At 39.6% G+C, this 549951-nt stretch overlaps 2 protein-coding genes and 1 pseudogene across 8 annotated transcripts; 2 read left to right on the top strand and 1 right to left on the bottom strand.

Annotated features, from left to right (window-relative positions):
* The first annotated feature begins 118142 nt into the window (after window positions 1–118142).
* On the top strand, window positions 118143–401567 carry SGMS1 (sphingomyelin synthase 1). Of its 6 annotated transcripts, XM_054572798.1 has the most exons (13): window positions 118143–118385; window positions 154335–154430; window positions 156381–156478; window positions 216116–216206; window positions 262777–262816; window positions 268817–268960; window positions 299068–299148; window positions 330506–330572; window positions 362921–363773; window positions 379323–379440; window positions 395367–395520; window positions 399004–399170; window positions 399864–401567. In XM_054572798.1, exons 9-13 carry the CDS (start codon window positions 363151–363153, stop codon window positions 400041–400043), a joined length of 1242 nt encoding a protein of 413 aa, XP_054428773.1. In that variant the 5' UTR covers window positions 118143–118385; window positions 154335–154430; window positions 156381–156478; window positions 216116–216206; window positions 262777–262816; window positions 268817–268960; window positions 299068–299148; window positions 330506–330572; window positions 362921–363150; the 3' UTR covers window positions 400044–401567. The 6 variants fall into 6 exon arrangements, with proteins under 6 accessions (XP_054428773.1, XP_054428768.1, XP_054428770.1 ...); XM_054572793.1 differs by lacking the exon at window positions 156381–156478; XM_054572795.1 differs by lacking the exons at window positions 156381–156478; window positions 268817–268960.
* On the bottom strand, window positions 203548–229287 carry LOC129069747 (cold shock domain-containing protein E1-like; annotated as a pseudogene).
* Window positions 401568–444678: 43111 nt separating the features above from the next.
* Window positions 444679–507744, top strand: ASAH2 (N-acylsphingosine amidohydrolase 2). Of its 2 annotated transcripts, XM_054572454.1 has the most exons (20): window positions 444679–444805; window positions 447429–447652; window positions 449481–449630; window positions 454275–454451; window positions 455750–455877; window positions 456961–457038; window positions 469619–469739; window positions 471650–471775; window positions 475188–475274; window positions 476945–477049; window positions 477173–477254; window positions 488659–488774; window positions 489863–489957; window positions 491535–491574; window positions 492372–492467; window positions 495266–495361; window positions 497372–497518; window positions 502590–502649; window positions 505435–505523; window positions 507483–507744. In XM_054572454.1, exons 1-20 carry the CDS (start codon window positions 444679–444681, stop codon window positions 507670–507672), a joined length of 2334 nt encoding a protein of 777 aa, XP_054428429.1. In that variant the 3' UTR covers window positions 507673–507744. The 2 variants fall into 2 exon arrangements, with proteins under 2 accessions (XP_054428429.1, XP_054428430.1); XM_054572455.1 differs by lacking the exon at window positions 476945–477049.
* The last annotated feature ends 42207 nt before the right edge of the window (window positions 507745–549951 follow it).

Raw genomic sequence — 549951 nt, 5'->3', positions numbered from 1 at the left:
ACAACTTGAATGCATTGAGTCATGGCCCAACAGACTTACTTCGTTATTAAATATGAGTTAATCTGCTACGTGAAGCAAACATGCTATTTACCACCACTCCAAGTCCAAACTCTACACCTACGTAATAAGTCTAATAAGCAGCTAGGTTTTTCATAAGTTATTGCTAAATCTTTGACACTCCCCCCAAATCACGACACTGAACAATATCTTGGTTTCTCCACTTGAACCCCAGTTTATAGGCCATTTGGAAAAATGATAAGTATTAAGGAAGTCATAGACTGACCTAAATTTAAGGAAACTTGGATCATATTTTTGTAAGTGTGCCTTTTCCTTCAAAGACAATATTAAATTGCTCTTGGTAAGTTATCTCCATCTTTACTGTTTTTCTCCTTAAGTGCCCCTCTCATCCAGAGAAGTGTACCTCTAAATGTTAACCAATGAAGAAGCTACCAAGTCTTGAAGCTACCAACTCTCCTGAAGACATCACTCCGTACTGAAGCAATCTTTGCAGACTGTAACTACTTACAAAACTTACAGCATGCATTCTTATACACTAAATTTGCCTCTAGCTTGATTTTATTCTCCTTTCTTTAATCAACTGTTAATTTTATGTTGTTTATATACTTATGCAAACCAATTCCAATCATTTTGATGTTAAGCCAAGATGACAAATGATAAAATTAAGTGATGCATTGATGTGTTTTGCTAGGAAAAAGCCAGATATAGTATAAACAGGACAGAGAGTACATGAGCTTTGGATTCAGACTTCAAGCTCAGCCACACATTAACTGAGTGGCCTTAGAAGTTTACCCAAGTCCTTCTAGTTTTAGTTTCTTTATTTGAAAACTAGGAATATTGGAATCTACATTGCATGTTAATATTTTATATTTACATATTGCTGTATTTAAAACCCATACAATAAGCTGCTGTGAGTGATATTTTTGTCACTAATAATGTTTGACATTATTCCCATATTAACATGCTTAGCTCTCTAGAAACTATACAGTATAAACTTACTTTCACATTAAAGTCAATGACATTCACAGACAAGACATGCATAAAAGATCATTTCAAAACTTTTTAATAATAAAAATTCACTCATCTTACTTAAAGATGGACCTCATTCTTAAAACAGCATTTTTGAAAAGTTTTAAGAAGGTGACCAGACCTGCTCATCTTTTCATACCATGGACATGTCTTAATTTTTTGTCTAGCCTTTAAAATGGCTGCCCTTTGAAACAGGTGCTCACAGTGTCCAATCAGTTAATGCACAGGAATTTACATGGTGTAAAACACAGCTGCCCTTTTACAAAGACTAGGGGAGGATTGCCTTACTTCATAAGAACTTGTGTGCATGGAAGCAATGTATTTGGCAAACCTACAACAGCACAAAAGATACCCTGGAAAATTAATGATTCAAATTCCTTAAAGAGTTGGGAGTGGGGGATGGAACCAAATGCACTGGCAGAGAATTTGATTTGAACCTAAAGGAGAGGAGACCTTGTCTTCCAAGGAGAGACTGGAAAGATGATGCATAGGAGGGTAAATTTCTTAGCCTAGCAGGAGAGGATTCGTGGATTTCAAGCCTGGTAGCCTCAGTTTCCACAGTGACACAGTAGGCAAAAATTGTCTGAAGAGATGGAATGCAGGGAATGAGAGCTAAATCTTATAGAGTTTGGAAACCGCTTAGATTTACAACTGAGAGAAATGGGAAAGGATTTTAGAGGAATAGGAAACCAAAGTTGAATGGTCAACTCTAAGGATCTGATTGGAATACTTGATTCTGTTGTGTCTATTAGAGTGGAAAAGAAGAAGTTGAACTCTGTCCTACATTATATTAATTTGCCTTAAGTAGAATTTCTTTTTTATTCAATCTACTATGTTAAAGAATAGGGCAGATTATTTTTGCCAAATTATTCATAGGATTTCTAAAATAGGGATTCTATTTTAAGATTGCATGATGTCACATATACTATTTTAAGTTATAACCAACTACAATACTTTTTAAAAGGTTATTTAAAAAGATGGCTTTCTGATGAAGAAATAATAAAGGAAAAGCTAAATTCTGTGGGGAAATGGGTAGCCTGTCTTTGTAAACACATAAAATAATAAGAACTTGCTTTCTGAAGTTAGACTTTCTGGTATCTGAATTCCAGGTCCATCATTTTGCCTCAACTAGGGTTTGTTTGTTTGGTTTTTTTTTTTGTTTGTTTGTTTTTCTTTTTAAACTCTTCAGCAAGCTAAACTCTTTTGCCTCAACTTGTTTTCTTCTGTAGGTGGGGATGATACCTATGTCATGGGATTGTTGAGAGGATTAAATTAAGCATTTTACATAAAGAATTTATATAGTTCCTGGCCCCAAGTAAACATCAGTTAGTTTTAAGCAGCGTTAGATTATTTCTTATTATCGCTTCTCCTTTAATCAAGTAAACTGACCAACAGGCAGTTTTTCATAGATATCTATTATCTCACAACTACATTAAGCAACTAAGTTTGTGCCAAGAGGGTTTTAACTCTAGTATCTTACTGCCCTAATGTTTCATCTATCCTTTGCCGTTATTGATTTAGTACTATTTATTATTTCAGTAGAAGCCAACAGAAGAGTTTGCCTATGTGCATGGACAGGGCTGGAGTCAGCCATACTTCTTAACAGCAGTCCTTTCAACCTTGCTTAAATGTGGAGGCTGCATGGATCACAAGTGCCTTGAACTACAAGATACCTTTGCTCAAAAGGAACCACACCATCACTGACAGGTAACCACTACATCGTTTCCTAGCATATCAAAGCTAAGCTGAGTTGTTTAAATTATGTTTCAGTTTATGAATAGAAGTTCACTGAACAAACAACAGTGATGGATGTGACTTGCTGTTTTACCTTCTCCATTATACCCTGCCAAGGGAGTTATTTTGTAGTAACAAAACTTCTCTTCTATTGGCCTGACACATCCTAGTATTTTGATGTTGGGAATTCTTCCTTCCTATCAAACGATAGTTCTAAATTCACAGAACTGTTTGAGAAACCAGATACAAAATTATGGTAAGTTCAAATTACCAATATTTTTTCTATGTTTTGCTATTCCCATTTAATAGGTGTAAACTGTAGCTATTCACTTTCTAACCCTCTTCTATAAAGATTTTCCTACACAAGCCAGCATTGTTGCTTAGAAACATAATTTCCTCCAGAAGTCCCCTTTATTCAAAATACATTGTTATTCAATCACAAATATAAGTAATGTGTTCCAAATCCTGGTAAAAATTCCTCTTCTCTCCTATATTTTTTATGAACAAGCATAGAAAAAAGCAATTGTGTCTAAACACCTTTTTTTCCCCCCAAAATGTGAGTATTCTGAAGTGGAAAATCTCTTTGAGTCTTTGGATCTTTACGTCAATTGGTTAGCTGAGTTTAAAGTCATCAGTGTTTCCTTGTCGTTCCAAAGAACTCTCTTTATTAGTTCTTCATCAAAAAAGCTGTTTTTTTCTTAGTCCATTAATGTCAGTTTCATATTGTCTCACTAGCCCATACATGAACCAATTTTCTTTTGGTTTTGTTCACTATTTTTTAAAAAATACATTATTTATTTTTAGAGAGAGGGAATGTCAAGGAGAAGAAGAGGGAGAGAAATAGCAATGCGAGAGAGAAACACTGATCTGTTGCCTCTCGTAAATGCTCTCACTGGGTACCAAACCTGCAACCCAGGCATGTGCCATGACCAGGAACAGAACTGGTGACCTCTTGCCTTGCAGGATGGTGCTCAGCCAACTGAACCACAATGATCAGGGCTGTTCACCAAATTATTACAGCACAAACCCATATTGTTGGTTTGCCTATTTTATATATTAGTAAATATTAAAACCCAACAATACCTAAGCTAGAAAAGCATTGTAGGCACTGTAGACACACACATTTGACTGCACTTTTGTAAACAGGACAGGTCATGAACCAGTTGAAGCAGCAATTATGGTTCCACAAACAATACCCCTCATTACCCCACTTTATCCTTTTTTAATTAAATATATTTTATTGACTATGGTATTACAGTTGTCCCAATTTTCCCCCTTTGCCCTCCTCCACCCAGAATCCCCATTCCCCCCAGCAATACAACCCTCTTAGTTCATGTCCATGGGGCATGCATATAAGTTCTTTGGCTACTCCATTTCCTATACTGTTCTTAGCATCCCCCTGTCTATTCTGTACCTGACAATTTGTATTTCTTAATCCCTGCACCTTTTCCCCCATTCTTCCTCTTCCCCCTCCCAACTGATAACCCTCCAAATGATCTCCATATCTATGATTCTGTTTCTGTTCTGCTTGTTTGCTTAGTTTGATATTTGGATTCAATTACTGATAGTCGTGAATTTATTACCATTTTAATGTTCATAGTTTTGATCTTATTTTTTTTTATATAAGTCCCTTTAATATTTCATATAATTATGACTTGGTGATGATGATGGTGATAATGAACTCCTTTAGTTTTACGTTGTCTGGAAAGCACTTTATCTGCCCTTCATTTCTAAATGATAGCTTTGTTGGATAGAGCAATCTAGGTTGTAGGTCCTTGCTTTTCATCACTTTGAATACTTCTTGCCAGTCCCTTCTAGCCTGCAAAGTTTCTTTTGAGAATTAGCTGACAGTCTTATGGAAACTCTTTTGTAGGTAACTCTCTGCCTTTCTCTTGTTGCTTTTAAGATTCTCTTTATCTATAACCTTTGACATGTAATTATGATGTGTCTTGTGGTCCTCTTGTGTCCATCTTACTTGGGACTTTGTGCTTTCTGGACTTGTATGTCTATTTCCTTCACCAAATTAAGGAAATTTTCTTTCATTATTTTTTCAAATAAGTTTTCAATTTTTTGTTCTTCCTCTTCTCCTTCTGGCACCCCTATGATTAGAATGTTGGTACATTTAAAGATGTCCCAGAGGTTCCTAAGCCTATCCTTGTTTTTGTTTTTTTTTTTAAATTATTTTTTCTTTCTGCTGTTGGGATTGAATGCTTTTTCCTTCCTTGGGTTCAAAATCATTGATTTGACTCTTGGTTTTCCCCATCCACTGATGGTTCTGTGTAGATTTTTATTTCACTAAAGGCAATCTTCATTTGTATCTGGGTCTTTTTTTATGTTGTTGAAGTACCCCATGAGTTCCTTGAGCCATCCTAATAACCAGTGTTTTGAATTATGCATTTGATAGATTGCTTAACTCCATTTTGTTTAGTTCTTTTTCTGGAGTTCTGTTCTTTCATTTGGGCCATATTTCTTTGTCTCATTTTGGTAGCCTCCCCGTGTTTGATTCTGTGTATTAGGTAGAGCTGCTTTGATTCCCTGATTCCCTGTCTTAGTAGTGTGGCCTATTGTAGAAAAGCACACCTGTAAAGTTGAATGGGTGGAGTCTTAGGTAATTGCCAGCATGGGACAACCCGTGTCACTGCTCTGTTGCTTTGTGTGGGGAGGGCTGGGAGAGAGGTAACACCACTGCCTGGCCTCTGGAGGTTTGCCCTGGAGGTAGTTGTCTCCTAGCACTCATACTTCAGTTTCTCCCCGTATACCCCTAGAGCCCTTCCAGCTGTTGTCCTGGTGCTGAATCCCTGAGGGGATGGGTCTGTGTGAGACCTAAGTCAGTTGTGGGCTCTTTTAAGAGGAGTCTTGAGAATCCCACAGTTTCTTTTGCTGCTCCAAAAGAAAGAAAGTTTCTCTCTGGCTGTAAAAACCCCCTACCCATTTACAGTCAGAATGTATGGGGACTTATCTTTCTGGCACTGGAACCCTGGGCTGGATGGTCTGGGGTGGGGCTTGGATCTCTCACTTCTCATGTATCCTTCCCAATTTTTATCCACCACACGTGGATGTGGGACTGCCTGTTCCCATCTCCATGCCTCTCTGCCACTCTCTACCTTTCTACACTTCTCTGCCCCTCCTACCACCTGGATGAATGTTATTTATTTAAATCCTTGGTTGTTGGACTTCCACATAGTTCAATATACTGAAAGTTCTGGGTAATGTTTGTTTTGTAGTCTAGTTGTGTTTTTGCTATAGTTGTGCATGGAGGCGAGGTGTGTTTACCTATACCTCCATCTTTACTGGAAGTCCCCACTTTATCTTTCTCATGTTATATCCTGCACTGCCTCGTCTGAATCTGTATTCCAAGAGATAAAACAGTTACCACAAAGTCATTCATTGATTAATACTTTAGATGCAGGGACATGATGAAAACTTTTTTTGATTCCAAAATATCTTACATTACATAGACTGTGAGCAGCTATTGAAAACTGGTATAAATGAATGAATACATGAAAATAAAACAAACGGGCAGTGTGGGTAGCTAAAATGTGGAAATGGTATTACTTTGCATTTATGCAGTGTATTAATTATCCTTTCAGCTAATTATCCCATCACAGAACAATATTTTTATCATGTTGTGGATGTGGAAATTGAGACAGAGATTAGATGCCTTACTGAAAGTCATCTAACAAGAATTTGGTAGAACCAGTTCTATAATGTGATTGACAGACACATAACTAGTTTTGTGTTTCTTTTCCTGATACCTACCCTATTCTTGATAAATGAACAGTGACTTAAAAAACTTTCACTTGTAGCTGGGGCTAAAAGGATAAATTTTACACAATACTATAGCAGTTACTATTTATACTATAGCATTTCCTATTTGTTAACCACCCAACATTTATTCTTCTTTTTCCTTGGAATCCAGATGTATGCATTCACATCTTAGGAAGACCTCTCTATTCCCACCTCAGGAAAAAATCCTGATTGAATTAAACCAATCCTGGTAACTATATTTTTCTTGCCAGTTTTGGTTTAAAAACAGCATGTGACTCAGTTCTGGCCACTGAGATATTAGGATTAGTTTACTGGGCAGTTGGGAAGTTTTTGGTTCTAAGAAAGAGACAAACAATGGGGTGATGAGCAGCCACCACTTTGTAGGGTCAGTGATTTGGAGATCTTATTGAGTCAAAGGAATATTGCAGTTGCCCAGTAAAATATGCTGGAAGGAAAGGAGATGGTAGTCAGTGAATGAAATGCTTAAAATGGATATTGTGAAGGTAGTGCAGTACTTATTAATTAAATGAGATTATGAGATTTAAGTAAGTTTAGCCAACACAATTTATAGAATACAAACCTTTTAATAGTAAGGAGGTAAATAAATGAAAAGGCCAAGAAGTCCTGGCTCAAAACTTTCACTCTTGGCTATCAACTTCTGTTTCTACCTGACTTAAGCCCACTATCTTCTCACCTTCCATTGGTTGATGCACCCCTCTTCCCCACCCCAACCCTAAAATCCCTTGCTCAGTCAGCAACTATTCCATGTATTTTACAAAAAGAAATTTTTTCACACAGACATTTTGTTTTTAATAGATACTATTGATCATTTGGAAAGATGAAAGAGATTGACAGCACAGAGATGCCAGTAATTTTAAATATTATCTTTAAAAACTGTTCTTAAAATCCGAGAGAAAGATACACACAAGGAACAGACAACTGCCCTGGACATTAGCACGTCCAAATGTAATGACGAGACCTGCTGCAACCATCTTGCAACTAGGGAGGAGACAGTTTAAAAACAAAGCCAGCACAATAAGATGACACAGCAGAAAGTGGAAAACCTGACTCCTTGATGATATCATTGAACTGATGAATTAAACCTGGGGTATACCTACCGTGGGCCTCCTTTCATCTATGGTAATAAATGTCTTTATTGTTTAAACCAGTGTTTCATTATTTTCTGCAGAAAGCCTCGCAAATGGAGTAAGTACCCATTAATCTCACTTAACTTGTAGGATGTTTTTTCATGCTTTTATGATTTTTGCTGATGTTATCTTTTGAGAATAACAGAAAATCCCATCTCCTTAGACATGATCTTGTGTTTCTAACTCAGAATAATCATGATATTTAAGCATAGGAAACACTGGTAGGTGGGTCGAATGAGATATTTGGTGATAGAAATGATCTGGATCAAGTAAAGTGAAGTGTGAAAACTAAGCAAGAGATACAAATGACAGTCGGAGGGAAGGCAGCTCTTCTGAACAGACTTTTAGAAAGCCAGACTTGGTAATGTATGAGCCACATTTTGGGGGAGAGTTGTGGAACCCCCTTTATAATAATAGTGTCATTTAGATCCATGTTCTTTTCTCAAGGAGGAAAAATCAATGTTCATGGTATAACAGATGGTTCTTGTCATGCTTGTTATATTCAGAAACAGACCAAGTTCTCATGATGACATGATGATCTAGAAATGAGCCGCTCGATTTCACCTTTTCCTGTAAATACCCAAGAGGCCCATGGTATTGCAGTCTTTCAGTTTGGCACAAGTCTCACAAAATAGAAGATGGCCTTACCATTTAATGTAGAGTAATTCTCCTCCCTGATCTCTTGTCTTTCTAAACATCTTCATAAAGACATAGTAGTATTCTATTGCGAATTATATGAGAGTTTTTCATAGGGATTTAAACAGTAAATCTAACAAATAGGCTGCTCGTTTGCCTCAAAAGTACTTATTTATTCTTATATTTTAATTATTTGAGGAAAAATTAATTCCTGAATATATTGTGTTCAATTGAGTTTGGAGCCATAAAGAGGAAGGAAATAAGGATGAGAGAAGGAAAAAAAATGAAATAGAAAATAGAAAAAAGTAGAATCAGTGAAACAAAAAATTGGTTCTTTGAATCAATGAATTGACAAATCTTTAGGTGGATTAACTAAAGAAAAAAGAGTATACTCAAATTATTAAAATCAGAAATTAAAGAAGAGACATTGATGAAGATAGTAATGTAGATAATACTACCATTTATGATGCATTTGCTAAATTGAAAGGATTATGCTAAAACCTTTACATACTTTATTTCAAAAAGCCTTACAGTCTTTTTTAGGTGGTTACTGTTATCTCCTTTTACAGATGAGAAAACAGGCTCATTGAGGTTAAATCATATATTTAAGGTTATGTTAATGGTGGTATAAATGTGCACATGCTGAGAGTGGAAAAGTCAGGAGTTATTTTTATATTCCTGCAATAGATTAAAGGTTGTTGTTATCAGTAAGAAAACAAATTTCTGAGAGAAAACAAAGAATGTAGAAAGAGATGTTGGGTTAGGCCATTTCCTTTATTCAAGATTGTAGGATTGCTTATTCAGAATACCTAGGCTGTAGTTCAGACAGGCATTTAGGCAAGCGTTAGAAAACCAGACATTTGTGCTGGGTATTTGAAAGTCAAACATTTATAAACCTTAGATGTTCTTAAAAGAAGGATCCATTTTTAAAAATTTTCTGAGGAAAAAAGTTCTGTATTAAAACATTCATAAGAACATTGCTACATTGTACATTAGTCACAAATTTTATTGAGGCTTTTGCAATTTTTATCCATGCAACTGGAATATTTAATGTATATTTTACATGTATGTCTTGCAAATAATAGCAAATCTACAGGACATTCTTTGAAGCAAGAAGCAGTGGTGCTTAATACTGGCCTACTTTTATTTATTATATTTGTTTTGCAAAAGAATACAATAAAACATTTTTTAAGAAATTAAAAATTTTAAAGGATAATGGATAAAAATATTTGATGATTTAGAATGTAGATGAGAGATAATTATTTCTTTTAAAAAGGTCTTTCTTGTTTTTAATGTTTGGATTGATGACTGCAGTGGAGTTTCTGCCCTTAGATCAAGTCCCAGCAAAAAGGTATCTGTTCTTGACATGAGCAGTACCTGGAGTACTTAGGATTAAACAAAATATTAAATGTCACAGGCTAAGAGGGGATGAGGAAAGTGTAAAGTGATAAGGGACTAGTCAGTTTAGAGTAGTTATTTTACTGTGATACAGCAGAGTAGAAACTTGTCAGAAAGAAAAGGCGGCAGGCAGGAGATAAATATGTGCCTACATTATCTACTGTTAAGAGCTGAAAACACTATTTTGAATTTGTATCCTAAAAATGCAAATAACAACCTTATGAGAAATCAAACATTAAATAGACATGTATTAAACCAATTTTGTTTATTGATACATACGTTCATTTATTTATTTGACAGACAATTACTCAGTGGCTATGTGGTAGTTTTCAGACCTCAAAATTAACCAAAGACAAAATCATAAAGTAGGAAGTTTCATTTCAGTCATTTTATCTCTCTCTACTGTGCTTTCTCTGGACCCTTTACCTCTCCCTCTTTGCCATCAGGATTTGGAACTTAAAAACTAATAACATTAAGGCTCCATTGAAAGAAGTAACAGGGCTGTTTGGGATAAAAGATGGTTGTGTTCAGAGAGGGAAAAAAGTGTGTGTTAGGGAAAGCATAGAACTATATGTTAAGGTTTATTACCTGTGGATAGGTAGAATCATGGTGTCCTTTATATTTCTTTTGCTTTCTGTTGTAATGATATGCTTTTTTTATTATAAGAAAAAAAAAATAAAGTTTATGTACGAAAAGAACAAAAAGAAAGTGTTAAAATTTTTTTTTACCATTTTAGTTTTTTGATTTTTAATTTATTTTCAGTTTATCAGGCTGGCTTTGATTGTTTGGCAATAATAAATTATTAAAAACTTAGCAAATTTGTCAAAACTTAATGTTTTTAATTACTATAGACTTTTATAACTTTTATGCATCATGCAAACATCATGAGGTGTGGTATAAGGCAATGGACATTTTAAGTTGCTTCAAACTTTAAGTATTGGACATCCTTTAGGATGCTCTCAACTTCATACAACTACCATTGGACTAGAATAAATATAACTAGTTAATGTTTTTAACCAAATATTTTGACTAAATTATTCCATTGCTTTGGAGTCTTAAAGAATATAATATACTATGAAGGAAAAGTAGAAGGTGCTTATCGTAGAGTGGATTAACAGCACCTGTTTTATCTTGGCAACTTTAGAGAAGCTCCATTGAAGAAGTGTCATTTGTCCTGGTCCAAACAGTCTACAGGCACAAGGGACCAACATATTAAGTCAGATTATTGACACACTGCAATGAGGGAGATCATACAAAGAAATTGTGAGGCATTTGACTGAACAACAAAAAGATAAAGTTATTTTAGGATTTTAGGTAAGAGTGAAGTTTCGGTGAAATTTAAATCAAGCAATTTTTGGATAGACTCAAAATAAATCAGAGGTCAACATCAGGTCTGGGAAGGACCCAGGGCCCTGTTGTCTTGGAAACTGCATAAAGTTAGAAGCTCTTTATCTTAAGCTATTTACCCAGATGCAAATTGAGCCTGATTCTCTATGTCAAAATGTCTTAGAATTTCCAGAGAAGAGTGGATATTTTGTTCTTAATAATATAGTTTCAAACAACAAATTTCTGATAGCCTGCAGTTTTAGAGAAAAAGTTCCTCAGCAAGTAAGTAATCACTGAAAGAAGGGGTTGTTATGATGCTTTATAACATGTTCTTGGAAGAAATAGTTTCCTATGAACTTTGCGGCTGGCTCTATCCATGTTTATTATTCAAGCCTGATGAATGATGGAATAGATTTTTACTTTTTAAGTTCCAGCTAATGCTTAGCCTAAAAGAGTTAACCAGCCAAGAGAGTGGAAAAAAACTTTCCAGGAAGGAAAAAAGCAAGTATGGAGATTGTGAACTTGAAAAGATCTTGACACATTCAAGAACTTAAAGCTACTAGAATAGTAACACAGACAGCATATGATTTGAAATGAGATGGGAGACATAGGCAGGGGTCAGATCTTGCAAAAAACTATTAGTATTATTAAGGGTTTTACATATTATCAAAGAGGAAAGAGAAGTTACTATAAAGGGTCTAATTAGAGGAATTCCCTGATCTTTATGTACTAAGATGGAGCATGCATTGTTGGGGCAATAGTGGAAAATGGATTGTTACAAAAGAAAATGGTGGTTTTTATTAGGATGACACCAGTAAAGGTCAGAAAGGAAAAGATTCAAGATTTTGCATAGAATCAAAAGGTCTTAGAGTTTGAAAGTATATGGTGAGGAAGAGGGAAGAGTTAGGAATAATTTCCAGGTCTGGCTTGAACATCCAAGTAAAGGGTGGTAAGGTATCAATAACTAAGATGTGGAGGACTGGAGGCATGGTAGGATTGATGAGAAAGACTATGAGTACAGCTTTATACTTCTTAAATTTATATGACATTCAAGACAGGATGGCATGAATGCACTTAAATATATGGACCTGGGATTCAGAAGAGAGGTTTGAGTTACTGATAAATACAGAGTTTTAAGTATATAAAACATATATAGAGTTTAAGTATATAAAACATATAAAAATGTTTGTATATATTTGAGGCCATGGAAAAAGAAAGTAACATGACTTCAAAAAGAAAACGAGCCCTGGCTGGCAAGGCTCAGCGGATTGAGTGCTGGTCTGTGAACCAAAGGGTCAGTGGTTCGATTCCCAGTCAGGGCACATGCCTGGGTCGTGGGGCAGGTCCCCAGTGGGGGGCACGTGAGAGGCAACCACACTTTGATGTTTCTTTCTCTCCCTTTCTTCCTCCCTTCCCTTCTGTCTAAAAAAAAAAAAAATCTTAAAAAAGGAAAAAGGAATTCAGGACAAAGCCCCAAAGAACTATCAAATCCAGAAGTAGACAGAAAAAGAGCCAATCAGGAAGATCAGGCACCATGAAAATGGCCAAATTCATTTATCAAAAGCTTGCTTTGATGCCTGATGTTTGTTTTGCCTGTCATCAATTTCTTAGATGAATAAGGAGTCAAAACATTTTAAGCGGGGGAGGAAAAGCTTTTCTAGTCAATATTCTCTTAGGTTCTGTGTCTGGGGGTGAGAGTTAAGCAGATAAGAGATAGGTTAACAGGAAAAAAATACAAATTTTGTTTGATGTTACTATCTTTATGTGGCACAAGAGCCTTTGCAGAAAAGAAATGAAGATGCAAGTAAGTAGACAAACCTAAGAGTTTATACACTATTTCAACAAAGAACAGTAAATTGGTAAGACAAACAAAAAAGGTGGGATTGGGCAGTTAAATTGTGAGAAAGTAACTAGAAAAGATATGAGGGAAACTAATGAAAGACAGGGTTATTTTAGTAGGTTTGTTTGTATCAATTCACCTTGACATCAGTTCTCCATCTCTGGTAATATGAATGTCCTTTTCTTTCTGGTTCAGAGAAGGCATCTTTCTTATGGGAAATTTTGTGTCCTGCCTTTAGGTGAGAAATGAGGATGTCAGAGAAACCTCTCAGCATCTGCTGCTTCTCAAGTGCCTTCAGCTCAAAATAATATGTCAAGTTAGCATGTTTTTGGGGTGGCGTTTCCGATTCCCTTCACTAATTTCAGAGTAGGTTTTTCAGTGTGAGATATAGAGGCCTGATTGAGATTGGGCAAACTTTAGGATTATTGGACATGGCGAGGCAAAGATTACAAAGCCATCCTTCAACAGTAACAGTCATTTGAAAAGGCAAATTTTTGCATGATCTATTGTTCTGAAATGAGGGTTATTTACACTGATGAGGGCTATATAAATAGTCTTTTGTTCAGGCATATAGATTTTTAGGAAGTTCCTAAAAAAATTATTTATAGTTTCATCTTCTTGGGCAAGAATTTCCTGGTATAGTAAAGCCATGTTAATGCAAACAATTCCTAATCTTATTAAGTTGTGTGACTATAGGTTGTCTTCATTCTCATAATATCCTCTATAACAGAGGTGTCCAACCCGCAGCCTGCAGGCCAAATGCAGCCCAGGATGGCTATGAATGTGGCCCAACACAAAATCATAAGTCTACTTAAAACATTATGAATTTTTTTTGTGATTATGTGTGGCGATGTCATGTAAAATAAATGTATGTATGCTCTTGCTCTTTGTGTACATGCATGGCTTCTGTTTTGCGGTGGTGTGTGGCTTCCAGTATGTTATCTTCCAAGTGCAGACAGTAGAATTGACACCATTAGATGTTACAGGCGCTCGTGGTGACTTAGCGAGGCAGCAATTATCAATAATATTTCAACCTACCATTTCAATGTTAGGTGTTGAGTGTTATTTAGAAGTCAGGTAAACATTCTTATTTGATTATTAAAGATAATCAAATTGCCCAACATTACAACTTTCTCTGAAACCTGGGAAAGCTGCTAATAGCCTGCAGTCTCAGTTTTGGGGTTTGGCATCTCACACATTGCCCAACATTACAACTTTCTCTGAAACCTGGGAAAGCTGCTAATAGCCTGCAGGCTCAGTTTTGGGGTTTGGCGAGGGGTTGGAATTAACTCCCCTGAAGACAGTTGGCAACCAATGGGAGACAGAAGTCAATGGAAAAATGTCCTAGCCTTCCTGCCCTTTGGTTGGTTGTTCTGGGCAATTCTACATGGGAGGGGTGGAGTTACACACAAGTGATAACCAGCTAATATATTATTCTCTTTTCTCTCTTCCCTGTCTCACTGCCCCTACTCCTTCATTTCTAATTTGTAGGATCACCTGCAAATAAAATGTCTGCTCCCACATCCTTGCTGAATGCTCTGCTTGAGGGGAAGCCCAATCTAAGACACCTATCATATGTTAAATTTAGATCCTGAGTGATATGTAGTGGTGAGACCATTTTTGGTTAAAAGCAGTCTTTTCCTGCTTCCCTCAAACCATCCACTAAGGCAGCTTTGTATTTTATGCAGATATGAGTCCATTCTTGCACTCTGATGAGTATTTTTAGTGAAAAAATTATGTATGGCCTACAGCATATAGCCATAGGATGTTGTGCTTAAATTAGGAAATCTTAAAAAGCTTTCTCATAACTTTTGTCACCTTCAAAATGGTATGTAGAAGCTAGATGATATATTTATTAAATCTATCTTAAGCTGCACATCCATTAAATTGACTGGTTTCAATAGCAGATTTAGATGGGTGGAAAGATCAGACACAGATACCACTTGGAAAAATAAAAGTTTATTCATCTGGAAGACATAAAAGAAAGTCAACACAATTAAAATACATGGGTGAAATTTTCCAGAACTTACTCAGATGTGTAGCTTCCTGGGCCCAAATACCTCCCTAGAGGATGTATACTTGCAGATGATAATTCCTGTTTTTTATGAATCCTATTAGATGCTCTGGAAGCAGAGAAGTCTTTCTAAATCTAGCCGTACACTAGCCGTACACACACACACATACATACAATGTTGGCATATTCCTGCATGTCGCCCAGTCTAGGTACATGTAAGAGACAACTGTAACTGGACAAATGCACCTCATCAATGTGGTGGCTGCACATGGCAGAAAATATATTTGCAAGGTACAAGTCTTCAGGCATAAACAAAGCCCTTCTCCATCACGCTCAGGCTCTTCCTTCTAGTACATCCTGAACTTACCCCTGAAGAAACACAGCTGGGGTCAGTTTTCCAGCCCTTTCCAGGAGACATTTGAACAAGTGGTTAGACCAGCTATAGGACTTATGCTGAATGGGTTCCCAAAGAAGCCTACATTTACCTCTGTATCACTTAACGTAAGTAGAAGTTAAGCTCCATGAGGGCAGGGATTTTTATCAGTTTTGTACACTGCTATACTCTCAGTGTCAGAACAATGCCTTACAGATGTTGGAATATCAACAAATATCTGTCAGTAAATAAATGAATGAATTAGAGATTATAGACAAGGGGGAGGGCCCTCACAAAAAACAAAATTATCTTCTGCAGGGTAGGACGCTTGTAATACAGGTTCCCCCTGCTAGGTGAGTGTTCTGGAGCCCATCTGTATCAGTGGACCAGCTGGCATTGTTGTGAGAGGCTGCATTTAGCTTCAGTGAAATTTTTTTGAAGACTCTTCCAATGTGTTTGCCCATTTCATGATGGGTGATTTATGAGTGCACTTATCCACGCTGCACTGGGTGTTCAGCAGTTTTTGACCAAAAACGGTATGACCCCTCTGCCCCTCTCTCCCTATTCACCTGATCTCATCCTGAGTGGCTTTTTTTGGTGGTTTCTCTGTATGAAAAAAGTCCTCACAGGGAAACATTTTGTTGTTGTGGAAGTAGTGAAACAAAAAACAACAGAAGTACTAAAAGGCATAAAAATCAACGAGTTCAAAAACTTTTAAGCAGTGGAAAAAAGTCTCAATAGGTATATTGCATCAAATGGAGAGTATTTTGAAGGTGGCTGAAGTTTAAACATGTAAGAATAAATACACAATTTTTTATAAATAAAATCTGTTTTTTGTTTTTTGGGTTTTTTTTTTTGTTCTCTCCTTGTATCTAGTGTCTCTCTCTTCTCCTGGACCATAAACTCCATAAAAGGATTTATTGAGTTGGTTACCACTGTGGGCAACTCAATTCCACTGGGTTCCCACTGATAAACTCCTATGCCTAACACAGAACTCAACCCATAAAAGGTGTTGCATACATTTTTGATAAGCTAATGAATAAAATTTGGTAACATCTATTCAGGTAAGAGTGAAGTAAAAAAAAATTCTTATTTCAATATGTCCTTGAATATAAACCTTTTATGCTAAATAATCACTCAGTAATATGTCTTCTCAGCTTCTATGACCGAAAATTTTATCTCAACAAATACATTCAAAACACCCAATTTCTTTCCGTCTTGCCTTTGCAAAGAAAATTATTTTCTCTCTAGGATGACTCCAAAATATGTAGGAATATACATGTTTTTCTCTTCCTTCTTTCATAAATTGATATTGACTTTTTAATGTTTTGATAGTTTAGAATCTATAATGAAAATGCTGAAAAGGTCTTTGGCTCTAGTACCATGTAATATTACAGATACTTCAGAGAATAAAGCTTCCCTGTATTATGTTAAAATTCATCTCGGAAAATGTTATATTTGACTGTAGATGAAATGAACTTATCCATGATTTGGTTGATGCATCTTTCATTATCATAATTTCCTAAAATTAAACTGGAATATATAACAATTTGGAACACCTTAATGCTAATCCTTATTGGTTGGCTGAGCTTATTGGCTGGCTTTCTCAAACTGAAACTCTAAATTACCTAGCATGATTTATCCTAATGATGTAACACATTGGTGGCATACTTTGTATCACTTATTTTCATAATTCATTATGAAAAATATTACCAAAAGTACTTACTATAAAAACGAGTGAAACTTAAAGAGAAATAATAAAATTATAATTAAAGAAAAATTACTTAGAGGATGGAAGTTATTGGTTGAAAAAGAATAAATGAAGGAATTATAAAAGAATTATATAATGTTCATTTATTGAATCTTGGTAAAGCCAGAACTTATTTTGCATATGTCAGAACTGCACTTTCACTCAGATATCCTCTGGGAAATGAGCGAAGTTGGAAGTCACAATGAAGGAAAATGGGCATTCTAGAATATTAGCGTCATCTAGAGTGGAAATGTTGGGATGGTCTCATAAAGAAGAGATAGAATATAAGATATTTTAATTATCATTGATGCCTTCCTCTAAAATAGGCTGCCTTTATGATCTTAGGTTTTTGATCACAGATAATGGAATCAGGGAGAAAACCTCAAGTGATTATAAATTCACTCCACTTTCATCTCTGAAATATTCCATAGGTACAGAGTGCATATTTATATTATGAGTATAAACCTTAAAGACAACAGATGCTATAGCTCCTTTAGTAACCAACCCCTTAGGTATATCCACTCCTTTTCTCTTCATTCTCTATTTCCAGGGGATTACACTTCTAAATTTGTTTTGAATTCCTGCTCTTTGTATCTTTCCATTGCCACTGCCCTTGTCTTTTAATGAGACTGTTTAGGGAGCTTCCTAAATGGTATCTCTGTATCCATGGCATCCCCTCTTCAATATGTCTTCCATCCTGCTCCTATTTATATTTTTAAGTAAATAGCTAATCATATTCTCTACTCACAGATATTTGATGGCACAGCACAGCGTATATTGACTACTCAGACTTAAAATGCTGCTACTGTGATGGTGGAATTAAATGTAAAAGCCACATTTATTTTTATTTTTATTTTTTGACTTGTTCTTTATTTTATAATTTTTCTTTTTTATTGTATTTTACTAATTTTGCTATTGCAGTTGTCCTGATTTTTCCCCCTTTGCCTCCTCCACCCAGCACCTACCCCTCCCTCAGGCAATCCCCCGACCATTGTTCATGTCCATGGGATATGCATGTAAGTTCCTTGGCTACTCCATTTCCTATACTGCACTTTACTTCCCCATGGCTATTCTGTAACAACCTTAATGCCCTCACCTCTTCACCCATTTCCCCACATCCCCCTCCCATCTGGCATCTATCAAAATGCTATCCTTATCCATGATCGTGTCTCTGCTCTTCTCATTTGCTTAGTTTGTTTTTAGATTCAATTGTTGATAGGTATGTATTTTTTGCCATTTTATTGTTCATAGTTTTGACCTTCTTTTTCTTAAATAAGTCCCTTTAACATTTCATATAATAATGGCTTCATGGTGATGAACTCCTTTAGTTTTTTTCTTGTCTGGGAAGCTCTTTAGCTGCCCTTCATTTCTAAATGATAGCTTTGCTGGGTAGAGCAATCTTGGCTGTAGGTCCCTGCTTTTCATGACTGAATATTGCTTGCCAGCCCCTTCTAGCCTGCAAAGTTTCTTTTGAAAAATCAGCTGACAGTCTTATGGGAACTCACCTGTAGGTAACTAACTTCTTTTCTCTTGCTGCTTTTAAGATTCTCTCTTATCTGTATCCTTTGGTATTTTGATTATGATGTGTGTTAGAGAGGGCCTCTTTGCACCCATCTTGTTTGGGACTCTCTGTGCTTCCTGGACTTGCATGTTTATTTCCTTCACCAAATTAAGGAAGTTTCCTTCATTATTTTTTCAGACAGACTTTCAATTTCTTGCTCTTTTTCTTCTCCTTCCGGTATTCCTATGATGTGAATGTTGGACCTCCTGGGTTATCGCAGAGACTGCTTATACTATCCCCATTTTTTTGGATTCTATTTTTCTTCTTGTTCTGATTGGTGCTTTTTTGCTTCCTTATGTTCCAAATCATTGATCTGATTCTCAGTTTCATCCAGTCTACTGTTGTTTCCCTGTAAATTGTTCTTTATTTCAATCAGTGTATCCTTCATTTCTGACCGGATCTTTTTAATGTTGTTGAGGTCCTCATCCTCACTAAGTTCCTTGAGCATGCTTATGACCAGTGTTTTGAACTCTGCATCTAATAGATTGCTTATCTCCATTTCATTTAGTTTTTTCTGGAGTTTTGATCTGTGCTTTCATATGGTCCATGTTTCTTTGTCTCCTCATTTTGGGAGCCTCCCTGTGTTTGTTTTTATGTATTAGGTAGGGCTGCTTTGACTCTGTGTCTTGGTAGCATGGCCTAACATAATAGGCGTCCTGTAGGATCCAATGGCCCAGCCTCTCCTATCACCCAAGCTGGGTACTTGGGGTACACCCTTAGCATGGGCCGAGTACACCCTCCTTTTGTAATTGAGCCTTGGTTGCAGTTGGAAGGCCAATCAGAGGGATTTAACCAGGCCAGTCAGCTGCAAAGATTGGCTGTGACCACTTACTACCAACCTCATTCCTACATGGAGGATCAGCTGTACAGAAGCAGTGTGGTGGTGCTCTTATGTGGACTGTAGCTGTCCAGTGGATATGTAGGCTCTGGGATTTCCCAGGTGGTACAGGTCAAGGTCAGTCCCAACCTGTGTTTTGCCTGGGGCCACCCTGCTGGAGCTATAAAGAAATCTGAGATGTCTGCTACTTGTGCTGGGCTTGGAGATTCCCAGGAGAATCCAGGCTGTAAATCTAGGCTGGCTGCTGCTAGTGCCTGTCCTGGGGCTCACTGAGACTGCGTGCTGTTTGTTTGATAGGATTTAGGAAGTTGTGAAGCATAAGCCAAAACCAGCCATTCATATGAAAAACAGCTTGGGTGGGTCTGTAAATTGGCTGGGGTGGAGTCTCTGTGGATCTCCAAGATAGGTTAAACAGTGTTAGCTAGGTTGATGAAATCTCAGATATGGCACCAGCTTACCAGCTTGCCAGCTCTAGGTGGGGAGTTTAGAAAAAGAACATGGCCTCAGCTCCCCTTGATGCCAGAACTTCTGTTTCTCCTCATATGCCACTGGTACCTTTCATGCTGCTACCCCGGTGCTGGAGCTCAGGGGGATTGAGTCTGAGTAGGTAAGTCCATATGTGGGCTCTTTAAGGGGAACAGCTTGGGGTTCCAGAAGTTTCTCCCACTGACTCAATCCTCACTGGTTTTTGCAGCCAGACATTGTGAGGACTTATATTCTTGGCACTGGAACCCTGGGCTGGGGGGCCTGGTGTGGGGCTGGGACTCCTTGCTCTTGAGATATCCCTCCCAAATTCTTATCCAGCACATGTGAATGAGGAACCAGCCCACTCCACATCTGCAACCCCCCTACCAGTCTGGATGGATGTGGTTTCTTTAATTCCATATTTGTCGGACTTCCATTCAACTCAATTTCTGACAGTCTGAGTGACGGTTGTTCTGTATTTTAGTTGTAATTTTGAAGTGGTTGTGTGAGGAGGCAAGCCATGTCTGCCTATGCTGTCATCTTGACCAGAAGTCCCTAAAAGCCACACTTAACTAGTGTCTAAAAAGCCTTCAATGTCATCTTGTATAAAAATTACGTTTAACTTTTGCTTTTCTTGCTCTGGGATTAGGTCAGCAAATACAAAGCTGAAACCATGGAGGAGGAAAAGACTTCAATTATTCTAAAACAGAGCAAATCTTTCAAAAATAATTATACTGCACTTGTAAATACCAGAATTGGAGACTGGTATTTATAGAAATAGACAAAGAGCCAGATTATAAAATGTTAACTCTGGGAAACTCTTCTAGGTTTTTTTAAGTCAACTGTTTAAAAATGTAAATTCTAATTTGTTTAATCCCTACATACTTTCTCAAAGGAGAGTTCATAAATAAGTTGGTTTTTTTTTTTTTTTGAGACATTAACAAATGGATTTTATCTGAAAAGGAAGAATAATTCGTCAGGTCAGTATATTAAGTTTTCTCAACAGATGTAAACTTAGTGTATTTTTTTAACTCTAAATGACATAGAACTAAATTATCCATATTATTTTCAAGACTCCTATTTTATATAGCTTGTACTTTAAAAAATATTGACAGATATTAATGCCTGTGAACACTCAATTTTTATATATTTCTAAATATTTTATATAGCACATATATTGGAGGGAATTTTTTGTTAATAAAAATAGTTTACGTAAGACCTGATTTCACCATTTTAGAACTTAAAAATATGAAATAGGCAAACTGAATAGCATTTTTTCTTACATACCTGGACCCTTAGGAAGAAGTGATGGTTTCTTTGATTTTTATTAGAATAATAATGGTGAAAACAGTTGAACACTTTCATATTAAATGTAGTTAAAATAGATTCTGATTATTAATAATCAAAATTATATGAACACTTCTCTTCATCCCATGCATGTCAAAAATTACAAAATAAGATTCTAACAACTCCACAGAAGTTCACTGACAAAAATTTATTCTATTAGAACAAATACCTCCTTGATCAAAATTCAGATATTTAAAAAATTATCAGTGTTAGATAAACCAACAAATTCTTAATATAAAGCAGAAATGTTCTGTTCTGCACTCCTAATTTAAGATTCCTATGCATCATTTACCCATCTTCTAACAGCTGAATTTGGGGGGGAAGGAGGGGAGGCATTGAAAGGGAGAGATAGAGACTGTTTTTAAAAGAAAAACAATAGAGTAGCTAATAAATATATCTAGCTTTCATTCTTGACTCCAGAACTCTCCAAGAGAAGAATTAAGACAAAGATCTGTTTTTCCTCAATTTATTCAAATTTCCTTAGATGTAAAAGAAGTCACTTATTTTTAAGACTTCATTTAATGTCTTAAAAAACTTGAGACACATTTCTAAGTATGTGAGTTTGGATCTTTCAAATTAGAAGTAACTGAAAATTAATGCCACAAAAACATCTAATAAAAGACAAAAGAAAATGTTTTTTATCAAGAAAAGTAGAGTCAAGATGGAGGCGTACATAAACACAGCTCACCTCCTCGCACAACCTCAGAAAAATTTACAATTAGACCACAAGACAACTGTCACCCAGAATCATCAGAAAATTGAGGTGCATGGAAGTCCACAAACCAAGGAATTAAAGAAGCCACATTCATCCAGATGGGTAGGAGGACAGGAGAGGTGTGGAGACACAGAGATGTGGGACAGGCAGTCCCACACCCACGTCTGGTGGATAAAAATTGGGAGGGGTACCTCGAGAGTGGGGATCCCAGCCCCAGACCAGACCACCCAGCTCAGGGTCCCAGTCCCAGGAAAATAAGTCTCCATAATTTCTGGCTATAAAACCAGCAGGGATTTGGGCAGCAGAAGAGACCACAGAATTCTCAGGCCTTTAAAAGAATTCTTCTCTTAAAGGGCCAGCAATAGACAGGACTTACACAGACTTGCTCTGGGGTCCGGTACTGGGGCAGCAGTTGGAAGGGCACCAGCGGTATAGGGGAAAGAATTGAAATGTCTGGCATCAGGGCAAGTGATGGAGGACAGCTTCCTCCTGGACAAAACTCCAGAGGCCAGGCAGCGGCATTGTCCCCTTTCTGAGTGCTCCCCACACAGAGCCACAGAATGGTGAAACCATATTGGAGACTCCATCAACCTGGTTTATACAGGTTGCCCTGCCCTGGCGATTACCTAAGGCTCCATCCTACACAACTTACTGGTGTGCTTTTCTACAATAGGCCACACTACTAAGACAGGGAGTAAAAGCAGCTCTCCCTAATACATAGAAACAAACACAGGGAGGCTGCCAAAATGAGAACACAAAGAAATATAGCTCAAATGAAAGAACAGAACTAAACTCCAAAAAAAGAACTAAGTGAAATGGAGATAAACAATTTATCAGATGCAAAGTTCAAAACACTGGTTATAAGGATGCTGAAGGAACTCATTGGGTACTTCAACAGCATAAAAGAGACCCAGGCAGAAATGAAGATTACACTAAGTGAAATGAAGAAAAATGTACAGGGAACCAACAGTACAGTGAATGAAGCTGAGAACCAAATCAATAATTTGGAATATAAGGAAGAAAAAAATCATTCGATCAGAACCGTGAGAAGAAAAAAGAATCCAAAAAAACAGGGATAGACTAAGGAGCCTTTGGGACATCTTCAAATGTACCAACATCTGAATGATAAGGGTGCCAAAAGGGAAAGAGAAAGAGCAGGAAATTGAAAACTTATTTGAAAAAATAATGAAAGAAAATGTCCCTAATTTGGTGAAGGAAATACACATGTAAGTCCAGGAAGCATGGAGAGTCCCAAACAAGATGGTTGCAAAGAGGACCACACCAACACACATCATAGTTAAAATGCCGAATGTTAAAGATAAAGAGAGAATTTTAAAAGCAGCAAGAGAAAAGAAGTTAGTTTTCTACAGGTGAGTTCTACAGGTGACATAAGACTGTCAGCTGATTTTTCAAAAGAAACTTTCAGGCTAGAAGGGACTGGCAAGAAAGATTCAAAGTGACAAAAAGCAAGGACCTACAACCTAGATTACTCTATACAGCAAAGCTATGATTTAAAATTGAAGGGCAGATAAAGACCTTCCCAGACAAGGTAAAGCTAAAAGAGTTCATCACCATGAAGCCATTATTATATGAAATGTTAAAGGGACTCATTTAAGAAAAAGAAAATCAAAACTATAAACCTTAAAATGGCAATAAGTTCACAACTATCAACAATTGAATCTAAAAAACAAACTAGGCAAACAATCATAACAGACAGAATCATAGATATGGAGATCATCTGGAGGATTATCAGAGGGAGGGAAGGTGGAGAATGGGGGAAAAGGTGCAGGGAATAAGAAGTACAAATTGATAGGTAAAAAATAGACAGGGGGATATTAAGAACAGTATAGGGAATGGAGTAGTCAAAGAACTTATATGCATGGCCCATGGGCATGAACTAAGGGGGTTGTATTGCTGGAGGGAATGAGAGGTACTGAGTGGAGTGGAACAAAGCGGGAAAAATGGGACAACTGTAATAGCATAATCAATAAAACATATGAAAAAAGAAGAAGAAAAGGAAAGTATAAAAATAAATCACACTGATGGCTGAATCAATAGTAAATCAAACTTAGCAAAGGAAGGACGTTGGACAGTGTTAGCCTCCTCAGAGTAACCTCTAGTAATTTACCTAACTAAATGAAAAGACTGAAAAGGTTAGAGACTTCTGAATTGCCTTTAATCAAATATGGTAGACTGTCTTGCTCTGTGTGTCTGCTCTCTCTCTTTCTCTCTACATATTTTAAAAACTCAATTAGATCCATTCCTCCATGGGAGATAAAAGGTATCAAGCTGTAGAAAAGCAAAAGATCACTGATGAATGACTCAGCCTCACTTTATTCACTGGGCAAATGCTATAGATATATTAAATTTATGAGAAGACAAAGGCTGTGTCTTACCCTTCCACCACTCATCTTTTCTAGTCTCCTAAAATGCCCAATGAACATTAATTAAGATAATAGGGATTATCTTTAAATAAAGAAAAAATTACAAAATAGGAGACTATTGCTTCCATTATTTTTACAAGAAAAAAAATAAGACCTAAACAAATAATGAGGTCCTCCTACCAGAAAATATTCCTCACATATTATGTCTAGCAGTAGTTATAAAATTGGCTTTAATTCTTTTTAAATAAATCAAATGATTTTGAAATTTAATTTACAAGGATGAAAAGTTCAGAGGGAAAGGAGAAGGGAAAAGGAAAGGAGGTGGAAGAGGAGGATGCAGAGGGAATATGAATTTCTAAACTATCTTAGTTAACGTACTTCTCAACATTTTATATACTAAAAATTTATCACATTATTCGTTTGTTTTAGAAATTAACAGGATCTTCAATTCCTTCCAAGTGCCATGCTCCTGTGTGAAATTAGTCCAAACTATGTGTATATTAAAAATTACATACCTTGAATCATCTGATCATTAATTTAAAACAATGGGAAAAAATTTCAAAAACTATTTTATAGGATTACACCAAAACCAAAATATTTATAATTTTTCTCTATTGCAAATAGTAATTATAGGATTCTACCCATATCCCTGGGTTTTCATTTTCTTTTGACTTAATTCATTTCCAGTTATAAAACTACCTCATTCTTTTAAATAGCTGCACCATTTTCCACAGTATGAAGTTTCATAATCATTTATATATTGAGGGACTTTTAATTTTTTTTATTTTTCTTTGTCCTTTTATATTATAAACAACACAAGAAACAATAGGTGGGAAAAATGAAATGAGGGGGAAGAAGTGAGACCAGAAACCTAGAGGAGGGTTAGGGTTAGAGGAAAAAACACAACATGATGGTAAAAATATTTCCCAATATATCAATTATAACAAAGATAGACAATAAAAGTTTTCTCAAAAAAGAAAAAAAAAGAACTTTCTGAGCACCCACTATATGTCAGGTTCTCAGGGCACAGAAACAAACAAGACAATGTCTTATTTAGCTCCTATAGAGCTTTCCTTCTGGGAAAATGTAAGATTATTGAGAATTATTTCTATGAAAAAATTACATGATTCAATGAAAAACTGATAAATATCTTACATTTCTTATCAAATGGATTATCTCTCCCTCTTTAAACATAAGTTCATGTTCATTAGGACTTCATAGGTAAATAACATCCTTTAATATTCCTTAGCTAAAATATGGAATGAAAATAATGGCATATATAAATTGATTGAACAAATACTTAAGTCTCTTTTATGCAAAGAAATGTACACCAGGAGCTACTAAACTGAATTTAGTAATTTCAGCCAATACTATATGTTGAGTTAAGTAACAATTCCATTAATCATTCAAATAGTTACTAAGTGCTTACTATGTTCTAGGCACAGTTCTAAGTGTGTGTAAGTGTGTGGTATGTAACATCAGAGAACAAGCATATGAAGATCCTCAACTTCATGGTGCTTATACCTAGCAGGACATAATACTCTGATCAAGTAGTACATTGTTGACAAGTTGTCTTCCACAAACATAATAATATATTCGAGCATGTTTCTTTCCTACTATGAAAAATGTTTTCAAAAGCTTACCTTTAATTTTACCTTCAGTGTCTGTTTTTGTTATCTCCATACTCTGTCTTCTGCATCCTAGTGGCTGTAAAATTCAGGACTAGAATAGAGAAGGATAGCATCAACTATTTTAAGTTAGAATAAAGATAATACTGTTAAAATTTCCATTTACAGTTATTCAGCTTTCCCTATGATACTTATAGGCAGGTTAGTAATGTGACTGAAAGCTTCCATGAAAAAGATAAAGATCTCAAAAGCTACTTAAGTGATAGCTCAGAATTTTTAACCTTTAAAACTTCCTAGTTCAAGGATAATAAATATTCTGATACCTGTAATATAGTACTCTAATTTTATAATGAATAATAATAGCATTTGAAAACTTACTATAAACAAATTCCTGAGCTAAGCACTTTATAACTTAATCTGCAGAACACTGCTTAAACTATCTCTATCATTTACTCCTTTTATAGATTAGGAAACAGTAACATAACCTGCCCACATTACAGTAATTTGTAGTAGGACCCTGCTTTAAATCTAGGAAGTATGACTACAGAAAGTGGGGTCTTAAACAACATCACTAAACTTCCAATGAGAAAAATAAGTCTTGATGCTGCATAGGCTCTACTAAATGAAAACATTTAGGTAATGTTATAATATTAACCCTTATTATAACTATAGTATAGCAGATAATTTTCCACTGTAATTGATAACAGTTAAGCCCTTTATCATTGTTTACTAGTATTTTATTGAGTCCTCTCCTCAGAAATAACACTATTTTGACATTAGATTTCATTAGTTAAAAATCTAAACATACTGTTAACTATCACTGCGTGTTCTGTTTATCTTTTAAGATATTCACTTTAATTTCTCCCAAGTCTAAACGCCGCATCTTCCAATCTCATGTCACATAGAAACATAGCAATTGTGCTCCTTACTTTGTCAATTCCTAGATCAGTGATCAAAGCAAGCTCACAAGGCCATCATGTGGGGTGACTCTGAGACAACTCTTTTGACAGCTCTGGAGTAGTGGGCATTATAAATGGCAACTGAAAGATTACCAGCGTAGGTACTGATGCACAGGTATGAACATTTGCCCAAATGAGCCTAACTGTGCTCTTAAGATGGATGAGTGTCACTGTATCAATTCAACCTCAAATGTAAAAAAAATGGTGGCATGGAAATCACAACCTAGAGAACAACATGAGCTGTGTGACAACAATATTGGGCAATGTGTTTTTTCAAGACAGAGGAAATAGAGGAGGCCCGTGGGGGACATATCACTGAAGAAGGGCCTGTTGTCAGGCCCAGGGCAGGTCTCCTCTTCCCAGATGCCCCCACATGGAAGGTCCACCAATCAGGCATTGCCTAGCAACAGGTCATTGTGATTTGACTCTTAGCTCTGTCCATGAAGCAGTTCTGGAACAAATGGAGGAGTTGTTCAATGGCACTGGATACTTTTGGCAGAGCAGACCAGGTCAGTCCTAAAACCCACAGTGATGGCCTCATGGTTTGGTGGCATTAGCTCTAGCTTAGGCCATTACCCCGGGCAAGTGAGCCACAGTGTGGCGTCCTTAACAGGACACACCTCTAAGCCCATTAAATATGTGTCAGTGAAGGAATATAAAAAAGAGAAGGAGTTAAATAACTTAAAGAGGAAGGAGGTGGAAGCCAGTCAGGAAATTATAAACCCAAGACTGACAGATTTACACTTTATAGTGGTGCAGATCTTCAAAATAAGCAACAAACTGCTGCTTACAATGATCTACTAAAAAAAGGGACTTAGAATTCAAACTGTTGATAGGAAAACAGATCATTGTAAAGCAAAAATTACAGAATCTGCAGGAAGCCACTCAATCTGTAAATTCAGCAGCTGGCCTCATACCAGCAATGCCCGCATCGACATCACTGTGTGATGACATCTATCCTCACGCTTCTGCCACTCACCAGAGGAGAAAGACCTGGAGGCTTTGGTCAACAGTCTTTCCAACACATTCTGAGATCAATGCAGCACGTCAGGCATAAGAATTTTTTTCAGAACTGTTTTTAGGAACAGGATGTCACCTTTTTCTGCTTGTGATATGAAGCACCTAGATTCACCAGGAAAGACTAAAGTAACTAACAATGATCCACCAAGTCTTCAAAGTACCCAGGGATCCACACCCTAAAAATTAGGTGTGAATCCCAGTTCCACAGCTCTGTCCTTTTTAACCCACCCAGACCTGCAGCTGGTGGCTCTGAGCATCTTCCTTAAATGCTATTATTAATGTTTGGCCAAGTTATACTCTTCTGCTTGCTGTCACCTGGCAGCTGCGTTAAAGTTGTTCTCAATAACTTTTAAGAGTGAAATAGGTGATCCTTGAGTCAGCTAGATGAGCACTTTTAAGCAGCATCCTTTAGGAAAAAGGCACATATTTGTTTTTGCACTTTTACTTTGTTTAATAAAGATGTTCTTAATACTTAAAAAAGAAAGATTGTTTGTATTGTTAACAATCATTAAGTTATTCAGTATAATCATAGGCTCTAGAGTTGGAGGGGGCCCAGATTATCTCATGTCCCTCCGAATGCAGACATTGCTTCTTCCATGCTCCAACTGCTAGTTATATGGCTATATGGCACCACTCCAAAAACCACAAGACCTCCAAGTTTTAATTTTAAAACCAAGAATCAGTTAGACCTCATAATCTTAAGGCCAAGACAGTCTCAGAGTTAGGAAACAATAGGGTACAAAGTACAAATTTTCTTTTCTGAACCCAAATCATAAATACAGGAGAAAATATGTAGCAAGCTAGGAAAGAAAAAAAGAAGTTGAAACTAAGCACTTTAGGAGAAAATTTCTTAAAAGTGAAACATAGCTAAACTAAGCAAATAAATATTATAATATGTTAAACTGTTAATTAAAAGTTAAATAAAAACATACAAATGAGAACTACAAGGGAAATAATTCCCTAAAAATCATGGGAAAAGTCTCTTATCTGAAATAAGTACTCCATCTGAAGCTCTAAGATTCCAATACTAAGAACAACTTTGAAATAAATGCTCTAAAAATTGTAGCTATTTTTCTTAATATAAAAACTTAAGAGTTATTTTAAAGTCTCTTATTAGAGCTTGTAATTTTATGGCATATTCACTTTGGTTTATTTTACAATGCCAGTGAAATAATAAAGAAAAATAAAGTTCTCCACACATTTAGAGAAGGAGATAAGTAGATTTCCCCATTGCTGACAAACCAGAGGAAAATTAAGCAGTGCCTAATGAACTTAGTATCTCATTGTGAATTCATTTTAAAATGGCCCATTTGAAGCCTACTTCAAATTAAAAGAAAAAAAATACATAATTTTGACTTTAAAGGCAAGAGAATTGTTTTTTCTATTTTTACACTATGCTAACTAAAACTCTAAAACTTCCACTAAGAAGAGTTTGTGTAAAATTTACCAGAAATATTCTAATTTTGCCCTGACCAGTATTGCTCAGTTGGTTGGGCATCGTCCCATAAAGCAAAAGCTCTCAGGTTTGATTCCTGGCCAGGACACATGCCTGAGTTTGGGTTCAGTCCCCAGTCAGTTGCGCCTGTATGAGGCAACCAACTGATCAATATTTTTCTTGCACATGGATATTTTTCTCCTTTTCTTTCTCCCTCGTTTCCCCTCTCTCTAAAAATAAATAAAATCTTTAAAGAAAATTCTAATTTTCCCAACTGGTAACCATCCAAATGATCTCCATATGGGGAAGGGGGAGAATGGGGAAAAGGTGCAGGGATTAAGAAGTACAAATTGGTAGGTACAAAATAGATGGAGATGTTAAGAACAGTATAGGAAATGGAGTAGCCAAAGAACTTAAATGCATAACCCATGGATATGAACTAAATGGGTGTATTGCTGGAAGGAATAGGGAGTACTGGGTGGGTGGAGGGGGAAAAATGGGGACAACTGTAATAGCATAATCAATAAAATATATTTTAAAAAGAAAATTCCAATTTTATAAAAATCAAACATAAACATTAATCACTGTAAACTGGAAAAGAGTTTCCCACAGTCTTCTTAACCAATGACTAGCAATCTCAAAATAGGAAATTTAAGAGTTGCAAAGTGACTTGTACATTTTAAAAATACTTAATGAGAGAATGAGTGGAGTTAATCAAAGTCAAGTTCATATGTATTACCTTTTCTGCTTCTTTCTCTTCTGTTTCACTACCGAATGTTCTTGTCCTAAGTTTCATAGAGGCTTCTTTAAAAATATCTCTGAAGCCAATACCTCAATTTTTTTTGGCTCTGTAACTGATCCAGTTGCAGTTTCATTCCCATTCCCTAGAGAGGGTAAAGGTAAGGTAGGTCCAGTCAAAACAGTTTCTGAAAGAATAATTTACTTTTGAAGATGACACCTAGCATTAAAAAATCTTGACATTCCCCTTCCATAGTGTTTACATTTTATATCTCCTAATTAAAAAATGGTTAAATAAAATTAATAAATCCTTAAAAAGTTCTAAAATATTTAATACAGTATTTGACCTGACCCAATCAACTCTTTCAGCTTAATTCAGTAACTAATTTCTACCTCTTACCACATTGAAATAGGCAATAGTGTTTAAACAGAAGTACTTTATGTTTTCAAGGCTTTACAACTCACTCTACCAGAAAGGCTCTCTCCCCAAAACTTTCCCTCTTCTTTGCTTGCAGAAATTTTACAGCTCCAACACAGCAGAATAAACGTTATCTCCTATGTTAAGCTTTCTCAAGTCCCCATCCTCAAACAGAACTGTTATTTTCTGTTGACAGCTATGACTCTTAGTTTAACCTCTATCATTGCACTTAGCAATGTGAATTTAAATGAGATGAAGACTCTCAAACTCTTGGTTTGACTAAGGAATAAAACAGAATCATGGGTTTATTACAGTTTTATATTTAAAGGGAAAAGAAGAATATTATGATACTCTTCATGCTTAGTGAAGAAATCCTGTAAATATTTATACCTTTAAGAAAAAGAGGTTATTACTTGAGCAAAAAATTATTATATAAGCTTACCTATCAGAATTATAGACTTCTGGCAATTATAAGGTTCTTTACAGGGGATATAGCAACATACTCAAAAGTCCAGGTGTCTTAAAAGACTTTTCTGTTAAACGGAAGAAAGTTAGAGTAAGATTGTGTAGTTTTTACATGACTTCACATTGGACGAGAGAGTGGGAGTAACATTTTTGTGAATGTCCTAAATTCTCTACTTTATCAGAACTGGCTGTACAATACAGGAAAACATCTGCTTTTCTGCAGCTCTAAGGAAATGTGACTATTTTCTACTCTTTCTGAGATTCTTGTTATGATATACATTCTCAAAGCTATTTGATTAGTTACAGTATAGAGCAGATTTGAGAATCTTAAAACTTACAGCATGGCAAAGTAAAAGGCAAAATAGATATCTAACAAATGGAATATTAGGCATATAATATTTTGCTTCCACATCAGAGTCTATTCCCCCTGTTATAAATTAATATTGATCCTTAACATAAGTAACTTAAAGATTGGTCCTTAATGTTGTCTAAACTTGTAACTTCCATCCCTAGCATAAAGAGGTTTTTGAATATTTGAATGTTTTGAGAGGTGTAACCAAAATATATCGTTGTCTGTCAAAAGAGAAAGTATAAACTTCTAACTATCTATGAGTCAAGTCTTTCCACTGTAGGGAGAGTATCCTTGCAATAATCAATCTGCTTTTTCCCCCCCTAGTATAATCCCCTTGTTCTCGATCCCTTCTGCCTATAAAAGTGCTTCATTTTATTTTTTCCTTTTTATCGAACTATTGGGGTGACCCTGGTTAAAAAGTGCTTCACTTTGTACAGCTCCTGAGAACTCTTTTCTGTCTGCTAGATCAGGTGCTGCCCCATTCATGAACTGCTGAAGAAAGACTGTAAGATCTTTAAAATGTATTCAGTTGAATTTTTAACAAATATAAAGTAGCCAATACATGTATTCAGATTTCTTTATTCCTCTTCCAGTGCTCCCTTTCTTTGACACCCACATATACTCCACTCAGTTCAGAGGACTTGATTGAGTCTAGAGTCTCCCAATTTAGTCTTACCAATCCAGGGTAGCATCCCAAACCTCAGATCTTTTTTTTTAAAATTCTTTAGAACTTGCTGATTTTTCCAGTTCTTCCAGGGTTCTGCCTCCTGACTAGCTAATGGAGTAAATTGAGCTAATGCTGGTACTTATCTGTGGTAACACTTGGCATTTGTACTGAGGTCCATTAAGTGATCAATTTGGGACATATCAGAACCAGTAGAAACATTTTATATTGGGATGGGAAGGAACTGTCTTGGGATCCTTAAAATCTCAGCTTCCTAGTCTACTCTTTAGTGTGCATTTGCCTGAAATTTGCATCAATTAAAGCCTGAAAAAAACCTTCTTTCTCTTTCCTCAGAATTTCTTTTTGTGAACACTGGTAGCAATGATGGAGTCTCTGTAATCTATTCCCATGAACCATAGATAGTAGCTCATACATAAACTTTCCAATGTAAATACTCCAATGTAAGCCTGAGAAGGGCCTGGTTAGCACAGACACTCAGCAACCAAAACCCAGTCAGTGTTCAAGCACCAACTCAAACTGAAATTATAGGTGACAATCAATGCATGTTGGATGGTAGAGAAAGTGAATCCATTTGGAAGTTTCCTACTTCCATTTTAAGAACAACCTTGGAAAAATAATGAAACTTCAGTATTATGTACTTAAAAGTACAAGGGGGGTGGTTTAATTAAACTTTGTTATCTCAGTCAGTCACACATGAAGCTGCCACGGTTCTTTAACTGATGCTTCAGTCATATCTTTCAAACCACACAAAGTCTACAGGGAGTGAGGGGTTGGGTAGCGGCTCTTTCATTCTCTTCAAAGTGTCCCTCAGCCCCTCAAGAGGTGTGGCTCCTTCGGTCTCTCAAGGGACCCATTCCCTTTCTACACTTCCTCTCTTCCCTCCCCTCTGCTTCAGGGCCCCTAAATTCCTTTAACCCAGAGATTTTCAATCCATACGGTGCATTAAACTTTCCTAGGGAGTTTTTCAATTATGCTAACATTTAGGGCCAAATCCTAGAGGGTCTGATTAGTTTGGTTTGGGGTGAGGTCTTAGGCATTTCTTTGTCCTGTTGAATTCCCCCAGGGCAATGCAAAGTCTGGTTTAAGAACCACCGTCCTCTTCTGTTCTTGTCACTCAGGGTCTGGCTTCTTTATCTAGTTAAATCTTGCCAGCCTCAGTTCCATTGGGTTCCACTATGGGTGAAGTGAGAGTCATTGGAAGTTTAGACCGAGGTTGTTTAAAAAACCATCAGTTCTTTCATTTTCACAAGACGGACTAGAAAGAACTCCTGTTAACATTTCTTCTCTTCATTATTATGCTGAAACAACCACTGTCTCTTCCCCTGCTTTGGTACCCTTTTATTACCCTTGCCTAGTAACGGAGTACCACACTACATGGAGGTAATAGTCTTTGAATTTGATCCTGCACTAACTTGAAAAAGCACGTTTCTGGGCCAAGAAAATGTGCCTTCATTTAGTCCTTTGGAATTGCCCCAGGGATTTTGAAAAGGTAATACTCACTTTCTATTTTATATAAGAAATTGAAGCCAATAAACAATGCAAAATTTGTTTTATGTGTTTGTACAAACTGGAATTTTAATTACTGTATTAGTTGACTTTGGATTTGTTCTTAAAAAAAGTTTAATTTGTAAATTCGTTTCTAGTGCTCTCCAAGGCTCCCTAATAAGTCACTGGCAGCATCCCTTTGGAATATAAAAAACTGAGGAGCTTCTTCAGATATAATCATTAAAAATTTAAATATTTAATATGCTATTGATTCCTTATCTTTGTTGTTGTTATTGCTGTGTAGTTCTTACTCCTTTTATTTATTGTATTTAACTTTGAAACCGAGTTGGGTTTTTGTTTGTTTTTTAAGCCCTGCCATCCAAAACAAACCAGGGCTACTTTGTTCAAATAGCATTTTACTGGCTTAAGTAGAGAATTGTGAGTTGCAGACTAGGAAAAAAACTTGGTGTTCATTGTATCCATCAAGGAAAGGCTCTTTTCTATTTGTTTTCTATCATACAATAATATGCTACACTTCAGGGCCAAAGCTTTCATGTAAAATAAAATAAAGCTCTTGGCGTTTTGCGTTTGAAAGTATACAACGAAGTCTGCTGGAGTAGGTTTTGGGGGATAGGTGGTGGAAAAATCCTCTTGCTGGTACTAAATGACCTTGGGCAAATTATTTAACTTCTCTAAGCTGTGGTTTTCTCATTTACAAAATGGGGTAATTAATATTAGGTGTCTTGCAGAATTGTTAGGAGAGTTAAATGGGATAAGGAGTATTTGTAAAGTGCATTGCTTTTAGCAGATTAATAAGTGGAAACTACAGTTATTGTTCATATCCAAAAATAACACTGTGTAGTCCATAGTGATAATTGTAAAATATTTATTTATACCATACATCAAAAGCAGTTTTGTCTATAAACACAAAGCTTTTAATACTGAGTTCTAAAACCTAAGCAGCAAAACAATAGTAAGGGAACGCTTTAATGTAGCTTTGACGTTTTATCAGATTCTGGAAGATACCCAATCTCCTTTTCACCTCAAGGCCTTTGTATTTTCATTCCCTTTGGCCTGGAAAACTCTTACTCAAGCTGTTCACATGGCTGACTTATTTTTTAGCTGTCAGCTTAATGTCACCTACCAAGTGAGGCCCTTCCTGATCATCTTAGCTAAATTAGGCCCTGCCTTTCACTAGTCAGTAGTACAGCACCTTATTTAATTCTTTCAGAGAGGTTGTTACAACCTGAATGACTTTTTTTTTTTTGTTTACTTGTTTATTATCAGTCTTCTAAGCTCCATAAAGCCAAAGGCCATGTCTATCCTGTGGAACATTGAAGAACAACTGCCTAGTACATGTCAAATGAGCAGTGATTATTTGTTGAAATGATTGGTTAATAAACATTGTTTAAGTCCTTCATTTTACAGAAGAGGAAGCTGAGCTGAAAATGTGACCAATGTCACAGAAATAGTAAAAAGCCAAGCTTCCAAGAGTCACTTCAGGGCCCTTGCCAGTATGTAAAATCCTGTGTCACTGGACCATGTTACCACCATATCAAAAAAGTCTCCCAACCTCACATTCTACCCTCTTGATCCAGCACCCTTGGGATCCACAACAGGCTTAATCTCTGGGTTCCAGCTGATATACGTCAATCAGATTCTGCAACAGCTTTGCCATAGATTTCTCTCTTCCTTTATCAGACTCTGCTAAGTTGGGTCATACTAAAATTTGATCCCGTAACTGGCTAGTGGACAGGAGAGAAGTGGGGCAAATTCTGAGCAGAGTAAGCACTATTCTGTAAGATCCATAACTCATCTGAAGGTTTTATATAGTTTTTAAGAAGGGAGAAGGTGCTCTGTCTTCCAATATGGAAGCGGGCGACTGTGTAGGTCCAGAGTGCTTAGGGAAAACTCTGTGAGAAAACTCTGTAAGGTGTCCTCAAGTGTTCTAACAGATATCTATCTGCATCCTGAGTCTTATGGTCCCATTCCTTTCCTATGATGCCCCTGAACGTTTCAAAGGCACTTGCTGAGAATTCACCTTCTCTGAAGTTCTGCCACTCCTAATTTCATCTATGCCTGATCTTCCACTTAGTCTGTCCTTTGTTTGCCAGTAATGAGGGTCTCTTTCAAAGCTGCCAATGAGTCTTTTTGACTCACCTTGGGTTTCAGGTGGTACTTAATGGCTGTGTTCCTATAATCTACACAGCTCAGTATAGAACTCCCCCACTTCCCCTTATTCACAGTTTTGTTTTCCATTACCTGTGGTCAACTGTAATCCAAGATATTAAATGGAAAAATTTCAGAAATAAACAATTCATAAGTTTTAAACTGTGTACCGTTTAAAGAGAAGCATGATGAAATCTCATGCTGTCCTGCTCCATTGCCGTCTGGGATGTGAATCATCCCTTTGTCCAGCATATCCATTCTGTATATGCTTGCTACCTCCCTGTTAGTCACTTAGCAGCTGTCTATGTTATCAGATCAGTTGTTGTGGTACCACAGTGCTTGTATTCAAGTAGCACTTCTTTTACTTAATAATGACCCCACAGCACAAATGTAGTGATGCTGGCAATGGATATGCCCAAGAGAAGCCATAAAGTGCTTCCTTTAAGTGAAAAGGTGAATATAGTTCCATAAAATATTTTAAGACTTCTGGTCAAGATGGCACCATAGGTAACTGCAATACTCAGAACTCCCACAACCACAAAATTACAACTAAACTGCAGAGCAACTATCATTCAGAACCACCTGAAATAGAGGTGAACAGAAGTTCTATAACTAAAGATATAAAGAAGCCACGTACAGACTGGTAGGAAGGGTGGAGATGCACAATGGTCTGGTCCCACACCCATGTGTGACAGTTAAAGATCAGGAGGGATATCTTGGCTGCAGAGGTCCTCCTGAGGAGCCAGCGGTCCCAGCCCCACACCAGGCCCCCAGCCCGAGGTTTCAGTGCCTAGAAGAAAAGTCCCCATAACTTCTGGATGTGAAAACTAATGGGGACTGTGGCTGAGGGAGGTGGAAGGCAGTGGGAGTCCAAGACAGTTCCTCTTAAAGGGCCTGTGCATGGACTTAGAATCATTTTGAGTTCTAGTGCTGGGGCATCAGCTCAATAGGTGCTAGGGACATATGGGGGAAGAACTGAGTTGTTTGGCATCAGAGAAAGAGCTGAAAGGGCAGTTTTATCCTGGACAGAATTGCTAGCAGAGGCCATTGTTCCTTTGCTGAGCCCTTCTCCCACAGAGTGTGGCAGGCAGGTGTCGTATAGCTGAGTGTCCATCAACCTGGTTAACACTGGTTAACACTGGTTAGCCCTGACCTGGTGATTCTCTAAGAACCCTACCCCACCCAATTTGCAGGCCCACCCAAGCCCTTTCCAGTGACTTTTCCATACAAATGACCTGTCTCGAGTCATGTTGTTGACTTTCCTAAAATCTCAAATAAGTTGCATCTGGCCTCTGCATACTCCACACCTCTTGCTAAGTGACCAGGCTTGGCATAAGCAGCATCCAGCCTTGGTTTACCATTTACCCTCTCCCGGGTACATGTAAGTACAGCACAAGTAGCATCCATCTGCAGTCTGCTTTTTAGATCATGCCAGGTGGCCCTGGGCAGGGCACAGGTGGTGGCTTACCTTGGCCTGCACCTTCCAGCAGGCCCCAGAACCAGCACTACTGGTGAACAGCTTCAGACCATCCTGAAGTACCACCCAACAACCTCCATGAGTGACATACTCAAAGGGTGGACTTGGCAGGTGTCTTGTTCCTGCAGTAGTGAATTCTGCTCCATGGTGTCAGTCCCTGCATAGTAGATTCTCCATGGTGGTCATGGCCAGTCCTTTCAGACAGTGAGGCTGGGGTTAGTTCTTTCCCTTTGACATGCCAATAGCAGTCAAGGCTCAACTACAACAGGAAGGTTCACACAGCCCACATGAGGGACACACTTGGAGTGCCTACCTCAAGTGACTGGGGAGGCTGTGCCATTGGATACCTACTACTTATGGCCACTCTACCAAGCCCAGGAGATATAACAGCTTTACCCAATACATAGAAAAAAACACAGAGAGTCAGCCAAAATGAGGAGACAAAAAAAGATGTCCCAAGTGAAAGAACAAGAAAAAAAATTCAGAACCAAACAAAATGGAGACAAGTAATGTACCAGAGGCAGGGTTCAAAACACTGGTCATAAGGATGCTCAATGAACTTAGGGGAAGAGTAGAGGAACTTGGTGAGACTTCAACAAAGAGATAGGTAACATAAAAATGGAGGTAGAAAACATAAAAAAGAACCAGTCAGAAATGAAGAATACATTAATTGAAATGAAGAACACATAATAAGAAATCAACAGTAAGGTAGATGAAGCAGAGGACTGAATCAGTGATTTGGAAGATAAGGAAGCAGAAAATACCCACTCAGAATAGCAAAAAGAAAAAAAACCTACAAAAATAAGGATACTGAATGGAACTTCTGGAACATTAAAATATACCAACATTCACATCATAGGGGTGTAAGAAGGAAATAGAGCAAGAAATTAAAAACCTATTTTAAAACATAATGACAGAAAATTTCCTTAACTTAGTGAAAGAAATAGACACCCAAGTCTAGGAAGCACAGAGATCCCAAACAAGATGAGCCCTAAGAGGCCCACATCAAGATACATAATAATTAAAATGCCAAAGGTTAAAGACAAAGAATTTTAAGAGCAGCAAGAGAAAATCAGTTACCTACAAGAGAATTCCCGTAAGACTGCTAGTTGATTTCTCACCAGAGACTTCACAGGTCAGAAGGAATTGGCAAGAAATATTCAAAGTAATGTAAAGCAAGGACTTACAACCAAGATTATTCTACCCAACAAAGCTATCATTTGGAATTGAAGGGCAGATAAAGAGCTTCCCAGATAAGAAAGAGCTAAAGGAGTTCATCACCACCAAACCATTATTACGTAGCATATTAAAGGGTCTTTAAGAAAAAGAAGGAAAAAGAGATTAAAAATATGAATAAAATGACAATAAATACATATTTCTAAACTATTTTAAATGCAAGTGGATTAAATGCTCTAATGAAAAGACACAGAGTGGCTGAATGGATAACAAAACAAGACCCTTACATATGCTGTCTACAAGAGACCCACTTCAGATGGAAAGACACACACAAACTAAAAGTAAAGGGATGGAAAAAAATATTTCATGAGAATGGAAACAAACAAAAAAAGCTGGGGTAGCAATACTTATACCAGACAAAAAAAATCTTTAAAACAAAGGCTATAGCAAGCAACAAAGGAGGACCCAGTAATTCCACATCTGGGTATTTATCTACAGATACCCAAAACACTAAAAAAGGCATATACTGTATAGCCATACATTTATTGCAGCATTATTTACAAGACCTGAGATACAGAAGCAACCTAACGATCCATCAATTGATGAATGGATAAAGAAGAAGTGGTACATATATACAATGAAATATGATTCAATCATGAAAAAGAATGAAATCTTACCACCTGCAACAACGTGGATGGACATAGAGGGTATTGTGCTGAGTGAAATAAGTCAGACAGAGAAAGACAAATGCCAGAAGATTTCATTTATATGTGGAATCTAAAAAACAAAATAAACAAATGAGCAGAACAGAAACAAAAATCATAGAGAACATTTTGATGTTTGCCAAACAGGAGGGAAATAGGGGGGTGGCTGTAAAAGGTGAAAGGATTTAGAAGTACACATTGGTAGTTACAGAATAGTCATGAAGATGTAAAGTACAGCATTGGAAATATAGCCAATAATATTGTAACAACTATATATTATTTCATATGGGTACTAGATTTAGTATGGTAAGTACTTTGTAAGTTATATAAATGTGTAATCACTGGGTTGTACACCTGAAACTAATATAATGTATATCAACTGTAATTTAAAAATAAATTTTAAAACCTATTTTGAGAAAGACCACATTTATGTAACTTTTATTACAGTATATTGTTATAATTGTTCTGTTTCATTATTAATTGCTGTTAATCTCTTACTGTGCCTAATTTATAAATTAAACTTTATCATAGATATGTACGTCTAGGAAAAAACATCATAGCTATAGGGTTTGGTACTATCTGCAGTGTCCAACATCCACTGGGCTCTTGGAACATATTCTCCACGAGTAAGGGAGGACTACTAGGAATAAATGGTGCTTAGCAACAGCTTCCTAATTCTACAATATTTCAAGTTACTCCTTCTCCTTTACTCTAAAATATTAGATACCTCACACAGGTTAGTGCATTCCCTTCTACGTATACCCTGACTCAATTAAGCACCTGTAAAAGTGTTAACAATTGTACTGCAGTGATATGCTAGAGACTCTCCAGTGCAGCTGTCCCTAGTGAACCAGCTGGGGAATGAGCAAACTCCAGAATCTCATTCTTACACTCAGATTAGTAGGACTACTGGTATTAACTCTCTTAGATTGGGCCCTTGAAGCAAACTGAAGTCCTAGATTCCTGTCCAAGTGATTTACTGAGGGAGTACTGTTAGAAGAAACAGAAAGGAGAGGGAGGGAAGCAGAGTAAGACAGGGAGGGAAGCTGGTTAGGATGTGAGTTTAGCTCAAGTTTAGCTGCATTCTGATCCCACAGGGAGTTCTGGAGGTTGAGTGGCACCACAAATCTGGAGGATCGGTGCTCCCAGGTCAGTCAGTCACTGGCAGTGAGCTCGGTGGAATGAGCAAACTCCAGAAGGGTGTAAACTTCTCGGTGGAAGGGTGTAAACTTCTAGGCATTTCCTGGAATTGTTGGCTTGACAGAAATCCTCAGGAGATGGATATGAGCTACTAGCTGCCAACACTCAGCATCTATGAGCTCCATTCACCAGCCCAGGGAAGAGATTCTGAACAGGGCACCAGCAGATTCCTAAAGATGTACTTCAATAAGAAGAACATTGAACCTAGAAGGAGTCAGATATGAGATGAAATGGTGAGCCAAGAAATTTGTAAACATCTGGGTATATCTAAATAAGCACTCTTATAAACAAGAGTAATAGGAGTAATAACAGCTAACTTGGGGGTGGGGTGTAACGAAAACGTGGAATAGGCATTAAAAAGGAATTTGGGGTGATCAGTATCAAAGGTTTCTAAAACGCTTGTATTTCTGAGATGAAGGGTAAACACATTGATTAAATTTGGAATTCATTATGTCAAGTTTTGCTTAGAAATTTAATGGAATTCCTATGTATAGAAGGTAATTGAACACATGCATCAAATTTTGTTCTCCTTAAATCCAATGAAAATGACTGAACTTTTAAGGCCTTCAAGATAGGGGAAATGGGAGAAGAAAAAACAAGAAGAAAATTTTGGAAACTTGAAAGATGATGGATGGATTGGAAAGGACTTAGCAAATTTCCCACAATTAAATTACTTTGCCAGAAACAGGAAAACCAAGAAACAATTTGTTTTAAAAATTATTTTAAAACCAAAAATCCTCAATGCCTCAAGAATTGGCAGTGTCAGATTCTTTTGTAAATGAAGTGAAAAAGAGAGACTGAAATGAATGTGACTCATTAAAATTTTAAGAAATGGTCAAATGACCAGATCCCTTCCAACCATGAGAAACTACAGTACCACCCTTCTTTCATTGGAGGCCTAGTCTCAGGAGAAAATAAAATAGCTTTCTGGCTGGGGGATCCCAGGCAGAGTTGAAGTTGGGGGAACCTTATAGAAAATCATGAGATTAAGAGAGTGTATGCATACTGCAGGCCTCTCCACCCTACTATCTTGTTCTACCTAGCTTTACAATACTATTGGTTGGCCAAAAAGTTCATTTGTTTTTTTCCATATGATGGCTCTAGTAATGCTTAGTTATTTTCAACTTCATTTGAAACAATTTTTCTTTTAGATTGTACTGTGACAGCTGTCATGTTAGTGTACATTGAACAAAAACTTATCAGAATTGGTAAATTTTTGTGGAGCCATTTTAATATTGAAGATGGACGAAAATACGCAACATTTTCAGGATATTATGCTTTATTATTTCAAGATCGGTAAAAATGCAACTGAAATGCAAAATAAAAACCAAAACCAAAAAACCCTGATTTTTGCAGTGTATGGAGAAGTTGCTGTGACTGATCAAATGTGTAAAAAGTGGTTTGCAAAGTTTCATGCTGGAGATTTCTAGCTGGATGATGCTCCATTGTGGGGAGGACCAGTTGAAGTTGATAGCAATCAAGTCAAGACATTAATTGATAACAATCAACCTTACTCCACATGGGAGACAGCCAACACACTCAAAATATCCAAATCAATAAAGTTATTGGTGAAAATGAGAAATATGTCTTCTATTTTATGGAAAAAAACCCATATGGACTTTTTGGCCAACCCAGAACAAGCTAGAGTTTCATTCTTCAGACAGGAAATTGGAAGAGTCTTATCTGACCAGTTCAGGAGGAAAAAAACTAAAAGCAGTGAAACAGAGTTTCCCTAACTAAACTGTTGAGAGAGATGACTCTATAGTGATACTTACTAACCTCACTAAAGCAAGAAATTAAACCAAGGAAGTGGAAGCCAGGAATATGACAGGAGATGCCTGCAGGAGAGTGAAGAAAGTAAGCCCAGGATGACAAGTGAAGGGAAGCCAGGTGAAGGGAAAGTCCCAAGATGACAGCCATATATCAGGCATAATGACCGACTGAGAGACTGTCAGAAGAATCTGAAAGACATTTCCTCAGGAAAATGAAGTCAACATACTTGAACATCTAAGATTTAGAGAACTGGTATAAAAAAAAATGGGGATTTAACTAGTAATAAGTACATGGAAAAGAAATAAAAATGATTGCCTCAGGGGAACAGAGGGGGGATATAAGGCTGCTGTTTTCCATAAGAAAGTATTAGACATTTTAAACTACATGCTTTTTGAATTTTTGATGCATACAAAATCTCACCACTTTACACCCATTCATATCACTGTTATTTAAAAATACAAAAAATAGCTAGTGTTGCTGAGGATGTGCAGAAATTGGAATCTTGTGCATTGCTGATGGGAATGTGAAATGGTGAGGTTACTGTGAAAAAATATGATCATTTCTCAAAAAGTTAAACATAGACGCATCATATAATCCAGCAATTATGCTTCTGGGAATAAACCAAAAAACTGAAAGTAGGAACTCAAGCAAAAACTTGTATGTTCATACAGCAATATTTACAATATCCAAAAGGTAGAAACATCTGTTCATCAACAGATGTATGGATAAACAAAATGTGGTACAAACACTTTCAATGGAATTTTATTCAGCCTTAAAAAAGGAATGAAATTCTGATACATGCTGCAATGTGGATAAACCTTGAAAGCAGTATAATAGGTGATATAAAAGGTCAGATATCCTACTTATGTGATGTACCTAGAATAAACAAATTCATAAACATAGGAAGTAGGAGAATAAAGGTTACCAGGAACTATAGGAAGGGGAAGATAGGGAGTTATCATTTAGTGGATACAGAATTTCAGTTTGGGATGATGGAAAAGTTTTAGAAATAAATAGTGCTGAGAGTTATACAACACTGTGAATCCACTTAATGTCACTGAATTATACACTTTAAAATGGTTTAAATGGTAAATTTTTTGTTATGTATATTTTACCATAATAAAAAATAAAAACTAAATATGAAGACAAGGATGGAATGTAACAAAATAAAGCACTTAATTAAAAACCTTTTGAGAAGATCCAAGAAGGCAGCAGACTCACCTCCTCCCAGGACCAAACTGGAGTTACAAATAAAATATAAAACAATCAACTTGAACAATCAACTGAAGACTAGCTGATCAGAAGTCTTATAACCAAGGATTTAAAGAAGAAGCCACATTGAGATTGGTAGGAAGAGTGGAAATGTGAAAAGAGCTGGTTCCACTCCCATGGGAAGTGGGTGATATTCCAGAAGGAAATATCAGCTGCAGAGGTTCCCTCAGAGGAACATGGGCTCTCAACCTCATGCTAGGCCCCCAGCCCGGGACACTAGAACTGGGAAGAGGTGCCCACACAAGATTTGGTTGTGAAAAGTGGCGATGATTCTGTTTGCCAGAGAGAGACAGGAATCTGCTAGAGGGAGATATGGGCACCTTCCTAAAGAGCCAACACTCAAAACCTCACTTGCAGCCACTCACCCTAGGCTTTGGCAGCAGGAGGGCAGGACAGACCGAAGTTGTGTGAGGAGAGACTGGGATTTGTGATTCTGGGGAAAGAGCTGAGGAGACCTCCACTGAGACCTCTGTGTTAACTCATTCTTTTGCACCACAGACGCCATCTTTCTTTGGTGGAGCACTCTCTTCCTTATGCCATTGACCTAGGAATATGCAATAGCCTCACACTCTGGACTCCCTGCCACCCCACTCTATAGAGCTCATGCCCAGCTGAGGAGGCAGCTATACATGCAGTGCAAGGAGGTCTGGGCAGTCTCAGGGGGTATCAGTGACTGAGTGGCGTGGCTTTGTGGTAAAGGCCATTCTCCCTACTTTGTTGTAAACTTGACTGATGCATCCACCTCACAGGAGAGTCGAGCTCCACATTTTGGGCTCCATGTGGTTTTGATTTTTGGTGGCCTTACCCTGCTGAGGTCTGGTAAGAGTCTAGCACAGACTGAGTTGTGTGGCTCTGGGGTGAGGGCCATTCATCCCACCTTCCCTCAAGCCTCACTGGCACCTCCCCATCATGGGAGATCCACTATCCTCCACCTCCTGACTCCTAGTGACCTTGCCCTATTGAGTTATGGCTCCTGGCAGAATCTTGAGTAGACTGAGTTGTGTGGATCTAGGACACGGGCCATTTTTCCTTAGCACACCAAACTGGTGCAGAGCCCTCCCTTCATGTGACCAAACCTTGGTCTCTTTGGACTTGATAAACTCTACTGTCCTCACTCTGATGACTCCCTGTGACCTCACCCCACCAGAAAAGGTCTAAAAGCACCCAAGAGGTGGCAACTAGACTTGATATACCTTGGGACACTTGTTGAGTAGCCTCAGACCCAGCACTAGCATTGAATTTAAATCTCCATCAATCTGATAAACATAACTTGCCCTTACCTGGTGACTCACTGTGAACCTACTTCGTGCAAACTGAATACTGCCAGAGGCTCTTTCAGTGACTGAGCCCATCAGGCAGCCAGCAGGCGGAGGCAGGTAGAGGTAGATCTCAGGGTGCCTTGGGACTTTTGCTAACCTGACACTGGGTCCAGTGCTGGTAAAAGCCAGGCTTGGTGAGCAACTTGGTCTTTCCTATGCACACGCAGGCCCAGCGGAGGCAGCCGCAAACTGTGGATCTCTCTGTAGCTCCAAACAGGTTGCCCAGGGCCAGTCACAGGCAGCACCTGACATTGGACAACACCAGAATCCTTCCCAAAAGGCCCCAGAATCAATATGTCCAGTGGCCAGCCTTAGACAATATCAGAGCAGGATCTAATTAGCTTCACAAGCTGCATCTCCAAGGGGAGATCTTGGCAGGAAACAGATCCTGCTGAGGCAAATTCTGCTCTGTGTGGTCAGCACCTGCACAGCAGCTCAGACACTGTGGTTGGGGTTGATCTTATGCATGAGTGAACTAAAAGCTATCGAGACTCAATCACAACAGGAGGATTCACATAATCCACACAAGTGACATTCCTGGACAACCCTGTGGTCAAGAGACTATCCCACTGGGTTCTACAGGACACTTACTACAAAAGGCCACCTATCAAGACTGGGAGTAATAGCAGATCTAAATAATACACAGAAAGAAACACAAAGAGGCTGCCAAAGTGGGGAGACAAAGAATCATGCCCCAAATGAAAGAAGGGGAGAAATGTACAGTAAAAGAGCTAAGCGAAAGATAAGCAAGCAAGTTACTAGATATAGAGTTCAAAACAACACTTAAAAGAATGCTCAAGGAAATTAGTGAGAACGTCAACAGAGACAGCAAGCATAAAACAGGATGTAGAAACCAAAGAAAAGAACTAGTCAGAAATAAGGAACGCAATATCTGAATTAATAAAAAATACACTAGATGGAATAAACAGTAGATAAGATGAAGCAGAGGATCAAATCAGCCATTTTATGGTCAATTAATATGCTGCAAAGTAGGTAATTACATATAATGGGGTAAGATAGCCTATTCAACATATGGTGTTGGGAAAATTGGGCAGATACATGCAAAAAATGAAACTAGACCACCTTAACACACCATGTACAAGAATAAATGCAATATTGATTAAAGACTTAAATGTAAGACATGAAAACATAAAGATACTAGAAGAAAAAATGGTAAAATCTCAGACACTTTTCATAACAATATTTTTTTCTGACATGTCTCTTTGGGCAAGGGAAACAAAAGAAAAAATAAACAAATAGAACTACATCAAACTAAAAACTTTTTGCACAGCAAAGGAAACCATCAACAAAATTAACAGTCAACCCACTGAATGGCAAAACATATTTGCCAATAATACATCTGATAAGGGGTTAATATCTAAAATTGATAAAGGACTTATAAAACTCAACACCTAAAAAATAAACAATCCAATTAAAAAAGTGAGCAAAGGACCTGAATAAACACTTCTCCAAAGAGGGCATGCAGATGGCCAACAGACACAGAAAAAGATGCTTAATGTAACTAATTGTCAGAGAAATGCAAATTAAAACCATAATGAAATATCACCTCCCACCTGTCAGAATGGTTATCATCAGTAAATCTACAAACAACAATTGTTGGTGAGGATGTGGAGAAACGGTAACCCTCATGTACTTTTGGTGGGAGTGCAGGCTGGTGCAGCCATTGTGGAAAGCAGTACGGAGATACTTCAAAAATTAAAAATGAAACTGCCTTATGACCCAGCAATTCCATTTCTGGGAATCTATCCATAGAAACCCAAAACACTAATTTGAAAGATTAAATGCACCCCTGTGTTCATTGTAGTGTTATTTACAACAGCCAAGACTTGGAAGCACCCCAAGTGGTACAAGTGGATAAAAAAAGCTATGGGACATTTACACAATGGAATGCTACTGGGCCATAAAAATAAATAAATAAATAAAACTTTACCTTTTGCGACAGGATGAATAGACCTGGTGAGTATTATGCTGAGTGAAATAATACAGTCAGAGAAAGACAAACGCCACATGATTTTATTTACATGTGAAATCTAATGAACAAACAAATAAAATAGAAACAGACTCATAAAGAAAACAGACTGATAGCTGTAGATGGAAGAGTCTTGGAGGCTGGGTGGAAAAGAAGAAGGGATTAAATAAAAACACAAAAAACCGCTCATAACACAGATAATATTGTGGTGGTTACTACAGGGAAAGGGGATGAGGAGAGGTAGAAGAGGATAAAGAGGTGACACATGGTGATGGAAGGAGACTTGACTTTGGGTGGTGAACACACAATATACAGATGATGTAATATAGAATTCTATATAATGAAACCTATATAATTTTATTAACCAATGTCACACCAATAAATTCAGTATTTAAAAAGAAAACACTTTTTAATAGCAGTTACTGAAAGGATGGGAACAAAATTTACTTCCAAACCAGTATCAAAGTACAAAAAAAAAGATGAATCTCTTAGAAAACAGGAAAGGAGATCAGAGGAAACAAGTGGACACATGATTATTTAAAAAAGTGGAAGAATGAGATCTAACTATGCAAGCCTTGGAAAAGAGGTTTAAGAAGAAAGAGTTTACAAAGAATGTGGGAGTATGTGTGTCAGTCCTCTGTCAAATAAACTGTTTCCCAGCAGTGAAAGATTAGAAGGACATCAGCAATCAAGGGCCATGATGACCCTGAGAGAAGGGAAAAGTGGTAAGAAAATCACTCAGCATGGACTGTGGGACAAGTCAGCAGGTGGTGCTATCTTTATGGATACTGAGGTTGCTCTTCAGAGTAGTAAGACAATGAGAAGAACATTAACGTGTAATGAGCTATTCACATATATGGGTCTTTTCCCGGTGGGTATTCATAACTTAGGAATTACATATATTAAGTATTCAAAACATCATCCAACATTTCAATAGTCAATATGTCAACCAATACTTAATAGTGCTAATGTTATGATTCAATTGAGCAAAAGGAATTCTGGAGTGAAATAAACGAAATAACCAATGTCACCATTCAAAAATATCTGTAAAAGCACCAGGCATCTATAAAATTTTCCAACTATCTCTTGATATTCATTCAGTTGAATATCAAATATGCTTTATCTGAGTTTCCAAATTCAAGGTAAATATTTTTATTCTATTTTATTACTTTTCAGTATTTTTATCACTAAAATTATATTATATTTTACTGTTTTTTAAGATGGAGAATATTTCAGTAACTGTAAAATATAAATAATTTTTTCTGACAAGTCTGGAAAACCAAACAACTATTCAAGATAAGAAAAAGACATACCAGAATAAACAATTAAAAATTAAAAATAGTCCCTAATTGCTACGGTTACTTACAAGTTTGTAGAAATATTTGATTATTTCAATTTGCTATGTTTATTTATTATTACATTTTAACAGATAAGTTTAAATTTAAATATATATATATATAGAAAAGATTTAAAAAAGGTAAATTCTCTCTGGATGGCGAGAATAGCTATGTTTTTTAAATAATCTAGAATGACTATGTATGACTCATATTATTACTTGGGTTTTTAAAATGAGATCCGTATTTGTAAAAAATTGGCCCAGCATTGTCAGGAAGGATTATAAAAACCAATTGCAAAACAATGTCTTAATCTATTTATTATGTACACTCAATAGAAACACTATGAGTAAGTAGTTCTAGGTACCTATGACTACTTGAGAATGCCTCCTCTTGAAAGAATAAAAGACTATAATGTAAAAAATAAAATATACTATTATTCTAAATTTGACAATGAGAAGTGATGTAGGAGGATGTGTACTTGGTATCTAACACCCCCTAGAGGAATTTAAAGACACCAGAAAGATTATAGGCTGTATAACTCTGAAAAAGGGAGTTCAATAATGAAAAGAAACATAAATTGTTTTAGAGTTACCATGACTTGAAAACAGAGGAAACATCTCAAAGAGAAGATGAGAGCAGACATGAGTAAAGTACCTTCCTTTCAATATGACAAATGTCCAAGACAAAAAACAAACAAACAAACAAACAAAAAAAAACTCCACCCAGGACAAGAAAACTTCTCAATCTGGAATAAGGAAAGTAGCTCTAGAATCATTTAATCATGGAACCAAGTGGATGAATTGGGATGTAGTGTTCTTTATCTCAAAGGAGCTGGGAGAAATAGCTCTAGAATTAGATTAAATGTAAATGTAATGATGAATCAGATAGACAAACTAAAACTGAGAATCTAGCCATAAAGTACCTAAATACATAAATAAGCTTCACCAAGTTAAAATGAAAAACAAGATAATGTTTGTAATTATCAGTCCTATGTTTGTACGTATGGAATATGGTATGTTATTGCTTCTGAGCAGGGCCTTAGAGGCTATGAGGCTAACAACATTGGGGAGAAGGGAAGATTGAAGGAAAAACGATATGCATTTTTTACATGTACCTGTCCTATTTCCCCAACACCATTTATTGAATAGACTACCTTTACCCCATTGTATATTTTTGCCTCCTTTGTCAAATATTAATTGGTTATAAAGGTGTGAGTGTGTTTCTGGGCTCTCTATTCTTTTCCAGTACCCTGCTGTTTTGATTACTATGGCCTTATAGCATGTTTTGATATCAAGTAGCATGATTCCTCCAACTTTATTCTTCTCTCTCAAGATTGCTGTGGCTATTTGGGGTCTTTTGTCTTTCCATATAAAATGTTTGGAATATTTGTTCTAGTTCTGTGAAACAGGCCATTGCTGTCTTGATAGGAATTGTGTTGAATCTGTAGATTGCTTTAGGTGGTATGGACAAGTACCATATGATTTCACTTACATGTGGAATCTAATGAACAGAATAACTAACAAGGTGGAGACAGGCTTAAGGATGCTGAGAACAGAGTGACAACTGACAGAGGGGAGGGCTTGGGGGCTGGGTGAGAATGGTGAAGGGATTAAACCAGATTTTAAAAATAAAGATTTTCCCTGGTTAGTGTGGCTCAGTGGATTGAGCTCTGGCCTGTGAACCAAAGATTCCCAGTCTAGGGCACATGCCTGTGTTGCAGGCCAGGTCCCCAGTTGGGGGTGCACAAGAGGCAACCACACATTGATGTTTCCTTCTTCTCTTTTTGCCCCCTTCTCCTCTCTAAAAATAAATAAATAACATCTTTTTTTTAAAAAATAAAAGTTTATAGACACAGACCACAGTACGGTGATTATCAGAGGGGAGGGATGATGGGGAAGTAGAAGAGGGTGAAAGGAGAATAAATAGTGATGGGAGGAGATGACTTGTTTCATAAACACACAATACAATATACAGATAATGTAGAATTGTATACTTGGAACCTATATAATTTTATTAACCGATATCACCCCCAACACATTCAATTAAAAAGAGGATATGGGAAGTCTTAAAGTTTGAGGATCTTTGGTTATTTGCATTACGTAATGAGCACTGAAGTTAAGAGCACAGAGCTTCAGGCAGTTACTAGCACTGACAGCCAGACAGATGCCCATAGTAAGAGCTCATGGAGTGTTTCCACTAAGAAAACTGCAGGACAATAATTTTATGCTCAAAATAGCTTTCCTTCTGCACTTAAGGAGATCTTTTGTGCAATAAGATTCTGAAATGGGTGAAAGAGAAAAGATTATGTTCCAGAGGGCTGGAGGAGGAACTCCAAGCCAATGTCCCACAAAGTCATTTCGATTACCACCACCTTTTCTATTCCAGAGGGTAGAAAGTTACTTAAGGGTGGGAGCATCATAAGAGAAAGCAATTAGGGAATTATAATCATCATCTTTACTTAATTATATCCCCAAGCATTCTGAGAAGGACACAGTGGACACCATCCTTCAACCAAGCAAACTGATGAGGACAGTAGGAACTTGCTTTGGGGGGCAGCCTGACATTGGACTTCACTGATGTGAAAAGTAGAGATCTGAGGGTGTGATCTAAACCTAGACAGCCTTGAAAGGTGGTAGACAAGAAGACAAATATTCTGCTTACTAAACTCTGGAATAATAAGATGAAGGGGCATCCCTAGAGGTTTGAAAATTTTTTTGAGTAAATAAAATGAAGCATTAAATTTAAGAGACTCCTTATTCCAAGTAGTAGTACAAGTTGGAAATATGTATTTATCTAGGGCAGATTATGTGACTAACGTTGGGGAGAAAATCTACCCCTGCTCTCAGGAGGTTCATGGTCTAACTAGGAAGACTGATGTGAAATAATTGCATAACTAATTCACTCAGCTGTGGGAAGTCAGAAAAAATAAAAATAAAAAAGACAGAGTGATGTGAAAAGAAAGTCCTTATAAAATACAACAACATCCTAAATACATTACCATTGATTTCCTTATTAAAAGGTTTTATGTCTCCAGTTTTTTGACAGTTTCCAGATTTACTAGAAGTAGATGGTGTGCGAAATTTTCAGATTAAAAAGAAGTTTCAGTATAGATTTGTCACTTATTATGCCTGTTCTTCCTTGAAAAGGGTTATTATCAGGCAGAGAATTTAAGATAAAGGAGCTGGAAAATATTTATGAGACTCAGGAACAAAGTTATTATTTCAATTGCAAGGTTTTATTATAAGCAGTTAAATACAGTTAACAACAAGGTACCAAGATCTGTAAAACCAAAGATGCTGCTTGCTTGGCTGGACCCAATCAATATTTGTTTACCATTATTTTAGCTATTCTCTTCATATTGACAAGCACTTTATTTCTTAAAAGAAAAAAAGTCTGTAACCAAAAGATAACTTAATCATGAAATGATTTTATTTAAATCAATGTTTTCTAGATACTGAATATTTCATAGGAGTAAATTAATCTTTATGAACATGATGGCTTATCTGAAATAGCTTGCCAATCCTTTAAAACATTAAGGCATCTTTTCCTAGCACAAAAATACTAAATGCATTTTTCTATCACATGGTGTATTAGCAGAATAGGAAAATTAATCTTATCCTAAGCAAAAGCAGAAATATAATTAGCTGAAGAGAGAAAAATGTGACATTTGCCCATGAACTCTTCTTTTGATAATACATCTATTTTGGGAAAGCATAAGACCAGAATAAGATAAAAATATGACAAAATAACTAGGCTTCTCTGGTTAATGTTAAGTATTAGGAAATGAATATGCTTTTATCTGTGACTTTTTAAAAGTCTATGTGAAAATAATTAATGTAATGTATGAAATTAAAAGCTATGTCATTTATTAATAGCAATTGTCTGTTTTACAGAAAGCAAAGAGGAGTACCATTTGTTGTAGTCAGTGTGAGGTGAAAGACTGAATTTACCTGGTTCTCCCTCATGCTTTCACACTCCCATTCCAGCTCTAAGCTACATGGTTTGGAATTTTCCATACTGTACATGCCCCTAGAGATTCTGTTTTACTTCACTTGGAGCCTAGAAACCATTTGCTTTAAAATTAAAAAACTTTAAGAGCTGATGTCCTCAACCTGTTCCTCAACCTTGAATTTTCTGAGCCTCTAGCTCTAGAATTAATTTATTAAAATTATTGTGCATACAATTTCATTTGGGTCTAAATTTCCTAGGACAGAAAGTCTTTCATTTTTATTTTCTTACATTGAGAATATTTACCAAGTTTATAAAGTTGGAGAGCCTGACCCTATTCCATGTTATCGCACCCACCCACCCCCACCAATTTTTTAACAAGATAAAACATTTTCACTGTAGAGGGAAATATTGTACAGATTTCATAATGTGTGTGTGGTGGGGAGGGCAATTTATGTCTGAAATTTGTTTCACATATTTGTTCACCTTTGTATGTGTGTGTCTGTGAGCATGTAGAAAACAGAAAATTATCTAGATTCAAAGAAAATTCACTAACAATGTTTAGTGTTTAATTCTGAGGACTGGGATTATGGGTGAGTATTCTTTTCTTCAGTATGTTCCTCGTTAGTTTCTGATATTTTTTTGCAATGAACATACCCTCCTTCATAATAAAAAGAAAAAACCCTGCTTCTTCCCCCAAAATGATTGAGCACTCTGTATGAGCAAAGTACTGCACTAAATACTTTGGGGAATAAAATGAACAGAATTCTTCCCCTTTTGGAGCTTTCAATAAGTTACAAATTAATCGATATGCTATATGATAATCTTTTCACTGCCTGTTATGTGTCAGATAACTCATTTCACTTCACATCCTTTATCTCCTTTAATCTCAACATACAGAAAATTATAAGTTCACTTGATGGTATATTACTCAATAATTTTAAATGATGATGAACATGACAATGCATATTTGATAACAGTACATTACGAACACAAGGTAAAACAAGCAGACAAAAAGCTATGCATAAGGACTAAATGGAAAACAGTCTAGATAGTGATATTTTTTCCTACCTTTTAAATTTAGTATTATGAACATGTATCTCTCCTATAGAGGCAGAAAAATAAACTTTTAATGATTTATTTTATCTGTGACATCCAAAGAACAATTCTTCTCTAACTTTGGGACACTGATACATAGTATAATGAAGCTTTGGTGAAGAGGGATGAGTGTGAGATGGCGACACTTGGAGAAGGGTTTATGAAGCAATCTAGGGCTCCCTGAGTACTTGGAGGAAGGATAAGATTCCATAGGAATGTGGAGGGATGATATTCTAGGAGAAAGAACTTGTACAGGAACAATTAGAACTGGACCACTTGTGAAACAGGATAATACTAACTTGCTCACGCGCTGCCTGTAAGGATCAAGTGAGGTGGTATGCTAGGCATCATGTCTGGATGAGAGATGCTTAGGATGGTTTAATTAGCCATCATGACGATCTTGACAGTGAGAATAGAGAAGCAAGATGGACTCCAAACAGGCTCCAAAAGAATGAATGGCAAACCTGTTAACAGTCTGGTTCTGTAAATGGACGTAGGAGTACAAAATAGGCCTTTATTCTTTCTCACTTCAGGGATCAGAAAGAAGGTATCCAAACCAAGAAAGCAAGTCAGGGAGCTGGCATTAGGTGAAGATGATGAGAAAAGTTTAAGATATTTGGAATTTAAAAATTTAGGAAGATATTCATCAAATAGCAGTGAATAGTGGTGAAATCTTGTGGGGCCTGGAACACAGGGAGAATTCATGGTTAGATTTGGAAATTAGCGGCATAAAAGCAAGCATTGGTTTCAGTAGCTTGAGCCTTGGAGGTTACCTCCAGTTTAAGGTAAGAGAGGGGAAAAGAAGCCGGCTAAGGAGGCAAAGGAAGGGTGCTCAGTGAAATGGAGAATACAGGGGGTTGAGTTGGCATGACAGAAACAAGAGAGGTGAATCCTTTCCCTTGCTTGCTGTAGACTCCTCCTCTTAGTCTAAAAGTTTTGATGAGTGCAACCTGGAAATCTTTCTCCTCTTCCTTCCCTTCCTTTGTATATGGAGGCTATGGAGTAGAAGAAGAGTACATAGCCCACTGGCCCCTTCCCCTATGCATTAAAATGCTCCATTTGCCCTTTTCTGCCCTCTCACTTCTTTCGCTCCTTTTTTGGCAAAAGGAAGACTTGTCCTCTCTGTGACCCTAGGAACATAGTGCACAGGGGAATCTGCTCCTCTCCAGGCCTGGCCCCACTCTTGGTTTCTCTCATCCTCTTCTGCTCTTTTCCTGGTGTTTTTCTTTGTGGGATGTGGGTAATAGGACAGCCCTGGGCTTGGGGAGGACTTTAACTGTCTTTTTAAATATCTTTTTTTGTTTATAAAAACACTAAATATTTAATTCCAAAGAACCAAAAATTGCATCTTCCCACCAAACACTACTAAGGGGCATGTCTTCTGCCCCATACCTTTTCTGTTTTTCTTTTTCTCTTGTTAATGTTTTTAAAAACAAATGAGTTTTTAATATAAATAAAGTCTTTAAAGTTTTTTGTAAAGGAAGAAACAAGAGAGGTGAGGTTTTCTCAAATGTTATCAATTTTTCATCCAGAAGAATCTAGAGGGAGTTAAGAAAGTACAAAGAGAAGCCACTCAATTCTGTATTAATTTTATCACCACTCGAAACATTCTGCTTTCCCTGTCAGTGCATCCAATTGCAATGCATGAGGTAAAACCAGTTTATTCTCTGTTCAACTTGCTGTTGTGCTTAAAGGGTTGCCTCAACATTAAACTTGATACCTGAAGGCCAGTTGCTAGAGGCCATTAAATTAATAATCCCCAAAGCACTGTATGTAGATCAGCAATCAGATTAGAGGAAAGAAGTTACTTATCAGGGAGTAAAAGAATATTAAAAGAGATTTCATAAGTCAACCTAATTAAAATGAGGGAAACATAGAGTTTTATTCTCAAAGAAGCAAATGGAAGCCTCAGTTCAAGTATTCTTTTTTTCTTTCCAAAACTGTCATTTAGGGATTGAGAAGCTGAGTTGAGTAAAACATTGGGTATAAAATGAACAGGAAAGCTGGAGACAAGTTGGAGAGGCAAGTTTCTTCTCGTTTGAAAAGACTAGCAAAGGTACCATTTATTAGGCATTTTCTCTGTGTCAAGCACTGTGCCAACATTTCACATCATTAACTGATGTGGTCCTCAGAGCAACCTTTCGGTGTAGTTTTATCATCCCAATTACACTTAAGGGGCCAAGTGAGGGATCACAGTTACAAGTCAGGGAGGCCATGCAGCTTACCCAGGTTCTCCCAGCAGGCAAGCAGCACAGATAGCATTTGTGCTGGGCTGTTCTACCTCCTACCATGGCTCTCATACTCACTGCGCCTTGCCATCTCTTAGTGCTATCAATTTTCTCAAAAGGAAGCCATCTGCTTTCTGAGAAGCTCAGGATGACCCACGAGATGTCTACCATGAAAAAACATGAAGGTTAAAAATTAGCCAGAAATAAAAGGAATAAACTACTTATACACAGGGGATTAATCTCATAAGTATTATTCTAAGTAAAAGAATGCAGACAAAGGACAGATATATATATCTCTGTGTGTTGAACCTGTGTACAAGTCAGCTTGGGCTGCCATAACAAAATACCATAGATTGGGTGGCTTAAACAACAGACACATATTTTCTCACTGTTGTGGAGGCTGGAATTTTGAGATTAGGATTCCAGCACTGTAGGTTCTGGTGAGATCTCTCTTTTATTTGCTTTTTTAAAAAAAAACATGTTTACTGATTTTAGAGAGAAAGGGAAGGAGAGAGAAACATCGATTAGTTGCCTGCCATATGCACCTCACTGGGGATCAAACTCACAACTTAGGTATGTGTCCTGACCAGGAATCGATCCCCCAACCTTTTGATGGGGGATCACACACCAACCAACTGAGCCACACCAGCCAGGTCTGATGAGATCTCTCTTCCTGGATTTCAGACAGCTTCCTTCTCAATGTGTCCTTACTTGGGGGATGGGAGAGAGGTAGAAAGAGAGAATGGGGAGGAAAGAAAGAAAAACAGAGGAGAGGGAAGTGAATTTGGAGAGAGAGAGAGATAGAGAGGGATAGAGAGAGAAAGAGAGAGAGAGAAGCCTTTTCTTTCAACATTGTATACAAACTTTCACTTATAATCCATTAAAATCTTAGTGAACCACTGTCGCACATGCAGCCCATCGTTGACAAAACATCGTATGTAGTGCACGACTGTGTTCACATTGAATAGGACGTAGCCTATGACTTTAAGTATTCAATATTACTATACATCTTGTATTTTATCTTTAATAAAGTATGTTATGAATCTTGGAACATGATCCCTAATTACAGCACTTTCTATGGGAAAATTCTAGATGCTTTCAATCTTTGTACTTTATGGCATAGATTAGAGGCATACATTGTAGCAAAAGTGAAAGAAAAACTCCTTATATGTCTCCAGATATTTCATAATTCTTATCATCAAGTTGGATGTGGACAACATAGGCTCAATCACTATGTGTTTTTATATTTTCAATTTTTAAATACATCTTACTCTTCTTAAGTTCTCAGGTGCTAACATAATGCTCTGACATGGTTGCAAGTTCTGGTGCAGAGAAGGAGGCAAAGATTTGTGAACAGGAACACTCCTGGCAGTGTAATTTATGATAACTAAAAATAAAAGCATTTTAGATTCCAAACAAAAGGTGATTAGTCAAATAAATCACTACATATTCAGGCAACTAAATATTACGTAAGTATTAATAATCATGAGTCTAATGAATAATTAATGCCATGGGGAATATGCTCATGTAAAATGTTAAGTAAAAAAGTTTTTAGAAGTTAAGAGAAAACAGAATGGAAAACCACATGTACTGTGCAATCTGAATGTGTCCTAGCTCCTTGCCACTTTGAGTAGCCTATGGGTTGGCATTATGGGCCACACCTAGAGCTTACCAGAAAATCAGACCCTTAGGCTCCACTCCAAACCCACTGAATCAAAATCGTCAGGTGATTCTTAGATGCATCAAAGTCTGAGAAGCATTGTCTAGGTCTTGTGACTTAGGCACCTGGTTACTTTGACAATCTGAACTAAAGTTCACTAGATCTTTAGCACCCACATGCTTAACAAAAGATCACAGCCACCCTCCAAACACATTATCCAGTGTCTCCAAATGGCTATCTATAAGTTCAGACTCGGGTACTGCGGTGCTGGCTTTACTTCTCCTTCAACATCCCCAAGGGGAGAAATGATCTTTGATCATGGTAATTATTTTAAAATTATGTCAAAGAAAGTGGAAAGGGATGTATTTTTTTTTCACTCTTGCACTTTCTCATTGCAAATGCCCTTTGTGTAATCTTTGCCCATTGGTTTTTCTTTTTATCCCTTTGCTCAAGGGATTTGTTCCTTCCTATCCCTTGCATGCTTCTTCTCATCCCTGAGAAGAGTTCAGAAAGAGGCCCAGCCTCCCCAGGGTAAAGAGAAAGGATTGTGTCCTCATGAGCAATGATGGACACCGCCACAGAAAGCAGCATGCATGCACTCCCACCCCTTCACACTGGGACATGGGCATTACTATTCCTCTTGGTCATTGGTGCTGACCTTGCCAACATGGTTTATCCTGGTCCATTGCTGGTCAAAACTCCCCACTGACCACTGCCCTCATGGTTAGACAAGTCCAGCTTGGACTTTGGCCATGACTCTCGCTGCTTTAGATTGCATGCGGGGCTCTACATGGTCACTAGCCATATCATGGTTGCTAAACTATTTGTCTCTACCCAGCTAGTTGCTGGTGTCCTCAGATAAACCAGTGCAATGCTCTGGGCTGCAACTAGAGGTGCCTTTGGACTTCCTGTTCTCCCAGCTGGCATAACCATCCTTCTCCACACTACAGATGCCACTTACCTGCCAAGAGAAGGAAAGGGGAGAAGATATGTGCTTAAAGAGGAATCAGACAAAGGCAAAGGGGTTTGGGAGTGGGGAACATTTCCCCTGAACCTTTCCCCAGGAAAAACATGGTGGTCCTGGTTATAGTCAAGCATGGAATATATAATGCAATAGCAAAGCAGAGTAATAGGACTTAGGAGACATAGTGTTCTGTCTTATTTCCCTGTGTGACTTTGAAAGAGTCATTCTCAGACATTCAATTTTCTTCTTTGTAAAATGATGGATAAAAGTATTTGCACATTTTGTTTCCAAGTTCTGGTTAAGTTCAATGAGATACTATTTGGGAAGGGGCTTTGAAATCTCTAAGATGCAATATTATTACCAATAATGTGTAGCATCACTAAGAAAAAAGATTATCTGTGTGCAAAATTGGCCTAAGAAATATCACTCCTAACCACATGGTAGAACTCATAAGTGGGTATTATATATTACAAGGTCAAGAGTAAACTTGGAGACTGGCTGGGATTGAAAATCAAAAGTACATTAGAAAGTGATACATTGCAGCTACCTGGTAGGGGAAATTGAGGGCATCCAGAAGGAATAAAATGTTTACTACAGGAAAAAAATCCATTCTGTTCTAAAAACATACAATAAAAGAATATCCACATTTTATTTTCTCAAACATCTATGTAATTGTTCAGATCCTAAATTTAGGAAGTTTTTGCACTTCATAATGTTCCTTTCAGTCTACATAGATTTGTAGCAAAATAAACACCATATGTACAATATAATGGCTTTGCTGATTTGGTTAACTTAGCTGAAGGCATTGCTGATTTTGTCATTAAAATTCATTTCTCAGTGTTTCTTAGCTTTATTGGCTCTTTCATCAATTCTTCAGTCTTGTCATCATTCCTTTCCTCCTGTTTCTTTCAATTTCTTATCTAACCTGTTCTGAAATAATTATTATAAAAGTTGGAAAGAGGCAAAAAGCCTTTTTTTCATTTAATTTATTTTCTTTATTTTTTCAAATACATTTGTCTCTGCCTTCCCCCCACCTCCTTCCCCTTTGGTTTTGTCCATGAGACCTTGCTACACGTTCTCCGACCCTCCCATTCCCTTCCTTTTCCCCTGTCCCCCCCTCCCTCCATCCCTCTTGTCTCTGTTCATTTCTTTTCCATTCAGTGTTGCTGGTCTTATTTTCCTTGCATCTTTGTATTGTTGGTTAGGTTCCGCTTATAGGTGAGATCATATGGTATTTGTCTTTTGCCCCCTGGCTTATTTCACTTAGCATAATGCTAGAGAGCATTATGCTAAAAAAAAAAACCCTTTATTTTATTTTTATTAAAATAAAAAAGAACCTTTTTATGTAAAGTAAAGAGATGAACCTTCCAAACTCATTCTCAGCTCATCAGCACTGCACCCAGACTATGGAGTGGAAATTTGTATCTTGAGAGTGCCTTGGTGCTTAAGCATGCAGAACAGATGTTTTATTTAGCATGTTTTCTCAATTTATTATACATGATTTCTCTATCCGTGTTAGAGGAACACTGCTTTGGGGAATAGGCCTTTCCATATCTCCCAGCAAGCTAATTCAGGAAAATAGACTGCTGGGTCAACTGGTATTCACCTCAGGAGAGGAGGTTTTCAAATGCTGTTTGTTTATTTTCATACAAGGACATCAAGGGGAAACAGTCACAGTTCCATTCTCTCACCTCTCTGAACATGCCATTCATTTCCTTACCTGGAATGCATTTAATTGGGTGCACCCTTCTAGTAAAGCATGGCTTAATTCATATCTTTTGGGGAGTTGATAGACCCATCTCAGAGTGACAGATCTTTTTTCAAATAGCTATGCAGTATATGTTGGTATTATGATTTTCATTGACATCATTAGCAATGTAGGAGAGAGAAAGGTGACATTGGACAGGGAAGTAACACTACCTTGAACTCTCCCTGCTGCGCTGTAAGTTCTGCAATGGTAGAGACCACTCTCATCCCTCTTTGCCACCCCTCACAGTGGCTAGCACAGTGCTTTTCCCACGGTTGCTCTTTTAAGTTTGCTTATGTAAAAAAGCCTTGCTACTTGGATAGCCTAACTTTCTCGTGCATTTGGGCTAAAAGAGAGGGGAAAGAAGAAATAAGAAAATACAAATGAATCCTGAAAGCTATGGGGCAAAGAAAGGTAAGGAGCAAAATTGGCATTAGTAGAAAAATGTAAAAATAGGAAGCAGATAATCCTCAGGTCTGAAGGTCAAGATCCTCTCCTGGTCTATACACAGTCACCCACCTCTGCTTCTCTTACTTCTCTTTCTTCCCTACAATGATTCCTCAAACAACCCTGAATCTAATTCACATACTTAAGAATGTCCAAACCACTTAACCTCACACATTGCTGGTGGGAGGGTCAATGGACATAACCCTGTATGGAAAGCAATTTGGCAGTGGGTACCAAGAGTTTTAAAAGTAGTCATTCCCATAATCTAGTAATTCCATTTCTGATACTTGAATGGAAAAAATCTAAATCTGAACAAAGATGTATGCTTCTAAAGTTTTCAATACAGTTTTATTTCTACAGAGATAGGCACAATACAGCAAAGGGTGAATAAATTGTGACACAAGCTCCTTGCGCAAGTGTTTATTAAAAATTATTGTAAATTTTGTTTTAAAGGCATTTCAGCCTATTTTATTTTTTAACTTATCATACAATAAGACTGACTTTTTTGAGTGCACAATTCTATGAATATTAGCATCTGTATAGATTTGTGTGACCACCACTGAAATCAAGATGAAAAACAGTTCCATCATCCCAAAAAACTCCCTGTGCTATTTCTTTGTTATCACACCTTGGCCTCCACCCACTCCAGCCCTGACAACCAAAACTCTTTCCTGCACTTAGAGTTTTGTCATTTTAGGAGTGTCATATAAATAGAATCACCAGTATGCACTTCAATCCTTTCATACTGGCTTCTTTCACTCAGGATGCCCTTGAGGTTCATCAACATTGTTATGTGTATCAATAGTTCTTTCCGTTTTTATTGCTGAGTAGTATTTCATTGCACTGATGTACCACAGTTTATCCATTTACCCATTGGGGGACATTTTGGGTTTTTTTTCCAGTGTTTGGTGATAAATAGAGCTGCTATATACATCCATGTACAGGATTTTGTATAAACATCAGTTTTCCTTTCTGCAGGGTAAATACATAGGAGTGGGACTGCTGGGTCATATGGTGTTAACTTCGTAAGACATTGCCAAATTGTTTTCAAGAGTTGAAAGCATTTTTAATAATAAGGAAGGTGTTTATGTTATAAATGATGAAGTAGGAGATAAATTGTATACGCAGTATAAAATATGCACAGGAAGAAGACTGGATGGGAATATATCAAAACAATAAAGTGGTTGTCTTGTGATTGGATTATAGGTAGGCTCTTCTTCTTTTCTGTGTAAACTCTCTGGTTTCTGACATCACTAAGCAACCAGTAAAACCATTTACATTAATTACACAAATACTAATGCTCAGAGATCCTACTCCCTCCATTTATATCTAGTCTTGTCCAGAGAACCTGCTCCCTAGTTTTTTTCTGGTAGAAGCAAAGCCACAAAGTCAGAACAGCTTTGTGTATCTCTGAGACTCCTCTACCATAATATTTGAGGGTTCTACTTTCTGCCCCTCTGTTTCCCACTGTTTTGTGCTACTCCCTACTTGTTCTTCTGAAGGCTTCTTCAGAACCACTCACCTTTGGTGTTCTTTCACCTTGACCACCAGGAGAGCTCCCGCTGCTTCTCTGGTGGCTCCCGGTGACACTTGTCCTTCCACCGTTCACAGACATGCTGAGGTGAGGCAAGGGTGGGAGGGGAACAACCTAACACTGTTCCCTCTGACCGTTGTCTTGCTGACACTACACACTTGAGCCTCACTCAACAGTGTTTTCTCTCAGGAGATGATGACTCTGCCTCCATTTCAGTCTCCTGGAGTAGCCTAAGACTATTAGGCAGGTGTTTCATGAGAGAAGCTCACTGTGGGTCAAGAGAAACTCCCCTCCCACAGGACTCCTGAACCCTTGTTGAAATAGGCAGACTTGCTTCGTATCTACAAGCCTCCTGAAAGAAGCTTCCTGTCGTTCTCTGGCTGAACACCACAGACCTCTAGGGGGCAATGTTGTCGCACACCGCATGCACGTTTAATTCATTCTCAGCTCCAAATCAGCCAAATTACCTTTGCGCCACTATTTTCCATATATTCAGTGAGTACTCGTAAGCTTTATAATCAGAAAAGAAAATAAATTAGTAATAAGCTAAAGAAAGCAGGGAATTATTTAAACACTTAACAAAATACAGGGGGCATTGCCTAAAATGTAAAACTGGCCTCTGTTTACAGTCTAACCATTGTTTACCCTTATTTTTTCTCATGATTCAGAGCTGAACATTATGCATTATTTAGTTGAGTTGTTAGATTAGGTGGCTCTTAATTGTCCATATTTAAAGTAGCATTAAAGCTTCTAAAATCATTTTAGTAGTATACTCTGAAGTTTCTCAGGGGAAACTGAGAGTAATACTTCTTCCCTCTCTATTGTACAAAGATAGCAGAGAACTAAATGGATGGATATTAGCCTTAGTACTTAGAAGAACGTCTATACAGACATAAAATTTTCTAAGTAAAAAGATAATGCTACCATTTATACACAAAAGGGCATGAGTTTTGAGCCTTTTGAGTCAGGTTATTTGACTTAGGCTAGCTCCCCCACGCCCTCCCTGTCTCCGGCCTCCTTGTGATGAAGGAGGCACGCAGGTCCATCAGCTGTATGGCCAGGGAAAAACAGGCTGACCAGAGTAATGAGTTGGAAATAAAGATAACCAGCTTATGCCACATTGTTAATAGAAACCAACCCTGGAGAAGAAAACTATTCATTCACCAAATGTTTACAGAGAGTGCTCTCTACTTGTCAAGCACTGATTGTTCCAGGTGCTAGGAATACAGTGCAAAACGGCACAAAATTTCTGCTCTCATAGAGTTCACATTCTGGGCATGGGTAGCTACAAAAGGAGATAGCTACAAAAGAAAAATGAGGAAGAAAAGTATCTTCTTGAGAATCAAAATAGTATAGAGACTGACTTGTTGGGACTGTTTTATGTTAGGGAGTTAGTGGAGGCCTCTTTGAGGAGGCGGTATTTAAGTTGAGATCTGAGTGATGAGGAGCTGGCCTTGAGAGGATAAGGGGGTTGAGGGAGAGTTCCAGGGGAAAAGAAACTCCTAATACAAAGGCTGGAACAAATCGAATGGGTTCGGGAAACATAAGTAGGCAAGAGGAGCTGGAATATAGTGGTGAAGGATGAAGATGAAGTCAGAAAGGCAGGTGAAGAGTCTGGTCAAGCAGCTGGCTCGTAGGCTACAGTAAGGAATTTGAATTTTTTTTTTTAATGCAATAAGAGATGTGGAGGAATCACACAGAGGAGTGAAATGATCTCATAAAACTTTTTAAAAACTGCTCTGACTACCATTAGGAGGGCAAGTTGGGGAGCGTGGAGAACATTTAGGCAGCTATCACCACAGCCAAGGCCAGAGGTGATGAAGGTATGGACCAGGATTGTAGCAAGCAGAGACAGAAGAAGGGGACAAAGCTACTATATATCTTTTGGAGATGCAGCTGTTGGGATTTGTTGATTTATTAGATGTACACAGTGGCAGGGGGCTGTGAATCAAGGGACTACTCCTAGCTTTTTAGTTTGAACAACTGATAGGATTGTAGTTCCATTTCCTGAGATAAGAAAACTGAGGACAGCGTGTTTCAAGGGGAAAAGTTGATGTTGAACATGTGGGCCCACTAGCCAAGTCTTTGTTGGGGCGGCTTCAGGCTTATTGCTCTGCAGTTGCTGGTTGGAAGGGTGTAGTCAGACTGGCAACCACTGTGCCTGAGAAAGCTGAACCTGGAAGGGGGCATCCAGGGGTGGATATAAAATCGAAGGTCAGCAACCTGTTACACCAGCAAAGAAATATTTGTTAAGGTGATTGATACATAACCATCTAGAAAGAGTAGCTCCTTAAAGTGACTTAATTCCAACTCGTTTGACCCCTTCCCCATCACTTCTTGGCAGAACTTTTTTAAAAAAGATTTTATTTATTTTTAGAGAGAGGGGAAGGAAGGGAGAAAGAGAGGGAGAGAAACATCAATGTGCAAGAAAAACATCAATTGGCTGCTTCTCTCACACCCCCAACTGGGTACCTGGCGAGCAACTCAGGCATGTACCCTGGCTGGGAATCAAACCAGCACCCCTTCAGTTTGCAGGATGACACCCAACTCACTGAGCTACACCAGTCAGGGCTCTTGGCAGAACTTTCTGATTTTTTTTTAACTATGGAGAGTTATATTTTATATATATATATTCACATAAATTGAAACACATAATGTGGACTCTAAATATTTATTTTAATGTTTCAACACCCCTGAAATTTAAGTAAAGGCAGGCTTGGGTTTCTTTATAGAGGGCATACATGTTTAAAAATAAGAAGTCTGAGATGGTTAAAATATGGTAAAGCTGTAAACAGCTCTTAAAAGCACAATATTTTCAGTCCCCAGAAGTTTATAATGTAAAGAGATGCCTTAGTTTTTTTACTACAAAATTGGAGAATTTGGGATATTTTGAAGAATTTTAAAGTGCTACATTTACTCATAGAGATCCTAAATGACCATAGTCCATAATAGGCCTGCTTTTGTTAATCATTAAAAAGATTCTCTTAGTGGAAAGGCTGCCACAGTGTTGGTTTCCTTTCAGGGAGTGAGACTTGCCCACTTCAGCAAGCTCCTTCTGTATTGGGGTCTGCAGTGAGAGTCATATGAGAATGGAGGGGTCCCCAATTATACCCTTGAAGAGGTGGAAGATTCAAGAAGATGAGGGCTGGATCCAGCAACCAGAATCTTACAACATACAAGTTCCCTTAAGAAACTATTAGAAAGGAAAAATCCCAAGTGGCTGATTCCCTTAGGAATCCCTGCAGCACTTTGGCATGCTTGCCAACACCCCGCCACGCTTACTAATCTAATCACCAAGGGATCCTTGGAAGCTTGTAAAGCTGTGAGTGCAACACCATATAAAGAAAGCTGTACTTTACTGAATGCTTTTACGTAACAATAATGAGAAAACCAGAAAGAAATAAGAAGGCTTTGTTAAAAGGTAGTTGGGGATGGTGGTTTATTAGTGCACTACTCACTGGCTGTAAGACTTTGGGCAAATTACTTAACTTCTCTGAGCCTCAGTTGTCTCATCTGTAAAATGAGGGTGATGTTAGGGCTTTTGGAAGAATCAAATGAAGTCAACACAACACTTGCCCCGTGGTGTTCAATTAAGTGGCAGCTATTTTCATTACTATGGATACTGACATTCTAGTGAATCATGAACTACCTCCCATTTCCAAAAATTCCCCAAAGCGAATACCCAGGGAGGACCTATCCGGGCATCATTACCTTCATCTCCTACTTTTTTCCCTAGGGTTGCCTACAAGTTTCTTTACCGATCACAAGGATAAAGAACTTTGGAGAATGATTGAATGGCAAAATATTGTAGTATATTCTTTGCACCTATGATCGAGTTGAGCAGCCTGGGCATGAGCCAAGGAAACCCCTCTTGCCCCTCTTGCATATATGAACCATTCATAGAACATAACTGACAGATTCTGATCCAGGACTACCCAACGTTGTAAGGGCTTCCCGGGCTCTGCACTAACGGATTTCCCATTCATCTCCCTGCTCTTGTTTCCTGCCACGGTCTCCCTAGTTCACTATGTTCCAGCCACTCTGACCTACCTGTTTTTACTCAAAGACAGACACACTTCACCTTGGAAACTTTGCCTTTGCTGGTCCTCTCCCTAGAACACTCTCTTCCTGTATCTGCACAGCTTGCTTCCTTACCTCCTTTAAGTCTTGGCCCCAATGTCACTTTTTGAAAAATCCTACCCTTGTTAACCCCATTCAATATTGATAACTTCACTATCCATACTTGCCTTCCTCATTATCCAGCTCTTTTTTTCCAAAGTATTTATGACTATCTAATATATAATATCATGTACATATGTATTATATTTATTGCTTATTGTCTATATCCTCTCACTAGAATACAGTTCCACAGAAGGGAGAGTGTTTGCCATTTTCTGTTGTTGTTCACTGCTCATTTCCCCAGGCCTACAAAGGTACCTGGCACATAATAGGCTTGCAATAATAGTTGTAGATTAAATGATTGAACATAGCACATACGAGAAAACGAAAGCTTGACATGGTCCTTGCTCTCAACACTAGCACACCCACCCAGGGCCAGTTCTCTCCCAGCACTGCTGACCAGCTGGCAGTCTGTCTTCAGTGCGTCTGGACAGTGCCTGGCCTTGACCGCAGTATCTGCTCAGTCCTCACCCAGGATGCACACGCCAGCCCTGCGGCCCATGGCCCAACCCAGCCACACAATGGCAGCAGCTTGTCCACGCTTGAAACTATTCAAGTATCAAAGTCCTTTCTCATCCTATGCCTGCTTCCTGCATTCTTGCTCTTGTTCATATCACTGCAAATGTCTTCTTCTCTTATGGTTAGCAACCCTTCCTGGGAAGACTGGCTTTAGGGCAGGGTGCCAGTACTCCAGCTACCCCTTCTATCCTCCCTGCGTGAGGAGCTCTTTTTCCTGTGAAGATTTTTCTGCCAACCATTAGAGGGAAATAGACCTGGGATAATAAAAACAACAAACAAGGAATTTAAAATGTTATGAAATCTTATAAAATTTGCATAGTTGTATTTTTTCATATGTATATCTTTCTTTTTTTGGCTTTACTGGTGAACTTTTAAAAAGTTTATTTTTATTGTATTTTTTTCCATTACCATTTATCCCCCTTATACCCTTTTCTACCTCTACCCATCCCCTTCCCCTCAGCAATCACCACACTATTGTCCTTGTCTGAGTTCTTTATCTTTCATGCTTGACCCCGCCACACCCCCTCGCAAGTTGGCAGCTTGCTCTCTATCTATGAGTCTGTCTCTTGTTTTCTTGTTAATTTAGTTGATTCCCACATATTAATGAAATCATATGGTAGTTGTTTTTCTCTGACTTGCTTATTTATAACTTACCATAATGTCCTCCAAGTCCATCCATGCTGTTGTAAAGGGTCAAATTTTCTTTTTTATAGCCAAGTAGTATTTCCTTGTGTAAATGTACCAGAGATGTTTTATCCATTCATCTCCTGATGGACACCTGGGCTGCTTCCAAATCTTGACTATTGTAAATAACACTGCAGTGAACATAGGGGTGCATGTAATCTTTCATATTAGTATTCCGAGTTTCTTTAAATAAATTCCTAGAAGTGATATTGCTGAGTCATAAGGCAGTTCCATTCTTAATTTTTTTATGTAACTCTATACAGTTTTCCACAGTGGTTGCACCAATCTGTATTCCCACCAACAGTGCAAAAGGGTTCCTCTTTCTCCATGTCCTCACCAGCACTTGTTTGTTGATTTTTTGATGATAACCATTCTGACAGGTGTGAGACGGTATCTCATTGTGGTTTTTATTTGCATTTTTTCTAACGATTAGTGACATTGATTTCATATGTCTATTGGCCATCTGTATGTCCTCTTTGGAGAAGTGTCTGTTTGGATTCTTTGCTCATTTTTTAAGTTGATTTTTTTTGGTGTTGAGTTTTAAAAGTTCTTTATGAAACTTTTGGATATTAACCCTTCATCAGACATGGTATTGGCAAGTATGTTCTCCCATTCAGTGGGTCGTCTTTTGTTGGTGGTTTCCTTTGCTGTAAAGAAACTTTTTAGTTTGATATAGTTTCATTTGTTTATTTTTTTCATTTGTATCACTTGCCTGAGGAGATACATCAGAAGAAATATTGCCAAAACAATGTCTGAGATTTTACTGCTTATGTTTTCTTCTAGGCTTTTTGTGGATTTGAATCTAATATTTAAATCTTTAATCCATTTTTTTCTTTAATTCATTTTGAATTCATTCTTGTGTGTGGTATAAGAAGGTAGTCTAGTTTCATTTTTCTGAATGTATCTGTTCAATTTTCCCAACACCATTTATTGAAAAAACTATCTTTTGCCTATTGTATATTTTTGCCTCCTCTGTCAAATATTAATTGACTATAAAGGTTTATTTCTGGGCTCTATATTCTGTTCCATTGATCTATGTGTCTGTTTTTTATGCCAGTGCCATGCTGTTTTGATTACTATGGCTTTATATATTGTTTGATATTAGGTAGCATGATTCCTCCAACTTTGTTCTTCTTTCTTAAGGTTGCTGTTGTATAAATTCTATTGTTTGAAATTTCCTTTATGTTCAGTGGTTGGTGTCAGTGTTAACCCATTGAACAGATGTTTTACTGATTACCCTCAATGTGACTGGTCTAGCCACTGGGGAAACAATAGTGAGCAAACAAACATGGCCCTTGTACTCACAGAACATATGTTTCTTTTTAAAATCAAATTCCTGGCAATACGTATCAATAAGTAGGATTTAAAATATTTATAACCTGTAAACAAGAACTCTATTTTTGAAAATAAAGGTAATCTGAAGCAGGTGCAAATAATTTTACATAGAGATGTTTATCAGAGTACTATTTGTAATGGTGGCAAATGGAGACAACTGATATGTCCAGTAGTGGCAGAATCATTAGTTAAGTTGTGGTACATCCATACATTAGAATATGGTAGTCACTCATTATAATGTTTTCAAAAATGTTTTATATTATGAACAAATACTTAAATTTTAATGCTAAATGAGAAAAGCAAGTTATAAAACAATCTGTTTAGTATGTTCTCAAGTATGTAAAATAATATGTATGTGACATTATTTAGATAGAGTAAACTATATAAAATTAACATTTTTGTAGGTCAAAAGGATAAAATATCAAGGGTTACATAATGGAAAAAACATCTGAAAGCAAAAGACAAAATATTAATGGTGATTATTTCTTGGTTGTGGAATCATCAGCAATTTTTATTCTTTTACTTATACTTTTCAGCATTTTCCAACTTTAAACAGTGTACATACATTATTTTTCTACTAAAAACATTATTGTTAAACAAAAAGAGAACAAATGTTTCCCTTTGAGCCACTTTACTAAATCATAATGCTAAATGCACTTTGGTTGAGTACCTGTAATCCATCATGTCAGTAACTGCAGCAAATGCAGCAATGGACTGTAATTCCATTTTATTCACACTGCACTAGAAGTTCAAAATCAAATTCCAAGATAACAGTCTGAAGCAGGAGCTGGTTCAGATAAAACAGAGGCCAGGCTGTCTGTGCTTCAATAGTAATAGGAAACAACTACTTAACACTGACTACCTTAGAGACAGGTTTCTAAGACCTAATTCATAACATGTCCAAGAAAACCACCTGAATTTCTTATTGATGACCTAAAGTACCTCCAAAGCATTTTTGAAAAAAATATATAGATGTAGGACCAAAAGAAAAGTATATTATAAAGCTCTAGCTTTTGAGAACAATGGGAAGAATTTTTGCATGCTAGAAAGAGGGTAGTTTTTTTTAATGGATGATCTGAAAGAATTTACCAATTCTTTATCAGTCAATGTTGATGAACAGTCATATTTGTTAATGTAGTCATGAACAATGAAAATTAAAAATTTAAGTAAAATAGGTTATTTTTTCAAATTTTAATATAACTGCTTCTTATATGTTTACACTTTTAACTCTCTCTATATAAATTATACATTATATAAATGTTTTAGTGAATGATTACTGTGTGCCAGGCACTATGTTGATACTAAGTAGAGATGAGTAAACAAGACTAGAAGTCTCTTATAGCCCAGTCTCAGTGACAGACGAACAAGCAAATAAGTATAAAATTATCCATTATGAGAAGTAGGATGAAAGCAGAGAACTGAATGCTATAGGAAAGAATTAGGCTGAGAATAAATTACACTGAGAAGAACTTGCAATCTCAATTAGCACAAGATGGTCTCTCCAAGGAAAGGACATTTAAACAAGAGGATGGGCAGAAGGAAAATATTCCCAGGGTTAAGAAAAGATCTAATAGGGCCATGACTCAATGAAAAAGAGCTGAGATACTGGGAAAGGTGAGTCTGCCTGGAATGTTCTTGAATAAGTTATAGAGAATTGTGTTGGTCCAGTATGCCTTGGCCACGTGACTCCGGAGTGTACCCGTCCTGTTAAGGATTTATTCATAGTAAAATAGAAATATGCTAGAGTATTTTAAACAGATAGGACTAGATTAACATTTTTAAAATCTCATTCTACTAAAGTATCCCCCTAGGTTCAACTGGTTCTACCATTCCCCTGGGTAAAATTCTATGATGTCTGGGGTTTTCTTTAAAATATTCCAGCTACGAAGAAAACAATTGAGGGTGACAAGAGGATCGTGACAATTGTCAAAACATTGAAATTTTTGCATCTTGGTGATAGGAACGTGGAAATTTTTTATGTTTCTCTGTATTTGGGGGTATGTTTTAAAATTTTCATGATAAAAGATTATTTCAAAAATATAAAGAGGGAGCTTTGGCTCTGAAATTATAATCTAGTTCTGCCATTTATTATTAGCCGTGTGATTTTGGAAGTTTCTTTTCTTCTACAATCGTTCATTTCTATATGTGTGGAATAGTGTTAATGAGAGTAACTACTCCATAGGCTTGTTTAAAAAATTAAGTGCAATAATAAGAAAGAGTTTGGTTTACAGTCAACACTTAATATGTATTAACTATGATTTTGGTATTTCACCCGGAAATACTATATACTATTATATTGTTTTAAAAAATTCATCCTGGTGTCTGTGTGGAGAATGGATAGGAGAGAAGAGTGGTGATGTGAAAAGATCAGTTAAGGGCTCTTGCTGTTCAGATGAGTGGTGATGGAGCTGTGAAGCCTGGGCTGCAGATGAAAATCAGGGAGTCATTGGCCTGTGGGTAGTGCTTAACTAAAAGAATAGAACTTGTTTCCTTTTTTTTTTTTTTTTTGGCCAGAGACTCCTTTGGCAGTTCTATGAAGCCTACAGATCCCTTCTCAAAAGGTCATCCATGTGTAGGAGAGGTAATTTTATTTCTACTCTCTTAGGGAGGGTTTTCTGCTGAACCTGAGAATTAAACTGATATAAGATTAATAGGATAAAAGTATAAAGATTTATTTATTATGAATTTTATGTGATATAGGAGCCCTTATAAAGAAATGAAGACCCAAAGAAGCTGTTAGAATTGAGCTCTCATATACTCAGACAAAGAGTAGTAAATTGTGAAAATGGGACAAGGCAAGGGGACTGGGCCAGGGGAGTTAACAATGGAGAAGTGATGAGGCAGGTAAGGTTAGTCTCCATGGTTTGTTTCTACAGACCTCTCTAGGCCATGACTCCCTGTCCCTGCAGACAAAAATGTTATCTTTTTCTTGGAATAGCGAAAACATCCTCCATATGAAGGTCTTATCTCCTGCTTTCAGAAGAACAAAGGGAAAGTCAGAGAACTCTTCTTGCACCTGCTGTTTTTCAGGTGATTTTAACTTAAAATAATCCTAATACTAAAGTGGCATATTTTGGGGTGGCATATTCTGCCATTCTTCACATACACCAAATAAATTTTATGGGATGACAAAACCAATTATATTGAAATACAGGTATCAAATAATAAAAATAAATTTTAATATAGTAAAAATATTTTTATTACTGTATTAAATAACAAGATTCAGCAGCCTAATACCTACTGTAATAATGAAATTGAGATAAGCATATGTATTATTTTAAGACGTCTGCAACAGCTGTGATGTGATAATAAGTGCTTTTCTTGGTGACGGCCGTAGACTCGGTTCCCTAAAAACAGAATCTAAGCTGGAGATAGACATTCACGGGGTGAGAAGGGGAAAGGTTACTAGGAAGTGCACCTGGGAAGGGGAGAGGAAGGGAAAGGGAAGAGAAGGGAAAGTAAGTAAAGGAAAAGGAAGTTTTGAGCTGACGTGGGTTCAGAGAAGGCCAGGTCTGCATATGCCAGCATTGACCAATTGTCAGACGTAAGCAGCCCAGGAAGGTGAGGACACGGGGAGGCAGCTTGGCAGCTGAGGCCATCCCTGAAGGAGCTGACAGCTGAGGGAGCTCTGCCAACAGCTTTCCCAGCAGCTGGGGAGATCCTCCTCACGGAACGAGCATCTGACTGGCACATCCTAACATCCATCAGAGTGACCAAGTTCCACTGTGCTTTGTTGTCCACATTCGTAATGGAAGAAATTAATGAAGTTCAGTTAGAGATTAGGGGAAATGAACATGTGATTTATTTTTTTATCCACCCAAATTCATGACCCCCCCCCCCCACATAGACTTCAGGTTAAAAACAATTTTGAGTGAGAAGAGGGCCTAATATAAGGAAGTGCTGGTCAGGCTCTGTGGCCCACTGGAACAGAGTAAGACTGTCTTTCACTCTAGGCAAAAATTCTGCCCTGGGCAAAAATTAGCTCTGTTTTCCAGAGCAAGAATGATGCCCTTTCATAAAGAAAGTCAGACGTGAGAAAGTCTGCCGTCCCAAAGAGAAAGACAGAGACTGAGGTGTAGCTGACTGAGTTTGCCTTAGAGCTCCAGCTTTTAACGCTCCATTAAGACTGAACTACACTTCGAGTTCTTTATGTCTAAGAAATACCCCCATATGTTTTTAAGGACTTAATTTTTGGAGTAATCTTAGGTTTACAGAAAAATTGAAAGGAAAATAGACAAAGGTTCAATGTATCTCCTTCGCCCACACATGCATAGCCTCACCTATTATCAACTTCATTCACCAGAGCGGTCCATTTGTTACAACTGATGAACCTATGCTGACAAATCACAGTCATCTAAAGTTCATAGAGTACATTATGGTTCATTTTTGGTGTTGTACACTCTGTGGATCTGGACGAATGTGTAATGACATGTATCCATCATTACAGTATCATGCAGAGTATTTCCACTGCCCTAAAAATCCTCTGTTTCACATATTCACCCCTCCCCACCAACCCCTGATCTTTTTACTGCCTCCATAGTTTTGCCTTTTCCAGAATGTCATATAGTTGAAATTATACTGTATGTAGCCTTTTCATATTGGCTTCTTTCATTTAGTAATATGCATTTAAGTTTCCTCTGTGTCTTTTCATGGTTTGAAAGCTTTCTTTTTAGCACCCCTATATTGTTATAATAATTTTTTTCTCATGTAAGCTGGATTAAGTAAGTTTCTGCTGCTAAAAAGTACCTTGTTGGGGACAAAGTGATACTGTTAACACCCCTCCCAAGTTCTTGAAATCTGCAGAAGTTTGGGGTGAGGAGCATAAACAGATACGGAGTTGGGAATGGTTAAGTCTCAGGGCTGATGCATGGCACATAAGGCTCTGCAATCTCCAGGGAAGTGTCTTCCTCTTTAGAGGCCCTTGCTTTATTTTCTGTAACCCACCTACAAAAACAATTATTTTAATAACTGCTATAGACATCAACATTTTGATGACTGCTATGCTTTAAAGTGGGACTAAAGATAGCTATTACATTTTTAAGTTGACAGAGCAAGGCAAGCAATAATGAAATGGTATTCATCTGAACAGCAACCTTTATTTTTAAAATCCAAAGGCAGCCAGTAATGTGATCTATGGATTTTGTTATTGTGATGACATATAGCATATAAAATATTAAAGTCTAATATTTAATTCATTTCCACCATTAGTCTGTCAAGATGTAATAAATCAGCAAGAAAGTCTACCAACAACTCCCTCCCTCTGAAACATTGCCTATTGAACTACTCTTCACTTTTATATGTAATCAGGACACTTGACAATTAGCTCTAAATTAGCATAGCTAGTCACACATTATATCCACTAGGAACAAACAAATGCCATTGTAGCAGTTGCTAAGTACTTTTTAATGCAAAACTTATGTTAGTGACAGATTTTTAAGCATGTAATTTGTCTCCGCACATGTCATTTTATTGGTAAAAAACTTCCAGGACCAAAAAACAAAGTTTTGAAAAGCTATTTATTCTGTCTCCTGGCAGGGTAGAATTGATATAAAACAATCATCCAATAGAACTGTGTGATGGTCTACTAGATTCAGAATTATACCATTGTTATAGAGGGGAAATAAAAGGTATTTCCCCTATACTCTCCACTTCCCCTTTCTCAGTAAGAAGTGAAGCTCCCTCCCCAGCTAGTAAGAAGTGATGAACAGCTCTGGCCAAGTGGCTCCGTTGCCTAGAACGTCATCCCAATGTTCCAAGGGTGCAGGTTTGGTCCTGGTCGGGGGCCTGAAATTGACCAATAAATGCATGGATGGGTGGGACAACAAGTCGACGTTTTTCTCTCTCTCTCAAAATCAAAAGAGAATTTTAAAAAAGTAAATGAAGAACAAATAAGCCAAATAAACATATTTGGATTTAATTTTATTATTTGATTTGATAACACAACACCTCATAAATGGGAGTAAATTCCTAAAAAACATTGGCAAGAATATGGAGAAAAGGGTACCCTTGTGCATTGTTGGTGAAAGTGCAGGCTGGTGCAGCCACTGTGTAAAACAATATGGAGTTTCCTCAAAAAATTAAAAATTAAACTGCTTTATGACCCAGTGATTCTACTTTTGGGAATACATACAAAGAAATCTGAAACATAAATTCAAAAGAATATGTACACCTGTGTTCACTGCAGCGTTATTTAAACTAGCCAAGATTTGGTAGCAGCCCATGTCCATCAGTAGATGAGTGGATAAAAAAATGCTGGGGTACATTTTGCAACAGAATACTACTTGGCTACAAAAAAAGAGAAGGGAATCTTGCCTTTTGCAATGGCATGGGTGGACCTGCAGAGCATTATGCTAGATGAAACAAGCCAGTCAGAGAAAGACAAGTACCATATGATTTCACTTATATGTGAAAACTAATGAACGAAATAAACTAACAAACAAAATAGGAACAGACTTAATAGATACAGAGAACATACTAACAGCTATTAGAAGGGAGGAGACTTAGGGGGCTGGGTGAAAAAAGTGAGAAGACAAAGCAAAACAAAAAACAAAACAACTCATAGACATTTACAATAGGATGGTGATTACTAGAAGGAAAGAAGAGTTGGAGGAGGTAAAAGAAGGTAAAAGGGGGATAAATGACGATCTAAAGAGACTTGACTTTGGGTGGTGAACACACAATACAATATGCAGATGATATATTATAGAATTGCACAACTGAAACCTATGTAATTTTATTAACCAATGTCATCCCAATAAACTCGATAAAATTTTTTAAAATAAGACTTCATCTGAGCAAAATATTCTGAAAAAAACAATTACACTACCAGCCCAGTCTGCCTCTATCACTGCAACTTTTAGAAGAGACCATTATAAACATACCCATATTATCATGTGCTGGAAGTTCAATTATTCTATGCTTAGAATAAGCTCCATGTGAATATCTGCATTAATGAAGATTATGGGGAACTGCATTTCTGGGCCACATACCTTGTAGTCCACATAGTGGGTTTTATCATCATTACTGAGGCACTAGTCATGCTCATGTCAAATTTTTATGCTTTGCTCAGACGAAGGGATCATTTTCTAAAGGATCTTCTACTGTAGTGTTTTTTAAATTGCTTGTTTATGTCGTCAAAGTAGAGAGTCTAAATCAGCATTTAAAAAATGAATTAGTAAAGAGGAGTCAGTTTGCGTCAATCACTTTTGTTAAGTCCTTTCTCTTACTGGACCTTGCTATCCTCATCTGTAAAATGAAGGGAGGTGTATTCAACATTCCAAGTCTCTTTAAAACTCTACCCTCTATGCTAAGGACAATAAGCCAGGCACAAAAGGACACATAATACTTTATAATTTCTCTTAGATGAGGCATAAGTGTATAAGGTATTTGCCTAGAATAGGCAAATTCATGTAGACAGGGAGTAGAATAGTGGTTACAAGGAGCTCTGAGTCAAGGCAGTATGGGGAGTTATGGTTTCATGGATACTGAATTTCTGTTTGGAATGATCAAAGAGTTTTTGAAACAGAGAGCAGTGATGGTTACACAACATTATGAATGTACTTAATGTCACTGAACTGTATGCTTAAAAATGGCAAGTTCTATATCATGTTTATTTTACCACAATAAAACATTTCTAGCCCCCCCACCCCGCCCAGCCCCTGCCTTCCCACTTCCTAGATAAGGCTCTCTGGCACTCAAGAGAAACTAGTCTAATAGACCATGCAATTTGTGGAGTTTCCTTTTCCTGCATTTTAAATGGGTCTTTCCTCTCCATTTCTTGGTTGTCATCATATCTGCACCGAGTGATGCTGTTTTCCATCCTGGCTGATTTTACTTTCCAACTATCTCTCAGCAAGTCTATCATGTCCTTTGTTCAGATCTTTCTCCCGACAACTTCCAGAAAATGGAGGAGCTGGGCAGATAATCAAGAAAGAAATGTAGGCGTATGGGGAAAAAGGTAAAGTTTACTATGGGAACTGAGATTGAGTTCTGGGAAGTGGTCTCAGCCATAAAGTAGAAATCCATTTACTAGAATTGGGATAAAGGTGAAGGCTGGAATAGCAATAGATCTAGTATTGAGTGTGGAGTTTTTTAAACATCCTCTGGCTAGGGGCAGAATTAATCTCAAAGTCTGGGGACACAGAAAGGGATAAGGGTGAGGTAGCAGGAGGAAGAAGATTTTGAGCCTAGAAGTCTGGCCAATGAGTTGGAAATAAGGACAGAAAAAGAAGCAAGTGAGAAATTTATGCACACACATACACACACATATACATACACACTGCTGCTTTTAGGAGAAGAACTGAACTCAAAGGAGCACTATACACTTGAATTAGCTCCTTTTTCCAAGCCTTTACTCTGCCAAATTAAAGACTACATTTCACATTAAAAATTCCCCGATAGATTCCTTGCATTCATTCACCATAACCTTCATTATATATGGGGAACAAATCTCCAGGAAACCCAATGGAAATACAAAATATAAATAGAACATCTGTATTTATGAGCACAGGAAGGAAGTATCAGCCAATGACAGGAAACAAGAAGTATGTTAGGATCCAGAAAAGGAGCTGCTGGAAGGGTCCAGTGACAGCTCTGTTCCTTCAGGAATGGAGAACTTGCATTTCTGAGAAAGCCCAGCAGGTGGTGCTGCTGTGGTAAAGAGCAGAAAAATCATTTTGTTTCCTCAAGTGCTGTTTATCTTGTTTACAATTTTGAAATGATATGATTTTTGCCGTAGTAAAATTCCAACCCTATGTCCTCAGAGGTTATATGTATATAGAAGCTGGCATTTACAGCAAATCCTTATTTTGGTTTCATCAATGATCTCCTACTTGGGTCTGTCTCCAGAAATGCCACTGTTAATGCTTTGTCTGCCTCTATAAATATACTAAGGTACATTTATATTCTTTATTATATGTAAAAGCCATAGTAATATGAATAATGCTACATAGGCAGGAAATAAGTCAGTAAATTACTAAAACATCACTGTCTTAGTGTATCTACTAAGGCTGCTATAACAAAATAGCATAGACTGGATGGTTTTAACAACAGACACTTACTTTCTTATAGTTTATAGTATAATTTTCAGTTTCGGAGGCTGGAAAGTCCAAGATCAAGGTCCAGTAGGGTTCTGTTCCTGGTGAGAGCTCTCTTCCTGGCTTGTAGACAGCTGCCTTCTTGTAGTGTTCTCTTCTCAAAAGGCCACCAATCCTATTGAATTAGGATTCTACCTGTATGGTCTCCTAAAGGCCCTATATTCAAATATAAGTACCTTGGGGATTAGGGCTTCAACATATAAATTTTGGGAAGACACAATTTAGTCCATAGCAATCACTAAATATAAAAGGACTAAATACCTCAATGTGCTGGTAGTGGCAAAATGCAAACACTATCACATATTTTCACCAGATGAAATACATATTATTCATGAGTCTAATTCTAACATGTAAAAAAAAAACCAACCAAAACCCAACAACTGTTTATTTCTAGAATGACTGAAGACTTTTAGCCACCAAGTACTTTCTAAAAATGTTTTTTTTTTCACTTTTTGTTTTTTGACTTAAAAAATTGTACCCCTGCCCTGTGTGGCTCAGTTGGTTGGGCATCATTCTGCAAAATGAAATGTCATCGGCTTGATTCCCAGTCAGGGCATATGCCTGGGTTGTGGTTTGGTGCACAGTTGGAGTACGCACGAGAGGCAAATGATTGATGTTGCTTTCTCACATCAATGCTTCTCTTCTTTTCTCTCTCCCTCCCTTCCCCTCTCTCTAAGAATAAATAAATAAATAAATAAAATCTTTGAAAAAATCATTGTAAACCTACAGAAAGTTGAAAGAATAATATACCCATATGTAGGCTCACCATTTTGCTGCATCTTCTTATATCCCAATCATAACATCTCAGCTTGGAATGCAACTTAAAGGACATAACGTAGCCCTGGCCAGTGTGGCTCTGTTGGTTCAGCACCCTCCCACGAAGTGAGAGTGCAGCAGTCTGATTCCCAGTGAGGGCACACGCCTGGGTTGTGGGCAAGCCCCTGACTGGAGTGTGTGGGAGGCAGCCAATTGATGTTTCTCTCTCACATCAATGTTTCTCTCCTTCTCTTCCTCCCTCCATTCCCCTCTCTGTAAATAAATAAAATAATTAAATCTTTAAAAAGAAAAGAAAAGAAAAAGACACATACAAACTCAGTCCAAGGGGTCATGCAGCCTCTGCTTCTAAATCTCTGGTGATGGGAAACTCAACTTCTTTTGAGCCAGCTCTTTCTGTTTTTAGAGGTCTCTGGTTGTCACCAAGTTTGTGCTTAAATAAACTGGAATCTGGCCCTCCAAAGTTTCCTTCAGACAAACTAGTTCTAGTTCCTTCCTCACAGGACAACTTTAAAATGTTTGAAGGCAGTGCTCATGTCCCCTTCCTCACCCTGAGGGAAGACAGTCCCACCAAGCCTGGTTCCTTCATCTGTGCCATATTTGGAGTGGTAAGGAGTCCTTAGTTGATTGGGTAGTAGGTTCACATAGCTACAAAGTGTCATTCATTGTTGATAAGAGAATGAGGCTTCTCTTCTCTAATGGATATGCTTTTCCCCAATGGCTATGTCAGACAACTCAGTTTCTTTGGAGTGTGTAGAGATTAGGAATCCCTGAGGCCACCCTCAGTTTCAATAATTCACTGGCAGATTTAAAGAACTTACTGAATGCTGTTATACTCACAGTTATGGTTTGATAGAGCAAAAGTTATAGGTTAAAATTCACCGAGAGAAAAGATGCTTGGGGCAGAGTTAAGGAGAGTGTTAAAGCTTTCAGGGGTCCTTTCCCATTAGAGTCTGTGACAGCACTAACTTCTCCCAGCATTGACATGTGACAACACAAATGGAGTATTCCAGCCAGGGAAGCTCACCTAAGCCAGGATGGCTGGAGTTTTTACTGGGGCTTGGTCATATGGTTGACCACTTGCATGATCTTAGCTTCCAGCTCCTCCTGAGGTTGTCTTGATAGGGGTGGCCCAAAGCCTCCACCGTAGATCACATTGTTCACGTAGACGGTCTGGTATGCCCTAAGACTCCCCTGTAAACAGGCAGGACATTTCAAGTGTTTAAAAATTACTTCTCAGGGCAAAGGCCAGACTTCTCTATGGGCCAAATTAATTCTGCTTCACAGGGAGTAGATGAGCCATCTTTCAAGTTCCCTCCCTGTCCATTTTCCACTTCTCCATCTGCACTTCTCTGCCAGCATGGTGTCTGGGCATGTGGCCCCCACTGTGACAGGAGATGAGCCTTGATCTGAGTGCAGGTCCTGTCCTGTCCCATGCCTCTGCTGTAGGGTGGCTCATCCAGTCAGGTTCCATGGTGCTTCCCCAAGCAGGTTAAGTTAGACCCCCCCCCCCACTCCCTTACATCCCCCAGGACCTGCAGACCTTACTGAGTCTAGCCAGGTCCTCTCTTTGGCCCTAGGCACAGTCATCTATCTGCTCACGAACCTTGGTGGGAGTTACCTCACACTTAACCACAGAGGCCCTACCATAGCAGGTTCTGAGGCTGCCAATTCTGTTACCTACTTTGTCTCCTGCAGGGCATTGGGGGAAATTCTGGAGCCCTTCATGCCCCTTCAGAGCCAAGGTAGGCCCTCCCTCTACTGAACCATGCCTCCCTGCTATCTTCATTGTGCCACGGGACTCCCAGAGAGGGTGCTGCTGGCCACTCTACATGTCCTCTCAGAGTTCTAAATGAGGACTGGGCCACAAGTCCCTTCTGCTCCTGTGTCTGGCTCTTCTTCAGTTTCCATATGATCTCTCCTTCTACCCTCTTCCAGGTGATGACCTGGACAGACCACCTGGTTGTCCTTTTGCCTTCTAGTATTTTTCCCACAAACCACTAGGCCAGAAAGAAGGACTTTATATCATATTTTCCTCTATCCTGATGAAGGATTTCCACAGGCTATACTAGCTAAATGGTTGCAAGGAAACAGATTTATAAAAGAGAGGAAAGGAAATTACTTTCAAAATATTATCTCTATCATACTTTATGAAGTGTGGCAGCAATGAGAGCCTGGAGCCCACGGAAAATAGGAAAACCCCTTCCTGTTGCATCTTCCTTTCCTTTCTTTCCATCTTCCTTATAGCCTAATGAGCTCACAAATAGCTTAGCAACTGCAGGGTTATGGTTTTGGAAATGGGAGGCAGTTCATGATTTACTAGAATGTCAGTATCCATGGCAATGATAATAGTTGCCGTTTAATTGAACACTGTATGGCAAGTACTGTGTTGACTTCATTTGATTCTTCCAAAAGCCCTAGCATTACCTTCATTTTACAGATGAGAAAACTGAGGCTCAGAGAAGTTAAGTAATTTACAAAGTCTTACAGCTGATGAGTGGTGCACTAATTAACCACCATCCCCAACTACCTTTTAACAAAGCCTTCTTATTTCTTTCTGGTTTTCTTGTTATTGCTACGTAGAGGCATTCAGTAAAGTAGAGCTTTATACTGTGTTGTACCCACAGCTTTACAAGCTTCCAAGGATCCCTTGGTGATTAGATTAGTAAGCGTGACATTTAAAACCTGGCGTGGTGTTGGCAAATATGCCAAAGTGCTGTAGGGATTACTAAGGGAATCAGCCACTTGGGATTTTTCCTTTCTAATAGCTTCTTAAGGGAATTTGTGATGAATGTAATTGGAAGCATCTACTAGATTCCCTACAGGATTATGTCACATAAACCAGCAGCAGGAAAGGTACTAAAATCAATAAAGAGAGGAGGTGAAGAGAACAGGAGACAGAGAAAATGAGAGAAAGGAGAGAATTGAAAATATACAGAGCTAAGGGCAGGCAGGCAGGCAGGACACTGATTTTGTAGCTCAGGAGGAAAGTCTTGGGCACTTTTTGATAACTGCTATATGCGCAAAGAAATTTATGATTTAGGTATGGAAGCTTTGGGCACATATTTTCCTTTTGACTTTTGATAAGCTACACTATGGGAATTTCTATGGGTGTTAATTAAAAATGTGCCGTGCTCGTGCTCTCCCTCTTGGGAGCATGCCCATGCCTTTCCCTTTCCATTCTCTTTCCTCTGGGCTCTTGACCTTTGCTTTTCTTTCTCCTAAGCTCCAACGGCCCTTTTTTTGCTTTTGTAACTTGTTTCCTGAGCCTAAGCAGCCCAGCTGGCTCACTTGTACTACCTTTGTAACTTTCTAAGTAAACTTTCTCTTATAATAATAATTAAAAAAAAAGCGCAGTGCTGATGTGCAAGAGGTCACCACTGCTGGCAGAATTCAGGCCATGGTGCAAACCCAGGCTATGTGACCATCATCGACATTGTCCTGGGGCCTTTACTCAGTTATTCATTTGCCCATTAAGAAGTTGAGCTTGGCTCGAAGGATGGGTAGGATTCTCGTAGGTGGTGATAATGGAGTTGGATATTATGGATGGAGTCAATAGTGAGCAGAGACCTAAAGGTGGGAAAATATGGCACATGTTTGGAGCACAGTGAATTGCTTTTTCAACCAGAACCTCTGAAGGAAAAAGAGAGGTAAAAATCAGAAGAGTAGGACAGGATCAAAGTGGAAAATGATAACTGCTAGAACCCCAGGCATGGTGCTCAGTGTGAACCTCCAGTGACACTGGGAAATTCTGAGAGTAGGGAAAGCAGTGAGGTTCTGAGCTCGGGTGGGACAGAAAGGAGAACTTCTTTTTAAAAAAATATTGTTCTGTTCATTCTTTTTAAAAATTTTATTTATTTATTTATAGAAAGGAAGGGAGAAAGAGAGGAGAGAAACATCAGTGTGTGTATGCCTCTCATGCACCCCCAAATGGGGACTTGGGCCTCAACTCAGGCACACGTCCTAACTGGGAATCGAACCAGCGATCCTTTGGTTCGCAGGCTGGGGCTCAATCCACCAAGCCACACCAGCTAGGGCCATAAAGGAAAACTTCTTTCCATTTGCCCCCTCATTGGCTGCTGTAACAGGACGGTCCTTCAGTCAACTGCTGCTTCATGATTTTCCCAACATGTGTATTTCGCTGGTTCCTCCTCTAGTGAGCCTTCATCATCCACCAGAGTTGTCATTCTCCTCTCCTATCCCAACCCTGCCCCATTTTATTATGTATCTTGGCAATATATTTTAATCACTTAGCTTCAGCTCACATTCCTGGGGGATGATCCTCAACATTCTCTTACAAAGAGCAATAATCAGGATGGTGGTAGCAGCAGCCAGACTGCAATGTAGAAGCAGAGACAGTGACTGTCAGTATAGAAAGGTGAGAAAAGGGTAGCTCTTTAAATAATCCTGGGTTCTGTGGTTTAGCAGGAAGCAAAGTCTGTAGAAGGGCATGAAGCTATAGGTGGTACAGAAGGTAATTCATGTACAATGGGAGAAGGCAGCAAGAAGTACAATTTGTTAAGTGCTCAGAGTAATAGGATAGTCTTGTGTAAATAAATTGATGCTATCCAAAATTAACTTCTTTATTATCTCCTTACATCAAGAGGTCTCTGCCTCTGTAGAAATATTTCCTTAATTCTTTCCAAGATAGTATCTTCTCAAAGTAAAAACAGAAATAATGTAAAATCCATTTTGTCATAAGTTTAATAAGTCAATAATCTGAATGTTCAGTCTGTGTGAAAGCAAATGTGCAGATGGACTGAATTGTCAAATGAAATTCTCCATCCCGTCAATGTCTAATTTTTGTCCTACCACCTCTGTGGGACCATCTTCACCAGTGTGAATTCATAATTGCTGCCTCTCAGAGCTCCCACATCTCTTATTTCTGAGTCGTTCATACCAGCATTTTTCTCTATTCAAAAAGAATATATAGCATCCTTTTAAAAATATTCCAAATTCATCTTTCTTCCTTTTGGCACAACAAGGCATTTGTGTCATAGGTCTTTATTTCTCTTTAGGATGTAACTATATGTAATGAGTTTTGTTTTATTTTGTTTTTCCAGGCAATTCTGGCTGGGAGTTCAAACAAATCCACTTTGGGTGGTGTGGCATATTTACCATTATTCTAACTCACTTTCTTGAGTGTGTGACTGTTCCTTTATAACAATAACAATCACTCTTATTATTATTATGAGAATAATAAAGATTAAGTCTTAAGACACAAATATCTTTGGGTGGAGATTCATTGAAAAATGAACACTCTTATTAAGAAGCAAATGAACAATACCCAATTAATCCTTTTGTAAAGGTAGGATTTGAGAGGAGAAGATATTAGCTGTGGAAAGGAGAGGAAGAGCAGACAGAGAGGCTTAAAGCAGTTGAGGGAGCTGCCAGACCACTGGCAAAACTGCAACCCACACTGGACGTACTTCCCAGCGTTGCTGAGGGCCATCCATGTTAAAGGTAAACACTAAAGTTAAGTGCATCTCTAGCTCTGTTTTCCTTTCTCTAAATTCAAAATCTAAGTTATCAAATGTCTTCACTAAATGGGATGCTCTTTTATTTTCACTGTTGTACACAGACAAAGCTCTATTTATGATCTGCCAGTAAATTGGAATAAATAGAGTTTAAAATGATTTTCAGGGATATTATAAAATATGTTGACTGCTGTGAAAAGAACAAAAGCAGCTCTGAACCATGCCTATGGCAAATTGATTTATACTATTAAAAAAAGCCAAATACGTCACTTGTTTACAAAGAAATGTTTCTTTTCAAAAATGGAAACTCTACCATAGATTTAGTGCTAGCTATGCACAGCAAGTTGTTCCTAAAAATAGTGAACTGTTAGCAAATTCATTAATTAGGGTCATGTGTATAGCAATATCTGCTTAAAATGAGACTTCTTCCATTCATTACTGCCTATTTCATAAGATAGACAGTTCTTTCCTTTAATTGCAGTAATTTAGTCTTGAATTTCCCTACCAGAGGCCTAATTTAGGTCAGTCCTGTGATAATAACGCTTTACAATTTAGCCACAACGAATCCTGATGTTTTATTTGTAAGAGATTCCTTTCACAGGGGATATATTCTCAGATGATATGAAATGGCCAGTACATTTAGGGTTTACTTTTTCTCTGTTCTCACTGGAGGCCTTTTTTTTTTTTTTTTCATTGCTCTCAGAGAGAAAGGAAGGTAGAGAAACACTGATACGAGAGAGAAGCAGCAATTAGTTGCTTCCCATAGGAACCCAGACTGGGAATTGTATGCACCGGAACTGGGGATCAAACCCGAAACCTCGGTATGTATCCTGATGGGGAATCAAACCCACAAGCTTCCAGTTATGTGACAACGCTCCAACCAATCGAGCCTCACCTGCCAGGGCTCCGTCAGTACCTTTAGGCAACCAGTAACCTTTCACAAGCCCTCGGGGAAGAATGACAACTAATAGAACTGAAGCAATAAGCCCCAGCAGAAGTTTAGAGAAATGTTTTGATTGATCATTTTCCATAAGAAACAAAGATCTAAACACCTGATGCTCTAAATCTTGTGGGACCTCAAATAGGAAAGTAATTCAAAGCCTGTTTCTGGACCTTGGCTATATATATTTTAAAGCTGTTGCCTATATTTCTCCTCCAAAAGTTTTGATTCAACTAGTCTTGGATGCAGCCTGGATGTCAGGATTTTTACAAGCTCCCAAGTGGTTGAAAGAAGCAGCCCAGGTTGTGAACTTCAAAGGCTTACACAGCTTTACAGTTTTGGCGGCAACCCCACAGCAGCTGATAATTTCCTCTTAAAACTAACAACTCCATTCAAGTGGTGACGTCTCTGTAGAAAATAAATACCCACATTTGAGCCTTCCTTGGACTCCTTGAACAAGAATTTCTGAGAGCGTGACCCTGGCATGAACACTTTTACCTCCCAAAGTGGATCTTTTGCAGCCAGGCTTGCAAAATCCTGCTTTGCAGTTGTCTAGAACAGCCATGAGACCCTCTCTCAATGTACATAACTAAAGAAGCCACGCATGATTATTCATCAGATCATTTCATTTAAAAATAGAATTTTGTTTAATAACAATTTAATTATTGTTTATATTACACATAAAATAGGTGTGGTTAGAATAGGTTTCTTGATCTAATCTATATGGAGGTAAATCCTAGTACCTGGGCAAAGTAGCATTATGAATAGATTTTCATTTAACTTTTCTTATCTTAACATTGAAAATCTGTCAGCCAGTTGACAACACCAGAATTTTTTGGAATGGCCAGAGGGTGTCTGCTATTTATTGTGGGTGACTTCAGGCTGCTCATCTGAAGGCGTGTTATTCCCTTGTCAAAATCCACCCTTTGTTAACACTAAGAATTTCCTGCTTAATGCCTCCCCTACTGTAAAAGCTTTTATTGTCTCTCAGGTGAGGCTATATCTTGCCTGCCCTTCTGTGCCTTCAGTTCTAAATAACTTTCTGTGGTGGGGCAGGAGTCGGATAGTCTTCATCGTCCTACCTGTCTGTGCCCAGAATTCTGTTTCATTAACACGCTTTCGTTTGTGTCTCAATTTCATTCATAGCCTGCCTTTGGTTAAAACAATCATTCTTTATTTAGGAATTTCTGACTAAATAACCTCATTCCTAAATAAGTTCCCAGGTCCTTTTCATACGGATAATTTGCAAACCATGCTTTGGAAAACAGTGATTGCTCAAAGGGCCACTTGTTCTAAGAATATGGACTTCTTTTTTTCATTAAATATTAGCAGCAGTTTGGGACACAGAACCTTGTATATAATATATACTACTTGATGAGCCAAAAGGCATATATTTAAGGCCAATAGTTTTCTCCAAGTTCATAAAACTTCTACATACATAATTCTACATTATATTACCTTGTTGTTCAATAGTCTTTCTTTTTATCTTTCCTCCTTCAGATACTTTAAAAATAGCTTGCTACAATGTGCAGCAGATCTAGATGTTGGGAGTCAAAAAGGAGTAAGACACATTGTAACATGACTACAAGGATAAATCTTGGATTATGTCTAATGGATGTGTTTGAATGAGTGAATGATAAATGGCAAAGCAAGGAGAGGAAATGATGAGGAATAGCCACCTCCAGGTTGGAATATATTAAGGCTCATAAAGACCTCCTGATCTCTCCTTGTGCAGGTGCCTAGATATACCTTCCCAATGTCATATTACAAAGGCATTGTGAAACATTCATAACAGCTGTATTCATAGGTGTTTTCAGAGATATGAGCAAAGACTCCTATCTGGGGCCCACTGTTTATTCTAAAACCCTGTATAATTTTTAAAAACAAATAAAGTTCAATGATGTGAATCCCAGCTATTTTCTTTTTTTTTTAAAAAAGGCAATCTCAAAGTTAAAGCACTAGAAAGATTGTTAAGTTCAAGAAAAGAAAACCACTGATCACAAGTTGATGGACAATTTTGCGAAGTTCTTTGTGCAAACATGGTCTATACTGTGAATCCTTCCTGATGTAGGTGACACTACCTAAAGTGGATCAAGAGCTCTTGAATTTGAGCAGAATTAGGACATATTGACTGCTAAAATATAGGCCTCTCAAAAAATCTTTGTTGCATAGATATTATGACCTTTATTAATTTTTGTCTATCATATTTTACTTCACAATAAATATTATTTTATGAACATAGAGCTACCTGTAGATAACAAAATGATTCTGTTCAGAATTACTGTTGCCATTGTTCAATCTATCAGTGTTTTCTCTTAATTTGTACTACTAGCCCAAACAGAATTATAAATAGGAAATGTTTTATTAGACCAAAATGAGTTAGCAAGTTGAGCCATTATTCAACTTTCCCTCAAGTTGTAGTATAAGATAGGACTTGTTTAATGTGGCCTGTGCCTGAAGTCACATTAAATGTGAAATGTTAAGGGACTCTGGGGTAAATGAATATTGGTAAGATGCTTTTAGAAGTGACTTATGTTTTCTGCTGAAGGAGAACTCTTAAAAGCTTTGGAAAGAAACAGCTATTATCTGCAGGGCATTGATGCCCCTTCATCACAGTGTCATGCTTGGGAGATTACCTTTTCCTCTCTCTTGCTGTCCCTTGGAGGTGGTAGACCCCCAGCTCCGTGCAAATGGGGCAGAGGAATGTGAGGAGAATATACAGGGTAAGACAGCCTCCTGACAGACTATTTCCCCTCATCTGGGCCAGAGCAGGAGGCCTTTACCTGGTCTCTCCTGTCCCTCTGCATGCCTCCAATGTCTTTTAAAAATTCTTTTTTACTGTTTTATTAAAGTATAGTTGACATACAATATTATTAATTTCAAGTGTACAGCATAGTGATTCCACTTTTATATTCTTTATGATGTGATCATCATAATAAGGCTAGTAACCTCTGTCACCATACATTTATTACAATAGTGTTGAGTCTTTTCCATATGCTATACATTACATCCCCATGACTTACTATTTTTTTTTTAACAAGAGGCTTGTACATTTTATTTCCCTTCACCTTTCTTCACCCATCTCCCAATCCTCTTCCACTCTGGCAACCATTAGTTTGATCTCTGTATCCAGGAGTCTATGTCTGTTTTGTATTATTTGTTTGTTTTGTATTTTTAGATTCCACAGGTGAAACCATACAGTATTTGTCTTTCTGTCTGACTTATTTCACTTAGCACAATACCTTCTAGGTCCATCCATGTTATTGCAAATGGCAAAATTTTATTTTTTTAATGGCTAAGTAATATTCCACTGTGTGCCATCTATCTATCATCTATCTCTCTTTCTCTCTATCTCTCTCTTCTTTATCCATTCATTTATTGATGGACACATAGGTTGCTTCATATCTTAGCTATTGAGAATAAAGCTGAAATGAGCATGGGGGTTCATATATCTTTTCAAATTAGTGTTTTCATTTTTTTATATAAATACCCAAAGGTGGAATTGCTAGGTCACATGAGAATTTTAGTTTTAATTTTTTGAGGAACATCCAAACTGTTTTCTATAGTTTTTGCACTAATTTACAATCCCACCAACAGTGCATGAGGGTTCGCTTTTCTCCACATCTTTGCCAACACTTGTTGTTTTGGAAGACCTTTTAAAAACATAAATACAAACTTCTGTTTTGGGGAAGATGAAGTAGACTTAATTTTCCTCATTTTTGCCCCTAAGTACAACTAAAACCTCAGAACATTATATATAAAATAAATATAAAACTCTAAAAAGTGGAAAGAAGGAAGACCAGGAAGAACCCCAGTGGTGGGTTCCTGGCTTATCTTTTTGCCCCATAAATTCCAGACATGAAGATGAAGAGGCTGGCAACCCAAAAATGCCAATGAGCACAGACAAATAAACCTTCAACAAAACCCTACCCTCTTCAACCAAAAGACCAGAAAAGAATCAAATAGAACTCAGCAATATATGTGATTATTATATACCATGACCAAGTTGGGCTTATTCCAAGGATACAAGGCTGGTTCAATACTTGAAAATCAAGCTAAGTAATTACCATATTACTATAGTCAAGGCTGTATGGTATTAACAGATGATTAGACAAAATAAGAAATCCAGAGTTTACCTCACACAAATGCTCACAATAGGTGTTTTGACATAGGTGCAAAAGAAATTCAATAGAGAAAAGATAGTCTTTTAAGCAAATGATGAGCAACCCATAAGTAAAAAAGTGAACCTTGACCTAAGACCCACCTTTATTCAAAAAATTAACTCTAAATGATTCATAGATTTAAAACTATGAATTTAAAACATAAAAGTATAAAACTTTTAGTAACACACATAGGAGAAAATCTTCATGATCTAGGAATAAGCAAAGAGTTCCTAGACTTGATACCAAAAGTATGATTCATAAAAGGAAAAATGGATAAATTGTACTTCATCACAAATAAAAACTTTGGCTTTGCAAAAGACACTGTTAAGAGGATGGAAAAACAAATTAGATAGTGGGGAAATACATTTCAAAACCACATACCCAACAAAAAGGGCTAGTATCTGGAATATAAAAATGAACTCTCAAAACTCAACATTAAAATCTATTTAGAATAAAGGCAAAGACATGAATAAACACTTAACCAAAGAGAATATACAAATGGCAAGTAAAGACACAAAAAGTTGCCTGGCATCATTAGCCAACAGGGAAGTGCAAATTAAAACCCTGATAAGATATCACTACACACCTATCAGAATAACTTAAATAAAAAATAACAACACTAAAGCTGATGAGAATGGGGAGAAACTGGATTACTCATACATTGCTATTGGGAATGTAAAATGTAGCCACTCTGGAAACACTTTGACAGTTGTTTTTTTTAATGTTTGGCAGTTTCTACAAGTTGTTACCATATAACCCAACAATTACAACGTTGAGTATTAATCCCAGAGAAATGAAGACATATGTTCACACAAGGACATGCACACAAATGTTTATAGCAGCTCTATGTATAATCTCCAAACACTAGAAACAAAACCCAGATGTCCTTCCGCATATGAATGGTTAGACAAACTGTGGTAAATCCATATCATGGAACACTACTACTCAGCTAAAAAGGAAATAAACTATTGATACATGCAACAACCTGTATGCATATTGAGACAACTTTGCTGAGAGAAAAAGGCCATCTCAAAAGGTTAAATACGATATGATTCCATTTATGTAATATTGTTGAAATGACAAGATTATAGAAATTGAGAATATATTAGTAGTCACCAGGAGTTGGGGGATGGTGAGGGGCAAGAGGAACTTGGCATGGCTATAAGAGGGCAACAGGAGGGATTCTTATGGTGTTGAAAATATTCCATATCTTGACTGTATGAATGTCAATGTTCTGGTTATGATATTGCATGATAGTTTTATAAGATGTTACCACTGGGGAAAACCGGGTAAAGTGTCCATGGGATCTCTCTGCATTATTTTTTACAACTTCATGTGAATCTACAATTATTTCAAACTTCCATAATAATAATAATAAACATCCCCCTCCCACAGGTCTTACCATATTACCTCTCTTCAGTACCTTCACAATTATTGTAAGATAAAATTGAAATTCTTCATGGTGCTTATTAGAACTTGTGTGGTCTAGCCCAGTGAGTCCCAGCATGGAAGTCTGTCGGAATTGCCTTTGGAGCTTATAAAAGGTACTGATGCCTGAGCCCTACTCTAGCTCAATTAGATTAGACCTCTGGGGTAACTAAACATTAATTTGTGTTTTATTTGATTAAAGTCTGTCTTACCATCAGACCACAGGCTCCATGATAGCAGGAACCAGGTCTATTTTTATTTTTCATTGTATCTCTAGTTCCTAAGTCTGCCACCTGGGAGGTTCTCAGTAAGTACATGTAAAGTGAGTGAATGAATGAATGAATGAATGAATGAGAAGTAGATGTATCCTCTTCCCCACTCTTGCTGCCTCCCTGAACCTATGAAAGTAGAGAAGGAATTAGGTGACTTCCCTGGTTCCAGAGCATCTTTATGAAATTTCAGCAGGGATCACAGAATTGCTCCAAGACAGATCCAACCCAGAGCAGAAAATCTGAAGGTGATGACAGCACCTCTTTCTTCACACTCAATCAACAGATTTTATGAGAGTGAAACAGAAGCTGACAAGGAGGCTGAAATGACACATAATCTTACTAATAGAAAACACTTTAAATGCAGCTAAAAAAATTAGAGGCATGACAAAGAAATGAAAAAAGATTTTAGGGAAGGAGTAAAAGCTAAGGGAAAGGAGGCCCCCAGCCTTTGACCTAGTAATCACATTTACACTAAGTCTTTCTTGTGCACTGCTCATCAAGCCAGATTGGCTTACTTAATATTAATGAGTGGGTAAAATCATGCCATCAGTCACTGAATTCAGCAAATTCCCAGGCAGTCTTGGAGATGTACCAATTCCATCCTACTATCCCCCAGCATCTATATCAACATTTGTAGTCTGAGCACTGTAATTCATGTTTTAAACAATTAACTTGAGACATCGCAAGTTCTGGAATTTCATACTAATCTCAGTCCACAAATTCACAAACACCTGTGTGTGAGAAATACAACTTTTTTTTCAGTAACTCCATTTAATTCCCATTTCTGTGTCATCATGACCACGACCACCACCGCCGCTGCCTCCCCTGCCGCCGCTGCCCATTCTACCTATCTGGTGGGCAACTTACCCTTTTATTTTAACTTTTGGTGGAAGGAGTGTTTTTTTCAAGTGCTCCCTGGAATTGTCAAGGTTTAGGGTAGTCGAGCGTTCTAAGGCTTGGGAGCATATTGGCCCTTGAGTCCCTTTTTTATTGAGGTGAAAGCAAGCAAGGCCCTTTATTCTTGGCAGCTCTGCCACGTGGACCCATGCTTTAGGCTTGGAAATATTTATGAGGCTGCTTATATTCACATGTGCCCAGATATCTGCATAGTCCTTCGCTCTGTGGTCCTGCTTTCCCCCCACCTGTGTGATGGAAAACTAACACAGCACCCTTTCCTTTCCTTTTCTCCTCCCCCCATTCAAACAAAATCCTTTGTAGTTTGAAATGAAAAGAAGTCCCATCCATTACCCTTCTACCTGCCCCAAACTCTTTTTTCTGGCCAAGACCCTTTATTTCAGTCTGTCCGGTTTCAAACTTTTGGAAGCAAAATTCAGGAAGGCTAACAAGCTCTTTCCTCACCAGCGGTTGTGAGTGCAGGACGATCACATGCTCAAATGGAAGTTGGGTTGAGGGAAATAAAAAAGAAGGAAAATGGGGGTATACAGTGATGAAAAAGAATATGTTATCTCAAAATATTATTTTGAAGTAATAGCCAACATATATTACATGCTTAGACAATGTGCCAGGTGCTATGTTAAGTGCTATGGATTATCGAGTAATCCTCACAAGCCAGAAATAAGGTATTATCCACATTTTACAGGTGAGGAAACTGTATTTCCATGAGGTTTAGTCACTTGACCAACGTCAGACCACTAGTATGTGGCAGGGCTGGAACTCGAACCTAGCTTCTGGTTCTAAAGCCCATTGCCTCCAGCCTTGCTTCAGCTTCTGGTTTCTGGTTCATGCTGTACTTCCCATAATGGATTTCTGCTTCAATCCTGCAGTTTTCCCTGAGTGCTAACCTGTAGACATTAGCTAGGGTTCATGCCGGTGGTTCATCTGGACCCTGTTATTTCGGCTAGCCAGGTTTCCCTGGAAAGATCTCTGATGTCCTTTTCCAGCTCCGAGGTGCCTGCTATGCCTAGTCCTCCAAAGTCACTCGGTGAGTGTTTCACCCGTTAGATCTCAGTGGTACCCTGGGAAGAGACCACCATCCCATGTTGTAACAGGTAGCTTGAGAGTGTGCATATACCACAAGCTTCTATATTAAGAAGGCATATGAAGAACTGTCTCATTTAATGGTTTAAGGGGCAACCCTGTACAGTGAGGGTTTTTGGCTCACAGGGATGTCTATCACATCCATCTTGAGATAAACAAGGAGCTTCAAACGATTGGTTTGCCAACTAGGCAAGCACTTTTAAAACAAATTGTCCAATTAACTGTGTGATGGCCCCTGGAATAATTGAGCAGTGTGGAACTGCCACCGTGCTCTTTAGAACCATCATTTTCAGTGTCACTTGGGTAGCTTAGCCAAAAACATAGATGGGTCACCAAAGTTCCGGCACTAAAAACAGGAAAAACTATGGGGCAGGGCACACACACATACAAAATGAGGGAATACAAAAAAAGAAAGTGATGAAAATGGTTATAGTAGAAAGACACTTTGAAATTTGGGAATTTACTGAGTTTTGTCCTTTTATATTTTTCCTTCCATGAAGCCTCCTCAGGACAAGATGTGATTACTGATTATTGATCTCCTGCCTTCTTTTCCTACATATTCTCTTCCAATCATTCCCAAAACCCTGCGGAGAAGTAATATCATCCCTAGTGTAGACATGAAAAAAAAAATGTAGCCCCCAAGAGGTTAGTGAACATTTGGGCAAGACCGTAGGTCCCAGAAATAATTTTTCTCTCTTACTATTATATCACATTGACACTAGAAGGCCCTTCAAGAGTGGATTTAGGGATTTGAAGAAGAGACCACATATCTGGGTTGCTTGGCCTTTTAGTATTGTTGAAATTAAAACATGTAGTATGTATCCCTTCTGCCTTTGTGTAGGATTGACCTGGGTTAGGAAGAGAAAGCATTATATTTGCAATATTGGGAGTTTCTCTTCCCTTTGGCAATTGACAATAAATTCTGTAGAGCAGTGGTGTGCACTGGGGAGCTTTTAAAAATCTTCATGTCTGAGTGGCACACCATGCCATTTAAATCATCATCTCTGACAGGTGGGACCCAGGTATTGGTATTTTTAAAAACTCCCCAGTTTTTTCTCCTCTGCATCCGCAGTCAAGAACCAGGGCTCTAAAACAAGGGTTCTTAAGATTGAACATGCACCAGAATCACCTAGAAGGCTTGTTAAATTGCTGATTGCTAGGACCCACCCCCTAGAGTTTCTGATTTAGTAGGTCCAGGTGGGGCCCAAGGATATGCATTTCTAGTAAGTTCCCAGGTAATTGGAAAGGTGAGCTGAGCAAAAGTAATGCTGGCCTGAGCTTCAGTTTATCTTCTTCCTGCCTATAAGGTTATGAGAGCTGTGTGTTTTAGTCTATTCTATGACTTCCCATATGCTGACGACTCACCCAAGAACACTAGCACAACCTCATCTGCTGTGTAAATGCTAAATAGCTATGAGCATCAGAAGTATTTTGAAATAAATCAAGCAATGAATCCCATCAGGCTTCAAATTAATTCTAAGGAGCTTATCACAATTTCCAGTAGAAAAATAAATATTTTTCAAAGAAAATTTACCATTCTTGGAGGAGCTAAGATGGCGGAGGAGTGAATGGGAGTCATGCTGACCTCCTCCCAAGACCAAACTGGAATTGCAACTAAGTAGTGGAGAAATCATCTGGAAAACAATGGAACGATAGAGGGAGAGGAGCCTTGGAGCCACAGACAGACAGTGGATTCAACTCTCACACATCCCAACGGGTGAGAAGTGCGGTGGAGGCTCGAGAGGGTGGGCTGGGCGCCCACGGGCACCAGCACCAGAGGGACATTGAAACGGCCAGTTGGATCCCCCTGAGGAGAACAGGATTTGAACCATAAACAGGGACCCCTAGACTACAGCAGCTGAAACCAGGAAAACGCACAAAATGCAACCCCAAAAAGCTTAGGGGCGCTCTCTGCCAGAGACAGGCGGCTCGGGATGCAAAGAGACATTTAAAGGGCCAAGGCAAAAATTTGCAGTAGCAACTGCCCTCCTTGATCTCTGGGTAGAGGCGGCAGCAGAGTGGGCTGGTGCCTGGGAAAAGATTGGTGAGGGAAACTTTGTAAAGAGAACTGAGACGGTGGCTGGTGGAATTCCGGCGATAACTCACCTCCCACTCTGCAGCTACCATCTTGCTCAGGCATAAGGGAATCAATTAACCTGCCTTTTGTGTGCTCTGCACACAGCTTGTGGGCATGTGGGCTAGGGGCTGAGTGCAGAATGGCTGGAAGAAATAGAGGATCCCTGGCCAAAGGGGACACACAGCTGCATAGAGAGCCTTGAGGAGAGAGTGGAGACGGAGGCGTTGGGGAAAGAACGGGAGGAGGAACTGGGGCGACCCCACTCCTTCTCCTTTCCCTAGTCTCCGTTGTGCGGGAACAGGCCACACCCCCAAAGAGCCAAACTGAAAAGCACACAATAGACAGCCCAAACCACCCAGTGCAGGTGCGCATACTCGTGCTGAGTGGCCGGCGAGGGTTGGCAAGCATGTGTGTGGACTGGGTTGGGCTGGCGAGAGCTCGTGCAGGTTGACACTGATGGGGCCTGCGAGGGAGTGTGCAGATCGGCCGGGGCAGGTGAAAACTGACCCCCGCTGGCCCGCGAGTGCAGAGTGGTCCGCAGAAATAGTGGATCCCGGGCAGAAGGGGTCACAGAGCTGCCCAAAGCAGGAGTCAGACACAGACAATAGACTCCTGGAAAGCTCAAACAAAAGACCAAAGGTCATATAGGGTCAACAACTGACATCATCAGAGGCAGGCCCAGAAAGAAAACTAAAGAAAAATAAATAAATAAATAAATAAATAGAAAGACCTGCCTACTACCATAGAAGTTTAATTCACAAAGTTAGGAAATTCAGATGGCCCAATTGAAGCAGAAGCTAAAATAAATAAATAAATAAATAAATAAATAAATAAATAAATAAATTACTTAACAGACTCTCACAAAAATGGGAAGAAAAAGAAGTTCCCCCCCAAATGAGTGGGAAAGGGGACTCCCCACAGAAAGAGCTAAATGAAATAAAGGCGAAAGAACTATCAGATATTGAATTCAAAACAATCGTTCTAAGGAAGCTCAATGAGCTCAGCGAGCTCAAAGATAACTATGAGAACTGCAGAGAAACTATCAGGATCTTACAACAAACTATATCAACCTGGAAAAGGACATAGAAACTATCAAGAAGACACAAGAAGATATGAAGAATACCATTTCTGAATTGAAGAACACAGTAGAAGAAATCCAAAGCAGGCTGGATGAAGCCGAGGATCGAATCAGTGAGATGGAGGATAAGGTAGAAAAAAGCTCCCAGAAAGAGCAAGAAATGGAAAAAAGACTCAAAAGGAATGGAGAGTCATTTAGGGAAATGCAGGACAACCTGAAATGCAATAATATCCACATAATAGGGATACCAGAAGGAGAAGAAGAGGAGCAAGGGATAGAGAACCTTCTCAAAAAAATGATGATGGAAAATTTCCCCAATTTGAGGAGAGAAAGGGTCTCATAGATCCAGGAGGCACAGAGGACCCCACTCAGGAGGGACCCAAGGAGGTCCACTCCAAGACACATCATCATTAAAATGGCAACTATCAAAGACAAAGAGAGAATCCTCAAGGCAGCAAAGGAGAAGGATAAAGTAACATACAAGGGGGCTCCCATATGGCTGGGAGCTGACTTCTCAACAGAAACACTCCAAGCCAGAAGGGAATGGCAACAAATATTCCAAGTGATGAAAAGCAAGGGCCTACGGCCAAGGCTGCTCTACCCAGCAAGGCTCTCTATTAAAATAGAAGGGGAAATAAGGAGTTTCCCAGACAAAAGAAGGCTAAAAGAATACATCTCTACTAAACCAGCACTACAAGACATGCTAAAGGGACTAGTTTAAGAAGATGAAGGAAAAGAGTGAGAAAGAGAAAAACACAAGTACAAAGAGAAAAAATGAATAAGTTTCTATCAGTAATAACTCTCAATGTAAATGGACTAAATGCCCCAATCAAAAGACACAGGATAGCTGAATGGATAAAAAAACATGACCCACACCTTTGCTGCCTACAAGAGACCCACCTCAGAGCCAAAGACCTACACAGATTGAAAGTAAAGGGGTGGAAAAAATATTCCAAACAAATGGGCAAGAGAAAAAAGGAGGGATTGTAATACTTAAATCAGACAAAGTAGATTTCAAAACAAAGGCCATAAAGAGAGACCCAGAGGGGCACTTTATAATACTTAAAGGAAGAATCTATCAAGAAGACATGAACATTGTAAACTTATATGCTCCCAATATAGGAACCCCCAAGTATATAAGGAAATTGTTGGATGACTTCAAAAAGGATATAGTCAGCAACACACTGATAGTAGGGGATTTCAACACCCCACTGTCAAAAATGGACAGATCTTCCAAACAAAACATCAATAAGGATATTGTGGAGCTGAATGACGCGCTGAATCAAATAGACTTAACTGACATATATAGAACCTTACATCCAAAGAAGCAAAATACACATTCTTGTCAAATGCTCATGGCAGTTTTTCTAAGATGGACCACATGATAGGACACAAAGCAAGCCTCAGCAAATTCAGGAAAATTGAAATAATACCAAACTTTTTCTCAGGCCACAAGGGCTTGAAATTGGAAATCAACCTTAAAGAGAAACTTCAAAAACTTGCAAACTCATGGAGACTGAACAGGAGACTATTAAACAATGAATGGGTCAATAATGAGATAAGAAATCAAAAAATTTCTGGAAACAAATGAAAATGAAGAGACAACAGTCCAGAACCTATGGGACACAGCAAAAGCGGTCCTGAGAGGGAAGTTCATAGCAATACAGGCTTACCTAAAAAAGACAGAAACATTTCAAATAAAAGACCTAACACTACAACTTCAAGAACTGGAGAAACAACAACAAATAAATCCCAGAGCAAGTAGAAGGAAGGAAATAGCCAACATTAGAGCAGAACTGAATGACATAGAGATGAAAAGAACAATTCAAAGGATCAACCAATCCAGGAGCTGGTTCTCTGAAAAATAAAATTGACAAGCCTTTAAGCAGACTCATCAAGACAAAAAGGGAGAGGACCCAAATTAATAATATCAGAAATGAAAGAGGAGAAATAACAACTGATACCACAGAAATACAAAGGATTGTCAGAAACTACTATGAACAATTATATGCCAAGAAATTTGAAAACCTTGATGAAATGGACAAATTTCTAGAAAAGTATAATCTTCCAACACTAAAAAAAGAAGAAACAGAAAGCTTGAACAGACTGATAACAGCTGGGGAAATGGAAGCAGTAATCAAGAAACTCCTGGCACACAAAAGCCCAGGGCCTGACGGTTTCACAGGAGAATTTTACAAAACATTTAAGGAAGAGCTAACCCCTGTCCTTCTCACACTATTCCAAAAAATCCAAGACGAAGGAAGACTCACAGACTCTTTTTATGAGGCCAGCATCACCTTAACCACAAAACCAGATAAAGACCCTACAAAGAAAGAAAACTACAGGCCAATTTTGCTGATGAACATAGATGCTAAAATTCTCAACAAAATATTGGCAAACCGCATCCAGCAATACATTGAAAAGATTATCCACCATGATCAAGTGGGATTCATCCCAGGGATGCAGGGATGGTTCAATATACACAAATCAGTAAACGTGATACATCACATAAATAAAAGAAAAGACAAAAACCACATGACCATCTCGATAGATGCAGGAAAAACATTCGATAAGGTACAGCACCCATTTATGATCAAAACACTCAGCAAAATGGGAATAAATGGGGCATTCCTCAACGTAATAAAGGCCATATATGAAAAACCTACAGCCAATATCATACTCAACGGGCAAAAACTGAAAGCTTTCCCACTAAGATCGGGAACACGACAAGGATGTCCGCTCTCACCGCTTCTTTTCAACATCATATTGGAAGTCCTAGCCACAGCGGTCAGACAAGAGAAAGAGATAAAAGGCATCCAAATAGGAAAGGAGGAAGTAGAGCTATCATTGTTTGCAGATGACATGATACTGTACATAGAGAACCCTGTAGACTCTACGAAAAAATTCCTCAACCTAATAAGTGAATTTGGCAAAACAGCAGGATACAAAGTCAACATTCAGAAATCAAAGGCGTTTTTGTACACCAGCAATGCAATAGAAGAAGAAGAAATCAGAAAAAAAGTACCATTCGATATCGCAAGAAGAAAAATAAAGTACCTAGGAATAAATTTAGCCAAAGAGGAAAAAAACCTGTATGCAGAAAACTATACAACATTGAAGAAAGAAATTAAGGAAGACACAAATAAATGGAAGCATATACCATGCTCATGGATTGGAAGAATTAATATCATCAAAATGTCCATACTACCCAAAGCAATTTATAGATTCAATGCAATTCCTATTAAGATACCAATGACATATTTCACAGAAATAGAACAGACATTTCAAAAATTTATATGGAACCATAAATGACCCCAAATAGCTGCAGCAATTTTGAGAAAGAAAAACAAGGTAGGAGGGATCACAATACCGGACATCAAACTCTACTACAAAGCCACTATACTCAAAACAATCTGGTACTGGCACAAGAATAGACCCATAGACCAGTGGAACAGAATAGAAAGTCCAGAAATACGTCCAGATCTATATGGGCATCTAATATTTGACAAAGGGGACAGAAGCATAAAATGGAGCAATAATAGCCTCTTCAACAAACGGTGTTGGGAGAGCTGGACGGCTACATGCTAAAAAATTGAAATTGGATCATCAGCTGACACCATACACAAAAATAAACTCAAGATGGATAAAAGACTTAAACATAAGTTGCAACACCATAAAAGTCCTAGAGGAGAACATTGGCAGGAAACTGTCAGATATCCCACGCAGCAATTTTTTCACTGATATGTCTCCTAAAGCAAGGGACATAAAGGAGAGAATAAACAAGTGGGACCTCATCAAAATAAGAAGCTTCCGCACAGCTAAAGAAAACATCAGCAAAATGAAAAGGGAGCCAACTCTATGGGAAAATATATTTGCTAATGATACATCAGATAGAGGTTTGATCTCCAAGATATATAAAGAACTCACTCAACTCCACTCCAAAAAGACAAATGATCCAATCAAAAAATCGTCAAAGGACCTGGGCAGACACTTTTCCAAGGAAGAGATACAGAGGGCCCAGAGACATTTGAAAGGATGCTCGGCATCTCTAGCCATCAGAGAAAAGCAGATCAAAACCGCCATGAGGTACCACCTCACACTGGTCAGAATGGCCATCATAAACAGATCAACAAACAACAGGTGCTGCCGAGGCTGTGGAGAAAAGGGAACACTAGTACACAGCTGGTGGGAATGCAGACTGGTGCAGCCATTGTGGAAAGCACTGTGGAATTTCCTCAAAAAGCTGAAAATGGAACTGCCTTTTGATCCAGTGATTCCCCTGCTGGGACTATACCCTAAGAATCCCAAAACGCCAATTCAAAAGAACCTATGCAATGTTCATAGCAGCACAATTTACAATAGCCAAGTGTTGGAAGCAACCTAAATGCCCATCAGTAGATGATTGGATCAAAAAACGATGGTACATTTACACAATGGAATCCTATGCAGCAGAAAGAAAAAAAGAACTACTAAACTTCGCGACAGCATGAATGGGACTGGAGAGCATTATGCTAAGCGAAATAAGCCAGGGGGCGAAAGACAAATACCATATAATCTCACCTATAAGTGGAACCTAACTAACAATACAAAGATGGAAGGAAAATAAGACCAGCAACACTGAAAGGAAAAGAAACCAACAGAGACAAGAGGGAAGGGGTGGGAAGGAAGGGAAGGGGGAAAGTCAAGGAACATATAGCAAGTACTCATGGACAAAACCAAAGGGGAAGAGTTGAGGGAGGGAGGGAGGGAGGGGCCAAGGGAAAGTGGTGGGGGGGAAGGCAGAGACAAATGTATTTGAAAAAATAAATTAATTTAAAAAAAAAGAAAAATTACCATTCTCAAAGTTAGTTGTGCCAGACCTATCAGTATTTTTTTTAAAGATTTCATTTATTTATTTTTAGAGAGAGATGACTGGAGGGAGAAAGAGGGAGAGAAACGCTGATGCTCAAGAGAAACATCCATCGGTTGCCTCTCTCACACTCCCAACTGGGGACCTGGCCTGCAACCCAGGCATGTGCTATGACTGGGAATCGAACCAGTGACCTGTTGGTTCGCAGGCTGGCACTCAGTCTACTTAGCCACACCAGCCAGGGCCGCATTTCTTTTTTAAAAAAGTCTTTGCAATACCTGCTCTTTATCATTTTTAATGAAGTCAAGTTACAAAGTTTGTGGAGCCAGAACTCAAAAGACAGAGATAAATCTTTGGATCTATTCAGGTAATGTTGCTGGATATATTAAAACAAAACAAAACCAGGAACTCGGATAAAGTATGAATAATTTTAATATGAAAATGAGTAATTTTCAATATAAAAAGTCCCATACAATATTTGAAAATCCTGTGGCGGGGGGGGACTATTAGGATGAGAATGTAATATGTACTTGTTGTGGAGCAATAGAACATAGCCCATTCATTTCTGTTCATGGATACACAGACATAGTTGATCTTGAGATTTGTTCATTGATAGCTCAACAATTATTGGCTGAATTGATGCACTATGTATACCTAATATATAAATACAGTACATACAGTTGCTGAATGACTTTAAAGAAGGATGCTTGACAACTCAGAATCCCAGTTTGTTTTAATTCGCTTACCCCACTTTAGTCATCATCTAAAGTAGTTGTTCTCAACTGAGAGCAGTTTTCCCCACCTAGGAGATGTTTTTGTCTGTCACAACTGGGAGGGGCAGTGCTGCTAGCATCCAGTTGGTTGAGACCAGGGATGCTGCTAACTTATTACAATGTACTGGACAGCCCCCCACAATAAAGAATTATCTGACCCAAAATGTTCAAAGAGCTGAGGTTGAGAAACTGTGGTCGGGATTAAAGTGCACAGGATTTGACATGTCCTTCATCAAATTATCCCAACTGTCTCCTGGAATGCGTTGGTATTTTATTCTTTCAGATGTCAGTTCAGGGAAGAAAATGCCTGGGGGGACATAAATTTTGTCTCAACCCTCTAATTAGTTCTGGCATCCAAGATGTGTTTTCAGATAGTAGTTAAGAAGACTCTAACCCAAAAAGTATTCATTATTTTGTGTACTACAGCAGCTGCTGTAATCTTTATATTTAGAAGAAAACTGGTGGCTAAATACAATAAACATTCATACCTTGACAATACCTCATGTTTTCATTATACTTACTTTTAGTTAACTATGAAACATTTTTTAGATGTATGTTCTTATTAAAAACCTAATTAATTCCCATGATACCCATGAGAAGCAAAGAGGGGTTGGGTTATATTATTATTATTCTATATTATCTTTCTTGTAGTATATTCTATTGATTATGTTACTATAGATGTCCCATTTTTCCCCCTCTACCCCCTTCTGCCCAGTACCCTCTTCTTCATAGCAATCCCCGCCCCCCTCCTTAGTTCACATCCATTGGTCATGCATACAAGTCCTTTGGCTTCTCCATTTCCTATACTGTTCTTAATGTCCTCTGTCTATTTTGAACCTACCATTTACACTTTTTAATCCCAGAATCTTTGCCCCCATTCTTCTCTTTCCCCTTCCCAGCTGAAAAGCTCCAAATGATCTACATATCTATGATTCTGATCCTGTTCTGGTTATTTGCTTAGTTTTTGTTTTTGTTGCTGTTGTTTTTTAGACTCAGTTGTTGATAGTTGTGAATTTGTTGCCTTTTTAATGTTCATAGTTTTGATCTTTTTTCTTAAATAAGCCCTATTAACATTTCATGTAATAATGGCTTGGTGATGATTAACTCCATTAGTTTTACCTTGTCTGAGAAGCACTTTATCTGCCTTTCCATTGTAAATGATAGCTTAGCTGGATAGAGTAATCTTGGATGTATGTTCTTGCTTTTCATGGCTTTGAAAATTTCTTGCCCCAGCCCCTTCTTGCCTGCAAAGTTTCTTTTGAAAGAAATTTGCTGATAGTCTTATGGGAACTCCTTTGTAGGTAACCCTCTGCTTTTATCTTGCTGCTTTTAAGATTCTCTCCTTGTCTTTAACCTTTAGTATTTTAATTATAATGTGTCTTGGTGTGGTCCTCTTTGGGGCTAATTTGTTTGGGACACTCTGTGGTTCCTGGACTTGTATTGTCTATTTCCTTCACCAAATTAGTGAAGTTTCCTTTCATTATTTTTTCAATTAAGTTTTTGATTTCTTGCTTTTCCCCTTCTCCTTCTGGAATCCCTGTGATTCAAATGTTGGTATGTTTGGAGGTATCCCAGAGTCTTCTCATACTGTTCTCTTTTTTTTGATTCCTTAGTTCTTCTTTCTGTTCTGGTTGCATGTTTATTTTTTCCTTATGTTTCAAATCGTTGATGTGAACTCTGGCTTCCTCACTTCACTGTTGGTTCCCTGTGGGCGTGGATTTTTTTTTTTATTTCACTTAGTGTAACCTTCAGTTTTTCCTTTATGCCTTTGCTGTACTCAATGAGTTTCCTGAGCATCCTATCACCAGAGTTTTGAACTCTGGATTTGATAGGTTAGCTATCTCTGTTTCATTTAGTCCATTTTCTGAAGTTTTGTTCTGTTCTTTCATTTGGGCCATATTTCTCTGTCTCCTCAATTTGGCAGTCTCCTTGTGTTAGTTTCTGTGTATTAGGCAGAGCTGCTTTGATTCCTTGTAAAAGGCACTGGTAAATTGTGTGGGGCAGAGCCTTAGGTAATTACGACAGTGAGGAAATCCACTTCACCACGTTGTGGCTCTGTAGGGGGAGCGCTTGGGGAGGGGACTGTGCTGCTGCTTGGCTTCTGGGGCCTTGACCAGCACTTGTCCCATTTCCAGTCACTTCACCCCCTCCCCATATGTGACTGGCACTCTTCCAGCTGTTGCTTTGGTGTTAAATCTGAGAGTGGGTGGGTTTGTATATGTTTTAAGGCTATGTGGGCCCTTTAAGTGAAGTTTTCTGAAAATCTAGCAGTTTTTTCTCTGCTCCAACCTGCACTTGTTTTTACAGCCAGAAGATATGGGGATTTATCTTCCCAGCATTGGAACCCCGGCCAAGGGCTGTGATTGCTCACTCCCAAGGTATCCCTCCTGATTTTTATCTACCACACATGAATGTGGGACCACCTGTGCCCGTTCCGCTACTGCTTCTCCATGTCACACTGTGCCTCCCTGCCCCCCCACGCCATCTCCTCGTTTCTGCTCCTCCTACCCATCTGGATGAATGTGGCTCCTTTAAATCCTTGGTTGTTGGACTTCAATACAGTTCGATTTTCTGACAGTTCTAGGTGTTATTTGTTTTGGAATTTAGTTGTTATTCCTTGTTGTGGTTGCTTTAGGAAGTGAAGTGTGTCTACCTACACCTCTGTCTTGACTGGAAGCATATTATTCTTATCTTAAGAGGTGATAATTAAGCTTTGCCTGAAGTTACACATTGACTCTTTGGAGAGGCAGGAGTAAATTGCCAGTCTTGACAAGGGTGCTGTGTCTGTCAGTCAGTGCAGCATTCTGCTGGTGGCATCGATTTATCAGACTCTGTTTAGCACCCAGTTATAAGTGTCTGATTTCAAAATCCTTTTAAATGTATGCAGCAGATTGTGAAGGGTGGTTGCTAATTAGAGAAGGACACATAGCAAGGACATTTCATTCCTAAAGGTTTACCCTTTTTAAACAAAAACACAGCGACAGTAAAGTAAAAAAGGGGAAAGTACAGTTCAATATCTACTATGGGCTAGGGCTACTTGGTACAAGTCTTATTCTAAGTATTATGGAAGATGAAAGATAAATATATATCCTCAATATGTCATTTAATATGTAAGTTGGAAACTCAAGACTTACCTGCAAGAAACATAGAGAGAAATGTAAAACATACAATATAACATAAACAACCAAAATACGTGTATAGGAGGCTTTTGTGTCCTTGAATACAGAGAAGTTTTTATGAAAAAGGTGAATTGGAGATAGGCCTGGAAATATTAGTAGGGCTGGCTCAAGCAGTCAGGGGGGATTTATGGAAATAGGATTCAGCTAGACAAAGGGGTTAATGAATAACGAATATGGGTGGGGTCATCCTTGCTGTAGTCTGGGAGAGAGGATCTTGGGAGGTATCCTGTGGTCCTTTCCTATCATGTGAAGTGAAGGCAGTAAGGGGAGAGGATAAGCAGAATTGCTGAGGAGACAGAGGAAGACTTTCTGGGTTCTTAACAATACTTCAGGTTCTGGTTCCAACCTCTGCTTGAACCTCGGTGCATCCCTATCTACCCCAGTGTCTTCAAACGAATTCCAGTGTTTTGTTGACCAACAGGATAAACCAAGCCATCGCTGAAGCCAGGAATCCTAGCTTTGGGCTCAGGAATGAGCAAAGGGGGTTGAGTATTATTAGATTTAAGCCCTGGGGCAAGTTCTTTGAAAACAGCCCTGTTACCAGCATGTGGCTTTTCTGGTCAAGTTGGTTTGGAAACCAGCTTGTAGGTCAGCCAGATAAAAGGGCTAAGGGGACTCAGGAGGTCTTATTTCTGGTACTCCTGCAATGTGGCTCCATTTTCTTCCATTGAGACAAATTGCCAGATACAGAAACCTCATTGCTTCTCGTATGCTGACTTTGACTACTGATTGAATTACTGAACAAAATGAGATTTGGCTGCCTGTGCCGTATACAACCATAACACAATAATTGGTGGGGAAGGAGAAAGGTCTTTGTTAAAACGTCGCCCAATTTGGGGGAGTGAAAATCCACCGGCTCCAAGCCATTCTCTTCTGCAAAATACGGAAAGAAGCCAGCCACCCCCGGGACCAGAATCAGCGTCCAGAAACCCTGCTCCATTCTTATCTGTCTTCCCGGGGCCAACATCTGCTGCTCGAACAGGTCTTTATCTGTCCAGCTCCAGGCCCCCTCACTATCTGCGGTGTGCACTTGCCGGGGGGGGGGGGGGGGCGGGGTGTCTCCATTGCCTGGCCGCAGCTTCCTCCCTCCCCAGGGCTGGGGCAGCCGGATTACTGCAGCGGGTCGTGCGAGGGGCTCCATCCGCAGGGCTGGCGAACGTTCCCTGCCCGTGCATCTGTGCGCGGCTCTCAGAGTGAGAGAATGGGAGTGGTCCCGGATCCGTGCTGGGCGCAGGGCCGCACTGTCCTGTGGTCCTGCTGCTGGCGAGGTGCGCGTCCAGCGTGTGGGACTCAGCCTCCGCAAGCCGCCTTCCGACCGACCGTGCAAGCGAAGGGAACACAAAAAAGAGGGATGAGTTTCCACGTGCCTTCTGTTTTAAAGTCTTTCTCCCCAAATCCTATGCACTGTGGGAGTGTCCAACTTGTCAACCAGTTCAGGCTAACGTCCACCACGCCCTTCAGCCCAGGCAGCACCTCTGCCGTTCCTTCTGCCACCATGATCCGCTGCTGGTAAGAGGGCTTCTGGCTGCCCGCAGGGGCACAGCCTCTCTGCCCAGCGTGGGATATCACCATGTTCACTTTCACGGTACACATGTGTTGTGACCTGTTCAGTCTGCACAGACTCTGTGAGAGTTCTGTCCTGAGCAGTGTTTACCCTTTCCCGAGGGTACGGAAGCCAGTCATGCAGTTTCTGTTGCAATTTTAGTCCCCTGACTTCGGCACTTCCCAACCCTGCTGGGCGTCCCTCCCCTCTGCCAACCGATCTGGGCAGGCCTCTCTGTTTCAATTGGTGAGTGATGGCTGCTCCTTAAAGGTCAACTGGATAAAAATCTTTTAAATCAGATTATCTTCTAAAGGTAGAAGAGTCATTCATCTGAAATTAAACCACCTACTTGAGAATAGATGTTTTGGCAAGAGAACTGTTTGCCCCAGTATTTGTTCTTAGTAATATTTTTAATGTATTTTAATGACAGATTGTGACTTGGAGGTGATTCATTTTTATATCATAGTTGTCTTGACAACAATGTAATTTATGATATTCTATGTACTTGAGACTCATGAAATTTTATAATAAAGCTATATGATGCTTATTGAAATTTTGATCCAAATGCACTGGTAAAGTTCTGTAGGGTTGGGTGAAAGGGAGAGGGACAGTTATTTTTATTAAAACATTTTGGGGGTCACAAACAATAGTGACTTAAGGACCATTACTATATTCAATTTTAGGGAGGGTCAACTCAAGCGTCCCTTATAATGACTTCACTCAGAATTTACTTTTACAACCTCTGCAATTTATTCTTGGGTTTTTTTCTGTGTTTATATTGTTAAAAAAAACAAAATTCAGTTGAATACATTTAAAGATCAAATTGGCTTTATTCAACAATTCACGATTCTGGCAGCATCTCATCTACCAAACAGAAAGGAGCTATGAGGAGATGCACAAAATGCAAGGCTTTTTTATAGGCAAAAAGGGGTGACAAAAGAAGGTTTCTAACACAAAGTGGATTGTTTCCTTTCGGGGAGGGAAAAGGGTCTAGCATGCAGATTACCTCACTACTACTAATCAAGTAAATTGACTGGTTGAAGGTTACTTTACTGCCCTGAATGGTTACATTACTAGCCACCAGTTCAAATCCCAGTCAGGGCACATATCTGGGCTGTGCGTTCGGTCCCTGGATGAGAGGCAACTGATCGATGACTTGCTCCCTCTCTTTTTTCTTCCCTCCCCTCTCTCTAAAAATAAATAAATAAAATCGTAAAAAAAAATGGTTATATTACTGGGAGAGGCTGAAGTTGCAGTTAGGTTAGATATCGTCTTGGTTTGCTGACGTGGGCCTTAGCACAAGTGACTCCATTTGGGGCCCATTGTTTATTTCCTTTAACAATTTCTCCCTTTAGTTCAGACTCTCAACTGAGAGATGCTATCAAATTTTAAGGCATTAGCGCCATACTCAGCTACAGCTCTCTTGTTCTTGAAGCTTTTAATTATCCTTTATGTGGTCTTAATTTCTGTGATATTCACAGACCACAACTTTAGACTCACAATTTTAATTTGGTCATTCTCTTCATTCCTTTTCTGACATTCTAGTCTTAGGAAGATCATTTGCTTGGTGGGAGTGGCTTTGAACAAACCTTTAAAGCTTTTGAGAGAATATAGGATTCAACAGAGATTACTATGATTACTATAAGTAGGAAAATTCCCAATTTCTGGAGTTCACTTTGGACCCATGGCCTCAAAGACCCAAACCAATCAAAATCAAATAAGTCAAAGAAAGATCCTGTTGCAGAGCCACCTTTTAAAAAAGATTTTATTTATTTTTAGAGTGGGGGAAGGGAGGGAGAAAGAGAGGGAGAGAAACATCAATGTGTGAGAGAAACATCGATCAGTTGCCTCTCACACAACCCCAGCTGGGGGCATGGCCCACAACCCAGGGATGTGCCCTGACCAGGAATTGAACTGGTAACCTTTCAGTTTGTGGGCCAATGCCCAACCCACTGAGCTACACCAGTCAGGATGCAGAGCCACCTTTTAAAGGCAAGTGGATTGCTCAGTAGTTTTATATGATAGAGTTTCAACTTCCCCAGATATGTTAACCCAGGTGTAGCAGGTGGTGTTGGCCACAGCAAAACTTCTTGCTCAGCTAAAAGATAATCAAGGGCTATTCTATGTAATCAAGATCAACTTTGGCCAGAGAGTTTAAGGATTTTTCTGGAGCAAGTACTGCCTTAGCAGTGAATTCTGCAATATTTTCAGGAATTAAGGAGAGGTTCCTGATCATAGCCTCATTTACAATTGCATTTAGTAGGGCTTTGCCAACAGGAAGTGAATCCTGACTCATAAATGCCTCCTGGTAGTTCCTTTCTCAGTAAATAAGGCAAAATTAGGTGAGTTGAGCAATGAGGTGTCTCTGTCTGTGGATAGTGAGGAGCACAGTAGATAACCTAAGAGAGATCACTGATTATGCATCAGCTATCTAAGCATTCATAAGCCCAAGGAGAATAATAACCACCACAGACAAAGATAAATCCTGTTGGGGCACAAACCATGCCTGCTAAGGTGGCACTGTTAATGGACAGATCAGAGTTCTTGATGAAAAATCTAGAAGTCTGAAAAGTCTGCCCTTAGCAATAAAGTGGGAGATGTAGATGGTGATACTATCTTTCCAGGCCAATGTCAAAGTAAGGAAGAAAGGGAAGAAGAGTTTCATGTTTAAAGTAGGAAGTCTTGATCCAGTGTCTTGGGAGGAAGCAGTCTATCTTTATGTCAGTTCTTTCTCTTCCTAGTCAATTAGATATGGTGGTCTCCAGTGTTTGTACAAGATGAGATGTCAGGTGGAACCTTCTTCAGCTGAGATGTATATGCAAGGTTGAAGTCCTTGAAATTTGGCTGCCATTTAGGTAATGAGAAGGACCTAGTATTGTCGCTTCCGAGATCCAAGGGCTGTCTTTGTTCCTCATGATTCCAAATCAGAAGGCTGGGAGAAATTTGGACACATTAGTTTAGAGATTTGTAGGCAGATATTTGAGGAAACTAGAGTATTTAGGATACAGGCCAGATTACAGGTATATAACAAAATCTCAAAGACAATTAATAGAATCAGAATCTAAAATCTACAAAAGTATAAACACAATTTTTATCCCTATGATTATCTTCATTTTTTCAAAGGTAATTACAGAAAACTACTAATTGGTTCTCATTAAACTTGGCTTGATTATTTACATATGTGCAGCAAGAGCAGTGATTGACTACATAAGCTTTTTAAAGACTATTTTGCTAGAACCTCGTAAACAAGGTGCCAGGCTGATTTCTCCGAGGGGCTTTATTGACTCCATGAAATCACCTTAGTTCTTTAAAACTGTCTAGTCATATCTGAGTCTACACAGATCTCTCTCTCAAATATGGCAATCCGGTCAAAGCCTTGGTAATAAAGCCAGTATTTTGAATTGTAGTCTGTTACAAGAAGAACATATTCTTATCACACTTATGTAAATAACTAACTATATTACCATAAAAAGAATACTTAAGCATTTCTAAATTCTAGAGGGACCAGGTAGGGAGAAAAAGTAAACATTTCATCTTTGTTTACAAAGGTAACATTTTTCAAATTGTTGTAAGTCATGTGTAGCTTAATAGAAAAAGTTAACTCAAATCTGAAAAAAAAGTCCACTAAAGAACCAGCAATGTTCCAAACATAGAGTCCTAAAATTATAATCATTTTTAGTTAATTTAGTTCCATCTTATCAATTCTTGTTCTGCCTAAATCCAATTTTTCCACTAGTTCCCCCAAATTCTCACATAGTTCAGTTTTATGATCTGAAAATTATCAGAAACCTTTACTTATCAAAATTACTCCAATGAATCTCCTTGAATAAGAAGCGCTTTTGCAGGAACACTTTTATAAAAGCATCAGAGAAAACAATAATTGCCTCAGAAGAGTTAAATATGCTCGTTGTTAAAGACATGAGAGTTCATTATAATGGGATTGACAAGAAAATTTGGTTATTTCTGTGGCACAGAACACTTGAAAATAATAACTAGAATTATGATGACAACCTTCGGTCAGGGCATATCAGACTTCAGGAATTTCATACAATTTCTGGAACACATATCTATATAAATACAACATAAGGAAGGCTTAGTATTACTTCTTATCTGACAATGCCTCCAATGTAATTTAACATATCAAATAAGCTTAATGTGTGTAACATCTCTCCTTTTACAAGAAGAGAAAAGAAATCTTCTGAGATGTTCCAGGAGTGTTCTGGAAAATGTCAAAGTTAGTCTGAGGTCATAAAGACTTTATTTATAATTTGATTTTGGGAAGTTTGTCAAAAATATCAAACGGTTTAAAAATACTTGGTCAAATAGGATCACAGGTCACTGTGAAAACAATTCTTAGTTACCTATTTAGCCATAATGAGAAAGACTTTGCAGGCAAATGCAAAAAGTTAAGTAATTGTTAAGAGAAGCCTTAGATTAATTTTTAATAGAGAAGACTCAGCTTTCTTAAGTAATTAAAGACCTGATAAACACAACAGAGAAAATTATTTTGACAAAACACAGAATATTTTTTTTTTGCAGGTTACTTTCAAAGGTAAGTAAAAATGTTTTACAATCTCTTATCAAGAGCAGACCAATAATCCGAGGAAACTTTGTCTTTTTAACAGAGAGAAAACCAAATTCTAAATTTGTGCCAACATACTTTTGATATTAAAACTCATTAATTTAATAAAGAAAATTTAAAATATATTTTATATATGCACATGCCTTTTTTATAGTAAATTTTTCAATGTGGCACAAAATGCCTTTACTAACAAACCCAAATACCTTAAATTTCTTGGCAATAAGAAGTCAAAAGTATGATATGCTAAGACTGTGGGGTTGATCTCTGGTCAGGGCAGATAAAAGGCTCAACCAAGGAATGCATATAAAAGTGGAAAAACAAATTGATTTCTCTCTTTCTCTCTCTCTCTTCCTTTCTCTTGCCAAAATCAATAAAAAAGAAGTCTAAAATTAGATAAGCCTATATTCAGTAATTAATGTTTCATTCAGTATTTTATCCTATTTAAAAATAATCTAGATAGTCAATGAATTTCTATCATTTGACTTAAGTCAGCAAAGCTTTAAGGTTTCAGGGTTAACTGAAAGATTCAGAGAAACTACTTGAAAACTTTACCTAAAAACCTCTTATCCTACTTACATCTATTTAATTTACTTGTTCCTAACAATTATGTTTAGAATAGCCACAAAAACTTCATGAGATAGTAGACAATGTGGTCAGCCATCATCTCAAGCTATTTTTCTTACTGACAGATTTTATAACAGGGATAATATAAACTTACTGGACTTTTCACAAACCCAGGCAGAGTGAATGTTTTGTATGTCTGCATTATTTTTAATGCTGATAACTCTGAAGACATGCCCATTTTATTTAAACCAACAAACTTAAACTAGCTTTTATTTCCTAAAGATTATTTTAGATCACGTGAACTTGAAAAGCATTGGCTTAGTTTCTATATTTCTGAGCATTTAATTTAATATAAACACTTAGCTTTTGTTAAGCTAATTAAATAAGCTCTTTTACATGTTAATTTTGGCAATACTGTTCAGAGGTAGAAAAGTACTATACATGTATAACATGTATATGTGCAAAAACAGATGGACAGATGCAAACAGAAATTTTATTGCTTTCATTCTAAAATTTGTCATTTGTACAATAATGGAAAACTTACTAATTTATGAAAGAACAGTTGGATCCAAATTTTGTTTCAGCAGTTGGATTATGGGGGCGGGGCACAAGTAGGTTTACTGTTATAATATAAATAAGTAACATGATAATTAATACATGATAATACAAGGAAAAAAAAATCTGTGTTTTGCATAGTCACAATTGTAAACCTACGTAAGTGAAGTTCACCTCCTTGTGTGGCTAAAGCACTGTACTAGTATGTGTGTAGAAGACACATGATTCTTTTTCTACCCAGATTTCAAATGACCTCTCCCACTTTTGTTCTCCTTCTAATAAGAATTACTTCCCTGAAGTTTGTGGAACACCTAAATCTCAAAGGCACAGGAAAGAATGCAAGTTACTCCAAGAAGGATTTCGATTTCCTAAGGTTGGAAGTTTTACAGTACTTACAAGCCTTTTGAGGTAAATGTGGCAGTTTTGGGACTGGTAAAAAGAATAGGTGGACTTTGTGTCTGGAGCCACATTTCTGGTTTTGTAAAGATTTGTAAGGTAAGGAGTTTTTTATTCTTCCAAGAGTTGGGTTGCAACCTAAGTGATATCATAGGTTCATTCACTCATGAATCCTTTTACAGAGGGTTTAGAAGGTTTTTCTTCCCTTCTAAATACATGCAGCTTAGGAGAGGAGACCTAAAAAAATTTCTATTAGGCTTTGAATATCAGCTTCTGATTTGGGCAAATTTCTGATCATCAAATTATTAAATCTTTTCAAATATCTTGTTAGGTTTCAGCCAGGACAAGTGGTAAATATTTTGGGTGGCACTGAACAATCTCTTGTATTCAAAAGGTGTCCCCAGAGAGGATACAAAAGATCTTTTATTTCCCCCTCTCTTTATTGGTACTACAGACATTTGGGAGAGATGACTATGGTAAGAATTCTCACATTTATTTGGCTTCTGCCACTTTTCCCCGGATCTTATCTGCAGGCTCTGACTGGGGTTAAAAGTAGAGGGTATTAGAGGGTATATAGGTCCTGTAGCTCCCAGAATCTGGCAAGACTTTTCATTATATTTAGTTTTAGTTTCTCCTTTACTGTTTAGGGGAATAACATAGAAGTTTACCAGAAAATCCCTCAGAGTCTTCGCAACTCTGCAAGAAGCCCATATGGGGGCCCTCCTTTGTGGGTAGATATGGGGGTTCTCTGTAAGGCAACTAACTTGGTGTGTAACAGTGGGAAATTGCAACAATGGGGAATTGTAACCAACTCCACTGTTCTTTTGACATTGTTTCTATAAATGCTGACTTTAACTAATACGTAGCTTATAGATAAACAGCATGTTTGTATAAGAATCCTAGAAACTAGCTTCAAAAGATACAGAATCTGACCTTCAGTTATCTCAGCTCTGGAAGGTTTGCTGAACTTCAGCTGTAAAACCAGAATGACAAAAACCGGGGTGATGCACAGCAGACCATCAGCTTGACCAGTTTCAAGTCCCCTATCAGAATGGACTGGGCTAGCCTGCTGGTGGAGAACTTTTCAGCCCTCTCATCTTGAACTCTTTGTTCTGCTTTCCCTCTCCCTCCTTATAAAAACCTCTGCCTGCACTGAGATGTCAAGACGGGCTTTGAGACAAGAGCCTCCCATCTTCTCCGATTGCTAGCATTTGAATAAACCACTTTCCTTCTCACCAGCACCTGTCTCATGAGTCTGGCTTTTGTTGTGGCAGGCAGACTGACCTGTATTCAGCTACAGGTGGACTTTGTTTATGGTCTTGTTCTAAAGCCGTTTCAAAGTGCTCAGCTATGGTCTGAGTTGTCAGAGTGGTGACTTCCCCATCCTATATTCTGCCTTTTTAGCAATCCATTAATCTCAGGAAGTAATCCATTTACAAAAATGTTTGAGGATACTACTTAAATTTAGAAAAAAATGTTCAACTATGGTCCTTAGTTCATCTTTTGACCAAGGAGTGAGACACCTAAAGAGGATCGCCTGTAATCTCAGGTCATATTTTAAAAGCAGCAGATAATCTTTTCAGAGTGAAAAGGAAATTCAGACAGAGAATTACTAATAGGACAGAGGGGAGCATTTAGAATTATGTCAGTTTTATAGTCTTTTGTTTTAGATTACCTCTTATATATTTAATTTTTCATTACCCTTTAACAACAAATATTTCAATGAAGTTATTTTGGAATTTTGAAGCTTTTTAGCTTCTGCATACCAGTTAAAATAAGTAGGACATTTTGTTTCAGTTGGAAGTCCTTGTTTTAAGTATACTTCTTAAGTCACTTTATCTAATTTAGAATGTTCCTCATAATGGCTATTGTAATTGTAGAAAGATTTTGTTATTTTTTGTACATACTTATAGCTTCCAGGACTGCAGTTTTTAGACATAAGAAGCAGGTGTGTCAGAAGATGGTGTGCTTAACTCTTTGGGTTTGAAAGATCCAACTTTATCTATCTATCTATCTATCTATCTATCTATCTATTTATTTATGCAGGCTAAGCTTTTGGGTCTCTTGGAGCCTAACTATGGGGGATGTGCCTTTGAGTTGGAGACTGTGTGGTGTTTTACAGTGTACCTCACTGCACGGAAATTATCTTGAGGATGGCAGGCGACCTAGTGTCATTCTAATCTGTTCCATGGCCAATTTATCCTAACCCCCAAAGTGGGAGTCGTTGAGTTTGGTGGCAAGCGCTCTACCAACTCTTAAATGTTTGACCTCTGTCTACCAATTTTGCAACTGCCTTCGAGATTCATGTTAGCAATAGCCTTATCTATACAAAATAAGACCAACACACACCTGCACCTTAGTACATCAGCAGAGATGTCACTGTGTTCTGGTCAAGAGATGCTCCTGTGAGTGTCATCTACTTGCACTTTGGATTCCTGCACTGGGGAAAAAAAATTGAACCAGCTGACCTTAACGAGTGGGGACTACAGACTGGGGTCTCCACATAAGTAGGGAACTGAAAACTGCCAATAACACTTCCCATGTGGCTCCTGGGACAGAGTCTAGGGCTGGAATTTTCCACCAAATAAATGAGAATTGTGGTCTGAAATAAAGGCTGGGAGTTTGGGTTCTGGGCATAAATGGCAGAACCGTTTGCCAACCTAAGCTGACTTGCCTTGTATTGAAAAGCCAATTAGATTAGGAACTCCTGGAAAAAAAGAGCAGAGCTTGGAACAAAGAGGAACTTATCCATGGCCCTTGGGAATGGTTAAAAAGACAGGTAACTCAAAATGGGTTTGTGGGTGCTATGCCTGTTTCTTGTCCCCAAGTGCTGTCAGAAGTTTGCTTTGGATCCTACCACTGCCAACAAATCTCTTAAAAAACAAAATTCAAACATGTGAATTTAAAGATCAAATTGGCTTTATTCAAAGATTCACGAATTGGGCAGCATCCCATCTAGCAAGCAGAAAGGATTTCTGAGGAGCTATACAAAGCGTCCATCAATAGATGAGTGGATGAAACAACTAGGAGACATTTACACAATGGAATACTACTCAGCCATAAAAACAAAATTTTACCCTTTGTGATAGTATGGATGACCTGAAGAACATTATGCTAAGTGAAATAAGCCAGTCAGAGAAAGAAAAATACCATATGATTTCACTCATATATGGAATCTAATGAACAAACTGAACTAACAAGGAAAATGGGAACAGACTCATAGACAGAGAGCAGATGACAGCTAGTGAATGGGGCGGGGAGAGGTTAGGGACTGGAGGGATTGAGCAAAAAAGAAAAAGGACTCTTGGACATGGACAACAGTGTGGTGACTGCTGGGGGGAAGTGGGTATAGGGGGAAAAATGGTAATGGATAAAAGTACAATGAAGATTAAAGTAAAAAAAAACAAAAAACAAATGGAAGGCTTTTATAGGCAGAAGGGGACAAGAGAAGAAAATTTCTAACAAGAAGTGGATGGTCCAGGCAAGGTTACCTTCCTTTGGGGGGAGGATGGGGTCTATCAATCAGAGAACCTCACTTGTGTGGATCAGGTAATTCTAGATTAAGTGGTTAAAAGTTATATTCCTGGGAGAGGCTGCAACTGCAATGAGGTTAGATATTGAGTCTTGGTTCCATGATGTGAGGCTTAGCACAGGTGACTTGATTTTAGGTCTATTGTTTCTTCTTTTCTGTAACAATATATAGCTTTTCCATCTGAAATATTTTATAAAATTGAAATAAAATAGAAATAGTTGTATACCTTGCTTTTTTTCATGTTATACATAGTCTTAAAATTACTCATGGAAAACAACTTAAAATGTTTCTTATGAAAAACTGCAAGCATACAGAAAATTAGAAAAAATTACGAGCACCCTAGAAAAACCACTTACAATCAAGAATTATCAATGCTTTGCAAAAGTTAGCTCACCCTTAGTTTTTGGGGAGGGGAGCATTTAAAGTAAATATAATGACTCCTTGACACAGGTCTACATCAGATGCTTACTTGAACCTTATTTTTAGGAAGCCCAAAGCTTAAGCCACAATCGTATAAATAGCACTTCAGAAAAACCATCCAGGTTTCTGGCATTCCCTTAGAAAAACTTACATGACAAGAAAGCAAGCCTTCTCTTTGACCCTTTTGCAAACTGAAGTAAATACTTAGTAGGGCTACTATGACTCACTGAGCCTTACTGTCAGTGGTCACTCAGAACATGAACTGAATTTCAGTTGTTATTTTAAAGCCCTATGTGACAATGGCATTTCCCCGAGAAGAGCCGTATAGTGTCAAAGGGTGAAGTCAGAAAAGCCAGAGTGGTAAGCGTGATAAAAAGCCTGCAACGAGGCATACTGGCTCGGTTTGACTTCCCCACTGCTATCTTCTAGGGTCAACTACGTAAAATTGCAAGCCACATTTGTAAAGTGGGTTGCCCTGAGGTTTAGTTGACACAGAGAAATAAAATGTCTAGGAGAACCTGGAGGGGCTTGTTAATGAGACTGCAGGATCCCACCCTTACAGCTTCTCGTTCAGTAGGTCTGGAATTTTACAATTGTAACAAATTCTCCTAGGATGGTGACAAGGCTGGCCCTGAGATCACAGGGGCCCCAAGTGCTACGTGGCAGGAGCTCCATAAATATTCACTACGAATATCATCTTCCAAGCCGTCCGCCGGAAGCGGCTGTGGGATACTGCATCGCAGGGAAGAGCGACGGGCTGTCCAGGTGTATCTGTCAACATACCACACCTTCTCCGCAGGGAATAGGTTAGAACTAGAAGGTAGTTGGAGCATCGCTGTCACTATCTTAGGCAAAGGGGGCCCTCCTCCAACTTTAACCTCCGGGGGAAAGCAGAGGCCATCCGCCCTCGGAGTCTGCCCTCTGCATGTCAGAGCCGTTAGTTTGCTTCTTGGCTGGCGGGAGCCTGCCCTCCAGGCAAACCCAGGGCCAGAGCAACGATTTTGGCGCCTCGGGCGGGCGGAGGCAGGTGCGGGGAGTGGGAGGCTGGATCCTGCAGGAGGGCGTGCCGGGGCGAAGAGTGCTCTGCGCCCATCTGGTCGGCTCCCGGGTCCTTTCCGATGGCCCGCGGCCCGATGGCCGGGCGGAAGATGGCTGCCCGAAGCGCCACGGACAGTCACGTGTCACGGCGATACCGCCCTGCGCCACCCTCTCTCCACCCCGCCCAACTATCGAGCCTTTGACACCCAGGGAGGCGCAGCCCGGGCCGGCTTTCCGCTACAGGGCTGTCGCGCCGGCGGGAGGGCCGGGAGAGAAGGCGCCGCAGCGGAAGGCCACCTGTCTCCTCTGTCAGCCCCTAACCTGGGCACAGGGTTCCTTCCTCTGGGCATGCGCAGTGTTCAGTCCAAGAAAATCGCTCTCCAGGTTTTCTCCGCAACTCTGAGGGGTTGGTGGGAGGTGGGTCCCGAAAGGGGCGGGGCAGCCGCGGAGCCTCTCTAGTCGCGCTCACTCCTCGCAGTTCGCTCCGCTTTCCCAGACCTGCGTGCCTTCGCGGGGTGGGCCCGGCAGGTGGCTTCATAGCTTTTGGGAGGCGCGTCTGTGGATAGAGACTTGAAAACGGTCTGTTGCGCCGTAGGCCCGCCCCTTTTAAATAAACGTTCAATCAGGAGTTAATCATAAGTGTCGCAGCTCTTTGGCTGGGTGGGGAAGAGAATCCTCGAATAGCTCGCAAACTTCTGCCCCAGAGTCTGGACTCCAGAAGGTCGAGTAGGCGGTTCTGAACAATTCTAGTTCTTAATCTCTCTGGCTCTGCCCCAAGTGGTAAACCGCCTCTGACCGTAAAAATGGGCTCCCGTCTGGCCTCAATAAACGGTCCCCCAAAATTGTGTAAGCAGTTCCTTTCTCGTCGTTGGGAAAAACATTCGCTTCCAGAGCTTCTAATGACTTAAAAGTAAAAAAAAGGGGCCAAACCTCAGTTGCCCCTCGGTGCGCAGTCCGGCCCGGATCCCCCTAAGTCACGAGAAGAGCCCCCTGCGGACACCGCCCACTCGCCCCGCCCTCCCGGCCGCAGAGAACACCCGGAAGAGCGGATTTGTGTCGCGCGGGAACCCAGGCAGGCTCGGACTGGGCATGCTCCGCAGCCCAGGAGGCGAGAGTTGGCCAAATCGGAAGCCTTAGCTTCTGTGAGGTAGCGGCAGGGGCAGCGGCGGCGGCGGCGGCGGCGGCAGTGGGTACGGACAGGAGCGGGAAGGGCCAGGGAAGGCTGCTTTCCCCTCGCGCCCGGCGAGCCGGCCAGGGAGCGCGATCAGGCTGCAGAGCCCCGACACTGCCCTGCCCCGGATTTCATCCCGCGGCGCGGGGCTTGGCGAGCGGAATTCCGGCGGCTGCCGCGACTCCGGTGCTAGTGAGTCTTGGGGCGTGGGGAGAAAGCCGATCTCGGGGGGCCGATCGGACACCCGCCTCATGGGCCTGGCCTGACTCCCAGGAGCGGAGTGCGAGGGGGGCGAGGGGGCGTGAGCACAACCCGCGCTGCGCCGCGCGCGTACCTGGCGGGCGCTCCCCCCGCGCCGCCGCTCCTGGGGGTAGGCGCAGGAAGCAGGCGCAGGGGGAGGTCGGTCCGCCGAGCTCAGGGATTGGGAGGGGGCGGCCTGCCTGAGGGACTCCAGCACCAAGTTGGGGTGGAGAGGAAGGCGGGGGCGTCACTGGGCACCTCTTCGGAGGTGATGCGTGGGGACAGGAAGACTGCCTAATGTCCGATTGTGGCGAGCGGACTGTGGCAGAGCCAAAGAAACGGGAGACGAGTCTCCTTTGAGCAGTGGCCGGGCCGGGGTCCTGTACCCACAGGAACCGGCCTGAAATCACGGCCCCACCCCCACCCCCGGGCGGCGGCGTGACAGTTGGTACCTTTGGGCCAGATCGCAGCCAGCCAGGCGCCCAGGGTTTCGGGATCCTTCCAATTACCCCCGCCTCCGTGGCCCCTCCATAGCCCGTACGACCTAGCAGCTGGGACCTCATTCGCTCAGGAGCAGGCTCCCCTCGACAGGACGGAAAACAGCCTCTAGGTAGGAGGAGGTTCTAAGATCCCGCTGGGTTGCCCCTGCTGGATGAGGGGGTTTAGGGGTAAGGCCTGGGGGAGCATGGGCCCACCCTGAAACTTGACAGTTTCTCCGGGACGTGGCTCTCCCCTTGAGTGAGGGGTGTCCGCGATTCCGGGGCGCTTGTCAAGGGCAGCGCAGCGACAGCAGCGGCTGTGTCGCCCACCGTCTTAACCCAGGTTCGGGTTTGCAGCTTCTTCTGGGGGGCCGACAAGGTGTCCTGGTCCAGCTAACGGATTCAGCCTGGCGCGTTCTGGTTAACGCTTGTTTCCCTCTTGGGAGTCGCGAGTGAAAATCGGGACAAGGGTTGACGTGCTGGAGGGAGTGAAGAGCATCCATGCAGGTGCTTCTCAAATGTTTCATTTAACCTTCAGGCAGTACACACTTACGCTGTACACGCTTATGAAACCAAGAGTGAAGGCTGCGCTTTGAAAGGGAAGTTTATTTTCTGTTATTGGGGCCTGCCTACTATTTTAGCTCTCTTGACATTTACCTTTCTGGACCTTTAAAGCTGTTCCTTCAGGTTATTTTGCGTTCAGATTTGGGGGTGTTTCTGGTTGGCTGCCTGAATATGGAAGTGCTAAGTGCCTGTCATGGTGTGCTGTGAACTCCCCACGCTTCCTGGCTCTGGGGCTTGAACATTCTGGGGGGACTGAGTGGGCAGAAAGAGAGGAGTGGGCTGGTGATGTAGCAATGAGATGGGAGTTGCCTAGAGCGGCCCAGACTTGAGGGGGTTGGAAGCTGTTTTGGCCTGTGTAGAGGGTGTTTCTTCGGTCCGTGTGTAAGGTGTTCACAGGAGGGGGATGGGTCCCTGCCTGGTCAGTGCTCCAAGGGAAACCCGGGAATGTTTGGTGATTCAGCAGGTGGCAGCCTTCCAGCTCTGAAGCCATGCCTTGTCCAAGCAAGCTATCAAGCCAGTGGCAGCAGCTTGTGCCTGCTGTTGGAGGCACCAGCTTTGGGGAACCTCAGGAGCTAGCTGCCTTCTGCCTATCGCAGCTCACTTTCTTTATCTTGCTTTCCGTTTAGGTTTGGAGGTCCTGGTCTTTTGGGTTTCTTTACGGCTTCTTTTAAACTATGTATTGGGTTGGACAAAAAGTTCTTTTGGTTTTTTTTTTTTTTTTCCCTTAAGAAGGCTTGGGTAGCCCTAAGTTGTCTTTAACTTCATTCAAAACAATTTTGTTAGATTGTATTGTGGCAGCTGTCCTATCAGTGTGCATTTAAAAAAAAGTATCAAAATTGGTGAATTTTTGTGTAGCCATTTTAATATTAAATATGGAAGAAAAGACACAACATTTTTGGCATGTTTTGCTTTATTATTTCAAAAAAGGTAAAAACCTAGCTGAAATGCAAAAAAAGACTTGTGCAGTGTGTGGAGAAGGTGCTGTGACCGATTGGATGTGTCAAATATGGTTTGTGAAGCTTCTTGATAGTATTGACATTTTGGCCAAATACTTCTTTGCTGTGGGGCTGTCTTATGCATTGGAAGATGTTTAGCAGCACCCTTAGCCTCTAACCACTAGCAGCCAATAGCAGGAGATAGTCAACATGCTCAAAATATCCAAATCAATAATCATGGGTGAAAATGAAAAATGTGTCTTTTATGGAAAAAACTAAAAGGACTTTTGGCCAACCAAATAGCATGTTTTTGAGGCTCTCCAGTTCTGTGACCTGCTGGATAGCAGGAGGTGGCAGCTGCCACCACTCACGGCTTAAGTAATTAGTTTTTCTGCAGAAAATGATAACAATATGTAAAGCAGAGAAATTGCCTTTTTCTTCTTTTTATGCTTCAGAGATAGAAATGTACATTTTTAGTAAAATAGTAAGATGTATTTCTGCAACTCTTCAATGCTGGTAGTCAGCTATTTCAAATATCAGAAAGCATTTTTAAAAAATCCAAGGGATGTATTAAACTGACATTAAAGGAACATAGTTACTGTAAGAGTCTTCTTGATTGGAGGATCTGTAGCATCTTCTGCAGTGCCTAGCTTGAAGGTGCTCAATAAATGCTTATCAAGCTGTAATTTAAAAATGTTTTCATAAGAGAAGCTTGTCAGTTTTGATGCTTAAATAACCTTGTGTGTTTTCTTAAGTCAGAATTGCCTGTGTTGACCATAACATTCAATTTTAGCTCAAAAACTCAATGCTTTTAACCCCCCCAGCCCCACCCCCCAATTTTCAAATTGTGGCAGACCCTGCCCCTCAGCTGGAAAAGCAGAGGCATGCTTTAATAACACACCTCACGAAAATCTGAAGGATCTTACGTATAGGTGTCATACATTTTTAAAAACTAAAACGTGTACCTGATGCCTATCAAATATACTCTATTAACAAAATTTTATTTTATACAGAGCATTTTGGGAAAACCCTAGAATTCCTGAACATTTATCATCCAGCGGAAAGTGCTGCTGTAGAAAAGACAAAACAGTGTTTGGGAATAAAAATTCAGGGTTGTTTGTGCAGCGGGTAGTCGCCCCAGTCTTTGGGGAGGTGGCCTGCTCATTCTTCCTTATTTCATTGTAGATCTGTTGCTCCTTCCTCCAGTTGCTTTGCTATTTCTTCTTCCCCTAAAGACATATTAATACTTTCCTGGCATGGGCTTGCTTATTTAAGGCTGCTGCTAGCATCTGTTGCATTTTCTCACATAATTTCAATCAGTGGGGACTTTTCTTTTCTGAGTGTCCCATGTACCTCCTCACCACTTTAAATGGTACACTGTTTGATGGCCCTTGAAAAAAGCTATGGCCAGTGTGCCCTTGTGGGGACATGACAGAGTAAACATGGCTTTTTCTTTGCCTTTTTTTTGGATAGTAACTATAGTTATAGCAGCCTCTTCTGAGCCCATGTGGATGTGGGTGTTGGGGAGCAGTGTTGGATGTAGGTGCGGGGACAGTGAAGCAAGGAGAAGGGCTAGTGGGAACAGGAAGATGGCTTGGTTTTGTGACTTGGTTTCAGCGCAGCGGAACTGAATGGCTTATGAAGTGTGCCTCATCCTCCACTGGGGTGCCCTGCTCTCCTCCCAAGTCCTTTTTTATCTCCACAAATAAACACACCACACACAGACCTACAGGCACACACCGAAAAGAGAAACAGACAAAGAGTTAGACACACATCCCTTTTGCGAAAAGCGAAGAACCCCCAGCTTCTTTATAAATACTAGTATGTCAAAGAGGGAAAATCCAGGGCTCAGTAGCAGTTGGATTCTGGGGGCCTGAAATCATCTCAAGCTTGTGTTTCAGAAAGATCTCCCTTTCCACTCTCATGTGGTGTTTTTGTTTTTGTTTTCCTTAAACAATAGAAATGAATTTTCTTACAATTATAGAGGCTGGAACCCTAAGATCAAGGTGCCAGTAGAGTTGGTTTCTCCTGATACCTCTCTCACTGGCTTGCAAATGGCCATCTTCTTTCTGCGTCCTCAAAAGGCCTTTCCTCTGTGCTAGCTGGCTTCTGTGGTTTTTAACTTTTACCTTTGGTGATGAGGGTTGGTTAACATCCTTCCATATTTGGTGTAAGATTCTCTCCTTGTGCAATGCCCCTTGCTTGTTTTATTTTTTTCTCCTTTTTCCCCACTCCCATTCTCCTCTCCGCCAGAGGAGCCTGCTCTCCTGTGCTGGATGTGTTCTTGGTATGTCCGTATCTTTGTTAAATAGGTCATGTTATTTTGTGGGTGTTTTCAATATATATAAATGGTACCATACTATAGATTTCTTTTGATTTCTTTTTCATTTAACATTAAAACATTTTATTATGGAAATTTTCAGGCATTAATGAAAGTCCAAAAAGTTTTATTCAACGTTTTATTTGTAAGATCTATGTTAGTGTAGGTTTATAAGGGTGTCCAACCTTTTGGCGTCTCTGGGCCACACTGGAAGAAGATGAGTTATCTGGGGCCACACATTAAATACATTGCAACACATAATCACAAAAAAAATTCATAATGTTTTATGTAAATTTATGATTTTGTGTTGGGCTGTATTCAAGCCACCCTGGGCTGAACGTGGCCTGTGGGCCGCAGGTTGGACACCCCTGACTAGTGCGTTGCTGTGACTGCTGCTTTGTATGGTTGGCCTGCTGTGCACCCACTAGTTTTACTTACTCATTCCTCTAGTGATGGAAACTTAGCTCGCCTCCACTCCTGCTTCTGGGAGCAAGGCTGTGATGAACATCCTGTAGCAGTCTCTTAATGATGCTTATGAAAATATGCCTAAGATAGTGGTTCTCAAAGTGGTCCACACCCAGCAGCATCAGCATCAGGGGGGACTGTTAGAAATGCAGATTCTCAGGCCCCAGCCTAGACCTAAATCAGAAACGCTGGGGGCAGACCACCTCAATTTGTATTTTAACATGTCCAGCCTAGAGATTCTGATGCATGGGAAAGTTCGAGAACCTCTAAGGGTACGTACCCCGGAGTGGGATGGCTAAGTGAAAGAGAGCAAGCTTTAGTAAACACTACCAGGTTATCCTCCCGTGTTCCTGATTTGGTTGATACTCCCACATCAGTGCATGTGGGTTTCTGATTCCCCACATCCTTGCTCTTGATTGATATTAACCGTCTTTCCAATTTTACCAATATTTGATGGCTGTAAAGTGGTATCTCATTTTAATGTGAGTTTATTAATGAATTTGAACATCTTTTTAATATATTTTTTAGTTATTACAGTGTCTTTGATCAACTTCAGTCTGTTTTTCTAATGTATTGACTTGTAGATGTTTCCTGCATATTCTAGATACAAATCCCATTCTGCCACCTGTCTGTTAACCTTGTCAGTGGTTAACTGTCACATTTTTAGTTTTGATACAGCCCAAATCCATTCATTTTCATGTTATATTGCACTTTAGGAGTCTTAAGATGTTCTTACTCCAAGGTTACAAAGATAATCTATATTTTATTCTGTCAGCTTCCTCGTTATCTTTCACAATGGGAGCTCTCATCTCTTTGAGGTTTATCTTCATCTATGGCATAAAGGAGGAATCCAGCTTTATTTTTTTCCTTCCCATTTTGTGAGCCAGTTTTCCCCATATTTTTTAAACAGTGTATTGTTTTCCTAATTTTTTATTTTTGTGGAGCATCCTTTATCATACATCAGGTTCCCACATGCACACAATAAGTATTTTTTGACTTTATGCATAGTAAACTACATCCATTTGAAGTGTACAATTTGATGAATTTTGACAGATGTAACGTACCTATGAAACCACCATAACCAAATACAGAGCATTCTCATTACTTCCAAATTTCTCGTGGGTCTTTTTGCCTTCCATTCTTCCCAGGTAACCACTGGTTTGCTTTCTGCTACTATAGATTTGTTTGCATTTTCCAGAATTTTATATAAATGGAACCATCCAGTATGGTACGTTTTTTATGTCTGATTTCTTTCATTCATTCAACATACAGATTAAAAATTTTTTTCATTGTGGCAGAACAGTCACGTTTTTAAAAATGTATATAATTCAGCGGCATTAAGTACATTCACATTGTTGTGCAGCCATCACCAGTGTCAGCCTCCAGAACTTTCCCCTCACCCCAAAATGAAACTCCGTTTACATTAAACTCAGCATACGATTTTGAGATTCTTCATGGGGGATCTGTTTTTGAGTTCTCTCTTCTGTTCCGGTCGTATCTGTTTATATGCCAAACTATTTTTTATTATTATAGTTTTTCAGTGTGTCTTATATGGCAGGGTGAACTCCTTATTTGCTCTTCTTTTTCAGAACTTGGTTATTTGTGGACATTTGTTCGTCCGTATGCATGTTGTAATGCTTGTCAATTTCTCAGCAAAGTCTTGGAAGTGTGATTGGCATTGTATTGAATGTATAATCCACTATGGGGAGAATTGACACCTTTTCTGTGCTAATATTGGAATTCTTCCCATGAACATGGTTATCATCCAATCTTTTAAAAATGACGTTTTAGACCTAGACGGTTAACTCAGTTGGTTGGAGCATTATCCTGGTATGCCAAGGTTGTGGGTTCGTCCCAGGTAAGGGCACATTACAAGAATCAACCAGTGAATGCAGGAGTAAGAGGAAAAACAAATCAATGTTTCTCTCTTTCTCTCTCCCTCTCTCTAAAATCAATAAATAAAAAAAATGAGTTTTTAATAGAGTTTAGCATTAAAATCTATTAAATATAGAGTTTCCCACTCACCAGCCTTGAGTGACATTGGGTAAGTGACTCACCTTTCGTGGCCCCAGATCCTTCCTCACTCAAACTCAATCCCAACAGCCTCGCCTAGGAGGCTGCTGAGCAGGGCTCTGGAAGGACGGGGCAGAAGAGGTCAGGTGGTCAGCATGTAGGAAGCAAGTTTTATTTTGCTGTATTCCTACTTTTGAGTAGCCAAAGGCGTAATCATAGGGATTCACATTTGTTGGGGGCTAACCAATGCCAGGCACTAAGCCCTTAACCCTTGTGACAACCCTATTAGATGGATATTAAGATTACCCCTTTTTAGAGCTGAGAAGAGTGGGGCCCAAGTAATTTGCCCAACAAAGCAGGAGTGCCTTGACAGAATTTAGTGTTTGGGGCCTTTGCCAGTTGGCAAAAATGACCAGAGTAGGTGCTGCTGGTGGAGAGACAGCATTTACGTCAAGAGTTGTGAAACACTGGATAGCCCAGCAGGGCATTCCCATGACCTTGGAGGCTTATCAGCCTAAGCTAATGGTTCTCAAATTTCACGTATCACAATCACCTAGAGGCTTGGTAAAAACACCTTGTGCTCGGCCCACCCTCACCAGAGTTTCTGAGTCCAGTAGCTTGGGGCAGGGCCTGGTAGTTGACTCCTCTAACAGGTTCCCAGATGCTGCTGATGCCGCTGGTCCGGAGACCACTCTTGGGGAACCACGGCCTTAAGAAGTACTCATATGAGTGAGGAGCCAGCTGCTCCTACTTCTGGTTTCGGTCAGGTGAGATGATTTCAGGTTCAGAAATTTAAAATACTTTCCTCCTCCTGAAATAAAAACTAAACTCACATGGTCCTATTTATCTAGGCCAGCAGAGGAACAGCTGACCTGATGCAGAGTAAAAATTTGCATCCCTAGCAGTGTTTCTGACGTGGCTAAGATGGATAAGAATCCAGGGTGGAGAGAAAATTTGGAAATGCAAGGTGAAACAACTTAGAAGCATGAAGTGCCGTCTAATGCATTTTGTTTTAGGAAGATGCCCAGATTATTATTATTTTTTTACCCTTCCCACTCCTGCCATAGGCACAAAAAGCTTTGTGTCCACCAGTTATGCCTTTGGGAAAATTGAGGCATAGAGAAATTAAAAGTGTATAAATATACATAGCCTGACTGCGGACAGGCAGACGATAATCTCATTTGACTGGATTAACTGTTGTAGAAAATTGTGTATAAGCAGACACTTCAAAAAAAAAAGAAAAAGAGAGAGAAAAGAAAAGAAGGGCTAAGCACCCATCTCCAGCTGTTGCGCGGTAAACTGGCTCCCTGTACGCTCAAGCTTAGTACAGCGTCTACACACAGGAAGCCCTCAAGAAATGTGAATTGCTGTTATTATACCACAAGTTTTCTGTTTTGCAGTTGAGGCTGCATTTCCACCTTCTGAAAACAATGTTACACATAAAACTGTCAAATAAGAAAATGTTAGAATTGAAATATTTGTATGAAATTGGGACTTAGAATCCACTCCGAGGAGAACATACAAGTAAATTATATTTGGGAAGAAACGTTGGTGTCTCCTGTGACCCTGGCAGCCAGGGAGAGCTCATCTGCTTGGTGGGGGGATGTGGCGGGGCAAAGGGGGTGCGAGTTGTTAAGGAAAGACTGGGGAGGCCAGAGAGGCATGTTCACATTTGCCAGATGTTCTCAAGTCTGGTCTTTTTATAGCCTGGGGTTTATAATGGCAGAAACATGTGCTAAGGGTCTGCTATGGCCTGGCTAGACCCCCTGTTAAGCCTTGATATATAGAAATGGGTAAGATGGGGACCTCTGGGTCCTTGAGGGCTTAGTGGGGGAGACAGACATGTCCACAGATAAATGCCATCACCATGGAGTGAGTGCAGTATGGCAGCTGTACCCCAAGGCTCCTGGGGGCAGAGGCGTGCTGGTCGGAGGAGGAGGAGATGACCTGCTCCAGGTTCCCTATGTGACAGTACACGTGAGAGGTAAATGATACCACAGGTTAGTATAGCTGGAACTGGAAGTGGTATTGCTTTGTTTTTATTTTTTTCTTTTGTTTTTGGTGTTTCCATTTTTAAAAAAGATTTTATTTATTTATTTTTAGAGAGAGGGGAAGGGAGGGAGGAAGAGGGAGAGAAACATCCATGTGAGAGAGAAACATCGATCGGTTGTTTCTCATGCACTCCCCGACTAGAGACCGAGCCCACAGCCCAGGGTTGTGCCCTCACGAGGAATTGAAACAGCGACCTTTCGCTTTGCGGCGCGATGCCCAACCAACTGAGCCACACTGGTCAGGGCATGAGGTTTCCATTTTTAGTGAGATAACGCCCCACAACAGAAAGGAATCTAGGAAGATGTGTGCCATAAGTGGTTAGCCATCAAAGGGGAATTGGGAACTGGAACTGCATTTCAAAACCACTTAGGAAGTCGTAGGGAGCGCTTGACAGCTTACTTTCTTTGTCTTTAAGAAATGTGGCTAAATTTGCCCTGCCTGCTGTGGCTCAGTGGATTGAGTGCTGGCCTGCAAACTGAAGGGTCACTATTGCAATTCCCAGGCAGGGCACATGCCTGGGTTCTGGGCCAGGTCCCCAGTTTGGGGTGTGGGAGAGGCAACTGATCGATGTATCTCTTGCAGACATCGATGTTTCTCTCCCTCTCTCCTTCTGTTTCCCTCTCTCTAAAAAATAAAGAAAAAAAAAAGAAATGTGACTAAATATTAGCTACCCCCTAGGAATGTAAATCCTGGAGATTAATAACTTGTACCTTTAAGGTAAATCAGTTTTTTTTGAAGAAAGATTTTATTAAAAACAAGGTTTTATTTAATTACCCCTCAATTTCTGGTAAAGTGTTAAATTCCACTTTCAGTTTTGTTTTCAGTGGTTTGCTTTTCTCATTTACTTTGCTCTCTCTTTTTCTCCTTTCCCCTTTCCTCCTTTTATTCCCCCTTCTCCCTTTCCTTCCTTAATACCCTTCCTTACAAACAATATGCAAGCTAAGGCATACGTGCCAAGCTATGACCTTTGCAAACTAGAGGCTCTGTTTCCTTATCTGTAAATGGAGAGTTTGGACTAGCTGACCCCTAGCTGTCTAGGTCCCAGACTCAATGAGTCCTGTGATTGCGGGACACCTGACGAGAGTGTTTCATGAACTCCACATCATCAGTCACTTATTATCCTGTTAGTAAAAAAGTATCACTCTGACCAGTGTGGCTCAATTGTTTGAGTATCATTCTGCGAAATGAAAGGTCACTGGTTTGACTCCTGGTCAGGACACACGCCTGGGTTGTGGGCTGATCCCTGGTTGGGGCATGTGCGAGAGGCAACTGATCCATGTTTCTGCTCTGGCAGGTGCAGCTCAGTGGGTTGGGCATTGTCCGCAAATTGGAAGGTTGCTTTTGATTCCCAGTCAGGACACATGCCTGAGAGGCAGGCCAGGACCCTGGCTGGGGGCACGGGAGAGGCAACAGGTCAGTGTTTCTTTTGTACATTGATGTTTGTCTCCCTCTTTCTCTTTCTTTCCCCCTTGCTCTAAAAATAAATAAATAAACTTTTTAAAAAACGTATCTTATTTCAGAGCTTCCTTCCCCAGTCCTATTTAGTTGCGGGTCCAAACCACTTTATAGCAATAGCAATGAGTGTTTGATTCTTCGTGTTTTTGACATGGTGATTGATGCTCCTTCTGGCAGGCAAGCTTTGTTAATGTTGCAAAAAGTGGGATATTCAGTCTTTAAAAGCTTCATTCAGGCATACTATGTGAATTCACACAGGATGTTATAACTGACATTATATAAGGGCAAATTACAGAGATGTGATGATTAATCGCAGGTCCTGGGGTGGCATGGAGGCTCTGTAGCTAAGCCACGTGGGTGGATGATGCTCAAGTTAGGAATGGAGCTTCCAAGAGTCACAGATTTAGTGAAAGTTGAGGAGAGAAGGAAAAGGTCCTGGGAGCAGGATGGTAGAAAATGGACCTCAAGAACACTATCCCTACCCTGGCCAGTGTGGCTCACTTGGTTGGAGCACTGTCTGTAAACTGAAAGGTCGTGGGTTCAATTCCCATGTGTCCAGGTTGAGGGTCCCTGTTGCTTGGAGGAGAGGCAACCGATCAAAGTTTCTCTCTCACATTGATGTTTCTCTCCTCCTCCCTCCCGCCCTCCATCGAGGATCAGAAAGCATGTCTGGTAGTGAAAATTAAAAAAAACCCAAAACATTATCCCCTAAGGAGGTGGGGACGGCTGGAGGGGATGCCCCCTCCCAGTGGTAGCAGAGACCTGGAAAAACAGGGAGGGGAGAGAAATAGCAGCTGATGGGGTGCTGGGAATGCTTTACCCTCCTGAGAAGCACAGGATGATGGTTTGGGCAGGTGTCTGAAAAAGGGATGGGGGTGCAAATATTCCTGAGGCGCAAACAGGAAGTCAGGAGGGACAGGCAGGCTGATGGCTGGTGAAGGTGCTCAGACAGGTGGAGAGGAGAGGAGAGCTGCCATGTCTGCATCTGGAGGACCAGCCATGGGACCGAAAGGGTCTCGGAAAAGAAACACCCTGCACGGGAGAATCCATAGCCTTCAGCCCAAGCCAGGCTGGCCTGGTAGCCTGAGATGGAGAGGGAGAAAGTGAGGACAGGTGTGACTGTGTCTTTGGGGTGCTGGGTTTTTTTTTGTTTTGTTTTTGTTTTTTTTCATGTGAAAAGGAAATAATAAATACTCTATCAAGTGCTGTTAAGTGAAAGCCCTTGGCATGTGCCTGTGGTAGTGCAGGGCAGCATTCCACAGTTGTTGAGGTGACCTTGGGAAGTGGCAGCAGAAGGTGACCCAGAGTGTCACTGTCTGAGGGGGCGGGAGTGCTGGTTTTCCTTTCTGGATGCGTTGACTAGTCACTTGATTAGATGCACTCCTAAGTGAGACTTGGAGTAGTACACTGGGACTGTTCATCTGATCCAGCTTTATGGCCACGTATTGAGATTTTTACCATGTGGACTGTACTTCTTTCTCTTGTGTCTCTACCTGAACCCAGAGCTTGTCCCTGTTTCCCCCAGCTGTTACTTCACTCTCCGCGCCATCAGATCCCAGATGCGTGGAATGTCTCATGTATGCCATGGCTCTTGCGGAAGTCTCTTTGCAATGGCCTCAGTCTCTTGCCTAAACCTTCCAAACATTTGGGACCAGCAGCTTTGGCTTGGACGAAACTAAGAATACAGTATAGGTGTGAACCAAGCAATGGCTTCACCTGCATGGAGTATTCGTGGTAATGGGGCAGACACAATAACCAAGTCAATGGGAATGTAGCATGCCAGGGGGTCAGGAGGCAGAGCCTTTACCTGTGCTTCCTAAGGGCTCTGCCACCCATTCAGAAGGTCAGTAATTTGACATTTGCCTTACTGCTGCTGTTAGAGTAGTGACACCTGAGTTACTTAGAAATGTTCTACAAAGCTACCGGCAGTTTGCTGGGCAGCATTCCAAGTTCCCATGGGGCCCTGAGCATGGCCGGCTTCCCCCTTCTCTGAGCTTAGAGGCAGAGACAGGGTGGTGAGAATGCTTAGGAATTTCTCAAGCTTCCCTGTGGCCATTTGTCTGAAGGTATTATCAGCACCCTAGGGGTTCTTATTGGATGGATTTCACAAAGGTACTGAAAACAAACTTGTCAGGATAGGTATGTGCATTTTAGGGGGAGAGAGTGTTTAAAACATTCAGTACACTCACTTGGAAGATCTCCGAAAGTGGATAAAAAGTTAAAATTGTGCCATTGAGGGTCTTTATTGGTGTCTTTCCCCTTTTTTAGAGTGATTAATGAGAAGTGACTGCCTAAAGGCAGGAGGCAGACACACAGAGAGCCTCATTGCAGTTGTAGGGGACTTGACGTTTCTGTGACTTATGGGCGGGGCAGGTTCAGCTATTCCTCTGAGGAAATTAGAGAAGCCAAATGATATAGTTGGCATCATGGAAGACCAGCTAACTTAGTAGGAGAAAGGAGGGGAGAGGTGGTTGTGATGCTACCATGTGGTTTTATTCTTTATTAAGCAGGAAAAGGACGTCGAGCTTTGGGAGGAGAGCAGAAGACCACTTGAGCAGATGCTGCTTCTCAGATTTCTGGGTCTGATGGGCACCAAAAATAGGTCTGGGGAGGACAGTTTAGAACTTTGGTTGTTGATGTCAAAGTCACCTGTTTTAGGTGATTCTTCTACTTGAGAAGTCCACAGTAGTTTATGTTAATAATAAAATTAATGTCAGTCGTCCTTCATGATAAGCGTATGGAGCGTAGCTTTTAAGAGGGGTGGCGTAGATGGTTACAGACTATTCGATCCAGCAATTCTACTGCTCGGAGTTTATTTTAAGAAATAATTAAGACCATTATCTATCCCAGAGCTGTTTATCGTAGTGAAAAGTTGGAAATGTAAATGCAGCAATAGGGGATTAATTAAATTATGTATACATGCACAATGGACACAAGGCAACACTTAAAAATAATATCTGGAAGAACACTCATATAGAAAATTCTTCTAAAGACATTCTGTGCAAAAAGATACGTATTGCTTTTGTTATAGAATGAAACTGTTCAGGACATACTGTTTGGATGCCTACTCTGAGCCAGGCACCCTGCTGGGGTCTGATGACAAGCGATGAACTAGGCAGGTATGGTTCCTGCTCTCCGCAAGCTTACCGTCTACAAGGGAGAGAGTCAAGCCATACTGACTTTCTCATAAAAAGTTTTACAAGTAGCCATAGGAGGACTACCAAAAGAAGGACTGCTTAGTAGTAGTTCAACCTTCTGTGAAGTCTGGTCAGGTTTCTTCGTACGCCTGGTGTTAAGCTGCATCTCTGACATGAAATTACTAGTGTTTCGGTAATTTCTGGAGAAAGCCCGAAGTCAGTCATTAAGGGGCCTTACCGAGAAGGCCCTGTTGTTGGACTGTCTCCCTGCAGTCTCCTTCCTCCCTGCACAGGGCAGGGCCCCGTGGGTGGAAAGGGGCGGTGGTGGGGACGCAGTCGTTTTAGGAGTAGGGATGTTCCTGCCTGCTTTCTGGTTTCTGGTCTTTGCGCTGTAGTTGTCACGGGCCTTATCACCTGCTCTCCCGGCATTGCCTCTTGTTGTTCACTGGCATCTCTCTTGGGCCTTATGTTGTTCTGAGTCTTGGGCCTCTGACTCCCTTTGTCTGTGGTGTTTGCAGCCAGGAGGGATAGTGCTTATTCTTAGAAATCAGCTGGTTTAAATCCCTTCTTGGAGCCTAGCGAGGCCTGCATCGGAATCTGGGTGTCCTGATTTTCTACGGGCATCTTTTCCACTAGGCGACAGCTGGGGCCTCTCCCAGTCACTATAGGCATGGCTCTTCCAGGCAGATATGTCTTAAAAACTAGTAGGCATTTCAAATCAGTGACCTTACAAAGTTGCAATAAAGGTTAATTCCTTTAAAGGCAAAGCAGGTTTCTTGAGGAAGAAGAAATTAACGGCTATCTTAGGTGGTGCGGCCACTTGTCATAGTATTGAGGTAAGGAGAAATGCCGTTGGCACCCTTAGACAAGCTGGGGAGAGTGTTACGTTCTCTGCTATTGATGGTGAGCTTCCGCTGTGTGCCAGGCTGTGCCAGGCTCTCAGGGTCCAAAGAGGAAGGTGTCGTGGGGCTCTCCTCTCAAGGGCTCCACTCCCGAGAGGCCAGCTGAGGGATGGACCTAGTGACAATACAGTGTGTTCGAATGCTTCTGTACTAGTGACTGGGACGCAGGGAATTTTGGCTGAAATGTTCGTGGAGGCACTTGCTGGGGAGAGCAGGTTTGCACTGGACATTGATGAGGGATAGGATGGCCTGGGGCACCGCTGACATCAGCGTCTGTGAGTGGCGATCCTCAGAGTCTGGCCGCTTACAGCCTGTGCTGACTGCTCAAGGCTGCTCTGTGGCTGCCTTTTAACCTAAGTTTGGTTTTTCTTTTAGAAAACCTTTTACCCCCGTCCTGTCTTACCCTTTCCCCTCCCTTTCTCTCCTACTCCTCTTCCTCTGCTTAGACAATATACAAGCAAGAAGAATACCATTCATAGTCTTATCATCCATAGATAACCGCAATTATTTTGGTATATATCCCACCAGTCTTTTTTCTATAAATATTGGATGTGTACTGAAGAAACATTGTGGCCAAATGCTGAAAGATGGAATGTTAAAAGGAATAGTGTTGCCAAAGCTAAATCTCACTGTTCTAGAATTGATTTCTGGGATACAAGTATGAATCTGAAATCTTACAGAACTTACTACAATGTTATTATTAACATCATTAATAGTCTAGTGTTTGGCATTGTAGGACAGGAATTTAATTTCTTAGTATAGATGATCAGTGCAGTAAACATTTGTGATGCTGGGTAGATACTATTTTTCAGCTGAGGTGGAGGAAGGAGGAGCAAGGCTCGTATTTATTTATTTATTTATTTATTTTGGTTTTTGAATTATATTATTTTGGCTAGCTATCAATATGAGCACTGTAAGTGGTGGTTTATCTCCAGCTTATTAAACTTTCATCAAATAGTTACTGGCTGCTTTTCTCTTTAACTCCTGCAACTAAAGATTCCCTTGGTGGCGATGATGCAGTTTCATTCACGTTACGCTTCACCCCAGCTTTGCGCAGTGCTTGAATGGGGATATACCCGAATAACCTTAGAAAGAGAGGTTGTTGCCTGCATACACATTTTTCCTGATATTTTTGTGTGTGATTGCCACTTCACACAGTCAGTTGAGAGAAAAACGAATCCTTAAGCCTGGGCTCTGAAGTGTGGCAGTGGAGCAGCATAATTGGCTTTCCAGATAACAAAGCTGTTTTCCAAATCTCCATCCGCATCTCGGCTTTCAGTGCCTGCTCATCAATTTCAGCATACACCCTGGAGAAGGATGACAGAAGAAACTTTAGAGATGTGATATGTGAGAAATGTCTGCTCAGAAAGCACTTCAGTTTCTAATAATCAATTACTTTCCCCAAGTAACCATTGGTTGTTAGCATGCTCTTTGATATTGTTAGTAAGCATGCTATGTCATGCTATTATCTGCAAAGTACAGTGTTAGAATTTTCTTTGATTGACGTTGCCTTTTCAAATATGTAATAACTAGTCACCCCATCCTGTCTTTGAACATCTCATATTAGGTACATGACAAAATCCCTTAGGTATCACATAGGGGTGCCACCCTTGGGAGTCTTTGTGGGGGAGAAGATTTTTATTCAACGATCCATCTGGAATGCTCACCAGTTTTTGGAAATGAATCTGCAGCTATTACTTGTCAATATTTGAACGATGTGCCCTTGTTCATATTGCTGACATGGATGGCCGTGCAGATGCGGTGCAGTCATTGATCCTGCAGCAATTCGAGGATGCCAGACATGACATTTCAAGAAAGCATTTTGTTCTTCGGCCTTTCAGGTTGAAAACAGTGATCATATTTTGGTCAGTTTTAGAAACTGAAGACAGCATTGGTGGATCCTCAAATATACATAGAAATGTATATTTTATTTATATTGATTTAAGATATAATATTTCTAAGATATTACTGAGACTGTCATGAACCTAATCTGCTTTTAAGAAGTACAAGCATTTTAAATTTATTTTAATTAGTAAAATATACATAACATAAAATTTACTATTTTAATCAATTTTAAGAGTACAATTCAGTGGCATTGAGTACATTCACATTGTTGGGCAACCATGGCTGGCGTCCATCTTCAGAATTTTTCATCAACTCAAGCTGAAACTTTGTACCCATTTAATAACTTTTCATTCCCCAGCCCCCAGTCCCGGCAACCAACCATTCTACTTTCTTTGTCTATGAATTTGACAATTCTCGGCCTTATGTAAGTGGAATCATGGAGTATTTGTCCTTTTGTGTCTGGCTTATTTCATTTAGCATATTGTTTTCAAGGTTCATCCATCTTGTAGCATATAGCCTTTCTTTTTTAAGGATTAATGATATTCTATTGCATGTGTATACCACATTTTATTCATTCATTCATTAGTGGACGCTTGGGTTGCTTTTAACTTTTGGCTATTGTGAGTAATGTTGCTATAAGTCTGTTCAAGTCAGGCATCTTTAAATAGGCTTTTTAAATAATAAAAAAATATGTCTTCTTGTCATCGGTTTTATCAGAGGACTGTCACATCCAAATTTGGTCAAGGAAATGCCTTCTTCACTGACATGAACACATCCAAGCCTTTCCAACAGCATTCAGCTGAGAGCATTTGTACTTGCCTGAGGTCAAGAAAGCAGCTTCCCAGTACTTCAGGGCAGTGTCCCCAGTGAACTTGGCAGCAACCTTGAGTGAAGCCTGTCAGGGTTCTTGGAAAACAGCCTGGTGTTTTCATATCTTTTGCTCTACTATCTCTTGCCTGGCAGTACCTCAAGAGGGAAAATTTGGCAATAGTGTCAGTCTTAGCTGGTAAAATTCTCATCAGAATTCTTTCTCGACATGCAGATATGATTGACCTTGTCTCACTGAGGCCGCTAAGAAATTTCTGTTTGGAAGGGGAGCTGGGGTTCTGGGCTGCAAGCTGTGTGCATGCCTCAAGCACTCTTGATTTAAACGTGTATATTTTCAAATCTCTATGGTCAAAGAGGCCTGATGGAGAACATAGAGCCACACATTCTCCACAGATTCCTTGTGGTGGTCTACTGGTTTGGTGCACAGTCACCTGCAGTGACATGATTTAGGTAGTTTTTGCAGAGATGTGGGAAATTGAAGTTAGCCTCCTGTCTTGTGGTAAGAGAAGTGAAATATTTTGTATTTTTATAGCCTGGATAAAAATCACATATGATTAACCATGGGTTAAGCAATGCCTGTCAGGTCTGTTTATAGCGCCCACATTTTCTAAAAGCACATAGCGTATCTGAGGAGTGAGGCCCCTCGGTGAGTTTACTGACAGAATTGTGAATTTCATTTTTATATTAAAAGTCTGTTTTCTTGCTGTATGATCTTTTTTGTTTAATCCTCATTTGGCATTTGTCTTCGTCTTTTTGCTGTTAGGTGTGTGTGCGTGCCTGTGTGTATATTTGTAGAGTTCTGATTTAAATAGGTGGCCTCTAGAACAAAATAACATACATGTTTGATACTTAGTCATATAATTTATATATTTAATTCATAACGCTTTGGCAATCAGTCAAATATTTCACTTCAAAGAATAATTGTAATACTGCCTGAATAAATTTTTTGGTTTAACATGCAAGATATAATCAGAGACACATCTCTGGAAAAGAAGATAATTGGGATACTTTTGTACCATTAAAATTCTGAGTGTAGCTCACTAATCTGGCACTGCATCAGCTTTCTGGGCAAACAACTTCAGGTCGACAGCTGAAGTCTGTTTTAAGCTATGCATTTGGTGGTTGACTGGAAGTGTGATTTCGAAGGCGCAGAGTCTGTTGCGTTGTGGCCCCCTGGTTTAGCTTGGGTTGTAGGAGGTGATGGTGAGAGCCTGGCAGAGAAGCAGGGTCCTGCCTGTGTGCCCACTGATGGGCCAGTGATACCCAGTGCTCTGTGTTTTCGCTGCTGCTGCGTGTGTTAGGGAAATGTAGGCCCCTCTCTTGAGGAGGTTTTCATTAAAAGATGAACACAAGCAAATGTCTCCAGACTATTTTTACTCACAGTGCCTGTATCTTCTATCTCCTACTGAGCCCCTTTTAATCTGAGTCTTCCCTGACCACTCCACCGGATTGCTAATATGGCATTACTTCTGACCCTATGGCATTGAATGCTCTTTCCTCTTCCACCTTCTCCTTGACTCTCCTGGAACACCCCTCTTTCATTTCCTTTTCCTTCTTTGAGTCTTTGAGGCTCTCCACACTTCTGGTCCTTTCACCTCTCCAGTGGTTTCTCCTTTGACTCCTTCCCTGGCACTTCCGCCTGATTCTTACATGTAAATGTATGAGGCTGAGCCCTTGGCTGGGCATGTGCATCCGGGCATGTGCAGGGACAGGCAGGGGGAGCAGTCCCCTTTCTTTGAGGTGGGGTGAAGGGGGGTGCGGGTCCAGCTTGTAGAGTGCTGTGATTATATCGTTTGGTTTTGCCTACAAATCTGGGAGGTGTGGTCAGAGCAGTCTTGGCCCCTTAAACATAGACTGTGAGGGGAAGTGATGGAGAAAGTGCAAGAGCCTTCAGTGCACAGAGGTCTGTGTTTTAGGAATAAACTCTAGGGGTCAGAAATATTGATGTATAGATTAAATCTGACCTTTCTCGTTTTCTCATCGGTACTTCCCTTCCAGAATAGTTAATATGACTCCTATTAGAATAAACAATGGCATTTATTTCAAGTGTTAGGCTTTTCTTAATTTTTGAAAATTCAGTAAGTAATAAAATCTCAACCTGCTCACATACGCTCTTCGTTTTCCCATTCCTGAATCTGCATGTAGAAGGCGAATTTTGTGGGCTCCTTATAGTAACAAATGTTTAAGATAAGTAGTATTAGAAACTGATTTTAAGGATTCATTTCTTCACAGGTTTGTTGCCAATTGCATCTTTGAGGTCCTTTCAAATGTTATGTCTGTTCAGTTTAAAATAGTTGTGCAGTATTTCTTTTATGACTGTAGAGGATTGTACAGTTCAGTTTTCTTTACCACTCAATTTTCTTTATTGCCTTGAGTTAACATTTGGAGGTACTGTTTCTGATACTGTGTATCTCAAGACTGTGATTTCTTGTTTTTCTTTTCTTTAAAAAAAATTTATTGAACTGTCTGCTAGTATTTATCAGATTCACTCATTTGTGGAGCCCAGAAGTTTATAAAGAATGAGAGAAGGAATATCAGATATTGGGAGGCATACATCATGTTGTAATGAAAATACAAACAGGGTTTTTGACTCTTGGCAGAGTTGGGTGTGGGTGCCCTGCTCTGCCAATCATTTGGAATGAGATGTTTATCAAATTACTTGAGTTGTTTGAATATTAATTTCCCTATTTTTAAAATGGGGATAATAGTGCTCATCTTACAGATTTGTTATGGGATCACACCTATAAATCCCCAGCACACTGTAAGTAGAGAGGAGACGGTCGTGGTCATTACTAGGGCTCCCTTTCCTAAGGCTGAACTGTAATAGAAAGTGGTCATATTTTTCCGTTGTTTTCTTTTTACTGTTTGCCACTACAGAAGATACGGAGATGAGAGGTAGATGAGGAAAGTCTAGGGTGACCAAGTACCTCATTTTATTGTTTACTTAAACTTACATTGTCTAAATTAGTGCCTTTCCAACTTTCCTCCTGATTGCTTTTTCAGCTAGCTGTAGAGCATGATGTTAAAAACATAATAGATTAACAAAAGATTTTCTCTTTCTAGAACCTTTGCAAATGAATCAGTTTGACTAGTGAATTCTTTAGCCAGAGAGTAGAGGCTTTACATTTGTTTATTCTCATTTTATTATGAAAATATTTTACTCATAGAAAAATATGGAAAATATTAAAATAAACATATATATCCAGCCTCCAGTTTTATCATAGATTTTGTGTGTTTAAGGGTGTGTGTGTGTGTGTGTGTGTGTGTGTTTTAAATATCCTATCTCCACTGCACCCTGAGTTCAGGGATCTTGCTGTGTGGTTCACTGCTCTGTCATGCCTGGGGCAGTGCTTGTATCCTTCTCCAGTGGCCTTCTCCTCCCTTCTTCCCAGAATTAATACTGTCACAGAAAGCAAGCCATTGAGGTGGGAGAAGTATCATTCTAAGTTCATCCAGTGGTACAAATATGAGTTAAATCTGGACTATACTCAAGGAACTTTTCATGCCATGATATAAAGTAGATCAAATGAATCAGAAATAGTGCCTATAGAAACCACAGTATTGTCCTTGCATTTGCCGAGCCAGAGTGGCTGGTTATGAATAGTAGCCTTTGGAATGAACTTTTAGAAGCAGACATGGGACAGGGTTTTGTAGGGTACCAAAGCAGTTGATCCAGAGCTCAGCAGTGGGAATCACATTTCAAGGGACTGAAACTAGGTAGTTCAGGATGGCCGGATTCAGTTTTCAGAAGGCAGACATAAAAGAAGAATAAAGTGGCCAGAGAAGAAGACTGTTCAGCCCTTATTACTGGGTTGGCCAAAAAATTCATTTAGTTGTTTTCCATAAGATGGCTCTAGTAGCACTTAGTTGTCTTTAACTTCATTCAAAACAATTTTGCTAGATTATATTGTGACAGCTGTCATATCAGTGTGCATTTTAGAAAAATATTATTGAAATTGGAGACACTTTCCAGTCAAGATGGCAGTATAGGTAAAAATGGCTCATTTCCTTGCACAACCACATCAAAATTACAACTAAAATATAGAGTATCCATCACTCAGAACTGTCAGAAGCCAAACTGAATAGAAGTCTGACAACTTTGGAATTAAAGAAACCACATCCACCCAGACTAGTAGAAGGGGCGGAAACATGGAGCAGGCTGGTCTCACATCCATCTGTGGTGGATAAAAATTCTGGAGGGATATTTTGGAAGTGAGAAGTCCCAGCGTCATACCAGGTCCCCCAACCCAGGGTTCCAGTGCCAGGAAGTAAGTCCCTATAACTTCTGGCTGAGAAAACCAACAGGGATTAATTGAGTCGGTAGAAGAAACTTCTGGAGTCCCAAGCAGTTCCCCATAAAGAACCCGCACACAGGCTTACTCAGACTCACACCTTCCGAGCTCCAGCAGTGGGGTAGTAGCTTGAAAGGCACTAGTGGCAAATGGGGAGGAACAGAAGTGTCAGGCACCAAGGTGGGATTTAGGGGACAGCTTTCTCCTAGATGGAAAGGCAGGCAGAGGCCATTGTCCCTTTTCTGAGCCCTCCTGCCACAGAGCCACAGAGCCACAGAGCTACAGAGCTAGTAGGCAGGGGGCCATATCTGAGACTCCATCAATCTGGCTAACACTGTTTGTCCTGCCCTGGAGATCCCCTGAGACTCTGTCCCACCCAACTTACAGGCCCACCCAAGCTGTTAACCATGACTTATCCATATGAATGGCTGGTCCTGGCTCCTGTCTCACAACTTCCTAAATCCTATCAAACAAGCAACAGCTGGCCTCCATAAGTCCCCAGCCCCTGGACCTCTTGCTAAGTGGGCCAAGCCCGGCAACAGCAGCAATCAACATATATCCACAGCATGGTTTGCCTGGGAATCTCCAACCCCAGCACAAGTGGCAGCTATCTCAGATTGCTTTACAGTTCATGCAGAAGGGCCCCAGGCAGAACACAGGCTGGGGATGACCTGGGCCTGTACCACCCAGGAAATGCCAGAGCCTGCGCACCCAGTGGACAGCTGCAGGCCATGTCAGAGCACCACCACCCTGTCCCTGCACAGCTGATCCTCCGTGGAGGACAGAGGTTGGTGGTCATTGGTCCCAGCCAGTCCTTGCTGCTGACTGATCTGGGAAAACACCTCCCATTGGCCTCCCAACAGCAATAAAGGCTCAACTACAAGAGGCGGGTGTACTCAGCCTGCATGAAGTACCCAACTTCAAGTACGCAACTTGTGTCACTGGACCCTACAGGACACGTACTACATTAGGCCACACTGCCAAGATACAGAGTCAAAGCAGCTCTATCTAACACATAGAAACAAGCACAGGGCAGCTTCTAAAATAAGGAGACAAAGAAACACGGCCCAAATGAAAGAACAGATCAAAACTCCAGAAAAACATCTAAATGAAATGGAGATGAACAGCCTAACAAATGCAGAGTTTAGAATGCTGGTTATAAGGATGCTCAAAGGAACTCAGTGAGGACCTCAACAACATAAAAAAGATCCAGACTGAAGCAAAGTATACAGTAATTGAAATAAAGAACTATTTATAGGGAAACAACAGTAGAGTGGATGAAGCCAAGAATCACATCAATGATTTGGAACATAAGGAAGCAAAACACAACCAATCAGAACAATAAGAAGAAAAAAGAATACAAAAAAAATGAGCATAGTGTAGGCAACTCCTGGGACAACTTCAAGCATTCCAACATTTGCATCATAGGGGTGCCAGAAGGAGAAGAGAAAGAGCAAGAAATTGGAAACCTATTTGAAAAAATAATGAAAGAAAACTTTCCTTATTTGGTGAAGGAAATAGACATGTAAGTCTACGAAGCACAGAGAGTCCCAAACAAGATAGATGCAAAGAGGTCCACTCTAAGACATATCATAATTAAAATGCCAAAAGTTAGCCCTGGCTGGTGTGGGTCAGTTGATTGAGTGCTGGCCTGTGAACCCAAGAGTCACTGGTTCAATTCCTAGTCAGGGCACATGCCTGGGTTGCAGACCAGGCCCCCAGTTGGGGGTGTGCGAGAGGCAACAACAACATGATGTTTCTCTTTTCCCCCTCTCAAAAAATAAAAAAATTAAATCTTTTTAAAAAATGCCAAAGATTAAATATAAAGAGAGAATCTTAAAAGTGGCCAGAGAAAAGTAGTTAGTTGCTTACAGGGGAGTTCGTATAAGACTGTCACTAAGAAACTTTGCAGGCTAGAAGGGGTTGGCAAGAAATATTGAAAGTTATGAAAAGCAGGGACCTGCGGCCAAGATTGCTCTACTCAGAAAAGCTATCATTTAGAATTGAAGGGCAGATAAAGAGCTTCCCAGACAAGAAGAAACTAAAGGAGTTCATCATCATCAAACCATTATTATATGAAATGTTAAAGGGACTTAAGAAAAAGATCAAAACTGTGAACAAAATGGCAAAAAATACATATTGATCAACAATTAAATCTAAAAAACAAACTAAGCAAACAAGAACAGATACAGAATCAATGATGTGAAGAGCATTTGAGGAAATGGGATGTGCTGGGTGGAGGGGGACAACAGGAAAAAACTGGGGCAACTATAATAGCATAATCAATAAAATATAATAGAAAATAAAAAATAAAAATAAAAAGTGAATTTTTGTGTAGCCATTTTAATATTGAAGATGGAAAAATATGCAATATTTTCAGTGTATTATGCTTTATTACTTCAAGAAAGGTAAAAATACAACTGAAACACAAAAAGATTTGTGCATTGTGTGGAGAAGGTGCTGTGACTGATTGAATGTGTGAAAGAGGTTTTTGAAATTTTGTGCTGGAGATTTTTCGCTGGATAATGCTCCGCAGTCGGGTAGACCAGCTGAAGTTGATAGCAATCAAATTGAGACCTTAATTGAGAACAGTTAATGTTACCAAGCAGGACATAGCTGACATACTCAAAATATCCAAATCAACAAAGTTATTGGTAAAAATGAAAAGTGTATCTTTCATTTAACAGGAAAAACTAAATGAACTTTTTGGCCAACCCAATACATGTTACTAATAGTACTAGGCCCTTAATGGAGCAGTATAGCATACTAGATGAAAAGCTGACCTTCTGGAAGCATAACATCCTGGATTAAAGTTTAGTTCTCTTTTTTTTGGGCTGTGCTGGCCTGGGGTAAGCCACTTCCCTTCTTTCACGTGAGGACCATTTTCACTCTAGCTACTGAAAAGTTAAGAGCATGAAAGTGAGTTCTTGCCTAGATATTCCATTCTGAGAGGTCCTCTTGCCTGTGGGAATTCAGAATAGCCAGCTAAATGATAAGGAATGTGCTATTTTAGTTTGTCACAAATGTACAGCATAATCTGCTATACATGTACAAATGACACAGTGCAAAGCAAATTCATCTTGCTTGCCAAATCTGCACCTCTTCTAGTATCGTGTAAAACACCATCCTCTTTTCAGTCGTCATGACAGAAAGAACCAGGGACTTATCCATAGCTCCTTTTCCCTCTACCCCTGTGTATCTTTCTAGTCCTCAAAATAAGGTCGTTTTCTTTATTATCTCTTGCATTTATCCCTCTTCTTAAGCTCTCATCACTTTCTGACTGGTTTTCTACATAGCTATCCACTTCTGGCCTCTCTGCTTTCTATTCTCCCAGAGGTTGACACGGTTCTTTTCCTAAACTGCAAGGGTACCATGCTAGTCCCGCTTAAATGTGTCTGTGGTTTCTGTTGCCTCTAACAGAAAGCCGAGTGCCTCAGCTGAATACATGAATCTGCATCGTTTGTTTCTTGTCATCCCTCTCACCCACCCTTTCCCTCCCCTGTTGGTTCTTTGCTTCCATGACTTTTACCTGCTGAGAATGCCCTGTCCCTGCTTCATTCATCTAATTTATTCTCATCTGTTAAGACTCGACTAGAGCATCACCTCCTCTGTGAGAGGTGTCGCTGTCCTAACCCACCAGCCGTCTGGGTTGGGTGTTTCCTCTATGTCTGCCCGGATAATTCCAAGCACACAGGGTTGTGACTGGCTACTTGGCTGTCTCCAGACTGAATATGCTTAAGAGGCTTTTTCCTTTTTAAAAAACCTCATTCTTCTTAGTGCCTTGTATGGTGTCTGACACATAGGATACTCTCAGAAAAGATGAGTAGAGTATAAATGGATAAGGAATTACTTTTTATATCATCCTGAAATCAGGAAGACAGGCACATTTCTCTCTCACCACCTTTCTGTGTGTATCCATTCCAGCATCTGCTCAACAGCCCAGCTGTGGTCGAATAGAAGCATATGGCTGACTTGAAAGAGGCAGTTGGATATGATTATATGTATTTGCAATATATTCTCCCCCTACCACCCCATACAAAAGAGCAACAATGACATCTTGTATTTGTCTTTTTATTTGTAGTCTCCTTAAGTGCCTCCACAGACATGATCTCATTCAGCACAGGGCCCTGGGAGCCTGAGTGCTAGATGGCAGCATATGATTATCTCCATTTTATGGATGCAGGAGGGAAGATAAGGAGTGAAGAAATTTGCCCACAGTGAGTGAGTCGTTAATGGTAAAGTGACCAAGGTTTGAACCGAAGTTGTCTGCTCTTTCTCCTCTTTTATAACCAGGTTATATCATGTTGATGTTTTCACATTTAATCATCAGAAAAGGAAATTGGCAGAGAAGTGGTGTTGGAAAAGTTTTCTATTAACTTTGATTGCAGGTATCAATTGATGGTCATAGGTGCCAATTCAATGCCAACAGGAGTTCCCAATTTAGGGTGTGTTGAAGGAGGATACTTTATTCAGTGCAAACAGCTCAATAGAGATACAGCAGGACTGTTCAGCGGCATGGCTGTGGAGCAGCGTGGCTGTGAGGCAGCCCTGGGGCGAGGCCCTCTCTGGCTGGACACTTGAGTTCTGCTCTGCTCTGCTCTGCTCTGCCTGCTCTGCGCTGCACCAGTCTGCTCCATGTGCTCTTCTCTGGTCTGGCAAGATGTTTGGGGTGTTCTATCTTTGGTGTTTCAGCTCTTACCTCAGGGCCAGAGAAATGCACTCATCAGTCTTTGGTGGAAAAGGAAGGTGCACTCCTGGAGCCAGAGGGGAGCTGACTTACGTAGACCGAAGTCCCTGCCCCTGGTACCTGATTGGTCCATCCTCATGCAAATGAGGACTTCAGATTGTTGCCATTTGATTGGTCCAAAATGTACTGTCCATATTTGTCAGAATGGAGTACCTTTCATTGGTCAGTGAGGGTACTCCTGGGGCTATAACTGCACAGTTTTGATTGGATAGGAAACCTCAGTCCTATGGGTTGAAATAGGATTCCAGGAATTCCTTTGTAAAGGTTGGCTCAGATGCAGGCTTCTCCCTGAACTGAGAGGCCCAGGTTTAGAAATGGCTACTGGGATCTTCTTTTAAATTTGAGCACAGTTAGCCACCAGGAGTCTTTCTTCGTATATATCTTCCTTCTCAGGGTCCACACAGGTACACCTTTTAGCTGTGAATTTTCCTAATTTTCCTTCAGTTCTAGTTAAATGCTCAGAGTGGTATTTCTCACTGGGTTCATTTGGCTGAAAGAGTTGAAGCTCATTAAGTGATGTTCTGGGGGTATGCTCTGGTCAGAGGTGAAGGATTTGTCATATTTTGACTGGTCAGTTTGGGAATATTATTGACTTCAAGCTATTTTCCTGCCTTACAAACTAATAAAGTGACAATAAAGTCTTAATCCTTAAGTTGTATTCTTTACATTCTATTAAATCCTTTAAAAATAAAATGTTTCTCTCTATTCTAGAATTCTAGAGTTTTTGCATAAGTGGCTCACTGGCACTTAACAGTGATAGTCTTAATTTCCAGGAAATCCTAAATTTTGAAAATTGCAGTCTCTGATGTAGGCTATTGCAGGAAAACTACACCTACGTGTTTTATTAAATTCTAGGCTTCTAACAGCAAAGATGAAGGCAGAGTGGGACTGAAAATACAATGGCAAAACAATTAAGACACAATCAAGATATATTCAGACAGCATGCAAAGTTTGATGGTTGTATTTCTTTTTTGGGCAGTCATTTATCCTCTTAATCTCTCAAATATCTGTATAATCTGTTATTTGTTTTAAAAATTAAAGAAATATGGTTGACATAAAATATATTAGTTTCAGGTATATAACACAGTGATGAAACATTTATATAATTTGAGAAGTGATCACCCCAATAGGTCTAGTATCCATCTGAAACCATACTAATTATTATAATATTATTGACTATATTCCCTGTTTTGTACTTTACATCCCTGTAACTGTTTTGTAACTGCAAATCTGTACTTTTTAATCCCTTCCCTTTCTCACCATCTCCATAACTCCCCTCTTATCTGGCTACTATCAGTTTCTTCTCTGTGTCTATTTATTTCTGTTTTGTTTATTTGGTTTTTAGATTCCACATATAAGTGAAATCGCATGGTATTTGTCTTTCTCTGTCTGACTTACTTCACCCAGCATAATATACTTCAGATCCATTCATGTTATCACAAATGACAAGATTTTATTCTTTTTTATGGCCAAGTAATATTCCATTATATATATATATATATATATATATATATATATATATAATGTATAATAAATATCTAATATATATATCCTATCTTCTTTATTATTTCATCTATCGATGGACACTAAAGTTGCTTCCATATCTTGGCTATTGTAAATAATGCCGCAGTAAACATATGGGTGCATGTATCTTTTCTAATTAGTGTTTTGGGTTTCTTCGGAATAATACCTTGAAGTGGATTTGCTGTTTCATATGCTAGTCTTGTCTTACCAGTCTTCATTCGTCTCGACTTTTTCAGCATTTGATGCTTGACTTTTCCAGCCCTTCCTCCCCTGCCCCAATGAAACTGCTATTTTCTTGGTTTCTGTTATGCCAGAAGGTGGTATTCTGAGTCTCCTCCTGTCTTTTTCCTGCTACTGGCTACTTCAGCCACTGTCTCTCTACTATCCACACACATCAATGGGTTTCACTTTATTTTGTTTCATGATGGCATTTGTGAGGATGCATAACTGTTTTTCCACATCAGGGTGTTTCTACTCATTTGTCTTGCTGTCCTCGAAGACTCAGTAGCTTAAAAGCAGATTGATTTTAGAATATTTATAGTGGGGAGGAACCTTCCAGATCATATGCTTCACTGTCTCATTTTAGAATTAGCTAAACTAGGGCTGGGAGGTGGGTGATGGGGCTTGTATAATTTCACACAGTTGTCATTTGGTGAAATCAGGCTAGAAAGCAAGATCCTTGACTCTCTGCACCTCTCAGAGCCTCTGTGTTGCCCCACATGCTGACTCTTCATGGTCTCCTGTGCCATTATTGTTTCCTCAGCAAGCAACTTCAGAGCTACTTGGTCCTCACACGTCACCTCCTTCCCCATATACAATTGTTAGCTTTTCATTCACCAAGACCTACCGATTCTTTTAATGACTTTAACATTTTATTCTTTGATAATTTAAAAAAATTACCAATAATAAAAATCAATTTTTTTGAGTATGTAGTTGTATGAATTTTAACACATGCATTGATGCATATAATCACCACTATAAACAGGATACAGAATGGTCCACAGCCTTCAAAGTCCTCAGTACTTACTCTTTGTAGGGAAACCCTCTCCTACCCTGAACTCCTGGCAACACTGATCTTTTCTGTGGCTGTGGGTTTACTTACCCCAGAATATCATATAAGTGAGATAAGTGAGATTATACCTTTTTGAGATAGTTTATTTCATTTCTCATAATGCATTTGAGATTCATCCATATTGTTGTGTTTATTTATAAGTTGTCCCTTTTTATTTCTACATAGTATTCCACTGTATGGATGTCCCACAGTTTGTTTACCCATTCATTCGTTGCATTCCCACCAGCAATGTGTGAGAGTCCTAGTTACTCTGCAACTTTGCCATAAATTATATTGCCAATTTTTAAAATTTAACCATTCTGGTAGGTGTGAAATTTTATCTCTTTGTGATTTTAATTTGCATTTCCCTAATGATTAATAATGATCATCTTTTCAATTCCTTATTGCCACTCTTCTGCCTGTTATATATACCTGTATTTCTTCTGTCCGTTATGATGTTTGTTATACTTATTGTGATTATAATAACCCTATTCTAGGTGGTTATTGTACCTAGCTTTTTATATTAGCATTGTTGCCCATGCACCACAGTATATTCCAGAGGTCAAGGCATTGAACTAAGAACTTTATATACATAATCTCATTTTATCCTTACAAAATCCTCACGAGGTAAGTAATGTTTTCTGTTTCTGTGGAGGAGAAATAACAACCTCATGTTCAACAGATACTTATTGAGTACCTACCATATTCTATGAACCAGTTATTATATCCACTTACTAGTTCTGTGACTTTAGGCAAGTCGTTTAATCTCTGCGTCATTTTACTCAACTGTTAAATAGGGATCTATATTATTCTTCCTGAAGATTATTGAGTGAGGGTTTTAAAGAAGAATGGAGGACACACACCACATTGTCCACACAGAAGGTCTGGTCTGTAATAATACTGGGAAACCATTAGCAATGTCTGCTCCTTTTCTCTTCCAACACCTCAGATATTACTGAGGCTGTTTCTGCCCCTCATTGGCTACCTCCCTCTGGAAAATGGCCCTCTGGTGGATCTCTTACTTCACTCCAGATCAGATATCAGAACCAACACAAGATTCAGCATTTTTCTTTTAAGGAACATCTTTCTCTGTTTCCTTTGTATAGTTTATCGATTGATTGCATCATTTGGCCAAGAAAAATGTGATTTGATCAATTTTGCAAAGCAGATATGCCGTACTACAGTTACTACTACTCCCTTACCCTTCCTGTAAATGCAAAATGGACCAGTTACTGTAGAGATTGCTGGTGGCTAACCTGAGTGGTCTGTTTCTAAGTTCACATTTCATACTTTACCTAATCTTAGGCATGGCAAAAGGGCTACTATGGAGGAACCTTATCTCTCATTTCATTGGTGTATGAAGTGTTGCTGAAATTATTTTTGTCATTTACTAGTCATTTAGTTAAGCTGTGTGTGTGTTTGTTTGTTAATGGCTAGGTAATGTGGGATGATTTCCAGGAAGCTGGAAATACTTTGAAGAGATACTGCTGTTCAAAATGAGTGCTTAAGATTTTATAAAGTCAGTAACAGAAAAGTTAAATGAGCCAAATATTTTACTCAGAGTGCATTCCCGTTCCCATGCTTATGTAAAGAATGTCTAACTTCAGCTAATATCATAAAGGGTTGATCTACTTGGCAAAATTTTTCTGTTTAGGTTAGGACAGAAAGAGGAAATTGTGATATTAGTTTAAAAAAGTCACAGTACAAAGATGGCCTTTAACAGATTTGTCAAGTCATCCATCATGGAGTATGTGAGGCTTTGTGGAAGCAAGGGTATTGTTAAAATTGGCTTCCTGCTTTTTCGTATGAGATAGAGCATGTTTTCACTTCTTCAGTTGTTAAACCTGTGTCTGATGCCTACTGTGTGCCAGGTCCCTTTTATGTGTTACTGTCTTAAATCTTTACAACAACCCTTTGAACTAAAAGAAAGTCCCATTTTACATGGTGATAGAAGGAGACCCAACTTGGGATGGTGAACATACAATATAATGTACAGATAATGTATGAGTATTAGAGAATCGTATCCCCCAAACCTATATAATTTTATTAGCTAATGTCACTTCAATAAGTTCAGTAAAAATTTTTAAAAAAGATAGCCCCATTTTACAGAAGAAAACGTGTGGAGAGGCCATCTGACCTGCCCAGTGTAACCCTGTAAGGAGGCAGTGGTGAGCCTGGTTTCTTGACTGTCTGCTGGTCTTCTGACACCCACTCTACCTCTGCCTGTCGTGAAGGTACGGCCGCTGCCACCCACTGCTCATCCAGAAGGCCAGAACACCTTCTCCCAGTGTGGCATCTGTTTCCTTCATGGGGGCTTTTCTGGGACCTGAGGTCAAAATTTCCTATTGCACATCCTGGGATTATGTAATTTATTTTGTCCAGGAGGCCCAATGTAGAAAGAGCGTAAAATTTGAAGTCAGAGACAAGGTCCAGGTGGCATTTCTGCCATCTTATTTTATTGACTATGTGATTTTGGTCAAGTACTTAAATTCCCAGAGCCAAAGTTTCTTCAACTAAAAAATGGGAATAATACAGGCCTGGGGGAGACGTGGGAAGGATTAGAAATAATGCAACAGAATACTTAACATGTGCTTGACACATTGTGGATGCTTAGTAACTGGTAGCTATTATAATTGTCACCATTGCAAGGCCTTCTGGCTGGTCTTGGGGGCTGAAAAAGCTGCTTAGAACAGTGGTTAAGAATATGGATTCTGGAATAAACCTCCTGGGTTCAAATTTTTCTTCTACCACTTCTCTTCTGTGTGAGTATGCACAACTTAATGGCTTTCTGTGTCTCAGTTTCCTCTTTCTGTAAAAAAGGTACAGTAATAGTTCCTACCTCTTGGGGGTAAATGATTATAAAGAGACACATGAGAACTGTCAAGAGGTTGAGTTGAAATGATCTCGTATCGATCATCTAGTGTCATTGTTTTTTTCAGTGATATGAACGTCCTTGAAATTTACAGTAATTTTCTTCTTTCTGCTCCAATTGAAAGTTCCTCACTTTTTGTATTTAATGCCAACATAAAAATATTGTTTTTACTCACAATACAGATAAATTATCATAAAAATTACTGTTGCCACTTAAGAAATTGAATTAACTAAATCAAAAAGAACATTTTCTTGTGTGTGAGGAGAATATGCAAGTATTTTTTGTAGAATTACTATACATAAAATTAGGTATAGTAAATAAAAATCTCATGTTATAGGTGAAAATGCAAAAAACATAACCAGCTCTCAGTTTAAAAAAACCCAAAAAATCCAAGTGTGATTTTATTGGAATGATTTGGCTCCCCTGCTTTAATCTTGAACTTGGCTGGGTTGCATGCAAGTTAATTTTTTCCCCGCTCTGAGATGACAGCAGTAAGAGGGGGCCACGCGTGTGAGTCCACCGGGAGGAAAACTGCGAATTTAACGTTGGTCTAGAAATCCAGTTTGACTTATCCCTGCGGGCAGTGCGTGGTGCTGACCAGGTCTGCGTCATTATTCTGAAGTCTGTACTGATGTCCTGTGACTAATACGCCCCAGCTGTCTGGGTCAGTACTTCGGAGTGCTATATATTTGCAGTAGTGATGCTGCAAATAGGAAAAGCTTTCTCTTTTGCTGGTTGAAAGCTTTGCTGGTAATTAGCAAAACAGGCATGGCTCTTATTTGGAGAGAGGCAAGAAAGGTGCCTTAAGAGTGAGTTGTACACAACCACTTTGAAAAACAGTTGGACATTCCTTAGGAGAGTTGAACTTTGCAATCGCAGGTGCAGTTCCCCTCTCCTGGGATGTGCCGTGGAGAAACTTGCTGGGCCCTGTGGGCGAGGAGCACTAGACTGTAAACGGCAGCATTATTCATACAGCAAAATACTGAAAACTCCCTAGATCCTCAACAGTAGAATAGAGCAGTCAATTGTGGATCAGTATTCATACAATGAGAACTATATAGTGGGGAAAATCTACTAGAGCCATGAGTCAACACGGATGAATCTAAAAGTCTTAAGCAGCAAGTCTTCAAAGAATACATACAGTCTGTTTCCTTTATATTAGGCTTACACCCAGGCAAAATGCAGCAATGTATTGAGAATACATATGTGGTAAAACCATAAAGAAGAGCAAAAGAATAAGAACTCAGAATTCAGGCTGGCGTTTATCTGTGCAGGGAGGTGGGTTAAGGCGAGGGGGAATGGAGGATGAGGGGAAGGGGCACATAGGTCTTGCAAACAAACAAATCAGCAAACAAACCAAACCCAAACCCCAGCACCATCAACTGGCTATCAGGTACATGGCATTTATTTTATTACTCTTTAATCTGACATGTTGTTATATTAGTTATCACTGTATAATGTTACCCCAAAACCTAGCAGCTGAAAACACTGGTAACCATCGATGGTCTCACTGTTTCTGTGGTGGTTAGGAAATTCAGGAGCAGCTTAGCTCGGTGGCTCTAACTTGGGGTCTTGCATGGCATTGTGCTCAAGATAGCAGCTGAAGCGGCTGTGATTGGAAGGCTCGACTGGGCTGGAGGATCTGCTGCTCGTGAGAGGGCTGGCTCCCTTGGCTGTTGCAGAAGGTCCCAGTTCCTCGGCATGCGGGCTTGCCTTTAGAGCGCCTGAGTGTCCTCATCACGTGACAGCCAGCTTTCCTCCCAAGAGAGTGAGGGAGAAGCTGCTCTTTCTCCTAGTCCTTGGAGTCATGCCCCATCATTTCCCTAACATCTGTTGATTATTCACGCCAGCCCTCTTCATTGTGGGAGAGGAACATGAATATTGGAGGCAGCATCAGTGGTGCCATCTTGGAGGCTGGCTACGATGGTTATGCACTTTTTAATGTAACATTTTACAATAAAATTTTTAAACTTTTATCCTCACTTGAGGGCATTTTTTTTCATTGCTCTTAGAGGAGGAAAGGAGAGGGAGAAACAGGGATGAGCAAGAGAAACATCGATTGGCTGTCTTCTGGATGTGCCCAGATAGGGGGACTAACCTGCAACCTAGGTATGTGCCCTGAGTAGGAATCAAATCTGCAACCTTTGGGTTATGGATTGATGCTCCAGCCAACTGAGCCACACTGGCCAGGGCATAATAAAAAGCTTTTAGAGGCAAACTAAATTGGCGACCTTATTATTATTATTATTTTTTTAGTAATGATGCAACCATCCACATAAATGAAAATTACGGTAAGTGCTGAATGTGTTACTAGTCAGGATGGGGTTGAAGAACAGTCGTCGATGTAAACTGGGTAACCGAGCGGCACGAGCCTGCCCGATAGGAGTGTGCACGCGGCGGCGAGGCTGGTGGGAAGGGCAGTGAAGGAAGGCACTTGAGTCACACTCACATGAGGAGGTGTGGTGTAGAGAAGGGATTATGTGTGTCTAACCTTCAGTTCATCTGACCTAGATCTGGCAGAAATCCGGGATTCCTGATTTTGAAGAGAATTCTCCAGACCAAGAGCTCTAGGTAGCTTCTTGGGCTCAGCATGTTATAAAATTCCTACCAACTTCACATGTTCTCCAAAGACCATCTTTAATAAGAAAGGAGAGTTCACCCCCTTATTTCCTCCCCCTCACTTCTTCCTCCCACAGGTAGGGGTACAGCTGGGAATGAACTAGGCAAGTAAGGACTGCAGTTTTAGCTTAAAAATTCATGCAATGATGATATTCTGCTCCATAATGCGTATTTGTTTTAATATTAACAACTTTTAAATTACTGATTCATTTCCTTATCCTCACTAAAACTTTGAGTAAAATTGATGTTTCCAAAGATACATCATGTTTCCCCCTTGGTTTTGTGTAGCTCCTGGCATGATTTCTTGGTGAGTGCTCCCATGGTCTCAGTGCTCGGTTTGTGAGTCACATCCTATCTCCTCTGTGGGTTGCATTGCATTGTCCTTGTAAACAGGTGTTCCAGTGCCCAGGTGAGGAGGCAGCTTGGAGAGGTTCTCTGGATTTTTGCTCAAGCTAACGATGGAGGAGACAGGACTGGAAGCCAGGCAGAGGGGCTCCTTGACTCTCTTTCCTAAGGCTTTTGTTCGCCGGCATCTTCACAAGTTCAGGTTGGACACTGATATCTCTAAGCCTCTGTGCTTGCAGAATTTTCGTGACCAACAGGTGGAAGGCCACTTTAGGCCATTATATAGGGACGCTGTATTCTCCCGTGCTGTAGTTGGGTTTTTTTTTTTTTTTTTGATATTGCTTGCTTCTTTATTGATAGAGCAGTGTCTATGCCATTATATTATATTGTATTTTGCATTTCACAAAAATAAATGGGAAATCCTCAACAGCAAGTTATTGCATTTTGTTGTGGCAAATATAAAAATCACCAAGGGTGTCATGTGATGCTGGTTTTACACAGTCTGCTTTCTTGAGAAAGAGGAGGCAAAAGTGAAACATGTATATGTGTATCTATATGTATATGTATATATGTGTGTGTATATGTGCATATACATATATACATGTACACACATAAACTATAGCACCCTCCATCTCCCAGTGGCATGTGAATGTGCTGTTTGGCCACTTTGCTTTGAGGTTGGGTTTTAGGAGAGTATCATGTTGTGGGGTGGGGCCGTGAAGAGAGGTGGGAATAACCTATATGGTGAGAAAAGCCCTGAGCTTAGGGTCAGGAGGCATAAGTTGAAGTTTCATCTCAGGTGTTTTCTGGCTGAATGCTCCATCATCTCTGACGCTTAGCTGCCTCCTCTGGAAAATGGAATCAGTAAACTCTGCTTACTTCACAGGGCGGCGAGGGAGGATCCATTGTAACAGATAAGGCCAAAATGTGAGGTGTGGTGGAGGGAGCAGCAGCAAATATGACTTGCACGCCATGGTTCCACTGTGCCCCATAACATGTACTGTAGTTGAGCACGATAGTAGGTAGGGTCCACATACCTTTTCCTGAAAGGACTTCAGGGGATCAGCAGTTCTGGTGTGGTTCTGTGTGTGACTGTGGATACCTTCTAGGTGTGGTCTCAGAAATCCAAAGTCGAAGTGAAGCTCCAGGTTTTGTTTGAATGGAAGTTTGGTCTAGTCACTGCCTGAAATTGATACGAATTAAAAGAAACTTACCGAGGAATTCCTTTGTTCCAGAAGTTCCCAGGGTAGGTGAAGTTAGCTGTCGTTCCCCACATTCCGTATGTGATGGGATCATTCTGTTCTCTTTTCACTTTTTTCCTTCCTTAAAAAACCAAATAGTTACAGCAGTATTTTAATCTAGAGACTTGTCATATGTTGAGAACATTTTCAAGTGAAGTAACATTAACTTGATACAAATCTATGGTGATAACATGTTGTTTTGCTTCTTCTTGCAGGGTGAGGGCCGCACGAACAATCTCTGAATGTACCTTTGGGCATATTTCACCACTCATTTTTGATTAGGAAAAAGAAGACAGCCATCTACTTGAAAGGTGAGTAAACATTTCTATGCAACTTTTTATTATAAAAATTTTCAAGCCCTGGTTGGTGTGACTTAGTGGATGGAATGCCAGCCTGCAAACCAGAAATTTTCAGATATACTAAAGAGTTAAAGGAATGTGCAGGAATTCCTGTATATCCACTGCCTACATGTAACAGTTGGCATTTTGCCACATTGTGTGTGTGTGTGTGTGTGTGTGTGTGTGTGTAGATTTGTATATTTTTCTCCTGAAACATGCAAGTTATAGACATCATGACATTTTATCCTAAATTCTTGGGAACTCAGCTCCTAAAAAGAAGGATACTCTTCTCTGAGAGGCATTTTGGAACATCCATAAGCTATGGAACATATAATAATTTAATTAAACATAGTTATAATTTCCTATTAAAAGGTATCATTTTGAAATTATGCTCCCTTATTAGCTGATATAAATAAAGTCAGATTTAACAAAATATTTAAACAGCGGTTTATTTAATGGACAGAGAGGCGGTATGAATTTGTTATGAGAAACATCTGAGTATAAAGGATTGGAGTCTGCAGTCTCCATGGGCCCTGTATAGGAGAGGGCAGTACGCTTTCTTCAGCCCTTATACTCAGCCCGTCTGCCCGCTGTGGCCGGTGTTAGTTAGGTCAGTGGGTCTGATTACCCTTCCTGCTTCTTCTTGATCGGCATTCAGAAGTAGACCAGTTGTTGTGATCTAATGTGATCAAAGGTCTTAATTGATATTTTAACCTGAAATTATTAGGAGAATGTGTAAAGAATATGGGTGGTTATGTCAAATTGAAGTTACTATATTAAAATCAACATTAGAGTGACTCAAAATGAGTCTCAGCCCATAATTTGACTACCTGAATTGAAACTTTACGTGAAATCTTAAAGATGTGTTCAGCTGTGATTGTATTATAATTGTACATTCTTATGCATTATGGCCTATTACACAATCAGTTACTAGAACCCTGTGGTTCTTGCAGAGTGGCTATCAACTGTTCTGCATTCTAATCTCAGTTATATTTTATTTATGGTATCTTCCTCAAGTGGTCCCTGAGTAATCGAAGCATTTCTTCATAGATGTTTATAAACTAGACTTGCCCATTTAGAGCATTTTTAAAAGAAGTCCATTTCAAGGAGCCACTTAGGGCAGCAGAGGCTTCTTATGTTCTCGTTTCTCATGTGGAGCAAAGAGTTAGCGACAGCAGTAGAGTTTCTTCCAAAGACACTGGCATTCTGGAGGAACTGTGACTGGAATTATAGGCATCTCAGAGCTGTCTAGTTTGCTTGCTTGCTCTTTGGCCTCGATCTTGTTATACTTTGAAAAGATGAGGAGTTGAGTGGGGCTCCATATGAGGCAGGAGCCTTGAAGGACAGTCAAAGGCAAGGTGTGTGGGGCCCTGTCTGGGGTCTTCAATGGTCTCTCTGGCCCTGAACCACTAAGGTATGGGGTAATGATATATGTATTTTTTACTTTCTGTTGAAATAGAACATACATACAAAAATGTACATATTGTAAATGTACAGCTTAGTATAATTGTACAAACTGCATTCATTCAGGTAACCGCACCCAGATCAAGAAACAAAACCTCACCACCACAGCCTCATGCCTCCTCCTAGACACCAGACGCTTCCCCACTCCATGGGTAGCTACTCTCTTGACTTCTGATAGCATACATTCATTTTTCTGTTTCTCTCTCTGTAATACATAATGCAGATTGCACTTTTTGTGTCTGGAGTTTCTCATTTATCAATGTATTAGAGAGATTCCGCCATATCGTTGCATGTAGTTATAGATTGCTCATTTTTATTGCTATTGAGCGTTGCATCATGTGGGAATACAGCAGTCTGTCCATTCTGTTAGATGCAGGTAATTTTTTGTGTTCACCCACCCAGAGCATCCTCTGGCAGAAATGAAGATTAAACAAGGTTTTATCCTCATTACGGTTACAGTGGAGGTGGTCCCAGGTTGTCCTACCTCTGCCCAGCCTCTGCTGTGATCTGAAGGAGGAATCCAGGCTGCAGAGAGAAGACTGAGACACAGTTGGGAGGTTTGTGTGAGTGTGTGTGTGTCGTTTCTCAGTCCAGTACTGACTCCAGTTGCTTTTCCTGTAACTGACCATGTCCCTGCTGGCCCATGTTTTCTCCATCCTCTTTTCTGCCATTATCGCTATTATATAGCCCCTTCAAGGAGACCGTGCAGAATACATCAAATAGGCAACCAATGAATAGTTAAAGTTCATTAGGTGTTGATATTAGGTGTTAGATGAAGGGCAAAAAATTTGAAGTCATGGGCTTGCTTTCAAGGAGCCTGTGTTGTGGTTATACATTCACAAGGATATGGGCCACATCCCTGGAAACCACTTGTACTGTAGAATTTAGGAAGTAAGTTTGGAGGCTTGCAGGGGCCAGGTGTCTAATGCGATGGAAATTAGCTGAAGGAGTGATGGGCACCCTGGAGAATGAGTATATATGCTTCGCCCAATTTTTTTTTAATTGTTGTTTAAGTACATTTGTCTCCATTTTCCCGCCACCGCTTTCCCCCGCCCCACACAACCCCCCGCCCCTCCTTTTCCCCTTTGGCTTTGTCCATGGGTCCTTTACACATGTTCCTTGATGACCCTTCCCCTTCTTTCCGCCATTATTTTCCTCCCCGCTCCCCTCTGGTTACTGTTAGTTTGTTCTTTATTTCAATGGTACTGGTTGTATTTTGTTTGCTTGTTTGTTTTTTTTGATTAAGTTCCACTTATAAGTGAAATCACATGGTATTTGTCTTTCATTTGTCTAGTTTTTGTGTCAACAAAACATGTCTGGCTGAATTTACCAAGTTTACCAATTTCCACTGTTTTGGGATTAGAGTGTTAATTGTAAGAAAGTGGTTTCCTTGGGATTTGAATGTTTTTATGGATTATGGATGATTTTGTAAATAAAGTCTTATTCAAACACAATCATGCTCATTTGTTTGTGTATTATCTATGCCCACTTTTGTGCTATAACAGCTGAGTTGTTTAATTGTGAAAGAGACCACGGTTGAGTACTGTGTGACCACATGACTCACAACACCTAAAATGTTTATTATCTGTCCCTTTACAAAAGAGCCTCCCAACTCCTGCTTTACTTCATAAAAGCAAGGGCATAGTAATAGTAACCCCTGTCATTATAAAATAGTCTGAGCCTATTAATTTTAGTGTTAATACCTTTATTTATTCAACAAATATTTACAGAGTGCCTAGTGCATATCAGGCATAAAATAGTGATAGACAGATATGATTCTTGCCCTTGAGGAATTACAAGAGGCTTCTATGAACTTCAAGTTCCTTTCTGGGATTGTGCTTTCTGTGAATCAAAAGAAAAGTGTAATATGGAAATAGAATTACCAAACCCTCAATTTAAAACTAATATCTTGACTGTATTAATTTTAGAAATATGATTAATACTTATTCTACATAAGCTAATGGATACTTCAGTTATAAGGCGTAGGTAGTAGGGCATACATAGAAATGACTGTGTTTAAAGTTCCTAATGGTTTACATGCGATACCACCAGACTGTTTGGGAGCTAGCATGTCTGGGCGGGGTTGTGAGCTTTGAGGTGCTTACCAGAGCAAGTGAGCAGACTCCCAATCGTAGGCTTCTTTCTCTCTCTCTCTCTCTCTCTCTCTCTATCTTCCTTCCTTCCTTCCTTCCTTCCTTCCTTCCTTCCTTCCTTCCTTCCTTCCTTCCTTCCTTCCTTCCCTTTCTTTCTTTCTTTCTTTCTTTCTTTCTTTCTTTCTTTCTTTCTTTCTTTCTTTCTTTCTTTCTTTCTTCCTTTTTTTCTTTCTTTCTTCAAATTATAAGAGAAAGTTTATTTAGACAGTTACAGAGGTAGTACAGGTGAGCCAGCTGGGCTGCATAGGCCTAGGAAACAAGTTACAGAAGCAAAAGAAGGGCCTTTGGAGCTTAGGAGAGGGGAAGGCAGAGGTAACCTGCCTGGGGGTTGGGGAAGAAGAAGAGGAAGGGAAAGACTTTTGCAAGCTCCTGAGAGGAAATGCATGCCTTAAGCTACTTTAATAATAAATCATAAACCTCAACAGAAAGAACAGCATACAAAGTAATAAAATATTGAATGTAGTATAACAAATGAGTCTTTGTTGGTATGCTTATTTCTTTGCTTCCTTGAGGTCATAAAAATTTGTTTCTTCTTTTTTTAAATATGTTCACTGATTTTTTTTGAGAGGAAGGAGTCTGGGTGGAGGGGAGGGAGAGAGAGAAGACAGACACATCATTGAGTTGCCTCCTGTATGTGCCCTGACTGGGGATTGAAACCGCATCCTAGGTATGTGCCCTGACCAGGGATTGAACCTGCAACTTTTTGGTCTACAGGACGATGCTTCAGCCCACTGAGCCACATGGTCAGGGCTGTTTGTTCCTAGAAAAGCCTATAGAAGGCATTATAATGAACATAGAGCTAGTTTAAAATGTTATTTTAATATATGCTCATATATATTTTATGGGTGATCACTCAGACTGAGTACCTTGCCCCTTCACCACCCCCAGGTTGTCTTTGGACAGATAAAAAGAACATGCAGTTGACCCAGCTCAGTCACCACCATAAGCCAAAATGGCTGTATTGCCTTCTTCTAGCCCAAGAGTATTTTAGGAAGTGAGACTGGAAGTTTGCTTAGGTGTTGTAGTTAAAGTTATTGAGCTGTGAGTAATAATTTGAAGACATGAAAATGCATGAAGCGTTTACACGTTGCTTTAGGAGCCATCTGATATCAACTGGAATTCTGCTTGCCACCTTTTGAGGCAGGCTCTGGGTGACCGAATAATGGTAAGGATTGGTCTGAAGGAACTACAGAGAAGTAATGTCATCCAATGCAGTGAATGGTTTAGAGACTGTGGTTAAAACTGCATAAAAGTTTGCAAAAATTAATAAAAAAGTTAAGGTTTAGTTCCTTTTTATGAGGAAGAAATGATACTGCTTGTGTTTAAAATGTTTTTAGAAATTCAATTTTGTTCTTCATGTTAATAATTTTTTTATAGTGGTTTGGATTTAGGATTAAATGAAAAAAATGAGAACTGGGAAAAGCAAGAGAAAATAAATACCGTACTTGTTTTCTTTACAAAGCTGGAAACAGCAGACCTAACTGCTTTGGTTAAAAATAAAGTTTTTGAAACAAATTTTGAAAATAAGTCAGATCACTTCACCTGTGGCATTAAGAAAATTGGATTTTCTTTTCTACGTAATACGGAGTTCTTGTGCTGAACCCCAGCATTCGGAGCGTTTTATTTCAGAGAGGGGTGTGCACCGAAGTACAGAAGAGGCAGACAAGTGTAGCTTGATAGAATAAAGCATATTTAGAAAGATTATTATATTAGAGTGATTCTTTTGGTTGCAAGTGACAGAAAACTCAATTTCAAACGACGCTAAGTGAAATAAATCTATCAGTGTAGGTAACTGAAAGTCTAGAGATAGATCTCACTTCAGGAAGGGCTTGACTGGGGAATCCAGTGATGTCACGAACATTCACGTTGGCTGCATGTTCTTCGGCTACAAATCGAGACTTCCAGCAGCTTTGGGCTCATATCATTTTAGTGGTTGCCCAAGATACTGTACAAACGACCTTCTTGGCCTTGTGCCTGGCATTGGACCAGTCACTGGGGCCAGGGACATAGGCCTGTCCTGATTGGAGTGCCCAGGCCATGTGCTTCACCCCTGCAGCCTGAAGGCGGCACATCTCCAGCTAAAGACAAAGCGCCAGCGGATGACAGTGGGGAATGAGTCCCTCAGAAGTAAATCAGGGCTGCTACCGGGAAGATTAGGGGTGCTGGGAGGCAAAATCATAATAATAGTAATAATAATAATAATAATAATTGTAATACTACAACAACAACAACAACAACAACAATAAGTATTTTCATGGCTTACCAAGTATTTTCGTGTATAGTCTCCTCTTTGACCCGAAAGAGGCGTCAGGTTAGTCGGGACACAGGAGTGACTGAGAGCACGGACGCTGTGGCCGGACGGCACGGGTCCGGTTAGCGCCCTCCTAAGATTTTGACAAGCCATTTAACATCTCTGTGCCCCGGTTCCCACAACTGTGCGATGGGGATAAAGTTCTCTATTTTACATGGGTTCTGGAAGGATTAAATCAGTGGCTATTTGTAGGGCACTTAGTGCCTGATGCACGCTAGTCTCTCTGTCCCCCGTTATTGTTGTTAACCTTTAAAACAGCCCTGCCGGCGGAGTGTCCTCTTCAGTTCGCAGGCGTGAGTGCCGAAGTGCAGAGTCACATGGCCTGTAAATGTGGAGCCAGTCGCACTCAGGTCTCCTGACTTCGTGTCCCCACGCTTGCCTTTGTAGAATCATTAATTGAAGAAGCAGAGAGGAAACCACTCCTACAAGGTAGGCCAGCTATTTGGATGTGCCCAAGTGTACAGAGGGCAGCATTACTTACAATCTCCTACTTGCAAATGGATCTTTATCTAACCATACACAGAGTGCCCCCAGGTATACTGAGGCACTATTGCTGTGAGGGAATTCACACTGGCATTGCTCCACGCTGGTGGGCACAGGCTTGGGACAGTCAGCCATATCTAGGGTTGGCATTCACTCAGGAAATGTTTGCTGATTGTTTAATTGGACCCCGTATTCTTAGCTTTAGAAGACTCTAAGACTTGCGGTTGGGAGGTGGCATGAACCTATGAGCATGATGTGAGCATGTAACTTCTGACGGAGCAAAGCCTGGACCACCTCAGAATGCTGCTTCCAAGGCCTTTAGCCACTTCGATCCAGAAATAAATGCTGTTTTCCTCATTACAAATATTTTCCCACAATGTTAAGAATGTTTTGTGGGGAAGTTATTCAAACGACTTAATGGAGAAGGCTTGCCCTGGAGACTCAGGCTTTGATATGACCCAGACATCAAAGGAAGGTCATGTTGCTTTCTGAAGACAAAGACAATGATTTCTTTGTAAGTACTGTGGGCTCAAGACACTGGAAACTTAAAATCACTGTGGGTAATCTGTGATACACCTCCCCCCCCAAATATGCAGCTCTACACAAAAGGAAAAACTTAGCAGAAACCACAATTTTGGCTCTCCTTGTAGTGATTTTGAGGAAAAACGGTGCTATTCAGCATTCCCAAAGTTCGCTTAATCGCCAGACCCACTCACTTCACTGCATGAAAAACTGGGCCCTGCAGTGGCATGTCCTCCCCCGCTGCCACTGCGCCTGGCATGTGGGAGGCACTCAGCTATTTCTTGAATGAACAGACCTATCCGAACTGTGCCTTTGTCTTCATTTTCAATTTTTTTTGACAAGTTATGCCTTCAGGAATTTTTGCTTGAGTCTTACATTATCTTCTGTGTCTGAACATACCACATTGTTTCTTTGGATGAAGGAGATGATGTTTTGAGAACTGATTTCAACACCTGGTTTTACAATATTTATATTCTAAATAACAACATGTGCTCAGAGAGTAAAGGGATTAGCTACTAATTCTGTAGAAACGACCCTTGATTTGTGAAATGCTTGTGAGAATCATAATAGGTTCTTAGATTTAATCCCACTTTATTCTTAGCTTCTTGGGAGCTTTTGGCCTTGCTGAGTAGTCTGGGATTGAATATTAATAGTTGTCTTCATTGTCTTTAACCTGACCCCATTTAATAGCTAGAAAAACAGATCAACCTTATTTCCTATAATGTCAGCAACAGAATAACAACACTACTGTAACTGTGTGATGAGCACGACCCTGAGTTCTTTTGTTGATTATCCTATTTAATATTCATAACAACTTTGTGACCATTATGTTATAGAAGATGAAACTGAGGTCCAGCCAGGATTTGGCTGCGTGGCCACACGCATGCCCATAGCATTCATGTACATCCACTGCACCGCCAGTTGGCGGGAGCCGGTGTCCTGGCCAGACCCTCTCAGACGGCCTGGCACTTGGACTCATCTTGAGGGCTTTGGAAGCCCTCCAGGTCTAGATCCATGACTTCCTCCTGCTCTCCTTCCTTTGTGCTCTTGTTTACTTAATTTAGGGACTCAGGTAGGATTGAGAACTGGAGCAACAGCAGCATCACCTCGTAACTCTTAACTCGTTAGAAGTAGAAATTCTTAGGTTCCACCCAAACACACTGAACTGAAACCCCGCAGGTGAGGTCTGGCAGGCAGTGTTTTGATAAGCCCCTACGTGAGCCTTCTTTTGAATTGTAAAAAACACCTAACATTGCATTTACCATCTTCACCATTTTTGAATTTGCAGTTCAGTCATGTTAATTGTATTCGCATTGTTGTGAAACAGATCCCCAGAACTTTTCTTCTTGCAAATCTGAAACTCTGTACCCATTAGACCACAACTCTTCCTTCCCCTCACCCCCAGCCCCTGTTTTCAGCCTGTGTGAATTTGACTTTAGATGCCTCATATAAGTGGGATTCCAGGTGATTCTCATGCATGTTCAAGTTTGAAACCACTGAACTTCAAACTTTGATTTGGCTCATCTCCCTCTAGACTCCCCATTACGCCATCAATATGAACTGTATTGTAAATCGCAAACACACCTGTGTGCTTTTTCTGCTCCTTCCTCTGCCACTGAACACTTTGTTGTTCTGTGTCACTTTGATCAAGTTTCTTAATTTCCTTGAGGTGGTTTCCTTATCTGTATAAAGCAGGTAACCTAACTTGCAGTTTAATAAGTTAAATGATTAGACCCATGTGAAATATTTTGTAAGTTGTCAGGTGATATAATAATGAAATACTAAGTGTAGATGTAACAGTCATCTCTTATTTAAAATTTAGCTTTTGTTTTTATTGAGTTATATAAGCTTGTTATAGTTCCACAGGGCCTCTCACTCCCTTTTTGTCATTGTTCCTGCCCCTCCCCAATTTCTTATTTGGTATTTATCTTAAACTCCAAACAGGATTTGCAGGTACCATATGTAGTATAATTTGATTAACCTTCTTGCACACAAATTTTGATTTTCTTGGATTTAATAATTGTCTTGTTTTTAAACAATTGTGCACTAGTCACTCATTCAGCCACAAATAGTATTCCATGTGAATCTCCTCCCAGTATCTTAACATTTAGGGATTTTATCAGTTTTATCTTCCTGAAAAAATGCCCTGCCCCAGTCTAGGCTACTTCCTCTCCAGGCTCCTGTGCACCAGATCTTGAGAGGGACTCTTCCTTCAACACAGCCTGTGGATTTCTTTCATCTCCTTCCTGGGTTGGCATCCCTGTTTCCCTCATTCCATACTGCCTTCTTTCTTGACTTACTCCCTTATTTTAGCAGACTGCATCTTCTGGAACCTTCCTAACAAAATATACAGAGGTATGACTTTTGAGTTGTTTTGGTTTACTCATTTTAGGCTACATCTTCTGGAATCTTCCTAACAAAACACACAGAGGTATGACTTTCGAGTTGTTTTATACCTGAGAATGTCATATTCGTATTTAATTTATAGCCTGGCTGCATGTAGAATTGCACATTGGAAGTTTCCAAATCTCAGAAGAGTGAAGGCTTTGCTCTATGTCTTTTGGCTTCTAGTGTTGACGGTGAGAAGCTAAGACCTCCTAGTTCCGAATCCCTTAATTTTTTTCTCTTGAACTCTTAGTTCTTCTCTTTATCTTCAATGTTCTGAAACATCATACTTACTCCTTGGTAGGGAGTGTGTTTTCTGTGCTGAGATCCAAATGGGCACTTTAAGGATGAAAACTCATGTCCTTCATTTTTAGAAATTTTTTGAAGTATGTCATTACTGATTTTCGCCCTTCATTCTCTTTGTTCATGCCTTCTAAAATTCCTGTTAGATGTTGACTTACTTGTCTTATGACTGTCTCACCTTTCTCCTGTTTTCTACCTCTGTTTTTAAGCTGTTAGAATATTTTATTTACTTTGTAATCCTTCTGCTAAATTTTTCATGTTGTCATGTTTTTATTTTCTGAGTTTTGTTTTTTTTTGTTTTTTTGGTCTCTGAATGCTTCTATTTTATAGAATCTTATTTCATGACAGTATTTTCAGTTAGCTCTCTGAGGAGATTAGTGATACCTTTTTTCTTTTTGAAATTTTCTCTGTCTACATAATTTTTAAGTTGTTTTTTCAAATACTGTTGGTTCTTCTCTTTCCTGTTAGATACTTTGTGTGTTTGATGATCCTTGAATGTCTTTTCATGCTTAAGAATGGGACTTCATGAATTAGATGACATGGCTCCTCTGGATCTGGAAAGTCAGTTGCCATCACCTAGCCACAGGATATCCAGCTTTAAAAAGTTTAAATCTTTGATCTCTCCTGTTATCTTTGTCATTGTGGATTTATGCCATTAAAAAGCAGTAATTGTTGTATTGCAGTTTTAGGAGGGAGAACTAGTAAATATGCATGCTATCCAGGACTGTCTTTAACTGGAAGTCAATGTAGAAGTCTAAAAAAACAAATCCAGGGCAGGAATTGTAGCACTGGTATTTGGTCAGACACACACCTGCCGTGGTGAGCCTTCGCTGTGTTTGTTCATTTTTAAGGCATGATATATATTTAGATCGTCTCAGCAGAGATCTTGGCTTTCTTGTTCACTTTGCAGCAGCTGCCTCTTTTTCTTCATTAAACACTTTCATTTCAGATATAGAATACCCATAAATCTATAAACAGTTGGGCTTTGAAATAAAAAAATAAGAATCCTTAAAAAAAATACCCCTACTATGTTTTTAAAAGGAATTTTCTGAATGTAAGCGTATAATCCTTAGATTAAAATGCAGCTGACACATTAAGCCTTTTTACATGAAAAGCCAAATAATAGGCTTTAATGCCATTTGTCCTTTACTATCCACAAAGGGCATTCCACAGGCCAGAAAGATTGGACATAAATATGGCATAGGAAGTAAGGCTGTATTTGTGATTTTGATCCCTAGTACACGCTTCAGCAAAACATTCAAGCCCAGATTGTCAGTGAGTAGGTAAAATACAATTGTAAAAACTAACCTTAATTCTGATAGCAGGTCTCTGCAAAAATTAAGCAGTTTTTAGGAGAGCAGTGTGGTCCTTTTAATATAGGCCAGCTGACCTTGGGTTGTTTCATGATACGGAGCTTGTGGTGACAAATTTAGTTGCTTTCTGTCCTCTCTGCACGTTGGACATCTCCTCTGTCAAATATTCTTGCTTCCTTCTTGCTTACTGGAGCACAGCGTCTTGGAGGAATGTCTTGGTCTTTGCCTGGCCCTGGTGGTAATTAGATAACAGGAGTTCTCTTCAGATTTGCAGCTCTGTGCAGTAACAGCTCTTCAATAGCTGTAACTTCACCACTGAGAAAGGAAAGGAAAGCCTCTCTGCTTCCATGCTGATTGCTATGGACGCTTGCCCAAGATACGTCCTTTCTTGCGGAGCTGTGTGCAAAACCGAGAAATTGCTTTCCACTTAAAAGCACTGGCCTCTTATTACTCTATAAACCTTTGAGGAAATCACATTCATAGGTTTTCTAAGTTTAGAAAGTCACTTATTATTAAAGCCACTGACAATCTAGGGGTAATTTTAGTTATTGTCTTGAGGTCGAATTAAAATTAATAGGAAGCACAGCACTGTGGAGATGCCTGGTTGTTTGTTGAGTTTAAAAAAAACGCTAACTATAAATAAATTGTGAATTCTCATAGTTCAGGAAAGGTCCCTTTCTGCTAAATTAGCATCTCCTCTCTTTCTCTTTACTTGTCTCACTTCCCTGTACCTTCCAAGTCTGTCTCCATATACATGGCAGTGAAGTGAACCCTGGAAGCTGTATCTGTTACTCAGTAGGCACGGACTAGAGTGTTTTGTGCTACGAGGAAACCCTGCAGATGATGACAGATTAGCTGACCAGGGCCTAGCCTGGGCTTCCTGAGTTTTGTTATCCAAACTGACTATCAATGTTGCTGCCTGGGCCACACTTCCCCTTTTAAAGCTCTAGCCCAGCCATGAGCAAAATAGTTCCTTGGTTACCCTCAGCTTAGGTGAAGTAGCCTGAGTCTTTTGAAAGACTTCTAAATTCTGTGAGTTGGCAAAGGAAAATGAACTTTTTTTTTTTTTTTAAATTAAGAGGAGAACTACAACTGTTCTTTGCGGAAATTACCAGTTTCTGATCTTGCTAGAGCTACCTCGCTCCCAGGGTTTACAGCCCCAGCTTAGTGCAGTATTTACAGATTACTGGATAAAGAATCAAGGAAGAACCAAATACCTAGAGTTTCCAAGTAATTTAGATGATATGCCCACAGGGCAACTATTATTTAAAATTCCATTCTGTTGCCAACGTGATGTTGGCATTAGTTTGTGGTAATGACACCTTGTATTCTTTAACAAACTTCTCTTGGCAGAAGAGAGATTACATATAGACATTATAGTATATTGGGTGATGATATCAAAAATGCTCTCAAGGATATGAAGGGTTAAGTTTATGAAATAGATGATTTTGCAATTAAAAAAATGTGTGTATAAACTACAGCTTTATCATTTGTGATTTGAGATTGTCATGAATAGGCCTCTCATCTGGTTGAGAATTTTAACTACCCAGTTTCTCCATGGAGAAATTCCTCTTTAGACAGAATATGAATGAAATATTCTATCCATTGTGGGACTGTCTCTGCTCTGGGAGGGGGATGAGAAGAAAGGGTGGCATTTATGGAATTTGGCTGTTCTGTGGAAAGGGGTCTGTTGCTGTAGCTGCAGCTGTGGTATCTGCTGGGAGGATAGTGGGGACAAGGGTGGGTCTTACAAGGCTCTAAGATCAGTGTCAAGTCCTTGATGAGGGGTTTCAAAGGTTGTTGGCTTGTCATGTGAGACCCCAGTATCTGATGCCTTTTGTGGAGGCCATAGCTATAACATTGTTCTAGAGATTTACTCTTTGGTCCATAAAAGGATGAACTGACTATGTTTCTGTTTAAAGAACTTGGGTGTCAGCTGCAGGGCGAACTGCTTTAGCATGCCTGTCATCCACCTTCGTGTGGGGCATCTCTTGGATCACAAGCTGGGGCTGAGTGAGACTGTTAGGTGGTTGGGGGTGTTTATCATCTCGCACTTGGCTTTGGTTAGGGAAGCACCTTGTGGGGGGGTCCCTCTCTCTCTAACAGGGGAAGTGTGGTGCAGAAGGAAAGGAAGAGACCACACCCAGTGGCTTTGAGGGTGGTGCTCTATCAGAGACAGCTCTAGCAGGATGTGGAATGAGCCTGGGGCCCTGGGAGCAAAATAGCTCTGGGAAGATCAGAAGTATGTGTGTTTTCTGAGATGAACGTCTGCACTCCTTTCCTTTAGGTATTGTTCTGTTGATTTCCTGTAGAACTTAGAAGAGCCTTTCAGAAGGTGTCAGAAATGTTTGCTTGGGCCACAACTCTCAAGGTCAAATGTGTGCCCTGGAGCCCCCCAGCACGGTGCTGGCGGCAGTGGTGCCCCTGGGAGAGGGAGAGCTCGGGAAAGCCAGGCAGGGTGCTAGGTGTTCTGGAGGATTCTCTTCGGGTTAAAGATTCTGATTTGTGTTCTGTTTTAATAAGGAAGATGAGTCCTGTAGTTTATTTCACTACTATATATATTAAAGAGAAAAGGAGAACAAGGAGGGTACAGGACAGGAAATTATAGAGAAGGTGGAGAAGTTAAGAGGAAAACAAAAATGATCTGTAACTTTCATAATTTATTCATATTTAGTTTAAAAAAATTAATAAATTAGGTGTCTTTGAAGTGCAGTGTTTTTTATTAATATCTGCAAGGTCAGAGACTCATAATTTTAGCAATGAAAGCTGTTCTTCAGATATTTTTTTCGTTTTGTGAAAACCCAGTATGAAGAACATGACTGTGATGCTGCCCTGGTGGCGGGTCCCTGCTGTGCCCTCCCCCTCCCCTCCCTCCCCTCCCCCCACACGAAGAGACCTTTAGAATGCCGCAGGGCACACTTGAAACATGAATTTTGTCATTTTCTGGGCAAGGAATAGTGAATCTTTTCTCTTCTGTTTTGGCAAGTGAGAATGTCATGGTGGGAGCAGAGGGTGGGGCTCACCTCTTCACCCGCCTCTCACTCACCCACAAAAGGAGGCTGCAGAGACTTTGATTTTTTCCGCTATTTGGGATACCCTGTGTAATGCAGCACTCTAGTATCCTTGGTTACAAATCTAATCCCGTGCTGGCAGTTTGTAAAACATTTATTTTATTTTTTTAACTTTTTAAATTGAATTTATTGGGATGACATTGTTTAATAAAATTATATAGGTTTTGGGTGTACAGTTGCATAATACAGCACCTGTATATTGTATTTGTGTGTTTACCATCCCAAGTCAAGTTCCTTCCCATCACCATTTAACCCTCTATTGCCTCTCTTACCTCCTCCCACTCCCTTTCCCTTTGGTAACAACCATACTGTTGTCTGTGTCTATGGTTTTTTGTTATTTTGGTTTTTTTGTTGTGCTTAATTCTCTCACCTTTTTCACTCAGCTCCGCAACACCCCTCCCCTCTGACAGCTGTCAGTCTGTTCTCTATGAGCCTGTTTCTATTTTGTTGGTTAGTTTATTTTGTTCGTTATATTCCACATATGAATGAAACCATATGGTACTTGTCTTTCCCTGACTGGCTTATTTCACTTAGCATAATGCTCTCTGGGCCCATCCATGCTGCCTCAAGAGGTAAGATTTTCTTCTTTTTTTATGGCTAAGTATTGTAGTATTCCATTCTGTAAATGTGCCATAGCTGTTTTACCCATTCATCTACTGATAGGCACTTGGGCTGCTTCCAAATCTTGGCGATTGTAAATAATGTTGCAGTGAACATAGGGGTGCATATATTCTTTCAAATTAGTGTTTCGGGTTTCTTCGGATATATTTCCAGAAACAGAATTGTTGGGTCATAAAGCAGTTCCATTTTTAATTTTTTGAGGTAACTCCACATTGCTTTCCACAAGGGCTGCACCAGTCTGCATTCCCACTAACAGCGCACGAGGGTTCCCTTTTCTCCACATCCTCGCCAGCAATTGTTGTTGGCTGATTTATTGATGATGGCCATTCTGACAGGTGTGAGGTGATAGCTCATTGTGGTTTTAACTTGCATTTTTCTGATGATGGGTGACGTGAGCATCCTTTCATATGCCTATGGGCCCTCTGTATGTCCCCTTCGGAGAACTGTCTATTCAGGTGCTTTGCCCATTTTTAAATTGGATTGTGTGTCATTTTTATGTTGAGTTATATTAGTTCTTTATAAATTTTGGATATTAACCCCTTATCAGATATGTCATTGGCAAATATGTTCCCCATTCAGTGGTTTGTCTTTTCATTTTGATGATAGTTTCCTTTGCTGTGCAAAACCTTTTTAGTTTGATGTAGTCCTGTTTGTTTATTTTTCTTGTGTCTGTAGTCCCATTTGTTCATTTTTTTCTTTTCTGTCCCTTGCGCGAGGTGATTTATCAGAAAAAATATTACTGTGAGCCATGGTGGTAGTTTTAAGAGTTGCTTCTTTACCTGGAGGAAGGGATGTGAGCCTTGGAAAAGGTGGCCTTCATCAGTGGACCTGGACTTACAGAACACAGCGTGGTCATCTGGCAAGGAAATACCCATTGCAGCTCCTTTCTAGTGACAGAGGTGGCTGGCTAGCCCTTTGGGCAGAATGCATGGTGGTAGATTCTCTCATTTTTCTGTGTGGCTGTTGTTAGAACCTTGATGATATGATATGTACAAGCCCAAGTTTTGAATCAGACAAAACAGATCTGTGTATAAATTTTCGCTTCTTGGCTATGACCATGGGAATGTAACTTAATCTTTTGCACCTTAGTTTTCTCATATGTAAAATGGAGATATTGTTTGCTTCAGGGTTATTTTAAGGATTAAATGAGAGTGAATACATATGGGTACATATATGTGTAAATTTTTATATCTATGTTAACATGTATATATTTATATCTATGTTATATATATTTATGTACACACATCCATGTGCACCATATATGTATTGTGCTTAGAACAGTACCTGGCACATAGTAAGGGCTCAATACACAGAAGATGTTATTATCTTACCGTTATATATTGTTGTGCTATGATAATACTCAGGTATTGTGATGCGCTGGGCTCCGTATGGTACCCTCCGTGTGCCGCCCTCCCAGACGCAGCCGTGCTCACTGTAGGGAAATGGGAAAAGACGCCAGGCTTTCTTGAATTGCATCCAGATTCTAATTTGCTTTCCTTAATTCTTATCCTTCTAACTCTTAAGCCTTTGTCTTCTTAATGTTCACCATGTTCCCTTAACATCTTAACTATTAAAATGGACATGACCTTTCTCGGGGCAGGGAATGGAGGCTGCCTGGGCGCAGGCAAAGTGACCTCATAAAGATGTGTTTCTTAATCTTTTTACCTTTTTAGGTTTATTTTTTCCACCATGAACATTAATGGAGAAAGAATTTGCTCATAAAACAAACTAAATTTATTAGGCAGCCATTAGTTTTTTCTTCTTTTTGTCGGTAATTTGATCAGAGCCTTGGTCAACAAGAGATAAGTGGTGTTTACAGTTGGACTTGATGAAATTCTTGCCAGAGGCAAAGACTATTTTGGCAGTTAGCTTGTCCACAAGGATGGGGCAGAAGCTCTTTCTTTTATCCCATTTTCAAGTAGCCGAGAATCACAGGGCCCACAATACAATGTTATTATTAGGATCCTAACTGGGAACTATAGGTATGGAGCAGTTGCACTTAGACCTCGAGTATCCCTCTCATTTCATTCAGTGGGGCTTTATTCACACTTTTTAAAAGAACTCATGTGTGATGAAATGGCACTAGCTATTCTTATAAGGGTCCAAATTATGTTGATTTTTTTCAGGATTATTAAAAAAATATATGTTCAGAACAGTTGAAGTCCACAAGGAATGCCCATTTCCTTTGAATCATTAACATTGTCAGGGTTAACCTGAGGCTTAGTAACAGATTAACTAGAAGAGGGTTTCTGTTAAGCTCAATGATTTTATATAATCGAGCCCTAGTCCTTTACTACTTTTGCTATTGAGGGACCAAGACTATGAGATGTTTGTTGGGTGACTTTTTCTGCAAGACTGGTTCAAGTAATAAAAACTACCAAAACAGTACCTTCCGTTGTTCCCAAATTTCATTCTGGTAATGAGAAGCTAGAAAACTAGAAAAGTTTTCCATCAGTTTTTATGGCTTCTTTCCCCTGAGGTGGGAGGGGGTCCACAGTTTGCAGTGCTTTGCCAGTGTAAAATTGTTTGAAGAGGTGCAACCATCAATCCCTAGGTCAACAGAAGACTCTGAAAAAGAGCTACGGAGAAGATTAGCTATCTTTGCTGCTGTTTGTGGCACTTAGTGTGGTTATCATCTTGGGGCCTCGTCACAGGCTTTCCAACTAGCCTCCTATGATGGGGATCCCTCTAGCCTTTTTGGAAGGGACACGAAGACTCGGGGAGGTTCTGCTGCCTGTCCAGATTGCATAAGAGCAGCTAAGTCAGCTAGTACTGATGCCGGATCCATTTGACTCCAAAGCGCACACCTTTAACTACCATGTCTGTTTCCTCCCATCTATGAAAAAACCACTAAGTCCAAAATTTGTGCTTTTTCTGCTGTGTCAGGTTGCCCTCAACCTTACTGTCAATTCCTTCCACTCCACACCATTTACTGTATCTATAGACCCAGCACTTAGAGCCTTCACTTCTTTTGGACAAATCTTATGAGCACCCCTAGGGACTGTTCCCTAAGTGGTTCCTTGAGAAGGGGTTGCATTATAGTCTTTCCTATAAGTTGGCCAAGTGACTGCTCCGCCAGCTGCTTTTGGGGCAACCCGCCACCAAGGAATAGACAAGAGTCACATGAGGTAACCATGCTCTTCACTCAGCTTTTATTGAGTGAAGGTTCACTCAAGGTAGAATATTAACATACATTAATATCCTGTCCATGCTGTAACAATCTAGGAGGAATATAAACACACAGCAAATCAATGGGGGGGTAGTGAACTCGAGTCCCAGAATCTCAGTCAACAGGTCCAGAAGCCAGCATGGTATATGGCAAGGGAGCTGTCAGCATCTCGCAAGGAAGAACCTTGTGGCACGGTGAGTCCAAGGGCAAGATTCTGCTTTACACAGCATGAAGAGCCAGCCTCACAGGTTGGAGAGGGTATGGTTTTGATCCAGTGGATAGAGCCTCCGTTGGATCTACAGAGATCAGCCAAAGGAGATCAGAGTAGTGTGGAGCATCAGTCTGGTGTGTGGAGCTCAGCTGTCTCAGCGTGGTCTCAAGTCTACCCTAGCTATATCCTTGAGGGTCAAGTACTCCACCCCTATGGGTCTCTTGGTAAGTGTCTTGGGACCCCTGATAGGGAGAGGCAAATTTCCTCAGGAGCTATCTGTGGGTGGTCCTGCTCTGCAGACACATCCGTTCTGGTAACGTGTGCAGCTCCTTAGGTGATGTGTCTGGTGTGACTTATGTAGTTTCCCTCTTGAACCAAAGGGTCATGGCCAATGGCAGCCGTCTTGATTGACATGAGTGACTCCATTTTGTTTTATATACTTTATCCTATTTTGACTGGACCCATGCCATTTTATTGGTCCTGTTTTCCACCACGAAGAAATAAAGAAATACCACTTCATCCCTGGCTGCTGTGGCTCACTTAACAAAGTGAGCATTGTCCTGCAGAGTGAAAGATCGCTGGTTTGATTCCCAGTCACGGACACATGCCTAGGTTGCAGTTTTAGTCCCCATTCTGGGCATGAGGGCCAAACTAATCAATGTTTCTCTCTCACATCGATGTGTTTCTCCCTCTCTTTCTCCCTCCTTTCCTCTCGAAAGAAAGAAAGAAAAGAAATACCATTTTAGTACACTGTAGTTTTGTTTCCCTTATTTACAGAGAGGAAAAGTGATCACAATAAAGAAAATAATAAATTTGTGTGTGCTCTTTTTTTTGAACTAACCTTTACTTTTGATGAAGGTTTAGGAAGATAAGCTTAAGGATTATGAATTGATGGAAGTGAAGGGAGTTCTGATGGTGTGGCCTTGGAGATAGTAGAAGAAGGGAAGCCAAATGGCTGGACCCATTGGAGAGTAGACAACAAGGGGTCCTCATGGCTCCCTGTGACTCAAAAATAATGTTCTTCTCTTCTTTCGTGTATTCGTTCCTTTGTTCATTACTTTCTTCATTCAGTTAGTCAAGCCTTAACCAAGCATTAGTCAGTGGCTATTTTTTCAAGCTCTTTTTGGTGCTATGTAAGAACAAAATGTATGATATATTTCATCTGCCTCCTTTTAATGGGAGGAAAAGGAAATTTAAAAGAAATAGAAATGGGTATATGTAGCTGTTTAAAAATATTGTTTTTATAGTACCAGATGCTTTTTACTTATATGAATAGGATGTTTGATGTATTTTAGAAATGTATGGTCAAGGCAGAAGTGTTTAAGAAATTGTGAGGTTCTTATTCTATCTGCTTCTTTTCCTAGCAGACTAGACAAACGTTATCACACCCCTCCCCTCACACCTGCAAGGTGGCAATGTGAATAAAATAGGGAGGCGCACGATTTTGTCATTTCCTGCAAACAGACATCGAAATATAAAATATAGTGATGAAATAAGAGATAGAGTAGTTAATTAATTTGATATTTCTGGAAAATCTAAAAACCAGGGAATGTTTGATTGTAGTGGGAAAGAATATTTTCTCCCCTTTTTCCCTTGTGGAAAAAGGAACTTCTGCAGTATTTGAGTTAAGTAGTGTGTGTTCCTATTTTTTTAAAGCCCACTTTGTGATGTATCTAAACAAGGATCCCCAACTCGAATGGCTCTTGGGGCCAGGCAGGTAACATAAATTGGTGAAGTGAGTTGAATAGTAAATAGCAGCAGAGGCTGGCCCCTGTAACACACCAAAGGGCGGTGTGCTGTTTATAACAGGAGCAAACGCTGCTAGAACTCGCTCCACGTTGCCAGATGGTGGGCCAAGTTGGGGGTAGAGGGGCAGATCTTCCAATTTTCATAGAAATTTATGGAGTTTTATGTAACTGAAAACCTGAAACGACACCAGTGCCATGTGGGTCAGATCAAACCGCCTGTGGTTTGCATTTGACTTACAGATTATCCCTGTGAAACCTTTTGGTTTTGCTCCACTAGATTATATTGTGTATAACCCAGAGTGCTCACAAAGTAATTATCTTGGTGTTTTATTTTAAAAAAGTAAAAGTTTCAAGCATTAATTACAAAATTTCCAGTTGAATTTGAATTGAAATGTCTCCATTTGTTACGGGTTTAATTATAAATGCATAACACAGTAGGCCTTTAATAAAGATTTGTTAAACTGAACTGAATGTGAATGCTAAGGAGTTTAATAATCCATAACCTTCCAGTTTAAAAGAATCAGAGAGAAATTTGAGGACAGAAGATACTGTCAACTGGATAAAATAAAGAAAATCAGTATGTTTTCTGGTTGTAGTGTCCTTTACTGTGTCAAGCAATAGAAAAATCATCTGTTTTCAAAAATGAAGGAGCTACATAGAGGTTAAGGTTTAAAAAAAAAGAGGAGGGCAAACTCACTGAAAACCATTTTTCAGTGCTAATCTTGGCTCAGTCTCATTTCTTAAGTCACTGCTTCTTGTTTTGGGCTTCTTTTGATGTTTTATTTTTGTCATTCTCTTGCACTTCTGAAAGCCAAAGGTTGTCAGAATTTTCCCACTCTGTCCACGTGTTCTTGTTTGCCAATAAGAACTTAAGCAGAAAAAAGATGTATTGAAGGAATGTCCAGCAGTTACCAAAAGCAGAAAGGTTGCTAGAACCACAGCAAAAGCCGTGCCGCAGGGCCCATGAGCCAGCACCATGCCGTGGACACCCCAGTGACGATCGGTGCCCCTCCTGAGTCCCGCCAGGCCCCGGATGTGGAGCTATCTCCATGCCGCTCAGCTGCATTCTCCTCTGTCCCTGTCTCCTTGTGTCATTTGTGTCTTGGGTGGGAGCACCTGATTGCCTTGGTGACTTGCACACACTGGGTGGCAGCACCGCAGGAAACCGTGAGCGGGCTCTGCTCCCACCCGTGCTCACCCATTGAGGAGGCTACCCCCACACAGGAGACACAGATGCTGTGCACCACTCCGTGTTAACTTCCCAATCACTCCCAGAGGAAGAAGATTGGAAGCACTGGGGCCGACTAGAGGCAAAGGAGTCAGATGCCAGTTCATTCCTAGGACTAGGCATCTTGTAGCTGAATGGAGGGTTCAGAGAGGCTAAGTAACTTGCTGGGGTCATTTAATGTCTAGAGGAGACTTCAACCCATTTGTACCTGATTCCCAAACTCATGCCCTTTATTACTTCTTATCCAGATGTACCTTTCATGTTACATAAATGGCAGCATTTAAAAACCCTTTCCCAGGCTTCAGCCTGAAGGGTGGCGATCATTTCTATTCCCAGCAGATGGGGAAGTCAGTACTGCCCAGCTGTAGCCTTCATTGTAATCTGCTTTGCAGCAGCAGGAAGTTCCTTAGTGTCAGTATTGACAGGTGTGGACACATGGAGTTTTGTACACGAATCTTCTGACAGAGTAGTTTTTAGAAAATGATTGATTTAATGCATTTTACAAATATCTCTTGTATGTAAGGGGTTTCAGGCACTGTACTAAGCCTGGGGCTACTGGGTCGAGTAAGACCATTTTTGCCCCTTTAACACATGTTAGAGAGAAGAAAAGGGTAGGCAACCATCTATAAACATTTTGCTTATTTAATAAAAAGCTGACAAAGGGGAAAGTTTAGAGGGTAAAGAATCTTGAAAGTCCATCTAGGAAAAGAAGAAAATAACTTATGCTAACCCTTCCCCCAATGCTCTTATTAAATACTTATAATCTGGGGGTGGGGAGAGTGGGTCCCAGGAAATAGGCAAAAGCTGCAGCCGGTCAAGAACAGGAGAAAGGCACACGACCAGAAATAACACTCAGGGCACATCCTACGTGGAGTGGCCTTTAAACTAATCCTTATGCGCCCTTGTTCTTGCGCTCTCTGACATTTTTGCAATGGGTCTTCTCCCCTTTATAAGATCCAATAAAATCTTATTTTATTGGAATCCATTAACTGTGGGTGATTCTCATTCTCATATGTTCTCTCTTGCTCATAAAGTGCCATATTGGCTGTACTGCATTAGAACTGTAGAATTTTGAGAGCCCTAGAGACAGTGAGTCTGCTATTGGGGGTGTGGCCAGCAGTGGAAACATTTGTCTCCCTGTTGGGGATGTGTGATCCTAAGACCTAGAGAGAGCACTAACGAGTCTCGCAGTAAATTCAGATTCAGGATCACAATGTGAGCACAAGTTACCATCACCGAGGCCATGAAGCAGACGTTTCCTAGCGCTCTAGAAGCTGCCCTGTGCCCTCCCCAGTCATGACTCTCTCCTTTTCCCCCAAAGGTAACCACAACCTGACTTACACTAGTCACTTCCTTGTAGCATGTGCTTTCTGTTTCGCACTTTGCCAAATCCTTTCTACTTAAGGCTCTGTCCTGTTCAGGGGGCTCAGGAAAGCCAGTGCTGTAACTTGCAGTCTCCCAAGTTGTAAATGGTTCTTTCTTATGAGACTGGAACAGGAAGATGTTTGGACACAAGGGTGTTGCTCTTTGCATTTTAATGTCAGGTTGAACGATAAGTTAGTGTGCTTGGCCTGAGGCCTGGTGTCTCTTGACCCTGGGTGATGCCTGCTTCCCTTTCTGGCCCAGCTCCTCTAGCCTCCTCTAGTACTTCCCTCGGCCAGGTGTGATGTGAGGACTGGCCTGAGAGCCCTGGGAACGGTCATCCGTGCTGCCTTGGCACTTGGAGGTAGGTTGTCAGTTCCTTCGTTCCGAAGCATACGCAAGTGTAATTAGAAACCCTGCACCTGTGGATCCTTGTAACTTAAATCCCAGTCACTGTGGGACTGATTGCATAGGAAACAAGCGCTGTAAGAAGAGTCTCTTATGTAAGAGGATTTAACATGGTTTTCAGTATAATGGTGTGTTAGAGAAGCTCATTTTAACTGTGGTGTAATACATTCTTGTAATTGAATTAGCAGCCTGTCGTCCTTGTTTTATTTCCGTAGCTACAGGCTGCCTGGCCTGTGTGTGCAGAATGCCATTCCTGCAGGCACAGTCTGGGCGCATGGCAAGTCCAGCCTCCCGTCTGTCCAGAGGATGATAGGTTCAAAAGCTATGATAATCAGAGGCTGATCATGAGGCCCAGGTGGCCCACCCATGTCCTACCACCTGCTTTTAGATGCCCCAGAGTGCTTAATCGGAAGCTAGCATCTGCCGAGCTGCTTACTGTTCACAAGTGAGATTTTTCCGATGCTCTTAAGGTAGATAATTGATGCTGTGAATGAATGAGTTGCTGAAGCTGCCAGGAACTTTGCCACTGAGGTTTTCTTTTGCCAGGGAGTGCTAGAGCCCACCTAGTAAGGACCACAGCAGTGACCAGATCTGAGTAGGGAAGTCTCTTGTGAGGGTGGAGCACCAGGAATCATGGGCAGATGCACAGGGAAAGGGCGTCATGAAGAGGGAACACTTCTGCACCCTGTTCCTGGACAGCATGGAGACAATGTTTTGGCAGTGATTTTGAAGAGATGTAACTTTTCTCTTGCAGCTTCTGCAACAGTGTTTTTTCCAAGGCATGATCTCCCTGTGTAAATGGGAGAGGGTACAGGGCGGTGGTGGGGTGTGTGTATGCATGCACGCATAGGCGTGCCAGGCAGGTGTGTATGGAGGGAGTGTCAGTCCGAGATGTAGATTCCTAAGCTCCATATCAGACCCACCGAACCATAATCTGTGGGTGTAGAGACGGGGAATCTTCATTCTAATCAGGCACATCAAATTTTTGTGCACAGCAGAGTCCTAGAGTCTCTGATTTAGAAAATGGTAGTTTCTTTTGGAAAAAAATGCATATTTTATTGATTATACTTATTACAGTTGTCCCAATTTTGCCCCCTTTACCCTCCTCCACCAACTACCCCTCCATTCCCTCCAGCATTTCCCCCCTTAGTTCATGTCCATGGTCATGCCTCTAAGTTTTTTGGCTACTCCATTCCCTATACTGTTCTCTTAAAAATCTTCCTGTCTATTTTGTACCTACCAATTTGTACTTTTTCATCCCTGCGTCTTTTCCCTCATATTCTTACTTCCCTCTCCCAACTGATAACCCTCCAAATGGTCTCCATATTTATGATTCTGTTTCTGAAAAGCAGAGTTACTTACAAAGGAGTTCCCATAAAACTGTCAGCTGATTTCTTAAAAGAAACTTTGCAGGCTAGAAGGGACTGGCAAGAAGTATTCAAAGTGATGAAAAGCAAGGGCCTACATCCAAGATCACTCTATCCAGCAAAGCTATCATTTAGAATGGAAGGGCAGATAAAGTGGTTCCCAAACAAGGTAAAGTTAAAGGAATTCATCATCACGAAGCCCTTATTATATGAAATGTTAAAGAAAAAAAGATCAAAACTATGATTGTTAAAATGGCAATAAATTCGTAACTATAAACAATTGAATCTAAAAAACAAACTAAGCAAACAGGGAGAACAGAAAATGATGCTTTCATTCATTCATTTGGGTGAGGGTTAATTGGGTTAGAGAGAGACTGGGACTGGAAAGAGGAAAGAAGGGAAGAGCTGGGCTTCAGACTTATTTGTTGATGTGAAAAAAAAGAAATACAGGTAAACTGGGTGCGGGGGTCACACTGTCATTGCAAGAGTCTCAAATTTTAAGTCACTCCTTTTGTGAAATGATCTGAACCCAGATGAGACATGCTCCCTGGTGGCCCGGAGATGTCACTGTGGTCTTTCCCTCCTTGCTTTGTCTGGCTGTGGAGTAGCAAGCAGGTAAACTTCTAGAGTCCTCAGTGGGGAGAGGCCCATCTGAAATATTAGTGAGCAGAGGGACTCTCTAGTGAGCCTTGAGACGGGTCATAGTTATATTTCCAGACTCTCTTATTCCAAAAGCAAAATGTTTTTTTCACTTTGTATCCTTCAGCCTTTCAGTTTAGCTAACAACTTAGTTCTTCCTACATCAACAGAGAGTGGAATTGTTAAGAAACATTCGAAGTGCCACATAGATTTTTTTGTTCTTTTTATGGCGACCCTTCATTAAAGTCACTGTTTAAAGTCAATGTGTTTGATAACTGCCTTACATTTTTCAGTGTTTGAAGATAAAGAATTTGTTATTTGTGAAGGGTATTGAATAACTACAAAAAACTGACATACATGTCACCAGCTAAGCACAGCTCATTCCTGAAATGTCAGTGATAGAGGGTTCGAGCTGGAAGGAAACCCGGAAGTCCTCTCATCAAGCAGGGAGTTCTGGACTCAGACAACCTGTGTTCTGTTCTTGCCCTATAACCTTGTGCCTTAGTTTATTCAGCTGTCAAATGAGGGTAGTGATACCTATTGCACAGAGTTGTTACGGAATTCTAACAATACGCAAAAATGCTTGACTAGTATCCAGCATGTGGTAGACACTCACATGACACATCACAGGTTAAAAAACAGACTCAGAGAAATTTTGATTTGTCTGAGGTCATGTGAATAGTTCAAGGTTCAGAAACCGAGCCTTTTAACTCCCAGTTCCTAGTCTTATTTTATTCTTACTCACTGTACCAGGTAACGGGTTCTTAAACTATGGATTTACAAGTTTCTATCTGTCCAGTATAATCACTAAAATATATGAAGCACTGCATAGCCTGAGTGCTCAGAGACTATTCTTGACTAACAAGGTATAATTATAACATAAAAAGATTAACAGACACAGCAGGACTGTGGTTTCCTGCACAGCAATGCAGCTTTTAACAGAGCCTGCTAGGAAAGCTGTGTAGCAGGATACAGAAAATTTACGTGGGCCGTGATCACAACTGTGTGAAAACACGATATGAAAAGTGGAAGGAAATTCACTAAAATGATCGCGGTGTCTAAGGGTTGGGGTTGGGCCACAGGAATGTGTAGAGAGGACCTCTCACTCCATTGATTCAACTTATACTTGTCATTGATAATATTCTTCCTCGCTTTTTCAGTGCCTGGCAGTGAGACCTGGCAGTTGTATTGCTAGAATCGGTAAGAAACTACATTAAACAACACATAGGCACACATCTGTACAAATGTATATGTATGAATGTGTGTGTGTGTACACACACACACACACACACACACACACACATACACATATAAAAAGCAAGTGAAGGGAAAATTGTAAAAGTTTCCACTAAGAAACCACATTCTTTTTTTTAAAAATTGTTTATTCTATTAGAGTTGTCTCAATTTTTCCCCCTTTACCCTCCTCCACCCATCCCACCCCCACCCCTCACTCCCACAGTCAATTCCCACCCTGTTGTCCATGTCCATGGGTCATTCGTACATGTTCTTTGTCTAGTCCCTTCCCCTTCTTTCCACCATTGTCCTCTTTCCCCATCCCCCTGGTCACTTTCAGTCTGCTCCATGTTTCCGTGCCTGTGGGTTATTTTGTTCGTTAGTTTATTTTGTTGAATAGAGTCCACTTAACAGGTGAAATCATCTGGTATTTGCCTTTCACTGACTGGCTTATTTCACTTAATATTCTCCAGTTCCATCTATGTTGTTGCAAAAGGTAGGAGTTCCTTTTTTTTTAAATGCAGATTGACTTTATTTATTTGTTTTAAATGTCAAAATCCATGATCAAATATTAGAAAATTTAAATCCATTATAAAGTCTCAGCAATTAAAACAACATGACACCAGCACAGAAATAATCCAGTAGATCAATGAAATAAAATGAGTATACTAGGGAAAACCACATTCTTGCTGAGCTATTTATACCTGCTGTTTTCCTTTCTTCTGTCATTCCTGTGTTTAAGGAACGGGTGTCAGATGCTTCCTCCTGTTTACACAGTTGACTTGAAATTCCTTATAGTTTTACATAGGAGAGAATGGACTTTGTTTTTAGAAACTCCTAAGTGACGGGATGCCACTGAAGATATCCTTGTGTCTTTCATGACTAGTAAACACCTACTTCGTTATGTGGGTACTACCCATGGCTCACTAGACAAGAAGCTTAATTCTTCTCTGCTCGTGAAAATGCTTCTTGTGGCCTTTGGGCAGGCTCAGGATGGTTGAGAAAACCTGCTAAAACTCTGTTGACAATAAACAGTGAGTACTGGGTATTAGTTTATACTCAGACAGACCTATAAGACCTTGGACAAGTTACTTCCTTAGGGTTCAGTTTCCTTACCAGTAAAGAGTTTAATTCAAATACATCTGATAGATCTTCCATATTCAGAGCTTTGGCCAACATAGCTATATTTAATCCTTTCTTTTTTTCCCCTTCACTCCAAAATCAGGCTGGGTATCCATTGCACATGACTGCCTTTGTGGGTCAGGATAACAGATGTGGCAGCAACACAGAGGATGAGTGATGGCAGGTGCCTGGGAATGGCAGTTCTGGTTGTACCTCTGGCAGCTGGGTCAGGGTGACGTGTGGGGCTGTATGGTTGGCACTTTGGATACTGATGTTGCTTAAAGGAGCAAAAACAAGTTAAAAGATTATGGCCAGTAAAACAACAGTTTTGTGTCTTCCTTGTCCAACCGTTGTAGTTTTAGTAACAGGTCTTAGATATGTGGTGTGTACTCTGTGGTGTGTTAACCAATTTCCCTTAACATCGTGGTCTGTTTCAGGTCAGAATTCTCTCTTTCAGTTGTCTGAATGGATCATTGCAAAGTGGTCCTCAATAACTTCCAGACCAACATGGACGCACACTAACACAGTGAATATGAGGTCCAAGGCCTTGAAATTTCATGTCCTTAAACACTGACAGAACCCAATTCTCAATTAATCAGGAGAGATGCCAGATGCCAGTTTTCGTGGTGGTGTTTAGCTTGTTTCAAGTTACCTAACTGGGATATATCAGGCATGCAACCAGGAGTCACTTTTTTCTTTCCTTTTTTTTTTTGATGGCAGGAAGCTTCCAGTCTAGGAATTAGATTCAGCACATGGAGTTAAAAGCTTGTGTGTTTCTTTAAATAAAATGCCCTTATAACTTAAAAAAATAAGCAGATAAACAGTAGTCGTAATAATGAAGAGGATGATGATGATGTTAGTGAGAATTCATTCAACCATTTAGCACATAAAGTTGCCAACCACATCGAAATTGTAGGGTCCAGTTGAAGAAGGATAAAGGAAGGAAAATGTAGTGGTTACTAGCATAGACCTACAGCAAGAATCCAGGTTTAAATCAGACTCTATCGCTCAGTAGCTGTGTGACAAGTAGCTTGATTTCTCTATGCCTGTCTCTTCGTATGTAAGATGGGAGAAGGTAATAATATCCCTGTCTCTTTGGGTGGCTGTGAGGATTATATGATTAAGTGTGAGTTAACTGGCTGTAATACTGTTCGGCAGTTAGTAAGTCTATGTCAGTTACTTCTATAACCCTAATACTTACCAAGTTCCACTCTCTCCCTCTGTCTCTTTCCCTGTTGCTAACCTATCTGCTGCTGGGAAGCAATTCCCCATGGGTTTCTCTTGTGAGTAGAGGCACTGATTTCCCCTATTTGTGCAGTGCATGGCCTTGGATGACAGAGTGTTTCTGGAACAAAGGGTAGGCATGCTTACTGCTTGTTATAAAACATTTGGGTTCCTTTAGCTCATATAAACTAATTTTATTTTATAACTATAAAATTATTTTTCTGGTTGCCTTGATTTGGTTTCGCAGTCGAAAGTGATTTTTCTCGCTAGTTCAGATTATAGATCAAGGTCTAATTTCTTCAACATTTACATCTTTTCTTTGCATTTATTCTATTAAAGGACATTTTCCTTTAAATTTTTCCTTTTCATTAAACATTTTACAACATTTAAAACATATCTAGTAAAAAGCTAATTGATTTACTTTATTTTTCTTAAAATACTTTCAACATTCTTGCTACTCTTTACTCATTATTATGGATATCTAACAAATTGTTTAGTAAGTAAATACTAAGTGTAGTACCTTATATGCATATTCAAACACTGGAAAATGCTTCTGAACATATTTTGGTAGTGTTTGAATAATTTCAAGATTTGGATCTTTTAGCAAGATAACAGCACTACATAGAATCAGGATTTGTGTAAAGCATACTATGCATGGTTTATTTTTATTAATTTTATTTGCAAAATTGACTCAGCATTGGCAGCAGACAGGACCAAAAACACACACTTAGATCATAGTAAGAGCTATAAGCAGACTTAGTGGCTTGGGGCAGCTTCACTTCTACATGCTCCTGGCTCAATTCTTGGCCTTCACTTTCACCCCTGTATGTCAGCATTTCCTGCTCTTGCTTTGGACTTGATGTCAGTTGATTCTATGTTGATTGCTAAGCAAGCAAGAGAATTATAATACTTTCTCTCTATTTCTGTTCTTTTAAGAAAATTATTGACTTGAGAGAGAGAGAGGAAGAGGGAGGGAGGGAGAGAGGGAGAGAGAAAGGGAGATAGGAGAGAGAGAGAGAGAGAGATCAATTTGTTGTTTCAATTATTTATGCATTCAGTGGTTGATTCTTGTATGTGCCCTGACCTGGGATCAAACACACAACCTTGGCTTATCTGGACGACACTTGAACCAACTGAGCTATCTGGCCAGGGTTTCCTCCTATTTCTTGGCTTTTTTTCCTCTAGTATTCTGAAGAACTATAAATCTCCCAAGAAATTCTGGTAAGGAGTTTCTTCCCATTTTGCTCTAAACGATTTCCCAGTTGTTGTTTGCCGCATGACCTCATGTATCTGCCTTTTCTGATCGCTCCTCTGAGGACGGTCCCTCTGATCCCTCTGTTCACTCTGCTCCAGCCACCCTGGCCTCCTTGTTGTCCTCAGATGCACCGGGCATATGCTCCGATGATGCACCTGCTGCCCTCTCCTCCTGGAATACTCTCCCACTGACATGTTTGTCTCTTCCCCTTCCTTTAGGATACGCTCACATGTCCCCTTTGGAATGAAGCCTTTGCTGACCACTTAGCTAAAATAATCTATCCTCCAAGCACTCCCTGTCCCCCTACCAGCTTTGTTTTTCTCCATGGCATTGATCGCTTATCTGACATCATCTTGGGGAGGTTCTGTGGGCAAACACTTAATGGTGCATCCTGCTCTGTCCTCAGTGCCTGATGCATTGCCTGTTGAGTAGCAGGGTTCTGTAAATATTTGCTGAATGAGTGGATTTTCAAGATGACTTGGCAGTTTTGTAGGGAACAAATGGGAGAGGTGAAAGATTGGTGACAAAGAAAGAATTAAGAGGCTATTACCATAGTTCACCTGAGATTTGGTAAAAAGAACTTAAATCAAGGAGTTGGGGGAGAAAAAGGAATCCAGAGACAGGGTGGTTAGAGTGTGTTCCTGATGGATCTCGTTTGGGAATGGAAGAGACAGAAAAGGAGAGCAACCTGAAATATTCCCTGTTTCTGGCGTAGCAATAGGCAGATGATCTTTCTGTTCAGCTGAGATAAAGAATACCAGAAAAAAAAACCCCTAACCATTTCTTTTAGAAAGCCAATTGTATTAACAGGATGTGAGAATAACTTATTTCTGCAGTTTATGTTTATCTGAAATAGAGTTTCTGAAAGGCTCTACGTAACCCCTGCTGAAACACTCATTTTAATTTGAGGTCAAGTTTCCTAAAATGTTTTGAAAGCTAGCCACCAGGGAGGCTCTGGCCTCCGGGGAATTTATATCTTTAGATAGAGAGCTTTTTCTATATCTGGGAGCTATACTGGAGTTCCTGAACGTCTGAATACTTGATTAGCTTTTCAGTACTTTGAGTCACTAACAGAATTAATATTTTGCATATGAAGTTTATAGTTCTTCCTTTTAATAAATGTTTCCTTACATAAGGATGTTCTTTGGAGCAGGGATCTCAACCGCATCCTTTATTCCACTAGTGCAGCTCTTTGCTGACCCAGGAGGCCCGGGCGTTGGCATCTGCTAGTTGCTGGGATACAGAGTTTATTTATGAGCCAGGTCCTGTCCTGTTTCTTTAAGATTTTGAGTCAGGAAGAAGTGAACTTCATGAGAATCTCAGTTAACTCCACTCCAATGTGTTTTGGAAATAGATAGAATATGACTACTAAGTGAATTCTGATTTCGTGACCTGGATGCATTTTGAATAAATATTTGCTCTTGATATTTGCTAATTTAAAAAACTAAAGTTGATGTATGTGAGGTTCTTCAACTGATCACAATCCATTAATCTAAGACAATTTTATCTTCCTTCTTGCTTCTCACCTACCATGTGGGAAGCTTTGCCTTTTGCTTAGCTTTTTTTGGAAAGCAAAGATGCTGGTGACACCTGCTGGCGTGGCCCCATGTTGGGTGGGGGTGCTGGCTTCTCTCCTGTGGGGTTAGAGGTGTCCAGGACCTCTGGGGACCCCATCTGTTAGCTGGAAGGGATTGGCCTAGAGGCAAAGAGCCTAGAGGTTCTTTGGTTATCTCCCAGTGTTGAAATTCAGCATTTTGACTCTGGGCTTGGTAAAAAGAATGCAGTAGATCTGAATGTACTGATGTGGAAGGATATCCATGACATATTGTTAAGTGAAAAAAAGCAACTTGTGGAACATCTTGTGTGTCTAGAAAAAGAAGGATACATAGTGATCTAATGTGTTAACAATTGGGGGAGTAGCAGCGAAGGACTTTCGTTTCTTAATTTATATTTCTTGGAACTAAATTTTATTCACTCAGTTGACTTTTACCTTAAAAGAAAAAGTAACCAGAGAGCCGGTGGCTTTGTGATTCTCTCCATCAGTTCTGCTGGGTGCCACCCCTGAACCGCCTCAGATGTCAGTCTGCCCCGGGGACTGTTGCAGTCTGCTCCTGGCCCACTCTCCCCATGGCGACCGTGGCTTGGGCTGAGAGGTGGCTGTCCCTTTGGATGAGGCGTGCGTCTTCTGCTTTTTCATACTGCAGGCTTCTGAACCATTTGCCCTCCATGCCTTGTTCCATTGGCATTTGAGTTTTCAGCCTTGGTTTTAAAACTTAAAAACAAAGGAGATTCTTAAAAAGCCCTAACAAACTTCTCTTTAGTTTCATCTTGATTTTCTCAATTAGCAGATCTTAGTGAGGTTTCGGTGTGTTCCTGCATGGCCTTTCTCTGATTGACAGGCCAGGAGAGCTTGGCCAAGTGTGTTTATGACACATGCGCTGAGTGATTGTGCATCCATTTATAACTGCCGAGGGAGTGGTTTTATATCTCTATTTCTTGAATGTGGCCAGAGGTGCGCTGTGTTTTTGTTTTCTTCCACAGCCCCTTGATTGGGGTAGTTTCTACTATGACTTGTTAGTGTGACTTCAGCTTCTAAAGTTCTCGGTTGCCTGTGGTTGCGCAGCCACAGTATAGTAATCAGTGTAGACAGAGATGCTGAGCTCCCGCCACTGTGCTCTGAGACCCCTACTGTCTGCACTCCTTGTCACGTCCCTACTTTTCTCTGCGTGCTCTGAGGATGGTTCATGGCATTTCAAGTTCTTCAGTCCAAGTCCCGAGAACTGATCTCTGCCCAGCTACCTCCTGGCCTTAGCTGCTGCTTCTTGGCCACTCCTTACAGGGCAGATTGACTTGGACTGGCATTTAGGGGTCAGGTGGGGTGGGAAATTTGTTGGTTGTGTTGATATCACTCTTTTTTCATCCTTGCCTTAAATGAGCCAGCCACACTTGTGGTCGTGACCCTCGCTGAAGTGAGGGAGATCTCTGTCCATCTGTCGTCTACCTCTTTTGCTCTATTTGTGGGTACTCTTCCTAATTGGGACAGCCCCCAGAAGTTGAAGTGGCCTTTTTTCAAAACTTTTTGGGAGGTTCCTAGTTCCAGTGTCCTAAGGAGATCTTGATCATTTTTCTTGTGGTATCTATAGGAATCTCATGCAAATGGCTAGTCTTTATGGCACATCCTACTTCGTCAGGATTCTAGACAATCTGTAGATTAGGTTACTTGAGCCACAGTTTTCTTTTGAACTCTTGATCGTGACACCCAAAAGAATAGTGAAAATGGTATGCTTTTTCCCATATCCTTTTTCAGAATTTTTCAGCCTTCTTATGTCAACCCCGCCTTTGACTCTTTTACACTACTGAATTCTAATAAAGAATAAAAATACTAACTTTCCTAAGGATACCTCCACTTGAGTAGACGGCTCTTAAAGGCCTTGGGAATCAAAGCTCTAGGTTTCTAGCACCTTGTGACCAATGGTGACCCAGTATTTATGACTGGTTATGTTGTATGGTGTCTCATTAATCACCCATGTAGGCTGGCGGTGCTGTAGGATGCGGCAGCAAGTGGCACTGAGATTGTTTAAGGAGAAAAATGGTAAATGGGGAGAGGCCGAGAGATGGCAGATGTGCCTGTTATGTTACACTAAGAACCTTTGTCTCCTATCCTGATTACAGGTGCCTATGCCATTCCTACCTATATTGGGACCTATCAGAATAATTTCATATGTTGCTCTGAGCATAACCAAACATTAAGATAAAGACTAACAGATGGAGCATCAGCAGCTTAATAATTAAAATAGAGGACTTTGCTGGCACTTTGACCTAACTAATACAGAGAACCCATACAAGAAGAGTAGCTTTCGACCTTTTACTGAGTGACATGAATTTAATGCATGACATTAAGCACATGTCTTAGAGCAATTAGCTGTCATTATTAATCAAGTCACATACTGAAAAGATGTAATTCAGAGAGGAAAGCATGAGCTTTTCTACCTGCCTTACCTTGCTGAGATCATTTAGATATCCTAAGCTAGAAACTGGGTAAATGTGTATAGTTTGTCAAACTGGGAATAAAAGAATATGAGATTTAGCTTGGGGCGAAAGTTGATTTTTTTTCCCCTCTAAGTAGCAATGATACTATAATGTAATAGTAGTTTTTATTTACTGAATGTTTGTTGTATATAAGGAACTAAATGTTTTTGTACATAATCACTTCTAATCCACAAAGCAACTCTATGGATATAGCCCCATTTTACAGATGAGGCAACTAAGTCACAAAGATGAATATCTTGACCAAGGTCATGCAATTAACTAGTAGATGTTAGAGTTGCATTTGAAGTCAGGTGGGTTAGCCTAGGCCTAACTATTGACTTAACACTGTTTCCCATAAGTAGATAATAAAACCTCACTAGCCAAGGCTACTTGTGGCCTAATTATGGAAAAGGCTAATTTGATTTCATTTCAGAGTATTTAATACCAGCAGAAAACACTGCACCATGATTGGTATTGTGGCTATAGTAGTTTCCTATGGCTGCTGTAACAAAGTATTAGCAGTAAAGTAAAGGTGACTTAAACAACAATAAATTTCTTTTCTTTCAGTTCTGAAGGCTGGAAATCCAAAATCAGTTTCATTGGGCCTAAATCAAGGTGTAGTTAGGGCTGTGCTTCCTCTGGAGGTTCTGGGAGAGCTGTTCTCTCCTCTGCTGGTTTACGGTGGCCGCCTCTGTGCCTTGGCTTGAGGCTGCATTATTGCAGTCTGTGCCGCCAGGCCGCGTTGCCTTTTCTTTTGTCTTATATCAGATCTCCCTCTGCCTCCTTTTTATAAGGATACCTTTGATTGCCGTTAGGGCCCATCCTGGTAATTTCTCTATCTCATCTCAAGATCCCAAACTTAATCATACTTGAAAAATCCTCTTTTTTTTTTTCCATATAAAGTAACATTAATAGGTTCCAGGGTTTAGGACATAGATATCTTTTGGGGGACTGTTATTCAGCCTACCACAGTGACAAATAGGAAGAACTAGAACTTTTGGTATGCCTTGTAGGAGTATGCTTAATTTCAACAATTCCCTAACTCTTCTGCAGGATAGATGCTAAAAAGGGGAAAAATTCCATGGCCAAACATGTCTGAGAGTTATTGAATAATATATTCCTCTTTAAGGAAATTCACAATGTACAATGAAGGCTTTGAGAATTCCTGTGTCAAAGAAAGCTGCTTTACTTAGTTCAAGTTCAACCCAGAATTCCTCAGACTTAGTTGATTATAAAACACTTCATTTTAAAGGCTGTACCTATGAACATGTCATGAAGTTCTCAGAACATGCTTTAGGGTGTACTAGCTCAGTTACTTACTATCTGCGTGCATTTTGAAGGCATGGAATATTGCCTTCTTTGTATTACTTAACTGACTTTGTATTACTTAATAACTTAAACATACCTGGAATTGATTGGAAAGAACAAAACAAAGACAAATATACAAAATTAAATGATAATATATGATGCTTTTTAATTTTTTAGCCAATGTTCTGTCAGTTGAGTTATAGCAGTCCAGACATGCTGTGAATTATGATAACAGAGACTTATTCTGACGTGAAATGACCTGAAGACACTTCACAGAGGTGGGGCCCTACCTCCTCTAGGTGAAGGGGAACAGGAAACCCATCCACGTAGGAGCAAATAATTTAGCCAAAGGAAGGAGAGCTCACCTGGAGAGAAGGTTCAGGGGTGCTGTAGATTAGGCCTTGAGAGTCAGTCTAAGGAGTTTGGACTTGATTTTCTAGGCCAGGGATTGGTATACTATGTAGGGCCTGTGGGCCAAATCCACTCCTCTGCCTGTTTTTATAAATAAAGCTTTACTGGAACACAGTCATATTCATTTATTTATATATTGTACATGGCAGCTTTGGCGCTTTAATGGCAGAGTAGTTTGCACAGCTTAAATATATATACTATTTTGAGTCTATATATAAAAAGTTTGCCAACTCTGATCTAAGGGCAGCTGTTGAAGGGTTTTGATCAGGAAGGTCTTATCCTCGGATTTGTGTGTTAGAAAGCTTACTCTGGCCATCTGTGGAGGCTGGATTGGAGAAGCAAAGAAGACTAGGGAGGGCAGTTGCCCAGGAAACAGGAGAGGAGGGGACAGAGATAATTTGGACCACAGCTTGGGTATAGCCTAAGGGAGATAGGTGAGCCAAGGATAATATTTTAAAATAAACATTAAATTTTAGAATAGTTTTAGATTTAGAGAAAAGTTACAAAGGTAGTACAGAGATTTCCTATGTTCCCAGTTTCCCCCATTGTTAACATCAACCCCTATTTTATTCATATTTACTTGGTTTTTACCTAATATCCCTTTTCTGTTTCAAGATCCCATCTGGGATGCCATATTACATCATGTCTCCTGAGACTATTAGACTCTTAGACTATAGCTTTTGCTCAGACATTACTCATTTTTGATGACCTTGATAGTTTTTGAGGAATACTAGTCAGGTCTTTTGTAGGATGGCCCTCAGTTGGGAACTGGCTGATGTTGTTTTCATTATTAGATTGGGATTATGGGTTTTTATGAGGAAAACCTCAGAAATGAAGCACCATTTTCATCATATCTGCAATATATAGTGTGAACATGACTTATCACTGTTAATATTGACCTTGATCATTTCTCCACTACAAATGTTCTTTTTTTTTCCTTTTCCATACTCTACTCTTTGGAAGGAAGTCACTATACAGCCCACATGTGAGGAGCAGGGAGTTATATTCCACCTTCTTGAGAGTGGAATATTTACATAAATTATTTTTGAATCCTGCACAGATTTGTATATCTCTTCTTTCCTTCATTCAATTATATCACCATGGATTCATGGCTATTTAGTTTATGGTTTCACCTATAATCTAATACCACATTATTTATTTTGTTGCTTGTTGGCTCCTGTGCCCTTTGACATGCTCCCATTGTTGTCGGTGTGCATGTGTATGTGCACATATATGTGCCTTTTGTGACTCTTTCTCATCCTGCAGGACAGTTCAGGCTCATCCTGTATATATCCTGCATATATCCTGCTCCAGCCATAAAATCAGTCGATTCTCCAAGCATCCATGGCCAAAGATAATTTTGAAATTTCTGGCTTAGACAGGGCTGCCTCCATCTCTCCCTCATAGACTCTTAGCACTTGGGTGAAGAAGGAAATGTAAAGCGTTGGGCAGAGGTAAAAGTTGTCTAAGGAGTCTGAGGAGGAGGGGTTAGAGACCCTGAGTTATGGCCGCCTGAGTTGATTAGCATTTTAGGTAGGAGAGTGGTCAAGGTGCCTTTGTAAGTCTAGGAGAACTGTGTCAGGGTTAAGTAGTACAGGAGTCTGGCAGGAGTAGAGGTTTGGGAAGGAAGGGCTGTAGGAAACCAGATAAGAGCCAGATGTGTTGGACTTGAACACCAGACCAAATCTTTTGACTCTGTGCTTGGCAGGATGGGTGTGTAAAAGCTGATAAAAGCAGTGCTCTAGGATAAGGAGTTTGTCAGCTACACACAGATTAGATAGCGTGTGCCTGGAGGAATAGCGCAGAAAGGCGGGACCCTCAAGGGACCATCATTAGCTCATCAAAGAATTTTGCACATGCTAGGTTTTTTCATAATGGGGAAAAAGAAAGAGGAATTAGTGATTAAGGAATCTGTCACTTACAAACAATAAAGCAATAAAAAATACAGGTCAAAATATGTACTCTGCCTTGGTGTAATTACTAATGTGTATGATTTCCTTTTCTTGGACAAGAGTCAAAGGTGAACTTGAGCTCCACCTAGCTGGAATGTCACACAGTCCAAGGTAATGGAACGAGTATTTGATTTGGTTCTCATAGGCTGTCTCTAATCAATTTCAAAATTATTTCCTGCTTTATGTTCTGTTGGTGTGGTTTCCTTTGAAAAGCTGTGGTATTTCTGAGATAATTGATGACTCTGATAGACTCATCGAGCCAAGCTTATATTGTGAAAATAATCCTGGGAACACTTCCTTGTTTTTCCTTGTTTGCTGGCATTTTGAACTTGTCATTTCTTTTGCATATAACTAGGAGATAAATGCTACTATACTTTAATTTGCATGTTTTATAGAAAGGGAAGCATATTCACCAAATTAGTGGTATAACATAAACTTTTAAAGAATTTCTGTCTTACACCTGAAATGTTTTTGGACTCATATCACAGATTCTGAAGAAGAGTCCTGTTCTTGCACTGAATTCAGCCAGTGTCAAACGTTGTGGTCTATCTGTATGTTTGGTTCAGAAGAAAGAGCGAATAGCCTTCCTGTGCTTTGTGTTAACATCAGTCTCCTTTAAGTGAGAGTGAACTAATTCAGTAAACCAGAGCGTCCTCATCTGTGTGTCCACTGGCAAGTTCCTGTGAACGGCAACCCACTTTGGGATGGAAACAACATTTCATTAAGGAGAAATTCAAGTTATTTTTTAATCTGTAAAATGAGGATAAAAATATCTACCTTATCAGGTTCCTAGGTGGTGTAAGGGATGCAAAGCAAGTGCCATGTGTTCTAAGCAGAGTCTCTCGTTAGAATCTACTTATAAAAACCTCAATATCCATAGGTTTTACTGCAGTGGCTGTGCCTTCCATTTCTTGCTCAGAGTGTTCCCCCCTCCCCCCTGACGCTCCCCCTCCCCAAACCTTTTCTGAAGCAGAACCAAGAGAAAAGAAATCATTTAGGCTTCTCTCATGTCACCCAACCAATAGAATCACCAGCCAGGGGGCACACCAATACCTCTTTCTGAATTCACTGCTTATAGAAACATGGAAGGAAAAGACACTTCTAAAAGCACTGTTGAGGATGGCCATTTTCTCTGCTCCTCTAATGCTAGGAATTTCAAGAGTGCCAGAGGCAGGGGCTTGGGGGTGGATTGGGGAGGGGGCTGTGATTCCCTTTAATATCACAAAGCTTCTCCTATGGTGGTTCCTTACTGATGTTCTCCATGTGCTTCAGTGAAATAGCTGCCTTGTCCTTCTCAAAGCTAGTCCTCTTTCCTTGATTTTATTGATATTGCACACGTGCTGCCATTTCCTCCGTAGAGTGGGAATGGCCAAGGCTGAGTTCATTTTGCTTCTCTTTTTCCTCTCTTTCAGGCAGAAACTATGAATAACTTAACCAAATTATTTACCATCTACAAATCGAAGATGAAGGTAGTTTCGCTAGATTGAACACAGCAATGAAATAAATGGCACACATTTCATGTTTGCAAAAAGGTGTTTGTAGCATGTCAGGCTCCATGGAGTTCATGGCATGTTTGGACTGAGCTCATATAAAAAAAGATATTTTGTGCTGCGGGCACTCCTGGCATCAGCCTGGACCCTGTGTGTATTTTCTGTTTTTTCCATGCTGCTTTCACATCTTTAAAGCGTTTCACCTTCTAAAACTGCAAGATGGTGTTTTAGTTGATTGTTGCTCAAAGGATCCGTTTCCATTTTCTTGGACTTTGCGTTTAGACCTGACACATTGTCCCTCTTAGCTTTTCAGCAAAAGCTTTTGATTTAAATTTTCTATTTAGGAAAAACCGAATGTGAGCAAAAAGTAAACTAAGTTGCGGCTGAAAAATCTGCCCTTCAGGGGGAAACATAGGCAAATGAAGTGAAGAAGGCCCTTAAACCTACTTTCCTTCACTGAAGCAAGATGGTTATCATGGTTAATAGAGTACTTAGATATATAGGTGTAGAATTACCTTGTTTAGAGCCCTGGCTTGCTGTGTTTGTGACAGTCTTTGCCAGAGTAGGCTCTGATTCATCCCCAGGCCTCCCTGTGTGACCTGGACACTCGATTCACCTTTCAGGGCTTCAGCTTCCTCACCTGTGAAATGGGGACAATAAAGTGACTCTCTTTAGAGTTGTTTTGAGGGTTAACGGTAAAGCACTTCAAACACTCCTCACATTCAAAAACTGTTACCTGGTACTGTTGTTGTTATTACATCCCTACAAGCCATGTCAGCCATGTGTGAGTGTACTAGACATTTGAGAAGTAAATGTATCAGAATGTACACATCCAAAAGAGTATTTTCTTCCTCGGAATGGTCTCTCATGGAAAATAAGTACTGATTTTGGTAGAGCTGCTCATACAAGATGTTTTGAGGATACTTCCCCTGGGATTACCTTTGAAGGCTGTGTGACTGCATTCTTTAAATGGCTCCTGTAGGGGCCAATTTTCTGTCACTTGAGTGAATGAGGGTTTGAATTCTTCCTTTTTTTCTTCTCCCCTCCCTCCTTCCTTCCTTCCTTCCTTCCCTCCCTCCCTCCGTTCCGTCCCTCCCTCCCTTTCTTTCTTAAGCTAAAAGATATGTGGAATTCAGTCAAGTGAAAAAATGTTTTGGTTTAAAAACTACCTGTTAAGTTTACTCTCAAACATGGTCATCAGGCCAAACTAAGCTGAATTTTTGCTTTCAACACACAGGTTATTTTGGGTCTTTGACTCTGGGGAGTTGATAGTTCATATCTACTTCCTGCTGAAGCCACTGCTCCATGCCTGGCTATTTTCCCCTCAAAGCCCCATTATCTCCCCTGCCTCCTCTGTAAGTGGAACATTAATCACACTTTGTTTCAGGGGTTCACTTGAATTCAGGTCGCAGTCCCTACAGAAATTCCTTTTCCCTACCATCAGTGGGATTATTTTATGCCTTATTTGCAGACTTCTTTTTTTAACCCCCAACACTTTTGTCCTAATGGTTGATAATTTTTGACAACTAGATGTATGACACGTTTATCTACTCACCCTGGCTTTTTAAAATAACCTGACCGAGGGGCTGTGTGGACGTGCTGGAGCGCACTGCCTCCGCCCCTGCTGTCCTCCTCTCCTCCCACGATTCCAAGTGATGTGAAAATCAGCCTCAGACTTCAGAGTCACTCCTAAGTCAAGTTGCCAGTCTTTCTACAGAGTCAGTTTTTCCAGCTGAGCGTAATGTAATGGAAAAAATCTAAGTTTGTTTTGAAATGTTCACTGCTCTGCAGAAAGTCAACATTTGGTCTCCAAGACGGTTTGTGTGCTGACGTTATTCCTGTGCTGTCTGGATTATAGCAGATCAGATGCGGTTGCCTAATGTCACTTGTTAAAATTGTCCTGGCAGTGATCATATAGACACTGTGTGTGAGGGAAGTAGTCCAAGTCTGGACAGTGATGTCTTCTTGCCTTTGGTCTGAAAAGCAGGTAAGTTGCATGTTAAAAACAATAAAAGTTGGGAGATTAGGAAACACTTTTCTTTTTTGTCTGCCATTGTCATTACATTATAATAATGAAAAAACTTGCATGAGTGGTTGCTGAAAAGTAAAAACCAATTAACAAGGAAATATTGAGACTTTCTGAATAATAGCACGAGGTCTGTCCAGAAGGTATCCAGCCATGTGATATGAAAAATAGAGACATTTATTGAAAAAGATACAAGATACAAGAAACATTGTACATAGGACAATGATGCCTCAGTCCACTTCAAAGCAGACACCTTGGGACCTCACACAGTTCTCTCAATCACCATCAGCTGTCCCATTGTATTTTCCGGAATCACATCAGTGGTCCGAAATCTCTTCCCTTTCAAAGGCGATTTTAGTTTTGGGAGAAGCCAGAAGTCGTAGGGTACAAATCTTCTGTAAGAGGGCTGCGTCACCTGGGTAACTTTATGTTTCACCAAAAAACTCTGCATGAGATGTGATGCATGAGCAGGTGTATTGTTGTGATGAAGCTGCCAATCACCAGTTGCCCATAGCTGCAGGCTTCTGAATCGTGGAATAGTTTCTGCAGAGGAATGTTCAAGCTTAATGCAAAATTTGATGCAGGTTCGTTGCTCTACTTGCTCAGTCATTTTGCATGCGATGGCCACACAGTACACATGCTCACTCATCAGTGTCTCCTGCCCCCACTGGCTACAGCGAAGTTGTCATAGTTCATGCATGCGCATTCCAGTCCCCTTCTCTTTGGCTGCCAGGCTACATCAGTGTTGTGCAGATCATTCTTGCTATGTTAACAATGGCTGCACTTTTTCCAGACAGACCTCATTTATCACTGTAATATATATAATTTAAAGATAACTTTATGTTTTATATGATATATGTAACATACATAGAATATACATATTATATGTAATAAACACCTTTATACATTTTATATATTACATATATATAGCTTCTCTGTTTTCTTATAGACTTTTCTTTATGGCACTTTGCTTTTGCTTTGACTCATGTTATTCATAAATCCTCACTCCCTTGACCTCTTTTTTTTTTTAATGGATAAGTATGCATATTTTCTGCTGTAAGCCTGGCTTGGTGGTATCATAGAAATTCTAGTTTTTTTCCTTTACTTCAATCTTTAGGTATCTCATAATCTGTTCTTAAACAGATGTCTAAGAATTAAATAAATGGCAGCACTTCAGAACAGTGATTTGTAAATAAATACTGATGCACGTCAGATCTTTTTGAATTTTTAAAAATATTTTTAAGGAGAATAATAAATTCACTTCCGGCTATTTTCAGGCACGTAGAACCTGGGAAGTTTTGTTTATACACTCCTCTTGTATGCCATACAAGCCTTTGAAGACTGGAAGGTCGAAGTCACAGGGTGGGGTTACCTTTAGTTTTCTTTTCCACAAGGTCTAATGTGGTTGTGGGGACTTCAGAGCTGTGCCTTGAGAATCTGATGTGTAACAGTGGTGGCCGTGAGGGGATTTTAAGACGAAAAATGACAGTTTCTGCCAGGGTGATTTTAGGCCAACGTGTAAGATGCATAGACTCTTCTACCTCTGGATAAGCATCTTGAGCTTTTCCTTCTAAAGCCTGTTGGCAGGAAAGAATCAGAGGCTGTCTTGAAGTGAAATAACTGCCAACTTTAGTGCCATCATCCTAGGAGATGTGCATTTGAGCAGAAAAGAAAACGTCAGCTCAAGGAGTCAAAGTCCTTTTTTCAGATGGATGAGTCCTACAGTTTGGTTCTAGCCGTGACTTCTGGAGACCTTACTTCTTTTGATTATATTTGAAACAAGACTTTTTTCCCCCTCCAGACCTCCCAGAGTGATTTAGCTCAGCCAGGGGCCAGCATCTATATTGCAGTTTTAATGACCTTGGTCCCATCTTCTGGTCTTGTCTCCAAGTAGGGCACCTTAACAACAGCCCTGGGCACTTAGAGTATAACAGATGACATAGCAAGCCAGGCTTGGTGTCCTCCACTCACGCAGCCAGGGACCTGCAGGGAGGGCCTCAGGATCATCATATATGCAGAGTTCTGATGGTAGAATTAATGTAAGATATTAAATTTCTAAAGAAAGATGAAATTATGTTGATGTGCCATACTTAAGGCAGTAAAGTGCTACATCTACAAAATTTTCAATAGGAGTTTTTTAGTTGCTTGAATTAGGTCGTTATGAGAGGTAAAAATTGCAGTAAGTGCTGTAATTTAGAAAATGAGAGACTTATATGATAATGTCTCTGCTGGAATAAGTCTTTACAAATGTAACAGTATAACTATCATAAAATTTAACTAGATTGGAAAGCAGAGGATCTAGGAATAGTGTTTTTGGGCCTATCGTCTTTCAATCCTGCGATCTCCAGATTTTCCAATGTTAAACTTTTCTTAAGGTCCCCAGTCCGGGTTGGTGCAGCTCCCTTGCAGAGTTTGCACTCGAGTGTGTCCTAAGCCCTCTCGTCTGAGCTGCGTCTTGGTCACCTCTGCTCTGTCATCCGCTCTATGTTTTGCCATACCAAGGCACTGTGGGTTCTGCTTCCAGAGTTATCTCAAGCGCACCCCGGCTCCCTGTCACTCTTTGCCACCCCCCTGGTCTGACCCCTTGAGTGACTGCGGTTGCCTCCTGTGTCCACTGTGACTCTGGGATTCCCTGTTTGAAGTGTAGATCTGGCATTTCACACACCCTCCCCTCAAAAAGCCAAAATGAAAACAAATGAACCTGCACCCCCCAACTTTTCCATAACTTCCCATGATCTTATATTGAAATCATAATTTCATAACCTCCACGTCCCTCAGGACCTGGCCATTGCCTGTCCGTCCCTAGCCCTCCCAGTTCTGCCTCTCCTTCTCTGTGATCCAGCCGGGGTGGTTTGGTTTCAGATTCTCAGAAATAACACTCACTTCCACTTTCCTCCCTCCTTTTCAATACTTTGTTGACTTCTTTCTGTCAGTTCTCCCCTTAACTACTGTTTTGTCAGTTAAAGCCTTGGGTTAAAGACTGCCTTATTGTATCACGTCCATCCCGTTGCTGATACTTACACTACCTTGGTAGGTATATCCCTATCACCTAGCGTAGTGTCTGGCATGTAGCATAGTGTGTGGCATGTAGTAGATGCTGAATTGTATTTGTCGAGTGAAGGAATGAAAGTAGTGGTATTTATAAATATTTTAAGTGCTTCTAAATATTCTGAGAGGTGGCATGCCTCGTATATATGTATAGATGCTACCGCTTTTCTCACCTGTGCTCATGGCCAACATTGCTATTCTGTCACCTTTCCCTTCCCCCGGCTGGCTTTCTTAGCATTGCACTTTAGACGGCTGAAAAGACATGGCATTCCGGATGTTTAGGTTCTTGCTTTGACCTTTGGACATGTTGCGTAAACCTCATAATGCCTTAGCTTGCACACCAATCTGCTGCAAGGAATCAGATGGTAAGATATTCTTTCATGAATATAAAGTAACAAATGTTGAAAAATTAGTAATGCTTATCCAAAAATATGGTTGTATAGTTACATTTAATGTGCTTGGATATAACAAAAACTCTTCTTGTCATCAGCCACTCTTATATGGCAACTAAAATGTAAATTCTTTGTACATACACATAAATATACATTTTAATTACAGGCTTACTGTATCTAAACATGAACCTTACAACAGGAACTCTATTTTTCATAAGTGAATCTCTTGTTCTGTATTTGCTAGATGTGTAGTTTATATTTTGCCAAGGAAGGATACATTTCAAGAAGATAGAATATAAAATGTCAAGAAGATGCTAGTTTTTTGTTTGGTTTACTCTGATTCTGAGGCAGTCTTTGACAAAGCGTGCTCATGGATCACCTGTATCAGAAACACCTGCGGCTGGTTAAATGGCGGGTTCCTGCCCCCACAGCTTACTGAATCAGACTTTGAGGACCAGAAATCTGCATTTTAAAGAAGCTCTTTGCATGTTAAGTAAGCTCCAGAAGTTTGAGAACCACGCCCACATAATACCTCGTATAGTGTAAGTTCTGAACAGGATCTATTAAAGATGGCTCATTCACTGACCTTTTCAGTCTCACCTGAGCATAATGATGACGTCAGAAAACATACCACTGCCAGTGTTGCACAATAAAGGGCAAAGATATTGATTGTGGCTAAGGTTGAAAGCAGTCAGTGACCTTATTCAACTGGAGAAGATCAACAAGGGCCATTGTTCCCAGGGGCTTAAACACACTGGTTCTCCGGAAACAATGGTCCTTTGACCACAGCTGACAGGGCAGAAAGGAACCAGGTTCTGGCCTCCTCAGGGTCGGGTGAGAGTCAGTCCTGTGGTGAAGGGGCGGTGCTCCTGATTTAGGTCTCTGTGGCAGCCCAGCGGGCCAGACCGGCAGTACCCTTCACCTTCACCTCCACCAGAACTCTCGCTGTTTTCCTGCCCTCCTTGGCTACCCCAGGATGCAAGGAGAAAACTTGCCCTGAACAGGAAGGCAGAAACAATAACAGCCTTTTTAAAAGTTACCATTGCCAAGTGTGTAGGATGTGCTTTACTGGTATAAGTTCACATAATCAGCTTAAAGCAAGGAAATCCAGGATTGTCTTAAGAGAAAGCATTTCATGGCACATTTAACCATGGGCCGGACTCCTGAGAGAGGTTATAGGTCTTCATTTCCCTTTCACATCAAAGCTTGTTCTGTGCTGTCAGCTTCCTTGATCTTGTTTGATCCTTTTTAGTTCTTACAGCTGCACTGCACAATTCCAGAGCCGGATTAATATTATTTTCTGTCATTTCCTGAACATGAATTCCTTCTCAAGAAGTAGAAATAGAGGTTCTTAATGTGGGGTGGTATTCCCCTATCCCCCCCACTGGCATGTAGAAACCTGTGGGGACATTTGAGGTTGTCACGATGATGGTGAGGGGTGTGTATATTAGCATTTAATGTCTTGAGGGTATGGGATACTAAATGACCTTCTGTCCTTGGGACAGGCCGACTCAGTGAAGGATTGTTCTGTCCAGAATGCTAACGGCACCCCTGTGAGAAACACTGAAGCTCTTTGGGCTTGTCTGCATCGTATCCAGTGCTTGCTTAAGAGTAGTCCAGGCATTTAATATATATTGAATATGAGTGACTTAATAGGTGCAGTCTGAGCTAAATTATGTGCCGGGAAAATTGGCGGTCCAAGCCATCTTCCTGGATGGACGTTGTGCTCTGACAGTGAAGCTGTTGCTCTTCTTGGATTTGGCTTTGCAGCCTTACCCTTCCTGATGGTACCATGTGGACGAGAGCTGTGGCCCAGAAAATAATCCTGAGCTGTGCTGCTGTCCCACTCAGGAAAGACTCTGATTTTAACAAATGCTGCTGCGTGTTGTCCCAGTGACACCTTGGTCCCACAAAGATAAACGGGGAGATGCTAAAAAATTAAATGTACACCATGAGAGGCATAGGGGCAGAGAACCAATGCTTTATCACTGACCTAGCCCGTAAGGTGAGCCTGCCCGTAAGAACGATGTCCCACAGAATATATTCTGAGAAATGCTGCTGCATCGACATCCTTTGCAGTAGGAAGGCTTGCGCTTTGGAGATACTTGCTCTGAGCTTCCAAACCTCGTGGAGTTACTTTGCCTATGGATTAGAAAGTTACTGGGGATGGGGAGAAAAGCAGGTTTGAACTAAAGATTAGATGCAATCAGTACAGGTCCTGGAATATTTGTTGATTCATATCAGTCATTCAGTTAGAGATACCAGAGAAATGACAGATGGATAAAAACTTAAAAACACAAAAGGGTGAACACACAGGATGACTTCAGATCTTGTTTTAAAGGACTCAGATGTTATGCCAAGCCCGATAGCTTATTGAACTAAAGATGTCCAGTAGACTGTAGAATTTGAGTATCTTGAAAACCGGATAATAATTAGACCAACAGTAAATGAAATAGGAACAGAGTGGGAAAATTCAGAGGGTTGTTTTGCCTACAAGGCCTCCTGTGACGAAATGAGAACGATGTGTTAATCCTTTGAGTCATTGAGCCTATTTCTAGGAGTAATTTCTAAGTAAATGATAAGAGAGCTGTGTTCAGAGATTTAGCTCTGATGATGCTTAGTGAGCATTGTTTGAAAATAAACACTGGAAGCAATCCAGATGGCTTCCCAAAGAGGATGGATGGACCCATTATAATTCATCTGTACAATGGAATATTGTTAACCGTGACAAAGAAAAATATTGACATGGGATAAAAACGTATGAAAAATAGGCTGTAATAGAATTTATAAGGTTAACATTTCAATAGTGAAACTATGTAACATGGGGGGAAAACCTGGAAAGGCATTAATCAGAATGTTCCTTTCAATTATCTTTAAGTGGTAGATTTGGAAGTACCTGGAATGCTTTCTAAGGGTTTTAACACTTACAATGTTTAATGTAAACAATAATTGTAATTATTTTGTTATTAAAACAGATAGTTTAATACAGTAAGTAAAAACATGATCTAATATATTAAAGGGTGCTTTGCTAAACTTTTATCCAAATATTTCAATATTTAATCATTTTTAACCCAAATCTTCCTGGTAGTTCGAAGGAGCTGTTAGTCGCTCACACCATATTCTGAATTAGTTGGTCATTAGCACAGAAGAAATGAAGTTTCTGATTATAAGGAGTGAATGTGGGTAGGGGAGGAATTGAGTCAGTTAAATCGTGAAGAGGAAGAAAGATTATCAGTATAGTTAAGAGAAGTGTATAAAAACTATGTCTAATACATTACCACTAATTGCTTACTTAGAAATTCTGCCTTGGAAATTTCCTACTATTACACCATATACTTAGGTCCCTTGAATGCCTAAGAAACACCCCCTAAGGCTAGGCTTGGTTCTTTTCAGCCACCCAAAGTGGCTAAATCAGAGATGTGAGTGCATCTGAGGTGCTAAAGCTGACTTGCATTAGAGTCAGGTGTCCAGCTGAAGGCCCAGTCCATGGTAGTCTTCTAATTCTTCAGGGTGCGGCCACAAAGCAGTATCAATGAATCAGCCCATTAAGAATTTAGATGTTGTTTTAAGAAAACACTTTGTAGCAACTTTTCTCAGAATATACTCTATGGGGCACTGCGTGTGTGTGTGTGTGTGTGTGTGTGTGTGTGTGTGTGTGTGTGTAAAATCAGTAAAACTTTATTTATTTCCATTCACCATGAACAGAAAATGGAGAAAGCAAAGCTGTTTTGTGTTTGCAAAGATAAATGGCCTCTTTACCCAGAAAAGATCAAAAACCTCAAATGACAACATGGGAGATAAAAGCACTATCCCTTACATCTTCTGAGCTGACCCTTGTCATCTTAGTCAAAGCCTTCAGTCCACTGGCCAGGGCCCCGTGTGTGGGCAATTCAAGATGAGAGCCAAGAAATCAGACCGTTTTCTGTGTATAAAGTTGAACAGAAGCCACAGCAAGGGTCAAGTGCCTGTATTTTACAGGACACAGGAACCAGGTGGCTACTTATAAAAGAAACAATACTCATTTCAGGCATAACTTAAAATTATTTTTTTTGTTTTAAATCATTAAAAGAAACCGGGTCCTAGAAGCTGTAGTGATCTAAGCAGCAGCAAATTTGTGTATTTGTCTTTTTTGTTTGTTCAAATACACTTAAATTATCACAGGGCTGGCCCACCTCATTTGCATGAAATTCTGCACCACACATACGAATTGTAGTAAATTTACCCCCCACACCCGGCTCCGCAATGCTCCTTTGGGGATGGGGGGACTACTCTGGAAGATAATTTTCATTGAAATCTAACCAAACTTCATTAAGTGGTCTGTGACATGATTATAAATGATATGAAAAATAACATTTTAACATTTAGCCATCATCTTAAGGATATGGTTTTGCCTATAAAAATTTTTGGAATTTTTAATGTAGTCTACCCTCATATGGTCCTCAGAATTGCACAATGATCAAGGAAAAAAAAAGAGAGAGAGAAAAGAATTTCAACTGAGTACTGAGACAGAATATCTTGCCAGAAGTAATGGAGGTAGAATATATTCTAAATATCAAATGCAGAATCTCAGGGCCAACAAGGTAACAGTCTGTATTTTTCATTTACACAGGTGAAGTGGATTTTACAATTACCAATTGTGTTAAGTGCACCAAATAGACCTAAAATTGATTCTAATAAGATGCCACTTAAAGGCTGCAACTGTGCAGAATTTTAAAATGGTTTTCTAAAATTTATTTATTTTTTGAACAAAACATGAGCAAGGTGTTAAACTGGTGTAAAAGCTCATTAGAATAAGTATTCCAGATTTTGGGCGGGATGAAGAGGGAGATAAACTCAGACCCGTCACCAGAATCCCCCAACTTGATCCTGATGAATTAATGGTGTGCTTTGTAGACATGGTTGGTTGATGACAGCTGCCCGAAGGATCTTTTTTTCTGCTCCAAATCCCACTGAGTTTTCTGGCCCCCTTGGCTGATGAAGAACCATTAGGCAAGGAGCACTGGCATCATCCAGGGGGACGTTCTTCAAGCGATTGACCAACCTGTCAGGTTGTGGCGCTGCAGCAGCCTTGGGGCCCTCCCAGACTCGCCAGGCATTACAGGCGCTGCACTTGCCCGTCCATTCCTTAATCCCACCTCCCTCCAGCCTGTAGCTCAATGCCATCCCGAACTAAGTTCACATGGAAAAAGAGCATCTTGCTCTCTCCTATTTCATAGTTAATGAAGCCGAACTGATCTTTCATACACTCCACAGTGTATGCAGGGTGTGATGTTGTAGGCCACATGCAAGGTGTGATGTTGTAGGCCACAGTCTGTACATTTTGGCCCAGAACACGCAATTGGAATTTGACACTCTTCGCTTTCTGTAGGCAATGACCTTTGTTGGCCATTCCAACCATGCCAAATGGAGAGACCTCACCTTTCATATCTCCTTCCTCCACGATCTCAATCATTCCTCAGTACTCAGTTTGTGTCGGATTGACACCCTTCAAGGGGCATCACCAGAGTAGATGTAGGGTCAGCTTCTTCGGTAATGCCATTCACCAGCTGTGTTGTGTTGACTTTGTCAGCACTGACTTTGTTTCCTTTGCCTTTGGACAAGCTGTACTTGACCAAGTCCCTCACTTTCAGGCTCTTGACATTAGTAGAGAACTCACTGTAATGGAAAAAGATTTCCTTGTCACGATTGGCTGTTTCAGTAAGTCCAAAATTATCCTTCAGAGTTGCCAAATAACCCAAGAGGCTCTTGGAGTTATAATTATGGCGTAAAAGTCACACATAGATTGTAATCTGCTGTTTTTCACTAATGCTAAATTCAACCTTAACCTCTCTTTGAGGAGAAGTAGATCCATCCACATCCTTGGCTTGAAAAAGAATAGTCAGTTTTACCCAATATCATAAATAATGACCCTCAGTTTTCTTTACTTTGCCTTTATTTGGGCAGTGTGTTCTGGGCCAAATGTGGTTTTAGGATTGTAAAAAGTGGCTTCTTTTTCTATAGTGCCCAGAAAACCGTGATCTGAATGGATATGGAATGAAACTGTTCCCTTGGGAAGTTTTTTAATCCCACCTTGGGCAGTGAGAATATCAGGAACCACAGTAAACTTGGCTTCATTTGCAATATGGAGCTGGTTCCCATCCAGATTTCACTATAGCAGAAGAACAAGCATCATGATCCACACACTTGGTGAAACCAAAACCATCTCTCATGGCTGCAATTATACCCATTTCTCTGGCTTCCTTAGTAAACTGAAATGTGTTTGACAGAACTTCTGTGTTGGTTGCTTGTTCTAGTTTATCACGTTGGTCTGTTGAAATATTAAACCTAACATGGTCACCTTCCAACAGGGTCACCTTGGATTTTGTATCTTTGTTTCCAAAGGGATGTTCTTTAGGAATCACAAAGTCAACTTTAATGTGTCCTGGCAATGGGTCATTCTGGTTTTTCCTGGGTACTTCTGTAGTAACTTTGGTTACATTTCCTTCAAAATGTTCAATGCTGATATCTTCAAAAATGACTCTTCCTGGAGGCAATAGTCTGGCATCTGTTGCAACTTCTTTACCGTTTCTCTCCTTGATTTGAATTGCACATCATCTTCAGGCTGTAAAGCTTGGAAGTCACACTTAAATTCACTACAGGGAAAGAATATCTCTTTTACAACATCACCTCCTCCAATAAAGCCAAACGTCTCCATGGCACAGGCTACTCCCTGACAGCGGGCTTGTTTCTTTTTCGACAGCACAATATTATGAGCAATTACATCACCAGTATGTTTATTTTATCTCTGGTTACTAGATGAATGTTCCCTTCCACATCTTCAGGGGGTGAGTCAGATGAAACACTTTACGTTGGTAGCATATACTCCCTGTTGGACTCTGACCTAGGGCAGCTGGAGATTTACACTCTAGTTGTGGGAGACAGCGCACGCAACTTGTCCATTCATTCGTTCTTCAGGGAAGGTTTCTGGTTTTATTTCCTCCAGTTTAACAGTAATGTATTTCCCCATCTGTTAGTTGGATGGTACTTTGAATTCAATGTCACCTCCTACTTTTAAGTCTTGCAGGCTGCCATTATACTGTGAACAGTGGAAGGAAAATCTAGCTTGACATTGTGAAGACTGAAAAGGCACATAAGAGGTTATCAGTTTTTCAGTAATCCCAGTTTCATGCAGTGCCACTAAATATCACTGGGGTAGTTATCGTGTCCATTGTTATGAAGAAGGTTTGGATCAAAGCTAATCTCGCCGTGAAAATCAAATACTGTGCTTGCAGTAGTATTTGCTGATTCTTCTTTTTCAGACACATCTCAAAGGATGAAAGTTGTTAGTGTTAAAAAAGGGCGCAAGAAAATGGTCTGTCAATCTAATAAAGAATATAGCTGCTGCGGCAGCGGGCGGTCTGAGAGGACAGTGCTGGAGAAAGTGAAGGCTACTACCAGCATTGGGACGTGCTCTTTCAAAGCTGTTGAGCAGGCACAAACTTCTTGTTTCAGATCAAGTGTTGTGTCTTCAACTTAAGTGTTCTCTTCTTTGGTCCCGTTGGTTGTTCTGAGGTTTGTCCTTGGCCTGATCTGAACTTGAAGCAGCGGTTTCAGGTGATCAAGTCTGTTCTGTTACACTTCATCCCCAGCAGCTCTGAGCTCGCTCTCCTGCCCTGACTTAAGTAGCACTGGGGCACTGTTCTCAAGAGAGGGCTTCATGGGGAAAAGTGAAAAGGGTGCGGGGCAAATAGGTTTGTGCAAGGAGATAGGTCAGCATGTCCACCAGCCTGTATGCCCTTTTCACATCTCTCATTTAGGATATTAAAGCTCCAGAAGTTTCTTTGTAATGACTAGGATCCACCTGGAATACAGGGATAAAGGAATTTATCATGGTAACCAGATATTCAAAGTGTGGCACCTTATCCAAGTAGAAGAGCTTGTTACTGTTAAGAAAAGTAGAAATTGATAAAAGAGACCAACTAAGGCACAAACAGGTGGCCTGTGTATATTCCTTTTAAATATGAAATAAAGCCTTGAGTATACTTTAGGATTGTTCCTTCCCTTCTGGTTGGGTGCGTGATAATGGGGTCTTTAGTGATAAGCGACAGAGCCATCTGCAGGTAAGAGGGCTGCCTGCATGTAAACGGTGCCTGCTCCAACCAGATGAGATGATAGCTTTCAGAGTAGTGACTGAGTTGTTGACATTTCTGAAAAACTTTTATTTCAGTTATTTCTGAAAAGGCTACATTCGAATGGTCTTTCCTGGAAGGTCTCCTTTTGGGGACCAACCTCTCTGTGATACCTTCCCACCCAATGTGTTTTTATTCATCTTATTTAGTACTTTTAAACTTGATATAAGCCAAATATATTTATTTCTACATTACCAGTGCCTCCCTGAGGACTTTCCACTAGGTACACTTTAATATTATACTCATAGATTTTATTTAGTGAAAATGTAAGAAACCACATGATAGTGCTTCTCATGTATTGTACAAGCCATTGTGAAAAAAGTGACTGGTCCTTAGGGTGAAAAACCCTTTATATTGTACCTTTGACCAGAATTATGTGGCCTGCCCCGTTTCCCTTTATGCTTTGGCTATCAGAACTTTTGATATAATTTCCTTGGTGAAGCACACCAATAGCATTATCTGGTGGTTGGAAAATTGACTTCTTTTTTTTTTTAATTTCATGGCTTTGTATTTGTGACTGTTCCTTCCAAGTGCATGTGTCTTTTGTTGTATGTTACCTTAAGTCTCTCTTGGAGATGGATAGCGTGTAAATAATTTAATAAAACAAACTGCTAATGATGATGTCCTGATTTTGGATAAACCATTTAGCTTGTATCTTCAAGAGTTTGGACAGAATATTAAATATAATTTTAGTCGGGTGTAAGAAGGCCATGGATTTTGGAGGAACTACTAGGGCCAAAAGCCTCTGAAACAGCTTAAATCCTCAAATTGTGTGTGCGTATTAGCAGCCAATATTACAGTGTGGCTGATCATTAGTTTAAGAACTTCCTGTCTAACTAGCGTACATTAAAACAATGTGCAGTTTTTCGTAGGGATGGGAGGATAATCGGGGAGCATGAAGACTTAAGTATTTAGTATATAGATGGACTGTGTTGCTTTTCTGCTTTTAAGAAAATAATGAGGATTTGGACAGGAAATTGCAAAGGATGTTGGGGAAAGAAGAGTTCTTGCTTGCAATGTGGGATTGAAACGTGCCGCAAGGTTAGTTATTCCCTCCCCTGTACCTTCCAGGACTTGGTTCTACTTTGCTGAAAGCTCTCATTGTACAGCATTGTAATTATTTGATTACAGTCTGTCTATGTCTCTATTAAATTATAGTTGGTCCAGCTTTGGTCTTCTTTGTGTCGGTCTCATTTAGTACAATGCTAGCAGTGACTTTTTTGCATATATGATTCATATGTCTGAAATAGAAGATTAGGAGGCATATTTTAGGCCAATAAGTATTTCAAAATATTAGCAAATATTTTGAATAGTCAAAAGGGGTTGGGAGGCATTTTTTGCCCCCAAAGCATAATATGTGCTATTCTAAAAACTGAATAGTCGAAAGGGGTTGGGAGGTGTTTTTACCCCAGAGCATGTTATGTGTTGATTAAAAAAAAAAAAAATTCTCCTGTAATCTCACATTTCTGTAACTATTAGGTTCCAAAGAGCAGTTTGGTGCTGAGGCCTGCTGGAATGTGATAAGTAATCCTTCCACAGGCAGGTCTTTACACCTTTTCTACATTTCTGTATTGTGCTGGGTATGAATATCCACCCTTATTTATTGAAGGCTTTCTGGACGCCTGGCTGTGTATTGTGCTGAGGATAGAGTTATGACCAAAACCATGGACTCTTCCTTCAGGGATGGAGTTTATATTCAAGTATAAGAAGCAGACTCATGTCTTAGGAGTTACACAGTGAACGTTCATTCTGCCTTCTTTTATTCTTAAAGGTGGGTGACATATAAAAAACCCGAATAAGAAAGTGTGAGAGTAATAGATTTGCAATTTGTGATATGAATGTTCTGCTGTAAGCAAAATTAGAAAAGGATATTTTGATTTACATGTTCCCTCTCTGTCCACTCTCACCCAAACACACATTTTGTTACTTCATAACACATTGATTTTGCTTCATTTTCACCAATGTCCCAGCTCTAGACCCCAATTTGTTGTGAAAATCTAGTCGCTTTTGAATAACCATAGCAATTTGTGAATTACTCCTCTCTGACAGTGTTCCCAGGGGACATTATGACTAAAGTGGATGATAGAATGATATTTGTACTAGCATGTCATTTTGATGGGTGGGCATATGATGACCTTTAAAGCACATCTTGGGGATAGAAGATGGATTTCATTGACTGTTGCTCAGGAAATTCTGATGGGTGCCAAGAAAATGCTTCGTGGAGTGGCTCCCTGGCCCTGAGACTACGTCCCTGCTGGCCTCAATGGTGATTTTTTCTGTTTTAAGTCACAGTCTCTGCTGCTTACTGTCATGCGACAGGAGGCCATCACTTAAACCCGAGGCTCAGAATCCTCATCTGTAAAACTAGGATCATTTGATGAACCTCTGAGTGGTTTTGAAGATTGAATAGCATCTGTGAAGTGCCTGTTATGGGGCTAAGAACAAGGTGGACCCTCAGTACATACATAGCAGCTATTCTTACTGCTTAACATTGATGACCTTAAAAAGAAATTCTAAGTGTTTTGAAATACAGGCTTATAACACTTTTTGATTTAAGTGTAGTGCATGTTTATTGATATCTTAATGAAAACACAGTGTATTTCATTCTTCTTGGTGTATAGACCAATATTGTCCACTTGTTGGTGTCTTCCCATAAGGCTCAGGACTGAAATAGAAATTATTTTTATTATATATTTACTATTTTATTTATATAGTTCTTAGTGCCAGGTATTGGAACTAAGCTCTTTACATAATAAGTTATTTCGTTTAATACTTACAACCAAGGCACTGAAACACAGGGAAAGGTCAAGTAATTTGTTTAAGGCCACTCTGGAGGGCCTGTCATTGAATCTCAGGTGCCTGATGTCTAAGCCCACGTTCTTAGCCCTCCTCTCTCCCTCAGTATGTGTTAAATTACTGAGGAGATGCCTGTCAGAGTGGCGGACACAAGTGTTTTGAGGATGTCTTTGGGTCTGGGTTGTTATGTTGTACTTAAACACATTATTTTGTAGTTAAAGGCCTCTTAGTTTCTGTTTCGTATAAAGATAGCACAAGTCACTCATGAGCACTGCACGATATTTATGCCCTTATCACAGTCTGTCCTTGCTCTACGTCTTAGTGGTCAGGTGTGGGGGAGACAGTATATATCAAGTGGGGAAGTGCCCAAGACTGAGTCACACAGCCTGAAGTTGAGTCCTAACTCTGCACTTACAAGCTCTGTAGGCTAAGGCGAGTTGTGCATCCTCTCTGTGCCTCAGTTTCTCACTGGGGATAGTAAATAGTGCTTACTTTAAAGGGTTGTTGTGAGGATTAAAAGCATATATACACACAGGCCCACACGTGAGCACATGGTGCTTAGGCTGCTTAGGACAGCGTCTGGCACATAGTGAGGTTAGTGGTAAGATAATGATGTTCTTCGGGCATAGCTACGTCATTTCGTCTTTGTATTCCACACAGGGCCGGTCTTAGTGCTCTGTGCATGATGCGTGCTCCATAAAGTCTGTTCAGAGAGTAGATGGGTATGAATGGGCTGACTGGTTAAACATATGATCAGTTCTTTTCCACCTTGAAGTTGTACTTGCCTCCTTGACATAAACTCTCTGTCTTGGCTTTGATGGAATGAGAGACTGAATAAGTGGAGGAAGTTGACCCAGGCAAAGCTCAATATGATAATAGCAGCTAACATTTATTAAGTGCTTACTATGTGGTCGGCACAGGTTAAATATTTTATGATTAACTTACTGAATCCTTTCAAGAGCCTCATGAGGCTGTTAGGAAGTTTCATGTAGTTAAGAGATTGGACTTTAAAACAGAGGAGACTGGGTATGAATCCCACAGTACTAGCAGAGCTGGTCTTCCCTGTGTGTTATCTATTATATTGTAACTTCCATGAGGCAGAATCGTGAATACCAGAACTACTTGAATATCAGTGTGGGAGCTCTGCATGTTGGTAATTATCATAGCAATCAGTCGTAGGTATATACATACCCCGTAGTTAAAATTTCTTCCTTTTGGAAAAGTCTTCATGTCGAAGCTAAAATTTTCATATTTTTGGTTAAAACTACTCTCTCTGTGCTATTTTTTGGTGGAAGCGGAAAGACATTCCCCTTTCTTCTTTGCAGGGTAGTGTTTAAAACCATGTGAAATAGTAGTCTTCCTTGTTTTCTGTTCCCTAGGTTAAGCCTTTGATGTGAGTTTCATACCTTGTGTTAGGTTTCAGTAATCTTTTCATATCTACTTTGGATCCTTTTCCTTCCCCTGACTGCACTGCCCCCCAATTTCCCCAGAAATGTAAAGCCCAGCATTGAACGCTTTGACCCTGGGTGATATTTATTATGACACAAGTTTGTATGCCCTCCTTCATAGTCCAGGTCTGCAATGTGAAGAAAGGTTACCTCTGTGAGGTGATATGCTATAGAGAAATAGTCATCCTCTCTGACTTACTCTTCATGAGCTATCAGTGTGGCATTTGTGAGGCAGCTGGTCACTGACATTCCTTTTCGTGCCTCCTCCTTCAGCCTCCCAACTCCATAATCTGGAGCCAGAAATGAGTATATTGGGTCAATGACATATAGGGCCCAGATGGAGTACAATAGGATTTTTGCCTGTTCACTAATCCTCACGTACTCAATTTGTGTAGGAAGTAACATGTTACCCCTAATAGAGGATTGATCCTATTGATTGTGCAATATATGGACTTTTTGAGAATCGAATTGATTTTATTCTATAAATATTTCAGATTCTTGCCTCTGAGAGGTTCTTTTGATCTTTGACATAGCACATTTTTTTTTTTTTTTTGGTCCCTAACAAGAACATTCTTCTCCACTTCTCCCACTGCTTTTAAACAGTTATTTTTTGCTTGAGCCATGTGGATATTCTTGGATTCTTAGAAATTGCTGGGCACCCTGTCTGGGTGAAATATTTTGGTCTTTATTATGAGTTTCATAATTGATATTAGTTTATGAGTATCTTTATGATATCCTCTTCTGAAGAATTGTGACAAATTTTTCACATTATGTAATTTTACCCTTTTAATGTTGCCATGAGGTCACCATTTGTTGCCACTTTGGGCCTTTACCTGGAAACACCAGTTATACTGTTAATTCTTCCATTAACTATGTTTGGTAGCGCTGATGGGAAGGCTGTAAGCTCTTCGGTTCCTTCACTCCCCAGCTGTGTGACACTGGGAAGCCGCTGAGCCTCTCTGCCCCTTTTCCATCTGTAGAATAGGCTGATAACAGCACCGACTGTACAGAGTTCGTAGGAGCAGTCAGTGAGATAATGTGTGTTAAGTGCCCGTAGTGCTTAGTGCATCCTAAGTGCTCACTAAATGATTAGTATAAAGGAGAGCACAGGTGTTGTGAGAATATGAAGGTTGGGACACTAACCCAGCTTTGAATGGTGTTTATGAAATAGTTGCCAGGGGTTGGCAAGCCTCAGTGAATTAGTCAAGAGAAGAAAGAGAAGAAAGGGTGTTCCCTGAAGACAAATGACTTCGAGGTTTTTACTAGTGATGGGGCAGAAAACGGCAGGGAGATGAAATGGAAATGTCAGCAGGGAGCAGATCGTGCCCAGGGGCCCTGGCTGTATTCCCGGGGAGTGGGAGCCACAGAAGAATTTATACAGTTGTGCTGACGTTAGGGAAAAGAATTCAGCAGGATCCACGAGGAGGCTCTGAGACACGTGAGGATAGGGAGTGCCTGGACAGTGACGAGGGCCAAGGGACAAATAGACACTGTGTTTCCATCAGACGCTGGTCTTTACGTTCTAGGGAACTTGAAGTAAAACCAAAGAAAGGTAGGCCCTTAGCCATGCATTGATTCCCTTTTGAGAAAATGAATTAGATTGGCTGCAATGTGGACAAAATTTCTCACGTGGAGAAAATCTGCTCAAGGAGTCGAAGGAGGGCGTCCCACACTTCTGCCTCGCACACTGTTTGGAATGCTGCTTGTGCATGTGCGCTGGGTGCGCTAATCTGCTGCCTTTGCAGGGAAAGATCTACTATTCTCCATTTTCTTGTGATTACAAAATTACATCTTTACTCACAGTATGTTCTCGTTAGCCAATTTCCTCTTGATTAACTTTGTGTCTGGGGTTGCGAGTTTACTTTTTGACTGTTTTTTCCCCTAATTATTTTCTCACCAGTGGTTAGAAGTAGAAATGGAAACACATCAGAAAATGATTTATATGAAAAGGAGTGTTCTTTCCGCCCCCACATTAAGTCCATGCACATAAACAAGAAAAATGAAGACTAGAAACTAACTTTCATTTATTTGGATAGACTGTAGTGTTTTGTTATAGCATTTGGAGGAAGAGTAATAGAAAAAAATGTAATGTGTTGGAGTGATAGCCAGCTGGCTATCTGAAGTGAGTCTCAGCTTTGTGGAAGGAATGGAGATATTTTCCTGTTATTTTGTTTGGAATTGCCTGATGACTGGAGAGCATTTCTCTATTTCTCTTGCCACAGCGCTGCAATATAAGTAAACACATACATTTCTAAGAAACAGATTGTTAGGCAGTTTCCTTGAAATGTTTAAATAAAGAACATTAACTATATGCCCAAAGTGTTTGATTCTTAACCCCTTCAACAGAGCAGCCCCATGTTCCTCAAGCGTCACTGACGTGGAAGGCATAGAGGAAAAGAGGAATGTGGTGCTGGACTTGCCCTCCTGTAGTAACCTGGACAAAGGGCTACCATATGAGGCAGTTGTTACTTGTCATAGGACAACAGGCAGCCAGGAGTGTGGTCCTAGAGAGAGGAGAATCCCCTGGGGTAAGACCCACGCTTGCCCTGGTGTTCTGCCCGAGCACTTTTCCTGCCTCCCCCTGGGAGGGGAGTCCGGGGGAGCATGAGGATCTCAGGTTCAGTGCTACTCAAGAGGCTGAAATGTGTATGGCTGGGTGCTGGGGAGGAGGGAGCTATGCTAGGGGAACCAAGAAGCTGGAATGTGTATGTGCATGAGGTGAGACCTAGAGGAGAGCAGCTGCTACCAGGTTTGGAAGAGAATGGCCATACCAGAGGCCTTGCAGTGCTGAGAGAAATGGAGAGTTCTGGTTAGTGAGGGTGGGGAGACCTTGCTGAGCACTTTAGCCATTCTACTGAGACACCAGAAAAACCACATCTTAACAATAAGGGCTGTACCTTAGAGTAGGGCCATGGGCTAGAACTGCAGGCAAAACTGAACTAGACCTGTCTTAATCAAGCCTGACAGGATTAAGAGGATCTGCCAGTAATTCACCTGCCGTTGGAATCAAACTGAATACCTTCTCATTGCTTACCTTATAATAGAAAAGACGCATGTGAAGAAGCAGGAAAATGTGACTCATTTAAAATGAAAAGTAACCAACGCAAACACACAATGCCTTTAAAGCCTTGTTGTGCTAGATCTTGGTCTCTTAACAACATTCTCCAATGAAAGGAACCAGGGCTTTTTGGATAAATTACTGCATCCAGAGAATTGATGGGGTCGGTACAAGATGAGCCCAGAACTTTCTTTTTAATGTAAAAAAGTAAGGAAATAAAAATAATAAAAAAATGGTGGGATGCATTACAAGGATAGAGGAGCCAGTCTAAAGGGGGCCATGGGCTGAAGCTGAGACAGCTTGAGCACCAAGATATTTAAGTCCAGGGATAAATTCTACACCATTGAGAAAGCAGGATTTCATGTATCCATATTGATCATAAACAGATAAATAGACAAATAATGTACAATGCTAAGTAAGGACTGTGGAAGGAATGCTGGAGTTGGAACAGTCAGCGTGTGGCCGCCATTGCAGTCAAGCTGAGATTAGGCAAGGGACACCAACAGATGCTAAATCTAGGGGGAAGTTTGCTGAGGGACAAGATATCTTCAAGGTGTTAAAGTATCTCACCATTGATTACTTATTGGTTGCAAAGGACAAAATAATAATTTCCATTGGAGAAATTAGGCAAAACCTTGGCTGGGTGATCAAAATTAACATTGCCAAGGAGGCTCAGGTGGACTGTGTATGCTTTCAGATGGGATCCCTGAGAAGAAAACATCACCTCGTAGTTTTTTGGCTGATAGTGCATAACCTGAATTGAGTCACGAGGAGATGTTAGTACAAGTCAAAAGGAAATGTTTTATTCATATAAAAAAGGGAGTGGAAGATATTTTTCTAAAGTGTCAATGTAATAAAAGACAAACGAAAGCTGTGTGTTTCAGGCTGATGGCAATTAAATGCAATACCTGACCCTGAACTGGATTCTGACTTGGAGGAAAAGAAATGCTCTAATGGGCATTGGGTTAATTGAAAATGCTGGTAGATTGAAATATTTTATCAGTATTAAGTCTAAGATTGATAACAGCATTGTGGCTCGTATTCTAAAGAAATAAATTCAGAAGTATTTAGATGTAAAGAGCCATGATGTATGGAACTTGATCTTTACATGGCTTAGAAAAAAAAAATTGAATGAATGTGTGTGTCTATAGACAGAGTAAATGATTATGTATATTGGTTAACTGTTAATAGTAGGTGAATTTGGGTAAAAAATATATGGTATTCTTTGTACTGTTGTTATTATACAGCTTTTCAATAAGCTTGAAGTTATTTTGGAGTTTATAAAAAAGTCTAGCAATAATGGTGGCTTAAAGAGAAAAGGAGAGTATGTGAAAAAGATACACGTGTTTCTTAACTGTCTTGGTGTCGATTTTCTACCCCTTTGGGCTGTCTCTGGTAAATAAACATTTAATCTTATCATGGTGTCTGTGTCATTCAGCCAGGCAAAGCCATTTCTATATCTATTGGCTAAGAGAGTAAATCTAGTGCCAGAAGAAATAATAGGACTGCTTTTCAAGTTGAACCCATTATATCACCTTGTGCTGTAGAAGGTTTTAGAACAAGGAGTCATCGAGGTTCTAATCCTTTGATCCTTGGTGTCTGAATGGTTGTGGGAAAACTCTTTAACCTTCGAGAAGTTCGGCTGCTGCATTTTAAAATAATACTTGCCTATTCTCAACATCTTATGACTCAAGTGAGAAAATACATGTGAAAAGTCTTTGTAAATAATATGGTTTCCTGTACAAACATTAAATTACTGTGAATAGTTGTGGTTAAAGATGAACAATGGCTTAGACTAAGGTAGAGATTTTCCTTAATTCTACGGGCCTTTTCTTTTAAATGTCAAGATTAATTCTAGAAGAGAGATTATTTCCCCATTAGACCCTTTGGTTCCTTCCAGTTGGTGTCTCCTTTCTCATTTCCTGCCTTTATTGTTCCAGGAAAAGCTTCAGTGACTGAGGGAGTTGTGGATTCTCGGAACTTCAAGAACTGTGAAGTAAGAAGTGAAGAAGGGCATGTGAAAGACAACATGTAAGTCAAACTCATGGCTTTATCCATTACCCAACATCTCATGGATCTGAAGTTCCTCAGAATAGCTCCTGCTTTGCTTTGAGATTTCGGTGAGGCTCTGATGGATGGAGGGATCTTCCCAGCCTTTTAGATGCCCCAGGTCAAAAATCAGCCAATGGTTTGGAGGAAAAAAGGATGGAAGAAGCCGCTTCCTCATAGGAGGCGGAAAACAACCTGGGCCAGGGTGGTCGAAATTCATAAAACAAAGGGCACTGGAAATAATGTCTCCTGAGTCACAGAAATGACAGAAAAAGGTGCTGTTGGATCTGAAGTCACATAAACCAGGACATTTAAAAGTTTAATATTTAAACTTGACATATAAAAGGAGAAACGCTGCCTGAATTAAGGAAAATTTCTACCTTAGTGTAAGCCATTTTTCATCTTAACCAAAACTGTTACTAATAATTTAATTTTATAGAAAAAATTATTAGGAAAGGTTATAAGGAGACTTTGGAGAGTCATTTGGGACCCGGCCTTTTCTTTTAATCTGGAATTGCTTTTGATTGGAGCTCTTTATGCTGGAAGATAACAGTCCCCAGTTCTGCCCTCTTCTCTGGAGTGGAATAGTCTTGGCCAGTGTTCCGCGGTGTCAGTCTGGGATAAGATGAAGAGCACAGTCTAGAACATAGACCAGTAAACTCCTTCCTTCATTGAGAAAGTCTTGTGCCAAAAGTAAAAACAAGCCCTGGCCAGGTGGCTCGGTTGTTGGAGCATCGTCCTGTGCACCAAAAGGTTGTGTGTGTGATCCCTGGTCAGAGCACAACCCTAGGTTGCAGGTTTGATCCTCAGTCAGGATGCATATAGGAGGCAATCAACAACATGTCTGTCTGTCTTTCTGCCTGCCTGTTTCTTGCTCTTTCTATTCCTCTCTCTCTAAAATCAATGAGCATATCCTCAAGTGAGGATTTTTTTTTTAAGTAAAAATCTGCCGAACTAAACAGTATTCTTAGTGTTGGTTAGTTAATTTCTATTCTGGCACATAATTACTATGTTTATGTATATATCTAAACAGTACGTTGATTTGTTTGTTTTTAAGCTTGGTAAGAATGGTACGTTGTACAAAGTATTCTGCAACTTGCATTTTTCACTCAGTTATGTTGTTAAAATTCACTTTTTGCATGCAGTGGTAGTAAATTAATTTTTAATGTTAAAGAAAATTCTGTCATGAAAATCTATTACAGTTCGTTGTTGCTCCATTTCCTTCCGACTTTGGTATTCTGCTGCATGTCTAGCAGATATAAAACGGCATATTATTGCGGTCCTAATTTGTATTTCCCTGATGAACACTGACACTGAGCGTCTTTCTATTTAGTATCTTTGGAACACAGGAGTTCATTACTTTAGTGTAGAGAATTTTTTCAGTCTTCTCTTCATGGCTAGTTCAGTCTACTCTTCATGGCTAGTGCAGTGATGGTTCTGTTTTATTTTTTTGATTTTGTTTTTTGAAGTATACTCTAACATCTCTCTTTTAACTCTGTGTGTTTGATCCATTTTTTATTGCTTATGTCATTTTTTTCATTTGGATTGAGGTTTTTGTTGATTTGTGTCCTCATTCAGTTTTTTTTTCTTTTTCCTTTTTTGTCTGCTGGTTTGGAAATTATGCATTCTGTTTTGGTTCTTCTAATGATTGTCCTGAAAGTGTACACATATGTTTTAAAGTCAATCAGTAGTTAAGGTATTTTAATCCTTTTTGAGAATAATACAAAATTCATAGGACACCTGGTATAGACTGTCTACTCCTGTGCTTATGTGTTCTTTTCAGTGTTTCACTTCTGTTCTGTGTTTCTGTTATTGTTTATGGATGGTATCTGTTTAACTTTACTTGTATATTTATGATATTTTGCTTCTCTTCTTGTATCTTATTCCTTTCTTCTGGTGACACTTGCCTTCTTCGTTTACTTTTTCCCTTTGTGTGTCTTGGTGGTAACATTTTTCACATTTGATTTATGTGAAAATATCTTCATTTTGCAGTCAAGGGTTCTTAGTTAACAGTTTTTTCCTCCCGGTATTGTGGACACCCTGTTGCACTGCCCTATGGCTTTCATTTTTGCTCTTAGGAAATCTAAAGGCAGCCTTTCATTTGCTATCTTTTGTTAGGTGATTTGGCTTATTTTGAAATCATTATTTGTCATTGGGGTTCTGCAGTTTCACTACAGTGTCCATGTGCAAATTTCTGTTTTTTATCCTGTTTATGTTTGCTGTGTTTCATGTATGTGTGGATTTACGTTATTCATTAGCTCTGATAATATCTCACCAATAATACTTTGAATACTGTCTCCCTTTCATCATCTCTGTTGTCTCCTGGTTTTGATTAAATAGGTGTTAGAACTTCACTTTTTATTCTCTTTGAATTTGTATTTGATATTTTCTTCCTTGTCTTTCTTTGTTTCATTCTGGGTAATTTCTTTCTTAAGATTTAGCTTCCAATTCAGTAATTTTCTCTTCAGCTGTGTTGAATCTTTTATTTCACCCATCCCTTGAGTTTTTAACTTCAATTATTATATTTTTTCATTTCTAAAAGCTCTATTTCTGCATCATATCTGTTTGCCTATTTTTTATGGTCTCTTTGCGTGTTCATTTTATTTACTTCATTTTTCTAATCTTTAAACAACACCAAAGAAAGTTGTTTTATATTCTGTATTTGATAATGCTGGTATCTGAAATCCTCGGTGGTCTAAATCAGTGCTTATAGCTTGTTAACTAGTGTGCAGTTTTGATTATGTGCAAATATTTGTTAGATAATTGTATCTTGGAATCTTGAGGTCTTTTTGAAATTTGTCCGTGATTGTACCAGGAGCCGGGAGGATGCTGCAGACCCAGGGCCACTTTTGTTCCCGTAGAGGATCCTGGAGTCAGGTGGGGCTTTCCCCACACTGCTTATGGCTGGTGTTCACAGCTGCCTCCTCGGCAACTCCTGCTTGCTTCTTTGCTCAGGCTTCAGTGCACAGTTCCTGCCATACCCTCCTGGAGTTTGTTTCTCTGCTTGGAGCTTAACCAATGCATTAAGAGGTATTTCTAAAAATAATGTATTCAGAATCTAATTATAGTATAGCAGAAGGGCCCTGCAGATATCTAGTTGACCACAATTCCTAAATTAGTAGTGCCCAAACAATATTTTAAAATGAGCTTTTTTTCCTGCACATACCCTTTATGAATTTCCTTAAACCTTTTAAACTGTACATGATAAATTAATTTATTTCACCTATGAATAGGAAAAGAGTGAAGTAGTGATTTCTTTGAAAGCTAGCTTAACCACACCTGTACTCGTATCTCATCCTGTATCCTTACACTTTTGCCTGTTCTTGCTCCCTCCCTCCTGCCCCAATTAATCTGTTGAATATTTACTTCCTTAGAAGTTGAAACCACTACTTTTGGAATAACTCCTAAGAACAGAGTTCTTACTCAGCACCCCTTTGTTATGCCTCTCAATCTCTTTTCTTTTAAAGTGTCATTTTCTTTCTATCCAGAGCGCTGGATATAAAAGAGTCAGTTGTGGCTCTGTGCTGTGGATGCTTCTGCTTCTCAGTAGAGTGCAGAAAATTGATGTTTGCTCTTGCTAATTAGAGGTGTCATGTCTGTAAACTCCACGTCCTTACATTCTACATCTTCTTAAGAGGATGTAGAAGTTTTTGGTCTGTAAAATGTTAAATTGACTTTGACTTTGGCACATGAGAAAATTTGTTATTTCAAAATGGATGTCAATGAGTTTTCTGATTTCCTAGTTCATTCATTCTGCAGGATAATGCCATACCTTTTCAGAGGCTGCACAGATCTGACAGGCGAGCGTGTGTGTGGATTAGGATTTTGTGATGAAAGTGATAATATGTCCGGAATGTTTCCAATCTGCAAAATATTTATGCTTTGTAGGTCACAGGTAGCATTCTTGTAATACTGGTGTAATCATAGAAAAGGCAGGCACTGAAAACATTCCCAGGAAATGCTGAGTTCTGTGGCTAGAGATTCTCTGAGGGACTGCCTGTTAATGATCCTGTACTTTCTCTTGGAAAATATAAATATCACGAAATTCTGTGGCTTTTCCCCCCTTGGATAGCAAACTGTAAGGAGTGGTTACTAACTCTGTGCTCTCATGTTCTGAGTTCTGGTTGGCTGTCAGGTCCAGCACTGCTGCTGTTTTGGTTTGGTTAGCTGAGCGTTCCTCCTGGGAAAGAGGTGAAGTGGCCCTGGAGAAGCTCACCAGGCAAGGCCAGTGCTTCCCGAGGAGCCGTCCGGGTGTAGGGAGAGGAACCTCAGCCGCCACTGCTCCCAGTGTGGTTGGCCTGGGCTGGGCAGTTCACCTGGCGACGGGCAGTAGCTGGCCATTTGAACCTTCGTTGTTTCTCTTTTACTGTAAATATGTGTCCCTTTGAAAGTTGGGCATCGTTTTAACACAGTTCACCCGAGGAGGAAAAAAAACAACAAAAACCCCGAGTGCCATTTCTTTCCTGCTACAACATTGTGAGTCTGGTCATATCAAAACGATGCAGAGAGACAGCCCAAGAACGCAGTCTTTCAGACGTCCTTTTCATTTAGTGTGTTAAAATCTGGGGCTTGACAGTCACTGTCAAGGTGAGTGACATAAATCAGAGTGCGGTCACCAGGCCCACAGTGTGACTCAGAGCAGTGCTTTGCTGCACACACTCCCTGTATCTCATGGGCTTTAGTCCTGATCCTGCTTCTCTAGACCAAGGATGGTCACTCATCGCTCTGTGACGTGGCCCTGGGACATCTGGCCGTTCATAACATTTTCCTCCTTTCTCACATGAGGTAATGAATTGTATATTTCTAAATAAGGCTTTGAAAAGTAATTTCACGTTAAGTACCTTCTTCGCCAACTCCTCCTCCCTCCTGCTCAGCCCTTTTACCTCTGCATGCTTGTTGTCGTGCTCTTTATTTAATGCCTGCAAAATGCCCACAGAATGATTTTCTTTTTGCCTTTGCCTCAGTCAGAGTATTTGGGGGTTGGCAGCAAAGCATAGGTGGAGCCATATTAGGTTCGTGAGTAGCCAAATGACCTGGTTTCAAGTTGAAGTTCTCTTTTCACTCTGTATGACTTTGGCTAATAACTTAGCTTTTCTTAGTTTTCCCACCTATTAGCTACCTCAGCTGTTCATGTGGTAGAGCAGTGGTTCTCTGAAAAATTATTGAGAACCCCAAAGAGCTTTGCTAATATGGATTATAGCTTATATTTTGGGGTAGGCAGAAAAATGGCCCCCAGATTCCCAGAACTTGTGAATATGTTACTTTCCATGGCAAAAGAGGCTGCATGTGATTAAATTAAGGATCTTGGGATGGGGAGGTTATCCTGGGTTACCTAGGGGTGCTCAGTGTAATCAGAAGGGTCCTAATAAGAGAGAGGCAGCGGTGTTAGAATCAGAGAAGGAATTACAAGGATGGGAGCAGAGGTTGAAGCCATGCCATTGATGGAAGGAAGACCTCGAGCCAAGGAACACAGGCAGCCTATAGAATATAGGCAGCTGAGAGAACACAGGCAGCCTATAGAATATAGGCAGCTGAGAGAACACAGGCAGCCTATAGAATATAGGCAGCTGATAGAACACAGGCAGCCTATAGAATATAGGCAGCTGATAGAACACAGGCAGCCTATAGAATATAGGCAGCTGAGAGAACACAGGCAGCCTATAGAATATAGGCAGCTGAGAGAACACAGGCAGCCTATAGAATATAGGCAGCTGAGAGAACACAGGCAGCCTATAGAATATAGGCAGCTGAGAGAAGAGTGAAATGGCAGCTGAGAGAACACAGGCAGCCTATAGAATATAGGCAGCTGAGAGAACACAGGCAGCCTATAGAATATAGGCAGCTGAGAGAACACAGGCAGCCTATAGAATATAGGCAGCTGAGAGAACACAGGCAGCCTATAGAATATAGGCAGCTGATAGAACACAGGCAGCCTATAGAATATAGGCAGCTGAAGAACACAGCGAGCTGATAGCACAGGAATAGGCAGCTGAGAGAAACAGGCAGCCTATAGAATATAGGCAGCTGAGAGAACACAGGCAGCCTATAGAATATAGGCAGCTGAGAGAACACAGGCAGCCTATAGAATATAGGCAGCTGAGAGAACACAGGCAGCCTATAGAATATAGGCAGCTGAGAGAACACAGGCAGCCTATAGAATATAGGCAGCTGAGAGAACACAGGCAGCCTATAGAATATAGGCAGCTGAGAGAACACAGGCAGCCTATAGAATATAGGCAGCTGAGAGAACACAGGCAGCCTATAGAATATAGGCAGCTGAGAGAACACAGGCAGCCTATAGAATATAGGCAGCTGAGAGAACACAGGCAGCCTATAGAATATAGGCAGCTGAGAGAACACAGGCAGCCTATAGAGGCTGGCGAAGGCAAGGGCCGTTTTCTCTCCTAGCTCCTGGAGGAACACAGTCCTGCCAGCACCTTCATTTTAGCCCTGTAAGACCCATTTTTAGACTTCTGACCTCCGGCACTATAATATAATTCATGTTATTTTAAGCCACCGTGTTTGAAGGAATAGGAAAGTAATACACATATTTTTTGTGTTAGAAATTAAAAGTAAGAAATTTTAAAAATAGTAATTTATTTAAAAAATAATGAAACATTACTTAGCATAACTTACTTTTGTGTGTAGCAGGTGGGTAGGGGATAATAACTATTTCCCGGTTATTAGTAAGAAGACTACCCCTGCTATACATTTTGTAAATGTCTTTAATGTCTGGCTTAAAAGAAAATAGATGAAGTCTCAAGTCATCTTCTACATTCAGTCTGTTGTGGGATGATGTGTCATGTAGCCTCTGAAAAATTCCCCTGTATACTCATGTGAGAATGAACATTAAAATGCAAATACCATCTTAGTATTATTATGAAAATAGTTTTGGCTTCGTCGCCTACATAAAAGGGTGTCAGGGATTCCCAGAAGTGCCCAGGCCCCACTTTGAGAACTTTGGGGCTAGAATATAGCCATATGGCCACATCTAACTTGCAAAAGAGTCTGAGAATTGCATTTCTTATTCTGGGTGTCACTTTAAATAAGTGGGGGTTGTATTATTAAGGAAGAAAGGAAGACTAGATATTACGGTACATTTGGCAGTCTCAAATACTTATATCAAAGTATGATACCAATGGTAAGTATGATAATCACTAAAATGTTGATTTCTCTTATTCTTGTCCCCATTTTAGCTAGGAAAAATGGGCATTTTGCTCAGACTACATCATTTAGAAATAAATACCTGTGAGAGAACACAATGGCCTGTAGGTAGAAGCATAATTGCAGTGAATTGCAATTTTGCTTTTGTAGTTGAATTATATAAAGTATATTTTGTTTGGTGCTCATAGGCAGCTTTTTGATTTCTTGTTTGGGTCTTTTGAACTTAACATATGCTTCCTTTCCTTGGGTAGGAGGAAAGTTGGAAATGAAATGAGATTTCAGACTCAGCTTTGATTCATAGTTATTCTTCTTGGGTTTGAAAATATAAGGGGCGTGACATTTCCTCTGGGTCATTTTGTAAATAGTTCCTCCTGCTCCCTGGCAGCGTTCTGTCACTGAAGAATAATAGAGTTCCATTTTCTGATGTGAAATTGCAGTTAGGAATTTGTGCTACATTTCTTATATTTTTTGAAAAATGTATATAAATGCAATAAAAACATTTTGGGCTTAAGTGCCTTAATTTTGAGGTTCATATAAAGCTTAATACTGATCTCATTAATTTATGGCTATGTATTTAATGTGTTTTTGGTGCTATCCTTATCTCTAAATCAATTACTGTAATACGTTTGGATGAGTGATTTCAGTGTGTGTTTCCCAACTTAGATTGTCCATTTACTAACTGATCTGATTGGGTAGGAGAGTTTTGATTTGAGATGGAGGGTGGAGAAGAAACAAAGAAGATAATTTTAGAGCCTTGAGTACCTGTGGGGGGAAATATACGTGTTTGGGAGTCACACTGAGTGTGTGCTCTGGGAGCCAGATGATTGTGCCAGTGTCTGGTGACCTTTATGAACTGGAGGTGAAAAAGACAGTTTTACCTACCTTGTCCTTTTTTCTTAGAGGCCACTGAACACCGTCTTGTGGATGCCAGTTTCTGTTTTATCTTGTAATGTACTGTGTTATTAGGATGCAGGGTCTTTCTTGGTTGAAAACTTGGTTAAAACAGAGAGAGTGGATTGAGTCAAAGGTGGTGGTATGGGAAGACTGAATTTATCTTCTCACACAGATACACCAAATGTACATCTACAGATAGAGCAGTTCCTCCTGAAGAAGAATTGAGGACTGATTGAACAGTTTCTGCGCAGGAAACAAGAGAGGCACCACATAGAGAAGGGTAGGAGAGATGGAGACATGACAGTCATGGGACTCCCACCCTGAGGCAGCAACCTATAGTGGGGAGGGATATCACTGAGAGGCTCATGCACAGACTCATTGTTCCTGGGGTACAGTGATAAAACAGTGATTTAAAGGATGCTGACACTGTGAAAAAAATCTATTTACTAACTCCAAGGCATCTGACAGACAGGTGGCAAAATGCCAGAACTTTCTGGGATCTGTGGGATCTCTCTGGGATCAGAGACACTGGTGAGTGTCATTGTTTACATCCCTCTTCCACCTCTGTAGCACAGGTGGGACTCAGTTCAAACACTCTAGCCTGCCTGCAAGGCAGCCACAAGGTGCTCCAGGCTAGTGTGTTTCATGACTGCTATAGTCCCAGCCAGCTAGCTAACCAGGAAGCCCTTGGTCTGCACCTGCTCCCACCTTGACCAGCTGGCTTATCACAGTGCTTCCAGAGCTACACACCGTGGGGTATCTAGGCCTGCCCCTGCCCCAGCTTCAGCCAGTTGACCTGCCAATGCATCCCTGGCACTTGTGTGTACCTTCTTTAGCTCCAGCCTGCCAAAGCCACCTGGGACACACAGTTTACACAGATGTTGCTCCTACACAAAGCCACTTCTTCACGATTGGGAGAGGTAGTTTTTTTTTTTTTTCTCATTAATTCATAGAATCAAACACAGAATGTCAAACAAAATGAGAATATAGAGGAATATGTTCCAAATAAAAAAATAAGAAAAAAACAGGGAAGAACCCTAATGAAATAGAGATAATTAATTTGCCTGATAAAGAATTCAAACTAATGATCATAAGAATGCTCACTGAACTTGGGAGAAGAATAGAGAAACAAAGTGAGAACTGCACCAACAAGTTAGAAGTCACAACAACAACAACAAAAAAACACCCCAACTAATCAGAGATAAAGAATGTAATAACTGGGGGGAAAAAAGTACCCTAGAGAGAATCAGTAACAGATAAGATAATACAGAATAATGGATTAGTGACCTGGAGCTCTATGGAGCTCACCCAATCAAAAGAGCAAAACAAAAAATGAATTGTAAAAAAATGAGGATAGTTTAAGGGACATGTTGGACAACATAAAGAATACTAACATTCACATTTTAGGTGTCCCAGGAGGAGAAGAAAGAGAGAGAGTAAGGGGCAGAAAAATTATTTGAAGAAGTGATGGCTGAAAACATTGCTAATCTGGGAAAGGAAGCAGATATTCAGGTCCTGGTATCATGGAGACCACCAAACAAGATGAACCTGAAGAAATTCACACCAAGACATATAATTAAAAGTGTAAAAATTTAAAAAGAATCTTGAAGTCAGTAAAAGGGGAATAACGAGTTACATACAAGGGAAACTCTGTAAGGCTATCAGCTGATTTCTTAGCAGGAACTTTGCCATCCAGAAGGGAGTGGCATAAGTATTTATAACATTGAAGGTAAAGATCACACTACAATATTCTACCTGACAAGGGTATCATTCAGTATCAAAGGAGACATAGTTTCATTGACAGGCAAAAACTAAAGGAGTTCTTCACCACTAAACCACCTTTACAAGAAATATGAAATGGACTTTTTTAAGCTGAAAACAAAATGAACTAACTAGTAACAAGGAAACATATAAAGTAAAAATCTCACCGATAAAGGCAAATACATAATAAAGACAGTGGATCAGACACCTAAAAAGCTAGTATGAAGGTTAAAAGACAAAGGTAGCAAAATCAATTATACTGCAATAAGTAGTTAAGAGATATACAAAACAAAAACGTTTTAAAATATGATGTTAAAACCATAAAACATGGCGGGGGTGTGGGCAGGGGTGGGGTGGGGTGGGGAATGCAGGGCTCCTAGAATGCATTGGAACTTAGACACCTGTCAGTTTAAAATAGACTGATATATATGAACTTCGTGGTAACCACGAACCAAAAACCTATAATAAATACAAAAAAAAGAGAGAGGAAAAAGAACCCAAACATAACATCTAAGACAACCAACAAAACACAATAGATGAAACCAAGAGAAGAAAGAAACAAAGAAGAACTTCTAAAACAACCAAAAGAATTAACAGAACAGCAGTAAGTATGTACCTATCAATAATTATTTAAAACGTAAATGGAATTAATGATCCAATCAAAAGATATAGAGTGGCTGAATGGACAAAAACAAACAAGATCCACCTACATGCTGTCTATAAGACTCACTTCAGAACTGAAAAACACACATGGGCCGAAAATGACTGAACAGGAAAATATATTTCATGCAAATAGAAATGAAAGGTAAGCTGGTGTAGCAATACTCATATCAGACAAAATAGACTTTAAAACAAAGACTATAAAAATAGACAAAGAAGGACATTATATAATGATAAAAGGGTCAGTCCAAGAAGAGAAGATACATTCATAAATATTTATGCACTCAATATAGGCGTATCTAAATGTGTAGAGCCAATATTAATAGACATAAAGGGAGAAATTGACAGTTATACAATAATAGTAAGGGACTTTAATACCCCACTTACATCAATAGATAGATCATCCAGACGGAATATCAATAAATAAACATTGCCCTTAAATGACACTTTATACTAGCTGAAGTTAAATAGGTATATATGGAATGTTTCATCCAAAAAGTACAGAGTGCACATTCTTTTCAAGTGCATATGGAGCACCAACAAATTGAAAACCTAGAAGAAGTGGATAAATTTCTTGAAACATACAACTTTCCGAGACTGAACCAGGAAGAAACAGAAAATTGGAACAGACTGATTACTAGTAATGACAAATTGAATCATTAATCAAAAAAACTTTTAAGAAACAAAAGCCCAGGGCTGGCTAACTTTTTAGGTGAATTTTACCGAATAGTTAAAGAAGGATTAATACCTATTCTTAAAAATATTGGAGAGGAAGGAATGCTTTCAAACTCATTCTGTTTGGCCCGCATTAATTACCCTGATACCAAAAACCAAAGATATTACAGAGAAAATTATTGGCCAGTATCCCTGATGAACATAGATGGATCAGGTTCATAGACGCAAAATTCTCAACATAGACGCAAAATTCTCAACAAAGTGTTAGTGAACTGAATTCAACAATACATTAAAAGGATCATACACCATGATCATATAGAATTTATTTCAGGGATACAAGAATGGTTCAATAGCCACAAATCGGTGTTATAAACCACAGTAACAAAGTGAAGGATAAAAATTACGTGATCATCGCAATAGATTTAGAAAAAGCATTTGACAGAATTCAACATCCATTTATGTTAAAAACTCTCAACAAAGTGGGTGAAAAGGAAACATATGTTTTTAAAAGACTTTATTTTTAGAGAGGGGAAGGGAGAGAGAGAGGGAGAGAAACATCAATGTGTGGTTGCCTCTCACACGCACCCCATTGGGGACCTGGCCTGCAACCAGGCATGTGCCCTAGACTGGGAAATGTACCAGCAACCCTCTGGTTCGCAGGCCAGTGCTCAATCCACTGAGTCACACCAGCCAGGGCAAGAGGGAACGTATTTTAACATAATGAAGGCTATATATGACAAATCCAAAACTCACATCGTACTCCATAGTTAAAAGCTGAAAACTTTTCCTCTAAGATCAAGAAGAAGACAAGGATGCCCAGTCTTACCACTCTTATTCTATATAGTATTGGAAATCCTAGTCATAGTAATCAGACAAGAAAAAGAAATATAACGTACCCAGATTGGAAAAGAAGAAGTAAAACTGTCACTTGCTTCAGATGACATGCTACATATAGAAATTGGTAAAGATTCCACCCAAACATCATTAGAACTAAAAAATGAATTCAGTAAAGTTGGTGGATACAAAATTAATATATAGAGGCCTGTTGCATTTCTATACACTAATAATGAAGTATCAAAAAGATAAATTAAGACAACAATCCCAATTACAATTGCGCCCAAAAGAAAAAAAAATACCTAGGAATAAATTTAACCAAGGGATAGAAGTAAATTAGTGTAACTTGAACTTGTGGGACTGGGGACCTGCCCCTACTTAGGACCTTGCATTTGTATTTTTAGCAACTAGCATTGTAATAGTAACATTTATTAGCCATATGTGGGCATAATAGAAAAATTTGTAAGGGAAACTCATGGAAGATTGTCCTTACTAGTGTTTTATTTCAGATCATTACCTGGTGGCTCTTCAAGCTGGCTGGCTCTGAAATTTGCTAGTTGCTGCAGCAGGGTAGATATTGTGGTCTGTGACTGGCTCTGATGTCCTCTCTTCTTTTTAGGGAGTTTACTTTTATGTTCAAATATCCCATAGTCTGCTGCAGGGTGACCAAGGTCACAGTGCTGGTTAAGAGAAGGTCTTGGTGAAAAGCCATGTGGTGATTTATTGCGCAGCTAGTGGTTTTGGAAACATGGGAGGAATACTTTTCTGATACTTTTAATTGTAAAGCAGTTGTTTTAGGATTACAAAATAGTGTTTTGATTTTGGAGTTTCTACATTTATTAATCACTAAATGTAAACAGTTTCTGTGTGCTAAAGGCTCAAGTAGTGCAGGGCCAAAGGCAGCATCTTTTTTCTGAAAATAAGACAAATTTTTATTTTTATTATTTTTTACTACTTTAAAACAATTCGTTATTGTATATTTTCCATTACCATTTACCCCCTTATACTCCTCTCCCCCCACAGTCACCACACTGTTGTCCACGTCCATGAGTGTTTTCCCTTCTAAGAACAGCATCTTACGTATTTTTTTCACCAGCCAGCCTGGGAGGCTCCCCTAGGAACTAGCTCAAGAGGCCTTTCAGGATTGTGGCCAGTCCTCCTTGGCCTTCACACAGGTTGTTGCTCCATGCCAGATGTTGGGGAAGCTTATGTTAACAGTTTAGGAAAGATTAGGGTCTCTCTGGAAAAAGGCAGAGGCATGTACAACAAACTAGCTGTTTTCTGGAAGTTTTGGATTTCTCTGTCATCTTTTACTGATTTCTTAGCTGACTCCCTCAGCAGCTGTTGCAAATACTTACTTATCTGAACTCCTGGTCTCCCCACTGCCCCCCAACTCAGTTTTTGGCAAATGCTCAGTGGCGGAAATACTTGGACACCTTGTTCCTATGGGAGCAATGCTGAGCAAATAAAAGCAAATACTGAGTCTGAGAATGAGGCTTCGTTTCAAGGGCCTCCCAGTCTACACTGATAGTGTTTAGTCTTTCATTGTACCTTTGACTTTTCATTCATGAATAGTTCTTGCCACAATTTGTAGTTGTGTGTGTGTCTCCACTCTAAATTATTTTAAAGGTAGGAACTACCATGTTAATTATTTCACCCATACTGCACTGGGCTTGGCATATAATAAAGAAAGAATGAGTAGGACAGACACCCATCCTGAAAGTGAACTTCTCTGTCCATGGTTTGCATATAGATGACTGACTTTCAGTTTGGTCAAGGGAAAGTGAAGAAGATAGACATCATTAGCCCCAGTCCTACCGGCTGATGATATTTGCAAAACGAGAAAGGTCTTTCAAAATATAATGTGCTTTTATCAAAGAGGTCTATATCTTGATTGTGGTAGTGTTACATGAATCTGTATGTGTGACAAAATTTTATAGAACTATATGTTAAAAGACAAAAGTACATGGAAAAGCTAGTGAAATCTGAACAAGGTCTGTTGTTTAGTTAATAGGATTGTACAATGTGGAGTTCTTCCTTGTGATAATTATATTGTTATGTAAGATAAAGGGGGATCCTGGAAAAAGGATACCCAGGAGACTTCTACTATTTTCATAACTTCTATGTGAGTCTAAAATTATTGCAAAATCAAAATACAAAAGAAAAACACAATGAGATACCACTACATACCTGTTAAGATGGCTAAAAAACAGGCAAATGAAACAAAAATGGATAATACTAAGTCCTGGTAAAGATGTGGAACAACTAAAAACTCTCTTGTATTGCTGGTAGGAAGGTAAAAAGGTACAGCCATTTTGGAAAACAGGTTGTGTCTTACAAAGTTAAACATATACTTACCATGCAAGCCAGAAGTTTTATAGCTAGGTGTTTATTTACCCAAGAGATATGAAAACCTCTGTTCACGCAAAAAACCTCTAGACTAATAGTTTCTAACGGCTTTAACCATAACCGCCCACAACTGGGAAAAACTCAAATGCCCTTTGCCAAGTGAATGGATAAACAAACTAATATATCTATCAATGGACTATTACCCAGCAATAATAAAGAACAAATACAACTATTTGGATGAATCCCAAATGCATTATGTTATGTGAAAGAAGCCAAGCTCAAAAAAAAAATCCTGTGTGACTCAAAAATGTACTTATTTACTGTATATAGTTTCATTTATATGACATTCTAGAAAAGGCTGAAATAAACGGTCAGGAAACAGATTGGTGGTTGGCTGGGGGTAGGGAAGAGGATCAGTTTACAACGGCATAAGGGACTTTTAGATGGAACAAAATATTTTATATCTTTACAGCAGAACTGATTACATGACTATATGTTTTGGTCAAAACTCATAGAACTATACATTAAAAAGAATGGGTTACTACAGTAATCTGACTTTAACATGAAAACAATACCACCACCACCGAAAAAAAAAAAAAACAAAAAAACACAACCAAACCAAGCAAAACAAACCAACGACAATAGGCTTTGTCTTATATACCCATGAAGAATTCAGTATCCGTCACTTGTCTATGATTGTATAGGATTTGTGAGGTCATTAGTTATACAAGACGTCTCATTTAGACATGAGTGTAGCCTCTTTAGTGTTTTGGTCTCTAAATGAGCAATGGAAATAACTATTACCATAGAGCTGGGTGCTCAAACATATATTAAACAGAATTCTGCTGGATGATTGAAACAAAAGTTTCTGGCTGTAGCTTTATGGATATGGTCTTTAGCATATGAACATCTATCAAATGCCACTCTATCTCCTCTTCTGCTCCTTTGCCATTATATGAGCCACTATAGAACTGACTTGAGTGTTTGGATTGTTTTAAATCTCAGCCGTAACAACTGTACTGTCTCCCATGTCTCCCACCGTGGTTTATAAAATGTCTTACTGGGAAACCAGCATGTTTGGTTTGATGGGAGGGAGAGATGATTTTAGCACTATAGCAAGCAGTATAATTTAAAGGTAACTAACAAATATGTATAGTAGGAATTGGAAGATTCATACTGGAAATATAAAGTCCTAGAGTTCCCAAGCAGTCAGTATTTCTTGATAATTAACATCCTTTATGAATCAAAGTCAAAATTTGATTTTGAAAGAAGATTTAAACTCTGAACTCCTGGCTGTGATTTGTGGGATTAAGGTTACAACTGCTACCTTTATGGAAAAGATATCTGGATAATGCATATAAGATAACAGTCTTCCCAACAGAAGACTCCTTGTTAACTTAAAACCGGGATTTACTAGATTGGTTTGGATTTAATGATATCCAGTAGTCATTTCAGTTGAGCAAACACTTACTAATTATTAACCACATGTCATGCCTATTATGAGGTGTTGGGTTGGCACAGGCAAATGAACCTCAAGCCCTGTTTTCAAGGAGTTCACCATGCAGTAAGTGGACCAAGCTATGCACAGCTCCCTTAAATTCAGCTACAGGGAGACCCCTCAAGAGGAAGCCCTTGCTTAGGAAATGACACTTGAATCGGACCTCTATGTGTAAGTAGGATTTTGTTTTCTGCAGAAGAGAGGAAGCCTGGATTTTTCAGGCAGAAAGAGCCGAGTGCTGTGTAAAAGCTTTTGTCATTGAGGAGTGATGACATAGAAACCGGGCAAAGCATTTCTCCCATTCCTCCCCAACTAAATAAGAGTTGAAATAAAAGCAATATACATGTAGGTATTCAGGCTATCTGGAAAGATATAAAATTCTAAGTAATTTACCTCTTTTCCACCTCTGTCTTAGTTTCTATTGCTGCTATAATTAATTACCACAATGTTAGTGTTGTAAAACAACAAAAATTTATCTTATGCCTCTGTAGATCAGAACCCAGCATGGGTTGCCCTGGGTTAAAAACCAATGAGCCTCAGCCCTGATCGGGTAGCTCAGTTGGTTAGAGCATGGTCTCCATATACCAGGGTTGCAGGTATAATCCTCAGTCAGGGCACATATAAGAATCAACCAATGAATGCATACATAAGTGGAATAATAACAAATCAGTATTTCTCTCTTTCCCCTTTCCTGTCTCTCTCTCTCTAAAAAAAAAAAAAGAAAAGAAAAAAAATCAATGAGTCTGAGGCTTTTAGTTTTCTCTGGCTTCCAGAGGCTGCCAGTATTCTTTGGCTCGTGGATTCTTCTTCCATCTTCTCTCTGACTCTTCTGCTGTAGTCAAATCCAGGAAAGTTTCTCTGACTTTAAGGATCTGTATGATTAGATTGGCCCATCTGGATAACCCAGGATACTCTTCCCATCTCAATATCCTGAATTAATTTATTTAAATTTTTAAAAATTTAAATGTAGTTGGTATACAATCTTATATTGGCTATATTAGTTGCAGGTATACAATATAGTGATTTGACATTTTTGTTTCTTACAATGTGACCACCCCACTAATTCTAGTAATCACCACAATATCACTATATTCCTCTTCTCCTTTTCACCCGTCCCCCTACTTCCTCCCTTCTGGTCACCATCCCTTTGCTTTGGTCTCTGTTTCTATGAGTCTCTGTTTCTGTTTTAATTTGTTTGTTCCGTTTCATTAGATTCCTCATCTAGGTAAAACCATGTAGAATTTGTCTTTTTCTGCCTAACTTATTTCTTTTAACATAATACTCTATAGATCCATCTATATTGTTGCAAATGCCAAGATTGCATTCTTTTTATTCTGAGTAATAATCATATATATATCTATCTCACATCTTCAATACCCTTAATTTAATCACATCTTCAAAGCCCCTTTGGCCATGTTAGATAATATTCTCACAAGCTTTGGGGTTAGGATGTGGACATGGGACTACTACTTTGCCTACCCCCTCCTACTGTCCTTATTCCTTTTTTCCTCCCCATTGGTAAACTATTTGGGCACCGTAGCTTTTATATATTACATGTTATACATATAATATATAATTTTTTTAAATTTATATTTAAAATTTTAAAAATTTATATTCACGTTGGGTCATGTTATATAAAGTTATATCTTAAAGCACTTTCCTTATGTTAGCACCTACTAAGTTACCTCTTTCACTTTAAGTACTGTAATAGAATTCTAGTTCCTTCTGTGGAAGGTCACAAACAATGCTGTAGTGACCACCATTGGACATATGTTTCGGTGTCTTTTCAACCCATATCCTTATGGGAATTATACTGAATTGCTAGAATATAAGTATATGTAGGATGGTCATTTTGACAGAAGAATTTGAGAAGTTAAAAAGAGGAGAGAAAAGAAATACTTGGTTATAAAGAAAGGAAGTTATTTAAAAGCATTGAAAATGGAAGTGAGCATTAATTTATGGCTTAATATGTACTAGTCACTACATGAGAGGATGACTTACCTCATTTTTCTCATTTGATATTTTACTTTGATACCAAGAGAGCTGTTGTTAATCCCAATTTATTGATGAGGAAAGTGAGCAGTAGAAGCTTGAGCAACACGCCCCCGGTCAGGGCTCTAAGATTCTGTTACATCATGCTGCCTCCCTCAAGGACAGTGGGGACCCCTTAAAGTTATATCCTCTGCCTCTCAGTCCTCAAGTGTGGTCAACAAAATGGTGCATCATTAATATTCTGAGATTGTTTAGCTATTTAAATGTTCGTGGTGCTCTTATGTACATTCTTCTTTGATATTTTACTTTAAGAAACTCACAGAATGAGCGACTACATTTTAAATAGAACCCTCGGGGAGCCCATGTGTTGCCTAAGCCTGAGGTGGTCAGTGGCTCTGGCTGAGTGGCTGGGGCTGAGGGAAGTGGGGTGAGTGTGTCCTCTCTGTGAGTCGGCCCTCAGGGGATCTTCTGTGGAAGATGAGGCGGGATTCCTCCTTTCCCGGGCTGAGCTGGGGCTTATGGTAACCAGGGGAACCTATCACCTGGAGTTGCCACTCTGGGGTGTTAGTGTATTGGGGTTTGAAGCTCCTGAGGATGGCACGAGGCCATTTAGGGCTGCTTCTCTGAAAGAGCTTCCAAGCACCAACCATGCGTCGCGCAGCAGGCCTGTTGGTGGCTGTAAGTGGTGTGTTAGCTGGCTAATTTGGGAAGGGGCAAAGGTGGTTGGATTCCACAGTAGATCGACCTGCACGCAGGTGATAGGGTTTGCCATAGGAGTCATAAAAATCAGGGTGTAGGGGTGCATCCAAATGCTCAGGTCTCATTCCGCTCACCCTTCTACAGAAACTAGTGTGATGGTGCCTGTAAAATTGTGTTCATTGCTACTTCAGAGCGAGCAGTGTTAGGTAAAGGAGTGGCAGAGCTTCCTGCTTTCTAGCCTGTGTAGCTCGGCTCTGGTTGGCCAGGGCCCAGGGCCTCGATGTTCCTGGCCTCTGTCACTTAGAGAAGAGCTATATGGGAGTGCAGAGACAAGGAGCTACTTGTGTGAATTCAGACAAGTGGCAGCTGCAAGAAAGGAGTGTGATAAAGTCCTTCTGTTTTGCTTTTGCTCAGCTCTAAAGGATACTTGAGGATTTGCCTAACATTGCCATGATCTTTAGGAAAGCTTGACTTGGGGCATTTATTCTGTGGGTTTTGGGGACTTTCTGTGAGGGGAGGTGCTATGTGTCAGAAGGACAGACTGACAAGGATGAATCTGTTAGCTGGACCTAGCTACCAATAGGCTGTGTGATCTTGTTGCGGTTGCTTTCCCTCTCTGGGCCTTTAATCCAGGGAGCTGGGACTAGGGCAGCTGAGTAATTCGCACTCAGTACCAGCATTGGGGTACTGGTACTTTTGGTGATGGAACACTGGGTCCTAACTGACATGCTTTGCAGAGGTTTTGGAGCCCTACAGAGCTGCTTCTGATTCCTAGGTCACAGCACTTACTAGCTCTGTGAGTATAAGCAAGTGACTTCTCCTTCACCTCCTTGATCACCAGGTCGCTTGGATCACGGTGTGGTTGCAAAGATTCAGTTAAGTTAAGTGAGGTAATGTGTGAGTGGAGCACTTACCTGGTAAGGGTACAGCTCATGGGAAACCCTATTAACATGTAAACTGCCTGGTATGTGAGGGTCTCGCTCTACTGTCCTTTTAAAGCTAATGGGAGCCTGTCACAGAGTGAGTGGTTCCCATTAACTTTAATTCCAAAAAAAGATTCTGGTAACTGTGGGCCAGCAGGACGTCCTTTCCTCCCCTGCTTTCTGTCCCTTCACATCACACGAATTTGCTCCCAGAGGAGTGTCAGTGGCCGACTGTGGGGTCTCAGGAGTGGGCAGCTCTGCTTGCTGGGCTGCTCGTTACAAGAAGACTCTGTTACCGTGAATGAAACCGAAGACGCTTACGGGATAAATGGCTCAACCTGGAATTTCTCAATTTGGGCATTATTTCAACATAGCTTTTTCATAGTTCCTAACTTTTGTTATTGCAAAAGAAATTTGCGACACATATACAATGCAGAGGAAAAACGCAGCTATATTTTCTCCTTGAGAGAGAAGACAGGGAAGTGTGACAAGGAAGGCAGGGCAGACATGAAATGGCAGAAGTGATGATTTCATTATAGCTGTGACAATGCTTGAAGAAGTACAGCGTGTAATAGGTGTGCGCCGTGCGATCACACATGATGGGAAGATCAGGACAGTCACCCTGGGGGGACATTTAGCTTGAGCTGTGATGTAGGAGAGGGAGAGCTGCCAGGGCGGATGGGGAAGGTGTTTCTCCAGGCAGAAGTCCCTGGCAGAAAGGAGCTGGGCCCATCAGATAAGGTGAAAGAAGGCCAAAGTAGCTTTGAGGCTAGTGAGCTTTGGGGGTGGAGGGGCCTGAACGATCTAGAGAGGCCTGGCCATCTAGGATCCAGATTTTATTCCAAAGAGCAGTGGGAGACATTGAACTGCTTAGGGGAGGGCCATGATGTGATTACACATGTGATTTTAAAAGGTCACTCTAGCGGCTTAGCGGAGAATAGCTTTGGGGCGGAGGAGCATAAAGGACAGGGGGAGGCCAGTCGGGAGGCTCCTGTAGTCATCCAGGTTCGTGATGGCAAGGCCTCATGTTGCTCAGGTGGGGAGTGGAGAGGGGTACTTCGGAGGTCCCGTCTACGGGAAAGATTGCTTCGCCCCAGTCCCGAGCAGCAGGGAGAAGGATGGCACCATCTGGGCACCTAGGTATTTGGGGGGGATTGTGGTTTGGGTGGGGGAGTGCCTGCTGGGCACTCTCCTTCTGCTTTGGGGATGTGCTCCCCTATACATTGCGTGGCTTACTCTGTCCCCTTCAGGCCTCTGCTCAGGTGGCCCCTGACTAGGGAGACCTTCGGGTCCACCTCGTTGCATCAGTCCTGCCCCTCTCCTCTCTGTTTTACTTTACAGCACCAACCACCATCTGACAAACTGCTTATTATTTGTTTAGAGTGCGCCCTTTTAAGAGAATGTGAGCTCCTTGAGGGCAAGGGTTTTATCTGTTTTATTTCCTGTTACATTGGTAGCACCTAAAAGAGTGCCTGGTATATAGGCCCTCAATAGATACTTGTTGGATGAATCATGAGTTTGATTTTAGTTCTTTTTTTGTATCCTTTTCAAATGTGATTAACTTTTAAGGTGCGGCTAGAAGAGGTAGGGTGTAGGGGTACTGTTCATTCGACATATCAAGTCTTTTTAAAAAAATTTTGGCAGGATGAATGGAAAAGTTTCTTTTCTTGAAATCCAGTGTTAGACAAGATGGAAGAGAGCAGCTATGAAAATGTTTGAATATCACATTTTTTATACATTGATATAAAACCTAGATATCCATCTGTTATATTGTTCAGATTTGGGGGCCAAATTATAGCACATTGTAATTCCTCTAAGCTACATGTTTTTCTGGGAGGGGCCATTGACTTTTTTGATGACATCTGTCTTACTTTCTGGGGAGAAGTATGGAGCCTAGTATCAAAGCTACCTCAAGGCAGAAATTTGAGGGCAGTGCTGGATAAAAACCTGGTATTAGAGATACTGTTGCATCTTTGGGGCTCTGCATAGACAGTAATTTGAAAGGAGTAATAATTCAGGTGTGTTCCTAAATTTGCTAACTTTCGAGATAAATCTATCATCATTCGTCAAAAATGAACAGGATCTCTGTGCAAGAGGAAGCTGTATATATAATGATTACAAATACAGATGTTGGAGTCACACCTCTGTTTCAATCACCAGCACTTACTAGTTGCATAACCTTGCATAAATTACTTAACCTCTTTCTTTAAATGGGCGTTACTTGTATTATTTTTATTTGAGGGATTGGGAGAAAACAAATATGTATTATCATGAAATTTGAGGGGCTAACCTAATTGATGCTCTTACTAGGTGGGACTCAGAGGTATCTTAAAGAGAATAACATGTTGGATAGTTTCTCCAATCCAACGTTCTCCAAACTTGCCTGAGCATAAGACTCTCCTTGGGGTGCTTGTTAAAATGTAGCTTCTCAGGCACCACCCAGATTTGCTGAATCGGATTTCCAGAGGCGGGTCGTGGGAATCTTGCTAGGATAGGTAGGGTGAAGATGACACACCTGAGATTTTGTGAGCCTGTCTTTAGTTTCAGATGTTCTGCCCAGTGGATTCCAGATGTGTGTTTCTACTTGCAGTTTATGCCCCAATTTTCAGGCAGGAAATATGGTCATTCTTTATATAGGCCATCTTATTCAGAATCTCTCTCTAATCAGAGCACATGTAACTTGCTTCTGGGCTCCCAGAAACATGAGATGACGTGTAGCTACAAAACAGCAAAGCGTCAGTTTAAGTTACTCACCTTTCTTGGCCTTCTTTCTTTGTCTTTACAAAACCTTTACAACCTTTATAACCTGCTCTGTGAAATACATGGAGTGACAAGGTCAACATCTTGGCAACCCCGTGCTCCCGAGTCCCTGAGGCCCCAGTCACTCCAGGCTGTCTGAGTGACAGTGACTGAGGAAGCAGTGCCTGCACATGTAAAGTGACCTCCAGGTTTTTTCATTGGAGGCCAAGCCTGCAGAGCTGTTCTTTCCTCCTCTGAGAGCTGGGAACCAGGAAGGAACGTTTCACCTCATTGCACTTAGGACAGCGTGTTCTTAATCAACTGTTCTGGAAAAACAGCGTTTTGTTGTTTTCACACAAGCCTGCTAGCTCATTTCCCCTCTCTGGCCCAGGTAGTCATTAATCGTTTTCCTATCAGTGACAAAGAGAGATGAGCATCTACAATTTTGACTTTGAGGGCTGAGCTTTCTGCAGACGTCACAGATGGAGTTCACACATCTGGGAAGAACACAGGATTGTCGTTTTCAGCGAGGCAGTGGTGCTCTCCACGCGCCAGGCGGGGCTGCCGGTGGTTGTTCTCTCACATGATTCTATGACGATTTAAAGAGTTTTCTCTAGCAGCCTTTTTTTTTATTGGTTATGGTTTTGTTTTGATATTTTACTTTATTTTATTTCAGGTTAGCCTTTACTGTTTCATGGGAGATATGGATCTGTGCTAACAATCATATGTGGATGATAAGTTCCTTTTCTGACCCATGACAAATCAATCCACTTTTAGGAACTCGTTTAAAAATGGAAAAGTTGATGTGTGTTTATAAATTTGCATAATCTTACCTTCTTAGAAAAAGCGCATGAGATCTTGAAGGCATCTACCTAAATACACTTAAAGTTAAGAATCTATAAATAGTTCTTTATCTCAATTAGTATAGCCTTCATTTCTGACTGGGTCTTTTTTATGCTGTTGAGGTCCTCACTAAGTTCCCTGAGCATCCTTATAATCAGTGTTTTGAACTCTGCATCTGATAAGATTGTTTATCTCCATTTCATTTAGTTCTTTTTCTGGTATTTTGATCTGTTTCTTCATTTGGGCCATGTTTCTTTGTCTCCTTGTTTTGGCAGCCTGCTTGTGTTTGTTTGTATATATTAGGTAGAGGTGCTGTGACTCCCAGTCCTGGTAGCATGGCCTAATATAGTAGATGTTCTGTAGGGTCCAGTGGCGTAGCCTCCCCAATCACTCAGACCGGGTACGTGATGTGTGCCCATCAAGTGGTCTGAGTACACTCTCCTCTTGTGGTTGAGCCTGGTTTGCTTTTGGCAGGTCAATGGGAGGGATTTATTCAGGCCAGTCAGTTGCAAGGACTGGCTGTGACCACTGACCACGAGCCTCCGCCCTCTGTGGAGGATCAGCTATGCAGGAGCAGGGTGGTGGTGCTCCGATGTGGTCTGTAGCTGTCCACTGGGTGTGTAGGCTCTGGGGTTTCCCAGGTGTTGCAGGCCCAGGTCATCCCCCCCCCCCGCCCCCGCCTGTGTTCTGCCGGGGCCAGCCTGCATGTGCTGTAAGAGCAATCTCAGATGGCTGCTACTTGTGCTGGGCTTGGAGGTTCTCAGGCGAAGCTAAACTGTGAATCTAGGCTGGCTGCTGCTAGTTCTAGGCCTGGGGCCACTTAGCAAGAGGTATGGGGCTGGGGGGTGCCTGAGGCCAGCTGTTGCTTGAGAGGATTTAAGAAGTTGTGAAGCATGAGTCAACACCAGCTATTCATATGGAAAAGTCATGGTTAACTTTTTGGGTGGACCTGTAAGTTGGATGGGGTAGAGTCTCAGGGGATCTCTAGAGCTGGGCAAACAGTGTCAGCCAGGTTGGTGGAGTCTCAGATATGGCACCCACCTGATGGGTCTGTGGCTTTGTGGTGGGGAGGGCTCAGAAAAGGAACAGTGGTGTCTGCCCACCTTTCTGTCTTGGAGAAAGCTGTCCTTCAGCTCCTGCCTTGATGCCAGATATTTCAGTTCCTTCCTGTATGCCACTGGTGCCTTTCAAGCTGCTACCCTAGTACTGCAGTGGATAAAACTGAGAAAAAAATTAATGATTTAGAACAAGGAACCAATAAAACAACCAATCAAAACAACAAGAAGAGAACAGAATTGGAAATCTATTGGAAAAAATAATGAAAGAAATCTTCCCTAATTTGATAAAGTAAATAGACATGCAAGTCCAGGAAGCACAGAGAGTCCAAAAAAAGATATATGCAAAGAGGCCCACTCTAACACACACCATAAATAAAATGCCATAGGTTAAAGGTAAAGAAAGAACCTTAAAAGCAGCAAGAGAAGTTAGTTACTTGTAGGTAAGTTCCCATAAGACTGCCAGTTGACTTCTCAAAAGAAGCTTTGCACGCTAGAAGGGACTGGCAAGAAATATTGAAAGTCATGAAAAGCAGGTACCTTTTGCCAAGATTGCTCTACCCAGTAAAGATATCATTTAGAATTAAAGGGCAGATAAAGAGCTTCCCAGACAAGAAAATACTAAAGGAGTTCATCATCACCAAACCATTATTATATGTTATATTAAAGGGGCTTATTTAAGAAAAAGAAGATCAAAACTATGAGCAATAAAATGGCAATAAATACATATCTATCAACAATTGAATCTAAAAAACAAACTAAGTAAACAAGAGGAATAGAGACAATCATGGGTATGGAGAGTGTTTTGATGGTTGCTAGATGGTGGAGGGGGTGGGTTTAGTGGAATGGCTGAAGAGGTGAGGGGATTAAGAAGCACGAATAGGTAGTTACAGAATAGCCATGGGGGTATAAAGTACAGCACAGGAACTGGAGTAGCCAAAGAACATACACACGTGACCCATGGACATGAATAATGGTGTGGGGACTGCCTGAGGGAGTGGGGTATGCTAGGTGGAGGAGGGCAAAGGGGGAAAAATGAGGACAACTGTAACAGCATAATCAATAAAATATAATTAAAATAAAGAAAGGGAAGTTAAGAATCTAGAGATGGAATGGGAAGGTATTTCTTATTCTTTTTTTTCCTTGACGTAATATTTTCATGTGACAAAATTTTGTGTCTGCACAGCATTAAAGGGTGGAATCCTAATATTTTAGTGAATTTAAAAACAACTGATTAGGAAAATGTTGTGAAATACGGGCAGATAATTCTTCCTCTGTTGGCTAGCCTAAAGGACTAGACCTCCCAGATAGGAAAGGCCAGAGGAGGGGGCCGGTGTGCAGGTTAGTTTGCTTTCATCTCTCAAGTGGACCGATAGAAGGAATCAGGTGCTCAGTGGGGACTGAACCTTCGTCTCCCTCAGGAACTCAGTTATGGGATGAGCCTAGGCCTGCATTGCTGCTTTCTTTCCCAACTACTCTTGGTATTCTGGCTGGTTTTTTTTTTCTTTTCTTATTTGTAAGTCATCGTTGTGGGGAGAGGCTGGAGGTGGAAATTTAAGAGTCATCTTTTTACAGGCAGCAGAGATGATTACCCAGGTACGTGGTTCTGATACACTTACACTCACAGGCACAGGGAAGTGTCTTATCAGGGGAGTGGCCTTGGGAAGAGGAGGGGCTTTGTGGAAGAAGAGCCAGGGACCTGGACGCTTGGGTTCTGCTGACCAGGAGGAGGCAAGGCTCATGCCCCACATTTCTAAGTTGCAAATGCTGTTCATAGTGAAGACACAGTCTCTGTCTACAAAGGAAGCCCTCTGTTCAAAGGAACTAAAAGCCCCAACTCCCTTCACCCCTCAGCCAACATGCATACGACAAAAACAGACAGTAAGCAACATGTGCAATTTTAATTTTGTTAAATACCCATACTTAAAATTGTAATTGTTTATGTAATTATGTCTCATTATCTAAAAAGTAGTCCTAAGATTTTTTTATTAGGGTTTTAATGATACCATGTATTTTAATATCTCACCATATTGTGTAACTTTAAAGAGTGGAATTGTTATCTTATACTTTTTTCTAAACCCCTGCTGCACCTCGCTTAGGACAAAGCACCTTATAAGGACTTCAAGACAACTTGTTGAATTGAGTTGAAGTGTGACTCAGTCAATTTATGTAGGTGGAATTCTGCACTACTTGCCTGTGGGCGTTCACATATTCATGATGTTTATTTACAAGCTGTTTTAGCTCAAGAAACTCTTGCTAATTTTTCTTAGTCTCTGTGTGAATCATATGGAATTATCTCTGCAAATTAGTTTTCTTAACACCACAAAAAAGGGGAAAATCAAACGTTTCATTAAATGCTCTGCCTAGGATAATTAAAGATGTAACAGTACTTTTGTATGTGTATAATATTTTGTGTAAAATTATGTATAAAATAAGTAATTGTAAATAGGTGCTGTTGCAATTTGCAAATAATTTAGAACTCTGTTTTCATTTATGTTAGACTGATAGAGTTTGAGGACTGGGTTCCTTCTCTCTGGCCAGTTCTCAGCATTAAGGGGGAGTCCCAAGGGAGGTGCTGTGAATGGACAACGGAGAGGCGGTCCTTCACGTGGGGTGAGGGGCTTGTGAACGGGGGCCACAGCAGGGCCCATTGCAGGGATCATAGGTGTTGTTGCTGGAGCATAAATTGCAAGAGAGAATGACGAAAGATGGAGGTGACGAGACCAGGACACTCCACACTGAGAAGTCCTTGCTTTCTCCTGGATTCTAAGCAGGAAGTGAAAAGATACAATTTCTGCTTTAGGAAGATCTCTTCTGTGCTGCTTTGGAAATGAACTGAAGGCCAAACGACAGCATTTGCCAATCCAGTTGCCCCTCCCTCAGCCCTCACTGTGCCTGTCTCTGTTTTCTTTAACTGGAAGCACTTGTCACCAGATGACACCCTATTTGCTCTATTTATTTACTTGTTCATTGTCTGCTTTCCTAACTAAAATGTAAACTCCCTGAAGGCAAAGGTATATCTATATCTCTCTTTGGTATTTCCAGATACCACAAGATACCATGAGGATACAAGGTATGTCCAGAAAGTATCCGGCCATATACTATGAAAAAGAGAGACATTTATTGAAGAAGATACAAGAAACATTGTACATAGGACAGTGATGCCTCAGCCCCCTTCAAAGTAGGCATGTTGGGACCTCAAACAGTCTCACAGCATCTCTTCCACTGTTCAAAACACACTGCTAAATCCTTTGTTGGAAATGCCATCAGTTGCCCCATCATATTTTCCTGAATCTCATCAATGGTCTGAAATTTCTTCCCTTTCAAAGGTGATTTTAGTTTTGGGAAAAGCCAGAAGTCACAGGGTGCCAGATCTGGCTCCTGGGTGATTTGATGTTTTGCCAAAAAACTCATATACAGGCGTGTTGTTTTGATGAAGCTGCCAATCACCAGTAGCCCATAACTGTGGCCATTTTTGTCATATTGCTTCTCAGCTGATGAAAAACAATGAGGTAATAGGCCTTATTAATTATTTGACCTGGGAGGACAAACTTATGATGGACAACACCTTCCCAATCAAAACACACTGTTAACATGGGTCTTGATCTTGCTGCAACATTGCCACGCTTTCTTTAGGCATGGGGAATCAAGCAATTTCCACTGGGACGACTGGGCCTTCATTTTCAGATCATAACCGTAGACCCATGAATCATCTTTGGTTATGACCTTCCTGAGGAAATCTGGGTTCATTGGTAGCAGTTTGAATTGATTCATTAGTAACTGTAGCATGATGTACCTTCTCCTCTGGGAAGCCGCAGAATGAATTTTGCCAAAATGTTTCATGCTAAGATCCTGAAACAAAATCTTGTTTCCAAACACCGTAGTTTTTGGAATCCCCAGATCAGCTTCTAGTTCTTGCATTGTGAGTCTCTGATCTTTGTTGATACAGCCTGTACATGTTCAACATTCTCAGGTGTTCTGCTTGCTGCAGACCTTCCAGAATGTGAATCACTTTCAATGGATTCTTGACCACCTCTGAACTGTTTCTGCCACACTTTTATTTGCACTGCGCATATTGCATTGTCCCTGAAAGCCTTTTGAATCATCCAAATAGCTTCTGTGGAGGAATGCCCAAACTTAATGCAAAATTTGATGCAGATCTGTTGCTCTACTTGCTCAGTCATTTTGAATGTGACAGCCACACTGTACACATACTCACTCAATGACATCTATCATCCCCGCTGACTAGTACAGTGAAGTCATCATTGTTCACGCATGCACATTCCAGTTCCCCTCTCCTTGGCTGCCAGGTTACGGCAATGTCACACAAACAGTTCTCGCTACATTAACAATGGCTGGGCTTTTTTTTGGATAGACCTCATATAATGTTTGTTGTATCTTGTGCCTTCTTCAATAAATGCCTCTATTTTTCATTGCACATGGCTGGATAATTTCTGAACTAATCAAATTAACTAATCAACTGAATGAGTCAGTTTCTGAAATCAAGGCATGTCACTGCTATTCTCCCAAATTTAATAATTGATTACAAAGGGAAAAAACAGTAACAGTTCAGTGGGGTACCTGGACGATACCTTAAACCAGGAATCAAAATTAACATTACAATAAGGGACAGTGGTATCATGTCCCTCTGGATGTCATACCCAGTCAAGAATGGAACATCTGAATCTAATCGTGAAGAAACAAAAGAAACCCACATTGAAGGATATTCTCTAAAATAACTGGCATGTATTCTTCAAAAATATCAATGGCGTGAAAGACAAGAGCTAAAGAACTGTTTCAGGACAAAGAACACTAAAGAGATGTAAGAGTTAAAAGCAGTGTGATACTGGGCTGGATCCTGGGGGAAAGAACACTGCTGTAAGGTCAATAAGAAGACTGATGAAATTAAAATATGCAAAGAGGGCCAGGGAAACATCACAACCAAGCGAGAATGCTTATACATAATTTAGCTCTCTGGATAAATTGTCAGGATTCACAGCCACATATCTAGATGGCTTGGGCCTTTTTGCAGGACCTGGGCAGCAAGTGGAAGATTGTCATGGGTAGGAACCTTAACATTGGATTCGAGAGCCCTGGCGCCTGGTCCAGGCTCTGCTCCCGATGCTGTGAAGCGGCCATGGTTCTTCCTCAAACGTTGGAGTTCTGAAGTCAGAGGCTGTGGCTGTTATATAACTCCGAAGTTGAACAGCAGACCTAGTTCCAGGGATGTGTATATAGGATTTACTGTGGCTGCCTCTAGAGGTAGGATTCAGATTTCAAAAGTCAATGAAGGAGGAAAAACGTAAGGACAGTGACTGCAAGGTTTCCTGTTTATTACCTGTTTATTAGCACTGACGTTCTTGTTTGTTGGTTTCTTCTTGATGGTCAAATTACAGTGCAAACACAGTGGGAAGCAGGGATGGAAAGAAGGGCCAAGTATTCAAAACATACAGTTTTACAGAGAATGTACGGTCTTTCTATCTTGTAGAGTGGTGAAGCTGATTTCAGGAATTGATTTTAGAGGGTAAGTTTTGCTCTCAGTCACATTTCAGCCCAGTTCCTTCTGCCAGGCCCCGGGATCCCTGAGACCCAGTGATGGCAGATATTTGTAACGTGACCATGAGCCTTCCTGGGACAGGGTAAAGAGTTCTTTGAAAAATCAGCTGAGATCTCTCATCAAGCCTTGAATCACCAAAGAAAGATTTAAAAATTTTATATCCATATACCGTAGTCATTGCAATTAGAGAGTAATTTTATAGCATTTTAATATAACAGTGGTTGAAAGAGTTTCCTGGTTAAACCTAAAGTAATAAATCTAAACAAATGCCATTATCAGGGCATCACAATGTTTGGAACCCCTTCCTTGGGAGGGTGGGAGAGAGCTGCTAATATGAGTGCATATTAGCCAAGACAGAGAGGTGGAGACTGTCCAGAAACCTGGAGCAAGTAACATAATTAAGGTTTTAGAGTGTTATTTCACATGAATGTTTCTCAGTGGGTTATATAAATAATGTGTCAGAATTTTAAGAAGTAATTTAAAATGCATTGCGGTAGCAATGGAGCCTGAGTCAGAATCATTATATTGGGATTAGAAGTGTTAATAAATGTGGAATGCTTAGAAAAATGCCTGGTGCACACACATACATAAAGAGTCTGTAAGGATTTTGATGATGAAGTAACACCCTTCTGATTTAATTTTTATTTTAAAATCCGTTTTCATTTGCTTAAATGTGAAGTATGCGTACATCCTCTTACATCTAATTTGTTAGTAAATTTATAGAAAGAGAACAAACTAACAGCAGTTATTTGGTAGGAATTTGATTTAAATGATTTCTAAATCTTTCCCTCAGGTTCTGTGAATTTAAATGAGAAGCCAGATAAAGATGTAGAGTAAAAGATACTCTAGAAAAGCTTGAACAGATTAAGCTTTTTTTTTTTTTTAAATACAGTACGTGAATTTAGCCTAAGTCATACTTTAAAAGATAACCCTTTGTAGCCCTGGCCAGTGTGGCTCAGTTGGTTGGAGTGTCGTCCAGTGCAGCTAAGGTTGAAGGTTCAATTCCTGGCCAGGGCACATGACTAGGTGGTGGGTTTGATTCCCTGGACTGCGGGTTCCCTGGTTGAGGGCATATGAAATCAGTTAATTGCATCAATGTTTCTCTCCCTCTCCCTCTTTTCCCCTCTCTTTGAAATCAATAAGTGTGTCATGTCCTCAGGTGAGGGTTAAAAAAAAAGATAATCCTTGTCATTAACTCTTTAATTAATTAACCAAGAGAATATAGAAAAACAATTTTGTCTCACAATGTGCTCTATCCTTTCGCTATAACTGATTAAGTATAAAATATGTTACCCTCTTTGAAATTGTGAAAAAGGTGCAATTTTTTACTATGTTACCACTGCTTAATTTTTGACAGCCTGCCTACTTTAGAGAGTATTTATGTTAATATATTTATAGATAAGAAAATGCTGTGGTGGCTACAGTGACAACTTTGAAGTGTGAGGAATATGTGTATAAATTGTATCAAGTAAGATGATCTGAATACATTTGGAAAGGACATGGGTATATAAAATGTTAAATATGAGATCTTTTTGTGACTTACTTTTAGTGATATTCTAGTAATAATGAAACCTTTCTCCTCCTTATCATCTGTCATTCTTTTAGTGCTTATTAGATGCCAGGCACATACATACCAAGAGCTTTTTATAGTTTTACAGTGTAATTCTCCCACAACTTTAAGAAATGGGTATTCACAATTCCATTTGACAAATGAGGAACCTGAGGTTTAGAGAAGGGGAAGGGTACTTTAAGTACCCCAGAAGTGGTGGTTTCAGATTTGAATACAAGGTGGTTTTGTGTCTAAAGTTTTTTGTTTTTGTTTTTTAAGCTTAACTGCTTTAATAAAATTATCTCTCAGATTTTTCAAACGTTCTTAGCTGAAAGCCAACTGCATTGGGAGGAACAAAATTAAATTAGCCAGTTTTAAAGTTTAAAAAAAAGTTAAAAAAGATAAAGAGTTGCCATAAGAATGGCTATTATCAACCTCCCACCCCCCGAAAATGACAAGTGTTGACAAGGATATGGATAAATTGGAACCTGTATGCACTGGTAGGAATGGAAAATATTACAGTTGCTATGGAAAACAGTATGGTGGTCCCTCAAAAAATTAAAAGTATAATTACCATATGATCCAGCAGTTCTACTTTTGAGTATCCAATAGAATTGAAAACAGGATCTTGAAGGATATTTGCTCATCTATTTTCATAGCAGCATTAGTCACAGTACCTAAGGGGCGGAAGCAACCCAAATGTCCATTGATGGATGAATGGATAGATAAAATGTGGTGTATACAAACAATGGACTGTTATTTAGCCTTGTAAAGGAAGGAAATTCTGATGAATGCTGTAACAGGGATGAACTTGAAGACATTATTCTAAGTTAAAGAAACCAGTCACAAAAGGACAAATACTGTATGGTTCCCCTTGTATAAAGTACCCAGAGTAGTCAAAGCTACAGAGACAGAATGTAGAATGGTGGTTTCCAGGGGCCGGGTTAGGGAGGAATGGGGAGTTACTGTTCAGTTAGGTACAGAGTTGCACTTGGGGCAGGTGAAAAAGTGTTAGAGATTGACGGTGGTGATGCTTGCACAATAGTGTGCAAATTCTCAGTGCTACTGAGAACTTGAAAGTGGTTAAGGCAGTACATTTTAAGTGTGTTTTACGACAATTAAAAATAATAATTAAGAAAAGGAGAAAAAAATAAGGATTGATATGGTTGGCTGTGAACTCTTCTCTATGAAGGATCCAAGGGGTTTTTATCCCAGTCACATATTTTGCAAGTTAAATGATTCCAACCCACCCAAACAGCATTCTTTGGAAAATCAAGCATGGTGGGGATTCATTGAGACGTTGCATTTTATTTTCCTAATCCCCGACTGGCTTGAAGTCTTCATTCCAGTCTTGTCCTGTGCAAACGAAATGGGCTTTTCTTAGAAATTGAATTTCCCGGAGGGTAACATCAGCATACTTTCACTCAGTGGGTTTTAACAGCACCTTGCTGAGCCTGAGAGGAAACACAAAGCACAGAAATAATCAGGGGCTCACATTTAAAGAGGTAAACAGATGTTTCTAAAATGAAACCTGTAACCCAGAGTTATGCTTTTCAGTTAAGCCCAGTGTTAGATGGTAAGTGGATGAATCACCTGGTTTGAACTGGTCAACTGAAGGATGTGGAATTTAATACCCAGTAACCTTTTGGTTTATCTTACAGGACCTCATCGGTTCCCCGTTCAGCTCAGAAAAGTTTAATGGGATACAACAAGGAAGCCAGGTTGTCCTGTGCTCCAGCTTTAATACTCTGTGGGTTGTATGGGTTGCAATACTTGAAGAGATGGGTCCGACCTTTCCAGTCGGTTGATGGCTCTTTGAGTTGTCACCGTCACTCTGCAGGAGCTGGTAGTGTAGTGGTGAGCGGACGCCACACTCCAGTGCAGAAGAGTCCAATAAGGCATCTTTCTCTCTGTGTGAGAAGTTCACAAAGGAGCATTGTGAGCATTTGGTAGAGAGGTCTTTACCCTATTTGAGGGACAGGAGAGAGGTGTGGGAGAAGCCAGCGTTCTGCTAGTTAATGATGGCTGAAGTGTCACCTGGAGAGTTTTGTGTCAATGCTTCTGGACCTGATTCTAACAACAGAGAGTGGGGGGGCTGTTGTCACTTTTCAGTGGGGAGAGGAAGGTGGAAGTCACCTGGACGATTTCACCCCTCCCCACTTCGAAGGTCATTTTTGTTAGTGTGTAGAAGCGAGAACGGAATTAGCAAGACCATATAGGAGGCTGCTGCAGGGTTGTGCCCAAAGGTGAGAGCAGTGATATTAGCCGACGCGCGCGGAGGGCTACCTATGTGCCAAAAGCCTGACACGCCTTATCCTCACTCAGCTCTGTGAGCTAAGGAGGGTGGCATTCCAGTACCATTCTTCAGATGAAGACATTTAGGAGCAGAGAGGCTAAGCAGTTTGCTCAAAATCACAGCTATGCTGGATCTGGGATGGTAGGCAGGCCTAAAGTGCTGGTAGAGAGGAGCTCTTTTACTGTTCTGAAGCGATGCGATCATCAGGAATGTGTATAGGGAGGTCTGGGGGTGGTTGATTGCTTTTAAACTGAGGTTCAGGAGCCCTGGGGTAGCTCTGGCCACATCTGTTCCTTCTTGGGAGAGATGACAGCTGTTGTACGGCGTCAGCGGAGCCGGCCTGAGTTTTGTGGAGGTATGGGCCCCCTGGGGGCATTTGCTCGTATTGTGTGCGCCCAGGAGCCTGGCTGCTTTCTGAATGATGGTAGTGGTGGGGGCGCTGGGCACAGTGTGGGCATGGTGGGAGAGTACACAGTGTGATCCCATTTAGTAAGTATTCTGTACGTTGATATTTATTGATGTTAGCAGGTTCCGCCAGTTCCCTAGGCATTTGGCTGAGGAGTAAAGAACAGCGGACAACCAACAGAGTGCTTTCTGTGATGTTTATTTTATACAAAATTGTGTGCTTGGCACAACGTGCTTGACAATAAAGGCGGCAAGAAATTTACAGCCACTAAAGAATTGTTTATACCATAATACAAAAACTGGCTTTTCAAATGTTTTGGAGGCCTGTTTCCTGCAGGCAGCTGTGGAAAGTATGTACCTCATCTACTAAATTTCAGGAAAGTTGGTTAGCAGTTTTGTAGAGAAGCAAAGAACTGTGATTTTCTGCTTTGTTTAAAACTATCTACCTGCATTGGTCGTGCTTATCATTTAATATATTGGACTCAGTCGTGAAGGAAAACTGACAGCTGGGAGGCCCTTTAACTCCTTAAAAAAAGTCAAGTTTTTTCTTTTTTAAATTAAAAATATATGTGCAAGGCTTTTAAAATTCCCTAAGCAACAGAGAAGGCTATAGAAAGTGAAAAGCCTTCTTTTCCTTTTAGCCCTCTCTTGCCTTCCCCAGAGTTAGTTTCAGTGTCCTTGTGTATTGTTCCAGTATGTTCTGTGCAAATGCAAACATCCTGTGTCCAATATGCACACTGCTCCGTGCTTTGCTCTTTTCATTGTGTAATGCTCCTTGGAGATGATTATGTGTCAGTATATAGAAGTCTAACCCGTTTTTTAAAAAATAGCTACACGATTCCAATGAATGGAGCAACCAGAATTTAACCAGCCCTCATTTAGACTTTAACATGTTTTTAAACAACACTGAAAGGCATATCCTTATGGTACATCCCTTGTTTTTAACCTCCCCATGAAAGGATGTATGCATGTAAAATCTTGGGAGGCTTACTCTTGGGCCTTTTTGTAAAGCTAGAATTTGAACATGTAATGAGTGAAAAATCAGTCACCTTTTAGAATTTAGCCTTGTTAATAGTTTCCATCCTGCCAGCAATTGTGAAAAGGTGCCAATTAAATATATCACATCTACTTAAACATTTTCTCCTCAAAATAAGGTATTTCAACCAAATGTTATTTCAGGCAGGTACAATTTAATCATTAAGTAAGCCCCTCTCTGGACAGATAGAGAACAGTCTTGATTCTGAGCCCGCAGCACTCCATTAAAATCCAAGCACTGCAAGCTAACCATGATGTACATGTGGGCCAGTCACTTCTCCAGATGAGGAATTTCATGACACTGGAACACGGGGAATGTGCTGAGGGTCTGTTAATGAAAGTCTTAAGTGTTGGAGAGATCTATGCTTGTTATAGCCAAAGGACTGTGTGGCTGCTTTAATTTTTATCTGCACTTGAGTGTCATCGGTCTGTGGGACATTTTTCAGCCAGCTTCATGCATGTTAACCTACCCGGTGGGTGGGCACTCAAACTTCTTGTTAATATTGATATATTTCTGCAAATGTGGTTTGTTTTTCATCATCTTTCTAAAATTAAGTCTTATTAGGAGGATGTAAAGAAACCGTATAAAGAAACTGGTAGTCAGTTTTTGTTTTTGTTTAGATGTTTCAGTATTCAACCTGGTGTTTGGAATCTGGGCTTTGCCATTTAATTCTCTAGTCTGTCAATTATGTTATAATTACTACAGTTAAATTTTGGGACATGCCTGGGAACCTGTGTATACTGTGCCTCCTCAGTCAATGAATATGTCTTATTTTAAATAAAAAACACAGACATCAAAATACTAGCTTACAGATTTATTTGAAAGACAACTTGCTAAAATATCAATTAACATCACCAATGAATAGGCCATACTCCTTTGTGCTAATAGTTCTTGTCGGTGGTGATCTGAGATGGGTGGAGTTACTGAGCTCTTGAAAGTGTCTATCTAGCTCCTGCAATGCGGTCCTGAGAGACCCTGGCCTGCTTTGAGCACCTGTTAACTGCCTCTGCATGAATAATAGTGGTAGCTTACTTGCATTGAGCCACTACTCATCAAAACTGTCCAGCTTTTTTTTTTTTTTGGCCTGAGTTTTATGGACAAGGAAACTGAAGAGGCTCCTTGAACACACAAGGGCCTACAGTTTGTAAGTGTAGAGCCAGGGTTTGCTCCAAGCTCCTTTGAGGAGCTTGAGGCTCAGAATTAAATGACTCAACCGTATAGGTCATTAAAGGTCACACTGCTAATGAGAAGCCACTTGGTCTGAAATCCTAATTCTTCAGTGTTGCTCACAGTTGTTATTTAAGGTAGAACCTCATGTGTGGGCCTGTTCTATGTATTTTAAGACATTTAGCTTCCCTGGAACTCACTCACTAAATGTCAGTTGAGACCCCAATGACTGTGCCATCCAAAATGTCTCACGTATTTCTAGTGTCTTCTAGTAGGTGTCATATTTACATTTCTTAATTTCAAACTTATCTCTTAACATTATATTTCATTGCCTCCCATGGCAATTTTTTAATCAACAGTAATCAAACCTAGCTCTTGCTCATAATTTGGAATAGTTAGAATAATTAGAATAATTGTAAATGCAAATCATTTGAATACAGAATCACAGATGACAGAAAACATCTCACCCGTATCCCTGTTTTATAGATCACACACACACACACACACACACACAAACACACACACCCAGCCACCCCCCCCACCCCCCCACCCCCCCTCTACCCACCCAGAGGCGCAGAGATGGGGGGAAAGACTTTCTGAAAGTCAAAAAATAAATTGGCAGGACTGGACTAAACCTCTATCAATGTGGGGGCCATTTCTTTTCATTACCAGTTTGCTTTAGGCAAGTGTATTTGACTGAGCTGTGTTTATTTTCTAATGAGTGATTTTGACCTTTCAAAGGGAGACATTTGGAGGGTTAATGTAATTGAATTGAAACAGCACACCATGGAACTGCAGGACAAGTTTGTGGCTATTTTGGAAAAGGTATTTCGAACATTTTATAATGCTGACAAAACCAGACACTTATGCTGGAGCCTTGTTAGTCTTACCCTAGCAAGTGTTTGTGCAGACTGTCCCCAAATTTAAGTAAATAAGAGACAGGTCAAATAATCCATATATACTAATTCTGATGGTTCCCATGGGGGTAAAGAATTTTTGGTGAATAAAAAATGTTATTGTTTGAGAATATTCACTTGCTCAGAAAATTTGTTCAGTGCTGCCGAGTGGCAGATACAGTCGTAGGTTCTGTGCATGAATTGGATGTAGATTTTGTCTGTTGTTTATGGTACTGATTGTTTCCATACCTTTTCTGTATCTTCAATGAAACATAACTTTAAAAGACATACAGCCACTTAGGGAACCAGGCAACTGTAATGCCTACTTGACAGAAACAAAGGTAGAGGGTTAGCTCTGGTAAACACACTTCCTCTTTACCTGCAGCACTGGCCTCACTTGTTCCATAGTACAGTATAGAACATGAAATATGCTTTATGGAACAGATTTAATGAAGTTGACTCATTGTGTAGGGAAGATCATTAGATGATTACATCTTTTAAAAAATTATTATTAATTTGACAGAATTGCTTGGGCTTCCGATTTGGACTGTGGTTACTCAGTTAAGCCACAGAGCTCGAGGAAGCTATGACCAATGCAGACATGTCTTCTGATGAATGATGGGAGAGAATTTGCAGGTTTTAGAACAGACCTTCTCCAAATACCCTTATACAAGTTTGGGTGTGTTGAAGGATACATATTTCTTACAGACTGTGGAAGAAAATTTCATTTCAACTGTTGACATAAATTTTCATTAGTGATTTAGAAATAGAGGTTGTTTTGAAATCACCTGAGTCATAGTAACAGGAAAATAATCCTTCTTCTTTTTTCCCTTCTCTTTTTTTCTCCTACTGTGTATTCTTGTTATATAGAGAATGGGAACTTTATTTGGGAAAAGTCTGTTTGAGTTAATGACTCACTTTACAGACACTAAATTCAATTGAGAGCTATTTTATATCTCTTTTATGAGGGAGGTACCACTGATTAGAAAGCTTGAATTAGGAGAACTCTTTTAAAAAAAATAAATTAATAACACAGAACAGATATAGGGCATCTCCTTGGGTTTTTCATCTCAATTTGTATACATACACTTCCTTCCATAGCTATAAAGCATTGCAATTATCAGTTTTCCTGATTGATAGTCTTCCTTTCACATTGACTCATGATAGTCATGTGAAATTGTGTTCTGGAGACTCTTGTTTACAAAAGTCAGGAAATAACCCCAGGAGTACATTTGAGGAGATAGGAAAGTGTTTAGGATACAAAATTAGTGAAAACAAGTTATAAAATAGTATGCATTATGTTCTCGATTTTGGTGAAACCCTGCTGTGTTTTTCAAATCTTTATAGTGAACTCTTATAATAAAAATGTTATCAGAAGGAGGAGGGGAAAACCCTAATTCTTGACAAAGCAGTGAATCAACCATCTCTTGAAGAAGACAAAGGGTAAATGTGTTTTAAAAAGAAGAATATTAATAGTTTAATAGCCTATAAACTTGTCCATATATTACAACATGAGAAATGATTATGAAATAGTATGTATAGTTCTAAACTTATAAAATAATTTATAAAGCAAGAAGTACACAAAAAAGTATGTGTAAAAAATATATAAAGTATGCAAAAATATACAAAAAATTTACAGAAAGCAAAAATATATTTAACACCACACACACACACACACACACACACACACACCCTCCACACCCACGCCCCGCCCCCCCCAACCCCCCTGGTGGATCAAATAAAGTTTCCTGTCCTTGTGGTGCCCTACAAAAAGAACTGGGGAGAAGTATTTCTAAATGGTAAGTGATCTGACTGAGGCCTAAGGCTTTGGTAATTTGCTCTTGTTTGTGTGTGTTCTTATTTACTAATGTCATTCAAAGAACATATGTTACTCTTGCAAACAGGGAAAGGAAGAGAAAAATCATAGTACGTTTTACAAAGATTTTCAGTAACTAAAAGAGATTAAAAAAAAATTCAGCCCAGAAAGTCAATTTTCTTTTACCTGGATAGTTAAGCCTCCGTTATTTTTTTTGATAATGGAGCCATTTGGAGATTTTTGAGCCTCCTGAAGGAGACAGTGCTTTGTAACCCATGGTTTTACTACTTTTATGATATCCACGTAAGACATCAGGGCAGGGAGAGAATGGATGAATGATTCCTGGGCAGTTCTTTAAGTGCTCTGCTTTTTAGTTTCTTTAAACTAAGGGAGAGGCAGGGCATTTTAGTGTCACTGTATATTTTACATCAAAGAGCAGAAGAAAATAGTGTGAAAATTTCTAATAGTCTATGTATATTTAGCGATAGTAGGGAAACCTTGGGAAGCAACTCATTTTAAGAATTTTTATAAGAAAATATTAGTTCTAATTATGAATTTGATAGGGTATTTATCGTGTGACAGCCCTGGTAATAGGGAATGTTTTCTACTGCTGCCCAAAAACGGTCCAAAAATACATCGCTTCTTGGTCTGAAAGGGCTTTGTTGATACACCAGAGACTTGCCCGTATGAAGGTGAAAAACCATGGGAGGCAAATAAGAGGCCTTCTCATAACCTGACCTTATTTCATAGGTGAGAGACCTAAAGGCCAGAATGGAGAGGAAGGTGAAAATAGTAAAACTGCATTTCTTTTGAAATTTGACCTCAGATTTCTTACTAAGTGGTATGAGCTGTTTCCTCCATTTAGTCTCAAAGAAGAAAGTGGCTTTATTCTAAATATGTTATTAAAAGGTCTTTATATAAAAATTTAACTGAAGTTGCTATGATGTTCTCTCTCTCTTTTTTTTGTTTTCGGTTGCCAAAACTAGGTCAGTGTCACTTAAGAAATGCAGGGGGATTCAGGCGGTGACCAGGAGGTAGATGTGAGAATCACATATTAGGAACTGGCTTGGGTTCAGTTCTCACTTTCTATGGCAGACATGGCCTGAAGAGGTAACTGGCAACTTCCTTTCGGTTTCTTGATTCCAGTTCTTGATGCAGAAAATCTGATTGGTTGACTCTCCCCACCCCCGCCAATTTTTTTTTTTTTTTTTTTGTGACACTCAACACAAATCAGAGGCTCCTGGCCAGCCTATGAATGGCTACCTATTGGTCAGGTGTCCTTCCAGGCCCAGACAGCGAGGGCTGTGTTAGGGCTGTGTGTTGGGGGTTGTATCGGATGGTGCAGAAGATGGCAACGAAGCTTCAGGGGGAGCAGAATCCCCCCAAAATAGGGGTGGCAAATAGAAACCCTAAATTATGTCTATTACAAGGCCGATTTCAGTAAGTTACTTGATTCTTGGTTTAAAACATTTCTCAGAATCTGCCCTGGAACTGTATTTAATATTTTAATTTATTTCTATATTGGAATATATTTGGGATGCCCTTACAGTCCATCTTATATTCTTTTTAGCCAGCTAAATTTTGCCTTTTTTAGGAACACAAAAGGCAGCTTTTGTGACTTGCAAAGTTTATTTTGGTAGCTTGCTTTCCATGCTCAATTGTCTTTTGAAGACATAAATTACTTCAAAGTATTTGAAAAGGGAATTAGGAAGTTCTTATTGTTCTGAGTTTCATTAATTTTCATTAAATATTTATTCTTTTCAATATCTAAAAATAATCTAGGTTCAAAAGACAAGGTATTTAGATTAGTTTTTAAAGTATTTATTAAATTGCTGACCAGCACAAACCATGTGTTTGGGATATGACATAGCCTATGCCTATGAGGCTTTCTGTGTAGTTGAGCGATAGTGTGGCTCTTTCAAAGGGAGGCTACTTGGACAACAAGTGGTTAGATCTAGTTTAGAGAATCACTTTAAAGGATTAACAGTTTTTGATCCTATTTTAATTAAAATTTTTTGATAGTGTCTGTACAAGCCTGGCTGTACAGACACGGGCTTGTAAGACCATGTAAAGATGGTTTTAATGGAAGGTATATTATAATCATCTATTATGTGGAAGCAGTTACCAATCCAGAATTTACTGGATGCTCATGTGATATTTTGCGGGGAAAAAAATGGTTTTATTAAGTCAAAGAAGATCAAGTGGACAATTCCTCCATCATTGCAAATACATTTCCATTGTTCTTTCTAAACCAGGTGATGGGCAGGGATTAACAGGTAAGGAACGGGGCTAGGGGAAGGACATTACAGGAACTGCTGGAGCAAACATTTAGCAATGAATACATCTTTTGAGAGTGGGTAGTAATCCTGTTTTGAAAATAATGAGTAAGTGTGGAAAGTAAAGGTGGGTGAACCAGATGGCTTGATTGGGCTGAACTAAGAAACTTGATGTGATATAATTGATAATGAACATGAATGGGGTTTTGTTAGGTGCTTTCTAATTTCTGTCCTAGGTAATGAGGACATAATAGGCGCAGATAAAATATGGTTCTTGCCCCCAAGGAGCTGTGATTGAATAACATATGAGGAAGATTGAGGAAGATTTTATTAGCACATCAGAGGGCCCTTGAAAATAGGACCTGTTAGAAAATTATTTCTTCAGTTTGTGGATTTCTCAGTAAAAGTTTTGGGAACCTGAGACTATTTTGGGGCTGCTTGTAAAAGGTAAGATAGGGAGTAAGGTTTGTATTTGAAGGTAGGGTGGAGTATCTGAAGATTTAATTAGAACAAAAAAAATACTCTTCTTGTTTGGAAAATGCTTTTTTGTGTCCCATACATACTATTTCCCATCAGTAAATAGGAGAAGGCATTTGACATCTCACAGGCTTGATTCAAGGACTAAAATGAAGTACGTAAAGTGTCCAGGAACTGTGCCTGGCCACTACCTGGGGAGTGCTTGTGTGTGTCGATGTTGATATTTACCTCCATAGTATTAGGTGCTGTGTAGAAATGTAAATACTGGTTTACACGTTTTTTTCCCCTTGCCAAAATGAGACCTCTTTCAGGGAAGCCACTCTTTACATATCTCAATCAATAACTGTTTGCTGAATGAAGGGATAAAGTTCCTTCAGGCCAAGGAAGGTACTAGGTTCCTTTCCTCCTTGTGGAGAGGGAGAGGCTGGTTGTTTGCCTTGAGTTCAAACTCAGGTTTTCAGCACTAGTTTTTTGGTAGGAGGTGCCTGGGGTTTTTCAGCTGTAGTTGAATCTTTCCATCGTGATAGATTGTAATGGTTCTTCCCAAGCCGAGGAAGGAAAGAAGAGGCTCAGCCAAACTGTGTTGATTTGAGAGTTAGCCCTTAGAGGAAGAAAGCACTAACTTTGTACTTTGGATTTTGTATTCTTTTAAACCAAGATTTATGTGCATAACAGGCTATTTATGAGTGAGAATGAGTAACTTTTCAGTGCTTTTACTCTTCTAACAAAGTGTAATTGTAATAGAGAGATAAAATAAAAATAGAAAAATAGAATTAAATCAACATTATGCTGTTATTAATCTCTCTAAATTATTCATGTCTAATTATATACCATCTTTCTCCTGAGAAGAAACAACTACATTGTAATTAGAGTTTAGGACAGGGCTGCCAAAAATGAAGCTCGCCTGCTGCGATCTGTGTGTCATGTTGGCGTGGTGGACAGTGGCGGTTGATTTCAGCTCTGTCTCCTAGTGGTGTTTCCTAGACTGCCACTCAGTCAATCAATCCCATTGGCCCCCAAAATGAAATCACTGCCCTCCCTGGTCTATGAAGAAGTAATGAGCTTGGAAAGGACTGGCTGTACAGACATGGGCTTGTAAAGCGGGAGTTTGCCATGCCTTGCAGAGTGATGTAATCTTTAATCTTTGCTTCCTTAGCCCTGCTTCTCACACTCTTTCCTTTGAGCTCTTTAAGCTTCTCCTGCAACAGTGTGGTTTTGCTGGAGACACGATCACTGTTAGTAAACACACTGGAGTTTAAATATTGCTATATCAGAATTACGGTGAATGAGGGAAAGGACATTATTCTGCCCCACCTTCCCCCAGTGTTCTTTTGAATGTCATTGGGTTAATGTCTAGAAAGATTCTTGCCTTCCTGTACTCAGATTTAATTGAATGTTTAGAGCCATAGCCTTGCACGTGTAATTTGGGTATTTTTCCCTCTGGGTGCTTTACCTGCAAGGTGTGCATAGTTGAGTTGCTTATGCACTAGTCCTGGAAAACGCTTCTGCTGTCCTATCCTCACAGCATGTGTCTCCTGTAGAATCAAGCCTGCCCCTTTAGAGAGTTCTCAGCAACTTTAGCAGTTATCTGTTAAAGATAAATTTATCTTTAGTTATCTTCTGTAAACAGAGTTCACCCTGGCCTGTTTTGGTTTCCTGTCCTCAAGCCACTGGCTAACAAGACACTTCCCCCTTCTCGCAGGGGAAAGGAGTGTCATTATCCTTTACTCAGGACAGATCAGAAGCAATTGGAAACCAGAAAATAGTGAGAGAATCAGTGTATGATTTGGAACTGAAAAGCAGACTTGGTTGCTTTCTCATTAAACCAAAACTGTTCCCAGCAGGTATGATTTGGAACCCTTTTCTGCTTCCTCGCAGTGTGAACTTGGATACATTTTGACCTTCAACAATTTTGCCACTTTAGATAAATTATATAACCTCTCTGGGCTCAATGTCTGCATTTGAGAAGCTGGGGATCCTAACCCTTCCTCCTTTGCAGGCTTCTGGTAGAATTAAAGGTAAAGAATTTCATGCTGTCTGACCCTCATAGTCATTGTCATTGGCATATTATTTTGGATTTATCGATGAGGATGCAGGAAGCCCTTTTTAACCATAAGCCTTTTTGTAGGTACCTCACATACAGTCTTAGATAAACTTATTTAGATATTTTATTTCCTTTCTGTCCCAAGCAGCAGAATTAGAAAGTTCCTTCTTGGAACTCTGTTCCCGTGTTGGCCACTGCTTTTTTAAAATACTTATGATAAAATTACATATTCCTGCAGATTGGCATGCCCTTGGAAGGTGGAGCACGGTTTCCTTCATGATTTTCTGTTTAATCTGCCTGTCTGCATCTGTGACTTTCTCTGGGGGCATCATGTTCTTTTGATTTTCCACACTGCGATGGGGAAGCATACAGGGAGATAAAACAAGTTAACATGTCAGAAAATCAGGCCGTGCAGAGTGTAAGGATTTCTTTTGAAATGTCTACTTTGAGCTACAGGAAGATAAGCGGTCCTAATTTGCAAGTGACAGAACCTTCAATTTTTTGGTAATTCAGATGACTGTGGACCCTGGACTACTTGGTTCTTTTTCTTTAAATGATTCATTGGTGGGGACAGTACAGCGTATTCTCTATCTAATTACAATGGCCTCTTTCCTGTGAAATTTTCCTTTTTGTTTTTGGTGTTTCTAGTCCTGCATAGAAGCTGAGAAGGGGAACAGCTTTGCCTCTTCTACTAGATGTTGAACTTGGGGCACATACTTAGCCGCTTTGAGACAATCGCCTTATCTGTCTATAGGTGTCATAGCAGTTGGAAGATCAAATGAGATGATGATGCATTAGGAACAGTCTTGCTTCTAGCACATACTGGTGTCTATTATCTTTATTTTGTAGCTGTTTTGTACCTATGGAAAGGAGGCCCAAATGCCCTGTGCCCCACTGCGCTCCTCCCTCTGTTCCCTTCCCCTATCTCACCCTCAGCAGTACATTCATCCTAGACAATAAAAGGCCCTTTCCTTTTTGTTTACATCATAAAATATCTTCTCTATCCTACAGTCTCTGGAAAACTTGCAAGTTGACCTCAGACAACCGTCCAGCCAGTCAAACCACGTTCCTCAGACACATCCACATCTTTCTGAAATAACACCCCCTCACAGTCAGTGACTGCACTGCTTGCTTCTCTCTTCCTAAAGCATTTTATTTTGGTCCAGATATTGGGACTCTTAGACTCTTGGACTGAAAAATACCTTCTCCAACAGGCTAAACTCATGTGTGATATTCGAAGTCAGGGCAGTGGTGACCTTTGGGAAAGGATGGTGGTCACACACGTGTTCACTGCAGGAAAATTGAGTGTAAGGCAGTCAAGACTTCTGTGCTTTTCTGTCTGTATATAATACAAATATTATTACAAATGTTTCTTAATTTTTAAGGAAACTACCCTTTCTGCAGGCATTATAATTCACATGTGTATTTTACAATTATTGTCCCACGCTGCATAATATGTTTCAGGTGGACCCCATATAAGAGGGTGGTCTCATGACGTTATAATGGAGGTGAAAAATTCCTGTTGCCTAGTGCCGGGGTAAATCGCTGTTTGTGCCATCTCAGTCTGTCCTTAGCTATGGGCTATTCACCCTGGGTCCCGGGAATTTCCCCCAGGCACCCTCTCCCCTTTTTAACTGGGCTGACCCTCGAGGTTATTACATTGCAAGACACCCTTCAGCAATAACCATTAGGAAACTTTGAGGAAAAAAATGTTTCTTACTTACACATCCCAGAGCTACAAGGCACTCCAGGGGGTGCACAGCCAGGAAGGCGGGGCGGGGTGGGGGGAGAGAGCGTGCACAAGCACATGGGCCTGAGGTTCTGCTTTTATTGGTGTCCAGAGTGGGGGCTTAGGGTTTAGTGACCAGGCTTACGCTTTACTGGCCAATTTAAAACATGAGGCTGGGAATTTAAAGCTCAGGAAGAGAAAGAAACAAGTAGTTCAAATGGTCAGTTATCTAAATCAACCAAGATCTCTAAAACAAAGGTGGCTTACTTGGGGGGTGGGGGGTGGCCTGGCTCTTTCTAGCCTTGTGGCTCAATGTGTTTATTCCAGATAGCCTTCCTTGAAGGGACGCCTCTTTGAAGTGGAGGCCTGGGCTGGACAATCAAAGCTTAAGCATTCCAAAAAGAAAAGCCAACTATTCAGGGTTACACCACAGTTACTCTTGTTTGGGGCGATGCTGGTATAAACAGACACACTGTGCTACCAGTCCTGTAAAAGTAAAGCACATTCAATGACGATAGCAGTCTATGCCCCCTAGGTTTGTGTAAGTGCATGCTGTGACGTTTGCACAATGACACACTTCTCAGAGCATATTCCTGTTAAGTGGCGCATAACTCTATATTCACATGTGTTTTCACAGGGTTGTAGTTCATTTTTTGTTGAGAACGTCTTTCATGAAATTGAATGAGGAAGCTTGTCTAAGCCTTTCAGGTGATATGGGGTAAAGCCTATGAGCTCTTTGATCATACAAATATGTGCACAGACTCTAGTTGTTCCACTTGTTATTGACTGTGTTCTGATAAAAATGAAAATTTAAACATGTTGCTACCCCCTTCACCCACAGTTGTAACTCTTACAGTTTGAAAAATGTGCGTTGTTGCTGCTTTATCTTTCTCTATAATGTTACTTTGCAGTTATATACCTGAATGGACAAAAGATAATTCCTAAGTCTATGATTTTAAAACTCATATTATATACCATTTAGATATACCTGGTGTGCAATTATTTATTGGCATTGGATGCACATGCTTGTTTCTGCTTTTGCCTTGTAAAGCCTACTTTGAACACCATGACAGAAATTATCTAGGAAGTGGGAAAGAACAATTTTTACTCTGGATAGTGAACAAAAAGTGAATAATAGCTACCTTGGATTTTAGGTTTTTCCTTAAAAGCAACTTACTGCCCGAAGAATGAACTTTAATTTACTTATTTTTCTCCTAGATTGGAAAGAAAGCCAATGAAGAAAAATAGCATGAATCAGGTAAATGGATTTTTAATTTTTTATGTACTTTTTAATGCTTCATTTATATTTCCCCATGTTTTCCCACTGAGAAGAACTAAACAATTTTTGTGGCTATCTTGAACATGTAAGGAATGGTTTAGGAATATAGATGTAATAATAAACATTTATAACATTTAATTTAGTTGTGTAGGTATATTTAATCACATTTTATATAAAACAGTAATGCTTTTTTCTATCTCAGAATAATTTTCTTCCAACTTAATATACATATTTGATATCAGTGTCTTCATTATTGGAGTCACATTTTTGAAGCCTCCAATACCATTTTCTACATGATGTTATCATTTTAGTTTGTGATACAGCACTTTTGAAATTCATGTATGGTGCAATAATTGTAAATTTTATTTCAAGTCACAGGTGACCATTTGCAAAATGTTAGTTGTTATTTTTCACTATTTTCTGTGCACATGAACATTGGAGACCTCCATTGTATGACAATTTGTAGATTTACTTTGTTAAATCTCCCTCCCTCCTTCCCTCCATCTATTTATTAATTTGTTTTATTTATTTTGAGGTAATTGCATGCACATGGTTTCAAATTCAAATAATGCTACAGGATGGGGCAAAAGTAGGTTTACCGCTGTGAGCATACAAAACAGTTTATTCTTGTATTATTTATTATTATTGTATTATTTTCCATATGAACAACTGTAAATCTACTTTTGCCCTACTCCGTGTAATATCCATTCTTTGTTCATTTTGAATTTCCATTCCTCCTTTACCCAATGGTAGCCCTTTTCCACTCTTAGTTATATTTTCTGGTGTTCACCTACCTATTCCTAAACAACACAGTGAAGGCTGTAAGTGCTGTTAAGTGATTTGTTTAAATTTTAGACAGATACACTGATTACCAGCTGAGGATTTGCCTCCCATATACAACCCTTTAATCTCACTATACACGTACTGTTACTGTTTCTCCCTTCTCTGGGTGCAGTCATGTTACGGTCCATGGTTAAATCAATATTTAACATTTACTTTCTTATGACTCTATTTTGTTCATGGTTGTACTTTGTAATACTTACGGCGAAACGTCGCAGGTCATTCTGCTTCACAGTTGGTCGTGTGTGAGCTGTTTTATTTCTCTGGAAAATGTTTGACTTTTCTTTATCCTCAGAATTCCGAAATTTCATGTTAATGGTTTTAATGGTTTTTTGATGTTCACAGTCATTTCAATTCAGAAACTCATGTCCTTTAAATTTGGCAAATTTTCCTGTACTATTGCTTTGATAATTTCCTTTCCATCTTATTCTCTATTTTCTGCAAGTCTGTCAGTTGGATATTTGGACCTACTGGTTTAATTCTCTAATTTTCTAGTCTTTTCTTAGTCACTTTTTATCTCTTTGTGTTTTTCTTCTACTTTCTGAGAAGTTTTCTTAGTATTTATTGAACTTTTATTTTCTGCTAGCATATCTGTAATTTCAAATTTAATGTTTCAATTGGTCTCTTAGTATTTTCTTTAAATAAGATTCTCTATTTCACGGATGCAGTATTTTCTCTTTTCTTTTTAGATTATGAATTGAATTATTTTCCTGGGGATTTTTTTTTTTTGTGCTTTTTACCCTTTTCTTTTTCCGGTGTTCCCTCTTTCTATCAGCTAGTTTTGGTCCCTGATTTTAATGTTAGAAGCTTTTCTCAAATGAATGGGGAGGCTTTGGTTTTCTGTTTATATTTAGGAGTGAGATAATAAGAAGTGGACGAGAAATCTGTTGCCTCGTGGGCTTTACTATAGGGTCTTTGGGTGGGGACCTGGTCATTAGAGGTGGTGACTCCGACAGATCTCAGAATCTGCAGGCTTTCTCTTTTTTTAATCTTTCAGTTTCTCCAAAATGCTAAAAGCTTACCTGTGAGGATTTGAGGGAGCAGTGTAGGGGGAAAGGAGCCAGAGGTCTCACCATCCAAGCCTGTAAATGATGAGATCTCAATGCTTCTCTTTCGGCCTTATTTGATGCCTCTGAGTCTGAAGTCTTGCTGTATTACTTTCTCTGGAGAAAAACTGCCTCCTGGTATGGGAGTAGGGATAGCTTGTCTGGCTCTACCAGGTGGGAGGAAGATCTGGGGTTCTAACTGCCCCTCCTACCTATACCTGTCTATATCTATCTGTATCTATATCATCATCTATATATATCTAGCTATCAATTATTTTTTGCTTAGAACAATAGAAATTTATTATTGTGACATTGTGTAGGTCCGAAGTCTGATGTGTATCTCACTCGGCTAAACTTGAGATGTCAGTGGAGCTACGGGCTCTAGAGGAGAAATCCTTCCCTTGCTTTTCCCATCTCCTAGAGGCTGGCTGCGTTCTTTGGCCTTCAGTCCCCATCCCTGCTTTTAAAGGAACAATAGTAGGTCAGCATTCCTCTGACCTCATTTTCTGCCTCCCTCTTCCACTTTTAAGGACTCTGTGATTACATTGGACCCACCTAGGTAATCCACAATAATCTCCTTATTTTTTAAAATTGTAGTAGAAAACACAAACCATATAAAATTTACCATGATAACCATTTTAAGTGGATAGTACAATAGTGTTAATTATACTCACATTGTCATGCAACAGATCTCTACAACCTTTTCATCTTGCAAAACTGAATCTCTATTCCCACTGAACAACTCTTCTTTTCCTCCTGCCCCCAGACTCTGGCAACCACCATTCTACTTTCTGTTTCTAGGGGTTTGACTACTTCAGATACCTTATATAAGTAGAATCTTACAGTATTAATCCTTTGGTGATTAGCTTATTTTTACTTAGCCTAATGTCTTCCCTGTTCTCCATGTGATAGCATATGACAGGATTTCCTTCTTTCTGAGAATAAGTAATATTACTTTTAATTGATTTTTATTGTCTATTCTTTGCTTCGTCACAAAGATCAGGAAACATGTTGTACAGAAGTAGTGGTAACTAGCACTCTTACTTCATTCGTGATTGCAGATTTTCAAATTTTCATCTTAAGTATATGTTTTCTATAGTTTCTGTTTTGTATCTATGTTTTATTAGGTTAAGGAAGTTACCATCTATTTATAATTTTCGAAGATTTATTTTAAAAATAATGTTATATATGGGTGATGGTTTTTTAATCAAATTTTGTTTCATGAACTATTATAATAATCTTATATCTTTTTTCTTTATTGTTAATACGGTGGATTACTTTGATTTTCAAATGATATCTCAACTCTTTGTGAAATAAACAAAACTTAGTCTGGAAAAAAAAAGATTACATTTATAGTCTGGAAAAGAAAAAAGAAACCACACTTTCTTTATCCAGAAGTGGAATTGCTAGGTCATAGTGTAGTTCTATTTTTAATTTTTCGAGGAACCTTCATACTGTTTTCCATAGTGGCTGCACCAATTTTACATTTCTACCAGCTGTGCACAAGGGTTTCCTTTTATCCACTTCTCGCCAATATATGTTATTTTCTGTTTTTTTTTTTTTTAATAGTGGCAACTTCTACAGGTGTGAGGTGATGATATATCATTTTGTTTTGATTTTCATTTCCCTAATGATATTGATGTTTACCATCCTTTCATATGCTTCTTGACCATCTGTATATCTTTTTTGGAGAAATATCTACTCAAGTTCTTTGCCCATTTTTAGGTTGGGTTATTTGTTTTTGGTATTGAGTTATAGGAATTCTTTACATATTCTAGATATTAACCATACATACACACACTCAATGTGTGTGTGTGTGTGTGTGTGTGTGTGTGTGTGTATTTGCAAATATTTTCTCCCATTTTTTAGGTTGCTTTTTCATTCTGATTATTTCCTTTGCTGTGCTGAAGTTTTTCAGTTTGATGTAGTCCTGTTTGTCTATGTTTGCTTTTGTTGCCTGTGCTTTTGGTGTCATTTCCAAGAAATCATTGCCAAATCTAGTCATGAAGATTTTTGCCCTGTGTATGTGAGAGTGTGTGTGTGTGTAGAAATTTTGCAATTTCAGGCCTTATGTTTAGGTCTTGAATCAATTTTGAACTAATTTTATGTATGGTGTAAGGTACGGGTCTAACTGCTTTCTATATAGCCTTTCAGTCAGTCCCCTCTTTTCTACCCCTTACCTTCTCCTTCCTGGAAACTGGCAGCTCCATTTCCTGAGTCTTATCATGGAGCAGTAAGCTGGCTTTTTGTTGGCTTCTCACGCAGCAAGGTCCTAGCCTGCTCTGCTCAGTTCAACAGTCATTTCTGCTTTCAGCTTCCAAAATTACCATTATTGTCTGTTGCCTGCTCAAATATACTTTGCTGCTCTTTTTGTCTTTATAGATTTATATCTTTCTCTCTCCTTACTATAATTTTAATGGAGATTTAGAAAGAAGCAGAGATAAACAACCCTATTCCATTGGCTGTCTATTGCTTTTTTAAATGATACTTAAGAGGATTTTAAAAAATAATATCTCATATTTTCTAGTGTCAGGTCTTACCTCCAAAAATAGTTGTTCAATCTATTCCTTTGCTTCCTTTTGTTAACTAGTTTCTGTGTCAGGTGCCATGTAAATATCCAAAGCTGGCATTAATTATTTAATTATTACTCAAAATAACCTGAGATTTTTGTTTTTAATATGAGTCTTAGTGAGGTCTTGAATATAAGATGGCACCCTATTTCCTGAGATAAACTTTTTGGGAGGGAACCCCTTGATTTATCTTTAGGTGTATATAATATGTTGGTATTATCAGATGATGTTCTTTTATGTAAATATTTTTTACTCTGAACCTTTAACTGAATACCTGTAAACTAAGATAATGGCAAGAGAGTCCTATGTTATTTTTAGTTGGCTGTGACAGTGGCTTTCTATTATATTTTTTTATTTATAGGTGTAGCACTATTTCTGACAGGATGAAGAATGATTAAATAAGGGATTGCCTGGAATAACAAGGTCCTCAGGGACAATCAAGAGTGGGTGTTGTTGTTGTTGTTGTTGTTGTTCCAAAAATTGTTTCCTAGCAGAGTTAAACCCGTCAGTTGGCTCGGGAAATTAACTCAGGTTGGTATGTTGAAGTGCCTAGGGTTTTTACCCTGGGGTCCAGCGATGGACTCAAAGAATTCAGGATCCTTGTGAATTTGAGTGGCAGTAGAATAGGCTTAGCTTTCATCAGGTGCTCAGTGATGTGGAGCTTATATGATCCTGAAAAGGGTTGAGAACCCATTTCTAATAGATTATTCCAGGGAGAAAAGTAGAATGTTATTGATTAAATGAAACATGATAAAATTAAAATGCTATCTTGCTAGCTACCATTAGATTCCTCCTCCTTTCACATGCAAGTACAAATGACTATAAATGAGGAACTAAATGAACAACAATTTCTCTATTTCTTTGTCATATGCAAAGCATTATCTCTAGCTTCCTGGTTATGCAAGACCAATTTTCACATATGTAACTATAAAAGGTATTATTTATGAGGGTAATATTTGGGTCTCAGAGAAATGACCATCTTTTTTATCAGTTAACTTGTGAGGAGGATATCAGATACCTTTTGCTTTCATATTGATGCTACTGTACTTAATTTGTCAAAATCAGTTATTCTTTGACAATTAATGGTAGTAAATATATAAAAGAAATACCTGTATGTGATAGAAGTGTACAGACTTTAGTTTTTAATTAAGAAAAGATGGGGTAGCTTTTATGTTATGTATATTTTATAACAACAACGCGGAAGGAAGGGAGGAGGGAGGGAGGGGCAAGGGAGGAGAGAAAGGGAAAAAGAGAGAGAGAGGGAGAGAGAAAAGGAAGGAAGGAAGGAAGGAAGGGAGGGAGGGAGGGAGGGAGGGAGGGAGGGAGGGAGGGAGGGAAAAAGATCGCTCAAAGATTGGGATGGGTGGTGGTAAAGGTCAATTGGGAACTTTTTGTTTTCAATCTAATAATTTAATGCTTTTATTTATAGTGAAGTCTGCTGGATTTATAAGCTCTCTTTCAGCTTTAAAATTTTGTGATTTCATTTCCGAAGTGGTTAAGCTTAAATTGCTCTTCTCTTTTAGGTATACCATTGAGTTCTTTGGGAGTGACAAATGTGTCTGGTTGGGAAACCTATGAAACAGAAGACAAGACCCTGCCTCAGGAAGCGTACATGAGAATAATTTTAAAGGAACCTGTCGATAAATGTGTAACAGTGGCTGTTGGAGGTATGTCATAGCCTAGAGCTTGGATTGAATGTAGCGTGACTCACTCTACCGTCCTAAGTCAAGTTGAGCCATTGTCTGGGAAGGGAGGCCGTTCTTAGGGCAGGACTTCATCCTGTGGTCTCAAATACACTAGTGGCCATTGTTCTCTAAACTTGACTGTGTAGTGGCATGTCACTCTTATTTCTTTCTTAAGCAGTTCTGACTCAGCTTGTGTAGAGTCCTTTTTATTTTTCTGGGAAAAAACAAAGATGATAGAGGCAACACTAGAGTCTGGGCAGATGAAAGTGGTAACAGAGTTCTAGCCAGACCTCACTGCCTTCTTTTCTGGGAACGGGGCAGTCGGTATCAAAGCTTGTGAATGTGAGTCCTTTGAATCAGCTGTTATTTATTGGCTTTAGTCTTACCTTGAAGGACATCAAAGCTGTATCTGATTGGTTGGTGGCTGTGTCCGACTGACTGATTCCCTGTTAGTCACTAACTTTCACCTGTTTGTCTTCTTGACCCCAACCCCACATTACGGTGTTACCTGGTTACTTCATTTTCTTGCTTTATAGTCTTTAATTCTTATCTTCTCAATAACTTTTACGTTAAGGTCAGGGTCATTCATTATTTCATGTCCTCTGACCTTCAGTGGGTGTCTGGTTTTTGATGCACTGGCTTTTTTTTGATGGCATAGCCTATGTCATGTTGTATAGCACCTTGATCCTTTAAGGTTTGTTTTTTTAATTTTCACATACCAATATAAAACACTATAAAATGCTGAGTATTTTACATTTCTGGCCATCATACCATCATGAAAACATTAAATAAGTTTAATTTTCTAGATGAGGATACCAAGGTTCTAAGTGGTTAAACAGCTGGCCTACTATTTCCCAGAGAGTATGTGACAGAAATCTGGAGTCAGCACTAGGTCTGTCTGTCTCACTGTGTGCTGTGCAGACAGCACACCATGCCTTCTCCCCTTTTTGAAGCAGGGTTTGAAAAATATTCTAATGCTCGTAAAATTTTTAATCTTCTGCTTTACTTTTTTTCACTATTATTTTCTGCTTTCTCCCATTTCATGGCATCTTATTTGGTTTATAACTCTACTTACAACATTTAGTTAGTATATCAAATTAAATATTTTCAGCAATTAACTGTTTCATAATGTTACTGAGCGTATATCATTGGATTGAGACATTATTAAAAAATGCCCTTTTTCTGACATAGGCTAGATGCTGTTATTGATACATTCTGAGGTGATTATGAGGCCAGTATAGGAGACGGGAGTAGACTTTTATGTTCCTACTACAATCTGACAGTATCTGTGACTTCATTTGCACCATTACTCATATCCCTTCAGTATAGCGTTAGTGAAGATGATATAGGAGAGGAATGATGAGTTTTTGCCCAAAATCTTGTATAGTTCACAATGTGGTTTCAGAGCCTGAATCCTTTAATATGTGGAACATCTATTCAAGTGCTTAGTGATGGCTCAGGGATCACTTTCAGTGTATATAGCCGGTACACTTGCCCTGAAGGATGTGAGTTTTAAGTTTGAGTTTAAAAATAAATAGTGTCTACTTTAGTTTTTCAATAGTGGGCTACATGATTTGAAAGTCATATGTATTTAGGCTTCTAAAATATTTTCATTAAATTACAACATGCTGTATAGACTGATAAATACAGGGTCTGGCACAAATAATGCCCCATTTTTTTTACAAACTCTTTTATTACAAAATCATAAGCATATAATTCTGTAACATAACAATATCATACTCAAGCACACCATATGACATTTTAAGTGAAGTGTACAAATTAAAACTATAAATTATTACACCCATAATATTACCCTACTACCACACTCAAGCAAGCCTTTAACTTCAGTCAGACCCTGTATTTTATTTTATTTTTTATTTTTTAAATATTTTATTTACTTATTTTTAGTGAGAGGAGATGGGTGAGAGAAAGAGAAGGAGAAAAATGTCGATGAGAGAGAAACATTGATTGGTTGCCTCTTACACACTCCCAACCAGGAACCTAGCCCGCAGCCCAGGCATGTGCCCTGACCAGGAATTGAACCGACATTTTGGTTATGGGACGATGCCCAACCCGCTGAGACACACCAGTCAGGGAAATATACTGATAAATATTTTAAATTTGCACTAAAATTTTGGGAGGTAGGTGTGGTCAACCTTCTTTGAAAGATGAATCAACTGAGGGCTTGTGACATTATAAAACTTGCCCAAGCTCATGCAGTTAGAGAATGGTAGAGCCAGGACCTAAGCCTTGAGTTGTCTGATTTCATGACCTGTGCTTTTAACAATCATTCTGCCTTGTTGATTACATTCAGCAGTGACAATTAGATTGCACACATGTCCAAGCATTTTTTTATGCTTTGCATTAATAGAGAGGCAGTCTTAAACGAGTAAAGAGGCCTCATCCGCACAGAAGTGGTGGCTTCTACGGTATAGTCACTGAGGAGGCTGCGTCCAAATAGTGACAATTCTGGTTTATAATGGGACTGAGCCATTCTTGAGACCTGGGAGGTGTGTCTACTCCCACCATATGTCATTTCCCACAATGCCCTTCCTATGTTGCCAGGAGCAATTAGACTCAACTCACCTTAGCAGCTGCTTGAACAGCTGTCCCTTCCAAAGCAGTTGGGACTGGAGTTGGCCAATCACACAGTTAAGGACAGTCCACGCATTTATAGTCAACATGTAAATCTCAAAATTTACAAAATATACAAACCTCAAAATTCCAGGTATACTATATCAATTTACAAAATATACAAATCTTAAAATTCCAGGTATACTGTATCAATTTATAAAATATACACATCTTAAAATTCCAGGTATACTGTATCAATTTTACTGTAAGCATTTTTTTAATGTGTGTTTTTTCTGATTCTAAATAGAAAATTTGGTAAACATTGAAAACAAGAAAATACAAAACACCACTCAGAAGTAGCCACTGAAATATTTTGGTGTGGATGCTTCCAGATTTTATTGATATGAATATGTCTACCTCTTTAAAAAGTACAGAATTAGAATTATAGGGTTCTGGATTCATTTTTATGTAGTATAACTTCACATTTTCTCTCTTTTAAAATATTCTTTTGCAACATGCTAAGAAGTGCCTACAAAGTATCCACTATGGTTAATAGCATAGGTTATTCCATCCAATTATTAGGTAGATCTTATTCTCATTCAGTTCAGTTAGTGCCTCTTCAAATTAGGCCGCAGTGATAGGACAGAAGTGTTAACATAAACAAGAACTTTATAATTGCCACTAGTTTTCATACATCTTATAAAATAACTACTGGTGGTTAAGAATATGATGAGAAAACCCAGACGACTTCCTCTGTCACACCATACAATGAACCTGGTGTATAAATTGCCCAGTACAGATGTTGTGCAGGAAGGGAGCACTAGAAATTCTCTTTTGACCTAGAAAATTTGAAACCTTTTTTCTTTTGCTGAAGTGACTCACCTATGATAAGTAACTTCAGTTTTTCCGTACTGAGATAAAACTTCTCAAATCCTGAGTTGCAGGTGTTCGAGCCCTGCTACCTGCTTAAATGTAATGGGTGCTTCATGTCCAAGTTAATTAAGCATTTACCTCCCCCCCCCCTTTTCTTTTTGGCTAAATGTGTCACATGGGCTAAACCTGGGTCAGGCAGCGCCACGTCATGAGTGACACTGTTTTTGCGATTTCTTGGAGAGGTGGTCGCAAAGCTGTCCTGCCGCAGCTTCCCTTGCAATGGAGACCTCTGTGCCCTAGGATTAGAGAGCTCCCGCTGAGGTGATTACAGCTGAGACCGGTGAACTGTTCACAGAAGCACTCTACTTAGGCAGATATGGAGCTGGGGCTATTTTCCGTTACTTCTTATTATTCTTATCTTATAAACTATCATTGTTCAATTAAATTATCATTCTTGTTGTCCTCAACAGACCATAGCTTTTCATTCATCACTGCCCTTGGTGTCCCAGCATGCCCTGGGGTGGGCTAGGTGAGGTGCGAGGGGGGAAGGACAGGGCCTTTGACGGCCGTATTGTTTCGTCAACCAACAACTCCGCTTTTCTGTGTTTATGTATTGAATTTCCACAGAATTTTGCATATAAAAACACTGCTGCTCAAGGAAGTAAAGACTGGGAAACACTGGTCCATGGAACTTACGGGAGGATGAAAAACAAAGGGAAATTAGATGTTGCACAGTGTCACTTTCAGGTCCGTTATGCCCGTAACTCTCCTGCAGGGACACAGTCAGCCCTTCCTGGGCTCTGGTACTTACCAGAGGCCCTATAGTTGGAGTTTCCAGACGGACCTGTGCCTGGCATGGTGGTTTCCGTAGAGGTGGGCCAGAAGAGCGAGGTTAGGAGAGACGGTATGATGGCCTCCCGAGAGTTTGTGGTAGAAAGTAACCTTTTAGTGATGGGGTCAGCAAATGGCAGTGACTGGGGCAGGGTGGTGCAGGGGGACAAGTGACAAAGAGGTAGATAAACAAGAACATTTCAGACTTGGATAAATGATATGAAGACATTTATTAGGGCAATAAAATAGGGCAGAGTGTCTTAGGGTAGGAAAGACTCTTTTAAATTTGATCAAAAATGTGCAATCTGTGTCTTAATGACTATTTACTTCTCGTACTATCTATATTGTTATATTCACCAGCTTTCTTTATGAGAAAAGGTGAGATTCCTCTGTCCTAAATGTGTATTCTGAAGGAACAAAGGAAATAAGATGTTTCTCAGCGGTGGAAACTGAGATAACTTGTTTTTTTAAGCAGTTTGTGAAAACTGAATTTAAAAATAATAATTAATTTCTAGCATATAGCACATAAAAAGAAATTTTAAATCCATTTCAGGGAAAAATGAGATAAATTTCTCATTAGGATTTAAGATAAAGAAGTTGGAAGTTCAAGGTGACCAGGGTGCTAGTTTAGGTGCTTCCTACTTCCTATCTCTCCCACTTTTACTGTCTCTTACTTTAATGTCACCTCAAAGGTGCATTTTAAAAAAATGTTATATCTTCTTTTGCAGTCATTTTATTGGGAGAGCAGTTTAAGGTATCTAGCATGTAATTCTGCAGAAATGCGAAGACCTATTTTTGTTGCTTTGATTTTAGTAGGGACTTCTAATAGACGAGGTGGGAATATATTTGGGGCAGAAATTTTTAAAAAAATTTAAAACTTATTTATAAAGTCAGACTGTCCTTCTAGTTTGAGCGTTTGCTGTACACAGTCAGATTAAGTCAGGAATGAGGTGGAGAGTAAATACTCGTAATGTGCTTTCTGAGTTGGCATAGACTGTGATGTCTTTGAGATATTACTTATTAAAATGAGATTGATTTTTCTTCATTGACTTGACTGATTACTTGCCTAACATTTTACTGTGTCATATAACTTTAACTTTCTGTGTAGGGTTTTATTTCCAAGTAACTTCCTCATTAGGAGGGGGTTATTTGTTATATTTTTTGTTATGTGATATCTGTTACGGGTCCATCTGATGATGTTCTGTGAGATTCTGATGCACTTTGGTTCTTCAGTTCAGTGTTATTTCATTTGATTCTGAATTAGTGGAATATAGTGGAAAGAGTTGAAATTAGTAGAATACACCAGTGATACAAAAAAGAAATCAGTCTCAAGAAGAAATATGTAACATGAACCTCTGTCACTCATTAACCTAAATGAATCACATGCTGTTGTGAACTGTTTTTTCCTCCTGAGAATCCCATATTAGGTTAGTTTTGCAGATGAGCACGTCCTGTCTGGATTCCTCATTTACTGCACATAGCCCTTCCTGGCCCATCCCTTAGTCTGCATTGCTACAGTTAAACACGGTTTCCTGGAAAGAGCAATATATTTGGCATGACAAACTAATGAATAATTTTTTATTATGAAAATTATGTTGCTAAGCAAATGGAATGAATGTCAGTTTAGATTGGTAGAAAGCTCGAGTTATGATGATCAGAGCAGGAATAGTGATTGCCTTGTTCAGTTATATATTTTGAGATTTTGAAAATCAGTGGTGTATTTTAAATATTTGTCATGAAGGGAGCCAGAAACATAACATGATAAGTGTACCAGCTGTATAAATAGCATGATTTGTCAGCTGCACACTTACACAAGACTATATTATGGTTAGAAATTTTAAAATTAATATTTGAGGGACTTGGAGAAGTTTATTTGGATTTTTTTGAGTAGCTGTCTTTTGAAGTTTTTAATTTTTGTCAACTATGTTAGCATAACATAGCTAGACATTTAGTTGTGAAAAATGGCTGTTTTTAAAATACTGTTGTTTACTTTGAATCAGCATTGGTGGAAATAGTTTCTAAAGAAAATGGTTTGCATCTCTTGTTATATTTTCAGGCTTTTAAATTATTTATTCAAAGCATTCACTATTTATCATTTTTTGCTCAGATTTTGAGAACATACACTTCCTAGTGTTTTCCTTTCATCACCACAGTTCTATTTTTCATGCAGTGAGTGCATTTCTGAAACATATCTATGATATTTTTAATAAATTGAATATATTTAGGTTGACAGGGAAAGTTCACTAATTTTAAAGGAATTCTTAAGAAATCCTTTAGTAAAATGAGGAAGGCTTCCTTGATGTTGATGAACCTTTCTTTTTTTATTCAAGGTTTTTAAATTTGGGGCACTCATTTAATCATTTTTTAGTATCCCATTCAAAGATGTGTTTGGTAATTTTGTTTTGACTGTATATATTTTTTCTACCTGTATTAATTTGGGAAAGAAACTGTAATAGAAAACAAAGATAGTACAAATACAAATAATAACTCATTTATAGAATCATTTTCCATCAAAATGTTTGGTGGAAAAATGTTCATTATTAATCTGTCCACTTACAAACTCCCACATAGTCAGCAAATCAATTAAGAAAAATATTTGAAGGCATCATTATTGTCCTGATATTTTCACATCATATTGCTTTTCTGTCAATATTAATAAAATAAAAATGAACTTTTTTAGTGATTGGATGTTATTTGGGGTTAGTAGCCAGGGGGTAAAAAATAAATAATGTCCACTTGTAATCCAGAATCTGTTGCCAAATTCATTTCTCTCTTGAAGTTTGTTTCCTGGAAAGAAATGTGTAAAAAGGTCTTATTCTTATCATTACAGCAACCCAGAATGATTTTACGCCCATGGATGTATAGCAGTTATTTCTTCTTTCTTTCAAATTTTTTTATAGTTCTTTTTGTATTGTATTTTCCCCCATTACCATTTATCTCCCCTACCCCCTCTTCCAACTCCACCCCCACCATACTGCTGTCCATGTGTGTGAGTTCTTTTTCTTCTTTGCTCAATCCTTCCAACTCCCCCAAACTCCCCCCTCTGTTTTTGCTCTTTTCCTACTGAATCAGCTGTCCTGTGTCATCTCAGACATTGTTGTCCTCATTATTTAAAAAAAAAAAAATTTTATGTACACTTTCACGTAGTTTCTTCTCTGAAGGTAGTAATATCTGTTTCCTGAGTGCCTTAAATGTCCAAAGGCATTTCATTATTTACATGGTCTCTAATGAAAACCCTGGAACCTTGCAGAGACCCGCGTGAGCGTCCATTATTCAACAAATTTTTGGTGTTACCTTTATGTTTTAGGTCCTCTTTTAGATACTTTGGGTAGTGAACAAGAAAAAACAAATCTCAAACCTGCACCTTGGAGCTTATAGACTAATGGAAATCATAGGGTAAACTTGATGAATGAGTAAAATACATGTACACAATATGGTGATCAGGCAGGGTTCTGGCAAAAAATAGAGCAGAGAAGCGGATGGGAGTGTGAGTATGAGTGTGTGTGGGGGGGGGTTCTGTGTGTGTGTGTGTGTGTGTGTGTGTGTGTGTGTGTGTCCGTTTTTTAACTCTGTAATTAAAAGTAAGGAAGCCAGGGAAGGCCTCAATGAAAGGTAGCATTGAAGTAAGGACATGAAGGAGGGGAGGGAATGAACCTGCTCTATCTGGCAAGAGGACACTAAGTACCAAGGTCCAGATGCAAATCCAATCAGCCTTACCCGAGACAGCACGGTTCATAAATCCAGGAGCGCTGGTTCAAACCCAGACCAGTCATAGTCAAAGCCCGAGCTCTCTCCGCTACCCTGCGTAACTCAAAAGAACATTTTTGTTCATCTTAGTAAGCTTTGTAGCTCCCATCAGAATATGTTATACATGGTGAGCACAGATGATTTAACTGTGTCTGCTCTCAGGCAAAGCAATAAATTGATAGATAGACAGATGGATAAGCTTTCTCTGCTCAGCTCATGCAACCTCACAATTATAACCTCCTTTCTCACATCTCTTTAAGAAGGTTAAGAAATAACTTTCAGGGAACTACCCTTTCCATCTTTTTTCTTTTTCACTTTTATTATTTTGTTTTTAAAAAATGCCTTTGTTCTTGTTTTATTTGTGAGATTTCAAAAGAATACACTCCTAATCCCGTAGAAACTGACACAGGTGGTAGCTTAGAAGGGAGAGTGTTTGACAGTGACAGGTGAGACCGTTTTTTCTCTGTTCTACTAAGAGACACTGCTTTTGCTATTGTTGTGTGGAGCCTGTGAAAGGTGCTTCATGAGGCTCATGATGCACAGCGTCATTTTTAAGTCTGAATAATGAAACATTAAATGAGTGGTGGATGGAGCGAAGGTCCCATAAGGACTGCGAGCCCAGAGTCTTGCTTGTGGGAAGCTGCCTTGTGCTGAGCACCACACCGCTCTCCCATCCCGTCCAGGAGGGAGAGTGAATGAGTCCTGGGCACCGCCATGATCTGAGTCCGCAGGTGCTGCTTTTCTTCCATGGTCAGAATGGAGAAATAATGTTAAACATTCTTTTTGGATAAAATATCTGTCAACAAATGCGCTTTTTTACGGTAGTGGTGACTTTGATATTCACTGTTATTAAGTAGCCCTGACACATTCTTAGATTTCTGACCAAAGTGATTTGCTGTTTGGTTTTTCTAGTCAGACTCACTGAATTTCAATGTCAGGAAGACCCTAGTTTAATATAACTACTGTAGTGTTCTATCCATTCCAGAACCAGTTTGTGAGGATGACTGAAAAGTTTCTTTGCACGGACCATTCATTCATTTTTTTTGTAAGAAAGAATTAAATATATTTCAGTATATAAAGAGAATGAGATTATACTGAATTGATTCAGGTGACATTCAAGGGAAATCCTGTTTTTCCCAAGATGTTTGCATATTTTGAGTGAATTTTAAGCACTATTATTTGAAATAAATAAGCATTTGATAATCATTTAGTTCTTTGGCCTGTGTGGTAGTGCTGTCGAAAAGCGGTGCTCGTCTCCTTTTATTCATAGCCTTTATTTTGGTAGTGCAACATTTTCCACATTTATAGTTTCTGGTTCTTCAAACTGACGCTTTTCATGGGCTGTCCTGGCCTCTCTACCTCATTCCTTTCACCTCCAGCTCCCTGTGCCCCCTGGACTAGCATTAGCATCTCTGTGCTTCCACTCAGTACACATTGAGCACCTACTACTATACATGGCAGGCATTGTTCTAGGTACTGGGGTCCAGCATTAAGCCAGGCAAAGCCTGCTTCTCATTTATTGGCTGGGGGAAAACAGACCAAGAACAGACAAACATGTCAGGTAGTGATGAGTTTTAGGAAGAAAAATAAAGCAGGGACAGGGTACGAACTGATGGTGAGAATGGCACCTTTGATATGGTATTTGGGTGGTGACTGAGAGAACAAGCCTCAGTTTAAAGATACCTGAGGGAAGTGTGTTTCAGGCAGAAGAAACTGCAGTTGCAAAAACCCTTAGCTGGGATGGTGTGAACAACAGCAGAGGGGCCAGTATGGCTGGAGCGGAGTGAACAACGGAGAGTTGAAAGATGGGGAGTTCAGAACGGTAGTCCGGGGCCGTATCACACAGCGTCTCTGTAGGATATAAGGAAATTCCAAATTTTGCTCTGAGTGAAATGAAAAGACACATGAGGTCTTTAGCAGAAAAGTGATGTGATCTGACTTATGCTTTAAGTCCCTGGTTGCTATGTGAAGAATACACTACAGGGGAGCACGAATGGGAGCATGGAGACCAGTTAGGAGGCTATTGCCAAAGTCTAGGCCAAGGTTACAAGCGTGGGTGGGGAGGGGAGGAGCAGGGCAGGGATGGGACGTGGTGGGAATCTGGATATATTTCTAAAGACAAGCTGACAGAATTTGGGTATGGGTGACATGTTGATTTGAGAGAGAGAGCGGCATTCAGGATTTCTTCAAAGATTCTGACCTGAGCTGCTGATAAATTAGTTACCATTTACCAGGATGGGGGGAAAGCACAGGAAGAAGATGTGGGGATGATGGAGAGTCAAGTCTTTGCTAGCTAAAATAATACCTGTTAGAGATCTAAGTTGGAATAGCTATACAATCCTCATAAACAAGAATTTTTTGAATTCTTTAGTTTTTAAAAGTGCAAAGGAGTCCTAAGACCAAAACATTTGAGAACTGCTGGCCTAGAGAGTGAATGATATAAGAGGGAAGAGACCTGAGAATTGAGCAGAATCTTTGGGCACTTGCAGAGATGAGGAAGGAAGAGCCCACCTAGGAGAGTGGGAGGGACTAGGGAAGGAGGGCAGTCAAGAGTATTGCGTTCTGGGGGCCATGTAAAGGAGGTGTTGCAAGAGGTAAACAGTATCACATGCTGATAGGTCATATTAAATGAGAACTGAGAACTGACCATAGGCTTTAGCAAATACTGAGATCACTTGTGATTCTGAAATGGATAGTTTCAGTGGAGTAGGGGATACAGGTAGGCTCTAATCAATAGTAGCTCAGTTGGTTAGAGCATTGTTCTGTTACACCAACGTTGCGGGTGCAGTCCCCAGTCAGGGCACATACAAGAATCAACCAATGAATGCATTTCTCTCTCTCTCCCCCTTCCCCTCTCTCTAAAAATCAATAATAATAATAATAATAAAGTAGGCTCAGGAAAGAATAAAAGATGAGTGAAATGGGCAGGGGTGGGAGGGTAGGGGTGTGGAGGGGGATTTGTATCACAGTTAGGTTCCTGAAAGTGAGAATTGACCCAGCCTATCTCTTCATTTTGAGGCATAGCTTGAGTAGGATCATCAGCTTTACCTTGCATAGGACAGTCAGACCAGCTGTGAGGTTGGAATGGAGGATATGCGTGAGCAGTTCAAGACATAGTTGCCTTATCCCTTTCGCTATGGGTGGGATAATCTTCTTTAAAAAGGTATATGTGCTATTTTTCTTTGAGCTAAGAAACATTAGTTTTTTGCAGTCTGTTACTAAGTTTTTCTTTCTTAAATTTGTGTCCTCCAAAAGGAATAACTGAATTTACTATATTTACCTCTTACATATTACTCATAAATATTAAATATTATTGTTTTAGAGGGATAAGAAGTCATATGTTTTCCCCAAGTGAGGTTTTTAGCAGTCTATATTCTAGAACATTTATTTAACATTAAGGTAATTATTTATGGATATCTTTTCTACCAGACTAGAATGTTTCAACAGTAGGGTGTAAAATTTTCATTTTCATTTCCCTAGTGACTATCATTTTACCTGGAATACAGCAGGAATTTAATATATATTTTAGAGTAAGATGTTAGAACATTTGGATTTATGTTTTATAATTTATTTTTCAGTCCTTTCCCCATTGTGTTGTTAAAAAATAACCTTTAAATTATTAATGGCACAAATAAACTTAGATAAAACCTAAAGAACAGATTGATTTAAATTCATCTTGGTTAGAACAATATTGCAAGAATTTCATAGGAAGCAGAGAATAGTTATTTTTCCTTTGCTCTTATTGGGTGTATATTTCAAAAATGGTATGACTCAACTAAACACCCAAACCTGTTTTTGCTCTAGAACTGTTTTGTAAGGTAATGGGAAGAGAAATAGTGTTGAACTGTGGGAGACTATAGTTTCTTCATAACTAATTCAAATAAATTTTTATGAACTCTTAATTTTAGTATAATTTATATACAATGCAACATACAAATTTTAATTGAACAGTTAAGTGAACCAACATCTCCCTTAAGATACAGAACATTTTTATCACCCAGAAAATTCTGTTGAGTTTTTTTCAGTCAGTTGTCCCATCCCAGGGGTAAACATAATGTGATTTCTATTGACAGAGATTAGTTTTGTCTCCTCTAGAATTTTATTTTTATTTATATATATATACACACACATTTATACACACACACACACAGACACACACACACACACACAGTGTATTTGTATGTCTGGCTTCTTTTGTTCCACTTAAAAGTATATTTGAGATTTGTGCTTGTTAACATGTATTGGTAGGTTATTCCTTTATATTGTTGACTAGTATTTCATTATATGAATTTATCTATTTACCTATTGATAGACATTTGGGTGGGTTACAGTTTTGGCTATTATGAATATAACTACTGTGAACATTGTTGTACAGGTCTCTTTGTGGAATATGTTTTCATTTCTTTTGGATATACACTTAGAAGTGTATCATGGATAAGTGTATGTTTTGTTTTATAAAAAAATTATCAAACATTTTCCTAAAGGGTTTAGGAAACCTTTTATAGTTATACATGCCCATCAGCAATGTATGACATGCACCAATATGCTCCAAACCTTTGCCAACAATTTCAATTGTTAGTCGTTCCAATATCAACATTCTAGTGGATGTAATGTGGCATCTTGTGGCTTCCTGTGATTTTCTTGGTGATAATGATATCAAATTTTTCTTCATGTATGTACTTATTGGCCCTTCTTGTGTTTTCTTTTTAAGTATCCAGTCAAATCTTTTGCTGTTTTAAAAATTGGGTTGTGTGACTTTTTATTCTTGATATGCTCTTTAATTCTTGAGTTACAGTAGTTCTTTATGTATTCTAGGTAGAAGTACTTTGTCAGATATATGAGGATGTATTATGAATATTTTGGAGTTGGTACTTGCTTTTTTGTTTTCTTAACTATGTCTTTAAAAAGCAAAAGTTTAAATTTTTGGATGCAATCCAATTTATCATTTTTTTCTTTTATTCATATACTTTGCCTGCTTTATGGTCACAAAGACATTGTCCTATGTTTACCTGCTTTATAGTTTTATCTCTTATGGTTAGTTCTTTGTGAGGTCAGGATTTATACTTCTGTCCATATAGATATTCATTTGTTCCTGCCCAATTTATTGAAAAGACTATCCTTATACCCACTGAATTATTTTGACACCTTGGTCAGAAAACATTAGTTAACCATATATATGTAAGTCTATTTATACCCTTGGTTTGGCTTTATTGTTCTATTCATGTGTCCTTATACCAATATTGTATTTTGTTGATGATTTTTGCATATAAGTTTTCTAAGTGATATAGGTGTAGTGTTCTTCTCTTTGTCTGGTTTTTGTATTGAGTTCATATTGGTGTACCTTGTTCCACCTGTTTATCTACCTGTGTCTTTGCATTTAAAAATGCATCTGTTGTAGGTAGTGTATGGTTGGGTATTGCTTTTTTATGTATTCTGAGTCCCTGCCTTTTAATTGCAATGCTCAATCAATTTACTATGATTATTGATATGGTTAGTTTTAGATCTACCATTTTATTGTTTTCAAAATGTCACAGCCTTTAAACTCTTTTAAATCCTGCACCTTTTATTCTCCTTTTTGTTTAATTGAATATATTTTAGTATTACAATTTAACTTCTCTCTTAAGTTTTCAACTATACCTCTTTGACCTCTTTGCATTATTGTTTTTGCAGTTTCTCTGCAGTATTCATCCTTCATAGAAAATCTTGTTTGAATTAATATTTTATTATATTGTATAAAAATATGAAACCTACAATAAGGTTTCAGTTCCCAATCCCCAACCATTGCACTGTTGTCTTCATGTGTTTAAACCCATGTTACAGTACAAACTATACAATGCAGTAGTGTAATTTTAACATAGCATATTTCAAGTATATATAAAATATGTGTCTATGTACATACAATACTTAATATAGCATATTTAATAACTGTATCTTGAAGAAACTAAGGGAAAGGGTGTTTCATACTTACGTACACATTTGCTATTTCCAACATTCTTCATTCCTTACTGTAAGTTAAAATTTACATCTGATACTAGTCCTTGTCAGCTTGAAGAGCTTTCTCTAGCATTCATTGCAGTGTAGGTCTATTGGCCACAGATTCAGTTTTCATTTCTATGAAGATTCTTTATTTTTGAGAGATATTTTTGGCATGTATAGAATTCTAGGTTGACATTTTTTTTCCCTTTCAGCACGTCAAAGATGTTGTTTATTGTCTCCTGGCCTTCTGTTTTTGATCATTTGTCTGCCATCATTCTTTTCTTTAAATTTATTTTTCCATTGTTGTTCAAGTATAGTTGGCTCCATTTCCCACTACTACTTTCCCCTGCCCTGCCCCACCGCCACCTCCCACCCTCAATCCTTCCCCACTTTGGCTTTGTCCATGGGTCCTTTCTACATGTTCCTTGATGACCTTTCCCTTCTTTTCCCGTTACCACCTTTCCTCCTCCCCTGTGGTTACTGTCAGTTTGTTCTTTATTTCAATGCCACTGGTTATAGTTTGCTTGCTTGTTTGTTTTGTTGATTAGGTTCCATGTATAGGGGAGATCGTATGGTATTTGTCTTTCACCCCCTGGCTTATTTCACTTAGCATAATGCTCTCTAGTTCCATCCATGCTGTTGCAAAGAGTAGTAGCTCTTTCTTTCTTTCACCCGTGTAGTATTCCATTGTGTGAATGTACCATAGTGTCTTGATCCACTCATTTACTGATGGGTTCTTAGGTTGCTTCCACCACTTGGATATTGTAAATTGTGCTACTATGAACATTGTAGTACATATGGTTTTGGGAATTGGTGTTTTTGGATTCTTAGGGTATAATCCCAGCAGTGCAATTGCTGGGTCATAAAACAGTTCCATTTTTAGCTTTTTGAGGAAATTCCAAACTGTTTTCCACAGTGCCTGCGCCAGTCTGCATTCCTACCAACAGTGTACTAGGGTTCCCTCTTGCCTACAACCTCACCAGCACTTGTTTGTTGATTTGTTTGTGATGGCCATTCTGACTGGTGAGAAGTGGTACCTCACTATGGTTTTAATTTGCATCTCTCTGATGGCTAGTGATGCTGAGCACCCTTTCATATGTCTCTGGGGTCTCTGTCCTGCGTAGAGAAGTGTCTTTTCAGGTCCTTTGCCCATGTTTTAATTGGATTATTTATCTTCCTAGAGTGGAGTCGTGTGAGTTCTTTATATATTTTGGAGATCAAATCCTTGTCCAAGGCATCATTGGCAAATATATTTTCCCATATGGTTGGTTCCCATATCATTTTGCTGATGTTTTCTTTAGCCGTGCAGAGTCTTCTTATTTGGATGAAGTCCCATTTGTTTATTCTTTCCTTTATGTCCTTTGCTCTAGGGGACATATTGGTGAAAATATTGCTGCATGGAATATTTGAGAGTTTCCTGCCTCTGTTCTCCTCTAGGGCTTTTATGGTGTAGAGACTTATATTTAAGCCTTTTATGCATTTTGAGTTTCTTTTTTTGTATGGTGTAAGTTGGTGGTCGAATTTCATTTTTTTGCATGTAGCTGTCCAGCCCTCCCAACACCATTTGTTGAAGAGGCTATTTTTACTCCATTTTTTGCTCCTGTCCCCTTTGTCAAATACTAATTGACCATAAGATTGTCTGTTCCTATGCTAGTACCATACTGTTTTGTAATATAGTTTGATGTCAGGTATTGCAATCCCTCTTACTTTGTTCTTCTTTCTCAGAACTGCTGCAGCGGTTGTTTATGGTCCCATATAAATTTTGTAAATGTTTGTTCTATATCTGTGAAATACATCATTGGTATTTTAATAGGGATTGCATTGAATCTATAAATTGTTTTGGGTAGTATGGACATTTTGATGATGTTAATTCTTCCAGTCCGTGAACACGGTATATGTTTCCATTTATTTGTGTCTTCCTTCATATCTTTCTTCAGTGTTGTGTAGTTTTCTGAGTACAGGCCTTTTACCTCTTTGGTTGTTTATTCCTAGGTACTTTATTTTTCTTGTTGCTGTAGCAAATGGGATTTTTTTCCTGATTTCTGATTCTGATATTCATTGTTGGTATACAAAAATGCCTTCAATTTCTGAATATTGACTTTGTATCCTACTGTTTTACCAAATTCACTTACTAGGTCAAATAGTTTTTCGGTGGAGTCTATAGGGTTTTCAATGTACACTTATCATGTCATCTACAAACAATGACAATTTTACTAACTCCTTTTCAATTTGGATGCCTTTTATTTCTTTTTCTTGTCTGATCGCTGTGGCTGGGACTTCCAGTACTATGTTGAATAGAAGTGGTGAAAGCAGATATCCTTGTCTTATTGCTGATCATAGTGGGTAAATTTTAATTTTTGCCCATTGAGTATGATGTTGGCTATAGGTTTTTCATATATGGCCTTTATTATGTGGAGGCATGCCCCCTTTATCCCATTTTGCTGAGTGTCCATGAGTTTGAATGTTTTTGAGTTTTTTCCTTGAGCTTGGTTTCTAGTTTCAAGTCCTTGTGGTCTGAGAAAATGCTTGTTGTGATTTCTATTTTCTTGAATTTGTTGAGGCTTGTTTTGTGTCCTATCATGTGGTCTATCTTTGAAAATATTCCATGTGCATTTGAGGAGAATGTGTATTTTGCCTCTTTGGGATGAAAGTTTGTATATGTGTCAGTTAAGTCCATTTGATCCAATGCGTTGTTCAGTTCCACAATATCCTTGTTGATATTTTGTTTGGAAGATCTATCCATTGTTGGCAATGAGGTGTTAAAATCCCCTACTATCAGTGTGTTGCTGTCTATATCTTTCTTGAAGGTCCTCTAAGATTTTCCTTATATATTTGGTGCTCCTCTGTGGGGTGCATATATGTTTACAAAGATTATATCTTCCTAATGGATTACTCCCTTAAGTATTACGTAGTTTCCTTCTTTGTCTCTTTTTATGGCCTTTGTTTTGAAATCTATTTTGTTGATAGTAAATATTGCTACCCAGACTTTTTTTTCCTGTCCATTTGCTTGGAATATTTTTTTCCATTCCTTTACTTTCAGTCTGTGTAGGTCTTTTCTTCTGAGGTGGGTCTCTTGTAGGCAGCATGTGAGTGGGTCATGTTTTCTTATCCACTCAATTACCCTATGTCTTTTAATTGGAGCATTTAATCCATTTACATTTAAAGTTATTATTGATAGGTACTTGTTCATTTTTTCCCTTTGTACTTCTCTCACTCTTTTTCTTCATCTCCTTAAAGCAGTCCCTTTAGTATATCTTGCAATGCTTGTTTGGTGAAGGTGTATTCTTTTAGCCCTCTTTTGTCTAAGAAAATCCTTATTTCACCTTCCATTTTAACTGAGAGCTTTGCTGGGTAGTCTTGGTTGCAGGACTTTGCTTTTCATTACTTGGAATATTTCTTGCCATTCCCTTCTGGCTTGTAGTGTTTCTCTTGAGAAGTCAGTTGCTAGCCTTATCGGGGCTCCCTTGTATGTTACTACATGTTTCTCCCTTGCTGCCTTTAGGATTCTCTCTTTGTCTTTGATATTTACCATTTTAATTAGGATGTGTCTTTGAGTGGGCCCCTTTGGGTTCCTCTTAGTTGGGATCCTCTGTGCTTCCTGGACTTGTGTGACCTTTTTCTCTCTTCAAATTAGGGAAGTTTTCCATCATTACTTTTTCAAACAGGTTCTCTATCCCTTCCTCCTCCTCTTCTCCTTCTGGTATCCCTATTATATGCGTATTACTACATTTCATGTTGTCCTGCATTTCCCATAACCCCTCTTTGTTCTTTTGGTGTCTTTTTTCACTTTCTTGCTCTTTCTGGGAGCTTTTTTCTACCTTATCCTCCAACTTGCCAATTCAGTCCTCTGCTTCATTCAGCCTGCTTTTGATTCCTTCTCCTGTGTTCTTCAATTCAGAAATGGTATTCTTCATTTCCTCTTGCCTCTTGTTGACAGTTTTTATGTTTTTTATGTCCCTTTTCATGCTGATATAGGGTGCAGTAAGTTTCCTGTAGTTTCTGGTAATTCTCACTGAGCTCACTGGGCTCATTGAACTTCCTTATAATTGTTGTTTTGAACTCAATATCTGATAGTTTACTTGCCTCTATTTCATTTAGTTCTCTCTGTGGGGATTCCTCCTTTCTCTTTGATTGTGGGGTGTTTCTTTGCCCTTCCATTATTTGTGAGACTCTTCTTTTTTGCTTCTCCTTAAATTGATCTGTTTGGACTTCCTGACTTTGTGGAATGAACTTCTGTGGTAGGAGACCTGTGAGATTCAGTGGTGCAATCTCCTTGATCTCCTGAACTCGATGCTCTTGGGATGCCTTTTATGCCATTTTTGTTGGCTCTCTGGAAGTTATTGGGTTTTGATTGTTGTTTGGTAGTTCTTTGGTAAGTCCTTCCCTGCAGCTGGTTGGCTGAGGGTCACTCTGCCCACCACGTCTTGAGTGTTGTTGTGCAAGTACTGCCAGAAGAAAACCACAAAGCCCAGAAAACATACCCACATCTGCAAAAATAACTTCCTTCTGAAATCCCACCATCAGTACTAAATGAACCAGTATCAATAAGGCTGTGAAGAGATTAAGGCTATTTTAAGAAAGGAGAGAAATAAACGATAGTATAAAATCTAATGACAATATGCACAAACTTGGTAGTCAAGAAATGAACGTTAAAAAGCTATGTGGTAAAGAATATATCGCCAATCATGGAGAAGACCACAGTAGATTTTGTCTGGGTAGCCTCAAGTATTTACCACTGTGTTTTCTCCTTGGATCAGCCTCTGGTGATGTCAGATGTTGACCCAGTCTGACCTTAGGCAGTTTGTTCGAGACTTCCAGGGATCTACTGTCTGTGGCTGTCTCCTTCAGTTGTTAATCTACTCACCTTGCACTCAGTAGTCAGGCTTAAGTACCATAGGGTGGGGCAGATTCCTTCCTTGGGTCATGGCTATTGTTTCCCCTCAGGCTGCTAAGGCTGGGAGGGGAGTCGGCTGCCTGAGCTGGATCCTGCTGCCACCATATGGGGGATGACTCAGCACCAGGATCCTGGTGGCTACTCTTTCAGTTCTCTTCCTAAGGTCTCCACCCCCAGTCTCTCCTTAGGGGTCTCTAGCTCACTCTGCCCCACCTTTGCCGGAACCCAGGATAAGTGGCTGTAACTAAAAATTTATGCCTTGGCCCTTTAAACAGTTCTTTGCATCTCCAGCTGCCTGTCTGTGGTAGAGAGCAACCCTGCTGCTTTTCACAGCTGGCTGTTATCTATGTACCTTTTGGATTCTGGTGCTCTGGGCTGTGGATATCGTCTTATGGTTAGACCCCACTCTTCTCTGGGGGATCCAATTTGCCGCTTAAATATCTCTCTAGTGCTGCCACCCATGGGCTCCTAGCCAGCCTTCTCAAGTCTCCACTGCACTCCCTACTAGTTGTGCTAAAGCTGATTCTTCTGTCTGTCCAAGGTTATAAGGCTTCTCTCTCACTATTGTTCAGTTCTTTGTTCCTGGTGATTTCTCCACAATTTAGTTCTAATTCCAGATTGGTCCTGGGAGGAGATCAGCGTGACTTCCATTCACTCGTCTGGCACCTTCCATTATACCCTATCATTTTTATTATTGTTCTTACATGCGTAATAAATATATCTTTTCTCCTCTGGCTACTTCTAAGATTATTTTTGTTATTATCTTATCTTTGGTTGTCATGGTTAGGGTAAATTTTCTGTGGTTAACTGAGTTTCCTGCTTTCATGTATTGCTGTTTTTGCTCAGTTTTGAAAATCTCTGGGCTGTGCTTCTTTACGTATATCATTCTGCCCCATTCTTTCTACTTTCCTTTAACATGTAAATTAGATCACTTGATTCTTCCCAGAGGTCATTGAGGCTCTTTTTAAAACATTGTTTTTTCTCTCTTTGCTTCAGCCTGGATTCTTTATATTAACATGTCTTAAAGTTCACTGGTCCTTTTCACTATCATGTGCAATCTGATACTAATCTGATCTGTTTTTTATTTATTTCGTATGGTAGTTTCCAGTTCTAAAATCCAATTTTCACAGTTTCTCTAATTCTCCTTAAATATACTATTTCTTTGCCCATTATATGTAGTTTTCTCTGTAGTTTCATTAATGCACTAGACATTTATATTTTAAAGTTCTGGTCTTTTAATTCCAAGTTCTGGGTTGTTTGTAGATGTTTCTGTGGATTGATTTATTTTTGACTATGGAGTTACATTTCCCATTTGCCTCACATATCTGATTTTTTTTTTTTATCGTAACCCAAGGACATTTCTTCATTGCGTTTAGAGAGAAAGGAAAGGGGAGACACAGTGAGAGAGAAAGAGACAGAGACAGAGAGAGAAAGATTGATGTAAGAAAGAGACATTGATGGTTGCCTTCTCACACGGACCCCGAGGAAATCAAATCTGCAACCTGGGTGTGTACCCTGACCAGGAATTAAGACGACAGCCTTTCAGTCCACGGGACAACACTCCAGCTAACTGAGCCACACTGGCCAGGCCTGTCTCTGAATTTTTAACTGTATGCTGGAAATTGAAGATACTACAGTGTAAAGACTTGGGATTTTTTTATATTGAAACGAACAACAAAAATAATGGCAAATCAGCTTGAATAGTTTGTAGGCTCATTTTTATGCTTTGTTATTTCCATTTTGTCTATATTTGCCAGGAAATATTCTCTAGTCAGGATAAGTGGTCTTTATTTATTAAGCCATGGTGCTTATGTGGATTCAAAGGCAAGTCTGAAAAAAGTGAACTAACAAGCAAAACAGACTCAAAAATGGAGAACAGATGACAGCTAGTGGGGGAGGAAGCTTAGGGGGTGGAGGGATTGAGCAAAAAGGACTCATGGACATGGACAACAGGGTGGTGAATGCTGGGGGAAAGGAGGTCTAAGGACTAAATGATAATGGAAAAAGATATAATAAAGATTAAATTTTTTTAAAAAACGGTAAGTGTGAGGCCTTTACCACATCCCTGAAACCTGTCACACCTTGAGCTTTAAACCCCTCTGTGATGGGCAGCTGTTGAAATCTGGCAGCTTTCTAAAAATGTTGTCCCCTCCCTTCCTCCAGATCCTTGGCGTCTTGTAGTTTGGGGTTTTGCCAACAAATACAGTTTATTTGCAAATTTGGAACTTTGCCCTCCATGACTTCCTCATTTAGGGGATTGTCTTCCTTATTTTTCAACTACCGGGGCAGAAGTATTTTACTGACCAGTAAGACTGTAGTTTGCTGTGTGAGTTCCATCTGCCATGGCAGTGACTTGGTTGTGCTCTCAGGGATAAGCTGTATAAATGTAACTTAGCATCCAATTGTGGTTCCTTTCTTTTAAGGGCTGTAGATCATCCACTTTCGGCCTGCTTTTGGGTGCTTTTTAGTGCCTGCAAAGTTAATTTTTATATTTGTGCACAGCTTATAATTGTTATTGCATGGAGAATAACACTGTCATCATAAAGACAATCTCTTAAAGAATTTGCCTTTGGTGATTTACTTATCTTGCAAAGAGGTGACATCTTATTTTCATTTGGAGTTTAAAAATATCTTCAAGTCTTGTGTAATAGATTAAACTATTGTTATTGACAAATTGAGTGTTATTTACAAGACAATACTTATGAAAATAGTATTTGTGAAAAGAAATGTAAATATCAAATTACACTCTAAAATTGGAAATTTGATAATCTCTCTGATTTAGGCATAGACTGATGTTAGATAACCACATAAATTGAAGTTTAACCTACTTTGCTGTATGTATTTAAAGACTGCAGTGTAAATTGGAAATAAATTTCAAGTAACCACTTCAGCATTCCTAATGTCTGGTGGCTAATTTCTGACATATATAAATAATCTTTAAGAGAGGAGACCTTACTTTTCAAGTTTTCTATCTGCCCCTAATGAACTTGGGTCACTAAAATTGGCTAAGTAAGTTAATGCAGTTCTCAGAGTCCAAGACCAGAGAAAAATTAGGTCAACTTAAAATATATCATGCTCTAGGAAAAGTAAAAATGTAGTTAGAAACAGAAATTACCACCCTCAGCATTGGTACGATTTAGTCTGCTGACGCTCACCATGGCAAAATGGATCATCATTATGCTATTGGTAGGAATGGGGGAACAGTTAAGAAGGTCAGAAACATTTTTGTGTACTCTGTCAACAAAGCTATGTTAAATAATAACAGCGTTGCTCTGTTCCACATTTTCCTGGTATGTAATGTTTCTTTTAAACACCTTTGAACTATTGCCTAATCAACAAGAGATTTTTGTTTGAAATAAGTATTTTAAAAAAATCTCTTTACACAAATATGTGGTCATAGTATAAAAAGAATATACTGACAAAAAGGAAGAAAATGAAATTAACCCAAAACCTTCTCACATGTGCATCCACTTTGGGAGGCATATATTCTCTTAGTTATTTTTTTGTTTTAGTGTATGAAAATGGAGCATACTATATAGCATTTTATAATATGCTTTTTTACTTATTTATTTCAGACAGTTCTATACATGTATGAATGTTTGTGCTTTTATATATGCTGTGTGTATTTATTTAAACAAAAGGAAGTTGTGCAAGTATTTGTTTTAAATATAGCCAGCTAAATATCTTTGAATAATCTGGAGCCTAAGATAATGAAAATGTTATCATTAACTGAAACCACTTTTGCTTTTTTTTTTTTTTTAACTGATGCGTGTGAGAGAAACTACTTTGTAGCTTCTACTTTAACAAACTTAGGGATGGGTGGTGTGCTCTTATTGTGTTTGCATGTAGGGCAATTTGCTTGCTGGCACCTGGACATAATCTTCTCTCTTCAGCTTTATCGCATCATACATGGTATAGGTTGGAAAAGCCCCAAAGTTGCTTTGCAAAATCGTGCCTCACTAGTTATCACCAACTATGTATTTAGTCACCCAGTGGAGAGAGTCATTTGAAAAACCATTTAATCAAACTTGTACCTTGGCATTGAGCAGGGCGGCTCTCCAAAGTCTGTAGTCTAGCCAGGAAGCAGATGTTGGGCTAGGGAGGAATTATAGGTATCTTGAGAATAATGAAGAAGTTCATGTCATATGAGTTTATGGCAGGTGTCTTTACCTCATCTGGGGTGTTTCAGAAAAGTTTCTTGGAGCAAAGATGGTTAAATTGACACCTGAATGAGGAGTAAAGTTTAGTTAGGAATATGAGACAGGAAAAATAAGAAGGGAGTTTTCCAGGGGGAGGAACTGTCAGAGGTGGAAGCCTGGATTCATTCAGCTGCCTCTGTTCATGACAGTTTTCTTACTTTTGGAACGTTGGGGTGATTTTTTTCCTATAATCATCCATGTAACAGTTCTGTGAGTCATAATCAACACAGATTGTTTCTTTGAATGTTAATAACTTTGGATAGACTAAGACTGAACAAATGCATCACTCAGTTTCTTAAAAGGCTGCGCCGAGCGCCCGTGCGCCCCCCGACACCATCCCTCCCCATCCCCCCTGCCCCAACCACTACTACAGACTATGTGCTATGGAAGAGACACCCTCTGGGTACTTGCTGCCAGCTGAATGGTTACATTGTCCCTCGATTTTTTTATGGTGGCTGTAGCATCTTTTTCTTTGCTTCTTTGGTGTCTCATAGGTTTCCTGTGGAGGCCAGGTGACTGTCTCGGCCAGGGGTTAGCAAACTGCAGCTGGAAGGCCAAATGTGGCCTGAGACCTGTTTTTATAAATACAGTTTTATTGGCACACGGTCATGCTCATTTATTTGTGTATTACCCGTGGCTGCTTTTGCACGATAACGGCAGAATTGAGTAGTTACAAAAGATACCATACGCCCTACACAGCCTAAGATACTATTTGGTCCTTTACAGGAGACATTTGCTAACCACTAGCTTAGGCATAATCCATAACCAGATGCCTCCCATAATTTCTTTATTTTGCTTGGTGTTTCTTCTCATATTTTCCACAGCCATCTGTTTGTCATCTCTGTTGTCTGACTTGTCTTTCCTCTCCCCACTCCTTTTTTCCTTTTAACCAGTTATCCCAGACTGTGCTGGTGAATAAGTGGGGCTGACACATCACGTGACATCACATCACACTGCATCACTGTCGGTCTTTGTGGCTTCTCTCCTCTTCAGTTTTGATCGCTGCATATTCTTTATAGGATGCTTTTCCTATCACTCTCACTTCCCAGTGTCCTAGAGGAGGAAAAGCACGAACTTTGGTTCCACTAGAACAGCTGAGTTTAGAGTCAAGCCCTGCCACTGAGAAAGTCAACTTAGGTATGTCACTATCCTTCTCTGAACCTCAGGTTCTTTTTCTAGAAAGAGGTATAATGCAATAGCCGCCTACCTTTGTTAGGATTGTTGTAAGGACCAAGGCATGCAAATACCAGCCTATCTGTCATTTGCTTTTTTTATTTTTCAATTGAGTCCACAGACAGGGAAAGGAAACGAGAAAAAGAGAGAAATATCAATGTGAAATAGAAACAGTGAACCGTTGTCTCTTGCGTGTGCCCTGACTGGGGACTGAACCCATGATATTTCAGTTTGCGGGACAACATCCAACCAACTGAGCCACACCCGCTGGGGCTGTCATTTACTCTTGTGTGTAAATCTGATGGTGCCAGGTGACTGACTCCCTTCACTTAAATGTATTGGTGAAAAAGTTAACTTTACTTTTAAATTTATTGTGAGATAAATGTGTTTTTAAAAACTTTTTGAAATTTTTGCTCAGGTAACACTAAGGAGACTATTGTCACTAATACAGCTTGAATAGGAAAGCATGAAGCTTAAATTATGTGCATTAAAATACCCCTACAGCACAAAATCAATTTTACTGAATGAGAGTCCTTTTAAATGCATTTTTACAACCTGAAACTGTATTTTTCAGAGCAAATGAAAGACCAAATGATAAGCCTAGGAATTAGACATTTTATTCCTGGATCACTCTTCCAGGAAGGCCCAAGCCTTCCTCCCCCTTCCCCTCCTCCCTGAGAAGGACACGTGACTGCATCAGGGACTCCTCCCTCACTTCCCTTCTGTATTAGTCATCTGGAGCTACAGAACAACATCACTACAAACTCAGCAGCTTAATCGGTGCACAATCTGCCTCAGTTTCTGTGGCTCAAAGTCTAGTCCTGATTTAGCTAGGTACTTGATGAGGCTGCAGTCAAATGTCAACTACGCTGCTCTCTTATCTGAGGCTCTACTTGGGAAGGATTTGCTTCTGAGCTCATGTGATTGTTGGCAGCTTCTTGTGGGCTCCCTGGCTGAGTGCCTCAGTTTCTTGTTGACTGTCACCTGGAGGTGGCCCTCCCATGACTCATACTATAGGCAGCTCACCATGAGGCACCTGGCTTCTTCAAGGCTAGCAGAGGACAGGATCTTACAGCAGCAGCATAGACATTACAATGCTATGTGATGCAACCACGTGGATTCCACCATTTCTACCTTGTTCTGTTGGTTACAAGCCAATCACAGGTGCTCCCCCTCCCCATACATTCACATTCAAGAAGGAGGGGATTCCATAGTCATGGACAATGGCCGGGGGGATTCCATAGTCATGGACAATGAGAGGGGGATCCTGGTAGCCATTCTACAGTTGGCCACATTTGAGGCTGGCCAGGAACATGGCTTCCTTTTATCTTTACCCTCTGTTCTGTGCATCTTCCTACTTAACTAGGAGCATGTTTTCCATCCCTCTGTCTTCTTCCCTCCTCCTGACCTGCAGAGAATTCAACAATCCCAGGTGGCTTTTCCTCCTCCCTTTGGCTATAGAAATGCAAGAAAAAGGTAGCAGAAACTCTTGGTAAGCAGCTCTCATGCTATAGGGCCCTCCCTTGCCAGCTGAAATTTTGAGTGTGTAACACCTTTCCTAGTAGATGTTTCTGAGTCATAATGTGGCTTATATCATATAAAGGACCTGAGTGGGATCTCCTCAGCTTTTGTGTCTTCTGGTCACTGTTGTCTTTAAGCAAGTGCTAAATTCCAAAACTAGTTCACTTTCATGGTGCATCCCTTTAGGATCTCTTGCTATGCCTGTTTTTAGAGTCATTAGCGGTTTTGGTTCTTTTGCTCTTTGGCCCCAATAACGGCCCTTTTGTATTATTTCCCTCCTCTCGTCAGTCATTCTTGGGTATTTCTTGCCTTTCTCTGGCCTGCTCTGGCCTTCATCAGTCTGCAGTTACTGCTCTCTCTCCTTGCTGAGAAGGCAGTGTCATTTTGTGGTTAAGAACAAGGACTAAAGCCAGGCTGCCAGAGTTTGAATCGCAGCTCTGATCTTTATTAGCTGAGAAATCGCGAGCAAGGGATTCAGTTTTGCATCTGTATGGCTGGTATTAACATTTTTTAATTTTTCCACTGGCCAAAAAGCTGCTGCCACTATCACTCTCACTCCCAAGATATAGGTGCCATTTATGTTTTATTCCTAAATGAAACTCAACCCCAATCCATTTGCTGGTCATCACCTGGTACGTTTTGCCTCCTCAGGATGAGGACGGTATTCTTAGAGTAGCAACAACATTTAATGAGCACTTCCTGCTTGCCATGACCCTTATTGAATTGTTTGCAGGCATCATTTTTTTAAAACCATATAGCAACATTAAGTTGTAGTACTGCTATTACTTCCGTTCTATAGAAGAAGAAACGGAGGCTTAGAGAAATTAAACAACATGCTCGAGGTCTTCAGAGCAGACTGGGGAATGCGGTTCTGTGCGATTGCAGAACACATGCTTTTAATGACCATAGGGCACTGTCTCCCATAGACGCAGCCCCAAAACCTCTTATTGAGCTAACTCCTTAGGAGGAAAGAGCCTAAGAATCCAAAATAATCATGTCTTATGGGTGCAAAAGTTTTTATCCACTTCTGCAGCCTTAGTACAAATGCCATTCTCTGGCCTCTTGGTTCTGAAATGCTCTTGCTTGTGATGCCCACCAGTCTCCTTCCGCCATTGGGGAAGCAGGATTGGCCTTGCCCGAGAGGAGAATTCCATACATTCAAAAAAGGAATGTATCTTTTTGGCCAAGTATTGGTGTGCCTTATGGAATCTCAACACTGTATAGGAAGCGTGATTAAGAAATATTGGGCTTTTCATAAACCCCGCCAGGTCTTATATTGTATGTTCAGAAAATTCTCTTTACATGCACCAGCTAACTTATTTGCTTTCATTCTGGTGATACTGCCTTCACACTGTATTCTTTTAAATGAACTTCATCTCAACCACCTTCTAACCCTTTCCCCACCTCCAGTACTTTAACGCAGTGACTTTGGCCAAATGGTTAGTTCATTAAAGTCTTGTTGAAGTCACTTGTAACTCCTTTGTGTAACTGGAGTTGTGGCAAATTACCTCTTTGAGGATAAATTTGATTCCTTGAATGTATTAAAATACTTTCCACTCTAGAACATAAAGTGGTGGTGTTCAGAAATCAGGAGTGACTAAACTGTGATGAGACAGATTTTTCTGTGGGCAATAATTGTACACTGGTTTTGAAGGGAAAGGAAAGTACTCCACTCATTCTGAGCAGTCAGCATCAATGGAATGGGTCCTAAAGGCGATGAGTTATAAGGGGTCAATGAACACTTTTTTAAATAGAAAGTTCTGCGTAAATGTTGCTATTGCCTTACCTGTGTGTCTCCCCCCGCCCCCGGCAAACAGCTCGCAAATCCACACTATTGGTGAGACTGCAGTGTGAAGCTAGCCTGGGTAGTAGGGTGCCTGCCATTCTCAGTGCGGCTTTTGTTTCCCACAGACATCTGCTGAGTACTTGGCATTACGGTGTAGACCAGAAGAATTAGCACTGATGGAAACGATTCATTCCTTCTTTCAAATATTTATCATAAAAAGCCTTAGTACTGATACGAAGGGTGCTAACAAATATATAGCTAGAGCTTTCTGTTGGTACATTAGTAAAGGCTTTCGACTAAGATGGAGATTTTTATTTAACACTCCAGAGCAAAATAGAAAAGTTGTATATTGTTGTCAAAAGTATGATTTGAGTATCTCTCCAAAATGTTCACATGGGGAAAGGGTCTGAATTTAATGGACTGTATACCATAATTGCAATGGTTACCATGAACTTTATCATACTTAGAGTAGTAAACATAGTAACTACAATTATATTTTGGAGACACAGTCTATGATGGGCACTGTAATACATCATCTCTAATCTAAATAACTACTCTCCAAGGTATTTTATAGACTTGGAAACTGAGGCTTAGGAAGATTAAATTGCCTAGCAAAGACCACACTGCAGTTAAATAGCAGAGGTAGAGTTCAAGCCTGTTTATTTTAAACCTGTAAGAAAGCTTTCTACATTTCCCATCATTTTAAAAGGCATCTAAAAGATGCCAAGTGGCCAAGTGGCATCTAAAGCTCTAGCTAGCCAGTGAGCATGTTCCTTGACTCCCCAGTCCTTCCCTGCTATTTTTATTGATATCGGCAAGTTCTTTCTTTGTTACTAGGAAACTCTCTGGATTTATGTGGTGTTTGCTTCATTCTCACCCTTTTGTATGTCACACACCTGAACACATACATACACCCTAATGGTTTGGATACCTTGAGGTTTCTGTCTATTCTATAATTGAACTGACACCGTCGCTCATGGCACATCCGTGTACGAGCCTTTTTATAATTATTATTAATCTCTCGGAATGACTTAACACTGAGGCTTCAGGCGAGGACAGTTGGTAGGTCCCTATTTTATGTGTTGTCTACTTGAAACCAAATGTTCTTCATGTAAAATGAGTGTTAGTTGCATTCTGACTGGTAGAAGTTGAGTTCATTTGGTGCTCTTCTGTGAAGGGAAAGAAAGCAGAACTTCCTGTCCCTAGGTTGTACACCCCATAATGTTATGAAATTAGAAAACAAAAAGTAAGATATTCTGAATGACTTCCTCTTGGAAAAAGGAAGGCACTGTGCTGTGCTTCCATTCCAAGGAAGGAATGGGCATATTCCATTATTTCACGAATTATAGGAATCTCCAGTGTTTAAATTGGACATACGGACAAATAGCAAGTCTGATCACTGAGCATGGGGTGTTCCTGGGGCCGGGATAATGTCCCTGTCAGACCAAAACACGCTTGACTTGGGCAGATTATCATTTTCATTGTATTTAATCCTTACAACCATAAAGTATAGTGGGAGGCCTTTGATCCTTTTTCAGAAATGAAGAAATTGAGGCTGGGAAAAGATGAAATGATTTTCCCAAGGTCATATGGCTGCTAAGTGGGAGGACTATTTTTTTAACTATATTTTTTATTGTTTATTACAGTCGTTACCATTTTTACCCCTTTGCCCACCTCCACCAGCCCACATCCCCTTTCCCTCAGGCTATCACCAAACTATTTTCTGTGTCTGTAGAGGTAGGACTTTGAACAAGGTTTTATCTATGCATTGTCTTTTGGTGGTTTGGGTTGCCTAATTATTCACCTTTCCTATCCTATAAGTTTTCAACAATTTGAGAAATAGAGCAGGGATTCAAATGGGGATCAACATAATCGCGTCATTACTGATAAAGTAGGATTAGAGAACACAGAAGTGTCAGCTACTTCCTTCTCTAAAACGTGCATTGGATCCTAGCAACCCTCACATAGTCATCCAGTAAAAGCTGGAGAAAAAGCAGCAGCAGACGGAGCTGGCTGGCCCTCTCAGAAGCAGGCAGCTAGCTGTCCTGTTCACTGTGCGGAAATGAGTGGGCGCCAGGTGGCCCCTGTGGCCTAGCTCAGCGCGGTAAAAGTACTAAGTCAGTGCTTTTTCTTGCGCTCCCAGGCAAATTAGTCAGTTTTGAGAAGAAGGAAGAAAGGAGTTGGAAAGGAGAGACAGAAAGGGAGTTACTTAATACTGCTCTCTCCCAGGAACAGACTAAAAATCTCTTCCCAAAAGCATAGGGTGGGTGTTACAGGTGACTTCCACCCCAAAGCCCAGCAATAGAAATACTGCTCTTTAAATTGTGTTTCTCTTGGGGGGAGGGGGAGTGACCTTCTGTTATTCTCTTCTTCCTTTTTGACTGGGGAGAAAGGAAGAGACAAATGTGTTTTTTCTCTTTGTTTCAGGTATAAAGAAAGGAAAAGACTAATGCAGAAACCGAGAAATGGTTTTCATGTGACATATAACTAACCCTATTCCCTCTCCTCATGGCAGGTGATGGAAATGTACTGGAACAATGGGAAAAGCCAGTAACTTATAGGAAGCCAAGATGACAAGAATTTTTTTAAAAAATCAGTAAGTAAAATTTTGTTAGCCCTCCAGAATCCTTTTGACTACCAGGTGAATTTTCTTACAGAAAATTTTCTCTGTAAGAAAGAATTTGGTATGAGGCTTTGTTTATTGATTTAGAAATGTAAGTTTTAATGAAAGTGAATTATCTCCAGAGAGAGAGACAAAACAAAACAGAATCTGGGCAGTTTAAAGTTCATAGGGGCTTGATTAAAATCTTAAGGAATAAAATGGAGGGAAGAAAGGAACCTGGATCAGGTATCTCCGTGTTTCTTCTAAGAAGCACTTTCTTTGGTTTTCTAACTTGCCTTTTATAGGGAACAATTGAAGCCTGAAATTGCTAAGTAACAGCTAAGATTGTGGTGGTTGTTTTTATTTTAAATCTCACCCACCTAGTTTTTAAAGCACATTTTTTATTGAACCTTTAAAAAATGTCTTGGATATTTCAAAACATTCATTTACATCAGTTCCCTTATGTAATCTTAAAACATTTATTTTCCTTATTTCTTCTTAACACAATAGGCATTTATGGTTTCTACTGAGTCAGGGATGGACTTGGATTATTGCAAAAGTTATTCTTGTTTATTTCAAGCAGAAGCTTGTGGATAGAAATCTGAGAGCCTTGCCTCTGGATTAGGAAATACTGATCTCTGTCTTAATCAAGTTGAATAAGGGTATCTTTGGTAACTTTGAAAGCAAACATGGAGGTAATAATTAACAGAGAAATTTCACCCAGATAAAATGTTCTGATTTGTAATTTCTCTCACCAGAATGGGCCTTAAGCTATTACTCAGCACCTTCATTACAGATGAAATTTTGACTAGGGAGTTGCTAGTTGTGTAGTCTTCAAATATGTAAATTTTACAGCCTCTCATTAGGTTTAAATCAACACACTCAGTAGTTTGCTGGATACTTGGGAGTCATGGGTTATAAGAGTGAATTCCAGCATAAATAAGGCAGGCTTACTCCGTCTTGGGAGATGACAATCAAGCCTGAGCATAGGACGTTATAATTTCAAAACAAATGTGGTTGAGGTTATAAGAGATATACAAGGTTGGGCAAAAGTAGGTTTATAGTTGTGAATATGTGAAACACAGTTTATTCTTGTATTATAATTGTTGTATTATTTTCTGTGTGAACAACTGTAAACTTACTTTTACCCTGCCCTGTATTAAACACTCAGGGAACAGGTGGGAGAGAGAAATTACCTGTGCGACATGACGGAGCTAGATCAGGGAGGGTTTCAGGAATTTGAGTTGGGTATTTAATTAGCAATGCCTTTTAATTAAAATATGTTTTTAAAAATTATAAAAATGAACAGTGCTAACTGTAAAGAACTTTAAAAATGTGAAAATTATTAAGAGTAGAAAACTCATCAATATTATCACTACCCAGAGATACTATTATTACTATTACGGGGTTTTGTTGTTGTTATTCTGCCATACTCTCTCTATGCCTAGATTAGATACAGAGTTTTTTCCTCCCTAAAATGGGTCATTATAAATATTGTTTTGAAACCTGATTTGATTGACAATATACCGAGATCATGCCGCATCAGGAAATATACATCCACATCATTCTTTGTTATTGTTATATAGCATTCCATGTATATGTGGCTTATAATGTATTTAATTAGTTCTCTATTAGTGGGCATCTTAGTTCTCAACTTTTCACTGTAATGAACATCTTTGTGCATGAGCTGTGTGTGGTGCACTTACCGAATTGTTTGTGCAGGATATTTGAATAGAGTTGTGACAGTGCTTTAGGGAAGGAACACTGCAGGTAGAAGAAACAGCTTGAGCAAAGGGGCAGAAGTGGGAAAGGAATATCCTGTTCTAGGGGAAGGCTGGAGCTGTAGTTGAGTAGATTGCAAATAGAGAGAGGGAGCAGTGCTAATTAGGGCTGGAGGTAGAAGACAGAGGGTCTTTGATGCTAAGCCCTTTATACATTCTCAGTTGGGAGCCATATTGGACTCTATATCATTCTTCAAATGAAGATTCTGAATACCTTCATTTTTTCCTAATTCTCTACTTTGGGAAGAAATAAAAATTATTAATAGTTCTGCTTTCCAAAACTTTTTGAGTCTTAAGAAATCAACCCATCAGGGAGTGAACAGGCAACAGAAGCTGGGACAAGTGTCTATGTCCGTAGAAAAAAAACTGCAAGAGGAAAGGAGCTTATGGTCTTGAAAAGTGAAGGAAACATGGTTAGTAAATGTATTTTCTACACTTTATGATTAAAATCTAAAGATTAGGGGACCAATATCACAATAATAATACAATCTTATATACTGGGTACATTTTTGTGCTTGTGTGTGCTTCGTTTTACTTACTCTCTCGAAAACCTTAGCAAGAGTCTAGGATAATCTCCGCTTTGCAGGTGAACTCGAGGCCTGGAAGGCTGGCTTCGGGGAAGGAACACCATGCATGGAGTTCTGCAGTTCAGGCGCTGCTGGGCCCTTAGGCAAGACCTGTAGGGATGGTTGGGAGGACACACTGAGGCAACATCTGAAAGGTTATGAAAACAGCATGAAGTACCATAGAAGCAAGGGACTACCTTTTATAATCAGATACCTCTTTAGTCATTACTGAAGGGAAGAAAACATTTCTTTAGCTATTTTCTATTGCCTTTGTGGTGATTATATTCTTGTCAAACATTTATTGTTCCTTCCTACCCATCTCCCGCCCCTGTGGGAGGATTATGCTTTCCCACCCCACTCAGGATTGATCCCCATGGCTTGGCCAGAGGACTTAGTGTGGCCAATGAAATGTGAACAACAATGACACGTGCCATTTTTGAGAAGCTTTGTTAGACATGGCCTCGTCCTGCCATTCTCTTCTATTTGCCATGAGACCAGCATGTCCCAGTGAGGGGAGCTTCTTCTGGCGTGGTGGCAGAGTGAAGAGGACACGGAGACCAGCCATAGTGATCTGCAAGGAACCAAACAGGAGCCAGAAACAAACCTTTCCCCAAGATCATTGGCCCCCAGAATATTTATGCTATTTGTTACTGCAGCATAATTTAGCCTGAACTGATCTATTACAATTGTTGTAATATATCTTTTTCTTGCATTGAAGAGGAGAACCTTCATCAGAGATTATCACTTCAAATAAGGCATTTTCATAAGGTATTTAAGTTTGACCATGTTGACCCTTTTTTTTTTTTTTCCAAACATTCAAACCTTTGTAGAACATGTGCTGTGTTTAGGTCTTGGACATAATCGAGGTTTAAACTAATCCAAGCCCCAGACCCAGCCTTCAGGAGCCTTAGAGTAGGATGCTGTGTGTCCCAGGAACTGTAGAACAAGGCAGAACAAGGCAGACGGTCAGGTGCTATAGGAAAGTGTCAGTTTTATAATCCGTGAGCTTTGTTCATTAGGTACCCCGCTTTGTTGTATGCCACCATTAAGATGCCCTTTGTGTCAGTGCTTTATGTTAGTTAAGTTTTTCTGCCCTTTTCCCTTTCCTCCTGAGCATGTATTTATAAAGATTTTATGTATTTCTAGAGAGAGGGGAAGGGACGTGGAAAGAGAGTGAAAGAAACGTGATGTGAGAGGAAAAAAATCGATTAGTTGCCTTGCATACATAACCTTGATCAGAACCAAACCCTCGACCCAGGCAAGTGCCCTGACTGGGAATTGAACTGCGACCTTTTGCTTTGTGGTACGATGCCCTACAGAGCCACACTGGACAGGGCAGCATGTATTCACCATAGCATTTAATTTGTAGCACATGTTAGATTTCCTTATTCTCAATTTATATTTTTAGTGGAACAATTTGTACTGATTCATTCAGTAGTTTAGTCTATATGCTCTTTCTTTTGGCATATATTGTAAATACTTTAACTTTATAGATGACATATCTTAAATGTTCCCTATAATATAAATTGCTTAACACACTATTACAACAAAATTAAACTCTTAATAAATTATTGACTGTTTCATTTGAATTTTTCCCCTCATGTCATTGGTTATTTTCTCCATGATATATGAAGTGGTGTTCATTGCATTGTTGTTAGAGTTCTCCTTTCCTTTCCTTTTTCTTTTTTTTTTTTTAATGGTGTCTGAAGTGTTTAAGGCTATGCGTGGGAAAACTGGTTTGTCTTGGCTTAGTAATACCTTACCTCAATTTGGAATAATTTGGAGTTCAGCTGTCATATATCAGGTTGTATGTCTCATAATCTGACAGTTGTTAAGGAGATCTAACTTAATTTTCTATTCCTAGTGACTGGTTCTGGGTTTGGACCATGAGTGAAACCAAAAGCTCCTAGAAGTCTACTAGGAGTTTCGAGGTTAAGACAATAACGAAACTGTTCCCTTCTTTCATCATTATGAATTCAACTATTTTCTATCTTGTTACTTCTGACCACTTATTCACTTTGATTTCAAAAGGCACAAGGTTCATTTATTATTAAAATCCCATCTTGAACCAAGGACTTCCACACTTTTTGTCCATGCACAGAAAAAAATGGTTGCAGGCTCAGTCAGCCAGACAGGAGCACTCAGAGCAACCATGGCTTTTCAGCTTGGGTGGTGGGTTTGTAATTGTTGATTTTAAAGTTATTTTTCCTGGCAAATATGTTAAATATATTCTCTTGTGCATATTAAATACTGATAACCAAAAATGTTTTTAAGTGTAAAACACAATGAATGATGTTAAATGCATTGATTGCATTTATATTGGCAGAACTGAGTCACGTGAGTCAGTTATCGTTGTATTAGTAATTTTCTTTTGAAACACCTTGCACAGGTATTTTAATAGATAGTACCTACCCTCTTTATTCTAAAGGGCAAAAGAAATTTTTAATGAAGATGCTATTTATAGACCCTTGATTTTTCAGATGATCTTCCTGGTAAGTTATAAGAAGCATCAGTATAGTTGAAGGCTTATTCAGAAATAGATTCTTTTGTTCTGCCACAGAAAAGTACCGTCTCAGGAAGATACAGAAAGTTAATATCTGGCTGTAGAATGTGACTGCCCACTGGTTCCTTCTTTCCACAGAAATCTAGATATTTACTGAGTCTGAAACATTAGCTCTCAGTCTTCTTAAGTGTAACCCCACTCCTACCTGGCTGCCATATCAGGCCTAATAGTTTTGGCCTTGGGGTCAAACATGTATGACTTCGAATCTGGCTTTGACTTATCTTGACAACTGATTTTAGGCACCTTCTTGACTCCCAGTTTCCTCATGGGTTTAGTGCATTTTTTAACACCTGTTTTGCTCTATTGTGTACAAATTCAATGTAAAATAACATGTGCACAATGCAAGCCACTGCCATTACTAGATACTGAGTAAATGGATTAAATTGAGCATCTTTTTCTTGTTCTAGGTGGAATTTCAAAAACATTTTCCTATAGGAACAATGTTATGAATGGTGTTCACGTGTCATATTAGAAATATTATTAACATTATACTTCAGATAAATCATGAGTTTGATAGACCTTTAAAGAGTTGCCAGAGACACCACTTTCTACATTTTGTCTCTCATAAAATGCATTTTCAGTGCCACACAAGAGAGCATTAACTTAAGACTTTAAAAAGTGAAGTTTTAGAATGTAATATATTATGAGGTTTAAGACTGCTTAGATAAACCTCCACAGTAGACATGAAATGGGCTTCCTGATAAGTGGTGGTATTTATGGGCGAAGGAGCCCTCCTTTCCACTCCTGGGAAGTTAACTCACCTTCTGGAGAACTTACTGTTTTTCCTGCCAGTCCAACTATTAGTTCTAGTGCAGAGCAGCCAAACATGGGACCATGGCCACTGGGGTGGGTGCCTCATTCCAAGCTGGAAGAGTGTGATTTTTTGTTGAGAATTTTGAAAATGATAACTGTCAAATAGACCCTCTTTGTAGCACAGCAAGGAGTTAGTGGAAGAAGGCAGAGTTCAGGAAGGAAGAGCGAAGCCTAACTGTAGAAGCAGAGATGCCCTCTTGTCCTGATGGAGTTCGTTTTGAGCTGGTCCTAAAGCCCGGCTGTGGCTTTCCTGTTGCTGGGTTATGGAGAGTCAGAGCATCCCACCTTGCTTTCACCTGTGTTGCTTGAAGTGCCATTTCTGTTAACCTGCAAGTTAAAGAATAGTGCTGACTAATTCATTTGGTTGTTTATACTTGGGCTGTTTAAGAAGTCAGTGTCTTTGTCACGGGCAATTATAATAAATATAATTGCACAGTAGGATAGTTGTTTTATGACAGAGCTTTTTGAGAATAGGCATAGCATTTATTCCCATCTCATAAAGTATATATATGTATTAGCACTAATTACAGGATACTAGTGACTGTGTGTGTGTATGAGTCTTTTGACAGAGGCTTGCTCTAATGCAAATGCCATATAACTTTTGATTTTAAACCATGTAAACAAATGGATACTTAAGATGTTTCTAGTAGTTACGAGAGTGGCCTTGAAGAAGTGCCCTTTGCTACCATCTATGGGAGCACTTACAGGTAATGAGGTAGCTGTTCATGGCTATACCATGTACACTGAGGGAGCTGTTTCTATTTAAGGGGGAATTGGTACTTTGTCAAGCTTATCAAATATATACATTTGTGTTCCTTACTCAGAAGGGAAGATAGAATGACATAACACTTCACTTCTCTTCAGTAGGTTAGTGTTTGGGGAACTGAGATTTTATGTGACAACACGCTTGTAAACTTTACTTCCCTTTAGGAACTATCAGATTAGCTTTTTTGGTAGTAGCATTCTGTATTACTGCAATGTGTCGTAGAGAGCAAAGAAACGCATCTGCCGTTTGAGTCCTGCTTGCCAACTGGTTTGAACAGTGATAATATTTGTTTATTCTTGATGTGTCACAGTCAAAAGGAAAGTTTTACTTTCTCTTTTGTGATTGTTATATAACTTAAATATTATTGTATCAACAATGACTATTTATTCAGAATCTACTAGATCCTGGGGGGGATAAAAGGTCTCCAGATGGATTTTAGTCATCTGGTGAGAAGGAAAATTCAGCGATCTCAAAAGAAGTCAAGTCCTAAGGTCCTATAAGTGAGTTTTGAGACAGAAATATAAAGAAAGGTCTGTAGGCATTTGGAGGAGTGGAGAGTCCCCCAGGGCTCGGGCCAGTGAGAAGGGTTTCAGGAAAGGCAAGGATCTGAATGGGTCAGGGTGATAACTAGTAAGAAGAGTGAGGGAGAGTCATCCAACAGAAGGCATGGAGTGACCTCAGGTCTGGAGATGGTCGTTTGCCCACTGCTTTAGAGAACAACAAGTGAACCGGGTGGGTTACTTTGCAGAGGGTTTTTCAAGTGAAAGGTGGGTTTTGGAGAGGCAGAGGCCAACTTTTGAATCACTAAGCAGCACTGAGCCCGTGGATTAATTGTCACTTTTTAAAAATTGTAGAATGGCAATCTTTGTATTGTACTTTGCATTTTAACTTCAGGCAACAAAGACATTCTAGAAACTGTTATCCTTTTTCTAGTGTGAGCATGTTCTAAATTATTATTAATTGCATCCTTACATCCAAAGCATAAGAATTATTGTAAACATCTTTTAAGTACTTTGAATTATGATTAGCTAGTGAACATATTTACAAAGCCTTCCTTCTTCCTTAATGGAGCGCCCACTCTCTGAATGTTAAGCTTAACTGAATTCTAGACAGTAGAAACAAATGAGATTTTCTCTCTTTCCTGTATGTGCTAGCTTTCCCTTTCTCTTTCCTCTACTGCAGTGTATCTATGTCTGCATCACACATACAGTTGCGTTTTTCAGACTGTAGTGTTATGAAATTTACTGAGTTGCTCATGTACACATATATTTTATATATATAGTCTTCTCATATAGAAGAACTGATGGTTTTCATGTAATCGCCAACATAGTATCAGTTTGGCTAGTACAGTATAATCGGTGGTAATAGTTTTGTAAGCAGATAATTGATGTGCTTAAAAACACATACTGATTTATATGAATGTTTGAGGAACATTGCCTGTCAAGCAGATGTTTTCATTTTGATCTCTACTGTAAAACTATAGTTGTTTAATTGATAGAGAGAGGAAAGGCACATGACATGATGGCATGCTGGACTTTGACCTTTATCATGTGAGGGAGATGCTGTGCTGGGAGCGCAGAGTGAGGGAGCTGGCAGCAGGAACAACAGTTAGCAGGCGCTCAGCACTGGGGGCCCTGGCATGAGGGGGTGAGTGCCTGAACCAGGAGTGGGAAAAATGGTACGGAGGTGAAAGACACTTAGAAGCTGCCGTCAGACCTGTTGATAGTGAATTGTCAAGAAAGAGGGAGGAAACCTCAGGTGATTCCAGATTTTAACTTAGAGTGTCCAAAACAATAAGATTACCTTTGTGAAGAATATGAGAATCAAGAGAGAATTATCAACTTTATATAATCTAAGATATAGGACCAACTTATGTCTGTTCCTAAGGATAAATGTTAAGTTATAGGCTTATCTTGTGCCTACCCTTTTTAAATTTTAATATATTTTTAGATTATTTTCTTTAAATTTATTTTTTAGTTAAATTTGACATACAATATCAGTTTCAGGTGTACAACATAATGATTAGACATTTATATACCTAACGAAATGATCGATCTGATAAGTCCAGTACCCACCTGGCGCCATATATAGTTATTATGATAATATCGATTATATTTCCTGCCTTGTACTTCAGAGCTGGCCCTTTTTGACCGCAACTTGGTCTTCCAGGTAGAAGAACTCTTAGAAGTCTTTAGAGAAAGATGAAGCAATTTGCCTAGGGCTGCATACCTGGCCACTTACTGGCAGAGCTGGGATTCGGACAGGAGCTCTTGACTCCTGCTGCCGTTTTTTCTAGTCTTCCAAGCTGGTTTGGAGAAAAAAATAGCATTTTTTGAATTAATTAATTTATATATTTATTTTAATTGTATCTTATTTCCATTATCGTTTATCCCCTTTATACCCAATTCCAACTCCACCCACCCCCTCCTCCCCACCATCACCACACTGTTGTCTGTGTTCATGTGTCCTTTTTCTTTTTTATTCCATCCCTCTTCCCCACAACTTCTGCCCCCGAGAGCTGTCAGCCTGTTCTCTTCCTATGAGCCCACATCCATTTTGCTTGTTAGTTTAGTTTGTTCATTATAGCTCACATAGGATTAAAATCATATGGTATTTGTATTTCTCTGACTGACTTATTTCACTTAGCATGAAGTTCTTCAGGTCCATCCATGCTGTCGCAAAGGGTAAAATTTTCTTTTATGGCCAACTGGTATTCCATTGTGTAAATGTACCATAGCTGTTTTATCTACTTCTACTGATGGACACTTGGGCTGCTTCTATATCTTGGCGATTGTAAATAATGCTGCTGTGAATATAGGGGTGCTTATATTCTTTTGAATTAGTGATTTGGGTTTCTTCAGATAATTCCCAGAAGTGGAATCTCTGGGTCATACGGCAGATTGATTTTTAATTTTTTGAGGTTTCACCATGCTGCTTTTCACAGTGGCTGAACCAGTCTGCATTCCCAACAGTGCACGAGGGTTCCCTTTTCTCCACATCCTTACCAGTTCTTGTTGTTTTTTGATTTGTTGATGATAGCCATTCTGAGAAATATGAGGGGATATCTCGTTGTGGTTTAAATTTTCATTTCTCTGATTATTAGTCAAGCATCTTTTCCTATATCTATTGGCCATCTGTATGTCCTCTTAGGAGAATTGTCTGTTCACGTCCTTTACCCATTTTTTAATTGGATTGTTTGGGTTTTTGTTTTTTTTTTGGTGTTGCGTTTTATAAGTTCTTTATAAATTTTGGATATTAACCCCTAATCAGATGTGAAAACAGACTCATAGATCAATGAAACAGAATAGAGAGCCCAGAAATAAATCCATGCCTTTATAGTCAATTAATATTTTACAGAGGAAGCAAGCACATACAGTGGGCTAAGGATAGTTTATTCAATAAATGGTGCTGGGAAAATTGGATGGATATGTGCAGAACAATGAAACTAAACCACCTTCTTACTCCACACACAAGACTAAATTCAAAATGGATTATTTTGACTAGATTATAGAAAGCCTAGAAGAAAACATAGGCAGTAAAATCTCGGACATTGCTTGTAGCAATATTTTTTCTGATCCATCTCCTCAGGTGAGGGAAACAAAAGGAAAAATAAACAAATGGGACTACATCAAAATAAAAAGTTTTTACACAGCAAAGAATACCATCAACAAAATAAAAAGACAACCCACTGAATGGGAGAACGTATTTGCTGATACATCAGAAAAAAAATAGCATTTTAGATCCCTTGATCTCACCCAAGATCTCATATTTGGCTGAGTATTTTAAAGAAATCTTGGCCTATAGAATGATTGATTCTAAACATATGTGAGAAAGTTAAACTCAGGAAATCTTCTCTAAAGCCAAGAAGTTTTAATTTGTAACTTAAAAAAAAAAATTCTTCCTCTGTAAAAACTCCCTACCCTCAATAGTAATCAACTTATTCCTTAATTGGTCATCAGGACTTAGCAGTTCTATATATAGTTTCCTGTAATTTACCAATTCCCAACTACTTAAAATTTCTTTTAAATATATTTATTCCAAAATAATATTTAGGGCACAATGATCCAGAGAGAAAGAGTATTTCCAAATTCACTCTTACTTTTTTAAAAGTTGTTTTGATTGCTGCATAAATAAAATCATTCCAATTTTAAGCCCCTTGTTTTGCTACTAATAAAATTTCTATTGTATAATAAGAAAACCAAATCCAAGAATCTTAAACCTTTTAGCAAAAAGGTTCTTCAGTTTTTATCACTTAAATAAGGGACTCAGACCATGCAACACCAAAGAATTATTTCAGCTCTGAAATTCTTTGGATATTTTAACATTGAAAAGAATAACAGAAAAATTGTGGTGCAGTTTGTCCACAATTTTGGATATTCTGATACAGAACTCAGAGGGACAAGACAGCATTGTTTAAATGCCTACTCTATGTCAAGCACTGTGCCAAATTCTTTGCATATATTACTGCATATCATCTGTCCGTCAAACTCTGTTAGGTGAGCATTTTATCCCACTCATTGCACATAATTATCCTGCCCTAGGTCATACAGTGTCAGAGGTCAGATCCAAATCTGCTTGGAGGTCTGATGGATGCTACCAGCCTCATTACATCCTGGATTGTCGCCTAACTCAAGAGCTTTACTAAGGAATAGAAGTTAATGTACGTCCATTGTTTGGATATCTATCATAACAAGCTTAGTCCTTGTTTTATGACTTTAAAAAGACCATACATTTTCTCGAAGTTGCTAAAGGCTGAAATTTAAAAAAAAAAAAGAAAGAAAGAAAGAAAGAAAAAGGCTTCTAAGCCTGATATAAATCAAGAAAGGAAAGTTCCGCCTTAACCGACTGAACATGCTTATTGGTTAGGATTGCACGGATGACTCATTTCTCTTTTGCTGTGTTAGAGGGCCACGCCCAGCATTCCAAAAACCTCTGCTGTCCTGCTACACCCGTGACCCTTCTGCTGGCGTCTCAGGGGTTGGACTCCGTGTCTCTAATCACAGCTGCCCCCCAGAGACCCTCCCGCCAGAGGCAGGGCTCTCGGAGGCCGGCGTGCCAGCAAGCCGGCCCCGCAGGCGGCGGACCGGCTGGCGGAGGCGCGGCCACACTCCAGGAGCGGGGCCGGATCTGCGCGCCGCAGACAGCGGCGCCGCGGACCGCCTTTGCCTCTCTGGCTGCCCGCCGGCGGGCATCGCGCACCCTTGGCGCGCCTGAGCCGCTCGCAAACTTGGTATCCCAGGAACTTTCTTGACGCTTTGCCTCCGCCGAGGAGAAACTGTAAGTGTTGCTTCGTCTACGATGCTGTAGTTTATTACTGTGTGGGGCAGGCGGCATAGCATCCTCAGACGGTGGGACCTGGTTTAAAGTTGGGGGAGACAGATTTTCTTGCCTTGGAGACAACACCCACTAAGTCAGTCGTTGCCATTCCCTGTGCTATGGCAAAGTAAAGGGAATCGGTTTGTGCTGGATCTCGGTGTGATGATAAAATTGAGCAACAGCTATTGAACTGGGAACGTTCACAGTGTAGTTGCTGAAACAGTGGGTCCGCGTATCGGTAGGCTGCATCAGTGTTCCACGTTTTGTGGAGTGCTTTTGAGAGCCAAGGATCAGGCAGTGGTTTCTGTTTTGGAGTTACCAAGCTTTCCTAATGGAGGTTTTTGAGGGAGTGGGATTGTATTCACAGTTTGTTACTAAGTTTTGGGGAAACATTCACTTTCCCAATCTCTAGCTTCAGTACTAAATAAAATATAAGGTCTTTCAGCCAACTCCTGCTGAGTGAGATCTGTGCTCAGTGCCAAAAGGACGCACGTGCTCCATGTTGTGGAATGAGCTTGTTTACTCCTCAGCTATGCTTTCTATTTATTGTGGCCAGTTTATTGCTCTTGTGGAATTTGTGGAATAAACACACTGAGAGTAGTGCATAGCATTTGCTTTTTTATTTCTTCCTATCTGTGTTTGCTAGCCGAAGTTGTTCCTTAAGTTGTACCACCATGGGATTGGCAGATTTAAGGCCTATTCCCATTCTACTTTTAAGTCTGTTGAATTGATTATCACTTTTAAATTTATGTAGAAATAGTCAGTGAGATTCTTTCAAAAAATATGCTTTTTATGTAAGAAATTAGCAGTGCGTAGAGATTTGTATGCTACAAGTAAATTATTTTCTTGCAAGAGGGCGGGGAAGTAGGGGATAGTAGAGGCAGAATCTTGTGATTATTACAGCTCTACTGAAGACATACACAGTGCAACAGACATATATCACCATCAGAAACACTGACTGTCCTGGAAAGGCAGATGGAAGGCGTCCTAGTAGCATAAAGGATGACAGGAAAATTGTAAACTGACTCATGAAGTTACTAATATAACAGGCTGTGTAACAGAAAGAAAATGTTCTTTGCAATTGACTTTTTTTTTAGGTCTGTGAAGGAGACTGTAGAAACTAATCACTTCGAAAAGGAATGATTAATGTGTTAGAGTTTTTAATTATTTACATGTTGAACTAACAGCACTTTCCAAGCTCATAGTCTGTTAAGTTCAGTTGCTTTGAGTATAACTGATTAATAAGCGCCTGTATGTGTGAGAGGTAACAACTTGAGATCACATTGCTTTTGAGAGACAGCTTGTGATGTTGAGAGAAATGGCCTTCATTCCACTGGGGTAGTTAGAAAGCCCCCTCAGGTGGTAAGAATGGGAAAATATTTTACTGAATCTTTAAGGTGACTAACATCAGGTTTCACCCTAATGGGTTGTAACAGAACCAACCCATTTAAAGAACCTGCTTTTATCAGGCACTGAGATGCTTTGCACCCACTGCATTATTGAACTTTTACAATAATGCTGAGAGGTAGAGGTATTATGTTATTATCTCTGTTTTATAGTTCAAGAGACAGCCTCAGAAAGGTTACATAATCTACTCCAGATTTCACAGCTAGTTAATTTAGTTTACACTAGAAGTCAGCATTTGAGGTTTGTAAATTTTCCCATGTGGCTCCAATTGCTCCTAACAAAATAGTGTTGACTTTTGTGGGTGAAATAATCCAGAAAAGGTTTTTGGTTCAAAGCAGATTTTGAAGTGATTTTAAAAGTTCCTCACTGCCCCAGTACCAAAATGTCAAAGTTCAAGGAATAAGGCATTTACTCTGGAAGCTGGTGGTTTTCAAATATTAACTAAGCCAGTCCTATCCTTGGTGAACCTTGTTGATACATGTGGCTGCCTCATAGTTGCTGATTTGGAGTGACTTTTTCCTCCTTTCTTTCTTGAAGCCCTTTTAGTTCTGGATGTTCTTCCTGCTCCTCGCAAAGTGCAACTCAGGTGTTCCTTACTTCTAAAACCGCGCCGCTGGGCCCTTGGACTCCCAGTGGTTGAATTCTCTGTGTGTGAACACACACCTACAGTATTTTTTATGCTATGTGAAATGTTTAAAATTTCTGTTAGCACGTTGGTTAGCATTGATTCTGCTTGTTTAGAATGGTCAGCTCATGAAAGGTGCACTCTGTGAGTACTAAAGCTTTTCTTGGTGGACGGAAGTTGGAAAGTCTCAGTGTGCCTCACCAGGGGCAGCCAGTTTTGAGAGAATCCATCTGCTGGGTCATCTGTTGGGATGTCATTATAAACAATGCCCCTTTCTCAGAAGACCATCTATTCCAGGACCTGGTATTGGTCACACCCCCACCCCATCAATCTCACCATCTATTTCACATGAAACACCCACCCACCTTCCCAGGCACAGCAAGGATGCCTTGGCTTCCTCCTAAACCTCTCTCAATCCTAGCTGCTTCAAGTGCCTTGAGTTCTTGAGGATGTTGAAAGAACATACCAGTATGATGATAAAACCACTTGGGGTTAATCTTGTGAAAATCATGGGGAGGAGGAAGTGTGCCAGACAACTTGATTTTCAAAAGTAGGGGAGATGGTAAATTCCAGGAACTTCAGATTCGTAGCTTAGGTTGGTGTCTAGCAGAATTGCAAATCATATTTTTGAAAAGACAGATGGGGATCACTTAGACAGCATGGTGATGATCAGTATTTAGCATCTCTCATTCCCAGTTAACCTCATTCCTTTTTTGATAGTTACTGGACAAGTATATCAACATTACTATAGATCTGACATGTCTGCTTCAGCAAAACATTTAACGTGCTTTGTGTTCCCTACTCAAGATGGACAAATATGGGTTGGACAGCAAAATAGATAGCTGGGTTTATACCTTGTCATACTCAAAGAGGGATGGATGACAGTAGAGTGATGTCAGACTTGAGCAAGGTGCCTCGATCAGGGCACTTGATACAGCGAGGGAGAAAACTCACACATTAGTAGGGATGGAGTATGTCGAACCAACAGTTGATAACCTCCCAGATCTTTGAAGCACTGTGGATAAGTGGTTAAGAACAGGGACTTTGGAGCCTGACCTTGGACAAGTTGTTTGTGTGCTCTGTGCTTTAGTCACTTCATTCATAAAATGCAGATAATAATACCTACCTCATAGGCTGTTGAAAATGTTGAAGGACTAAATTAGATAATCCATGTGAAGTGCTTAAAAACAGAGCCTCACAGTAAATTGTGTGTGTTAGGTGTTAGTGTTTTGTTGCTGCTCCTGCTTTTTATTACTTGAGGCAGTGTTGTGCACATACCTGAATTTGTGTTTAAATGTGTGTCCAGAATGGGGTAGTCAGGTTTTGGAGAGGATGTTTGAATGGTGGTTGAAGACCCTAGGGATGTCTACCTTGGTGTGAAAGTTGAGACACAGTGCTTATAAAATGAAGTGAAATAGAGGTGGTCACATTCTGAATTCCATACATTTCGCCCAATCTGACAAGTGCTCTTTCCTAAGGAGCTATAGCTCGGTATAAGAGATAGCTGCACTCAGCAAGGACTTAGAAGATCTTCTTCCTGATATGAGTACAATCTTGAACCTTTTGTGTGATTCTTGGCAATTTGCTTAGCTCAGTGCTTCTCCACAGGGTGAGATGTTACCCCTCCGAGGACATTTGGCAGCGTCCAGACAAATTTTTGATTGACACAGCTGGGGCAGGGAGGCACGCCGCTGGCGTTTAGTGAGCAGAAACCAGAGATGCTGCTAACACCCCACAGTGCACGGGACAGCCCCCTGCAACTGAGGATTATCCTGCCCAAATGTCTGTGGTGCTGATGCTGAGAGCCCTGGCTTCACTCTTCGACATATGTGTTTCTGTTTGTGAAATTTGAATGCTAATCTTTGCTTTAGCAATATCACAAAATAGCTTTAAGGGCATATTTATGAAAGGACCTTTGAGAGTTAATGTATTCTTAAGTTTGCAGATGTATACAGCATATACATTTTATCAGCAGCAGCACAGTAGAATAATATTTACTCCATTCCCTGGAGAAACATATTACAGTGGTTTGAGTCAGATAAACCTATGATTGAATCTTAGCCCTATTGATTTAACCTGCTGTGAGATTTGGGGCAAGTCTCTTCATCTGTGAAAGCCCAATCCCTGTCATAGAGTTTGGAGGAATAAACAAGGTATATATGTAAATCTTATGGCACAGTCTTTAGGCATAATATTAAGCCATTGTTTTTCAAATTAATTTTCAGCCCTGGCTGGGTCACTTAGTTGATGAGAGCATCCTCTGGCTACACCACGGTTGTGGGTTCAGTCCCTGGTCAGGGCACATACGAGAAGCAACAAATGAATGTTTCTCTGTCTCTCTTGCTGTTTCTCTCTCTCTCTCCACTCCCTTCCTCCCTCCTTCCCTCCCTCCCTACCCTCCTTTCCCTCCTGCCCTCCCTCCCTGCTTCCTTCTCTCTCTAAAAAATCAATAAATAAAAATTAAAAAAAAACAACTTTGTTTTTGGTAATGGGATTGAGTGGTGCTTATTAAAATACAAGATTTAGAAAGAGGATGAGTAAAGAAGTTAGATTTTTAATAATGAAAAGATGAAAAACAGAGAGGCTTCTCGTCCTCAGGATTTAGGAGAGGGAAATATCTTTGGCAGTGTAATTTGGCCTTGTAGTGAAGGACCATAACCTACACTGAGGCGAGAAGCACTTATTGGCGGTGGGAAGTTGGGGGGGGAGTTACGGAGCGGGGGTGAGTTGCATGGAAAACAAGAGCCATCTACTTTATATTAGTCTGGAACTAGCCAAGAATGTAACCTGTGTTTGGAACTGTTCCACTACAAAAACTTGTAATGTTTGTTCTTAAGCTATGTAATTTGCTCTATTTTTTAATTTTATGATTGATACTGATATTACAGTTTCTTAATATATTTTCCAATCTTAAGATGTAAGTAGGCAACACATCCAGCGAAAATATGTGCAGCGGTGCCAACCTTGCAGTCTCCCTGATTTCCTGTGCCCTCTCAGCCTCCCCCCAAAAGATACAGCAAAGCTTTTGGTGGTCACACTTCCTGTCACCTCTACTCTTGTGTTACCTGTGGAACTGGAAGTCTGGAGGCCAGCCATGAGTCCCGCTGTTTTGCCACTGCTATGGTAACTGGTAGCAGTGTGTAGCATATCCATCACATCAATTGGAAGTTAATGTATGTAACCTAAGAGTGTGATTTTTTTTTTTTTTTAAATGACAGGGCTTGGCTAGAAATATCCCTGAGTGTGCACAACCCACCTCTGTCTGCCTTTTTTCTGCAGCTCTGTTCATCTTCCAAGGCGGCGGCAGCAGGAGACCCAGCAATGGAAAGTTCCCTGGCTTGTTAGGGAGAGACTCTTACTCAGGTTGGAGAATTGAAGTTAGTTGGTGATTTTTTTTTTAAAGGAAGGTTACTCTTAATTTTCTTTCCTAAGGTCCCTACTGCATTTGACTGAATTGTTTAAATCACGGGTAAACACGCAACTTGAGCCCTCAAATGGAGCAGGCGTTAGTACCCTTACTTCCAGCCGCCCCCTCTCTGTGGGCATCTGGAAGTCTTTCCTCTTGGAGCAGCGGGGAGAATCCGTGCTGTCTCACTCACACCCCTAGAGCAGTGGCGGCCCCAAGGTGAAGTGCAGTAGTCAGAGCCTAAGTGGCACATAGACTGGAAATATTAATAATTTGGGGATCAAGACATACTTCTAAGAAATTTATAACACAGGCTAAGCCCTGTTAGTGCTTGGAGGCCTTCATTAAGGTAACCTTCACACATACTGAACTCTCCTGATTATACAGAAATAGAAGCTGATGTTCCAGACTCTCACGGTCTTAAGCTGCCCTCGAATTGCAGGCTAGGCAATATTGACAAAAATCCAGTGATTCTAACAAGAGTCCTGAACTGGATACACAAAAATCGCATACCTCTATTGGGTCAGAAGGTGAGAATTTTATATTCAAACCAAGCCAAAGTCAGGTTAATAATAAACTAAAAGAGATGTAATAGACAAATTACAATTTTAGATGATGCCGGTGACCATGATTCTTAAAACCTGATAGGTGATTTCCCCACTTTAGATGTGTCCCCATCACTGATTTCTCAGATGTGGATGAGACTAGAAAAGTCCATGAGCTTCTGAAGATGTTGTTGAAAGCATCTGAAGGCTGATTATGTATTCGCTAGGGTCCTGGGCACCAGCTTGGTGAAATTCTGTAGTATTTTGTACCAAAATCCCAAGTTCTAGCCTTGTACTGAATTAACAGATCTAAACATAGATTTCTTTGCATTTTGAAACTGGAATCTCACCAAAAGGCCCACACACATTTTAGACATAGAAGAAATAGATTTAAAATGTCAAGGTAGAGTAGAACAATATACCTGATTACTCATGTCATGAGTCTGATAGCTTGTATTTTTTAAAAAGTTTAAGCTTGGTATTTAGTGAATTCTTTAATATACATCTTTAAATATAGGTTGTGGGTGCAGTTTCGTTTTTTTTTTTAAGAGGTTCCCCCGCCTTCCCTGTGGCATTATTGGCCTCTACCATGAGTGTGACTTGTGTGTCCTGTACGTGACGATCAACAGGTAGTTCCCTTTCTCTTCCTGACTTGGAAAAAACAGATTCCAAAAGAAACTGTAAAACTCATGTGATGAATGGATCACAGCAAAGATAGACAAAATAAGTAAAGATTAAATGGTGTCTAGGATAGGATTACAACTTTGTTAAAGGTACTAATACTTTAGTCTGAAAGGGAATTTGTTTCAAGAGAAATTTACAGAGTGGAACTTGGAGACGGTGGGGGTGGGGGTGGGGGGCCAAGTTTGAGAGGTCAGCCTGGCCTGCCTGCAGGAGAAGGCCCCTGGCCCCTAGTGGAGCATGAACAGGCCTCCGCGTGGATCTTAGCCCTGTGGTGGGGCGCCCTGAGGGCTTCGAAATCAAACTGTCAGCTTTCAGACCTGAGTTAGAGCATGGCTTTGCTCTAGTCACTGAATACCAGTGAGCTCACCTGAACCTCACAGTACAGTGCGAAGCCACAGAACGGATGTCCATGCCAGCGTGCATCCCTCTGACTGTAATCCGGGCTCCTTGTGTAGTAATTGTGCTGCGGGGAGACAGGTGACCTGCAGATTCCAGTGTCCAGTCTACAGGATGGTTTATTGTTCTCACAATAACATAGTAAGTCAGTGTTTTTACTTTAATATCACCATGAGTGTGGTTAGCATGAACCCTCTCCTGATCATCATATTTATGAATTTCTAAGATTAAGGAGCAACCGTGGACTGTGCACAACTACCAACATGGACCAGCTGGCTTTCCCAGTGCTGTCTTCGATTTGACTTGCAACATAAGAGTGTGATAATACTAGCGCCTTTTTTTGTATTGAGAAAATCTTGAGAAGAAAAATGAGGGTCACCGAGTGTTTGATAAAGCAGGAAATGTGGTGTTCTATTCTGTGAGTGATTCATGGAAACATGAGTAAAACAAACTAGAATGCATTATTATAGTTACAATTACAAGGTTCACTAATTCCTACTTTGCTAGTTAGCAAATCCTGTAATTCTCATTTAAATTGCACAAATTATCAAACAACTACAAAAATTCCCAATCAAAGCAGTTCATAGCCAAAATTTTACTGTTGAATTTTACACTGGGGTTTCGATTGCTAAGATGATTGTAGATTTATAAAGTATACTTTTCTTTGGTTCTCAGAATAATATGCCCAAGTATTTTGGCCTTTGTGCTCAGAAGCTATGGTACTTTTAAACTGCATTTATATAAGGCTGTCCTTTTAATATTCTTATATTCCCACTGATGTACTGAAACGGTTTTCTGCAGTTACCTACTGTGGCTAATGATTTCTGTCCTGCTGAGCAGTTGTTTGGTAACTATCAATTAGTCAAGTGACCTAAGTGAATCACCTTTTTAAATCCTTAGCACTTACTTCTAGGAACAAAATTCTCAGGGGAATCAGGCCTAATATAATTTACTTTGATCATTTCCATGTAAAGGTCAGAGATGTGAAATTATATATTTCTAGCCCATAAACTAGTCATCGTCAGTGTAGATCAAAGGGAAGGTCTTTCACAGTTTTCAGCAGTGCCAGAATCGATGGATGTCGGTCGTGTGTTAACCTCATAGGCCCAGCCAGACTCGAGGGGAATCCTCTTGGGAGGAGAATGAGGCGTGGGCTGTGACAGTGCCTAGGGCAGAAGCAGAGGACCGTTTCCACTGGGTTGAAGGGTAGGGAAACAAGGCAAGAATGCTGCCGTCACCTCTTTCTACAGAGAGTTCCTCCCCTTCCTGCATCTCTGCCTCGGCCACCGTTTCCTCCACGCCTCTTCATTCTCTAGCTACTGTGTCCAAAGGCCTTTTGTTTTCTGAAAATTTGTTAACACACTTATATGCGTAAATTGTATGTGTCTGTGGGCAGGGGTCCGGTAGGCTAGGGGTTGTGACAGTTTTAAACCGAACAGAAGGAGTAGAAGGGCTAATCCTTCCACAGTGCCTCTCTCTACACCCCGCCATTCCCTGCCAGTGCACAAGGAAACACCACCATTAGCAGAAGTCCTTCCCACAGTAGATGATCATAGGCTAGACTTTTGCTCTCTAACCCAGTAGTCACTAGCTGCAGTCAGATATTTAAATTAAATTAAATTAAATTAAAATTTTTAATAAGATTAAAGATTTCATTTCTTAGTCACACTGACCACATCCAGCTCTTCAGCCGCCACAAGTACCTAGTGGCTACTGTGCTGGACAGGGCAGATACAGAACATGCCCCTCATCTCATTTGCGGAAGATGATTCAGCTTTAAAAAAATAAAATAAAAAAGGTGTTAAGACATTGAATACATTTTCCAGGAATTCCCACATAAACCAGAACATTTCTAGGGTTTAACTTTGGCTCTTTTAGGCCGAATGAAGGTAAATTATTGGAAACTTTTAGGTTTCCTCAAGTTTAAACTCTGGACTCTAGCACAGTATGACAGAACGTGAGAATAGCCATAGTGAGTCATCAACACGTGTACATTCAGCCTTTGTATTATAACTGGTTAGTCAGGGCCTACGTAGTGAAAAAAGAAGGAATTTAGTGAAGTAAGTTCCACCAGTGATGCCCAGTGGCAGGGAGTCCAACAGGGCGCATTGATTGAAACCTAGAGATTAGCCACAGCTGGAAGTCATTACTGGCCTCTGGCTAGAGGGACAAATGGAGGAGGCTCTTTCAGGGCCGATGGGAGCCGAAGCCACAAAGGAAATCCAGGTGTCAGCCCAGGGGAAGGCGAGAAGTGCTCCCAGCAGCTTCCCCATTCCTCCTGCCCTCCAGGCTTCCGCCAGTGCCTCAAAGTACGTTGGTTCCCTGTGATGACGCAGGGCAGAGTTAGGGACATGAAGGGGTGATCTGTGGGCCAACAGGCTTCAGACTGGCATAGCTGGTACCTTTTTAGCTGAACACCTTATGTATAAGGCAAATGCACAACGTCACCCCATCTTGAGGTATGGAGAATCACACACTTTTCATCCATCATTTAGCAATTTGTATGAAGTGTGTTTCTCTCCTGTGATCCACTGTATGGCAGAGAAGTTGTAGTGCCAGGCCAGTAGAACTTGCTAAAAATCCACCTTCCAGAAGTTGCTGAAAACCCACCATTCCCTTTGGGATGCGAGGGAAAGCTGTTCAAGGGGAGCCACCTGACCAGAGGCACTCCACTACGGAAACCGCTAGCAAGACAGGCGCCTGCTGGACAAGTTGCACAAGCTGCAGGAGCCAGCGGGGAGCGCGGAAAACCAGGAACCACAACCCTTCCTTCTGCAGTGTCCTCCCAGCGTCTTCTGCTGACAAAACTTAGCATTGTGCTAGACAGCAAGTGAAACAAAAATTTAAGGGACCACATCTGTTTTTACAGATCAGGTAGTAAAGGGTGAATTTTGCAGCTGAGAGCCAGTAAATTGATTACTGTCAAGGGATGAAAAATCTCACCCTTCTTCACTGATCCTTTATTTTTCTTTCATTAACCAGGGAATTGTACATGATGCATACATATTTAGGTGATTTGGACTTTTTCCCTCCTCAATGGGACTTCATCATTCCCTGCAGACTTATAACACTGGATGGTTTGATTACCTGTATTATTCATAGAGTGACTCATCCCTAAGTTTCAAGATTAAGTTTCTTGAATTTTTGTGCCTCTTAAACCTTAGATACATGGATAATCGGGAACTGGAACCCTATTTATGAAATGACATACAGCTGGATGACATTCCAGGCTTTTTGTTTAATGCCTATGGAGATATTTAGTAAAATCTAAAATTAAAATTCCATATGAAGTAATTCAATTTGGGATTTTATCTTTTAGATTTTATAAGTTTCTGCCAAACTATTCCATAATGCATTGTAGGGTTATGATTTTATTTGGTTTTGGTGAGTTTTTAAAATTTAGTTTGCCAGTGCATTTTTAACTGCTTTCTGGTGAATTTGGAAGAATAGTTGTTCCAGAATTGTTTTTAAAAGAATTTTCCTCCAGGTTGTTTTCTACGTTCTCAGCCTTGAAGTGCTAAGATTTCCTTGTGGCCTCTTGCTCCCTACTGCCATACAATGCATAGTTTATCCTTTTGTTTAAAACATAAGAAAAGGAGAAATACTCCACTTTGTTCTTGAATGCAAGTTGATATTTTTGTTTATCTGCATTGCATTCTTTTTCTCTACTTCATTTCTTATTTTGTTCTCTTTTTCTCCTTCAGAGCACCCCTAGAAGGTCTTCAACTCATTACATATATTTAAATTAGATTTTGTTGAGAGAAGATAATTGCCCTTAGTCTTGCATTCAGGTAACCCGTGATGACATTGAAAAGAAATTAAAACTGCATGTACATGGTTAACATACAAATGGTATCAAAGGCACAGAAAGAGACAGAAAGGTCAAAGCCTTCCTATTATTAATGTACGGTAACTGTTAATCCCATTTCGTGTGATTCCTTCCAGGAAAAAAGTGTTTTTGGTACATATATTCATCTGTCTGGCTCTCTGTTTTTTGTATTATTGAATAAAGGGATTAAATTTTCAGGAGCTTTTTTCGTTTGGGGTTTGTTTGTTTTTTTTTTGGTGTGTACTGTTCCTATTGTATTTTTAGAGATTTTTCCCATCAATGCACACCAGTCTTCCTAAAACCAATTGTGCTGCCTGTTACCACCATAACCAATTGTGCTGCCTGTTACCACCATAACCAGGGATTGAATCTTAATAAACACATTATTCAGGTGCCATCCATCTGAGAAGATGGTATAGGTTATGTACTCTAAGGGTTATGTACCCTAAAAGACCGTTTTACATTTTCTTTCAAAAGTGTAAAAGGAAAAAAGTATAGATAAGGGATTTGGAATATAGGAAAGGGGTTAATCAGGTAAGAGCCGCAGTCCCCGCAGGTACCCTCGCATCCTTCTTTATCTGTGTGCTGGGCATGGGGTGTCTCCCTGGAAAGCAGTGACTCAGATACCATGATGAAGGCTTGCAGCCTCCTGGAAGTCAGGGTGAGACATGCCTTCAGTTCCTGAAACAATAGCTTTTTACATGTGTTAACTGCTAAGCTTATTAACTATTAGTTAAAACTAAAATTTTCCAATTCTTGAGTTGCCCCACCATTGCTTATTCACTTTAACATGTATAAGATTTCACTTATGGATGCACGTAACTGATTTTACCTTTGCCTCATTTCTGGGTATTTTAATCACCAGATATTTGGGAGGAGGAGTTGTGTTGAGTTTTTAGAATTATTGATGTCTGTCTTTTTGTAACTACTTCTTTTTATTTTTAAAAAATTTCCTTTTTTCAATTACAGTTTACATTCAATATTATATTAGTTCCAGGTATATAGCATAGTGGTTAGACCTAACTTCCAAAGTGATTCCCCCCATTTGTAAATAGTTTTGTATAAACATTTTGTTGATATTTCTGGGGGTCCATGTTAAATTCCTAATAGTGAGATTGCTAGGTTTGAGGATGAAAGCATTTTAAACTCTGATAAACATTATCCAGTTGTACTTTAGAAAGATTATGCAGATTGATTTTTTTTTTAAACCAGGCTTGTATCTTTCCTGCACCCCTACCAGTACCACAAATCACCAAGCTGTTATAATTTTTGCCAATCTGATAAGTTAAAAATGTTACCTGTTTTCACTTGCTTATCTTTAATTACAGGTTTAGGAGCCTGTAGGTTCTTTGGCCATTTGAATTTATTTCTGTAAATTGCCTCTTATGTTTTGCTGTGTATTTTCTTCTCCCTCTTCCCCCTTCTCGTCTTTTTCTTCCTTATAGGGTTTTTGTCTTTATTATATACTTCACTTAAAATTAAGGAAATCAGTCCTATTTCATATGTATTGTAAATAAGTTTTTCCATGTTGTCTTCAGTCTTTTGATGTTCATTAAAAACATGGGGTTTTTTTTGTTTGTTTTTTAAGAAATGAAAGAAGGTGGGGGGGTGAGAAAAGTGGACCATACCTTCTGCTGTTTTTAAGGTCACGTATTGGTAGCTGTAGTTTGGGACAAAAGTGTATCGCCACTGATCCTAGTATGTCTCCTACCTCTGGAGACCTGATACCACCTTCCTGCGACAAGAATACTCTTACCTCTGAAGGAGTAATAGACCTTGGTGTTGTTACCCTCTGTATTTGCCTAGGCCCTCAGCAATTTATTGGGCCTCTTAAGAGCATGTGAATTTATGAACAGCCATGTCTATACACATTCGAATTTAGCCACCTGGTGAGATCATTCCAGGTGACATGAGTCACGAGGAATGCGCACTTCTGTATCCCGAGCCCTTAGAACTGTACCTGAATGAAATATATTGTGCTGAATGAATAGATGGAGCCAAGGAAGAACAAGAAGTGCTGGAGGGAGAATGATCAGGAATCAAGAATGCAGCTGAAAAAATTCACTTTGAAATGCTTTAATCAACTACATGTATACATACCTGAGAAATATACCCATAGACAGAACATTTTCATTTCTTCTCTTCATAATCCCCCATTCAGTTAGCTTCTAGACAGCTGAGTGAGTTCTAAGGTAATAGTATAGTATACGCCTCATGATAAATTTTATAGGATATTGAATGTGGAAACAGTTCAGTGGTGCCAAGTGTTAATTTGTTGTATCTTTTCTTTCTTTGTGTTTACATAATTATCTCCCTAGACTGGCCAGTGAAAGGTAATTATATCCACTGTGAGTTGAGTGTTATTAAAACTATGTAAAATTTTATCTTAAAATCTAATTTTTGAATAATGGCTAGATCAAGAATGAATTTCTCTCCAAATTTATTCATGGACTAAACTTCTTTAAACATTTAAAGTAATTCTGGTTAACAAAAATTGAGAAAATAGCTTGTTACATACTACGTAAACTGTGACACAACCTAAATCCAAGGAAAATATTTGGCTAGCTCTTTATTTAAATAAATGTCTCTGGAGAAGATTTTAAAATTCTCTGACAATTCAAATAATTTATGTTTGTATATGTATCTTATTCACATATATGGCAATATGGTTTAACATATACTGTTGTTCCCTGAACATTTCAATAAATCTTAATTTCTAGTAGGATTATGGCCTCTATTTGATGTCATTTGACCTCAGATGAGATGTCTGATGGCTTTGTTTAATTTCTTCATGGTTTTATGAAGACAGTCGATTCAGTAATTTGAATTTACTGAAATAAAAGCCTACAAAAGGAAAAATTAGATATAATTTTGAGAAAGATAATACTAAGCTTTGACTTATGTTACTGTTCAGTGGCATTCAATGAAAAATAATTGGATACCAGAACAATAGAGAACCAGCCATTGTTGTTTTGAGTGATCATGGCACTTACTAAGCAGCTGTTTCAGTACAGACTTTCGAAATAATTGCTAACTGATGTCATTAATTTGTCTTTTGACCAGACCAATTTATTACAGTTTGGTAATGACAGTTTTCTAAATGGTGTATCAAAATGAAAGATAAATGGAGATGTTTAAAAATGTCTAGCTCCGAGAAAGGAAAGTTCACAAGTGATTTTAGCACAATAGTTGTCTACCACTTTAGACCACCTTTCCTGCTTAGCTTTGGCTTATAAACCCAGTTGACAAAATAAGGCTGAATTGTCCTTGATGTTTTATACAGCAGGATAAATGAATAAGGCAATAGAACCTACTTTGAAAAATTGCTTTCTGAAAGTAGGAGTTCTGTTCTGTTCATGGAGAAGGGTCTGTGGGTAAGACCTTGGTTGAAAATCCATCGGCTTTGGGAAAACAAACAAAAACTAAGATGCTAATATCAACTGTGTCTACTGTAAAAAAAAATCCAGAAAATTTCAGGGACTTTGGGGTGATATTTTTGGTTAGGTATTCTAAATTTTTGATGGTGTATAAGCCTTTTGAAGGATATACTTTGCAGTTGAAATAAAAAGTATGAGCCACTTTAAGAATTAAGCCCATAGGATTCATAGAGCTTGGGAAAGCAGAGATGGGAAATGGATGATTCTGCATTTGATTTCTCGGTGCTGCCACTCACAGGTGGACCCGAGTCAGGAAAATACTGTCTCTGAGCCCAGTCTTCTAAATTTGTAAAAGTGGAGATTAAAATATCTACCTCAAAGAGTTTTGGGAGAAGTAGATGAATTTGGTACATAGTAACCTCTCAACAGTATGTGTCCTCACGTGAAGAAGAGTTTCTAGTACTGTGCAGAGTGAGAGGGTGGCCGTTGGGAAAGATCTTAAGGACTGCGAAAGTTTAAAGTTCTCTGACACCTTAAGCTATGGAAGTGGGGGGACTTTACAACTTGCCTTTTTTCAAAAAGTCAGATTTGCTCTGTGTTATTAGAATGCAATGGTTAATTATTTTTCCTATTGCTAGTTCAGGTGTCAGATAATTGACCCTGGTTTGTATTGTTACGTCCCAAGATGAGGCCACAAGTCCCACTGAGGACAATTATTAGGCATGTGTTTATATCGGAGCATTCATGTTTCAGGTGTCCTCTGCCCATTGGTCTGGTCACACACGCTAATTATCTCCCACATTTATGAGTCTGTTACAACACATTCAGCCAAGGCACTTGGGAGCTTCCTGCCAGGGTACCCTCTGGCCTCGGTGTGCCTCACAGAGATACTGGTCACCTCAGTGTTGGTCATAAATCAGGCTCTGACAACTGTCCAGATTTTGATTTGTGCCCAATACATTCTGCTCACATACTGGTAATAAACATACCTGGGATCAGTCAGTGCCTGTGTTTTTGCACCTGTTCCTTCCCACCGCCCCCGCCTCCTGCCCCGAAATAGTTTCTGGTCATGTTTTCTTCTTACTAATAAGGCACTGGTATGCATGCTGTTTAGCATTAACAAAGAATACGTATTATGTGCTAGACTCTGTTCTAAGTGACTTGTGTACATAATATGCTTAGTTTATCCTCACGGGCTGTGGAGTAGGTGTTCTTATTATCCTCAGTTTAACGAGGCAGAAAGCTGTAGCCTGGAGGGGTTGACCAGTTTGCTCAAGATCTCACAGCAAATAAACAGAAGAGCCAGGGTTTAAATCTGGACCATCTCTTAACCACTATGCTAATCTTCCCCTCCAATAAGAAAGTATAGTCAATTTAAAAGAACATTAAAAAAAAAAAAAGCTATAGAAATCCCACCTATCCAGTGACAACTATTTTCAGCCCTTGGATGCACATACTTCCAATGAGTTTCCATGAACTTTGGTTGAAAATACTCTTCCTCTCCCATTTGTACTTCCAAGGGCTAAACATTATCAACAATTTGGAATTTATCTTTCTAAGTATACATGTAAACACATGCACATACACAGGTGATCCACACATATTTCTGTATGTGTTGTGTATAATCTCACATTTTTTAATTGGCTGTGTAGTTTGGGCTGCACTAATTGCAGAGGATGGCTGTACCATAATTTCTTTTGATGTACTACTTGCATTAATGGACATTTAGGTTGTTGTCACATTTTCCCTGCATCACTTATCATAGGTGCATATACTTTAGCATATGAAAGTATTATAATTTAATTAATCCTCTTTTGAAATTCAGGCTATTAGACAGAACTGGGGTGAACAGTCTCAAGACTGAAATTTGCGCAGACTGTTACTTAGTTACTTCTCAGTCCCAATGAAAATGCTTAAGTCCAAATGATCACTCTGTCACTTAAAAAAACACTAAAAACTTTATTGAGGTATACTTTTCATGCCATAAAAGCCACCTCTTTTAAGTGCAGAATTCAGAGATATTTAGTAAATTCACTGAGTTATAAAACCAGCGCCGTAAATCAGTTTCAGAGCATTTTCATCACTCCAAAAATTCCCTCTTGCCGTTTTCTAATTAATCCCCATCCCCATCGCCATCGCAAGGCAGCCACCGATCTATTTTCTGTTTCTGTAGGTTTCCTGGGCATTTCATGTAACCTGTCACTGTTAAGAATTTGCTCTCCATGACTAATATTTCTTTTCTTATTCTTTTGAATAACTTGGTCCGTAGAAAACTCCTGGCTAGAACTGTGCAATATATATACTGGGGCTCAGTACTGTCTTGAGTAATAACACATATATTTTTTTCTTCTGTTCCACAGAGACAGACTGTCTCTGTCATTGTGAGGCCTCCCCAGTAAATATCTGTATCAAAAGTGAACTGTTAGGTGATTTTCAGCAGTTTTAGTTAATTTCGTCAGGTGGTAGCTTGATAGTAACTGGGATTCTTGGTTTAATTGAATTGAGAACTGAATATATGCTGTCTTTACAGATGTTACCAGACATAGCAAGAATTGACCAGGAGCTCACCTTTGAGAAGTGATACCAAAAAGTTCACAGTAGTGATAGCCCAAACCTGTTGGGGCACCGTTAGCTTTGTATTGCAAAGAAAAGTTGTGCAGTTTATTTGGCCTGTAGTGTTCAAATAATTAAAAGTTCTTTAAAAGTTCAAATTACTAATTTATTGCTTTTATTAACCATTTTGAATAAAAGCTGGTAATTTAAAATTCTAGGGTAATTTCATTCCAATATTTAATATTTCAAAATCCGGTGGTTCCTGCAAGTAGTTTAGATGCCTACTCCCTGCATCTGTAGAGCTGTTAATTTGGCTTTTCAGGTGGTTTGCTTTGGGGGTTTCCATTTGATGTGCATACATATTCCTTGTTAATTGTCACTTCCAAGTAAATAACTACTATTTTCCAAAGAATTCTACCTTTTAAGATGATCAGAGAGAGTAGGCAAAGAACAATCCTGCCTCTCTTATTAATGAGAAAAATATACAGTATGATATTAACTGTATTCTAAAACATTTATTAGCATACCACAGCACAAAGTCCAGGGATGGAGTTATTTCTGTGTTCAGGCTTTTGAAGTGCACGTCGTAAGCAGAAGGTATTCCCAAGTCCTGTACTAAAGAGAAGTGACATGATTTAGCACCACAATCCTCACATGCCGATATGCCTCCCCAGGGCAGATCCGATCACCCTCAGCCCTTCAGAGCCCCACGGAACTCGTTTGTTCTTAAGGGCTTCTTTTCAAAGCAGTATTTAACACCTGAGGAGGAGAAAAGCTTTTCTTTAGAGGAAATAACAGCTTTATCTTGAATACCTCTGAAACCTGAATAGTTGCTTAGGTAAGGAGCTGTTACATTTTATCATCTTTGGCAAATGGGAAAGGCAGCTTTCTCAACTTGTGTTTTTCTAAAGGGAAAAGTCGAAGGATGTGTAGTAATTAATGCTTATCCAGAAAAGATAACTCATTTGCATAGAGGCAGAGAGATGTAGACATCTAAATAAACCCGGACACTTTGTTCTTCAGAACTTTAAAAAAAATATTTTTTCTTTCATGGAACGGGGGAGTGAACTGTGATTAGGTGTGTGTGTAGTTGGAATGTTGTTAAAAATAAAGTGAACGTCTCCCTCCTCTCGCCTTTCTCCTTTACTTTGGCATATTGGCTGTCTCCTTTCATTTAAGAACTAGACCAGGTCAACTACATTTAATCTTTCTTGTACTCGTCAGCATCTGCTTCCCTTGAACTGGGGAGCGACGAGGGAAGCAGACGCTGACCGTGCCCCTGCACCCTGCCGGGTACCAGCAGACCGCCCTGTCCTGAGGGAGCCCTCCTCCAGGCGTGCGCGCAGCGAACCTTCGCCCCAAGGGTAACCATCTGCTCTTCGCAGAGAGTATACCTTGGCTCTCCAGATCTAGCCGCCACATCAGAGATCGTAGTCATCATTCACCCCAAGAATATGGGTTGGGAGTATTGACGTAAAGAGAATGAACGGGCAGCTTTTTTTTTTTCACTTTTTTGCTTTTGTTCTTACTGTACATTAGTTTTGAGTAAATTTAATAATACAAATCAAGCAACTGACATCACATGTTGAGTGCCCCCATACTTTCAGAACTCTCAAGAGTATACTGAGGGGTGGGGACATATCCTCCAAGTAACACGGCCTTGCCCTATACAGCTTTCTTCATAAGAGTGCCCCTGAACTGCGGCTTCGGGGAGTCCTTAGGGGGTAGGGACTCAGCTGCTTTTAAGAGAATCTTTTCATTCTTAAATGGGGGGGGGGGGGGGGGTTGCTGTAAAACGTAATGCCATTTGGTGGGGGGCAGGTAGGGTGGGATTGAATGTGGGAATGTAGACTACGACAACAGCCATGATTTATTGAGCACCTACTATGTGCCTGGACTGAACTAGGTGCTTTGTAACTATCTCATGTAATCCTTTGAAGTAGATGGTGGTATCCTGTTTTTATATACAAGGAAACTGACTTGGAAGGGTTATTAACTTTCCCTAAGTCACAGATGAAGTTTATATCTAGTTTAGCTTCCTGCTTTGTTAGTCATTATTTGCTGTTTTCTGGAACTGGAGCTGAAACACAACTGAAGCCTGGATGTCTCCTCCAGAGAGTAAAGGTTACCCTGGGGGCAGGGTCGTTGTTTTCCCAGTTTTGCCACCCTGGTGACCATCTGCACCTGGCTGTAAATTGCTCAGCTGCCACGTGCAGTGTCTGTCTCAGTTTCCCTGTTCCACTCACCAAGGAACCTGCCTAGCTTCTCACTGCCCTGTCTCGGCGTCAGGAGTTCTCCTTTGGACGCGGGTCATCTGACTTATGTTCCGTGCTGTCCTTCTTGCGCAAACCACACTCGTAATGTACCATCCACAATGTCTAATCTTTATTTTTTTAACCCTTGCCCAAGGATGTGTTTCTTTTGATTTTTTTTAAAAGACTTTATTTATTTATTTATTTATTTATTTATTTATTTATTTATTTTTAGAGGGGGAAGTGGGGAAGAAAGAGAGTAAGAGAAACATCAGTGTGTGGTGGTCTCTCAAGCGCGCCCCCCCCCCACACCCCCTGACCCCGCTCTAGGGACCTGGCCTGCAACCCAGGCAATGTGCCCTACACTGGGAATTGAACCAGTGACCCTTTGGGTCATAGGCTGGCGCTCAGTCCGCTGAGCTGCACCAGCCAGGGCTCTTAGTGATTTTTTTTTTCTTTTTTATTTTTTAAGAGAGAGAGAAACATCGATCCTTTCCCTTCCTTTCGCACTCCAACTGGAGATCGAACCTGCAACCTAGGTATGTGCCCTGACCAGGAATTGAACCTGCAACCTTTTGGTACATGACTTGGCGCTCCAACCAACTAAGTACCTGGCCAGGGACAGAGTTTCTTTCTTCAAAATAGTGCCAGAATATCAAAACTTTCAAAGCAGCCAAATACTTAATTTGTCTAGAGTTTGTCACATTTTTCCCTCAGAATATTAACATTGTCTCTATAGCCGATATTAGTTAGTTACCTGTGTCAGGTGTTTCTAAAGCATTCAGTTTAGTGTTATAGAAACAACAGTTCACTTTCTTTTCAGACTCAAACTTCATTGATTGCTTAATATTTACTTAAATGGTGTAACAACAGAAACAAGTCAACCTACATAAACATGTTTGGAAGTGACTATAACTGAGTCTTGGTAAGCACTGGGTTGTCAGGCTTTTATTAGCTAATCCCAGTGACAGGGAGAGGTTGCTTAGCCATCACAGGCATCAGTATGTTGTGAGGGAATAATTAATCCAGTTGGAGACTGGTTTCGAGCACTTCGACTGTGCTGCAGTGTTATACCTCCTCCTCAATGGTTTAAGGACCTATGCATGACTGGCATCCCAGGACCCCGCCAACATGATTAACTTGATTTTTATGTGGATTGCATCTGGAACTGTAAACATTCAGTAGTAGTCATCATGGCAGTAACCCAGGAAGGTGTTTCTTTGGAAATCTAATAGAAAAAGCTGTGTGGCTAGAGAGAGCAGGGCCTGGGTTTTGCCATCACCTCACAGTTTGATATCTCTGGATATTTCTGGACAACAGGATAAGCTTATTAGTTAGATATGAGACAAAACTAACAGCTCACTCAAGTGCCACCGGAGAGCTTCTGTCAAGCTCTTCCTGTTACGTAAAAGCTAAAAGGAATCCATGCAGATTACGAAGTTATTTTGTATGTGATAATTAGTTCATAAAGTATAATTAATCCATATAGTATAATTTGTTAATTTGTCTTATAACTTGACTTACTTTAAGAATCAGTTATTAACCTCATTATTTTTACTTTTAAGAGAGGCAGAAAAGTTTCAAATCAGTTACTACTTTAACAATTGGGTTAGTTAAATGAGAAGCAAAGACCTAAAAAACAGTGGGAATGGGTCTAACACCCCAAATATTAGGGCCATGCTTGACTTGCTTTCCTGCCTCTGAAGTTAGACATGACTTAAAGCAAAAGGTATGGGCAACTATAAAAAACTTACCTTTTTTGCAATTGCGTGTTTATTGCACTTAACCTCGGGTTTATTTTAATTTTCATTTTACGGTGTCTGGCACCAGAATTTGTATAGACTTATTTAAAGGCCACACCCTGTGAGAAAACCCCACGATACTGTTACGGATAACTGAATGGCAAAAGGAGTTAATTCATGGATGTGTCTGGAATTGAACAAGTTCTGCCCTGCCATGTCTCATAAAGTGTGGTTCAGAGCTCACCTGAGCTCCAGCCACAGGAACCAGCATCACGCCGTTGCCAATATTACCCACGCTGACTCCCTCTCCGAAAGTAGGAATTCATGTGGCTGGCGAGCAACATTTTGTTTTAGGATTCAAGAGACACACACTCAGGCTCTTTAGGTATCAGTACTGAATCTTTAGGTTCAGATCATTGGTAAATTTGGCTTGCACATTGGCTCAGGGATTCCTGGTGGCCAGCGCAAAATGGAAAACATCATACGATTCAGATTATGCATAAGATAGGAACTGACCAGTGTTTAAGAAAAGCTTCTCTTAAAAGTTTGGAGAAGGTAAGAGAATTCCTCTTCTTAGTCTTGTTCCTGTTATCGAACAAATGGACCTGTGTGGGGGGGGTGGGGGGTGCCCAGATACTATTACCAAAAAAACGATCCCCCCCTTCCCTGGGGTACCTTAGTTGTAGATCCTTTGCCCCCCACCCTTGGAATTATGGCTCTGAATGGCAGTTTGGTGAAAAGGAAAGGAACTGTTTATTCAGAAGTTATACAGGTTTGATTAATGGCTAATTGTCACCCTTGAACCTCAAAATCCCTTTAAAACAATCACCAGCACACATACAGTCCTACCTTTCCCCCTTTGCCCAGTCAGGCCAGTCAGGGGTACCGTCCTTCAGAAGAAAAAAGAACAGAAGTCCGGGGCTCGGCTAGGCAGGCCTCTCGCGGTTTTCGGTACCATCCGTTGCGTCACCGCGATCTCCAGCTCTTCATCCATAACCATGTGGCACCTTCTCATGGCCCACTAGCAAGAGTCCTTTCTCCCCTCTTTCTTCCCGCATGGTCTTCACACTGTTCCCCAGAGTCTGTGTCCCTTTGTCTCTCCTGCAGGCCCTGTCTCTCTTCCTCCCTCAGTTACATTCTGTATTAAGTCTTTTAAACCTTCCTGATTAGCCTTGGTGATGTGCAAAATAATCCTCTTTGCCTATGAGGAATGAAGCTATCCTGTTATTGACATGCAAAATGACTCTCAGTGGCCCTGCTCAAGGCTCCCATCCCCCATGGCCACCCGCCCTTGGGTGGGGAGAATATATTTTTTCTTGGATACCCCATTTTCTGGACCCTGTTACAAATACCCTGTAAGGGAGCCCTGGCTGTGCCCCGTTACATTCCCTTCAAACCAAAGGATCCCCTTTTGTGGCAGTTTTTCCCCTGGATGCCTGGATAGATGAATCGGGTGGCAAAGGTCAGGACTATGAACATTTGCTCTAGGAAGATGAATTGAGCGGTGTCCCTATGACATGTAAGATTAAAAGAATCACCTTGGTTTGGGAGCTGAACTTTTATCAGCTCACTTGCAAAATCTTTTAAAGCTGCTCTGCTCAGTCAACACTTCTGTCACCTATATCTTGGTTGTCCCTACTAACATAGAAACATTCTGCTGAGGGAATCTTTTTTTCTTGTTCAGGGACAGATGTCAGAAAAGGCGCACAGTCTGCAGCTGTCCTTAGTCTCAGAACTCAGTGAGTGCTTTATCAGATGGAACTTCTAAAACAGTGTCTCATTGCTTAACCTATCTCCTTTTCTGCCATTGCGGAGTTTCTCAGCTATTTCTTGACTTTCTTGTCTGCCTCTGAAACTAGAAAGAACATATGGAGAGGTGAGGAATTAGAGAGTAAGAAAACACAGAGTAAAGCCTGAATAGGTATCTTCCCAATAAATGGCATGCAGTGGTTTGAGCTTCTTTTGGTTTTTATCATCTATCTAATATGAGGCAGTCTTGCATGTCAGAGTTTGATTGTTTTGCTATCTTTCCTGTTCTTGACTTGACCTGGTCTCATTAGGCAGAGAAACTAGACATATGTTTCTGTTCTTTGCAGAAAGGGGTAGCAGATAAAGCCCTACTGACTATAGGTGGGTAATATTTTGGTGCATTTTCAGGATTGGGTCTGACTTTGTTCAGGGATGGATGGATGGGTAGATTACTGAAGAGGTGGTGGTTTCACAATGTATAAGTATATTAAATTATCAAATTGTATACCTTAAAAAAAACAGTAAAGAAAGAGATGGTAGCTCCAGTAAACATTGATAAATGCATGAGGCTTGGTGGAAAGAGCTGTTTGCTGTGAATAGTGGCTCTCTGCCTCATAGTTGTGAGAAACTGGTTGACTTTGATTTCATTCTACCACTCAATATAAATTTTTTGCTACATTTATTTATAGTCTTGTGTTTATCTTTGACGTAGAACATTAAATTAGTTTCAGGAGTGCAGCAAAATGATTTGATATTTGTACATATTGCAAAATGATTATCATCGTAAAATATATCACCATGAAACCCGAAAAGCTGACGTTCATGCTGCCTGTCACCTACCTGACCCAATTAGCAGAGACAGGGATTGAATCTTTATGGGCGCTTTATTCAGATGGTCGGGATCTGAGAAGAGAGCGGGTTTGTACCCTAACAGACTGTCTTAAATTCCATTTTAAACTGACCCTTTTTTAAAGGAGAAGAAAAGTGTAGGTAAAGGGATTGGAATTCAGTGGAAGAAGTTAATCAGATAAAAAGCTGCAGCATTCTTTCACCTGTGCCCTGGGGGGGGTGAGGTACTATGGCTCCGATACCATCTTAATTGCCCTCAGTCCTCCTGAAGCCCAAAGGTGGAACTGCTTCTGGTCTCCTGGAGTCAAGGCAGGTCCTGCCTTAAGTTTCTGAAACAATAGCTTTTTACATACATTGATTACTAAGCTTATCAGCTATTACCCGAAACCGGAATTTTTCCAACATTTGAGTCCCCCACCAACCATACACAGTTAAGATTCTTTTTCTCGAAATGAGAACTTTTAAGATCTACTCTCTTAGCAACTTTCAATATGCAATGCAATATCATTGACTATAGTTGCCATGCTGCACATTATGTCTACATGACTTAGAACTAAAAGTTTTTATCTTTGACCCCCATCATCCATTTTCTTAATTTATTTTTCCTGGGTGCTTTATGTTTTGTGTATGTGCTTATATTATTTTTTAAGGAAGTTTAAAATAAATTTGGTTCTTGCCAGATTAAATTACAGCTTAAAAGAATGCTAAAACACAGTTTTGAAAAATGTAGAGTGACTAGTCAAATGAATTCCATACCCCTATCACCCAGGATTAACAACCATCGGCTGTGATTCTTGTTCTGTCCCGCCCACCTCCTAATTTGCTCAGGGAGGGGAGGGAAGGAGAAGGCAGTATTTTAAAGCAAATCTCACCATCATACATTTTACTCCAATATGTTGTCCTCATGTTTGTTATTCAGTTATTTACTTTTTGTCTGTTAACTCTTTTCTCATTACTGAAATAACCCCTGGTCTGTACTCTGGCGATGTTATGAAGGTGGGCTCTTCTGGAAGCCTTGACCTTCACATGGCTTTGGTGGCTGATCTTCAGGGAGCCGGAGGAAGACAGGCTCGTTGGTGTGCAGTGCATGGTCCAGTTGCTAGTAGAACACAGGCGTATGATTACTAACCCCCTAGCTTGGAGGAGTTAGGTGACATGCTAGGCATTTATTATATGATCTTAGGTTTAGGGGAAGTAGGCCCAGATCTAAGTCATGATTCGTATTAGTTATTAAATGTACACAGAAACAACAGCTTCAAATGATAAAACTCTTTAAAGGAATTATGTCTAGATCCTATTTTATTTTTCTAGTTACCTGAACAGAAAAATGTTATTACAACCTAATCATTTATAAATTTGCTGTCCTTTGAGTACGGTACTAACCTTTACAGCATTTTGCACATTTTGAAGGATTCTTTATAGTTTATTATATTCAAGTCCCACAAGAGTGCTGTGACTAAGGAAAGGAACTAAATTCTGCCCAGTTAAGTCAATTGAGGATGGGGGGCGGGGTGTGATGTGACTCATCATCAGGCCGTATGTCTCCTGGCCTAGAAGTCTTTCCACTTTGAATGGTTTTCGAGTTGCTTTGGAATGTGTTGTGACATTGGAACATGCCTGTTTCTGTATACCTGTTGTGTTGAAGTTTGGGAAATTCACATCGTCTTGGGCAAAGTCCTGGCGATGCTCCGGGAGACTGTACTCTCATCGGAGTCCTGTACCGTGGCAGGGCCGTCTGATTCCTATCATTGCTACCCCCCTCCACGCTGTCCCCAACTCAGACGATGACCATTGCTGCCTTGACTTAGGTGCACCAGTTACTTTTGTGAAAGTGGAATTTATTTGAGCCTAAAATGTCTGAAACTCTCCTGGAGACTAGAGATAATTTGATCCAGTAGAGAACTTGTTTGGATATTCCTCCACTGTGACAGGAATTTGGTGCAAACACCTAATTTCCCAGTTCCCTTTAAAATACGTAGACATCAGCATTGGTTTAAATTCCCTGAGGGAATAGAATCATTCATTCTTCAGGGTTTATGTTTTATTCAAGAACTTATTATAGTAACAGTCTTCAAATGTGTATATTTTGTTTCTTCCAAAGATGCTTCCTTTTCTTTGATTAGTTAAAATTGTCTTCCCACTGAGGTATCTTGCCTGCTGCAGGTATAGTTTATAAAACATTATGCATTTGACTTGGAGACATCACATGCATTTAAAGTACCAAATATTTTGCTTGAGAATTGACATAATTTCAGTGCAGATGTTTTAACCATTGTTTATTATTCAAGGAATTCTCTATGTAAAATAGGTTAATATAATTTCTAATATGGAATTGCTTGGAAAACTTGAGGGAAAGCCTGCTAAACTCAGGGGGAATGTGTATTAGGGAATATTGTAAACAATAGGCAGTGCTATTTTCAAACCTGTAAACTAGTCAAAATGGTTCGTTAATCAAATGTCAAACAAGATTCTGGTTTTAACAAATAAATGAAACAGGTCTGCAATTAGTACATTACTCAGTATGCAGATGGTGCAGGTGAAATGATTGTTGTCAGCACTTAGAAACAATTTTCTTGTTAAAACGAAATGCTTCATATGAAGTACAATGAGGTGCAGATCTTGTTAGAGATTTTATATTTTCTGGGCATAGCCAGGTGAGTTCACCTGCTATGGCGAAGAGGCTACAGAAGAGTGGGTCTGTAAATGGGCGTGGGCCCCTGGACCCAGAAGAGACATCAGAGAGTTCTTTCCTGGGGGAGCCGGCAGTGGCTGTGGGCATGTGGGGTAGAGGTGGGGTAGAGGTGGGGAGGAAAGAGACACACAGAAAAATTGTCGGTCAAGTTTGATGCTCCCACTGAGAAGTTGCTCTCACAGCCAGGTCTCAGCTTTGTCATATTTGCCATGTGACCTTGGGTAAAGCATTTCGCTTTGATGGTCACCAGTAAGATTCAACTGGAATTTGTCTTTCAAATTGGAGTGCTTCAATCCCCCCAGATGTGGGCTGGTGGGTCAAGAGATGTGCAATACATATTTCTTGGAGATATGGGCAAAGACAGTGTTTTTTGTATGAATATTGCCATGATTAATTATAGAGCAAAACACAAAATTTGTGTCATTTTGGGGCAAACTGTAAACATTTAAAATTGCCCCTTTTATTATAGAGCCCCTTAGACTTGCACACCCAGACTTTGGGTGGCTGGCTGTGCATACCCCCTGCCTACTGGCCTTGGGAGAGAATGTTCAGAATGAGAGGTGGGATCTTCGCCAGTCCCCAGATACCGAAAATCTTCTTCCACTCTTAGTTTATACTGTTCCTCTGTGAGAACTGATCACGGATGCCTTCCCATGTCAAAAATCAAGTGCTTTTGTTTGTTCTTCTGTTGTATGTAGTAGGTGACTTAAAATTGCATCTGCCTTGTGAGTAGTGTAATTTCTATTATGTTAAAATGGTAAGCTTGTTTGTTTCATTCGTTCTGCATTTTGATTGAGTGCCTGCTCTGTGCTAGGCACTGTTTAAGTACATTTTTCTCTGTTTTAATATTTAAGTTAAATCATTAATATTTTGAATAGGTAATATATTCACATGGTTCCACACAAGTAGACTTCTCACTCTTGTCACTTGGGTCTCTTTCTGGGGTGATATTCACTATCTCTTTAGGTGCCTTCAACTGATATCTTATGTATATGTTAGCAAACAATATATCTCCTCTCCTCCCTCTCCTTACACAGATGGTATTATAGAATACGTACAAATATGCTTGTTAACCTTTTTCATTAACAATTAAATTTGCTTTATTTTTATTTTTATTTTATTTTTTAGTTTTGAAGGATGTACATGGAACTGGTTGCACTGGTTATCTCTGAAGGATGGAGTTGCCTGCCCATCCTTCTTCCCTCCCTCCTTCCCTTCTACTTACTTACCGACCTACCATCTAATAATGAATGTACTCCTGTATCATTTGAATCTTTTTACAAAGACAATATATGGCTTTTATAAAAAGGGAGAAGTCCTTTCTGAAAAAGATAGTATAAGTAAATAAGTTCACACGCACACATCAAATATTTGGCCCTTCAAATAGCTGCTCAGGGCTTGGGGCCTGGCTGTGTGGGTGGGCGTCTAACCTGGGACAGGGCGCGAGCATGGGAGCTCTCTGAAAGGATCCGCCAGTGATGTCTTTATACCTTCGCATAGGTGGTTGAGGAAAGTGAAACTGTGTGGAACTTGCCCCTCTGGACATTTCCCCCCTGCTGTGACTCACCTCTGTGGCAGATGGTGAGATGTGTACAAGACTCGTCTGGGTGGCACACGTGGGAGCTGCCCTGGAGGGCAAGGGGCGCTCAGAGCCGGGAAGGAAGGCTGTGCCCGCAGCCCAGGCTTTGCGGGAAACCTGCTCTGTCTCCCAGCTAATGGAGTCTGGGTGGGACGCTGTTGGGGGCGGGGGTGGGGTGGGGAAGGAACCTTGTGATCCGAGCCTGTGGAGTGGCGGAATGTTTAGACTCCTAAGTGTACTCCTGAAATAGCAGGGAAAGAAGGGAGGAGAGTTTGTCAGTGATAACAGTCCTTGTGGTAACAGTGCACGTCGTTTTAAGGAACTGGAAACATTTCAGCATCTTCTCTCAGCTTTACCCCGTGGTTTGAAGGGAAATGATGGCATCCCCACGTGGAGATGATGCACTCATTGGTGGAACACACAGGCTCAGGACCCCGCTGTTGGAGCTCCACTCCAGCTCCTGACTTTGAGTGCCTGACTGCACTTCTGGGGCCTGTGTCCTCACCTGTCCATAGGGATTTACACTTAGTAATGTTAGCTGTTTTCGTCGTCCTCCTTGCTAGGAGGAGGAGCAGGAAGACGAGAAGCAAGGCAATGACAGACCTTCTGCTTCACATGTCAAAAGAAATGTGCTGAGAAAAGACCTTGGATTCTTGATACTGCTTGGTTCTCTGCTTCACCTGCCCTCTGAAAATTCAGTGTTCTTCAAAGTCATTTAGCAGTCACTGGACCAGTGCTCCTCATCTTGTCCTCCTCTCTATCAATTTGTCACACGCATTTTATTTGAATTCTGTGGCATGCAGGTTCCCACCTTGCCATTGAGAAAATTTAGGTGGCTGTCAAATTCCTAGTCTCTAAGGTGTGGATGCTGTATCACATACTGATTTTTTAATTACTTCAACACATAATCATTGTTCAACACAAAAATACTAATGATTTTGTCATTAGCATCTAAGCTATATGAAGTAATACCAACTATCCTGCAGTATAGTATATCTTATTACTTCTTATGTTTATAAATAATGACATGGCTTTCCAAAACTGAAGCTAAATCCACAAAGCCTGTGTTGCAATAATCAGTTTTATAATTCTTCATAAGGTTGGATGGAGAAGTGTTTCTTTCTCAGTAAGAATCTGTTGTACAGTTGTTTATGACTCCTGAAGTTAATAATCTGCTCCTAAAGACTTTGACCTTTGTTGTTTAGATTTACAAGTAGTTAGTGTTCCATAGAAAACAAGTTGCTATTTGCCAGGATATTGCGTCAGCTAGACACTGGGGTGCTATTTTTAATAGTATGTGATTCCTGTAGCCATTTGATAAAACTAGAAGCTTATAAAATGAAGTCCAGAGTGGCGGGCCTGGAAAGTTTAGTTTCACAAGACCAGTACTATTTCAGGGACTGGATTTGAGAGGAACTGTAACTTAGATCTGTCTGCTAAATTTAGTCTGTCAGCTTGCCAGGGTCTCTCCTCTCAGTTTCTGTTGATAATAGAGGATGGGGGGGCGTGGTGTTTGCTGGGATGGGCTGGGAAGGTGGAATGTGTTTGTGTACTGGCGAAGGGCACCCACCTTTAAAACACCTCTTTATTTTTATAGCCTTTAGTGGATGTAAAAATAATGTGTTTTTTTTAATAAGTCTTGAACTCTAAAGAGGTATCATTAATCAGTTTGGTATGTAGACCTAAGTTTTTATTTTTGTGTGTGTATATGTCTCTGTATGATGTAGATAACACAAAATACTGATCATGCCATACATATACTGAGCAAAACTGGCTTAAAATTGCAATAAAGAGTTATCACATGCATTTTTCCATATCCTTAATTCAGTATTTCCTAAGAACATAATTCATAATTGTGTGGAATTGCCTATAAGGGTACAGATTCATTTGGTCAGTATCTTATTGTTGTATATGTAGGCTCCTCTTTCCCATGAGATTGGTGTCCACTGAAACCCACAAGTCAAAAATCAGTTAAATTTGATCCTAATTCTTGTTTCCAAGGTTATTACCGTGAAAAACTTAAATAAAAGGTACAGATTTATGTATCCATGTATAATCTAACAATCTAATTTTCTCCAATAGTTTCATCCTCAGTAGTATCAGAAAATTAAAAAGAAGGAAAGAGGGCCTGTGATTTATAATTGGAGAGCCAGCTGCCCAAGGAGGTACCACTTCTTCATCAGCTTTCACAGCAAGGGGGTGTAAGTGTAGTCAGCTGACTGGTCACAGTTTCCTTCTTTCCTGAACTACCCCAGGTCCCCTTCCAGGCTGTCATTAAACCCCTGAAAGATAAAAGGTGGAGAAGACAATGGGTAAAGACAGATGCGTAGAGCTGCCCCGAGCCTCCCACAGAACCTGTCCACGCCCACAGTGGGAAGACTGCTCATGATTCTGCTCTACTCATGACCTAAAATTTGCCATTTTAACCATATTTTAAGTGTACAGTTTAGTGGTATTAAGTATATTCATATTATTGTACAACCATCACTACTACCCACTCTCTAGAACTTTGTCGTCATCTCAAACTGAAGCTCTTTATAGTTGTCTTTTAAATATTAAAATTTGAAACACAAATGGGCCCCAAGGGCCAAAGGAATTTGGTCTAAAGTAAATTGAAAGTAGTGATAGAGGAAACTCACAAAAGGATTTTTTTCCTGCTGTCCCTTCTTTCTCTGTTTCTGATTACTTTTCTGTAAATCCTCCCCCAAGGATATGTTTATTGATTTTAGAGGGGGAGGGGAAGGAGAAGTATGGATGTGAGATAGAAACATCACTGGTTGCCTCCCGTATGCACCCTGCCTGGGGATCAAACCTGCAACTTTTTGGTGCACGGGACGGCACTCCAGTCAGCTAAGCCACCCAGTCAGGGACCAGTTACTTTTTTCGGGAGACAAGAGTTTGTGGTCATAGGCAGCGCCACCCTCTGCACAGGTAGCAACTGCTCCCATAGTTAACACGCAGTGCTCTTATTTGCTCCCTAGTGTATATTCCCAGGATAGTTTTTTCAAAAACACTTTTCTCAAACTTTCACATACCATGAGAATCGGACAACACTTTTAAAATCCTCAGTTATATCTTTGTTTTAATGTTCACTGGTTTAAAAAAAATAACCAGTACATTAAACATCTGTTTTCATGAATATTGTTGCCTAGGACAAGAGTTAGTTTACAAAACAGAGAGAGAACAATTTGGAAAATGCTGTTAAGTAAATAATAATAGGTGGTATAGGGAGGTGGCAAATGGGGGTACAAATAAATAACGTTTGGGGAAGAGATTCTGAATGTTGTCCCTTGAATAGGTCAGACCTCATTCCATTGTGGCCTCTGGCAGCAGAGATGTGCCAGGTCAGCAGCGACTTGGAGACTCCTCTGCTGCATCTGCCAGCGTGCTGGCCAGGGGGCCCGAGGAAGTCCATGCCTCTCTGCAGCCTGGGCTCTCAGCCGCGTGCCCCAGACTTAGCTAGCTTCAGGCTGTGATGGTGTTCTGCTCGTTCTGTTTTCACTGCTTGCCACATCAGGAAGGAGAGAGGCTAAGTCTGCATTCTGGAAGATGGTCTCCTTTTAAATTCAAGTCCAGGATAGAAAGAGAAAACTTTATTCTGGTGACGGTGGTAGGTCTTTCTTGGTGGGTCTTTCCCAGGAGTACTCAGGCTCTGTGAGTCTGCTGGGAATTTGGTCCCTTAAGCCAGTCAGGGCTTGGGCTCAGGGCATGGACTCAGCTCTAGGACTGAGTAGCTAGCTGTGCCTGCAGCGGTTTAGGGAAGGAGTGGGGAGCTGCTCCCCTGGTTCTTCCCTCTGTTTTTCTTTTGCTTTTATCAGAACTGCCACTGCCAGCCAGGTTGGGGCAGGAACCCAAGCAGCATTTGTTTCCAAAGAGGCAGGGGAGTGGAAATCCTAGGAAGAGAGGGCTGCAGGCGAAGGTGAATTCCAGGACTGCCTGGTTGGCAGCTGTCCCCACATGACCGTTTATATTTAAAACGACATACATAACTCTGGACTTGAGAATTCTTTGGTAATCGTCCTTCCATTTGCTTCTTCTCTTTATCCTTTTGCTCTCTTTCTAACCTTGATTTTTAATAAAAAGCACTGCATTATACATGATAATTGCTTACATATCATGTGTAAACAAATGCAGTTTCCTTACCCTCACCAGTCGTGCATTCCTTTTCCCTCTTAACCTCTGTGTTGTGTACACTCCTGGACTTTTAATGCTTATACATACATATGCACGCATACAGAGTGGGGCAAAAGTGGATTTACAGTTGTTTGTGTAGAAGATAATAGAATAGGTAATAAATAATGATACAAGAATAAACTGTGTTTCCTGTACTCACAACTGTAAACTGACTTTTGCCCCTCACTGTATATAGTGAAATATACACACAAATGAAGATAATATATAGTTCTGCATCACAGATATGCTGGTTTGTACAGCTACACCTCTTGTTTCCAATGATTAATTCCACTTATTCACTCATTCACTCATTCCTTCATTCAACAAATATTTGTTAAGAGCCTATTCTGTGCGAGGTGCTATAGTAGTGCACTAACATTTTGGGATCTGACTGTATATTTTTACTTGGATGTAGAGTACTTCTGATTGAAAGTTTCTGATTAATTCACAAATCCTTCTCTGAGTGGGCTTTGGATTGGTCCGAAGGAGGGAGAGCACCAGCTAAGAGTCTTTGCCAGAGCAAGTGGTAGGATGGAATTGCAGTTTGCTAAGCTGAAGGAAGGCATGTAGGAGGAGGTTGAGAAAACAGCAGGAATTTGGGTTTTGAACATTTTAACCTCGTTAGGTAGGAACCATGGTGGATGCATCCTTGTGACCCACAAAATGCTGAGACGTAGGTGCTTAACATTTGGTTTTATTTTGATTCAACGATTTGGCTTTTAAAAATTCCTATAATTTTCAGTCCTTAGCTCTTTAGTGCTGGCTCTGTTTATACCAAAGAGAAAAGCTCATTAGGATGGTAAATGGAAGATACATTTGCGCTGTCTTTAGTGAAATTGATGGGCCTATCTCTACCAGAGTGCTTTGATAATCTCTTATTTGAATGCTGATCATCGAGTTCCTTTAGTGAAAGGATCTCACTATCATATATACTTAGTTCTATACAAGCAGAACTTAGTGTATGTTATGAGGATTTTTTATAATGTGTGTAGCTTGATTCTTCTAGCATAGGTATGGGACATGATCAAGATAAGGTAAGGAATAGACACTATGGGGCTGCCACTGTTATTTAATGGTAAGAATGTAGTTTTCAGAAATAATTTGAAAAGCCATTGTGTGCTAAATTTTACCCCTTCTTATTGAGAGATTCTATTCCCCCAGACATAGCACATAATTGCTGTTCTTAGTCATTTTTCCAGGTTGATCTTCATGACTGGTGTTTTGTTCTTTTACAAATTAAGTACATATGTTTTCCTGGTTCCTTATTTCTCTTTTGTACTGAAATAATCCGTGACATTTGAAAGTTATATTGTTTGCTCTCACAGGTTACATCTTTACATCGTTTGAGAAGATTTTGAAATGCTTTTAACGAGCGACGCCACCTTTTCAGGTTATGATAACATGATGCCCTCATTGTATGTGAAACTGACATTTTGTCAAATGGTTTGGGTGTCATTGCACAGAGAATTTTGCGAAAATGAGCATGACGTGATCTGGGCATCAAAAAGACAACCCAGGGCAGCGGCACCTGCAGTTCTATTTTAGTGGCCATAACCTGTTAGGGAATGAAAATTAGGAACGTGCCATCTTGATACTGTTTTTTCAGATGTGCCTGTGATCTCCTATGATTCCAACCTATGTCTTGACTGCTGCTAGTACACATTAATGAACAACTCATCTATAAAGTATCTGAAGGTAATTACATCTTCAGAAGCAGTTGGAAAATATCTCTAAGGTTCCATTTTTAGGCTGTGTTTTCCACTAGGATATTCTTAAAAAATCTAATTAACACACTACTGAGGAGGATTTTAGTGACTTTGAAAAGTGTGAGAGTTTAATTTTAGGTGGAAGGTGGCTTTGTATACAGTTTTGGGGGAAAAAAACCCTTCAAGTATTTTTATTTTAATTCATCATTTTGTAAATATGAAAATACGATTTTGTTTGGATACTTTGGGGTTTTATAATATAGCATTGACTCTAGTTTTTTGTTTGTTTGTTTGTTTTGCTTATATCAAAGACTATAAATTGATGGAACTTCTCTGAGTCTTCTCTTTAGGAATAACAATTGCATTGCCACTTTCTTTTATAGGTTTAAGAAATTAAGCTCTTACAGAGATCAAGAGGGCTCAGTGCTGATTTGTCCTTTTACTAAAATCCAAAAGAAAGAAACGGTATGATTAAGGGAAGTATATTTTCCCTTCTGAGAATTTTAACTATACTTCTTTTTCAAAAATCATTAAAAAAATTTTTTTGAACTACTTTATGGATTTATTCTTTTTTTAATAGGTGGGAAAAAGTGATTTTTAAAGAAGATAATATGATTGGTCTCACACTGTAAAGGACTTGAAATTAAGATCTATATTCTTAGAATCAAATATAGTTGACTACCTCCTTTCTCTAATATTTATTTATTTCATTCATGAAACAAATATTTATATTGACTGCTTCATATGGGCGGCACTGTACTACTCCTAGAGATACAATAATGAAAACAACCAAGGGCCTCCCTCATGGGGTTTCAGTTCTGGTAGGGCAGAAAGACTTTCAAAAAGTAAGAGGATATACATGAGATGATGATCAAGGAAGGCTCGTCCGAAGAGATAACATGGGAGTGGAGACCTAAAAGCTGAGTGGAAGCCAGTAGTGAAGAATAGGATGAAAGTGTTCATAGGAAAACAGTAATGGCATATTCAAAGCCCTGAGGCAATTAGAATTGAAAGCAGATTAGAGTAGTTAAGGTGTAGAGTGGTGGTACTTGGTTATACAATGGCAGGAAGGGTGTTGTAAACTGTGTGACAGTGTGGATTTTATTCTCAGAGTAGTAGGAAGCAGCATTGCAGGGTTTCAAACACGGAAATCACAGTTTAAGAAGCTGTCTTAGCTGCGCGGTGGAGACGGTAGTTAGGGTTTGACATAGAACAGTGGTGAGGAGGGTGTGGTGGTAACACAGATGAAATGTGATTTTGGCTGAATCATGGCTGCATAGAAGTGAAAAGAAGTAAACGGATCCATGATTGCTTCAGAGGTGGAACTGGTGGACCTCAGACCCTTGGTGAAACCGGTTCCTTCTCATTATGTCTTCTAGCATCTTTGTCAACTCAATATCTGATGAATAACATGTCACTATTGTTTTAATTTTTTTTTTAACTGGTGAGATTGACATTTTTTTTACTCCATTATTTGTTGCGTGTGTGTGTGTGTGTGTGTGTGTGAATGACCTATTTGTAATCCTTGTTTAAAGTTTTTTTCTTAGTTGAATTTTAAGAGCTCTTTTTATTTGAGATATAACAGATTAAAAAATATTTTGTCCTGTATTATCACTTGTCTTAATTTCATTTATGGACTTTTTGGATTGTGTTTTGTTTTGACTATGTTTTATATTTAAAGCTATGGTTTATATATACTTGTGTCACATGTTTGTTAAGGCTATAGACTTCATAAATGCATGTGAACTTGAGAGAACGCTTTGTATAGGACTCATTTTGAACTTAGTATAACATAACACAGTCATAATTTACTCAGGGCTTTTTAAGAGTAAAGAATTTATTTCATCTAATGCAAAATAGCCATAGCTACGCTTGATCAGATCTTTTACTTTTTTAAAATTGTTTTCTTATACCTGTTGTTAACTCTTTTTACAGCTTTGGTAATTTTACATAACATCTTTACAGTTCAACTGTCATCATTGATTAATTTCAAAGGTCTACCTTTGTTGCCTTAGTTACGGAAGTCAGAGAATAAAGCTTAAGGCTCTACGGTGAGCAAGAATAAATATTTACAATGATTGTTTTAGGGTTATTCCTTCTGGTAAATGGTACGCTCTTTAACTGTAGGCTTTTGTACTGCTTTGAGGTCCTATATCCTAAACATGGTCTTGTTTAGGTGAGATTTCAGGATAGCTCAGATATGCAGTGTATTTGCCTGAAAAAATTTGGTAATGGCCGTGTCGCAGGTATAGATATAAGGAGCATTAGCCTGATGGGTTAGGGGCTCTAATTCTTTTAGTTCCATGAACTAGTTGTGTTGTTTAGGCTCAGGATCTCTGTTGGTAAATGTCTCCAAAATCTTTTACAGCTTGGGAGAAAGGTGCTGGGGTGAGAATGTAATTTAATAGACTTTCTGCTGCCCCCTGGTGGTATTCTACCTTAGTCCAAAGCTAGCACTGTAGTCCCTTTACAACCTGAGCCTGTGCTCCAGGGCTGGCCAACATCCCTTCTAGGCCGCTCAGCTTTGGCGCTGTTAACCATCGGTGAAGTGATAAAGCAGCTCAGTGAAGATGGTCCACGAGAGTTTGGGAAATGATCGGATACAACCAAGAAGTAATGATCGCTGGCAGCTGGAGAGAAGTTGAAGCATTGATGGATGTTCATTTTTAAGAATCAGCGTAATTTCTGTCAGAAAAAAAATGCTTAATATATCTTTTTGAGTATGGAGATGAAGGTAGACAAGACCTACTCTTGCCTTCCTTGAAATTCAGGAGAAGGGAGACCAGGGAAGGAGACAGAAGGAGTCACTTATGTGAGGAGAGTAGCACACGGTGGGAATGTGGGCAGTGCCTTCACCACCCTAAGTGCCATCAGCTTAGAATTTACCCATTTATACGCTTGCCGGTATGAAAATAGTTTAAACTCATCTAGCTATTAAAGTAAGTATTAGAATTTTATTTTCGGAGATAGACTTGAACTGGATTCCTTCTATCTGGGCCTATGAGTTGTTGCTAATTTTAAGACATGGTGTTAGTCCCCAGAGTCATGTTCCTTAAATTAGCTCTCTTTTACCTCAGTGAGTTAAATTTATTTTTCTAAGTGTATGTTTAGAAGAAATTTGGTAGACTTTCTCTTGCTGAAATGGGAAAGCTTTAGTAGCCCAGCTATGTGGGTAATCCTGAGTAGACTGTAAAAGCTAACTTCACTGTAGATAAGAATTTTTATTTTATACTAATCAATAAATTGTGTTTCTTTTTTTCTCTCATTTTTTTTTGACCTGCTAGTAACACTAGGCAGTCCCCTACTTAAACACCAAAGGTATACTGTAAATTAGTTGTATTTCATTGTTATGGGGCCCCGGTAATCTTCCAAAATTCATACATTATTAAGAATGGTCACACTTCCGTGTAAAAATCATCAGCATTCATCTGACTAATAATTTCTTACTACTTCTGAGTAGCAGGAGCATTCTGGGAGGAAAGTCGTTTAGAAACTGTAATATTAAATCTTCTAGGACATTATAATGACATATGAGACGAGGAAAAAACATATCTGGCAGAAATTGTTACTATATTTAAAATATATCTAAATTCTATGGAACTATTATTCTCATCATTTACATAGTATGAAAGAGGCATTGCCTAGTACAATAAATAGTGTGACTGAAAATACAATCAGAATTCTATTGGGTTGGCCAAAAAGTCCATATGGGTTTTTTCCTGTAAAATCAAAGACACATTTTTCATTTTCACCAGTAACTTTATAAATCAGTAAATCCAAATCAGGATATCTTGGGTACGTTGGCAGTCTTCTGTGTGGTACAATGTTGATTGTTCTTAACTAATGTCTTGACTTGATTGCTATCAGCTCCAGCTGGTCTACCTGACCTGGAGCATCGTCCAGCAAGAAATCTCTAGCACCAAATTTTGCAAACCACTATTGACACATTTGATCAGTCATAGCACTGTCTCCCTAAACTGCATCAATCTTTTTTTGGGGTTTCAGTTATATTTTTACTTTCTTGAGATAATAAAGCATAATGTGCCAAAAATGTTGCATATTTTCTTCCATCTTCCATATTAAAATGGCTATACAAAAATTCAATTTTGATAAATATTTTTTTAAATTCACATTCTGATATGACAGCTGTCACCATACAATCCAACAGAATTGTTTTGGATGATACTAAAGATAACCAAGGTCTATCTTTAGGGGAAAAAAAATGAACTTTTTGGCCAGTGCGATACTTTGGGATACTGCAGGGAGAAAAAAAATCCTTTTCCTCTACCCATTCTACGTCCTTTAGCTGTGGCTCCATAAAATAGACTGACAAAAGAGGGATTAATAGAGAAAAACAAGTTTATTAGCATCAGCAAAATGTACATATGAGAGCTGTGAGTAACTCGTTGGGGTGGTAAGAACTTGGACTCATATAGAATCTTAATAAACATGTTTTAGGGAACTGACAAGACAAAGGAAAAGGACTTTAAGCTTCTAGGGGCAGCAGATGTGTAAAGGCAAAATGATAAAAGCTAGTTTTAGCAAGGTTTGTTAGATTCCTCTGGTGACGTCTCTAGGCAAGTAAGAGTCTAAACGTTGTCTCCAGTGATTAACTCCTGTCCTTCCTGGTAGAGAGGAGAAGGGGGACACTTTTACAAACTTATGTCCTGCTTTTAGGCAATTAGAGGGCAGAGAGGTTTTCTTGTGTCTGCTTCCTCTCAGTGCTTTCAGTTTAGAATAACCCTTTTGCCAGAGTGGCATATTTTGCACCCTTTTATACTGAGAACACCGTCTGGTTTTTTTTTTTTAAGTCCCCTGGGGCTCTTCTAGTCAGGGACGGAAATACCAGTAAGGAAGTTCAGGGATGGAGACTGCACGCTGTGGTCAGGGTGAGACAGAGGAAACCATATATATGCAGGATGGTGAAAAGCTGGATGGGGGCTGAAACATTCTTTAAGATTTCTTTCTCCATTTCCTTTAAAACAATTAATTAATACCGAATAATAAATGTATTTTGTATTTTCAGACATTGTTCTTGTGAGACAGGATAGTAGTAAGCTAGGAAAATTCCTTCGCAAGTGGAACAGGAAAACTGAGACAGAGTTGAACACAGTGGCCGAGCAGTTTACAGCCAGGTGCAGGTAGTCACCAGGGCGGAAGGCCTGAGTGCCTGGCAGGGGCAAAACTGGGAAAACAGGGACTTCACCCCTAGGGTAAACTTGCCCCCCTGGCCTTTCCTCCCCGGAGATGGCATCTAGACCAGGGGTACCCAACCTGTGGCCCACAGGCTGTAGGCTGCGCGTGCCTCAGGATGGCTGTGAATGCAGCCTAACACAAAATTGTAAATTTACTTAAAACATTATGAGGTGTGTGTGTGTGTGTGTGTGTGTGTGTGTGTGTGTGTGTGTGTGTGTGTGTGTGTGTGTGTGTGAGAGAGAGAGAGAGAGAGAGAGAGAGAGAGAGAGATTATGTGCCACAGTGTATTTAATGTGTGGCCCAAGACAACTCTTTTTCTTCCAGTGTTGCCCAGAGACGCCAAAAGTTTGGACACCCCTGATCTAGGCCTCAGTTGTGTTTCAGCTCCAGGCCAGAAAAGCAGCCAAACCAGGGGGGGGCATGGCCAGGACCCAGTGCAATGACTAAAGACGCCCTGCCCTGTCGCTGCCCAGTCAGTGGAGACCATGACCCTGAAAGGGCGCGCCTGGAGCACTGATGAACAGTCCGCTGAGACCCTCCCCTGAGGCCTTCCCCCTAAGATTCCCGCCTGGGAGAAGGACATCAAAGCCTCAGGACAAAGGACCCAGTGTGTGTGCTCACCCCCTGGCGAGCAGCCGGCACCATTTCCTTTTCCTTCTTCTCCCCTGACTCCTTGCCCCATGGGCACTCATCTCCTAAACTCTAAGGCAATGGGCTGCTGGCACCGTGTCCCAGGCTAATCCCCTAAACCTGTCCCCAAAGCCCCCTTTTTCCCTGATTTCTAAGTAGGCTACGGCAGCCCAGCCTAGGCTCTCCTGTTGCTTCCTTTATGCTAAGCCCTCCCTTGTTTCACTGGTTCACCTTTAATAAACGTACCCTCATAGTCACCTGGAATCGTGCTGTGAAATCTATCGTAGACAGTCAAGAACCCACACGCTACAGCTGGCCCTAGGCCGACCCGCTCAGGGCCAGGCCCCTGTCCAGTAACATTTGGACACTGGATGAACCCTTTCAATCCAACAGTTCGCATTCCTGTCAGTTCTGAGAAATGTTCTTGAATGATTTTTCTAGATTACGGCTTCCCTCTGTGTTGTTTTTTCCTCCATACTTTCTTGAGCTCCTACTCACATATTCAACTTCCTAGATTACTCAGTGTTCTTACCTTTTCTCTCAATTTTCCATCTTTCTTTCTTAATGTTCTACATTCTGATTTTTTTTAACTTTACTTTCTGTTGTGTCTAGTGAGTTTTTCATATTTCGTGTGAATTTCTGAGAGCTTTCTTTTTAAAATTCCCTCTGTGGTTTTCTCTTTTTTTGAGGCGGGGGGGTACCAACTTGAACTTGCTCCATATTGTGTTTGAGAATGTTTTTGTTTTTGTTTTTTAACATTATCATTTTCTCAGTCCGTTTTTTTCAAGTTCTTTTTTATTTTGATCTCTGGCTGACATACTTAGTAGAATTTCAATTTTGATTTTTAGCTGTCCATTCATATGTTAAATGATGCACTAAAAATGTTTAGAAGTACTTGGCCTGAGTGGAACTTGTATATATGGTTTCAGTAGGTCTTTTCTCTTAAAATGTCTGGGGTTCCCAGTAAAAATATATCTGGTCATCTACCAGGAAGTTTTCATCCTGGCTCCCACTATTCTGGGTGTCTACTAAGGTAAAGGGCAAGGGCAGATCCAACTTAACATCTCTTTGCAATTCTTACTTAATCCCTTGTTTTTAGTACAGTTCTTCCACTTTCTGCTGTGTATTGTCCCTTAGTCTAGACTCTTCATTTCCCTTTTCCAGAGTATAAACTTCTAGTCTTCCCTGGTGTGTGAGAAAGACAGTTGTTGAGCTGTGCAAAGTGAGATTCTGAAGGGAACTTCTTTCTACCAATCATTCTATTTTTAGCTCCACCTTCACCCAGTTTTGTAAGATACCTGTGCCACCAGTTGCTCACCCTTTTAAGGCTTCGGCTATACAAATCAGATCACTTCTCACCTTTCCGCTCTGCGGACTCAGGGTTGTTTTCTTGGGTCTGCTAAATTGATAACTAGTTCATCTGCTTCCCAACTTCCAAACTGAGTTGCTTCTAACTCCTCTTCTTAATTCACTTTGCCTTTTTAATTTTTAATCCCTATACTGTCATTTCAGGGGAGTTTTAAAAAGCATTGGAAACTAATGCATGTGTTCAATTAGACATCTTTTTTGAAATCTGATTCACCTTTTGAGTGATTAGATTCAATTTTTTTTTTCCTCTTTCCCTTTCTTCCACTACCACCCGCTGCTACCAAAAAGAATATATGGTACCAGATTGCTTGAGTGTCTCAGGTTTGAAAAAGCCTGTTAATTGCCTTTACACTTACATACGTTAGATTTTTGCTTGACTTCTTACTTTTTGACCTCCGTTTAGCTTTTCACTTTCTCACCTTTCCTCATGAGGTATCTGTGGGTTACAGGCCAAGGAGAGAACCTGGGATTTTCCTGTACCTTATTTAAACATGCCTGTCTTCTTTTTTCCTAATCATGTCTTTTTTTCTTTCATAATGGTTTCAATTTTTTTCTTTTACCTCTCTAATATTGTCATTCCACAGTCTCTTCAAACTTACTGTATTTTCTCAGGTTTGTGGTTTGGTAAACTTCCTCTTTGTTCCACCTGCCAAATCTACCTCATAGTGTATTATTTCGTCCTGTGATTTATAATTTTCAGTTGTTTATTTGTCCTCAGTAGAGATTACTTTTTCCCCAGGAGTCCTGTGAACTCTTGCTTATTGAAGGATCTTTAAGAGACCATTTTGCATTACTTTTCTTTTGTATTTGCAGATAGTGTAAATTTGGAGTCTGATTATTCTGTGCTAATTTCCTGGGTCCTAGTCCTTTAGGGACCCTTGCTTTATTCAAGGGTCTTTGTTCCAGTTCCCTGCCTGAATCTGGCCTCAGGCCGCGTCTTCTGCCCAGGTTCGATCTTAAAACCCCATCCCCTAGCTGCTGGGGTCCAAGGCTGGTTACTCCTCTGGGCTAAATATGTTAGCTTATGAGCTTCTCCACCCTGGCTTCGAGATTCCTCTCCTTTTGATACATGGGAAGTTCCCTTTTTTTTTTTTGAAATAGATTGTGGTATTAAAATTTTAGCAGTTATATTTACATAGATTTTTTTAAAGATGTTATTTATTTTCAGAGAGGGGAAGGAATGGAAAAGAGAGGAAGAGAAACATCAATGTGTGGTTGCCCCCTTTTGCTAAAATTTTAGCAGTTATATTTACATAGATTTTTTTAAAGATGTTATTTATTTTCAGAGAGGGGAAGGGATGGAAAAGAGAGGAAGAGAAACATCAATGTGTGGTTGCCTACAACCCAGGCATGTGCACTAGGTTGGGAATTGAACCGGCGACCCTTTGATTCGCAAGCCAGCACTCAATCCACTGAGCCACACCAGCTAGGGCTATTTACATAGATTTTTATATACTTTGTGTACAAAAAAGATATACATCACTGGGGCCATGCTATAGAACCTGAAACCATCTCTTTTGCATATTCATTTATTCATGTGTTCAACAAACATTTATTAAACGTGTACTGTGTGTCAGGCCCTCTAGGTTCTGACACAAATGAGACCGTGCTCTGTAAAAGTGATAATCCAAAAAGAACAAAAATATAAGTTGGGAATGATATCGTAGGTGAAAAGAACAATGCGTGAAGTGTGCAATGAATGCGTGAGGGCAACTACTACACAGCTGAGTATGGTTATAACAGTCCCAGGGCTTCTAGGGAAGGGCTGAAAGGTGATGAAATAGGCTGGATGGTGGAAAGCCTTGGTACTAAGCTGAGGGTCTGAGTGTTACCCAGAGAGCTCTGGGAGCCCCCGCAGGTCTTAAGCATCAAGGGAGGAGGTCACATTATTTACAAAAAGACCTACCTGATAGTGGTATGGGGGTGGGTTGCAGCTAAGCCAGATATGAGGCAGAAAGTTAAGCAGATGCAAATAGGGATAGGAAAAGGGGAGCAGATTTGAGAGTGCCTTCAAGGTGGAATCTCCAGGAATTAATGGCCAATTAGATATAGTGTACGATGGTGCAAGAGAGTCACAAAGCGGCAAACCCATGGGCCAGATTCTTTTTGCATAGTTCTCTTGTCTGCCTTTCATTAAAACAATTACATTTAAACTGCACTGCACTTGTTCTGTTTGCTGGGTCCTCCCCATTCCCTGTTCTCCGTGACCCAGGTGGACTTCACTTGCCAGGTCCCTGAAGGCATCTGATGTTGAGAGCCTGGTGAAGTGACTTCCCTCTGCAGCTGTTGTTACGCCTGCTTATCCTAGGGGTGTGAGGAGAGATGGGGATGAGGCAGGAACAAGGACCGGCAAGGCTGTGGCTGCCTGCTTCTGTCCGATGCTGGCTCTGCCACTGTTCCCAACTTCCCGCCTCCACTCCCACTCCCTTCTCCAATGTCTTAACTGACCACTACTGGAATTTCTGCAAGAAAAGAGAGGAAAAGAGGAAGGAGCTGGACTTTTTCTCCCGCAGATACCTTGAACAGCTCCTGCTAGTATGCATGTACTCAACGCTGTCTTACATTTCTAAACCTTGTTGCATTCCTGCGGGAACGCAGGATTGCTTTTGCTTTACAGATGAGTAAACTAAGGCTGTTTAAGTAATAAGCCAGGCTGCCACCATGCTTTAGAATACTGCATTGATTTTCTTAAAAACAGAGGGAGGATAGCAAAGCGTGGCCTCTTTTTTTTAAGCCACGTGACTTTTTTATTCTTGCTGATCTACTTGTAGATAGATTCAGAGGCATACACCATCTTTTTATTCCAGCTGAACCAGCATAAAATAAAATGATTTTAGCTCTCATTTTGAACGAGTGGACTGGGAAGGAAGGAAAAGAATGAAGCAGAATGTAATACAGATGGAGAGGCTTTTCCCAGGCTTCTGAGGACAGATGAGATCACCACTGTGTACATCAGCTGCACTTGAAAGTCAGTCATTTTGAAAACATTGATTATGCCCTAACATTCTTGAGTACTGCTAGAGTGAGTCTGTGTCCAAAGCCTACAGATTAACTAGACGAATATTAAAACCACCCTGGTGGTTTCAGAGTTAAGAGAGGCTGTTAATCAGTTGAGTGGGAGTAGATCATCTTCAGAGTGTGGTAACTGGGGTCGAAGAATGAACCCCCCAAGGGAAAACTATAGTGATAGTTGTCATTGGAGCTATACAGACTTTTCCTTATTGTAATGCCAACAAGGTAGAGTTTTAAAGTGGTCTTTTACATTTGGCAGTAGACTGAGTAGGTAGATATAGAAGAAAATGTAGATGATAGAACAGTTGAGATTCTGCTGGTTTGTTGTTTTCTTCTTTCTGGAATGATGAGAAATATCTGAGACTGGAATTTCCTTATGCACTTAAGTTCAGATTTCAGCTTTATTTTTGTTGGTGATTTGGCTCATCTCCCAGGACTATTATGTTGTGGGAGTATCAGGATTTGGGAACCTAATTATACACAGAGGGCAGAGGCTACACTTATTTAGAGAAATCTGCAAGCCCATTTCATATTTTTAAAGAAAACTAATGTAAGAAGCATCTATTTTTAATTTTACGATGCAGCCTAAATGTTTAGGAACACAGAATATGCTTAAAAGGAAACACTTTATTAAGCACAAGTAGCATGTATCTATCAGGGAATTACTATAGAAAATACTGAAAAAAAATAGCAGGGAATTATAATTTATTAGTAAAGTAACAGAAATTGATATGCATACCTTATAACCTTTTTTCTATGGATATTTTTATAATACATGTGTGTTTACAAAAATAGTATCATTCTTTTTGCAGTCTCTACCTAGTCTCTGGTGGAAGCTTATTATCTGATTGTATAATTATGTATTTAATCAATTCTCACAGTAGAACTTTTCGTTTGTTCTTAATTTTTTACCATAATAAATGAGTCTTTGAATTTTCTGGTTACTAAATATTTACATTCCATTACAGAGTGACTCAAATGGAGGCTCAGAATATGGGAGACAGAATTAGCTAGTCCCGCTGATGGAAGGACTCTCCATGAAATAGAGGCAACAGCTCTGCATTTTTTACTGTCAGAGAACAACTAGAGTGATGATTTATAGTATACAGTTGATATGGCCGGTTTCTTGTCTATGTCGTATCTACTTATCCTGGCAGCCAAAAATCATCTCTTTGTCTCTGGAACACGGAGGGGCGCTGCTTTGGAATGGGGCATTTCGGGACGGGAGACTATTAGGAAGGGCGCACAACAACTGCTGAGAAGGGATACGTTTCCTTTTCCATTTCAGATATTGTGAAATCTAAGTATCAAACATCATTAAATAAACAAGGCGTGGAGGAGACCAAAAGATGTTGTCACGTGAGGCTTTTCTAACAGCCCAAAGTGTACCAAAAGGCAAATATGTACACTTCAGCATGCCTTTCTTTCTTGTGTCTAGGAAAAATAGGTCAGCATATACTTAGTTCAAGGATCTGTTTCATAAGGGCTGATTTTATTTGCTAACCAGACTTCATCTCTGGAATTGTGAACATTGCACATAATAGCTATTTAAAATAAAAGGTGATTTAAAGGTTAAGGCATCAAAAATAATCTAAAATTTCCCAAACTGTAGATTGAAGTAAATATGAAGTTCTTTCAGCTGGGGCTGTGTGGTTGTTATTCTAGCCGTTTTTCTTCTTCTTCAAACAAATACAGTTTTATGAATTCTGCCTATTTAAGGTACCTTCTTAAATGCTAAATAACAAAAAAAAAAAACCCAAAACTACAACTAATTAAATTTGTTTGGAGAAAACCATTCAGACATTATCTAAATTGAAATAGAGAAGAATTAAACACCTACCTCGTGAGTATTTCAATGGGCTAAATTGCCATAAAAGGCCTATTAGGGTATTACTGACGTTTATGGAAATTCTAGTAGATGTAAAGACCTATCTCTGGACTTGAAGCATTTACAGAAAGGCAATTTGTCTGTTTCACAATAAAATAGTATCACTTCTTAATTTGCATTGTTTTTTAACAAGGTACCCACACATAGTTTCGTGTTAACAAAGTCTGAGCAAAATATTATGTGCTCACCAAATATCTTGGATTAAGTTTATGAGCTAGAGTAAAATGTCCATGTTACTTTTGCTGTTGTTTTTAGAGATTTCATGCCTGAAGCAGAAAGTTTAGTTGACTGTATGCCTATAAAACTAAATATACATGCACTACTTCCTTCTTTCATTTGCCATTATCAGCATTTAGAAATATCTGGAACTTCCTCGTAGTTTCTTTACTGACATGCCAGTTGTGTTTGTTTGGTCTTGGATTCATGTTGCCTTAAAAAAAAAAATAGTAAAAATTCAGTTCTTAATTTCATGGCACTCCTTTTAAAAGTTCATTGACTCTTCAAAGAAGGATAAATTACATTTTAATAATCCCTTACATTTTTATAGATTGCTTTACCTTTTCCAAAGCACTGTAAGGTCTATGTAAAATCCCTTACTAGTAGAATGAGCAGAAGGAATACATTATTCCATCACGGGAGACCAAGACCTTGGGGTAGGAGGACAAGTAAATGACAGAGCAAGCGTCCGAGCTCAGCTTCTCCGAGCAAGTGCCCCAGAGAATCTGGGTAGTTGTAGTGTGCGTTTTCATGGTGTTCTGATTCTTGAAAACTGGTGTTCAGTGTGTATTTTGTATGTTAGCTTTTTGTTTACACAATGTTTTCTTTCTAGACAATGCTAGATAACAAGATAATAATACTAGGCTCTTTTTGAGTAAGGATGAACAGATATTTATTAATGACTCATTTAGTGGTTTTGCTTGGATAATGTTTATCTTTTCATTACCAAGATAATTGCTTTAAGTTGTTTTTCTGTTTGTAGAGATCTGGCTTTGATAATTAAATAGCATGTAGTGTGTCAAGGCACATTATCTGATGGTTTTTGTAACATTAAAGACTAAAATGTCTATTTTAAGAATGGGAGCCAACTCATATTTAGCAAATTTATATTTTACTTAGTTGAGTCCTGATAGAAAACCCTGCTGACTGTAGAGTCTGTAATGAATATGTTGTTGTTCCTGTCCTTTATCCTTTTGAACGCCATACTTTTTTTTGGTAATCAGAGAAGTGCCAGTTGCATTTTTAACAGTGTGCAATTTTAATAGAACAGCAGGTAACCTTTTCTTTTTCTTTTTTCTTGATTTAATCTTTATTGCATTCTTTCCCATTACCGTGTAGTCCCCTTGCACCTCCCTCCCCCCAGCAATCACCGCACTGTTGTCCATGTCCATGCGTCCTTTCTCCTTTTTGCTCCATCCCTCCTCCTCCTAACTCCCCCCCCCCCCCCCCGCTCCGTCCCCTCCACCCACCAACAGCTGTCATCCTGCTCTCCGTATTTTTTTAAAAAGCCTTTAGACTTTCCTTTGTATGTGCCCATATCTGTGAGGCTGTTGAATATTGGCAGTGGGAGAGCCCTGGGGAGCATTCGGGGTTTCTGTCCAGCCCCAGGGCCAACACTTTGCCACGTATGAGATTTTAGACAAGTCCCAATCTCACTGGACTTTAGTTGGCTTATGTCTAAAAATTCCAGGTGATCGAGAGTCCTGGCACCTTTTCTCTCTCTCAAATTCTGTAGTATTTTATTATAAAGAGTTTATATACAGCTTTTACTGTTTTATTACTTCTTCCCAGTTTGAGAAATATGTCTAATGATTTGAGCTGTGTTATTTGTTAACATTCTCCCAGTTATGGCTTCTGGGTGGCTTTTCTGGATGATAGTAGTAGTAGCTGTTTTCTGAGCCCAGCCTAATGTACAGTCTTCTGGGTCTAGATTTGAAAACACTTTGCCTTTTCTTTTTCCTAAATGCCAAAGTATATTCTAAATTGAGTGTGTGAGTCCAGGGGAGAGCTACTTTCTCACCTCTCCCTCTCCAGCTGGGCTCTGGGGTCCCTTAAGTCCACACCTGTTAGCTCGTGGCCTTTGAGGCACTGAGTAGCAGTCCAACAGTTTACTTCCATAAAAATGAGCTTTTTCAAAACCTTTTGCCCCATTACAGCATCCACTGCAGGAAAACAGCATATGTGTCTTTACTTTCTAGCTTCAATGCCTGCCTGAAAAATAAAGGGTTGTTTTCTCATGAAATTTGGAGGGCTGTTTGTACTCATGTATCATAATGATTGAGCTTTTAAAAAAGGCCATTGGGACGTGGCAGCTTTGGAAAATATTTCTGACATGTCACTATGACCCAGCTGGGCATTAGAAAGGAAGCAGGACATTAGGAAAAGAACAAGACATATGTCTTGGAGTGATTAATGTCTTTTATTCCTTTTATATGATTGGTGTGTCACAGCAGTAGCAGCCCCTGTGAAGATAGGTAGGTAGTTGGTCACCCTATTTTTCAGAGGAACTGAGACTTCCAGAGGTTAAAGGACCTTGTGAAGAAGGGAAGTAGCTGAGTTTGGTCTCAGCAGCAGGCTCCCGGGTTCACACAGCTTATGCTCTTTCTGCCATACCATGCACACAGGACAGTTAAATTCTATTGTGTGTCACAGAGAGGAGCGGTGCAGGAAATCAGAGGGGAAAGGCTGGTGAAGTGGAGTGTTCTGGAAAGACTTTGCAGAGAAGGACCTTAAAGACTGAGGGAACAGCTTGGACTGGTCGAAGAGGAGAAAATGGAGAGTTCCAGCGTGAGGGGGAGCACAGGGGCTCTCTTCAGGAGCGGACGATTTTGTTGTCCTAGTTAGTAACGGGAGACTGACTTCTCTTGCTGTCTCTTATGAGTCCCTCTGGCTATCAGAAACTGCCTGCGGACTTGCCTGTGCACGGTTAGTGTCCCTTCATTTGGATGGAGGCTTGCAGTGCCGGGGAGTTGGGTGGAGGTGAGGGGGGGTATGTGTGTGAGGGAGAGATGGCCCAGATTGTTTCCTACCACTTGGTTTTCGGTTCTGTTTTAAAGATTATTATGTCTTAAGGGAGGATTATCTGACTGTTCCCCCATCAGAGAGAAGTGAAATAACGTGTTGGCATTGGTCTGGTCGTTGGGGTTCTGAGTGGGTGTCCCATTCTGGGGCACTTCCTGCGTTGGACAAAGCCAACAATGAAGAACCTACATGAACAGCCCATGTTCATTTCCTTGGGCCTCACATTCCAAGAATTTTTCTTTAGAGTTCTATAGCCACTTCAAGATGTTTAGGGTTCCCTTGGCTCTTACCCTAATTCTGCTGAGGAGTGTTTGGGGAGAAGCCTGGAGTGTGACACCAGGAGGTACCCTTTCCTGCAGGACCTTCTGGCGGGACCCCCATTTGGTGTGAGTGTCTAGGCGGTACTCGTGACGATTCAGTGCCTCTGCAGAGGTTCTGAAGTAGTCAGAGAATCTCTTTGGTTTCATAATTTCTCTCCAGAGAATGCCCACCTGCTTCTTCTCGACCATGCAGATTATTTTAAAGCAGAGCATTTTCTGCAGCTTTATTTTCCGTTGAACCATGTAAGGCACATTTCCTGAGTTACTGAGCAGATATCGATCGAGCACCTTCTGAGCCCTGGGAATGTGAGACATGGATGCTTCAGACTGAAGCCCTTGCGCAGTGGCTTGTAGGCTCCTGGGGGTGTCTAGACAGCCACGTACCCACAAGGGAGTGTCACAGGGAAGGCACACAGCACTGCGGATGCTCAGAAGAGAGGACAGCACATCTTTTTGCAAGGTCTGGGATTTCTTTTAAGTTTTACTGCCATGTGACTGGTTGTTATTTGGAATGGGGCATCGGGAGCAGACATGCTGTCTGTTGTTACCCCACAGTTGGATTTGGGGGTTCAGCAGAGATGAGTTTGGACTTTGAAATGAGGAGACCTGAGTTCAGGTCTTGTTTGTGCCACAGGTGCCCAAAAGGGAGCTAATAGGAGTTACTGGAGGAGAAAGTGCGGGGGGGAGGCGTGAGAGCCTTAATGAAGTCACTTTGAGAAATCCTAGGAAATATTTCATTACTGGAGGGTTTCCTGGAGCTTTAACATGCTGATGTGTACTGATGTCAGGAGAAATCATAGTGTGCAGTTCCCAGGCTTATTTGGATTTTTTTTTTTTTAAGCATAGAGCATTTTATCAGATTATTATTCTACAAAACACATTTAGGGAAATACTGCCATCAGTAATATCCAGCTCTTAAACCTGCAAATCCATGCAAGTGTTTTTGCAGTTAATACAACATCCATCATTTGGGGGGAGGGGGGGAAGTTAGCCCTCTACTGGGCAGGGCGTTTTCATAGTGAGACCTAGCGAACAGGAGCTGTTGCATATGACAGAAAGTGTAAGAAAGGGAAAAAAGGATATGGGTACCACAGAACGCGAAGTTATGCATCACCGACTTCCACGTTTGGCCTTTTAAGTACCGACAACAACTGTGTCCAGGAGACATTTGACTACACGCATTTTATAGATGGATGAGTTGCAGCTCACCTCATGGGTTATGCATGGAACACGCTGAGAGTTAAACTAAGGTCTGTCTTCGGCCAGAGGCCATGTTACTCACGTTATCAACAAGGTTTTGTGATAGAGCTAAGGAATTATTTTGAACTTTTCTTGTGTGGGAGCTAAAAACAATATTTTTTTCCCACCTTCTAAGTTCTTCTGGGCTAGGCTAATAATCACATTAATGGACAGATTAACAGGAGAAACTCAAGTTTTTACTACATGTGCATGGGGAATTCACACAGGCATAAAAACTCCCAAGACAGTGGGGTGACATTGGGTAGATAGGACATTTTGGACAAAGGAGAAAAGTAGGGGAGATCAGGTCTTATTTCAGGAGTGAGAATGGGCGATTTACAGATAGTTGAGAGGGGAAGACACAGGGCAGACAAATTCTTGCTCCGTGACACAGAAACAGTGGGACACAGGGGCTAGCGAGCTAACAGAAACCTGAAGCCTTTCTAATTATCACACTTAATTCAAGTGAGGCTAAGGTAAACATGCAAAGGGTTCATTCCTTAAGCAGGATCCTCTCTCCGAATCTCTTAGGCGGAGGGTCAAATGTTCATTCAAAGTCTTGTTTCTTAATAAACAGCCTAGAAATAATATTCTTTAAAAAGGCAGCTTCGGGGTAACAAAACTTTATTCCTTTCACCTGCTTTTTAATTTTAAATGACTGTCACAAAAGTAAGCCATGCTTATCAAAGAAAAATGGGTGAGAGAAGAGTAGAAACTGGCCCAAGGCCTGTCATCAAGTTTAATTGCAATTAATATGTGATATTTTGTTGCCCAGTTGTTTTATGCAGTGCTATGTTCATTAACCATAGTTGTGTTTAAATAAGAGTAGATATATTATTTATATTTAAATGTATATTTACACTTACATACATTTATAAAATTTTCAATCCTCCTTTTTGAATCTCCCCGGCAGATGTGAATTGGTTATTGCCACACAATAAATAGTACATTGAACTTTAGGACTTGGAAATTTACGGCTCTTCGATGCAAGCTTGTGCTTGACCATGGCATATTGCTGGACCTTCCTGGAACTTAGTTTCCAAGTTTATAAATGAGGGCGTTGGATCAAATCATTGATTTTAAAACTGTGGGATTCCACGGAACACTCTGTGGGCTGGCGGTAGAAAGGTGCCCAGAAGAGCTGGGGAAACCCTGGCCCACAGAAGAACTCCACCTGTGTGTCAACCCACGCAGTGGCCCCTGTAACTTGTTTTATAGATGTGAGGGTCCGAGTACATTTTGGAAAAGGGATGCATTGATTTTTCTTTGACAGAATATGAAATTGTCGGACCAAACTATCTTGAAGCTCAACATTCCTATGGTATCTATTAAGTTCCTGTGTTATGTGTTTTTTAAAACATTCTTCACTAGATAGAATGGCAGATTATGCAGATTTGCTGTGTTCTTTCAGATTATCCCAGGAAGCACAAAAAGAATCACTGATCCATGCTGAACAGTGTCCAAAGCACTGTTGAATTATTTCTTAGAAAATACATCATTGAGAAGGCTGTAAAACGTTTCCCATTTGACTTTATCCATTGTCAGATCCCTTTAATGCTCTTTCAGGGAAGACTAGCCAGGGAATCAGTGGTCCCTTAAACTAATATATGTTTGAAAACTCGACTTTACCAATAACTGGTTTTCCATTTTCCTTATTAAGTTTTCGCATTTTGCAGGGATTGATTTGGAAGTCCCAATATCTTGACTTTTTCTCTTGTTCCCACAGAAGGAAGAATCTTGTTGGAAAATGAGGTGAATGAACGCTCAGGTACTCAAGAACCCTGGACAACTACATGAGGCGTTTAAAAACTGCCCTGACCAGCTTGGCACCCACGCCTCTGTCATGAGGCCGGACAGGATGAGCACGCCGCGGGGGGCCAGCGTCCTGCCCTGCAGGAACGGTGACTGCTGACCTGCCGAGAGCAAGCTGGGGGCTGCTTGCTGTCTGCCAGTACAATGAAGGAGGTGGTTTATTGGTCACCCAAGCAGGTGGCAGACTGGCTGCTGGAGAATGCTATGCCAGAATACTGCGAGCCTCTGGAGCATTTCACGGGCCGGGACTTGATCAACCTAACCCTGGAGGATTTCACAAAACCCCCCTTGTGCCGAGTCTCCTCTGACAACGGGCAGCGGCTCTTGGACATGATAGAGACCCTGAAAATGGAGCACCACATGGAAGAACACAAGAATGGCCATGCCAACGGGCACCTGAGCATTGGCACAGGCGCCCCTACACCTGACGGCAGCTTCAGCATCAAGGTCAAACCCAACGGGATGCCAAATGGGTATAGGAAGGAGATGATAAAGATCCCCATGCCAGAACTGGAGCGCTCCCAGTACCCCATGGAGTGGGGCAAGACTTTTCTGGCCTTTCTTTATGCACTTTCCTGTTTTGTTCTCACCACAGTGATGATCTCGGTCGTCCATGAACGAGTACCTCCTAAGGAGAAGCAGCCTCCACTACCGGACACATTTTTTGACCATTTTAACCGGGTGCAGTGGGCTTTTTCTATTTGTGAAATTAACGGCATGATCCTTGTAGGACTCTGGTTAATTCAGTGGCTGCTCTTAAAATACAAGTAAGTAAAGCGGAAGCTCTGCGCTTTAGCGATGGAGGAGTTTGCCCTTCAGAAGTTCAATACTCATTATTTGGAAATGAAATTTATGAGGCAGTGGAATCAAAGCATATAATTCCCCCACTGTTTTTTAAATCATATACCCAACTAAAGCTCTGGCAGCTTTAAGAACATGCCACATTTATTGCCTGTTTCGTACAAGATTGGTACAGAATGGTGAACAGGATTGTGAGAGATGCTGTTATTCTGTTTTCATTTCACAGGAAAGAAAATCCTTAGACACCTTCGGAGAGTATATATAGGCTGAGGAACCACAGATAAGCCATCCACTGTTGGTGGTGGTAACCCATCAGTAATTGTGGACAGTTGGCCTAAGCACCACGAATGGCTCTCTAGCTTTTCTCCGGCAGAGTCGGACATCTGGATCCTTAGCAATACGTATTTAAGGACGTTTCACACATAGAATTCAGAACAGCTATTCCAGAGTGGCTTGCCGCTGTTGGGAAAACAATACCCTCGGGGAATGACTTTGTTCAGGCCGGTGCAGTGCAAGCGAACCTCGTGGCTTTTCACTATCTAGAATGTGTGGCAACTAGAGAGCAGTGTGTGGTCACTCCATTCAAATTTCTCAAAGTTTAATGAGCACCTTCTTTTAGTTTCCAGTGGATCTAAAGTGGCTTTCGTGTCCCTAGCTCTAAACCCAGCATAGATCCCCTCAGGCAAGCTGTTTGCTTGGGGTGCGTAGCAAACAAAACACCCATGCACCCTCATCATTGGTGTCTGATTTCCCTGTTACTGGAACACATTTATAGCTTCCATGCTTCGGAGTTGGAAACTGGTTTGTTAAGGCACTGAGTTTCCCTGTAGTGGACTGTTTTTTATGACCTATACATAGTATGGTTGAGTATTAAGGAAATAACCTTAAATCTGGAAAACAAAATGCAGACAGAGTTTATGCTGAACTTGATCTGCCAGAAATGATGAGTATTTTCCTGGTATGTTCATAAGGACTGTGTTTTCTCACCATATAAATTACGTATCTGCAAACGGAAACAAGAGCAATTCCTGGCTCTGCCAGAACTCTCTTACTTAATTTGTGTAAAGGAAGTTGTTTAAGTGGCCAGTGTTTATTTTGGGGCTGGTATGGCAATCCTAGAGTTTTAGCTGAATTTGAAATAGAAATGATGGCCTGGGCTGCATTTGATTTGATGGAAGACTGTTTTTGGTTTGGTTTAGTTTCAAGAGGCTAAGTAAGTAGGAATAAGCTTTAGAATATGAGATGCTTCAAATTTATTAATTACATTCTTTTGGCTGCCAAACTTTAGTTTCTGTTTTTAACTTTTCAACTTTTAACTTCTAAACTTCTTTTTTCTAAAAGCAAATTAGAAAAAATGCCAGTATTTTTTCTTTAAAGAGTCAAAGACAACTAAATTATGTATTACAGTTTGTCCTAATGTTTGTTGTTTTGCTAATGGGAGTTTTTTTCTGATTTTTCATCATAATTTTTACATGCAAACAAATAATTTACTGACCCAGAATATAACTTTGGTTAAATTAAACCGTGTATGAGTCCAAATCTTTCACGACACTGAGACTTTTAAATAATTTATTCTTGTTCTAAAAAAATGTCCTAACAATAGGGCTAACTTCTTTACAGTATATTACTGTTTAGATTTCTCTCAGCAGGTACTTTTCCTCATATCTGTTTTTGCTTTAAGCTTTGTAATTTCGTCTTATACTGGTACTTACTGCCAATACTGTAGTCATTTGTATACTTACATTATTCAGTAGCACTGAACCAGCTGATTTTCTGCCTTGGACAAAGGTAACCCTGTGCTGGGACGCAGGGCGGCCTGGATTCCCGCCCCAGCCATTGCCCTAACATGCTGGGTGCTGTAGGTGACTCAACCTCAGGAACCTGGTTTTCTCACAGATAAAATAAGAGCCTCTAAGAGTAGATGAATTCTGTTGTTCTAGACAGCTTGGCTTTATTTTATTTTAAACATGATTGAATGAGCCAATTATGTTTGAATATTACTAGCTGCAGAGCTTTTTTTTTTTTTTTTTTTTTTCCTTCCCTGTCCAGAAGGCACGCAAGTAAGGATTCTTTAAAATCCTCTTTCCGGTTTCCATGTTGACGGGATAGTGACATGGTAAATGGACACCTCCTCTTGTTGTGATAATCCTATGCATCCCACCCCCTGTCCTTCCGCTGGGGCACATCCCTGGTTTCCCTTCTGCCCTCTTGAGACCTCTCTTCATGGGTGTGGCACCCCAGTCAAGTAAGAGGAAGGAGGGACAGATGCGGTGGGTGTAGCCAGTCTGCCTTTCCCAGCTCTTATAGAGAAGACTGAAATGTTCTCTCGGGTCAGCGATGCTCCTTTCTAGTTACTTGCCTGTCGGAACACATTAGTTCTATTCACCCAGGAAGGTGGGAAATGGAGACTTCTGGTTATGAAATACTGTGCTGAACAGAAAAGTCACTTCTCCCTCCTTTTCTGCTTGACCCTTCTGAGTCTCAACCCTTTTCCTTAGCATCCACCAGGAGGTTTGCTACTTCGGAGACACATTGCACACGGCTCCTTGCAGTTAAGCCTGTTTGACCAGTAATCCCTGCTCGGAGCCCTTTAAAAAATCAACCCATTCCTTTTTGCTTCTGTATTTTCACCTTTTTAGAGAAGACTCAGAGGCTGTAGAATCAAACTGTAGAGGATGACTTACTGAGAAATGAGATCACTAGATTTCGGGCAATGTCTCCCAGCAGCAACCCCTTTGGCCGGATGTTTGAGGCGCTAGGAAACCTGGATGTGGATTTGTAACATGGTGACATGTGGGTCTATGCTTATGTTGTATGCAATTGTCCTTCACTGTTAAACGTAAGTTTTGTTTTTCGCGCTGAAATTTTTTTTGCTTCCCCTCATTCTTAACATCTCTCCCTCATGTCTATATGTATATATGTCCATATATATACATATATCCACATGGAATTTCCATGACTTCACAAAGTGGAAAGCAAAAATAATGCCTGTCCTTGAGAACTTTTTGATTTTTAAAATTGTAAATAATGTTGTCTCCCCATTTAGAATTGGACTTTCAAGCCACTGACTAGGAAAAATTCCTGGGAAATCTCTGCATTTGTGTCAGACTTCACTGCAAAACAGGTATCCCTTGTTTTAAGAAAGCATGATAAAGACTGTGTTAAACTTACAGACTTGGTAAGGACTTCTCATGCATGGCGAAATCACGGCTAACACGTGACACCTCTGTGTGATACGTGTGGCTAGTTGGACGTTGTAAACACCTAGTAAAGGAGCAAAATTGTAGGACTTACGTGTCAAGGGTGTTCTAGCCACCAGAGAAACCATTATGACTTAGGATGGTGATCATAGACCCTCAAACTCAACTCGTCTAACACCAGATTTGTCTTCTTTTCCTTTCACTTTATTCTTCTATGTGAGCAGTGGCATTTCCTAGAAACCTAGATCTTCTCAGTTCCTTTCATACAGATGCTAAGTCCTGTCAATTCCAATTTCAGATTTATTAGCTCTTTCCATCCCTACTTAGTGACGTATATTGAGTGCTCAGATGGAGGTCCAGCTCCTTAGCATGAAGCTCAGGGTTTGAATAATCTGGCCCTGACCTGTCCTGCCTCATCTGTAGCTACTGCATTCCACAGTTTCCCTTGAACACTTGAAGCTCATATCACCTTCTGTGCTATTCCTTGTGTATGTCTCCTTTACCACTAGATTTAAGCTCCTCAAGGGAAACAACTGGACCCTATCCGTCATTCATCTTTATATCCCAGTGCCCTTTACAGAGCCTGACACAGAGAAGGAGCCCACTTAGAACACATTTGTTTATTCAGCTTGCGTTTACTGAGCAGCCGTCTGTGTGCCAGGCTCTGTTGTAGACCCTGGTGGTGCTGCGGTGAGTGAGCGGAGGCCCGGCGCCTCGGGGAGCTGACACGCTGGCGAGGCTAAAGCAGGCAGTGAACAAATAAAGATAAAGTACCTGGTGGTCATAAAGGAGATGAAAAACAAGGCATATAACAGGTTAGAAAGTGTCGGGGATAGTGGGGAGGGGTGGTATTGTAGACAGGGAGATTGGAAGAGGCCCCTAATGAGGGGACAGCTGAGCAGACAGCTAAGTCAGATGAGGGCAAAGACCATGCAGGTGTTTGGGCCAGAGCAGTCCAGACAGGAAACAGCAAGGGCAGAGTCCCAGAGTCCCTGAGACTTACGTGAGAACAGCTAAGGGGCCAGGTGGCAAAGTGAGCTGGGGGCAAGTGACACAGGAGGTCACAAAGTATGGACGGTGATGATCAGGTAGGCATTGTCAGCTAGGGCGAAAGAGTTTGGATTTTGTTCCAATTACTTGGAACAAAAATGGTAATGGTAAGTCATTAGAGAAGAATATGAACAGATTTTAATTTTAAAAGAGTCACTCTGGCTTCTGTATAGAGAGACAAGGAGAGTGTGGGTGGAAGCGGGGGACTGGTGAGGATGCCGTTGCTATAGTCCAGGTGTGAAATGATCGCAACTCAGACTCAGTTAACATTTGGCTGGTGAATATATTTTGTGCTGGAGAGGTGGGAAGGGATGAACTCTGTAGAAGTTACAGTGTCTGTTGCATTTAGAGCTACTTATCTTTTATAGCTTTTTGTTGCAGTGTCTTTTTCATGCAAGGTTTTTGGATCTCTTTGTGAATCCCTGAATTTTGTATGGAATTCAATGGGGAGATAGAGTTCACTAGCTTGGGAGCTCTCACAACTTTGCCTGAGTGTATTTTATTTCAGAGCAGAGCCATGCTATGTGTATATCCTGCTATGTGTTTTCTACCATGGCTTTTTTCTTTCTTTCTTTTTTTTTTTTTTTTTTTTGCTCAGACGTTTGCCTTGAAGAAGTAGTGGAAGTCAGTTGAGGAGGCAGATTGTGTAGGATGAATTCATGTTGCAGGATATATTGACCCCCACTTGTGGTGAAATGATTTGGAGAAAAGGAAAGGGAGCCATTGGATAGTTAGGATGTGGGGTGAGTGGGAAGAGCTTAGTGGTTGAGGCTTTGGACATGGGGTAGAACATTCTGGAATGAACAGTTGTGTAGGGTTATAGAGAGACCGGTGGAACAGTCACGGAGCAGGTTCTTTGAAAATTGCTTCCGTGCTGAACGGGAACGAACTGGAGAAGGGAAATGGTGTGGGCAGATCCTGCCCAGGACATGTCATGACATCTGTATTCAGAGCAGTTCTAGGAGCTTTGTCTGTCCCACTGAAAGGAACAGATACAATTTTCCAGTGTGGCTTTTCTAGGGTTACGCTCTGAGAGGACCGGGGTGGATTTTTACATGTTTGGCAGCGGCATGTATCATATCTTCAAAGACCATGTAGGAGAAGATTTATTTTATATTTTAACCTTTGATAAATGCTCTGGACTTGGCCTTATTTGTTAGGTAGGTATCTGCCAACATAAGCAAGTTTATCTACAGCATTTAGTTCTCCACTCTGAATGGAATCTAATTTCCAAGGACATAATCCTGTGCTGATTGGTGACTGCTGCTCTGGCTGATGATTTGATTATTTTTTTGTTTTTGTTTTATTCAGCAGACTAGACTCTCCACTATCATTCATCTTTCATTTTTACCGCCTTATAATTGTATCAGCTCTTCTTTTCACATTTAGGTGATTGGATCAACGTACTTATCTCTTTCCTTTTCTACTCCCCCCAGGTAGTTAATAACCACAGTTACTGTCAACATATTTTCAATTGTTTTTTAAGTCTTTGATAGTTGTGATTAAGTTCTTAAAAGCTCTTGGTATAGAGCATTTGATAGGAAACAGGTCTCTCCAGGTTACTATTCAATAGAATTTATTTTCCAAGTTCCAGAAGAGCATTTTCTTAAGGCAGGTTCATTCTATTATAAATTGATCTCATACTGTGGACCACAAGCCTAGTCTCTAATGGAGCTTCAGGGCATCTTTAAGTTATCTGGCAGGAATTATGGAAGACTGCGCACTAAGGATGCAGAAGCAAGCAAAATATCAAAGCTGAATAAAGGCTATCTTCTGAGGAATTTGTTCTCGTTGTAACGTCTCATGTTTTTTTAAATTTTTATTTATTGATTTGAGGGGGGGGGTAGGAGGAAGAGAGAGAAACATTGATTTGTTGCCCCACTTATTTATGCGTTCATTGGTTGCTGCTTGTGTGTGCCCTGGCCAGGGATCAGACCCACAACCTTGGCGTATCGGGACGATGCTCATGTAACCGTTAGAGCTACCTGGCCAGGGCTACATCTCAGTTTTTGAAAGTGTGTGCTGTTCAAACTCTATCCAAGTATAAAACTCATGAAGGCAAAAATTCCCATGTGTTGTTGAAGCTTTTGGGCTCGTCTCTCCCATTATTGAACTGGCTGATAAGCTATCATACTCCTATACAGCAATAAAGCAAGATAAGGGTCAGGGAGCATCTCTTGCCCTCCTTCTCCCTCTACATGTAACTGCATCTTTTATGTGCTTAGTCAAAGTCTGTTTTCTTCTGCTTCTTCTCATCCATGTTATCAACATTATCATCCTATTCAAATGGCAGATTCCACACAACTGGTATTTGAGTAACAAGAACTTTTTTACCTGCATTATGGCAGTTGATCCAATCACCCCTCAAAATAAGTAGCTGTTCTCTCTCAGTGAAGATAACTGAGAAGCTGTTGACTTGCCCAAGGTCCTACATGGTATATTCTGGGGATCGAAGGCACTTCAGTGTAAATCCAGTGTAGAAACAAACCCAGTCTGGGTCCTGGTGTGACAGGCACCTGTCTCTCTGGAAAAGTGTTTTCTTAGCAGATAGAGTGGCATAGATTCCACTATGCATAGGGCAGATAAAATGAAGGCAGATCAGTTCAGAGTTTGACAGTGAGGTTTGTGTGTCATATACCCCCAGAAGGGACCTGCCCACCCGGAGAGCTGTCAGTCTCGCGTCCCACCATAGTCTGTAGAAAATGCACTTTGTCTGACTGCCTGCTGTAGCTCCCTAGGTGCAGCATGGGCCTGCCTCACTGCCAGTTTAGAAAATCTCCCTTGCCTCCAACTCCAGTCACCATTTTCTACTGAAGGCTGGTGACTGGGAATGCCCAACCTTACTCTTATCCTCTATGTTTCTAATAAGTGCTTTCATATCCCATTAATTGTGACCCATCGTCCAATTGAGCTGTAGAGCCTGGGCTAAATCCAGCTTTCTGTCCTTTCCTGGGGACCTGCCCAGTCCCATTCCCATACAATTTGGACCCATGAGGCTTTTGCAGGCCTCTGCTTCACCTCCTTTTACCAGTGGCATTATTTGGAATGGGGCGAGTAGTCACTCTAGACTAGATGATAATTTAATCCCAGTCTATGTCCACTTCTTATTCTCACATTAGCTAACTGGTGATGAATCTTACCAGCTTTCACCTTTTCTAATATTTACCAGTTTAGGTCTCAAGGCCTAAAATTTAGTTTAGCCCTAGGAATTGTAGGGAAAATAGATTCACCCTAAATTTAGTAATTCCTGCAATTTGGCTTTTAAGTTACCATAAATATTATAAGGAAGACAGCCAAAAAATACATAGGTGCAATAAATTAGTTTTTATGAGTTAATTTTTATAACACTGAGAACTAAGTAATTCTCCTTGCCTGTACACAGATTAGAAGACAAAGGTAAACAAAAAGGGAGAAAATGTTACTTAACCTGTTGCCAAGAATAAATGGTAATGGTATTATTTGGGTTCATATCCCTTTTGATATTTTTCTGTGTGCTCATGTATTCATGATTGATACATGTATGTACTTTTACATGGTATCATATTTGCCTTCTATTTGGTAGCATGCCCAGGGGTTCTCTCTCTCTCTTCTCTTAAAAAAAACAAACAACAAAAACAAAAAAGAAACAACAAAGAAAACCCCATCGTGGCTGTCCATTTAATTATTCGAGATCTGATTTAGAAGTCACCACATCTGTCCCCTGCCAGCCTGTCAGCAGTTAAGCAATCCATGTGAATCTTACTAGTTTAAGATACTGAGAGAATTGGGTCAAGTTGCTTAACTTCTGTGGTAGCCTTGTTTCCTCACCTCCAAGATGGGAATGATAAAATAGAGTTTGTCTTAATGTTGTTGTGAGGATTGAGGGAGATAATATATACAGAGCACTTGACTGAGTCCTTGGCATCCTCCTGGTTCCCAAACCTGCCCCACTCCCCTCCCCATCTTAGTAAACAGCATCTCTGCTCTTCCTGCTCTCAGGCCACGTGTCTTGGTTTTGTTCTTGCTGTTTGTTCTCACCACGCCACGTGGTTTGTCTGCTAATCCCACCACTTCTCACTACCTCTATTGCTGCCCTAGGTCCAAACACCGTCATCTCTTACGTGGGTTGTTGCAGGAACCTCTGTTTGTGTTCTTGCTTCAAGTCACTTGTCAACTTGGCATACAGAGTATACCGCTGTTAGAGTAAGTTGCCAGTCTTCTCCCCCATCATGTAGCTTTAAGGCCCAAGTTGCCACAGTGACCAGGAAGGTCCCGGCAGACCCGGCCCAGTTTCCTCCCAGTCCTCATGTCCTCATGCCCTGCACTCCTTGGCCCCCTTGCTGGTCAGCAGACAACCATATGCGCTAGCCTCTAATTTAGAATCTTCTCCCACAGATATCCTCATGGTTAACCCCCTCATACACAGGGACACCTTCTCTGACCAACTGAGCCGAAAGGCTAATTTTACCCTTTATCAGGTATCTAACTTGGTCTATATTTTACTTATGTATCTTGTGTATTGTCTGCCTTCTCCACTAGAATGTAAGCACCACAAGGCAGCCTTTTTGTCTGTTCTGTTCACTACCGTATTCCCAGTGCCCAGAATAATGCCCAGTACACATAGTTTTATGTGAATAAATAAAATAGCAGCAGTTAGCATTTTTGAGTGTTACTAGTTACTGTACCTAGAATTCAATAAATATTAGCCACCGCTGGTGATGTATATGCTTATTATGTTTTCAAAAACCTGCTGTTAAAAATGAGTGTGTGCTACTTTTAAGGCTAATTCATTAACCCAAGAGCAAATATTAATTGTTCAGTTCCACTAGCTGTGACTGAACGGGCCCCTAAGATTGTGATTCAAGGTGGGTAAGTTTTGATGAAGGGAAGGAATGAGGAAACCCTTGGTATATACATATTTGCATTATATGGTACATATTTGTATCATATACACACACTCATACACACATGTGTGCACACACACATGTTCATGTATTTTTTTTACCTAAAATATCAACAAAAATATAATTCCTTTTGTTTTATACATATGTATATAGCAGTTTGTGGATGATACTTAATTTTAAGTCTTCATAACTATCTTAAGTAGATCATATTGATATTGTCTTTCAGATCTTATAAAGTAGCATTGTTTCTCTACCTAATGTTACAACCTATGTTTAACCCAGGAAATAATATTTTTTAAAAGGTCAGCTGAGCCAGGGACAATTTTATAATGTGATCTGTTCTTTGCAAATTTCCTAAACCAGTATAGATCATTTCTCCGACTTAATCAACCAGTACAATATATTGCAAGTCTTTTGCTTGGGGCTTAAAAGAGAAATCGAAGCCACTGCCTTATTTAAACTTGGCAGTTCAGTGAAGAGTAGCAAGTTGAAAGTCTGGAGACCTGGGTTTTGTGTGGCTCTCTGACTGACTCTGCGGGCCCCATGGGAGCACTCAAGCTCTTTACGCCTTAATTTTTTCTTCTGTAAAATGGGATAATAAAATAGGAATGTGGTTAAAATGATTAACGCCAAAGATGTAAACTCTCTTTGAGTTGGATTTTTTAAAGGCAGAAAGTCACTGTGCGTGTACCGATACATTTCTGGGCTGGGTGCGCAGTAGGCCTGACTCACAGTGCGCGCCATCATCCTGGGTGGGCATGTGGCAAACAGTAAATGAGTTACAGGTCTCCTAGGACAGCATATATTTTCACTTTTCTCTTTGTCCTACAGCACTGACTCATTTCCTTTCATTTGTTTTACAAACCTTGTCTTGGAATTTTTTTTCTTGAAGTACCGAATGAAGCCTGGGTTTTCGTGACCGGCCATCTGGAGCAGTTGAGACTCCTGTGATGGGTCGCAGGCACATTCAGGGCAGAGTGGAGACGGGAGGAAAGGAAGAAAGATAGCAGAGTTCATGGGTCGGTCCCCAGAGTGTGCAGTCCATGTCTGATGAATGAATGCAGCAATCTAAGCAAGTGTTGTAAATTAAAATATAAATACAAAAAAGACACAGTGTGAAGGAAAGGGCAAGTTAATTCCGGCAGATGTACGGAGCGTTTGAAGGGCAAACATTTATGGAAAGAAGCAGGTAAGGATGATCGGAGGGAGTAAGAAGCGAAACTCTACAGCCCAGAACTGTATGGTATTGCCGGTTTACAGGTACCACCCTGTCTCTCTGGGACTAAAAGATGACTGAGGGATATCTTTGCTGAAGAGCTGCCTCCAACAGGAGGAGTGAGACTTTCTGTTGGTAATGGTGATGCCATTAAAAATACCATAAAGTAGAAACAAAGTCGTGGAGTGATTTGGAGAATGAAGTGGCTCTGTCCAGCTGGGGACATCTGGAAGGCTCCATGCAAAGGTGGTATTTGAGGTGGACTATATGGATAGGATTATAGCAGAAGGGATAATGGGAGAGGCCAGAGAAAGATATTTGCTGGCAAAAGCAAAAAACTGGGGTTTTCGGGAACAAACAATAGTTCCTTTTGCCCAGGGCAGTAGAACTCTGGTCTGCAAGATAAGACAACTAAGGTAGCTTGGGTCGCATAGACAGAAGTCCTTGGAGTCGGAAACTTCAGTAGACAGTGGTGGGCAGCCAGGGAATCCAAGGGCTAGTAGTGCAAGGAATTAAAGGGAGGACAGCGGCGGGAAGAAACTCTTTGGAGTGGGCTTCAACAGAATGTGGAATGGATAGAAGAGTAGGGCTGTGAAGAAATTCCAACAGGAAGGTGAGATAGCAGGAAACTTCTTTCGAGTAGGGGGTCTCTCAGATACCTGGACAGTCATTGTTCTAGGGGTCCAGGTGGAGGGAATGGCTGTCACAAAGGCCCTACATGAGGCAGGAGGGACTTTGAATGGCATAGGTCAAAGAGCGCCAAAGGCATCCGACTGAAGCTGGACTCTAGAGGGAGGGAGGAGGCGGCCAGAGCACCTTGGACCTCCTGAGCTTGGTGAAGGGTTTGGATTTTGTGCGAGATACATTGGGCAGCCATTTTTAAAGGGCATGCACTGTTTGTTTCAAACAAGATGATTCTGACTGCTCTATGTGGAGTGGATTTTCGGGAGACACAAGTGGAATTAGGGACGACAGGTGAAAGGTCATTGTGGAAGTTCAGGATGTTGAGAAGTGGGTGGCAGTTCAGACTGACTGATGAAACCTGGGGGCTAGAGGTGGCAAGCAAATGGAACCAGGCGCCCACCGTGTGGACAATAATGGGAAACAGAATGCACTTAATGGTAGATGTCTAGAAGGATTCTTCAGTACTTTAATAACTGGTGCAGTTATTAAATTACTATCAGAATGCTTGCTTTGTAGAGTTCTGCCTCAATATAAAATATAAAATACAAGTTAATGAAAAATCTGAGTTAAGTGGACTTTGAAATGTAACTTAAATGTGATAAAATACTTGTTAACCTATAGGTATATAATACTGTAGTCTCAAAATAAAATTGGGATTCCTTATACAATTTGAAGCAATTTTCTGAATCCTTTTGCCTTGTGTAATATACTTATTTTTCAGCTTAAACTCTGAACCCCAATTTCCCCATCTGTAAAATAAGGATCACAGTCATGCATTACAGGTGGTTGTAAGAGTTAAATGGCACAGAGCTTGGCATATAGGAGAAATCTGGCAAAACCGTAGCAATTAATATCGCCCTGGGGAAATAGCTCAATAGCATTTCTCTGATTCATAACAAAGATATCCTTTTCCTCCTTTTGTTGGTGAGGAAGCCTAATTTCCAAGGTAACTAGTTGATATAGTTGAGGTCACCAAGTAAATCTTTGTTAAAGGTAGAGCTAGCATTTGTATGAAGATAAGCTCAGGATGCCTTGTCCATGGGTCTTGTACTGCAGTTGGTAATCAGGGGCCTGAGTCAGGGACCTGAAACACACCGGCCTCGATGTCGCTCCAGAGACATGGGCCTCCCCGATCCTGTGTGTGTGAGGTGTGCTCACTCTCTTCTCAATCACCTTATAGTTGGGGTCGATGCTGAATTATCTTGCTATGTTTCAGGACCTGTTTGAGCTTGCAGATCAGTTGTGAGCACTGAAAGAGTTGTATGTATGTTCTGGCTGTGGATTAGTTGAGAGAGATAACAAAATAATGTTTTAGTATTTTATTACTACTTTTTAGTATATTCATTGCGTCACTACTTTTTTTTTTTAAATTTTAGACCATTGTACCAAATGCCAAAAACAGTGGAGTGCTACTATTCTAAGTCTAATTGTGATAGTATTTAATCAAGTTCTGAGTACTTTTTCCTTTTTAAATAGGGATATTTAAAAAATAAAAATAATAAAAATAAAGTCACCTGTATTGGACATAACATACTGTTCTAGCAAGTCTTACCAATTATGTATGAAGTACTGACTGATACTTTTATTTGTACATCTTTTTAATCACATTTAACAGGTATCTTTTCTTGTCTCTCAGAAAAAGTAGTAATGAGCCTGTATCTCAAAAGCTTGGAAGAAGAATAGGTAACCGGGACCAAATACAAGGGCCTGTGGGGTGATAGTCATTGCCAAGTGTGAGCAGATGGGCAACAGGCTTCTTTCCAACATGAAAGGAGAGATGTATCCCATATGAGAAGAACGCCATTGTGCTTTTGAGAATTACAACCTGCATCCAGTTCTTCGTATTTGTTTAATCTCTAGTCATATCTCATTAACATTTCTTCTATGGCTTTTTTTGTTGTTGTAGCAATTTTTTTTTTTTTTTTAACAAAAGCGTCTCTGTGTGAAAAGTCAAAGGGGTCCTTTGTGGCAGTGACAGGACAGGCAGGTAGGCTCCTCCAGGCAGGGCATTTGGGCAGATGCTCTCAAGGTATTATGTGTGTGACCTTCCGTGTCACCCTGGGCTGCCTCGGGGACTGGAGGCACTGGCTCCAAGGCAGGGCAGACTTCCCGGGCCTCAGCTCCCAGCAGCTCGGGAGCAGGCTCGTCGTCGGTCAGCATGGGGGTTTCGTGGCGCCGCCTCCTGTGCTGCAGACCCACGCCTGGGATCAGTCGTTTTAATCACTTTGAGTATTTTTTTTTAAACCACATTTTGAACCTTTAAACCTTTAAGTAAGAATTCTGTTGTGGGAAATTTTTTGGTTAATGAAATAAATACCTCTATTGCATACAATACTTGAAACATTTGTATATCCTGCTTTTTAAAATTTATGTTAGGTGACCCTTTCCAAAAGATAAGTAAATGCCAAGGTCAGAACGTTCTTGTAAACAACTGCTTCCTACTCATCACCATGTTTGTTGTTAGCATCGATGAATTCACAGGAATGAAGTCATGACTTCTTCAAGTCCAATAGTAAATGTGACTGAATCTTCAATGTTTGTTACTTTATAATTTTTTTGTAAAAAGATTCGTCTTTTTTATCCTTTATCATTTTTTAGTATACCTCATTCTCCAATAATCCTGAATCCTTTCACTACTACTCGTGTGACTCAGGTTTGAGATATGGAAATAGTTACTGGTGTGTGTTTTTTGTGTGTATGTGTCTATGTCTTTGTTTGTCATGACACAGTAAGACAGAGTGTTTTTAAGATAGTATTCATGGCCAAAATTGAGTAATAGCAGTCATTTCCTTGTGTTTCTTCCTCTAAAGAGATGAACAGACCTGGACTTAGCAAGCTTCTGTCTTAGATGTTTCTTGTATAGTTCAAGAGCAATCGCAGGTAACCTCTATTTGATCGTGGCTGGAGAGGGCATTTTCTTTTTTAGAAAAATGACCATTACATCTTACAATTTAAAATTAACTATTTCAAGTATTCTTGTTAAGACATTTATGGGCTAGGATTGGTCTCTAGCATTGTCCTTTATATTGTTTAATTGTATTATGCTTTCATCATACTTGAAATTAGAGGCACATATCTTTACAAGGTAGCTCTATGCTGAATAAATTCTCCTCGTTGGAAGTGGAATACAGAGCTTTACTAAAAGAAATAAGATGGCCTCTATGGTAAGCAATTCTGACCCAGTTTCTGAAATGGAGACAAAATACCAGGCTCAACCCATATACCCTAAGTAATTTAACTTACATGAACTGTGCAGTCATGAATGAAATGCTAATATAATTGCATGGGTTATTTTTAAATTAATTTTTAATTACACAAGTGACATATCACTTCATTCCTCTTATTAAAACTAAATACAAATGATACAGATTCTCTTCCAGTTACACTTCACTAGAAATATATATCCAGCATAAAAGCAGAACTACACTCTACAGTTGTAGAGTGATCAAATATTTGTGTATATTTCACTTAAGTTGCCCCAGGCCAAGGAAAATTTGAACCCCACCAAGTTGAGAAAGAGGAGACCCCCAGGCCTGCGATCGTGGCCTGTGGTTGCTGAAGCAGGATAGAAGCACAGAGGGAAGAAACGTTCTTGCCAAAGCATACACTTAAGTTTGTAGTGTAAGCAAAATAGATCTCGGTATGTGGAATTTATTATTAGGAGGAGTTATCAAACTCAACATATATGTCCACATGGACATGCCAAATAATTTCATTAGAACCACTAATCAACTTGAAATAGAAAGAGCTCTATTTCTAATTCTTGCTTATTTTCTTGCTCACCACATAAACTATGCATTTGATGGCTACCATTGTACACATATGGCAGGGATCTTTCATACACTTGTTTTCTAATGTTATATCTGGTTTACAATTTAGGAAACTAAAACTCAGAAATGTCAATAGCACATCGGAAGGCCACAAGTAAACAGGGAGGTGGGGGTTGGATGCTGCCATTCAGACATGCCCTTTTTTTGACTTCATGCTTCCTCAGTGATCAGCTAAGATAATCAGTTTCTGGGGTGTACAGATAAAATTGTTTAGTGTCATCGGCTCACTGAATTTCAGAAGAGTTTTGAATTCTCATTTTAATGTCATTCTGATTTTATAAATATCTCCCCTTTTATGACAGAAAAGACATTTGAATATTTAACCATAGGTACCAAGTGGACTCTGACTAGTCAGAATGGGCCCCACTTACTACATCAGTTGAATGTCAACTCAGGTTTAAGGCCTCATGAAGTATAATGAATAGCAATATAGAGTGTTTTAAACTCTTTCGGCAAGATAACATTTTCAAAACCCCACCACATGATTCTCAAAATTCTCACCGTACCCTGTTATTAACTATAGTTACAACATTCTGATTTTAAGATCTCAAGTAGTTTTGGGGGTTTGTTTGTTTTGTTGGGTCATTGAAAACTTAAACGAACCTGCAGAATTTCATGACTGAGTGTCTGCCCTGTTTTTCCCTTTTTCTAGGTCTATTATTAGCAGAAGATTTTTCTGCATAGTTGGCACGCTGTACCTGTATCGGTGTATTACAATGTATGTAACTACACTCCCAGTACCTGGTATGCATTTCAACTGCTCTCCGAAGGTAAACCATTCCTCACTGTAATTTCCCTTTTTGTTTGTCTCTCGTCTTGCCCAGGAGTCCTTCGCCTTAGGCCAAAGATGAAAATTTCTTTAGAATATAGTCAAGTCCCTCCACCCTCATCTGGGAACATTACTGAACAATATGGCTAGGCCGCCCCACCCTTCTCAAAATATCTGAACCCTGCCAGTGCTTCCCAGCTGGGGAAATCCATGGTCTAGTTAGTGAGCTGGAAGTAGTTAAGCTTTGTGTGTGGGTGTAGCTCTTTGGTTTACTGCCAGATTTTTAAAATATCATTCATTCCCTTGACACAGATCCATAAGCTTTTAGATGGTTTTTCCCTCTCTTAGAGGGAAAATTCAGTTTGAAATGATATTTTTTCTGTCTTTCTATTCATCCCCTTGGTGGTAACCTGTAACAGCAGAGCAAGAGATACTGTTCGTGTCTCCTTGCATTTTCCACCCACCCAGACCAGATCACTGCTCTCTGGGGGCAGAGTTTGCGGATGCGCTGATCTTCTGTAGTAGGACAGACGCCTTTCTGTAGAACAGGCTTCAGTCCCTCTTCCGGCCTCTGCCTTGCCTTCGGAGTCACATAACATTCCTCCCCTCTAACCTTTGCCTTGGATTAATTTTAACTTGAGATCATTGGAACTTTATGAAATAGAAGATTTGATTTTAAAAATGTTTACTACATGGAAACTCTCTAATGCAATAAGAAGTAGAAGAGAATAGTTTCCTTGATTTGGTTGGGAAAAAATAGGGAATACGTTAATGGGTTTGAAATCATTTCCTTGCACTGCGCCCTTTCAGTTTCATCCCTTTGTACCTTTTCCTCCTTCCAGAAAAGATTGTTTTTTCTTTGCCAGAACCCTGGAAGAGGCCTGAAAAATTGACTTGGGATTTTTTTAAATGGTGACTTTTTCACTTGAAATTTTGGATTCCGTTTGGTTGTTTGCTTACTCTGGGGTCCCTCTTTCTTCTTATACTTATGTATGTGCTCAGAGAGGGAACACATTTCTTATTTCACTCCTTCCGCTTTCCTACAAACTGTTTCCTTAACTCTGGCGAAGCCGTCTCAAAGAATGAATGCTCCCCGTGTTCCGTCGTCTGTGTCAGCAGTCCTGCCTCTCTGCACCTCCCGTGTTGCTCTTTCCTCCACCCTTGCAAAGAAGCCAGCGTCACACCTTCCTTATTCTCTATAGACTTTCTCAAGCGCTTGCCTTGGAGCTCCTGGGTTATAGGAAATACCTTGTTGTGAATGAAGATCCAGTGATACAGACTCTTGCTGGGAGGCTGGCTTGTTAAGCAGTATGTTCTCAGTAGTAGGCTAACTGTTTGGGATATTTGCCTAAGTTTAGTTCAGCTCCTTAAAAAAAGCCTGTCTGTGCATTGGGAGATTTCTACACCGCTGAACAGTTCACGCCAGTTTAGTTGGATGTGCAGTCCGGCCGAGCACATGTTGAAGATGGACCCAACATTATGCTGGAAAGCCTTTCTCCCCACCCTAAATTTGTGTCTTCTTAGGACCTGTGCAGCTTCACCTAGTTGCTGCCAGCCGAGGCTCGGTTACCACCGGCTCTTACACAGTCAGCTTGAGTCATCAGCATACCTAACCAATACCCATGACTAAAAAATAGCTTGTGGGTTTTCTTGGTAAAGGCAGAGGTAATAGCAGGAACTGTGTGCCAAAACCAAACCGAAACATGTCATTCATTTATTGTGTTGCCAGAAATCCTGAGTAGGGACATTATTTTGTGACAGTCTTCTGGAAATTGGAATTTTTCAAATAAAGTATATAGGAGAGGGTGAAATATTAGCACACCTTAGCAAACATTATCAATTAAAACTCATTAAATCTAATTATTGCTTTTGCACAACAGGGTTCTTGGAAGAAAGAATTCAGAAAACAGTTTTTTATTCTGAAAATTTCCAGTTCATGGAGTACCTCAATTGTCTTAAATGCCTTTTTTTTTCCAGTTGGTTTGTATAAATTAGGACCCCTTTGCTTTACATATAATTGTTCTCTTAGGTCTCTAATTCTAGACCAGTCTTTTCCTTCTCTCTCTCTCTCTCTCTCTCTCTCTCTCTCTCTCTCATTTTACCCCTTAAGTAACTTGTAGAATATCCCACATTCTGGATTTGTTTGTTTCTACTGTCAGTGACCTTCTTCTTCTTTCCTCCATCTTTCCTCTAAATAGGAAGTTGGTGCTGGAGACTTGATTCATTTCAACTTTAACTTGTTTGTCAAGAGCACTTTACAGGTAAAGCAGAGTGATTTCTGAAACTAGACAGTTAGAAGAGCCCTCTCAGGCCTGATGCTGCCCCATGCAACGGCAAATCAAGCTTAAGGAATTCAGTGGTCAAGGGCTAGGAGGCTGCACTGGGGAACAGTGTTAGAAGGGACAGAAGGTAGCACTATTTTAGAGATCCCAGATACCTGCTTTGTCAACTTGAGAGTCATACCCAAGGCTGGGTCTCCAAATTGAACAGAACCTTACTAAAAGCCACTCAGTCGGATGTTCTGTTTGATGTCTGCCAGTATCCTCACCACCAGGCCTCGACCAGCCTCTCTCTGAACCATTGCCTAGAGTGGGTACTTACTACCCTATAAAAACACAAACCTACCCAGTAGTAGACCACGGAGGTCAGAGTTAGGATGATCTCGGACCGTCATTAACTAGCTGTGTGGCAGTTGCGTTTAACTTCTCAGAGCTTTGTTCCTTTATTGGCAAAGCAGAGCTAATGACACTTAATGTGTCCGAAGGAGTTGTGAGAGCGAACGAAAGCAATATGTAGGGGTTCCCCTGATGTAAACCAGTGTACGGGAATAAGAGAGCTTGGTGTCATCGTCGTACTTCAACATGTAGACTCTCATTCATCCAGCGTTTGTAAAATGCTGTGGTAAGGGCCTTAAGCTAAACCACTTGCCCCAGGGGTGTAAAGGAGGAGACAGATTTGAGCCATGTTTAAGTGGCTGAATCAATATAATTTGGTGCTAAATTTGATGTCGATGATGAGGATCAAAAGGAAGGATTTCAAAGATGACGGGTTTTACCACCAAAATATTTACAGGGCAAGGAGGAAGAGGGAGCTGATGACTTCAGATTGAACAAATAGAGTTTGTGGAGCTTGTGAGATATCTAAGTGGTGATGGCTAGGACAGTTAGCAACAGAGGTCTGAAGTTGAGGGAAAAATCAGAACTAGAAATTAAATGCTGTTTGTGATTCACCATAATCGAGATGGCGTTAAAGCTGTGGGTATGGATAAAAAGACCAGAGATAGGACATAATAGTACCATGTTTCTAGAATTGGATATTATTTCTTGATTAGAGACACCATTTAAGGCCTGTCAGTTGCTGGATTATCAGTCATCATTAAACTACAGGGGAAGAGAGTTGAGCTTTAGAATATTACTTTCTGTTTAACACAGTCATGTGAACTTAAACTTGATTCTGCCATCGTATTAAACCCCATAATTAGTATACTTAAATCTTCCCTTAATGCCAGTACTCAAAATGCATAGCTTCTAAGAAAAATGTTCCAACGAGTATGCAGTAGTAATTAAGAAAATCATTCCTATTCATTCATTGGATGGTGGTGTACTCTTCACTTCACAAAATGTAATAGCCTGGAGAACTAATCATTGTGTGAGATGATTACGTGAGGAAGAAGAGTGGGCCAACCCCTCAAGTGCCGCTGCAACAAAGATAACCACTGGAAAAGGGAAGTAGGTGTGTTCAGTTCCTAAGTTAGAAATGTCTGGGAAGCTCTTGTCTCACTTCCCAGCGTGTGGGTGTGCCAGGCTTACCAACTCCAGGCTGTGCAGTTTTTGGTAACTTGATTAGCCCACGCCGACCTCATCCCAGCTTTTCTCCAAGGATCGTGTATACAAACCTGAAAACAACCTCTCGTCATCTTGTTCCAACTGTTTAGAATTCCATTAAAAAAAATATATATCTATATATATATAAACAAGGCAGTAACTTTTGAGAATTCTTTGGTGTTCTAAGATTTCTTTAAGAAGTTTTTTTCTGTTTTACAAACAGCAGAAGGGGTTGGGGAAACCTAGGCATCAGATACACTGACAGCCTGATGCTAATGGAAGAAAAGAAGTAATGTTTACTGTTTTCAGCTGCCATTGTAATAATCATATGAATTAATCTAGAGACAAGCATTAAAGTGAGGTGCATGTTGGGTTCTGTTTTTATGGTCTCCACGGTGAGCTTAGATTTGAAAACCCTTGAAAAGAGTTATGTTACAGCCAGGGTACTTAGCTGGCTAATGCATTAATCCAACGTGGTATTTTTAGTGAAATGATTCTCTTGAACTTGAAAGACATGTTGTTGTTTTTTCTTCTTTTAAATTTCCCCCAGCACACTTGAACATATCCCACTGTCGGGCGAGGTTTATGTTCGGGTGGCATCTGAGGTTAACCTCGTCATTCAGTGGAAAAATAAAATACAAATGTAATAACAGAAAGGCCTTCATTTTCTCTTCTGTCACTGTCAGCTGTTCTGGATCACAAATACTAGACGGACCCAGGCAGGTCGCTGCCCAGCCTTGGTGTGGCAGTCATCAGTGCCAAAGGCCTCTTTCTGGCATGCGTTCAGTCCCGCCAGGCCAAAGGCTCCGTGCTCTTCAGGATTTGATGAGCTGTTTTAGTTCTTTCTTACATTCTTAGGGAGCAGCTTCACTGTTCAAGCTGCCCTCCACAGACAAATTTTAATATTCTGATTAACTCCTGCCAACCTTATCAGTATTTCAGAATATTGAGTGTATTCTATTACCCAAATAGCTTCATGGCATCCTGGTGAATTGTGTGGAATTTAAATTGTCAGTGCTTGATTTTTACATAATCTTCTATTTGCCAATTTCTTTTTGTCAGTATAATTTTCCTTTTGTTCATTTTCATTTTTTCCTATTTGTTACATATAATTTCCAGTAACTTTCCCCATTCCAATTCACTTCTTCGCTTTCCCATTTCTCTCTCTCAACTGTCCTCTTTCAGGGATTTAAAAAAAAATGCACAAATTATTTCTTTCTCTCTCTTAAAAATTGTTCTTTTTCTATTTTAAAGAAACTCCACATTCATTATAAAGTCATTGAAAAATATAGAAAGGAAAATTTGTATAATCATTCATTGCCCCATCTACTATTAATATTTTAGCAGCTTTATTAGTTCTTTATTCGTATTTTTCTTACATACTTCAGATTATGATTTATGTATATCTTTTCATGTTTTCTGATAATTAACATTTGACATAATGTTATAAACCGCAAACTTTCTAAATGCTTTTCTTATTTAAGGGAAATCACCAGGGAGACTTGTGCTCACAGACTGTGAGGCAGGGAGTTTGTAGATGTGACTTCTTTGGATAAACAAGCAAGTTGCTTCTTTCCTGAATAGATGTTTCTAGAGAACCCATCCGGTGCAGGGTACATATTGAGGATACCCAAGTATGTAAGACGAGAGTCCCCTCCCCTCACAAATGGGCATCCCAAAGCCATGACAGACATGTGACTGGCGGGCTGCCCTGCCTTGTTCAGTCCTGTCTGTAATAGGCATGAGCTCAGTTGCCACGGAAGAAGGTGGCACACTGCCCTGGGGGTGTTGGCTGCACTGAGGAGGGGCCGTCTGAGCCAGGCCTGCAGTGGGCGAGTAGGAGTTTGCCAAGTGGAATTGAAGAGAGGAAGAGCTTGCCAGATGGAGAAACAGGGAGGGTGTGAGAGAGAGTCTGGGGAGAAGGTAAAGTTTGTTGTGCCTGGGCATGTATGTGATCCTGTGGGTGGAACGGCCAGAGATAAAGCCAGAGAGGCAAGCTGCGGGCAACTGCAAGGGGTCTCGTCACACTTCTTAGGAGTTTGGGCTTTATCTAAGGCGTGTGGCCCTAGGAAGCCGGGGAGGGTTTAGCAAGGAATATTACGTGATCACATCTGTCTCTTAGACCTCTCTCCAGTGATACAGAAAGTAAGCTGTTTGAGACGAAGGGAGGAGGTAGACTCTAAAGTGGTGCCAAATTAGTGTGTACCTGTTTTGTGCCAGGTATGATTCTAAATGTGTTTGTTCTTTTCATTTAATCCTTACAACAGTGAGTAAGAGGAACTTGCAGTTGGTTCAGAGATGCTTGACCTGCCTGTCCTCTCACAGGTCCTAGCAGTACTAAGTGGCAGAGGCAAGAAGTTGGGCTACATCTCGGTTCTTGGTGCTTCATGTGAATGATACAGTTGAGGCTACTTTTGCATGGTTTGCGTGGTAGTGAATTAGAGGTGAGAAGGGACTAGACCAGAGCAGAGAGGGCTGTGTTTGAGAGACACTGAGAAGGTGACAAAGATCTTCTACATGGCAGCAACCTATGTAGTATGAGAAGATCACCAGAGTCAGCAGCATTCACTGAGTGTTGTAAGTTATGTAAATGTCTAATGACTATGCTGTACGTGTGAAACTAATATAACACTGAATGACAATGATAATTGAAAAATTTTTAAAAATTTAAAAATAGGAAGGCATTCACCGAGGAAATCCACTGAGCCTCAGGGATGATAGCACATGGCTCTACATGAAGCATTACCCACATGTCAGAGTCGGGAGACGTTCACCCTGAGGAAGGGGCCCAGAGCTGCCTGGGCACCACAGGCCAGCGGGTTCCATTTAGAAACCATGCTGTCCTGCTTGAGAGGCTCCCACTGGCCATGTCTGAAACAATTGGAGCATTACAGTGAAATAATGACAGTAATTATGTTAAAGACCTTTTAAAAATTAATATTGGGGGAGGAAAAAAGTTAAGTAATAGATGTAAAAGAAATATTAGAAATAGAAAATCACCATTTGCAACTACTGTAGTAATAATTCAAGCAAGAATTACCAATGAATGCTCAGGTTTAGGTGGTTTAGGTAAAAGGCTGGGGGCCATAACGTTTACATGATTTCAAAATTGTTTGTTAACCATAAAGGGGCCAAGGTGTGTATCCAGCAGAGTAATCTGGCAGACCGCCCCATTAGCCAGGGGATCAGACCTGTAACAGGACAGATGACATCAGCTGCTTCTTGATGTGATGCATGGAGAAGGGCACATCATTTCCATAATATTCGTGCCAGTAACATTTTACCTGAATTTAAACATAAGGAGAAACAATCAAGATAAAACCAAACTGAGGAACATTCTATAAAGAAACCGGACTCAGAATGGACTCTTCAAAAATGTCACTCGTTAAAAAAGAAAAGTAGACTAAGAAACTATAGTAGACTAAGAAAAATTAAGAGTCTGACAAGTAACCTCAGTATGTATCCTCTGATTGGATTCCAGATTGGGGGAGAAAGCTCTTGCAGGGGCGTCCAGCCTTTTGGCATCTCTGGGCCACACTGGAAGACGAAGAGTTGTCTTGGGCCACATTAAATACATTGCAACATGCAATCACACAAAAACAACAAGAACAAAAACGCCTCATGGTGTTTAAAGTAAATTGACAATTTTGGGTTGGGCTGCATTCACACACATCCTGGGCTGCATGCGGCCCACGAGCCACAGGTTGAACACCCCTGAGTCTAAAGGATATTGCTGAGACTATTGGAAATCTGAATGAGGATGTCTATTAACTGTGATGATATTATATCATTGTTAGATTTCATGTATTTGATTATAGAGGAAAGTGCCCTTGTTTTTACATTTGGGGGTGATGTGTCATAATGTACTCAACCTAAGTGGTCCAGGAGAGATGTGAGAGAAAAGCAACTGGGGCATCATGATGGTAATTGATGAGTCTGAGCGAAGGGTCTGTGGGGTCACTGTACATATCTTTAGATTTAGAAATTTTCAACACAGAAATTTTAGGGAGATTGACTTTTCAGGTTTTCACTTCATGATCAGATAGGCTAAAGAAGCTCTCAACACCTAAAGCAAATGTTACTTTGTTAAAAGCAAATCTTGCCTGACTGAAATGTTGAATTTCTTTAATGTGACAAATAATATGGGTGAATGGAAATTCATAGCTAACCTTTATTTAAGATTTTATGACACCTTAGATAAGTCTCCTTACTAGAGGCCATGAAAAAATTTTAAAGGTTTTCCTGGAGAGAAGGGAGGCTGGTTAGGATTAGTGTTCCATTGCTGATAATTACTTAGAGATGTGCACCCTCCCCCCAAATAATGCCTGCCTAGTATAGGGATTATAGGAATTGATGGATACATTTGATAATGGAGAGGTACAGAGAGTCAGACCCTTCCGAGATTAGTGGAGGAGAAAGTCTTTTTCAAAATTGTATAAGGGAGACCCCCCCCAAAACAATTGATTTGTAAAAAACTAGAAAATTGTATTTATTCTTACATATTTCAAACTTAAGTCACCTTCAAAGTACTCTCCATTTGATGCATTACACCTATCAAGACATTTTTTTCTACTGCTCAAAAACTTAGTTTTTTAACTTGTCGATTTTGATGCCTTTTAGTGCTTCTGCCTTTGTTTATTTCACCTCTTCCACATTGGCAAAGTGTTTCCCTTTGAGGACTTTTTTCATCTGGGGAAACAAAAAATGTCGCTCAAGTTGAGTTCAGGTGAATAGGGTGATCATGCCTTTTTTGGTCAAAAACTGCGGAACACTCAGCATGGTGTGGGCCGGTTTGCTCTTAAATCACCCATAACGGGCAAACATGTCGAGTGTTCAAAAAAAATTTTCACTGAATCCAAATGCAGCCTCTCACAACAATGCCAGCTGGTTCACTGATACAGATGCTTCCTAGAACACTCACCTAGTGGGGGAAGCCTCTACTACAAGGGGTCAGCCCTCCAGAAGATAATTCCGGGTTCTTTTGGACCCTCCTCATGTATATGAGTTCTAAGAGAATGTGCATCCTCAAACCTCTCTACCTCACATCAGTTGAGTGAAACATAATGTGGGTGAAACTAAATCTTTCCAGCAGTGAAGTGATTACCGTCCGAAGGAAGAATTCGGAAGTCTCCCCTGATCACAGATGAGCATCAGTGAGGGCTGTGTACTTAAGGAGAGCCATCCAAATTTCACTTGCCTGCTAGGCCTTCACTTCTCACTTAAGGAAAGCACCGCCCCCCCTCCCCCACTATACCCCTAAAAATATTGACCTAACCGGGCAATTGTAATGCTGGCTTAGATTTGTAGAGTACTTTATACTTTCAACAGTCACTTTTACAAATGTTGTCTCGCTCTGGTCCGTGAGGGTGGAGGATGAGGAAGTGTTGTTGTTCTTGCTGTGCCACCAATGAGAGAACTGAAGCAAGAGTGGGGAAAGTGGTTTGTCTGGAGCCACCTGGAACTGTGGTTTGGGGCTGTGTTTATTACCACAGTTATTCCTGAGAAAGGCAACTTGGTAACCTTTGGAAATCGGTCCAGCCCAGCACAGTGTAAAGCAAAGAAAGTTCACATCAAACTGAAACACCTTGTAGAAGAAGGCAGAAAATGGGTGATTTGTTTCTGAAAGATTTCCATGCAAATAACTTTTATAGAGATGGGGAAATTTAATTTAAATGGAAAAAACGTGAAAATTAGATCTTTAGAGAATTATGAATAAATATTGTTTTAGCTATCCAGCTGCGTTTAAATGACATGTCAAATGGGTTAAATTTCATTAGAACAACAACAAAAAGTGAATTTGGAGACATTGTTCAGCTGACCTCCGGGAGGTGTTCAGCAATGGCTGGCTCTTCCCAGATCTCCTAGGCAAGATTGTTCAGGGGAGAGGGATTGGTCCCAACTGAGTCACTGTGTGAAACAGAGGAACTGCCTCTCTGTTTATTTGCTCGTCTGTAAAATGGACATTATAACATCTGCACCAACTGCATGGCAGGCTTGTGAGGATATGAGGTAATGGATAGGAAAACTTTTGTTAAAAAGTTGGAATTTCTATAAAAACAAAAGGTAACATTTTATTATGTAAAACCACCCTACCTCCTCCTTTTTTACTGCCCATTCCGGTAACAGTAAGAAGGTTTGAGAAATGATAAGGGCCAACTTTGAGCCTCTCTCTGCTGCTGGGAAATAGAAAGCATTCAGCAAACTTACAAACACAGTGCCTTGCCTGTGGGGGCTTCAAGGTCACACTCAAGGACAGTTTCTTAAATCATATTAATGCTTAAGTATCCATCATCGGTTGGGGATCGGGGTGGGGGGGGGGTCTGGCCAGTTGAAATTCTGGGAGTGGCGTAGATTTGCTATTTGGTGGCTTTGTTGCCTGGGGAGTTGAGCCTGAGGGGAGACCACAGGGTGTACCATGTGCTTCTCCGTTGCAGGCTGCTGGGGGTGTGGGTTGGCAGGGGTTCCTTCCGCTGATCCTCCTGCTCCCTGATGCTTGATTCCCATAGCAGGTCTGATCTTGGCTGGGGGATAAGAGTGCCTAAGCTGTCTTAGTGTGTCATGGATGGTAGTGAATTTTCTGTTTTGGAGGAAAATATTCTTCAGGAACAGGACAACAAAATTATTTGCCCTGGTGATAGTAGGTAGAGTTATCGAATGAATGAATGAATGAATAGTTTGAGAGACACCCTGGCTGTTAGTGGTTGTTGGAATGGTGTGTGATAGCATGCCATTACCTCTATGAGGTGTCCAGTTCCTGGTTTACACAGGCTGGTGAGGGACTAGCAGTGCACAGGTAGCATGTAGTCTGCAGGCAGTACATCCCTTGAGTCAGAGAACTTGGGTCACAGTCCCAGCTCCAACACGGAACAGCCAGGGGACCCAGGAAGCCTCGCTGACTCTTCAGGGCTCCTGTGAGATACAGCATGGGGAAGGGACAAGGATGATACTGTACTAAATAGCATTTCTACTTTTTAGACTCACTTCCAGCCCTTTGTCAAAGTTACGCCAAAGCCACTGATTTATGCAGCATTGAGTTTGCTTCCAGCTTCTCCCTCTCCTGCCAGCAGGGGGTGAAGCCAGTGACTGCCCCCTCCTCAGTGCACTTGGCCACCGCAAACTGAATGATGGTGAGCAGACCATCATCAGAACGTTCTGTTGTGTAGCACTGAAAAACTACGTTGGGAAACCTGCTTTTTAACTCACTGGATTAAACTGTACAAAGTAGTCTTTCTTATTCAGAAGCCTTTCCCACCTTCTGCTGCTCTCAGTTTCTTTCTGTGCTGTAGCTGCTATGGTGATGTGGACATTTTACTTAATTTCCTAGCCAAGAAATGTGCTTTATTTTTACTGAAAACTGATTTTTCTGTGACTCTAGGAGACTATAATTCACATACTAGTGTCGCTGTGAGACCTTCTTGCCACAACTTTGTAGTGCCTGTCCACTGGGAAAGTGTTGCCATCAGTGTCCCCCAAACATCCGCTCTTTCAGACATGGACGTGGACAAGCCCACTGACCGGCGGTTGCAGCCCCAGTCCAGGTGGCGTAGGCGCGCCCCGCTGAGCGCAGCCGGGGCCCTGAGCAGGATACGTGGGGCGCTCTCTGAAGACTCCGAAATAGGGGAGCTGGCCGACTGGGGAAGGGAACTAAACGGAGAAGGATGAAAGATCCAGCCATGAGTTTCCTGGGGTTTTTCTCCTTCCCCCCCCCCTTTCCGTATCTCCTGCCTACACTCAAAGGCCACCCACATCCCAGAACTGCGGAACTCCTCGAGAACCCCTCTGTTTCTAGCCCAACAAGCAGGAACAGAAGTCCCGTGGGCACAAAGACTGGGAGAAGTTCTAACATTTTCCTTGCAAACTCTGTTAACATGTAATGTGCACAAATCTCGACTTTGTGCATATTTTTAAAAACATAGTTATACCAAGCAATTGTTTTGTTTTTTTCTCTTAATGAAAGAAAATATTTATTATATAAAGTACACATCATAAACTTATTTTTTTAGTAACTTATTAAGCGTTTATAGCCTAATTCAGTGCCTTTGTATCACTATGGTGTGCATTTGAGTCTGCTCAGACTGTGGTTCAGTAGGTTCAGCTTTGAGAGCGTGTTTATAGCAGCCTCCTAGTGTGGCCGATACATCCCTGGCTCTGGCCCTGGCTTCTAACAGCAAGGATACAGTTATTTAACATCTCTCGATTAGGTTGTTTCCAGCTTGTTGCTTTTATAAATAATGTTGCAGTGGGATATTTGTATATATTTGGGATCATTCCTTTGAGGCAAACTAGAAGCAATGTAACTAAGTCAGAGGTTATGGCTATTTCCCTTGCTGGTCAATATTGATGATTTTTGCAGAGGATTTTGCCGGTTGTACTACATATGTTACCCCCGAGTGGTAGAGGAGGACATTGAGGCAGAGAGTGGTTGGGCTGCCTAGGGTCACACAGCTGTTGGTAGAAGAGCCATGGTTTCGGCCCAGCCTGTCTGCTGCGGGGGCTGCCGCTGCCGCCTCCTGCTCCTTGCTCTGCTGCTGCAGCATTTACCTTGTCCCCTCCTCTTAAAGGAAGCTGTCTGAGATCAGTGACATAGTACCTGCCCTACCATTGATTGGCTTTGGTAATTTGATATGGGGAAAAAAAAAAACGAGCTTCTCTCAATGCTAATTTTCATTTCTATTTGTCTGACAGTCTGTGCTTTTACCTGGCCATATCCTTTGTCCTTTGATAGATTTTGTTCCCTAGATTGGTCTTGTTTCCTTGATTTATATGTGCTGTGAACACAGTAAAGATGTTAACTTGTTTCTGCCCTGATTGTTTTGTAATTTGCCTTTTATTTGCTTTTTAAAACATAATTAAATTGTTTATGTGGCTGTAATCATCATTTTTTTTCCCCCATTTCTGACTAAGCTTAGAGTGAGGTCCCTCTTGTAGAGGTTTGGCAAACGTGGAAAGATATTTTTAAAAGAAAGCTTGGGAGTTTTTGGAGCACTTGTAAGAAACGCAGCATTCATCTATGGCTGTTTTTCCTCAATGCCGTGTTTACCTCATAATTTCTCCCTCTTCCTCTACACATACAGTTTCCTCACAAACATTTCCCTGCTAAAATGGGAGGTAAATTATGGGGTAATGGGCCTGAGAATATGATCTATAGTTTCGAAAACACAGAGTTTTGGGAGGACAATTTGAAGTAATATAAAATAAAGAGTTACCTTCACTTTTTGCCATAATTTTCTTCTATACATCATCCGTTCTTATGACAGGACTAGATCAGGTTTTCAATTTAAAACTGTAAAAAATATTTGCGTTTATATCTGCATGCAATTTAAAAAGAAAATGGTTACACAGGACTTGTTATGAGAAACAATAGTTCCCTAAACCTACACCAGCCCACTTTTCTACTCTGTAAACTGTACAGAAGGTGTCCAGAAGGTGTACTTTAATAAAGTGTTTTAATAAACACTTTATTAAAGAAGGTATTTCTACAGATCATGTGTGTGTGTGTTTAGTCTCAGTTCTCTAAGTGACACAGCAATATGCCTTATGATTGCTAATGGAGGCTGTTTCTCTTACTGACTTCCTGCGTGGAAGGCCAGGATTTAGCGTCCTTGAGCCCCTCGCCCACCAGCTTGCGCGTGTTCCTTTGCCTTTACCCATCCCTTCTCCCTCTCCCCCCGACCATTCAGTCACACACATTTACGCTTCGCATTCTGTCTTCCCAGAGCAGCTTTTTGTCCTTGATTTAACTCAATACTCAAATGCTTACATGATTACAGTTTTGTAAATGCCATTCCCAGCCACGTCATGTTTCTATAATTTCCCTTTTCTGCACAATATTTTGTTTCCTACAGAGTTAGTAATTGCCAAGCCTTTCACTGTACTCATTTTCTGTGTACTAATTCACCCCCACAATGTGACTCTCCTGTCAGTACACGCAGAGGCATTGGGTGTTCTGTTAATCTTAACTCCTTAAGGCGACTCTCCAGACTCTTCACTTGCCCATTTGGGAGGCTCACTTTCTAGGCCAACTGCACAGTTTCCAGCTCTACTTTTATTGGCATTCTAGCAAATCCCATTTTTTCCTTGTTGACTCCTTTCCTTTGTAATTCCCTGAGAAACGTACCCAGGTGGTGAATATTTGAAATCTTATGTATATGAAAATGGCTTTAGTTTATCCTTTGTTTGTGCTTAGTTAATAATATGGCTGGGTATACAATTCTAAGTTGAAAATCATTTTCCCTCAGAATTCAGAGGCATTTTTCCAAAGCCTTCTGTTTTCTAGTATTGCTTTTGAATATTTCTGATTCTTGATCCTTCATGTGAAACTTGTTTTTAATCTTGGAAGTTTTAGGGTTTCTTTTTTTGCCCCTAGTTTCTGAAATTTCGTGATGCTGTGTCTTGCTGTATTAGATTTGTTTTCTTCTATTGAGCTGGGCACTTAGCAATCCCTTTGAATTCGGAGATTCATATCCTCTGTGTAGTGTGTTCAACCTGCTCCTTAACTAGAAGTCATGATAAAAAATTTAAAGAGAAATTATAATATATATTTATATAAACATGTTTTCCAAAGCTATAATATTATCAATTAAATGTTGAAAGAGGATCATAGTGATTAAATTGGTCAACCAGAATTTAAAAGAGTTGTGAAAAATCATGAAATATATACAATCACACCTTCATTTGACAGAGCAGATGAAAATTGCAGTCAGGGAGTTATTCAAGCCACTTATTACTCTAGTACCCAGCCTGGATTTGTGTCAGAGACAGGGAGATATATTCTTAAACTTTTTTCATTTTTATTGAAAGGAAAAACATGCAACTCAATCCATATAACTTCAGAAGATTGAAGGTATATCCTACTCAGTTCCTTGTTTCAATTTGATCCCCAAAAATCACATTCCAAAAACTGTTTTTGTATTTGAGTACCCCAGCCTTCTGCTGCTTTAGCAGTAGAACAGTTGTCCTCTAGGCCAAGCATGTGAAAATATAGCTCTAACTTTTCGCTAGAGTTTTAAATTCCCCCCCTCTAAAGCTAGTTATAAGAGCAAATCGGCCAGTCTTTATTAGTATAATAAAAATAAAAATAAATGGGTAAGCTACATGGTTCATCTCTAGAGCAATACTCTTTCCAAGGGCTCCCAAGAAACAGGAAACCTTGAGTGGACAAACTTCATGGTGGGAGATTTTATGTCTTAATACAAGCTTTTAAAAGCAAAACACTCCTGTGTATCTACTCTCCTCTCAATAACCACACCAAACTCTCCTGTGCCCTGGTACGACCAGGGTTTTCCCCAACACCAGCAATTCTCCAACTCTCTATAACTCAATTCTGACACTCTCTACTGGGAGACAGTGTCAGATGCCACAGGTGAAGGGCTCCATCAGACACCCACTGCCTTCCCACTTCAGATGCCAATCACAAGTCCAGATGGGCACCTGTGCTTCTCACCAACTGGCTATAAATCATAAGTTCCCATGACCTCTTCTTCTGGTTTAATAATTGGCTAGGGTGGCTCACAGAACTCAGGAATAGAATTTACTTACTAGATTAGACATTTATTATAAAATGATATGACTCAGGAAAAGCCAGATGGGAGAGATGCTTAAGACAATGTGTGTGGGAAGGGGCATGCTCTCTCCAGGGTGCACCGCTCTCCTAGTTTCTTCACTTGTTCACCAACCTGGAAGTTCTCCAAACCCTGTCCTTTGGATTTTTGTGGAGGCCCTATTAGGCATAATTGATTAAGTCATTGGCCACTGGTGATTGACCCAGATGTGGAGGAGAGCAGACTGAGAGTTTTAACCCTCTCTGCACCTGGTTGGTTCTGGCAACCATCCTTAGGGGCTTTCCAAAAGTCAGCACATTAAAGTAAACTCAGGTGTGATTGAAAGAGGCTCGTTAGGAATAACAAAAGACACCTTTATCTTTCTTATCACAGGAAATTCCAAAGGGTTTGGAAGTTCTATGTCAGGAACTGGGACAAAGACCAAATATATATTGCTTATTATAAATCACAACATCATAAAGCTTATTTCCAAACATAAGTATTAATTGTAGCACACTTTCTTGTGGGCTAATAATGAATCTTGTTTTCTCTTTCCCCGCCAGCTTTTTGGAGACTGGGAAGCCCAACTGCGAAGAATAATGAAGCTCATTGCTGGCGGTGGCCTGTCCATCACTGGCTCTCACAACATGTGTGGGGACTATCTGTACAGCGGCCACACGGTCATGCTCACACTCACCTACTTATTTATCAAAGAGTGTAAGTCTCAAACAGACTTCCCGTTGAATTTTCTCGCCCACTGTTTGCTGTGGTCTGGGCGGGTCTGCTGAAGCAGGACTGGGGGCCTCAGGAGGGCAGCGCCGCATGTCCCCACTGTGCCTGGGCTCAGCAGGCACCGGGGAGTGCATGTGGGAGGGAGTAACTGCTCTTCTCACCTGGCAGCTCTTGTTTTCTCAAGTGTCAGCTGTAGCATTGGGGTGTTTTACAGCTGCAGGAAGGAACCAGAAGGAAATATCAAGGACACAAAAACCTAGTATTGGGCCTGATGGGACCATGGAAGATGATGTGTTCACTCAGTAGTCATTTTTTTTCAAATGCCTGGCACTCTGCTGTCAACTGAGGGTACAGTAGTGGATCAGTGATGTCTTTACCCTCATAGGGGCCATCGGCTCCTGAACACTAAATGAGGCAGACACCAAATGGGAAAGTTCCTTTAAAAAAGGTACTGGCCCTGGTCAGGCCCTTCAGTTGGTTAGAGTATTGTCCTGATACACCAAGGCTGTGGGTTCTACCCCTGGTCAGGGCACATAAAGGAATCAGCCAATGAATGCATAAATAAGTAGAACAATAAATTGATGTTTCTGTCCATCTGTCTGTCTGTCTCTCCCCCTCCCTCTCTCTCTCTCCCTCTCTCCGTCCCCCCCAATCCCGGCCTTCTCCCCCTCCCTCCCTCTCAAAAACAGAAAATCAATAAGTAAAAACGGTAAAGAATATACTTAAAATATTTTATTATGAAGCACAAAAGCAAATGAAATATATGATTAAGCCTTTCATCTCTTCCCCCTCCTTTTTCCTGTCATTTTCGTGCATGTTTTTGTACTTGTGTATTACTGTTTTCTGGTTTTTAAAATTTATGTAAATGGTATCATAATATTCATAATATATGTAGTCTTCTGCCACTTTTCTCTCAATTACATTTTTGAGATGAGATTCTTGTTCATTGTAATTGCTGTTAACATTACAATACTGTGAATCAGCAATTTTCAACTGGTATGCTGCCAGGATTTGTAAAACATGTAATACCTGACTATTTAGTCAGGGGCACTGACCTCTTTTTCCCTTAGGTTATCAAATAGAAAAATGACAACAGCCTACCCAACAATAGCTATCTGGTATGAATGAATCAAAATTATATGTATTTTTTGGTCAGATCCACAAAAAATATTTTTTGGGGTGTGCCACAGAATTTTAGTAATTAGTTTATAAATGCCATGAGCTGGAAAAGGTTGAAAATCACTGCTGTAAATGAGCCACGGAATATATTGTTTATTTATCAGTTGTGTTCAGTATTTTACTGTTAGAAACAGTCTCAGTGAGCATTAGACAGTTTCCATAGAGAGTGACAAGTAAACCAGGTTGCTGATACCACAGAGGAGGGACACACGTCGCAGTCTGGAGGTGTCTTGGGAGTGTGTGGCACGTTAGAAGTTTAATACAGTTGGACTTTAGAGTGCGGGAAATGATGAGAGATGAGCATGAACTTGTAATTAGGAACCAGATCATTCAGCATGCCTTAAGCCACCAGAAGGAACCTGACAGAGGTGGGGTGCCTCGTGAAGGGCTGTACCTGCGGGGCAGTGTTGTCTTGCCCTTTCTGAGAGGGAGAAGCCACTCTTGAAGCAGCTTGCAGGATGGATCGGCGAGGGACGAGACTGGAGACGGGAAGAAAAGTCAGGAGACTGTCTGCTCCTGTAATCCAGAACAGAGTTGGTGGTGGCGTGGCCGATGGAGAAAAGTGGAGGGATCGGAGGGAGATTAACCAAGAAGGGTCAGCCGTCTGCAGGATTGACTGTGGGGATTCCGAAGACGGGTGGTAGACTGGAGGGTGAATGCCCAGTTTTGGTCTTAAAAATAGAAGAAGCGAAGGTGGGCTTCGGGGTACACAGAGAGGGAGAAGGGTCAGGTACTTAGTATGTGACTAAATAGGGTGAGTTCTAACAATGTCTGTTCAGAATTGTCAGGGCATGGTCTAGCCTTTGTACTAGGATGTAACTGGGCTTAGAAAATGGGAACAGAATTGGCCTGATGTCAGCAGCCCTGGGGGAGGGATTTCTGCCCCCTGCTGGTTGGTACGTGAAATCCTTTCATGGGATTAGATCCTTCTGGAAGATAGAGCAGTGTGCCACACTGGATCACAAACTCTGATTTTTGAACCAGGGTGCTGTCACTTACTAGCTCTGTGACCTTGGGGAAAACATTTAACCTTTCTAAGTGTTGGTTTCCACATCTTTAAAACGAGATACTGATAGCTATTTCATGGTGAGGAAGGGATGGTAAAAATTAAGAGAGATTGCATATATGCACACTTGTAATAGAGTCACACAAAGAATGAATGGTAACCACTATCTGTTGCTATATTGTTAAGGTATTAAATACAAATTTTTCTGGAAATGGAATATGGAGCCCTATATATGCAAGACCCTTACCCTGACTGCTTCACTTAAAATTACAAGCCACCCTTCTGATCCTGCTTATCCTATTCAACTTTTTTTCTTTTTCCATAGCATTTAACACCACTAACATAGTGCATAATTTCCTCTTTTAATCATCATCATTTTTATTGTGTCTTTTCCCAACTAGGAAGGGACCTCTCCACAAAGGCAGGATCTTTGCCTGGTTTGTGTATTGATCTCATCACCTAGAGCAATTCCTACCCCAGGCATGTTGTACATGCTCGATAAATATTGATTGAATGCATGACTGATTCTTAGACCCTGGAGAATCCAATAAGATCCTGAAATTTATTCCCTGGGGTAGAGAGAAAAGGCAGACCAAATTTAAACAATATTTTTGCCTAGAGTTTCAGACCCTCTGAAGCCCATCTGTGAATACAAGGCTGCAAAGCCCATGCTGAGGAGATTTTGATGCTTTCCCAATTGAGGTGCAGACGATTATTTATCTGGCATGGCCCTGCCATTGGGAATGCACTTGAACTGGAATTCCCAGGCATGTGGAGTCTCCCTTGTTTGTATTTGAGAAGTGGAAATCTCAAAGACTCTCAGAGTAGTGCATGGTTGCAGAGCTTGGAAAGCAAATAAGGCAGTTGTATCAATTATAATTGATTAGTCCATGTATAAAAATCTATAGACCAAGGGATTGCTTTTTTGTATAAAGAATTAACCCCAAGTTATTTACAGGTAAATTAAATATCTGTGGACAGATTTTTTTTTAAATGGATCATGACACATTAACTTGTCCTTATTTGTTTTTCTTGCTTCATCATAAATGTGAATCAAGTAACAGCCAAATATGAATTAGCTAGTAAAATGACTTTACAAAAGCAGATGCTTCTTTTCTAAACCTTGGCGATAGATAATCTAAAGCCCTTAGATTTGCCCAAAAGATTCATTTTCAGAAGGAAAGACCTAAGGTAATTGCATTCACAATAGTAGTAGAGGTATGGTTGGGTGCCCTTAATGATACTTGAATGGTGGGATAATTAAAAATTTCTCATCTTTTCAGATTCTCCTCGACGACTCTGGTGGTACCACTGGATTTGCTGGCTTCTCAGCGTGGTTGGAATCTTCTGTATTCTCTTAGCGCATGACCACTACACTGTGGACGTGGTGGTGGCATATTACATCACCACAAGACTCTTCTGGTGGTACCACACTATGGCCAATCAGCAAGTGAGTTTTCCCCCATTTGATGTTACTTATATTGCTCCTGGGTTGGTGTTCCTGGAATGGCAGGGGAGAAGTACAAAAAAAATGCACGTCTTGATTTTCTCTTAAGGGATAGTCAACTAAGATTATGTTCTTTTGTAATGCTGATCCCCTTGAGAATCAAAAAATGAACAAGAACTGTATTAATATAATGACATAGGAGATTGCATCCTTTTAGAACAAGTATCATGTTCTCATCGTCTCTGAAAATATTTACTAACCTGTGCCTACTTGTTGCTTGAATCCCTACCCTCTTCCTACTCTTGGCCCCTCCACAGCTTAATACTTAACATTTAATTAAGTTTGTCCATTTTCATTGTAGAAGAGTGAGTAACTGAAAAGCTAATTGAGGTATTTATTTATAGACGAGAGATTGAGTAAGCCACAAGTTTTCCTTGCACACCTGGAATTGGAGTTATTTGTTTTTCCCACCCTACTAGGGTGTTTCCCAGTTTGCAGAGCGTAGCACTGTGGTGTGACTGCAACTGGGGTGTGTGGGTGCACACGGGGCCAGCCTGGGTCCCTTTGTGAACTTTAATGTGGAAAATCCTCGATCTTGAAGTGAAGAATTATGAGAAAAGTATGGATATTCCTTTCGAGGCTGGAACAAATTAATTGTTCTTCCTGACTTGGTTTTTCCTTTCTTTATTGCCTTAGGTGCTAAAAGAAGCTTCCCAGATGAACCTCCTGGCCAGGGTGTGGTGGTACAGGCCGTTTCAGTACTTTGAAAAGAACGTCCAAGGAATTGTACCTCGATCTTACCATTGGCCCTTCCCCTGGCCAGTCGTCCACCTCAGGAGGCAAGTTAAATACAGCCGGCTGGTGAATGACACATAACAGCTGTACCAAGCGGGGCAACAAGGAACTGTCCGAAGTGCTAAGAACTCCATGAGAGAAGATGCCATAAAATAAACACCTCCCTAATCCTACTATCTTTCAACAATTACCTTGACTTAACCTATTGAGTTACCTGGTCAGCACTGTGATCTTTTTTTCTCTCCAAAGGACCTGCGTTGGACAACAATAAAGAAAATTTAACCTATCATGCACTGTACACATTTCCTGTTCATAAGTTTGGAATTTACATAACCTGCAACCACCATGTTCCTTTGTATATGATGCAACAGCATAAATGTAAGCTTTTATATCATAAGTTCCGGTCTTTCCAGTCACATCTGGAAATAAAGCGTATTATTTTCTTGGGAAAACATACTTTTCATATCTCTTGCCCCAAAGATTGGGCTGTAAGCCATTTTCTAGCAAATGTCTCTATGAAGGTTTCTAAGTACCTGAATGGGGTTCGACTCTGAAATCTTTCTACCTGTTGCACCGATATTCAAATAAAAATGACAGACACGGAAAGGGTTAGTAACTTTGGGTTTTGTAAAATCAGCAGAGACAGTGTGTCAAAAAGTGCAAAAAAAAAAAAAAAGATTCTGTTATAAAGTGATTTTCTAAGTATTTCCTAACTTTATTTTTCAAATGATGTTATGAAAACCAAATTTAAAGATTTTTACATGTCAAAGAGAAGAGAGTTAAAATTTAAAAATGCTTCTTGGGAGAGAAATTTGTCTATGTTTCTAGTGCCTTTCTTGTCTTGATTGTATGGTCAGTAGGCAATCTTAATGTTTTTATTTAAAATAAAGTATTCCATGAAAATATAAATGTATGTATACACTACTAAATTTTGCATTTATAGTTAAATCAGAAGGCTGCTTATGGTTTTTAAATTGCTCTGAATTAAAGAATGGGGGGAGGCGGGGTAATTAGAAAGTCCGAGCCTGTTCCCATGTTGTGAGCAGGTGGCAATGACATCATACCACTTAAATTATTTTATCTATTTGGTAGCTCAATTTTAACTATACAATGAACACAGCCATGAATACTTTTTTTAAAAAAGCGAGTTTTGAAAATGATCACTTAACTAAAACTTGAAAGATATAAATTAGTTATCCATATTCTCATGACAATTTTGTTGGCGAACAACAAAAAAGAGATCTATTTCTTTAAAATATATTTGTGCAGAAACTGCATGTAACTCTAAGTTTTACTCCTAACATAAGTATGTTTGGGGAAGTATTCTATTCTATACTTGCCAATGTGGAGAACAAAATAGTTTTTTAAGAATGAAGAAGTATATATATCCACTCTGTATTTTGTGTGCAGCAGAATTCTCTTCCGTAGGGCTTTTTTGTGTGTATGTGTATTCACAAGGTGATATTTGTATTGTAAAACAATAATGGTGAAGGAAATAAAAAGGCTTTTAAAATTTTGTTTGTTTTAAATCTTTGTAAAGTTATTATCCAGAGAGTATACTGATATCTTAACAGCCTACCTAGATCATAAATTAATCAAAATGCACTTTTTAATAAAAACTGATACTTAAAAACAAATGGCTATTTCTAATGTGTTCACGTTCTTCACAGAAGTCCTAAGCAAAGTCATGAAAGCAAGGTAAGAAACTCAAGTTTTAGAATTTCTTCACTGAGTTTTTTCGAGATAGGGCCTTTAATAATTGGGTTTCCTTTCCCTTGAGATTCCTAAAAATGTACTCTAAACTTCAGTAACCTGTACAGGTTGAATGCACTTTTAAGAATACAGTTGAGCCCTGGCCGGTGAGGCTCAGTGGATTGAACACTGACCTGAGAGCTAAAGGGTCTCTGGTTCAAATCCCGTCAGGGCACGTGTTTGAATTGTGGGGTAAGGTCCCCAGTTGGGTGCATGTGAGAGGCAACCGATCAGTTTTTCTCTCACACATTGCTGTTTCTCTCCCTCTCTTCCTCCTTCCCTCTGTCTCTAAAAATAAATGAAATCTTTTCAAAAATTAAAAAAATATAGTTGAACCTTAGCAACTCAGGGGGTAGGGGTACCATTCCCTGTGCAGTGAAAAATCTATAACCGCACAGTCAGCCCTCTGCATCCAAGGCAATGAAGGACTTTTTAAAAAAAATTTGTATACAAATGGACCCACACAACAATTTTGAATTCTCTAAGTCCAAGAGGGTTTGGTGCCTGTCATGTCCCTGACTTCACTCTTTTTTTTCCTGGTAACTCCCCGGTAATACCACTTTTCTAGTTGAGGAAGGAAAAGTAAATCTGAAATGAGAAATACAGCATTAGTACTTTGATAATAAATGGTAATGCAAAATAGCTTCAAAAAGAAAAAAAGATATTCCTGGTGTGGTAAAGGAAGGAAGATGTTAACGGGGTATGGGGTTGGGGCGGGGGGTGGGGGCCTGTCCTTATTAACTAATGTCCAGGGAGGCTGGAAATGTAAAACTGGTAAGATTTCTGTCGTTGGAGCTTTAGATTTGTGTCTCAGTGAGAGAAAATGTGGTGGCCTCAAGGCAAACAGCAAAATTTTTGTATAGGTTTGTATTTAACTGTTAAAACCTTTTACTAACTTTGGCTATTTGTTACATTTTGAAAGTGTACAATATGTACACTACTCAAATACTTGAGTAATGAAAATGAGTTATTGGCACATGCTAACAATAGGATCTGTTTTCCCAAGTCAAAATAATTATATTAAAAAATGTATGATTGTAAGTTTACATACTATCTATGTACCAAGAAATTTTGCTTGCTATTCACGCCTGACTGCGCTGATTCATGAATTGACCTATCTGTGGCTCTTTAATCTGCAAATCCCAGGAGGGACAAAGAGAGATCTCATTGTCTTCTGGAGAATTGTCTCGCTTTGATAACGCCTGCCTGAATAAGGCCATGTGCTCTTTTGCCGTTTAGTTTGGTTAAGTCAGAGCTCTAGACAGTATCTTCATTTTGCTGTCTTTACAGGTTGGACACTGCAGGTGTTAGCTGTTCACCCTCACAACCTCAGTGTCAGTTGCCATCCCCATTGTGCAGGAGGTGGCTCTGACACATTGTTTCCCAAGGGCATGCAACTGGCAAGCGGTGAAAACGGGATTGGGGTCCAAGTTTCCACCCTCTCCTTGTGTTCCACCACCCCCTCCCGCAATTCGCTGAGTTTTCTTAAATTGTTCAGTAAGAGTCTGCAATGGGAGAAGTCTGTGCTTACGGTGGTATAGTTTAGCATCTAATGTTTGAGAAAACACATGCTATGAATTTAGAAATGCTCTCGAGGGAATTTGTGGTTCATCACGATAGAGTATGTGTAATTTTTGGTCAATTAGAACAGCACTTATGTATAGGAGCTATTATTCCATCAACATACCATGGTTGGTGACTGTAGACATTCCAAGGTCTCTTGAGAACTCTTAGGAAAGGTTTACTAAAGATTTTAAGGCAGACATCAATAAGACTGTCAGTCTTTTGTCTTTTTTCTTTTTTTTTTAGCAGGGCAAAAAAAGGAAGTCAAATCTAGAGGTCTGTGCGACCTCCAGGACCACGATGTCTGTCAAAGGAGGCCTGGAGGTAGCTACAGGGCGCAGGATTGCATTCCAGGTGAGATAAGGGAAGTCTCCTGGCAGGGGAGAGTGTGATGGCCCAGGGCCCCCTCCCACCCCTGTTCTTAAGTAAATACGCATTGGACAGTCGACCTCTTTATCACTGTACCATCTCTGTCTTTATTTCCCATAATCTTCCTTGTGACATCTGCTCTGTCTGAAATTGAGGTAAACACTCCAGCTTTCTTTTGATTAGTGTTAGTATGGTATATCTTTCTCCACCCCTTATTTTTAACCTCCCTGGGTCTTTATTTTTAAAGGGGATTTCTTATAGAAAGTATAGAAGGCATATTGTTGCATCTTGTTTTTAATCTATTTGACAACCTTTTAATTGGTATATTTACATCTTTCACATTGAAAGTATAATTGATAGATTGAATTAATATCAACCATGATTTAACATTTTTCTATCATTTTCCTTCATTTTTTTCTGTCTTCCTCTAGTTTTGAGTATTATATCTCTTTTTATATACTATTTTATATCTTCTCTTTGCATACCAATTATACTTTTAAAAAATTTATATACTTCAACACAGCTGAAAAAAGTTTTTCATGGTTGCCCTGGAGTTTATAATATATATTTTTACCCAATGTAGGCATGCTTGAAGTAACACTATACCACTTAAAGTGTGGTGCAAGCACTTTATGTTCCCAATTCTCTTTCCTGTCCCTTAGAAAATTGCTGTTATTCATTTCACTTATCCATATGCTGTACTAACCAAATACATTATTACTAGTATTACTTCAAAAAAATAGTTATCTTTTAAATAAGAATAATAAAAAAATTATTTTTTCCCTGACCTTTCATTTAAGTAGAACCAAGCTTCTCACCTCTATCATTTCCCTTCTGCCTGAAGAACTTCCTATTCCTTGCAAGGCAGGTTGACTGGTGATGAATTCCTTTTTCTCATGGTCTGAGAAAGTCTACTTCACTTTTGAAGGATAATTTTGCTGGATATAGAATTCTAGGTTGGTCTTTTCTTTTTCTTTAGACATTCGAAATATTTCACTTTAGTCTCTTGCTTGCATAAGTTTCTCGCAGGAAGTCAGCTGTAATTTTATTCTTGTTTCTCTATAGGTAATGTGTTCTTTTTCTCTGGATTCTTTCAAATTTTTTCTTTGTCTTTGGCATTCTCCAATTTGAATGACATGTTTGGATGTGGAATTTTTTTTTATTACTTTTTTATGCTGTTTGAGCTTCCTAAATCTGTAGTTTGGTGTCTGTCATTAAGTTTAGAAAGTTTTCAGCCATTAATTCAAATATTTCTTGCTCCATTTTCTCTTTCTTGCCTTTCTAGTATTACCATTATGCATGTTATACCTTTTGAAATTGTTTCACAGTTCTTGGATGCACTGTTTTTTAATTTTTTTCTTTCTGTTTTACTTTGGAAGGTATCAATGGACATATCTTCAAGGTCACAGATTCTATTTCTGGCCACATCCAGTTTGATGAGCCCATCAAAGGCATTCTCCATCTCTGTTTAAGTGTTTAATTTCTAACATTTCCTTTTGGTTGTTAGAATTTCCATTTCCTTGCTTACACTACCCATCTCTTCTTGCATGTTTTCAACTTTTTCCATTAGAGCCCTTAACATATTAATCATTTATTTTAAATTCTTTAGTAATTTCAACATCTGTGTCATATTTGGGTCTCATTCTAAGGCTTGGTTTTCATTTACAGACTGGGTTTTTCATACCTTTTGGCATGCTTTGTATATTTTTGTCGAGAAATGAACATGTATTGGATAATAGGAACTGAGGTAAATAGGCCTTTAGTGTGAAAATTTATGTTAATCTTTCTAGAAGTTGGGCCATATTTAATGCTTGCTGTAGCTATTTGGTACCAGAGGCTCCAAGTTTCTCTAGTGTACTTGTTTTTGTCTTCCCCTGCCCTCTTGACTTTGGGCTTCCCTAAGTGGTCATCCCTGGAGAGAGTCTATGTCTCATAGAACTTTTAAGTGCCATTCATTCTTTCTCTTATTGGAGCCCTATTGCTGTGATGGTAAAATGTAAGGTAAGGGGCAGTGTCCCATAGTCTTCTGATTAAATTTATCTTTTAGTAGGTTTGTGTCTCCAGACTTGACATTCACCAGTTCAGTATTACAATCCCCTACCCATGCCCATCCTTTATTCCTTTCCCTGACGTCAGCATTCCCATTGATGTGAGAGAGAAACATTGATCGGTTGCATTCTGAATGCACCTCCACCGAGGATTGAACCTGCACCCTAGGTAGGCCCCCTGATTGGGGATCGAACATGCAATCTTTTTTTGCACAGGATGATGCGCCAACCAACTGAGCCACCTGATGAGGGCAACTTTTTCTAGTTGTAAGGATGGGCACGATTATTCTCAAGCTCTTTACATGTTGAAGTTGAAACTGCCTTAGTGACTCAGTTTTCATGGTCAAATAAATTTGGGAGACAATGTATAAACTGTTACCTGTAGAGTGTCTTTAATGGCTAGATGTACAAATTTGTGTTCTAACAGTTGAACTAAAAATGGCTATTTTAATGACATCCAACTCTCAACACACAAGAAGTCCAGAACATAAGGAAAATTAACATTGGGCTGGAGAATGGAGGGGGTACATTCAGGTGTCTTCTAATGAATATGCACCGGGAACATTGAGGCCATTTTCTAGGTTACTTAACTGTAAGAGTTGCCAGAGCCTTTACTGTGCTCTTCTACAGAAGACCTAGGGTACAGCCCAGCATTAAAGCAAAGCCCAAACTTCAGAGCTGCTCCTGATTAATTTTCTTTCTTATGTCTACTCTAGTTATTGGAGAGCAGTGTGGCATAGTCCAAGCTGGTTCCTGGGAAAGAATTGCCAGGGACATTAGTAACAAATATGATTGCTTATAAGAAATTTAAGAAGACTAAGAAAATGTCAGGTCGCTGCTGTCTAGAATGCTTAGCATATTTACATCAAGGTTAGGCTGCACAATATTTTCTATTTAGTCAGTTCCTTTCTTATTCTTTTGATGAACATTGGTCAGGGGTTGGGGGGGAGAGGCTTGGATTAAGATACGTTTTAAATAATTTGGTGGCCCAAAGCATTTTTCAGTGTGAGTAGTATAACCTAATATACATGAGGTCTGTCCAAAAAGTATCCAGTCATGTAATATGAAAAATAGAGACATTTATTGAAGAAGACACAACATATAAGAAACATTGTACATAGGACAATGAAACCTTAGTTCCCTTCAAAGTAAGCATCTTGGGACCTCACACATTTCTTCCAATCACTGTCAGCTGCCCTGTCGTATTTTCCTGAATCTCATCGACAGTCTGAAATCTCTTTCAAAGGTGATTTTGGTTTTGGGAAAAGCCAGTAGTTGCAGGGCACCAAATCTGGGTCATAGAGGGGCTGAGTCACCTGCGTGATTTGATGTTTCACCAAAAAAATTCTGCACAAGACGTGATGCATGAGCAGGCATGTTGTGATGAAGCTGCAGCTCACCAGTTGCCCATAGCTGCAGCTTTCTGAATCATCAAAATAGTTCCTGTGGAGGAATGTTCAAAGCTTAATGCAAAATTTGATGCAGAGTCATTGCTATACTCAGTCAGTTTGAATGCTGCTCATTCAAACTGCACTCAACAGCATCTACTGCCCCCACTGACTAGTACAGTGAAGTTGTCATTGTTCACACATGCATATTTCAGGTTGTAACTTGGCTGCCAGGTTACATTGATATCATGCAAACCATTCTCATTATATTAAAAAGGGTGGGATTTTTTTCTGGACAAACTTTGTTTACAACCTTGCAGGTAGCTGACCAATACACTAACTTTTATTCAGAGTCCATCACCTATAAACCCACTTAGATCACCCTAGATATTAGAAGGATTGTGTAACCATATCCTGTAATTTGCTGAGAGTTTAACAGAAGGGTTAGACTTAATTATGGGTAAACTGTCTTCCCTACCTATGCCATCCCTGACATTGACAATTGCCAGAGCTTGGTTTTGGTTTTTGTTTTTATTGTTTTGTTTATTTTAGGGATAAGCCCAAGATGATTTGCAGGCCCGGGTTGCTAATCTGGCTCAACCATGTGAGGCTGGTCTAAGGGGCTTGAAGAAATCTGTACTGACCTCTTCATGAACTATTTCTGTTATACCCTCATTATGACTAATACTAATATCTGCTCCCAGGGGCAGAGTTTGTCTGCCATTTTTTCACATGCAATGTATGTACAGGTAGACTAACTGTGCATGTGCAGCATGTCCCCACCTGTACATGCAACAATGAAGTTCCCCTTACTGTTTATGCATGATTCCCCTGAATGAAGATAAATCCAATTCATTAGGGACACGCCGCTTTGGCAATTGACACCCCCTTACCCTCCTTGTGTCTTTGCCTGCTGGCTTGCAATAAAATACATCCCTTCTCACAAAATCTTAGAGTTGTCTTTTGGCTGGCAACTAGTGAGTAATTGAACCTAGTTCCATCTGGTTATAGTAGAAAATAGCAAGGGTTATTAGTCTCTTAAATATCCCCATCCATGTTATTTCTGGAAAGAACTTCATTTATACTTTCTGAATTAGAAACCCTTAAAATCAGTGTAACCATGTACCTTTGTGCCACTTTAGAATAAAAACCATGCAACTAAGAAAACTATGAACTATGGACTCTAGAGACCAGAGTGGATTGTGTAGATATCCGCCTGTTGGTGGGAACCAAAAAGACTCAGGGAGTGGATGAAGAGGAAAAAGCAGATTCAAAGGAAATACCTCCCTTTGAGGAAATTGGCTAGGCATTTAGCTGAAAGGATCAATGAATGAATAGCTCCATTGTTTTAGGAAGAATGAGAGTAATTACCAGGGGGAAGGAGAAACCCCAGGAGAAAGAAAAGGAAGTCTGGGATTATCCATTTGGAGGTAGATGGGGACTCAGAAGAGTCTGAATCCAAACTGCTGTGTGTAGGCACTGTTCCTTGGCAAATTGCCTCTGAGCCTCAGTTTCCTCATTTCCGAAACTGGGATGATTTTTACCTTTGTTGAGTCATGTGGGGCAAGGCATGCGTGTAAGTGCTCGGTGAACAACCAGTGTCACTAAAGAGAAATGTGAGGGAGGTGCACATGAGGCCTCTGCAGAGCTGAGCAGGAAGTCCCGATCGAAAGGCCGGCCTCAGCCCTAACAGCTAAATGGGGCAAGAAACCAAGCTGGGCTCAGCCTTTGTCTGAACTTCGGAGTATGTACAGGGTCTGGCACAGAGAGCACCCCTTTTTTATTACAAAATCATAGGCATGTAATTCTGTAATATAACAGTGTCACACTCAGGCACACCCTATGACATTTTAGGTAAAATGTTCAAATTAAAACTATAAATCATTACACCCATATTATTACCCTACCAACCACACTCAAGCAGGAGTTCCTTCTGCCCGGCCCTGTATTATTAGTAGTCTGAACTGACTGACGTCTTGTTACCCTCAGTAAAATACTTGCTCTAGTATTCTGAACATCTGATGTGCATCCACAGTGGTTGTTTGAGTGTTGGCCAACTCTGAAGTAGTGTGATACAGTCATCTTGGATGATAGGCCAGGGTAGTAATGATAAAGAAACGTGGCTACCACGATTTATTGGTGGAGCCTGCGCCGGTGGCCAGCTGTGTGTTGTCACACGGAGGAACTGGTATTGCCTGAATTGCTTTCTGCTAATGGTATTCATATTAGCATGAGAGGGGGCGGGCAGACAAATTTCAGCCATAGCAAGGGATTTTATGCATTCCCTTTTTAATAAAGACCCTATGGTCATGGAAAGGCGCATGCTGGGTTTCCCATATGGGATGTGTAGCAATGCTCCCTGTTATTTTGGAAGGTTTCAGAAAAAATATGTGTGTATTTTTTTTTTTTTTTAAAGCAAGATCTGTTAAAATGGACGTTTATTTTGAAGGCTTCTCTGAAATCATTGGCTTTCAGTGTAAAGAGGCCACAGTTAGATCATTGCTAACATGGGAACTGTGTTCATTACATGCCTTTTGAGCTCGGGCTAGTGTTAGGCTGTGGCGGTGGCCCCCGGCAGGGGTGAGGCGTGAGGGTACCGTGTGTTTGCTGCACAGACTTCCTTTGCACAGCAGGCAGCATTGCAAAGTCTCAGTGAGTCTTGCAGTCTTCATACCAGAGGCGGGCAGATGAACTTGCGGGCATTTGCCAGCTCCATTCCTCCAGAGGTTCAGGGGATGAACATGTAAAGCAAATGGCTTGAAAAGGAATCATGTCCAATTAGCGCTGCCGGCACATGTTTGCTTGGGAAGCATTGCTGGCCCCGGATTCCGGAGCACACGCTCTTAAGCAGACACCAGATGACTCCGCACAGCTTGCTGTCCCTTCCCATGCAGCTTGGACACTCAGAATCCTCCAGGCAAGTGTGTGCCGTTTTTTCTTTCCCCAGAGGTTTTTTTTCTCCAGAGGTTCTTGGTTTCGGAGCACCCAGGGTTCCAACTGCAGCAAGGCAGAGGAACTGAAACAAGGAATATAGTGAGAAGGGTGGTGTTCCTTGTTCTTGCACAATTCTCTGCACCAGTTGTACCCAACACACACAAAAGTTGTTGAGGGTGGCATGGTCATACGGTTCTTCCTTCAGGAGAGGAAACATCAATGTACTCAGCACACACAACCCCCACACACTATTAACATTCACTGAGAGGGAATTCGAACAAAGAGTCACAAAATTAGATGAGGAGGTATCTGAAATGTCAGTTTAACACATGCGAGTGTGGAGAATTGCTACAATTTGGCTTCCTGGAGATCTGGGCTATAAAACTGGTTTAATTTCTCAAGATGTTCAGGGCTTAATCACCAATTAAAATCAGTGACAACAATCGAATTTGCTCAAGTTCTAGGAAATCCATTTTCTTCTTGGGAATGAAGGGGGCCCAAATCCACATCTTTCTCGTTTGACAAAAATGATGAGGAATTAATGGCAATCTTCCTACTGTTTAAGGGAGGCCAGAGCAGGAAAGGCAGCCAAGCTCACTGTCAAGACCTGCTGGTTTCTGTGTTGATTTACAGCAGCTTGTTTCCTAAGCCCGGGACTGAAGGGAAATGAGCTGGTAGGACTGGGGCTGAAGCCCGGGGGACAAGTCTTTGAGTGGCAGCCCCTGGAGGGCAGGCAAACGGTCGGTGCTGGACAGCATGGGTCCTGTGCTGCCAGTTCTCTTTTCTCTCTCCCGCACAGGCATGTAAATATGGCATCAGGTCAGTATATTTAAGGCTCTAATAAATCTTCCCTTAAAGAAACCTTAAATTTCATTAAGCCAGTACTTTTAAAATTTACTTGGCCTTGGACTCTTTTTTCCTACCAATCTTTGTTCCCTCTAACATTTTATTATGAAACAATTTTAAAGTGCACTAAACTTTTCAGAATTTTACATTAAGAACCTATATAATATGAGTCATCTTATTTACTCACTTTACCACCTATTAATCCATCTGTCTATCTTTTTACTCATGTATCAATTATTCTTATTTTCAACGTATTTCAAAATGAATTACAGATATGAGTCCACTTCTCCCTAAATACTTTGATATTCCTACCATTAACTAAAATTCAAAGTTTGTCCATTGTTTGTTTTTTTCAGGTAAAGTTTATAGACAAAAGAATACGTAAACATAAGATTGTGTATGGACAAATGCAGGTACCTATATAACTCAAACACCTGTCATGACATAGAACATTACTATCTTCCCAGAAAGTTCCTTTACTCCCCTTTCCCAGTCCACCCTTGCCAGTCCTTAGCCCTTCCACTTCCAGAGGCAAATACCTACAGTATCTATCCTTTCTGTCCACCGTTGATATTTTCCCCCCACCATGAACTATATATGTACTTTTTGTGTATGTATCTTATTTCACTCCACAAAACTTTTTAAAATTTTTAAAAAGATTTTATTTATTTTTAGAGAGGGGAAGGGACGGAGAAAGAGAGGGAGAGAAACATGGATGTGTGGTTGCTTCTCGCGCACTCCACGCTGGGGACCTGGTTCACAACCCAGGCATGTGCCCTGACTGAGAACCGAACTGGTGACTGTTTGGCTCACAGGCTGGCACTCAGTCCACTGAGCCATACCCACCAGGACTGCATAACATTTTTAGATTCATCCGTTTTGTTGTTTTAATAATTAATTCATTTTTATTAGCGAGTAATAGTTCATTGAATAAATGTACCACAGTTTATTAGTTTACTATCCTATAGATTGATATCTGGATTGTTTCTAAGGTTTGGATATTATGAGAAAACGGCTAAGAACATTCTTGTATATGTTTTCTGTGCGTTGCATGTAAGCATGTATCTATGTTTACATTTCTTATGGGCAAATACCCAGGTATGGGACTGCTGGGTCATAGGATAGATGAATGTTTAATTTTTAAGAAATTACCAGACCTGCTTCTAGGAAATGTCTTGCCCTTAAAAAGAGACCACCAGATGAAAATGCCCCCTTCCTCTGGGTAAAGTTGTGCGTAGATTTAATACCCAGAACTTCTGCAGCTCTGAGGACAGAACTGACACATGGGAAGAGACTGGATCCTTAATGATGTCATTGGGCACTGAAATCCACTCTGGGGCTGCTTTCCTTGGAGTTGTTATGTGAGTCAGTAATGTTCCTCATTATTTCAGTCCACTTGAATTAGACATACTTTTAAAAGAATTACAGAGTAAAAATATTTTTATAAACTTTACTGAAGTATTACACACATACAGAAAAGTATATACAGATTACTTTTCACAAACTGAGTATACCCAAGTAACTGCCCTCCAGATCAAGAAACAACATTACCAGTATCAGGGTGGCCTTGAGGAAATGGAGCTATATCACACATTATCAAAATTAGAAGTAAGAAATAAAATTTGAGGCCCAGTTGAGTTCACTGGTGCATTCTGCCAAACATTTAAGGAAGAAATCATACCAATGCTCTACAAAAACCAAGCTAGACTTTCCTATCAGAAATCCCTGTCAAGTTTCTCTCTCCTCACTTCTCTGTCTCCCCCAAACCTCCTCTTGCAGCTGCTTTATCAACACAGGTTTCTCTTCCATATTTTCTCTCCAAATTTCTCTCAGCGTGCACCTTTGGTTTCAGCAAGACAAAGTCCCTGTCATTAGTTGAAATAGCAATCACTTAGTTTTCCTCAAGGTGTCCTGGGTGTGAGACGAGGACAGTTGGGAGAGAAGAGCAACTGGATAATAAAGTAACCCTACGAAGTGCTCATTGTCCCACTGAACAGGTTGAAAAACTAGGGGTCAGAAAATAAGTTGTGTTACTTATTGGCCTGGTGACAATGCAGCTCCTTGAGCTTCAGGTGTTATTTTATTTGTGAAATGGGTAGAGTAATAGCTACTTCATAGGGTTGTTTAGAGGGTTGAATGCAAATGGCTTCCATACATTGGGAGAGGCACATAGCAAGGGTCATGTTCTGGCGTTCATGGGGTAACTTCTTTTCTGTTTTCCTCCAAAGCAGGAAGGGATTCTTCCCACCAAACACTGTCAGCTAAAGTGACAGAGATGCCCAGTGTTGCAGGAGCCACATGAAGACCGAAATGGGGTCACTTGCTGGAGTTTGAGAGCAGAGCTGCCTACACAGCCTTTAACTGTCAGGAGAATGGGGGTCAGGCAGCAACTGGAATCAACCAAATTATAGGAACTCCAATTCGAATAACCTTCAAGCAATTATACATGAACGCCAAGTGAATCCTCTACAAATGCCAGTTTTGGCCTTTGGTCTAGGACACACTGCCCCTGAGTGGACCTAATGTGAAAAAATCAGTGTGGTGAGAGATCATCGGAGACAATTAGCCAACTGTAAATGAATACAAATTTGGGTGAATCAGAATAGATTCAATGGCTAAGGCTTTTCTTCTCAGAGATTGACCTTTAAAGATACTTAAGTTAATTGGATATCAAATTGTACACTGGTATTACTCAAAGATCACCCATTAGTGTATAGTTGACATAATTTTTTCCCATAACTATTTATCACTTGTACTAGTATTTAATTAGCATTTTCTTCCAATAAAGTCCTTAAAAATTGGTTTAGCCTCACTCTATAATTTATGTTTCTAATCCACATCAAAATCAATACATAATTATAAAAAAAAAAAGTGTCTACTCTGTACCACTGGAAAACCTATCACCTTTTGGGATACACTTTTTTCTTTTATTGTTTTTGCAGATACTAGCTATCTCCCAGCCAGTTTCAGCAAGTCATTTTTATAAGGTCCTGAGCTAAAGAATCCCTCCAGAATTCCTCTGCAGAGATACCCAGTGCTATATTCTCTTTAACCACGCATACTTTTATAATTCTTTTCCCCATCTTAGTCAAGGTTAAATCCACTCTATTAGTTCTTCAGTCTAGAAAGCTTTCAAATTATTCTTGACTCATTTTCCTCTCATCCTTCTAAAACCGACAGGAAACCCTATTGGCTGTGCCTTCGGAACCGATCCATATTAGCCCACACTCACATCACCTCTGCTTCTAGCCTTCTAGTCCCAGTCGGTTGCTTGGATATTGCAAATGCTCCAAAAGAGTCTCACCTCTTTTTTACTTACCTCTCTGCAGTATGTATTCCTCATCGAATCTAGGTGACGAAGAGTCGAGTAAGCTCTCTAAAGAACAAATCATACCACTGCTCTGCTCAAAAATCTCTAATGACTTCCTGCCTTATTTGGAGTAAAATCTGAAGTCCTTACCTTGATCTGTAAGGCCTTCCTGACCTCCATCTCCTGCACCTCCTGTGCACTCACCTTGACGGCATTTCCAACGGCTCCTTCCCTTGCTCTCTCTGCTGAAGTCAGCTCGGGCATCTTTCCTTCCTTCAGCTCGCCAAGCGCACTTTTGTCTGGGGACCTTGATGTTTGCTACTCCTTTTTCCTGGAATGCTTTTGCCCAGGCATAAGCATGACTTACATTTTCTTTCTACTTCCTTCAGGGGCCCACATAGATATTACCTCATTAGAGAAGACCTCACTGAGTGTACTATAGAAAACGAACTTCTCTCACCTCTTATTTTCCTTTATTCTTGTTTTAAACACTTATAACAATAAATTATATTTGTTTTTGTTTGTCTTTCTTCACTTAGAATGGAAACATCATGAAAAGAAGAACTTTGTTCTGTTCACTACTCCATCATCAGAGCCTAACAGAGTGCTTGGCAAATAGTAGGCAATTAATAAATAAAGGAATAAATGCTGGATTTGATAATATTACCTGACCATTAAAGTTAAGATTCTGGTGCCCAGAAAGTGCCACATTCCCAGCCCCTGCCCCTCCACATCATAGTTATAGATATGCTTCATGTTAATGGGTAGTAATCTTATCAATCAACAAATTTATTCATTATTATAGAAAATGCTACAAAGAAATATAGTGAAAAAAAAGGTTTTTGGACACCAGGTGGAGTAGGACAACTCCCTTTAAAAACAAAACAAAACAGAAAACCTCAAGACCATGATCATAAAGGATCAGAAAACTCAGAAATGCAAGTGGGTAGAATGGTCAGACAAAGTTTCTCAAAAAATATGGAGTCTGTCCCAGGCCCTGAAGGAGGGTGTTCCAATTATGGTTGCTATGTAACAAACAACTCCAGCCATAGCGGCTTAAAATGACAACAATTTTATTGTGGCTGATGGTTTTGTGGGTCAGGAATTTGGGCAGAGCTTGGCTGGGTGCTGCTTCCGTTCCATGTACCTGGATTGGGTTCACTCCTTCATGTCCAGCTGGAGGAGCGATGGGTTTGGGGTCTAAGGCTGATTCATTTGCTTCCTGGGACTCCGTGGGAGTGGCCGGAAGGATGAGTTCAGTTGGAACTGTGACTGAAGCACCTGTGTATAGTCTCTCCAGTTTGGTGGCTTCAGGATTTCTGGACTCCTCCCATGCTGACTTAGGGTTCATGGAGTCACTTACGCTCACTAAGCCCCATGTCACCAGACCAAGACTGAATTATGGTTTTGACTCTCCCAGAAATGGGATCTTCAGTCAGTCGGGACTTGCCTGGTTAGCATGAGTTAGGGAATTTACCTGATACACCCTTAGCATCCCCTACAGGAAAGTAACTTTACAATAATCAATCTGAATTTTGCCCATAACTTCCTTGTCTGGTTCCCTCCTGCCTATAAAAGAACTTCATTTTAAATATCTCCTTGGAGTTCCCTTCTCTCTGTTAGACTGGATGCTATATGATTCTTAAACCATTGACTAAAGCCACTTAGGTCTTTAAAATGTAACCAGTTTAATTTTGTTTTTTAAACAGTTACAAGAGCCAGTAGGTGCTCCAGGAAACGTGGAAGCTGCATGGCCTTTTGTGACTTGACCTCAGAAGTCACATGGCATCGCTTCTATAATCTCAATTGTCAGACACAAGCAGTCACAAGCCTGACTAGATTCAAGGGGAGATGACATAACCCCCCCGCTTTTCCAAGGATGGAGTATCAAAGAACTTGCAGCCATGTTTTCAAACTGCCCCAGTGAGGTAGGATTTGGTTAACAGGCTGGTATTGGGAGAGTGTTCTGGGTAAGGGTAAAGGTTGGAGCAGGGGTGAGGTAAGGTAGGTACAATTAGGAACCATAAAAAAAAAATCAGGAGAAATGTCAAAGACAGAGATAAAAGAAAGGGCTTGGGCTGGGGTGAGTTTGAATACCTGGTAAGGAGCCTAGTCTTTCTCCTGGAGACAAGTGGTCTTTAAACTGTGTGCCTCCATATCCCTAAAAGAAGTTTGAAAAACATATTTTTAGGTTGGCATCCAATTCCTGCCCCCACAATTTAGAAGTAATTGAGAAGGTCGGCAGCTCTCCCTGTGTGTTCACTCAGGCTGATGGAGCCTTTGCACTGTCCTCTTTCTGAAACCTCCAAGGTCACTGTCGGTACGTCCCTCCCAGTCTGTGCCTGGAGCCTGGAGGATCGCACACAGAAGGTTTTATTGGCCGAGGCTGGAATTGGCGCATACCACTTCTGTTCGCTTTCCATTGGCCGGACCACAGTTTTGTGGCTGCTCCCGACAGCCGCAGAGGTGAGGAGGAAGAGAGGAGCGCTGATTTTGTGGAAGGACTAGCAGTCTTTGCTACAGATCACTGTGCAGAGCATTTGGCACATTTGCTCTCTTACCCTAAGTGTTCAACATAGGAGCTGCTGGTACTGTGACAATATCGCCATTGTTATTACTACACATTCTGTCTACAGGCTGTGTTCTAGGCACAGATGGCTTTGTACTTCCTTTGCTCGAGCTTGCAGGCCCCCAAGGCCTTTAGCTAATAAATCTCAGCTGGCACCTCTGCAGCTCGAGTCAGTGGGAGAAAAGGGAGCCTGTGTAGTAAGCTCCGAGCTCCAGTTTCCCACACAGTTGCATGTCCATTTCCTGCCTGCCTCCAACAGTGCATTTCCTACCGGACACTATTACTGCTCCTCCCTGCCTTACACCCAACTTCTCTTTCCCTGTAAGTCCCACAGTGGGCTCTCTTATGGTCTGAAGAACACCAGGGATTTGCCCTAGGAAAAAGGGCAAGTTTTGCCCCTATATCTGCTATTCTAAGTGACTCACCAATAACTGAAAAAGCATCACTCATTTTCCTGAGGGATTCGGGGCTTCTGTGCTTCTTGCACGTGACCTCAGTGGAATGATGTGGAATTCAAGGACATGATCAAACATTAATAGTCTTTGCATTCTTTTCCCTGCCTTTGATACCTGCTATTCTGGGCCCTAAAGGAATAGAAGTATGAGCCTTTTCCCTAGGGACCCTAGCAATCCCGTGATTCGGTTTAACGCTGTGATATTGTTTAATACTGCAGTACTGCAGGAAACTGATGTTTGATTCTCGTCCCAGAAGGATACCAGGAAAATGTAAACACTGTCTTATTTGCTTCCCCAAACTACCAAGGTGGCCACGTGTAATCAATGATCTCCATCGAGTTAAAACCTTTCTAGAACGCGGGGGGAGGGGGCGTCCCCTCTCCCAGGCTTTAACCCATCCATCCAAAGTGGTCCTCACTGAATCTCAGGGCTGCTTAGTCCTCCAAAGTCTCCTCTCTGTGGTGTGGAGCTGATGTGGAGGGGAAAGAATTTAGCATTTTCCAAATCAAATAGGAGAAGCAGGTCAGCGTGAGGAATGGAACGACTCCTTCCCAGGCTGTGTACGTGCGGTGCAAAATGATGAACCTCAGGTGTGACCTTCCAAGGATGGTGCAAGGGTTTGCCCAGGAGCAGGCTCAGCTGGACTGCGTCCTGCCCCATGAGTGAGTCAGCATGCAATTAGTTAAGTTGGCAAGCCTTTGGCTTCCCTGGTTAGAGCATTCAGCCTCCAAGAGTTAACCTGCAGCACTGCTCAGAGGAGCAGGGGCTGAGGATCCAAAAGCATCGGCTTCGCTGGAGGGATGACATTTGGTTTTTGAACAAGCAGCTGCTGCAGCAGGTCTGGGTACGTAGCTCTGCTTTGATTGATAGTGTTTTGTTTTCTCCCGAGAGAACAAAGCAATGATTGTTCATGTTTGCAAACAAGATCCCTTGGACATTGAGAAGGAACAGATGTTTATTAGCCTGCTGTATATTATGAAAATAAGTAATAAGGATGGAGGGGGGCCGGTTCTTCATACTCATGTATGTTTCTGCTTGCAATGGCAGGTTTTCTTCATTCTATCAGAATTCCAGGGCTGCATGGTCAGGTCATTTGAATGTCACAGTTACAGTGGAATTCAAAAGGTATCTTTTGGCTGTTCTTTCTGCAAACCTTCATATCTACATTCAGAGATACAGATTTGGTTTGCAGAGTTATTTGCTGAATTGGTGAAGCCAAGTGGCAGAAATCCATTTTCCTACCCCATTTTGGAAAGCAAGATTTATCTCTTTGGCTTAAAGAGAAAACTTCTCCAAATTTACCATATGCTTGAGTAAAAGCAGCAGCATCTTGGATATAGTCTTTTTCTTTCTTACGACCTGATGACTTCAGTCTTAAATGTATGTAGCACGACCTGAAATAAACTCTAGAATCCTAGTCTTTTTTTTTTTTTTTAAGTCTACTTGGCTGGGTCACATGGGCCTTCTCATCACTTGGGATGTCTTTCCCTATTCTACCGATTAAAAAATACCTGAGATTCAGAGTAGATTGGAACTATCCTCAAAGGCTTGGATTTGATGGCATTTCCAAGGGCATGGGGACTTCAGTAAAGTTTGACTGGGTCTCCTTCCTTCTCTGTCTATCACTGCAGCGTCATTCACCAACTGACTGGCTCCGGTGACTCTTCCTGCTTTGCACTCCGGCAGATTTAAAATACAGAATGCTACTTGTCAAGCTTAGATCCTGAGTTACTGCTTCCCAGCACAGTGATAAAAACTGGTCTTGAAGTCTAGAAATCACCTGGAATATTTTCTCCCCAGGGACCATAGCTTCTCTTATACTCTCCCAGATTTCTAACCAATAGGAAACTCCTTTTTCTAAACAAGTTTCTCTTTGAAAAGACGCAAACACTACCTTAAAACTCGGGCAAGTTATCAGTCATTAATGCCTCCATAACATTAATACCTCTTTAAAATCACTCTCCCCGAGTAATGGAGTTTTTCCAGGATGAAGGAAAGGTGGTGAGAGCCAGGAATTTGGAGACGGGGCTCAGAAGGCCCTGGGCTGGTAAACACAGGAAACAGGAACGGGCGCTGTAGTCATGGTCAAGGGGCCCAGACTGAGACTCTTGAGTTCCGGGAAGGGGGAAGCTGGGTTGGGAGAGCAAAATCTATCAATGGAAGGCATAGCACACGGTGGTGCAGGTGAAGGGCACATGGCACCGTTAGCATCAACTTCAGTTGGCACTGGTTCCCCCAATTTTTTTTTGGCATGAGAACTCAGATATCTGAGTTCTGCTTCAGAAAAGAAAGGCAAACTTCTCAGCGAGCAGGAATCTCACTGCAGGCAGAAAATGTCTCCAGATTGCAAGGTGTATGGAGATCTCCTGGGCAAAATACAAAGGCAGCACTTCAGAGCACGTTGCTCCAGAGGGAGAGCCCATCAGGGAGGAGCAAAGCAAACAGAAACGGGCCACGCCTCATTTCATCTAGGTCTCAAATTTCTGCCAAAGCCTCTGTGCCTTGTCTTTCTGTCTCAGAATTGTGATAGAGTGAGAAGGTTATCATGAGGGTGGGGTTGTATGTAGGAATACATTTATTGGAAATAAAAAATGAAGTAGATATTTTCTAACAGTAACTCTGATGTGGCTGTCTGATTTAGTGATGAGTGTGCTTTGGCTATTTAGGACCTGTATATGTAATGTGCCAATTTTGCTGTGCAAGGTTTTGCCTAAAACATATTTTAAATACATGCACAATACATTAGGCTGACCAAAAAGTTTGTTATTTTTCCATGTCATGGCTCTAGTAGTTGTTTTTTACTTCATCCAAAACAATTCTGTTAAATTGTATTGTGACAGCTGTCAGATCCGTGTGCATTAAAAAAAAAAAAATCAAAATTAGTGAATTTTTGCACAGCCATTTTAATATTGAAGACGGAAGAAAATACACAATATTTTCAGCATATTATGCTTTATTAGGTCAAGAAAGGTAAAAATGCAATTGAAACACAAAAAAAGATTTGTGCAGTGTATGGAGAAGGTGCCATCACTGATCAAACAGGCCATAAGTGGTTTGAGAACTTTCTTGGTACTATTGACATTTTGGCCAAATAATTCTTTGCTGTGAGAATATTTTATGCATTGGAAGGTGTTTAGCAGTAGCCCTGGACTCTGCTCACTGGAAGCCAATAGTAGGAGATAGCCAACATTCTCAAAATATCCAAACCACTAAGGTTATTGGTGTAAATGAAAAAAAAAATGTGTCTTTTATTTTATGGAAAAAACATAATGGACTTTTTGGCCAACCCAATGCAAAAAGCTTGATACTACAACTTTTGCAAGTATTTACCATATAAAAGCTTTAGACATCATGTTTTAAAATGTTCAAGAGAGTAGAAAATTCTTCTACAGGTTTCATGAGCAAAAACTTGTGAAGACCACTGATAGGTATTGTCCTTGGGACATGAGCCTGCCGGACAGCAGGAGCCTTTGCCCTCAGGCTGCCCAGGGTCTCCTCCTGCCTCCTTCCACTTTTCCCTGCGTCTCAGGGTCCTGCAGTTCCCATTCTGTGAACCAGCTGGTTGATTTCTTTGGTGCATTTAGGAGTTGCCTAGTGATCTGAAGATGGGGTGTGCAGTGGTAGAGCAAGGTTTTCATAAGACCAGGGTTGAAGAAGAGGGGGCTTTATGCACTGAGGTACTCAGTAGGCATTTTTCTCCTGCATTATTCATTGCTTTATTCATTCAACAAACACTTACTAATCTTGTGCTCGGCAAAATCCTTAAGAAATTGTCTTGGCTCTGGGTGTGGGCACAGTTTGGTGGGTGGCGGGGAGGCGCTGACCCTGGGGGCAGTAATTCAATGTGATCAGAGCTGTAACTCAAGGCAAGGGATACAGTAATCAAAGGGTCATGGAGGGCAGCGAGGAGGCAACTTTTAGGCTAAATGCTGATGCCCAAGTAAATGCTCTTAAGAGAAAAAAGAGAAAAGACATGTTAGCAGAGGAACAACTTGAGGGAAGGCTTAGAAGGGGAAAGAACAGGGCGGGCTGGAGGGTGAGCCACGGGGCTGCTTTCCCAGATTACTGGGGTGGGGGAGGACTGGGAGATGAGACAGAAAGGTGGGGGGCACATGCTCTCTAGAGATGTTCGTGAAAGGAGGAGGAGAGCAGGTTGGCGCTCCAGTCTAGCTGGGACTCGGTTTTTGTCCCCAGTCTGGGCCGAGCTCCCTTCGATCCCAGCAAGGCCACTGGCTCCCCAGCACTGGCCCCTCTGCTTCACAGGTCTTTGACGTCCTGCCCCGCGGGGGAAGCTGGGGAGGGGCTCTCTGTGAGGCTCCTGTCCCAGGCTGCAGAGGGACAAGGGCCGCCCTGTCTCCTTTCCTCCATCACCAGGCAGTTTTCAATCACCTATCATGTGTCCAGGTGATGTGATCGCTGCAGTTGGAATCAAAAGGTGAAAGTTCCAATCTTAGGTCTGCAGCTCATTAGCTCTGTGAACTGCCTCGAGCCAGTGTGCAAACCTCTGGGTGGTCCTGATAGTGCACAGAGGAGTAGGATGGGACTCAAACACCAAGCTGATGAGTATAGAGAGACACACTCATTAAATAGTAAGTACCAGAAGAGAGGAGTGCGTCAAGTTTAAGAGAAAGAAATAAGCCATAAACTCTGGGAGATCACTGTTCTGATCATTAACGTCTTTTCAGCGTTGTGCAATTTGCACAGCAATATCACATACTTCCTCTCTGTATTGCTTCCATAGTCCTGTGATGTAGATTTTTGTAGAGGGGTGAGGACAGGCATGTCCCCATTCCAAGCACCTTTGCCAAAGGAAACAGTTGCGCTGAGAAGTGATACTCAAAATCCTTGCCTATTGGTTGAAGCATAGGTGCCAGAAGCTGACTCTGGATGTTCTTCCAAATAGGCGCCTTTCCAGAGCCTTTCTGTGATGAGAGCTTTGCCAGTCTCTTTATTTCGCCCTCAAAGAAGGGAGTATTTGCTTGTCTTCCTATAGGCAAGGTCATGTCCACAGTAGGCGAGGAAAACGGAGAACGTATTAACTCTCTCAGGCACACTCACTGCTGAGACGGAGGGAAGGAACCAAACTAATCTGGACCATCTCCTAGGGCAGGCACTGGAAGTTCTCCTAGCATCAGGGTTGAATGGGCTCCCTTGAAATATGTGATAATTTAAACTTTGAGATGACCAGTTATCCATCCCTAGGATCAAGACTCCAAAACAGGAGGACAAGATCCACCCCATATCACTGAAACTGAATTAGAGGTCACCATCAAGAGATGGAACTCTGACACCCAGTCTTCCTGTAGTGAGGGACACTTTGGCCATGACTGTAAGTTGTGCTACTTAGCTATCTTCTCATTCTTCTCATGAGGGAATATACCCGTTTTTCCAAAAAGGTGGGGTCCAATAACATGCGTGCACAAGCTTCATGAGGCTTTTCCTCACATTTTACTGAGAACAGCTTCAGCGACAATAAGATACTGGCAGGGAAGGAAAGAAGGTGGTCAGGGAGGGCTTAGTCATCCCCAGATGGGGCAGCGAGTGAAGCCACAGGGGGCAGTGCAGCGGGTGGCACCTGTGACTGAAGGAGAATTTTAATGTCTGCTCAGGAGGTAACAAGAGGTTCTTGGGGTTCTGCCAAGACATGAGGTCCCTACGGGCCTCAGAGAATCTCCTGGTACTGTTTTCAATATTGTTTTTATTGCTACACACGTTTCCTGATTGCTCTTCTGGACTACCCTGGGCTGGGAAGAGCAGCTGATGTAAAGAAAACCCTCAAAATGTATTAATGATACAAAACTAATCAATGTGTACCAGCTGGATATAGCTTCACTAGTCATCTGGAGGATCCGGTCTCAGGTCCTGCTCCACACTCTCTGCAGAGACAGTGCTAACACCTGAGGCCATTCTTGAGACTAAACTTGTTAGTTTAAGAGAGGCTTTATGCAGTGACAACAGTGTGTTGAAGAAAGTTCACATTGGTTCATCGGGACCAATTATACACAGATCTTCCCAATGTTACTTTCAGTGACTTCTTATAGTATCTTGAAATCAGCCACGGTGGGAGCATTTACACCACAGAAATTGGCGAATGTGATGTGCTGGGTTTTTTATTCCTGGAGATCCAGCTGTTAAACATTTTTTCAACACACCACCGCCAAATTTGTTGCAGAAAATTAATTGGTAAATAAATCATGTGCTGGTTTTAAGACATTAAGAGAAAAAAATAGCCTTAGAAAGAAATTATTTAATATTGTGGTAGAATATTAGGGTAGACCCAGGATCAGATTTGCTTAACAGAACACATCTACAAGTTTGCATATGGGGAGTACTCCGCCCAGAGAAGACTGCTGCTCTCCTAAATGGTCAGATCCCCGAACAATGCTAATTTAAACCATAACCCCATATTTATGTTATTATATTAATAATAAGAATTTATAAGTAAACCTTTGGAGCTGAAATGGAAGAGTATTGTAATCCTTATTTACCTTTTTGGGGTAGTAGAAGTAGAAACAAGAAATTGGTTACACCCAGCTACGGAAAGTCATTTGTTGAAACCCATCTCTCTAAGTTCATATACAGGGAGATTGGAAAAGACTGGCATCTTATAATAGATTAACTTAATGGCTAGTATCATGTCCTCAAATAATAGGGTAGTCTCTAAGAGTTCGCATGCTAGAAGTCATTCATTTATAAGCAGGTTCTTGGAGCTCATCACCTACTCATGCTAGGCTAAAGCAAATTTTCCTTTTAAAAAATGTGAGAACTCTCTATGGGTTATATTAATGTATAAGGGGGACTATTCATTAGCATTTGAAAGAGTGTCTACCCAAAAAGAGTAAGGGTAATTGTGAAACAATCATATTTAATAATTGAGTGCTGTGTATCTTTCAGTTAATCCTCATAAGAACCGTAAGATGTAGATACAATTATACTCTCCATTTTATAGATGAGACAGTAGATGCATAGAAAAGTTGAGTGACTTCCTCAGGTGAGAGCAGTATTGGGATTTGAACTCATGGATATGTTAATCCAGAACCTATATTCTAAGTCATAATTCTTTATTCTCTCCCTGCAATGGAAATTCAGCTTCTCCCCAATGAACATGGGCCCCTACTTTCGGGGAGTGAAAAATGAACTCAAGTTCAAGGTAGCAGAGCATGGACATCATAATTTGATCAAATTTTTCTCTTGTGTCATTAACTCCGAACTTCAGACAGAGCAGAAGCTGAAAGGTAGAGTAGGAAACCAGCTTTCAACTTGTGCGGTTGTGGCCCAGTGTGCAACACAGGAGTCATTTGTTTTTTTGCAAAAGAAAAACAAATCTCTTTGCCAGCCACTTTTTCACCTTTCTCCCCATTCTGAGATTGGCCAAGAACTTAGAATAATGTTGCAATATTTTTAGGGGAAATAAGAAGTCTGTTTCTCTCCTACACACATTCTTTCAACATTGCTGGAATCTTGGAAGAAGTGCTATATATGTGAGATTTATGTCTTGTGTTGTAGTTACAAACCTTAGCCTAAGCCCTTATTCTAATGCTTTTAGGCCTGGTATGTACACCCAACACACAAACTGAATCCATGTCTTCTAACCTTTACAATTAGTTTGCTTTCCCAAGCTTCCTTTTCTTTGCTTGGGGGTATCACAGTTCCCTCCAATCTTAAAAAAATTGGATCTACGTATGGTTTCCCTCTCCTTCACCTTGCAGTTGAGCAAGGGTCAAACCCCAGGGACACGCTTCACTCATACCGCTTTCATTTCCACACGCCTCCTGGGCTCTGCTGGCCTCCCAAAAGGGCCCTCACCTCTGCTTTAGTCGCCTGTCTCTAGCCCCAGGGCAGCCTTTACATCTCAATTTGTTTTTCAGCTCTACCTCCTTCTGTACTAGTTAGGATGAATTTGGAGGATATAGCTGGGCTTCTCTAGAAAAAGTCCCTTGATCGATTAATGATGCCTAGCATGATGAGGGGATAAGAAAGAAAGATTCTCTTTTGGCTTCTCTCTGTTCCATTTTACCTACTTTTGTCAGATACATGTTTGCAAAATGCAGCTCAATTTTGTTTTTATTGTACTCAAAAACATTTAGGCACTCTTTACTGCCTTCCCCAAGTTAAAATTCGTCAGCCTGGCGTTTGAGAACCTAATTTATCTTCTTGGCCACATCGTTCATTGCTACTCTAGGAAAGCTTACATTCGCTGCTCTCAAACTCAGTGTCATTAGGAACCAGTGGGTGAGAGAGGGTGAGGTAACAACGTGGGGTCTGCTGATCTTACGTAATGCCACATTCTGTCTTAGCTGACATAATGCGGATGTGAATGTGGGAGAGTGTCATGCAGGAACATCATCTTTCAGGAGGTTAAGGTCAAAAGTAATTGAGAACTGCTGCCTGCAGTTTTGCCAAAACACACTGCTTACTATTTTATATATATATATATATGTATTGGGCTTTTCTTCACGTGTACTTTAGCTAATTAATATTGAGACTTTCATCTTTATATCTCTACCTGGAAAAAATTTTTATTCTTCAAAGTTCATCTTGAATTCTACCTCCTTCATGAAGCCTTCTCTAATTTTTCAAACTAGGTATGATACATCCTTTTTTATGAGCTCCCAGAACATTTTACTTAGGATGCTTATGTTCAACCTTGCAGTATATTTTATATTTATTTTATATTTCCCATGTAGATAATAAGCAGAGAGAAAGCTTTTCTTTCTTTCTTTTTTAAAATCTCTCTATTTCACTGCATACATGGCTTGCCCTTCATGATTGGCTTCTTCTGACCACCCTCATCATATCTTTCCTCAGTTCTCCCTTTGCCTCCTTTGCTCCTATCATACCAAACAATGTGGAGCATCACAAACTCTATTTGTTCTCTTCCGGCTTTTGCACCCACCATGCCTTCTTATCAGGGGACATAGGTTGTCAAAATGGCCACAGTTCTCCATTTCTCCCTGAACCCACACCTCCTGGAATGTGACTTCCTATCAAGAGGTAGAGACCATTTTCCCTCCCCTTGAGTATGGCGGTCCTTGGACTTGCTTCAATACAGTGCAGTGGAAGTTACTGTGTGCCAGTTCTGAGTCTAGTCCTCAGAAAGGCTTGTATGTTCCCACTCGTTCCCTTGGGAAGTTGCCCAGCTGCCGTCAGCACAACCCTGGGCTGGCCTGCTGGAAATGAGAGACCATGGGCAACAGAAATGGGCTGTCCCATCAAAAGCCCTCCTAAACCAGCAGCTCCTGGCCAGCCCCCAACCAACCCACTCACTCTTGGCATATTAACAAGTCCCTGATCAGCTGGATGCCCAGCTGGGCCCAGCTGAAATGCTAGCCCACAGAATCATGAGCTAAACAAGTTCTTATTTTAAGCTATCAAGTTTTGGAGTGGTTTGTTATGCAGCCAAAGCTAACTGACATATTAGTTTAAGAGCTATCTTTCTTGTCTTAACTTAAATACTACTTCTTTGGCAAAGCCATTTGACCCCCTTCAAGTCTGGGTTAGGGTTCCCTGTTATATACCACAGAGGCACGTATAGTCTAGTATTATGATTATTTGGGAATCATCTTGGTCATACATTAGATTATAAGATTTTTTAAAAATCCTCACCTGAGGACATTTTTTCCATGGCTTTTATTTATTTATTTAAAAAACTTAAAAAATATGTTTATCGATTTTAGAGAGAGAGAAAGGGGAGGAGAGAGAGAAACGTCTATTGATGCCTCCCATACATGCCCTCACTGGGGATCAAACCCACAGCCTGGGTATGTGCCCTGATCAGGAACCAAACCTTCAACATTTTGGTGCATGGAATAATGCTCCAACTAAGTGAGTCACACCTACCAGGATATTTTTCCATTACTTTTAGAGAGAGAGAAAAGGAGAGAAGCACCAACTGGCTGCCTCCTGTACATGCCCTGACTGGTGATCAGGATTGAATCCACATGTGCCCTGATCGTAGATCAAACCCATAACCTAAATATGTACCTCAACTGGGACTCGAACTCGCAAACCTTTGATTATTGGATGATCCAACACCTGAGCCACATTGGCCAGGGAAATTATAAGATTTCTAAAGGCAGAAGTTTTGCCTTATGAAGTGTATCCTTTGGGTCTAGCATATTATCTGTTATTCCATAGATGCTCAGAAAATATTTCTGAATGAAGCAGTGGATTAAATCAGAGGTTGCAATTTGTGGCCTGGATATATGCTCAGTTTGTCAGGCATAGTGTTGTTGACCTAAAATGATAAAAAAAAATTTTTTTGAATTGTTTGCTTACATTTGAAAATCAAGAAATTTAAGATAAATATCTATTTTACTGACTTTTCATTAAAAAATGGAAAGATCCATCAACATTGGACTTTCATTCCTCATGGCACCAGTGAGTGGTGGCTGTCCCTTTTAGATGCGTGCACACTTTCTGGCAGGGATAGTCCTCACTGACCCCTGTTGTCTCCTCAGCACCCACTGTTATTTGTCAGTGCATCTGTGTGATTCTGTTAAAGGCATTTGCAATTTTCACTTAGCTACTTACCTGCTGTACAGCACTCAACATTTAGGAGAGTGGCTGGTAAATGTATTCTGCTCATTTATTCCTGCCTTCAATACGACTGTAATGTGGGCAACCCCTCTCTTCTTGGGTAAGATTTTAAACACTGTTTCTGGTCTCATTTTTCTTCTCTACAAATTGAGTTTGTTTTTTTCTCCCTGCAAAGGGTTTTCAAGGATAATCTGGCTCATATTCTGCCTAAACTAGAGTAAGATGTTTTCTTTTGTATCGTAATTCAGTTTTCTTATGGCAGAAATTGTGGTTTGGCCTGAAGCAGCGTCACCCTGCAGTGCTGGTGGGCTTGTCAGAAACATCAGGGCAGTTTTCTGATGTTTTTTTGCCTTTAACGTTGTTATGGGGGCCTACATAAAATCTGCTATTGGGAGCCTGTCTCTTTCATGATGGATTGAAGTAATTTTTTTAGCCGTGTGAGGTGAGATTGGAGGTTTTTTCTTTTTTTGATGACAGCTTATTCTACTTATAAGGCTTATAACTCAATGATTGGGTCTTGGAAAAAAGAAACTCCCAGCCAATTCATAATTCCAGCTTTTAAAAGGAAGTGCACCTTGAGGTGGACTGATGTTCAGCAGGAATGCATTGGCACAGGTATACCAGTTGTTTACCCTGGCATCTGTTCTAATTGGTCAGTGCCCAGGCTGAATCAGTAGTTAAATCTTTTGAACATATCAACCCTGAAACTGATGCATTGGAATGAAAAAAATGCTAGTCTTTAATCATGTCTTTACCTTTGGACTGTTTATAAGCAGCTGGTATAACAAGTTGGTCACAGCTCTGTGCCACCAGTTGGTATCAATTCTCTTATGTAAATACCAATATAATTATGTAATTCAGAAGAATTTTTATTTCTTATGGGGCATCCAAGGTTCACCTGCCCTAAACATGAAAAGGCAGCTCAGCCTGTTTTCTCATTAGTGAAATGAATAAGCAGTTGGAACTTGGCTCTGTTCTATTGGTCCTGACTAAATTAGTTAATGTCTCATTATTTCTACAAGTTCTATAGAATCATACCACCAACTTATGAGCTCAGCTAAAAGGGAGTCTGAAGTGCACACAGTCTGTCTTATGTAGCCAAGAAATGCAACAAAAACTATATTTTTAGTAATGGTTATTCTTTATTTGACAATGCATAAAAATGGAATAGCGGACTCCTTTTTTTAAGCTTAGTTGAAGAATTAAAGTATTTATTCTCTGTCTCTTTTTCATGCCCTGCATTCATTCTTTAAAAAAATTGGATTTTACCATAAAAGTAATACATAATTATTGCAGAAAAAATTTAAATATAATTAAGTAAAATGCAGAAAATAAAAGTTCCCCAAATCCCACCTTAATAAAACATTGTAGCATTTTGAAATGGATTAGCCTAGTTATCTCTTTGTCTCTATCTCCCTCTCTATACTTTTGACAACTTTAAAATATGGAGTTCTTTCTTTTAAACACTGAACTTAAAAATAAAAAATCTTGGAGGAAAATGTTTTCCAAAATATTTTATACACTCTTCTGCTGTCTTAGGGATTGTTAAACAAAAATGAAGCAGATTGTCACTTTCACTACTGATTACTGTCATGGGCTGAGTCATTTTCCTCGGAGTCTCCTTCAGCTATAACTTTTGCTACCTGTGTGCCTGCTTCTAGAAACCTGGAGTATTCCAGTTTTCTGTGATTCAAAGAAAAAGAACAGTTGGTTAGAACTCCATGTAAATTAAAAGTCATCAAGCCCTAGATGAACCTAGAGGTCTCTCCTGTGTTATAAAATGCATGGATTTTATTTCATAAGTTTCTGGGTTTCTTAAATATTTATTCCTCATTTTTAACTATGTCTTAGAGTTGAGATTGCATTAAATGTGATCCCTGAATTAGAGAGGTTTTAGTGTATTTTGAAACGTAACGTTAAACATCTTTTCGTATACTTGTTCACCATTCGAATGTCATCTTCTGAAAAAAATGTCTGTTTAGTTCCTCTGCCCACTTTCTTATTTTAGATTTAAAAAATTTATTTATTTTTAGACAGGGAGGAAGGGAGGGGGAAAGGGAGGGAGAGAAACATCAATGTGTGGTTGCCTCTTGTGCGCCCCCTACTGGGGACCAGGCCTGCACACCAGGCATGTGCCCTGACTGGGAATCCAACCTGTGACCCTTTGCCTCTCAGGTTGGCACTCAATCCACTGAGCCTCACCAGCCAGGCCTCTGCCTACTTCTTAATGAAGTTGTTTGTATTCGGTTATTGTTATGTGAGTTCTTTTTATATTTTGGATATTAACTCCTTATTTAACATATGGCTTGCACATATTCTTCCATTTCTGTAGATTGCCTTTTCATTTTCATTGTTTCCTTTGCTGGGCAGAAACTTTTACTTCTGATGTAGTGCCACATGTTGATTTTTGCTTTTGTTGCTCACACTTTTTGTCATATCTAAAAAGTCATTGACAAGACCAATGCCAAGGAGCTTCTTCCCTGTGTTTTCTTTTACACGTTTTATAGTTTCAGGTCTTATGTTTAAGTTTTCAATCCATTTTGAGTTCCTTTTTTTGTGAGAGGTATAAGATAATGGTCAAATTTTATCATTCTGCATATGGTTATCCAGAAATAAAACCATTCTATTTATGCAATTTATTGAACCAAAAGAAATTTTAGAAGAAGATTTATAATGTAGCTAAGGAGTCATCTCATTAACATGATAATCAGGTAACTATGTTAATGAGAATGGGTGGTGGGGGCTTGTTCAGGTTAATAAAAACCCTCTAAATCTTAGTTGCTTAACACATAAGCACTTATTTCTTGTTTATGCAAAGTGTGCTTTTGGTCCGATGACTCCCAGAGGTAGATTTTCTCCAAGTGGTGACTCAGGGATCTTGTAACGTATCATCTGGGACATGAAACTATCAGGGTCACCACTGCAGAGGAACAGAGGTCACCAGGGACTCACACCCCCTCTCGAATGCCTCCACATTAAAACACTTGAGCCCAGGAGTGACACGTGTTCACTGTCACACACGGCCCATTGACCTGGAACTACCAGAGAGCTGGATGTCCTTCCTGAATGCCCACAAAGGAGAGGAGGACCAGCTTTGGAGGAGTGCTGCAAGTCTCCGTCACAGTGACCTTGGGCAAGTAACAACTTTATCTTTATGACAAAGGGGTTGAACTAGATGACTTTAGAATCCTTACCTCTTCTCACAATCCCTGGCTCTAAGTAGTTAATTTCTTCTTCTAATGAGCTTTGTGTTTTTGACTACTTTTTAGGCATTATTTTCTTGTTACTCTAAGAATATCAGGTATGTTAATACTAGTGAAGAGTTGATGCTTATGATGCATAAGGCAGCTGACTGTTAAGCTGAAGGAAGCTGAAGGCACGCGATCTGGTTTTGAACCTGGCTTGGTCTCTTATTGGCAGGAGGACTTTTGGCTATTTGTTTTACTTCTCTATGACCCCCCCAACCCCTTTTTTTTGGTCTGCTTTTTAACTCAAATGTAAAATGGGGATAAGAAAAGTACCATCCTTATGGTATCACTGTAAGTATTAAATGAGTGAGCTCATGTAATGCTATTATAACTAAGAACATACTAAGAGTTCAATAAGTTTATTTTATTATGTTATTATTAAAAAAAATGGACTATCACACAGTCCATCGTGCACTTGATATGTATCTACATAGTAATAGTTCAGTAAGTCATTGTCTTTCACATTCTGGCAAATTAGCTGGCCCAACCCCTGTGAGTCTCTTTAATCTACTGACCCATTCAAATGGAGTCACAAACAGTACCCCTAGGGGATTTGGGTCTTTGCTCAAGGCCACCATCTCCTTTGGACTTGTGCCCTACCTGCTTTAGCCTAGATTTCATCCCTGCCTGACCCTGTCTTGGCTCTATATGCCAGTTGGATCCTGTCTTTGGTTCCTGCAAGCTTGAGATTTCTGTGTGTTTCCCCCCTGTCACTGAGCTGTAGCTTTATCTCAGGGACTTCCTGGGCTGACCTCTTTAATTCCTGGAAACCCGCTAACCTTGGGTAGGAACTCCATATCCTAATCTTAGCCCCTCAGGACCCAAGTCCTGCCTCAGCTTTTGGTTCACACCTAGGCTTGGTCCTGGCCTTCACCCCACGGAGGGAGCATCAGACAGAAAACCCCTCTCATTTCCCTGGGGGCACCCTTTGAGCATGGGTGTTTCAGATGCCACCTAACCCCTATCACCATCCCAAATCAATGACAGAGCCAGGATGTTAAATCTTGCAGGCATCATGTCTTCAGGTAGATGCATATGAGCAAGAACTTTTCCCTTTTCCTCCTGGATCTTAAGTGGATAGTCCGTGGGAACAAATCAGGCATATTGCTGCAAGAGAGAAGGTGAGCAATGGCATGCATTTACTCTCCAGCATGGGGAGGGCCCGCTTCCCTTTCCCTTTGACTTTTTGGCCAGTCTAGTGGGGGACCATCTGTGAATGGCTGCCAGTACATTTGTTCCGGGCAGGGAAGAGAACAATTCTCACCGAGCACCATTCTTCCTTGGGCTTGGTTCTGCCCAGCACAAGAAAGACAATACGCTTTCATGCCAAGCTCCACTCAGGTCATCCTTTCCCCTACTGGCCAGAGGGAACATTGAGTCAGGCTGGACTTAGATATAAGCAAGTTACTTTCTGCTTGTCTCGGTCATTTCTTTCCCAAGTTCTATTTCCCAAGAATAGACAGTGTGGTACTTTCCCCACTGTGCACAGTACAGATGGGAGAGGCTAAGCCTCTGAGATTTATGTAGAGGGGAAGAAGTGCATCAAAAGATATTGTCACCTTGTCCCTGAAATAATGATAAATTCAGTTGCAGCCCACTTTCTCCCAATCTGCCTTCATAATCTTGTATGGCAAACAGGTCAAATTTGTCACTGCCAAATGCAATAAATTCTTATCTATGGGTTTGGAAAAAGATAAATCATCAGACAATAATTTCCACATATTCTGCAAAGGTTGTATTGCCCCACACTGTTTATCTAACAGTAGGGAAGTAGGGGAGTTGGGCAATTTCTAAACTTTAAGCCCTTTGGATGTTTTGAAAACAGCAAGACGCTCTTTCCTCCAAGGTAGCGTTTGTCAGACCCTAATAGGGAGAACTTTAGAACCCAGCCTGAAGAATACAGCAAGAACATAACCGTGCTGTAAGATTTAAAAAGCATGAACCCTGCCACTCTTGTGTATCCCCATGTAGTCTAATTAATACAATAACTCATTCACATGCTGTAGAGTTAGCAAAGAATCTTAAAAAAAAAATATTGTTTATGTGACTCTTGTGGCAAGGAAGGTTTTTGTTAGTCTGCATTTTAGCAATGAGGAAAATGAAGGTCACTGATAAAAAAGCACCAATCTTCAGATTCCACATTCCAGGGCGTCCCATAGTCTCAGTGTCTCACGTTATCATTTCGCCCTTTGTGTGGAAGGTAGGACGGGGATACATTTGGGGAGAGCAGCTCTGTAGCCCTTGAGTAGTTGATCTGCCCTGTCCTTTGAGGAAGGCAGAACTGTCAGGGCTGCTGGGAACGTGGACTCCGTGAACCCCTGGGGGAAGAAGAGCCTGGTGTGCTCCTCTGCGATGCGCCGTCTTCCTCCTATGGCCTGCCGCTGTGGAGGCGGGACTTTCCTCAGAGAATGGACCCGGGCTCCCACCTGCAGGGAAGCACATCGCTTAGTCACATTTTCAGGTACAGAAGGGGTATAATAATAAACAATCTCTCCAGCGTGGAACAAAAGGGACTCTGTTCTTTCTTTTATTGCTTGTTTGTTGTTTGAGGTCAAGATTCAACTGAGACTAGTGAAAAGAGGATTCTATAAATAGTCAACTGATGATGGGACTGCTTTGGGGTTCAAAGGACTTTTTCAGCCCTTTACAAAACTCATGAGGTGGTAAGGCATCACATGGTAGTCCTGTGCTAGCCTTAAAACTAATTTCTTTTTGGACCTAATGAAAATTTATTGTGCCAGACTGCTCATCACTTTTAACTTTAAAAGTCTTCCCAGAGGCAGCTAGGCATACGCAGTGTCCAATGATTGGAAAGCATAGCCTCTCCAAAGGAAGGTCCAATGCTCACTTTTGTGAGGTTTAGCTTGAAGGGATTCTTAGTTGGAGATAGCAGTCTATTCCAACGAGCTTAAGAAGAAAGAGATTGATTAAGGCAGGGGTCCCCAACCTTCAGGCTGCAGACTTGTACTGTCTGGGACTGCTAGGAACCGGGTCGCCCAGCAGGAGGTGAGCTTGAATGTAATGTGCTTGAATCATCCCCAAACCATACCCCGACCCACCACATCTGTAGAAAAATTGTCTTCCATGAAACCGGTCCCTGGTGCCAAAAAGTGAGGGACTGCTGTATTAAGAGATAGAGAGAACTTGCAGAGTCTTTGTGAAGGGTGAAGACAGAGAATTGAGGTTGAGATTCTAGGAACAACTTCCCAGCTTAAAGTGCGGAATTGAGCTGCCTTGGTCAGAGTCGTGGAATAAGGAATAAGGGAGCAGCTACAGCATCGAGAAGCAGCCAGCACGCTGCCAGCAGAGTCAGGCTGCCATGGTCCAAACCAGTAAAGTATGGCCCAGGTCCTGCCTCTCATCCCAAATGACTCGGGTCTGAATGAAAGTCTCACGCTAGGACTTCTGAAAGGCGGAAGCTAAGGTGTTGTGTTGGCCAAAATATCCGTTTAGTTTTTTCTGTAAAATAAAAGACACATTTTTCATTTCTCACAAATAACTTTATTGACTTGGATATTTTGAGCATGTTGGCTATCTCCCACTATTGGCTTCTAGTGGGTAGAGGCCAAGGGTGCTGCTGAACATGAAAGAATTATTTGGTCAAAATGTCAGTTGTACCAAGAAACTTCACAAACCACATTTGACACATTTGATCAGTCACAGCACCTTATCCATATACTGCACGAATCTTTTTTTGCATTTCAGTTGTGCATTTACCTCAAAATAATAAAGCATAATATGCTGAAAGTGTTGCCTATTTTCTTGTATGTTTAGTATTAAAATGGCTGCACAAAAATTCACCAATTTTGGTAAGTTTTTGAAAATGCACGCTGATGTGACAGCTGTCACAATACAATCTAACAAAATTGTCTTGAATGAAGTTAAAGACAACTACGCACTACTTAGAGCCATTGTATGGAAAAAAAACGGAATGAACTTCTTGACCAACACAATACATCTGGAACTCGAGGCAAACAAGGGCCCAGCCTCTGTACACTAGATGTGGTTAAGAAGAGTGTTGAGTGAAGTAGTCTACAATATCTTCCTCAGTGCTTTTAACCCACCTCTCTCCTGTCCACTGGCATATTAAAGAGCAAAGCTTATTCCCCATCCATCTTTTCTTCCATCTGTCCTTCCATCTGTCCATCATCTATCCATCAATCAGGTGTTTGCACTTTTGACATTTTTTTTTTTTTACGTTTCAGGATATATTGAAAATATAAGGATTGTTCTGAAAAAGTATAATTATAATATCATTATTTCACTAACATTTAAAACAATAATCCCTTAATATTATCAAATATCTGGTCAGTGCTCAAGTTATCCCAATTGTCTCATAATTTTAAAAAACAGTTCGTTTGTATCAGGTTCCAAATAATGATGGTTTGGGGCTTACAGTTGATTGATGTCTCTTCAGCCTCTTTTAATCTATTGCTTTCTTCTCCTTTCCTCTCCTTCTGACTCCCCTTCTTTCCCTGCCTTTCCCCTCTCCAGCCTTTCTCTATCTCCTGTTTTCCTTCTCCTCCTCCCTTTCCTCTTCTTCCCACCCTCTTATTCTCCTTCACCTTCTGCTCTTTCCCTCTCTGCTCCCAATTTATTTGTTAAAGAAACTATGTCGTTTGTTTTAGAGAGTCTCTCATGGCCTGGATTTTGCTTCCTGTATCTCCACATTATCCTCTAACATATTCCGTGGTCTTTTGTGTTTCCTATGAAGAGGCACCTGTATCTAGAGGCTGATTCAATTTGAGTTTAATTGGAATACATGAGAGGTGATGCTGTGTACAGCATTCAGAGGTTTGCAATATCTGGTTCTCTTTTTTGGTGACATAAGCAGCCAGCCATTGATGATCATCGCCTAGATCCCTCATTTCATTTTCGCTTTGCCAAGCATTTAGATTTTAAGACCATCCTTCCTCTCTCATTATTAGCTGAAATACTTTGATTATGGGAAACTATCCCTCATCAACAATTTGGCTTTCCAAAGATACTTTTATACAGGAATAGCAGGGTATATTCTTGATTTCTCCTTCCCACACTTTTATTCCTTACCAGTTTTCAGAAAAACAAATGGATTCCCTAGCATCTTTTTAGTTAATGAATGAGGGTTTTTAAAAAAGTATTATGACATTATGGATTTAGGAAATTTTATTTACTTCAATCTATTGCAGTTATTTTTTCCCTCAAATTGACCTGTTTTTGGCTAGTTATTATGATGTTCAAATTGACCTATTTTTGGCTAATATTCTAGCTCTAGTTCTTTTTGAAACAATTCTGATCATCTCAATGACTTGCTTTTTGGTGTTAAAAAGTGTTGTAGGTTTAATTCATGTATTTCCTGTCCTGGACCCAGCCATTTCTTAAATAATCTCTTGTTCCTTTTAATAACAAATAGTATTTAGAGATCACACAGCCTGAGTGATATGTGAAATACTACATATTTTTAGAAAGTGGTTTAATCTTCAATTATACCAAGAATTAAAGAATGGAAAAGAATGCAGTCATGGAGCATATGAAATTCCTATCAAGCCCCTTAAGGCCACTGGACGGTAGGCATTAGTGAAATATTAAGAGAATTCGTGGTGCTAATGATAACGAGGTAATGATTAAGGAGCTGAGGTTTGGGGAGAAACATTTTTTTGACTTGAATCCAGTTTGTATTTCTCCCCAGCTGCCCTGTCCTTGTGCTGGATAGTTTCTTCCTCTGAAAGAATGTTAAGAGGCAAAAGACACAGCTTTGCTTTATCATCTGTCAATGAGGAGTGAACACTTGGCCTTGCTTGTCCCCTAGTCGGCCATGCCAGGGCCCAAGCCACGCTGATGTGGATAGTAAGAGTTTGTTGAAAGGCAAGGGGTCTTGTCTAGGAATCTGGAGATGGGCTCACATCCTGGAATAACGATTGCTGGCTCATGCTCATTTTTAATCATCCTTTTCTGTGCCTATGCTCACATCTGTAAAATGGGTAGAATGTGTATCCATGAATGAGTGTCTTGGGATAGACAGTAGAGGGAGGCAGTCGTCATTATCCTAGCCAACAGTGTTACTGAACAAAGTGGGATTTGGCCACCTGCCACTGTACACAAGCATAACACAGTAATTGGTGGGGAAGAAAAAAGCTGTTTATTAAAATGGTGCCCAATTTTGGGGAACTGGGGACTCCCTGGCTCCAAGCCATTCTCTTCTGCAAAGCACAGAAAGAAGCCAGGCACCCCCAGGACCAGAATCAGTGTCCAGACACCCTGCTCCATTCTTATCTGTCCTTCTGGGGCCCAAGGCTGCTACCCAGATGGCCTTCTGTCTCTCCGGCTCCAGGCTCACTCTCTCTGGAGTGTGCACTTGTGGAGCCAGTGTCTCCATGGCCTTGCTGCAGCTTCCTCCCTCTCCCAGCGCTGGGGCACAATGCCAGATTACTGCGACCAGTTGTGTGAGGGGCTCCATCCAAGGGACCCCGGTGTCCAAGGCTGCTCACGATCCTGGACTGGCAAATGTTCCTGGCCCCCGCGTCTGTGTGCTGCTCTCAGAGCGAGAGAATGAGGGAGGTCCGGGGTCTCTGCCACGTGGTGCAGGACCTCAGCATCCTGTGGGCCCACCGCTGACAAGCCGTGTCCTGCACATGGGGCTTGGCCTCTGCGCGCTGGCTCCTGCCCTTGCAAGTGAGGACAAGGCAGAAAAAGGAGCAAGTTTCCACGTGCCTTTTATTTTAAAGTCTTTCTCCCAAAACCCTATGTGCTGTGGAAATGTCCACCTTGCCCAGCCGGTTCAGGCTAACATCCACCCGCATCACCCTGCACAGTGTCTCTGCCCCTTCTCCTACTCCCATGATCTGGAAGTGGGTAGGAGGGCTTTCCAGCCCTGCACAGGGACGCCGTGTCTCCACCCCGGGCAGGGCCTTATGCGCTGGCTTGTTCACCCTCACCCAGGGTGTGGAGTCACATGCTGGCCAGCCTTGGCTTCAGTTTACCTCCTTAGCTTTTCCTGTGACCCTTCCCTCACTTTGGGGAGGGCGGCCTTTCCTGCCGTCTCAGGGATCCTTCCACTCTGCCAGTGCACGATCTGGCCAGACTCTCCCTGTTACACCAGGATATATCTGAGGGCCATCCAGACAGAAATAAAATATATGTACAAGTTAAAATGTTTGCCATGATTAGATCTTCCCCTTGCCCCAAGGTAGTCTTATTCCTGGTGCAGGAGTCAGCTGTCTTGGTGGGCACCAGGTGTCCCCTGGCCCACCATCCTTCCTCCGCTGGCTCTGCCACAGCACTTGGAATCCTTGATTCTCACCCCCTAGCTTTCGGGCACGAGCCTTCAAATGTTGTCTGGGGGAAATGGTATAGTAGGATATTATCATCTACAGAAGCCTTGGTTAGAATGATCTTGTCTGACTAGATACGCGGGTCGTCTAGCAGATCTCATAGTGAATGAGCATGGCAAGGCTCCTTCCCACAGGGGGGGCCGTGTCTGGGGAGGTGCTGGGAGAGACCGCAGGGCCATTCAGAGGCTGTCCCACTGCAAGGGAAGAGGGAATTCCCTTGCATGGCTGGTTACCCCTGGCGTCTGTTGTTTTGACCTGCCTTGATTTTATTTTGGAGGACTACCCTTTCCTCTTTGGATGTGCTGGTCTTGTTGGGACTTCTTTTTAAGTATCCATTCAGGAAAGGGATAAGTATACTAGCTAAATGAGACCAGTTAGATGTTGTGTTTCGGGAAGGAAATCCTGAGAACAGCACAAAGGTGATGTACTTGGAGGGAATCCCTCAATGGTGATGCCCTAATGAGACTGCGTAATAGCTCCCACCACGTGGATCTGCTGAGCTGCCCCAGTCTCTGGCCCTCGTGAGCCGGAGTCTCCCATCTCTTTTGCTGCCTTCCAATGAATTTACTTCTCTCTCTCTTTCCCTCTGCCTTAAGTCATCGCTTTTGGTCTCTGGTGTTTGAGACCAAGAATTTTAACAAAATACAAATGCCACACAAAACTTATTTAATACCACAGTTTAACCCGTTCCCCTCTGCACTAGCCGAGAAATAGCTAAGATACATTAATTACTATGTGCTCTGTCTGATGGCTTGTGTATCTCTATTAGCTCTGTTTTTAAAAATGTATGACTGTATTTGGCCTAAATCAAAAGGGAATGCAGATGAAGATCATCTGGAAATAGCCCTTTTTTTAACCTGTTGCAGTGACAAGCGTCAGAGAGCCTGGGCTGTCCTGTTAGTGGAGGTGTGTGTAGAACAAAGATTTTGATACATGCCGGCCCAGCTCCTGTGTGGGTTTATTTACAAATATTGATACAAAATTTTAAATGCTCCCCTTTGACCCAGCAATTTTGCTTCTAGGAATTTACAGATATATCATGTAACCAGACTCTACACAGTCATTAACAAGAATGAGGCCTACATACATTCTCTATGTAGTTACACACTCCTACTCTACCGTAAGTGAAGGAAAGCTGAATTATGCTAGTTGTATGAAAAATACATAGAAATATGCATAGAATCATTTTGGAAAGATTTACAAAACATGGGTGGGCGGTGACTGCCTCCTGAATGGGAATGGGGTGGCTGGGAATAAAGGTTGGGGAGGAAGCAATTCAACCTGTACTGTATTCTTGAATTGGGTGTTGCCTCAGATTTGTTTTTATCAGATTATGCTAATGAAAGGAGGGAGGGATGCACCTCTGAGGGCTGGTTTCTCCACAAACTCTGCCAGGAATTAAGTGGCCTACGTAATCTTCTTCAAACTATTTCCTGGACAGCTTGGGTTGACTTGGAAAAACAGAGGGGTATAGCCTATTTCTTGCTCTCTTTGTCTCTTGTGGGCCATTGTTTAACTTCATGCTGTTATATAATATATATTCTCCAAGAGAAGGTAAACATTTTGTTTTTCCCATTACAAAAGTGTTAGAGGGCTATTACGGAAAATACCAAGAGTCAAAAGATTAAAAAAAAAACCACCCCAAACCCCACCCATAATCTTAATACCAGATAATTGCTTCTTAACACTTTGCTGTATTTTTCTTCTAGTCTTTTTGACCATATCTATATAAATAATGTATACTTTACACAAATGTCATCAAATGTTTTATAAACTTAAAATAACCTATTATTAGCAATTTTTTCATGTCATTAAGTTTTTTCTTCAATACAATTTTTAATGATTGCACAGCATTCTTACTCTGTTGTATATTCATTATTCACCTTCTTAATCTAAAATTTTGCCTTCTTTTTTACACATGAGAATCTAAAAAATGAAAATGCTTTTCTGTTCTGAAATTGGCGTATGTATTGCCCAGTGGGATCCACAGCCCAGGCTATTGCTGCTGGACAGGGACCAGGCCAGAGCCGGTCTGCCCCAGGCTGGCCTGTAGTGTGTGGATTCTTGACATCCTGTAGGAAAGGTTTCAAAATCACATGAGTTCAGGTGATTTTGAGAGAAAGTTTATTAAAGACAGTGAAACAAAGGAAGGCCTTAGGGTAGAAGGAGTAACAGGAGAGAGCCTGGGCAATGCTCTGCTTCGGCTCCGTAGAAATATTATAGGAGAGGAGTGAGGCAAGGTGGGGCTGCTGTTAGCTCCCTGGGAAGTCAGAGAAAACGGGGCATTGGAGCCAGGATCAGGGAGTAAGCCCAGGAGGGGCTGCTGCTGCCCGCTGCCCGCAGCCCACAAGTCTCATGGGGCCCTTGGTGTTTAGCAGGAAGTAAGAAGTGCATGCCAGAAAGGAGCAAGGGCCAGCTCCGGAGCCAGCTCCCCGCCCCCCGCCATCTTCCTCCTGAGGACTTCTTATCTTTCTTTCTGTGGGTGAGATTTTAGGGGAGGGTTTCATCAGAATATTCATCAGCTTTCCAGATGCATTTTTAATATGTTGATGTGTCAAAATAAGGACATGGGAAGGGGGCTTGGGAATATTTTTTGGTCTGTTATACTGTTTAATTTTTATCTTGGGTCTGTTTGATTTTTAACAGAGTTATCGTTACTCCTCTGACTTTATCTGTCCTTGAGTTTAGCTGGCACAAATGGGATTGAATGGGTCTCTGTTCTTTATTTTCCCAGACTAGGGAGATTTAAGCTATGTATTCTCTGGTTAGAGTGGAGAGGAGTAAACTATTTCCTCTTGAGTGTCCTTGGTTAGGGGAAATAAGGTCTTGTGATTCACCAGCTGGCTGTAAGTTGCCTAAACTGTTTGACATTGTTTAATTTTCTTCTTTCATTCCGTTCCTTCATTCCACTTGCCCAGAAATTTTCCTAGATTCTTACTATCCTGTCTCACTATGTGGTTGAGTGACCAGTGGTAAATAAAGCTGGTGGGGTTTATTTTTATTGTTCTTGTTTTGTTGGTGACCCAGCTTGTAGACATTGCATAGAACTGACCTTCAGTCCCTCAGGCCTTTAGCAACTTCTACCTCAGAGTCAGGCCAGCCCAGGAGAGAGTTTGCATATAAGCCTTTTGTTATCAATACGCTTTAATCTTATCCTTGTACCAAGCCCACAAAGTTTTGATAATGATAACTCTAACTCTCCTGGACATCACTGTGAAAAATCTTTCCTTCACAGATGCCAGAAAGTACTGAGAAGTTTTCACTGAGCAACGTGCAAGGGAAAGAAAACAGGATCCTGGGCCATCATTTGCTTTACTTGATGCAAAAATTCTTTTGAGTAATTGAATAAGGTAAGAAAAATTCTTTTGAGTAATTGAATTGGAGAGGGAAGGGTGGATCTTGAGCCACCCACTGCCTCAGAGATCTTAATGAAACCCTAAATCTTCATCTCATTTTCTTAGCTTTGGAAACCCACTTTGCCAAATTATTACTTTTTACTTGCACAGTCTTGAGAAGTGGGGACCTCAGCATGGTAAAGATGTGGCAATCGGCTTGCTGTTGTTGCATTAGAGCCTCATCATTGACCTTTTAGGACTCTGCTAGATTAACGGGGGACCATTAGGAAATGGATAATCCTTCAAAATGTAATTACTCGTTCAGCTCTGCAAGGTTTGTTTGCCTTCTGAACAGAGAAGACATTTGAATTCGAACTTTAAAGTTTGAATTCAGATTTTAATCATTAACGAGAAATAAATAGTGCTAATGGATTTGAAAAGAATTGTCATGTGTTGGCAGTAATTCTGGAAACAAAACCTGAGGTACTGAAATCTGAGTAAGAGGTAGACACTCTACTGTTACATCAAGTGCTACAGTTGACTTGTGCAAAAGGCTGGTGGTGATAATCAGTCAACAGAGAAAAATTAACAACAACGAAAGCCATGTCTGTTCATTACATGGACTCCTACCACATGGCCATATTTACATATACAATTTGCCTGTAAGTGATTTGGGGTTGGGAGGTTCAGCTGTCAGTCATTGATTTTTTTTTAATTGATGACTGACACTCAAGATATGTTTTCATTGATTTTAGAGAGAGATAAAGGGAGGGAGAAAAGGAGGGAGGAAGGAAGAGGGAAAGGGAGGAAGGATGCGGGGGAGGGAGAGAGAGAGAGAGAGAAACATCCATGTGAGACAGAAACTTTGATTGGCTGCCTCCCATGCTTGTCCTGATGGGTGATCAAACCCGCAACCCAGGCATGTATGCTGAATGGGAATTGAACCTGCAACCTTTTGGTGTATGGGACAATGCTCCAACCAACTGAGCCACCTGGCCAGGGCAGTCATCCATTTTTAATTGCCTTTTTTGTACAGAAGCTGTCTCAGCCAATAGAAAGGCTTATAGAAACCAAAACTTAGAGCAAGAACTTGGTATACTGGGTTTGAAGTTTACTACTGAAACAATAGCTAATGGCTAATAAACCTCTTTGGATCATCAAAGTTTCAGAGGCATATCTTAGATGTGCTTCCTGACTTTTGGGAGCTGTCAGTGAAACTTGGGACCAAGATATAGAACTAATTTGTTCTGCCCTAAATTTGAAGTTGTTACTGCTGCTGGTTGAAGGTGATGATGGTCATGTTGTATGGATGAGGAAAGCCTACTGATAATCTGGAAATTTGGGAAGTTGTTCCAGCTTCATAGTCTATTCCCATTTCAGCCCTACCTCTGAACTATTTGCTGGTAGGCTGATTTTTAACCTCTAGTCCAGGGGTTTCAAAATAAGACAATCACAAAGACCACGCAGTAACTTAGGTGGACAAGGCCCACTGGGTAGGAACTATGGCAGATTGGAGAAGGCATGCCCCATCTAAAGGGAGCAGCACCCACTAAGTTTTGAAACTCTTGGCACATAGGAATGCTGGCTCAGTGTTTCCATATTTTATGAAGTATTTTGAAAGAATATTTGGAGTTTCAGGTATGTAAATGTGTTCTCTATAAAATAATTTTAAGGTTTATCTTTGATCTTGTCAACTAAGTCAAATTGAAACAAAAAAAAATTGGACAATACTAAACACAGTGGTTGCAAATTTACAACTCTTCAGGACAGCAACATCTTAGCTACATACACCATTTCGGGGGCAAGTCCTTGGACTCCAATCCCATGTCACTGCTCAGGCTTCCTAAAGTAGGGGTTAAAAACGTGGGCTCTCAAGTCCCCACCTGTGATTCCAATAACCCTTTAATAGTAGTCTCATATGTGCTCCCATTAAGGACCGTGAAGAACACAGGGTCTTTGCCATTTTGGGGCCCAGCGATGAACATCAACCTTTTGAACAGGTTACATTCCATGGAACAAACAAATTATTATTGTGCTGTCTCCTCTTATTTTTAAAAGAATTCTGTGAGTTAGGTACCAAAGTTATCATCATCACTTTCCTATTTACAGATGGAGAAAATGAGGCTTATTGGGATTTTCCAAGTTCAGTTGCAGTAAGTGACAGAAATGCGATTTAAATTTTGGAGTCAGACGTCAGCATCCAATTTTTAACTACCACAATATAGTTTCTCCTGTTATATTATATGACTGCTTAGCTTCTGTAGTCCCTCTGAGTAATGATGAATTCCCCTCCTCAAATATCCTAAGGAACTTACAAGCACATTTTCTGCTTTTGTAGAACATGTGGACATTTTTATTTTTATCTTCATCCTCATCCTTTGCTACAGGGTTTGCAAAAACGTGTGAGATCCTTTTTGTTACCAAAGAAGAAAGTTTTATTAACACCTGTCTCGAGACAGAGATGCCAACCCCCTTTTATTATGCCATTTTCATATTAGGGAGTATTTAAAGTTAGAACATGGAGTTTAAATGCTAAAGATAGGGGTTTCACTTCCATGTGGACAAGATAATTTTACTTAGTCTATAATGACAGAGGAAAGCCCTCCCCTTGGCAAGACTTCTCACAAGTACAAACAAAGTGGGTACATCAGTCATCGTCATTGACAGAAGGACGCCAACCTAGACCCATATACAGATCTGCAAATAACATCATCACCATAAATGAAAGCAGTAATGGTGTAGCCAAGGGATGCAAATAGATTTTTGCTTAGGTGCCAGTGCCAAATGATGAGTGATGGATGCCACGATGAGCGCTGTCCTGAGAAGGATTTGGAAACCCCATCTGAACCTATCGAAGAGTTCTGTTATTGATTGGTCTTGTCTGTAATGGGCTTGGGATATGGAACAAGTGGTGAGTGTGTTCTCTACTTGCTTAGTACAGTCTATTCACATGAAAGAGCTAAGAAACCTTGGGCAGCTTGAAGTATATGCATGTTAATTTGTGATTCTGTCATTTTCTACCTCTCCTATCTCTACTTTTTCTAGGAAAAATGGCTAAACGTACCTTCTCCACATTAGAGACGTTCCTGATTTTCCTCCTTGTAATGATGACTGCAATCACAGTGGCTCTTCTCACCCTCTTGTTTATTACCAGCGGGACCATTGAAAATCACAAAGGCAAGTGTCGTGGGCTCTCTTAAATGCTGTGCCTCGGCTTGCTGGAGATTCCTTGATTACTGGGGACACTAAGGCAAAAAATGGTGTCTGCTGATAATGCTGATGACATGATAGTTCAATATGTACTTAAGATGCTTGGCATAGCCACCTATCCTTTATATTACATTGCTCTTTCTGCACTGATAGCAATTTTTATCAAGTTTACCTTTGCCCCCACAGTTGACATGCAGTTATTTGTCTTCTACTTTTCCACTGATCTAAGCACAGTTCAGAATTCTTCAAGGCCCAGTGATATGAGCTTTTGCCCTGATTTTCTTCTTTCCTTTTGCCTCTTTTTGGCATCATCTTCTCCTGGGGGCAAAAGGTGAATAAAAGATCCATTGAGTATCAATGTGTCTTTAAAAAGCCTTAAAGATGGGCGTCTTAAATTCAAATCCTTAGGAGGGCCAATCAGGCTGTGTCAATAAGGTCAAGTGGGGAAGTGGACCAGGAGGGGGGCAGCTGCGATTTTGGTGAAGAGGGTCCACAGACCCTCCTGAGTGCCTGCTGTTTGTTGTTATGATAAACATACACTCAGTTCTCCTGAGTCTTCAAGAGAAGCTAAACAATGGGGTGCTTAGGCATCTTTTTATTTTCTTTTTTTAGTGTTAGAAATGAACTTAGTTTTTGAGCACTCTCTAGGCATTATTTACAGGCAATAATGGGCCACAGGTTTTTTATTAAGTCTCTATTTCAGGGTTAGGTTATCTTAAACCTGTTAAATGAGTAGAGAAATGGTGGGGATTGAGCTAAGAAACCTTGGGCAGCTTGAAGCATGCCCAAGCTGGGCTCAGGCTAAATGGAGAAGATGGCACATTTGCACCTCAGTTTTCTCTTCTGTGGCTTTTTGTCTTTTCCAGTGTGTTCTCTACCATGCCTTGTGCTTTGAATTCCCTGAAAACACGGAGGACCAGAGATCCTCCGTACCAGCAGTGGGCAGAGCAGGGTCTTGGACTCTGGAAACGAAAGGATCTGTAGGGCTTATCTAGTTTTAGCTCTTAAAATGAGACTCAGGTTGGTTATCAATAATTACAGTAACTGTCGTCACAGTAGAAGTTGCTGTTTATTGAAGGGTTACTTTTTGGCAAAAGCTTCTAGGAAGGTAGGTGCTGGTCTTAGTACCATTTTACTGAGAGGGAAGCAGGTCACAAAAGACTTTCCCTTGGCTAAGTAAGCTTTGCCTGGGTGAACACCACATTCCTACATCGGTATCAATGAAGCAATAACAAACGTTCCTGCTTTCTTTCTTGAAGTACTTGATGTCTGGTAGAGAATGTGGGCTTGGTGAGGAGAAGACACAGTTTCTAACTCCATCTGGAATGTGGTTGAAATCATATCAGATTCTGAGTCGGAGGATCTAGTTTGGGCACCTGATTAATCATATGTTCTCCATGAAATCTTGGTTAAGTCCCTCTCTGGGCCTTAGTATTGTTGCATGTAAAACTGAGGATATTGGACAAAGTGATCTCTAAATTTTTTCTGAGCTCTAAAATTCTAGGATCCCATGATGAGTTAGCTGTTAATCTCTTACCTAAGTACTTCCTGATCACTAATGTCTTGAGACACTGAACATCTGCTGCCTTGGCCAGCTCTGGCCCTTGCCGGGGTTGAAAACAAACAAGTAAACTGTATATGTAAGATGTCTAAATATGTAAGTAAAACCAAAGCTATAAGCAGGCCATTGCTCTACATTTTTAATATGCATTAACATACTTATTGTTCAAAACAATCCTAGGAAGTAGAGTATTATTATTATCTCTGTTTTACAGATGAGAAAGTTGGGGTGAAATAGCCTAAGTCATTTTTTCAGATAGTAATTGGTAAAGTCGGTTTTAAAACTGGCTGTTTGTTTCTGGCACCTGCCCACTTAGCCTCTTTACCATTCTGTCTCCTGCATATTTGGGTACATGTATGTGTGTGTATATATATAACGAATATAGTATGTACATATACATATATGGTGATAGGAGAATCATTAACATTAGGTAGAATTATGTCAACAAGTGTATGATGATCTAGGTTGCGTTCAGAATAAGTCTTTAAGAAAAACAATACAACTCTTGAGAAGGTTGAGGAAGATCAGAGCAGGGCAGAGACAACTGGGGTGGCATCTTTGAGATGAGGGGTTGAGCTGGATGTGGGCATGAGGGAAATGAACCAACTCTGAGGGTGGCATTGGAGATTGGTGGGTGGAGCAGGAAGGAATAAGGGCTCTGGATATAGAGAATGGTGGAAGGTAATCCCCAGAGGCTGGGTTTAGTAGGTTGCATGCCAGGAACCTGGCACCTGATTTGTTTGGTTGGTATAGAAGTGCACAGTGAGTGAAAGGCAACAAGCTGGGCAAGGAATGGCTTGTGAGGAGAAGCTGAAGGACATTTGAGGGTGGCCTGGATTATTTGGTTGAAAAAGGTCATCTTTAGGAATGACATAAAACAAGTTCCTGAGATGCTTTCTACCATGCGCTTTATACCTAAGAAAACATACAAGGACTTTTCCTTAGCAACCTGAATCTAAGTTTTCTAATTGATGCTGACAAATAAGTGGGCTGAATGGTTGTTTCTCAAATATCTTATTCTATTTTTAGATTCAGGTTTTCCATCCACTGAGAGCCCCCAGGCCACCCAGAGCCCACCAACCACCCAGGGATCCACAGCCCCTCAAGGCTCAACACTTACACAAGGCCCGGCAGTCACCGAGGGGTCGCCAGTGACTAGTACCCCAGAGCCTCCTTTATTTCAGAACTTCAGTGGCTACCATATTGGTGTTGGGCGAGCTGACTGCACAGGACAAATAGCAGATATCAATATGGTAGGTAAATCATGGGCTTCTCAAAGAGACTGTGAAATAATACTGTTATTATTTTGAATCCGGCATTTATTCCTGATTATTATAGCATCATCTTCTTGCTTTTCTATTGACTTCACTGATGTGTAACACTTTGCACATTGTCCTATAAGGAAGAGGGGGTCATTTATTTAACCACAGCTCCCTTGTAAAGGCAGTTGGCCCGTTTTTTATGAAGTGGCTGGGCTGGGAAACTCAAATACTACCGAGAATGGACAGGTACCATAAATGATTGACACGGGCCAGTGGGAGGTGATAATATCTAGTGATCCTCAATTTGGGGACAGTAGGAAGTTGTGTGGACTATGGTGTAACCAGAAAGTGCATGGCTCTAGCTGATTATTGCTATGTACACATGTAAGAAGGTGGACTCTGGATTGCTGTATCTGACAATTTTTTCAAGAGAAGCCAGAAAATCTCTAGATTGAAGGCCTCAGGATTTAAATCTCTCAACTGGAAAATGTAGGCAACTCTAGTTAGTTAAAAATGGAAACCTAGCATGGACCAATACTGTGTACACCAAGTAAAAACACTTCAGTGTTTTAGGTGTGTCCTGCTGGCTGCTAGCGTGCATCTTCTTGACTATGATGATGGTGATGTTGTTTATATCAACGTTTCCCTAGGAAATCAGAGCATGAGATTGCCCGATGGGAATGTCTCCCTCCTACCAAATAATCTTTAGAGTTAAGGAACTAGAGCTGACCTTTGAACAATGCAGGGGTTAAGGTACTAATCCTGGTGCAGTCAGAAATTCATGTATAACTTTTAACTTGCCCAACTGACTGTAGATCAAAATCAGTATTTTTGACCCATGGTTGGGAATGTGAGAATACTGTTTTTCGTCTGTAGTTGGTTGAATCCATGCATGTGAAACCTGTGGATTTGAAGGGCTGACTGCATTTATTGAAAAAACTCATGTGTAAGTGGACATGCACCGTTTAAGCCCATGTTGTTCAAGGGTCAACTCTATTCCCTGCTGTCTGTTCTGAAAACTGACTCTGGAATGTAATTGTAAATAAACACTCACATGAGGGTGAAGCAAGCAGTAGAGGGAGCATTCTAACAACCTGGGCATACTTTAAGGATGGGTTTTATGACATGGTGCTTGAAGGGGCTAGTATAGGTGTATTTGATCTGATTTGGCTTAGGGAGGGATAATGTGGGGAAAGCCAGGGTTAGGTACCCATAGTGAAGAGTACCTAATCATAAAGAAACCATTTTCTTCAGGTAAAAAACAAAAACAAAACACAACAAATTTTCAAAACATCAACCAATACACACACACACACACACACACACACACGGACACAAACACATATCAACAATCAAAGTAACCAAAAGAGAAGAAGCCTTCGATTTCAGGATATTCATGGGCAATGTGTATGGTGGGAAAGGAGCTATTTCCTTGTATAGCACCTTAGACAGGCAGGAGAGAAGGTTTTGTTTCAAAAAACCGAGAAGCCCTGGAAGGTCTCCAGTACAGCGAACAAAATTCTGAGCCACACCAGCTCCTTCCTCGCCCATAGGGCAGTGAATAGCTTCTGTCAAGTTTATCATTACTTTGCCTTTATATTTTTCTATACGGAAGAGTAAATCCTCCTTTATGATTTTGCCTTTATACTTGAAAACATGCATATGCTCTCACTCAGAGTTTTCAGTATCATGTGGACTGTTTTTTTTTCTCCTTCCTCAGTAGTGGTAGTCTTTTCCTCCATGGGTGAGCCTGCTTTCTGGTAATGGCTGGGGCAGAGGCTGTGAGGCACAGTGCCCCTGATTCTCTCTTCTTCTGCAGATGGGCTACGGCAAAAGTGGCCAGAATGCACGAGGCCTCCTCACCAGGTTGTACAGCCGTGCTTTTGTCATGGCGGAGCCCGATGGGTCAAATCGAATGGTGTTTGTCAGCATCGAAATAGGCATGGTGTCCCAGCGACTAAGGCTGGAGGTAAGTGGTGATTGTGAGAAAGAAATGACACAATTTAAAAGAAAAGGTCTCTGGGCAATTGTGAGAGTAGCTAAGCCCTCCTGGTTTTTCATCTAGTAAGTTCCTGCTACCTGAAACATCGTAAGCTCTTGCCAGTCTAGCAGACGGTGGTGGGTGAGGAGATTGATCCAGTCCACATTTTTTCATCACAAATTATCCTGGTCAAAATTTGCTTTCAATTCTGCTGATGGTACATCGTCATATTAATGCTAATGTTTTTTTGAAAGCTTATTATGTTCCAGGGGACCTTCATATACACTCTCTCATTTAATCTTCCTTGTTAGAAGTCAGAGAATGCCAACTAATCAGTAACTCTTCCCTCAAGTTTTTAGATAACTGAGAATAGATCTAAGTAACCAGATGAGAATTAAAAATACAACACTGAAATGAAGTTGGCTAAAAATTGCTGAAGCTGGGTGATAGGCACACATGGGGGTTTCATTATACTATTCTGATTATTTTTGTGTGTGTTTAAAAATTTCCATAATAAAATTTAAAGAGAATAAGTCAGCTCTTGTAATCTTTAAACTTGATTGTAGAAAATTGCACAATCCATAAGGTCTTCTATGATTTTCCCCAAATTTAGATTTTGTTACTTACCTGTGGGAAAAGTTGAGCTTAACAGAAAGGTGCATGGAGGGGGCGTCTTGGGCCACCTGAGACTTGTAAGACAGCAAGAGAAAGAGATAGAGTAGATAGAGATGAGATAGATCGGGGGTGGGGGAGAGAGAAAGAAAGAGAGAGAGAGAGAGAGAGAAGGGGAGAGAAAAGGAAGTAAGAGAAGATGAGGAGGGGTGGGAGAAATAGAGTGGTGGACATGGGTCTCCAGGTCTGTCTCCCTAAGACAGTTTCGAGGCCCTGACCCAGCTGAATTTTCTGCCTCAGATCAGGTCATAGAAAGTGAATGTACTCTCTTAATGCCTGCTTGCATATTCATGGGTAAGTAAGAGGTGAGGCGAGGCTGGAGTACCCAGATCAGTGACCACTGAATGTCTGTTATTCGGTGTCATATTCTGTCAGTCTCACCTATTAAACACTGTTCCTCCACTGTATGAAGGGTCTAGTGAGAGGGATGATGGAAGAACCTAAAAGCATTTTTCCAATATCACTCCCTCTTGGGGAGTAGAATGGGAGCCTCTTCCATTTATGGAAACATGGGGAGGGGGGATTAAGTATTTTCCCTGCCTCTACACTTACAGTGGAACAGATCTGGGTCTATTGTTTTCCCCATTTTATGGATAAGGACACTGAGCCTTAAAGACAGTAATTAACTTTTCCAAATTCACACAGTTGAAAATGGTAAAGCTTGGATTTTAACATATATATATACATATATATATATATTTTATATATATATATGTATATATATATGTTCTGTATATATATACCTGATCCCAGAGGGTACATTCCTTTTATTTTTTTTTAAACCTTACCTGGGGACATTTTTTCATTGTTTTTAGAGAGAGGAAGGGACAGAGAGAAACATGGATGTGAGAGAGGAGCATCAATTGGTTGCCTCTTGTACACACCTTGACTGGGGATTGTACACTCCCAGACAGGGGATTGAACCCCCAACCCATGTATGTTCCCTGACTGGGAGTCAAACCTGCAACCTTTTGGCTATGGGATGATGCTCCAACCAACTGAGCCACATCGGCCAGGGCCCAGAGCTTGCATTTTTAAAGCAATAGGATTCTGTTATGTTGAAGGGAAAATGCATTGATAACCTACTTTTTGCAAGGCACTTTGCTAGTGATTTCAGGGGACACACATCTGTATGAGTCATAATCCATGCCACTTATGAGCTCACTACCTAGTTGGGGAATAGAAGAAAGGTGTGTAACAGGACTATGAGAATAACTAATTTACTGGAGTGAAGTACAGTGGTGAATTAGTTATTTATTACTGAGTAACAAATAGCTCCAAAGCATAGTGGCTTGCGGGCCAGGGATTCAGGAGTGGCCTAGCTAAGGAGTTCTTGCCTAGGTCATCTTAAAATCAAGATGTTGGCAAGGAACACAATCACCTGAAGGTCTGACTGAGGCTGGATGATCCATTTCCAAGAAGACACCCATGTGGCTGTTGGGAGAAGGCCTCATTCCCGCCCTGTCCTATCTTCATGACAGAGCAGTTGGCTTTCCTCAGAATGAATAGTTCAAGTGAAAGAGCAGTGAAGAAGCCACAACGCATTTCACAACCCAGGCTCAGAAGTTGCGTAGCATCTTTTTCACCCTGTTTTGTTGCCTGGAGACAAGTTAGCAAGTCCATTTCACACACAGGGGTAACAAACTTAAGCTTCACCTCTTGAAAGCAGGAGTATCAAAGAATTTGTGGACATACAGTATTTTAAAACCACTACATGGAGATTCAGTAAATGGAAATTAGGAGAAAATTTTAAAGTGAAAGTGACACTTGAATGGGCAGAATTTTAAATGGTTAACATGGGGAGGGAGAGGTGTCAAATGGAGAGGATGATATGAACACAGAGAGGCACAAGGCAGGGATGTAGACTCTTCTCTGAAGGGACAGAGGTTAGTTCTATTAGAACACATGTAGGCATGTTATTGGAGATGGGCCTGGAAGGTGTATTGGTCATAATTGTAGAAGTCCTTGGATTCCAGGTGTTTTTAATTCTGTACGTGATAGAGATTCTTAGGAAACTTTTGAATGGAAAAGTGATGCAATCACAATTTTGCTTGAAGATGATTAATCAGATGGTAATATTTGAGGTGCATTGAAATAGGCTAAAACTAGAGGTGAGGACATAAATGGGCAGAATCTTTAAATTAATGTCAAGGTTTTACTGGCAAGGGTCCAGTTGGGAAAACAGTGATCACACTATGCATTTTTAACAGAGGGGATTTAATAAGGCGGGGTTTTACAAGGTGTTGGAAGGCTGCAATCGCTATAAAGGGAAGCTAGAGTTGCAGAAAGGCTTTTGACTCTGCTTAGGAATTTCTCCAATGTCATGGGAGCCTGGCATAAAAGTCCTAAACCAGTGGGATGGCAGTGAGACTACATGTTGGTAAGAAATCAAATTAAGTGCTAATGAGATTTGGGGATTTATAGACATGAAATCTAACACTTAACATAGTTCCCGTGATGAGTCAGGCACTATTTTATGTATATAATTAGTATATAGGTTCATTATTTTAATTAATAACTAACAACTGTATGACACTTCTGTGTCATAAGGTTGAACACATGGCTGTTGTTTGAAGGCTTGCCTGTGGCAGATGGGTCGACTTCTAAGGTTGCTCACCCACATGGCGAGCAAGTTAGTGCTGACAGAAAGATTCCTTTCCACAGGGACCTCTCCACAGGATTGCTGGGGTGTCATTAGGTCATAGCGTTGGCTTCCCCCAGACCAATAAGTGTAATGGCCTGTGTCAGGGAATATTGAGTGCATTTTGGGAAGTGAGGCAGTAAAGAGAACTTTGCACGGTCTGTCTACTTCTCCCACAATGCTTTTCCCCTCAGGTAGTACATGACGAGATTGCTCTCTTCATTTACAGCTCTGATGAAGGGTAATCTCTTTGGAAAGATCTTTCTTCACTAACACCAATCACCCTCTTTTTCCTACCCAGCAATATTTTGCTTTATAGCATTTATCACCATATAATATAATATAATATTACATATTTATTTATTTTAATTATCTTTCCCTCATTAGAATAAAAACTTCTTCAGAGTTGGAAACTCATATGTTCCTAGTTAGAACAGTACCTGGATATTACCATTTTTTATAGAAAGATGAATGGGTAAGAATACTGACTCTATAGTTAGAGAGACTTGGATCTGGATTCAGGCTGTGCTATTTATTAGGTCAGTCAGAAAATTATTTAACTTCTGTACACTTCAATGTTATCAGCTAAAAGGCAAGGTTAAAAATACATACTTCTTGAATTTATTGTAATGATTTTTAAATGACATAATATATGCAATATCTAGCATTGTGTGTGCTTGCACATAATAAGACTATAAAATGTTAGCTATTGCAATGGTTGTTATTACTATGATGATATACTGAAGCTATATATGTATTATATAAACTATCATATTTTGCCATGCATAATGTGCTCCTGTGTATAATGTGTATCCATGTTTTGGGCTTTCAGGAAACAAACTTTCAGGAAAAAAATCTTTCATTTTAATTTTTTAATTCAATTTTTAAAAATTTATATTTAGATACTCATTTTTTGTCTTATAAAGAAATTTTAGCATTTATTGTTGAACATATTATGTTGCAAGAAATTTTATGTAACAAATAATTACAAAACACAAGAACAGATACAAGATACCAGAAATTTTTTGTACCGGTAACAAATTTACGATATGTAGTCATCCTTAGTACTACCCATGTATAATGCACATCCTTATTTTTCCTTCAGAAATTTGGGCAAAAAAGTACTCATTATACATGGCAAAATCCAGTATATGTACTGTAGATATACTGTGATTGGACATAGAGTGAAGGGCCACTTGACAAGGAAGTCATTGGTATGGATCAGTGATGAGACTCATTAGAGCCTTTTCTCATGCTAAGCTCCTATGTTATCACTCTTCTTAGGTTTGTTTTTTTTTTTTTTTTTTTTTTCCTTGAAGGTCCTGAACAGACTGCAGAGGAAATATGGCTCCCTGTACAGGAGAGACAATGTTATCCTGAGTGGCACTCACACGCACTCGGCTCCAGCAGGGTATTTCCAGTATACCGTGTTTGTAATCGCCAGTGAAGGATTTAGCAATCGAACTTTTGAGTACATGGTCACTGGCATCATGCAGGTAGGCAGAGAACCCCAGACAGAGGCCGCTGTTCCTTCCCAGGGCACAGAGTTTTAGGAGTGTGCTGTGGAGACAGTCCCTATTGGATCTTGGTCTGAATGCAGTCTTAGCACCTACCACCCTTCCCCCTGCCTGACTGCCTTGTAGCTTCTGGTCCTGAGCTGTGGGGCTGTTAAGCCTGACGCATGGATTGATTGTTGAGCACGTTCTGTGGCAGTAAGCCTCATGCAGTTATCTAAAGAGACAGGGCAATTTGTATGTGACCCTCATAAACAACAATGCCCCATGCAGCCTGTTCTTGCACAAAGTCACGTGAAAAGATACCAGCCCCTCAAGGTACCAAAAGTAATTACAAATAATCCCCATCTTTCCTTGTGTTTTTCAAAGAACATAAAAGGAGATCTAATTTATCAATTCCACATTTCTTAAGTCCTCTATAGCAGCTTTAGACTGACATGGTGCTTCTACCAGTACCCCCAAACTTTTCTCCCATTTATGGTTTTGGTACCTGTTTATTATTCCTTTTTTTCCTGCCTTCCAGTTTATTATTTCCTTGTATAGGATCCTTGCTAATGTTTTCTTCTTCATTCCTTTGCCTTTCAGTGCCTTTCAGGTTTAGCCTCTCTCTACCTTCTCTTATATAGTCGCTGCCACCACCCACCCACCCCAAATCCAGAGATCCAGTTGGCAAAGGCAGAAATTTCTTTGCGACATTGTTTTCCAAACTGTGGCTAGTACTCTATAAATGGCTTTATGAAATCAATTTCATGGGTTGTAAGAAGCATAAAAAAACTAAAATAAAAAAAAATTGGAACAGATCCTAGTGCATAAAACACATTGTGAACTTTCAGAGTCTATATGTTGATGTGTGTTAAGTTATGATAGAAACTGTATAGCTTACTGTGTTTCTCAAAGTTTGAAAAACTCTTCCTTAGGGGGTGGTAGGATGGAGAGAGAAGGGAGGGTGGAAATACCTCTATGGTAACAAATCCTGTCCCAGGGTTATAGGAGCCGAGTCTCCCCTGTGGGCCATCCAAAATGGCCGACTGTGCCTGACTCAGCATCAGGGGCTGATCAGCACTGTGCTCCTCTGTACGCAGCACTTTTTCTATCTCAGACCGGAAGGTCATGTGACACCTCCAGAATGACACCAGCCGTGTGATTCTCCAGCTTTTGTCCTGTAGCAGGCATAGGTTGGAGACCAAGGAAATTGTCCACATGCCTCTCCTGTTTATATTGGCCAAGTCATTATCCCCAACAGGATTTCTAACTTTACAACTCTTTTTTTCAACCCACAGAGCATTGAGATAGCACACAAGAATATGAAACCTGGCAAAATCTTTATCAGTAAAGGAAATGTGGATGGTGCACAGATCAACCGAAGCCCTTATTCTTACCTACAGAATCCACTGTCAGAGCGAGAAAGGTGAGGAGGGTAATGATCAAAATGAAATTATGCATTTCCTTTAAGAAATAGCAACAAAATTAAGAACAGGGTTGTTACTTGATGAATATAGTGGGATCCTAAAAGAGTATTAAAGATAAATAATTTAAAAACATGTTTATAATCTAAGACAAGCAGAAATAAAAAGTGAATGTAGAAACACACACCAACCTACACATGTATCTTCCCATTGGAGGGCTGTGGGAGTCGGTGTGGATATTTGAAGGACTCCAGGCTTTGGAATCTGACAGCACTATAGTCTCGCCTGAGCTCTATCACTTCCTAGTTGGGAGATCTTTAGGATATATATGATGATGGTGATAAGTGATCTACTTACCTTAATTTATTGGCTCTCAGTTTCTTATTCTGTAAAAAGGAGATAAAAATGTGCATAACAGGTATTTGTTAATAAGTAACTCTCTTTAATTCATCTTAGTCCAAGTGAATGTGGAAGAGAGAGGAGATAAGTGAATTAAAAAACTGGAAGAACAAGAAAGAAAACTAGAATAACTGAATGGAACACTTAAGGAAGATGATTATTTTGTCCTAGTCCAACTTGACCACTTAACATTTTACATTTGTCTGCGTATTTTTCAATGGCTTTCAAAAGAGTTGATTTTTTATTTTTAGAAAATATAATTTGCTGTCCCTTGAAAGAACATGAAAGAACATTTTAAGTCACAGGTTATGAATGCTTTTGGTTTTGCATATTTCCTGGTATTTTTAAGAGAGTCCACTAAAATTTGATATGAGTAGAAATTTCAAAGAGAAATCCTTTCTGTAAGAAATTCATATTATATAACATTGTGTATATTACATAAAAATGTATATTTCATCTCCAGCTAGCCAATCTAATGCTGCTAACTCTGATCACAGTTGCAAAGCCTTTCTTTAGCTGAGAAATGAAGTCCTGGGCTCAACTCATGGGACTACAGCAGGTCAGGGAGCTTCAGTTACTGAGAATGCGTGTTGGGTTTTGTTTCTGTGCCAGCTTCTCCTGTTTGTGATACATGGTGCCCAGGCTCTGACATAAAACTGACTAAATTTCTTTCTTTTGGTGACTAGATATTCTTCAAATACGGACAAGGAAATGCTAGTCTTGAAAATGGTAGATTTGAATGGAGATGATCTGGGCCTTATCAGGTACTCTGTTTACTTTTATTTTTTAAAAATTCTGTCTGGATAACTTTTCTTAATTACAAGGGTGGGGGTGGGGAAGAGGTTACAGTAGTGGCCGTAGAGGATGAGAATAAGTTGAGTCAGTGCTTTCCAACATTTTTTTTATCTCGCGGCACACATAAACTACTAAAATTCTGTGGCATGTCAAAAAATATATGTTTTTGCAGATCTGACCAAAAAATAGGTATCATTTGCATTCAGTCACACTGAATCGCTGTTGTTGTATTGCCTGTTGTCACTTTTTTTATTTGACAACCTAAGGGAAAAGAGGTCAGTGCCCCTGACTAGTCAGGTATTGCATGTTTTTAAAAATTCTTGCAGCACACCAGTTGAAAATCGCTGAGGAGAGAGGTGAGAGTCCAGATTCAGAAATCAGTCATATCTGTGGTTCCGCCATGGGCTCCATGGCAAGGCTCTCAGCCTCTCGGGGTTTAGCTGTTCAGCTGTAAAACAGGGCTAATGAAAGGATTATATAAGTGAGGGATCTGGGTGAAGAAGTTCAGCATGACACCTGGCATTTGATATAAAGACTCAGTAAACATTAGTGCCCATGACTACATCAAGAGTTTATTTGTGGAACTTTCACATCTAGACAATTATCTCTCAGTAAAACAACAACAACAACAACAACAACAAAACAATCTGACCAACAGGGCAAATGAATATGGAATTGAGATTATTCACCCGTGTTTTCCTAAAAGGATCAAGTGAAGTCTAATGTAGAACAGTGCTAATTAGCGATGAAAGGAGAACTGAGACCTCCTAAAGAAAGCAGATGATGCAAAAGTACAACTTGGCACCGACTTTAGCACCTCTTTATAAACAAGAAGACATGGGTATTTTTTCCTTTGAAAAAGAGGCATTCACACTTACAGGTTATTTTGGTTATGGAAACTGGACTGACTAAGCGTGAGTAACAGTGCCAGACACCTCGATGTGTAGACTTTCCAATGATGCAGAAATGCCCTAAGAAAGTATGTGTTAGCACTTGGGTGCTGGAGTCAAATGTCTTGGATTCAATCTGGGTTCTTATCCTTCTTAGCTCTGTTACTTAGGCCAAGTTATGTAACTGCTCCGTGTCTCAGTTTTCTTATCTTTAAAATTGGGGGGTATGGAGAATCCTTAAAATTGTTGATAATAAGTGTTAGTAAAGGTGGTGAGGTTCTGCCAGGTAGAACAATGAAATATTTAAGTGAAAGTTTCTATGTAAGATGCACAATAAATTAAAAGTAATAAGGGGTGAATATAAACAATAGAGACTCTGACTAACAGTTCAGATACCAGGGTTGTCTCTGTTACTAGGAAGGGAACAGCATGGTGGTAAGGAATTCAGGTTTTAGGTATAGATTTTAAGACTTGAATTCAAGTCTCAGCCCTGCCACTTATTAACCCTGTGGCCTAGGAAAAGTAACTTATTTATTTATACCTCAAATATTCTATTTGAAAATGGGAATAATAATCTATAGGTTTGTGTGAAGATTAAATGAGATAATGCATGCAAAGCTCTAGTTTTGTGCCTGATGTAGGAAAAAAAGTTCCGTAATTTCAGCTACGAGGTAAGAAATAGAATAATACTCCACCTCTTCTGAAAACTCCATTATTGGCATATCAGAGTGTTTGAGTTCCTAGCATTGCAGTTACTTCTTTAGGTTTAATGTGAGAACACTAAAAACTCCCTGATAAAATAAATTTTATTACATGGGTTGATGTAATAGGACTCATTCTTCTATTAAAATGAATTAATCTACTAATGTTGCTATCTAACATTTAACTCATTTGACTTTCTAGAAGTCAGGTACACAACTGTGTGTGGGAGGTATGTTATGATAAGTTAAGTCATGGTCCCTATTTTCAAGGGTCTCATAATTGGGTGATTGGGAGAGGAGGCTCAACTAACTTCCCATTGTTTCTATAACTGCCATATATTATCCTTGACGTAATTGCTCCTACAGTTGCCTCTTGTTGCATAATGAAAATTGCTCTTTGCATACATTAAAAATGATCCACAACAAAGTCAAATTTGGGCGGCTAAAGGAACTCATCCACTACATGTAGGTGCCTGCTGTTGGAACCCAAAGTATGAGGAATTTGGAAACACAGAATCCCAGATATGCAGAGTGCAGAGATTATCTAGTTCACACTTCAGCGAAGGCCTAGAAAGGTGATGTGCCCTGCCCTGTGTCACAGCCAAGAGTATTTTCTTCACACTGAAAGCAATATTGAGACTCATAATTATTTCTTCCTACTTTCATTTTTGTGTCCATGTCTTCAATTCAACAAGTCTGCACCAGGCACCTAGCAATACTATGTGCCAATGCAACATTCCCAGTCCTTGGAATAATGCATTTCCTGGCCATGAAATCAGCAATCAAATACCTTGGGATCAATACCTGTATTCTGTACTCCTTGATCAAATACCCTAAACTCAATGAGACTCAGTTTCTACGTTTATCAAATATAAATTTAACATCTCTCTACACAGAAATCATTCATTCATTCATCCATTCATTCAATATTGTGGAATACATGAGTCATGAACTGAGCTACTTCATTGATAAGCAAAAAACAGATGTAGTTGCTACCTTTAGAGAACTTACAGTCTACTGGTAGAGACAAAGGGTATTCAAATAGTCACCCAAATCTATGTATAATGGATTGTTAAGTGTCGAGTACATATATGACTTAGTGCTTAATCAAGGGTTAACTATACATACATGCAAATCTATGTATAATGGATTGTTAAGTACTAAGTACATGTATGACGTACCTAAGGTTAAGGAAGGCATGTAGAGCTGTCTTAAAGAGATTTGACCTGGTCAGGGACACTGGGAAAGGCTTCCTTGAGGAAGTGGTAGTGGAGCTGCATAGGAATTAACAGGCAAAATGGAGAGTAGAAAAGAACTTTTAACACACATGTGCAAAGGTCCTGTGGCCCACTTGAGGAACTGATAAAAGTTCTGCTTAGCTGAAATGCAAAGGCCATTGTGAGATAAAGTTAGAGGTAGAAATTAGATACCATGATAACGATTTTGGTCTTTATTATCAAAGGGGATGGAAAAATCATTAAAATGTTTTCAGCTGTGGCTGGGAATGGAGGGCTCTTAAGGGTTAGGAAGAGTGATGATGACTTGAGGAATGGAATAGAATTATGTGCATGAAACTATTTCATAGACCGTTAAGTCCTCTACAAATGTGAGGCTACTATTTGCTCCAGTTGATGTAACGGAAATACTTTTATCTTTTCGCCTGATACTACCTTATGCAGAAACAGTAAATGATTGTTCTCCAGATGTGGAGAACATGTTTGGAATGTTTTGAATTCTGAATCAAAATGTAAGCGGTGTGGCATTTATAAAATCCCCTTTGAGAGTCTCCGGAAGGCACCGTAAAAAACGAGTTTGTCATCCAGTGGAGGTGTCTTGAAAGACGCTGATGTCGTAAGACACCATGTGTGGGCAGCGGCTATGATGAAAAAAAAAGAAGTTTCAAATGTCCGTGTCAAGGGAAAGTCATAAGGGCAGATGATCTGAGTGGCAGCTCTGATTGGTGAGAGCAACTTTTCAAGCAGTCACCCCTGTGCAGGTGGCTCTGGCAGTGGCTCATTTCCTCAAGCACAGTCCTGTGATAGGCTTTGCCTCACTTCTCTTTCCTTCTTTTGTTTCTTTGCTTCTGCAAAGTTTTCTTCCTTGAGTTTGCAGGACTGGCATGGACCCTTTTGTTTTCTTTCCTTTTTTGTACTCTGTCAGCCCTCTAGCAGTTGGTATGACATGGCTTCTGTTTGTCAGAGCTATAAGAAAGGTATGAGCAGGTGTTTGAATAATTGCTCTATTGTCTTCTGTTTTATATACTGAAAATCCTTTCATTCTTACAGAAAGGGTCATGTAACTGGGCCCTTTAAAGGCAAGTTTTAAAAAACAAGGACACTGATCTGTTTAACCTACTTGAACAATTTGTGTACATACTTAGAAAAATTTAATTTATGAAATTATACTAATTTATTCAAATGATATTGGCTTGTGGAACTTAGGTATGGTGTGTGTGCATATGTGTGTATAAATCTTCTCTACCATCCAAGACTATGACTTCTTGAGTTACAATGTCACACTCTCTATTTATTCCCTGTGGCTGTCTGCCACCTTCTTTCTACTTAACCCCACTCAGATAACATATGGGGAAACCTCAGTGACTGCCTTTCACTGATCATTCTTAACCTCTTCTCTTTTCTCCATCTCATCTTGTCTTTATACCTTTGCATTAGACTGGTGTGTGAAACCCTGGTCTCTGTTCCTACCTGTCACTGAACTTCTCTTTCCTGTTCTGCCCCTTGTGTGTTGCTGTGAATTTTGTTGCTGTCTTCCTGCTCCACCTTTCCTATCAGCTTCTCTGTGTTCTCTCCCGGGGAGCATAGACCTTGACTATACAGTGAGCTTTCATCCTGTTTCTGATCTATCTTCCTGCAAAGTGAAGGTGCTTAGTAAGGGCTCATTGATAACAATGATGACAGCTGGCTGATAACAGAGGTAAATCGTGCTTGTTCATTTAATTTGTCCCAAGTTTAGAAACTAGAGCCATAAAACTCAGTTATCGTAACTGGCAGAAGACATTGGACTTACTTGATTGTTTGGTATCTGGAAAATTCTTAATCCAAAGAGATTTAGAAGGTTGTTATTTTTTCCCAAGCTTTTTCCCCAGTATAAAAATAATATGTACTCTCTAGAGAAAACTTGAAAAATACAGAAAAGTAGAAAAAAAGAAAAATTAAGTCAGTTATACTTCATCAAGTCAACCATAGCTAATATTCAGGTATGTTTTCTTCTGTCCATTTATCTGTATGGGGCATATAATAAGAAATAAGCACGACTCAGAGAGGTCACCCAGTAAATGTGGATGCTTATGTGGTCTCTCTCACCCTAGGGACTAGAAACATTAAAATACTATGAACAAATATTAATGATATTATCTCCATGTTCTGAGACTATCAAGTGTTTTTTGTTTTTTCTTTCCCAGTAGTGACTATGTCTAATCACTTTTTTTTTGGTCTCAAAATCTATGTACTCTCATCTTAAAATAACTAACTCATTTCTCCGCAGGTTACAATTTGTATATGTGTTTTTCTATTACTTCTTTGTTCTTACACTTTAGAGATGCCACTTATGAATGCTGTGTAACTTTGATTTTACTCTGACAATCTTTTTCTTTTTAAGAGTAAGTTGAGTCTCAGATATAATGATTATTATCTATTTTTTTCTATGATTATGGATTTTTTTCTGTTGCCTTTCACTTTGTGCTTTTTGTCTCACTTTTCAATGCTGCTTCCGCTCCCCCTTTACCATTTTAGGGTTGCTAGGGGTTTAAAAAAATATTTAAGTGGCAGATTGTACCTCCCAAAGCTGGCTACAATAACTCTCATCTCAAATATTCTATACAAAGCTGACTGTGATGTTACTCATCGAGAAGTGAAGTTGATTTCTCTGGCCCTTGAAACCTTCCTGGCCCTGGGCCTGCTTTGCTGAATAGAAGACAGAAGAAGTGATGCTGTGCCAGGGCTGGAATCTTTTTTTTTAAAGAAGATTTTATTTTTAAAGAGCAGTTTGAGGTTCACAGAAAAATTAAGCTGAAAGTACAAAGATTTCCCAGGTATCCCTTGACTCCCAACATTCACGCCCTCCTTCACTATCAACAACTATGAACAGCTCATACCAGAGTAGTGTATCTGTTATAAATGATGAACCTGCATTGCCACATGATCATCACCCAAAGTCCATAGTTTATATTATATTAATAGTTCTCTCTTGGTGTTGTATCAAGGGTTTTTTTTTCTTTTGAATCATCTGGTAAACCTGGGACTTGATAATGTCTATTAACATTTTGTTACATAGCCTTTGGGACATTTTCTTAATCACATTCATATCTTTTAATTTTAAAAAGTGATACTTTTTTGTATATGCAGTTTGGAAATATTTTTTCATATAGAGATGCCTTATGAATATGTTTCAATGCTACTTAGTGTTTTTTAAAATCACTGTTTAAAAATTGCTGTGTTCTATTATATGTATGATAATGTGTTCAGCTAACCAGCAATCATTTGATATTCAGTTTATAGTTTTTTCCATTATAAAACACACTGTAGTAAACATTCCTGAACACATATCTTCTGTATCTGCTAATGGCTTCCTTAAACTAAATTCTTAGAAATGGGATTGCTGAGCCAAAGAGGAATGCTTATTATTAAGGCTGTTCTCATGAATTGCCAAATGGCCCTCTGAAAAGTTTTGCTGGTTTACATTCTTGCTACCAAAGCATGATCTCTTGCCAATCTTGGTGTTTCCCGTGCTCTTGCCAATTTTGGTGTTATCATACTTTACAACTATTGCTAAGAAATGGACCCAAAAAGCCAAATCACTATTGTTTTCCTTTTTTCAATTTCTAATTAAGCTAAATTAAAAAAATACTTTTATTGACCATTTCTTCTTTTACTTCTTTTGATAGCTTAATCAATCATTTAAGCCACAAGAATGTTGACTGTAGTAACTTAACAGGATACACCCAAACCAGATACCTTTCTAATAACTTTATCAAGAGGGGATTTTTTTCATCCAGTATTTTTGAAGATAACAAAAAAAATAGTTGCCAGTGTATTTATTTCAGTTTATGCTCTGGAGCAGCGATGGTAGAAAGATTCTCCAGGATGCTGGCCATCAAGTTCATGTGGACTTTCAGAAGGACCTCTCTGGCTACCACTCATTGTCCTTCTTTAACCTGAGAAGGCTGGTTCATTGCTTCTGCTTGTTTAGAATTCAGGCCACCTTTTAGGTAAAATTCTGCGATCAGTAACCCTTCCAGTGTAACGCAACCAGACACCTTTTGCTCTTCCCCAAACAGTGTGTAGTAGGGCAGGTGAGGAGGACTGGCCATAAGGGAGGTGAAGAAGAGGTGTGTTAATCAGGATACTTAATGCCAAGTGTCGCAACGGACCATGTGAAATTCTTGTGGCTTAACACAGTGAAGACGTATTTCCTATTCACACAAAGTCTGATGAAAATTGGGTGGTCCTTTTGTACACATGTTGTTGGCCAGAGCTATTCACATGCTCTGCCCTATTCCCATGCTGGTAGGACTGGGAAATAGAGGGGCACATGGACAACCTTAAAATTAGTTATTTATTCTTTTAATTTTATTTTTCAATTATAGCTTACATTCAATATTATTCTGCTTTAGTTTCAGGTGTACGACACAGTGGTTAGAAAATTATATACTTTAGAGTGTAGCCCCCCGGTCCTCCAACTGATGCAATGTTCCATGTACCCACCCATCCCCATTCATAGATATCGTGATATCATTCTCTATGCTGAAACCTGTATTTCGGTAACATCTGTCTTTTGCTTATCAATGAAGTAGCTCAGTTCATGACTCATGTATTCCACAATATTGAATGAATGGATGAATGAATGAATGATTTCTGTGTAGAGAGATGTTAAATTTATATTTGATAAACGTAGAAGCAGAGTCTCATCGAGTTTAGGGTATTTGATCAAGGAGTATGGAATACAGGTATTGATTCCAAGGTATTTGATTGCTGATTTCATGGCCAGGAAATGCATTTTTCCAAGGACTGGGAATGTTGCATTGGCACATAGTATTGCTAGGTGCCTGGTGCAGACTTGTTGAATGAAGATATGGACACAAAAATGAAAGTAGGAAGAAATAATTATGAGTCTCAATATTGCTTTCAGTGTGAAGAAAATACTCTTGGCTGTGACACGGGGCAGGGCACATCACCTTTCTAGGCCTTCGCTGAAGTGTGAACTAGATTCTGTAACTACCACTTTGTATTTCTTAATCTCTTCATTTTCACCCAGCCCTCCCAATCCTTTTCCGCGTCTAGCGGCTAGGATTTGACATGTGGGTATTTTGTTAGCCCTCAAGTCTCTGCCCCAAGAGGGCAGGGTTTTCTCATTTAATTATTTCATGCCTCTACATGTAAGTTGAATATACACAGGTTGAATATACACTAACACATCATATATTTTAACATTGTATTAATCTTATGAAATATATATACACGCACACATTTAAAACTTTGTATATCTTTTTCCATCATTATCATCATCTGTAGAAGTATCAGTATCAGCAACATCAACATCATCATAGTGATGATTTATTCCATTCTTTAGTGTAGACCAGTCTTTAGACTTTAGCAATTTAGATGTATTTGTTTCTTTAATTGTCAAATGCTGTGGGGTAGATACTACTATTATCTTTATGACACAGGTTGAAACATTGAGGTTCAAACAAATTGAGCAACTTATGTCTTACTCTAGAGCTACAGTCATAGCCACTAAAACATATGACCTCTGCATTAATTTCTTAGGGCTGCCAAAACAAATTACTATAGACTGGCAGGCTCAAAGCAACAAAATTAATACTCTCACAGGTCGAGTTCAGAATTTCAGAATTCATATGTTGGCAGGGTTGGTTAGTCTGGATACTCTGAGGGAAATCCTGTTGCATGTCTTTCTGGCAGTTTCTAGCAATTTTTGGCTTGTAGACATATAACTCCATCTTCACATGAGCTAATTCTTCAAGTCTCTCCATGTGTCTCTGTTCCTTTTCTGTTATTATTAGGTAACCAGACATTGGATTTAGGGCCCAACCTAAGCCAGTGTGATCTTACTTGCTCTTTACCTTAATTACATTTGTAAAAACTCTATTTCCAAATAAGGTCACATTTTGAGGTTCCAGTAGACATATGTTTATCCAAAGAGCTCCCATGTTATAACACATCTTGATAAACACTACCTTTGACTAGACATACACTATCCTCTTTCCCTTTTGGTGGACATTTAGGTTGGAGATGGTGACAACTAGCACATAAGACCTTGGTGTAAATCACACATAGGCCCTCCCTTCCCCAGGATGACTGAGGTGTGTAGGTCAGTCAGCTGAGCCAGGGCTGGATTTCAGCTTCCACTTACCTTCTCTGTAAGTCACCTTTCTGCATGAAGGATATGGTGGCTCAGGTCTGAGAGAAGGGAACCTAGGGTGGGTTTGTTACTATTTTAGAATATTTAAGAAGCTTGATTTTTGCATTTGACTTTTTTAATGTTTCAGAGTAGGAAGCACACAGTGTCTGAATTAAAAGAGGCCCTAGAAATTTTTTCTTCCAAATGCCTCAATTACATAGGAGGAGAAAAGAATTATGATATTCTATATTAACTTGCTGCCTATTGTTTCACAAAGCAGAGTTGAAAGGTATTGTTTTTCAGTTTCAGGAAACAGAGATCCAGAAATTTTAACTAACTTTGCTACAAACTAGGATAAAAGTCTCAACTCTCTTGTGTTTCCTCAGTACCTTGATTGTATCATGCTGATTCATGTCGAGCCCTGCTTCCTCTTGTAAATGCCAGCTGTGACATAATCATTATTTTAAAATGTTTATTAACAGGGACATATTCATTCTTTTATGCCTGCATTCTAATTTCTTTTGAAACTACCTAAAACTTTCTTCCTCTCTTTTGAACTTGGCTTTGATGAATACATTTTTGACCAGATAAAACATGTGAGTACAGCCTTCTTAAATTAAAATGACCACCTTTCTTTATATCTTTATACATATTCATCTATTACCTTAGTACTTTTGTTGCTGTGACAAGCCTGATATTTTAACAGCATATATTTCAAAGGGCGGAGGAGGAAAAATACAGCATCTTCTTATTCTGAAATTTAAATAACTTTAATACTTACTTTTTTATTTTTTTGTACAAAAAAGTTTAATTTTTAAGGCCTAAAATAAATGAAAATAACTCAATGAAATAAATAAGAATTCAAGTTTGTAGTCTAATTAGTAGACCAATATTCTTAGCATTTGCTTTCTCCACAGATAATCATTGTGGTTTCTTGATGGTATAGGATACAGCTGACTCCTCTCCATGTTCCTTGGGGTTTAACAGAGTGCCAGCCACACACTTGGTTAATAAGATCATGTTGACTGAGTCACACAAGCCCCATCTCTTTGTCCTTATGCATTCTGCTCTGGCCACAGTGACTATCCATTATCTGGACACATTGCACCTTGTCCCACCTGCATGCCTTTGTAATGAATGACTTTTCCCCAATGATCCCTTTGCTAGGTTCCTATGCATCTTTTAAGATCCAGCTCAAATGTTGAAATCCTCTGTGAAACATTTCTTAAGGGCAAGATGATGCCTCATTCATCTCCATGTCCCCAGCCTCTGGCACAGAGTCAAAGTTAACAAAATGTGTATTGAATAAGAAAGTGAATGAACAGAGGGACAGAGCCAGTGTCCTATACCAGAGAAGAACATGGGCTTTACAGCCTGGCAAACCTGGGTTCATAGTCCTGCTTCTTGGCTCACACCTGTGTGACCTTGGTCAGGTCACATCATCACCCTGAGACTTCTTTTCCTTAATTGTCAAATGAGGACGATGGTAGCATCTGATACAATGAGTTCTTGTGAGAATAAAACAACATCCTGTTTGGAAAACCCTTTACCTCATGAGTGCTAAATGATAGTCAACATTGATAATACTGCTCCACAGTTTTACTTTGATTGCACTGGGGAGGCTGCAGTCTGGCTCAGTCTGGCCAGCCTCACTACAAGCGTATTAGATGGAAGTATTTTGGCTGGGGAGCCATGGAATTGTCATGGCCACCATCCCATTTTTAAAGAGGTTAAAACTACAAACAAGCAGACTCCAACTAACTGGAAAACACTTCTTGAGTAGAACTTCCCCTGGAACTTAAGTTTTAGGGGAAAGAGACAAACCACAAAACATAAACTAATATAAGCCTTTTTAAAAATATAGAAACCTTGCAAGTAAGTTCTCGGGGATGACCTTGGACCTACTTTCAACCTACACTTCCATACCTTTGCACAGTGGCAAATATATACCTTGGGGACTGAATTCAGCCTACAGGCTGGTGATTTGGCCTTACACTGTTTAAAAAAAACCCCTGAAATGGGTATCAAGATGAAATTAAAACCGTAATGAAAGTATTCAAATCTATACCAATTTAGAGTGATGAGTCTAGTAATTTTCCATATAGCTATTATTAAGCTTCAGTAATTAGCAATATTCTGACATTCTGTTCCATTTTGTTTTGCTAGATTATTTAAAAGCAAATGTCAGATATCATATCATTTCACTCATAAATAAAAAAATAACTGCAATCCATTATTACAACTAACAGACTCAAAAATTAATTTCTTAATAAGATCTAAAACCCAGACTGTGTTGTTTTCCCAGAATGCATCAATAAAGTCTCTTACAGTTACTTTGTTTGAATCAGAATCCAAGCACAGTTCAGAAACTACATTTGTTGGCTCCATGTCCTAAGTCTTTTAATTTGAGCAGTTCCCCTCCTTTGTTTGCATGCCATTTATTTCTGTAAGAATTTTTAAATAGATAAGTATTTCTCAAACACATGGGTTTGTAGTTTCTCCTGAAAAGATGGGAAGGTCCGGCAGCCCTGGCTTACACTCGCATAAGGCAGTGTGGGGCTGCAGCACCGTGTAGACGGCAGCCTTGAGCCCGCGCAAGCGTCTCCAGACGACCCGAGCCTTCTCCAGTCCCTGCTGCGTGAACCAGTTTACGGCATTTGTGTTGCCTACGCAGCCCCCGTGGGCGGTGTGCTGGCCACCTCTGACCTACATATTCTTCTGTTGGGCAATGAGAACTGAGTCCATACCTTTTTCCACCTGGTGGAGGTTTGATCCTACAAAGGTCACTGGACAGGGTGTTAGAAGACCCAGCCTTGGGTCTTGGTCCTCTATGACAATTGGGCCACCATTTCACTTCTCTGAGACAACTTGCAGAGTGGTGTTACCAGCCATCTCTCAGGGTTGTTTTGAAGTCGAAATAAAGTAACAGATGTGACATTGTATAGAGCTCTACACGTAAGTGATTAGTATGCATTAGGCTACATTGAATTATGCATAGCATCCTCCTTCACACCTCCATGCGGGCGGGCGGCGACTCTGCTGTTCTCTCTCCCTGGAATGCCCTTAAGAATTAATTGCTAGTCATCTGCGGCCCTCAAACATTTTGTATAACCTTTGTCACACTGTATTAAAGCCATTCATTTACATCTTTGTCTCTTTAAGATTCTGAAAGTAAACTTCAGTTTATTCAGTGTTTAGCACACAGCAGACTCTCAGTAAATGTCTATTGAGATAGATTGTACTGATTTGAATAATTATTTTATGTGTCCCTGTCTTGGAGGACAGTCAATGTCTATACAATTCTTTAGTTATATCTGACAGATGACAAGTCTTGGCTCTTGCTAAAAGCTGCTGCTGATGAAATATTTACACAAATAGTTTCATATCTTTAAGTAAATGATCCAAATTCTTGAGTATACTCTAAGTAATTTGAGCTCATTAAGCATGAAAGAACCTAAATGTGGAATGCTTATCATTAAATATTTTTTTTCTTCCGGGGAAGACTTAAGCTCCCAGTCATCATTTTTGGCGCCAGTTATCTTACTCTCTTCATTAACTTAGGGTTTCTTGCTCTGTCACAGCTGGTTTGCCATCCACCCAGTCAGCATGAACAACAGCAACCACCTTGTAAATAGCGACAATATGGGCTATGCAGCTTACCTTTTTGAGCAAGATAAGAACAAAGGATATCTACCTGGACAGGTGAGAATTTATGTTTTTGAAAGTTTAATCTTCATTCATTCAATCTCATTCATGCAATATTCAGAATAGCTCATTCAAAATTTCAGAGTAAAGTGTCATATGGACACTATCTACTGATATACTTGAATAAAAAGAATTTTCCAACTTCCCTAGTAGGGAAAGAATGTTCAAAATGACCAAAAATTTTGTGTCAGAAGCCACTTAAATTGATGGCTTCATAAAGTTACAATTAGTTGGATAATGGAGGGCAAGTTCCAGATTTTTGCAATATATTGTAGTTTTTTATCAAACTTGGAAATGTGATAAACTGTTGATGTTTACTTTTGTTTTCAGAGTTACAAAAGTATTAAGCATCTTTTTAATGGTGTTAAGAACCTGAGTGAGGGCAGGTGATACAGCCTTTTCAGCGGTCCAGACTTTCCTCTGAATGGTAAATTTCTTTCAAGGACTGTGTTCTACTTTCCTGTAATAAGGCCTAAATCAGAGACAACCCTCATTCATCAGACTTGTTTGTAACTTTGAAACACATTGAGTGACAGGATCAGATATAGGGGCCAGGAACCCAGCCCTGTTCACCAGGAAGCTATTCAGATCTCTATAATTAAAGAGACCACAGAGAGATAAATGAGAAGAGGGACCCTGCTATGCTTGGCACCAGTGTCTAAGCCCTGAATGCAGAAGAATATATGATGGGATGAGAGCCCCAGGCCCTTGACTAGAATAATGCTCTGTCACAAAGATATTGAGCCCGTGAACATTTGGTCTGATTTTTTAGTTCCTTTCTCAACAAAACTGTGTTTTTCATTTTAGCCTGTGTTTTAGGGGAAACAAAAGGAGGTTTTCATTTATGATCACTGGCTGGGTGCTAGGCACTTTGAAATATATTATCTTTTTAACATGACTTCTGATATTTGCTTACCTCTCTTTCTAAGAAAATTTAAGATGTTTAAGAAGGACTGGTATAAACAAACAAAATAGAAATGGACTCAAAGATACAGAGAACAGAGTGACAGCTGTCAGAGCGGGGAGAGGTTAAGGGGTGGGAGAAAAAGGTGAAGGGATTAAGCAAAAACTAAACAAAGCAAAACTCATAGACACAACATTATGATTACCGAGGGAAAGGGGGGTGGGGGCAGGTAGAAGAGGGTAACGGGGGATGAATGGTGATGGAAGGAGACGACTTTGCGTGGTACACATATAATACAAAATACAGATGATGTGTTATAGACTTGTGTGCTTGAAACCTATATAATTTTATTAACTAATGTCACCCCCCAAAATTCAATAAAATTTAAAGAAAAATAGTCATTTGGAATATTTCCACTCCCATCTCCTTGAAGAAAAACTAGAATGGTAGACCAGTGGGTTGAGGTTAATGCCTTGCACAATTCTAAAGGTTATGAGTTGTTACTTCTGGTTGAAGAGAGTGAAAAAAGATGCAGAAGCTCAAGTCTGGATGGTGGATGCTGTATATAGGTTCAGTTATGCAGCAGGAAAATCTGGATTCATTCTTCTCTTTTTAAGCCAATAGGATATTTATTTTTAAAGGGCAAATTCTCCTTGGAGCTCTAGGTACACCCGAGACAAGATTGCCCTTTCATCGTTTTGTAGTTTGTTGCTGCACCCGCGTTCATTGTCAAAATGTTTCTATCTGAGGTACAAATTTGAAACTCTCCTGCTTGATACAGCTCTATTGATGATTGGAATGTCATGACTAATTAATAATATGTACACTGACAGCAATGTGAGCCTTTTCAGGAGTAAAACATTTTCTCAGAATATTGTACGTCCTTCTTTTTATATTGTGCAATGATTTCGAATAGTTTACCAAAGTGGATTGAATGCTTGCATTTTTAATTGAAGTCATGGGAAGTAAAGAATAAAAGACAATTGGCTGTTTCCTTTGGCAGGGACCGTTTGTAGCTGCTTTCGCTTCATCAAATCTGGGGGACGTGTCCCCCAATATTCTCGGCCCACATTGTGTCAACACGGGAGAGTCCTGTGATAACGCCAACAGCACTTGTCCCATTGGTGGGGTAGGTAATTATGACAGGAAATCTTTGTTTTTGTATCTCATGTATATTTTGTGTTTAAATAGTCATCATTAATTTGCAAATATGTTTTCCTCAAGAATACTCTGGCCTACTTAATCTCTATCATCTGCTCTTCTCAAAAGCACCCAATAAATTTCAATGGGATAAAATCATAATTTATAAAATTACAAAGTGAAGCTTTTTGAATGGTGAGACAATGTAGTAAATAGTAGAGACTAAATATCCTTCCCTGAACTTGGACGGTCTGCAACAGTTTGCCTTGGCATTTCTGCAGTCACAAGTTTGTACCCAAAACTGCTTGCCTGAGCCATTTCTCACTGATTATGAAGTCTATAGATCTCTTAAAACAACATAAGATCAATTTTTTCTTTTCAAGTTACAAAATCTTGCTGTAAAAACTCAAACAACATGGAGCACAGAGTAGTAAAAAATGAAAGCCTCTATTCACCTGCCTCCCGTGCCATCTCCGTCCTTTCCAGAAGTTACCTATGTACTATCTTCCTATGTATTTGCATATGCAGCCATAAACAATATTTTATAACATTAATTTTTTTATTGAGTTTTCCACTTGATTTATCTTAAATTTTTTTTTTATGACTATATATAGGTCTGTGTGGTAAGTTTCAAAGACAAACAAGGCTGTACCATCATTTATTTAACTGCTTCCCCTCCTCCCTGAAGCTCATTTAGATTTTTCATTTAAATAAACAAATGCTCATTTCTGGATTCTTACTCTTTGTATTTAAAGAACATTTCACCTGTGATATTAGTGATTAAACACTATTTCCAGGCTATTTCTGTTCCAATCAACCTCACCCAATGAGCAACATAGTTTTAACTATTATACTTTTCTAGTATATATGACTATTTTTATATAGAAAGTGTTCCTTTATTGCCCTTTATTTGCAAAATTTTCACACACTACTCATTCAGAGTAGCTTTGATGATTATTTATTGAATCCCAAAATTCATAGGTGAAATGCTTAAAAAGTTATACTTATTTGTAATAGAATAGTATGCATCAACTAATTTAATGTCTTCTGTTGAAATACATAATTTGAGGAAAAGCTCATAACATAATGTTGAAAAAAATCAGGATTCAATATTGCATATGCATTATGATTGCAATTTTGAAAATCAATGCATCATAGTAAAAAGACAAAGTGAAACACATTGAATTGTCTACTATGGTTTTCTTTTTTTGGTATTATTATAAATAGGTTTTATTCTAGATATTTTTATTTATTATTTTTTCTATTTCTACATTTTTTTCCCTACAATGAGCATAGTTTACTTTATAATCAGGAAAAAATTATCATAAAATCATACCCCTTCCACAACAGAATTCTGTTTTTCTCTGCTCCCCCCCATACATTGAATTGGTTTCCAGCCTGTTTGCAAAATCGAAAATGTTTTCTCCTGTCTGATTGGATCAATTTATGTCACATGTCCATCCCTGGGCTAAAACAGGTGTTGGGGGAATGGTATGTGCTGACTGGCTTAGGCTGGAGCTCCTGACCGGTTTTCAGCAAGGCCCAGGGCATGGGCACAATCGCGTTATACTCATCGTGCACTAGGAATGGGAACATTGTTTGCAAGGGGTGGATTCACGTAAGAAGGAGAGAGAGGGAAATGTGGCAAAAGTTTCATGTCTTCTGCTTCATTGTGGTTTCTTTAAAAAAACTTTTTAAGTTTAGAAACTGGCTTCAATTTTTTTTTTTTTTTTTTTAGGAATTGATATATGCTTGTTAAAAATTCAAACAATTTATAAAAGTTCAGAAAATGAAACTGTAAAGGAACACCGTCTTACCCAACAATTAGCCAGTTAAAATTTTAATGGACTTCTTTCCAGACATCTTTTTGTGCATCCATCACATATATACATGTAAAATTTTACATAAGTGGATCATGTAATTTTAGTGTATAATTTGCTTCCTCATTTCCAGTAAATATACTTTAAAACATCATTTAAAATCACTCGGTAATTTTCAGTGTTAAGTACTATAGTTAACCAGTCCCTGCTGATGAGTATTTTCTTTCCCTGACTTCTTCCTCCCTTTACACTCTTTCTCCTCTCTTCCCCCTGCCCCCTTCCGACAAGCATGCTATGGTCACTCTGCTTCTCAGACATATTTTTCACAGGAGTGAGAGTGTCATCTTAGGCCAAATTCTTAAAGTGAGTTTGCTGTCAAAAAGAAAGAGCCCCGACCATAGGCTCTGCCTTGCCCAGATGCTCCCTCAATCACGTGCCCACCCATTGTGCCCAAGCGACAGTGTCCCCAGTCTCTCACCAACACCAGGATTGTCAGTCTTTCCATTTATACCAACGCACACACAGAGTTCTCTTTGCCGCTTAAACTTATATTTGATTATTTGTGTGATTGAACATATTTTTATGTGGAACATATATTTACATTTCTTTTTCATGAATTACCTTTTTCCATCTATTTCATTATGTATCCATTATGATGATTTTTTTACTTTTATGTTTTTCCAGCTTTTTTGAGATATAATTTACAAATGGCATTGTGTAATTTTAAGGTTACAATGTGATGATTTTGATATACATATGAGATTTTTTTTTACTACAAATAAGAGATAACCTAATTCAGTATAGATCAATCAAAAACTATTAATAAATATATTTTTTCTTACTGACTTTAAAGTTTCTAATATTTTAAAGTCTTAGTTTGTCACAAAGAGTGCCATCCCCTTCTCCCCCATTTACCAGTTGTCTTTCAGCCTTACTTATGTTTTGGTTTTCCATGTGAATGCTTAGAGTGTTCAAGTTGTCAGATTTATTAAGCCTATTCTATATCATTTTAGAAGAGTCTTCCATACTCTTAAGACTTTAAAGTATATTCACTCATAATTGTAATACTTTTGGTTTCATTTATAGTATTTAAATATCTGATTAACCTAATAATTTCCTGATGTAAGAAATAAGGTATGGAGTCAGATTTATTTACTGATATTTTTCCCCCAAGGGTCAACTAGTTCTTCTAGTATAATTTTAACCACATTTCATTTAAGGTGGTCATGAGCAAGAGCCACAGGCAAGAACAAGCAAGCAGAGACGTGTGCAGCTAGTGGAGACACGTGGCTTTAGGTCTTAGCTACCTGTATAGCCTTCAACAAATCCTCTAACACACCTGAGCCTCATTTTCTTTATTTTTAAAAGTAGGTGCTGGAGTAGATGATTTCTAAAGGTATTCACTACTCCAATTCAACAAATGATTTTGTTTCTCATAATATTTAAATTGACAGAGTGTCTAAAAAGGAAGTGCTAGAATGTGTCTTAAAAATATATTTACTTAGATTCACTTATAATTTTCCATTTCTTAAAATAATTGCTTTCTTCGCTGAGAACACATCATGTCTCACTTTGTTCCAGTCCACCATGTGCATGGCTGCGGGGCCCGGGCAGGACATGCTCGACAGCACTCAGATCATAGGACGGACCCTGTATCAGAAAGCAAAGGTAAGCTGGGCATCCAGCTTCTTTCGTCTTCATTTAAAAGTGTTCTTGAAAATCTGCCAACATTGCTCATGAGGAAGTTGATCATTGTAAGGAAGACAACAAGAGCTCATGCTAGACCAAGGACTCTGGAAGAGGAGATGCACTTGCATGGCAGTTAGGAAGGTTGCTTTCACAAACCGCTGCTCTGACTGCCCCATCCAACTGCTCACAGGAAGTGCAATGAAAACCAAGTCATCAGGAAGGCATTTTACTTCAGCCAGAGTGGTTGCTTCGGACAGTGAGATGATAGATAGATTGTAGGGTTTTCAATTAACGTGGTATCAGACATGACGAGACTTCCAAAACCTCGGAAATCAATCAGGGCTTTGCCTGCCAAATCACTTAGCCATTTCTTAACTTTTCCTTCAGTGAGGAGGCAAAGCTGAGCAACACAACTCACCCTATTGCAATTTGGATTCAAACAAGTTCTAGAACCTCATCTCCAGTGAGATTACTATGATTTAATCTACCTTCCTCCCTATCCTAAATTTTATCTTCCATTTTGTTCCGTGTTTTGTGTCAGCTTCTGTGGAGACAGATTTCTGATTGAAAAGGCAAAGGATGAGCTCGAGAGCTGAGATGTCTCTGATAACGAGAGTCAAATCTCTTCCTTTTTATAGCTTACTTATACCTTTGTTGTGCACGCACACATATGTGTTTACGTGTAAGTAAATATTTTGTTCCGAGGGTTGTAAAGTGTTTCAGGAGCAATTAAGGAAGAACAAAAGCACCTTTAAAACCATCAGACACTAGCCAGCCCTAATTGCTGCGGTTTCTTTTTAATTACTGTGGTATTATCAGTGGATTGCTCTCAATTAACAGATTCTATTTAGGGAGTGCACCTGTGACACAGTTTGATGTCAGAAATTTTGTTACCTTTCTGGACCTGGAAGCCATAGAGATTTGTCCCACATTCTGCATTCTTTTCGCAGCAAGGCACACCTTCCCTCTTATCAAGGGATGCAGGCTGCAGCTGCTGTCACTTGTCTTGAGAGCTCCCAGGTGGCTGTTGAAATGGGGATGGAGCCTTCGTGGAAACGAGTTAGGTGTCAGGCAAAGGCACTGTGCCGAAGCAGGATTTGCCTATATTGTATGATACCGAGCAATAAATACAAACATTCTTAAACACATTTTGACTCCCATAAATTAAGCACGTTGAAAAAAATAAAAGATCATCCAAGGGTGGGCGGCGTGTTAGGGGAGTTTATGCAGATTAAGTGGGGCCTCCAGTCTTTCAAGCCAGCCTTTGGCCCTAGCCCTGCCAGTCAACTCTGAGAATGCCTGAGGATACACGCTTATTCTGACAAAGGAAGTAATTTGGCCTTCCTACTTCTAATCCTAAATTTTTTTGAATGTCTTTCAAGTGAGCCTGGGGCCTTTTGTGCCACACCCTGTATCACTAGTCTTTCATCTTTGGGGGAATAGACACAAATCAGCCATCCCAGAGCCTTCAGTCTTCAGGGAAGCAGTAGGTTGGTAGAGAGACCCATGTGGGCAATGGCTGTTTCTAAGCAGCCAGCAAAACCAGACTCGGCTGACAGATCCTTTTCCAGATTGGCACTTATTGGGTACAGGGGTGGTATTCATTTTAGCTTTTTGCTTATAACAGTTAGCCACTGTGGGTTTTCTAGGCACTGTATGCATTGGCCTCCCAGGAGTTAACTGGACCAGTGATTTCAGCTCATCAGTGGGTGAATATGACGGATGTTACAGTCTCGCTCAATTCCACACACGCAGTAAGTGACGTGGAGTCACATTGTTTATGCCCCAATGGTAAAACTCTGGGCTGACCTCATTATTAGTGGAAGTTTAACTTCTGTCTGTTTTTTTCTTTCTTTGTTTTCCAAATCTTCCTTTAGGTAAAAACATGTAAACCAGCCCTGGGCTACAGTTTCGCAGCTGGGACAATTGATGGAGCTGGGAGCTTCAATTTTACGCAGGGTGAGGGGCAGTCTAATGACACTTGTGATTCCAGGTTCTGAAGCTTCAAGGTTGTGTCTCCTAAGAGAGTTTACTTGTAGCCAGTACATTTTCTATTTTTATTTCTAAATTCTGGGGTGTGCAGGTATTCCAGGTTTGTTTGTGACAGCCAGATTTCCCAGGGACAGGAGTCTTTTGTAACTCAGCTTTCTACTGATTCAAAAAGAATCAGAGATGAATTCTCTATGCATCTTAGTCTATGGATTAATAATTTTAAATTGTGCTTGGGCAGGGGTGGAGTTGGTGGGTGCAGAAGGCAATTGTCCCTATACCTTCAACAATATGAGCCAGCTCTTCCAACTTGCTCTTAGTGCCTCTCTTTTTCCTATTCCTTTATTGAAGCCAAAATTCCTCAGGGCAGAGGGCAGAGGGCAGAGGGCAGAGACCTTTAGGAGCCTAACGCATGTGGTCCCCGGTCCTCTTTCTGTGTATTTCTACAAATTTGTAATTGATTATTTTAGGTTTTATAATTTTATCCTGATTTTCAATGTAATAATAGTCATTGTAAAATAGAGAAAGTGAAAAAAAGAAAAAATATCCTATAGAGAACAGTTTGGCCTTTTTCATTCTTGTCTTTTATGTATATTTTGGAACTGTTAATTAAAACATCAATTACTATAGTTATAATTGGATATATTTGGCACCATCTTTCCTGATAATATTTCATCCACTTTGGTATAATTTTCTAAAACAACTTTTTAAAGATTTTATTTATTTATTTTTAGACAGAGGAGAAGGGAGGGAGAAAGAGAGGGAGAGAAACATCAATGTATGGTTGCCTCTCACACACCCCTTACTGAGGACCTGGCCTGCAACGCAGGCACGTGCCCTGACCGGGTATCAAACCGGTGACCCTTTGGTTTGCAGGCTGGTGTTCAATCCACTGAGCCAAATCAGCCAGGACTAAAACAATAATTTTTAATAGCTTTAATGAGATGTAATTCACATGCTGTGCAATTTACCCATTGAAAACATACAGTTCAGTGGTTTTTAATACAGTCAACAGATATATACAACTATCACCACAGTTGATTGTAGAACATTTTCCATACCTCAAGAAGAAACCCTGTACTCTTTAGGTATTACAACCCCCTAGTCCCTATCTCTCCCAGACCGAAGTAACCACTAATCTTTCTGTCTCTGTGTTTTCTCATTTTCGACATTTCCTATAAATGGAATCATAAACTTGGCCTTTTTCACTTAGCATCATGTTTTCAAGGTTCTTTGTATTGTACCATGCACCATTATTTCATTCCTTTTTGACTGAATATTTTCTTGTATGGTTTTACCAGATTTTGTTTATGTATTCCCTAGATGATGGACATTTGGGTTGTTCCACTTTTTGGCTATTGTGAATAATGCTGTTACAAATTTTCATGTATAAGTTTTTGTGTAGGCATATGGTTTCATTTTGCCTCTTGAATACATACCTAGAGGTTAACTTGCTGGATCATATGGTAACCTTATGTTTAATCATCTGAGACTATTTTCAAAATGGCTGCATCATTTTTCATTTCCAGCCAATGTTTGGAGGGTTCTGATTTCTTCACTTCCTTATCAATACTTGTTTTTCTCTGACTTTTTTCTTTTTGGTTTAATCTCTTCACCCACCTTTTCACCCAGCTCCCCAACAACCACCCCCCACCCCTGGCACCTGTCAGTCGACTTGTTCTCTCTATCTATGCATCTGGTTCTATTTTGTTTGTTAGTGTATTTTGTTCATTAAGTGAAAGTTAGTGTATTTTGTTCACATATAAGTGAAATCATATGGTACTTGGCTCTCTCTGACTGGCTTATTTTACTTAGCATAATACTCTCCAGGTCCATCCATGCTGTCACAAAAGGTAAGATTTCCTTCTTTTTTATAGCTGAATAGTATTCTGTTGTATAATTGTACCATAACTTTTTAATCCACTCTACTGATGGACACTTGGGCTGCTTCCAAATCTAGACTATTGTAAATAATGCTGCAATGAATATAGGGGTGCCTATATTCTTTTAATTAGTTTCAGGTTTCTTCAGATATATTCCCAGAAGTGGGATTGTTAGGTCATAAGGCAGTTCCATTTTTAATTTTTTTGAGGTAATACCGTACCACTTTCCATAGTGGCTGCACCAATCAACATTTCCACCAACAGTGCACCAACATTCCCTGTTCTCCACATCCTCGCTAATACTTGCTTGATTTATTGATGACTTTTTGATTCTACTCACCCTAGTGGGTATGGATTGGTATCTCCTCATGGTTGTGATTCACATTTCCCTAATGATTAGTGATGCTGAGTGTTTTTTCATGTGTTTATTGGCTATTTGTATATATTCCTTGGAAGATGTCTATTCATGTGTTTTCCTCATTTTTAAATTGTCTTTTTCTCTTTTTATTATTGAGTTGTAAGATTCCTTTATGTATTCTGTATGAGAATCCTTTATCAGATGTATGATTTACAAATATTTTCTCCCATTCTGTGAGTTCGTTTTCACTTTCTTGGTTGTGTCTTTTGAAGTGCAAAAGTTTTCAATATTGATGAAGTCAAATGATCTATTTTTTCTTTTGAAAGATGTACCCTGTTCTTTTCTAAGAGTTCTATAGTTTTAGCTCTTATATTTAAGTGTTTGATCAGTTTTGAGTTAACTTTTACATATGATTTGAGGTAAGGCTCAGAGGGTCAGACCTCATCCTTTTGTTTGTGGCTATCTAACTATCCCAGCATTATTCCTTGAAAGACTGTTTATTTACCTGTTGAATGGTCTTGGTATACTCATTGAAAATCAATTGACCAGAGACACATGGTTTTATTTCTGGATTCCCAGTTCTGTTCCATTGATTTATATGTCTTCACTGTACAAGTACTACTGTTTCTTGATTACTGTTGCTTTGCAGCTAATTTTGAAACCAGGACATGTGAATTCTACTTCTTTTTTCTCTCAGATTGTTTTGATTATTTTGAGTCCCTTGCAATTCCATATGAATTTTGGAATCCGTTTCTCAATTTCTACAAAGAAGTAAGCTAAGATTCTGATAGGGACTGCATTGAATCTGTAGATTAAATTGGGGAGTATTGCAATCTTAACAATTTTAAGTCTTATAATCCCTAAATATAAATGTTTCTCATTTATTTACATCTTTAATTTTTCAATAATATTTTGTAGTTTTCAGTGTATACATTTTATACTTCTTTTGTTTATTTTATTTCTAAGTATTTTTATTCTTTTTGATATTACTGTAAATCAAATTGTTTATTAATTTTGTTTGTGGATTGTTCATTGAAAGTGTATAAAAATGAAGTTGATTTTGCATATTGATCTTATATCCTATGACCTTGCTGAACTTGATTATTAGTTTTAATAATATTTTATTGGATTATTTAGGGTTTCCTATATACAAAATCATGTAATCTGCAAATAGAAATAGTATTAATTCTTCCTTTAAAATTTAGATGCTTTCAATTTCTTTTTCTTGCCTAATTACCCTGGCTACAGTCTCCACTACAGTGTTGAATAGAAGTGACAAGATTGAACATCTTTGTATTGTTTCTGAGAGTAGGAAAGCAGTCATTCATCATTGTGATATAGGTTGTGAGGTTTTCTTTTAAAACCAAGTTGAAGACATCCCCTTTTATACCTATTTTGTTGAGTGGTATCATGAAATGGAATTGGATTTTTGTCAAATGTTTTTTCTGCATCTGTTGATATAATTGTGTGATTTTTGTTTTTTATTAATATGATTTATTACATTCATAAATTTATGGATGTTAAACCAATCTTGTATTTCTGGGATAAATCCCATTTAGTCATGACATGTAATTCTTTTTATATATTTCTAGATTCAATTTGCCAGTATTTTATTGTGGATTTTTGTGTACATATTCATAATCTATATTGATTTATAGTTTTATTTTCTTATGATGTCTTTGTTTTCTTTTGTATTGAGGTAATATTGGCATCATACAATGAGTTGGGAACTGTTTTCTCTTTTATTTTTTTGGAAGAGTTTTGAAGAGTTGCTCTTTATTCTTCTTTAGATGTTTGTTGAATTCAGCAGTGACATCATCTGAGCTGAGCAATTTGTCGAGGGTAGTTTTTTATTCAATCTCTTTATTTTTTATCCATCTAGTGAGATTGTATATTCTTAAGTCAGTTTTAGCAGTTTGTGTCTTTCTAGAAATGTGTTCATTTTACCAAAGTTTTCTAATTTATTGGAATATAATTACAGTATTCAGGTCATTTTTATTTCATTAAGGCCAGAAGTGAAGTGTTCTCTCATTTCTGATTCTAGTAATTTGAGTCTTTTCTCTTTTTATGTTGTTTAGTCTAGCAAAATTTGTCCATTTTGTTGATATTGTCTTTTCTGCAAATGAGTAACTTAATTTAATTAAACATTGTTAACTAAATATTTCCCTGGTAATTCAATTCCATCATTTGTTGGAAAGAGTATAGTTATTTTTAATCATAGGAAGAGTTAGACTCAAATTACACTTTTGAGATAATGAAGATGTAATTTCCCCATAGATTAGCTACTTTTCTAATTTTTAAAATATATTTTATTGATTGTGCTGTTACAGTTGTCCCAATTTTTCTCTGTTTGCCACCTTTACCTGGTACCTCCATACCCTCCAGCAAATCTCCCCCCGTCACTTAGTTCATGACCATGGGTAGTACGTATGACTTCTTTGGCTTCTCCATTTCCTATACTATTCTTAACATCCCTCCTGTCAATTTTGTACCTACCAGTTATGCTTCCTAATCCCTGCACCTCGCCCCAGCCTTCCCCTTCCCCCTCTAAACTGATAACCCTCCAAATGATCTCCATATCTATGAGTATGTTCCTGTTTTGGTTATTTGCTTAGTTTGATTTTGAGGTTCAATTATTGATAGTTGTGCATTTGTCACTATTGTAATGTTCATAGTTTTGATCTTCCTTTTCTTAAGTAAGTCTTTTTAACATTTCATATAATAATGGCTCCGTGATGATGAACTCCATTAGCTTCACCTTGTCTGGGAAGCACTTTATCTGCCCTTCAATTCTAAGTGATAGCTTTGCTGGATAGAGTAATATAGGTTGTAGGCTCTGCTTTTCCTGACTTTGAACACTTCTTGCCAGTCCCTTCTAGCCTGAAAAGTTTCTTTTGAGAAATCAGCTGACAGTCTTATGGGACCACACCTGGAGGTAACTCTTTTCTTTTGCTGTTTTTAAGATACTCTCTTTATCTTTAACCTTTGGCATTTTAATTATGATGTATCTTGGTGTGGTCCTCTTTGGGTCTAACTTATTTGGGACTCTGTGCTTCCTTGACTTGTATGTCTATTTTCTTCTCCAAATTAGGGAAGCTTTCTTTCATTATTTTTTCAAATATGTTTTCAATTTCCTGCTCTTCCTCTTCTCCTTCTGGCATCCGTATGATTCAGAGGGTACATTTGGAGATGTCCTGGAGGCTCCTTAGTCGATCCTCATTTTTTGAATATTTTTTCTTCTTGTTGTGCTGGTTGAATGCTTATTTGTTCCCTATGTTCCAATTTGTTGATTTGAATCTTGGTGTCATTCCTTCCATTGTTGGTTTCCTGTAGAATCTACAGGGATATCCAAACTTTTGGAGTCTCTGGGCCACACTGGAAGAAGAAGAGTTGTCTTGGGTCACACATTAAATACGTTGTGACATGTAATCGCAAAAAAGTCTCATAATGTTTTAAGTAAATTTACAATTTTGTGTTGGGTTCCATTCATAATCATCCTAAGCTGCATGTGTCCCATGGGCTGCAGGTTGGACACCCCTGCAGGATTTTCTTTATTACACTTAATGTAACCTTTATTTCTTCCTGAGTCTTTTTTATGCTGTTGCCATACTCAGTTCTTTGAGCATCCTGATAACCAATGTTTCAAACTCTGCTTCTGTTAGATTGATTATTTCTGTGTCATTTAGTTCTTTTCCTGGAGTTTTGTTCTATTCTTTCATTTGGGCCGTATTTCTTTGTCTCTTCAATTTGGCAGCCTTTCTGTGTTTGCCACTGTGTATTAGATAGAGCTGCTTTGACTTTCTTTCTTAGTGGTGTAACCTATTGTAGAAAAGGCACTTGTAAATTGTGTGGTGCAGAGCCTTAGGCACTCTCCAGGGTGGGGAAGCCCACTTCACTGCTTTGTGGCTCTGTGTTGGAGGAGGTCTCAGAGAGGAGCTGGTGCTGCTGTCTGGCTTCTGGAGGTTTGCCTGTCACTCGCCCTCTTTCCAGTCACTTCACTTACTCCTCATATGTGAGTGGTGCCCTTCCAGCTATTGCCTGAGTGCTGAATCCCAGAGGGGATGGGTCTGTGTAAGTCCTAAGTCCACATAGGCCTTTTAAGAGGAGTCTCCTGAGAATCCAGCAATTTATTTCACCACCCTGACCCCCACTGCTTTTTACAACCAGAAGTTATAGGGATTTATCTTCCTGGCATTGGAACCGGGGCTATGTGGTTTGGCTTGGGGCTAGGATCCTTTGCTTCTGAGGTATCCCTCCCTATTTTTATCTACCACACATGAGAATGAAGGACTGCCCATTCTAATGCCTCTCTGGCCATACCAGGTCTCTACAGTTCTCTGCCTGTCTGGATGAACGTGGCTTCTTTAAATCCTTGGTTGTTGGACTTCCTTCCATACAGCTCGATTTTCTGATGGTTCTCGGTGTTATTTGTTTTGAGATATAGTTGTAATTTTTTCTATATTTGTGCAAGACAAAGTGTGTTTACCTATGCCTCCATCTTGACCAGAAGTCTAGTCACTTTTCTTACAGGTACAGTTTAACTGACGTTAAATTGGTACAAACTAAAAACTAATCTTGTCCTTTCAGAAACACTTTTTGTTTTCCCCACTTCTCTTTATGTTTTAATTTTCCTGTGTATTACATTTAATGCATTGAAAACCACAACAGATGATATTTTGATAACTATTTTTAATAGTAATATGTATTTTCAAGAATATAATCTTTTACATTTACCACATATTTACCACTTTCATTGCTCTTCTTCATCTTAGATTTATCTATATAATAGTATTTCCTTTTATCCTGAAGAATTATCAGTTTTTTAAGAGCAAGTCCAATAGTCACTAATTCTGTCAATTGTCCTTCATTTAAGGATATTTTTTATTTTGCCTCATTCCTGAATGATATTCTCTCTGGATATAGAATTTTTAGTTGATAGTTTCTTTCTTTAAAGATGTTGTTCCATCATCTGGTGGTTTCTGATTATAAGTCCATGAGTATTTAAATCCTTAGCTCCTTTCAAGCTTTACTTTTAATTTTTGGTTTTTATCAGTTTGACTATGAGGTATCTATTTTATCTTTAGTGATATATTTTTGACATATATGCAGATTTAAGGTATATAATATGGTGATTGATATACATATATATTGTAAAATGATTACCACAATAAGGTTAAACACCTCCATCTTCTCGCATCATTACCTTATCATTGCTGTGTTAACATGTAAGATCTATTCTCTTAACAACTTTCAAATATTTAAATAGTGTTGATAATTATAGTCATAATGCATTATGTTAGATTCCCAGAACTCATTTATCTTATAGCTGTAAGTTTGTATCTTTTGCAAAAAATTTTTCCATTCTCCTCATACACCTCAGCCCCCGAAAAATCACCATTTTACATTCATCTCTCTGAGTTTTGGTTTTATGGATTCCACATACAAATGATGACATATAGTATTTGTCTTTCTGTGTCCAACAATTTTACTTCCTTTCCCATTTAGATGCCTTTTATATATTTTTCTTGCCTAATTGCTCAAGGTAGAACTTTTTTCTTTTTAATAGGGGGAGGAGGATACTGATTAGACAGGAGGAAACATGCCATTAGTAGGGTCTTGTCTATTATTCATTCAATCACTCTATACCATTTGTATGGAGAATTTATTTCCATTTAAAGTAATTATTTATAGGTAAGGGCTTACTAATGCCATCTTATTAATCATTTCCTGGCAGTTTTGTAATTCCCTTGTTTCTTTCTCCCTTTTTGTCTTCCTTTGTGATAATATGATTTTTAATAGTGGTAGGCTTTAATTCTTTTATCTTTTGTTTATCTACTATAGGTATTTGGTTTTTGGTTATTATGAGGTTTACCGAAAACATCTTATATTTTAAGCAGATAATTTAACTTCAGTCGCATATAAAACTACCCTTTTACCTTCTCTCCCTATTTTTTATGTTTTAATGTCATAATTTATATCTTTTCAATATCGTGTACCCATTAACGAATTATTATACTCTTAGTTATTTTTAATGCTTTTGCCTTTTAACTTTCGTACCAGAGTTAAGTGATTTACACACCATTACAATATTAGAGTATTCTTAATTTGACTATGTACTTACCTTTCCAGTGAGTTTTATGCTTTCATATCTCTTATGTACTGAAAGCATTCCTGCACTTCAGCTTGAAGAGCTTCCTTTAACCTTTAATGTCCAGTAATTCATGTAGGGTTGCTTAACTCTTTCCATTCCTTTTTCTCCTCTGATTTGATAATTTCAAATGACTTGTCTTTAAGCTGACAGATTCTGCTTGATCAAATCTGCTGTTAACGCTCTCTATTGTATTGTTCATTTCATTCATTGTGTGCTTCAGCTCCAGAATTATTGTCTAGTTCTTTTTTTAAAAAATAATTTCTATCTCTCTGTTAAACTTCTCATTTTGTTCATAATTTATTTTCCCTGATTTGGTTAAGTTGTCTATCTGTGTTCTCTTGTAGCTTGCTGAGCTTCTTTAAAATAATTATCTTAAAGTCTTTGACAGTTTGTAGATCTCCACTTCTTCGAGGGTGGTTATTGGGAAATTATTATGTTCCTTTGTTAAGTGTCATGTTTCCTTAATTTTTGTCATTCTTGGAGCCTTGTGTTTTTTCTGTGCGTATGTTGGAGCAGTTGCCTCTTCCAGACTTTACAGACTGATTCTGGTGGGAAGAGCCTTCACCTGTGGGTGGATGCAGAAACATTGGCTGGATGAGCTGTTTCAGTTCTAGCTCCAGGGCATGCCATGTAAGTGGCATAATCTCCATGTAGCTCTGTCAACTTAGGTCAGTATTGGTGAAGATTGTATGGGTCCCCACAGACCAGGCTTATGGGTGTCTGGAACTGCCATGAGTGCTGGTGGGAACTCCTCATCTCTTTTTCTCCCCTGAGGGATGTCATGGCCAAGGGTATCTCTGTTGGTGCTAGGCTTAGCTTGTAGGTGCCCTCACAGTGGTGATGGCACTGAAGTCTGATGCCTGGGCACCCGTGGAATAACGACAGACCTGGGATCTGGAGCACGTGTACTCATGCAGCAAGAGCAGCTCCAGGGTCTAGGGCACTGGCTTGCCATCAGTAATAGTAATTCTGTGCCTTAAGTGTGTGCACACATGGAATAGCCATGGAGCTGGGGGCTGGAGCACATTCATTTGCAGAGGACAATGGTTCTGGGGTCCAGGACAATGAATAGCCCACAGCAGTGGTGTGGTGTTGGCTCCAGCATCTGAGATGCAGGTACACGTAGAGTAGCGGCTGATTCAGGGTCTGGAGCACAGGCACACACAGTGAAGTCAGTGTTGGGGTCTGAAACATGGATGTGCATGGAGAAGCTAGGGCTCTGGGATCAGAGGCCTGTGTGGAGTTTGGGATGGGGGCTGATAGCCTTGGTCCAGGCAGCACAATAGCAATTCCTTATGAGGGAGGTATAGCAGCATCTGTCTCCCTCAGAGGTCCATGGTGGTGATGGCAATTGGTTACTTCAATCATAAAAGCTGCTGGTGTCCTCTGTGGAGCAAGCGGCTGGGGTCTGTGCCGAAGGACATAACAGGCTCCTCTGCTGTGAAAAATGCTAGGAGTTTGTCGCCATCTTCAGCAGCGAGGATTGCAGGGGTCCTCCACAGAGCAGGACAGTGAACTCCATGATGGCACCTGCTGTGTGGCCGATATTGATAGCATTGGCCCTTCTTCTTTGTTCCTAGCTGTCTATAGATGTCTCAGCTGTGCCAGCCTCTCCAGTGATTCTTTCTATGGGGTTATTCTGGTGTTTTGCTTCACTTCCTTGCTGTGGGTTCTTAGTTGGACTCTTGTGCCCTCCCAGGGCTATTTTCATCTGTGGATGGCTGTCTAATTGTTGTCTTTTTGTGGGGAGACAAAGGCCAGTATTTTCTACTCTTGCATCTTGCTGTTGTCCCTCTCCTTTCTTAGTATGGGCACTTAAAGCTATAAATTTTCCCCTGAGCACTGTTTTATTGCATCCCATAAGTTCTTGGTATATTGTCTTCATTTGCATTCATCTGAAAATATTGAAAATATTTTTTATATTTTCTTTTGATTTATTCCTTGATCATTAGTTATTTATGATTATGTTGTTTAATTTCCACATGTTTGTGAGTTTCCCAAATTTTCTTCTGTTATTTATTTCTAATTTCATTACTTTGTGGTTAGAAAACATACTTTCTGTTATTTATCTGCTTTAAAATGCATTGAGTTTAATGGCCAGGGTATGGTCTACCTTCGATAATGTTTCATATACACTTAGAAGAATGTATATTATGTTTTTGGATACCGTTATCTGTAGGTATCTGCTAGGTCTAGTTGGCTTCTAGCATTGTTCAAGTTTTCTGCTTCCCTATTGATCTTCTGTCTAGTTGTTCCATCTACTACTGACAGGGAATTATTGAAGTTCCAACTGTTATTGTTGATTTTTTTTCCTCCTTTCATTTCTGTCAGTTTTGGTTTATGTACTTTGGATGCTTTTTTATTAAGTCCACATATATTTATATTTGTTATGTTTCCCTAATGGATTATAGATCCTAAGTTTATACGTTTTGTAGTTAACATAACTTTCCCCCATATTATCATTAGCTTTTTGTTTTTCACTGATGGAGGGGTGTGTGTATGTGTGTGTGTGTGTGTGTGTGCATGTGTGTGTGTGTGCGTGTGTGTGTGTGTGTAGATAATTCAGTGGGGATCTGAGATAGGCTCTTTCAGGGACCACAAGACAAACAACTGGTGCTTAAAGTTGGAGGTGTCATTTTTAGTATTCAAAATAGAAAAATCTACAGTTAATTTTATCATGTTGTTTTTATTTGAAATGTGGAAGAGGGAGAGCAATAGAAACAGAACTTTAAGGATGTTGAGGATATTGAGCAAAATACATTCTTTTATTTCATCAACCACACTGAAGATCTAATTAAGTAAAAGCTCCTATGTTAGGATGCACAGGAAATATTGCTTCATCTATTTTTCAGACTGATTGGAATCATTAAATAACAACCTTAAAAAATCTCTGAAACCCCTAAAAGCTTTGTACACTATTTGTCAAAATGATGAGATTTTTTCAGAGAGTTGGAATCATATTAATTAAAACATTCCTAATAGGGACAACAGTAACGGATCCATTTTGGGAAACTATTCGTGATCAGATCTTGGGCAAGCCGTCTAATGAAATCAAAGAGTGTCATAAACCAAAGCCAGTACTTGTTCACACTGGAGAGGTAAACCATTTTTGTTATCATGGTAAAATTAGTATGTTGCTTTTTTAAATTTATTAATTGTTGGATAGGAATGGTGGATCTCTATTGGCATGGGAGGTTTTATTCAGATATTCCCACGTCAAAATACTTAATATCAAAAGTATAGATGCTATAAGTCTAAAAAATAATAGGTATGATTATTAAGTATTTTAACTTTGAAGCTTTGATAAATAACTAAAACAATTGGAACACTGAAAAAGGAAGAATAAGAATAACATTTGTCTTATTTAAGATTCATTTATATTGTGTCCAGGACAGGAGTTCACATAGAATTCTCTACAGAGAAAAACATCTCAGGGCATATAAAAAGGAACATGTTCATGTCTCAGTTTTCTTATCATTCAAGCAATGTTATTAACTAAAGCAATATTCTTTTAATACTCCTTTGGAACATGAATTTTCACATTCTAAATGTCAAAATGTGATGCCAGTATTTATAATATGAACTGTTGATTTAGGAAAAATATTTAAATAGAGGTCCCCCCCCCCCCGCAATATTCAAATAAAATTCTTCAGGAAGAAGAAATAAAGGAAAGGAAAGGAATAGACAGAAAAATTCAACACTAATTTGAGTATGGAAAGGAATAGATTCTCTTGGAGAAAACTTGGAAAGTAAGGCAAGGGTACGTAACTGAAAATTTAAAGTGCTAGTAGAGTAAAAAGAGAAATTATCAAGTTAAGCTATTCCAAATGATGGAATGACTTACTTATTCTGTATAAGGATAATCACCAAGGTACTCTAGTAGAATCCTTCGTTACCTATTACACATTATGATTCCACAATGCAAATCCACCAAAACCTTCAAAGATGAGAAAATAAGTCCAAGTTAACAGGGCATTGACTTTTGATATTCACATGTTATTACTATATAGAATATTTAATGTGATATCATAAATTAGAAACAGAATCTATGATAGTAGGATAAGACACCAAAAGCAGGTAGAAACATTTAAAATCTTTAATAAAGAAACTTCTGTGATCATCACATATTTCTTGACCATAGGAGGAATAATATTCCTAACACAATGTTCATGTTTTGGGTTCTTAGCTGTCAAAACCTCATCCCTGGCACCCAGATATTGTTGATGTTCAGATTATTACTCTTGGGTCCTTGGCCATAACTGCCATCCCTGGGGAGTTTACGTAAGTTCTTATTTTTTATTTTGTAGTTAAAGTTGTGATTATTGGATATGTGTTTCTGTTGGAATCCCTTGTCATGGGCAGATGATTCTGTACTGACTCCTTGTAGCTCACTGTACTGTATTTGGCAACAATGACAAATATTCCCATTCTCTTTTTGTGGGATTCTGAAGAATGCATCTCTCTATTCTTGTTACTAGTGTGTAAGTTGAAGCAAACATAAAAACTTGAAAACTTATCATTTCAAATTAAAGTGATGTGGTAAACTATGATGTCAGTAGAAAGACTTGAAATAATATTAAAATACAGATTATGAAAACAATCAGTTTAGGCTTTAGAAGCACAAAAGAATGTTTTAAATCGACCCTTTATGCAGCCTTTCCTATCTTAGTAAGAAGCAATTTTATATCTTTCCTGTTGCTCAGGCCCTAAATCTTGGAGTTATTCATGAATTCTCTCCTTTTCAATTGCTTCCACTTTCTATCCTTCAGCGAATTCTGTATGTTCTACCCAATACTTTCTATTACTTCCCCAATGCCCCAACTCCCCTCTGGTCTAAGCTGCCATTATTTCTCTGTCTCACCTTCACTTCTCTATAGCATTTTTATCAATGCCACAGATGGAGGAATCCCTTTAAAATAAGTTGTGTCCTGCTCAAAACCTCTACGGGCTTCCCATCTCACTCTAGTAAATCCTCAAACCCTCACAATATCCAACAGGGTCCTTTGGTCTGATTTCACATGACTCTCCCCCTCCCCTTCCCTGCTTCAGCCACTTTGGCTTCACTGCAATTGCCAGCGTCACCGAGCATGCACTTTTGAACTTACAGCTCCTTCTGCCTGAAACACTTAGTCTCCAGTAATCCCCATGACCAGCTCTTTTACTCCTTCAGTTCTCTGCTCAGGTCTCTCACGGAGATGCCAGTCACGCTATACAATATGACGTTCTCTTCACCCAGCCCCGCTCCCACCGTATTGCTACAGCATCAGCATCATTGCCAGTACCACCACCATCACCACAATGACCATACCATCGCCATTCCCTTTCACCTTATATTCTTCATGGCACTTATTGTCATCTCATTGTTTAATTTGCTTACTGACCATATGCCCTTCCTAGAATGCTAGCTCCACACTGCTGAATCCTTAGCATTTAGAAGTGGGCCTGGTATGTAGTAGGAGCTCAGAGTTTTATGAAGGATTATATTAATGAATGTAAGTTCTTTGAAGGCAGGAATAGTACACTCTCTACTTGCCTCAGATCTCATTGACATAGAACATAGAACAATGTATTTTGTTGAATCCATGAATAAAAAATGATTGTGATCTTTTGTTAGTGATATTCATTGATTTTTTCTCATTCCTTCAAGTTATCTATTTTCATTTTAGAATTTGTTTTGAAGATATGACAGTCAGAAAAAAAAGCTCAACTTCAGCTTTGCTTTGTCATTGAGTTCATATATCCTTTATAACTGTGTGATGAGCCAGGATAACTTTTAGGCTTTTACTACAAGTCATTCTGTGTACTTTGCATACATTTGAAATCGAAAAACACTTAGACAATTCTGTTTCTTTATTCAGGACCATGTCTGGGCGAAGACTTCGGGAGGCAATTAAAGCAGTAAGTTAAAATTCAAATAACATCTCTGCATTTATATTTGATGAAGAGAAAAGGATCTCCTGCCTATAGGATCTGTTACCTATTAAATTAATCTTTGCTAAAATGACTAGTTTTCTACTCCTTGAAAGTAATGGCTAGAGGTAAATGTGAAATATTGGTGGTATAAGAACATATTCAAAAATAAAAATAAGGGAAATATAGTCAAGTTAAAATGTTTCATTGGTATTTATGTATTGATAATTTAAAAATTAATAATGATTTATGGATTAAATAGTAAATAACCCCTAAGTACCTTAATATCTTATTGTTTTATCTAAATAAAATCTAATGCATGCTGAGAATTTTGTGTTTTATCCATAATTATGATTTTCTTGATCTTCAGGAAGTATTGGAAATGGTTCTAAAATGACATAATCAACACATCTTATTACTTGGACCTGGAAATAACTACTGTCCTTAGCTAGTAACCTCCCATTACGCTTTTTAGAAAGTTGATAATAAAATATCTTTATTTTAGTAATAAGAAGACTCTACATCTATAAATGCAACCATTACAATGTTTATAGAGCCATTGATTTGTCCAGCTATAGTGCAGAGTTACGGCTGTAACTTTTATCAAGGGCTCTTTGGTACTTCTGCATTCCCAGGCAGTTTTGATCATTAGAAAGAATATTGTTAAGTGAGACATCTTATACTAATGATTCATATCTATGATTGTATGTTAAGTATAACTGGAATTATAATATACTTCAAGATGACGAGTAATTTTACTGGGCTCTACCTTTCCTCCCTCTCAGGAGTTTGCAACTTATGGGATGCAGAATATGACTGTTGTTATTTCTGGTCTAAGCAATGTATACACACATTATGTTACTACCTATGAAGAATACCAGGTAAAGTAAACATTTTTTATTATTTAAGTGAAATATACCCTAAGACTATTGTATCAAATGCAGACTTTCTTTCTCGACTTACTTAATCATGTTTTTGAGAGATAATTTTGTCTTAGGACAAATAAGAAAATGACAAGCCAGAAGTTGTATTTGTAGTTCCAGGTTTACCATTTACAAGTTCAGATTAGAAATCTAGTCTCATTGACTTTCACTTTTCCTGAAATAATTGTTTTGTCAGGAGCACTGGGTTGTGGATTACAGTATTCCTAACTCTGTCCATGATGCTTCTGGTGACTTCAGCTTCTGTAGAACCTGAGAAAACTCCCACTCATGGTTACTATTTATTGAGTGCCCTAGCCAAACACCTTGCAAATGTGATCTTAACCAGTCCTCACAATAAACCCTGGAGCAGGGTATTACTATATTTGTGGTATAGATTAAAAAAACAGAATCTCAGAGAAGTTAGAGGAGGCTGCTGGCTGGTAGTGTTTCTTTGTTTACAGATAGTACAGAAAACAGCCCAACTACTTTTTAACAATAGCAGTTAAAAATGTGAGAGCAGTTTATTAATTTATTTTAAATAAGTCATTTTTAAAAAGATTTTATTTATTTTTTTAGACAGAAGGGGAGGGAGGGAAAAAGAGAGGGAGAGAAACATCAATGTGTGGTTGCCTCTCGTGTGCCCCTGACTGGGGACCTGGCCCACAACCCAGGCATGTGCCCTGACTGGGAATCAAACCAGGGACCCTTTGGTTCATAGGCCAGTGCTCAATCCACTGAGCCACACCAGCCAGGGAAGAAACATGAGAGCAGTTTAAAGTCACACAATTAATGCTTTCTAATGTATCTGTAGTCTATTCGCAGGCATGTAGTCCACCTCTTGGCAAATGTTCAGTGATAATAGCAGTGGAACCTGCTCTGTGCCCACCATTGAGTTTATCAAAGGTCTCTGACTTCTAGGAAATTCTTTTGAATTGAGGTAGACTTGGATGGGAATAATTTTTCATTTATTCATTTTTCATTTATCTGTAGTTGTTTATTATTTAGTATTTCCTCCAATTATGAATATAGGTGAAAAATGACAATATTAGCAGTATCTCTGACTTCATCCCCAATAGGAACCACAGATATTTTTCATATCACATAGAATTATTTCAGATCTGGAAATATCTTTTACTCTCATCATTATTTCAAAATCATAGTAGTTATTAAATCTGCTACTAGATAATGTTATTCAATAAATAAGCACAAATATTACTTTATCACAAAATTGGCTTTTTATTATTTGTTGAATGTATTTTAATCCAATCAGTTTTCTTCATCAACTTGTGCATTATATTTTATGTATTTAGAAACATTACTCTGAGAGGGGTTCATAGGCCTCAACAGATAACCAAAGACGTTCATAGCACAAATAAGGTTAGGAACCCTGACAAACTCATCTCCTGGTTCAACGACATGCTTCTGCAAGTATTAACATTAATTAGTTAACTGATTCATTCATTTATCACCAGGTACATGTTGGGATATTCAGTACTAGCCAATATCTGGGCATAACAATGAATAAGAATCTGCTCCCATCCTCAGAATTGTTAGAATTTATGCTCTTGTGAAAGGGATGCACAAGGTAGTATAAAAAAAGAAAAAGAGAAAGAGCACCAATCTAGACTAAGTATTTGATCATGGGGACTGGCAGATTTTTTGGAAGATGTAACATGTCTTAAGAAAAAGTAAGAGCTAATTAAGCAAATATAAGTTTGGGAAGGTGTTTCATACTGAGGGAGCTACATACACAAAAGTCCAGAGTGGCAGACTTAGTACATGTAAGAGGCCATAATTAGTTGTTTCATGCAATAAACATGATGAGGCTAGGGAGATGGGCTAGAGCGAAAGGCAGGTTTAGTTGAAGGGTTTTATGCTGTGCTACAGACTTTTGACTCAAGAAGGAAGGTTTTGGGAAACCTGTAGAATTCAAGGAAAGAAATTCTCTGATCAAATTCGTGATTTAGTCCAGTCACTGGGATGGCAGTACAGAAAATAAATTTGAAGGGCAAATGTGGAGATGGAACTGATTATGAAGCCATAATTATGGTTGGGGTGGGAGGTAAGGGTGTGAACAAGGTAAAAGCAGCAGAGACAGAGGAAAATGAAAGAATTCAAGTGATTTTAAGGAACGATGACTTGCAGACTCATAGGACATAGGATGAGGGACAGGGAGGAACCTGGTGACTGCCAGCTGACCCTGGTGTGGGAGGCTGGAAGGATGGCATTCACTGAGAGGGAGAATTTGTCAGGGAAAGCTTGAGTATTTGGAGCGATGAGTTCCATTTCAGATTTGATAAATTTCAGGTTCCTGTGAAACAGCAAAAGGCCTGGAGCTCAGGGAAAAGGAGATGTATTTTGGTTCTAATTTTATAGCTCTATAATGGGTTGAATTCCCCCCTCCCCCCCAGATAGTATTACTACCACCCAATTTATCCAGGAGTTACTAAGACCATCATTTTTCTTCATTTCTTTTCTCCTGCTATACTCCTTAGGGGAAGCATTTGTATTACAAGTACTTAAAATGGTCATAGGCTCAGGAGAACCCAGTGCCTTTAACAAGTAGTTGACGGGAACCATGTACTTTAGCTGGTAAATGAAAATGCCCGTCTCCCTTTGTCGTAATTAATCTTGAATGATGTCAGTTTGAATTACGTGAGATGTCCAAGTGCTACTCCTCATCTGAGGTGTGACACCTCCGTGAACGCATTGAGACATGCTGACGGGTGTATAATACGGCCCTGCCTTTCTTGCAGGTTCAGCGGTATGAGGCAGCATCTACCATTTATGGGCCACACACTCTGTCTGCTTACATCCAGCTCTTCAGAGTCCTTGCTAAGGCCATTGCTACGGTAATCAAAAATTGCATGCATGTGTGTCTCAGGGGTGGGAGATGCAGAAGGCAGCAAAAAAGAACCTTAGCTCTGGGTGTTCAGTTTTTTTAAAAAAAAAACCTTTATATTTGAAATATATATATGGCTATGAGGTATTCCTATGAAATAAAACAGTAAATTTAGATTCAGTAAATGCATTTTCGTGGTGCTTTTTTTCATGTGTATTATCTCATCCTCACAATCATTATGTGATGTATGGAAATGATCACTTTTCCCTTGTTTTTCAGGTGAACGAATAGGTTCAGAGATGATAAGTGATCAGGCTTCTTATAACTAGAACCAGGAGCTGAGCCAGTGCTCTCTAATCCTGGCTATAGCTCCTATTCCAGTCACTGCATGAGTTGAGTGGGTCATCCATTCTGCGATGCCCATTTTTTCATGTTATTACATCTCTGAGATGGAGATGCATCTTCCAAGCAGAGGAATCTTACAATTATAATTGATAACATGATTTTAATTTCTTGGTGGTTCAAAAGTAATAATGGTTGTTATAGTCAATAGAATCTTAGATTTGATGAAGTTCAACAGTACCTGGGAATACACATACACATGGTATCTACCTAAAATATGCACACTTAAGCAAGTTGACCTAAAGAAACTCTCCATGTGGAAATCTTTCCTTTGAAAAGTTATTTATGAAGCTGCACTCTGTTGTCAGATTATTAGTCAACAAAGCAGGATAAAGAATTAAAATAATAGACCATTTTATAATACCACATAAACCCCAATAAGGCTGTGAAACAGTTACGGCATAGAAAGAAAATACGTGCCTTTCAAAGAAAGAGCTTGGATATGTTAAACTGAAACAAATGAAATTGCTGTTTCTATAGGTCAAACAGTTGAATATTGGCAATTTCACATCCTTCACCTAATTAGTTGCTTATTGTGTATTTGAAGTTACAAAACAAGGTATTAGGATATAGTTTAATGTTTCATCATAATATTCTTAATTTTAAGTTTAATATTTTTTCAAAATAGAACTATTTTATTTGTCATCATAGAAGCTATAACTATTTGTACAATATTCAGATTATATAGAAAAAGTATAAACTTATATATAACCCATCCCTAGAGAGAACCACTGTTTAACTTTCAATGCAGTCATAGATCTATAGCTCTTCCCATGGAATCAGATTCTCCCAATTTTATAGTGATACTTAGGAATAGAAGTATGAGTCATTTTGTGGAAATTTATTTTGCAGCATTTTATGGTTATGTATCTAAGACTAGCTATGAGATCTTAAAAAAGCTACTGAGTATCTCTAAGCCTATATTCTCATCTGTAAAATGGAAATGATGATAGATTACATACCTATTGTAAAGATTAACTGTATAAAGTAATTATGAAAGTACATTATATATCTATGAAGGACTATTTACATATGAGGTTAGCATTTTGATGACATTATTGAAGGTGGCAAATTTTGTGGAAAACACAGATTCAACCAGTCAGGATATAGACTGACCTTAACCTATAAATTAAAAATATGTTTATTATATTATTTAATCAGCACAGAGGAGGATTTAGGGAAAAAAAACTTGGTACTGTTTCTAGATAAAAGAGGCCCAAGACTTTTTTTTTTTTAAACTAAAAGAATGATTATGGTGTCATATTACCAAGACTTATCATATGTTAGGGTCTTTTTCAAAGACAAACATTTAAAAATTGTTTGGCCTAGAAGCCAAAGCTGCGTAACATTCTTCCAAACTTATACTCTGATCACTGAATTATATTGCCTGGGGGAGACCCAAACTTTCTTCTAGTACCAAAGGTTTAAATTATGCATATCGTAGGCTCACATTTTAGCAAACCTCTCCTGACATTTTGTTAAAGTCGTGAGCTCTTGGAGGGAGAGGGGGGAGGAGGGATAGCTTCCTTTAATGAAGACATTTCTGGGGATGGGGAACTTGGGAAAGGGTCTTTGCCTCTACATTGTGCCCTCTTTAAGCAAATGTTCTCTATTCTAGGACACAGTAGCTAATCTGAGCAGAGGGCCGGAACCTCCATTTTTCAAACAACTGATAATTCCATTAATTCCTAATATTCCGGATAAAGCACCATTAGGCAAGAATTTTGGGGATGTCCTGCAGCCATTGAATCCTAAGTACAGAGTGGTAAGATTCACAAAGAGATCTTGGAATGCTTCAGAGAAGCTTGTATTTGTGGATGGGGGGCGGGGTGGGGGGGAGGGAGGAGATGTTAATGGCAACACCTGTCTCTAATGATGTGACACATCAGCAGCTGTTAGCAACAATAATTTTGGTAATTGTTCTTATCTCTGCAGAGGCTCTGCAAACATGATAATGGGGAAATAATTATTTTTCAGGTGGTAATTATGTAAAATTGAATTTCTAAAATTCCAATTATTCTTTTTCTTCTTAAATGGATGGTCATGGAATCATTCACTGGAAATCAGAAAGTTGTCTCTTAAATCAAGGATAGGAAAACAAATAGAAATGAATCAGGATTTGTATCACTATTATTTTATATTAACTGTCCTTTAACATATATAATGTCCTTCAAGTTTGTTAAATTATGTATTAGTTCTAATAGATTTGCGGGGGTGGGGTTGGGTCCTTTCTGCATATAATATCATGTTATCTCTGAGTAAAAACAGGTTTAATTATTGCTTTTTGGATTTCTTTTCTGGATTACCTTTAATTTTTTTCCCTTATTGCACTGGCTAGAATTTCCAAAAACAATGTTTAATAGAAGTTGTAATATTTGTCATCCTTGTCTCATTTCTAATCCTCAGAGGAAAAGTGTCCAGTCATTAAGGTTTTGTTTTTTGGGATTCCTTCTATTTCCTTCTATTCCTGGTTTGTTGTGTTTTTATGAAGAATTGGTGTTGAATTTTTTTTCAGATGCTTTTTTATACCTACTGATGTAATCATGTGGTTTTTGTTTTGCATTCTAGGAATATGGTGCATTGTATTAGTTGACTTTCAGGTATTAAATATTCATTAGTAATGGTATATAGTCATTTTTTATGTTGTTGAATTTGGTTTGGTGATATTTTGCTGAAGAGTTTCGTGCTCATCCCCATGAGGGACGTTTGCCAACTCTTTCCATGGATTGTCTCTGTCAGGGTCACACTGGTCTCAGGGATTGAGTCAGGAAGTGTTCCCTCCTGATTCCCTGCAGACATGTGCAGAAGGTTGCTAGCATTTCTTCTTTAAATACCTGATGGGATTTATCGGCAAAGCCATATGGACCTTGGCTTCTCTTTATGACAAAATTTTAAATTACTAATTCATTTCCTTTAGTTGGTTTAGGCCTATTCCGATATTTTATTGTCTTTAGAGGTCTGTATTTTTCTAAGAATTTGGGTGCAGAAATCAAATATATATAGTGTCATATTGTTTCTCAGAGCTATAATATGCATCTTAACTAATTATAAACTACTTCAATAATAATAACAATTCCAAAAAATATAAAAAGGTTGGTCCAATATATCTCTTTTTCCTTTCCCATCCTTTGTGATATTATCACATATAGTATATTTATATATAAATGTGATAATACAGTGTTATAATTTTTGTTTTATACAATCTTATGCCTTTTAAAGAAGTTATACAATCTTCATATAAATAATATATGAAGATGGTTTTCCACATATTGGCCAATTCTAGTGCTCTTTATTTCTTTTAAGAATTTGAATTAACATGTAGCATCATGTTTCCTTTCAGCCTGGAGGACTTCCTTTAGTATTTTTTTTTATGGCAGTTTGCTAACAAGAAATCCTTTCAGCCTTTGTTTATCTAGAATGGCTTTATTTATTTATTTATTTATTTATTTTTATCTTTGAAGAATAGCTGAGTTGCCTTCTTGTTTGAGAATTTTTTTTAAAATTTTTAATTTTAAAAATTAAGTTTTTTAAATTTTAATTTTTAAATTTTTTTAAATTTTTAAATTTTTAAATATTTAAATTTTGTATTTATTTTTTCAAATACATTTGTCTCTGCATTTCCTCCACCACTTTCCCTTGCCACCTCCCCCCTCCCTCCCTTAATCCTTCCCCTTTGTTTTTGTCCCTGAGTCCTTGCTATATGTTCCTTGACTTTCCCCTTCCCTTCCTTTTCCCCGGACCCCTGACCCCTTCCCTCTTGTTTCTTTTGGTTTCTTTTCCTTTCTGTGTTGCTGACCTTATTTTCCTTGCATCTTTGTATTGTTGGTTAGGTTCCACTTATAGGTGAGATCATATGGTATTTGTCTTTCGCCACCTGGCTTATTTCGCTCAGCATAATACTCTCCAGTTCCATCCATGCTGTCACGAAGTTTAGTAGTTCTTTTTTTCTTTCTGCTGCGTAGTATTCCATTGTGTAAATGTACCATAATTTTTTGATCCAGTCATCTACTGATGGGCATTTAGGTTGCTTCCAACACTTGGCTATTGTCAATTGTGCTGCTATGAACATTGGGGTGCATAGGTTCTTTTGTATTGGCATTTTGGGATTCTTAGGGTATAGTCCCAGCATGTTATCCTATTGTTTTTTGTCCTTCACTCTCTAATGAGAGAGCAATTGTTAATCTTATTACAGTATTCCTCCCTGTAAATAATTAATCATTTTCCTTCTGCTTTCAAGATTTTTCCTTTTGTCTGTTTGTCATGTGTTTGCTACGATGTTTCTAAATGTGAAATACTTTGTGATTATCCTACTTGGAATTTGTCCAGTTCCTTGGATCTGTAAAGTAATGTTTGTCATATTTGGGAAGTTTTCAGGCATTATTTCTTCAAAATTTTTTGTCTGTTTATCTATTTTCTGTAATTCCAGTGCTTCTGTTTCATGAATTTTGGTTTTGTTGATGTTGTTCCACATCTTTCTGAGCCTCTGTTAATTTTTCTTTAATCTTATCTTCTCTCTATTTTTGAGATAGGATAATTTATATTGATACACTCTAGTTCACCTCCTTTCTTCTGACATCTCACCTTTGATATTAAATCCATGTAGTAATTTTTCATTTTACTGTGATTTTCAACTCCAAAATTTCCAATTGTTTTTTAAAATTACTTCTCTTCATTGAGAGTCTTTATTTATTAAGTCATTATCATCGTACTGTCCTCTAATTCTTTAAACCTGATTTGTATTAGTTCTTAAAACATTTTGCAACAGCTGCTTTAAAGTCTTAGACAGTTAATACAACGTCGGCGTCACTGAAAGGCAGTTTAAATTTCTGCTTTGTTTCTCTTAGTATGGCTGCTAATCTCTTGTGTGTACATATCATAATATTTTGTTGAATACTAGATGGTTTTTGATATATTGTGGCAACTATAGCTTTACCTTCCAATTACAGAATTATTGCTTTGTTGGCTTGCTCATTTACAACTTGACTAAATTAGTAGTCTGTCTTTCTAGTAATATGTGGCTGCTCTGTTTTGTGTTTTTTTTAATTCTTTGTTTTACTTTTAAGTCTTGCTCTCCATGAACTAATGTTCAGCCAGATATTGGTTCTAATTTGTCCTTAGATGCCTCAGGGAATAAGAATTTCAATCTCTGCTGATAGATTTATGTGGGTTATTATCCAGCTTTCCACAGCTTTTAACTGCCACTGGGCTCTCTTCTGTTTCCTCTGTACCTCCACAGGCACGTGAGGGTGGTTTGGGGCCCGATCTGGGCTTTTGTGTGAATGCTCATAGCCTCCGGTCAATGCAGGATAGGAGGACAGCTTATCAAGAACATTATGGTTACCTTACTTCCCCAAAACACTATTAAATGCCTGACTAGTCCACCAGTCTAACCATTAACCCTCAGTGTTCGCCCTCCACTGAGATCACCACTTCAAGTGACTATGTTCCAAATCAAGTGAGTGCCTTCTGGCAGCAGAGGAAAGTTGTTGATTTCATGGTTGAATTACAGTGCCAAGAGGATGAGAGCAACCCTGTTAAGAACACCAAAGACTTGTGCTCTTCTTCCCTTAAGTTTAGTAGTTTTAAGGGATAAACATTTTTCAGTTTTGGGTTGGTATCAGAAGTGCTAAGATGGTTATGTTTGACAGTTTTGTCTCCATATATGGTTGCTTTTGTGGGAAGGACACACCGGCCCCCACTCTGTCATGCCAGAAGTGCCTGTACCCCTTCCTTTCGAAGTGGCATTTTGGATCTGCAACCGGGCTGTTTCTCATAGTTAAGATGAGTGAGGAAACTGGAAATTGTGAAAAAAAAAAAAACAAGAAGGAGAATACTTGTAAAGATTAGGATAATTTGGGTAACTAAGTACCAGATACAGAGTTTTGTTTTGTTTTTTAAAATAAACCATTATACTGGCAGAAGGCTGATTGCTCTTATAAGTGACATGTTGATTTTTTTTAGGAGATTCTAATTGATTATTGTTGGCACATTTTGCTAACTGTTGGCAAGACTGGCTAATTTGGTAATCTCGCTGGTGAAAATGAATAAAAGGAGATGAAATAAATTGATGACAATAATTCAGAGTTAATAGTAAAGTCAATAATTGAGCAGCATATCATCTCTGTTCAGATGGTCAACACTGATTCTGAATCCATGGAAAGTTTTTACTAAAAAAAGTGTTTTTGATGTGAGCTAGGTCTTAGAGGGTGAGTAGGGGTCCACTGTGCCCATCAAGACATACCATCTCTGGAGTACATAAATGGGAGAGGGCTTAAGGCAGAAGAGTGGGTGGAAACTTATCTGTAAAAAGTCTTGTGTACCATGGTAAGTGATGGGAACATCTTTGTTTGTTATTTTACAAATGCCTTTACTGATGTATAAGGTAAAGTAAATACACACTCTGTCGCTCCATCTTGTATCTTATATGTATAAGTGCAATTTTAAGTAACCCACAGAAATTTCGACGGCTCTTTTTTAATTCAGTACATCTCCTATATGTGTGTGGGAGGGAGGTGTAAAAAAATATCAAAAGCTGAAGAAGACATTTTAATGTGCTGTCACGAATATGAACTATAGCTCTGCATCTTCATTGATAACTGAGTACACCAGAAGAAAATTCACTGGCAAAAATTCTGTAGTAATTTTCTGGCCAAAAATACCTGTGTCCATTGTTGCAACGGTATCTAATATTCTCAGAAGATAACTCCCTTGATTAAATAGAATAAAATATATACAGGTGCCCAAAAATCCTAGAATATTTCATAAATAATGGCCCAAAGATGAGCACAGCAAAAAATGCTTTTATTAGAACTCATAAAATAAATTTTTATTTTCAGGGCGATGTTGCTGAAGTTACATTTGTAGGTGCTAACCCGAAGAATTCAGCAGAAAACCGGGTAAGCCTGAACAATTCTTTTTACAAATTTAAATTTACTTTTTGGCCTTTCATTCACTTGAATATCCCTTTAGAGGTTAACAACAGGAAAGCAAAATGTTCCAACTTGCTTTTCATCTGCTTTTGTAGGAGTGAGAGCATTTTCAGTGGGAACAGTTAATGTGGAATTGAGTCTGGAAAGAAAAGGACACAGGAAACATTTAACTGGCTCTTCTAGGACCACATATAACACAAGGCATGGGAAACTGCATTGTCCCTTGAGAAGATATAAATTTGAATGAAGTCCCACTTTTGTATTCCAATTTAGAAATTCAACTAAATTTGGTAAAATAATCAAAGGGCCAAGAGTGAAGTGTTCCTTTGCTTCCTCCCTGCTTCCTCTTTGGCACCTCTCCTCCCGCCCCGTGGCTGGCCCTGCCTCGGCTCCTGCGGACTGATCAGGAACCCCGAGAGGGGGCGCTGCCCTCCCACCTGCGAGCCCTGGCCCGTGCGCGGTGCTTTATCTTGCTCTGTCCCTTCCCTACGCTTTGCTACTGGCCACACTAGGATAGCTATTTATTAATCTTGAAAAATGACTTGTCTAACGTAAGAGCAGATAATATAGGAGTGATTAAGATAGAATGTGAAAGGGCCCCTCTATTCATAAACCTTTTTAGAGGTTTAATAGTTGGTTACATATAATTTTCTTTATATTTATATATGTATGTAATTATACATATATATTATACACATATATAACATTATATATTACATATAATGTTAATAGTTGGTTACATATAATTTTCTACTTTTTTATTTTACCATATATGTTTGATATAGTGCGTGTATGTATGTGTATTTATATATGTGTGTATATCTATCTATCTATCTATCTATCTATCTATCTATCTATGAATAAAATGAAGTGATTTTATTCCTCTGCAGCTCCCTTACAACATTCTTATAAGTACCCAAGCAATAAAGAAATATAGGGGGAAAAGGGTGTGGGTATGTGAAAGTGATTTCAAGGTCAGACTTTTTTATTGTGGTTGAGGATATATTCACTCTATTGATATTCACTCCATTCTTTCCTAGGCCCATTGTCACTTATACCCCAAAACAGCTTTCTTCCAAATGAGCCTTTCCACTTCTGTTCATTAAAATATGATTATTGCTGTCGATAACAATTGCAGCAATATGATCTTGTCAAAAGGGCATTGGGGAAGAATATTCTACTGCTTGGATAATTAACACGTACCTGTTTGAATTAACTTCTCTAGGCATCCAAGCTGTGCCAGAATATTTACAAGTTTATGTCATTTTTCTGAGGATAGCCAAGTGTAGTAAAACTGTAGAACTAGCTGTTATTTGATATCCTTAGGGTGAAGAAATATTAATACTATCATTATCATTGCCATGGAGAAGCAGAAGAAAAAAATTCTTAAAGCGCTGTATGAGAATAAAATTAATTTCTAAGAAGGCTCCGGGACTTGGCACAAAACAATTCCCCATACCCGTTATTAGCAATAATCATCATATCCTCATCACTATTTATTGAATGCTTATTATTTTCAGGTATTAGGCTAAGTGCTTTACATATATCATCACCACATGAGTCTAATATAATCTTTACTATTATCCAATGAGTTACATTTCATCATTCCAATCTTACTGCGGCCTAGAGAGATTAAGTAACTTGCATCCACTAATTGTATATCTGGAAGTGATTGAGGTTGGGAGGTGTGGAAGGGATAGTCATATAATTCAGATACGCAGTGGCCTAGACTTGTTCTCTGCTCTGTACTCTAGACTCATGAACTAGTGCCCACTCTATTTTCTACCCCATCTCAAAACCCCCAATGTTCCTCTGCTCTAAATGGCCAGAAGTAGCTCTCTTTACAAGTCATCATGGTTATGAAGACTTCCTTATTGAATGTAATCCATCAGCTGAATAACTAGAAAATAATTTGAAATAATCCCCTGGCCCAGATGCAATTAAGTGATCCATTCAGCAAAAAGTTTATTTGAATACCTGTAAATGGCAGGTATAATAGGGCTGTGAAGGATGAAGTTGTGAATTAAACGTGAGTCATGCCCTTAAGGGTGATGATATAAAGATTTTTGTGGAAAAAAGGAGATTTATGGCCTTTGTGTCTTTTGATTTGTTATATTCAAATCTGTGCTTTATTTGAGGCTCAATTCTTGGTCTGAAATAAAGTATTATAGCAATTTTCCAATGGGAAAATAAAACTTGCTTATGATGAGTTTTCTAGAAATCCACAATAAAATATAGGAATTTCTTTTAGCACCCCGGGACAAAGAGGATTTATGCAATCTTTTCAATTTTTCCACTTGGGGAGGTTTATTTACTAATAATGCATACACCTGGAGATGGAAAGGCAAGGAGACTTTCCCATTTTCTTTCCTAAACTGTGACAGGACTAGAGAAACTCTTGAGTATAGATCAATATACATGTCATGAAAAGGTTTGACTTATGCCTTTTTTAAATCTCGGTTTATTTTGTCTCTTCTCTGCCCTAATTTCCAAAATTTGTTATCAACTCTGAAATTATGCTTTATTCAATTTTCTTTAAAAAAGTCATGGATTTTAATAGACTGAATAAATTAACATTCTGAAAATATTGCATAGAATATTAAGAGAAACACCCAAGAATTTGGATGAAACTCTGACACATTTTTACCCAAGGAATTGGAAGCTCTGCACAAAGTCAACAAGGGATGTATTCACAGACTCATCGCTTCTGTGACTGTTAAGTGTCTGATCAGTTATATTCATTGCATTTCAGACCCATCAGACTTTCTTCACTGTGGAGAAATATGAGAATTCTTCAGCGGGGTGGCAGGTAGTGCTTAATGATGCCTCCTGGGAGACTCGGTGAGCATGTCTTTTGAATATTTTGTCTCTCAAACCTCGAAAACAGTTGGTTAGTAATGTAGGGAAGACAAATGGGAAGACTGGCTCAGTACACGATATTAACGATATCAAATTCCCAGCTGTCTGGCCATATTTAGTTGATTTATTAGACTTCATTTCAATTCTATTTTTCTACAAAACTGTGGTGTATGCTTTTGTAAGATTAGGTGCTAATGAGGTTACGGCCTCCATTCTTATAAACATCTGCTAATTTTTTTCCATGGTCAAAGACATCACTCCTAAAAGCTGTCTAGCCTTCTTGCAAATTGGTTGAAAGTGGTGCTGGGTGAAGACAATGAGCTAGCTCTGTAGAGCCTGCCATTCCTTCTGGAAAAATAATGAGTCTGTACCCATCATGCATTATGTGTTTGTATGTGGTCAATGATTCTTCACTTGAATTACTAAAACACAAGAGTCTGAGTGTTTAAGTCTTAACTGACTAAAGAAAGAAAGAAATGTGCTTATGGAATTTCTTCATAGGGACATATTGCTGTGGCTTTTGTCCAAATATAGTATATGAGCTGAATAGATATTTTGAAGATTTAAAAATGTGTCTAAAATAAGAATATGTTTCTGTTCCTAATTTTACAAATTTTACCACATGACAGTGGCATGGAAGTAGGCAAAAACTGGGCAATTTGTTTCTAATTCAGATAACCTTAAACTAAGTGATTATTTGTATGTTTGTTTGGTCCACATGGTTAACTGAAAATAGAGATTTGACTGTGGTGTGTCCCATTCAATGGACATACATAAATATGGGCATACTTTTTCCTCTGATCTTTAGGACTCCAGGGTGTAGGAGGTTTAAAAACAATAAATATATGTTTATTTTTAGCATAAGATTATACAGACAGTAAAAATGGGTGATTTATTTTTAAAAGCCCAAAATCAGAATGCAGTCACCACTGAGATTATGTATAGCTCTCTGCTTTGCTCATCAGCAATGGTACCATCCACTATTTGTTGAGAGCACAAGGCTTATGACTGAGAAACACAGAATGTTGAGCATACGCCTAATGCTCAGGGGATTTACTGTCTGCGTAACTGAGGGTATTAGTTCGTTGGCCCATTGTATCTCCTTGTATCCAGAGGAGTGTCTGAACATTGTGTCATAGTCTATGAGGACCAATGTATCTGACGCCATCTGTTTCTATCATCTCAGCCACACTTCCACAGTTTACTATTCCGATTCTACTGATCTGCATTGTGTTCCTTGGCTGTACCAAGTTTGTTCCTGCTTCAGATACTTTGCACTCTCTGTCTCCTCTTCCTAGAATATTCTTCCTCTAGACATCTGTGGGTTCAGTTTGAATGATATCTCCTTAGAGATACCTCTGCCTTACTTTCTTCATTTCACATATCATTTTAAAAATCATTCGTGGTTTACTTCTTTATTGCCTTTCTTCTATCACCGAGAAACATAGAAACTGTGGGCCATGCCTGTCTTGCTCCATGAAGCTTTGGACCATGTCTATCTTGCTCGTTAGTGTATCCTCAGAATAGAGTCTAGCACATATGCTCATGAAATATATATTTTAACAAATGAAGCTATATGTGAAAAGAAATATCAGCTGAAGCACAAGATGACAAGGGCTAAAACGATGGTATAGGAGGTCTAACGCAGGAGACATCTGTGTTCTGAATGTCAGGTAAGGCTTCCTGGGATGGACAGAGTTTAGGTAGGTAGAAAGGTGGATCAAGCAAAGGTATTTCTATGAATGGCTGTTCTTTAAAGGTCCTCTTCTAGAAAGTGTTTCTCTTTGGTTTGTTCATTGCTATACTCTGATTATCTAGACTAGTGCCTTGCTTATGGTAGGTATTCCCTGAATATTCATTTAATGAGTAATCATATATTTTTTCTAACTACACATTTTGTAAGAGTAAAATTGGGTTTGTTTGTTTGTTTCCTACCAACAGTTTCTATTGGCACAAGGGATTAATGGGTCATAGCAATGCAACGGTACAATGGCATATTTCAGACACCGCCCAGCCTGGAATCTACAGAATAAGATACTTTGGACACATTCGGAAGCAGGACTTTCTCAAGCCCGCTGTCATACTTTCATTTGAAAGCACTTCCTCCGTTTTTGAAGTTGCAACTACTTAGTGAAAAGTTGACACAGCATTTAAAAATAGCATTTGCTCTGTATAAATTGCGTAACTGATTTCATATGAATGTAAGCTATTATGATGACTCTATAGTTGTCCCAGTTTGAAGTTTCCTGCTAATGGGACAGAGGGGTGTGTGTGTGTGCGCGCGCATGCGTGAGGGGGGGAGAGAGACAGAAAGAGAGGGGGAGAGGGGGAGAGAGAGAGAGAGAGAGAGAGAGGTGTGTACTCCATTTATCTTCCTCTAGCAGTTTTGTACCTCATGGTCTACAGCATGATTTCCCTTGGGAAATTGTGACTGTTTAAAGCAATAGTTCCCCCAACATGAAACCTCTGAAATGTTAGTAAGAGTGGTTGAAGATGTGTGAACAAAGTTTAAACTATTTATTTATAGAATTATTTAGTGTTAGCACTGGAAAAGTTTAAAGATATCATCTAGCTAGAGCCTTTATTTTGCAGGCGGGACAAATGAAATTTTATAAATTTAAGTTTAGCATGAAGCTGCCGGACATTTCCCCCAGTCACATTTAAAGGTAGTATATGAACATTGACTGTAAATATGTAAGCCCAATTAGAGAAAGCAGCATGAAAAGTAGTATGCCAGTTTTTCTATATTGAGCATAGCCTTTCAAAGCAGTCACTCTGGAGTTGATATGCTCAGTCCAGATTTGTTGTTGATGCTCAAAACATTTCTGGAATTGCCTTCAAAGCCCCCTCACAGAAAGTGAGACATAACATTTTGATCATGGCTTGTGTCTCCCTAAGTGCCCTTACCCCACTCAGTTGTGTCTCTTTTTCCCAAGACTTGTTCTCAGTGATTTTTGACTCTTTTCACTAATCAAATTCACCACAAAGCTTTGCTATTAGTGTAGATATTAAAATAAAAGATACTGACTTGGAAGGGAGTCCTCAAAGTGGAGGCTCTAAATTTCACTGTTCTTTTATTGCTTGCAAACTCACTCACTCACTCACTCACTCACTCATGGACCCATTCACAATATTCAAGATTTACGCTTGTGCTCAGCATTGCACAAATGTCTGGGATAATGAGAGGTAGGGAGCTCAGTTAGTGAGATCATATTTGGGATGCATGTATAAGTGTCAAAAGGTGACTGTTTTTTTGTAAGGAGAAAATAACCAATACACAAATTCTGAGGAGACATTTAAAAATCAGTAGTCTTCCAATCACATCTTGTATATCATCTGTGTTGGGTACTCTAATTTTGGAGGAAAGAGGCTCCAGACAATTTGGAAAAACTGCTTTGAAAGTTATTTGGGGGCATTAAGAAATACTCAGCCTAATGTCCCGAAGAATGAGATATGACAATATAATATTGGTTGCCTGACAGTATTAATTGCATTTAAAGTTATCCAAGTTAACTAGGAACTCAGGCTGTAAAATAAACTTCCAAAAACCAAGTCATGCTTTTGCACGTGTGTAAAAAATTCAGAAATTTAGGGAAAAATCAACCTTTATTTCAAAAACAAACTTTAAAGTTTGAAAATAGTAAGATATCAATAATGATAATGTGAACATCCACGTATGTAAGGCTTGAACATGTGTTAGAATGAACCTGGAACACTTTTTGATGAGTCATTACCCTGAGTTACAGCTACCATAGTGATTCACTGGAGCATGAAAGAACACCATAAACAGGCTGATCTGATCTGCCGGTGTCAAAACATAGATTCAATCTGTGTCTGTGGCTGTGGCTCATTGAAGCCAAACCATGTGGAGAAAATCCCTGGAATTGGTGGAGAATGTGGAAAAAGGGGTTAAATTGGTGGGAGAATTCTTTTGGAGATTTTGTTTCTCGTGTCAAAGTGTCTGTGTTTTATTTGTTGTACTCCATTTACTCTAGTTTTAAGGATGCTGTGACGTCTTCAAAAAGTACTGTATGACCCCTCTATATTTTTCAATGAGTATTATATAAGTTGTAAATATTCAACAGAATGTTTAATAAAATAATTACCCTTGGGAAAGTATTTTCTAATGAGAGGTGATGGAGAAAAATGGACTTTTTTTTTTTACTTTTTAAGAGGTGGAACAAATGGTGATGGATTCCATGTAAATCAGGTTGGAAAGCAATATAAATGACTTTTGTAAGTAACCGCTCAAACATCAGGGAACTGCTTCATCGGTTCCTTTCTGCCCTCCAAAGATTTACTGCAGGGAGAATACATATGTTTCACATTTTTTACTACTAGGACAGCTGAGAGTTTCTTAGGCAGGTAGTTAATTGTAAAATTGTTTTATAAACCAATTCTGAAGAAAGAGGCTAAGAATGAATATACTTGTGAGTATCTTTTTTACAATTACCCTCTTAATTCTTCTCCAATATAAGCAATTGCACATCCTTTTATAATATGCATATATGGATAATCTTTAGCCAAAAGATTTCAGCATTAGATGATATTTTCATGTCCCTATTTCTTCCAAATAGTATTTTTTGCTCCTTGGTATCCCAATCTGACCTGCTGGTTTATACTGGCTTTTCAACTTTCATGTTTTATAGAAAACCAGAGAGAGAAATTTGCACATGTCCTACAGGAGTAGTTAGAACGCATTCAGCTCAAATTAAGAAAATATTCCTGATCAACAGGGATCCAAACACTAGAATCATTTACAGTCTCCTGCAGCATAGGTGACAACTTCAGGTTTGGTGTAGCCACTCAATGATGTCAGTACCTTTTTTTTTTTAATGAATTAAAGATATGTTAAGTATAACCATTATTTTTTATTCTGGTTGAACTTCTACTTTAAAAAAATAGATCATTGAGCTATAATTTTATTTTTATTTTTTTGACTTAAAATTTTTTATTGTATTTTTTCCATTGCCATTTAACCACCTTATACGCCCCTTCCCTCTGCAGTCACCACATGGTTTCCCATGTCCATGAGACCTTTTTCCGTTTTGTTTGATCCCTCCACCCCCAAGCCTCTCCCTCCATAGCTGTTATCCTTTATATCTATGAGTCTGTGGCTTTTTTTCTTAACATACTAACTTTAACTCTTAGTCTTGTCCCCTCAGTTGAAAGATGCCTGGGACTACCTCATGTCTTTCTACAACTGCATGAAGCAGCAAAAAGGAAGAGGAAAATTCTTCTCAGAAACAATTTTTTGGAAGGAGGAAAATATTTGTAGAATCACAAGTAGAATTTCCCTTTCATTTTCTTGTCTAGAATTGTGTCATAATAGCATTTTCAGTCTCTAGAGAGGGAGGCACGTTCTCATAGAAAGAAAGAAGAGACGGTGGAAGTAGCTGTTCTCTAAGTGTGTCAGCCCAAATATGTTTGTTGTGCTGCAACTTTAGAAATTTATTTCTTGATCCCACCATATGTTCATCAAGGTCAGCTGTTCCACATCTTGTCACCCAGGAACTCAGGCTGACAGAGGCTCCCATTCAAAGCATGCATTTTTGGTTAGGGGATAGAATACAGGCTTCTATGATTGGGGAATGTGAACATGGGGAATCATGCATCAGCTCTTATAGATTCCACCTGAATGTGATACAAATCAGTTTTCACATCTTATTGGGTAAAGGATAGAGCAGTCTCTTTGTGACCAGCCTTAATGGTGATCACAAAAGGCAAACCATCATATCATTATCCAGTTTAATGGCTCTTTGAATAATGGGAACTGGTTTTATTCTAGAAAATGTAGTTTAGAAAAGAACACATCTTGGAACCCTGATGATGACAGTACTTACTTTCTGTATTGCAGAATGCGTGCTTGCATTCAGGAAATATACATTGAGCACCTATATACTGAGTGTATACTGAATGGGAGGCATTATACTAAACCCCAAAGATAGGATAATGATGAACGCACAGTGAATTGTTGCCATCAAGGAACTTAGAGGCTAATAGAAGAAGCAGACAGGTAAATAGGCAATTCTGTATGGAATAACCTATACTGCGACAGTAATTTAGGGTGTTAGAGACGGTCTAACACCTGACATGGTTGTGGGGATACTGTGGTAACTTTACTGGAATAAATAACATCTGAACTAAGACCTAAAGGATATGATAGCCAGGAGAAAGATAACTGTGTGCGTGTGTGTACATACATACATGCATGTGTGCAGGACAAGTAGACTATTCTAGGTAGATGGAACACCAAATAGTTTATCAAGGGTGTATATAATACAAGGGAAAAGTGGTCAGGGAGGTAGCACTGAACTTTGCCTTTCTAAATAGTAACTTGATTTTATATTTGTATTAGCATTTTCCCTCTTGAGATTTTTCATTTACAACATAATGAGCTTGAATGTATTTCCCTCTTACTATACTAATGGAACACATCTTTTATAAACAAGGGTACTGGTTTTGGTTTCCAGTGAACCAAACTGGGTATCAGCCTTCTGTCTTCATGGGCTATAACTGTGTCTCTTGGAATTAAATTTATGAAAAAACTTCTTTTGCTTCTGTCCATCTTATATTTTCAAGTCTTGATTTATTTTTGCTTTTTTATACCTACTAAATTTGCAAATACAGTCAATAAAGACTATTCTCTCCCTTTAGATGGAATCTATAAATACTTAACATGTGTTTATGTTATTAGTATGTATAAATACTAAAACCTGGACCCACCAACATAAAGTACCTTGGCAAGTATAATAGCAAATTAGATACTCAGCCTCTGTTGATTTTTTTCTGGCCGTGTTTTAGGATGATGAGCAAACTAGAAGCCTAGGTTATTGGCTCAACACTAACTAGAGGAAAACAAATCTATCACCCTTCAGGTGTTGGGAAAGATTGACTTGATTGTATTCTCTGTTTTATTATAGCTTACCTATTCAATACAGCAGATTCACCTTTTACATAAGACCAGATTAATTTAAATGAACTCAGTAACTTAAAATCTATGAGCAATTGTAAGCTGGGAATAAAGTCCAACAGGGACCAACCCTGCCCCCTAAATGGTCACTATACCAATATGGAAATGCAAAGAAATATGAGGTATGTCTGGAAAAAGTCCAACCATTGTTAATAGAACAAGAATGGTTTGTGCTACATTGATGTAACCTGGCAACCAAGGAGAGTGCACTGTAATGCATGTGCATGAACAATGATAACCTCAGTGTGCCAGTTGGTGGGGGCGGTAGATGCTGTCGAATGAACATGTGTACTGTGTGCCTGTCGCATTCAAAATGACTGAGCAGAGCAACACATCTGCATCAACTTTTGTGTTAAGCTTGAACATTCCTCCATAGAAACTACTTGGATAATGCAGAAAATCGCAGTTATGGGCAATTCGTGATTGGCAGCTTCATCATGACAGTGCACCTGCTCATGCATCACATCTCGTGCAGAGATTTTTGGCAAAACATCCAATCGCCCAGGTGACTCAGCCCCACTACAGTCCAGATTTGGTGCTCTGCGACTCCTGGCTTTTCCTAAAACTAAAATCACCTTTGAAAAAAAGAGTTAAGACCATCAATAAGATTCAGGAAAATACAATGGGGCAGCTGATGGTGATTGGGAGAACTGTGTGAGGTCCCAAGGTGCCTACTTTGAAGGGGACTGAGGCATCATTGTCCAATGTCCAATGTTATATCTTGTATCTTCTTTAATAAATGTCTCTGTCATAGCACATGGATGGGTACTTTCTGGACAGGCCCATACATCCTTAAGTGGCATTTCAATAAATTAGTATGTATGGTTTTGTAAATAAAGTTGGTGCCAACACAATGAGGAGAGTATACACTTTGGATGTCTTTCCAACATAGTGGATGGTGGTGTGCTGACCCAGTGTCACTCTTTTATCAGTTCCACTTAACCTCAAGTCCATGAAAGCAAAATATTTCACTGGGATGAGGGGTAGCTTATAAGCATGGGGAATAAATGGGAAGTTATATAAAATTAAAAGAAGAACCTAGAGTTTAGAGTCTGGTCAACTTGGACTGAGTTATGGCTGTAATATGAGAGTTACTTAACATCCCTGGTTTATGAAATGGTGGTGGCAATAATGACCTTCTATGATTGCTATAGACTTGTGCATATAGTTAAAAGATATGTTCTGGAAAACTTACTGGTTCACATTCTAGTTACCATTTATTCCATGTTAGATCCTGAGGAAATTACTCCATTTCTTAAAGCCATAGTTTCTTAATGGATCTCAGTTTCTTGTATAAAATGAGAACAATGAAAGTACTTACCTTTTTAGTGCATGAGATTAAATTAACACTAAGTTGTTTGTGCACTGCTTGGCATATGATATATGCTTGATTTACTTAGCTGTTAATTAATTTAGCTATCATTGAGTGCTATATAAGATGATGCATCTAATCTAAGTATCTGGAAAAGAGTAGGAAATAAAAATTTCTCCATCATAAACTGAATCCATGATTTGCTCCAAAGACATTATGCTTTCCCTGATATTTTTTGAAGTTATGCTCTTGACATCTCTAATATTCATGTATAAAGAATTGGGTTGGGGGTATGACAGGCTATTCGAGATGTCAAGATTGAGAAATAATGGAGGTCAGAAGGTATGATGGCGTAAAACCCTGAGTTGAAATGGACATGACTTAGTGATTGAAAAGAGGGAGAGGGGGAAAGAGTTTTAAAAAATGAAATCCCGGGCACATTGTTTGGGTGATTTGACAGGATGTCCAGGTATCAAAGTCCACAACCAGTGAGAAATGTGGATTGGGGCATTGGAAAGAAATTGGGGCAAAATACAGAGATATGGGAAGCATCAATTTCAAACCAATAGTAAACATCAAGAAAGTTGATGATTTTGCAAAAGAGGAGGGCCTATGGGATGGTGGGAATGGCCTGGGATGGTAAGCTTCTGAAGAACCTTTACTTTTAGGGGGCGGGGAGGAGGAGGACCAGATAATTACTAAGAAGGAAAAAAACAATTAGGAGATTGGAAGAGTGAAAAGAAAGAATGCAAGTAGGTCAACTATATCAAATGTTGAAGAGAAGCTAAACAGGATTAAGGAGTTGAATTAAGCCTTTAAAACTTAAAAGTGAGCTATGGCATAAGGATAGCAGAAGGGACTATGCAAGAGGTCAGGAAGTATTATTAGGTTGATTGGATGTGGCAGAGACAGCAGCCATTCCATATCTGCTCTCGATTCTTCTGTAGAGACAGTTCTAACCGGTCCCAGAAATAGGGCTGCATTTCTCAGCCTGGGTGTAACCCAGGACTGCATCTGGCAGCTGGCTATAGCCATCTGACTACGTTCTGTTTAGTGGGATAGAAAAAATGGTGTGTTCTATTTTCCGACTTGTGCTCTCAACAGGAATAGTCATATGCTCCCTTGCTTCAGTTCTCTTTCTGAGAGCTGTGGAATGGACATGACAAGAGCCGAGGCAGCAGTCTTGAGCCCAGGAATGGAAGCTATATGTTATAAAAGATGCTTGGATTCCTGATAGTCCCTGATAGTCAAATCATCCCTCAACTGCTTGTTCTCAGTTGATTAACTGAAGGGAAAAGAAACTTCCATTTCATTTTTTACTATAGCATTTCATTTTTAGAACAGCTGAACTAAACTCTAACTACTATACTGATTATATAGTCCCCCATGAAGACCATGATTTAGAGTTTTTTTCTACTTTGCCTAGAACAAAATCAACATATAATAAAAAATAAAATCAGAAACCAGATCTTTGCAAGAGGACCTGAGGAAAATAGTACACTGACTTTCCTCCCCTCCCCTCCCCATCCCCATCCTCCCCTTCTCGTCCGCCCTTCCTTCCTTCCTTTCCTTCCTTCCTTCCTTCCTTCTCCTCTTTCTCCTCTCCTCTCCCCTCCCTCCCTCCCTCCTTCCCCCCTCTTTCTTTCTTTCTGTATTTCTTTTTCTTTTCTTTTCCTTTCTTTCTTTCTTTCTTTCTTTCTTTCTTTCTTTCTTTCTTTCTTTCTTTCTTTCTTTCTTTCTTTCTATCATCTTTTCTTTCCTCCCTTTCTCTGGCTGTGTTGGGTTGAATTGTGTCCCCTTAATGAGATATAATGAGTGCTGTGTCTATAAGCCAAGAAATGCCAAAGATTGCCAGTAAACCACCTGCCAACACTTGATCTTGAACATCTAGCTTCCAGTGCTGTGAGAGTGTATGTATTATTGTTGTTTAAGGCATCCAGTGTGTGGGATTTTGTAATTTCACTCTTGGGAAATGAATGCACTGACCAATGGATTAATTTTCACTTTTTTTAGCCATGTGTCAAAGAGATTCTTGGGTAACTTCCAGTTTAGAGGACCTGGTAATTATGTCTGTACTTTACTCTCCTGGATAATATGGTCACTTTATGGCAACTGGTCTCATTTATCATTGGTTCCTTATGTGTGTCATCTATCACTGTCAAAGACTATGGTAAATTCTGAAGCTAATTTACCTATTGTAAAAAGCCAAATAAATCAGCTATGATGAAGCTCTAACAAATTTTATGGAGAATCAACATTTTATAACTTTGGGAATTGATATTTTATGGGTTGTGGGTACGATTATGAATATCTTTTATATATTTATAAGATGACAGAATCAGGACAAATATAATTATGCATGTCTATTCTCAGCTCCTATTGAACTGAGCTGTTTTTTCCTCTCCAATTTATTATGCACGTATTATAAACTGTGCTGCAAATACAGGACTTGTTAGTGTAGAGTCCATCTTTCTGTTTACATGGAGGTGAAGCCAGAAGGGAATCATGATATACTTGAAGAATTTGATCACACCAGTTTTAAATTAAAGCAGAAAATGATTGTATTCATGCTGTAGAGAGATATTGCAAAAAATAGTTAACAGTGACTTTTATCTCCCTATGGGTGATTCACTTCTTGTTTAAATAAATGACTACTGAGATTTCCTTCCCACCAACAGTGGACAAGGTTCCTTTTTCTCCACATCTTCACCATTACTCTTCTATTTTTGATGATAAACAAAGATGTCACTGTGGTTTTGATTTTCATTTCCCTTATAATTAGTGATATTGAGCATCTTTTCATGTACCTGTTGGCCATTTGTATGCCTTATTTGGGAAAATGTCTGTTCAGGTCCTCTGCCCATTTTTAAGTTGGATTTTTGTAGTCATTTTTGAGTTATATGAGTTTTTATATATTTTGGATATTATCCCCTTATCAGATGCATAATTTGCAAATATTTTCTCCCATTTGATAGGTTGCCTTTTCATTTTATTGATAGTTTCTTTTATATGCAGATTTTTAGTTTGATATAGTTCCACTTGTCTCTTTTCTTTTGTTGCTTGTGCTTTTGGTGCCATATCCAAACATGTTGCCTAGAAAAATATCACAGAGCTTTTTTCCCCTATGCTTTTTTTCTAGGAGTTTTACAGTTTTAGGTCTTATGTTTAAGAATTTAATCCGGGACCTGTGACCGAGCAGGCTGGCGAGGGCTCCCGCAGGTTGGTGCCCAAGGGGCCTGCGAGGGAGTGCAATTTGGGGAGAACAGGCATATACCGGTGCCCGCATGGGTCTGTGAGTGCAGAGCAGTCCGCAGAAATAGTGCATCCCGGGCCAAAGGGGTCACAGAGCTGCACAGAGACCCTGGAGGAGAGACTGGAGACAGGATTAACCGGAGAGTCCTGGAGCTGACTTCCTCCCATTTCCGTAGTCTCCATTTTGCATGGGCAGGCGATGCCCCCAAAGAGCCAAAAGTGGGGAAAGCACACAATAGAAGACCCTAAACTGACCAGTGCTGGGGCAGCTACCAGGCGCGGACGCCAGATAAGTGCGCCAGGTAGGGCGAATAAGCGCCCGTGGGCTGGAGCAAGCGGGCGCATGCCTAGGTAGGCGGGGAGATCCTGCCAGACCAGGGAGCAGGTTCAAGGAACCGTTGTGAGAGTGCAGAGTGATCCACAGAAATAGTGGATCCCTGGCCAAAGGGGTCACAGAGCTGCCCAAAGCAGGAGTCAGACAGGGACAATAGTCTCCTGGAAGGCTCAAACAAACGACCCAAGGTCATATAGGGTCAACAACTGACATCATCAGAGGCAGGCCCAGAAAGAAAAGTAAAAAAAATAATAATAATAATAAATAAATAAATAAATAAATAAATAAATAAGACCCATCTACTACCATAGAAGTTTAATCCACAAAGTCAGGAAATCCAGACGGATCAATTGAAGCAGAAGCAAAAATAAATTAATTAGTTAATTACTTAATAGACTCTCACAAAAATGGGAAGAAAAAGAAGATCCCCCCAAATGAATGGAAAAGGGGAATCCCTACAGAGAGAGCTAAATGAAATAGCGGCAAGGGAACTATCAGATATTGAATTCAAAATAATGGCTCTAAGGGAGCTCAATGAGCTCAGCCAGCTCAAAGATAACTATGAGAAACTGCAGAGAAACTATCAGGATCTTACAGCAAACTATAGCAACCTGGAAAAGGACATAGAAACTATCAAGAAGACACAAGAGGATATGAAGAATACCATTTCTGAATTGAAGAACACAGTAGAAGGAATCCAAAGCAGGCTGGATGAAGCTGAGGATCGAATCAGTGAGATGGAGGATAAGGTATAAAAAAGCTCCCAGAAAGAACAAGAAATGGAAACAAGACTCAGAAAGAATGAAGAGTCATTGAGGGAAATGCAGAACAACTTGAAATGCAATAATATCCACATAATAGGGATACCAGAAGGAGAAGAAGAGGAGCAAGGGATAGAGAACCTTCTCAAAAAAGTAATGATGGAAAATTTCCCCAATTTGAGGAAAGGAAAGGTCTCATGGATCCAGGAGGCACAGAGGGCCCCATTCAAGAGGGACCCAAGGAGGTCCACTCCAAGACACATCATCATTAAAATGACAACTATCAAAGACAAAGAGAGAATCCTCAAAGCAACAAGGGATAAGGAGAAAGTAACATACAAAGGGACTCCGATATGCCTAGGAGCTGACTTCTCAACAGAAACATTACAAGCCAGAAGGGAATGGCAACGAATATTCCAAGTAATGAAAAGCAAGGGCCAACGACCAAAGCTGCTCTACCCAGCAAGGCTCTCCATAAAAATAGAAGGGGAAATAAGGAGCTTCCCAGAAAAAAGAAGACTAAAAAAATACATCTCTACTAAACCAGCACTACAAGATATGCTAAAGGGACTGGTTTAAGAAGATGAAGGAAAAGAGTGAGAAAGAGAAAAACACAGGTACAAAGAGAAAAAATGAATAAGTTTCTATCAGTAATAACTCTCAATGTAAATGGACTAAATGCCCCAATCAAAAGACACAGGATAGCTGAATGGGTAAGAAAACATGACCCACACATATGCTGCCTACAAGAGACTTACCTCAGAGCAAAAGACCTACACAGATTGAAAGTAAAGGCATGGAAAAAAAATATTCTATGCAAATGGCAAGAAAAGAAAGCAGGGGTTGCAATACTTATATCAGACATAATAGATTTCAAAACAAAGACCATAAAAAGAGACCCAGAGGTGCACTTTATAATACTTAAAGGAAGACTCTATCAAGAAGACATAAACATTGTAAACTTTTATGCTCCCAATATAGGAGCCCCCAAGTATATAAGGAAATTGTGGATGACTTCAAAAAGGATATAGACAGCAACACACTGATAGTAGGGGATTTCAACACCCGACTGTCAAAAGTGGACAGATCTTCCAAACAAAACATCAATAAGGATATTGTGGAGCTGAATGATGCACTGAATCAAATAGACTTAACTGACATATATAGAACCTTACATCCCAAAGAAGCAAAATACACATTCTTTTCAAAGGCTCATGGAAGTTTTTCAAAGATAGACCACATGATAGGACACAAAGCAAACCTCAGCAAATTCAGGAAAATTGAAATAATACCAAACTTTTTCTCGGACCACAAGGGCTTGAAACTGGAAATCAACCTCAAAGAGAAACCTCGAAAACTTGCAAACTCATGGAGACTGAACAGTACACTATTAAACAATGAATGGGTCAATATTGAGATAAGAGAAGAAATCAAAAAATTTCTGGAAACAAATGAAAATGAACAGACAACACTCCAAAACCTATGGGACACTCCAAAGGCGGTCCTGAGAGGGAAGTTCATAGCAATACAGGCTTATCTAAAAAAGATTGAAACATTTCAAATAAAAGACCTAACACTACAACTTCAAGAACTGGAGAAACAACAACAAATAAATCCCAGAGCAAGTAGAAGGAAGGAAATAGTCAAGATTAGAGCGGAACTGAATGACATAGAGACAAAAAGAACAATTCAGAGGATCAACCAATCCAGAAGCTGGTTCTTTGAAAAGATTCATAAAGTTGACAAGCCTTTAAGCAGACTCATCAAGACAAAAAGGGAGAGGACCCAAATTAATAATATCAGAAATGAAAGAGGACAAATAACAACTGATACCACAGAAATACAAATGATCATCAGAAACTATTATGAACAATTATATGCCAAGAAATTTGAAAATCTTGATGAAATGGACCAATTTTTAGAAAAGTATAATCTTCCAACACTGAAGGAGGAAGAAACAGAAAGCTTGAACAGACCGATAACAGTTGGGGAAATGGAAGCAGTCATCAAGAAACTCCCGGCACACAAAAGCCCAGGGCCGGACGGTTTCACAGGAGAATTTTACAAAACATTTAAGGAAGAGCTAACCCCTGTCCTTCTCAGACTATTCCAAAAAATCCAAGAGGAGGGAAGACTCCCAGACTTTTTCTATGAGGCCAGCATCACCCTGATCCCAAAACCAGATAAAGACCCTACAAAGAAAGAAAACTACAGGCCAATTTCGCTGATGAACATAGATGCTAAAATCCTCAACAAAATATTGGCAAACTGCATCCAGCAATACATTCAAAAGATTATCCACCATGATCAAGTGGGATTCATCCCAGGGATGCAGGGATGGTTCAATATACGCAAGTCAATAAACGTAATACATCACATAAATAAAAGAAAAGACAAAAACCACATGATCATCTCGATAGATGCAGAAAAAGCATTCGATAAGGTACAGCACCCATTTATGATCAAAACACTCAGCAAAATGGGAATAAATGGGGCATTCCTCAATGTAATAAAGGTCATATATGAAAAACCTACAGCCAACATCATACTCAACAGGCAAAAACTGAAAGCTTTCCCACTAAGATCGGGAACACGACAAGGATGTCCGCTTTCACCACTTCTTTTCAACATGGTATTGGAAGTCCTAGCCACAGAGGTCAGACAAGAAAAAGAAATAAAAGGCATCCAAATAGGAAAGGAGGAAGTAAAACTATCATTGTTTGCAAATGACATGATAGTGTACATAGAAAACCCTGTAGACTCCACCAAGAAACTACTCAACAAGTGAATTTGGCAAAACAGCAGGATACAAAGTCAATATTCAGAAATCAAAGGCATTTTTGTACACCAGCAATGAAAGAGAAGAAGAAGAAATCAGAAAAAAAATACCGTTCAATATAGCAAGAAGAAAAATAAAGTACCTAGGAATAAATTTAACCAAGGAGGTAAAAGACCTGTACACAGAAAACTATACAACATTTAAGAAAGAAATTAAGTAAGACACAAATAAATGGAAGCATATACCGTGTTCATGGATTGGAAGAATTAATATCATCAAAATGTCCCAAAGCAATTTATAGATTCAACGCAATCCCTATTAACATACCAATGATGTATTTCACAGAAATAGAACAGACATTTCAAAAATTTATATGGAACCATAAACGACCCCGAATAGCTGCAGCAATTTTGAGAAAGAAAAACAAAGTAGAAGGGATCGCAATACTGGACATCAAACTATACTACAAAGCCACTATACTCAAAACAATCTGGTACTGGCACAAGAACAGACCCATAGACCAGTGGAACAGAACAGAAAGCCCAGAAATAAGCCCAGGCCTATATGGACAACTAAAATTTGACAAAGGGGGCAGAAGCATAAAATGGAGCAATAATAACCTCTTCAACAAATGGTGTTGGGAGAGCTGGACGGCTACATGCGAAAAATTGAAATTGGATCATCAGCTGATACCATACACAAAAATAAACTCAAGATGGATAAGACTTAAATATAAGTCGCAACACCATCAAAGTCCTAGAGGCGAACATTCGCAGGAAACTCAGATATCCCACACAGCAATTTTTTTCACTGATATGTCTCCTAAAGCAAGGGACATAAAGGAAAGAATAAACAAGTGGGACCTCATCAAAATAAGAAGCTTCCACACGGCTAAAGAAAACATCAGCAAAATGAAGAGGGAGCCAACCGTATGGGACAATATATTTCCTAATGATACATCAGATAGAGGTTTGATCTCCAAAATATATAAAGAACTCACTCGACTCCACTCCAAGAAGACAAACGATCCAATCAAAAAATGGGCAAAGGACCTGGGCAGATGCTTTTCCAAGGAAGAGATACAGAGGACCCAGAGGCATTTGAAAGGATGCTCAGCATCACTAGCCATCAGAGAAATGCAGATCAAAACCACCGTGAGGTACCACCTCACACCGGTCAGAATGGCCATCATAAACAGATCAGCAAACAACAGGTGCTGGCAAGGCTGTAGAGAAAAGGGTACCCTAGTACACTGCTGGTGGGAATGCAGACTGGTGCAGCCATTGTGGAAAGCAGTGTGGAATTTCCTCAGAAAGCTGAAAATGGAACTGCCTTTTGATCCAGTGATTCCCCGCTGGGACTATACCCTAAGAATCCCAAAATGCCAATTCAAAAGAACCTATGCACCCCAATGTTCATAGCAGCACAATTTACAATAGCCAAGTATTGGAAGCAACCTCAATGCCCATCAGTAGATGACTGGATCAAAAAATTATGGTACATTTACACAATGTAATGCTACACAGCAGAAAGAAAAAAAGAACTATTAAACTTCGCGACAGCATGGATGGAACTAGAGAGCATTATGCTGAGTGAAATAAGCCAGGGGGCAAAAGACAAATACCATATCTCACCTATAAGCGGAACCTAACCAACAATACAAAGATGCAAGGAAAATAAGACCAGCAACACAGAAAGGAAAAGAAACCAAAAGAAATAAGAGGGAAGGGGGGGGGGGGCGGCGGAAAAGGAAGGGAAGGGGAATGTCAAGGAACATATAGCAAGGTCTCATGGACAAAACCAAAGGGGAAGGATTGAGGGGGAGAGTGGTCTAGGGAAAGTGGTGGGGAGAAGGCAGAGACAAATGTATTTGAAAAAATAAATTAAAAAAAAGAAAAAAAGAATTTAATCCATTTCGAGTCATTATTTGTGAGTGGTGTGAGATAGGGATCCAATTCATTTTTCTGCATGTAGTTATCTAGCTTTCCCAGTGCCTTTTATGGACGTAATTATCCTTTCCCCATCGAGTATTGCCTCACTTGTCAAATATTAGTTGAGTGTACATGTGTAGATTTATTGCCCAGGCTTCTGATTCTGTTCCATTGGTTTACATGTCTGTTTTTTGTGCCAGTACCATTCTATTTTGATAACGATAGCATTGTGGGATGTTTTGAAATCATGAAGTAAATGGCTCCAGCTTTATTCTTCTTTCTCAGGATTTCTTTGTCTATCTGGGGTATTTTATAGTTCCATATGAATTTTAGGATTGGGTTTTTTATTTCTGTGAAAATTGCCATTGTATTTTTTCTTTGTTATAATTGGCATTCTATGAGTTTTAGGCATACCACATGATTCTATATTTGTAGACATTGTGAAGTGATCACCACAATAAATCTAGTTAACACCCATCACCATATATAATTACAATCTGTATATTTGAAAGTTGCTAAGAGAGTGGATCTTCAAAGTTCTTGTCACAGGGAAAAGAATTTGCCATTGAAATTTGACAGGGATTGCATTGACTCTATAATCTTTTTATGTAGTGTGAACATTTTAACAATATTCTTCCAATCCATGTACATGGACTCTCCATTTGTTTGTGTTCTCCTCAATTTCTTTCATTAAAGTCTTGTAGTTTTCAGTATACAGATATCTTATTTTCTTGGTTAAATTTATTCCTAAGCATTTATTGTCTTTGATGTCATTGTAAATAGGAACGCATATTTAATTGCTTTTTCAGATATTTAGTTGTCAATCTATAGACATTTTTGTTTGTTGATTTTATATTCTGCAACTTTACTGAATTTATTGGTTAGTTCCAACAGTTTTTTGGTGTAGTCTAGGATTTTCTATATATAAAATCATATAATCTATAAATAAATACAGTTTTATTTCTTTCTTTCTGATATGGATAACTTTTTAAAAAAATCTTGTCTAATTGCTCTAAGACTTCAATATCTTAGAGCGAAAGCTTTCAACTTTTCACCATTGGGTATGATATTAACTATGGGTTCATTGTATATGGCTGGTATAATGCTGAGGTATGTTCTTTCTATACCCAATTTATTTTATCATTAAATTTTATCATAAATGATAAACAGCCTTTTATCATTAAAGGCTGTTGCATTTTGTCAAATGTTTTTGTGCATCTATTAAAATGATCATATGATTTTTATTCTTTATTTTGTTAATGTGGTTTATCTCACTGATTGATTTGCAAATGTTGAACCATTGTTTCATCGCAGGGATAAATCTCACTTGAACAAGGTGTATGATTGATTTACAAATATTGAACCATTGTTTCTTCCCAGGGATAAATCTCACTTGAACATGGTGTATGATCCTTTTCATGTGCTGTTGAACTTGGATTGCTAATACTGAGTTGAGAACTTTAACATCTTTGTTCATTAGGGATATTGGTCTATAGTTTTCTTATAGTGTCTGTATCTGGCCTTGGTATCAGAGTGATGGTGACCTTGTAAAATGAGTTAGGGAGTGTTTCTTTTTTATTTATAAGGTAGCGTATTATACATGCTCCTTTATACCTTCTTTGTTTTACTTAAAATATACATAGAGACAATTTCATTTCAGTATATAGATATATTTCTTTTTCTTTTTTATGTTTTCCTAGTACCATAGTTTGTGCATAGTCATAGTGTGTTAATCAGTCCTCTGTTATTAAACATTTGGATTTTTTTCAATCTTTTGCTGTTACAAATACTGTATAATTTTTGCTGGTGTACTTTGAGCTAGATTCTTAGTTATGAGATTGATGGATAAAAGATAAACACATATGTAATTGTAAATCACCAAATTTCCCTCCACAGCGTTTGTATCATTTCACATTTCTTTCAGTACTATATGAGAATGTTTGTCTTCCTAGAGCCATTTCAACAATATATGGTGTCTTAGTGTTATTATGTAGGGTATCTCTTATTAAGATTAAGATCTTAATGCTTCAGATCTTAAGATCGGCATGGTTCATTTACATTCCCCTCCCCCATCCATTGGTCCTGTATTTTTTCAATTCTCCAGTCTTTATTTTTCTAAATTTTTATTTTTTTAATTGAGGTATAATTAACACAGAACATTATATTAGTTTCAGGCTTACAGCATAATAATTTGAGACTTGTTAATACTGAAATTATCACTACAATAAGTGATAATTTATCTTAAGTTAGCATCTGTCGGTATGTATAGTTACACATTTTTTTGCAAGAACTTTTACAATTTATTCCCTTAGAAACTTTCAAATATATAATACAGTATTATTAACTATAGTCACTATGCCGTACCTTAGATTCCCATGACCTACTTATTCTATAACTGGAAGGTTGTACCTTTAGCTGTTTAGCTGTTTATCCCATCCTGAAACCACTGCCTCTGGAAATTACCCATCTGTTCTTTGTATCTCTGAGCTAAGTTTGTTTATGTATTTATTTAAAATTCCACATACATATAAGTGAGATCATATGGTATTTTTCTTTTTCTGTCACACTTATTTTACTTAACATAATATCCTTATAGTCCATCCAGTTTGTTGCAATAGCAAGATTTTCTTCTTTTTTCATGGCTGAAAGTGTGGGTGTGTGAGTGTGCCTGTGTGTGTATCATGTTTTCTTTATTTATCCATTCATGAACACTTAGGTTGTTTTTATACTACCTTGGCTATTGTAAGTCATGGTGATATGGACATGTGGGTGCTTACATCTTTTTGACTTAATGTTTTCATATTCTTTGAATAAATAACCAAACTGGAATTGCTGGGTCATATGTTAGTTCTATTTTTAAATTTTTTGAGGAACCTCCACATTGTTTTCCATAGGGCCTGCACCAATCTACATTCTCACCAACAGTGCGTAAGTGTTCCTTTTTCTCCATATCCTCACCAACACTTGTTATTTCTTATCTTTTTCTTTTTTTAGCCTCACCTGAAGACATGCTTCTTGATTTTAGAGGGAGGGGAAGGGACGAAGAGAGAGTGGGAGAGAAGCATTGAAGCCAGAGGGAACATCAATTGGTTGCCTCACATTCACACCCCTACTGGGGTCTTGTATGTTCCCCAAATGGGGACTGAACCTGTAACCCAGGCATGTGCCCTGACTGGGTTGAACTCATGACCTTTAGCTTATGGGACGATGTTCCAAACAACTGAGCCACACTGGCCAGGGCTTTCCTGTTTTTTATATTTTTGATAATAGCCATTCTGACAGGTGTGAGCTGTCTCATCGTGGTTTTGATTTGCCTTTCTATGATGATTAGTGATGTTGAGCACTATTCCGTGTACCTGATGACCATCTGTATTTCTTTGAAAAAATGTCTGTTCAGGTACTCTGTTCATTTTTAACTGGATATTTCTTTCTTTTTTTTTGCTATTGAGTTGTATGAGTTCTTTATATATTTTGGATATTAACTTCTTATCAGATATATAATTTATGAAAATTTTCTCCCATTCAATAGACTTTTTAAACATTTTATTATGGTTTTTCCTTTGCTGTGCAGAGTTTTTTACTTTAATGTGGTCCCACATGTTTATTTATTTTGATGTCTTTGCTTTCAGTGTCAAATCCAAAAAATCATCACCACAACCTATGCCAAAGAGTTTACTGCCATGTTTTCTTCCAGGAGTTTTGTGGTTTCAAGTCTTATAGTCAAGTCTTTAACCCATTTTGAATTAATTTCTGGTATAGTATAGATAGTTGTCCAGTTTCATTCTTTTGCACATGGCTGTTGTTTTCCCAGCACCATTTATTAAAAAGACTGTCCTTTAATGGTCATATATTCTTGAATCCTTTGTTATAAATTAATTGACCATATGTACATGGGTTTATTTCTGAACTCTCTACCTGGATCCATTGTTCTATGTATCTGTTTTCATCACAGTACCATAGTGATTTCTATAGTTTTGTAATACAGTTTGAAATTAGGGGTATTTTTCTTAATTTTTAGGTGATCTTTATATGCTTGATATATTGGCTCTTCTTCAGAATTTTATTAGTAAATTTTTTCAGTTTGTAGCATGTCTCTCTGCTCATTTAAATTTTTATTAGCCATATATTGCTTTTTATTGTATTGTGCCCAGATTTTGAGCAAAAGTACATAAAATTTACTCTGCTTCTAAGTTTTAAAGGAATTTACACATCTTTTCCTAATGTTTAAATGGTTTCATTATTTATACTTAGAAATCTAATCTATTCATAACTAACCTTGATGTTTGGGAACATACACCATTTCATCTTTGTAAGAGACTCTAATTGTCCTATTAATAACTTAAGAAACCCATATTTTCACCCTGGCTGGGTAGCTCAGTTGCTTAGAGTATCATCCCACCATGCCAAGGTTGTGGGTTTGATCTCCAATTAGGATACATACAAGAAGCAACAAATGAATGAACAGATAAGTGGAACAACAAATTGATGTTTTTGTTTTCTCTTCCTCTGCCTTCCTGCCTTTAAAATAAAATTTAAAAAGTTATGAAAGAAGTCCATACTCTCTTCACTGATGAGATTCTGTCTTTATTAGCCAGTAAATTTTTAATGCACTTGGGTTTCTAGATATTTGTCAAGAGTTTAGCTAAACTTCTTTATAATTGCTGCCTCCTTATCCAATTTGTATGGTCAAATGGTTTGTAGGTGCTTTAGCTGACATTAGCTCCTTGAGTGCATGCTCTAGACAATAGCCCATGACATCACCAGTAGATGTAAATTGCTGGTATGATGACCTCAATGGCCCTTGTGATAAACAGTTTCTTCCACTTCCCTGGGCCTTCCCACTTTGTGTCCCTTAGATAAGACCCTATGAAGCTTACCAAAACCCTACTCTTTTTGGTTTGAATTGACCAATCTGGCCTCCACCCAGGAAATTCAAAGAAAACGACTCACATTTCCTAATAAAGCCACATGCTTCAAGTCATATATGCTCCTTTGCCTGCACCCTGTCTTGACCTCCCCATGTGGCCCCTTGAGGCATCCCGTATACTCTCCCCAGGACCTGTGAGTAATAAATTCCTCTATTTCAATTCCTTTTATGATCTTTGTGATCCTCGGTTAAACTGCTCAACAATCAACAGCCTAGGGCTTTTCTTAAGTATTATTAATTCAACAAAGTCACATTCCTTTATTCTCCCTTCTTCTTGTAATCACCACACTGTTGTTTCATGTTCATGAGTTCTTTTCCTTTTTGCTCAATCCTCTGCCCCTTGACTCCCTCCCCCATCCATAGCTGTCACCCTGTTCTCAGTCTATGAGTCTGTCTCTATTTGCTGGTTAGTTCAGTTTGTTCATTAGATTCCACATATGAAAGTGAAATCATATGGTGTTTGTCTTTCTCTGACTGGCTTATTTCACTTAGCATAATGTTTTGCACATCCATCCATACTGTTGCAAGAGTAAAATTTTCTTCTTTTTTATGGCTGACTAGTATTCTATGGAGTAAATGTATAGATAGTAATGGAAAAAATACAATAAAAAATTTTAAAAAAATGATGAGATGAGCCCTGGCAGGGTAGCTCAGTTAGTTAGAGCATTGCTTGATAGGCCAATTACAGATTCAATCTCCAGACAGGGCATATACCAGATGCAACCAATGAATACATAAATAAGTGGAACAAAAAAAAAACATAGTCACAACAGTATTTTTGTTCTCGTCCTTCTTTTTATGCTACAAATACCACAATTTTAAATATAGAGACTTTTATAATATGTTTTACTAGCTGCTGGAGTTAGCTCTCCATTTCACTGCTTTTTTATTTTCAATATATTCTTGAGTATTTAGGCTTGTTTCTTATTCTATGTGAACTCTGTTGTTGACTTGTTTAGACTCCTGGAGAAAGTGGAGAGTATTTTATTGGTATTCATTAATTTAATAAGCAAACTCAGGGAGAATCGACATTTTTATGATGCTGAGTCCTCTATTCGAGAACATAGTAGGAATTTTCATTTTTCAAATCTCTTCTTGTGTCATTCAAGTAATATGTTCTAGTTTTCCTCATGAGTTTTATACATTACTTAAGTGTATTTCTAGTTTTTGTTGTTCTCCTTTTTTTCCATTATATTTCCAGCCAATTATTGTGAAGGCCATTTATTTCTGGATACTAATTTTATACCTGCTACCTCACTGTTTCTTATAGTTTGTAGGAGTTTCCATTGATTGCTTTCCTAAATATAATATCATCTCCAAATGGAACTAGTTCTATCTCTCACTTTCTGAATCTTATACGTTATCTTGTCTAATTGTATTGTTTAAGATCTCTAGCACAGTATTAAAGAATAGTGGCCATAAAAAGGATTCTGATCTTGTTGTAGGGTTTTCCTGTACTGGCTTTTTGCATTTATATTTATCATTTTAAGAGAATATCCATTAATTCTTATTTTATTGGGTATTCTTAACATGGGTATGACTAGGTATTCTTCTTTATCAAATGTTTTCTTAACATATAGAGGATGATCATGATTTTTCTCCTTGGCTCTATTAATAAAATGTTTTATATTAACAGAGCTCTTAATAGTGAGCACCTTTGCATTCTTGAAAAATGAGACCCATTTTGTAATGATGTACTTTTTAATATATAATTGATTTCTGTCCTCTGAAATAATACTCATAAATGAAATTGGTCTGTGTTTTAAGTGTTTGCAATATTTGTCAAGTTTTATCATGCATGGTATACAAAATTTATAGAAAGGATTTTGAAAATTTGAAGATTATTTTTGTGTTGTGCTATTTTAAGTATCTCTGAGGTTATGTGATATTTAAAGTTTTTGTAGAATTCACCTGTGGAACCATATGGACTGGGTTGGTTTGTTTACTCAATTTGTGTGGAAACTCATGTGATATTCTTCATTTCTTCCATGGATGTTGGTCTATTTAGACTTTCTTTGTTTAGCGATGTTCAAGGAAATTACCAATTTTGCATAGGTTATTTTATTTATTTGAGAGAGTTGTACAAAATAGTCTCTCTCTCTCTCTTTTTAAAGATTTTACTTATTTATTTTTAGAGAGGAGGGAAGGGAGGGAGAAAGAGATACATCAATCCGTTGTCTCTTGCACGCCCCCAGTTGCGTCCTGGCCCACAACTCATGAATGTGCCCTGACTGGGAATTGAACCCATGATCTTGGTTCACAGACCAGTGCTCAATCCACTGAGCCACACTAGCCAGGGCCAGAATAGTCTCTTACAATAATTTAAATTTTCCTTTGGTGTGTCAGTAATGTAATTTTGCATATGCTCTTTCCGATATTTGAACCTGTATCTCTTTCATATTTAGCTGAATGTCCCCTGCTCAGAGGCACTTCTCTTGCCACCCACCCTAAAGTATTTCCCTCCTATTTTGCCTCTAGTGTGTATTGTTGGCTTCCCAGCAGTTATTGCCTCATGAAACTGATCTATGGGATTTCCGTTGTATTCCTCATATGGTCCCAGTACCTAAAATATAGCCTGATTAATAACTATTTCTGAAATGCATGAGTAAATGAATGAGTGAATGAATGAATGCATCTTTTCTGTGCCCAGAACAAGATATAGGCCTCAGGAGACGGGGGGATTGCTACAATTCCTGTTGCATTTTGGGGTGTCTTTCTATAAGCAGAAATTGTATGGTGCCTTAGTCTGCAGCAGGAGAGAGAGATCTGTCTTCTACCAAGGACTCGGTGTATCTTTTGAGTTGAAGTTCTGCTTCCCAAACATAAGGGTGTTTATTTCAAAGTGTGGGCACCTGCAATGGAGATAGGTCTAGAGACAAATTAGGTGGTTATGTCTCTGAAGGCAAGAAAATAGGAGAAAACAGAATCCTGGAAAACATGTATGCTTGGTCAGCTGCCCCTGACAATTTGTGTAGGTAGAGTTAGGCAGAGAGCACAAGGCTGGTCAAGAGAACACTGGGGATTTGGGCTCCGAAACCTGGAGCCCAGGACTGGACCCTCCTGTGTGAACTGTGGGAAGACTGGTGCATCTTGTCGTTAGGTCTGCATCTGTGTTCCTCAAACTAATAAATTAAGTGAATTAAAGGAGGAACACCCTCATGGATCCCATAGTTTTATTTAAATTCTCTTATTAAAATATTAAATATGCAGAAACAAAACTAGTCATATTTGTTTTATTTATTAATCTTATGCACCTATAGAAACTAAATGAATTAAAAAATATTAAATATACTGAAAAACGACAATCCAGTGAGAATTAAACGAGAATTATTCAATATGATGCGTTATGGTGTTTTGTTCAAATTAAATTTCCGTTTTTAATGGGATCATGGTTCTGAATGGTCTTGTATAGGTTTTTTGAGTCTGCCTGTCTATGCTATAGTGAACTGTGATGACTCACTTCTCATCATCACTCTTCTATGTTTGTTCCATTACAAAGGTTATATTTGAGCAGATGCTGTGGCATCAGTGTGCCTTTACATGGCACAAACCATCAATTACATTTAAGCCCATCTCGTGTCTTTTCTCTGTAATTGGTGACAAAGTAATACCACTCTTTTAATACTTCAAGGAACAGCATAGACTAGTGATTGCAAGGTGGACCTGGAAACTACATGCTTGGGTTCGAGTCCCACCCTCATTAGTTATCAGCTGTGCATTTGTGGGCAAGTTAATGTGTTCTGTGCCTTTTCCTTGTCTCTAATATAAGATAATACTTTATCTCATGATTGTTGTGAGGTTTAATGAGATATGTATGTTAAACACTTGTCAGAATGCCTACTACTAAGTAAACCCCCTATATAGCCCATAATATGTGAAAGTAAGTATTTTAGGACTTCACTTGGAATCAAAATACAACGTATAAAATCTTATGATTATTGAACTCCTGAAAAAAATCTCAATGTTTGACCTACACTAAGAGCAGTTGAAATAGCCTTCTTGACCCCTTTTTCTTCCCACAGTTTAACATGAGCCTTCTGATTGTGACTTTTAATCTTTTAAGGTTCACAGTATATTTAGAATACTACAATTTTGGATAATACATATGGAGAGATTAAAAGACAACTGCTGGTTAAAAGAGAGAACAAACTTCATGACTGAAAAAACTTGTATTAATTTCAGACAACACTTCACATATCAATTAATGTGTGTAATTCATTTTTACTACTATCAAGGAAACATACCACAATAATGATACCTGTCATGTGGAATAATGCACCTGTCAAGGATTTGTGTGCTATATTGTGGAGGGGTGAAAGGGCATTCAACCTTCTGCGGGTCAGAGGCATTGATGACATTCAGCTAACGTCAAAGAAATAGCCCATGTTTAGTGCAGCATGGAAGAACTTAGCTTTGGGAGAATATAAGTACACAGGACAGTAAGTGGTTCTACACAAATAAAGACAGAATGCTAGAGGTGATCAATTAAAATGTATAAGAACAATGTGTACATTTTCCCAAATTAGTTTTGCACATTAACCAAAATTTGTCAGAGAGCTCAGCAACGTGTGGTAGGCCAGAATTTGAGGCTTGCCACTGCCTTAGCTCAACCTTGGCCACATGTGAGAAATACCTGAGGAGCTTTTTAAAAATGTGCTGACTTATTCCAGGCATTCATTTTATTGCTGTGATGAGAGGCCCAGAGTCAATGCATTTTAAGATCTTCCCAGGTGCTTCTCATGGGTTGCCAGGGTTGAGAAACATTATTATAGATATTATTACTATACGAGGGGGGACCCCCTACGAAACAGGAATTATCTTCTGGAGGACAGCCCCTTGTAGTACAGGCTTCTCCCACTAGGTGAGTGGTCAAGGAACCCATCTGTATCAGTGTACCAGCTGGCATTGGTGTTCGGAGCTGCGATCGGCCTCAGTGAATATTTTTGAAGACTCTTTCAATGTGTTTGCCCATTTCATGAAGAGTGATTGAGGAGCGCACCTGCCCACACCACACTGAGTGTTCAGCAGTTTCTGACCCCAAAATGCCATGACCCCCATGCCCCACCCTCCCTATTCACCTGACCTCATCCCAAGCAACTTTTTTTTTGTTTCCTCAGGTGAAAAAGTCCTTAAAGGGAAATGTTTTGCCAATGTGGAAGAGGTGAAACAAAAAAGGGGGAAGCACTAAAAATCAAAATCGGCAAGTTCAAAAACTGTTTTGAGCAGTGGAAAAAAATGGCTCAATAGACATATCAAATGAAAAGTACTTTGAAGGTGACTGAAGTTTAAACATATAAGAATATATATAAATTTTTAAATAAATAAATTCCATTTTTTGGGCCCCCCCCCATATTGATTGGTAAGAAGAAAAAAGGAGTGATAGACTCAAGGAAGCTTGTACCAAAGATGACAAGCAACATCGTGCACAAGTCTACCTGATTCATACTTCTTCCAATAACATTTCATCTTTTAGCAATGGGACACAGTTTTTAATCTTATCCTTGTGTTATGTTAATTCTTTTCTGAAGTATGTAGGGGGTCTGGAGCTTCTCTTAAAAACTAGAACAGCCCACAAATAAATTTCTGGTGAATCCTAGAAGAATATCACTCCAGAGAGCACTTATTGGCCCAGCTCTTGCTAGGAACAAGGCACTCTGCCAAGTGTGGGAGTCGGAAAGAAGCCATATGAACATGACACTGGGAAGAAGGGCTATTCTTTATGGTGCAATTTTTAATTGTGAAAATTGCAAAATATACTGAATGTTTTTCAACAGTGAAAAATGGATCAATAAATTATGGTGTTCCACACAACAGAGTGCTTTAGAGTAGTTAAGCTGTGAACTAGAGCTATATATCTCAGATAATTATCAAAACCTGAGGCAAATAGGTGAGTTGCAGAATCATACATTCTGCCTGTTACTAAAGTAAAATTTACATAGAGTTTGAACACATGCAAACAATACTATATACTGTTTTTGGATATATGTTATGGAATAAGTGAGAAAAAATATGTGTGAGACAAAATTTGGGATGGTGGTAATTCTAGGGTATGTTAAAGTCTGTGGAAGTAGGGGTTTTGTTCGATATATGGTTGTACTCCCATTTCTAGGCCAGTACCTAGCACTCGATAATGCTTAATAAATATTTATTGACTGAAATAATGTATAAATTGGGATAAATGGATTTACAAGGTCTTCAACTATAAACGGTACTTTTATTTAAAAAGAAAACATGAAGTAATTATATCAAAACACAAACATTTGATAGAGGTTCACGGTGGATACACAGGTGTTCATTATGTTAATTTTTTATCTTTCTTATGTTTAACATGTTGTACTGACATTTTTAAAAGACATGAATGCAGAACTAACAGGAACTGTTTGGTGAGAGTGGGGTGAAGGAAAGAGGGGAGCGGAAAATGACATTTCAAATCTGGATGATTGGAAAATAGCAATGCTTTTAAGAGTTGCACTTGCTAGATGAAAATCAGGAATGAGGTGGAGGGTGACAACCCTACTTTTGGATGTTTGATATTTAAAATTCTGGCTGGATTTCATCCAGAAATGCCCCCTGGAAATGCTCATTCTGACATCGTCAGTAGTTGTGAGAAGAAAAGTAGCAGGATGTAGTTGAAGAGCTTCACACCCAGCTTTTCTTGAAGCAGTTTCAGAGCAACAAGTTGGAAGCTGAAAAACCACAGGGGAAAAAATAAACATAGAAAAACCACAGAAAGTTCCTGGAAAAAAAAAACCCAGTATTAATAAAGGACCTGCATTTAACTCAGAATTTATACCTGGTTGCCTTAAAAGCCAATGGACAAAAGGCCTTGCCATGGGAAGGTGGTGAGCATGAGGGCAGGAGCAACTGGAGGACAATGAGGTCCGGGGCCAACAGAGCAGGTTCCGTGGGCCAACAGGAGATGGGCCCGGAAGGCCAGCTGCACAAATACTATGGGCCCCCACACAGGTTTTGGATTAACTTCTAGCTGCTCTTTCCCTCCCCTGCACCAAATGAGGAATGGGGCCATTTGCGACTAGACAGACGTCTAGCGCTTAATTATTTGGTCTTGGTCCTCAGGGCTTGTGTTTAGTGTAACTCCAAGCAGCAGGAGATCAGACAGGATGGAATAAAAACTCTTTAGTGAGAGTCAAGAGGTCTGGGTCCCTGTCCCAGTTCTGTCATAAAGCATCTGCTAAGTGTTTGGATAAGTTTCTTAACAACTTTGAGTCTCATCAAGGATTTCATCTTGAAAGACTATGAACTCTATGGCGCGTATTACAGATTTCATCTTTGGTGTCTTTCTTGACAGACTCTCAGTAGCTGCTTGGAGAAGTGTATTGAAAAGGATTGAGAGATGGTGTTTGGTTCCCGTGGGAAAGGGCGCTCTGATTGATTAGCACTGTCTGACATGGGTAGGGTCTAGGCTAGTGGCTGCATAATGGCCCTGCATCTGCCCTTCCGGATCCATGGAATTCTGTAAATGCTCTTTTTCAAGGAAATAAGATATACAAGGAGAGTTTCCAGGAGGGGCAGAAAACTATTTCTTACGCTACTCCATCCTTTTCTCCTCTAGCAAATTATACAAATTTCCCTCTTGGCTGATAGTCAAACACTAAAGAACATTTAAAAGGTGGGGTGAGGGGGCAGGCTACTCCCCTAAGGATGAATCTACATTTACTCCGTAGGATTTTCTCTATGTTAAATCTGCAGTGCCATCTACTGAGTCAGACAGGAAATAGTATTAAGACTTTAAAAAGTATGCCAGATGACAATTAGAGGAAACCATTTACTTTTTAAGATCACATATTTTAATCTCTTTATTTAGCTGCACTTAGATTTTGATAGGTGAACCCTTCTGGGAAACTTTCACACTGTTTTTAATTCAATATTAACAACAATCATGGGGGTTAATACATGGGGGTTGTTAATACATGTTGAACTACTTGTTTTCTTTTTTAAATCAGTATTTTATAAAAACTTAAAACCCAAAAGTATATTCTGATATCCTTATAGTTATAAGGACCAAAGTAAAGACATCTGGGTGGGAGAAGAGAGGCAAGTTATGTTTGTTAAGGTCTATTAGATTTTGCTTTAAATTGGTATTCCCAGTACTATTTACATTCATATTTGTCATGAAAAAAGTTCCATGATCCAATAAGTTTGGGAACTACTTTATACTCAATCCCTCTCTCACAGATTCACAATGCATATTAGGATAATAGAGGTTTTTAGATGCTGTGAAGGCAAGGAATGTGTTTCACTTAGTCTAAGTTAATGCTTCCTAAATTCAGTTGAACATAGCTTATTTATTTTAAGGCATTTCAAATATTGGTCTCTCACATGCCAGACACAGTGCTAGCTGCTTCCCATATGTTAACCGGTATATGCCTCATTACAGCCTTGTGATTTTACAGAGGAAGGCTTTGAGGGAGCTGAAGCAACTTCTGCCATACATATAGTTAGAAAGTGGCAGTGCTTGAATTAAAACCCAGGCGTGCCTGATTCTTAGCACATGCTGTTCCCAACCATTCCCCATGGCCTCGCAAGGGGACATTTCAGTGTTCACATGACTGAGGACAGGATCCTCCGCTCAGCAAGATGGGATGGAGGGTGTCATAAGAGCCCCTGGCTTTAGTTGATCTTTTCCTAGTATAGAGACACTTGAAAGACTCCTCTTGCAGAAGCGAGTGATTTGCTTCTCCTGGAGGTTAGGAATTGTGGTCTGCTTGTGAGAGATGAACTATGACACTCGTGAAAACTCAACCATCTACTTCCAAAGCTCACTTTGCTTTGGAGCTTACCTGGAGAAAAGGATGTCTTTAGGGAATTCTTAACTTGCAAAACATGCATGAGCTCTTGTCCCTTCCCAGATCTGTACTAGGCTCTGGGTTCCTTAGCACTGAAAGCAGAATTTATAGTCCAATTCTCTGAGATTCAATTGTGAGAGGCACTCTCCTGAGGGAATCATAGATTTTGTACCTTACCAATGAGGAACAGCTATTAAAAACCAGATAACTCCAGGTCACTTGTTCAGATGCTATTTTTGGATAGACGATTTTGGGTACATTATATATGAAAATTAGATGAGAGCAGGCCTTTAGGACAGGAGACAGGGCAAGATGGGCTGGAATTCTGGCTCCACCCTTCGCTTTCTGTGGGACTCTGAGTCTCAATTCCTCACATGTCAAAAGGAAGTGAATATTTGGTTCTTCAGGCAGAATCAAGACCAAGTAAGATCCTGAGTATCTTCATTCTCTCATTCCACATTGTTATGAGTCGCAGAAACCCAACAAAAACAACCACATAGAAAAACTGCTCGCAAGGTTTATCTTCTGGCATTTGTTTTTCTCTGACTTATTTCACTCAGCACAATACCTTCTAGGTTCTAGGTCCATCCATGTCATTGCAGATGGCAAGATTTTGTTCTTTTTTATGTTGAGTCATGTTCTATTGTAAATGCGCATCATTTCTTCTTTACCCATTCATCAGTTAATGGACACTTAGATTGCTTTCATATCTTGGCTTTTATAAATAATGCTGCAGTGACATATTGATGTCTATGTATTTTTGATTGAGTGTTTTGGGTTTCTTCAGATAAATACCCAGAAGTGGAATTGCTCTTGTTATATAACCTTTTTTAAAAAGTTACCCCAGCTGTTTTTGTTTCCATTTTCATGAAATATCTTTTTCCATCCTTTACTTTCAGTCTTTGTGTGTCTTTCCCACTGTAGTGAGTCTCTTGTAGACAGCATATGTAAAGGTCTTATTTTGCTATGTATTCAGTATCTATATATCTTTGATTGGAGCATTTAATCCGTTTTCATTTAAAGTTATTGTTGATATATATTTATTTCCATTTTATTATTTATTTTTTTGTTGTTATTGATGTTCTTCATTTTCTTCTTCTTCAAGAAGACAAGAAGACACTAACATTTCTTATAATACTGATTTGGCAGTGATGAACTCCTTTAGCCTTTTCTTTGGGGGGGGGGCATCTGGGAAGCTCTTTTTCTGTCCTTTGATTTAAATGATAACTTTGCTGGGTAGTGTAATCTTGTTTGTAGGTCCTTGCTTTTCATCTCTTTGAATATTTCTTGCCAATCTGTTCTAGCATGCAAAGTTTCCGTTGAGAAATCAGCTGACAGTCTTACAGGAGCTCCCTTGTATATGACTGCTTTTCTCCTTATGCTTTTAAGATTCTCTCTTTTGTTTAACCTTTGGCATTTAATTATGATGTGTTTTGGCATGGGCCTGTTTGGGTTCATGTTGTTTGGAACTCTCCGTGCTTCCTGGACTTTTATGACTATTTTCTTTACCAGATTAGGGAAGTTTCCCATCATTATTTTTTTTTTAATGTTTTTAATTTCTTGCTTTCTCTCTTTTTCTTCTGGCACCCCCATGATGCCAGAATGTTGGTGAGCTTGAAGTTGTTTTAGAGGCTCCTTATACTATCCACATTTTTTATGTTGGGCTCCTTTTTTTTTTTCTGTTCTGATTGGCTGTTCTCTGCTTCCTTATCTTCTAAATCTCTAATTTGATTCTCTGCTTCATCTACTCCACTGTCAATTCCCTGTAATGTATTCTTCATTTCAATCAATGTATTCTTCATTGCTGACTGGTTTTGTTTTTGTTCTCTATCTTCAGTTTTATGTTTCTTATCTTTTTGTTGAAGTTCTCATTAAGTTTCTCTGCTCTTTGCCAAAGTTCTTTGAGCATCCTTATAACCAGTGTTTTGAACTCTGCACCTGAGAGATTGCTTGTCTCCATTTTGTTTAGCTCTTTTTCTGCACTTTTGTTCTCTTCTCTCATTTGGGGCATGTTTTTTGTCCCCTCACTGTGGCTGCCTCCCTATCTTTGTTTCTATGTATTAGGTAGAGCTGCTATGTCTCCTGGGCTTGTAGAGTGACCTTAGGTAGTAAATGTTTTGTAGAGTCCAGTGGCACAGCCTTACCAATCACCCAAGTTGAGCGCTCCAGGTGTGCCCCTTGTGTGTGCTGTGTGCACCCTTCTGTTGTAGTTGAGCCTGATTGCTCTTGGCATGTTAATGGGAGGGACTTACCCCAGGCCTGTTGGTGGCAAAGATAGGCTGCAACAACCATGGAAGATCAGCTCTGCAGGAGCCAACACCACAGAGCAGGACTTTAGTGGGACTCTGGTGCCCGCTGAGTTTACCCCTTGAGCGTGTCCCATGTGGAAATGTTTGGGTGGTGCTTTGATGTGGTCTGAAGCTGATCACCATGTGACCTGGCTTTGGGGCCTCCAAGGAGGTGCACACCAAGGGCAGCCATTACCCGTGTTTCTCCTGGGGCAACCTGGCATGAGCTACAATGCAATCTGCAGATGGCTGCTACTTGTGGTGGGCTTGGAGGTGCCTGGGAGAGGCTAAACTGAACCAAGGCTGGCTGCCACTAGTGCCCAGCCCGGGGCCACTTAGCAAGAGGTTTGAGGTATTCAGAAGCCAGATACTATTTTTCTGAGGGATTTTAGGAAAGTCAGTAGAGTGAGCGAAGACAGGCCATTTGCATGAAAAAGTCACTGGAAAGAGTTTGGGTGGGCCTGCAAATTGGGTGGGGCAGGGAATCACCAGGGCAGGGTGAACAGTGATAGCCAGGGTGACGGAGACTCAGATATGGTTCTGTCTGTCAGCTCTGTGGGAGGAGGGCTCAGCAAAGGAACAGTGGCCTCTGCTAGCATTTTGTCTTGAAGAAAGTTGTCTCCAGCTCTCACTCTGATGCCAGACAATTCATTTCCTCCCATGTGTTTCTGGTACCTTTCAAACTACTGCCATAGCAATGGAGCTCAGAGTGATATAGTTTGCGTCAACTTGAGCACAGGCCTTTTAAGAGGAATACCTGGGATTCCAGATGCCCTCCACCTCACTGAGCCATAGTCTCTGCTGTTTTTTTTTTTAACAGAAGTTATAGGGACTTCTGTTTCTGGCCTTGGAACCCTAGGCTGAGAGTCCTGGTGTAGGGCTGGGACCCCTCGCTCCTTAGGAGGGATCTCTGCAGCTGAGATATTCCTCTCAATTTTCATCTGCTATCCATGGGTGTGAGAACAATCCATTCTATGTCTCTGCTCAGCCAGATTTCAGGTGGTACTGAATGATGGTTATTCTGTAGTTTAGGTTTAATTTTGATGTAGTTGGGAGAATCTGGTCGAGATGGCACCTATGCCACCAACTTGACCAGAACCTAGAGCAGTATTTCTCAGTGTGGGATATACTGTCTCCAGAACCCAAAGAGGCCTATCGGGCACTATGGTTTTTTAAATTTCTTTCCTCAGGGAGTCCGTTGTTCAACACCACTGGCTCAGGTGATGGCAGTGACTATTGGGTAAGTTTGTGAACCTAGTAGAGCTCTTATAAGGCAGACTTCATTTAGTTTCTGTTTGTCATGGGGCACTTGATAGACCTCCCTTTAACAGAAGGCCATGATGAAACTTCAGGGTCTTGGGGTTCAATGTCAACTTAAGTCCTATGTCCAATAGTCTTCAAAGTTTCTTGGTTCTCCTCTCTCCAGTGTATAGTCACCTGAGTAAACAGTTGTAGGTCCCTTTGGTGAAGGAATCATACCACATAGTTACCACAGCTTTTCAGAGTCCTTCTACTTGGGAATCTGGCCACCTCTTCAGTCAGTGGGTCTTGGATCTGAAAGTGTGTTCAAGTCAGGAAACTTAGCAGAGGACCTTGACTTCTTATTGGGGGTAACTGCTGTCAGCCTCCTACTCCTCTATTTTTGCTTTTTCACCCTGTGTACTTATTCAGAAGCACCCTCATTGGCTGCCTGTCTATTTTGCTTATAGGGGCACAAGGAATAGAATGGAATGTTCAAATGAAATATAGACATTGTATAATTTCTATCAACAATTTCCACAACTTGGCATGGATGCAGACCCCTTGGTTGTGCCTCCAACTTTGCTAGTTATCACCTTCTTGTAGTAAGGTAATGTAGCTTCCTATTTCTGACATTTAAGCACTCTTTGCCTCTATCACTTGGGGGCCCATAATCCTCATGTATTCTAATAAGTGCAGCTCTGTGACTAGCTCTTCTCTCAACAGCCCTGGCCTGCAGAGGACAGCCTCTGCTGAGCCTCTTAGTGATGCAGGAGTCTCTCTCACTCGCACATTCCTTATGATGTGTGCTCTGGGGCCTTCATGGGTGGGACTTTTGGACTCACAGTCTCTCCATCCAGTAGGCCAGCCTTCTGGACCATTTTATTTCCTCTAGCACATTCCAGGAAAACTTAGGCATTTCTACTACCATCAGAGTGGGCCAAAGTTTTTTCCAGGTGCTTCAAAAGGTACACACTTCCAATTATAAATAAGTTCTGGGGATGTAATATATAGTATAGTGACCATGGTTAATAATACTGCATCACCCTGGCGGGTGTGGCGCAGTGGATTGAGCACTGGCCTGTGAACCAGAGGGTCACTGCTTCAATTCCCAGTCAGGGCATGTGACTGGGTGGTGGGCTAGGTCCCCCGCTGGGGGCGTGCAAGAGGCAACCACACATTGATATTTCTCTGCCTCTCTTTCTCCCTTCATTCCCTTCTGTCTAAAAATAAATAAAAATCTTAAAAAAAAATGCTGTATCTTATATTTTAAAGTTGCTATGAGATTAGATCTTAAAAGTTCTCATTATAAGAAAAAAATTATAACTGTGAGATGGTGAAGGTTAACTAAACTTATAATTATTTTGCAATATATCCATATATCAAATCGTTATATTTTATACCTTAAACTAATGTAATGTTATGTCAGTAAAAAAGGGTAATCTGTATTAGCCCTCCCCCTGCAAATATCCCAATCCCTGGAACCTGAGAATATGTTACTTTATATGGCAAAAACTTTACAGATGTGATTAAGTTATTTTAATTAAGATAAGAATGAGAAGATTATCCTTAATTATCCAAGTGTATCTCAATGTGATCACAAGGGTCTTTGTTAGTGAGAGATGGAGGCAGAACAGTCAGAGAGAGAGAGAGGTTTGAAGATGGAGGAGGGAACCACGCCTAAAGAATGCAGTGGCTGCAGAGGATATGGAAACAGGTTTTTCCCCTGGTCTCCAGAAGGAACAAAGCCTTGCTAGCACCTTTATTTTAGCAAAAGTGATCCATTTTGGACTTCTCATCTCCATAACATATGATATGACATTTGTGTTACTTAAAGCCACTAAAGTTTGTGATTAGTTGTTATAGCAGCAACAGGGAAATATTGCAACATACTACCCTAACAGTGAGTTTGCTCTTCCTTAGGGACCTCTCCTAGCATGTTAAACTTATGTCTCAAAAGTGTCTCTGGTCAGTGATTCCTTCCTCACCAACCTTACACTTTGGTCCTTTGATAGAGGACACCTACAATCCAGTCCCAGCGTTCTTCAGTTCTTGCTTGTAACTGCTAGGTAATTCTTGCCATTCCTTCCAGGAGTATGATCTCTTTCCTCTCTTATCAACCCCAGCGTGTGCCAAGCTGAGTTATGCAGCTTGGCCAGGCAGTCAGGAGAGGAAATGGGAGCATCACCTTAGGGAAACCCATCTTGCCTTGTGGAGGAGAAGCTTTTGCAATACCTTCCCATGTGGGGGAAATACTAATATTTATTGTGGAGGATGGGCCAGCTCTGAAAGCTTTTGGGGGCAGGTGGGTATGTGCAGAGCAAAAATCCTTGGAGCATCTACCCAGATGTCCCTATCCCATATTCTATTCCCAAATTTTCCCAGCCAGATCTCTTGGCTTAACTCAACTGATTTGTTTTGACTATTTAAATGTGAGTAACTGTACGAATTCAAGGATAGCACTGCAAGAGTCAGCAAAGTTATGTGTTGTGCATAGTAGAATCAATAAATAGTAATGAAATAAAGAGGAATAAAACCCTACAAAACTTATAATAGGCAGACTCAAAGAAAACGTGAGGGCAGGTTTTAGAGCCACCCATTGTGTGTTACTTATTATCGAAATGAGTTTGGAGTTCTGCGACTCTGGCATATTCTGAGTGTGGTCCACAGCTGTGTTTGCTTTTCTGCTACAAGAGATTAGCTACCAAAGGGGCCCTCTGGTTCTCTCACTTAGCCTGCAGCTCTTTGTCACCACCCTCAGGGTCACATCAGTCCTCTACGGAGCATTAATACAACTTGGTAAAAACTGACCAACTCTCTTTGTAGGATTTTTTCCCCAATATCTTTCAAATACCTGAGTCATTTTACTGATAAGGGCCTTCGTTTCCATCAGGGCATTTCCCCAGGTCAACACAAGTGAAATCTTCAGCAATTGGGCTGCCCTCTATGCCAGGGACTATCTGGGCCCTAAATTCCGTTTAGGATGGAGTCATCCTTGCTGGTTGGGTGGTGAGTGAGCTAGTCCTGAAGCCTCATTAACACTGTCTCTTTTCTTGGACTGCTTCTGGTAGTGCCTGTGTTTTCCAAGAAGCAGGCGCCAAGATGAGATTACATATGGAAGAGGTGTATTGGGGAAAGTTCCTCTTCAGGGTATAGGGAAAAGGAGAAGAAACAAGTTGGAGAATCTTCAGACTGAAGTGAATAGTCTGTGAAAGGAGGCGGGGGGGGGGAGAAATGATTGGATAAGAACCACAGCACAGCCCTGAGAAAGTCCTGGTCAGGCTAATGGGGAGTCTCTCAGCAAAGGGTGCTTGATGGACAAGTCCCACGTTGGGCACTAATAGCCCAGTTCTAACCTCTACGGTACTCAGTCGGCTATCCTCCGGGAGCAACCCAGGGGACGTGTGGCCTTGTTGTGAAGAATGTGGTAGATTCAAGGATGCTCTCTGTGGTACATTCTCTTAAAGAAGGTCTGAGTGGTGCCCCTCCATGGCCACCACAGTGAGTGGTAGCCTCAGCTCTAGAGGCCAGGTATCAGGGTTTTAAAGTAGGCAGTGCCACTTAGCTATGTGATCATTGGCAAGATAATTTCTCTAAGCCTTAGTTATCACATGTTAAATTACGAGGTTCATAGTAACTATCTCATAGGCAAGCTAGGAGGCTTGAATGAATTAACATATATGAAATGCATATAACACGGGTTGGCACATGGAAAGGCCATAATAATGGTAGTTAGACAAACTAAACAGGCTCTAGGACCTGTTTTCTTTTTTTTCATTTTTTTTGGTCTGCTTATTGTTCTTGGAAATATTGTAGGATGTATATTCTATTCCTTTTTATGTATTTCACAAGTATCACAAATATTTATTTTCTCCTATCATACCACATAACTTTGCTGCCTCTTGTAGTGCTTTATTATAAGTTATAAAGCTCAGGAGTGTCCGGTGAATTCTCTGACATTCTCATAAACTTAAAAAGTGTGGTTACCATCAGGGTCTCTTTTATTGGATTTTTCAAAAATTCAGCTGCACTGAAGAATAGTTGACATGTAAAATTGTAAGATATTTAAAGTTCATGTTGTAGTCAGGGGCACTTCCTAGTTCTTTCCTAGATTATTTCTTTCTATGGTCTTCATAAGGCAGAGAAAAATCTTACTTGTTCACATCAACCCCCTCCAAGTTGTTCTTTCTAGGAGTTTGAAATTTAAAGCTATTCCTACCTCCTGCTACCATCAAAAGCCAAATGAATCAGTGTATATTTTATTTTACTTCACAAATGTTCATTGAGCTCCTGGTTACTGGTCAAGCAGCAAATGAAGCACTGAGGATACACATACTGGTAAAACGATTATCAAAACATTCAGACACTTGCAGCCTCCAGGGGAAGAAGGATGAGGGGAGTACTCACAGTGCACTGCACAAAGCCCAGTTACAGGTCGAGACAGACTTCCAAAAAACCAGGAGGAGGTTGTGAAGAGGCTTGCAGGAGAATTCAAGGACAAGATGGGGGCAGGGACAAATTTGAAATCACATTTAGGAAATGTCAAGTGATTCTGCCCGACTGTGCTCAAGGCATCTCAGAAACCTTTGCAGAAATAGTAAATTTCTCTTCATTTATTTTTTCAAAGCCTTTGCAAATAGTGTCTTGGCAACAGCACTAGAGATGCTGTGGCTTGCAAAGAGTATGCAAAATGACCCCCATAATAGTTTAGGGTCAAATGTATGAGGGAGGACCCCCCCAAAACCAGAATTATCTTCTGGAGGGTGGTCCCCTTGTAGAAGGCTTCCTCCACTAGGTGAGTGTTCTAGGAGCCCATCTGTGTCAGTGGACCAGCTGGTGTTGCTGTGACAGGCTGCGTTCAGCCTCAGTGATTTTTTTTTTTTGAAGACTCTTTCAATGCATTTGTCCATTTCATGATGAGTGATTTACAAGCTCACCTTAATGTTCAGTGGTTTTGGACCAAAAGCTGCATGACCCCTGTGCCCCAACCATTCCTACTCAACCAATCTCACCTGAGCAACTGTCTTTGTTTGTTTCCTTGGATAAAAAAAGCCCTCAAAGGGAAACGTTTTGCTAATGTGGAAGAAGTGAAATTAAAAATGGCAGAAGCACTATCAAATGGAGAGTACTTTGAAGGTGACTGAAGTTTAAACATGTAAGAATACACAATTTTTAATAAATAAATTCCATTTTTGGGGTTCCCCGTCATATACGTGTATGTAATGATTTAGCAATACAAGTAATACATGATTTTGTGTTTTAGTGATATCTATGAATGGTTCCTTGAGCACAGTTTTTGCTTTAAAGTATTAACTGGACAATTGCTGTCACTTAGGTGGAGCTGGAGAAGCAAATCCCTGGTTAGAATTAACATGAAATGGGTAAAAGGAGTCTTACATCCAAAGTTGGTAATGAGTGCACTTGTGAAATTGACATTACAACAGATTAACAGTAAACTCCCTGGAATTCACTGAGTTTTTTGTACTAGAACTAAACAGATTCTTTACTTTTCCTAACTGGCCCAACACAGTGCAGTCCTCCATTAAGCAACAAGGTAAAGGGAGGAAATTTCAGATAGATGTTTTAGGAGAAGGACTCATATAGGAGGGCGCTGAGCCAAATTCCTGGATTCAGGATAATTTTTATTTTTCTAGATGACCAGGTTTCTCCTGTCTTAAATTATAAATATTGAAAGATAAATGGAGGTATATTAAACATTTTAATAGTTTATTTGAACTAATATTGATTGGAATTGGGCCGTGCCAAACTGGAAGTGGTTAGGAGTGCTTTACTCACAGAAGGGAAAGACGCATAAAGTGTAAAAAGAATGAAAGATAATTATTTAATTGCCTAGAGCTTAAAGCTTAGTTAGCTGCTGTGATTAGTTGCCTTTAGGTTTTGATTTTGTAACTTTGAGGCATTTACAGATTTAGATTTCTGTTTACTTAATGTAGGCCACATTTTGGCCTCCTTGTTTAATTTAACAGAGGAAAATTTTACTTCCAAAGGCCTCCTGTTGGGGGTTCTGAGTCTGAGAGACAGTCTTCAAGAAAGAACAACTTTTACATTAATTGCGGTACAGATTTTCTCTGGAACTTATGAGATGTGGGTCTTTGAATAATTTTCTTCAAAACATCAGTTTAATATCTACCAACTGAAAAATAGCAAGTACCTCATAGGACAATTGTAATATGTAAATAAAATAATATAAATCCAACCATTTAGAAAATACTCTTAAGTAAAACAAATGTTCCAGAAAGCTAGTTCCATTCCATTTGATAACACCCATGGCAAAATTTTGGTTAACTGGAATCTAACTGGGAAGAAATCTCAATTAACAACAATCTACTCTGAGCATTTCATAGGAGAAAAGCTGGTATGTAGGGTTAATACTAGTTCATAAACGTGAAGCCCAATTTTATACACTCTAAACTTATGTGATTTGTTACCGAACAATGGACCCATGGCGGGGTAGCCAGGTGTTATTACAAACAACAACCTCTCCCGTTCCCGGGGTCCCTCGGTTTTAGGTTCTTTGCCCGCCGCCCTTGGAATTATGGCTCTGAATGGCAGAGTTTGGTGAAAAAGAAAGGACCTATTTATTCAAAAGTTATACAGGTTTGCTTAATGGCTAGATGTTGCTCTTAAATCTCAAAATCCCTTTAAAACACCCACCGACAGACACAGTCCAGCCTTACCTCCTTTGCCCAGTCAGGCCAGTCAGGGGTACCGTCCTTAAGGAGAAAAAAAACAGACGTCCGGGGCTCGGTTACGCAGGCCTCCTGCTGTTCCCAGCACCATCGGCTATGCCGCAGTGATCTCCAGCTCTTAATCCAAAACCATGTGGCACCTTCTCATGGCCCACTACAAGAGTCCTTTTTCCCCTCTTTCTTCCTGCTTGGTCTTCACACTGTTCCTCAGAGTCTGTATCCCTTTGTCTTTCCCTCAGGCCCTTGTCTCTCTTCCTCCCTCTTTGTTATGTTCTGTATTAAGTCTTTCAAACCTTCCTGGTTAGCCTTGTTGAGTTGCAAAATAACCATCAATGCAGAGGAAGAATGAAGCTATCCTGTTACTGACATGCAAAATGGCTTTCAATGGCCCTGCTCCACTTCAGGGAAGAAACTGACCTGTTACTGATAAACAAAGTAACTCTCAATGGCTCTGCTCCAGGTCTCCCATTCCCCATGGCAACCTGTCTTGGGGGTGGGGAGAATATATTTTTCTTGGACACCCCAACTTCTGGACCCCGTTACAAATACCCTTTGGGGGACCCTGGCTGTGTCCCATTACATGATGACAAAAAGAATTACTTTAGTTTACCATGGAATCTCCAGCCCTTAGAACCACCTGGCACATGGTAAGTGTTCAGTAAATATTTGTTGAATGAATAAGGACCCAGGAATATTCAAAGCATTTTTAGGAGTTCAGTGACACCGTAAGTAAGCAAATCAAACAAACTCATTTCGTAGAGCATTTCTCCGAAATGTTTAGTTTAATTCAACAATTTATCAATATTCAACAATTAATCAGCATTTCTTGTTTAACTACTACGTGCAAAACAGAACAAGAGATACAGTCCCTTCTCTCAAGGAGCTCAGATTCTAATGGGAGATTGAACTGTGGGAAGAATAATTGAAACATGAGACATAATTGAGAGAAAACAACATGAGAGCGCAAACGAGGTGTGAACTAAAAATGCAATTGTAATACAGTAGAAGAAGGAATTTATTTTCTATGTGAAGATCAAGAAGTTCTCTGAAGAGGAGATTTTACTGCATTTGGGTTGAACCCAAAAGCAGAAATTAACTTTGACAAGTGGGAATGGTAAAGAAGATAAAGGAGACAGGAAAGGAGGTAGATGTGGGGTAGAAATTTGAGGCAGAAGATAAGGCATGATTAGTAAAAAAGCAGAGAAAGTTTTGGGTATTTTTTTTTTTTAAAGATTTTTAAAGAGGTCTGTCCCAGGGAAGGTGCAGTGTATGAGGAAAATAAATAGAGGGGATAGGTGATATCTTTTACCAAGGTCACTGTGGATTTTTTTATTTGAGTTCCCTTCAAAAGTCATTTGGGAAATATAAAGAATGGGATTCCTTATAAATTGTTTATTGAACATAATTTTGTTTTGGGTCTCTGTTTTGAAAGGGACAAAACAGGCAAAGGGTACTGGCAATTGTTCTTATGTGAGAGCAGTGCCCCTGCGTTTGCAGCATAAACCAAAAACTAATGATGGAAGGATTTCTGAGCAGGTTGGAGATGTCATTGGACTAAACCCAGTGCTCAAGTGTTTAGAATGTGACAAAGCAAAGCCAGTCTTTGAGATTAGTTGTTTAACTGCCCAGAAAAACTTCACACATTTTATTTAGGATGTTAAATCTTTCTACGTTAAAATATATGTATTTCCTTATTTGATCAAACATAGTACGCTAAGAATAATTTAATTGCTCTAATGACTCAGGGTCATCATTGTGAACATTAATTATGATGTCAGGTTGTATAGAGTGGAATGTTTGGGAGCATAAAGTGTGCCAGAGTTTTTTCCCTTGCACTCACCATACTGCTTACACATGCATGTTATTATTGTTCTTTATTTTTGTCTCCTTTCTGTTTCCAACTCTTGTAGTAAGCTCATTTCTAATCTCCCAATTGTCAGAGTAGAGCTTTTCTTTGAAGAAAAGCAGAGTCTTTCTTACCAGTTTGTGTTTCAGAGGACTTGGTGAAGGTAAAGGGTATTTATATTATGGAAAAATTAATTGGTGAATCTTCTTCAAGACTTGAATTCCAGCCTCAGCCTTTTCTCTAAGTAGCTAGTTAATTTTTGGCATCACTTAACTTTCCTCAGACCGATTTCCACATTTGGGAAAAAAATTAGAAACATGGTCTCTAAAGTCCCAGAATGGGTTCATAAGTCAGACTGTATTTGAAATAGTTTCTTACTTGCAAACTTGGCAAATTAACTGGGTAATTTAGTTAACCTCTATGTCTCTTTCTGTTTTCTTTTCCATTTTGTTCGATAATAATGTTGGTCTGACAGTTACTATGGAGCGTGGGTAGGAAATATGGAGCAAGTTCCTCTCATAGTGCCTGCAACCCGGAGGAGAACACTTGTTAGTTCCATCTCTCTATTTTCAGTAGAAATCTTTTCAGCAGGATTAAGTGCATGAGGTCAGAATTCCCCAGGCTATTTGAAAGTCTCTACGTGTCATTAGCCAAATAGGCCACTGGATGTCACACTCGATCTAAGCTACCACACATTTTATTGTCCAGTGCCCTTGGCTTGGACAGTCTTGGCTTTTGGAGCTGGACTGGACCTTAGGGATCTTTGAATCAGAGTTTGAACCGGAGCTTGGCCCTGCTCAAATCTGTTTTGCACATGTTTTATTATTATTTTTATTTTTCAGTTAGAACCAAATTTGAGTGTATGTACGCAGAGGGAGCAGTGCACTGTGTCCTGCTCTGCAGAGCCCTGCTTGGGCCTTTGACTCACTTGGGTTACTCACCTGGTAGGCAGTGGAATGTGGGGCACCTGATTGCATTTACAGAGGATGAGACTGACCACCCAGACTCCTTAAATGGTTTGACCAAGGACACAGGTCAAGTTGGTAGTAAATCTGGGACTAGAACTCAGGTCACTTGACTCCCAGGTTACTTGACATGGAACTATGCACTTCAGAGATATGTGAAGATTATGAACCTTTAGGAAATTCCTACTATGCAGGAACAGATAAGAAGGCTCATATTTGACTCTGGGCTCTGTCCAATCACTATTCTCAGGCTATTTTGACTTTCACATCCATGCTAGGTTGGGTA

The sequence above is a fragment of the Pteronotus mesoamericanus genome, unplaced genomic scaffold, assembly GCF_021234165.1.
Source record: "Pteronotus mesoamericanus isolate MK-2021 breed Mesoamerican mustached bat unplaced genomic scaffold, CSHL_Meso_final contig_24, whole genome shotgun sequence".
NCBI lineage: Eukaryota > Metazoa > Chordata > Mammalia > Chiroptera > Mormoopidae > Pteronotus > Pteronotus mesoamericanus.
Note: the sequence above shows the minus strand (reverse complement) of the source record. Positions and strands in the feature narration are given on the sequence as shown.

Bases quoted from the DNA above. Each gene is read 5' to 3' on its own strand.
- ASAH2 (XM_054572454.1), top strand. From the start codon at position 444,679: ATGGCTAAACGTACCTTCTCCACATTAGAGACGTTCCTGATTTTCCTC. The intron at 477,255-488,658 runs GTGAGGGGCAGT...CATTCCTAATAG, and splicing joins GAGCTTCAATTTTACGCAGG to GGACAACAGTAACGGATCCA. The intron at 488,775-489,862 runs GTAAACCATTTT...TTGGGTTCTTAG, and splicing joins TACTTGTTCACACTGGAGAG to CTGTCAAAACCTCATCCCTG.
- SGMS1 (XM_054572796.1), top strand. From the start codon at position 363,151: ATGAAGGAGGTGGTTTATTGGTCACCCAAGCAGGTGGCAGACTGGCTG. The intron at 363,774-379,322 runs GTAAGTAAAGCG...CCCTTTTTCTAG, and splicing joins TGGCTGCTCTTAAAATACAA to GTCTATTATTAGCAGAAGAT. The intron at 395,521-399,003 runs GTAAGTCTCAAA...TCATCTTTTCAG, and splicing joins CTACTTATTTATCAAAGAGT to ATTCTCCTCGACGACTCTGG.